At 38.5% G+C, this 542,774-nt stretch overlaps 2 protein-coding genes, 1 non-coding gene and 1 pseudogene across 14 annotated transcripts; all 4 read right to left on the reverse strand.

The window, feature by feature from the left end:
* Window positions 1-42,856: 42,856 nt before the first annotated feature.
* ASAH2 (N-acylsphingosine amidohydrolase 2) lies at window positions 42,857-103,702 on the reverse strand. 2 transcript variants are annotated; one of them, XM_003922443.2, is made up of 20 exons: window positions 103,572-103,702; window positions 100,358-100,580; window positions 98,345-98,494; window positions 92,886-93,062; window positions 91,424-91,551; window positions 90,192-90,269; window positions 74,236-74,356; window positions 71,018-71,143; window positions 69,244-69,330; window positions 67,340-67,444; window positions 67,125-67,206; window positions 62,274-62,389; window positions 61,083-61,177; window positions 59,404-59,443; window positions 58,576-58,671; window positions 54,516-54,611; window positions 52,295-52,441; window positions 48,214-48,273; window positions 45,082-45,170; window positions 42,857-43,135 (listed from the first exon to the last, which is right to left on the reverse strand). In XM_003922443.2, the coding sequence occupies exons 1-20, from the start codon at window positions 103,700-103,702 to the stop codon at window positions 42,946-42,948; spliced, it is 2,337 nt and encodes a 778-aa protein (XP_003922492.1). In that variant the 3' UTR covers window positions 42,857-42,945. The 2 variants fall into 2 exon arrangements, with proteins under 2 accessions (XP_003922492.1, XP_003922493.1); XM_003922444.2 differs by lacking the exon at window positions 67,340-67,444.
* Window positions 103,703-150,191: 46,489 nt separating this feature from the next.
* On the reverse strand, window positions 150,192-463,964 carry SGMS1 (sphingomyelin synthase 1). Of its 11 annotated transcripts, none has more exons than XM_074382521.1 (12): window positions 462,933-463,198; window positions 430,349-430,441; window positions 356,200-356,295; window positions 355,975-356,116; window positions 298,800-298,941; window positions 269,195-269,275; window positions 196,694-196,782; window positions 187,284-188,137; window positions 171,778-171,895; window positions 155,921-156,074; window positions 153,372-153,538; window positions 150,192-152,746 (listed from the first exon to the last, which is right to left on the reverse strand). In XM_074382521.1, exons 8-12 carry the CDS (start codon window positions 187,904-187,906, stop codon window positions 152,567-152,569), a joined length of 1,242 nt encoding a protein of 413 aa, XP_074238622.1. In that variant the 5' UTR covers window positions 187,907-188,137; window positions 196,694-196,782; window positions 269,195-269,275; window positions 298,800-298,941; window positions 355,975-356,116; window positions 356,200-356,295; window positions 430,349-430,441; window positions 462,933-463,198; the 3' UTR covers window positions 150,192-152,566. The 11 variants fall into 11 exon arrangements, with proteins under 11 accessions (XP_074238622.1, XP_074238623.1, XP_074238621.1 ...); XM_074382522.1 differs by lacking the exon at window positions 196,694-196,782 and adding an exon at window positions 232,035-232,175; XM_074382520.1 differs by lacking the exons at window positions 196,694-196,782; window positions 462,933-463,198 and adding an exon at window positions 463,874-463,964.
* On the reverse strand, window positions 430,831-430,891 carry LOC120362568 (U7 small nuclear RNA). Its single transcript, XR_005578428.2, has one exon. It is a non-coding gene; the product is annotated as a U7 small nuclear RNA (small nuclear RNA).
* A 1,524-nt stretch (window positions 463,965-465,488) lies between the features above and the next one.
* LOC141580615 (protein SHQ1 homolog pseudogene) lies at window positions 465,489-470,451 on the reverse strand (annotated as a pseudogene).
* Between the last annotated feature and the right edge of the window lie 72,323 nt (window positions 470,452-542,774).

Genomic DNA, 542,774 nt, shown 5'->3' on the forward strand with positions numbered 1-542,774 from the left:
AACCAAAAGACTTCATTTATCCAAACATGCCCGGAAGAAAATACAGAATACTTTTGCACCTACCTGCCCCTTACAGACTTTTCTCCTATGTTGAGAGATAAATTCAAGAAGAAGAATACAGCTTGCTCTCTCTCCACAAATGATACTTTGTCTAAGGGAGTAGATGAGACCAAGAAACAGTATTTTAAACAAAGTAAGGTGCCCAAAGACCTTTTTGGAGACTGCAGAATATCAACCTTATTCAGGGTCTAGCAATGTCTCTCTGGAGTGACAATACATCCTGGTTTTTCAGGACTATTCTGGCTTAGGTCTGCTGTCCTTTCGTAAATATTAACAACAGTCCCTCTTATTCCCAAATGTGTCCCAGTTTAGACAACGAATTATACAGTCCCCCTCCCCACCTGCTGCCACGCAGACACACACACACCACCACCACCACCACCACCACCACCACCACCACCACCACCTTTATGGGTTGCGGTCTTCTTTTGCTTTCAATTTTGTAGAATTGGATTTACCCTCTCCGGAGCAGATAGCAGCTTATACCAAAGAGCCCAGCTACTCCTTCATGACTGAGCAGGGTCATGGTAGACAGAGAAGAATGTAACACTTCCTCCTCCAAAATCTCCATCAATCCACTTTCTGTCTTACTGTCTCTCTATCCAGCCCATTTCTGGTCCTAGTTTTCCTCTCATTACCCCTGAGCTGTGAGTCCTGAGTTCTGCCTTCATACGGCAGCACAAACTAGCCATTACTATGCCAGATTAGGCAGGGGAAAAGACAAGCAGATAGCTCTTAGGGACACTTGCTTGGTCTGTAGCGATCCACAGGGCACTAGTAAGGTCTTAGAGCATTTACTGGTTTCTTCCTTGAGTCAAGTTACTTCTATCTCAAAACAGAAGGGTCTTATGTAAACCTTCACCTTAAAAAACATACTAGCTTTTTTTCCTTCTTCTTCACAAGTTTGCTCTAACACTAATTCCCTTGCATTTGATTTCATCATTATAATTGTTCATCAACCATTCTTCATAAACAAATCCTTACCTCATTCCATATAAAGGTTTTATTTTGAATGAAAAAAAGATATTGTCAGATTATTTTCCATTTTCACAAAATTTACCTTCAATTCTCTTTACCAACATTGAAAATTAAACAAATTTTACAGGCTCTATTGCTATTAACCCGCAAATCTATTCTTCAGAGAATACATGATCAGTCTGTGTTTACTATGCACGTACTCTCATGCCAGAAACTGTGAATACAAATACATATATTTTCTACTTCTCTCCTTAATGGGGCACACAGACTCATGGTCCATTCTGCATTTTTCAAAATTACATATAATTGCCTCACTGATAGATCTTGCCACTTAGAATCCTGAAAATAAATCAACTCTGTTCTAAACCTTAAGTTTTCACTATGATTGCCAAGCTCTGGATTGATAAAATAGGCCTTTTAAAAGATGAATTTAACACTTGACCTATTATAGTTATTTAAATAAAATGAGTTTTCAAATATTTTCCCCAGGAGAAATATAAAGGCAAAAATAGAAGGAGGTGAAAAGATTAGTTAGAGGTCCAGAAGGAGTATTAAAACATGGAATTGATAAATATACAAACTGACTTATGATGTTAATGAACAGGTACCTATATATTGTATTTACTTGAAAACATTTTGGCCATTAACTATTTCTGTTTTCTAAGTTCATTTGTGTTTATAAAATTTAAAAATCTATATATATAACAAGCCTTAGCCATGCCTATTTTTGCAATAAATGATTTGCAATTAAGTATATATACTCCTTTACAAATGTAAATTTTATTTTGAAACTTCGCATTTTCTTTATAATTCAAGATCTTTGGGCACAGATAAATCTATTTAAATCAATTCATCATTATCACTTGTTTAAATATTTAGTGTAACCATTGGAATTTTTATTCTTATTCCGTCATACAATTCTCCTTTTCTTCTATGTTTCTGACTGCAATAAAGCCCAATATTGTTATTCCCTGTATCTTAATGAAAAGCAAGCTGTCAGCAAAATGCAATTATAGCTTTCAGATGTTAAACAATCTCTTCCTTCTTTTCTTTTTTGTTATTATTTTTATTTATGTGATGTTGGTTAGCTGAGGTACCAAAAAAAAAAGATAAAGACAGTATTAAAAACTGTGCATAAAGCACTTATTTTTGTACTTTAGTACAATGTTTTATAGAGCTCTATGATCTATCTAAAGATATTAAGTAAAATTATACCATTCACTTGCTGGGAAAATAATTTTTTGTTTGGAAGATATGAACATAATGGGCATCTTAGAATCATAAATCACATGAAATGAGAGACAATGCAAAATTGTATAATTCCTGGATGATGCAATTGTTTTAATTGAACTTTCAAGTGCCATTATAAAGATTTAAAAATTATCAATACGAGTTGCTGGCTAATTTTTTCTTTCCTGAAAATGAAAGTTTTGCCTTTTTTTGAGTAAATACCTGCATATTAATAATCCCTAATTGCAATGTGGTTTTGACAACTTCTTTAGATGATTTACATCTTTTATATAGGTTTACTCCTCTGAGGTTAAAAGCAACGTTTAATAATTAAATTCATTATTTTTTAATGAAGAAAGAAGAAAAAGATTTAGCAACTAAAAATATTGAGAAAACATGACTCCAGAAAGGTAAGTGGGCCCTGAAGTCAACATTTGCCTGGGGGCATCTGCGGATGCCTAAGAACTAGAGCAAACACAGCAAACTATCCGTCCAGGACCAAATCTATCTGCCTGATGTCTGTTGGTCCTTGAGCTAAAAATGACGGTTATATTTTTAAAAGGTTGAGCTAAGAAGGTTTTTTACATTTTTGAAAGGTTGATTTAAAGAAAAAAAAGGGGGGGGAGAACATGTAACTAAGACCATATATGACCCACAAAGCCTAAAACATTTACTATGTTGTCCTTGACAGTGAAAGTTGGCCAACCTTGCCCTTACCTAATGCCACATATTTTAATTTCTGTTACCTTTAGCACCCCACTTCTATGTGCCAAATTCTGAATAAGGTAGGATTAGGTTTAGCTGGCAGTGACAGTATTGCCAAACAGTAATAGTTTGAATGGGATAGCAATTCATTGTCTCTTGCCCAAAAGTCCCTAAAGGCAGTACAGTGCTGGTACTGTGCTTCATGGTTTCATGAACATGGGCTTCCTTTTGCTGCTTTACTTGAATGGTCTCAATCTCATCATCTAAGATTTATATACAAGTAGAAAGATAGAGAAAGGACAAAGAAAGGAAAGGATACCCATAAGCTGTCCCTTTAGGAGAGCTACTAGAAGCTGCCACAGGACACTATTGTTTACATCACATTGGCCAAAATTTAAGCATGTGGCCATACCTAGCTGTAAGAGAAGATGGAAAATGTAGTCTCTATCTAGGCAGGAAAAAAAAATTATTTTACTGTGAAAGAATGGGAGAATGAATTCCAAGGGAAAACTAGCAGAGTCTGCCACAAATTCCTACATCACAGGAAGGATGTGATGTTTAAATTAGTAGGCACATGAGAACATCTGGCACAGACCTTTGAATATAAGTACTTATGAATCTTGGCTCTGTTCTTCCTGCCTACTGTACAGACAAAAACCAATTCACTGAGACCATGGCATTGCAGTAAAGAGTTTAACAGACATGAAGCCAGCCATACCATGTGGGAGACAGAGTTATTACTCAAATCAATCTCCCTGCAAATTTGGAGACTAGGGTTTTTCAAGGATAGTTTGGCTGGCTAGGGAGTCTGTTTCTGAGTGGGGCCATGGGACCAATCAGAGGGAGTCAGTGGGCTTAGGTGAAGCCGTAGGTAGTCAGAAATACAAAAACCTGAAAAGACAACTCAAACGGCCAAGCTTAGGTTCTACTATAGTGATGCTGTTTGCAAGAGTAATTGGGGGAGTTACAAAGCTTGTGACCTACAGAATAATAGCTGGTTATCCTTTAGGTGAACACCTTAGAAGAATTTAGGCTCATCCTCCTCCTAACCTGGTAGTCTTTCATTAGCTTTACAAAGGCTATTAGTTAGATGGAAGGGCCATTATTCAAACTATAAATTGAATGTCTCCCAAAGTTAGCTTGGCCAAGCCTAGAAATAATTAAGGACAGCTTGGAACTTAAAGGCAAGAAGGAGTTTTGTTCCATCAGATCTCTTTTGCTGTCAAAATTTTCTCACTCTTGTAATTTTTGCAAAGGCAATTTCAGCTCTCTTATACCCTGGCTTTACCAACTAAAAGGAAACTGCTAATGTATCTTAGAGTTTCTCAAAGCATTGTTACCCATTGAAAGTACACCTGTGGTAGGGAGGATCCCATTGGCCCCACTTCCAGATATTCACACAATCGTATAATCTCCTTCCTTTGTGTGCATGCTGGACCTAATAACTCCATTCTAATGAACAGAACATGGCAAAAGGGATCGGATATCACTTCCAAGGTTATATTTTAAAAGATTATGATTTCTTTCTTGCTGGCTTTTCTTGCCTGTTCACTGTGATGAAGCTGGTTGCCATATTGTAAGCTGGGCCATGGAAAGAGTCACATGGCAAGAAACTGAAGGCAGCCTGCAGCCAACAGCCCGAGGGGAACTGAGTCCTGACCTCAACCACATGATTGCACTTGGAAGTGGGTCTCTTCTCAGCAGAACTTTGAGAAAACTGCAGCCCTGGCTAATATACTGAGTGCACCTTATGATAAACTTCAAAGCAGAGGATCATGCCAGCTGCATCTGGCTCCTGCCGCACAGAAACTGTGATATAATAAATGTTATTTTAATTATTTAAGCTTCAGGATAATTTTTTTGAAGGAACTGATAGTTAATACAACAGTGAAAAGCTACGAAATACAATGAATGTAAATATGTTTATCATCTGAAAATCACAGCAATCGATGACTAATATAACAGTGATGTTATAAAGTTACAGAGAATTCAAATGTGCTTATACCTGAGAGTCACTGAAGCTATTGTGCAAAATCAGAGAAACCAACTCAGGTTTTGAGTTTATGGATAACTGCTGTTGATGTCAGTATCCAGGAGCATATGCCCAATAACGGAGAGGATAAGAAGCTAAAGAAATGCTATGCTATATATTTGATACAAAGTAGGTGCTCAAAAGTGCTAGTTGAGTGGGAAGAAAAAAGGAAGAAAGGGATAGATGAAAGAGAATGTGGGATAGAGTGGAGGAAAATGAGAGGAATGGAGGAAGAGAGAAAGGGAGGAAAGAGAAAGAAAAATAGAGGGGAGAGAACAGAGGAGAATCAGGACTTGGGAGAACCAGGAATGATATTAAGTAACAGCAAGTGAGTGGTATCTTTTGCTCCCATATTTCAATAAATTGTGAGTAAAATTTCCTTTTGATGAGCAATGTCATGACATGAACCACTTTCGATCCAAAAAAGTTTCACTAAGAGAAAAAAAAATCCTCCAATCCACCTGAATGTTCAAGACACCTGATACAGTTTCCATGAAAACAGTGAACTCTGAAGCAAGAGTCCAGAATTCTGGACCCAGTTCAGGCACTGTTTTTTAAGTACCTGACTCAGACTCTCAGATTCTATAGTAGAGACTATCAATTGAAACATGTGACTAACAGTGGTGGGCATATTGTGTAAGTCTATTTTCATGCTGCTGATAAAGACATACCTGAGAGACTGGGAAGAAAAGAGGTTTAATTGGACTTACACTTCCACGTGGCTGGGGAGGCCTCAGAATCATAGTGGGAGGTGAAAGGCACTTCTTACATGGCAGTGGAAAGAGAAAATGAGGAAGAAACAAAAGCAGAAATCCCTGATAAACCCATCATATCTCATGAGACTTCTTAACTATCACAAGAATAGAACGGGAAAGGCCAGCCCGATGATTCAATTACCTCCCCTTGGGTAACTGAATCCCACAACATGTGGGAATTCTGGGAGATGCAATTAATGTTCAGATTTGGGTGAGGACACAGCCAAACCATATCATTCTGTCCCTGGCCCCTCCAAATCTCATGTCCTCACATTTCAAAACCAATCATACCTTCCCAACAGTCCCCCAAAGTTTTAACTCATTTCAGCATTAACCCAAAAGTCCCCAGTCCAAAGTCTCTTCTGAGACAAGGCAAGTACCTTTCATCTATGAGCCTGTAAAATCAAAAGCAAGCTAATTACTTCCTAGATGCAATGGAAGTACAGGTATTGGGTAAATACAGCCATTCCAGATGGGGAATTGGCCAAAACAAAGACGTTACAGGGCCCATGGAAATCCAAAATCCAGCAGGGCAGTCAAATTTTAAAGCTCCAAAATGATCTCCTTTGATTCCAGGTCTCATATCCAGGTCATGCTAATGCAAGAGGTGGGTTCCCATTGTTTTGAAAAGCTCTACACCTGTGGCTTTGCAGGGAACAGCCTCCTGACTGTTTTCACAGGCTTGCATTAAGTGTCTGCAGCTTTTCCAGGTGCACAGTGCAAACGCTCAGTGAATCTGCCATTCTGAGGTCTGGAGGACAGTGGCCCTCTTCTCACAGCTCAACTAGGCAGTGTCCCAGTAGGGACTCTGTGTCAGGGCTCTGACCCCACATTTCCCTTCCACACTGCCCTAGCAGAGGTTCTCCATGTGGGCCCACCCCTGTGGCAAACTTTTGCCTAGGCAACCAGGCATTTCCACACATCCTCTGAAATCTAGGCAAAGGTTCCCACACCTCACTTCTTGACTTCTGTGCATCTTCAGGCTCAACATCATGTAGAAGCTGCCAAGGTTTGAGGCTTCCACCCTCTGAAGCCATAGCCCAAGCTGTATGTTGGCCCCTCTCAACCATGGCTGGAGCAGCTGGGTCCCAGGACACTAAGTCCTTAGGCTGCACACAGAATGGGGACCCTGGGCCTAGCCCAAAAAATCGCTTTTTTATCTCGGCCTCTATTTCTGTGAGGAGAGGGGCTGCCATGAAGGTATCTGACATGGTGTGGAGACGCTTTCCCCATGGTCTTGGGGATTAACATTAGGCTCCTTGCTACTCATGCAAATTTCTGCAGGTGGCTTGAATTTCTCCTCAGAAAATGGTTTTTCTGTTCTATCACATACTCAGGCTGCAAATTTTCCAAACGTGTATGCTCTGCTTCCCTTATAAAACTGAATGCCTTTAACAGAACCCAGGTCACCTCTTGAATGCTTTGCTGCTTAGAAATTTCTTCTGCTGGATACCCTAAATCATCTCTCTCAAGTTCAAAGTTCCACAAATCCCTACAGCAGGGGCAACATGCTGCCAGTCTTGTTGCTAAAACATAACAAGAGTCACTTTTATTCCAATTTCCAAAAAGTTCCTCATCTCCATCTGAGAATACCTCAGCCTGGACCATATTGTCCATATCACTATCAGCATTTTGGGCAAAGCCACTCAAGAAGTCGCTAGGAAATACCAAACTTTCCCACATTTTTCTGTCTTCTTCTGATCCCTCCAAACTGTTCCAACCTCTGCATGTTACCCAGTTCCAAAGTTGCTTCTACATTTTTGGGTATCTTTTCAGCAGTGCCCCACTCTACTGATGTCAGTTTACTGTATCCGTTTTTTCACACTGCTGATAAAGACATACCTGAGACTGGGAAGAAAAAAAGATTTAATTGGACTTACAATTCCACATGACTAGGGAGACCTCAGAATCATGGTGGAAGGCAAAAGGCACTTCTTAAATGGTGTCAGCAAGAGAAAATGAGAAAGAAGCAAAAGCAGAAACCCCTGATAAACCCATCAGATCACATGAGACTTATTCACTATCATGAGAATAGCATGGGTAAGAGCAGCCCCCCATGTTTCTATTACCTTCCCTTGAGTCCCTGCCACAACACATAGGAATTCTGGGAGATACAATTCAAGTTGAGTTTTGAGTAGGGACACAGCCAAACCATATCACAGACCAATATTGTTTTAGTAGCACACTATCAACATATTACTACCACAATGCCTACTTCCTTGCCTCTTGGAAAATTTTCTATTTCCTCTGGATGCTCTTAACAATAATACATATGATAAAATGCCCCAGTGAAAGCAAATATCTCACACATGGGCAGACACTCTCCTCTCCCACACACTTGGCAGACATTGAGGAATGACTCTTTGATCTCCTGTTGATCTAAGTTACAGCCTCAGAATGCTTTTCAGCATAGGGCTCCAGGTAGTCATTACCAATCAATCAGCATACCAATGAATGATACCACTGTAAATTTCCACTTTCCTTATCATCACACATTCAAAAAACTGAAGTTATCATTAATAAAACCATTTAATAAATAGCCCATTTTAAAAAGTGAAACCTTTTCACAACCAATACTTGAAATATTGATCTATGGAATTAACTATAGATTTCTTAGCTTACATGGCTATGTAATATTTTCTATATTAACTTTCTTCTATCCTCACTGTATTCGTCCCCTTTTTTAGCAGGTCCAACTGTCTCTCATTGCTTCAGTAAAAGTATCTGGCCAAACATCAAACAGAGATTTCCTGCAAGGCTTTCTGGCTGTGGTTTTTCAAAATCTTTAGGAATTGGAAGAATTTGTAGGGTTTTTGAAGGAAGTGAAAGGGTGGCAGAAAGTGACAAAAGCAGAAACAAATAATCATGGAGAAGCAAAGGGAGGAATGTGTATTCTCATCCACAAAACAGCATTGGAATGGGAAGAGAGAGAAGGAAGAGACCTCAAGAACCAGGAACATAGGGAATTTAGTTCCCACTTCCAAGCAGCACTATCCAGAAGTAACAAGATCTCAAAGAATGGCTGTAGAGCAAGTTCAAGCGGCCTTGACTATATATCCATACCTCAAACATGGCAAGGGCTTCTCTAAGGGAGGGGGAGGGACTGTAGGAACAGAGACATTGGCCTTCTCACAAATCATCCCTATGACTCAGTGATGAAGACCAAATTCTCCATTTCCATGACTATATTCTGGCACTACATAGAAAACCAAGGATTGCAGCAGAGTCTCAGAAATGGGAAGATGAGTTTGGCAGGTTTTTATTTTTACCTGTACGATGAGATGGGAACTCGGTGAAAAATCAAGTTGAGTTACAGGAAAATAAAGCAATGTTTTCTTTCACATTGTGTTTATGAGCTGAGACCTGCTACTCTAACACTCAAGGTCCACCTCAACATGACTCCCATTGGGCTTTTTAATTCTATGTTACCTTGCAGAGTGGCATAAGCACTGGCTTGGGAGTACTCATTATTTGATCTTGGAAAATCACTTAAACTCCCTTATTTTATTTCCTCATCAATTAAAGAGAAATTATAATATCTTCCTCATAGGATTACTGTGAGGATTCATTGAGACTATGTACATTAAAATACCTATCACAATACCAGACATAGTAAGCCTCATATAAATAATAGTCATCATTATCACAAAAATCTGCAAATACAGCCTAGTAAGGTTTTCATAGAAATTTCCAGGTTCTTTTCTCTATGGAACAAGTAAAAATTAGGCACTTAGACTTGTGGTGCTGTACAAACTGAGGTAAACCAACTGTAGTTTGGTTACAGAAAACCCTAGCCAGCAGGTTGAGGTGAAAAATCAAAACCTGAAGATTCAGGCATAATACTGGTGAGTTTCTGGGGGGAGGGGGATATCTTTTATATCCTTGGGATTTAACCTATGTGCAACCTGGGTCTCAAAACTGTTCAGCAAGCCAAACGCTAAAACCTCCCAAACAAAGCCCCTTTCCAGCAAGATCAGTGATATGGTTTGACTATGTCTCCATACAAATCTCATCTGTAACTGTAGTTTCCATAATTCCCACTAAAACACACATTGTCAATGTACCAGTGGGAGGTAATTAAACCATGGGGTTGGGTCTTTCCCATGGTATTCTGGTGATAGTGAATAAATCTCACGAAATCCGACAATTTTATAAATGAGAGTTCCCCTGCACAAGCTCTCTTGTCTGCTGCTATGTAATACATGACTTTGTTTCTCATTCATCTTCCACCATGATTGTGAGGTCTCCCCAACCATATGAAACGGTGAGTCAATTAAACCTTTTCCTTTATAAATTACTCAGTCTCAGGTATGTCTTTATTAGCAGCATGAGAACAGACAAAAACAATCAGAAAAAGGAGGCCCTTAAAAACAGATAATATAGAAGAGGAGGAATCCACAGGGGGAATATTTTTTCTTATTTTTTTCTTCCTTATTTTCTTTGATCTCTCTCAGTCCTGCACAACCCTTACAGAGCTGCACCAGTGGTGGCATTTGTGATTGCAGCAACACATCACCTAAAACTGCTAGAAAAAACTCATCTCTCCAGGCAAAGGAACCACCAAGGGACCCCTGTGACCTGAAGAGGAAGAGTATGCAGAGAATCTTAATTTTTACTTTTTCTTGCAACTTTATCCTGAGAGCCCACTCCATGTTGCAGAAAGGCATGAGAATACAGGGAGCTAAAACTCAAAAAAACAAAAAAAACAAAAAAAAGAAAAGAAAAAACAAAAACCTTTTTTAGCCAGAGAAACTAGGAAAAGGAGCTCCTGGAGATAGAACATAGAAGAAATTCCTGAAAGGACAGAGCTGAGAAGGGGAAATTCCTAAATCTGTGTGTTAATGGACACAAATCCCAGACTAATTCCAGGCTACAAGTACTCAAAACAAGCTCACAAAAGCATAACAAGGGGTACAAAGTCCCAGTTAGACAGAAAGAATGAGGTAAACATAGTTAATAATATTGATTAACTATTGCACAGTGTGGTAAACATAGTTAATAGTAATATATTGTACATTTCAAAATTGCTAAGTTAATTTCAAATGTTCTCACAACAAAAAATGATGAATATTTGAGGTGATGAATATACTAATTCATTTAATTATTAAACATTGTATTTATAAATTATAATACCCCTTTGTACCCCATAAATATATACAATTACAAATTGTCTAGTGAGGCGAGATGGCTCATGCCTGTAATCCCAGCACACTGGGGCCAAAGCAGGAGGATTGCTTGAGCCCAGGAGGTGGAGGCTGCAGTGAGCCATGATCATGCCACTGCACTTCTGCCTGAGTGACAGAATAAGACCCTGTCTTAAAAAAAAAAAAAAAAAGCACAAATTTTCTATCTATAATATGTATAAGAAAAATTTAAGGTATAGCAAAGATGATTATGAGGGATAAAGAAGTCTATTTCATAATGACAAAAAAAGTTCATTAACAAAGAAATAGTTCTAAAGATTTATGCACCTAGTAATAGAACCTCAAAATACATGAAGCAAAAATTGATAAAATTGCAAGGAGAAATAGACAAATGCATAAATACAGTTGCAAGTTGAAAATACTACTCTCAATAGTTGATAGGACAAATGGAGAAAATCAACAAAAAGTGTAAGACTTAAAATACACTATCAACCAACTTAATGTTTATAGAATACCCAACAGCAGCAGAATCCACTTTTTCTTTCAAGTCCACACAGAATATTTGACAAAATAGACTGTATTCTGGGTCATAAAACAAGCCTCAATAAATTTAAAAGAATTCAAGTCATACAGAGTATGTCTTCTGACCACAGTGGAATTAAATTAGAAATCAATAACACAAAGATCTGGAAAATCCTCAAATATTTGGATATTAAATAACCTTCCAAAAAAAAAAAAGCCCCATGACTCAAAAGTGAAAAAGAAAAATAGAACCTATTTTGAACTGAATAAAAGGAAGATCTAACATACAAAAATATCTTGGACACTGCAGAAAAGAAAAGTACTTACAAAGAAATGGATACCACTAAACACATATGTTAGAAAGCAGTTCTCTTACTGACATATAATGTGAGTGATCTGAGAACTTCTTTCTAGCATATGTGTTTACTTTTACAAATTTAAATCAGTGATCTCTCATGTCACCATTTTTTAATATAGAAAAAGAAGGCAAGTTAAGCATGCACAAGGAAAGAAATAATAAAAATGTGAGTGACAACCAATGAAATAAAGCACAGGAAAACAATTAAGAAAAATCTACAAAACCAAGAGCTAGGTGTTTGACTGATCTTCTAGCCAAACTAGGAGAAAAGACAACATAGTGTCAATATTATAGATGAGAAACATAACATATGGCAGATTCTACAGATGTTAAAAAGGTAATAAAAGAATACTATTAACAAATTTATAAAAATGAATTTAAATGAAATGAGAAAATTTCTTGAAAGACACAAACTGCTAAAACTTAGGCAAGAAGAAATAGATAACCTGAATAGTCTGATAATTGTTAAAGAATTTAATAGTTCAAAAATTTCCCCAAAGAAAATTCCATGTAAAGATGGCTTGACAGATGAATTCTGCCAAACATTTAAGAATGAAATAGTATCAATGCTATACAAACTCTTCCAGAAGACTGAAAAAATGGAATATTTCCCTATTTATTTTGTGAGACTGGCTTTACCCCAATACCAAAACCAGATGATAAAATTTAAAAAGAAAAACTATATAATTATAATAATCCTCAGTCAACTAGGAATTAGAAAATTTTTTCTTCAAAATGATCAAGGGCATCTACAAAAAATCTACAGCAAATATTATATTACTAGAAAAAAAAAAAAAAAAAAAAAACCTAGGCTTTGCCCCTAAGATCCAGAACAAGACTTTGGTGTTCAATTCTACCACTTCTATTGGGCTGCATGATAGAGATTCTAGCCAGTGCCATAATATAAGAAAAAAAGAAAAAAAATTAAAATTCCAGATTGGAAAGAAATAAGTAACACTGTTTTTATTTAAAGACAACATAACAGTCTAAATAGAAAAGTCAGTGGACTCTATAATAAAGCTACTTGTATCTTATTTATTCTTTAAGAAATAAGAATAAATTTGTTCTCAAAGAAGAAACAAAGTATAAGTAGCTTTATTGTCATATTGTTTGTTTATTTCTCCTATTATTTATTATTATTTGTTTGTTTGTACTATTTTTTCTTAATAAAGAACCAATAAGTGAATTTAGCAAGGTTACAGGGCATAAGATCAATATACAAGAATCAATTGTTCTCCTATAAATGAGCAACAAACTTCCCAAAGTTGAAATTTAAAAAGCAATACAACTTGTAATACCATCAAAAATATGAAATAGGGATGAAAACTATAAACATTGCTGAGAATAATTTTTACAAACCTAAGCAGATGGAGAGATATACCATGTTCATCAGTCAGAAGACTCAACGTTGCCAAAATGTGAATTCTCCCCTAATCATAGTATCAGTGCAACCCCAGTCAAAATTCCAACAGGTTTACTTAGAAGTCGACAAGATGATTATAAAATTTATATGAAAATGCATATAGAACATGCTAACACAACTTTGAAAAGAAGAGCAAAGTTTGAAGTCTTGTACTACCTGACTTACAGACTTATTTTATAGCTAAAGTAACTAAGACATTGTGATATTGGTGTGAGGATATTAAAGCAGATCCATGAAACAAAATAGAGTCCAAATATATATATGCTCATATATATATATATATGGGCAACTGATTTTCTATGGATATATAAAGTTAATTCAGTGGAGAAAACCTAGCAGTTTCAACAAATGGTGATGAAAACAATTGAACATCTATTGGTAAAACAATAAATTTTGATCCTTACCTCATACCATACAGAAAAGTTAATTCATAATGCATCCTAGAAAAATATTTAAAACTTAAAACAATAAAACATCTAGAAGAAAACATAGGAAAAAATGTTATCCTAAGATAGGCAAATATTTCTCAGCTACAATACCAAAAGCATGATCTATAAAAAACCAAAATGATAACTTGAACATTATCAAAATTTAAAACTTCTGGTCTTTAAAAGAGAATGAAACAAGCCACAGACTAGCAGAAAATCTTTGCAAATAGTATATTTTATAAAGGTTGTATATCTAGAAGATATAAAGAGCTCTCAACATTCAACACTAAGAAAAATGCCTAGTTTTTAAACATGGGCAGAGAATTGAATGGACATTTCACCGAAGTAGATATATGAAGGACAAATAATCACCTCAAAAGATGTTCAGCATCATTAGTCATTAGAGAAATGCAAATTAAAACCACAATTACATATCCTTATACATGCATTAGAATAGATAAAATTAAGTAGACTTATTATAAGAAATGTTGGCAAGGTTGTGGAAGAACTGGAAGTCTTATACACTGCTCTTGGGAATGCAAAAGGATGCAATGAATTTTGAAAACAATTTGGCGGTGTCCTAGAAAATTAAATGTACACTCACTGTATGATCCAGCCGTTCCACTTTTATATATTTTCCCAAGATAAATGAAAGTATATTTTCATATAAAAACTTATGTATGAATGTTCCTATCAGCTTTCTCTGTAATAACCAAAATCTATCCATACAATGGAATACCATTCATCAAGAAAAAAGAAATAAACTATTAATATGCTACAACATAGATGAAATGGCAAATAATTACCTTGGGTGAAAGAAGCCAAACATAAAATAGCATGCATTGTGTTATTCCATTTTAAACAATTCTGGAAAATAGAAACTACCCCTTAGTGAAAGTCAGCAAGTCAGAGTTTCCATGAGTTTGGGGCTGAGAAGGGTAGGGAGATTTAAAAAAGCACCAGGAAGCATCTGTGGGTGACTGATATGTTCACTATCTTGAATGTGGTGACATTTTCACAGTTGACCAAAGCATGCATATGTCAAGTTTTATCAAATTGTGTAATATAAATGTTTACTATATATTATATATCAATTGCTCTTCAATAACACTACTTTTTAGAGTTTAACATATTCCTATCATATGATCCCGCCATTCCATTCCTAGGTATTAACCCAAGACAAACAAAAGCATGTATTCATACAAAGACCTGTGCATGAATGTTTGTAGTGGCATTACTTGTAATAGCCAATAATCAGAATAAAACTCAAACATCCACCAAAGGGGGAATGAATGAATAAACAAATTGTGGCACATTCATTCAATGCAATGCTACTCAGCAAATAAAAAATAAACATGCTGCAACATGGATGAATATCAAAGTAAGTATGTTGCATAACAACAGAAGACAAATGAAGGAGAGTACATACTGCATGATTCCATTTATATTATATTCTAGAATATGCAAGTGCATGGAGAGAGAGAGACAAAGAAGATCATGGTTGGGGAGAGGGGCAAAAGGGAAGGATTACAAAGCAGCACTAGGAAACTTTCCAGGATGATAGATTTGTTCATCATCTTGAATGTGATGATTGTTTTATGAGAATGGACATGCCAAAACTTATCAAATGTTATCATTTTATTTGTGTAATTTATTTGTGCAATTTATTTCATGTCAATAATACCTCAATAGAAAAACAAAAAACAAAATGAGCATAAAATAGCAAAAGTGGCAAATACTTTCTAGGTACAAGAAAGTATAGGCCCAGAAAAATTGATGTCTAACCTTCAGCAAGCCCTCTGTCACCTCTGGACCACCATTTCTGATGTTGTCATGTGAAAATCAACTTGATACTCTTTGATATTTGTTCCATTTCTAACAGGCTAAGCTACTGTTTTTAATCATTGGCATCAGTTTTCTTCAAAAGACTTTAAAGAGCCTGCCTGTGAACTTCCTTAGGAACCTTCAAAATTCATTAACTAAAGAGAGAGACATGTCTCACCCTCCACATTTCTGGGTCCCCAAGGAAGGAACCACATGCTCCCCAACTTGTGCAGGATCTCAGAACAAGTGCCCCAAGTAGTAAAATATTTTATAAGGAAACCTGACTCACTCTTATCTTGGTAGCTCCTACAAGTCTGGAATTCTGCCACCATAATCCCACAAATAACCTACAATTCTAGTGAGAACACAACCAGAGAGAGTTTAATTTATCTCATGCCAGTTACAATGGCGATCATGTGGAGAAATAGGAACACTTTTACACTGTTAGTGGGAATGTAAATTAGTTCAACCATTGTGGAAGATAGTGTGGTGATTTCTCAAGGATCTAGAGAAATAAATACCATTTGACCCAGCAACTCCATTACTGAATATATACCCAAAGGATTATAAATCATTCTATTATAAAGACACATGCACATGTATGTTTACTGCAGCACTGTTCACAGTAGCAAAGACTTGGAACCAACCCAAATGCCCACCAATGATAGACTGGATAAATAAAATGTGGCACATCTACACCATGGAATATTATGCAGCCATAAAAAGGATGAGTTCATGGCCTTGGCAGGAACATGAATAAAGCTGGAAACCATCATTCTCAGCAAACTAACACAAGAACAGAAAACCAAACAACGCATGTTCTCACTCAAAAGTGGGTGTTGAACAATGAGAACACAGGGACACAGTGAGGGGAACATCACACACCAAAGCCTGTTGGTGAGTTAGAGGAGGGACTGCAGGAGGTGAGGGGCTAAGGGAGGGACAGCATTAGGAGAATTACCTAATGTAGATAACAGGGTGATGGGTGCAGCAAACCACCATGGCACACGTATACCTATGTAACAATCCTGCACATTCTGCACATGTACCCAGAATTTAAAGTATAATAATTTAAAAAAAGAAAGAGAATGATTCTTACTGGCTTTCCAAAGTCAGTGGGTATAGTTGAAGGCAATATTAGCCTATATCTTCCATCTGACAATTATGAAAATTTAAACTCCTATGTTTAAGAGTGTGTATCCGCCATGCATGTGTATGGTTACATTCAGACTTATTAGTACTCAGAGTGAGTGCTCTTGGCTTGCTTTTTCTAACAAGAGCTGGGATAAATCATAACCCTTGACTTGTCTTACTGATTTCCTGTTAGAGGTTGTGGACTTTATTGTTAGCCTAATGTTTCTCTGCTAAGTGCCTTGGGACCCATATTCCAACCACAGTCACATGCCCCAAACCAAATTCATGAAATAAAATATTCATGAGATAAAACACCCAATCAAGTGTCAGTGTGAAGGCCAGAATATTCTGTGGCTTGTCATTAGACAGAGTTTAAGAGAGAGCCAGAACCAGATAATGATTCATCTCATCTGCTTCTCCATAGTAGAGATTTCTGAAAGGTGCATATTTTTGATGTGGCTCTAAAGTGACTGGCTCAGTGCTAGGGACCTATCAGGAAGTTAAATGACCTGAGTTCTAGGTCCAGATTTACAACGAAATTAACCTGTGTTTTGGTCAAACCACATAAGGTGCCTGGGTGATCAGGCTCCTCCTTTGTAAAAGGACATAAGGAGCTCCTACACTCCCTTGCCTTAAGGGACTAGTTGGGCGACCCAAATGAGTAAAGCACATATGTAAAACTCCAGGGTGAAGGACACAGTTATCTCAACTCTGATCATTCTGAAGAGCGTACCCTTTGCGTTGATGCATCCAAGTCCAATGAATACTGAGAAAAATAAAATGCATGCAAAATAAAACTTGCTTACAACCCACAGTTTTTAAACTCTGGCCTCGAAGATTGCCAAAGTCTATTCTAGTACTAAAAACCTAAGATTGTCCAAGCCAGAGTGTACTGGACAGTGTGTGTACAGTAGTTTAGATCAAGTATGACATCCAGTGGCCTATTTGGCTAATGACACTTAGAGACTTTCAAATAGCCTGGGGAATTCTGATTTCTTTGGCACTTAATCTTGCAAAAACAATTTCAATTGAAGAAAGGGAACTGGAACTAGCAAGTATTCTCCACTGGGTTGCAGGCATTGCAAGAGGAACTGTCCCATTCATTCTACCCACACCTCACAGTAACTACATGACCAATATTATTAACCATCAAAATGGATAACAAAACAGAAAGAGACATAAACATGGACTAACTTGCCTAACCACCTTGCAAATAAGAATTTCTAAATGCCTTCTGACTCCTGAAAACATGTTTCACCCATCACTCCTAGACTTTAGAAGACATGTTTCCAAGTTTCTATTTTACAAATGTGGAAATTAACTTGAGGAAGGATAAGTGATACTCAAAACATATTACTTAAGGACAGAGATTAGGCTGGAACCCAAGGCTTGCAGAAGATCTGCCAATTGATCATGACATCCAATATATAATAAAAATGTCTTTACCTGCAAACAAGGCCTTTAAAACACAGACAATGCTCACAAAGACCCTTTGCCTTACTTCAGAAAAGAGGTAAAGCTACCCTTAAACCCCTACCCCGACAATTGGGAGACAGGAAATGAACCTATTATAAAGAATTGGCAGCAGAAAAGGGATAAAAGAAGAATTAATAATTTTAAAAATATCTCTTGAACGGGTGTAGTACTGTTAGCATGGGGGCAAAAAGTCTGATGCACTTCGAATTCCAAAGGTTCCACCCTACACAACCTGGCATAATTAACATCCACATGATGATGTTGGGCCATTAAGAGAGATTGAATTATTCTTACAGTTCTATATTTAATCAAGTAAGGAAATATGTAATCCAATTTGGAAATATTTAAGATTCAAAATAATGAGAGTTAACGTTTTCTGTGCAGCTAAATAGCTTATCTTGAAGACAGGCTTTCGTTTGCCACATTCTTAAACCCTTGAGTGTGGTCTATACTAGTCAGAAGTCATCTCCCATCTGGCCCAAAATTCTTCTCCCAATACTCTTTGGTTTATACCACAAATATAAGAGCACTATTCCCAGATAAGGACTACTATATTCAATATCCACAGCCAGCCTGTTTTGCCATGAAAAACCTGTTCCCTTTCAGTTCAGTCTCAGAACAGAGTCACATTCAAGAAGCAGTTTATAGGGAATCCAAATTTTTACTTACATTTCCCAAATGACTGAGAGGAATTCAAACATAAAGTCCAGAGTCACCTTGGTAAAGGTGTCAGCTTGCCTTTGTCCACTTCCCTCACGTACTGCATCTTCTCTAGGATTTTCAGTAAATGCTTTATCTGCTTCCCTGCCAATGAGGCTTTTCTTCTACCTGGAATTTCTCCCCTATCTCCACATCCTTTTTTGTCTCCTTTATCTTCTTAGCCATTCCCATTTGTCAAAAGTTAACTCCTTCTTTAGAGTTTAACTCAAATACAATAAAATCCCATCTTCAAGGGATTCTTCAGTCCTCTCACAGAGAATGAATTGCTTCTCCTACTACATTATAATGACTTCTATAGTTCACATCCAAGAATAATAGGTAGACTTAAAAGATAAGAACAGGCTCTAGAGCCATCAATCTTATTTTATTTGTTTAGCTACCATTTATTATGCCACTTCTGTATGCCAAGCATGTTGCATATATTTTGCACGTGTTACCTCTTTAAGTCTCACTGCTTGCCTATGAGATAATTACTATAAACCTCATGCTTTAAGATACGATAGCTTAAAGAAATTAAGTACCTTGCCAATAATCATATAGCCAATGAGTGGCTTAACCAAGCTTCAAATCCAGGAATATTGACTCCAGGGCTGAGGTTATTAATCACTGGGGTGGTCATGGAAGAGTGCCACTCAGACCTCCTTTAAAAGAACCTGCCACAGTGAGCATAGTTGGATCTCCCACATTGTTGGTACTGTTACAGTAGGTAGCCAGTCATATATGAGTTGGGCAGGAGAAGCCTCCCACTGCCCACACACACACACCAAGAATGTCAGACAACTACCAGGTGATGAACAGACAGTTGTTAACTGTCTCTCTAAAGTAATAATTGGTTACAGCTGGTGCCTGAGAAAGGCACCTCCCAATAGATTTGAACACTGAATCTGGTGATCAGCAGCTTCCCAACAAGATCTCAGGAGTTGCATGAGTGTACTCAAGCGTGTGCATTAAGAGGCAAATGGTGGAGTTTAACTGGTATATGACCTCCTAGGGACATTCTACTGCCAAGGGAAGAACATCTCAAGGGAGAATGCATCCACCTCCAATAAACACACTGTGCATGCTCACTTCCCAAGTGCTAGCAGGCCACTGCATGTGTGGACAGCCCAACTCAAGAGAAGAATCCGTGGAGAAGGGACACAAGACCCTTCCTGTGAATGAGAAACACCAACGTAAAAAACCCAAGTCAAAAGGTCAAACCATACCCTTGATCTCTGAAGTCCCCCATTTAGCCCTCCCTTATTTCCTTTCATTCCTGCTCTAAAACTTGCCTCAATCTCTCCTCGGCCTTATGCCCCTCAGTCAAATTCTTTCTTTTGAAGAGGTGAGAATTGATGTTGCTGCTGATCCATATGGATTTGCCAGTAACAATAATAAGGCCATGCTTTCCCTGGGTTACCTCCCAGAATGACTAAACACAGCAGAAGGACAAGAGCTGGGCCATTATTGTCATTCTTGCCCAATGCAAGATCCCTTGATCAAGCATTCTTTGCTGAGGAATTCCTTGCCCGCCTGACCAAGGCTTTCTCAAGACTGCACTGTAGTCTGGGGATCTTCCTTTCAAATCATTCCTTCTTCCATCTCTCCTCTTTCACAAATACCATATCTGCACTGCAATCTGAGGTTTACCAAACTGTTTCTGCTCCTTTTCCCTTTATCCTAAATAGGTGTTTTCCCGTGAAATCTCTGGCATGTCCAAGCTTATCTCAGCATCTGCTTCTTGAAAGACACAAGTGGAACCATAAGTGGTCCAGGAAAACAGGCAATATAATGGGGTTCCAGGACTGGCTCACTCACCACTGATTTGGCAAGAAGCACTCCATCCCAAATAGAATATCGAGTACAGAGAGTCCCTGGCACAGGTGACAGGCCAACTGCCGAAGTTTTCACTGATGTTGACATGGGAAGACGCCCTGGTCACAGTTCAATGATTTAGTGGGAATGGCTCAATGATGCAGGCATTTGAAAGGTATTTGGGACCAACTCCTACAAAGACATCAGAGTTGGTAAACAGTTATCAAGTTACAGTAATGCTCCACAGAGAAATCAAATGAAAGTGAGGATGATTGGCAACCAGCTACAAGCTAAGTGAGAAAACCAGGGAGCCTCTTTGAGAATTTACCTCTTGCAATATAAAAGAAGACATGGCTGAGGAGTAGATTCAGAACTTGATAGTTAGAAATGCAGAACCCCAGTGACATTTAAATACACAGCCAAAGTATATCAGTTATACTAAGGCAAGGACCCTGGCTAGAAAAACAGGGGACACTGAAATATGGGATGGGGCTATCTGAGTGTATGGCCCCAAGGATTTCGGCCCTGGAGACCATCCAGACCTTGCAGAGGTGGCCCACTGCACCACACTAAGAACTATTACTTCACTTACGTGGAAGATACTGCAGAAGCTTTAGCTCCACAAGGCAACGGGTAACTTCCAAAGGAAATGCTCCCATCTCCTCTTACTCCCACACCAATCCAGCTCAGGTCATACCGGGCTTTATAAAAGGGAAAAGATTATACTTCAAAGGAATGGCAATAATTACCTAGCAGGTACACAGGAGCTGGGATTGAATTGCATTGAGCTTTGGCTTGATTAAGACGCCAAAGCATAAGACTGGATAAGGAAGAATTCATGAACTCAAAGGCACCTTCTTGAGAGGTAGGATTTAATGCTCTGGGAAGGCTCCCTGGGAAAGGGACAAATGCACTACTGAGTGGGATACAAGTTTCCCATTGCTGTTGTAACACATTACCACAAACTTAATGGCTTAACACAACACAAATTAAGTAACTTACAATGGTGGAGATTAGAAGTCTGAAATAGGTCTTACTGGGCTAAAATGAAGGTGTTGGCATGCTGCATATCTTCTGAAGACTCTAAGGGAGAATCTGTTTCCTTGTCTTCCTTTGTCTGTAGAGCCTGCTTGTGTTCTTTGGTTCATGGCCCCTTCGTCCATCTTCACAATCAAGTGTAGCATCTTCAAATTTCTCTTCCTCTGTAACCATCCTGCTTCTGATCCTTCACTTACAGGGACCCTTATAGTTATAATAGGATACTGAGATACACCTGAATCATTTGGGTTAATCTCCCCATCCCAAGATCCTTAATTTACCCATACCAGCAAAGTTCATTTTGCCATGTAAATAATATGTTCACAAGTTTCGGGGATTAGGACATAGACTCGTTTAGGGGGAGGGGCATTATTCTACCTACCTCAGATAACTTTTTGGAATTGGGAAAAGGTAAAAGCCCACATTTATGTGAAGAATATCTGGAGACTTTGGAGACTATCAGATATAGGATCTGAGTTGATATTGACTCCTGGAAATATCATCAAAGCATCATCATTATCCCCTGTTAAAGGGGGCTTATCAAGTATCAGGTAACAAATGGAGACTGGCTAAAGTCTGGATTACTGGGGCCCCACCAGGTCCACAGACCCACCTAATGGTCACTGCTACTCACCTGAGCCATGCTGTTGAACAACAGTCTTCCTGAGGAAAAAAAATAAAAGCAACAATGCCTGGTTGTCTTCTTTGGTTCTGGAGAGAACACTCCACACCTAGAAATACTGCTCCGGCCAATCTACGGAGTGTCAGAAGCTGCCAGTGTGAATTGGACCTGGAGCAAGAAAAGCAGCAGGTCCAGGATGCAACAGAAGCCGCCCTGCCACTGGGGCCACATGAGCCGGCAGACCAAGTGGTGTGGGGGGGTCGGGATAGGATGAGATGCACTGTGGAGTGTATGGCAAGACCTAAGGAGATATTTACACCATAGGTCTGTGGCTATCTAGCCAGGCCACATCACCCGCAGTGAAGAAACAGCTCCCAGCTCATTTCTGGGCCCTGCCACTCATGAAATGCCTGACACCTGCTTCTCAAATGGTTTGAACCTACAACCCATTAAACTGAATGACCTGTGATTAAACTGAATGATTAAACTGAATCACCTGTTCCAGCCTTCCTCCTCCTGGAACTCTGAGATAGTCCAGAAGAGGCCAGCTAGAAGTTGAACTGAGGACCACCACACACTACAGCAGGCGTCCCCAAACTATGGCCCGCGGGCCGCATGCAGCCCCCTGAGGCCATTTATCCGGCCTCCCGCCACACTTCAGGAAGGGGTACCTCTTTCATTGGTGGTCAGTGAGAGGAGCACAGTATGTGGCAGCCCTCCAATGGTCTGAGGGACAGTGAACCGGCCCCCTGTGTAAAAAGTTTGGGGACGCCTGCACTACAGCATGCAGCAGCCCTTCCACACCAACAGTGCACCTCGCCTCAACCCTCCACCAGAGTGACCTTCTTCCCCATTGAGTACAGGGTGTGGTGTTTAAATGATTTCCTCCAAAACTGAGAGGGGTTTTCTGGAGGAGCTTCACCCTAGAAGTATATTTTTCCTTCCATGAAGCTCCTCATCTCCTAAGCAAGTAGATCTATGGCACACTTGCCCTGGAATCTCAAGAGCTTTGCCCCTTACTCTCAGGTCCCTGGTGAAGCTGTTCACTATTCTCCCATTCTATGCCATTTTGCCAAAATCCTTCCTCTCAGTTCACCACACTCTCGAGGCCACAGCAGCTTACAGGCAGATTCTGAACGAAGGGGACTGCACAATGTTCAGAAAGTGAACACCACACCCAGTTCACTTCTAGCCACAGAATTCTACAGCTTTCCCTGGAAGGAGAAGAGCAAGGAAAGATCTTCTAACTTGGGAACCCTAAAGGGAAGAGAGGGACCAGAAAACCTACACTAGCACCTAAATTCAAATGAAAAAATTATTTTCATAATGTTTCATAATAATATTTCTAATCCAAAGTCTAAGCTTTCTTCCCATTCTCCTCGAACCTTTTCATCCTCCTTTTTTAAGTTCACAATCTGAAGAGTTGAAGCCAGGGAGCAGTACAAAATGAATTCTACAACATGGGACAAGCACTCAAGTTTTCTCTATACACTTCACAAATCTTGTCACCTGCTTTCTTGTATAGTTGTCTTTCTGGATTTACAGACCCATAACAGTTTGGAATGAGAGAATGGAATATCCAGGATCTCATTTGGTACTCAGTTCAGCCTGAAGATGTAAGATACGTTATTTCCTGTTGACATGTGGAGAAACTGAGCCACAGAAGCACAGAGAGTGAGGGACACATCCAGGATTCAAAGAACAAACCTTGTCCTGTTCCTTATTCTGAAGGGCAGCTCTCAACCAACTTTTAGATATAAAGGACCCAAAATAATCTTCCTAAAAAATAGCTCTGGACAAGTGACCTTCTAGAGTTACCCATTCTTTAATATTTGTTTCTTATCGGTAAGGTACAAAATCTGTGATCTCTTCAAGAGAGAGACTAAAAATTGAATCCCAGATAATTGAGTCATAAATTCTGCTTTCATGGCTAAGAAACCCAGAGCCTAGTAGAGACCTAGAGGTGACATCTCTTACGCAAATTAAGAATTTCTTGGAGACATTCTTTCTCTCCAAGTATCCTGCAAAACAGGGCGAGCTTTAGGAGTAGTAGGTGGCTGTGTTTTTGAGGAGTGACACACAAAGACCGCATACCACAAACAGTACACAATTTCCAACACTCAAAGAAACAAATCACTTGCTTCTCCAAGAACCATTAAAGTGTCTCTACCCCAGGGAAATGTCAATTGAAAAGAGGGGCTCTTGTGACTCTCTTTGTCAAGCAGAAGCTCTTGACCTCGACCACATGAAAACCAAAATGATCTGTTGAGAGGCCACATAATTCAGTGGGAATAGCATGAGCTTAGGAATCAGGCAGGCCTAGGTTTTAATTCCAGCACTGCCATTTTCTAACTATATGTTTTGTACAAGTTGCTTCAACTCTCTCAAGTCCTACTTCCCTCTTTGTAAAACAGGGATAACATCACAAGGCTATAAGGAGGTGTAGTCAGTTAACATGGCTGAAGCAGCTAGCACAGTATCTGGCACCTTTGCATTATTTTCTGTCCAATTCAGCAGATGGCGCTGCAGATTGAACATAGAAACAGATTTCATGTAGATTCATCCTTGGGTGAATACTCTGTTTTGTTTTGTTCTGTTTTATTTTGTTTTGTTTACCCTCTCTAGTGTTCAATGTTGTTCATCTGTCAAGAGGGGAACTTGTGTATTTTGTGGGAATAAGATGGGGCTAAAGTAGTGTAAGTAATGATTTTCTGCCCCTACTGGAAACTCCCTGTGCCTGCTTAACCCCTTGAAAATTGGCATTTATAGAATACTCTAGCTCAAGAAGGCCAAACACAGGACTATCCTTTGACCACCGATCCAGACCTGGCCCATGTCAGACAGTGCTAATCACCGCCCCAGTCCCCTGACCAGACAGTGCTAATCAATCATTGCCACTTTTTCACAGGAACCAAACACCATCTCTCAATTCTTTTCGGTACGCTTTTCCAAGCAACTACTATAAATTCCTCACCAAGGCACCGAAGATGCAATCTGTTTCTCATACCTGCCACAGAGATTTTTTCAAGATCAAGTCCTTGATAAGACTCAAAGTTGTTAAGAAACATATCCAAGCTCACCAGATGGTATGTGACAGAATCAGGACAAGAATTCAGGACTCTTGACTCTCGTGGAAGAGTTTATATTCCATCCTGACTTAATGCCCTACTGCTAAGAGTCAGACTGCTGAAGTGCAGCCCCAAGGACAAAGTTCGGGTAACCATGCACAAAAGGTTTGTCTGGTCTCTGTCTCTGGTGGACCCACTCATCATTTGGAGATGGGGAAGGGAAGGACAGGCAGAAATTAAACCTTAAAATATTTGATGGGGGCCTGTACTATTTGTGCAGGCCAATTATGTGCTGGCCCAAGATAATCCTGCTCCAGGGACCCAGAGGGCATGGCCATCTTCACATGCAAAGAATTTTTATCCCTTCTTTTTTAAGGCAATCAGTATCAATTTTGACTCAAATGGCAGGTCCCTTCATTAATTTTGCATTTCCAGAGATGAATTTTTCAGCTTCCAATTTTGTTGTCTAAACGTGTTTTGGGAAAAAATGAGAGTGAAGCTCTTAAACTATATCCTGTGACTTTTTCCCCCAAAACTACTGATGTCAGAATGAGCATTTTCAGTGGGTTTGGGGGCATTTCTAGATGAAATTCAGCCACAATTTTAAACATCATGCATCTAAAATAGGAGTGCTATTGCCTCCCTCAGTCTCATTCCTGATTTTTATCTAGTAGTTGAAGCTCTTAAAGGCACTGCTGTTTGTTCTCCAGTCAACCCAGATTTAAAATCTGTCATCAAATCCCCTCTTTCCTTTACCCTATTTCCAATGGTACTAATTCCTGCCTGTTCTGCATCTAGTCTTTTTTAAAAAATGTTAATGAAATATTTCAAGCCAATAGAAAAAGTCAAAATAATAACCTAATGGACACCCATGTACTCATTATTAAGTTCTGTGACATGTTTACATTTTGCCAAACTTCATGTTTCTTTTTTAATAAAAGTCTTGTTTACAACTGAAGACCTTACGAATCCATCCCTGATTCCACTAATTTATTGCTTTAGCCAGCAAATATTTGTCAGTCATTACTAAGTCCTAAGCCATGTTCTAGGTTTGGGCACACATCAGTAAATGAAAGAAAGCCCCTACTTTCACAGAGCTTACATGGCCCGAAGTTACCTCCATCCCAAATTTGGTATAAATAGTTTCATGCAGATTTTCTCATTTATTCCATTTTATATCCAAAAACAGTATACACTGCTATTGTGCATGTTTTCAAACTTTATCTAAAGGGCACATTATTAACATGTAGTACATATGATTCTGCCACCTACCTTTTTGCTTCACGCTTTGATAATTATTTTGAGACATGTAGCTTCAGTTCATACATGTTGACTACAGTGTTCCACTGTGTTAAACACCATAATTTATTGATCTACTTTTCTTGCTGAATAACATTTAGGTTATTTTGCAGTTTGCATAATTAAAATCATTTTGCGATGAATAAGCTCCTCTTCCCAGGATTATATTTATATGGCTTCTTTCCCACTCATTACACTTGCCAACACCTTGTTCCTAAGAGGAGTTCAGCCAATATGTGCTCTCTTCAATATTCTTCTAGAGTTGACCAGAAGTCTATTAGCAGATCACTCTATGTTTTGGGGAGAGTGGAGATTCCTCTCCTATCTTCAGAAAAGAATTTACCTAATACAAGCATAAGTGAAAACTATCCCCATTACTAAATGATACTGTTTTATTGGAAGAAGTATACATAAGGTGAATTGAAGCAAAATGCCCTTTGTCTTCTTTGGCACAAGCTTCCTTGAGTCCATCACTCCCTTTTTCTTCTTACCAGTATAGTAATAATATCTGTAATGTTTCTGTTTCTCAACCCTGACTGCCCATGAGAAGCCCTGGGAAGACTTTTAAAAGCACTGATCCTCAGCCACTCATCATATTAATCAATTAATAATGTCTGGAGTGTGTCCAAACATTAGTACACTTTTTAAAAGTTCCTTAGTTATCTGTATTGTGCAGCCAAGGTTGAGAACTGTGGAGCTAGGGCAGGGGTTATCCTCAAATTATGGGCCCCAGCATGGGGCTTTGTGCTGAGCTCTCTGCCAAATTTTGGTCAATGTGCACAATTTATTTCCACTCTTACTGAAGATACATGTGGTTCTTACATTCTTAAAATGATTAGTATTCTGTCACCATTTGTGTAGAACAGCTTACTGCACTGACCATGTACTTATATAACCCCAAGGCTGAGACCTTCCATGTTCCACTAAACTCATGACATTTCTCTGGCATCTGCTGAATGTTGTCAATGCCTCTTACCTACAGAAGACTGAGTGCCTTTTACCCTTCTACACCATGTCACACAAACTTTTTCTTGGCTCGCTGTTCTATCTGACAGGTGCCATTATTATAGTGCATTTCCTCTCTAGGAGTAAAACTGAATTGCATGTATTTACCAAAGTATACAGTGTTGTCCAACATGGGATTTGACAACACTGTATATTTTGGTAAATATGTGCAATTGTCACCTTTTAATCCTTAAAATGTATTTCCAAAACTTCCACTATTAAAAATAAAATATGAAGCTTGAAAGATTAAAAGCCACAATCAAGAGGGCTCATATTATGTTGTGAAAAGCAAAAGCGTTCAAGGAGGTCACTTCTGGTTTTAGTGTAGGTTCATGTCTCTCAAACTTAGGTCTTTTTAGAAGTTGAATACTTATCTATAAGAAATCTGTAATGTTGTATTTTTATTCCAAGCAGAGTCTTAAAATATTTATATAAGTGCAGCACTGTTCTCCAGGTGGCCTTGGACTGACCAAGTTCTCCCCTTCTTTCTTGCTTGTAGTTCTTAAGAATAACTAGAATGTGCTGGGAATGCAATATCCTGAGAAAGGGAGGAACTGCATGGAATAGCCCCACATTATTCCTGTCCCTCCTAGGGAATGTAACATTTTGAGTTAGGCAAGAACTTCCTAGCACAGCCCAGGCTTTGTTCCTCTCTCCCCTGGAAGCAGGATGTTCTTCGAAGTTTTTCTTAGTGAGCCACACTGTCCCTCAGGTATATAATCTAGAACTGGCTGCCCTTCTGGGTCCTTCAGCTATAGCACAAATGAGACACATGGAATTGAGGCTCCACCTGCCCCAGGTAGGTTTCTTGAGCTTTGAGAGACTGTCTCACAACATATCCTAGGCTTCTTTTTTCCCTTTCTGCTTGTTTGTAGGTAAAAATTCTACTTTAACTTGTTGCATCTGAGTGTGTTCTGTATCACCAGCTGCAAACAAGCTATAACAAGTGCACATTGTTGCTCCATAATAAGCATATTAGGGACTACAGTGGGTACTTCTTATGTGCTAGGGATTCTACGTGTTTAACACGCATATCTCATTAATCCTCACAATGTGAGAAAAAGTACTATATTAGAAATGAAGAAAAATCATAGAACACTGATTAGCTGAGCCTAAGGATGCATAGCTGATAAGTGATAAGGATAGGGCTCAAACTCAAGGCATGTAACACCTAGGTCCACCTTTGTAATCAATACCCTGTGCTATTCCTTAAACTATCACAGCTTACTAAAGAAAGAAGTGAGATGGGCTTATATGTAATTGATACCTGTGCCATGTGATGATTAACTGATGACTTGGCATCTGCTCAAATATAAACCTCACGATAGAACAAACAGAATAGTGATGATTAGAAGTGAGTCATCAAACTCACTATAGCCTAGTGGACTCAAAAAAACTCATACAAGAGAAGTTACAATCATAATCACATTACAAGTGATTTAATTTCTATGATAGAGCTTCATGAACTGCAGTTAATAATTATTACTTGATTCTTACTGGTTTGTGGGTTTTCAGTGTATTCAGTATTCCTTACTTATTTTTATAGTTGTAGAAGATTGATAAAATGATTAATTCCTAATTTTTCTGCATATTTAACTAATATTTTAATAAAATTTATAAGAAAATATGGGATCCATGAGGATTATTTTTTCTTTTAACTCCACTTCAATTATCACTCAAGTTTAAGGAGCACTGATGTAGACTCAAGGACAAAGATACACTGGACATCCCAAATTTCACAAAGGGTCCAGTCCTGGTCCCCAGGGCTTGGAGACCAACGCCCCAGTGCTTCTTGCCCAGCCTTGTGGTCTCTGTTTGGATCTAGCTACACAAATTATCATCGACAGCAGACTGAGCATCCAGGTTTTCCAGGAATCTATTTTACATCCATTTTCTTACCTCTATAATTACCTAACTTGTCCGTAGACCTAGCCCACTGATATAGTTTAGATTTTTGTCCCCACCCAAATTTCATGTCAAATTGGAGGATGGGCCTGGTGGGAAGTGACTGGATCATGGGGGCGAACTTTCTCCTTGCTGTTCTTGTGATAGTGAGTTCTCACAAGTTCTGATGATTTAGAATGTGTGTATTTTCCTCTTCTCTCTCTCTCTCTCCTGCTACCCTGTGAAGAAAGTGATTGCTTTCCCTTCACCTTCCACCATGATTGTAAGTTTCCTGAGCCCTCCCAGTTATGCTTCCTGTACAGCCTGCAGAACTCTGAGTCAATTAAATCTCTTTTCCTCATAAATTACCCAGCCTCAGGTAGCAGGGTGAGAATGGACTAATATACCAACCATCACAGGTGACCATACTTTAGATGAACACCCTACAAGTACAAGAAATAATTTCAGAGCTCAGAGACAAAGCTTTTGAATTAACCCAATCAGACAAAATAAAGAAAACAAGAATAAAAAGAAATGAACAGTCTCCAAAATATATGGGATTATATAAAATGGCAAACCTAAGAATAATTGGTGTTCCTGAGGAAGAAGAGAAGGTAACATGTCTAGAAAACCTACTGAGAGAGCAATTGAGGAAATCTTCTCTAGCCTGAATAGAGATTTAGATATCTAAATCCAAGAATCACAGAGAATTCCTGGGAAATTCAGTGCAAAAAGATCCTCAGGCTATCTAAAGGCAAATAGTCATCAGTCTATCTAAAGTCAACATGAAAGAAAGAATTCTAAGAGCAGTACTGCAAAAGCAACAGGTAACCTACAAAGACAAACCTATCAGACTAACAGCAGACTTCTCAACAGAAACCTTACAAGCCGGAAGGATTGGAGTTCCAACAACAACCTCCATAAACAGAACAACTGTACGCCAAGAACTTTGTATCCCACAAAACTAAGTTTCATAAATGAAGGAGAAATAGTCATTTTCAGACAAACAAATGCTAAGCAAATTTGTCACTACCAAACCAGCACTACAAGAAATGCTAAAACATGACTTAAGATACCTAGGTAACAATTAACATAATGAAGAGAACCTAGCTCACATCTCAATATTAACATTGAATGTAAATGGCCTAAACACTCCAATTAAAAGATACAGAACTGCAGAATGGATTTTTTAAAATCACAATCCAAATATCTGCTATCTTCAAGAGACTCATTTAACACAGAGAAAAAAATCATATAAACTCAAGATAAAAAAGTGGAAAAGGTATTCTATGCAAATGGAAACCAAAAGCAAGCAGGAATAGCTATTCTTGTTTTTTGCTTGTTTGTTTGTTTTTCTTTTTGAGATGGAGTCTCGCTCTGTTGCCAGGCTGGAGTGCAGTGGCATGATTTTGGTTCAGTGCAACCTCTGCCTCCTGGGTTCAAGCAATTCTCCTGCCTCAGCCTCCCTAGTAGCTGGGATTACAGGCACTTGCCACCATACCCAGCTAATTTTTGTATTTTTGGTAGAGAGGGGGTTTTGCCATGTTGCCACGATGGTCTCAATCTCCTGACCTCATGATCTGCCTCCTTGGCCTCCCAAAGTGCTAGGATTAGAGGCATGAGCCACTGCAACCAGCCAGAGTAGCTATTCTTATATCAAACAAAACAGACTTCAAAGCAACAACAGTAAAAAATATATACATATAAAGATGGTCACTATATAATGATAAAAGGATCAATTCAACAAGAAGATATTATGATCCTAAATTTATATACACCAAACACTGGAGCCCCCAGATTCACCAAGCAATTACTACTAGACCTAAGAAATGAGATAGACAGCAAAACAATAATAGTGGGAGACTTCAATACACCACTGACAGCACTAGACAGATCTTCGAGACATAGGGTCAACAGAGAATGCACTAAATGACATGCTAGAACAAATAGAGTTAACAGACATTTACAGGACATTCTACCTAAGATCTGCAAAATACACATTCTTCTCATTAGCACATGGAACATTCTCCAAGATAGACCATATGATAGCTCACAAAACAAGAATCAAATAAAGATAGAAATAAAAATATTCTTTGAATTGAGTGATAATAATGACACAAACTATCAAAAGCTCTGGGCTACAATGAAAGCCTGCAAAGAGGAAGGCTGGCAGCCTTATATGCCTACATCAAAAGTTCGAAAGAGCACAAATTGACAACTTAATGTCATACCTCAAGGAGCTGGAAAAACAAGAACAAACTAAACCTAAAGCTAGAAGAGGAAAATAAATAACAAAGAACAGAATATAACTAAATGAAATTCAAACAAACAAAAAGATTGGCAAAATGAAAAAATTCTCTTTGAAAAAATAAACAAAATTGATAGACCACTAGCCAGATTAACCCAGAAGACAGAACATCCAAATAAGCTCAATTAGAAATGAGACTGGAGACATTACAACTGACACCACAGAAATACAAAAGATCATTGAAGACTATTATTGTAACTGCCCAATGGGTTCACCTAGCCCACTGAGCCTCTAGGGTAGCTCGGATTACAGGCGCATGCCACCACACCCAACTCGTTTTTGTGTTTTTAGTAGAGATGGGGTTTCACCATATTGGCCAGGATGGTCAGAGCCAGAGCGGATCTATCAAGACAGGGGAGTTTTAGCGGAGAAAGGGTAATTCATGCAGAGCTGACTGTGCAGGAGACCAGAGTTTTATTATTACTCAAATCAGTCTCCCCAGGCATTCAGGGATCAGAGTTTTTAAAGATAATTTGGTCAGTAGGGCTTGAGAAGTGGGGGGTGCCGACAGGTCAGGTTGGAGATGAAATCATGGCGGGGCTTAAAGTGAATTTTTTTTTACTGCCTTCTGTTCCTGGGTGCAATGGCAGAACTGATCGAATATTCTTGCCAAAAGAAAAAAAAAATGACCTGAATCTAATCAAACTGTTAGATCTAGCTAATATTTAAAGGAAACAGCAAGGATAGAAGAAGAAGTTAAAACACGCCATGAAGAAACAACTGGTCAGAAGAATCAATGGAAAAATCAACTGAATAAAAAACAGGATTTCCTTAACAAAGGATATTATATATTAAGAGTGACATAAGAGACAAACCAAATGCTATATATGGAACTTGTCTGGACTCTGGTTAAACAAATCCAGTGTAAAAAGACATTTCTTAGATAATCATAGAAATTTGACCATGGACTGGGTATTGGATAATGTTACGGGGTTATTGTTAACTTTGTTAGACATGAGAATGACCTTGTAGTTAAGATTGTTTTTAAGTTTTTATCTGCTAGAAAAATATACTAAGGTATTTACAGGTTATCTCCAGCTCAACCTCCCTCTCCATTCCAAAGAAAGCTGAGGAGACAGATGAAAGAAACAACATTAACAAAATGTTAGTACCTTCTGAAGCTGGACAATGGGATAGGTGGAGTATCATCAGACTATCCCCTCTAGTTGCTTGTATGCTTCAAAATTTCCGTAATAGAAATTTTTTTTAAGTCTCAAAATACTCAATGACAGTCTAAGGTTGGAATCAGAGTAGAATTCTCACAATGCTCCTCCCATGGTGGAGACACAGGAAGAAAAATACATATGGAAGAGGATCCTCAGGCTTCCCTGGGAAGACTTCATATTCCCCAGCAAGGAAGAAACATAGTATTTCTGCAGGACCCTGCTACATTTTATGCTAAAAGGTGGACACTGTTTAATTTAAAGAAAATAAAAGCTCCCCCCACCACCAAAGATTGGAAGATCTCTTTTCAGTAGAGTCTGTACAGCATCCTTTATTCATAAACACATTTCCTGAAATAGAATATATTCACATATTTAAATGTAAAGTGGATTACTTACAGAGAAAAAAAAAATACTTACTACTTTCTGCAATACCTTTCTACATTCTGAATATAACCATTTTCTGCCTTAATTTAAAACTAGGCCTACCACATTTTTTAAAGTACATCACGTTTCCTTTCTGGTTTTGCCTCCATGTAAACAGAAAGATGGACTATACATAGACATTTTCCCTATTTGCTGCAGAGTTTATAGTACTTGCATAATAAATTGGAGAGGAAAAAGACTTCTTCTCAGTTCAACTGCAACTGAGAAGAAACATGCATAATATTCCTCTTGATTCTGTCAACTTGTAAATATATATAATAGATATTCACATTTACTCACAATTCATAAAAGATCAATTCCCAAAATTGTAGCATATTTATTCTCTAAAATTTTAGTTAGAGCTGCATCCCAGCTGATTCATTTGGCATTTAATGGTATGTAAATTAGTTTCAGGATTTGCTATTGTCTTTGACAATGATAGATGACATTCATAGGCAACCAATGACAGAGAAGATCACTTGCCATAAAATGACCATGTTACCCAGGAAAGTAAAGAAGAGACATAATTAACTGGTCCTCTAAATTGGAAGGCACCCAAGAATCTCTTTTAGCAGGTGACTAAAGGGGAAGACATCAATCTATTGACCAGTATATTTATTTCCAAAGCCTGTCATAGCAAAATACCACAGATGGGGTGGCCTAAACAACAGAAATGTATCGTCTCATTTTTCTGGAGGCTGGAAGTTCAAGATCGAAGTGTCAACAGTGCTGGTTCCTTCTGAGGACTGTAAAAAAGAATCTGTTCTATGTGGGCCTCCTAGCTTCTGGTGGTTCCTGGCAATTTTTGGCAATCATTTCTTTGGCTTGTAGAGATATCACTGTGATCTCTGCCTTCATGTACACATTTTATTCTTTCTGTGTGTGTCTCTATGTGTGGCATTCTTTCTATAAAAACACAAGTCATATTGGATTACAGGTCCACTTTACTCCAGTGTGATGTCATCTTAACTAATCACACCTGCAATGACTTTATTTGCAAATAAGATCACATTCTGAGATATTGAGGGTTAGGACTTCCATAGTGGATCCCCAACACATCATTTTGGGGATCCACATTTCAACCCATAACAACTTAGAGAGTCAAAAAACAAAGAGGCCACCATATCCTTTTCCACAGGTCGACTAGTAAAAACCTGCTTTCTGATTGTATACAAATATGTTGACTTTTGTCCTACACAGCAGAAAATGTGTCTAAATGGTAGCCTTCATGGGGCTATTATAGGTATATCATTTTGAATCCAGTTTCCAGATGCTTTAACAATGAGATGTTACAGTGAAAAATGAGATGGAAGTTTATTTTCTTTTCAGTTAATAATCCGAGAATAAGCACTTTAGGGATGATTTAACAATGCTGAACTATCAGAGATGCTGGGATCTTTCATATTATTGCCATCTTTAACATGAAGTTTCCATTTCTAGGCTTTTGCAGATATATTTCATTACACACCTACTAAGAAGGAAATTAGGGCAAGGGAGTTGTATTTGCCCATTCTCTCATTGCTATAAAGAAATATCTGAGCCAGGTGTGGTGGCTACACCTGTAATCCCAGCACTTTGGGAGGTTGAGGCAGGTGGATCACCTAATGTCAGGAGTTCAAGACCAACCTGACCAATATGGTGAAACCCTGTCTCTAAAAAAAAAAAAAAATACAAAAATTAGCCAGGCATGATGGTGTGTGCCTGTAGTCCCAGTTACTCAGGAGGCTGAGATAGGAGAATTGTGGTGGATGTTGCAGTTAATTGAGATCACACCATTGCCTTTCAGTCTGAGCAACAGAATGAGATTCCATCAGAAAGAAAGAAGAAAGAAAAAGAAAGAGAGAGAAAAAAAGAAAGAAGAAAAACAGAAAGAAAGAAAGAAGAAAGCAAAAGAAAGAAAGAAAGAAAGAGACCAAAAGACCGAGCTGAAACTGGGTAGCTTATAAAGACAAGAAGTCTAATTGGCTCTCAGTTCTGCAGGCTGTACAGAAAGCATCATGCTGCATCTGCTTGACTTTCGGGGAGGCCTTCAGAAACTTATAATCATGGCTGAAGGCAAAGAGCGATATATTTCACATGATGCGAGTAGGAACAAGAGAGAGCATGAGTGGGGAGGTGCTAGACACTTTTAAACAACCAGATATCTAGAGAATTCAATCACTATCATGAGAACAGTGCCAAGAGAATGGTGCTAAACCATTCATGAGAAACTGTCCCCATGATCCAACCATCTCTCACCAGCCCCAACCTCAAACATTAGGGCTTACAATTCATGGTATTTGGTGCAGATTCAGATCCAACTCATATCAGGAGCATATGCCCATTACTTTTGAGAGCACAAGAGGGAACTAGAACACATCACTTCTCTCATCTCATTGAATAGAACTTAGCCATATAGCTATAAACAGCTTCTAGAGGCAGCCCTGGGCTGTACCAAAGCTGGGAAATACAGTCCTAACCCATTACCAATTAAAACTATCACTATGGAAGAATGGGAGAGAGATTGTGGTGTGGAGTCTAACAGTCTGTGCCACAGCCAGTCAACCTAATAAAACTCTCCAACTACTTACAATCCTTTTCCATTCTTATGAAATTGCTGTCAAGTTTCAAAGGCTTAATTCAGTCCTTATCCCTTTAGGCTTCTTTACAACATTTGATGCAATTGACCTGCTTGGAGTTCTTTTTTCCTGTTATGATTTGGCTCTGTGTCCCCAGCCAAATCTCATCTTGTAGCACCCATAAATCCCACATGATGTGGGAGGGACCCAGTGATAGATAATTGAATCATGGGGTCCAGTTTTTCCCATGCTGTTCTTGTTATAGTGAATAAGTCTCACAAGATCTAATGGTTTTAAAAATGGGAGTTCCCTGCTCAAGCTCTCTCTCTTTACCTGCTGCCATCCATGTAAGATGTGACTTGCTCCTCCTTGCCTTCTACCATGACTGTTAGGCTTCCCCAGCCACATGGAACCGTATCAGTCCTTTAAACCTCTTTCTTTTGTGAATTGTCCAGTATCAGGTATGTCTTTATCAGCAATGTGAAAAGAGACTGATAAACTACTCCTTCTCCTAATTGTTTCTTCTTAGTAATGTTACTTTCTGACCCTGCTTCTCCTCATCGTCCTCAAACTAGGTGGCTCCAAAAGGCCTGTCATCCCAGTCTGTTTTCTCCTTCCTATATGCCCTCCCTTTTGCAAAGTCATCAACTTCTTTGATTTCAACTACCAATTTGAAGTTGATGCTTCCCATACATCTGATCTTTTGCCCTACTTTCTCTCCCTTGTCTCTACTCCACATTTTCCACTGTATGCTGGACTTTGCTACATCTTGTCAAAGTCTCAGACATCCAAAACTAGATATACCATCATCTCTCTGAAATCTGCTTCCTTTTACCTTGGCTCTTGCTTATACCATTACTATAACCCAAATATTTTAGGGTCTGGGGAGTTTTAACTGTCTTCCCCCTACCTTATCCAGTCAATGAGTACATTGGGTCCATTGTAACTCTATAATTTTATACAACCACACCCTTCTGACCTGCTCCTAGAGCCATTATTCTTGTTCTAGTTTTGATCTCATTACCTAAGTTTAAACCATCATACTAATTTCTCTCCTCATTCCAATTCTTCCTACACTAGTATGAGGCATGCAAAAGCATAACTTTGAAAAAGATCAGGGAAAACAGTCATTGGGGCTAACCATGATTCCAGTCTCAACGGAAGAATTTTTTAGTTTCTATTATTTTCCAGATACTTACATGCAATATTTCATATAATACTCAGTAACATCTAATGAAATTAACAGCTCAGTAAATTAAATGCATACATATACCAGGCACTGTGCCAACAACTGAACCTTATTTTAATCTTACAACCTAAAAACATAAGTGCTATTATTGTTCTCATTTTTTATATTAAGCAACTGAGAGGAAGAAACCAAGGCTTTATGCAACTAAGTAATTTACTCATGGTCTGATATTGGTTAAGTGGTAGAACCAGGATTTGAACCAGTTAGTTTCCAAAATACGCTCTCATAAATATTAACTTAACCTCATAGCAATTATAAGTCATTATTACTATTATTATTTCATAAACCAAGGAAGTTAAATAATCACAAATTGACCAGACTTCAAAGCCCAAGTTCTTTCTTTTCTTTATATAATTTCCCATTTACGTTCCTCAGTTATAAATGACCTTCCAGTCCCTGTGAGATTTCTTGCATTAGTGGATTATTGAGATTAAGAGAAACTGAGATGAGACAGGTAATAAATGAGCACAGCACCATCCACAGTGTGGGAAAGCCATCCAGAGGATGTATTCTCCTCTTGAACGTAGAATCAACTTTATAAAACCACAGATACTAGTTTTTCGAAATTCCACTTAAGGGTATCTTTCTTCACATTATCATTACTGTCCCTTGGCCATTTAGGGGATGTGGTTGGACTTTGTCCTAAACTTGCAATTGCTGGAATATTAAGTTCTTTGTCCATTTAGCTTATTTTGGTTTGGAAAAAAAGGTAAATCTTTTATACTGAATATGAAAAATACAGTAAGACACAGAATATAGTCAAGCCAATATTTCTAGACATCTAATTTTGGCCAGGGGTAGCAGATCTCCTATTCTCCTCTAGCTAGTATTGAGCCTGCAAACCCAGGCTTTTAAGTTTTCATTATGGTAAAAAAAAAAATCCAGAAACAGGACCAACAGAAGTGTCTTCATAAATTCAATTCCAAAGGTTTGCCTATGGGCAGGGTTTTGGCCCCAAAGGCAGAAGGATGACATACAGTGGCACTGGAAACTGGGAGCCAGGTAAGTTTTTTAGTTATAAAAAGTGTAGTTTATTATTAGAGCAAGCAGCAAATACATTCGAGGACAATTATATTACAGGGGAATAGTATCAAGGGGGAAAATGCTAATACAAGTATAAAACCAAATTGCTGTTTGTGAAGGCAAAGTTTAGTGCTGCCTGACTGTCACTTCTTTCCTTATACTCCAACTACAGCCTTGATAAAGCACTCCATATTCCCTCTACATGGAATAGTCTACTTGTCCAGTATACAAACATACACACGAATACACACACACACATGCATACATCATTGCCTTTCTTCTCATTTCTTATAATTTCTACATATCTTTTAAGTCTTAGCTAAGATGTTATTTCTTCCAGGAAACTTACTGAAACATCCCCAAGACCATATTAGGTTCCTTCTCTAATTCCCTGAACAATAACAATATGGGTCACCCTGTACGGTTTATCTGTTTGTTCGTTAAACTCTAAGTTGCTTTTGGCAGGGAGCAGCTTTGCCTTCATTATTATTTCATTCTTGGGATTTAGAGTAATTTCTGCCATAAAGTATATAGGTACTTGATATAAATCTGTTAAAGGAATGTACAGATTTTGCAATATAGAAAGCAATTTTTTTCATCATGATTCCAAGGTGTGTTCTTTTCTAAAACATATTTCTAGAGTAAAACTAGTTATAATTATTTCGAAGAGCAGTTAAGTTACATATGCAGATGCTACCGTTTGCCCATTGTGGTAGCATTTTAGGGCTACTTGCAAATATCCTGGTTCTATCACCTACCCAGTGAAAAATACACAGTAATGTGGGAGCTTCATGAACTGTTGCATGATTCTCCCTGTCCCTTCCCTCAGTCATGAAAGCACCCCTAACAATGGAATAATGTGTAGAATGGAAGTATCTGTCAGGCTGTGAACCTAAGTGAGATGTGGAACAGATCCTTTAACTAACCCCAATGGACAAGTCATGAGATCAAGAAATAAAATCTCTAATGTTGTAGCATAACTAATGTCTTGACTGACACGTTTTTATGACAGCTACTTCAGCTATCTCTACTTTCTTACTATCAGAACTTGCCTACCTCTCTAGAAGCACAAAGTACTAAATATTCTTCTTTCCAGCCTCCCTTGCAGCTAAGAGTAGCTGTGTGGCACAGTTCTGAACAAGGAAATACAATGAAAATTCTACTTGTGTTCCTACTATTTTCTACCTTCCAAAAAAGGATTATAAAGAGTACTCTCTTCTCCCATTTTGCTGCTGCATTCAGTTGTATGTAGACATGAGGTAGCTATCTTTTAACTAAGACGATAAACCTAAGAATTAAGTCAACATGTTAAGAAAAGCCACTGAGTGGCTACACCAAACCTGAATTTATCACCTCAAGACTTACTGCTAAAGGAAAGGGTGGAGAGATTCAACCAGTTAGCGTGAAAGTTGGAGATAAAGTTCTTCTCCCAGAATATGGAGGCACCAAAGTAGTTCTAGATGACAAGGATTATTTCCTATTTAGAGATGGTGACATTCTTGGAAAGTACGTAGACTAAAATAAGTCTCTATTGAAATGGCATCAATGTGAAGCTGCCCATTCCACTGAAGTTCTGAAATCTTTCATCATGTAAATAATTTCCATATCTCTCTTTTATAATAAACTAATGATAACTGAAAAAAAAATAAATAAATGTCTTCAATGTTTGGATGGACACAGATCAGGAATATTTTGTGAGTTATAGCTGAATGCATTCTAACTAATTGTGTAAGGAATGTGCAAATTTCCATCTCTGACACCCTATCACTCTAAAATTTTAGAAGTCAATATAAACCAGCAAGTCAGGTTCAATACTCAGGAAGCAAAAGCATCATTTGGAAGAACTAAACACATGAGAAGTTAATTTACTGATAAAACCTTCTGGCTAAAGATAGAATCCATGTGCTAATACTAGAAAAAGACAGTAAGCTTTCTATCATTGGAAGAGAAGCATAAGAGGCCACATTAGAAAAGGATATTCATAAGTGAATTCATTCTTGGTATTTAGGTTCAGAATTAGCTCATAAAATAATTGCATAGTTAGCTACCTGCCTAGGAAATTTTTTTGCCAAACTAGTAAAAAAAAAAAAAAAGGTGAGAAAATAAAAGAAATACCAAACATACATGCGTTTTACCAGCAGTAGATCTTCAGAAGTGGGGAAGAAACTGATAAAGTAGTTCCCTTGTGTTTCAGTGGTTATTTACAAGTCGTTTGTATTACTTTCCAACCTAATTTACATGTAATCTACCAGCTTTTGTTCCACCTCTTTTAAAAAAAAAAGTTTGTCTCCATTACCTCTCAATAGAAAATACATCTACGAGTGTAATTCTTAATTTATTATGAAATATTCCATTGAATATTGACAATTTTACATAGTACTCATTGAAAAATCTAGACCTGGAAAAGAGATCATTCAGTGCTTTTTGAAGAAGTCACAGAATCCTTAAAACCAGAGTAGGCAGGGTATGGCAAATAAAATGCAGACACTTTAACATGAGAAACAAAATCTCCAGAATTGTTCTCCCACCTACCCAATCTGCCATATTCCACTTTTTCCATCAATTTCAGGAGTTTCCACCACGTGGTTTGGCTCCAGTGAGCCACCCGCTACAACACCCACAGACATGAATTGGATCTGTGTTTTTATATTAACAGATAAGTTCAATTACTTCCTGATACTCTATTACATGCTGGTGAATAACTGATATTGATAATGCAGGAATTTGGTTGTATCTTTTACACATAAACTACAAAAATAGAATTTCATGGCCTAGAAGAAATGTCAGGTGGTGAGAAAATAGGTTTCTGTGGGTTATCTCGGGCCAAGAGTGCTGGGTGCAGAAGGATGAGTAGATAATACAGTGGCCACCTTAGTACAGTTGCCAGTGAGCTGTCAGGGATCACAAGAAGATTGAGGGAAGCTTCAATAGGAGGGATGGAGGTAGTGGAAAATGATTCATGAACCCTTCTGAGTAATAACAAATACTTCAAAAAACCATATCATGAGTTCTGATACAATTTTCTTGTCTGTAGTCAGCTACTTTCAGAATCACTTGTTCTTTTAGGCTCCCTAAATTTTACGATAAATACTGTGGTGTCATTAGAAAAATGATCACAACCCTTGGAAACCCTGATTACCTAATCCTCCAGCAGTTAACGTTCATAGAAACAGCCTCTAGGATACCAAGTCATCAAAAACTGTTCCAGGTTCATTCTGACTCAATAAATTATGTAGAGATTAACTCATACATAAATGGATGTTAATATTATCATTATTAATATTGTTTTTATTTTTAAACCTCAAAGTTTATTTTTGAAATACAGATTAATTTTTTCCCTAATATGCTAAAGCTTTTACATACATACAAAGGTATGACCTGGGGTTTAGAAATTTGCTTTGCAGTCTGGGAGCGCCTAGTTAACTAATAATTATAAATGCAATTAGTACTTTCAGGCAGTCAGTGTCAGACTGTCATATCTCATTCTTTGGGACATGAGGCTAGGTATTTTGCAATGCCCAGAAATAACTTTGAAATAGTATTTAGCAAACAATTTGGAGCCTCTTCCCCCGCACCCAACACAGATGATATACAATATATAACTTGAAGATTTACATATTAAGTTGAATATTTTCTCCTTCATAATACTGACCTTTTGACACTTACACATTCATCTCAAATACAGTTTCACTAATTACCAAGGCCCAGGCACTAGCATAATTCTGGGCATATAAATCTTAAATATTCTATGATTAAATGGGTCCATGAGTGAGTGAGTGAGCAATTGATAAAAGAACAGATAAATTTATTTAGAACTTCTGCTCTGAGGAGTGCCTTCCTAGCCAGTAACACTTTTAATATCTACACTAATGGCAAAGATTTGTGGTTTGGGGTGAACTTGATTAATGAAAAGAGTCAAAAAATCATTTAGAATAAGTCTTGGGAATAAGAGACACAATCCAGTGGGATACGGACACTTAGGAAAACACAAGCCATAATCTAAATAGTGCAGGTATGACTTTCTCATAATTGGGTTCTAAAGGCAATTCCAGAGACTATTTGAGCATCCATTAACTGTGAACTAAGCATGTTAACCCCAGAATGACGTCTTAGAAAGACTATATGTTATTTTGAATGAAGGAAAACTGACATGCTGATTTTGTTTCTCTAATTAGACTCATACATTTATGGTCAAGGTTTACATCTTGTTTTATAAATGTGGTTAAGGGAAAAGACCACTTTTCTCATCTGTAAGATGAAGGATTAAACTAGATGATTTCTATAAACTTTCCCCGTACTAACATTCAATAATTCTCTATATAAATAAATAGGTTAAACATTGTTCACATGTATTCAATCATTCTCACTAACATTTCAGAGGTTTTATATTAAAAGGAGCCTCCCTTAAACAACCCCAAGGCCTCAAAGGAAATCAAGCTTTAGGTACATGGCTGCTGGAACAAGATAGATGGGACAAACCTCTCTCTCTCTCTCTCTCTCTTTCTCTCTCTCTCTCTCTCTCTCTCTCTCACACACACACACACACACACACACACACACACACACATCTCTCTGCCTCATTCTCAGTAAACTATCTGTCCCCAAATAGGGATGATTATAGAAGTCAACATAGTAGTTCACTAGTTCACATTCATTTGAAATCACTTATATAATGTGTACAGAGTAAAGCTGTTCTTTAAATGATCTGTCAACTTTGCACTAAGTAGTTACAACTTCAAAAGCGGAGGAACTGCCTTCAAATGAAAGTATGACAGCAGGCTTCAGAATGTCCTGCTTCCGATTGTGTCCAAAATATTTTATTCTGTAGATTCCAGGCTGGGCAGTGTCTGGAATATGCCATTCCACTGTTGCATTACTCAGACCCAGGAGTCCCTTGTGCCAATAAAAACTGTTGACAGAAAACAAACAAACAAGCAAGACTCAATTTTACTCTTAAAAATGTGTAATTAGAAAAATACATGATTATTCATTCAAGGAATAATCAGGGACTACCTACAATGAGCAAGGCACTATCTAGAAGTTGAGGATACAGCAATGACCAAAACAGACAAAAGCGTCTATTTTCTAGAAGAGAAACTTTAAAGAACAGCAATTCGTAGAAATAGCTTTACTTGTTCTACCTTTCTACCTACCTAAACTTTATTTATCCCAGGAAACCTTACTTGATAGCCACAAGATGTCTTTCCTGCCATAGAATTGCAAAGCACTCTTTGAGCCCTTGTCCAACACTTATTTTCACATCAAGATTCATTTGTTAAATATATATATATATATATATATATACACATATATATGTATTTAATGAATACATGTGCCCAACTCTTTTCTATAAGTACTAAGGGTATAGTAAGGAGCAAAACAGACATGGTCTCAATATGAAGCTTATGTTCTACTGGGTTGAGGATGAAAATAAATGCAATAAACAAACAAAGCAATAAATATAAAAATCTTAAGAATGACAAGTATAATGTAGAAAACAAGACAGAAGCTTTTTTAGGGAGATGTCGTTTAAACTGAGTATGCAGAAATCTGGAAGAAAAAACATTCTAAGAAGAAGAAACTGAAAATACAAAGTGCCCAAAGCAGGAACAAACTTGATGTGGCCAAAAAGCAGAAAGCAGGTCAGTTGGTACGGGAAATAGTAAACCATGGAAGAGTGGTTGAGATGAGAAACATGGAACCAGATCATGTTGACCCCTGCAGATCACAGCAGAGAGTTCAGATACTCTTCTAGACTCAGTGAGATACAACGGGCTAATTGATTGACATCCTGAGTTATGTTGAAAGTGAATCTCTTAGGCACAGAGAGTGTACTCAACACTCTGTGTTTCTCAGTGATAGGTTCAGTACTCTCAACAAATATTTGATTATATTGCTGTGAATGAACAAGGCAGAGATCTAAACATAACCTCATATTGACTGACATTAGCTAAAAACTTTTAGCAGGTAAACATAAATCATTCTTTTTATTACTTGTATAACCTTCTTAACTATAAATATGCATTGTTTCAAAATTTACCTATAACCTTGAGTTCTAAATACCAAAGAAAAAATTATGTTCATATCTGTATATGGGTATCAAATGGGCCATGGCCAAATTCCCACCTTCAATTAACCATCTGAACCATCCTAACATACTTACATTTAACAAACTAATACTGCTTAGTTTGAGGCAATCTGAATTAGACACAAATTGCCAAAAACTGTACCCACTTCCATGCCACTGTCCTGGAATATGGAATTTATAGGCTTGGGAACATTGTCAGGCACATTGTCAAATCTTCAAAATATCTATTCAGCTCAGGAATTTGGCAGCAAAAGGCAAAGAGATATGTCTCTCTGAGGAAACTGCATGAGCATATTATATCCTTGCTCAAGTCATTAAGCACCCAGGTCTATAATGTTTTAGCAACTCAAATGAAGAATCATTGATCTTATACAAACATGCAATAAATGTCAGATATAGATTCCGTTTCCCTATAGAAATACCAAGCTCTACAGAGAAATCTCAATACTTTTACTCTACATTCCCTTCAACCAATTTGCAAGAAAGCTAGTTAGTTTTTAACTAATAATACCTGTGACCATGGGAAAAACACCCCGACAGATGTCTGTAAGAATGGAAGCCATAACCTTATTAGCACCTAATCTTATAGAAGCACAGACTACATTGTTTTGTAGAAAAATATAATCAAAATTAAATTTAATAATTAAATATGTCCAGAAAGCTCCTTGGGAATTTGATATCATTAATACCTTATATTGTCTTCCCTGCATTACAAGCCAACTGTTTTCAAAGCTTGAAAAACAAAAATATTCAATAGATATGCTCACCGAGTCTCCCAGGAGGCATCGTTACACACTATCTGCCAGGATGTTGAAGTAGCCTCATATCTCTCCACAGTGAGGAAGGTCTGGTGGGTCTGAAATGCAGTTAATAATACTGATCAGGTACCACAGTCACGGAAGGAACCTGTCTGTAAATATTCCCCTTGTTGACCATATGTTAGCCTACCAATACCTTGTGTGAAAATGTGTTAAAATTTCATCCAAATTCTTAGGTTTTCCTCTTAACATTCTATGGAATGTATTCAGAATGTTAATTTATCTAAGTCTATTAAAACACATGACTTTTTTAGAAATTTGAAAGTAGTATAATTTTAGAGTTAATAGCAAATTTTGGAAATTAGCGCAGAAAAGAGGCTGGGAACAAAACCTACTTAAGATTTTTAAAAGGTGTAAGTCAAGCCTTTTCATGACATGCTTAATGATCTATATATCCCAAGACTTTTTCTAGTAACCTCAAGATTTAGAAGGGAAAATAGTAAAGTTTCATCTATTTTCCATCTCTAGTTGAATGAATTACTAGTTAACATACCTCCCTGAGTGAAAGAATTAAAAAGGATACATAAATCTTCCCTATCCTGGGGTGATAAAAGAGATCTCTAGATTTTTTTAAATAATATATTCCTAGAAACTACATCATAAAAAGATTTTATTTTCCCATTGGAAGAGTATTATAATAGAAGAATTTGTTTCAGACCAAGAAGTTAGCCTCAAACAAAGCACAGATTTGAATATGACAAAGTTAATAAAGACAAAGGCTATAAGTTTCAATTATCCCTTAAAATTCTTGAGATTGTGACCCTTAAAGGCACATGTCTAATTCACCTATTTTATCATAGTCTTTTACATCTGTCACTTACTGGTACTCAAGTAACCCTTTGCTAAATAGATCACTTACTTACATGTGGGCCATGTAATTGTTTAAAATTTTTCTCTAAGTATTCAACTGATGAATTACATTGAATAAAGAAGTTTTCGTTACCGTAAGAACTTGTAAAGAGAGCTATTTCTGTCTAGGGCAAATGACATTGCAAAGGCCTTACATGGAGAAGATATGATGGGCCCTTTGAATATGTCTAGAGTACAGACTGAAGAACAAGTCTAGGCCTGTGAATATCAGGGATAAAACATATGACAATCATTTCCCAACTGCTCTACCGTAATCTGTTCCAGATGTATGCCTAGTTAAGACAAGTTACGTTATCTCTCTAGGCCTCAGGTTATTTGTCTGTAAAATTGGGTTAATAAAACTTAACTCATTGGGTAGTCATAAGAACAGAATTAATCATGTGATAATACACATAAAGTACTTTAATAGGAACATTTGCAAATAGTACCTGCAAAATAGTAAGCATTCCATAAATAGTGATGATGATTACTAATAAAGAAGGGTGCTAGAAATTGTTTTATACCAAGTCCCAGAGCATTCTTCGAAATTAATTCTATTATCACTACAGTACTTTAAATGTTTTGGTCTTCTGCTTCTCAGTGGCAATAATGATGATAGAATATCTCTACCCTAGGGATATCAAATTACAGCTAAACCTGCAGTTTTGATACAACATCTATATCTTCAGAATATCAAGACTTCCTAAAGAAATTATTACAAACAGGTGCATAATGACTACCTAAGAGGTAGAAGAATTTCCCCCAATGTCATATTTGAGAATGTCATATTGCCACAATTGTTATCTTGGCAATAATGATATTTTAATGAACAGCAATGGGAAGGTTCTTTTGGAAGGAAGATATTTTGGATTATAAGTGACTATGGGCCTAGGAAGACTAGTTCATTGATAGAAGTAATGTATCCTCAGCCATAGTAAAAACCATGACCTTGAAGTCATAGTCATGTGCCCACTCTTTTTTCACTACAAATTTTTTATTGAGTTTTTACAACTAGAATGTGTCCAGTTATTGCTTGTATAAATTAATTTTATTAATAGATATATTACATACATATATAGTTTATCATATATATGATAAAAACAAGTCTGATATGCTTTATAAAAAAACTCTTAACAACTATTACCTCTGGAAAGCAGGTTTGTGGGTATATGAGCACTTATATATTCTATTTTCTGTACTTCCTTATTGTTTTTGCATTGGCCATGTATTTTGAGTGTCATTCTTTGGGTTTAATAAATAAATGCCCCATTAGCACCAGTAGTAAAGAATAGGGAAATGGCCAATGCAAGATAAAGTAAAGCACATGGGCCAGGACTCCAAGCCAGGAGAGTATCCACGCAGGCATCCATGACCATCCCACAACAGTATAGTTAGGATTGGAGATGGTAGTGCAGAGGAGAAGAGGGTCAAAAAGAGAGGAAGGAGCCAAAGACACATGTCCTTCACTTGGCTCTTTGATTATTTCACTACTTTTGGTAGAGTTCTATAAATTTGAGTACAGCCAGGCATTGGATACATCCTGAGAAGTGCATCATTTGGCAACTTCATCATTGTATGAGCATCACAGAATGTACTTACACAAACTTAGATACTTAGATAGAGTGGCCTCCTACACACCTAAGCTGTATGGTATAGGCTGTGGCTCCTATGCTACAAATTTGTACAGGCTGTTACTGTACTGAATGTCATAGGCAATTGTAACACATCGGTAAGTATTTGTGTATTTACACATACCTAAATGTAGAAAAGGTACAGTAAAGGTACAGTAGTATAATCTCATGGGACCATTGTCATAATACAGTTCATCTTTTACTGAAACATCATTATATATGGTGCATAACTATATATATATATGGTGCATAACTATGTGTGTGTGTGTGTGTGTATATATATATATATATATATATATATATATATATATATATATATGTGGGATTGTAGTTAACATCTTTTTGACAGACAATGCAGTCATACATGCATTATGCTATACATGGTCCTAAGTAGAGCCAATCATATGTTTCCTGTGTGCTTTTACCCAGACTCAATCCACATTAACTGTACTTATTGAATATTTTCCCACACCTACAAAATTAGATGCAAAACAAGTGGGCACATTTTATCTTTATGTTATTAACCTCTAGAGGGATATTTAAATGAATGAATGGCTAAAAAGTAGATTTACATTTGTAAAAGAAAATCATTGATGCCTACCTGGTTTTGTACTGAATTCTTTGGGTTAGCACCTACAAATATAACTTCAGCAACTTCTCCCTGAAAATAAAAATTCATTTAATAACTTTAATAAAAGGATTTTTGCTATACTCATATTTTGGGCATTATTTATTATAAATTCTATGATTTAGGGTGCTTTTATAGATTTCATTCTATTTCATCAAGTAAGTTACCTTCTAAGATTAACCCTTGCCAATGGACATAGGAATGTTTGGTCAATGAGTTTGCTTTTGGTAGACTCAGATACAAGTGAAGATCTAGAGCTGTGGTTCATATTAGTGACAGTGCATTAAAATGGCTTCTTCAGCCCTTGATAATTCCTTACACCTCCCTCCCACACAAATACAAGGGATCATTTGAATTAAATGAGAACAGTCAAAACTTCCACAGATGACTCAAATTTATGCTTACATTTATAGTTAAGCTTATATTTTTACAAGAGATGGAGTGTCAGGATTTGTATTTATCCTCCCACCTGAAACAACTAAAAAACTGGACAAAATATATATTAAACAATGTTTTTTCAAGTGGCAATGAAAGACAGTGATTTTTGAGTGGCAGCAAACAAACAAGATGCACCCTTTAATCCACCAGCTCAATGCCATCAGAGTTTACAGGTCACAGCAGAAGGAGGCAGAATTCAGGGCAAGTCAGGTAGTCTAAGCTGAGGATATGGAGGTGGGAGAACACAAATGCCAAACAGTCTTGAGTTTACAACACAGAGTATCATAGAGAGGATACTGCACAGAGACAGAAATCTGGAGATTTGCAGAAAGCTCCCTCAAGTTTGCATGCATGTAAGGGAACTACTGGAAACCAGGAAAAGAATGGGCTAACAGAATTACAAAGAACAGTCCCCAGGCTCATAGAGAGATGTGACAAGGTTCTGTTCCCACCAGACCAGACTGGAAAACCTCATAATTAAAAAGGATTTTACCTCAGTGGGTGAGGGGATAGAGGGTGCCGGGGAAGTGGGGAAGGAATTTGCTGAAGATGAAAAGCTGTTCTGGCCTTGCCTAAAATGGCAAGGTAATACAATAGGTAAAAGCAATAAAACTAAGTACTAGTTCTTTGAGGACACACATTACCAAAATTAGAAAGAAAGAGGGGATGTCATTGCCAACCCTTCAGAAGTTAAAAGGATTAAAAGAGATTATCATGAGCAAAAACAACTTTTATATTACACCAACAAATTAAACTTATATGAAATGGGAAAATTCCTAGAAAGATGCCAATTCCTATAAAGATGAATTCCTAAAAAGACACAAAATTGATGGAAGAAAAAAAAATAGGAAATCTGAATGGGCATATAACAAGTAAAGAAATTGAATTAGTAATAAAAAATTTGGCCATAAAGAAAAGCCCAGGTCCATATGGCCTTGCTGGTCTATTCAATCAAATATTTAAGGAGTAAATAACGCCAATCTTTTGGATACTTTTTCAGAAAGTAAAGGAGAAAACATTTCCCAACTCACTTTTGAAACTGCTATTGCCCTGATACCAAAGGCAAAGACAACGCATAAAAATAAAACTACAAATAGCCCTCATGAACATGAGTAGAAAATTCTTACAACAGATTAGCAAATCAAATTCAGCAACATCTAAAAAGGATTAGACACCATGACTAAATGGTATGGTATTTATTTAACATCTGAAAACCAGTTAATGCAAGTGACATATTAAAATAATAAAAGACAAAAACCACATTGTCACCACAATAGAAAAAACTATTTGCAAAAATCCAATGCTTATTTCTAACAAAAACTCTCAATAAACTTGGTATAGAAGAGAACTTTTTCAGCATGATAGAAAGAATCTACAAAAATCCTAGAGAAAACATCATACTATATGATGAAAAACAATATTTTTCTACCAAGATCAGAAACAAGACAAGAATGTCCAGTTTCACAACTTCTATTCAACATTGTATTGGATTTTGAGCAAAAAGAACAAAGCTGAAGGTACCACACAATCTGACTTCAGAATATACTACAAAGCTATAGTAATCAACACAGCATGGTACTGGCCTAAAAGCAGACACATAGACCAATGGAGCCCAGAAATAAGCCTGCACATTTATGGTAGATTTTTGACAATTTGCCAACAATGCACAAGGGGGAAGGGACAGTCTCTCAATACATGGTGCTGGAAAAACTGGATATCCACATGCAGAAAAATGTATAAGCTTCTTATCTCACAACATACATAAAAATTAACTAAAATTGTTTAAAGATTTAAATATAAGAACCTGAAACTATAAAACAACTGAAAGAAAACCTAGAGGAAGTTGGTGTAGGCAATGGTTTTTTTAAAATATGACCCCTAATGCAAAAGCAACAAAAGCAAAAACAGACACATGGGATTACATCAAACTAAACAGTTTCTGCACAACCAAAGAAATAATTAACAAAGTGAGGAGACTACCTAAGAAATTGGAGAAAACATTTGCAAACTATACTTCTAATAAATAATTAATATCCAAAATATATAAGGTTTGCAAACAACTCAGTAGCAGGAAAACAAATAACCCAATTTAAAAATAAGCAAAGGACATGAATAAACATTTCTCAAAAGAAGATATGCAAATGATCAACAGGGTATTTTTTTAAATTTTCAACAGAAGTGATTATCAAAGAAATGCAAATTAACACTAAAATGAGATATCACATCACACTTGTTAGAATGTATATTAAAAAGACAAAAGATAAGTGTTGATAAGACTGTAGAAAAGGGTAATTCTTGTACACTGTTCATGAGAATGTGAATTAGTGCAGCCATTATGAAAAGCAGTAAGAGGTTTCTCTAAAAATAGAACTACTATAAAATATTAAACAATAATATCACTTCTGGGTATATATCCAAAGGAAATGATGTCAGTTTGTTAAAGAGATATGTGCATTCCCATGTTTATTGCAGCACTGTTCAAAATACCCAAGATATGAAACAACCTAAGTGTCCATCAATGGATGAGTGGAAAAAGAAAACGTTGTACATACACACAATGGAATACTGTTCAGCAATAAATGAGATCCTGACATTTGACACAACGTGGATACACCTGGAGAACATTGGATTCAGTGAAATAAGCCAGATACAGAAAGACAAATATCACAGGATCTCACTTATATACAGAACCTATAAAAGTTAAACTCATAGAGATTAGAATGTTGGCAGAAGGTTGGTTACCAGGGGTTAGATATCAGGAGATTGGGGATCAAGGAATATAGAATTTTGGTTACACAAGGGGAATAAGTGCAAGAGGTCTATTGTACAACTTGATGACTGCAGCTAACAACAATGCATTGTATTTTAAAAATTGTTAAGAGAGTAAGTCTCAAGTGTTCTCACAACAAAAAAATATGTAATGTAATGCACATGTTAATTAGCTCAATAGAGCCATTCCACATGTATACATATTTCAAAACATCATCTTGTACACAAAATAGATACAATTTTTATTTACCAATTAGAAAAGTAAATAAAATTTTTTAAAAAGCAAAACATTCTACTGAAGGTTCTAACCAGCCCAGTAAGGAAAAATAATTAGATGCATTCAGAAAAGAAATCTAGAAAGGAATACTTTTATTTTTATTCACAGATGACATGATGCTACATGTAGAAATTTCTAAGGAATCCAGACTCCCTTCTTACTCACCACCCCTCAAAAAACTATTGAAACTAATAACTGATTCAGCAAGCTTTCAGTATACAAAATTGATATAAAACAGTAATGGTACAAATTCTGCTTCATTTCTGTATGTTTTTCCTGTCCTTGATTTAAGAAACAACTCTCAGTTCCAGTGAATAGTTCTATGATCATTCATTTAAGAAAAGGAATAATTTGTATTTTAGAATTCCAATTTGACACAATTACCCACAAAAATAAATATTTCCCCATTCTCATTACTTTCGCAGAAATAAAGACAATTATCAAAATTATCATTGCTAACAGCTGCTCTACAGCATGATTAGAGGCAAATGGTGACACTAAGTGACATCCTTCCCCGCATCCCCAAAAACAGGCCTCTAAAGGATTCCAAGGTCTGTGCATGAGTCTTACCACTCTGTATTCAGGTTTTGCTGGCTGTAGGACATCCCCAAAAGTTCTGCCTATTGGTGCTCTATCCACTATATTAGGAATTAATGGAAGTATTAATTGCTTGAAAAATGGAGGTTCTGGACCTCTGCTCAGGTCGGCTACTGTGTCCTGGAACAGAGAGCATTTGTTAAGGAGTGCACATGTAGAGCCAAAGACCCTTTCCCCAGGCCTCCAGCCCAGAAATGCCTTCATTCATGGAAGAGTACACGCACACATACATATACACACTCCAAGAGCTAACAACCTTGAGCAAAATAGGAAGGCAACCTTGCTAAACATGAGCCTAGAAATTCATAATTTAAGCTCTTGTCATTGGAAGAAACTTTTGGTCAACTCTTTTATTCCCCTCTGACAACATATGGACAGTGACCAGAGTACAAGCTGGGAAGCACACTTTCGAATTGTGTGAGTTTGTATAGGTACCTAACATGCAAAAAGGTTTTTATAACATGACACTGTAATTATTATTATTTTTTTAAGTATTGAGCCAGTCTCACCCAGAGGCAGTACCAAGTTTTTTCCCAGATCCTTGTCTGTGGTAAGAAAAGAATATAATAAATACATTTTCAATTTAAAATGTAAGATTATCTGATATCTTGACTGGCTTAATCTATGTTGCCCACAAAATTTACCATTTTTAAGTGTCATAAAAATACAAATATCAATTTTCAAATATTCCTTGATATATATTAGGTTGGTGCAAAAGTAATTGCCATTTTGCCATTACTTTCAATGACTATTTAACATTCTTTATTCCTCACATTATAGATTTAATCCTTACAATAGCATATGAGATAGGTTTTGTATTACCATCCCATTTTGCAAATGAGAAAATAGGCTTGGACATGTTCAGTGGCCTTTTTCAAGATCACATAGCTAGTTTTAAGGTGCTTGACCAGAAATTTGACTGTAAAACAGATTTCCACCAAATTAATTGCATTTTCTTCATTAAGTATTACTATAAAATTTTAAGAATCTATTTTCATTGGAAGAACTATAGACCTATGAGTGCAGTGACAGTTAAACAGTAGTTATCTCTAGGGCTGGGTTATAGGTTTAGACTTTTCTGTATAATCTGAATAACTTACAAGTATGTTTGGCCTTTATAATAGAAATAAATAAAACAGTTCTTCAAAAAAAGTAACCTAAAACTGAGAGCAAAATTATGATAAAATGAAAGTAAATATCAATTAATTAAAATATATGCAAATAAATTATATAAAATACTGAAACATACAATCAGTAACTAATAATATAGGCACAATGAAATTGTCAACATTCTACAGATGCAACCTACAGAGACAGCCATTTCATTTGTTTCAATTTAACATATTCAAGCTCTTTCCTTAAAAGGGCTTTTTTTCCTTTGGTATGCCATATTGTTTCACGTTTTTATCGAGGCTAAAATATTATTATATAAGTGCTTATTATTTTAAGCTCTTTATCCTGTTTGTTGACTGACTAACCTCTGACCTCACAGTTGCAGCTTCATAAACAACTGCATCCAAAGGGAAGATTTCCACAAGTGAAGTTCCCTTAAATCAAGTAAACTTGTTCAGTGATACATATTTTAGGTAGATGCAGTGTGTTCATTATATCAAATCTAAGCTTCCATTGATTTAATAACTGATATTATTTTTTGAACCACCAAGAAAGTAAAAGATTGCTACTAATTATAATAAGAAGAATCCTCTGACTGGAAAATGCATCTCAATTTCAGAGATATTATGATGTGGAAAGTGGGCATCTTAGAATGCTGACCTACTCAACTGTTGGAGTAAGTGGGGAGAACATGGCAAGGATTAGAGGACACAGGTTCAACTCCCGGGTGTAGTAATCTTCATTACTTATCTTCAAGCCTATGTGCTCATCTGAAAACTGGGGAGAAATGATATGTCCTTAACTTCACATGATGGTCGTAAAAATAATGAGATCAGGTACATGAAAGAGCTGCCACCATGGAAGGATGTTAATTAGATCCAAAATTTGGAAATAAAGTTTATTTCTTTTATTTTCTTAGAGATACCACAAAGCTATAAATTTTGTAAAATATAAAGACCGTCAAAGAAGCTGAACACTCAGAGCTAAGGTTCCCTTTTGCTTCTCTCTGCATCTCCTCACCCAGACACAGACACATACAGACAGACACACACATACACATGCACAAATGATGTTTGATTACCGTAGCAATGGCCTTAGCAAGGTTTCTGAAGAGCTGAATGTAAGCAGATAATGTGTGTGGTCCATAAATTGTAGATGCTGCCTCATATCGCTGAGCCTGTGGCAAAGGCAGGGAGAATTGTATATGGTCCTGCATATATAAATCCATTTACAGAGGTCTAGCATTTTAGGTAAGTGCGATGCTTGACATCTCACCATTATCTGAAATTAGCATAATCATCAAGATTATGTATGACCAAAGAGGATGGGCATTTCTATTTACTGGCCAAAGTAAGTGACTCCTTTGTTACTTGTTAAAAGCAGTGGGTTCTCTCTGCTTATGCCATTTAGACTGTCACTCCATTTACTATGAAAGAGGGTGCTAGCTCCTGAGCTTTAGTCTATGATAAGGACTTGTAATATAAATGTTTTCCCCAAGGTCATATATCAGAAGAGAAACCAAAATAAAAAGAGTCCTAATTACTTCTGGATAAATAGTTAGAAAGTACTAACTGGAGAAGGACAATTTAATCCATCACAGAGCCATAAAATTGAACCGATGCATCTTTTACCTAACCTCTAGGCCTTTGGTTCTTCTACAGAAACCTCAATGTCATCAAATGTAAAACCAGCCTCCCCACTCCAGACATACCATCTTCCTCCACAACATTCTCCATCTCAGTGAATGTCATCCTTCCAGTCTCCCATGTGAGGACCAGCCAGCAGTTACCCTAGACTCCTCTCTCCCTCATTCTGTATCCTGCAAATCTCCAAATCTGGTAATTCTGTCTCCTTCAAATCTCCTGAATTCTTTTATTTTCCTGTCTTACTTTCTCCTAAGGTAAAAGTAGATTTTACCTTAGTTCGAATCTTCATCTCTCACCCAGATTTTTTTTTAACTTTTTATTAGGTTCAGGGGTACATGTGTAGGTTTGTTATATAGGTAAATCACTTGCCATGGGGGTTGGTTATGCAGATTATTTCGGCAGCCAGGTAATAAGCACAGCACCTGATAAGTAGTTTTTGATCCTCTCCCTCCCTTTAACCTTCACCCTCAAGTATACATGTCCATTCCTTGACCAGATCTTACCTACACTACAACTTCTTAATCAGTCCTCTGTCTATACACAAGCTCTTCCAATTAATTTTCTACACTGCCATCCTATTGACCTTTCTAAATCACAAAATTGTATCAAAGCATTCTCTTGCTTAGAATCCTACTGGAGTTCCCCCAAAGCCTTCCTTACTGAATGAAAGCTCTGTAACATAGCATATAAAACTATCCATCAGCTAATCTGTCTCCCACTCTGGCCCCCATCTCATTACCATCACCTTTCCCATACTTACTCTATGCTACTCAACTAATTATGGTCCATCAATATGCCTATCCTCTGGACCTTTGCATGTATAGTTTCTTCCATATGGGATACATTCTTTACTTTTTTTATTTTTTGAGATGGAGTTTTGCTCTTGTCACCCAGGCTGGAGTGCAATGGCATGATCTTGGCTCACTGCAACCTCTACCTCCCGGGTTCAAACGATTCTCTTGCCTCAGCCTCCTGAGTAGCTGAGATTACAGGCGGCCCAGCTAATTTTGTATTATTAGTAGAGATGGGATTTTACCATGTTGGCCAGGCTGGTCCCAAACTCTTGACCTCGTGATATGCCTATCTCAGCCTCCCAAGTGCTGGATTACAGGCATGAGCCACCGCACTTGGCCACATTCTTACTTTTTATTTGCCTAACCCTCACTTGTTCTCAAGAACTCATACAGTTTTTATGTTTTCCTGAACAGTCCCAGTCCTCAAATATCCAGTCTGGGCTGGTGATCTTTCTCTTTATTTTTATATCACCTTGTGCATGACTTTGATGAAAATGTAACCATCTGTTCTCCTTTCTGTCTTTCTACCAGACTCTTGACTTCTAGTAATCTTTAGGGAAAGGACAGATTCTTTTCATCATTATGCCCCAGAAAGTCGCTAGCACAGTATCTGTCACAATACATATCTGTTGAATAAATGAAGTAATAGCAGTATTTCTTGCAAGAGTATATCCCTGTGATATAGACAGGAGACAGGGAAATACCGGGTAGAAGAGGGCAGTTCCCTGGCAAAGGCCCCACCCTTAAGCCTGGAAACCTGTGGCCCTAAATGAGAACAGGCATTTCTGTTTTCACACCCAAACATTCCTGTTTTACTTTTTAGTTCACTATGCCCCCCATCCACTACCCATAAAATCCCCAAAACCCCAGCTCCATGAGCATACAAGGAGATCAACAAAAATGTGGAAGAATGGCAGGATGGCACAGCAGAGAGAAGAGAAGGAGCATCTAAATGCCAAGAAGAGTTCAACTGGGGATTGTCAGAAAGGAGATTGGCCACTGGACAGCCAAATTCCAGGGGAAGATCATATTCCCACTTCATCCTCTTTCCAACTCCCCATTCATTCCACTGAGAGCTACTTCTACTACTCCATAAAACCCTGCATTCATTCTTCATATCCATGTGTAACATCATTCTTCCTGGACCCTGGACAAGGACATGGGTACCAAGAGGGCACACAGCTGTTTAACACTTAAGCCATCTGCAGACATGAAAGCTAAAAAAAAAAAGCACACTGTAAAACATGCCCACTTGGGCTTCGCAAGTAGCAGGTACCCAGACCTAAATATTGCTACAGGGCTCACGTGGAGTTTGCTCCAGCCAGCACCCAAAAGCACTTGCCCAGGCTCCTGCACCTGCTTGTCTGCGTGTTCCCCCTCCCATAAGGGGTTTGCACATCAGCCAAACAGATGAGCCACACCCCTATCACACATTACTGCAAGAGGGTTCAGGGAACTCTCCCATCTCACCTGGACCAGGCGACAAATTAATAGGGGTTCCTAGTCTTACTTGTGACATGGACTCCTTTGGTAGCACGTTGAGACCTAAGGACCTCCCTCAGAATAATGTTTCTAAATGTGTAAAATAAAATACATGGAATTGCCAGACGAAACAAGTTAAGTTGAAATACATTTACCAGACAATAACAAACTGATGTTGTGATACAGTAATGTATGTGCTTTGTTATTATACTATTGAATAATAAGATACATCTGTGGATCTAATAACTACTGTGATTATAAAATTGCCATAAGAGTAAGAGATGCTTCTAGATCTGCAATAACTATATGTGATAGGAAAATATCTCTGGTTCCTATTGGTGACAGAGGTACTGCTAAAATGGTTTGTTTCCTATATTTATAATTGACAGAAACAGTAAATAATAGTTAGAGGTAGTGAAGAAAATATTTAATTATTCCTCTCCAAGTTTACCATCATTAAGACCCCTTTTTCAATGGGATTTCCTAGAAGGCAAGGAACTTCAAGAAAGCCAACAGAGAGTAGCAGGGCAGAGTTCACTCTTAGTATCACTGAATATTTACCAACAGTTAGACTGCATGCCTCTGTATGCACCACCATGATATACTAGCAGATATATTATTAATAGAAAGTATTAATTATGAGACTCTGGACTGCATTTATGTTTTACTTAAAAAGTACTTGGGCTGCTTTCTGGACTATTTATAAACAAGGAAATATTACCAGCTACCAGCCTCCCTGATACTCTCTGGGACTCTGTTTCTTAATATTTACCGTCAATATAATAATGCCCTATTTCTGGATATGCTGTGAGGATTACTTTAAATTACATTTGCTAAGTGCTTAACTAGTGCATTCAATAAAAACTACTAGTAGGAGCTTTCTCAGGTTCTACAGAGGCTTAAGCTATCAAATGCATTATGAATAGAGTTGGGAATATTATATGCCACAACTCAGGCTTATTCTCAGTGTCCCTGACAAAATAATTAATTACAGGGAAAGTGTAAGTCAGTAAAACTAGAATTCTGAACTGAACTTAAAACGATGTATTTAAAACTCTTAAATACGGCCTCTGGCTTATCATTCTCTTACCTGCTATAACTAAAATAAAATCATCTCTCAGAAACACGACTGGGAAAGTTTACAAAGCAAGTCTGCATTTGACACAATAGTCTTGACCAGGGTATAATTCATTTAAATGGTAAGAACTTTTTGCTTTACCTGGTATTCTTCGTAAGTGGCAATGTAATGTGTATAGACATTGCATAGACCTGAAATAACAACGGTCATATTCTGCATCCCATGAGATGCAAATTCCTAGGAGAGAAAAGTAAAACCCAATAAAATTACTCTTCATCTCTAAGTATATTATCATTATATTATCCTTAACATACAAGCATTGATTACATTATTGGTATAAGATATTTTTCTTAACAAAATTTTTCTAACTCTGTACTATAGTTGGACAAGTCAATGGATCTATAACCATCTTAAAGATTGCAGTTGCCGATGTAGAAACTCCTTACTACTAAAATAGGGATTTAAAAAAATCAACTTATTAATGGGTGGTTATTAGCTAACCAGAATAGTAATTTCCAGCTCTAAGTAACAAGACATTTTTGTTATGTCATTTTAGAACCATTTACCATACTGCCTGAATATTTAAAAAATTAAAAATACAGCACAGATAAAATATAAATTCCTCAAATATGATACATTTTATTTAGGCTGTTCACAGGAATTTAAGATATAACATACTTAGAGGTTATTTAGTATTTAATTTATAAAACAATTATCAAATTTTAAAGTATTAATACACAAATACCAATAAAATGTTCTTAACCTAATGTTATTCCCCTTATGTTTTTAAAGTCTGGTTCTTATACCACCACCATTTCATATTCACCTTCACTATTAATTTCAAGAAATGTGGAACTCTAGTCATCTTAGAAAGGATTAATTTAAAAGGTATCAGATCATAGGGATAGGATATACTTTCCTGTTCACCAAATATGAACATGTAGATATGTTATTTTATTTTTAACTTACTGCTTGCACTGCCTCTCGAAGTCTTCGTCCAGACATGGTCCTGAGTCAAGAAAACAGCTATGTAAAAGTTTTCCTACTCAGAATGTGTGCAGAGTAAACAGAAACACTTGCAGTGAAAGCCAAAAAATTACCCTGGCTCATCACACAATAGTAAAATATGCAGGAACCCAATGACTATGAAAAGCTAAACTTGACCTTTTTTCCTGCCTGTCATAGCTTCAAAATAAATCCTAAGCTGAAAATAGTCAATCTGACCAAAAGAAAGAAACAGAATCAGTAATTATCACTGGCAAAAGAGTATCATTACTTTCCATTCTTGAGTCAACAAAATAATTAGTTGTATTCTATGTTTATTAAAGTTGAAGCAGGTAGAAAATACATTACTGTCCCTTTCTACAAAAAATTTACCATTTTATTTATTCATTTAATCCTTCAATAAACCATTGAGCATCTACTACACACCAGGCCCACTTCCAGGTGCAAAGGATTCAACAGTGTGGAGCTTACATTCTAGGGAGAGGAGAGGGTTAATAAGCAAATAAAAACAGATGATGAGAAAAGCTATAGAGAATAACAAAGCAGGGTAAAGAGGAAAGCGGGTGGTAGTGGTGGTCATTGTGGTGATGGTGGTGCTGGTGCTGATGTGGTTGTTGACGGTGGTGGTGGTGATGATGGTGGTGATGGTGGTGATGGTGGTGGCGGTAGGTGAAGATTATATAGTGAAAGCAGGACAGGCATCCCTGTTAGACATTTGAGCAAAAAACTAAAGAGATAAAAGATTTAGTCATGAGAATAACTGGAGGAAAAGTGTTCCAGAATGAAGAAACCGTAAGTTTAAAGGCCCTGAGACAAAAGCATCTTTGATGAGTCTGGGAAGTGTAACAAAGCCAATGTGGCTGAAGCAGAGAGGAGTAAAGGGGAGGGAGGTAAGAAATCACATAGGAGAGTGTACTGAAGAACAGATCATGTAGGAGCTTGCAAGTTTGAGGATTTACCTGGAATGAAATGGGAAGCTACCAGAGGATTTTTGAGAAAAGACATGATATTATTTAATTTATACTTTAAAGGGCTTAATATACCTGCTGTGTTGAGAAAAGACTGCATGGGCATAAAGGCAGAATGAAGCAGACCAGGTAGCAGGTTATTGCAATAATGTGTGAATGATTGTGATAGCTTAGACCAGGAGGGGAAGTGACAGAAGGTATTGGGTGAAGTGTACAAAATTTGCTAAAGAATTTGAAGGAAAAAATAGAAAAAGAGAGAATTCAAGGATGACTCCAAGAGATAGGACCTGCTGGAAATATATGAAATTGCAATAGGAAGACTACATATCAAGCAGGTTTAAAACATTCTTCCATGTTTTTAATATATAATCTGATAGTTTCAAGTAGCTGTATTTTAATTTTATTTCAAATCTTTCTACTGGCATAATGATTCATGGCATCATTTTAATTTGGGATAAGTATTTTTTTAAATTTTCATGTCTGCTTCAGATTAGCCATCAATAATAAGCATAGAGATGATAGTTATTCTTCAGAGGCCCCAGCAAACATTGCCACCAAACATAGTACAGTAGCATACCAAGGGGTCAGTACAGAATGATCTTCCTATAATAAGGAGCAGTTTCAATAGAAACATACAACAAACACATTTTTAACTAAGTAATAAGAAGAACTTACGTTAACTCCCCTGGGATGGCAGTTATGGCCAAAGACCCAAGGGTAATAATCTGAACATCAACAATATCTGGATGCCAGGGATGAGGTTTTGATAGCTGAGAACACAAAACAAGAAAATTGTGTTAGAAATAATACTCTGTTTATGGTCAACAGACAGATAATGGTCCCAGAAGTTCCTCTAGTTTCTAATTTATGACGTAGTATTAAATATTCTATAGGGGCACTTATGTCCTAGTCGTAACATACAAACTTCAAATGCCAAAGCCCCATTAACCTGCACAAATCAATAAAGTGTTTGGTGGATCTGTCACTGCGAAATCACAATGTGTAACAGATAACCAAAGGTTTTCCTAGGGTATTGTTAGAGGCTATCCTTATACACAATAAATAAGGAATTCCATTTTGAACAGTTTAACTTAATAACTTCTCTTTTTATTCTAATCATACTTTAAGTTTCCAGTTTCCAAGTCTTGCTTTATTTTACAAGATTTCTCCCAAGAGAATTTATCCTTTTCCATATTCAGAATAGTATAGCCTGTCCTTTTATTCCTTCTTTTTCTCTCTTTCTTCTTTCAAGAATTTTAATAGAATATTAGGAACAAAACGTATTTTTAAAATGCTTCTAACTCAACAATCCATGTTTTTATGAATACCCAAATAATCTTTTCACATTTAGAATGTGAAAATATATGTTTCAAAGGAGTGTAAAAGAAAATTGCTTCAGTTAATATTGCCTAAATGTGAGAAAATTAAGACATGAACATGTTTCTTTTTAGATGACCTGAAATATTTCCTTTTGCAGAAAACTGAGTGCTCTCTTCTTGGAACTAACATAAATAAATTCTGAATAAAATAAAAGAATATTTTTAAAAACCACAATATAGCAAAATAAAATATAATCAAATCAAGCAAATAAATAAATAAATAAAAATTAAAAAAAATAAATGTTAATCTTCTTCTGCCTTTCCCACTGTCCTAATTATTGTATTTATTACTTACAAGTACAATAAATAAATCAGTATACTTTATCATCACAACCCTTATTACTTAGAGTTACAGAACCCATTTTTTAATAAGAAAAACTTGATATGGGAATATCTAAATAAGACCTCCCACTGTTCATTATCTGACAGTTCACAAATTTAAAAATAACAACACGCTAATTTCACTATGATAATGAAAATGCACTACCTCTCCAGTGTGAAGAAGAATAGGCTTTGGTTTATGACATTCTTTCATTTCTTCAGATGGTTTTCCCAGGACCTGGTCTCGAATGGTGTCCCAAAATGGATCCCCTTCTGTTTTCCCTATTAAAAATGTTATGATTAATATACTTTCTTGAATCAATCTTCTGAAAAAAGTAATTATTTTGACAAACATTGTACAATAATCTTTTAAAGAATCTCAGAGATTTTATTAAGGTTGTTGTTCAATGATTTCAAACAGTTTGAATAATAGAATAGGCAAAATGTCCCATGCATCCTAAGATATGAGCCATTATTTAATTAAAAAATCTTCAGCGTGGTCAAAGGAATGACAGAAAAGTTTCGTTCCTATTACCTCTGCTCATCCGTGTTGCAAATAAAAACAGTTTGACATAATTAACTGCAGAATTGTGGACTAAATCACTTTTTTCCTGTTTTGAAAACTAAAAATGACACCTCCAACTCACAATACCAGTTGTCTGGCTTATGGTCCCTGAAAGAATTTCTCCTGAATACTCATTTAATTATCTACACACACACACACACACACACACACACACACACACACACACACACAAACATGAGCAGTAAAAAACAAAAACAAACCTCAAATGTATAATCTGGGGAAAAGAGTTTTGTAACTATGATACCTATGAATTGAGAATCTATACTCCATTTGAAAAATTTAGTAATTATCAATGTCTGTGTAGCTAATAACAGAGGACCAGATACGTAAAGTGAAAACTCACAGAATCAAAGGAGAAATACACATTTCAACAACAATAGTGAAACTTTCAATAACCCATTTTCAATCATGGATAAAACAACTAGGCAGAAGATCAACAGGGAAACAGAAAACCTTAACTAGACCTGACAATCTATAAAATACTCCACCCAAAAACAACAGAATACACCTTCTTCTCAAATGAACATGGAACATTACCTGGGATAGATCATGTGCTGGCCAAAAGACAAACCTCAATAAATTTTAAAAAGTAGAAATAATACAAAGTATGTTTCCAAGCACGGTGAAATGAAATTAAATAATAGGAAAAAATTGGAGAAACTCATAAATATGTGAAAATTAAGCAATATGATCTGAAATAGCTAATAATCAAGGAAAAAAATCAAAGGAAAACCTGGAAATACTTTATCATCATTGAAAATGAAAACACAACAAATCGAAACTTATGGTACGCACTTACAGCAGTGCTCAGTGAGACATTAATAGCTGTAAACATCCATATTAAGAAACAAGAAAGATCTCAAACCAATAACCTAACTTCCACCTGAAGACATTGGAAAAGAAAATCAAACTAAACCAAATCAAGCAAAAAGAAGGAAATAATCAATATTAGAAAGAAAATCAATTAAACAGTGAGCAGAATAACAACAGAAAAATCAATGAAACCAAAAGCTGGTTTTTTGAAAAAGTCAACAAAATTGGCAAAGCTTTAGCTAGACTGACCAAAAAAAAAAAAAAGACAGAAGACTTAAATTATTAAACTCAGACATTAGAAGGAACATTACTACTGACTTTAAAGTAATAAAAAGAATTACAAAGGAATACTGTGAGGAGTTGTATGCCAATAAATTAGATAACTTAGATTAAATGGGAATATTTCTAGAAGACAAACTACCAAAACTGACTTAAGAAGATACAGGCAATCTAAGAAAAAAAAGAAAAAAAAAACTATAAAGAGATTGAATTCATAGCACATTTTTAACTACCTAAAACAAAGAGCAGAGCTCAGATTGTTTTATTGCTGCATTCTTCCAAACAAAGAATTAGTACTAACTTTTCCAAACTTTTCCAAAATAATAGAAAAGGGAATACTTCCTAATTCATTCTATCAGGCCAATGTTATCCTGATACAAAACCAGACAAAGATATCATAGGAAAAGAAAGCTACAGAACATTGTCTCTTATAAATATGACACAAAAATCTACAATAAAATACTAGCAAACTGAACACAGTAACATGGAAAAAGAATTGTTATAGAACATGACTGGGATTTATTCCAGGAATGCAAAGTTGGGTAAACATTCAAAAACTGATCAATGCAGTATAACATATTAATATAATTTTAAAAATTACATTATAATCTGAGCAGATAGAGAAACATTTGACAAAAATCTAACACCATTTTATGATAATAATACTCAACAAACTAGGATATAAGTAAATTTCCTCAACCTGATAAAGGATTAAAAACCCAGAGCTAGCATTATACCTAAGGATGAATGACTGAATGCTTTTTCCATAGTATCAGGAACAACACAGAACTCTTTCCACTTCTATTCAACATTGTTCTGAAGGTTCTAGCCAGGGCAATTAGGCAAGAAAAAGAAATAAAAGGCATTCAGGCTGGAAAAGAGAAATTAAAACTACTAATATTTCTATTTTAAGATAACATGATCTTAAAATTTATAAGCTGATTCTAAAATATTAGAACTAATAAATGAGTTCAGCAAGGTTGTAGGATATAAGGTCAATATACAAAATAGTTGTATTTCTATACATTTTCTATGACTAATCCAAACATGAAATTGAGAAAAACATTCCATTTACAAAAGCATGGAAAAGAGTAAAATAAACTTAACAAAAAGTACAAAATTTATACTCTTAAAATTACAAGACATTGTTGAAAAAAATTCAAGATCTAAATAATGCCAAAACATCCATGTACGTGGATCAGATTACATAATATTGCTAAGATGGCAATACTCCCCCATTAATCTGTAAATTCAATGGCATTCCCACCAGAATCCCAACTGACTTCTTTGTAAAAATTTACAAGCTGATTCTAAAATTCCTATGGAACTGCAAAAAAACTCAGAAGTCAAAACAATCTTCGAAGAGGAGGTCAAGGTAGAATGACTCATTCGTTCTGATCTCAAAGGAAACAGTAACCAAGAGAGGGTTGTACTGGCACAAGGCTAGGCCTATAAATCAATGGAATTGAATTGCTAATCCAGAAATAAAGCACATGTCAACTAATTTTTAACATGTGTGCCAAGATTATAGAATGGGTAAATAATAATCTTTCCAACAAGTGGTCCTGAGATAGCCGAATAGCCACACGCAAAAGAACAAAGTCAGGCCGTGACCTCCACGATACAAAAAATTTAAATTAAAATGGATCCAAGACTTCAATGTAGAGCTAAAACCATAAAAGTCTTATAAGAAAATAGGGGTAAATCTTCATGACATTGGATTTGGAAAAAGATTCCTACATATGACACTAAGCCATGAGTAACAAAACTTAGACTTATTAAAAATTAAGAACTTTTGTGTTTCAAAGGACACGAATCAATAAAGTGAAAAAAAAAACCTACAGAATGGAAGAAAATATTTTCATATCATACATGTGATAAGGGACTGTATACAGAAAACACAAGATCCACTTATAACTCAATAATAAAAAGAAAAATAACCCAATTTTAAGATTAAAAAACTACATAAATGACATTTCTCCCAGGAACATATACATGTGGTTAATAAGCACATGAAAAGATGTTTGACATAATTAATCATTAGGGAAATGCAAATCAAAACCACAATCAGATAGATACCCCTCCACACCCATTAGGGTGGCTAGATTCAGTAAGTCAGCTAATGACAAGTATTGGCAAAGACATAAAAAATCAGAACCCTATACACTGCCTGTAGAAATGTAAAATGGTACAGCCATTTCAGAAATAGTCTGGCAGTTTCTCAGATGATTAAATGTACAGTCATCATATAATCCAGCAATTTTATTCCTAGACATATACCTAAGAAGAAAGATGAAAACACACACCCACATAAAAATCACATAAATATTTATGGAATGTTTCTAGATTAATAATAACCAAAACATGGGACAATCCAAATGTCCATCAAGTGAGGAATGTATAAACAAATCTGATATGTTGGCCGGGCGCGGTGGCTCACGCCTGTAATCCCAGCACTTTGGGAGGCCGAGGCGGGTGGATCATGAGGTCGAGAGATCGAGACCATCCTGGTCAACATGGTGAAACCCCGTCTCTACTAAAAATACAAAAAATTAGCTGGGCATGGTGGCACGTGCCTGTAATCCCAGCTACTCAGGAGGCTGAGGCAGGAAAATTGCCTGAACCCAGGAGGCGGAGGTTGCAGTGAGCCGAGATCGCGCCATTGCACTCCAGCCTGGGTAACAAGAGTGAAACTCCGTCTCAAAAAAAAAAAAATCTGATATGTTGATATAAAGGAATATTATTCAATTATAAAAAAGAATGAGGCTGGGCATAGTGGCCCACACCTCTAATCCCAGGACTCTGGAAGGCCAAGGTGAGTGGATTACTTGAGGTCAGGAGTTGCAGATCAGCCTAGCCAACATGGTGAAACCCCATCTCTACTGAAAATACAAAAATTAGCCAGGCACAGTGGCAGGTGCCTGTAGTCCCAGTTACTTGGGAGGCTGAAGCAGGAGAATCACTTGAACTTGGGAGACAGACGTTACAGTGAGCTGCACCACTGCACTCCAGCCTGGGTGACAAGAGTGAAATTCCATCTCAAACAAAAGGAATGACACATGTTACAACATCAATGAACCTTTAAAGCATGATGCTAAGTGAAAGAAGCTAACAAACAATGCCACATATTATATGATTCCTTTTGTATGAAATGTTCAGAATTGGAAAATACAGAGACAGAAATATTAGTGGTTGCTTAGACCTGTGGGATGCATGGTCAGGTACAAGCCTGGAAAACCAGCAGACCCTGAGTTTAAAAATAATAAAGGTATTGGCTACAATGAAATCTGATCAGAGAACAGAACCCAGAAGTGTCAGAAGCTGAAACCATACCCTTACCCTGTGTAAAATTGAGGCTTCCAACTCCATCAATGGTGCCAGCCGCAAAACTGTAGCCCAATGCTGGTTTACATGTTTTTGCCTAAAGGAAAGTTTTTAAAAACAAAACAAAAAGGAAACAGATAAAGAAACAAAACTTAAGCTGAAAGTAAATAATGAGAGAAACCCGAAACTTCACCCTTGGGGCATAACCAGTGTGTCTCAGCAGCACTTACTGCGTGTGTGGAATTGAGCCAGACGGTCACATCTGTCATATTCACCCACTGGTGTGCTGAAGCCAGTGGTCCCGTTACCTCCTGGGAAGCAGAGGCATATAGTTCCTAGAAAACACACAGGCTTACTATTCCAAGAAAAAAGGCTAAAGTGAGTATCTCCAATCGTACTCAGGAAGTACCAATTTCATGCAATTTGGAAATGCCTCTCTCAGAAAAGCTTTGTTTTGCTGGTTGCTTAGAATTGGCCAATAACCACATGGGTTTCGGTACCAAACCCAGAAGTTTCCCAAAAGTTTGGTCTCCGAGGCTGTTGACCTGTGTCTACTCCCCGCAAAAATGAAATAATAGTACTACAGGCTGTGGCACAAAAAGCCCCAATCTCACTGGAAAGACCACTAAGAAAATTTAAGATTAGGAATAAGTGGACCAAATTATTTTCTTTGCTAGAGTGAGAGTGTATCCTTGGGTGTTATCAGAATACTTGAGTCCTGCAGCAGGACTGGGGCCAAGGGTGGCTTGGAGAACTTCAAGCCCTGCTTCATCTGCAGCAGCTCACCCACCCACAATCCACTCTTCAGTGCTTTTGTGTTTCATACGGTCAATTGATGCTTTTTCAATCTTACGGGAAACGTGAGTCAAAACATGTTTTAAAAATTCTTTGTTTTTACTAATTTGTATTATACAACATAGGCAAATCCCGTTTCATCAAACGTCCTCTTGCCTGACACTTAGCTCATTCCCCTCTGTCCCCACCCCAGTTTCAACAGCCACATGTGAGCTCTCATAAGTCATCAGTAAGACCAGCTGCAGCTTGCCTCTCCTAATTATGAGGGAAGCTGTGCCTTGCTTAGAAGAGAATGCAGAATGTGGGACAAATCTCTATGGCTCTCCAGCTCAGAATGGGAACAAAATTTCTGACACTAAAGTGTGTCACGTGTGCACACCCTAAATAGAATCTGTGAATTTAGAATAATCCACTGATAATACCACAGTAATTAAAAAGAAACTGCAGCAATTAGGCTGGCTGTTGCTACCAATTTTGCGTCTGATTGTTTTTTAAAGGTGTATTTGTCTTTCCTTAGTTACTCTTAAAACATTTTAGAACTCACAGAATAAACTATTTAAACACACAGACACACATACAGACACACACACATGCAGCAAAGGTATGAATAAGCTATGAAAAGAAAGAGATTTAACTATATCAAGAACATCTCAGTTTGAGGTCTTTTGTCTTTTTGCCCAGAAATCTGTCTCCATAGAAGCTGAAACAAAATATGGGGACAAAATGGGAATTAAAATTTAAGAGGGGAAGGAGGTCAGAGCAATTCACAGTAATCTCACTGGAGACCAGATTATCTCTTCATCAAAAAGTTTTTTCAAAAGAAAAGAATAGATGGATAATCTTTGCACATTGAAGAACACTGGGAACTGATTTAAATCCAAGTTGCAAGAACTGGAGTTCTATGGCTCAGCTCTAGCTTGTCACCAAAGGAAAAGTTAAGAGATAGCCGGGTGACTTTTGGCAAGCAAAGGCCTTAGAGACTTCTGAGAATTTGAATCAATCTGGTTATATCTGATGCCACAATAACTGAATATCTTATAGACTATTTTCCTGCTGTCTGAAGCAAGCATTCTGGCCTGCTAAACATTCTAAAATAGAATGTTTTCCTGATTACTTGGTTTTAAATACACTTCCTATAAGAAGTCAGACCTGAACAGTCAGACAGGTTCCTGTGTGGATTGCAAAGGCCACTTCCCAAGCTGACCTCTTCCAGACTGCCCCACCACAGCCTGAGCATTTTCTGTTTTCTTTACAATATTCAACTTCCTAGTGAACCATGTCAATGTATTTTAAAGGACAATTTTAAATGAAGATGAAAGGAACGAGGCCCATGGCTTACCTTTGCTCTCTGATACATTGTTCGTCCTATAATTTGTGTGCTGTCGAGCATATCCTGTCCAGGTCCCTTAGCAATGCACATGCTAGGCTGGGACAAAATAAGATAGGATGCATTCTTGGTTAAGTTAGCAGTTATTTTAAGGAATAAGGAATTATAACTGAATCTAAGCAAACAGATTTTTTAAACCACATTCTAGCATTTCTTTTCAGGAAGTCTCTCAAAGTACAGACTATAAAAACAAAATTATACATGGTCTAGAACAGTGAATATCTTTAGAAATTATCTATTCTGGAGCCTTTCTTTTAAAAATAAGGAAATTGAAGTTTATACAGGTAAAAGGATGTGTCGGTGATTATCCAAGTATCTAATATCTGAGCTAAGACTTGAAGCCTGATCTTTCCATTGACTCCACGTCTTTCTACTTGCTTGTTCTTGCCTCTGATTCTTACTCATGATTACCTTAAATTGAAATTCAGTTAAATTATATTGGAACAACTAACTGGACTTCTGGGGGGGAAAAAAACATCAATAAACAAATCTGGCCCTATTTCTGACTTCTTATGTTAGAAAAATTTAAGACTGATCAAGCACTTAAATATTATAAGTAGAATCAAAAAAGTACTAAAAGAAATATGGATGGATGGATTTTATAGTCAGAGGGTGTGAGCAGACACTCCTAAAAGTTATCTAGAACAAGCTTAGTTAAACTGGACAGCTTAAATATCTTAAATGCGCATAAGGGCAAAAGGCATAAATAAGATACAAAGGCAACTGATAAACGGGGAGAAAAGTTAGTATCATTTTGAGAAAACTAAGACTTTAATATATTAGGAGCTCTAAAAAGTCAGTAAGAAAAAAAATCTTTATTAATACTGATATTAACCCCATTGGATAGAGCCGATTGGGATAGAATAAATGTCCCAGAAATAGTGTACAAAAAAGCATTATAACAAGTAAAATGTTCTAAAAACACAAAGAATAAGAACTCCAAATTAGCCTCTACTGCTCACATCAAAGTTGAAAACAAAGCTAAATAAACATTGCAGGAGTTAAATAAATGGTGATATAGCTTTATTTGCTGTCTTTAAAACATATCACACAAATCTGGATACAGTCATTGAAAGATTTCTAAGAAAAATTAAATGGAAAACTCAAGTCCTGGATACAAAACTCAAAATCCGTAAATAATTAATAAAATGTTATATATAAATGCATAAATAAGTACATAGAAAGAGGAATGAGAATAGCAACTTCCAGGAATAGCAAAGTGTAGAGGAAAGGGAGGTGAACAGTGACTTTCACTTGTTACTATTCTCTGTGCTTCCACATTATTTGAATTTTTACAGCAATTTTGTGCTTGTAATTTTTAAAAAAGGAAAAGGAATTTTGGTCTTATATTAAAAACCCTATAGACTTTACAATCCATGAGAAATGTCTCAGGCAAGTAGTTTTTAGTACAAACTTGTGACTTTTGAAACACCAAAGCAAAATGTTTTACATTGTCCAAGTTTGGGAAAGGGTAGTTAATCTCTGGCAGTTACTGAATTGTCTCATCATTTACAAAACTTGAACAGTCACTCAAATGGAAAAATGTAACTTCACTCAATTAAGATCTGGTGGGTTTGGACATGTGCTTTTGAGAAGAGCAGGTGCTAGAGGGAACTAGGCCAATGTATACTAGAAGACAACATATTTGTAAATTAATGATAAATATTCAAATATAAAATGTATATGAGATGCAAGAACAAACATTTCATGTGCCATAATTACTTACCCCACCAATGGGACAAGTACTATTGGGGTTATCACAGGACTCTCCTGTGTTGATGCAATGTGGGCCGAGAATGTTGGGGGACACATCTCCTAGGTTTGATGAAGCAAAGGCTGCTACAAATGGTCCCTGCCAAAAGAAATACCAAGTTGCCTTTAATTCTTCACTATTTCCTATAATGACTGCCATTAGAAATGCAAACATTAAATTCACTCTGGTAAATTCTTCAAAATTATTTGCAGACAGTAAAAAGAGGACACAAAATATTTAGGTTGCCTGTTCACTCTGATGATAGTGTCTTTTGCTGTGCAGAAGCTCTTTAATTAGATCTCATTTGTCAATTTTTGCTTTAGTTGCCATTGCTTTTGGTGTTTTAGTCATGAAGCCTTTGCCCATGCCTATGTCCTGAATGATATTGCCTGGGTTTTCTTCTAGGGTTTTTATGGTTTTAGGTCTTACATTTAACTCTTGAATCCACTTTGAGTTCATTTTTGTATAAGGTGCAAGGAAGGAGTCCAGTTTCAGTTTTCTGTATATGGCTAGCCAGTTTTCCCAAAACCATTTACTACATAGGAAATCCTTTCCCCATTGCTTGTTTTTGTCAGGTTTGTCAAAAATCAGATGGTTATAGATGTGTGGCATTACTTCCAAGTCCTCTGTTCTGTTCCATTGGTCTATACATCTGTTTTGGTAGCAGTACCATGCTGTTTTGGTTACTGTACTCTTGTAGTATAGTTTGAAGTTAGTTCAACCATTGTAGAAAACAGTGTGGTGATTCCTCAAGGAAGTAGAACTAGAAATACCATTTGACCCAGCAATCCCATTACTGAGTATATGCCCAAAGGATTAGAAATCAATCTACTAGCAAGACACATGCACACGTATGTTTACTGCAGCACTATTCACAATAGCAAAGACTTGGAACCAACCCAAATGCCCATCAGTGATAGACTGGATAAAGAAAATGTGGCACATATACACAATGGAATACTATGCAGCCATAAAAAAGGATGAGTTCATATTTTTTGCAGGGACATGGAAGAAGCTGGAAACCATCATTCTCAGAGAAGTAACACAGGAACATAAAACCAAACACTGCATGTTTTCACTCATAAGTGGGAGTTGAACAGTGAGAATACATGGACACAGGGAGGGGAACATCACACACTGGGCCTGTCGGGGTGGAGCGCTAGGGGAGGGATAGCATTAGGCAAAATACCTAATGTAGATGACAGGTTGATGGGTACAGCAAACCACCATGGCACATGCATATCTATGTAACAAATCTGCACATTCTGCACATGTATCCCAGAACTTAAAGTAAAATATATATATCTATATCTATATATAGATATAGATATAGATATATCCAGAAAAATATATATTCTGAGAAAACTTTTTATTCCAGTAAAGTCTCACATTGCAGTCAGTATACATACTATTACTGAAAATACTCCAATTATCAACAAAGCTGTTTCAAGTAGGAAAGTTTCAAATTATGCCTCAAACAGAAGTATTTTGACCAGAAACACTGTAACAACAAATTATAAAATGCTGACCAGTCAATCTAGTCTATTGTGTTTTATCTGGAGCTCAGGATCCATTTGCCCTTTAAAAATAAATATCATATTGGCTTAAACAGAAAAAGCAAATGCAGACTTTCTTGTTGCACAATGAACCTAAATACACCATCCACCATCTGGACTTGTCCTCCGTGTATCTTTTCTCTCTCTCTTCAATCCAGTTAGAGTCATGCAAGGCCTCTGTGTCAACTCAACTGCTCTAGCATTGTACCTTACTCCCACTTTAATTTTCTTAAGGAAAGGCATAACTAAGTATTGGAGATACAAGTCTTTTTTGATACTAAAATGTTAAGTTATTTAATGGGAAACTCTCTTTTCCCTAAAATGCAGACTAAAGTGAGAAAATAGAAAGTAAGTTTTGCCAACAAAGGAGCTTGCTTTGGTTTGGATGTGATTTATCCCTGCCAAAACTCATGGTGAAATTTGATCTCCAACGTGGCAATGTTGGGAACTGTAGCCTCGTGGGAAGAGACTGATCCCTCATGAATAGAATAATGCCCTCCCACAAGGTGAGTGAGTTCTTACTCTCTAGGGTATGGATTGCAGTAGTTCCTCCAAGAGCAGGTTGTTAATAAAAGAGCCTGGCTTCCTCAGTTTTTCTCTCTTGCTTCTTCTTTCACGTGTGATCTCTTAGCACATCCTAGCTCCTCTTCTGATTTCTATCGTGAATATTCATGTACAATATGAATATTCAAATTCTGAGAAAATTGGTATTTTATTGGAAATAGCATGAGGCCCTCACCAGATGCAGTTGTTCAGTCTCGAACTTTTCAACCAACAGAATCATGAGCCAAAATAAATCTTTTTGTTTTATAAATTATCCAGTCTCAGTTATTCTGCTAACACAAAACAAACTAAGACAGAGCTAAATGATCAGGCTGAATGTTAAGGGAAGCTAATACGTTTATAAGGAAATATTAATTCTAGGCAAGAGTCTGAGACTGTTATCTTATTATATAGTCTTCCATATTTGGGCCTGGTGCAGTGACCTATGCCTGTAATAGGAGCACTTTGGGAGACCAAGGTGGGCGGATCACTTGAGGTCAGGAGTTTAGGACCAGCCTGGTCAACACAGCGAAACCCCATCTCTACTAAAAATACAAAAATTAGCTGGGTGTGGGGATGTGCACTTGTAATTTCAGCTACTAAGGAGACTGAGGCACAAGAATCACTTGAACCCAGGAGGCAGAGGTTGCAGTGAACTGAGATCATGCTACTGCACTCTAGCCTGGGTGACAGCGTGAGACTCTGTCTCAAAAAAATAAAAATAAAATTGTGCTTAATATTTGTGTAGCTCTAAAAACAAAAGTAAATATCAACAGTTTGTCATATTTTCAGCTTAATCAAAAACTACTATTATTACAAAAATCTTGAACTTGCCCTGCTTTATTCAACTAATAACTTTATGAAGCAATGAATATAAGGACTATCTAACACAAAAAGCAAATGGATTAGTACTCATTTTAAATTTTTCTTTCCCTATTAGAGATGATGGTAAATGCTCTCTATCCAAGCATATCAATATGTGAGACTGATGAGACACTTTATTCTGGAGATTTGAATCACCTTTTCTGAACGCAACATGAATGATGACACTCAGTGACTCAAGATGAAGCTTTCGATTATATAAATTCTCACCTGTCCAGGTAGATATCCTTTGTTCTTCTCTTGCTCAAGCAGGTAAGACGCATAGCCCACATTGTCGCTGTTTACAAGATGGTTACTGTTGTTCATGCTGACCGGGTGGATAGCAAACCAGCTGTAAAGGAGCAAGAAGCTCTAAGTTAATCAGGAGAACCAGAGAACTGGGGCCAAGAACTAGGACTGGGAGCTTAAGTTTTCTCCAGCAGGAGAAAATATTTTTAAATGATAGACATTCTACATCTCGATTCTTTCATTGTTCATGTGCTTAAAAGTACAAGGCAGACATGTACGCAAAGTCTGATCATTTTCATAAATTAAAAATACATAACTTCATTTTCATGACTATTTCATCATTGGCATCCTCGTTAGATGCATCAGTGATGAGATGACATACTTAAAGAACTGTATATACGTGGACTTTGTCCTTCAAGATAGGCACACAGATAGTAATTATTCAAATCTATCCAATCCGACATTTGCTGAGGGTTATCTGTATGCCAAGCACTGAATAAACTGTGGCTTACTTTCAGAATCTCACCAAAGACACAGATGCGAACAAATGGCTTTAACACAGTATGACAAACATTACAAAGAAACAGGCATAAAGTGTTTAGGGGACCACAGATGACTAACAATTCTTGAGGGCATCACAGGGAGAGGAAACAGCAGAGTAAATGCACAGAAACATGAAAGAGAATGTTACGCATAATTCAGCATATCCTTATGCCTAGTAATATCTTGTTTAAGTGTAAAGCTATACTGTTTACAAACTAATTTCACATCTGTTACCTTATTTGAACTTCACAACAACTCTGAGAGACAGGCTGTTTTACCTCTATTCTGCATAGGTGATCTAGAAAAGCCTAATAAAGGTCCATTGGCTCATAGAGAGCCAGCACTCAAGTATGGGTCTTGTGACACCATGTCCAGAGGCCTTTGTAGGATCAAACCCCCACACAGGTGAAAAGGATATGGAAGGCAGGAAAGCAGATTAACTGGAATGCTCAAGAAAAGAGAGATGCAAATTCATAAAGTGTCAGGTTAGCTTAGAATTTAAAAAATTTTTGTTGTTACTGATACAATTCTTTGTTGAAAAACCTTTTAACATTTTAGCTTACATTCCTACCTAAGCAATGTAATTGCACAAAAATAAGCATCTTCTTAATGGCTAGGAAGGATTTAAGACTTCAAGATCGTCTTTCGGGCATCATCTTTCTTATTGCCTACCAGAAGCAGACGTAGGGCAGAAGTGGCCTGCTCAAAGCCTACCGATGCTAGGCAGGCAACACAAATGAGTCATGCTGGTTGGTACAATAGGGTCTGGTGTGGACTGTAGAAAATTTACAGTGTTTAAAGTTCACAGCCTCTACCCAGCTCTGGCCAAGAGTTGCCTTATAGAACCAGTGCTGCCAACTCTTCTCATTTTTTCAAAAGGAGCCACAGATCCATGTTTTCATATGTATTTATCAACTTTAAAATTCTTCAGGAAGTAAATGGCATGGAAACAAAGGACAGGAACTGCTATACATTAAGAGACTTAAGAAATGTAGCCAACAAATGTAGTTTGTGATCTGACTCAAACAAAACAACTATTTTAAACAAACACAAAAAGACTTTTTGATATAATCAGGGAAAACTGAACATAGATTGGGCGTTAGATCACATTAGGAGATTAATTTTGTTGGTTGTAATAAATGATTGAGGCTACATATTTTTAAAGCCTTTATCTGATGGAGATATATACTGAAATATTTATGAGTGAAATGTATCTAAAGACACATGCACACTTATATTCATTGCAGCACTACTCATAATAGCAAAGACAAGGAATCAACCTAAATGCCCATCAGTGATAGACTAGATAAAGGAAATGTGGTACATATATACCATGAAATACTGTGCAGCCATAAAAGGAGCAAGATCATGTCCTTTGCAGGAACATAAATGGAGCTGGAGGCCGTTACTTTTAGCAAACAAACACAGGAAAAGAAAACCACATACCATATCTTCTCGCAGGTAGGAACTGAATGATGAGACCACATGGACACACAGAGAGGAACGATACACACTGAGGCCTACTGGAGAGTGAAGTGTGGAAGGAGGGAGAAAATTAGGAAAAATAACTAATGGGACTAGGCCTAATACCAGGGTGATGAAATAATCTGTACAATGAAGCCCCATGACACACATTTACCCATGTAACCGACCGGCAAATGTATCCCTGAACTTAAAATAAAAGTTAAATTTAAAAAAAAAGAAATGTGTAATGTCTGATATTTGATTTCAAATACTCTTGCCAAAAGAAAAAAAAAAAGTGAGGGGAAGAATAAAACAAAATGACAGAGTCCTGCTAATTAGAGAAGCTGGAATACGTGACATGGAGATTCATTACATTAATCACTGTAATCAGTATGCGTTTAAAAATTTGTACATAGCTTGTTTTTTCGTGTTGACATACATTTAGAATTTTTCAAAACACAATGTCAAGTTAAATCACCAATGAGTGAGCTGAATTCACTCCCTGAGATGGTAATTTGCCCCTGTGCTAAGGAATAAACATTTATTTGGGCTGAAGATATTCTAGAGTCATCCCCTCAAAGTTACTTGGAAGATATTTACATTTACAAATTTTCTTCTATTACCTTTGTGTGTGTGGTTTGTCTCTTTCTCTTAGAACACAAGTATCAGGAAATTCTAATCAAGTAGTGTTATCCAGTTACATGGATTTTGCTTTTCTGGAGTTTTACTCTTTAGTATGGAAGAAAATATGGTGGTGGCATTTTGGCTTCCTAACCAAAATATTTTCATCTGATACAATCATGCTGAGGTCAGCCAGCTTCAGCCAACACTGAATATTTCCATTACAGTCAAAGAAAATTTATACAACAAATCTATTGACATTGACTATTATTTAGCTCTTGTTAGACAAAGGACTTCAACTACAACATCTCATTTTATTCTCACGGAAATTCTTTGAGTCAAGTACTATCATTGTCTTCATTCTACAACTAAGAAAACTAAGTCCCAGGGTGGTAACATTATCTGATCTAGGTCACACAGTGTTAAGTCAAGAAGCAAAGAAGCAGGGCTATGAATTCAGGGGTGTGTGTGTGTATGTGTGCGTGTATGTGTGTGTGTATGCTCTTATCCACAGTGGGATCCTGGTTCTCTCCCTTCTCTTTATTCACTTGCTCATTCACTACACATTTGGCTAACTTTGACTCTGTGCCAGCACCGAGAACATAAAGATGAATGAGGCATCATCTTGGCCTTGAGAAATGCTTCACAAAAGATGTGACATTTGAGTTGGATCTTAAAAGATGAGAAGGAAGGAGGCAAAGAAATCACTAGAGAAGAAGCATTCCTAGCAGAAGAAATAACATCTACAAAGGCATGAAGATGTGAAGGAGGGCCCTGTGTTTAGAGAATGGATAGTCAGGGTGGCCAGAGTAGAATGGATATGGACAAGGAAAGATGGCCATTGTATCATTCATTCAATCAATATGAATTTATTGGGAACCGTGTTGATTGGCATTGTGTGAGGCCCCGAGGAATGTAAAGAGGAATCAAATGCATTTCCTACTACCAAGGACCTTACACATTTGGGCCACAATGGTATCTGTGGAGAAATCATGTGCTAAGAATTTCAATCTATTAATTAGATATAGATGTGATTTCTTCTTCTTCTTTTGAAAAAGTGTCTCCCTCTGTTGCCCCGGCTGCAGTGCAGTGGTGCAATCATGGCTCACTTCAGCCTTGACTTCCCAGACTCAAGTAGTCCTCCCACCTCAGCCTCCCATGTAGCTGGCACTACAGATGTGCACCACGATGCCTAGTTAGTTGTTTATATTTTTTGTAGAGATAGGGGTCTCACTGTGTTGCCCAGGCTGATCTCCAACTCCAGAGCTCAAGCGATCCTCCTGCCTCACCCTCCTAAAGTGCTGGTTTTACAGGTTGAGCCACCACACCTGGCTTGATTTCTTCTTCATTCCATTTATTTTAAGCCTTAGAAAATAAATCAAAATTTTCCTCTAGAAAATTGAAATAAATGTTCAGAAAACAGTTATTTGAATTGAAGGAAAGGAAGATGTCGTATTTTTCCTCCTTTGTCCTTTGAAATGTGGATTATTAAAATAGCAAACTTGTCACAGCAACCAAAGTGCTATGGTTATAGATGAATATTTTTAAAGATATGGAGAATAGTGATCATTTTAATTTTAAAACACAGTACTTACAATTTATTTTATCTGGCCAAAAAATATTCTTCAAAGCAAAGTTCAAAAGAAAGGAAGAAAGCTTTAGTTAGTTTCAGAAGTTGGAACACAGACATAAAAGGATGACTACATCCCTGATAATAAGCATTTTTAATAATGCTTATGTCACAGCTAGATGTAAAATAGGAAGCAAGGTGCTACTTGAATCAGCATGATATAATTAAAAGTACTGTGGAAAGTCAAGAAATTGGGGAGATTATCCTAGTTTGTAGCAAAGTTAGTCAAAAATTTTTTTTATAAACATTTTATTGCATTTTAGGTTTGGGGGTACATTTGATGAACATGCAAGATTGTTGCATAGGTACACACATGGCAGTGTGGTTTGCTGCCTTCCGTCCCCTCACCTGTATCTGTCATTTCTCCCCATGCTATCTCTTCCCACCTCCCCACCCCCCCCGCCCCTCCCCCATTTCCCCCCAACGGACCCCAGTGTGTAGTGCTCCCCTCCCTGTGTGCATGTGTTCTCATTGTTCAACACCCGCCTATGAGTGAGAATATACGGTGTTTGATTTTCTGCTCTTGTGTCAGTTTGCTGAGAATGATGGTTTCCAGGTTCATCCATGTCCCTACAAAGGACGTGAACTCATCGTTTTTGATGGCTGCGTAATATTCCATGGTATATATGTACCACATTTTCCCTATCCAGTCTATAAGAATGGCGATCATTAAAAAATCGGGAAACAACAGATGCTGGAAAGGAAGTTAGTCAAAATTTCTGGACCAAAATTTAAAAATTAGTGAGACTGAAAAATAATAGATTTCAACTATATGAATCAGTAAGCAACATAATAATACAGAACACTACAATTATTTTTCCTTCTGTGTAAGGAGGCATTTGGAGAAAAAGATCTTTAGTAACTCTTTCAATTCAGACATTGAATGTGCCCTACTCTGAAACAAAGAAAAAAGCCAGATGCAAAACCAAGGTCTTTCAGTATTTAAAACAGTAACAAACCCACCCCAGGTCCCATGCACTGAGACCTGGGCCTCCATGTCCATTGTGCAAGTTGTGTCCTGCATAAAGAACACTGGCAAAGAGGGTAAGTGGGGGGTTAAATCCAGCCTCTGTGAAGCTCACTGAGCCAGGTACTTCAGCCAGCCCAGAAAAGAGGACGTGTTTGTGTCACTCAGACAAAGGTTCTATATGCTAGCATGGCCTTTCCCAACCTAAAATCCACAAATAGGGAAATAGAATACTGGGTGTATCCATTCAAAGGTACTGTTCAGGAAGATTCATAGCAACATGGAAGCTCTTCAGTAAATAAAATATAGGAGGCTGGAATGGGTTGAATAGCGTCACTCAAAAATGCATGCTCGTCTGGAACCTCAGAATGTGACTTACTTGCAAATATGGGTTTTATAGATGTAATCAAGGTAAAGATCAAGTGATATTATACTGACTGCATGTAGGTTCTAAATCCAATGACTAGCATCCTTACAACAAGAGGAAAGGAACAGAGAGATACCCAGAGACATAGGGAAGAAGGGGATATGAAGATGAGGGCACAGACTGGAGGGATCTGTCTACAAGCCAATGAAGCCAAGGATTGATGGCAACCACTAGAAGCTAAAAGAGATGCATGGAACAGATTCCTCACTGAGAGCCTCCGGAAGGAACCAACACTGATAATGCTTTGAATTGGGACTTCTGGCCTCCTGACCTGTGAGAGAATCAATTTCTGTTGTTTTAAGCCACCCAGTCTTTGGTAATGTGTGGCTTCCCTAGAAAACTAATACAGAGGCTAATATTATTTTACAGTAGCTAAAAATACCAGCTCTGGAGTCACATGTGACTCCAGATACTTAATAAGTCAGTCAATACTTAATTTGAACTTCAGTATTCATATCTGTAACATAATGAAAATAGCAGTGTCTGCATTTGACAATTAAAATAACTAATACATGTGAGGTGCTTAGTACAAAGACTGGCCTATATCAAGAATGGAATAAATGTTCACTATGAGAATGTTGATGATGCTATACTGATACTACTGCTGCTGCAGCTGCAGCTGCAACTGCAGATGATGATGATGATGATGATGATAAGGGAAAGAGATACCAAGCTCCAAGCATAAGCATGTACACAATTCATAAGATTAATATAATGTTAAATATATGGGGACAGTATTCAACATTCACAACACGTGTGTATTCCACCCATATGCTCCGGGCATGAAATGATTCAGTGAGGATAGCCTGCCCTCTTGTGGCAGAGACGTGAGGAGTGCTCACAAAATGCCCATGTGCTCTTCTGTTTCCCAGTCTCGTTTGCAAGGTGGAGCGTGTGAATAGCTCTGACTAGTAACACGTGTGCAGAAGGATCATCCAATCTTCATTAGACTTTCCATGAGTGGAAAATAAGTTTTCAATGTGTTAAGTCACTGAAATTTCATGTTCTGCCTTGTGTGGCCCTTGGCATTAATTACCTTCCCACCCTGGTTCTCATTCCATCACGATCATCCTCACCCCACCCCCCTGCAAACTGTTTGGAGAAGAAGAGGAAAGCATGTTTCATTGTCTTACACTGGAAGCATTATTGGGCCCATAATTTTACCCAAAGGGCAACCATTTTTGCAGAAGCAAAAAAATATACACTGGACTGCTCAGATTTTAAAAAGATAATGAGCTATAGCCTGAAGAGCTCTCCTAAAGTTATAGGCACACCTGAGACAAGCATCCTGCAGAATACTCTACCATCTCCACTCCAGAGAAGAGAAGTACGTTCTCAAGGAATCCTTTTGTTACTTTCAAAAATCCTGAATGAAAAAGTCCCTCTAAATAACAATATTAGGAAAAATATATCATTAGGGTAAATTCTATTAAGTTGCAGCAATCAAAATCCTTGCACCTAGGCTGGGTGCAGTGGCTCACACCTTTAAACCCAGCACTTTGGGAGGCCAAGGCAGGAGTTCGAGACAAACCTGGCCAACATGGCAAAACCCCGTCTCTACTAAAAATACAAAAATTAGCCAGACGTGATGGCACACAACTGTAATCTCAGCTACTAAGGAGGCTGAAGCAGGAGAATCACTTGAACCTCCAGGAGGCAAAGGTTGCAGTGATCCGAGATCAAGCCACTGCACTCCAGCCTGGGCGACAGAGCGAAACTCTGTTTAAAAAATAAAATTAAAAAATTAAAAGATCCTTGCATCTTACATGGTAAGTGATCAACAAGAAACAGGAAATGGCCAATAAGAGTATTGGTTTCTTGATTGAGCAAAACTGTGAATTGAAGAAATTTAAAGGAAAACAACAGCAATTTGGCTTTTTTAAGCCTGTTACTTGGCAACAATTGTAAAGCATGATAATACTAAGGTCGGCAACAGTATGAGAAACAACATTCTGCTCATGTTTGAGTAACCGAAGAATAAACCAACAAAGGGCTGTTTGGCAATTTATAGGAAAAGCTTTAAAATACAAACATTCTCTTTGTCTCAAGAATCCCATTCTTGGAATTCAGCCTAAGGAAATCATTGGCAAATATGTATCTGTTCAAGAATGCTTATCGCAGTCAGGGCTCAGTGGCTCATGCATGTAATCTCAACACTTTGGGAGGCCAAAGCAAGCAGATCACCTGAAGTCAGGAGTTTGAGATCAGCCCTGATGAACATGGTGAAACCTCGTCTCAACTAAAAACCTACGAAAATTAGACAGGCATGGTGGTGCATGCCTGTCATTCCAGCTACTCAGGAGGCTGAGGCAGCAGAATCGCTTGAACGCAGGAGGCGGAGGTTGCAGTGAGCAAAGATCACACCACTGCACCCCATCCTGGATAACAGAACAAGACTCCATCTCAAAAAGAAGAAAAAAAATGTTTATCATGATGTATTTTATGATGGAAAACACTGTAAAAACCTAAATAACAAATGATTGCTGATTAGTTGAGTATATTATAATATATAGAATAGAATACTACATTTTTTTAAATGTAGTATTTTTAAATAAATGGTGATTTAAAAAATACTAACTGGCATTGAAAGATATTCATAGGTATTGTTAAATTTAAAAAAAGTTAACAAACTGTAAATATAATAAAATCCCACTTTTTTAGGTTTTTTAAATTGCATTTTAGGTTTTGGGGTACATGTGAAGAACATGTAAGACCATTGCATAGGTACACACATGGCAGTGTGATGTGCTGCCTTCCTCCCCATCACCTAAATCTGGTATTTCTCCCCATTCCATTTGACCCAGCAATACCATTACTGGGTATATATCTAAAGGATTATAAATCATTCTACTCTAAGGACACATGCACACGAATGTTCATTGCAGCACAGTTTACAATAGCAAAGACCTGGAACCAACCCAAATGCCCATCGATGATAAACTGGAAAGGGAAAATGTGGCACATATACACCATGGAATACTATGCAGCCATCATTAAAATCCCACTTTTTAAAAAAAAATCTATAAATGTGCTTATAAAAAGTCTGAAAGACTATGTAACAAACTTTTAATAGAAACTATCTCTGAGTCTCAGGATCACTGGATGATTTTTTGACTTTTTAATTTTTTTTCTTACTATGGACATTTTAGAAAATACTTGAAAGAAAGGAAGATTTTAAAAATCACTTGATACAACATCAAGAATGAACCCTAAGGTAAACTATGGGTGGTGATGATGTCTCAATGCAGGTTCATCAGTTGTAAGGAGTGTACCACTCTGGTGAGGGTATTGATAGTGGAGGAGGCTGTGCATGTATTAGAATACAGTACGTACGGGAATTCTCTGCACTTTCTGCTCAATTTTTCTGTAAACCTAAAACTGCCTTTAAAAATATAGTTTATTAATTAAAATAATAATAAAGTCAATTTTTAAAAAACAAACTATGCCCAGCATTGGCACAGTATTGTTTTTGCATTTTTCTATTGATCAAAGTAGTCACAGGACCAGCCAAAGTTCAAGAACTAGGAAAATAATCTCCACCTTTTCATGGAAAATGGCAAGGTCACTTCGGATAAAACAAGGAATAAGAGCAATTGTTATATTACAGCAACCATTTTTGAAAACTACAATCTGCCATTTAAATACAGATTTTTAAAATCTCTATCAATCCAAAAAAAGAAGAGATGAGAGAGGAGGAAAAAGAAGGATTGAAAAGTTGAGACAAATAGCACAAAGTGAGGAGATGTAAAAAAGATCAGATATAATAATCACAGTTCCTAAAAATACACCAAATTCGCTTAAAAAAAGGATTGTCAGAGTACGTAAGAAATAACTAATGCTACATGACATTCATAAGAGACACACTTAAAAATGTAAGCAATCCCCTTCCACACTCTCTCGTGGAAGCCTGTCTTCCCCTCCTAAACTCCACCTCTCTCTATTCCCTTCCACTCAGTGTGGAAGCTGCTCTCCTCTCCTGGATTCTGTCTTTCTGGATTCTCTCACTCAGGGTGAGAGTCAGCTGTTTCTTTCTCTCTCCTCCTGTTTCTCTCTTACTCCCAATAAAGCACTTTCTCAAAAAAAAAAAAAAAAAATGTAAGAACCAAGGAGTGTTCAAAGAAAATGATTGAAAAATATACATGTCAAATTCTAGGTGAGTGATATTCACAGACTACATAGACTTTAAGACAAAATAATATTATTAGCTAAGAAGAGGATCACTACAAAAGCAAACAAATACTTGATGGTCTCAGTACATGGAAATAACCATTGTTAACATTTTCATAGTATTTTAAAGCTTCTAGTGCACAGTGAGCGAAACCAAGTGGGCATTCACATTTACAGAATGACCTTTCAGTCATGTGTATTTCTTATTATATGTTCCACATAGAAAAATGAACAGAAGCAAATATACCTGAATATTAACCATGATTGATTTGGTGTAGTATAATTTTCATTTAATTTTTTCCTTTCTACTTTATTTTTCAAGTTTTCTATAATAAGCACATACTATTTTTATAATGAAAAAAAGACTTAGAAAAAAATAATAATCTCCCAGGTTTTCTTCAGGTTGAGAACTTTCCAGAAATCTAACAATCAAGTTCAACATCTCCAGCCAACTGTTTTGTTTTGTTTTGTTTTGTTTTTTTATGGCTTTGGATTCTAAACTTGGCACAATTTAAACTACACAAGGCTGATCAATCTCTGTTATCAGTCAACAGTCATCATCTTTGTCATTAGAAAGCCCTTAATAGGCACCTTCACCTACTAGGTAGGGGGTGAACCTGACAGGATGAAAGCTCACTGCACACTCATGGCCAAGCTCCACTGAAGAAGAATACAGGCGAACAGAAAGTAAAGTTAGAGCAGGAAGACAGCATCGAGCTTCACAATATGGAGCAGAACAAGACAAAGAGGTTCAATGAACGATAATAGAAACAGAAAGCAGGGGACAAGCACAGTGGCTCAGGCCTGTGATCCCAGCGTTCTGAAAGGTCAAGGTGGGAGGATCCCTTGAGACCAGGAATTCAAGACCAGTCAGCAACATAGAAAAACCCTATCTCTATTTATTTTTTAAATAAAAGCAATAAGGAAAATAAACAGAGAAGAACGCTTTATAAACCAGAATTCATGCTAATGACAGAGAAGGCATTTAGGAAGACAAAGATGAGATGATATGAAAAAGATATCAAGTCAAGAATGGTTTGGTAGAGGGCAGCCACTGAGGTTTCAGCATTTGCAATTTGAATGGGGTTAAGTGGACAGAAGGGAGAGTATGGAGTTGAAATAGGTAAAGCCATAGAGAATAAACAGTCAGACATTACAATTCCTGAAAAATAATTCAATTATTCTGTGTCAGTTAAAACCAAAACATTTTTGTGTAAAAAAAAAAAAAAAAGTTTTTAAATAAAGAAGTCACAGTCATAGATAATAGAGATTTACATATATACTGCAACTGTAAGTCACTACCATTTGAATAAATTGGTGTAATACCACAAATTGGATTTTTCTAACTTTGCACACAAATGATTCAAATAGCTTACACAAATCACTGCCCATCGTTGTCTTAAAAATATGCCTTTAAAGCACCCCCTTACAAGACCACTGACTGTAAGAATAAAATAATTTACAATACACATATAGAAGGCAGTGGAGAGGAGAGGAGAAGAGAAGAGAGAAGAGGAGGAAGAGGAGGAGGAGGAAAGGAGAGGGAAGGAGAAAGGAGGAAGAGAAAGAAAAGAAGAAGGACAAGAGGAGTCCATGCAACTGCGGGAAACTCAAGGAAGAAAACGCGGCAGAGGAAAAGAGGAAGGCAAAGGGAAGAAAGGCAAGACGAAGCCTGTTCAGCTGCCACATCCATCCTTGAAGAAGTCGGTCGGCCTCCCCACCTGTCTCAGAGCTGCCTTCGTAAGTGTAGCTGTGTGAGAAGTGGCTCTTCCACTGACTACAGCCGTCACTCAGATCATCTGCACTTGTGACTTTCTTTTCGATGAAGACATTTGAAAATTGTTTTGCTTTCTTCCTTCATGTTTTCTTCATACACATAATGCCTTACTGCATCAGAGACTCTCAAGGTTCCATTTATTGTACTCTATTGTATGACAAACCCTTGAAGTTCCTTGCAGAGTCTCCCACAGTGAATTTTGTAAATGTTACACAGCTTATATTTTAATTCACAATTCAGAACATCCCAAATATGTTCTCCATGCCTGGAGAAAAAAACGTGTCATGTTTTCGTGTAAGGGGAAAAAGGCACAAAGGTAGCAATATTTTTCTGACATAGATTTTTCTGACATAGAGCAGCTGGTACAAACGATGGTCTCACAATTGTAGAGGATTTAATGGTTCACGGAACGCTTTCAGGAACATAATTTTACTTCATTCCTTGAGTCTCCACTCTTCCCAACCCTTTGACAGCCTTGACTCCCAACCCTAGCTTGAAACACTTTAGCGAGTTTTCTTTCTTGGCATAAAAACAAATTCTTTGTCCTGCCATCTAATCTCTAGCTCTTACTTTGTCTTGCAATATCCTACCCCGCTGACCTCTGGATTCCAGCCACACACACCTTTTACCAGTTCTTCAAATACTTCCCCGTTTGGGTTCAATGTTCTTTGCCAATCCCTGCATTTTGCCGGTTAATTACTACTCCAGTTTCCAGCTCCCATTGTCACTCCCTCAGGGAAACATTTTCCAATCTCTCTAACAATGTCAAATTCCTTTAAGATAGCTCTACACACCTGCCTTTCTTAGCACTCAGCCCAGCTGTAATTTTACATGTATTGTATACCTATCTGTATGCCTTCTGTTTCCCTCAGTAGACTGAAGTCTACAAGGACAGCAACTCCATCTGTATTTGTTCATCAATGTATCCCATAATAAGCTCTGTGTGGAGAGAAAATATGATAGCCACATTTGAGAAATATGGCAGTTGAGTCTCAGAGAGTTTAAGGGATTCATTCCAGTAGCACAAACATGGGTACTAGATTCCAAGGTGCTGGATTCCAAGGCCAGGAAATGTGTCATTCCAAGGACTTGGAAGTATTGCAGGGCTTATAGTAGGAACCTAGTGCAGGCTTGCTGAATGAAAAACTGAAAACAAAAATGAACATAAGAAGGAATGAATTATGAACTTGAATATGGTTATCACTGTGAAGAAGATAGTCTTGGCTGTGATGCTGGGCAGGTCACATCACCTTCCTAGGCCCTTGCTCCTCAGCTGAAGGTTGAATAGGTGGTCTCCATGCTCTGTGATTCTGAGTTGCTGTGCTTCCAAACTCCTCATACCTTGGGATTCTCTCTAACAGCAGGCACCTACATATGGTGGGTGAGTTACTTAGCAGCCCAGATTTGACTTTATATTTTGGATCGTTTTTAACATATTCAAAGAGCAATTACACTATGCAACAAGAGGCAATTGCAGGAGCAATTACAACCAAGATAACATAAGGCAGCTACAGAAACAATGGAAAGTTATTGCAGGGTGTTAAGCACAACAGATGGAAAAGCTTTCTATAACCTTGACAGTTGACCAAAGGACTTCCAGATACATGACATAATTGTATATAAGGAAGAAAAGAATATTTAGCCAAAATAACAGTATTTTTGAATTTTCTGTTCCATTTATTAAATGATTCAAAACCTGGCCAGGCATAGTAGCTCACACCTATAATCCAAGTACTATGGAAGGCCGAGGTGGAAGATCACTTGAAGTCAGGAGTTTGAGATCAGCCTGGGCAACATAATAAACCCATTTCTACCCCCAAAAAATTAAAAATTAGCCAGATGTGGTGGCGAGCACCTGTAGTCCCAATTACTCAGGAGGCTGAGGCAGGAGGATCACTTGAGCCTGGGAATTTGAGGCTGTAGTGAGCTACGATCACACCACTGCTCTTCAGCCTAGGCAACAGAGCAAGAACTTGTCTCAGAAAAAAAAAAAAAAAATCAAAAACTTCTAAAAGGGAATTGTAAATGGTCTTGGTCCTTCAGCCAAGAGTTAAATAGAAACTATAAGGACAACTCTTATCTCCTTGTCTCAACAAATTTGGGACACTCCGTGTAACTAGCAGAGATGTGTGGTCTTATCCTGCCCCTCTTGTAATTGAATGCCCCTCTAAAGTGCTCTAGAATCTGGACTGTCTTACCTTTCCAGTCTACCTCTTACCCACACCCTGACCTCGCTCACACTCTGGCCTCACAACTCTCTGTTTCTCATGACTCTGTAAGAAATCCCATGCCTCCTTTAAGTTCCAGCTCAAATGTCATTTTTTCTTGGAAGCTTTCCACAGTGCTCACAAGAAAAACTCAGGGCTACCTCCTCCAAACTCCCATAGCATTATTTATGCCCAAGTGATAGCACTGTTGGTCATCTGATTCATGTTATAGTTACTTGTCTATCTATTTGTCTGTCTGTTTCCCCAATCACTCCACCAGCCTATGAGACACTTAAAAATAGAAACCATGCCTTATTCATCAGAACATATCCCCCACACACAGTTACATGCTTGATATTTAGAAAGTGTGTTGAGTTAAATGCTGAGGAGGCAGCTAATCAAGAGATGAATTTAGCGTAATAGAAGCATGAGTCCTATTATGTCAGCCCATATAGCAAATTTTATTAAGGGGTTTTTAGTGACTTCACTTTTAACACAAAAGAGGAACTCAAATGCTAAGAATTTCAAGCATTCTAATATGCCAATAATGGAATTATTTAGAAGAGGTAGAATTTCTTTTTCTATTCCTTTTAAATAAAATGATTAAACTTTCCTTCTATGCCAGGCACAGAACTAGAGTTTTGCATGCATTATCTCATTTAATCTTCAGACAACTCTATGGGGTATTATTATTCCCATTTTCAAATAGGATAGTTAAGGTCTTAGTGGATTAAGTTACTTTGTCCAGGACAAAGGGTTAGTAAGTGGCAGAGGGCTGGGATCTGAAGCCAAGTCAACCTTACCTCAAGACCGGAACTTGTTACCATGTTGTTTTCCACTTAGTTTTAGGGCCAACTCTGTAAATCATGGTTTTTAATGTTTTTCTTCATTACTTTGTCACTTTTACTGCTAGTTTTATTTACATAGTATCTTTTTTTTTTAATTGCATTTTAGGTTTTGGGGTACATGTGATGAACATGCAAGATTGTTGCATAGGTACACACATGGCAGTGTGGTTTGCTGCCTTCCGTCCCCTCACCTGTATCTGTCATTTCTCCCCATGCTATCTCTTCCCACCTCCCCACCCCCCGCCCCTCCCCCATTTCCTCCCAACGAACCCCAGTGTGTAGTGCTCCCCTCCCTGTGTCCATGTGTTCTCATTGTTCAACACCCACCACTTAGATGTTTTATAATTCTATTTGGCAGACCCTCTATTATCTTTCTAATCATTATTATCAACATTTTAAATACTTTATACCATAGTATACTAAAAAATGCTTAGGGATAAGAACACAGGGAGACAGAGTAGTCACAGAACTTGTCGAAAGTCACATCGCTCATAAGAACAAGAGCCGAGTGAACCCAAGCCGTTTGAGTCTAGCACCCAGGCTATCTGATACTTCCCTAGGGCACGTCTGCATCATTTGTAAGTCCATACGTCAAAAAGTCTGGCACTATGTTATCCACCCAGTCAATTCCTGAGTCAAGCCAGTTGCAGTAACCAAAATCACATATGAATGCAAATGCCTTATTTCAGAGAAAACAAAATCCATGTGTTTTCCTGTATGCTGTCACTGCCAGATAATGGTTCTAAAAGCTGTCCCCAGCTGTAATTTTCTCACTTGCTTCCTTTAGGTGTTCTCAGTTCTGCTTTATCCCTACTTGACACTGTCCTGCAACAGACTTAATCCTTTTAGGGAAACCCAGGTAAATAATCTCAAACCCATAACCACCTTCCTAGTTGGTCAGATTGTTTTTTCATTTTGAAAAATGAAAGGAGATAACTGTTCACCATCATGGAAGGTCCACATATGAGATCTTGACGGTGCGATAAGCGTTGTTTACTGAGTTTTTATATCATATGCTAGATGCTGTGCCAAGCTCTTCACCGAGACCTCTCACTTATCATCCGTGTATTAACTCTGTTTTTCAAGTGGAGAACCAAGCCCTGAGAGGCTGAGAACCCCGTACGAGGCCCATGGATGGACCCCAGTTGTGTCTGGCTCCACAGCCTGTACTCCCAACCACACAGCTTATTCTCAGTGCGTGCTGGCACTATTCTAGTCTCTTTCCCCCTCTCTTTAATTAAGAAAAGCTACCCAGACAGAATTATTTTTAAAAAGAAAATAGAGTACCTGATAAGGCCCAAGTCATCTCCGTTCAAATCTACCATTTTCAAGACTACCATTTCCTTGTCTGTATTTGAAGAATACCTAGTCAGTAAAACAGAAAAACGCAATCAGTTCTGTGTTAGAGCCTGACCCTCGTGTAAGATGAACAGCAGCTGACACAAAAACAAAAATGCCTCTCAGTAAGTGAGGTGACCTGACAATCAGTAGTTCTGTGAACTGCATCCAGTACCTCATTTCTCAGCTAAGGAAAGGGTGTGCAATTGTGATCAAAGATTGGGGGACTAGGTCAAGTAACTGGAGCTGAAATGTATATTTTTTATATAATATGCAATATTATATAACACACATGTATTTCTTACAAAAGGGATTTGTCTTTGAAATTTCTATTCCTATCAATTTTTAATGAAATCTCTTTTAAAAAGTAGGGAATTTACAAAATCAAAAGCATTGAAGACCTGCAACTTAAGTGTTCTTTTATGTTCTCTCAAGGGAAATCAGATTATATTTTCTAAAAATCATCTCCTTTGAAAGCTATTGAAAAATATGAATAAAAATGTAAAATGTCAAGTGGTCAAGTTGAAACTATGATATTATTTTACAGTGCTATAATAGCCACGCACTTCTCTTCTGTCACAAACCTGGTTCATCACTTATAAAAAGACAAAAAGACAAAATAACCCTCTCCCTTAGTTGTTCCATTCAAATATGTGGGCTTATTTCTTACTCTTCTGTCCATATTCTTTATTCTTTTATCTTCTCTGTCTTGCCACACTCTCATGGACTAAGATGATTCTTCTGGATAACACACAATAAAAAAGCTATTCATTAATTTAATAAATATGTGTTATGCATATTTTTATCTGCATTCTACAGATGAAGAAGCTGAGTGCCAATAAATTAAGATAAGTACGTCACTAAAGGTCACATAACTAGGAAGCAATGAAACTAAGCTGAGACCACAGTTGTTCCTGATTTCAAAGCCCAGAGTCCTTCAAACAACCACACTGGCTCCCATAATCAACAACGTGGAATGATACATGAATAAATCGGTGTTTGCTTCTACATTCACTTTTTGTTTCTGCTTGTCTTAGATAATAAAGATGTTTTTAAGATATTGTAGCTGTAGTACTCTCTCAGGACCTCACCATATTCATCAAGTAACAGCCTTGCACTTAGAATTTGTTGCTGTTCCCTAAAGGGAATGAAACTATTTCATTTTGATGATTCCTCCTCACCTTGCTCTCTCTGACTGTGGATTCTGAAGGTAAGAATAGGGACTTCTGTTGATCTGCACACCATCCACATTTCCTTTATTGATGAAGATTTTGCCTGGCTTCATATTTGTATGTGCTATGTCAATGCTCTGAAGATTAAAACAGAGGGGGAAGTTACAAACTTATAAATCCTGGTGGGGATAATGACTTAGTCAATATAAACAGAAGAACCCTGTGGACAATTTCCTTTGTGTCTAATGTGTCCACATTATGGGATAAAAGCTGGAGAACCACATTGCTATTGCCATTCTGGAGGTAAACAGAAATGGCTTTCAATGTTAAGGTAAAGGAAATGCCATGTTATATGGAAGAAGTGTTGATTAACGCCTGAGCTCACAAAAAGCCTCATCTCCTGGTCTCTCGGGACTGGTAAGTGAGGCTCAATTAATTGTCACTTCAGATAGCCAAAATGGGAGACTTGACTCCCGCAACACTAAGTACACGTTTTGCTAATAGGTAAGTGTTTCCATCTCTCTACCCTTGCCATTCTACCACCAAGGCAGAGTTGTTCAAACTTTTTTGACTATGAACTACAGCGAGAGATACATTTTTCATAACTTAATACACATCAACATATGCATCCCCAAACAAAAGTCCACAGAGCACAGTATACCCTGACAGTGTGTTATGCACTACACCTTACAATCTCTTTTTTAGTGTGTTTTATATAATGCTTTTTGCAACCAATGAAATTGATTTCATAAGTCTTGAATACATTGCAAGTCTCAGTTTGCAAAACATCACTGTAAAGCAATTTCTGCCTATGCCAGCTGGATCCCTGAATTTTGGGAGTGACATTGTAAGAAAAAAATAGAGAATAAGCCCAGAAGACAATCAAATGAAGAAAAACATTAGCCAGGATTCTATGCAACAAAATAATAAGTTGGAAGACAGGGGAGAGAGGAGTATAAGCTACTCAAACCAGAAATAGGAGAGGAGTTTAATGGTATTTGTTAGGAGCACCACGGAGGTCTGCATCTGCAGTAGAGAACTTGAAAAAATGGGATGTGTGTTTATAAGTTGAATTCTTTTTGTATATTGGGAAATATTTTTAAAAATTAGAATTATTTGTACCTACTTTTGGCTCCTTCATGGGCTTCTTTTTGTGTGACTTTGTGCAGAAAACAGACCATGTAGTGCCCTCTATAAAGAACCCAAACCAAAATGTTTTCTGTCTCTTTAAATAACTATATCAGGCTTAATCCCATAGAACCCTCCTTTTCTAATCATCAGTACCTCAGCCCTAACAGCCCATAGCTCAGAACCAGAAGCTAAGATAGGATGAGGGAGGAGACAGAATGGTACATGCTAATACTATGCTCAGACCCAAATCCTATAGGCACTCTTCATATCACATCCAATCACACCTAAAATACCTGTAAGCAATGGTAAAGAACAGCTGCCTCTGGGGTTCTTTGCCTACCTTCAAGATACCTGTGACCATGTGCTGAAAAGTTTGATTGCTAAATCCTTCACTGGCAATTACAAACACAGTATACTGGAAATATCCTGCAGGACCTGAATGAGTGTGAGTGCCACTCAGGATGACATTGTCTCTTCTGTACAGGGAGCCATATTTACTCTGCAGTCTGTTCAGGACCTTCAAGAAAAAAAGTAATTGAACTAAGATTATGGATATCATAGGAGCCCAACATGAGAAAACGCTTTGATGAGTCAATCACTGATCCATACCAATAACATCTGTATTAGTCCATTCTCATGCTGCTAATAAAGACACACCTAAGACTGGGTAATTTATAAAGGAAAGAGGTTTAATTGACTCACAGTTCACCATGGCTGGGAAGGCCTCAGGAAACATAATCATGGCAGAAGGGAAAGCAAACACATTCTTCTTCACATGACAGGAGGAAGGAGAAGTGCAGAGGGAAGTGGGGGAAAGCCCCTTATTAAAAAAACCATCAGATCTTATGAGAACTCACTGTCATAAGAACAGCAGCATGGGTGTAACCACCCCCATGATTCAATTCCCTTTCATGGGGTCCCTCTGAAAGATAATCAAAAAATGATCCAGCAGTTTGTAACACAAAGGATAAATGCTTGAATGGATAGACACCCCATTTTCCATGATGTGATTATTAGGCATTGCATGCCTGTGTCAAAACATCTCATGTACTCCATAAATATATATGTCATGTACCCACAAACATTACATTAAAAAAAAAGATCCAACAAAAGTGTCAAATCCAACCTAATTGTTAGCAATGTTTACTTTGAGTCTGGCACAGACACTCTGATAAGCTGTCTCTCTGGAAAATAGAATAAAATTTAAAGTCCTCATTTGTATTATCTGCCAATTCCTGTGGTGTAAAAACTCCTCATCATGATCAATTTTGAGATACCAAAAGCTTAACAGCCAACTCACAATGTTCCTGAATATTTACAAATTGGCTCTTATGAGCTTGTGCAAGCTAGTTCCAGCTCACTCCTGGTAAGTGGGCAGTAGCAGCTTCTGTGCTATGTACTTAATATACATGAAGATAACTATTCAACCTCTCCTATTGCAGGTGAGGATCTATACATTCTCATTCCATTCATAACCATCTTGCCTCATTAACCTCTCCATGCCCCAAAGAATGAGTGTTTGGTTGCCATGCCCACATAAGCAATCCTATGATGCAAGACAACTATAGAATGGAAATAAGACATAACCAGACTGACATCCTTTATTCTTTCTGTTTGATCTGAACTCCAGCTCCAACCTCTCATCACTCTCACATATTATTCCACACTGTAACTACTACACTTACGAAGAAGAAATGTCTACAAAGAAAAGAAAAAATGGTCAATGAAGGGACACCATGAAAGCTGTACTAAAGTCAGAAGCTGATGTTTTTAACAATTTGCAGCTGAGACAAGAAGGTATTAGAGAAAAAGAGCCACAAGTCAACTTTAAAGATCCCTAACCCCATCCTATTTATTCACAAAGAACTGTGACACAATGATTTTAGAATTAAATACATTTCTTCATGTCTACTCAAGAATCAAGCCCTTAAAAAGACAGAAATTATGAATCTTGAATTTTAAAACAAAAAGACTACAAACAGTACACAGTAAATGTATTTTAAGCTATAATCTCTGATATGAAGCCAGACATATTGGACTTCTAGGAAGAAAAAAAGAAAAATGTAAAACCTAGTCATATAACAATGCCAGCAAATAGCCATTGAAAAGAACATGTTTCCCAGTTCATGAAAGGAGGGTATTTTAACACAGGACAAGGCAGCTACATTTATGTCTATAGCTCACTTCTGTCTTCAGTTTCTATTCCATTTTCTATCACCGACTTTCTTGGGAGCACGACACAGAAGAAATCCTTCTATTTTCCTGTCCTGCCTCACTGCACAGAGATCTTCCATAATCTAAATTCTGTGCTGGAAATTTTATCAATCTTAAAGCTGGGACTGAGAACCTACATAGAAGCAGGTGTTATAAATAATCTTAATGGCATTTACTTAGCTACATTTGTTTTTCACACCTTCCCTTAAGTTAATTTGGGATAACTAAGTGGGTTCATTTAAGGGTCTTCCAACTGGGCCTCAGATTGCACGGGGAAGTAAAAATAGGAAGAGATAGATAAATGGTGCCCACTATTGACTTGTACAGCATCTACAAACCAACACATTAAACTCCCCTCCACTCTACTTCCTGAAGTCTACCTTTTGGTTCTTTTATTTCTGCTAATGATCATACTATTTCCCAATTAGAACCATCTCATTTTTTAGGAAAGCAGTATAGTACAGTAGAAATGAGCATGAATTCTGGCACCAACATGCTCACGTTTGAATCCCAGCTCTGATAGTTCCTAGCTGAGCAATCTTGGATAAGTTACTTGGTCCTCTGCAAACTTGGTTTCCCAATCTGTCAAATGACATGATAATATTCTCTCATAGAGTCATTTGGAGGAGTAAGTACATTAATCCATATAAAGTACTTACAAGAGTTCCAGACTCAGTACAAATATTAAATAATACCTTTTATGTCTATTCATCTTCAAATCTCACTCACATTTTATTTCTTTTTTTTTTTTTTTTTTTTTTTTTTAGTTGAAGTCTCACTCTGTCACCCAGGCTGGAGTGCAGTGGCATGACCTCGGCTCACTGCAACCTCCACCTCCCAGGTTCCAGTGATTATCCTGCCTCAGCCTCCCAAGTAGCTGGGACTACAGACACCTATCACCATGCCTGGCTGATTTTTGTATTTTTAGTGAGACACGGTTCACCATGTTGACCAAGCTGGTCTTGAACTCCTGACCTCAAGCGATCCACAGGTCTCGGCCTCCCAAAGTGCTGGGATTATAGATGTGAGCCACTGCGCCCAGCCAACTCACATTTAATTTCATATCCCACCACCATATAGTCTCACTGCCATCATATTGGTTTAAAACCTTTGTGCCAGACTCACATGATAAAGGGGGAAATTGTTAGGCAAAGTTATAAGAAATAAAAACCCTTCCAGCAACTCCAGCTTCCCTTTCTTGTTCCTTCAGCCTTTTCACATCTTGTAAAACTCCCCTGTGTGAAATCCCTCTGTTTGAAATACTTAGTATGATGATTACTGTTTTCTTAACCAGACCTTCACCAATAGAGCCTTGGTATCACTTTAAAGAATCTGCTATTTTTTGTCCTCACATCTAGTTCCACGCTATTCCAATCCATATCAAACATCTCTACCTGCTTACTCATCCTAAAACAAAATGGTGTTTACATCACTCCACCACTCAGATTTCTCAGAATCCATATCACCCACAGAAGTAAAAACAAGCCGGCATCTCAGGCCCTCTGCAATTATGACAAACATACCTCCCAGATACATCTCCAACTACATGCCTCCCTATGTCCTAATAGGTCTCCTCTGTTCCCTCATAAAAGAGTCCACATCCCTCCTCCATGCCTCTCTGTTCATTCTGTTTCTTCCATCAGATTTCTCTCTTCCCACCTTAACCATTTAAAATTCTGCTCACTCAAGTGTCATTTCCACCATGAAAATGTTTTCCTAATTTGCATTTCTTGAATCCCTATGTGATGATCTTAAAAGACTATATGTCCAAAAATTCTCAGATATTTTGCCCTTTAAGAAGCAAAGCTTACTTTGTCACCCTTGGATGTGGGCTGGACTTAATGACTTGCTTAGTGAATAGAACAGGGTGAAAGTAAAGGTGTATAACTGCTAAACCAGGATTATACAATGCACTGTAGCTTCCTCCTTGCTCATTCTCTTGGGTCACTTGCTCTGAGGGAATCTAGCTGCTGTGTCATAAAGATGAGAAGGGTGAGGAACTGAGGCCTTGGCCAACCATGTTGGAAGTGGACCTTCAAGCCTAGTCAAGCCTTCTGATGACTCATGCTTTGCCATCATCTGGATTGCAATAGAACCTAAGCCAGAGCCACCGAGCCAAGCCAGTCTTGAATTCCTGACCCATCGATCATGTGAAATAATAAATGTTTATTGTTTTAAGCCACTGTAGTTTAGGGTAATTTCCTACTCAGTAATAAACAATAACTATCCCACTGAACCTTCCTTCAGTGAATTATAGCTATCTGTATATTTCTGTCATGGTCCTTCCTCCTATCCACCAACTAGATAATGACCACATAAGGGGGACGGATTATGACTCACTCAGTTGTGTGTCCCTTGAAGTGACCTTAGCAAAGTACCTTACAAAAAGCAAGTGGTCAATGCATTTTTCCCTCTAAGAGTATAGAGTAACGTCACTTTTAAGAATGTGGACTTTGGGATTAAGCATACCTGTATTCAGAATCCTGCTTTACCATTTGGTAACTGTGTGAAATTTGGAAAGGTACCTACCTTCTCTAAGACTCTGTTTTCTTATCCAGAAAATTGAGTTACTAAGAAAGCCACCTCACTGTTTTGTGGTAAGTGAAGGAGTAGGGAAAACACTTAATCTCCTGTTCCTCATTTCCCCACAGATGGGGGAGGCTTCTACTCCCCTCCCTAAGAGGGAGCAATGTTAAAGTGATGCTTTTAGGCCATCTCATCATCCCTCTCACTGGCCCCTTCACACAGCAGGAGGAAGAAAGTGTTTAACAGGTGAGGCTAATAGAACTTGATATTACATGCTGGACATTTCTGGTCATTGTTCTGGTCAATGCTCCAGCCGCTCCTCTTTCTCACATTAATGAATATGTGGGCAGATATTAACAGAGCACATTCTCCTTTTGTGACCTGATCCCATTCAGAAAATATAACTGGGTCAGGGCTTAGAAATTACCTTAGAAAGATAGAATTGGAAGTTCTATCACTCGCTTGCTTGCTCTCTCTTTTTTTCTCTCTCTGTCTTTCCCTGCCTCTCTCTCCCTCTTTCCTCCTCCTCTCTTTGTATGGATTTGAAATCCATACAAAAATAATTAGAATACTATAATGAATCTCCATGCGCCTATTACTCAGCTTCTATAACTATCAATTCATGGTCAACCTCCTTTCAATGTTGTATTTTAATTCACATCTGATTCCTCAAATGTATTCTCAATTGTCTGAGAACTCAAGGAAGGGCTTGGTGATTACCTGGAACTCTCCCAACTTCTAAGAAGGAGAATTACATGAGGGAATACACATAAAAGTCACCTGAGACATTACAGGCTTTCAATAAAAAACATTAGCATTAATATTGATGATGAGTCATCAGCAGAACTGAAAGCAACTTTTGACCAAGATAACCTAAACTGAAATAGTGAGGATCATTCTCCTTGTGAGATTATCTGTTATATAGTTAAGAGTGTATAATACTGAAGGTAGTAGAATTCACTGAATGAGAAACCAAGAGGAATTAATTCTTGTCACATTAATCCAATTTTTCTTAAACCATGTCATTTCTTCACTTCTTTCTCTTCTCAAATCACTTACCTCCAGCCTGAGCCTTTGGGATACCATGCCTATGTCGATGCTGACAAAAACTGTTCGATTGGACCCATCAGGTTCCGCCATGATAAAAGCACGACTGTACAGCCTGGTGAGGATGCCCCGTGCATTCTGGCCAGATTTGCTGTAGCCCATCTAAAGAGGAAAAGACAATCAGAGCTGCTTTGTCTCACTCCCCTGCTACGAGAAACCAGACACAAACATACAACATAGATGACTGCAGAAAGACAAAGATAAAACATCCACATGACATTGTGGCTCTGAGTGAGAGAATATATGGTTTGAAAAATTAAAAAGAAAAAGGAAGAAAGCAAGCAAAAAAAATCATAAAGGAGGCTTGTATCTTCTGTGTAGAAAAATGCAAAGGCAAAGAATTGATGATCAGGTTGGCAGAAGCTATTCCCTGGCTTATGGGCAGGAGGAAGCTGGTACAGCTTTGGAAATTCTGTGGCTAACGCTAACACAGGAAATCTTTCTGGTCTTTCTGGTTTTTGCAATGGCACTTTTTCTCCTTCCTATCTAAGGTACTACAGGAAAGAATATTTCCCCTACCTTCACTCCACATTGCCCCAGGAACATTCTAAAGATTGAAGGCTCTTTCGTGTTGGTTGTTTTGTGCATGATTTTGTTTTCTGAAGAAAACAGTATCTTTATAATTAAGTATTCTTCATAGAGGGTACCTCACCCTGGCTTTTACCATAATATCGTTTCTGTTGTGGGTGCGACTGGCTGATAAGTTCCTTTACTACCCATGACATAGGGCAGTAAAGAATTTACCAAAACAGTCGTAGATAAAGAAAGAAAAATTTATTAGGGAATGTATGAAAATACGTTGCAAAGGTACAACAGGCAGCACAGCAGGAAGGGGCTGTAGGGAAGTTTTAAGGGGTCATACTTAAGGGGGGGCATATGCAGAAAGAGGTTATGCTGCTGGGGCTACATGTGGAATGAAGTGTTTGGGGACAGAATGTTGTGGCAGCAGGTTGTCTATGACTAGCCGCCTCCCAGAACAATTGTTCTCCCCAACTCTGGGACTCCTGACTTATCAGGACTCCACAACTCCCTAAGACAATTCAGATTACATATAACTATCCCAAGCCACTTCCCTCACCGTATCATAAAATTTACCCATAAAACTACACCCATGTCTTCAGAATGCCCCCTCTACTGTTTGCATAACCCCTCCTGGAGTGTTTATTTAGGGTTCGCATTCCAGGATCACTTTTCAGAAACACACAGTTGAGAATCATACCTGGAATGTAAAGATTACTCAGAGGGAGGGAGTGAATCCCACCAGACAACGTCATGCTCTGGTTTCCTAGGGAAGCACTGACATAAAAGGGTATTTCCATCACATAGCCAAGACTAGTAGGCAATAGTCCACACCCGACATGTAGAAGTGCTGCATTTGCTTTCACAGTATTGGTCCAACCTAGGTTTCCAGTTTTAGCTAGAGTTGCCCTTATTTTTTAAGTAAGAGATTTGAATCTTCAACTCTTTAATCTGGGGATTTGGGGGCTTCTTTTTAAAAAGTGCAAAATAGGGCAGCTCTGAGTCCCCCATTCTTACATGGCAACAATCAGCTAGATCCATATACTTTCATTATGCTTTATTTCCCCTCAAAATCTCCACCATTTCCTACTGCCTCCCACCCCTAAACTGAGGATTCACTAGACATTTCTTATCTTACACTGGCCTGGTGATGTCATTAATGGTACCTGCTTACCCCCTGTAGTATTTGACTTTGCCATCTCTGCTACTTCTCATAAAAAGAAAATAAAACAAAAATGGCCAATTGACTTTACAGGGGAGATGTGATTCAAGAAAAGTTTGCCTCTTTCTTCTAGTATGACATTCATAGTGCTAGATAGCAGTAAAGTCAATTCAAAAGCTAGAAGAATATAATGTTGATGTTGTATAATCAGAAATCATTGCAGGTTGCAAAATAATGAAATTACTTGTTTCCCAGTCTCCTTAAGGAGCTCACTGTCCACTTACCAAATTGATATCTGCTACTTGTCCTGTGCAGTCAGCTCGTCCAACACCAATATGATAGCCACTGAAGTTCTGAAATAGAGGAGGCTCTGGGGTAGAAGTCTCTGGAGAAGTTTGAGTGGCTGTGGAGCTCTGGGTGGTTGTGGAGCTCTGGGTGGCTGTGGAGCCCTGGGTGGCTGTGGAGCCCTGCGTGGCTGGAGGGCTTTGAGTGGTTGGAAAAAAATGGCTTCCTGAATCCAAAACAGAGTAAGAGATTTGAGAAACAACATTTCAGCACTCTTATTTGTCAACATCAATTAGAATATAGTATATAGGCTCAGGTTCCTAGGAAAAACTATTTATATATTTTCTTATACATAAAAATATTCAGTGAGAAATATCTCAGGAACCTGTTTAAAAATCCTAATCCAAACAGAATATTTTTCTTGGATGAGAGATGTTTTAGACTAGCAGTCAAGGCCTCTGTCAACCATCCTTTCACTCCTCCTCACAAGCCATTTCTTGTCATACTCACTGCCTTCACTCAACGCCCTGCTCTTCTTTCCTAGCTAAACTAAACAGGTGCCAGGTTTACTAAATCCAATGTCTGGGGATTGGTTTCTTCCATTCTTTCTATCCAGACCCCTCAATCCTTTCCTCTCCACCTACCACACTCCACCACCTGGTTCAGAGTTAGTCCATTTCCATCACACCTAGATCCTACTCAACTCCTCACCTGCAGGATACCACCCCGCTGGCTCTGCCCTGGCTCTGATCCTTTTTGACCCGCTAAAGACGTATTTTTAATGAGACAGATCATTGTATATTTGTTGATATAATTTCATCTTAATTATTCTAATATCTATATATTCATATCTATATGTGTGTATTTATACATATATATTCTATATTATTGTATGCCTATAGATTTTACACACACAAATATCAAGGCAAGCAGAATGACATATAGGATCTTTGCGAGAAGACAGATGCCAGAAACAAACTGCCTGTGTTTGAAACCTGAATCTACCACTTACTAAGTAATCAAATTGCTTAACCTATTTCACCCCAATGTTCTCATCTATGGAATGGAGATTATAATAATATCCTGCTTCCTGGGGTTGTTTTGAACAATAACTATGTTCACTAATATTATAAACTTGGAACAATGGCTACTATGTAGCTTTGATTTTCTTTACCAATTTAGACATTTTATATATTCATTTGTTTGTTTATTTTCATTCCCCAGATAATAGGAGTTGCCAAGGCATTAGTGGTAAGAAAGTACTTAGCATGAGATTTATAGCTGATTCCTTCTGAGATCCGGGAAATCTGGAGCTCAAAAAACTTAGAGATCATGTAACTTAATCTCCTTAATTTTACAGATGAGGAAACTAAAACTCAGAAAAGTGACTTAACCAATAATTAATGGAGAGCAAGTGATGAAGCTGGTATGCAGTCCAGATCCTCAAACTCAGAATCTGATGCTCTTTAAACCAAATTCTAGGTGGAGTTAGAATCCACTTCTTCTCATCCCCAAGCTGAGATTTTCTTCAAAACATCAAATATTGCAAGGAGTGGAGCAAGCGTCTTTACTATTGCCTCACTACTACCAGCATAGAAATGTCATGCCAACTAAAGCCGAACCTAACGTATAGCCAAGTGTAAGTTATTTGCAATCTCAGGGTCTCCATTTCCCCATGTGTAAAATGGCACTAATGTAAACAGTGGGGCTAGCATCCACCCTGATAGGATTTTTGTGAGAATTGGACGAGAAAATTATCTAGAATCCTCACTGTAGTGCTCAACACAGAAAGCATTTAATAAACAGTAACTACTACTATAAGAATATAGTTACTATAATTATTAATAAGCACCCTGGGTCTTAGCCTCCTGATTTCCTAATTTAAGAGCCAAAACTGAATAATAATATTTTTTTTTTGAGATGGAGTCTTGCTCTCTCACCCAGGCTGGAGGGCAGTGGCGTGATCTTGGGTCACTGCAACCTCCGCCCCCCAGGTTCAAGCGATTCTCCTGCCTTGGCTCAGCCTCCAGAGTAGCTGGGATTATAGGCATGCACCACCACGCCCAGCTAATTTTTGTATTTTTAGGAGAAATGAGGTTTTGCCACATTGGTCAGGCTGGTCTCAAACTCTTTACCTCAGGTGATCTGCCCACCTTGCCCCCCCCCTGCCCAAAGTGCTGGGATTATAGGCAAGAGCTACTGCACCCGGCTAAAACTGAGTAATTCTTAAGGATCCTTTCACTTCTATCAGTCGATGGCCCTTTTATGCCTACTGATGGATCAGAGGATCTCTGATCCTCTGTTTGCCAGGAATTCAAAGCTCTGGGACATGGTAGAGAATATGTAGGAAAAGAAGCCACAAAAGGGAAAACCAAGGTAGAAAATGCCATTTTCTCCATTTGGCCTAAGGCCAGCCCTCTCTACTTTAGTCAGGGCTTGAATCTCTACCTGTCTTCTCTACACATTGAACAGTTCTGTAACCTAGCACTGACTGAAGCAGAGGCCCCACCAAAGACCCATTGCCAATCTTGTGTGTAAATGTAGTCTACATTGTTTTCAAAAACTTTGTTTCCAACATTTTAAAAAATCATGAGATGTCTAAAAATTCCAATATCAGCTTCTCTGAAAACTCAGGAGATCCGAGACCATGTGTTCTCTCAACAACAAACAGCTGGCACCTGGGTGAGGCTGTGGGGCTTCTTCACCAGAATCGCACCTGCCTCCTCCTTGTTCCGCCTGCTCCCTCTGCCTCATTTGCAAAACTTGATTAGCCCTTGTAAGGATTTAAGGTTGAGACCCCTTTCTCTAAAGCTCTTCACAGACTAATTGACATTCACTGAGTCTTTCATTCTCCTTTTGCCCCCGGGAGAAGATGATGTCTACAAGGAGGCAAAGAGAAAGATAGAGGCTCAGAGCAAAAGCTGGCATTACTGGATCTTGATGAATCTTGAGCTGTGCTTAGGTTAGTGGAAAAACTAATGGCAAACAAGTACTTGTCAGAATGCCTGTCAGCTGGCTGCTGGGGACAAAGGTAAGCTTGATAAAAACTGCTATCAATGCAGAAAGGGTAATTAATGCAAAGGGTGACAGCTATTCCAGGCTGCTTAAGTACACATAGAACTATCAGCAGACAGTGTTTTTCTCTTTGGTGTCCACAGTAATCAAGAAGTTTCCTACAGGCCTAAAAATTGCATCTGAGAGAGCCCATGACACTTGCCTTTGTGGTTTTCAATGGTCCCACTGGTGATAAACAAGAGGCTGAGAAGGGCCACCGTGATGGCAGTCATCATTACAAGAAGGAAAATCAGAAATGTCTCCAAGTTAGAGAATGTGCGTTTGGCCATTTCTTCTGAGGTACAGCAGAGATGGGAGAAGAAATATTGAAAAAGAAGAAATCGCAAATTAAAATACAAACACTTTAAGGCAACCAAGGGTAAGATATCTTAGCTCTTTTATATTAATAGACTATACCAAGTATGACAAGTACAAAGCACTTACCACTCATTCCATAGACCAAGCCCATGCCAGACAAGACCAATCAATTACAGCATTCTTTTTGAAAAGCTCAAATATGGTTTCCAGATTTTCTCAACACAACACTCCTATTGGCAGCAACCATTCATGATTTAGCATTGGCAACTGAGTTAAAATGTATTTGCATTCCTCAGCCATGTCACACTGCTTTCATTTATGGTGATGATGCTGTTTAGGGATCTGTACATGGGTCTGGGCTGACAGAGCCTCTGTTGACAAGGGTGACTGATGCACACATACTGCTTGTGTTTGGGAGAAGGCTGGCTGGGGTTAGGACAGTACTCTATAGTCATGGATTTAGTCAAATTATCTTGCCCACCTGAAGGTGAAACCAATAATTTTGGCCTTTCTATATTTTAACTTTCAATGACTATCTGGTGAGAAATGGGCATGGAAAGGGGGATTAGCTCTGGTCTGCAGGCAGGCATTAGAAAAAACATCCCTCTTCAGTGTACAGAAGGATCCCACACATTTTGAAAACCCTGTATCAAAGGATGAGAATTTAAAGGATGAGAATATAAAAGTATCAAGTGTCATTACAGATTCCTTAAGATGTTTTAAGGGAGGGAGAATTAATCATCACTCAGAGGAACTATACAAGTTAAAACCCCATATAATGTAATAGGAAGAAGTATAATAAAATTTAGTTCTGAAATCAGACTTCAGAGGTCAAATTTCATTTCTGCCACTTATTGAGTGACTTTAGGAAATCCTCCCCCCAATACTGAATATCAGCTTCCCCATCTGTGAAGAGAAATATGATTATGACAATCTTATCTCAAAGTTCTTATAAAACCTATCTCATAAATTTCTTATAAAAATAAGATGAAGCAACAATACTTTTTTTGTTCAATAAATGCCAAACTGTTAGCATTTGTTAATAGATTTCAAGGTAGCAAAGTCTCTGTGCTCTTCCCTGTCCTTAAAGGGAATTTACAGGAGGCTAGTGTTAAAGGATGATTGGAATCACAGGTGGGAACTTCAGGGCCTATTTTCTTAATCTGTGCTTTAGGAAGCCTGTGAAGTGAAATGGTATTGGAATCCCAGGATTTGTCTCCAAAATAGGTAATTTGTGGCTAAGATGCTGCTACTCCCAAAAGTTATAAACGGCAACCATGTAGGTGTATTTAGTACAGGCAATTTTTTAATTCAATTTGATTTATGTGACAAGATAAAAAATAGCATTGAGTTTATAAGATAGAGTTTACATTTACAATCCTGAAACTTCAAATTAGCTCTTAAAATAATACACAAAATGTGGTGACACTGAGCCAGCATTCCTATGTACCAAGAGTTTCCTAAAACTTAGTGCCCTGTTCTGCTTAGATGAGGGGGTATATTCTTCAGCCTGCCAGTCTCTACCCAGCAGGCCTTATTTATCTAAGTTACTATCTGCTCTGTGCAAGCATTTGATTTTGCAATCCCTGGGCTAGAGGGGAAAGATCAGTCAGGCACTTCAGAGGGTGGGCTGAACTGGGCTGAACTGGGCAAAGAGACTAGAACATCTTCCCAAATTTCCTGGTTATTGGGAAGCTTTCCTCATTCACTTATCACCACCATAGTCACCTTGACCACCAGCAGCAGTAACAACTTCAAATGTAGAGCAAAACAAATCAGATCTGTGACTTGTATGGCCAACTTCTATTGTTGGTTCCCAGGAGTCAGGAAACACATCTAAGATATGCTTCCGAACTCTAAGGATTTACAGAGAATTCCTATTCATTAGCAGCTGTTTCACCAGCAAATTTCAAACCCAGTATCTATAGTTCTTGCTCAGAGCTTTGGTTCTCTGAGCATTCCTACTACCCAAGATGACTGACAGCTGGACCTCTTAACCCCAGTGCATGGACAAGCAGACTACATGTAAATGTGGCCACGTGGTAGAAGACTGTGTATCAAACGGTGCAAAATAATGCTTCTTTTTTATTTCTAGTTTTGCGTTGGTGAACTGATGACTACCAGCAACATTTTATACAAGTCAACAATGGCACTTGATTTAACATTAGAGTTTCCACCTGTTATGTGGACTTGAAGGATCTACCTCGTGTGTTCCACCATTCTGTTTAGCTGCCAGAATTACTGCCAACACAGTAACATTCTTTTTGAACCACTTTAGCTGACTTGTCCACCATCTTTAAGAAAATAAAACTTGGGTTAGCACTATTTATTTCTCATTGTTGATTAAAATCTGAGTTTGAATGTTAAAGCAGATGCCTTCCCTGCTTTCAGAATGCAAATGTTCACACTTAATCTGTCATAATCCTGAAAACTCAATAATGAGACTCTAATGGCACAATAGCAAGCCATTTGCCGCATCTTCACATAACAGGGTACCTGCTTTTCAAGAAGGAGAGAGTAAAACATAACAATTTGGCAACACATGTTTCCAAAGCTGTGAAATAAATTGAAGCTTTAGGGTCTCTTGAAGATCTCTGAGACAATAGGATCATTCAAGATCCCTCCTTCCCTCCTTCCCCAAGAAAACATAGCCACCCTTACCTGATTCTAGTACTCAAAAGAGCTTTTGCATCCCAGTAAAGCAAGTGGCCATCCAGAGTTGTGTCCTCTTTCCCCTTGCACGTTGCTGGGCTTATACTTCTCAGTACTTTCTGAAACCTACTGAGAAAAATCTTCAGTCAAGTCCAGGAGTGTTAGAGCTCTCATTAGCATACATTTGTGGGCCTGGTACAAGTACGAGATTAAAGAGTATTGATAACAAAAGGCTTATACATGAAATGTCTCTTAGGGCACCCTGTTATCAGAGATAGAAATTGCAGAAGGCCTGCTGGACTGAAGGTCGTTTCACTTTTTCTATAACCCTTCCAGCATGACAAGTTCTGTGCAAAGCTTATAGCCTGAATCACAAAAAGAAATGCACCTGCTTCATTTGCCACTGGTCATTCTATGGCAAAGAGAGTAGTCATATATGCTGGATATCAATGTGGGCTGTGGATAACACTGGGCAATATTTCCACCAATTTCAAAACAGAAAACTAATCTTAATTCTTATGAGTTCTCATAAAAAGATTCAAAATTTTAGATTTACTAAATGTGAGTAGTAAATAATATAGCAAGACTGCTATGCAACTATTAAAAATCATACTGAAAATGATTTAATGTCATGCAAAAATTTCCAAATATTAAGTATTCTAAGTTTACAAAACAATATGATCCCATTTGTAAACATTATATATGTTTAATTTATATACTTTATATATATATATTACATGTTAAAGACTGTAAATACAGGAAAATGTTAAAAAGTAATTATCTGGTGATTATGGGTGGCTTTCGTTTTCATCATTTTGTTTCTTGGTATTTTCTATTATAGGCATGCATCACTTCTGAAATAGGGAAATAAAATGTTTTTCTTCCTCTTGGAGAATATATACTATAGCATGAAGTTAAACAATGTACCACGGAGACAAAGAGAGCAATAAAGAAACCAATCAACCCATTCCCTTTTTTCCCTAGTAGATCAAACCTATCCAGGACACATTTTAAAGAAGGCCACAAAGGCTGCTTAATTCCTTGCAGAGTTTGAACCGAGACAGGCCTACAAAGTTCCAATTGAAGCATTCAAGATACAAGTTCCTTCAGATAGGGCATTTAGCAATGTATCTTAAGATTTCTCTCTGCTACTACAGAGGGGAAAAGATTAAACCATAGTATTGAACAAGGGTTTTTTTTAGAGCATTTATGTTAGGATTCTTGGTTACAAGCAAACAACAAATCTAGTTAATGTGGGATGAAAAGGGAAAACAAGAGGAAAAGTAAGTTCACTGAAAGACAGCAAGAAAAGCTGCAGACCCAGGCTCAAGATGACCAGGAATCAGGGCAGCTCTGCAGATCCAGGTAGCAGGAGCTACTGAACAATCTCTTCAGGGCATCACCATTGAGATTGACGGACTACGACTACTTTAGGTCTTCTGTTCCTTCACTCAGGAGTCAATTTCTGAAAGACAGCATCTGACTGGTCTAATTCATATAATACCTTTATCCTTTCATTTAAGGGGATAGTTAACTGGAAATCTTTAAAAAAAAAAAAACATACGCAAAGAGAGAAGAGTAGTTCTCCAAAATGAAATCAAGGTACTATAGCTGATGGGCCGGTAAAAACAACAAATACTCATTAATGACCTTCCATTGGATTTCCTTCTCCCATTCTTCTCCCTTGCAGTGAGAGGCCTCTTGACTGCCCCTGTGGTCTCCTCCAGACTTCCCCAGCCATCTTCCTCATCATAAAAAGGAGCCATGCTATGGCCCATTCAGAGTCCTGCTCAGTGACTCACAATCAAGACAGATGAGATCATTTTAACTAGGGTTTTGGTAGACGACGATGGCATAACATGTCACCTTTCCTAGACTACATTTGAGGGCCCATACCTGAACAATATAGGGGGTGAGAATTGAGAAGATTCCAAGCACTATGGAGAGCCAGTGGAGAAAATACGTTGGGCCCAGGGGACTTATAATGTCCGTCAAAACAACTGACTTCTATAGACAGGAACAAGACTCCCCTGGAATGAGATGAAGATATGATCACTGTAATTATTTTAACCTGTGTATATATTTTATTTCTGTCTGGAATGAGCCTCACATGAATCTAATTAGCTAGAATAAGCTAACTGTTCTTCCCTACACTACACCTCCCCAAATTCACTCATGTACACATACTCTACCCATTTTACAGAGGAGGAAACAGACACCAATTTTCAGAACAGGTAAGGGTAGTTAGTTAACAGTGAGCATAATCCAGCAATGGTATTTAAGGATGTAAGTGCAACTCTCCTAGACAAGAGCTTTTGCCTCTCACCAAACTAATTTTAGTCTACATCACCTTGACCTGAACCTTGGTATGGCAGCCTCTGGAGATATAAAAGTCTATGTGTTCATTTTTTATAGCAATAGATGAAGCAAAGCTATGTCCTCTGTCTTTTAACACCCCATTACAGAGGGAAAAACTAATCAGCACAAAGTAAAGGTAGCTTATTAATAATTGTATTCAAGCTGGAAGAATATTTCTCCCAAAACCCTAACTCCTAAATCATCAAACAATAATCACTAGCATCACAATTTTTCTTAATATTTTACTTATGAAATCTTAAAAGGCATGGTGCTAATTTCACATACATTGTGCTAAGGGTCATTTCTTTCATTCTTTAATTCTTAGAGTAATTAAAGATTAAACTACTTCTAGAAAACATACACTATTTTATATGGCATCCAGATTGACATCTCTAATAACATTTCTTGCTGAAAGCAACTGGAGATCCTTGGAGAAACGGTTGGTTCTGGGTCTGTGGTAGAATTATATGAACTAAGCTGGGAATATTTTATTATATCAGAAATCAAAAAAGTCATCAAAATTATGAAGACAGTATCAAAAGTACTAGGAAGGTTCCCAGTAACCAAAGATTAGTTAGCTTTAGCATCAATTTAAAAAGAAACTACAATGGCTTGAAGCAAATCAGATATGCTTAAATTTATGATGTCATAATGATACTTTTTAAAAGCTAGGGAACCAATTTGTTATTCTGAAAATTCGTTTAAAAAAAAGGACAGGAGTAGGAATCAAGAAGTCAAGGACGTACTCTGCTTTTCCTGCATACATGTACAGCAGGAAAGCCAAATAGTTGATGAGGGACAGTTCCTCATGATCGAAGTATTCCAGCCAATAAATGAGAAAGGAATGACACACTTGAATTTAAATATTTTGCAACCCCTAATGAAATGATGGATCTAGGCAAAGGTCATCAATAGCTGCTTAAATCACCAAAAGAGAGAAAACAGTATACTGCAGCCTCTGAACTACAGACACAACCATGTACTGCAACCTCTGAACCATGCATGCAACATTCTCAACGTTACCGAAAAGCAAAACCTAAATTGATTCGGGCTCTAGATCTAAGTGCCTGTTCACGGGAAATACAAAAGACAACTGAATATGTATATTAAGGACAACGTAGGGGTACAGGAAGCAAAATTTAGACTATGAGATAGTAAGACCAATGATCCGGTTTCTTTAAAACAACAACAACAACAACAAATTAAAAGTGAAGAGAAAGAAGAAGAAGTAGGAAGGGAAGGAAGTAAGGGAGAGACAAGAACAAGGGCAAGAATGGGCGGGGGAGGGGAGAGGTCGTCAGAGGCAGAGGACAGGGAGAATGGCCAGGGAAAGGGAGGGAAGAAGAGAACAGCCGGGGCAGAGGAAAGAGAAGGAGACGAAAGCTGCATACTGAAAGAGGCTTAAGAGACACATCAATCCACCATATATTGTAGTTTCAGAACAAACATTATTTGGAAACTGATTCAAACAAAAGGAAAACATTTATGAAATGTGGGAAATTTTTAACACTGACTAGATATATAACAATGTTCAGGGATTGTTTCAAATATGATAATGGTATTGTGATTATACTTTTTAAAGAAAGTTTCATGTTTTAGAGCATTCTGAAACATAGATTTAAAAATAGAAGTGGTATATTAATAAAAAGTGCAAAAATCAAATGGATGGATGGATGGATAGATGAATGGATGGGTGGATAGTTAGAAGAACAGATGGGAGGACAGATGGATGGACATAGCTTTGTTCTTTAAAATGCTAGTTGATGGGAGATAGGTAGGATGGGAGCACTATGTAGATACTGCAGAATGCTCTACTCAACACCCATTGCAATTTCTAGCGTACAGAGAAGCTGGAACCCTATTTGCTAGAGTTCCAGATAGAGTTTATGTTCTGCCTTCCAGATGCATTGGCATGAGACTTTGATTCAGAACTGAGCTACTAGAGGAGTGAAGCAGGGCATGGGCCATTCATTTTCCTGGTTTGGATCATGGCAGCACAGCTCTGAGCTGGCAGTGAGGTGGCTGTTTCCAGATGCTGCAGCCTGCTTCCTTATTCCATGAACATGGTCATGGTAGCCCACCACTAAGAAGCTGAGGAGTAGTTCCTGAGGGATCAGCTTTAACTCTCTGTCTTCAGCCTTCACAATAATACTGCAATTTATCTCAATCCCTGAATAAATCCTTTCCTTTTTAAGTTCCCTGAAGTGGATTCTGTTATCTTCAGCTAAGAATGTGGCCAAGCTAAACCTCATAGAAGTGAGTGTTGGACCTCACTGTGAAGAATACAGGCATTCTAATCAGCTGGACCCTGTGTTTGCCATGTTGCCTCTCAGAACATTTTTAAAGTTAAAAATAGCAGTCTGCCATAATGCATTTCTATTGGGTCCAAAAAGAAATTTGCTTTTAGTACACAGGAATGCTCTGGTGGTGCCTTACCACCTCATGGGTTTTGCAGAGGACTGAAAAATCTCTTTGAACCCCAAAACAGTCTCATCTTCAGTTAACTAAAGATTCACCTTTTCAATAGTCTCGGTTCTACCTTAAACTCAACCTGCAAACAATAGAGGAGGAGTATCTTTTGTTCTGAGCTGAAATGAATGTTTCTTATTTAACCTCTTATGCATCTATCATATATTAAGCCTGAGATTGCTACTAAACATGGCCCAGTGTGGAGCAGAGCACAGGTTGATTCTATGAGAGAGTTCTCAGCTCTGACCAAAGTGGCAGGGCTTGAAAGAAAATAGAGCATGAAACAAGAGCACACCATTGCCCTCCTTCTCCCAGGGAATTTACAAAGCCCATGAACCCAGCAAAAGATACAAGTAGATGCGGACAAGCTTCTGCTTTTCTCAGAGAACAGGGCAGATAAACTACTCGAGGCTTATAGAGTTTCTTCCCTCAAATTTACCCCAGTTCGGCTTTCAAAACAAAGGAAAAAGATAAAAGGAAGAATTGTGGATATGAGAAGAACTGGAAATCTAAAGTTTAAGATTTGTATGTTTGTTTGTTTTTAGTGACCTTAATTTCCCTGAGCTTCATTTTCTAATTAAAAAAAAATGGAGACCAACAAGAACCTGCTTTATTAAAAGATCACATAGATAATATGTTTTTAAAACTTCTGTTAGCTCTATAACAGGAGACAAATTAGTTATTTTATTAATTATGGATTAATTAATTGTGGATCCCCCATGAGTGGCAGGTTCTGTGCATTTTAAACTCTATAGCATAGTTATCTTTTCCTGGTATATTTCTCACACTTGATTCTAAAGACCTCCCCATTCAACTTTGATAAATTCAACCTTAAGGGAAAAAACGTATCTTTTGCTATTTTTGACACATTCAGAGAATTTAAAACCTAGATAAAATTAGAATTGCAAAACCTCCCTATTTCTCCATTGTTAGATAAACACTGGGGGGCTGTATAACCTTTTTCAGAGTCTTTGGAAATTGTTCTCTAATGATTTAGCTTTTTCTAAAACCACAGATGAGAATTTATTTCATTTGGCAATGACAAATTTGACCGGTGTGCTATGCAACATTACAAAGGCAGATTGGGAGAAAGCAGGAAGCAGCCACATTTGTCATCATTTCAGGGACAGGGTGGCAATATCTCTGATGTAATGCTTGCCCTCTACATAAATCTCAGATGGTTACATCTCCCACCTGTGCTGTGCACCTGTGTAAAAAAAACACACTGTCTTTTGATAGAACTTGAAAAAGAAAGGACCAAGAGAAGCAGAAAGGAACCGATAGTATCAAAGTCCAGTCTGACTCAATTGATGTTCCCTCAGGCCAATGTGAGAAAGGAGGGAAGAGAGTCTGAGTGAGCTTGGCATCGAGGCATATGGTCTTTCTTATATTGGGCAGAACCAAACCTGAGGAGGAAACTCACCAGGTAAGAAGTTCTTTCTTCCCTGGAGCAAACTTAATGGCAACCACTCAGAGAATCCCCACCTTAGATCGGCCAAGAAGTAAAAAGGGACGGGAACCAGACCTTCCCTATGCCAGGTAGCAAATGCACACCATTTCTCATATTCTCTCTTGCTGCAATTGTCTAATAACTCCTTCCCAAGGACACTCCACTCTAGACCCCAAAACAAAAAGTTCTTACTCATGTGTATCTACCTGGAGGGATAATGCCTGCAGGAGGACTTAACATCTTGGATTTATCACTGATGTGGGATGGTTATAAGGGCCAGAAGACATCTGAACTACCAGGTTCAATGGTGCAGTCAATGAAATAAGAGTAGGTGATATAGGAAGTATATGATGTTCCCTATACTTTGTGGAGGCCAGGACGAAGCCTCCATCTGAACTGGAGGCTGAGGCAAGGGTTGGGTCCTAAGAGGCCATGGTTAGGGCCAGAAGCTCCCACCTGAGCTAAGTGGGTTCCCCCAGAGTGAAAGGGGCCAGCCCAGGAATGTGAGAGAAAGAGTTCGATGACAAGAGGGAAACCAGGAGGCATCTTGAGCTTGCAAGAGCCAAAGGCAGGATCCAACTCAGATTCCAGAGCCAAGATGAGGCCAGGCCGGGATGGAATCTAAGCTAAAGCAGATGAGGCACAAGTCCAAAGTGGTTGGAGGTCTTGGCCCCAGGTCACCTATAGGTAGTATTTGCGACTCCATTTTATTATGAGTCAGTAGATTAGAGAGACTTGTGTGGGTTGGGCTAGCTTATCCAGCCAGAACAAGAAAGATGATCATTAAAACAACAACAACATATTGAGCTCTTACTATGTAGACACTTATCAAGTGAGGGCAAGACAAACAGTCATCTTTTTCAATAAGAAAAATTAAAATGCAATCAACTTACTGAACTTATTATGCTTCAGACACTGTTCTGAGGCCATTATAAGAATTACTTCACTTAGTACTAACAGTAACCCTGTGAGGGTGGTACTGTTCCTATCCTCATTTTACATTTGAATTAAAAAATAAAAAAACTAAGTCATAGAGACGTCAAACCAAGAGCTGATAGTCAGAGGTCATGTAGCCAGTAAGAGATCAAGGTGAATTCAAAACATACCATCTACCCTCAGAGTTCTCTAGCTTAACCATCAGCTACACTATGCAATGTAAGCATCTGTCTTCTGCTGGATTAATATATTCATATTTTTATTTACTTATTTATTTATGTGAGATGGAGGTTTGCTCCTGTTCCCCAGGCTGGAGTGCAGTGGTGCGACCTCAGCTCACTGCAACCTCCACCTCCCGAATTCAAGAAATTCTCCTGCCTCAGCCTCCCAAGTAGCTGGGACTACAGGTGCATACCACCAGGCCCAGCTAATTTTTGTATTTTTAGTAGATACGGGGTTTCACCATGTTGGCCAGGCTGGTCTCGAACTTCTGACCTCAGGTGATCCACCTGCCTGGGCCTTCCAAAGTGCTGGGATTACAGGTGTTAGCTACTGCACCCAGTCTATATTCATGTCTTTAAAGTAACAAAAAGATAATGCATGTGAAGTAGTGAAAGCTGTAAAGCTGTTGTAAGAAGTAATCAAACCTTTAGTCTCAGTGATTTTGAGAAGATGTAAGAATTCTGAAGTCATCTAGGCCAACCCCATTGCCATCGAGACAGTTACGCACCCAAGGTAACTGTGGTGGAGTCTTGCAGCGCTCATTCATATCTGGTTCTCTATTCCTTTATAGGCATATGGGAAGGTTATACTTTCCAGCCTCCTGGTAGTTACTGGCCAATGGGCTGTGAGTGGCAGTGACATGCATCACTTCTGGACTGAAGCATTTAGTACTGAGGCATTTGAGAGCAGGTATGAGTTCTGCATGGTCTCCCTTCCTCTGCCATGATGACTCTGAGTGTCACATGTCTCAGATGGCAGGTTACAAGTTGCTTGAGATAGTGCTTGGAAGCAACTGACCTCCAAGAGTTACCAAACAAAGAATGGGCTTTGCATAAATAAGAAATAAATGTTTACATATTAAGCAACTAACATGTAGGGGATTTATTTGTTATCACAGCAAGCCTCCTGCCCATCCTGTCTAATAGAGTCATAATGCCAGCTTAGGAAGATGACTTCTTAGCTGAATTATAAATCTCGTTTTTAAATTATTTCAGTCCAATAAACACCTGAATCAAATGATTTTATTTCTACTTTTCAAAACATATTAAAATCTTTCTAATTCAGAGATGAAATTTCATGCAATCTCAAATCGAAAGCATAGCTAAAAATATAAAGTAAATGAGACTTGTAGGTTACAGAAATTCATGACACAAAGTCCATGTATTTTACACTACAGGAGAGGCTTCATTCAGATCGAGGTAACTTTTAATTTACATATAATTCTAACCAGCTGTTCTTTTACTTTCCATTATAGAAAATTAACACAGGTTTCTGGAGCAGACACACAGGTAGTAAAAATGATAGCTTAAAGAGACTCAAGTGAAAATGCCTCTGTCCAGGACAATAATCAGTGATCACAGTGACAATTTGAGTCTTTTAACAACCTCTAAAATAGCAGAATGTGAAACACATTTATAGAGAGTTTCCTCCAAGATTATTTTTTTTTAGTTTTGAGGTTTAAAAGAAAGAACTCCAAGTTTTAAAGCTACCGAAAATATGAAGAGGGAGATAAAGAGACAACTAGACGAATCCATCTCAAAATGCAACAATCTTTTGTTAGCATGGGATTTGGGGAACTCTTATTTCCTGCATTTTACTTAACCATATTTAATTTTTTTCTGCAATGATAATGTATTACTTTTGTGATATAAAGGTAATTGTTTTAAAGGGATGAATTCAGGTGTACAAAAAAATCACACAGAATGAGTACTTTAATTCCCCAGATAAGCTAAAAAAGGAAGTGTCAACTCTACTAGCCTATTCTTACGCATCATCAAATGAAGAATAACCACTGCCAAAAATAGAGTTTCTGTTTATTTTCTTAGACATATGAGGAGGTGCTGACCTCAGATTCTATCTCTGTTAAGCTCAGGAGTCAGTGGTCTGGGTGCATGGGACTTTTAGAAGTAAAGAGTCATCAACGAATTCATTCAGGACTAATGGAACAGAGCAAGTTCTACTGCTTATTCACATCACTAATCAGAGAACAGGCTGAGCTACCTTTTCGTACCCAAATGAGCTGAACCTTGGATGTACCATAAGAGATAAAGCTTCTTCTGAATAGGATAATTACAGTGGTGTTTACATAAGGGATTGATAAAACCAGGTTGCATGGAGCTGTGACCAAGTTGTTGCCTCATAAATGAGTCCAGAGTTGAAGATAAACTTGAAGGCTAATATTTCTTCCATTCCAATGTGTTGGTAATAGGAGTGATATGTTCAAAATATGTAAACAGTGGTTCAGCCTGGGCACTGATCAGTCAGTGAAGATGCAAGAATAAACACATGGTAGACCTGTGCAGATGTATTCTTGCTGAACTTCAGCCTTGGTGAGTTTCTCTTTAAAACATGGAGTTATGCATTGGCTGGGGGAGGGGGGATTCTTCCTTCAAAGTCCCAATTATTGAGTTATAAGCCTCATAAATAGAATGAGTAGTCATTTTTTAAAACCTTCAATTTCATCATCTCACACTGCTAAAAAAAAAAACTACTTCAATCCATCATGAGAGGGACATGCCATCCACAACACTTTTATGTTGCATCTTAAGAGTACTGCTAGAGGGAAAGCCATCAGAAAACTGGCATGACGGCCAGGCAAGGTGGCTTGCACCTATAATACCAGTGCTTTGGGAGGCTGAGGCAAGAAGAGCACTTGAGCCTGGGAGTTCAGGTTCAAGATCAGCCTGGGCTACATAGCAAGACACTGTCTTGACAAAAAATACAAAAATTATCTGGGCATGGTGGCTTGTGCCTCTAGTCCCAGCTACTTGGGAGGCTGAGGAAGAGGGACTGCTTAAGACCAAGAATCTGAGCTATGATCGTGGCACTGCACTCCAGACTTGACAACACAGTGAGACCCCATCTCTAAGTTAAAAAGATAAAAACAAAAGGGAAAGGTGGCAGGACATCTCTGACAGGCCAGCCAGCATGGCCAGGTGTGAACACTTCCAACCAAAGCACAATTGCTGCCCTAATAAAACCGAATTACATGACAAAGAAAGAAAACAGTTAAGGTTATAAGCCAAATTATCCTTGAAAGCCCTTTGGAGGGAGAGAAAACAAATCTAATTTGTAGAAGACGAAAGTAAGACCATAAGCAATGCTTAAAATTGTGCCCAGGAGAAAGGCTACCTACATCACACTCATATCTGAGGCAGAAGTAAATAAGTGGGCACATTTATCAACTGCTCTCCTAAGCACTGTGTGCTTTACAGCAGGTGAGTATGTGAGGGAACCTTGCAGATGCCTGCAAGAGAACAGCACCAATGGATGATCAATAACAATGGGTGTTGATGAGACAATAGGAACCCTTGCCAGGCTGTCACAGTCAGAAAGTATGTTCCATCTAAAGCGAACAGCCACCACTCATTGGTGCCGTGAGAAAACTGAAGGCCCAATGTTGATAAATCTTTCCTTTTTTTTTTTTAATGAGAAGTCAGTAATGCAGGTGTTTATGTCAAATTTCTTGATTTTCAAATGTACACCAACAATTCTAAAAAACAAAAACAAACAAAAAAAACTAAATATGTTTATCACCCTTCAGGTCAACACTATGCAGGACAAACTAAACATAGATGTCCACAAGTTGCAGCCTCTGATTTAATCCATTATTTCCTTCATTCACAAATACCTTCTGAGCATCTATGCAGTAACAGACACTGTGCTAGAACTAAAGGATACAATTCATAAGACCAAGTTCCTACCTTAAAAATCTTATGATCAAATGTAAAAATAGAGATGATTGTTCTAAGTAATTACAATATTGAACTATGAGTACCTCTGTGGTATGTAAAAGGAAATCCTAATCCAGACTGAAGGGGGTCAGAAATAACTTTTGACAGATAGAGATGAGAAAGATAGCTGTTAACTTAGTGCAACTCTGGCTGCATAACAAACCACCCCAAAACTTAATAGTTTAAATTAACAACAATGTGTTTAGCTCATAGTCTTGTGCATTAGCAATTTGGGCTGGGCCCAGCTAGACAGCTCTGACTTGAGACTTTCTAATGCATCAACCAACAGAGAGCTGCTGGGTTGGCTGGGGGTTGTGTGGGGGCTGTGGTTTGGGATGGCCTCAGCTTGGACTGCTTGTCTCTCCTCCACATCATCTCTCATTCTCCAGCAGACTAGCCCAGGTTTGTTCACATGGCGACTGGACAAGCTTCCAAGAGAATGAGTGAAAACATGCAAGCCTTTTCATGCTCAGGCTCAGAAACTTCCTCTGAGCACAGTGGAACTTCCTCTGCATTCCCTGTTACCAAAGCAAGTCCCAGAACCAGCCCAGATTCAAGGGGAGGGGAAATGGTCTCCACCTAGTGATGGGAAGTCACGCTGTGAAAGGTGTGGTCACAGGGGTGGGTGAAGGACTGTGGCCATTTTGGTAATGTGCTCCACCTGATAAGAAGGCATGACATGTGCAAGGCCTGAAGATAATTGAGGGAGAATGTGGAGTCTTGGACATTCCAAGTTGTTTAGGATGGCAGGAGTCAAAGGGATTTGAGGGAAGACATCACAAGTATGGTCAAAAGTCAGATCATACAGGACCTACCATGTATGCAGCCCAGTGAAATACAGAGTATTGGCTTTTCCTGTTTTGTTTTGTTGTTTAGGGTTTTCTCATTAAAAAAAAAAATTTGCCTTGCCAATACAAAATAATTACAAAATAAATATAATGCAAGCTTAAACATAGCATCCTAAATAAAATGCTCTGGAGGCTCATGAAGAAGATACATCTTATCTAGTTTGACAAATTACAGAAATTATCATTAAAATGTAGAATTCAAACTGAACTTTGAAGGACAAAAAGGATTTTGCCAGGCAGAGTTATAGAGGTGAGCCAAAAGATGAGCATCCACCAAAGTGCAGGAGAGGGAAAACCCAAAATATATGGAATAGCAAGCATTGTGGCTTGGCTAAGCTGAGGGCAGCAGTTCTCAACCTTATTCTACCTTAACCTCCTGAAAGATGATATTCATACATAACTCTCCCACATTTATACCTTGATTACACCAGAGTTAAGACAGGCTATGGAGTTATGAACAATTGCCAGCTCTCCGACTATAATCCCACTTTCTCTCACCCCTTGTTCCATTGTGAGGCTGAGTCTAAGATCCACTAATACAGGCTTTTGTAGGGGAGCCATGAAGATTGCACCTGAAATGGTAAGTTACAAACAGAGCCTGGAGGTGCTTAAATGCCAGACTAAGGGATTTAAACTCAGTGATGGCAGTTAAGAATCCCTGAACATTGTTAAGCAGTATAGTACAAACAAAGATGCATTTTGCCAATATCCATCTGGCAGAAGTGGGTAAACAGAGCAGGGAGAGGCTAAGAGAGGATGCTTCTTCCCTATCCCCTAGCCACAGCAGGCGTGATGAATTGATCAAGGGACGTTTTTCTGAGAAGCCCAAACCGATTCTTCCCAACAGTTTCTAATGGTGGAGGAAGGGGTAGAGCCGAAAAGCTCATTGAAATGTAATGCTGCCTTTGGACTGAAGACAATCAACTGTTTAAGAGGTGAGATGTCATTTAGGTGGGAAGCAGAGCCAGGGTGGCATGTGGAAGTGGAAATGAAAACGAAGAATACTTTGAGACGTGGAGAGAGATCCAAGATGGCTGATCACTAGCAGCTCGGGATTGTAGCTCCCACTGAAAGCGCAAAGAAGGAGAGGACGCCACACCTTCACATGAATTCTTGTTGCTCACGCACCAGGAGATTCCCAGCGGAGGAGCCCCACGGGTCGCCAGCGCGACTCTTGTGACCGGCGAGGCGGTTTTGCCGGCGCCTCGGAGCGTCGGTTCACGGTGCAGAGTCGGAAAAGCACCCTCAATCTTAACGCCGCTGATTTAGTCGGTGCAGTGGGTTGCTCAGATTTCGGCGCTGAGAATCAGTAAGTTGGACGTCCACTCAGAAACCCAATTGCAGAGACGGTAATTATAAAGACCACAGATGGATAAATCTACGGCGAAGGGAGGAAAACGGTCAAAAAAGGCTGAGAATACCCAAGATCAGAACGCCTCTTCCTCAGAAGGGGATCCCAGTTCCTCATCAGCAACGAAACAAGGCTTGATGGAGAACGAGTGGGTTCCAATTACAGAAGCAGGCTTCAAAACGTGGATAATAAGAAACTTCTGTGAATTAAAAGAACTTGTTATAACACAATCTAAAGAAACTAAGAACTTTGAAAAAAGGTTTGACGAAATGTCAACAAGAATACAAAATTTAGAGAGGAAAATAAGTGAATTGATGGAGCTGAAAAACACAATACGAGAACTACGTGAAGTATGCACAAGTTTTAACAGCCGAATTGATCAAGCAGAAGAAAGGATATTAGAGGTCGAAGATCAACTCAATGAAATAAAACAAGAAGACAAGACGAGAGAAAAAAGGATAAAAAGGAACGAGCAAAGTCTCCAAGAAATATGGGACTATGTGAAAAGACCTAATCTACGCTTGATAGGTGTACCTGAATGTGACGAAGAGAATGAATCCAAGCTGGAAAATACGCTTCAGGACATTATTCAGGAAAATTTTCCCAGCCTAGTAAGGCAGGATAATATTCAACTCCAGGTAATACAGAGAACACCACAGAGATATTCCTCAAGAAGAGCAACTCCAAGGCACATAATCGTCAGATTCACCAGGGTTGAAATGAAGGAGAAAATACTAAGGGCAGCCAGAGAGAAAGGTCAGGTTACCCACAAAGGGAAGCCTATCAGACTTACAGCAGATCTCTCAGCAGAAACCCTACAAGCCAGAAGAGAGTGGGGGCCAATATTCAACATCTTTAAAGAAAAGAACTTTCAACCCAGAATTTCACATCCAGCCAAGCTAAGCTTCACATGTGAAGGAAAAATAAAGTTTTTTGTGAATAAGCAAGCACTCAGAGATTTCATCACCACCAGGCCTGCTTTGCAAGAGCTTCTGAAAGAACCACTACACATATGAAAGGAACAAACAGTATCAGCCTTTCTAAAAAAATTATCAAAAAGAGCATCAATATAATGAAGAATTTACATCAACTAATGGACAAAATAGTCAGCTAATGACAGTATTAAACTCACATATATTATTATTAATTCTAAATTTAAATTGACTAAATCCCCCAATCTAAAGACAGGCAATTTGAATAAAAAACTAAAACCCATCAGTATGCTGCATCCAGATCCATCTCACATTCAAGGATACACAAAGACTCTAAACAAGGGATGGAGAAAGATTTACCAACCAAACAGAGAGCTAAAATAAATAAATAAAAAGCAGAAGTTACAATTAAGCAACAAAGATCAAAAGAAGCAAAGAAGGACATTATATAATGATAAAAGGATCAATGCAAAAACAAGAAGAGCTAAAGATCCTAAATATATACGCACCCAATACAGGAATACCTAGACATACAGGACTTATAAAGAGACTTAGACTCCCACATAATAATAGTGGGAGACTTCAACATTAATATTAGACAGAACAATGAGACAGAAAATTAACAACGATATTCAGGTCTTGAACCCAGATCTGGAACAAGTAAATGTAATTAACATTTATAGAACTCTCCACTTTAAATATACAAAATATACACTCTTATCAGTACCACATCATATCAATTTAGAAGTTTAAATGAAATCTTGGTTGGCTCCTTGTTTGTTATTCTCTTCCCTCATTTTCTTTCATGTCTCCATTATTAAGGACAATTATAGGTATACCCATATTTAGACTGCATTCTAGCCTGGGCAATAAAGCAATACCCCCATCCTCTCTCCCTCTTCCTCTTTCTCTTTCTTCCTCTTCTTTATTCTAAAAAAAAAAAAGAAGAAGAATACTTTGAGACGTGTTGGCAAAGTGTGTGAGTATGACTTGGCACTGGTTTCGTGTTGGGGGGTGAAGGGGAGGGGGGCAACCAAATATCACTTCAATTTTTTGAGCTTGTGAGAGAATGTGAAGCCATTAACTACAAAAAGAAATGAGAAAACAAACTGATTAGGAAGGGGAGAAGAAAATAGATGGAGTTTGAGTCTTTAGTATAAATTTCAGGCCTAACATTATCAGAATGAAGGCTGAGGCTAAAGTTTGTAACAATCAACCTGTAAACATGAATCTTGTGAACATGGGATTTCTCCCAAGATACTCAGCAGCATTAAATGAATGCATATGGGAGAGAAGTAAATTTCTTATTTCCCCTAAAAATACTGTATTATCACTCAAGAGTCCTGGCAGAACCAAAAATATCAGGAAAGGAGAAAAAGTAAATGCAAAAGAGTTTGGGTTTTTTTGTTTGTTTGTTTTTTGCATAAGAAACAAGTAGGTGAAATGGCTCCTGCATTGCACACTTGATCATGGCTACACAAGTGGAAACCACAGCATCCTTCCCCATCTTTCAGCCTTTCCCCTGTGTCTGAAGTTTTAACATAATAGGATATGTGAAAGACTTGATCAAATTATGAAATGTATTGTTCTGCTACCTCCTGAGAGAGATAGTTTGCTGTGTGCAACAAAATGGGTGCCAATGTTCAGAGGAGGGGAGCTGAATTTTAAGTGATTCCCCTTTCAAGGAGGTAATAAAGAATTGTGGGTTTGAGTATGGGTTCTGGATCAAGATTTCTTTAGTTCAAATCCCAGCACTATCCTAATTTGAGGAAGTCACTTAATTTCTCTTCACATCCATTCTTTCATCTCTAAAACGAGCCTAATAACAGTATCCATGTCCTAAGGTCATTGTGAGAAGTAAACAAGAAATACATGTTACATGTACTCAATTATTAAATATAATTGTTTCATAATTATCTTTTTAGAATAGATGCGCCTATCAAGTGCAAATTTATAATTCTTATGCATTAATATAACCCATGGAGAGTGCTCACATTTTCTAAAATGCAAATCTCTTTGGTTTAGGTTTAGCATGACTTAATGAGAATCTTTAAAGACCTACACATGAATGAATAACTCCTATAAAGGAAACTCTTAGAGAGTTCCCCAATCTCTAAGAAGACATAAAGTGATCCTAGCCATAGATTTCATCTGCTATGAGGTGCCAGTCATACCCCATCTCCATGGATATGAGATTAGGAAGATGGATTTTGAAAAATGACCTTCCATCTTTGGGTTTGCAGAATTTCTTGTTCCTAATTCTGTTAACTCAGAAAAGATACAGGAGCTAAGAAAGTATTCAAGTACTCTATTTCAGCTTCAAAGATTTCCTTGTAAATTCTTCCTCCTTAGTGGAGACCCCATCTCTACAACAATAATAATAATATTAAACAAAAATAATTTAGCCAAGCATGGTGGTGCACGCCTGTGGTCCCAGCTACTAGGAAGGCTGAAGTGGGAGGATCTCTTCAGCCTGGGAGGTTGAAGCTACAATGAGCCATGATTACGCCACTGCACTCCAGCCTGAGCAACAGAGCAAGACTCTGTCTCAATAAAAAAAGTCAACTGAAAAAAAAAAAAAAAACACCCTCTCATTCTTACAGTAATATAAAGATGGAGTTATGTGACTGATTAAACAGGATGAGAAGTTTGAGTACTTAGGAAAGTAGCAGGCTGACCTAGAAAGGTGAGTTAGTCAGAGTACTCCCCATTTGCAAACTCTTAAAGAATTGTCTTGCTAACCAAAATTGATCTTGGCTCTGTCATGATGTTCTATAACAACACAAAGTCATTTTTTTCTCCTAATTTCTTAAACCAGAACATCATGTGTTTATGAAAGAATTTCTGCAACAAATATTGGCAGTGGTGTGATGCTAAATGTTAACAACTGGCTCTTCAGGAATAAAAGCTCTAGTGTGTAACATTCACCAGTCTCTATGGTGTGCATGCTTCTACCATAGTTGATTTCAAACAATCAAAGGACACTGCTGAAAGTGAAGCTGGGAGGATCTGCACAGAATTGGTTCTGATGAACCAATATAAGCTATTCTCAACACACCATTGTCACTGTACAAGCCACCTCTTAGGCCACCAGTGAGGCATTTCTCAAGTCAGGTTTCTGATGGCAATGCCGCCCTCAGAGCTGGGAAGGCAGTGGGGAGCAGAGACTGAGGCTGGATTCTCCAGGTGGTGTCAAAACCACATCCAGCCAGTGCAGACTGCTTTGTTTTGTATCATGAATAGGTTTTGAGGCTTGTTCTTATGTCAGCTGCTTTTCCCAGACCCGGCCAGTCAAAAAGAGCAATCAGGAAATGTGGATAACGATAAAAACAATATCGAAAACAGTTCCAGGAGATTCTCCGAGGCCTTCAGGGGCCTCATTTCCTTGCAGAGTCCCAAAAAGCTCAGGTCACCCTCCTGTGGGGACATTAAAATTCTCCTTCCCAGTCGTCAGTGTCGTTATCTGCACTGCCCTCTGTTGGCTTCTGTGACTGCCATAATCTGGTGATGACTGACTCCAGAGCACCTTCTCTTCAAATGTCTTATTGTGGCTGAAGCTTTTCTCAGTACAGTGTGAGGAGAAGCCTCACTGAATCATAGGCACAACTGTTATTGACTCCACTTTTCTGGAAGAATTTGGGACAAACTCCCTCATACTGAATGGGAAGACAGTTGAACAGTACAACTTAGAATCAAATTGACTTTGACTCACATGGTCCCTTGCTGCAGGGAGCTCTGGGGTGTCAGAGTTTCCTTCTCACTCAGATGATCCATTGGCACTCAAATCTAGTGATGTGGGGTGATTCCTGGATTCTTGAACCTGGAGAGGAGTAACTGGCCATTTCAAGGCTTCTATTTCCATTTTGTCCTGGGTACCCATTTCACTCTGATGTTAGCAAAACTCCTAGTGTCTGCCCCAAGGGACAGTTTAGATTAGCGTGGTTCCTTTCTTTCCTCTCCATGATGTATTTGCACTGGAAATTAGATGTATCATCCACTTTTCTCATCTACGTTGACTTGACCTTGCCTCTTAGCAGAGAAGCAGATGCTTCTTTCTCTGAGGGTGACATTAAGAGACTGGCAAAGTGTCACTGCAGAAAGGCTCTGGAAAGGTGCCAGTCTGGAAGAACTTCAGAGTCAGCTCCTGGCTGCTTTAACCAATGAGGCAAGGCTTCCAGGGATCACCTCACAGAGAAGCTCTTTTCCTTTGTCAGCAGTGACAGGAATAGGCCTTGCCTTCTTCATCCTCCTACCAAGAATCTACTTCACAGGATTGTAGAGGCAACACGAAGATGGAGTGTGTAATAGTGCTGTGTAAACTACAGAGAGCTCAAAATATGTTGTTTATTGGAATGATGCTCCCACAGACAAAGTTAATTGCATAACCTGTTTCTTCCTCTTAAGCTTTGTACACTCTGCTATTCTGGTACTTGATATGCAGTGAAGTGTGTGTGTGTGTGTGTGTGTGTGTGCCTCCACTAGATGATGTGGGGTTAGAGTTCCATCCTATTTCTCTCCTTCTCCAACACCAGTGCAGAGGGTGGCATCCAGGATCCCAATTCTACAAATGGATCAACTGAAGCTCAAGAAAGTTCAAAGAGCTAACAAGTTACAGATATAGGATTTGAATTCACATCTTTTTGACTCCAACTGCAGTGACCACACCACGCTGACATGTGATAGATGCTTTAAAAAGTGCCTAATGAATATATTTGTAAATAAGCCCACTTCTTCTTTAACCTTTGCCTTAGGAAATCTGCTCTAGTATTGCACGTTGAAAGAGCAATCAGGAATTGTGGGTAATAATAAAAATAACACTCAGGACAGTTCCAGGAGATCCTATCTTCACATCATTAGACAACTACTAAATATTTCAAATAAATTAACCAGCTGGTTTACATATGAAGTGGTGTAGAGGCTGAACAAGGATATTGCAGGACCTTGAAGTTGTAGGAAAAAAGTAGCAGGATGTGGCACAAAACTAGGAGTAGACCTGGTGGCCATCTGAGGGCAGAAGCACCTGCTATAAGACAAGCCTCATCTCATCTAAAGAATAATGCACATCAGTGGCTGTTACAAGGTTTCACTCAAGAAACCCCCTGAAGGAATATTTTAATATCTTCTACTCCCTTGCACATGTTTTTTTGAAATGACATCTAAAACTCTTATAGTCTTAAATAGAAGTTAGTTGCAAGACTTACCTAATTTTCTGTATATTGTACACATATTTTAAGTATAGTTTGGCTAATGCTTTGAACAGCATAATCTGTATTAAATTTACAGAAAATATCCACTGCAGATACTAGTTAGCCAAACCAACTTCAACATCAAATCAGGCGGTGCAATCAGAATTGTTGTTATTTAATAAAAAAAAACAACTGCATTTTTTATTTCCAATAAAGGCATTCATACAAATACCTTGTCCCCATGATAACTTTCTCACTCCTCAACTGTAATTCCAACAGAGTCAGAGACAAGGCACAGAGCTCTTGGCATGCATTTGAAAGCTGGACGAAATGAGACATGGTCTGCTTCTTTTTGCTTTGTTCTTACGGAACCCTTCCTCTGGAGCAATGTATACTGATATATATACTGAAATGGTCCAGTTGTGTGACACCAGAAGATCCCTATACAACTTGGGACTGCCCCCCAGTGAAATCCCAAGTGGATGAGATGTTTGCCTTTATTTTCTGAAGTAGGAGAACTCAGATGAATTATTGGGCAAAAAAAAAAAAAAAAAAAAAGTTTGGAAAAGAGTTAAAATGGAAGCTGAGAACCTGGACACTGATTCCCTCCAATGCTGACTATGCCCAGGGGCCCCTAAAAGTCTTCAGCACCTTCACCACCATGCACAATGCTCTCCAGATGCTGCTCTCATGCCCCCGTTGTCCTGTTTCCAAGACTAGCAGTCCTCATTCTGGCTTCACTGACCACCACTGATGCACCTGCCTAAACTTTTACTTGATTGCCAGTCCTCAGCTTTCAGAGCCCAGACTCCAAATTCCTGGTTCTTGCCACCTTTCCTTCACCTTGGCAACACTTAGGGAGAACAATTTTAAAGAGATTTGTGCAAACGTATTAATGACTAATAGCCTGCCCAAGTTTTAAGGTACTGTTTGTATCTTTCAAAAGAAACTTGTTTATCAAAGGAGCCTCCCATTCGTTGGAAATCCAGGCTGATATAAGAGAAGCTGTGAACACTGGGGAGAAAATGTTCTAGTTTATTCCAAGACAGTTGAAGACCATCTTGATCACTGTGCTGGGAAGCAGTCACTTGTTAGAATCTAAGCCTGACAAGCAATGTCCCCTATTTTAAATCTGCAGGGTATGCTACTTCCTGTAACTGGGAAAAAGATCCCTATATCCTGTAGTCAATTGGTGGTTGATACTGCAGTACCAAGATTGAGATAGAATGAGATCCAGACAAACTTTACTTAAGTCCCTGTATCCTTGGAAATTCTATCAAACCCAAGACTTTGAGAGTAGTTCTAGTCTACTCTAAGTTTCAGAAATTTTTAAATTCATGGAATAGAGAAAGACATTCAAAGTGATGGGAAAGACCAGCAATTTAATCTCAGAGACTCATTAAAAGAACTGGGAATCTGAAGGTTATTTCAGGGCACATTGCATACACCTGAGACTGAATTTGCCGGGTTGTAAGAAATAAAATGGTCATATTCAAGATGAAGCTTCTCTCACTCAGGCATTTGGCCAATTTGGAGAAGTTTGGTCTCTAAGTCTAAGGATTTGATTCTTGCCTTCCAAAATGGGGTAGGAAGATGGATTTATGCCACTTAGCTTCACCAATTCAGCAAATAACTCTTCAAATGAAATCCATATCTCTGAATGTAAATATGAAGATTCACAGAACAAATAGCAAAAATATATCATTTGAATTGGACTGTAACCATGACATTCAAATGACCTAACCACACAGCACTGGAATCCAGATAGAATTAAAGAAAATCTGCCATTGCAATCAGAAACATAAATGAATATGAGGAAACTACCCTCCCACTCCCCTGCACCCAATTACTTATTTTCATGATAAACAGCAGGTTAATAAACATCTGTTCCTTCTCAGTGTCCAAGGGATCTTGTTTGCAAACATCAACAACCATTGCTTTGTTCTCTCAGGAGAAAACAAAACACGATCAATCAAAGCAAAGCTACATACCCAGACCTGCTGCCGCAGCTGCTTGTTCAAAACCGTATGTCATTCCCCTGCAAGCCAGAGTGCCGGGACGCTTTGGTATCCTCTGCCCCTGCTCTTCTAAGCAGTGCTGCAGGTTAACTCTTGGAGGCTGGACGCTCTAACCAGGGAAGCCAAGGCTCGCCAACTTAACTACTTACGTGCTGACTCATGCGCAGGACAGGACACACCTCTGCTGAGCCTGCTGATGGACAAACCCCTGCACCATCCTTGGAAGGTCACACCTAGAGTTCATCATTTTGCACCCTGAACAAATCTAACCTAGGAGACAGTCATTCATTTTTAAAGACTGACCTGCTTGTCCTATTTGGTTTGGAAAATAAGTATTTAATTCTTTCTCTACTCTATCAACTACATACCACTGAGAGGAGACTTTATGGGACAAATCAGCACAGAGATGTAAGTTAAGACCACTTTGGATGAATGAGTTAAGCTCTGGGAGAGAAGATGCCCCCACTTTTCTAGAGAAATTACAACTATCTGGAGGAAACTGACTGCACGCAGTCACCTTGGTAGTTTGAGGAAGCAAATGAGACAGGGTTGACATTTTCCCTGTTGTCTTTTCCAAAGAAAAGCAAAAGTCAACATTCTGCAGTATTGCCTTCATTTTATTCTACCTGAAAGTTAGTAGGGTTCTCAGGGAAAAAAAGTTCATTCTTCTAACCGTTTGGGCTCAGACTAGCAGGTATGAAAGGTAGGGGAAAAAAAGCAGAACCTTTGAAGTTTGCTTCATTCTACCTGTGCCAACATGCAAGAGGCTCAGAAGCCTAGAATTCCTGAAGAAAATTGGTGCCGTTTTCCCAGTTATTGGTGGATGACTTAGAATAGCACTATTGAGGCAAAAAAAAAAAAAAAAAAAAAAAAAAAGTCTCCCATCCTAGAGCAAATACAGAGTTTTCTTTAGGCTGTGACAGAGTTCACTGTGGGACTTGCATAGAAGCAGAAGCCGGGTGCAAGACAGAGGAGAGTGGTACGAGTGTTTGATTAAAAAAACAGGAATTGTTTGACAGCAAGCGTGAAGTAGACATGCAGCACCTGTGGGCTTTGGGGTGATTGAATTAATGCACAGGCTCTCGCCTCTTCCCACTGACTGGATCGGCAGTGTTGCCAGCTGATCTTCATTAGCTGCTAATTGGGCTCCAAGGCACTGAGCGTCCTTTACCTAAAGGTCAAGAAGCTACAGAAAAGGAATCGAAAATCCACCTGTGCACAGACCACAGCTTGTAAACTGAATGTGTAATAATAATAACAGTGATAACCAAAGAAGCTGCTACAATGTTGAACAAATTGGCTGCTTTACTTATATTCTGTAGCAAGGACTGTTAGCTCTTCAACAAAATTTGTGTTTCCTTCTCCTTCCCAGCCTGCCCTGCAGTCAGGATAGCTGTACAACTGAGATCTGGACGATGGAAAGTGAGGAAAATTGAAATGCACTAATTTCATTTTTTGTCTATAAAATCTTCCCTATGTGTGATCCTCCAGGCTCCAGGCACAGGCTTGGAGGGACAGATCCACCATGACCTTGAAGATAAAGGAGTGAAGAAACTGAAAAGCCTCCATCTGAATGAATAACCACATAGAGGAGAGACGCTGACTTTTGCAATTACTTTTAACTTACAGGGGAAAATGGATGCCAATCTAAAAATGTGTTTTTCAAAATTATTTTAGGGCCATGCAAGCAAAACAGTTTAGAGACCACTTGTCTATAAGGATCAGAATCTTTAACCAGGATCCTTAACATCTTAGTTCATTTTGCATTGCTATAAAGGAATACCTGAGAGGCTGGGTGATTTACAAATAAAAGAGGTTCATTTAACTCAAGGTCCTGCAGGCTTTACAGGAAGCAAGGTGCTAGCACCTACTCTTGATGAAGCCTCGGGAAGCTTCCATTCACGGCAGAAAAGGAAGCAGAGCTAATGTGTCACAAGATGAGAGAGGGAGCAAGAGACAGAGAGGGAATGGATGTCATGCCCTTTTAAACAACCATGTTAATAGAGCAAAAACTCACTCATTACCATGGAAGGCACCAAGCTAGTCATGAGAAATCTGCCCCATGAATTAGCCACCTCCCACCAGGCCTCACCTCCAACAATGAGATCAAATTTCAATATGAGATTTCGAGGGGACAAACATCCAAACCGTATCACCAGGTATTCATATTCACCCTAATCCAACCAAACCTTTGGCTTCATATTTGACTCTGACATCTCTTCTTATCATGAAGATCTTCTCTTCTGATCAAACCATAAAGATTCTTATTTTTTCTCCCCTGCTGTCTCACCCTGACTGTAGTTCAGTGGCACAATTGGAACTCACTGTAATCTCGAACTCTGGGACTTAAGCCATCCTCCTGCCTCAACCTCCCAATCTTTATGGTTCTTGAATGTATCCATACTTTCCTGTCTCTGCTCTAACTTTCATTCTCCTCCTAAACATTTTGCTAACAATCCCCATCTTAACTGAATCTTAAGTCTGAAAACACAGCTGCAAATCCTTTGACCCTCCATCTATCGAGAGGTGGGGATCTGTGTCCTCTCCACTTTAATCTGAACAGGTTTGTGACTATCAATAGAGAAGGTGAAAATGATGTTATGTGATTCTTGAGGCTGGGTCACATACGGCCTTGCAGCTTCCTCTGTTTCCTGGAAAATTTAGTATTAGAGCCCTTCACCACCTAGGAACTCTAGAAATTCTGAAGCTCCCACGCTGGAGAGACCACATAGCTTTGGTCACTCTTCAAGCTATGCTCCTCCTTCCAGCCATCCTCAATAAGGTACCAGATATGTGAATGAAGCAGCCATAGACCTTTCCAAACTGGTCCATCCACCAGCTGAATACCATGGAGTGAGCTCATCAGTACTATATTAAGTGTCACTCAGCTGAGCACTGCTCAGATTCCTGACCTACAAAGCCATGAGCTATAATAAAAGGATTACTGTTTTAAGCCACTGTGTTCGAGGGAGTTTCTTTATAGTAAAAGCTAACTAGAACACCCTCCTTTAGGATCCAAGACAAGGGCTCATGTTTTGCAGGTAGCATTTTCTGACCACTTTCTGAGTTTTCCCGTCCTTTTAAATTCTGGTCTTGAATGAATTTTTTTATTATAAGGAGTTGTCCTATTCCATCTAGAGTCAAGCTCCTTTTATTCACTGTATGTGTTTGTAGCACCTTATGTATCAGGCCTTTGATGAACATTTGTTGAGTGACAAGAACGGTATTTATATAACATGAGGTGTATCTGTAACTGAAAGACGATGAGGCAGAGGCTGGAATAAGGTAGTGCTCACTAGCTGGTTTTTCTCTTTCTGGGCAACAGAATCTTGACTGTGATGGGCAGGTAGTATTTGTCCACTCTGGTATTTATGCATGTGTTTACTAAGTGCCTACTATTTGCCAGGTACTTTTTTAGGTCACAGTGATAGAGTAATGAACAAAACAATGTCCTTTTCATGGTGCTTCCATTCTATGTGAAGGGAGATAAACAAAAAACAAAATGCAGTATAATCTAGTATGTTATAAAATGCTAAGAAGAAGAAAGCAGGACAATAGATGGAAGCGTTTTATGTAGCATAATCAGAGGTCCTCCTTATAAGGTGATATCTTAATAGACACCTGAAGGAAGTGGGAAGAGAGCGATAAGTCTTGGTTCTGCCTGAAGAAAAAGCATTCCAGGAAAAAGGAGTGGCAAGCATAAAGGTCCCCAGAGAAGACCGATGGACTGAAGGGACAGAAAATGGCTAGGGTGACTTGAGTAGAGAGAAAAAAAAAAAAGGAGCAGTAGGGCATGGGGTCAAAATTCGCAAGGTGGAGGCACAGGGGATGGAAGTCGGAAAGGCCTTAAAGAGCAATGTGAGGACTAGATTTTCTACCAATGAGATGGAAAGTCATTGGAGATGTTCAAGTAGGACAGTAGAATAATCTGGCTTTTAGGAAACGTATTCTGTTAGCTATCCCCTAGATTCTATGCAGATCACACAGTGCAAAGAGGTGAGGTTAGAAGCAATAAGCCTGATTTGGGGGCATTTGCAATATCTAAGCAAGAGACTTAGACTACAGGGCTAGAAGTGGAGATGATGTGAAGTGTCACACTATGAATACATTTTGAAAGATTTCCTGTTGGTTTTAAAATAAAAGAGAGAAATATGGATCAAGAATTATTCTAAAGTTTTTGGATTCTAGTACTGACAGAAAAGCATTGACATTTTCTGACATGGAGAAGAGTGTGACAGAAGTAAGTTTGGATGAAGAGAATCAAGACTTGGGTGTCTGCAAAATGGGATTTTTAACTTAAGACCTTATAATAATTACTTACTAAAGTGGATTGACAATAATCTAGTATCTGTAAGGACCATAATAGACAAAGGTATTTCCCAAAAGGTGATAGGTTTTTACATAGCACAGAGTAGACATTTTTTAATTGTTACATATTGATTTCATTGTGAATTAGAAATATAAAATATATAGAGTAAGGCTAAAGCAATTTTTAATGAAGTCACTTAAATAAAAACATTAATTAAATAATAGTACAAGTGATAAATAGTTATGGGGAAAACTCATGTTAGCTATACACCAATAAATAAATTTTGGGAAATACTGATATATAATTTAATATCCAATTAATTCAAATATCTGTAAGGATCAGTCTCTGCCACTGAATCTTTTCTGATCCACTCCAAGTTCTTACTCATCTTCCATTGGCTAATTGCTGTCTATTAGGTGACCCTCCATCACCACCATATTTTTTTTCACATGAGGACTTCTCAGGGGCAGTGTGTCCTACACCAAAAGCCAAAAATAGCATGTATAGATTATTCTCACTCCAGGTTTACATATGATTGCTCGAAGTTTGCTCTAACTGGAGTTCTTGGTAATTTGATTGATTCCTAGAGAATTTTCTTTCCTCCAATAAATGCTGCACAAGGCCAGTTGCTGCTTTAACCCCTCTCTCCTTAGACAGCTAAAGGCTGCAGGCAGCTCTGTCTTCAAACTTCAGCAAGTAGCTCCATTCAGGTCTGCATGTGGCTCCTCTGCTGCCAGTGATTTTCAGTCTTTCAGATGATAGTGTTTGGTGGGAAGAATCACTTCCTGCTTAGAGTGGAAACCAGAAAGAAATTACCCCATGAACCAGAACATGGTCTTTGCTACCTACTATCCCCATAATACATTTAAGCCCTTTGCACTCAATCCCAAAAGACAACCCTATAAAGTAGCTACTATTATTTTACTCATTTTACAAATAAAATAATATCTGAGGTTCAAATAGTGGACTATCCAAAGTCACTTGGCCAGCCTAAGTGATACAACTTATTCTCTGACCCCTTAGTTTTCCAACAGGTTTAGCAGGGACAATAAGCACTTTGCAGGGTTACTTTATCATAGTGGCCCCTCCTTCCCAACTTCCCTCAACATGAATCCAGGACAACTTGAGGAAAATTCAGTGATTACTATTTTAGCTAAGTATAGGACTTTTCCTTTGCTGAATGAAGTGTGCAAACCTATATTAACAGCGTGGCTACATGAGAGGTTTGGAGGATGAAGAGAAGCCAGGGCAGAGAAAGAATATTTGAGCAAAAGTGAGGGAGGTCTAATTTCATTTTTGTAGAAAATTGGGTTAATTCCCTCCTTAAATACTTGACAGAATTCACTAGTGAACCTATCCAAGCTTCTGATTTTATTTTCTCATTTCTAACTTTTATGATGTGTGAGCTATAGCCCCTCTTCCTCAAGGCAAGCTTGGTGTGGGCAATATTGTATTTCTTCACCTGGAGGCCAGGTACTCAGGTATATTCAGTCTGCGAAAATTAATCTCCATGTACTTTTCTGTATATATGTAATATATTAGTAAAATTTATCAAGACAATTTTATTCTGTAAAATTAAAAAAGAAAAGGATCTCTGATTCAAACTGGCTTAAAAAATAAGGAAGATTGTTCACTCAAGAAATAGAACTTCCAAGGAGAATAGCCCCAGAGTTGGTTGTTTCAACATCCAATAATATCATTAAGGATCCAGGTCCTTTCCATGTGCAGCTGTTCTCCAGAGCCACAGAAGTTCTATGTATTACATCTAGACATAATATTGCCCAGAGGAAGTGGGTATTCATCACTAGGTCTCTCTTTAAGAGCAAAAAAAATTTTCTAGAAGCAGGTCTAGAAACTGCTTATAAAATTAAATGTACACCTACCCTGCGACCTATCAATCCCTCACCTGGGTATTTATCCATGAAAAATGAAAACATATATATGTACACACATATACATGTGTGAGCATACCCATGCACAGACACTCACAAAACATACACAAAAATCTTAGCTGCTTCATTAATAATATTCAAAACTTATAAACAGTCCAGATATCAAACTGTGATACATTCATTCAATGGAATACTGCTCCCAAATAAAAAAGAATCAATTACTAATGTACAACATCAATGAATCTAAAAAATATTATGCAGCATGAAAAGAAATCCACCGACTCTCCCCCACACATAAGCACATATACACACACAAACACAGAGACACACACATATAAATACACAGTAATACACAGTGGGAAAAAAATCATTCGTAGAAAACTAGTGCAAATACAGTGAACATTTACCTATAGGTGTGAAGGAGCAGAGGGCTGGCCAGGATCCAGTGAGAAGAGGTATAGGGAACTTTTTCCATACCTTGAGGTCTTTTGAGTTACATAGGTGCATGCATTTGCCAAAGCAGCAACTACACACTTTTGTGCATTTCATTATCTATAAGTTCTATGTCAAAAGAAAAATAGACTGTGGAAAAATTTTGAATTTTAGTTTATGATATGCCTGCCAAAGAATTTAGGGAGAAGTGCACATGTGTCTCCAGTTTACTTTGAAATGCATCCAAAAAATACGATTAATTGATAGATAGTTTGATATGTGGTAAAGTAAGTAGAGTAAAATACTGGGAGAAACTGGGTGTGGTTATATGGATTATCATTGTGAAATTCTGCTCCAAAGTAGAATGGAAACCAGCAGGCTTTGCTATTGAATTTGGCTGCCTTTCCTGCTCTGACCTCTTTTTAGCAGTAGGAAGATTGCCATCAATGCCTCATCATTTTTGTCAAATGAGAAAGACTTGGATTTGGGCCCCCTTCATTTCCAACAAGAAAATGGATTTTCTAAGGCCTGGGTAAATTCATTGTTATTATTGATTTTAATTGGTGATTCAGACCTGAACATCTTAAGAATTTAAGCCAGTTTTGATAGCCCAGATCTGCAGAAAGCCGAATCATCCCAGTTCTCCATACTTGCAATGTGTTAAAGCGACATTTCAGATACCTTCCCATCTAATTTGGGAGACTTTTTGTTTGAATTCACACTTAGTGAATGTTAATAGTGTGTGGGGGTTGTGTGTGCTGAATACATTGACATTTTCCTCTCCTGGAGGAAGAATCGTTTTCTCCCTCTCGTCCCCTCCTCAACTTTTGCTGTGTGTTGAGTACAATTGGCACAGAGATTGTGAGACAAGACCTTCTGGCTATCTGTCTATCTTCATTCCTCTGCCCTCCTGCAGTTGCATGCCTCTTTGCTCAGAAACCAGGAGCCCCAAGGGAAACCTTGTTAGGCAGCCACTTGCCCATAGGGGTTCAGAGCGTCCACTATAAACTGCATGGGAAGAAAGAGCAAGCCTTGTCAAGTAATCCATCTGGTGTCAGCTCATGAGCATCGGAATGTGCACCCAGATCCTGCATGGAGACATTTCCAAAGGGGACATGTGCCAGCAGCACTAATTGGACATGATTCCTTTTCAAGCCGTTTGCTGTACATGTTCATCCCTGGAGCCTGTGGAGAAAGAGAACTAGCAAATGCCTACAAATTCGTCTGCTGGCCTCTGGTACGGAGCCCATGAGGCTCATTGAAGTACTTATAATGTTGCCTGCTAATGTTGCCTGCTGTGGAAAGGAAGTTGGTGACATATCCTCACCTGTTACCCCCTACTAGGGGACTGTGTCACAGCCAAACACCAGCCAGAGGTCAAAAGGCTCCCTTGTCTAATAAGGCATGTAATAAACACACTTCTCATAGGCCTGGCAATAATGCGACTCTGGCCAAACTCAGAGCCGGTGATTTCAGAGAAGCCTCCAAAACAAACATTTTAACAGCCAAATCATGCCTGTTCCAAAAATGATTCTGGTTTCTTAATTTTGTATTTCTTTCCCCCAAAACATCCTGAAATACCAAGGAGCATTTCTTCACTCCCCAAAAGGAAGCCAAATATGTGCCTTTTCATGAATGCAGGCTCTTCATTAAAAAGAGAATGTGTAAGTCACAGTGTGCTTTGACTGAAACCTCTTCTCATGGCGATAAATACTATTAGCAGAAAGCAATTCAAACTCCATCAATTCCTTCATATGATGACACAGAGCTGGCAAGGGAAGCAGATTTTAGATGCCAATAAATCATGGTGGCCATATGCGTTTTGGCATAATTGCTACTGTATATGGGTACTCACCCTCCAAGATCCAAGATAGACTGTGAACGTGCTATTTCAGAGTCCATCAATACTCCAGCAGCCATTGTCCATGCACGCCAGACTTGCAGAATGAGAGAGCAATTATGTTACCAAAGGTTATCGAATGTAAATATATTTGGATAGACGTTCAAACAAAGGTTGAGTCTGGGCTTGCCCTGGTCTGCCTCATGCTAGCTGGGGTCCATCTTTATATTAGCCGGTACTTCTTTCTTGCCTCCACAGGGGCCTCCTTTTCAGTTCTCTCTTCCCCATTTCCCTCTCTATAAAAACAGTGGCCATTTATGTACTGAGTATTTAATCTGTACTCACAGGCCATGACTCGCCCACATTATGCTATAAGATAGATATCTATCTATTACAAGATAGATAACATTGTCCCTAATTTGTCAAGGAGAAAACAAAGGCTCAGAGAAGAAAATAGTCATTTTCTCTAAGGCACAATGCCTGTAAGTTAGTCATTTTCTGTAGGGCATAATGCCTGTAAACAGCATAATGCCTGTAAAAATGCATTTCATACTCACTGAAAAATGTTTTAGGTAACCCAAGTTATTTTAGAACCTATCTTGGTTCATCCAAGCCAATTAAAAAAAAAAAAAAGTGGGGCTCATCAAAAAGAATAAAAGAAAAGGAATGACTAAATAAATAGAAAATATCATACACCATAATGTGACAAAAAATTATGCACCACAACATAGACCAAGTATTCTAGACTGTAGGCACCTGATATTTTATCTTGATGTTCTGAGGTTTCTTCTAAGCAATCATATTTGTTACTAACCAATGTCCCTGATGATTCTTTATCAGGCACTAGTTTGGGATGTATCCACACTGCTCTCAGACAAGTAATCAAGAGAAAGTATTCAGTAGCAGCTTTGCATTTTGGGCTTTGCTTTAACAGTGAGATTTTGTCAGATAAACTTTTTCTTGCTACAGGCTTATTTCTAATCATGGACTGGAGTTGAGGACTGCTGGACATAAATCTCTGACAACCTCATTTTCTCTTTGTCTAAAATTTCCCAATATATTAGAAGTATTGATAATCATGAAGTTGCCCAAATATGAATTTTCCATCAGACTACTGAGATAGCATTTTGGATAGTCTTTGTCCATCCTAGTCAGAATTACCCCACACGCCTGGGTTACTGATTTACATAGCAAGAGAAAATGGAACTCCAAGAGGGAGTTCTAATAGGAAAGAAACTAAAAGACTGAAGAAGGAACTAATTTATGTAGAAAAATGGATAGTGAAGATGAGCTGAGCTTTAGGTTTAGGTCAGGGATTGCCTCCATTCCTTTCTTGAGGTCCATGTTTTTAGATTATGACATGGCCAGGCCACAGATCTCAGGGTGGAAATTCTTATGTTTATGCTTCTGCCTAAGGCTGAGTTTTAATAGACATCAAACAAACACAGAATGCAACTTCCAGGCCATTAACATGTCTTTTTGGAAAAGGCTGTTCTATATAGTCTAGAGTAGAAGTAGGAATTCTGTGGATGCTTCTTGAGTCTCCCCTAGGAAAAGTAAGTCACTCAACAGCTTTAAGAATATGTCTTGAGCACTATGCTAGGCACTGCAAAAAAACAATGATGAAGCAGAAAAATCTCATAGTGAACTAGACACATTGAACCACTAACTCATTAGAATCCTAACTTCCCCCTTGTCATCTGGGCTTAATCTGAAAATTTCTTTCAGGTTGTTTCATAAATTCTCAATTAAAAATTTGAGTTGATGCGACATTCTGGGCAATTGAAATTTCTAATTTAAATAGGTCTTATTCAGCAAACCTTTTTAAAATAGAAAAGTCTTTCTAAAATACCTTTTTTACACTTTTGGAAACAGAGCAGAGGGAAGCATTTAATAATTTCCTTGATGACCAGAAGAGATTCCAATATCTGAACATTAATGTTCTTCTTTCAATGCTAAAGACGTATATACAATAGACATACATAAGGTGTCAAAGTTCAAGAGCAAGCCAATGGCATTTCTGACAGAAACTGTGTTTTTAAGAAGGAAATAATTTCATCTATCTGTTATATTTCTCATAGTCTCTTTTCTTAAAATCCAAATAATCTGACTTGGTAGAGTCTTCATTGATTGAGCTTTACTTTATCATCCTTTGAAAATAGCCCAGACTATAAGCTTTTATGAAGGCAGGAATCCTTTTCTACTTTGTTTGACACCAGCTCCCAGTGCTAACACAAAAACATTTGCTGAATGAATGGAGGGAGGTAAAGAGAAGAGGGGATGATTAACGTATAAATGATCGAATGAAAGATTAGCCTTGAAATTCACAGGATTCTGTGGCCGGCCTCAATCTTGGGCAGACTAATCCTTATTGTCAGACTATTTTTATTTTTTTATTACCCAAGAATGCAACTGATGAGAATTTGAGAAATTCCAAGAGCTTATGAAGCAAACTAACACAAGGGTCAGGAAAGCAAAAATCAGATTACAACCACTCCATCCTTCAAAAGAAAAAGAGCAGAACTATCCATAGCCATCAAAAACCAATGAAGAGGTCTATTTACAAGTGCTCTACAAAGTTAGCCACAAGAGGATGCTAAAGGCTACTGGTAAAGTGTCATGCTTAGAGCTGGCCAATACTTAGGGCTCCATCATGTGATGTCAAAGATTTTTAAAAAATAAGATCCTAACCAGATTTTAAATTTATCACCTTGAAAGAAAACCCACAAACCACAAAATAATGTTCTACTTCTCACTATCAATCAATCTTGCATGAAAAGCCTGGTGCCACTGGGATATCACAGAGCCAAGAAGTAGTGCCATGTTCCAATCCATCATCACAATAGAGACCCTTATCACTCATGCAGAGACAATCCACAGAGGCCCAGTGAGAGTGAATATCTGATCCATCAAAATGCTTGAGAGCTTCTGAGAAAGGAATTATATGTCAGTATACAGTTGACCTCAATTTATTTCCACAAAAGTATTTTTTATTAAACAATTACTAATAGAAATAAATTGGGATAAAAGAAAAATTTTTACAAAGATAATACCAAAAGCACAAATGCATACACTAAAATTCTGTACAGTTGTTAAGAATGGACAATAAATTAGACTCAGCTTCCCAAACACCAAAGAAAAAAAACCATCAGTATAAAACTTAATGTCCATGAGAATCAGTTTCAGAGAAGAAATTCAGTTCTACTTCATACGAAGGCTAAGAAAAATCTCTGCCTATGTGACGTAATATAGCATGTGGTAAATATGTGGACCCAAAATTTATAATGTTCTTCAATGAGATATTGTTGGTTTGTTTCATTTAAAAGATGCATTATTATCTAAGGACTATTAAAAGAGCCACACTTGATGCTCTAGCCTGATTGGGAGGGTTGGTATGGTGATGGTGGTGGTATAGAGTATCTTGGAGGATATGACTGGCAGTTATTCTTCATAAAATTCCATATGGGTTATAAGAGTTACAACTGAGTGCCTGATAAAAATGCAGCAACTCAGCATGATGACTTACATTTTGATTCTGTACCAGAGATATTCCATGCCAATTAAAAAGGCAGATCCATTTCTGCCTTTTGACAATTCAGAAGGAAAGAGCAAAACTGGCACCCAGAGATTCAAGTGCCTATAAAACACTCTGATAATCATTCTGAAGTAAAAATAAAAATAACAAAATAAAAGTAACATTGCCATAGGTACCCCCTAAATATCTGGCTGTTTGCAGATCTTAAAGAGCCCCAACACAAAGGAAGCGCCCTCAGAGGATAGAACTTGCCCTTTTTGACATATGTTACCACACTTCAGCATATATTCATGGCACCCATCATTGTTACAAGGTATATTGGTGTTCCATTTTCAACTTGCTCTCTTGAGAGGTATTATTTTTTCCCTGATAGTTATTTCAAGAACATGCATTTTCATAGAGCAGTATATCTGAAACTGCCTTGTGTCAATTAATAGTTGTCCATTAGACACTTGAACTAGCATACAGCTGCATCCTGGGTCCTCTCCAGGAGAGTCACAATGCACATTAGCACATTAATGGCTCTGACAACTAAGAAACCTAGAGAATGGCCTCGAAGTTCCCAGTGCAATGTTAATTAGAAGATACCTGAATGAAGCCCCTCCATTTTCCACTTCAATGCTAATTTTTAAAATGTTCTTCTGGACATCTTTTGTGTTGAGAGTTGGAAGTCATTAAAGCAGACTGATAGCAATTTTTAGTTCAACAGTTGTTAGAACATAAATTTGTGTATTTAGTCATGAAGAATGCTCTGCCAATAACTGCTTATTGTTTCCCAAATTTATTTGCACAGCCATGCAAACTGTGTCACCAAGGTCTTCTGGTTTCAGCTTCAACATATACAGAGCTTGGGAGTTATCACTATCATCCTTACAATAAGACAAAGCTGAACAAACTACAAAACAAGTTTTCTTGGACCCATCACAGAAATGGGGTCATAGGTACAACCACTGTTCCCAAATCTGGAGGGACAGATACATTCAGAGTCATGGCCAAGATCTGCTTACATGGAGTGGAAGTCACTAGAGCCATAAACTAATAAGAACATAACTACATGATAATTGACAAATTGCTGGAGGCTGCTCCTTAGACTCCAGGCCTTTCTAGCATTCCCATCTGACTTAGGGGTCAAGGCTTCAAGGAAGCAGACAAAGAATGCTGCAGTCATGGAAAAGAGTAGATGATAAGAAGAGTGGGTTTACTTCCACACTCATGAAGGTCAAGCCTGGAAAGACAGACCCACTAAAAGACAGATTCATGGCATGGCTTTAAGATGGCTGCCCAGAGGCAGCTGGTACTTGCCTCCCCGACAAAGAGGAACGAAAATAGTAAGTATGTAATCACACTTTGGATATGTCACCTACGAGAGGACACTGGAATTCATCAGCGAAGTGACAAGAAACATATAAGGCAAGGGAGGAGAAGGAAGTGAGGCAGCATGCTCAGCTGGGGCCTGAAGAATTTCCCAATTGTGATCAAAGAGAAAGTGAGTGATTCCCAGCAGTCCACGTTCCCACCACAGACTCCTGCAATTCTTGCCACAGGAGAGCCCCTCAACCACACAGGCCCTGAGACTCATGTAGGGGGCTACCTGGAGACTTCTAGACAGCATTGCTCCAGAAAGGAAGGTCACACCATGTGCCATGATACCCCCAGTACCAAACAGTACTATTTTGAGAGCCCAGTCTCCACCAGACTGCCCTGAGGCCCAACAACCCCTGAATCTTCACATCCCTGGAGCCCCACTGACATCCCATACACACAGCAGGGAGCTGCTGCTGGCTGGCACTGCCAGGGTCAAAGCATGAGCCATAGGCAGCAAACTTATCACCCCTGGTAGCAGGGCCACCATGCATTTAAAAGTGCCCAGAGGAAAGCCTACTCTGCTTATATGGCTGCCAATTGTGGCAAAAGAATGTGCTCTTTAGCTGCCTATTTATGGCTAATGCTACTGAAAGCAACCCTTCTCTCCCCAGGAGCAGAGCCACAGCACAACTATTGACAACCCAACCTGAACATTCCTCCAAGAGCCTGGTGATTGCCCTGCTCCTGTCTACCACAGTCAGTGACCACACACACCACTGGGGGCCTGAGAACAGGAACAGGTACACTTAGCCTGGATCCACCCATCCCTATGCCTGAGCACATCTAGGGGCCTAGGAGTCCCCAGCCCTATCAACCATTGTTGGCATCTAAGCATTCCTTCCAGGCTCTTGAGGATAGGCCTGCTCAGTCTGCTGCTAATACCACAGCTGGTACCCACCACTATATGCCACCTAAAGGCCTGGGAGACTTGCCTACCCAGCCCATTACAGCTACCAGTACCACCAATGCAGGCTGCTTGGAAGCCAGAGGATTGTCTCACCTCTGCTACTGCCATTACCCATTCCATGCCTGCTGCCCAGGCACCTGGCCCACTGCTGCAACTGCTGGCACCTGAGATGGCCACCTGTAGGTCCAAGAATCAGCCCACCTGGACCTGCTAACACCAGTGTCAACATATGCTGCCCTGCAAGGACAGGCATGCTTGGCTTGCTGCTGCAACTACTGCAACTGCTGTAACAACTGCCTAAGCACAGGCTTACCTGCTGCCCCTGTCCCCAGCAAAAATTTACCATAGCCTTCACTAACAGCATCCTAAACCACTGAGTAAATCAGACACTACCGGTGGTGTTTATAGCCAAAGAAATCATACAGAGATTATACTACTGCACATACCCAGAATCAAAGCCAAAGTGCCTTATCCAACCAATACTATAGATACACCTTCAGGAAAAAGTCATTCCCAACTAAAAGTCAAATGCAAACAATTGTAAGAAGTGACTGTTACACCAGATGCACAGATACCAAAGTACGGATAGTCAAAGCATAAAAAGGCAAGGAAATATAATAGCTCTAGAGAAACACAATAATTCTTCAGCAACAGATTCCAATAAAAAAGTAAAAAAATCCCAGATAAAAACTTCAAAATAATAATACTAAATAAGCTCAGTGAGATATAAGAGAACTCAAAAAGCGAAACAAAGAAATCAGAAAACAATTCAGGCTTCAGGATATGAAAAAGAAATTTACCAAAGAGATACATATCATAAAAAAAAAAAACACAGAAATTGTGGAGCTGAGGAATTCAGTGAATGAAATACAAAATTTGAAAGCTTCAATAACAGGCTAGATCAAGCAAAAGAAAAAATTTCAGAACATGAATACAGGTCTTTTGAAATAAACCAGTCAGGCAAAAATAAAGAAAAATTTAAAAAAGAATGAACAAAGCCTAGGTAACATAAAGGACACCACAAAGCAACCAAAGATTCAAATTTTCAGTGTACCAGAAGGTGGAGAACAAAGGAAAGTGTTAGAAACTCTCCTTAATAAAATAAAAGCTGAAAACTTTCCAACCCTAGCAAGAGATTTAAACAGCTATATACAGGAAGCACAGAAATCCCCACATAGATATTACATTATTCAAAAAGGTCTTCTCCATGGCACATTATAATAGAACTGTCAAAAGTCAATAAGAGAATTCTGAAAACAGCAGGAGAAAAAGCATCTAGTCACTTATAAGGGAATCCCTATCAAACCAGCAGCAGATTTCTTAGCAGAAACCTTACAATCCAGAAGAGATTGAAATAATACAGTCCAAGTGCTAAGAGAAAAAATTACCAACAAAGGATACTATACCTAGCACAGCTATCCTTCATAAATGAAGGAGAAATAAAGTTTTCCCAGACAAAGTGGAGAAAATTCATACCACTGGAGTGGTCCCACAAGAAATGCTTAAGTGAGTCCTACACGTGGAAATGAAAAGACAGTATCCACCATCATGAAAACACACAGAAGCAAACACACAAATGAGGAAGAGAAAGGACTCAAATATTACCACTACAGAAAACCACCAAGCCACAATGATAAAGAATAAGGAAGAAACAAATGATATACAAAACTACCAAGTCAACGAATAAAATGACAAGAATAAGCCCTCACGCATCAATAAAAACCTTCAATGAAAATGATTAAACTTTGCAATTAAAAGATATAGATGGGCTGAATGATTTAAAAAACATGACACAACTATATGCTGCTTACAAGAAACTCATCTCAAAGCAAAGACATATATAGACTAAAAGTAAAGGAATGGAAGAAGATATTCCATGCAAACAGAAACCAAAAGGCCAATCCCTTTATCATTATATAATGACCTTCTTTGTAACTATTTACCATTTTTGACAAGTTAGCCAGAGGATTAAACAATTCTAAACAAATGCACCCAGCACTAGAGTACTCAGATATATGAAGCAAATATTCTTAGATGTAAAGGAACATAATCTAATACAATAATAGTTGGGAACTTCACTCCACTCTCAGCATTAGACAAATAATTTAGACAGAAAATTAATAAGGAAATTTTGGATTTAAACCACATTACAGCAAATGGATCTAAGACATTTACAGAACACTTCATTTAACAGGTATAGAATACATATTCTTCTTATCAGCATATGGAACACTCCCCAGAATAGGCCATATGTAGGACACAAAACAAGTCTCAACAAATATTTAAACACTGAAATCACATCAAGAATCTCAGATCACAATGAAATAAGACTAGAAATTAATAAGAAGAAAAACTTTGGAAATTGTTCAAATACATAGAAAATAAACAACATGCACTTAAAGGACCATTGGATAAAGGAAAAAATTAAGAAAGAAATTTTAAAAAATTATTGAAACCAGTAAGAATTGAGATACAACATACCAAAGCTTATGAGATACAGCTAAAACAGTGCTAACAGGGAAATTTATAGCAATAAACACCTACAGCAAAAAAAGTAGAAAGATTTAAAATAAACAACCTAATGATGCCCATTAAGGCACTACAAAAGCAAGAAGAAACCAAACCCAAAATTAGTAGTATGAAATAAATTATGAAGATCAGAGCAGATCTAAGCAAAATAGAGGCCTCCACCCCCTGCAAAAAAAAAAAAAAAAAAAAAAAAAAACAAAACTAAGACAAAGACTCAATAAAACAAAAAGCTGGTTTTTTGAAAAGGTAAACAAAATCAAATCATTTGCTAGACTAATCGAGAAGACGAAGACCCGAGTAAACAAAATCAGAAACGGAAAAAGAGACATTACAACTGACCACAGAAATGCAAAAGATCATCAGAGATTATTATGAACAACTATATACTAACAAACTAGAAAGCCTAGAAGAAATGGATACATTACTGAGCACATACAACCCATCACAACTGAATCATTAAAAAATGAAAAACCTGAACAAACCAAAAAAGAAGTAATGAGATTGAATCAGTAAGAAAAAGTCTCCCAACAAAGAAAAACCCAGAACTGAATGGTTTTATTGTGAAATTCTACCAAATTTACCAAGGAAAACTAACAATACTCCTCCTCAAACTATTCTAAAAAATTAAAGAGGAGGGAATTCTTTCCAACTCATTCTATGAATCCAGCATTACCCTGATGCTAAAACCAGACAAGGATGCAACAAAAAAAGGGAAACTACAGGCGAGTCTCCCTGATGCTCCTCAAGAAAATACCAGCTAACTGAATCCAATAGCATATCAAAAAGATAATACACCATGATCAAGTGGGATTTCTTCCAGGGATGCAAGGATGGTCCAACATAAGCAAATCAATAAACAGGATACATCACAGTGACAAAAGGAAAAACAAAAAAAGGTATGATTATCTCAATAGATGCAGAAACAGTTGATACAATTCAACATCCCTTCATCATAAAAATTCTAAACACCAGGCATAGAATGAACATACCTCCACATAATAAAGGCCGTATATGACGAAGCCATGGCTAACATCATACTGACGAAAGTCTTTCCTCTAAGAACTGGAACATGACAAGGATGCCCATTTTCTTCATTCTTAGTCAATATGGTGCTGGGAGTCCTAGCAATCAGGCAAAAGAAATAAAAGGTATCCAAATTGTAAAGAGTAAGTCAATTTGTCCCTATGCTGATTATATGATCTTATATTTAGAATAACTCAAAGACAAATTCTTAAATCTGACAAATTCAGTACTTACAGGATACAAAATCAACATACAAGTCAGTAACAATTAGATCATACCAATAATGAACTAGTTGGGAAAGAAATCGAGAAGGCAATACCATTTACAATACCTACAAAAAATAAATGAAACCCCTAGGAATAAATTTATCTAATGAGGTAAAATATCTCTACAAGAAAATCTACAAATCTCTGATGTAGGAAATTGAACAGGATGCAAACAAAACAAAAACCATTAAAATGATATTAATTCAAAGCAATTTGCAGATTCAATGTAATTCTTACCAAAATACCAATGTCAATTTTCACAGGAATAGAAAAAAAACCTTAAAATTCACATAAAATCAAAATAGAGCCTGAATAGTCAAAGCAATTCTGAGCAAAAAGAACAAAGCTGAAGGCATTATATTATCTGACTTCAATATATATTACAAGGATATAGTAACCAAAACAACATGATACGAATATAAAAACAGACACATAGACCAATGTGACAAAAGAGAGAATCTAGAAATACACATATTTACAGCCAGCTAATTTTTGACAAATGTGTGAAGAACATACACTGGGAAGGGACACCCCCTTCAGTAAATGGTGCTGGGAAAATTGGATATCCATATGCAGAAGAATGGAACTAGACCTGTGCCTTTAACTGTATACAAAAATAAACTCAAGATGAATTAAAGACTTAAATATAAGATTTTATAGGTAAGACCTCAAAAGCTCAGGCAACAAAACCAAACATAGACAAATGGCACTAAATCAAACTAAAAGGCTCTGCATAGCAAAAGAAACAATCAACAGAGTGAAGACACAACCTGCTAAATGGGAGACAGATATTTGCAAACTGTTCATCCAACAAGAGACTAACATCCAGAATATACAAGAAATGCAAGCAACTGAACAGTAAAAGAAAACAAATAATTTCATTAAAAAGTGGGCAAAGGACACGAATTGAGATTTTTCAAAGGAGAAGACCTACAATGGCCAACAGATATATGAAGAAATGTTCAACATCGGTAATCATCTAACCACAGTTAGAATGACTATTATTGAAAAAGACCAAAACCAAACCAAAACAAACAAACAAAATATAGATGCTGGCAAGGATGTGGAGAAAAGGGAATTCTTACACACAGTTGGTGGGAATGTAAATTAGAGCCACTGTGAAAAATTGTATGGAAGCTTATCAAAAAACTAAAAATAGAACTACCATATGATCCACCAATCCCACTACTGGATATTTATCCAAAGAAAAAGAAATCAGTATATGAAAAATGTTCCTGCATTCATGTTTATTGGAGCACTATTCACAGTAGCAACAATATAGTGTATTCATACCTCAGTATTCATCAATGGACAAATGTATAAAGAACATGTGGTAAAAATACACCCTGGAATACTAGTTGGCCACAGAAAAGAATGAGATGATGTCATTTGCTGTAATGGATGAAACTGGAGGCCCTTATGTTAAATAAGTCAGACATAAAAATACAAATATTGCATGTTCTCACTCATTACTGGAAGCTAAATGAGTTGATCTCTTGAAGACAGAGAGGAAAATGGATACCAGAGGCAGGGAAGGGTAAGTGGGGTGAAGACAGTTTGGTTATTGGGTATAAACATACAGTTAGATAGAAGAAATAAATTCTAATATTAGTAGGTTGACAATAATGTATATTTCAAAATAGCTAGGAGAGGACTTGAAATGTTCCCGACACACAGAAATAGTAAATACTTGAGATGACAGATATCCTAAATACCCTGACTTGATCGTTACTCATTCTATGCATGTAACAAAGTATCACATGTAGCCCATATAATGTATCAACAAAAAAGTCCTAAAAACTGAGATTTAATCAGATTGTTAAATTCTCCTCCTATCCAACCTCTAACCACCACACCAATAGAGCTCCAACAAGAAAAATGGTGAATTACAGTTAAAACAGATACAAGACACAGACCCTCTCTGAGAAGGACTACTTAGGGAAGCCCAAGTCAAAAGGGAGGGCAAAAAATGAAGCAGAGGAATTTCGAGCCAAGAACCAAAAGAAACTGCTAGAGATAGTCAACACTGTAACAGAAAGGAAGAATGAATGCCTTTGATGGGCTCATCATTAGAACAAACATGGCCAAAGAGAGTAGTATCAGTGAGCTAGAAGATATGTCAATAGAAACCTATCAAACCGAAAAAAAAAAAGGGCTGGGGGCAAACAGAACATCAAAAAACTGTGGAACAATTTCAAAATGTGTAACATATCACAATGGGAGTATCAGAAACCAAAACAAAGGGAAAACGGAGAAGAAAGAATGGCTGACAACTTTTCAAAATTAATGACAGACACCAAACCACAGATCCAGCAAGCTCAGAGAACACCAAAAATAAATACCAAAAACAAAAAAACTACACCTACACATTTCATATTAAATCAGCAGGAAGGCAAAGACAAAGATACATTTTTGAAAGCCAAAAGAAAAAACATTTTACCTATAGAAGAAAAGAATAAAATTATGGCAGACTTCTTGTGAGAAACGAGGTAAGCCAGAAGAAATTGGAGTGAAATATTTAAAGTTTTGAAAGAAAAAAAGCAAGCCAACCTGCCCTGCAACAAATGGGAAGTTCTTCAGGCAAAATGAAATGATGTCAGTTAGAAGCTTGAATTACATAAGAAGAGCATCAGAGAATAAATAAGTGAAAATGAACATAATCCTTAATTTTTCTTAATTGATCTGTGAGGTAATTGATTGTCCAAAGTAATAAATGTAATAACGTATTGAGTGATTATACCATATGGATAAGTGAAATGAATAACAGCAATGTTCTAAGGGTAGAAATGAGAAACTGGGAATGTGTGGTTATAAAATGCCTACACTACACTTGAAGGCAGGCTTATATTCGAAAAAAAGTTTATATTGTGAACTCCAGGGCAACCATTTAAAAATTCATAAAAGAATAACTGGCATGCTAAGAGATAAAATAGAATCATAAATTGTTCAAAACTAGAGAAAGAAAAAGAAGAGGATAAAGAGTGGACAAATGCAACAAACAGAAAAAAGTTACAAACATGCTAGATATTCATTCAATTATATCAACTATCACTTTAAATCTGAAAGGTCATGTAATTTCCTTATGACTTGTACTGTAAACTAAGAGACAGGTAAGTATTTTAAGGTGCTGATAAGCAGAATGCCTAGTCAACAGCTTTGACTTGTTCAAATTGTTTCTTGACTACTGGAAGAAAAAAAATAAAGGATGTCAGTATCTTGTGATCCAAGCAGCATATTGTTTTCTAGTAAATTCAGAAATCTGGTTAACTTTTGGTATATTGGTGGTCAAATTAAGGTTGGCATACATTTCCATTGTATGTGGTATTTATTATGAGATATTTATCAAATTGATCCAAATTTGGCATATGCTTGGGATACAAATAAAACATGAAACAATCCATCAAATTCTTTTCTCACACCTATGGTGTAAACTTCTTGCTACTCATTCCATAGTAAGAGTATGCTTTACCACCACAGGCATAGGTTTCTCTTACTGCAGACTCTTACTTAAGTTTGTAGAAAGCTCACAGCATTGGTGGGGGAGGGTGGAAACTTGGGTTCCAACAGGATTTTTACCAGTTACCAGTTGCATGCCCTAGGGCAAGTTATTTAACATATCTGAGTCACTTGGGTTGATCTATCTGTAAAATGGGAATAATAGTTACACTTTGTGGTTGTGTGAGGGTTAATTGATACGTGTAAAACGCCTAACCTGTTAAGTGAGCGCCGCCCCCCCCCAAAAAAAAGCCATTGAGAAAGCATGTGTCCTCATTCAAGCAATACTTACCAAGTGTACTATAATTCTCTAGAACACAATGAGATTTCTCCTTGTCCTTCCTGGAATTTGCACACTAGAGACCCAGAAGATATGTCAATTCATGAATCAATGTAGTCAGCTATGAAGAACAATCAGCAGTGGATTTCTTGATATACATATGGTATGTAAACTCACAACAACAAAGTTTTATATAATTATTTCTGCTTTTTTAGGGAAAATAATCCTATTTTTAGCAAGTGCCAATAAATTATTTCCACTTACTCAACTTACTTTCCCTTCAACATGGCAGCAACCAGTACTCAAAGTTAGGGGAAAGGCTGTAGCAGTTAAATACAGAACTATCTGAGAGTTTGGTTCTATTTGCCTAAAGAGGCCACCGCATTTTCTCTGACACACAAGTTCAAAGCCCCACACAGGAAAGTTTTGCTGGTTTTAAATTCCTTTTTTTTTTTTTCTTTCTGAGATACAGTCTCACTCTTTGCTGGGGCTGCAGTGTAGTGGCATCGTCATGGTTCATTGCAGCCTCTGCCTCCCAGGCTCAAGCGATCCTCCCACCCATCTTCTGAGAGGCTGGGACCACAGGTATGCATCACTATGCCAGGCTAATTTTTGTATTTTTTGTAGAAACAGGGTTTCATATTGATCAGGTTGGTCTTGAACTCCTGGGTTCAAGTGATCAGCCCACCTCTGCTTTCCAAAGTGCTGTGATTACAGGCATGAGCCACCACCCAGCCTCTGGTTTTACATTTCTAGTCTCCTTTGTACATCTTTTATCAAAGACACATCTCCACTGTTGACATTTTCCTTTTAGTCACCACACCAGAAATAATAATTTTTTTTTCTTTTTAAAGAGTTCTTTTCCATTACCACTGGTTATCAAAGTACTATCATTCTGTTTCTCACTTTGGATTTACTTTTCTTTTCCATCTACACTGGAGAAGCTATATTACTGCCAGTTATAGGAAACAAAGACCCAACTTGGTTGAGAATTAGAGAATTCAAAATGTTAGTAAACATTGGTCTAAAGTTTGAATTTAACTTATATGTGATTCTTTCATATATTAAAAAAACTCCACAGCATTTACTGAAGATTAGAATATATTTTAAGGAATCCCAAGAAAAACAATCCAGATAATTAATAAAAGTCCCATGTCAGACACACTCCATGAAGAAATTCTGAAACTGACTTTCTATCTTGCTTTAATGACTTCACTTATGACTTCTGTGAAGAATGTGAACACAGTAGAAATAACAGCCATTTATTTTAAGTATCAGTTTTTATTAAAAAGTGCATTTTGATTAATTTATGGTCTAGGTAAGCTGTAAGATACCAGTATACTCTCTGGAATAATAACTTTACAAAGATTTAAAACAAACAAAATTTTAAAAGCCTTTTAATTTCCTTCACCATTATTGTTTTACAATACAAATATCACCTTGTGAATACACAAAAAAATCCTACGGAAGATAATTCTGCTGCACGTAAAATACAGAATGGATATATATACTTCTTCATTCTTAAAAAATTATTTTGTTCTCCACATTGGCAGGTATAGAATAGAATACTTCCCCAAACATACGTATGTTAGGAGTAAAACTTAGAGTTACATGCAGTTTCTGCACAAATATCTTTTAAAGAAATAGATCTCTTTATTTGTTGTTCACCAACAAAACTGTCATGAGAGTATGGATAATTAATTCATAGCTTTCAAGTTTTAGGTAAATGATCATTTTCAAAACTCTCTTTAAAAAAAATATTCATGGCTGTTTTCATTGAGTAGTTAAAATCAAACTACCAAATAGATGGTAAAATAATTTAAATGGTACATGTCATTCTACCTGATCACAATATGTGAACAGGCTCTGATTCTAATTAACAACCTCATTATTTAAGTCATTTCAATTTTAAAACCATAAGCAGTCATCTGATTTAATTTAGCTGTAAATGCAAAATTTAGTAGTATACACATACATTTATATTTTCATGGAATACTTTATTTTAAATAAAAACATTTAAGATTGCCTACTGACCATACAATCAAGACAAGAAAGGCACTAGAAACATAGACAAATTTCTCTCCCAAGATGCATTTTTAAATTTTAACTCTCTTCTCTCTGACATTTTAAAAATCTTTAAATTTGGTTTTCATAACATCATTTTGAAAAATAAAGTTAGGAAATACTTAGAAAATCACTTTATAACAGAATCTTTTTTTTTTTTTTTGCACTTTTTGAAACACTGTCTTTGTGATTTTACAAAACCCAAAGTTACCAAACCTTTCTGTGTCTATCATTTTTATTTGAATATCGGTGCAACAGGTAGAAAGATTTCAGAATCAAACCCCATTCAGGTACTTAGAAACCTTCATAGAGACATTTGCTAGAAAATGGCTTACAGCCCAATCTTTGGGGCAAGAGATATGAAAAGTATGTTTTCCCAAGAAAATAATACGCTTTATTTCCAGATGTGACTGGAAAGACCAGAACTTATGATATAAAAGCTTACATTTATGCTGTTGCATCATATACAAAGGAACATGGTGGTTGCGGGTTATGTAAATCCCAAACTTATGAACAGGAAATGTGTACAGTGCATGATAGGTTAAATTTTTCTTTATTGTTGTCCAACGCAGGTCCTTTGGAGAGAAAAAAAGATCACAGTGCTGACCAGGTAACTCAATAGGTTATGTCTAGGTAACCATTGAAAGATAATAGGATTAGGGAGGTGTTTATTTTATGGCATCTTCTCTCACGGAGTTCTTAGCACTTCGGACAATTTGTCTTTTCCCCACTTTGTACAGCTGTTATGTGTCATTCACCAACCGGCTGTATTTAACTTGCCTACTGAGGTGGACTACCGGCCAGGGAAAAGGCCAATGGTAAGATCGAGGTACAATTCCTTGGACATTCTTTTCAAAGTACTGAAATGGCCTGTACCACCACACCCTGGCCAGGAGGTTCATCTGGGAAGCTTCCTTTAGCACCTAGGATAACAAAGAAACATAAATACTTTTCTCACAATCTTTCACTTTTAGTTCAAATATTTGCCATGCTAAAATTCCCAAAGGACCCCAGACCTGCCCTACATCCACCCACATATCTCAGCTTCTCTCTCTCATCACCATACACTGCTCTACACTCAACTACAAACTGAGCCACATCTCAGTAAAAAAAACACCCCAATTCAGAGACAGCAAGGAGAACTTATGGCTCACTCATCTCTTGTCTCAATTAGCTTTTAAGGTATTCCTCTTCTATGCTAAAAATGTTAACGCTTAATTAAATGTTAAGTATTAAGCTTGTGATGGGCTTGGGTAGAGAAGAGGGTAGGAAAATGAATCAAGCAAGGAGGGACACAGGCTTAGAAAATATTTTTCATTTTTCATGGACAGTGAAAGTGTGATACTTGTTCTAGACAGAAGTAATTCCTTAAATCATTATATTAATAAACTTTTTATTCTTTATTCTGAAGAGGATAGATGTCACAAGACCATACAATCTCTTAAGAAAGAGAAACTTGAGACATCCATGGATTCTTTGCACCCTGCCCAAGCCAGCAACACCAAGCCAGAAGCAATAGAAGCTAAAATCAAAAAGGGGGAAACTCACTTGCTGATTGGCCATAGTGTGATACCACCAGAAGAGTCTCGTGGTGATGTAATATGCCACCACCACGTCCACAGTGTAGTGGTCATGCGCTAAGAGAATACAGAAGATTCCAACTACGCTGAGAAGCCAGCAAATCCAGTGATACCACCAGAGACGTCGAGGGGAATCTGAAAGGTGAAAAGATTTGCGTTAGTCCCATTATTCAAATGACATTAAGGGTACCCAGCGATGCTTCTGCTACTACTTCTGAATCCAATTACCTTGAGTCTTTCCTTTTGAAAACAGATCTACTGAATCTAAGGGCTTTCATTTAATGGTAACCAAGTTTAGAATAGAAATAGCCTTTTATAATGTGATTATACTAATGATAGTAATTCATATTTGGTTCTTGATTCATATAATCATAAATAGAGTTTAAAAGATGAGTCTAATCAAATAAGGACAGGCTAATCCATCATGCTTTATTTTAAAAAAACCATCCATTGACATTTAAATTTACCTCTAGCTAATTTGGGGTTGATGCTTTATACAAAAATCAATACCTTTTGGTCCATAGGACTAAGCAGTCATAATTGATTTGACTGTACTGCTTTCCAAGTTCTGCAACCACACGCTAATCTGAAAGTCTTTGAGATTTTCATTTCTCAAATACAAGCAAAAAGCATCCAGATGCCTGGGGATTCTAGTTTAAGTGCCTTCTCAAAGGTAGAATGGTATCAGATAAATACGTGCCTGCCCCCCATTTGAGAAACCACCTGAGAAAAACATTAAAATCTCTGTTAGTGTAGGCCTTTCTATATTACATTCTCAACTGTGGGATTCAGAGCCTCTGCAATGTTAGGCAAAATGTTGTTTGAATATGATCTACCCTCTCCACACCAGCAGGGGAGGTTCAGGCTTTTACTGGATTCTTAAGGGGTCCAAGAACCAGTCTTTCATTTAACTGATATTCACTGAGCCTCTTACATGCCAAGGACAAGCAATGTTCCAGGTACCTGGATCAATGAACAAAAAAGGCAAGGAGTGTGCCTTTGTGGGGAGATCACTTCCTAGTGGGGAAAAGAGATAAGAGACAATACTTATAACAACTAAGTAATTTACACATTATGTTAGGTGTTAAAGACTGGAAAAATAAGAAAGTTGAGCTGGATAAGGGGGGATCAGAAGTATAGGGAGTGAAGGGCAGTTTGCAATTTTAAATGGAGCAGTAAGGGTAGGAATATTCTAGTAATATTTGTATTTGATACCTTGACAATACAAAAACAGGTAGCAGCTACCACTCAATCTCTATGTGACTCCATTGGTATCCATGCATGCCATCTAGTTTAATTTTCATAAACTTTTTCCCATCCCATGAAGTAGATGTGACTATCTTATTCTAAAGATGAGGAAACTAAGACTTAGAGAGGTTAAAGTTTCCTCCCAGGGTCATAAAGCTAGTAAGTGATAGTACCAAGGCCTCTACCTCTCAATATGACACATTGCCTTATTGTCAAGATGGAAAAGCCTTGACCCTATTAAAGAATTTCAGGTATCAGGCAGCAGGACCCAGGAATCCCTCCCCCATGGTTGCTGACATCTGGTCTATGTGGTTCTCATGGTCCACATCCAGTTACATCCCATTAAAAGGGCTAGATTATACCCTGAAAATTCTTAATAGACCTTGCTAGAATTCACTATACTGCTCACATAGTAAGTATAAGCATAGGAATATCTAATCTCTCTTTTCTATCTGTGCCCTGAAGCACATTCTCTTCTCTGCCTGTATTTCCTTATCTTAGTTTTTCAAGAACAAAACTGGGCTTTAGCCTAGTCTACCACCTGTTTTCTGTACCCCATAATCCAACTTGCTATCTGCTGACTCTCTTTATTAATGTCTTGAAGTGCCTGTCACTAATTATACTAACATTTCATTTCCTTTCTAAAAGGGTTATCTGAATTAAATATGAAAAATGCTAATATATATTAAATCTGAGCCATATATGGGGTATCTATGATATTATTTTGTAATTTCACAATAAAATATTTTTAAGTACCTTTCTTAAGGGAAATTTCCCATTTAATATCTGCCTCAGCCCTGAGCCTATTGTCTTACTGAGGACAGGGATGAGTCTGACCCATTACTGTACCCTCAGGCACGTAGCATAGTGCCAAGTGCGGATAAAATGGCTGCTGCATCAATACGTGATCTACCATCACCCAGTCAGGCTTGATCCTGGATTTCTGTGTCCCTTTGAGATTTCCGTTTGGCTCCTTACAGCAGCTGTATAACTGGCTCATAACACACCCTGCAGGCTGTACTTGGAACTGCCTCTACCCGAGTACTACAGCTGACACTCCAGGACACCTTCTCCTCAGGAAGACCAGTTCTGTCCTTCCACATATTTCCCTGCGTGCCAGATGCACGGCGCTGAGATGAAGCTGCGACTCTCCTGAAGCCTCCAGTCTTACTTCAGCAGATTTTCCAGAAAACATGCTTCACCATAGGATCAGTGAGCATGAGAAATGGCAGGTGAGGAAATTATAATGGAGGTCTGTTTTAGACTTACACTCTTTGATAAATAAGTAGGTGAGTGTTAGCATGACCGTGTGTCCGCTGTACAGATAGTCCCCACACATGTTGTGAGAGCCAGTGATAGACAAGCCACCTCCAGCAATGAGTTTCATTATTCTCCGCAGCTGGGCTTCCCAGTCTCCAAAAAGCTGGCAGAAAAAAAAGAAGATTCATTACAAGCCCACATGAAAGTGTGCTAAGATTACTATTCATATCCAGAATCAAGCTTATATTAAGACACATAAAATCTCCACCATGAAGTTTGCCCACTCAACATTTACCATTCGAAGAGCAGCCTTTGTGTGTGTGTGTGGCGGGGAAGGTCCTACAGATGAATCATGTGGCTTTAGAATTTTTCAAAGTTAGCACTTTTTAAAACACATGTCAGTACCCAGTTTTTAAAAAATTACAATGATAGAGAAACACTACTTCTATCTGACTAATTGCTTTAGTATAACTATCATTTGGGGAAAAGAAAATTTAAATCTATAGTCTAGGAAAAATTTAAAGATGTATTTTTACCATGGTTGGCCTAGGAGACAACTGTCCTATTAACTTGGCTAAAGCAGTTGAAGGTTGAGGTAGTCAAACATATGAATATTTTTGGTATATGGATGTTCAGGGACCATACTGAAACAAGGGATGTGCCTTTAATCTTCTCAAATTATGTGGGTAGCACTGGATTTTTCAGATGATAAATTAATTTACCTGTCTATGACACAAGTCTGAACACTAGAGTGATAAATGGCTTGCATGACTCATTCATTGCAACCTTTATTTGCTCTGTCAAGTAAAATGTGTGACTGCCTATATTTTATGCTTGTCAGTACTCTTTTAAATTCTGTTTGGCCAATTTAATTATCATGATCCTTTTTCAATATTGAACTGATAAGAATACAGCTTTGGGAAGCATGTTTTATTACAATTTCCTTTTAAAAAATTATCAAGGCCTGGCACTGTGGCTTATGCCTGTAATCTCAGCACTTTGGGAGGCCAACGTGGTGAATCACCTGAGGTCAGGAGTTTGAGACCAGCCTGGCCAACATGATGAAACCTCGTCTCTACTAAAATTACGAAAATTAGCCAGGCACAGTGGCTGGTGCCTATAATCCCAGCTACTTAGGAGGCTGAGGCAGGAGAATCGCTTGAACCCGGGAGAAGGAGGTTGCAGTGAGCTGAGATTGCACCACTGCACTCCAGCCTGGGTGACAAGAGCAAAACTGTCTCAAAAAAAAAAAAATTATCAAGACTTCTGATTAAGGATGGAAGGATGATACATCAGTGAAGTGTGGGAAATTAAAAGAAACAAAAAGAATGGCAGGTTGAAGACACCACACAGAAGATATAAATTTCCAAATCCAAAGAGACCACTGAATGCCCAATTTAATGGAAGAAAACAGACCTACATATCAATGCTCACTGTCATGGGATTTCAGCATATGGGGACTAAGAAGAGACTCTAAAACCTCCAGAGATCAAAAACAAGCTTTATATGAAGGATCATTAGAATAAGACTTTTCTAAAGCAACACAGAAAAACAGAAAGCTTTGAGAAAATGCCTTGGGAAAACAATTTCCCACTTATAATTCTGTACCCAGTCATGTTACCACTAATCATAAACTTAAGGATAAGTTAAAACCTTTTACATACATACACCATTTTAAAATATTTACCACTTATATACTCTTTTCCAGGAATCACAGAGGATACAGTCTCCAAAGCAAGGGAGTAAACATGGAGAAAAGAAGAAACAGGAGTCACTAGGTTGCCAAGGGAGGAGAGATGAAGGACTGTGCAGAAACTCACAAGTTTGGTCTGGAAAGCAAACAGCCAGAATGCTCTGGAGAGATGTCATCAAGGAGATGAAACCAGCAGAGTACCCAATGCCTCTGGCTATCTCGAGAGGAGTTTCGTAACTTTGGGGTGAGCAAGTACAAAGAAAACTACTAAAGCAAAAAACCAAAACTATCTCTACAGGGAACAAAATATTGTGCAGAGAAGAAAAATCATTATGGGAAACTACATGACTTGGCTATGAATGGCATTTACGGAACTGTAATAATGTAAACACTGCATATTGAGCTAAACAAAGGACAAATAACTGCACAGCAAAGACAGGACAGGAAGTCTGAAAGTGTATAGTGGTGATGGGGTTTGCGGGGTAGGGATCATTAGGGAGGAGTCACAGAAGGACACTAAAGCCTCGCCTTCTACAGCAGAAGTTAGTAACAGAGAAAGCCTATATTCAAAAATTACAGAGTAACAGTATCTCATATCACGTAGAGACACAAGAGTAAACACATTAAGAACTATGAAAAAAAGAGTGACAGACGTAGAGACAAATACCACAAGGTTCAGCTAAAAGAACTGAAGGAGAACAGGAAAAGGCGCCGTTGGAGTCAGGACCAGGAGACTACTTTTTCATATCAAGTTGTATAGAACCATTTTGCTTTTTAAATTGCATGCCTTTATAAACATGATAAAAATTTTTTTAAAGTTTCAAATTAAAAGTTTAGTCTGGTTCTGTTTTAACAATGGATAAGATGCAGAAGAAAATTATGGCAAAAAAAAGCATGGGTATTTCTTCATTTTACATTATTTCATAATGTCCTCCTAAAACTCCCTCTGTTTTAAAAATGATAAATCACATTCTCAGGGCAGCATCACCTGTAATTTTTCCTCTAATTTGAGCAAGAAAATCTTTGGGGAGAAACTATGTGTTTGGGCAGAAGGGAGAAATTAGGAAGTAAACATGGCACTGAGGAAAACAGCAAAAATTTAATGCTGTATTTCTTACAGGTAGCTCCTAAATTTCCTTTTAAAAATATCTTCCTATGTTTATCAACCTTCTGCAAAGGGAAAGCCTCTTAAAGCTTAGTGGGAAACAGAAAAAGATAAAAATTTAAATTATGTTTTAAAAAAGCAAAATATAAGACAAATCACAAAACAATTGCAGCAGAAACAAGTTGATACCTGCATTCTTTACCCAGCACAGAAAAATTAAGTAAAGTAAGACCAACTTAGGAAACAAAATTTATCAAAGGATAAAGGATGTGACCAGATAGGGACATAAACTCTGTCAATCAAATAGAAATAAAAATTTACATAACAGCAGCTCCTTTTCTCATGTTGAATTAGCAAATCTTAAAAGAAAAAAAGAGTGAGCTAGTACAACAAGGACAGTGAGGCTTGTTTAAATGGAGGGGATGAGGGGGAAGCAGTGGCTGTCTCCAAAGCAGTGCAGGGAAGAGCAGGCCATGAAACAGATACCTAGGAGTAAAGTCACAGCTCTTCGAATGATTTGCTCTGTGACATCATATAGCTGAACCACTCTAAGCCTCGATTTCTTTTTCTACAATTTGGGAAGAATATATGTATTATCATTGGCAAAGCTTCTGAGAAAATAATCAATAGTTTACCAGGAATTTAAATAGTCATAACCTCTGACTCAGTTACATTGCTTCCAGGAGTCTACCACAAAGAAATGATATCAAATATGAAGAAATGCTCTATGTGCAAACATATCCCACTGTAACACTAATTACGAAAGCAACAGGCTGAGTAGGACGTCTCATTTCTATAATCTCAACACTTTGGGAAGGTCGCCTGAAGCCCGGAGTTGAGACCAGCCTGGGCAACATAGCAAGACTTTCTCTCTACAAAAAATTTAAAAGTAAGCCAGGTGTGGTTGCATGTGCCTGTACTCCCAGCTACTTGGGGAGAATTCTTTGAATCTAGGAGTTCAAGGCTACAGTGAGCTATAATCATACCACCGCACTCCAGCCTGATAACAGAGTGAGACCTTGTCTCTAAAAAAAAAAAAAAAAGGCAACAAACTGGAAACAACCTAAATGGGAACTGTTAAATAACTAATCAAAACCTGGTCTGTCAGGGGACAGTACTGGCAAGATGGGAAGCCTGCTGTAAATGCATTCTCAGGTCCTAAGTTAGACCAGTGAACTAGAATCTATGGTAATTTAAATGCACATTAAGATTTGAGAAGCCCTGAACCAGGCTACAGCTGCTTAACAAATTATTTAAAAATAAGTTTACATGTAATCCCAGCACTTTGGGAGGCCGAGGCGGGTGGATCACGAGGTCGAGAGATCGAGACCATCCTGGTCAACATGGTGAAACCCCGTCTCTACTAAAAATACAAAAAATTAGCTGGGCATGGTGGCACGTGCCTGTAATCCCAGCTACTCAGGAGGCTGAGGCAGGAGAATTGCCTGAACCCAGGAGGCGGAGGTTGCGGTGAGCCGAGATCGCGCCATTGCACTCCAGCCTGGGTAACAAGAGCGAAACTCCGTCTCAAAAAAAAAAAAAAAAAAAAAAAAAAAATAAGTTTACAGTGATTGCATAGTAAGTTTAGATTGTAAACATATTCCTTTATTGAGAGAAAAAAAACAGGAAACATACTGTTTGGTATAACTGTGTTTATAGAAAAATGATGCAAAGAAAAAGTCTAGAATGTAACCTATTAAATATTAACAGGGTTTGCATAGAAATTGGTAGGATTTCTCCCAGTCTCTGTCCTGGTGTGGCTTCCTTTCCTCTCCTTTGGCCGGAAAGAGAGGAATTCCCTTAGAGCTGTCTGCACCCAGAGGGCAGTTCTGGGATGTGCACTGCCTTTGAGTCCAGGCAGGAGATGTGAGTGGGGAAAAAAAAAAAAGAAAGAAAGAGAACGAAAAGAACAAAATGAAACAGGAAACTCCGGACTGGATCTGTCATACCTTGCATTTTGGTTTCCTTCCTCCATCTGCCTGCTACCATTTGCTTTTCATTCCTCAAATAGCTGATCCATATATTCTGCCTAGTGTTTTTTGGCTGCATTCAGTGTGAAAGAAAGGATGGAGTGTGCTTACTCCATTATAACTGGAATTGAAACCTTGCCTATCAGTAGCTTTTGAATGTTTATTTTTGAAAGCAGAGACAATTTAAGGGAGACATAAAAGCTTTTAGCGGATACTACAAAGCTGTGATAAGAAAGTCTCATATCTGTACCACTATGTGCATTAAAGTTCCCCAAGGTCACAGAAAACCAATAACCAGTAAAAACAGAGCAATATTCTTCAAATTCTAATGAGCTACCAAGAAATTAGGTAAATTGGCCAAGTCACTTATACAATATCAAAATGGAAGAGGGAAAGGCTTCTGAATGAGAACCACTATCAAGAACATTTAGAACCAGTGAGGCTTTGGTTATGAAAGACACAGGTTTCCCCAGTATTTTTTGAGCACTGACACAATGTACTGATGACAGTCTGTTTGCCATCTTTCAGTTTGCAGATGGCCTAGAGCACTGGATTTTTCTAACTACATTTGCAGAGCAGGGGCATTGACTGCACTTCAGCACCCTACTAGGAGGAAGGGGGTAACTTGGAACTAAAACCCATCAAATAACGCTGCAGAAATCAACAGCTTTCATAGCTTTGGTGGCTTTGGTATAGTTTTGTTGAAGAGCTGAAAGTGGGTACTAAGGAGTAGAAATTGGGTCTAAAATCATCATTAACCCTCACTAATGCTGCAGCTTAGAGCAGCCGAGGAAAGTCAGCAAGGCAGACCGTATTTGTTGTAGGCCTCCAGTGTTGGAGCTGAGACTGGAATCCAAGTCCTCTGACTTTTTAAATGTGCTGTTTGCAAAACTATATGCTGCCCTGTGTACAGCTAGGCCCTCACAAGCTTGGATAAACTAGGAACTCGATACATATAAAGAAACTTTTCCTTCAGCAGCCTAGGTACTTTGCAGAAGTAATATTATACTATTCCAACTACCATGAATAGCCAGACAGTTCTCAATGTACCCCTCCTTCCCTCCCTTCCTTTCTTTCCTTTCCTCTTTTTCCCCTCCCTACCTCCTCCCTTCCTTCCTTTACTTCTTTCCTTCCTTCCATCTACCCATTAATACAAATTCTCTTGTTTTTGTTCCCAAACACCAGTCTTCCACCAGAACAGAAAATTCATTATCACTCACAAAATGCCAAGAAAGCTGCTCTTAAATACTCAGACCAAAGACCAAATCCAATACGGGAATCAAGCAACACGGTCAGGAGGAGGATTGGTAGAATCCACATCAGTCTGCAGCTTTAACAGCCTGCAACTGATAAACATAAATTACACACTGTGTTCTCCTCAACTTCAACTTCCCAAGTGGCCTAAAACAACAAAACTATGCCACTTCCCAAATTTCAACAGGCATGTAGCAGCCTTCCTAACCATGACACTTAGAACCAGTGAGCCTTTGTGGTTATGGAGAAACAGGTTTCCCCAAGTATTGTTCAATGCTAACACCATGTGCTGATGAACAGAAAATTCACTTCACCCACGAAATGCCAAAAATGCTGCTCTTAAACACTGAGGCCAGATCTGATAAAGGAATCAAGCAGCAGAATTAACGTAAGTTATAAAATGTCCTTTAGCCTCATTTTGTAGTCCCCACCAGGAAGATCAAGTGTTTGAAAGTATAATGAATGCTTTAGATTTCAAAGCAGCAATAAGGCTCAAAGCTGCCTCTTACAATTTCTCCTGTCTTATTTTACTCTTGGTCAGTAAAAACAGGAGCTGTAAGGTATTTTTATAAAATAAAATAATATCTTCTGTTTGTACAGAGATTCCAACCTTTCAGCAGTGTTTTCCCATCCATTATCTCGTATCCTCTTAAGTTGGTCAGTTGGTGAGTGCAGATGTTACTATGCCCATTTAACAGAGTGGCTTACTGACCAGTACATGAGGTCACACAGAGTGACTCATTTGGGATCAGAGCCCAAATGTCTTACCTCTGAGCTAAACTATCTTGTCTTTACATCCCTAGAAAAAGCCTACTATTGTTGCAAACACCTTTCCAAATGACAAGGACAATGCCCAAGGCTGAACAATGTCTCCAAGTTTACTTTTTGTAGTTGTTGTTCTAACAAAATTTAATCAATTTTACATGTCATTTATTGCTAAAATGACATTTATTCACTATTCACTAACTACTGTTTTTTGTAAGCATAGTTTTTATTTAAGTCAAACTATACCCCTGTCTCTCACTTATTTTATTTTATTATTTTTTTTGAGATGCAGTCTCACTCTCTTGCCCAGGCTGGAGTGCAATGGCACCATCTTGACTCGTTGCAACCTCCACCTCCCAGGTTCAAGCAATTCTCCTGCCTCAGCCTCCTGAGTACTTGGGATTACAGGTGCATGTCACCATGCCCAGCTAATTTTTTATATTTTAATATACACGGGTTTCACCGTTTTAACCAGGCTGGACTCAAACTCCTGAGCTCAGGCAATCCACCCGCCTTGGCCTCCCAAAGTGCTAGGATTACAGGCGTAAGCCACAGCACCCGACCTATAAAAGTAATTTCTGTGGAACTCTGTCACAAAAAATTGCACATTTTCTGCCTTCTGTCTTCTTAAACAAGGCATTCTCAATTGACTTTAACTTTCCTTGCTGCATATTGTGCTGTACTAGTCTCCAAGCTCACTTTTATAGGAACAACAATGAGCATGAATCCAATGTCGAACTGTAGTTTTGGGCTACCAGACAGGTGACTCTAGACAAACCATTTTACCATCCTAGCCTCAGTTTTCTCACTTGTAAAATGGCAAGAACACTTCCTCATCCTCAACCTCTACCTACCAAAGCAAGACAATGTTTATAAGATTGCTAAAATATAAGATGTTATACAAATTTCAGGCAGCATTACTTAATAATCCAAGTTATGTCAATCTTTAGGGGGTTCTTAAGGGAGAACTCAATGCCTAACAGCCAACAAATGAAATTTGGATGATTCTCCCTCAATATAAATCCCTGCAGGATGCTCACTGGTAGCCATCTCTTGATCACTCAAGAGACTTTTGTGTGTTCTCTATACATATGGTAATCATTTCACTCCTGGACAGATGTGGTTTTTATCCAAAATTATGCCCACCACAAATGATCTAAAGTATAAGAGATTTCACTCCTCTTAGAATTCATACATGTAATTTTTTAAAAGACTTTTTTTTTTTTTCCAGCTGTGAAGAATCTGGCTGTCTGCATTTCTTCACTCTCAAATGTACCTATCAATTCCTTTACTAAGCAGGCTTGTTTTGGGGGTAGGGGCTGTCTCTAAGCAATTATCAGCAATAAAACACTCATCTCCCACCAGCCTCTTCTTCCTCCAGGAAAATCCTTTTAAATTTTTTTGTAGTCTCTAACGAGGAGACTTACCAGAGGCTTCATAAAATCTTAAATAAAGGTCAGCTATGGATTTCTATTATCCATATTTTTATTTGTCAAAGAAATCCAGCATTTCAGTCAGGCAAGATTTCTCTTTAACAAAATCACAGCTGCTTTAAGCGTTGGAGGATTCTTCAGCCTACCTGGTCAGGAAGTAAGACTTGCCAAACAACAACAACAAAAAAATTGGCCTCGGCTTTTTATTTTGAAAAATTATAAATGTGAAAAAGTATCAAATGAACACCTGTAGACACTTCATTTAGGCTCATTAATTATCAGAGAATACATATTGAGGTTATTTGTCATGCCCTGATTTCTTTAGTCTACCACAGTTTCTCAGTCTTTTTCTTTTCTCATGACACTGAAGAGTCCAACCCAGTTCCTTTATAGAATATTGCTTGATTTGGTTTTATCTGAACATTGCCTTCTGCTTAAATCCAAATTAAACATTGTTGGCAGGAATATTCCTGAGATGATGCTGTATCCTTCTCAGTGTATCACATTCAGAAGCACCTGATGTCATTTGTCCTTCTACTGGGTTGATCACTTGATTAAGGGAGTGTCTACCAATTTTCTCCACTAAATACATATCTTTGCCCCTTTATAATTAATAAGCAATATGTGATTTTTAAAAATTATGTTAATATTATGATTGCCAACCTTTCATGTGAGGGCCTTGCCATCCATTGATGATTTTAAAGTAAACTTCTTGAATTATTACCATAGTGGTTGTAAAATAGTGATTTTCTATTTCTAAAATTTCTCTCAGTTTTATTATTAGTAACTATATATTAGTTATTTACAGTCACACATGGCCAGCTCTAAGGATCTTTAGAATTCCCCAGTGAATGCTTTCCGACTCTGGTTACCTCTTCATACCAGATGGCTTCTGGCATTTGGATTATCCTTCTCTGCTTCACAATGCCTCCTAAACATGTCCTGCTCTGCCCTGGTCTAGGTCTTCCTCACATCTAATTCAGAAAACCATGCAGAAGCATCATCTGTCTCCCTCACATGAGTACCAAGAACAGAGACTTGGCTAGTCTTCTTGCCTTTGCCACTTAGTACCTATGAGATATTAGGCTGGTCACATAACTCTGAATCAACTGCAATTTTCTTCCACTCACTGTTATAAGAATTAAATTAAAACAAAACGTTTAAAATCATATCTGGCAAAAAAAACAGGTGCATATAATTTGACACTATTTAAGTCTACTTCCCTCCTTCCCTCCCAAACACCCTATTATCTCTATCACTAGAGAGAGATGTTTCTAAAGACAAATGTGATCAAATAATGCCCCTGCTAAAACTTTTCCTGGCTTCCTATTGCCTACAGACAGAACTGCAATGCAACTTCTTAGTTGGGTGTCAAGGCCCTTTAAAATCTGCCCACAAGTTTGACTGCCCGTCTGGAGTCATCTCTGGCCACTTGGCCCATAGGATCCTATGTCCAGATACATCTAACTTCACCTTATTCCCCAATTCCCTCCCATACCCGTTGTTTCTTCCACCTGGAAAACCCTTCCTCCCTCCATTTCCACTTGGCAAACTTCTATTCCTCCTTTAAGACTGGGCTCAGAGGCACATCCACAGGTCAGCAGAGGCACCTCTGGTATCTCTGGCATCTCCCAGCAGAGGTGCCTCTGGCATCTGTGCATCCATGGCAACTGGCTCCACAAGTCTACTACAGCGAGTCAGAGGGTCATCTGGAGGTTATGTGTCTGTCTCTGTCTCTGTCACAGCTTCTGAATGCCCAGAGGGAGAAGATGCTTGTTTTATACATTCCTGTGTGTCCTCAAAATTTACCAATATGTCCACATAGGGTAAGTTCTCTAGAAACATTTGCTCAGGAAATAAGCAACCTTCCCTACTATTAAATGAAATCATATCAACAATCTGCCTGTCTCACAGTCTGGGAAAACAGTGTCTTCTTTTATTAAGAAAGCCTTTAGAAAGGCTAGAGTTTATAAAACAATGTAAAAACTCATATATCAAATGCTAAATATAAGGAGACATGAATAATACATAGATAGCACCATCAGAATTATGTAAAAAATGTACATATACAAAACTAATATACTGAATTGTTAATAGTAGATAGGGCCATGAGTGGTTTTTAAAATCTTCCTCTTCTTGTATTCTTCCAATTATCTATAATGAATGTATAGTTTCTTTAAGATGAAAACATAATCTCTTTTTAAGTGACAGAGAGAAATGATTTAGTGCACTGCTATCTTTAATCACTGAAAAAGGAAGAGAATAGCAGCAATGAGAGAAAAGTAAAGCAAAGAACAGATTTAGGATGGGAAAGTTACTGGAAAGTATATGCAAGAAATACGAAACAAGAATTGAGAACAAATGAAAAGGAAAATTTACTGACAATTGGAAACTGGGAGCCAAGCAGAAAATTATGCAAAATCAAGCACTGACAATTTAAGTTGCCCACCATCCACCAGGATGGCAGGAAGTTATTCTGGTAATGGAACACAAGGCATATCCTGAAATACTGATAAGGTCAGCAGGAGATAACCAGAATATCAAACTTTGTTAGGATAGAGGGTACTTGGAATACTCTAACTGCTACCCAGAAAAGTAAGAAAGAACTGAAGAAGGTCATACATCCTAAAGGGCAATGAGTTTTTTGCCTTATAAGACTGAACTTGTGCCCGCATAGGGACCTGTTAAGCTGATGGCTGTGGCATCATGGCTCAGCAGTAAGTCAAAGGAGGTGCTTTCATCTTTCTAATCTGTGCACTGCAGACAAGCTGAAAAGAGTATGAAGGCTGTTCTGCCACTGCACTTGTATTATACTGTTCTACTGAGTGATCAACATCAGATGCCACCCAGACATAAGCCTGTCCAAAAGTGAGCTGTGTTCATTTATATCAGAGGCAAAAATTATTTAAAAAAATGTTTTTCAAGTTCAAGAGAGTCATTTCACTGAAAACTCCATGTCATGTCGGATTAATGCATTAGCCAGCTAAGTGTCCCTGCAGTAATGTAATCTCTCTCTTCTCAAAGATCTTCAAATCTAAGGTTACCATGGAGACCACAAAACACGCCCAAACATACATCTAATTTTACTGTTTAGTCACTATTAAATTAACTCATCTGATTATTAAAATGAGAGTCGAAAACAGTGTAAGTTATTTCTTCTCTTCTATTAGCATTAGGCTGCCTGTCTGCTTTTTTTTTTTTTTAAAGGAGTTTGCTAAAACAGAAAAAACCTGACAAGAAGCTTAGAACACCAAAGAATTCTCAAATATTCTGCCCGTTTTCTTAAAAAAAAAAATCATAAACAGTTGTAATAAGTTGAGAAGAGGTTGTTTTCAGGATGGAACACCCAGTCTCTGGAGCTATGATGAGAGTAACATGGGCTAATCAAGGTGTCAAAAACTTGGCAGCCTCCAGTGTAAGCCATGAACATGTACACCACCATGGGATACACCAGAAATTTGTAATCTAGAAACTGAACACATCTACTTCCCTCTTCACTTCCTTTTCCCAGTGGCTTACTATTGTTGCAGAAACATTTATGGGAAGGCTACTTTTCCTCACAATCTGATCATCTCACAGGATGATTATTTCTCTGAGCTATTACATTTTGTGAAGAGTACACTGCCATCAAGTGAATGGACAATAAGACCAATTTTTATAATCACTACTGCATACTTGTTGGAATATTTTTCTTAGAAGCTCTACATTTTGAGTACTGGCATTAAGGGAAGCATTAAGCATACTAATTATGGGTTTTAATGGCATGGTGAAACCAAGTTTAAGTTCACATGACTGTGTTAAACAGGAAGTCATAATCTAAAGCTCAACTCTCCTCCCTTACAATTTAGTGATGACTGAGTAACTGTCAGAGTAGGCACTAAGTGACAGGCCTCAACTGGTGTCTCAAATCACGGAATATCCAATTCTGGAAGCATTGTGCTTTTTATATCCTGTCTCTGGGCCTTTTCATCCATATCCATAGCTTTAACCAGCATCCAAAATATGATGATTCACAAATATTTGTTTTCCAGCCTTGATATTACCCTCAGCTTTAGACTATATTGCTAACTATCCTGGACACCACCACTTAGCTATCTCACAGATACCTTAAACTGTGTTTAAACTGAGTCATTGACTCTCTATTTCTCTACACCATGTCACTATACCAATGATAAAATCCAGTCCTTGAAATCCTTTCCCATTCTCATTCCCTGCATGAAATCTATTAACAAGTCATGTCGATTTGGTCTCTTAAATATTGCTCAAGTCTGTTTCTTCCTTTCCATCCATCTTTAGGGCCAATAGCTTAGCTTGAGGCCCTTATTACAGCATTTTACACATTTATCACATAAGGTACAAGTTTAGCAGATTTTAAGGTATTTTCCACAAAGGTAAGGACTGTATCTACTCTCCTCATGCCTCATACTCTAGCATCCAAAGCTCAGCAGGTCCTTAAGGCACATTTGCTACATCAGTTCTCACTGGATAAATAAGAGTCTAGGGGTTGAAGAATGATGACAATACCAAGTCCTCTTCTTACTTCTGTATACCGTGTTACACTGACAGAGCCCCTAGAAATCGTCTCCTTTCACACTTACAACTCCTTAAGACAGATTTCAAAAAGCATCATTAGCTCTGTTTTGCCAATTAGAGAGGGAACTGAGGCTATGAAAAGTTAAATGACTTGCCCAAAGCTAGTAAGTGGTTGTGTAAGACTGTCTTAACCCTGACTTCGTGTTCTTTTTACTGTTAGGTAAGTCTGTATTTTTACATGGGTAGTAAGTTCCGTCTCTGTATAATGGTTCAGAGAGAAATAGAAGATTGAGTGACAATGATGTTCAGACATCAAGTAGAACTTTGGTCTGAGTGACTTTTAATAAGGCTCCTCTCAATTCTGAGTCCCTTAGCCCTAGGTATGATTCTAAAGTAGGCAAAGCTGTCCTCTGAGGCTTGTCTCCAGTGTCACCCTTTTCTCCCTTCAGATACTTCTCCTCAGTGGAGGATTCTAGCCCTTGCCTGACCACTGAATTTCTTAAGCTTGATCTGCCATCCAAGAGGCAGCACCAAGCCTTCAAGGCCTTTCCCAATTCTTGTGTCTAGCTTCAGAAATCTTTCTGTTCCACCTGGGAAGTGTTCTGTTAACAAATTAAAATTTAATCTAATTAAGTCTGCAGAGCCAACTTTCTATTCAGAGGAAACACAGAGAAGAGAGACACAAGTCACTTGATATCACAAAAAAAACAAACAGATAAATCCAGAAGGTAGGATACTCTATAGGACAACTAATCTAATGTCTATAGGCTACTTGCTGAGTGGGAAAAAGAAGAAAGGACTGCTCTAGAATTATAGACTTAAAAGCCAGAACAAGTCAATATAATATAAACACTTTGGACCCTAATTTATACAAACCGACTATAAAAAAGGGAAAAACATTTAAAGATAATCAGGATATTCCATCAACTTGTAACTGCTGATATCACAGAATTACTATTAATTTTATTGAACACCAATAGCATTATGGTTTTGCACTAAAATGTTCACAGTTTGAGATGCATATTAAAGTATGTGGAGATGAAATGACATTATCTGGGAGTTGTTTTAAATACTTCAAAAAGAAAAAAGAGAGGTAACAAATATCGCAAATCTTGATAATTACTGAATATGACTGTTGGGTTTATGGGAATTCCTTATACCAGTTGGGATACATTTGAAAATTTTCAGAAGAAAAAAGTGTATTCTAAATTCTTTCTTCCAAGAGTCCTATTCTACAAAATAAGTAATCAGATTTAATGAGTTTTAACTAATAATTTTTTCTAAGTTGTGCTAATATTTCACTTCCTACTGTTTAAGATTCTAGTTTTCAGAAGACCCTCATAGAATGATGGCCCTAGTTAGGATTTCTGGCAACACAATAAATGAGCAACATGTCTGAGTTTGGCTTTTGTGCATAGTTCCTGCTGCTCCTTCTGTGTTTACAAAGAAAACCCACAAGCTATTCTTAGGCACAGAATATTGGTGAGATATGTTGATGACTCAAGCTGACTCTGTAAGAACCAATGGCTCACCAAGTATGGGCTTGCCAGCAACTGGTGGAGTTACAGTGGTCCTCAAGAAGAAACAAGTTTAGAACCAGAGTAGGGAGAAAGACTACATGGTATGGTTGGTCCCTCAATACTGGATCCATCTTCAACATGTGCTTGGCCAGAATCCACATCTACCTACCCCTTGGGAGCAAAATTTCTCAATGCACAAACTTTTTTAAGGAATTGAATTAAACTTAGGTGAACATCCTAAACTGTCAGTTTACTGCTGAGAACAGGCTGCTTATCAAGCTAGCCTGCCAGCAAGAGTCCACATCCTTGGATTTTCAATGACAACAAGATACTCCCTATAACCCAGGAGCAACAGGTGAGTGCTTGAGAGCTTTCACAGACAATAAAAAAGATGTGAAGCTGGCTTCTTTGAAAAGGTGAAAGAAACTGCAAGAAAAAGTGCAGGGAGGCAGGATGGCTGATAGAGAAGAGTGGAATGTTGAGAACATTCCTTTTGTATGACAGCTTTTCTGGAGGTAAGGAAGTAGTGTGTAGCAAAAGAAAAAAAAAGGAAAAAGTTAAGTAATGAGCTATCTCTGTAGGCACATATGTAAGTCTAGGAAAGAAGGGGAACACAAGGGACATACAAATTAAAGAGATCCAAAATTTCTTATGATCAAATTAAAAATCCAGAGCGAATTCTTCAGCTCTCTTTCCAAAGGTTCTATCAGAGAAAACATCTCTTCTCAGAAGAACGAAAGTACAAATCAATGAGACTGAAAGTGTTTGGCTGTTTTACCCACACAAGCAAAATGCAAAAAAAAAATCTCAAATACATCAGAGTATGCTATATTTTCTCTCACCAAAAATCAAGGAGAGAAATTAGCCTTTTTTTTATAAAGTGCATTAAAGAGCTTTCATGTACATAAATATCTTAACAATAAAATCTTCTGCTAATTATTTCATAGAGTTCCAACAATCACCCTAGTTAAAAATTCTTTCAAGGTAAAGGTTAGGAGATAAAGACTGTCATGTGAATCTGATGGAAAGGTAGAAATAATAAGAGAGAAATAAAGTTCATTTTAAAAAAGACTTCCATGTTACAAGAGAAAATCAGTAAGGCCATATATTACCCCAGAGAACAGTGATCTTATTTGGCTTGGTAGAGGACTGCAAGGAGATAAGAATACTTTTTCTTCCTGGCTCTGCTGTAGGGATTAATAGAAAGAAGGAAAATGGAAAAAGTATCACTTGAAATTGAGATTTCCCTCCGAAGAGAGAGAGGAAGCATATAAAGGCTTCTGGATGAGTGTCAAAGAAATGAGTGATATTTTAAAAGTTTGGAAGGCAACCAAGGAACTACACCCCCACACAAAGCTTAACTGCTTCCAACACACAAACTAGACCATACATTTCCCCAGTTGGGAGGCACTGGCAGGACTTAGAGATTCTGGGAAGGGTGAGGCCCCTTAGCCACATCGTTTAGTAACATTCTTAGATGGAGGAGGGACTCAACTGTATTCTGAAAAATTTTTTCCTGCAACCTCAGTCAAAGGACCCCAGGGCAAGACGAGAAACAAACAGAAAGGGAAATTATAGCAAGGAATAGTTTACCTTCGGAGAACAGTTGAAATGCATACCGGGTACTGGGAGTGTAGTTACATACATTGTAATACACCGATACAGGTACAGCGTGCCAACTATGCAGAAAAATCTTCTGCTAATAATAGACCTAGAAAAAGGGAAAAACAGGGCATATTCTCAGTCAAGATATTCTGTAGGTTCATTTACTTTAATTTTTCAATGATTCAATAAAAACAAGCCCAAAAAACAACTTGAGAGCTTGAAACCATAATATTGTAACTATGGCTAACACCAGATTTAGACAAAGATTTTAAGAATAATGTGTGGTACTTTCTAAAAAATACATTAACTGGCCAAAAGAGTTTAAACCGGTCTATATTGCTATTAATTAGGCTTCATGAGGCCTTCCACCTGAGTTGACGTTCACTGTTAGACATACAAGTGGAACCCACTCTGGTCAGAACTCACTTAGTATTGGTGGTCAAACATTTAGAGAGTATCTTCTCTGTCATCAAGGACAGATCTTCAGAAAATTAGAAGGACATTAGAATGAGAATTTAAAACTTTTATGCCATTTAATAAGTCAAAGACATTAAACAATTTTATTTCTACATCCCAGAAGCTGATCCTTTGAGGCAACGTGATGCCAAAAAAGATCCTAAGGAGAAACAGCATTCAACCCCATCCCATTCCCTGACTCCTACTGCAAATTGGGATTCATTATTTACTTCTCTGAATCTCAACTTCTTAAGAAGTAAAATAGGGATAACTACATTAGAAATATGTCTGAAAAATTCCTACCATGTAGTAGGCACAAATGGTAGGGATCAAATGTATAGATTATGTGGATGAACAAAAATATAAGCAAGAACTAGAAATAGTTTTTTTATTAGGTTCTAATAAAATTATTTGATAAATACATGCAGGTATGTATCTATCTATATACATATACATGTATACTGAGTTAGATAACATCTCCTAATATAAAATCCCACTTAAGTTTGTACAACTTAACCTCATTGAAGTTCGGTGTATTCTTGAACAAGAACATTCTTTCCCTCTCTACCTCTCTCTCATAGTACCACAGGCCAGAATCATGTGGGTAACCCTGTGGGTCTCCTCTTTCTTAACCTTGAGGAGTTCTGATTTTCCTAAACAAGGAAAATTTAGGCAGATTTTCCTTTTAGGATCTTGGCCATTCAATCACTGTAATCATACAGTGTAGCTCTAGTTTTATGCAGGATGAGTATGCCTAGTGCGGTGTGGTAGCCAGAGGAGAACTGGCTTCATATTCTGTTTTAACAAGAGAAACAAATCTATGTCCCTTGTATGATTAAAAATTAATTTTAAAAACCCATGCAACTATATTGGCATTTCATCCACATCTGCACCACCCAGGTACTTAGGCTTCATGAGTAGAATTTGGGTGGTGGTCTCTACCTATCTATATATGAGAAACTGGGTCAGAATTATTTATGATGGAAGCCATCTTTGCTTATTTTCTCTTAGACAAGCTGCATATGCCACCTCCGGAGACATGAATTTATTCAGCATAAAGCTGTCTTTGGAAGCTATATGCCTCTAATTTCAAGTAAAATGAAAAGCACAATTAAATAATATAAAGAGGGACAATACTGGAGACGAATACCAGCCCATAAATGGCTTTGCCAAGAATACCAAAAAGGAAATATCAAAGTAAAATTTACATTGTAAGACATAATGGTCACCTTTCTTTCAAATAAAACACTCTCCTTAGCCATGCTGCTCAAGCGAACAGAAATTATTTGCAATTTCACTTGAACTATACAAGAAACACCTAAGTCAGCAAACTTTCAAGTCTAGATCTGCTAAATTCTTTAGAGGAATAAAAATAAAATTACTGCTTTTGCTAAAGATTACTATCTTAAAATCGCTTTGCCTGATTATTTTATGGCACACAGAAGGTGTACACACACACACACACACACACACACACACACACTACCCCAATAACTGTTTCCATATTTCAAACTTGAGTCACATGTGAGTATCAATGGAAGTGATTTCAGAATTATCTAAGAATGAGGCCTATGGAAAAAAAAAAGATAAGGAAAGACAAATACTTAAAAATTGTTTTAATTAAAATATTGAAGGTTCAGTCACATTGACTATTTGACTTAAAGAGTCAAAGAAAACTGAAATTTGACAATTTCCATGTGAAACTGTCAATGTTAACAATACGGTGACAAGTTGGAAGTGGTTGTTTTTAAGAATTTTATACTCTTTGGCATTTAATATTTTAGAAATTAAGCTTAGAATATCTTTGATGTATAATGTTAAACAAGGATTTCCTACAACAAACTTTAACAGAGTATAAAAGTGTTTAAAGAAATTGTATGCACTTCTGGGCGTTCACTTCCTTAATGAAAGAATTACACACATTTAGAATTCTTATTTACTTAAAGGTTTAAAAGTTCAAGATGTGTTTTTTAAAAAACTCATAAAAGAAATGTTAATGAGATATTGCTAGAAATTAAGCAGATGCCAACAAGAGACTGCATGGTATAATTTTCAAAATCACAATGGTGCTCCCCTCACATGGGATACACTTCTCCTTCCACATTCAAAAGATGCCAGTTTCCCATCTGTGCACACTTGGCAATGACTATCATCTCAGAGACTTGTGTTTGGTCGCATTTATCTATTTTTTCTCCCAAGTGTTAAAGCACTAGGCTCATTAGTACTTTTCCCGAGAGAAAAGAAAAATGTATCCATTCACTTTGATTATACGGAAATATGAATAAAAGTGTTAACATTTTATAGATAATTATTAAGAATTACTAGAATAGCATATTATGTCCAGTACATACTAGTATTTTATTAAGCTTTTTTAATATTCTCTTTTTTAAAAAAAATTGCTCAGAAATTGACTAAATACTACCAGTACTACAGTGTTTTTGGCATTTGGTAAAATGATTTAAAATTCTAAAGAAAGGTCAGACATGGTGGCTCACGCCTATAATCCCAGAACTTTAGGAGGCTGAGGCAGGTGGATCACTTGAACCCAGGAGTTCGAGACCAGACTGGACAACATGAAGCAAGCCTGTCTCCCAAAAAAATTAACATGAGCATGGTGGCATGCACCTGTAGTTCCAGCCACTCTGGAGGCTGCAGTGGGAGGATCACTGGAGCCTGGGAGTTAGAGGCTACAGTGAGTTATGACTGTGCCACTGTACTCCAGCCTGGGTGACAGAGTAAGACCTGTCTCTAAATAAATAAATAAATGAAAAGTGGTGAAAAAAATTACTATATTGGAAAGTAAAACTAAAATACTGGAAAAAGTTCATTTGTTTTCCCATGAGTTGTTTCTTTCAACTAATCCACAGTAGGAAGACATATACAACTCTTTCAGTGCTCAGATCTTGTCTCCTAGCTCTTTCTGGAAGCTATTAGCTTTCAGAGATAAACAGGCCTTGACGCGGTGCAGTGGAACTAAGCAACAATTCAAAACTAAGAGGCAATAAACAAGAGAAAGCATGTGTAACTAACACAAAATTGAGAGACTCAAATCTCTGAAGCAGTCATGGAAGAGTAACGATTCAGGTCTCTGATTAGTGATTCCAGCTATAAAACATGAACGACAGATAATGCATCACTAAGATATATCTTTATACAGATGCTAGTTTTACCTTTAACAAAGGCTTAACTGGTAACACTCACCATCTCAATTAATTTCCTTGGAAATTAGCTTCCTCACCAGCAAAAGGAAGAAAAGGATACCACTTTCTTAAGAATCAGAGAAATAGGTGACATAAAAAAACTGGAAAGGCCATGGAATAGCACTAAGAAGAAACATCAGAATAATCTGTGTGTGTGTGTTTTTTTTTTTCTTCCCTGAGATGGAGTCTCTCTGGGCACCTGCCACCACACCCGGCTAATTTTTGCATTTTTAGTAGAGATAGGGTTTCATCATGTTGGCCAGGCTTTTCTCGAACCCCTGACCTAGTGATCTGCCTGTCTCCTCATTCCAAAGTACTGGGATTACAGGCGTGAGCCACTGCATGAGGGCATTATTTTTTTCTTAATATATAAGGTTGAAAAATGAAATAATTTTGTTTAGAGCCAACAACCACACTACTGAAAACAAAGTTTATACTTAGGTATTTCCCCAGGAAATATCAAAACAGCAATTGTTTTGCCAAAGTTCTCTTATATGCCAAGCTCTATGTCCACCCGGCAATGCACGGATATGATCTTTATTTTACAGTTGGGAAAAGTGAGGTTCAGAGAGTTAAAGCTGAAATATAAACAAAACAAAAATATTCAGGAAACTGCATCCCACAGTGTCAGACATCTCAATTTTCAGTGTTTATAGCTGAGCCAACATCCTATCCCATTTCAGCTCCCTTTCAAAATCTACTTAATGACTATATTAGTAAAGTTAAAAAAAATATTCTTGTAGTATCACATAGCTATCTAAAATTAAATGTGTCCATTTTTCATTATTTTTTTGCAGTCTGTGCCCAGTTAGATTTGCTTATTAGCACCCCTCTCATATGTTAAATCAGTCATTCTGAAATGTCATCCATTTCTCAACACTCTATCTCACCTGAACATCCACAGTGACCTTCTTTCTACCTGTTGTCCTTAACACCACTCTTGCCTCCTGAATGCTTGTGTCTCCTCCCCCTCAAATTCATATGTCGAATCTAATCACCAGTGATTAGACCATAAAGGCAGGATCCTCAGATCTGAATTAGTGCCCTTATAAAACAGACTATAGATAGGTGGGCTCACCCTTCTGAAATGTGAGAACACAGGGAGAAAGCGCTATTTATGAACCAGGAAATTGGCCCTCACTAGATAACAAACCAGCCTGCACCTTCAGCTTGGACTTCCAGCAACCAGAATGCCATAACTCACCCAGTCTATGATATTTTGTTATTGCAGTCTGAAGAGACTAAGGTATCTTCCTAAAATCCATTCTGTTTAGAACTGCCAGAATCATCTATTTTGAAACAGTTAAACAGGTATGTCCCTTAAAGCCCTCCAATGGTTGTTAAACTCATTATAGCTGAGCCAACATAAAATATGACAAGTCAACATAAAATCCAAAACCTTTCCCAAGACCCTGAAGCCTTAGATCTGGCCACCTCCCCCTTGTCTCCCCTCTGGCCACCCTTCTCCAAGCTCTATCTCAGCCCAATACCCTTGGTGCTCTTTAAACACAGCTTGCGAAGTCCCTCCTGCCTTGAGTAGGATCTCTGTGCCAATGATTCTGCCTAGATTCTGCCTTCTCCTAGGACACTTGCCTGTCAGTCACATTCCATTAAAATGTAGTCTCTCAGAGAGATCCCCTACTCTAAGGAAGCCCCTGTTCCTCTATTCCTCCCATCCTTCTATTTTAATTTCTTAACAGTCCTCCTGACAACATTCTGTAACCCCACATTCCCATATTCTGTGGAAGCTAATGTCAAAGAAATTCTAAAATTTGTTTTCCTTAATTCATTGCTATCAGCCCCTGGATTGTGACAACTCCCCTCACAGCTTTCTTCAACTCCCTTCAACATGACACCTCCTTTTTTGAAGTCTCTCTTTTTTTTTTTTTTTTTTTTTTGAGACAGGATCTTGCTCTGTCATCCAGGTTAGAGTGCCACGGCATGATCATGGCTCTCTGCAGCCTTGATCTCCTGGGCTCAAGCAATCCTCCTGCCTCAGCCTTCTGACTATCTGGAACCACAGGGGCAGGCCACCATGGCCAGCTAATTTTTAAAAAATTTTCTGTAGGGTCTTGCTATGTTGCCCAGGCTGGTCTTGCAGAGATTGCTCCATCATCCAACTAGGACTGCAAACCCCTGGAGGTTAGGGCCTGTAGGTTCTGTATCCTTCTCTGTTCCTTCTAGTGTCACTGTCCTATAGGGCCTTTCCACCCATCACAGCCTTAGGTATATCAATGGCTACTCACTCCATTCACGAAAACCCAGGGCTTAATTCAGCATTTTAGGAGAGAAAATTCTAAGGAAAGGTTAGTAAAACAAATGAGGGAGCAAGACTAAATGCAGTAGAACAAACAAAATAATCAAAATAAATGCTTGCCTGGGAGATTTAGAACTCAATTAGTAATTCTTAGGCACCCATTCAGGGTGGATGGCACAGTTCATGAATCAGGAAAATGAGATATACCTGTGCTCCAGTCCAGAAATGTATCTGTATATACACTATGTGTTTTTGCTTTTTTAAATTCCAACTCAAAGAAATTTTGCACCTTTGCTATTAATTATTTTAACAACATTCCCATTTCACATATACTATTATCCCATTTTACAGAAGAAGAAATTAACTAATGTGTGAAGAATATAAGTACTAACCTTGGACCAGAGAGTAAGTCGACAAGAGAGTCACAACAAAATCCAAATCTTTCTAGACTTTGAATGAGCTGCTCTTTTCACTAATAAAATTAAAATATCACTTCCTGAGTTATATTCAGATTGTAACAGGAAGTAAAGAAAATAATGCCACTCTATAAGACATGAACAAAAACATCAATACTATCTACTTGAGATAGTTATGTAAAATTAAAATTAAGTATCCTCCAGAAACTGCTCAATAAAACTATAAACAAAAGGTGTTATATTTCTGTGTTGGTATATTAGGCTATCAAGAAAAATAATATGTGTATATATGTGTACACATATGTGTGTATACATGAGCGTATACAGAGAATACAAATATGTATATGCATACATACAGTACAACTGTGTGGGTGTGTACACACACACCCAGATCTCTCCTCATTCCTTCCCTTCATCAAAACTTACCCGTCTTGAATCACATTGTTAGGAGCTTGCTTAATCACAGCCAGCAGAACTGAACAATTAATGTTTGCTTTTGAATTAAGGGATTATCCTTAAATGTAACACTGTTATTTTAACAGGGGGTTTCTGAAAACAGACACATCACCAGCAGTCGCTAACATTTATGGAATTCTAGGCATAGTAACTAGCACGTGCAACACTTTATAAGTTTTAGTGGCTATTAAACTTCACATAATGAACATACATGTGCTATTCTAAACATGGGGAATACAGCAGTGAACAGAACAGACAAACAGCTTGCCTTGTGGTGCTTGTGTTCTAGTGAAAGAGGCAGTATTGTGTTCTAGCAAAAGAAAAAAGTAAAACATAGAGCATCTTAGATAAGTGCTAAAGAGTAAAACCAAGCGAGAGTGTCATTGAGGGAAGGGAGGGTCAAATTGGGGGTTAAGTTAGTCAGAGAAGGTCTACCTCTGTATGATTTGTCAACCAGGAGGTTATCTGTGGGAGAAAATTTCACAGGCTTGTATGTGTCAGTGTTTGCTGATCATCAAGGTGGTCAGGGAGTATAGGGCATGGGGCCATGAGGTCTGGGAGGACCTCTTAGGTCACCATGAGGAAACTGGCTTTAATCCTACATGAGGTGGAAGAAGAGCAACGTACAATGGCTTCCTCTGTCTGACAAATTAAAAACCCACTAAAAGGAAGCAAGACCAGGTAATAACCCAGGCAAGAGATGAAGGTAGTTAGACCTATGACAGCAATAGAGGTGGTGAGGAAGGTCTGAGGATCACCTGAGTTCAGGAGTTCCAGGCTACAGTGAGCTGTGAACTATGATCACGCCACTGCACTCCACCTTGGGGGATGAAGTGAGATCTCATCTCAAAAACAAAACAAAGCCCAACACATATGGCCTGAGAACTGGAAGGTACAGAATTGCCACTGGCAGGCTTGGAAACCAGGAGGATGCCACGTACTCTATCAAGTGCTTTATGCATGTCATCTAGTTCAATACTCACAACAACATTATTATCATTCTCATTTTGTAGGTAAGTAAACAACACTACTACAACAGTCAAGTAACTTGGACAAAGTCACTCAGTCAGCAGGTAGCTGTAGGGATCTTAATTAGGGATGACCTTCCAGTGTAAGACTGAGGATAGCCACATGCTTCACAACCACAGTCATGGACTGAGAGGCTGGTGGGACACAGATGTGATGACTTCTAAATCATATCATGAGTAATCAGACAGACATCCATGATGGTTTGTTGAGAGGAAGGAAATAGACAATTCCTGGGCATGTTATAAAAGAGAAGGTCAAAATGATACCATTTACAAATATACATGTATACAAATTACTCATTTATGAGCACATGTAAAAAAATAACAAGTGACATGATCCCAAATATGAGCATTATTTATCTCTGGTGAGATGATAAGTTAATTTATCTTTTATCTTCTAATCTGCCTACAAGTCAAATTGCTGGGATTACTAAATTTAGTGGTAAATCTATAATTTTCCCTATAATTCCTATGGCTCAGGCCAGTATTTAGGTCATGAGACCTAAAATAGTAAAAATTAGAAAAGGTAGAAGCAAAGAAGACTACCAGTTCACTAACATGAGAATGAGAGGTGAGGCACAATCTGGGACTGAATCCACGAACCCATTGTCTAGCTCCTGGAGTATCCTTTCCTACTCCAATAAATGGCCTCAGTAAACAAAAAGAGGACAGAGGAGGCATAGGGAGGCCTGCAAGAAGCTAGGAGATCCAGATGATCTGGGAAGAGAAGGGATCAGAGAAGGTCCCCAGGAAAGGAAACAGGATCTCAACTCAGGGTCTGAGCCTAGAGAGATAATGAGTCAGAATCAAGGGAGGAGAGAAAACTTACTAGAAACATAAAGAAAGGTTAGGCATGCGTAGTCAGTGGTCTTAAATGCAGAAACGTGACTGAAGTTGGTAGCAAAGGAAGATTTCTCAGATTAGTAGTGAGCAGGACCCATTCTACACTTAGGAGGTTTCAGAGCGAGGACAGGGCTTAAGGCATTTTCTACAGTCCACAGGGGAACTACAAGATGGATGGCTATCAGAGTTGGCAAATCCATCCTGGGGCACATGCACAGTCTCCCAGATGGAACCCAACACATAAAATTTGTAATTAAAAACCAAACTCATTTGTTTTTATTCTATCTGTCCTATGCATGTGGCATCTATAATACTAAATCTGTTAAAATAAAATTCATCTCCAGAGGACAGGTGCCTATAATACCAGGAAATTTCTAGACTGGATGTACAGTGAAGAGCCTTCAATGCCCAAAATATGCCACTGTAAGATGACAGTTAAATCAGTAGCTTCTTCAAGTCTCAGTTTTCTTCACTGAGAAAGGAGAATAACATCACTTGTTTTTAAGGGTTGGTTGTATCAAATGATACAATACATATTAATGCTTATTACTCTAAAATCAGTTGGTTTGTAACCTGCCTCTTGAATAGGATAACAATTTTTGAGAACATGGATTAAAAGAAACAGAACAAAACAGATTTTGAGTAAGCACATAACTGATGGAGCTACATGTGTGGAGGGAAGAAAAAGGAGGGTAAGAGGTAGTCCCTGAGCACTTATCTTGCTTTATTGCTGCAGAGAAATATGACAGCTTATCAGCAAATTAAACAATGGGTAAGTATCCAAAAAAGCTATAGTAAGATGAGGGAATTTTGTCCTCATGAGTTTCACACGTGGATGGAGTTTAGACAACACAGTTTCAAAAACTGAAATGTCACTCTGAGAACAAACAGTCCCCAGAATATAATCCCTATGCAACTGTTTTGCTAGCTATGTCTCTAGAACACAGTCTCCAATAATTTTTGGTAAATAACTAAACATAAAAATGTTCTAAAGTTCCATTAAAGACTACCATTACAGTCTACAATATTGGGGTAATATATAATAAAGTGAAATGACCTTAAGAAAAAGCTCTTCTGGAACTTAGAAAATAAATTCTATTGAACAGACACCCCCACTTTCCCCCACTTCACATCAAATGCTTTCTATATCAAATGCTTTTCAGAACCTTACCTGATCACAACCATGGAAGACATAAAAACAATGAAAAAAATGTTGACAGTATCTATGGTCATAAACTATTTTTGGGAACAGAAAAAGAGTTAAGTATTTTGATTCAATCAACTTAATGTGAAAAGAAGCACTGATGGAATTAAAATAGTGTAAAATGAAAGACAAAGTCTGTTGAATAAAACACAAACCAAAAACAATCAGATTAGCATCTGACAAAACCAACTGCCAATCAGTACAAAGATTCCATTCACAGAAGAGAGGAAAATACTACAGATAAAATCTCTTAAATTGGCAGATACCCACTTAACAAATAAGGCCTCCCAAAGGCTAAAATACAAAAACAGTCTTCCCCAAAGTGACCTCCAAACATGAAATACAGAATGCTAGTAAACTTCCAAAAATCCCTTGTAGTTCTCTCATATATAATACCAAAAAAGCCACACTGGATATTTGTATCTGTTCCTTCCTGTAGGATTAACAAAACCTCTAGAAATAGTGCTAAATATAGATGTCATGGTAGGTCCCAAGCAGGATCTCTGGTCATCATTTTTCTTCTCTACTTCCTTCCCTTTTGGCATGGGATCAATTTTCAAAGAAAATTGTGACCCACTAAATGACCATTTCCTTTTCACCAGCCTCTCTACAAATCTATGCAACTGTTTATGCTAGAATGTTTACCACTAAGCTCTCTCTACCCCCAACCCCAACCCAGAACCCAACTGCCCAATGACTTATTTTCTTTCTTCAAATCTTTTTACCACCAATGGACTAATATACCCTGTGACATTTAATTCCTCCTTATACAACTGTCTTATGCTACTCCCTTTAGGCAAATGTCTGACCCAAAAGAAGCTATGATAGAAAACATGTATCAAGATATACACCCGACTTGAGTTTGCTCTGAAATAAAATATATTCAAGCAAAGTTGGAGATTTCCCCAAATTAGTAAATTTCCCCGCTAAATTTCATATAGAAATCAGGGATTCAAAGAGATGCCCAAAAACCTCAAATGAGAAAGATACTGCAAGAGAAGTCAGCCCTGTCATTATGAAAGATTAGAAACTCTGAGTGTCATGGCTTCTAGAAAGACTTCAGTCCTTCTTATTACCCTTCCACAAAATGTATTTACTAGAAAAATGTTAACTGAGTCTAAGTCATGATCATCTTTCACCTGGACTACTGCAACGGCATCTCAACCAGGCACCCTGCTTCAACTCTTGCTTCCCTAGTCTCTGTAATGCAGCCACATTCTTTTACATATCAGTTTAATTCTTTTTAAACATCAGGTTTTTTTGTATCCTTCTCCCCTAATGACTTACTGCACACTTGAAATAAAATCTGAACTCCTTATCCATCCATGGCCCACATGGCTAACACCTCACTGGCCTCCTGCATCAGAGTTCTCCCCCAGCTCACTCAACCACATGGGCCATTGACCGTTCCTCAGGTAAGTGCCAGAACTCTGCACTTTTTGTGTCTCCTGCCTCAACTACTCTTCCCCAAACACATGCATGGTATTCGCTCTCATTTGATTCAGATGCCTGCTCAACCATCACCTAACTAGAGGACTTTTCTGATCATTTAATCTAAAATACCAGTCTCTCCCCACTCTCTCCAACACTCACTAGCCCTTTGTACTGCTTTATATTTCTCCATCGCTCTAGCCGATACCATATATTCATTTTTCACTGCCCTCCTTACACTGACCAGAATATAAGCTTCATGAAAGCATCAGGATCCTTTGCTCATTGCAGCATCCCTAGGGTCTATCCGTTTCTGGAATATGGTATACTGCTCAATAAATACTAGTTGAATGAATGGATGAATTTTAGGTGAGGACTTTCTATGCTCCAGGTACTGGGAAAGGTGAATGATGAATAGGATCTAGTTTTTCCCCTTGAGGAATTTACATTAGCAATGAATGAGACATATACACAACTAATAGAATGGAATGTAACATGGACTTAAAGTGTTAGAGGAAAACTGTGGAGTGAAGTAGCTAGAGATAAGGCAGGACAGACTGGGACCAGCTACTGAGGGCCCTTGAGGTTCAGGCTAAGGAGCTGGTTCTCCATCTGAGCACCCACGATGGAGCTCTAAGTAGAAATGGAAAGAAGAGATGGATCTAAAATTAGAACTGAAAGAACTTAGTGACTATCTGGATAAAAGGAACTGAGGAGTTCTAGGTTTCTAGGAAATGCCACTGGACAGATGGAGGAAGAATAAGTTGGACGAAAAATATAGTAAATCTGGTTTTATACAAGTTGAGTTTGAGGAACCTATAACCACCACACTAAGTCATAATAATTTCTCTGGTGACTTGGAAACTCTATAGTCCTGCTCCTTGGCTTTTTCTTCAGGTATTCACCATGTTCTAGTAGAGCTGAGCCACATGTATCATACATAGGTGCCACTGTGTTAGCCATGATTTAGCCATGCATGAAAAATCCTTAACGTCTTCAGCCTTCATCAAATCTGTAAGTTTAATATATTCTTTATCATGCTTTCTTAAAACAAGGGATACCTGTTTTGCAGTGAAGTCTGACACAAATGCAGAGATTTCCCAGGAATTTTTCCTAGTCAGTGGCTTGAAAGTCCAATTCTAAATGAGGAGACAACATTATTTACAATTTTAAAAACCAAAAAAGTTCTCAAGGACAGGCATTATTTTGCTTCCCATTTTGGGAGGTCAAGGAAATACCATGTGGATTTACGTATATATAAACATATATACATACAGATATGCAGGGGAGACATTAAGAATGAAAGAAGGGAAAAATTTAAGTACAAAAAAAACCCCAAAACCCATGTTTAACATTAAAGGACAATTGTATACAACATAAGGATAGAACCAAATGTTATAATGTCACAAATTCAATATGAAGATTTTCCAGCACCTCAAACATTTAGTTAAAGGGTTTGTTGTTGGGAGTTTTTGGACAAATTTCCGTGATCTCATTTCTTAATTAAGTGATCCTCTATAGTTTTATCCTATGACTCTTTTCTAAATAGTAGAAGATACTGAAGTAAGGATAGACTTATTTTTTTAAAGGATACAAGACTCTTAAAATCGAAGTAAAAATATCCTGTTGGGAATTACTGGTCAAATAGGCTTAATTTGCAGAATTTGTATAAGACGGGCTCCTAACCAGCACACCTCCTAGTGGAGATTGGGGGATAGGGGTCAACCCTTAGAAGAGTCAAATACAAAAAGAAGGAGAGGTTAACTGTCTGCTAAGAATATCCCATAACCAGAAGGATCCAAAATGCCAGATAAATAAAACTGCTATATTGCAATAACCAAATAACTAGAAACAAAGGGTCCCTCTGATATACTACAGAAGATTTTAACCTTCTCTATGAGAGCCAGGGAAAGGTAGTTTATCCATCTTCACTGCTTGATGTGTCATCTGTATCTTTCTTCCTACCTCCTACCTCCTACCTGTCTGGTGGGCCAAATACACTGAAGAGGTCAGAAGGAAAGAGACAGGAAACCAGCGATGGGCCCCAGTAGACGAACAGGGTGGTGATGCTTAGGATGATCATGACGACAGTTTGCTTTCATTTCCCATGTCCCTATCCCGCCAGAGGTGGAAATAAGAGAGGACTTAGTTGGATGCATTCTGGACACAAATGCTCTGAAGCTAATAAAATTCAAATATAATTGGCCCATCCAATGATGTTAGAATCAAATAAAACATAGTTGGATATGAAAACAGAAATCATCTAGACTGAGGGGCCATTACTTTGTTTGTGAGAAAAACTAGGTTCCTAAGATGTAAGGACCCACCCAAACCACTCAGCAAGTTAGGTCACGCCTGAGGCCAGATCCCAGGCTGTCTGCATTCAGCACTGAGTTAATTTTGTCCAAGACACAAATCAACTGGCTTCTTGTTTTGAGCAATTTAAATATATAAATGACTACAGTATTCGCAATAAGTACCAGGATAACACAAAATTATAAAGTTTAAAGAGAAATAGAATTGAGGAAAATTCCCTGTTGGGAAAATTGTAATTATTAATATATGTTAAGAAAATAGTTTCACGGTTAAGAGGATACTTCATAAGAATGAGAATAAAACTACCTAAAAGTCATGGTTCTGTGAAAGATTTGGATTTGTACCTGTTAGGATTTCTCAAAGTTATATTCTGGGGCAGTAAACTGTTTGCTCAAATGTAAGAATTTTGATGAAAAACTGGAAAAGGAGCAAACTTACAAAAACAAAACAATGACATCAGGGAAAACCCAGGAAGCATAATTTGAGTTGACCTTGCCTTGTACAGTACTGGCATTTTGTTCCAATGGGGTTTTAGGAAAAAAGTTTAAAAGCCAAAAAGCCAAAAGCAGAACAAAAATTTGGCAGCAAAAATAATGCATTTAGTAAATTCCAAGTATCTTGTATTTCCAAAGCCTATTCCTATTTATTAGCCTCTTAAAACTAAAGCAACAACAACAACAAAAGAAAGGTCTTCCACCAAGTCAAATACAGCCCAGACCATCAATTCTATTTCAGATTCAGCTTAAACTCTAGGACTGTTAAACCATCCCCATATAAACACTGGTCAGTTAAACGGCTTTCTTTACACCTGTTAGCACCGTCCATCCCTGGGAAGATGGCAGGAACTACTTTTATTTCAATTTGCAGATATATAATTTATCAGGTAAAAAAAGAGTCCTTATAAAACATACTAGGAAAGAACCTTATCATTTCTGCCAAAGAAAGTTCAGCATGAACTCTCAGTGTGCATTTTGTTTTCTTGCTGTAAAATGAATTCCTTATTATTTAACCACACAGTGTGTCATGAAACACATTCCACTGGAGAGAAACTCAGCTCTTTAACAAACCAATTTCCAACCCTCATTCATGGAAACCATAAGGTGTTCCCTTAACTAAGGAGAAAACCAAACATCAGTGAAGGGACAATATAGGCAACCCAAGAAAACAGCCTGTCTGAGGGGGTCCATGCTGAGTTTAGAGCTTCGATGTAAAAGCCAGCTTGGATCCACCTGAAAATAAGTGGGAGTTGCCTACTTAAAACCCTGAGAAACTTGAATGGAACAGTCACATATTGCTTTAAGTAGGAGTAGTAGAAGGTGGGAATCCACTCAGGTCCATCCATGTCCCACCTACCCAAAGTCATATCCTGAGGGTATTGTTTTCCCAACAATCCAAGCCACTCTGGAACAGCTGTTCTGAATTCTGTATGAAACATCTTTGAACACATATTGCTAAGGTTCCAGATATCAAACTTTGTGTGGGAAAAGCTATGCAGCCAATTTATAGTGCTTAGGCCAACTGTTAATTTATTTAATGGGTTAATAACACCAACCAATACTAGGTGGTTTATCTGTTGTTCAATAGCCTATAGTGTCTGTCTGAAGATGTTTGAGAGTTTCCATTCTCATTAAGTGAAAATAGAACATCATTTCTAACAGTCTTATTCATCATTCTATTTGAATCTTGTATAAAACAGGCAACCAAACAGCATTTTCTTTTAAAGCTTCCAGACAGTAAGTTAGCCCAACAGGGTACGCGGTTAAAAAAGAAATAAAAATTAGTATGTTTTGATTCCAACAAGTTGATAAATTTCATTTCTAAATAATAATTAGATGTTTGGAGTGCAAATCCATAATTATCGAATCTTAGATCTTTTACTTGACTTACTTGTATTTTAAGAGCAGCCACTGAATTAACCAGAGTCCTACAAGGATCATGCCATTAATTTCACAAATAGAAAAGGCCCACTGCACCCGGTTAAAATGGTCAAAAAATGTGTCCGGTAGTGGAGGCTGAACCTCCTTAGGAGGTACTCGTTCATGGACGACCGAGATCATCACTGTGGTGAGAACAAAACAGGAAAGTGCATAAAGAAAGGCCAGAAAAGTCTTGCCCCACTCCATGGGGTACTGGGAGCGCTCCAGTTCTGGCATGGGGATTTTTATCATCTCCTTCCTATACCCATTTGGCATCCCATTGGGTTTAATCTTGATGCTGAAGCTGCCATCAGGGGTGGGGATGTCTACGTCAATGTTGAGGTGCCCATTGGCATGGCCATTCTTGTGTGCTTCCAAATGGTGCTCCATTTTCAGAGTTTCTATCATGTCCAAGAGCCGCTGCCCGTTGTCAGAGGAAACTCGGCACAAGGGGGCTTTTTTGAAATCCTCTTGGGTTAGGTTGATCAAGTCCTGGCCTGTGAAATGCTCCAGAGGCTCACAGTATTCTGGCATAGCATTCTCCAGCAGCCAGTCTGCCACCTTCTTGGGTGACCAATAAACCACTTCCTTCATTGTACTGGCAGACACCAGTCAGTCCCCAGCTCACTCTTGGCAGGTCAGCAGTCACTGTTCCAACAGGGTAGGACACTGTCCTGCCTCGGCTCGTTCATCCTGTGGGGTTTCATGAGCAGAGACTTGTTTGGCAAGATGGTCAGGGCAGTTTTTAAACACCTCATGTAGCTGTCCAGGGTTCCCGAGCGCCTGAGCATTAATTCACCTCATTTTTGAGCAAGATTCTTCCTTCTGTGAAAGCAAGAGAAAATATCAAGATACTGTACTTCTAAATTACCCCCCTCAAAATGCAAAGCCTTATATGCATAAGGAAAGTGGAAAATTAGTTACTGGTAAACTCAATAGTTTTCCAACATGTATTAGTTTCAGGTACCATTGATTCCCTGGTTATTGGTTTTCTATGACACAGCATTAACTTGGATCTGAAGATGGATGTTGTCAAAGGAGACATGTTCTATAGAATTTCCAATGATCTGTTTCCTAAGAAGCAATTTAAGAGTGCTTTGGACACTTTTCAACCTGATCAAGAGACCAGGTATTCTCTTTGTCCTTACATGCTTCCTGAGACAACATAAAAGAATAAAACTTGTTTATCTCGTGAAGAATGTTTAAAATTGTACATACTATATAGCAACTCATAGAATTGCTGAGTTTCAAGATCATCTGGCTCAATACTTCTATATTCTTTTTTTTTCAAAAAAAATAAAATAAAATCAGTGAATCCCCTTTTCCAAATGTGCTCAGTTCCCAAATGTATAAAAGATCTACAAATGCTGCTGCTTGGATTGAAGCACAGGTAAAGGGCCAAGGTCCTGACTGCGCTGTTGATCTTTCTTAATCTCAGCCCCTCTCAGGTTCTGTGGAACCCCATGGTTTAAAAATTAAGGATCTGATGTAACTCCTTCATTTATAAATGAAGAATTGGAGTTCTAGAAATGTCAAGAAACTTGCCCATGGCCAAGTGGCAGTCTGCACAGAAGTGTTACAAATTTCTGAGTTCTAGTTCAGTGGATTTACTTAAAATATCTGGCTACTTATGTGAAAACAGCCAAAGGCATATCTGTAAGGAAGATTCTAAAGTAGGATTCAAATTTTATAAATTTATGCATAAATAGAAACATACATAAATAATATATAATATTTATAATATATCTATAACTATAGCTACTGTACATAGGTGAGAATCCCTAATGCAAAAATTCAAAATCCAAAATGCTCCAAAATCCTAAACTTTTTAAGCACCAACATGATACTCAAAGAAAATGCTCATTGGAGCATTTCAGACTTATGGATCCATGCTCAACAGAGTGTATTCTGTAAATATTCCAAGGTGCCCCCAAGATTGAAATCTGAAAGACTTCCAGGCCCAGGCATTTTGGATAAGTGATGCTCAACTTACATAATACTGCATAAAACAACTGGAAAGAAATATATCACATATTAACTGGAGTTATACTTGATGATAGTTCTGCAGGTATTTTCTACTTTTCTCTTACCTATTTTTCTTTAATAAGCATATATTACTTTTAAAACAATCATACAAAATAAAAAACAAGAAAAGTTAAAAATAAAAGACCTAACTCCTTAACAAAGCATAATAATAGCTAATGCAATGTGGCCCTTGGCAGAAGACAGACCACAGTTCAACTCTCAGCGTCTCCCATACATAATCCATTATGTGAGCTTCAGCTTAGTCACCTCTAAAATGAAGATAATGATAATCAAGTATTTCCTTCACAGGGTTGTTGTCGATATTTAACTAAAAAATCATAAGTGAAAGTTCATGAAACATAACCTAGCTCCAAAAGCAGTGATTTTCAAATGAGTCTGTAAGTACCCATATCCTGTTTTCTTTCTCAAATTATCTATCATATCCAATAGCCACTGTCCACTACTTCTCACTATGAAAAAAAGCCTATCTACCAGTGGGCTAATTTTTTTCTCAAATGATGACTGTTGCAAATATCTGGAAATTTGAGAGCTTGAAATGCTGTTTCCCTGAATATGTTTTCATGAAATAATAATCTGATAAAATCTTCCAAGCTTTAAAACAAAATCTATAGCCAAATAAGCCTAGGAATACATACTGTAATCTCTCCTGAGGACAGCAGTATGCATTACGATGCTAAAATCTCTAGGAAATCCTACAATAAAGGAACTATTCACCAGGATTTCTCAAATTGACTTCATCAAGGCTGTCCTACTCCTTGCCCCTTTTCCTATAGGACTCATCTCTACTGAATCCCAAAATCCTTGTCAGATGGAGACACGGTCTTAATCTATTGCTCAGGCTGGAGTGCTGTGGTGCAATCATAGCTCACTGCAACCTTTGTCTCCTGGGCTCAAGTGATTCTTCCAACTCTGTCTCCAAAGAAGCTGGGACCACAGGTGCATGCCACTGTATCCAGCTAATTTTTAAAATGTTTTGTAGAGATGGGAGTCTCACTATGTTGCTTAGGCTGGCCAAAATCTATGCTAGAAAGAACCCCATCTTACTCTGGGAGTCCCAGTCTTACTTTAAGAGTCCACTCCCAGTTTTCCAGCCCATATAAGAACCAAATGGCCGTAATAGCTTTTAAAGATTTTCCAGACTTTGCAAACAAACTAGGTGTTTGTGTGTGCTTCCATAGTGCTGTGCACTTTCCTTGTCACACCTTTCTGTGACTAAGTGTCTGGCTAGCCAACCTGCCAATCCCAAGAACCTGTGGCTGACTGTGGAGAGCTGCAATGTGAAACACCCATATATCTCACATGCCTGGGGCTCAGAAAGTGCTCAATCAATGTCCGCTCAGTATCTTCCAAAACATTCCTTAGACCTAGCAACATGTAGATGACTTAATGGGAAACAAACCTGCTGAAAACACAATTGAGAATGAAAATGGCTGTAAAACAATTTGGATGGGCAAGGAGAGTAAGATGGGCATTCTCCAGAGAAATGTAAAACCAAAGTGCATCTCTGACCACTTAAAACCACGGTAAAGAAACTTCAATTGCCATAAGTACTGCCCAGAGAGTGTCGAGAACACATGCATGCCAAATGGGAGTTCTGGCGGAAGGTCAGGAAGAAAAGGGGACCTCCTTGGCCTCAGACCCAAGGCCTCCCCTCAAACACTCTTCAGCAGAGTTAGGAAAACAGCCAAAGGAACCTTCAACATCTTGAAGTGATTGTGAGAACTCTAAAGACATATGCTCAGTGGAGTATTCAGGCCCAAGGGAGATGAACACAGGATTTTCACCTAGGTTTTTCATTTCCCCCTTGCCCAGCACAGGAAGTCAGCCAGGACAGAAAACTCCCTGAGAACCACACACCCCAGAGAGAGGCCAAAGTGTTATTTCAGTTCTCTCTGATGGGAGGAAGAATCACAAAATATCCTCTCAAGACATAATCAACTTTTACTTTATTTTATTTTATTTTATTTTACTTTACTTTAAGCTCTGGATACATGTGCTGAACATGCAGGTTATCTAGGTATACATGTGCCATGGTGGTTTGCTGTATCTATCAACCCATCATCTAGGTTTTGGGCCTTTCATGCATTAGGTATTTGTCCTAATGCTTTCCCCCACCCCCTGATAGGCCCCTGTGTGTGATGCTCCCCTCCCTGTGTACAACTCCCACTTATGAGTGAGAACATGCAGTGTTTGGTTTTCTTTTCCTAGGTTAGTTTGCTGAGGATGATGGCTTCCAGCTTCACTCATGTACCTGTTATTTATGAGAGACCTACAGTCAATATCATACTGAATGGGCAAATGCTGGAAGCATTCCCTTTGAAAACCAGCACAAGACAAGACTGCCCTCTATCACCACTCCTATTCAACACAGTATTGGAAGTTCTGGCTAGGGCAATTAGGCAAGAGAAAGAAATAGAGGGCATTCAAATAGGAAGAGTGGAAAGCAAATTGTCTCTGTTTGTAGATGACGTGACTGCATATTTAGAAAACCCCATAGTCTCAGCCCCAAATCTCCTTAAGGTGATAAGCAACTTCAGCAAAATGTCAAGATACAAAATCAATGTGCAAAAACCACGAGCATTGCTATACAACAATAATAGACAGGCAGAAAGCCCAATCATGAGTGAACTCCCATTCACAATCACTACAAAGAAAATAAAATACCTACGAACACAACTTAAAAGGGGTGTGAAGGACCTCTTCAAAGAGAACTATAAACCACTGCTCAAGGAAATAAGAGAGGACACAAACAAATGGAAAAAAAATTCCATGCTCATGGATAGGAAGAATCAATATCGTGAAAATGACCATGTTGCCCAAAATAATTCATAGATTTAATGCTATTCCCATCAAGCTACCACTGACTTTCTTCACAGAATTAGAAAAAAAACTACTTAAATTTTATATGGAACCAAATAAAGAGCCTGTATAGCCAAGACAATGCTAAGCAAAAAATCTAAGCTGGAGGTATCACACTACCTGACTTCAAACTACACTACAAGGCTACAGTAACCAAAACAGTATGATACTGGTACCAAAACAGATATATAGACAATCAACTTTAAAACAGGAAAAAATCAAATGCTAGAAGCCAATTTAATAACTGGCCGTCAAGTATCCACCTGGCATTATAAGCATGGCAAACACACATCTAACAAAGGAACTGGAATCTTGCAAAGATGAGCCCATCAAGGCCTCTTTGAGACAGCGAGACAAATTAATGGCTTCTATTAACAAACTGGAACAACAAAATTATTCCTTCCTTAAAATAATGCCTGTGCTTCCCCATAACTTAGAATTCTCTATGTATTTATAAAAAAGTTCAGATTCTTCCCTTAGTCTTTAAGGTCCTTCTCTGTAAAGCCTTAGCTGTCTACTCCACTTCATAATCCTTTTCTCCTCCCTGAATTCCTAAATCATGAATATCTGTGGTACACAATACAATTTAATGGTCTTATGTGCACGGTATGGTAGAAGGAGTATTAGCCAAGTGAGCCAGGGAGCCAGCATTTGAGAGTCTATCCAGCTACTTACCTTCTTGACAAAGTCCTTTAGCCTTTCCAAGTCTCAGTTTCCTCTGGGAAATAGGATTAACAACTACCTTATCTACTGATATAGTTTGGCTCTGTGTCCCCACCCAAATATCATTTTGAATTATATTCCCATAATTCCCATTCTCCTCATGTGTTGTGAGAGAGACCCAGTGGGAGATAATTTGAATCACAGGGGTGGTTCCTCCCAAACTGTTCTCATGGTAGTGAATAAGCCTCACGAGATTTGATGGGTCTATCAGGGGTTTCTGCTTTTGCTTCCCCCTCATTTTCTCTTGTCACCACCATGTCAGAAGTGCCTGTCACCTCCGGCCATGATTCTGAGGCCTTCCCAGCCACGTGGAGGTGTAAATCCAATTAAACCTCTTTTTCTTCTCAGTCTTGGGTATGTTTTTATTAACAGCATGAAAACTGACTAATACAGTAAATTTGTACCAATAGAGTGGGATGTTCCTGAAAAGATACCTGAAAATGTGGAAGCAACTTTGGAACTAGGTAATAGGCAGAGGTTAGAACAGTTAAGAGGGGTTAGAAGAAGACAGGCAAGGTTTGAAACTTACTAGAGACTTGTTGAATGGCTTTTCCCAAAATGCCGATAATGATATGAACATTAAGGTACAGGCTGAGGTGGTCTCAGTTGGAGATGAGGAACTTGTTGGGCACTGGAGGAAAGGCGGCTCTTGTTATGTTTTAACAATGAGACTGGCAGCATTTTGCTCCTGCCCTAGAGATTTGTGGAACTTTGAACTTGGGGGAGATGATTTAGGGTATCTGGTGGAAAAATTTCTAAGCAGCAAAGCATTTAAGATGTGATCTGAGTGCTGTTAAAGACATTCAGTTTTATAAGAGAAGCAAAGCATAAAAGTTTGGAAAATTTGCAGCCTATGTGAAAGAAAAGAAAAACACATTTTCTGGGCAGAAATTCAAGTTGGCTGCAGAAATTTTTCATAAGTAGCAAGGGGTTTAATGTTAATCCCCAAGACCATGGGGAAAATATCTCCAGGGCATGTCAGAGGTCTTCACAGCAGCCCCTCCTATCATAGGCCCAGGAGGAAAAGGTGGTTTCATGGGCTGGGTCCAGGGTCCCAGTACCATGTACAGCCTAGGGACTTGGTATCCTGTGTCCTAGCTACTCTAGTGATGGCTGAAAGGGTCCAATGTACAACTCAGGCAGTGGCTTCAGAGGGTGCAAGCCCCAATCCCTGGCAGTTTCTATATGGTGTTGAGCCTGCAGGTGCACAGAAGTCAAGTATTGAGGTTTGGGAACCCCCACTTAGATTTCAGAAGATGTATGGAAATGCCTGGATGCCCAGGCATAATTTCCTGTAGGGGCAGGGCCCTCATGGAGAACCTCTGCTAGGGTAGTGCAGAAGGGAAATGCAGGGCTGAGCCCTGACAGAGAGTCCCTACTGAGGCACTGCCTAGTGGAGCTGTCAGAAGAGGGCCACCATCCTCCAGACCCCAGAATGGTAGATCCACGGACAGTGTACACCATGCACATGGAAAAACCGCAGACACTCAATGCCAGCCCATGAAATCAGCTGGGAGGGAGGCTGTACCCTGCAAAGCCACAGGGGTGGAGCTGCTAAAGACCATGGGAACCCACCTCTTGCATCACTGTAACCGAGATGTGAGATCTGGAGTCAAAGGAGACCATTTTGGAGCTTTAATATTTGACTGCCCCACTGGAGTCTGGACTTGCATGAGCTCTGTAACCCCTTCGTTTTGGCCAATTTCTCCCATTTGGAATTGCTGTATTTACCCTATACCTATATCCCCATTGCATCTGGGAAGTAACTAGATTGCTTTTGATTTTCCAGGCTCATAGGAGGAAGGCACTTGCCTTTTTCTCAGATCAGACTTTGGACTGTGAACTTTCAGGTTAATGCTGAAATGAGTTAAGACTTTGGGGAATTGCTGGGAGGGCATGAGTGGTTTTGAAATGTGAGTACATGAGATTTGGGGGACCCAGGGTAGACTGATATGGTTTGGCTCTGTGTCTTCACCCAAATTTCATTTTGAATTATATTCCCCTAATTCCCATTTCTTGTGAGAGGGACCCAGTGGGAGATAATTTAAATCATGGGGTTGGTTTCCTCCATACTCTCATGAGATCTGATGGGTTTATCAGGGGTTTCCACTTTTGCTTCCTCATTTTTCTCTTGCTGCCGCCATGTAAGAAGTGCCTTTTGCCTCCTGCCGTGATTCTGAGGCCTCCCCAGCCATGAGAAGCTGTAAGTCCAATTAAATCTCTTTTTCCTTCCAGGCCCGGGTATATCTTTACCAGTAGCATGAATATGGACTAATATACTTGCTTTCACACAAGCTGCTACTGCTGTGAGGATTCAATCACGTAAAAGGAATAAAAGCTACTAATTACTCCAGGAAGTATATCTTAGTCTTCTTGTAATATCCTATACTTCTTTTCTATTGCCCAACTGGGTCCACAGCGATACTTCATGAATATATACTGAAGCTGGCACTTCCAAATGACATTTTTAAAGCCCAATCATTCCGACAGACATGAGTAAAGACAGCCTTTGAAATTTCAAGAGAAAATAAATTTTTATTTTCTTAAGCAAGCCTTGAAACTTGAAATAAAGGGAAAGTAAATTTTCTTGCAAGTGATGCTGAAATTGTATAAAAGGGGGAAAAGCTCAATGCTATGGAAGTGATCTGTTGGACAGCTATTTAGTACTTCGAAGGTCACTGCTAAAAGGTAGGAACTTACTCAGAGAATCGAAAGCCCAGATGTACAGGGAGAGTTGAGTTACTTTTCCCTGAATTCACACACTGTGGTGTTTTTGAAAAAAGGAAGATAAAACATCACATCTAGACCCAGAAGACTGTATGTATGTTAACCTGGGCTCAGAGAACAACTGCCACCATCACCCAGAAAGCCATGCTGAATCCATTATTGGGGGAATGCTAAAAAATAACATAGAGCCCAAATTACTAGACATTTTTCAGAACTGGGAAGAATAATGTAAGAAAAAATATGCATAAATTCTTTATCCCAAAATAACACAAAATTTGCGACACAGAAGCAGCACAGAAATACTTAGTTCGTATGTAAGTTTTAGAGATAAGTAAAGTGCAGTGAGATTGTGATTTGTCTAAAATCTCATACATAGCAGAGTTGCCCTTGGGGCTAGACCAAGACCCAAAATGATTTTCAGGGCTCTCTCACTGAAAAATATTCAATGGTCTTGCATATCTAAGTTTGTATCAAGAGTGGTCTAAAAAGTTTCTTAAAATTATAATGGTGTTCTTTAGAATAAAAGGAGAGAAAACCAGCACATGTTCATTATAGATTCTAAGCTTACCAAGATTTTATATTTAACCTCAACTTAGTAAAAAAGAAATCTGCCAAATTCAATTTGGCTCCAATTCTTAAAATATACATTTTAGACTTTAATATTTAAAAAATCAACAGATAATATGCCATGACATGCTAAAAACTATGTATAGTTAATTATCAAAGTCAAGAAGGTCTTTAAAATAGAAAAGTAAAAGCAATTATTCTGGTAATGAAAAACAGTTTACTAACCAAAATTAGTAAATAAGTCATTTATAAATTTTTTCTCTTTATTCACCAAAAACTCTATTATACTATCTTGTTATCTGGCATTCTCAAGAACAAGACAGCGTTAACAACTTACCATGCAAATTACACACTGAACGTAAGTTTTCAGGAATCAGAATACCACCAAATACACATCGCAACTAGACCTGGAGCATGCTCAGAACATCTAAATATTCTAACGCTTGCTCTGACACTAACCTGTACTCCAATTCCAGTGCCTCAGTTTCCTGGTATGGAATTATTTATTCCATCCACTTATTCCATTCATTACGGGAATTTGCTTGTACCTGACAGTGTTTTAGAAAACAATACAGTTAGAGGCCAGTCTCGGCAACACAGCGAGACCGCATCTCTACTTTTAAAATGTAACAAAAAATAAATATATTTAATAATAAAAATAAAAGCAAAAGTAACATGGAGTATATACATGATTTTACTTTGATAGCTTCTAGTTGACTTAAAGCAAGATCAAAATTTGGTGGGCATGTAGCATTTAGCTCAAACTTTATAACACAAAACTACATGTGGTTTACCTTGTTGAAGAGCAATACAAATCAAGAATTGATATTACTTTATTGTGAAAAAGACTAAGTGCCTCTTTGTAAATGCTTCAATTTCAGAGAAAAGTTTTTATATCTTACAGGACATAGGCATAGGCAAGGACTTCATGACTAAAACACCAAAAGCAATGGCAATAAAAGCCAGGATAGACAAATGCGATCTAGTTAAACTCCAGAGCTTCTGTACAGCAAAAGAAACCATCATTAGAGTGAATGGGCAACCAACAGGATGGGAAAAAATTTTTTGCAATCTACCCATCTGACAAAGGGCTAATATTCAGAATCTACAAAGAACTAAAACAGATATACAAAGAAAGTGGGTGAAGGATATGAACAGACACTTTTCAAAAGAGGACATATATGACGCCAACAAACATATGAAAAAATGCTCATCATCACTGGTCATTAGAGAAATGCAAATCAAAACCACACTGAGATATCATCTCATGCCTGTTAGAATGGCAATCATTAAAAAATCGGGAGACAACAGATGCTGGAGAGGATGTGGAGAAATAGGAACACTCTTACACAGTTGGTGGGAGTGTAAATTAGTTCAACAACAACAACAAAAAGGAAAGCTTTTATACCTTCTAGAACTTTTTGTAAAATAAAAACTTGAACAGGTTCAGTGGCTTACACCTGTAACCCAGCATTCTGGGAGGCTGAGGCAGGCAGATCACTTAGGGCCAGGAGTTTGAGACCAGCCTGGGCAAAACCTGTGTCTCCTAAAAATAAATAAATAAAAAATTAGCTGGGTGTGGTGGCTCATGCCTATAATCCCAGTTACTCAGAAGGCTGAGGTATGAGAATTGCTTGAACCTGGGAGGCAGAGACTGCAGTGAGCCGAGATCATGTCAGTGCACTCCAGCCTCTAGCCTGGGCAACAGAGCAAGACTTTGTCTCAGAAAATAAAAGTAAATAGTAACCTAACAGACCTTTTAAGGCAATGTAGCCTACTGAAATACTCACGAGTTAGGTGTTCAATTCTTCTCTATTTCAATTTGGATGGCTTTTGAATGCTTTTCTCCAAAGCAATCTAATAAGCTATAGATTTGTTATTTAGCGTTTGAAGAGTTAAACAGGAAGAGTTCATAAAATGATATAGAGTTGAAGAACAAAAATGGTTAGAGTAACAGCCACATAGTTTCACCTGAAGGACCTACCTATTTATTTCAGTCTACCTTGCAAAAATTTTAGAAGATACTTTTGATGCCTTAACCTTTAAATTGTTCCTTATTTTAAATTGCTATTACATGCGGTGCTCACAATTCCACAGTCCAACTCTGGGTAGCAAATAAAATCATCCCCTAAGAAATGGCCCCTTGAACTAAGTGTGTGCAGACTGACCTACATTGCTAAGATATAAGAAGAATGGCTTGCTGGAATGCATGTATTTTGCCTTTTTGTCCACTTTGGCTTGTTCAAAGAGCCTTACTTAATGACATCTTTTGGTCTCCTCCATTAAATATTAAACATTTTTAATAAATAAAAAATTATTCAATAATGTTTAATAGTTAGATTTTACCACATTTTTCTCAGAGGCTGCCCTATAACTTACACAATTGATAGTTTCCCGTCTTTCCCCCACCTCTCCCAAAATGACCCATTCCATTATAGTAGCCCTCAATGTTGCAGATGAAAAGAGAGAATTTTGGGAGACAAAACAGATACGACACAGTGAGAATAAATAAACCATGTCTACTGTATATCATAAATCATGGTTCTATAGTTGTTTACTGAGGATATGAAATATAACACTGTTTTATTCATTTCATGGAGAGTCCTGCCACCAGCAACATCAGTTAATTCTGCCTCGCCTTCCCTAAGCCTCCACTTGAGTAATTTTGTGACAGAATATGTGTAAATATTTAGTGATCAGGAAATCCAATCATTGATTATGGCAAAAAAATTAGAAAAAAATCTGAAAGTTATAGAGTAGGAATTGATTAAATATATTGTACAACAGAATACCAAGTCTCCACCACAGACTGTATTGTATTTCCATATCTATAGTGATATATATTTATAGCTTTGTCACAAATAAACAGGTTACAACAAAATGTAGTACTTTTGTAAACACACGTTACAAATATCCATACGGAAAAAAAAAAAGTCTAGAAGGTATATATTAACTTAACTTCTTAATCCTTACCTCTGGGTAACAGAATTATGAAATAAATCTCTGCTTCACTTTTTTTCAGTGTTTTCTAATTTCTCTGATAAACATACATTACTTGCATTTAGAAGCGGAAAGGGTTTCTTCCCCCAAACATACTCTTTGTTTTTAAATATGTAGGCTGCATTGTAAGCTTAAAAATACATGTTTCCTACATTAGCTTTCTTAAAAAATATAAAATGAGCCTGCAGATTTCTCTAAATAATTGGAATCTTGGCTTTCTGTGTATATTTAGGTTCCCAAATTCTTCATATTCCCAAGACATAATGGTCCAGGCATACAAGCCAAGCCACTAAAAACGATGAAGCTGAAATCTGAATCCAAGTGCATAAAGCAACTCCAATCTCAGATATTTCCCATCATTCCAGAGAGAAAAATATAAGCTATTAGCTCTACAATTGTTTTATCATCTAGATTTCCTTCAATATCCATCCACTCAGGCTGCTGCAAAACAAAAAAGACTACATAAAAACTCTGCCTGTTATCATTACAATAAAAACTAATATAACAGCTCCACTGACAATTAATTACTATTGTTTTTCCCATGGGATTTCATTCTTAGTACTAAATTACAAAAAACCTGGAACATAATCTACTCCCACTCAACTGATTAACTGCCCCTCTGAGTCTGAACCAACAGGACTATTTTAATATTTGCCTAGTTAATTCATAGAACTTGGACACGGATTCACTGTAGCAGTACTCAAGAACATAGGACCTAATCAGTGTTTCCAAATTCCATTAGCTCTCACATGAGCTGATGTACACAGTACTGATCTCATCTGCCCCGGGAAGCCTGGGAAAGTCTAACACAGACTCTCTATTTCTATCACACAACACTCAGTTCCTTTCCTTTCTTCCTATTCTTTACCCAAATGAGAGTTAAAATCTTTCTTATTTGCTCCTCATTTAACTGGAATAAAAATATTGCATGTTCCTTGGAATCCATCATAAAAGTAAGTTAAGACTGTAAAAAGTCAGATGGTTTAGAAAAAGGTTGAGGCCATGCTTCACTATTCTCTGCTTTTTAAGAATCGTTGATGCCATATTCTAAAGCATATCCACAGTGCCCAGCTTACTAAAACTACCTCTGTTTACTCATCTATAGAGTAAAAATAATCCTGCATTCTTTTGGGCAGCAAGAAAGATCAGAAGTTTGACATGGAATTTAGTAGGAGCATAGCAGCATGAGTTTTTCAAAGCATTTATGGGAGAAAAAGTTCATATCTTTGTTCTTTTCTTCCCTTTCCAACAGAAAATCCAACAGTGGTCAGTCAAGAGCTGACAACGGGGTTGGGGTGGGGGTGGCAACTGGAGGTGAGGTGGCAGAGCCAGTGTCACAGCAGAGAAACAAAGTCACCCTGCCCCACTATTCCTTGATCCCTCTTCATCCCTGTCTCTCCTCACACCCCCAGGATTAAGCAAGCATAAACTAAAAAGGCTGCCCAAGGAAGTCATTCCATCAGTCTCTCAAGTTCACATGTCCATCAGAACCCAGGCACATTAAATCAACTTGGGTAGTAGAACGTGTGCAATGGTAAGGACTGTGGCAAACAGGATAGGGAAAGCCATACCTGGTGCAGTTAAAGTTCAATTTTTTAAGGAGCAAAAATAAACAAAAACATGCAAGCTGAATCTGGCTCATGGGCTTGCAACTTCACTTGCTCTCTCATTCTTTATATTTAATTATTAATTCCTGGAGATCCTATCTCGAATGCTCTCACACATCTACTCCCTTTTCCCCACTCCCATTTGCTTCTGCTATAGTTTCTGCCTCCAGCCTGGCTCAACTGCAACCCTCTGCCACACTGCTGAGATTTACTACATAATCTGATCTCTTCGCTTGAGGCTTAAGCTCCCCACAGCTCTCAAGATGATGTTCAGATGTCTTGACTTAGCTCCAAGGACTTCCATGATACAGGCTATTTATTTATCTGTACTTTTCAGCCTTGCCCTTCAAGCTCTCGGCTTGTATTATACCCATACTCAAGTATTCCAGCGGATTCCCACACAAACCAGTCATTCCATACCTTGAAAGCTGTTCCTTCTGCCTAGAATATTCTTCCTACTTTATACTTTCCTTTATTCTTTCACTTGCTTTGGAATCTCTGGAGCTTAATGCATAGGACACACTTAATAGATGTTTCCTGAATATATGAATAAATGAGAATACAACGGAGATGACTTATGGTTCCAAGAACACAGACCCAGTGATGCGTATCTCCTTTATACATCAAGCACATAAAAATTACATAAAATATAACTGCTGAAATTTTAATACTATAATCAGTTTCAAAATAAAATGAATTTCTCATTATCAAAAGAAGAATAATCTCAAACTCAGAATAGAAAAGATACACGTAAACACATATTCTAGAAGGATATCAGACTTTAACTCTAGCCACTAGGGGCTGGGGACTTAAGATGCCAGCCAGGGCAGAGGACTGAAACTTAGACCCTGGAATAAAGCAAGAATCTCTTTAAGACTAGAAAAACTGGACCCATGAAACTGGCACCCAATGATACAGAGTCCAGATTTACACTGTCTGCACAGTGTGAAATTTCCAAGCCAAGAAATTAAGGTAAATATAAAAGAGAAACAAATATAAATAGCTCCTTAAAGACCCTTCTTTAAGCAATGGTTCCCAGGACTCCCATGGAAAAAGTAATCTTTGCTGAGGATGAGCAAATTATTGAAAATTATAAATCATACAAGGAAATGATCCACCATAAGGGAAATTTGGCAGGTGTGACAAACAGAAGTTTACCAAACCATAAATTTGAGAGTATAAAACAGATTTGAAGAGACTATGGGATAAAGAATTGAAACCACAATGAAAATACAAGAATTTTTTTTTTTTTTTTTTTAAGACAGATGTGTTTAAAGAAGGTACAAAGAAACCCTAGTTTCTCTCCGCTGGCCTGTGACCCACTGACACTATAGGAGGAAAGAAGAGAGAGCAAAATGTTAAAGGCAGGTCAAAAGAGGAAGTGAAATCTGCAAAAGTATAAAGTATGTAAATATAAAGATAATTGACACGTTTTGTCAAGCCTCAAAGATCTCAACAACCTAGCACCCACATCCTCTTTTGGGGGGTGAAAAGGGAAACAGAAAACTGAATCCAGTTAATTGAAAAATGAATCAGATTTCCAAAAAGGTATTTCGCTGAACATATCATTCTATCTCATTGTCTCCAAAAACTCCTCTGAAATGGTAGTAACAGGATTTTTTTAGAGGGAATAAGAAATCAAAAGAGTCAAAGAGAACAGAAGAGGAGAAAACAGCAACACAATTTTGGAAGTTGGGAAGCACATGAATCAGTAGTGATGGATCTGGCGGGCCCAAAACAAGGAGCCCTAAGCCAGCAAAGGGGAAAGAAGCACTCTGATTTATGTAACAGTAGATACTTCCTATATCCTTAAAAGTTTGAGGAATTGGTGGCATCAAGTACCTTGAAATGGTGTGAAAGTCGAGTTAAAAGACCACTTAAGAAGTTCCTCTAGATTCTCACTTTGGCCAGCTGAGCAACTGCCTCTCCCCAACACCACAGAATGTTGAAGTTAATCCTCTTGAAAAGAGAAATGGAGAGTTTCTAGAGTAGGGGACATCAAACACAGTTGAAAGTAGGGGTATCTTACTAAAAACAAGGGAGAAAGTGAAAGTTGTAAAAAAATTAAGTAGGATCTGCCCTTACCTTTTACCTCCTTAGGCACCCAGAATAACTTCCGGTGAATGATCAGATGAATTTTTTTTCTAGAAACACCCAGGATTTTAAGAAAAAAGACTTAAGGATACTGATCATCTTACACTGAAACCAGATAAACAAGCTCACTTTATGCAAACAGTTTTATTTGTGCCTACTTTAAAATATGAATGGGCAACTAAAATAAAAAAAAAAGTCACCAGATGGCTAAAGAAGCTCTCTAATAAATAAAAAAGCCAGAGAGGAAGATAACAAACAAACAGAAAGAACTTGGAAAACAGACTAAGAAAAGCTATTACTAACATTTTCAAAGATATAAAGTATCAAAAATGAACAAGATGATACCAAAAAAAGGAGAGAGAATTTTAAAGAGGGAACTCCTATAAATTCTTAGTCAATATGAACAATTCAATAGAAACAACAGAAAAAGTTGAAAAAAAAAATCTCAAATGTGAAACAAAACGAAAGATGAAAAATCGAGAGAAGAAAATAATTAAAAAGCAATCTAGAAGCCTAAGATCAGAATAGCAGGAGTTAAAGAAAATGCAGGAAAAAAAAAATAAAAGATTTAGAAATATCTTAAATCTAAAAAGAGAAAATTTTAAAAATTCTCAGAACTAAAGGGGACATGAGTTGCCAGACTGGGAGTTCATCAACTCTCCGAAAGCAATGGCTGAAAGCATGTTGTTGTTATTGTTATTCTACATTAATTAATTTTTTTAAAGGGATAAGAAGGCCGGGCGCAGTGGCTCACACCGGTAATCACAGCACTTTGGGAGGCCAAGGCAGGTGAATCACGAGGTCAGAATATCAAGACCAACCTGGCTAACATGGTGAACCCCATCTCTCTACTAAAAATACAAAAAAAATTAGCTGGGTGTGGTGGCACACACCTATAGTCCCAGCTACTTGGGAAGCTGAGGCAAGAGAATCAATTGAACCCGGGAGGTGGAGGTTGAAGCCAGCCAAGATCATGTCACTACTCCAGCCAGGGAGACAGAGCGAGAGTCCGTATCAAAAAAAACAAACCAAAAAAAAGAGGGCTTGAAAATGCTCCAGCGCCATCCTGCTTTTCACCTTCTGGTTGTGCTTCCCTCCATCTCACTCCAACCAGAAGGGCTAGTCTCCATCCCTGACCTTCCTTGTTAGAACTTTTGTCTCTAACCAGAAGAGCTACTGAGGACTTAAAGCACAATGACAATGTTCTTAATATGCAATAATAGAATTTTGATTGTACTTTCAATCACAATCTTAAAATGAGCAATAGTGCCTTCTTAATACCACAGAAATGATGACAACAATAATATTATAAACTTCACATACATGTTATATAAAATAATCATTGCCTCCAGCTTTTCTAAGACAATTCAGATTTCAAATATGTTTTCCCTTGTCTCACACATCATCAAAATTTCCTAGAAGATTTAATATTTCAGTTTCTAAATTACTTTTCTTTCAGCATGTTTCTGCTACCCAGAAGTAGTTAGAAATTCTTGAACAGATATGTGCTGACAATTTTTACTCAGAAGCATGGCTACTTTAAATAATCTATGAAGGCTGATTAAGGCACCCCATTACCATGCCTAACAAAGATCATCAAAAGCAACTAGGCTGGGTGTAGTGACTCACACCTGTAATCCCAGCACTTTGGGAGGCTGAGGTAGGCGGATCACCTGAGATCAGGAGTTCAAGACCAGCCTGGCTAACATGGCAAAACCCCGTCTCCACTAAAAATGCAAAAATTAGCCAGACATGGTGGAGCATGTCTGTAGTTCCAGCTGCTTGGGAGGCTGAGGCAGGAGAATTGCTTGAACCCAGGAGGCAGAGGTTGCAGTAAGCCAAGATCAATCATGCTACTGCACTTCAGCCTGAGTGACAGAGTAAGACTCCATCTAAAAAAAAAAAAAAAAAAAGCAACTAATTTAAAGTATGCATTTGGCTTTTAAATTGGAGACTTTCAAGTTTTCAAGTGATGGTAACAGATTAATAGGCTGAAAGAAAAGAACATAATTTCTTGATTAATATAATATATTCAAAAAACTAACTATACTAAAGTGTTTTTTTTTAAATATATTTTATTTTACTTTAAGTTCCAAGATACATGTGCAGAGCGTGCAGGTTTGTTATACAGGTATACATGTGCCATGGTGGTTTGCTGTACCTATCAACCCGTCATTTAAGTTTTAAGTACCATATGCAATAGCTGTTTGGCCTAATGCTCTCCCTCCTCTTTCTCCCAACCCCCTGATAGGGTCTGGTGTGTGTTGTTCCCCTCCCTGTGTTCATGTATTCTCACTGTTCAACTCCCACTTATGAGTGAGAACATGAGGTATTTGGTTTTCTGTTCCTGTGTCAGGTAGCTGACGATGGTGGCTTCCAGTTTCATCCATGTCCCTGCAAAGGACATGATCTAATTCTTTTTTTTATGGCTGCATAGTATTTCACGGTAGATATCTACCACATTTTCTTTATCCAGTCTATCACTGATGGACATTTGGGTTGGTTTCATGTCTTTGCTATTGTAAACAGTGCTGCAATAAACATATGCACGCATATATCCTTATAATAGAATGATTTATATCACTTTGGGTATGTACCCAATAATATACTGGCTCAAATGACATATGCTGGGTCAAATGGTGAAAAGCAACTGCAACAAAAGCCAAAATTGGCAAATGGGATCTGATTAAACTAAAGAGTTTTTGCACAGCAAAAGAAACTATCATCAGAGTGAACAGGCAACCTACAGAATGGGAGAAAATTTTTGCAATCTACCCATCTGACAAAATTTTAATAACCAGAATCTACATGAAATGTAAACAAATTTATAAGAAAAAAACATTAAAAAGTGGGCAAAGGATATGAACAGACACTTCTCAAAAGAAGATATTTATGCAGCCAATAAACATTAAAAAAAGCTCAACATCACTGATCATTACAGAAATGCAAATCAAAACCACAATGAGATACCATCTCATGCCAGTCAGAATGGAGTTTAAGTTTTGTAGTTCACTGCGGATGATAAATTCTCTTTCACTGGGTAACCAATAGTTTTCCATTTCACTGAGAAAAAGTCTACCAAAGTATGTTTATAAAAATAAATTGGAGTGACTGAGGTAAAAAAGAAGGGAATATGACCCTAGGGACTAATACCAAGTTTCAAAATTAGCAACAACTCACAGGCCTAGATAGGAGAAATCAAGTTCAAGTCTACCTCCGAAAATAAATTTCTAGTATTTATTTAGATAGCTTGAAAAGTTCAAACTATTTTCAGACTAGAGAGCATGCTAAAAAGTAAATTTTAAATTCATGGCACTTAAATGTATATCCTTCGAGCATTCCTTGCCATGACAGCACTGCTCACATGCCCATCATGTTCTTTGCTACCATAGATGGTTCTCCCTGTCTCCTTCTCCTAGTGCCCTGGAGGTAAAAAAAAATCAAATATTTTAGGCCGGGCGCGGTGGCTCAAGCCTGTAATCCCAGCACTTTGGGAGGCCGAGGCAGGTGGATCACGAGGTCGAGAGATCGAGACCATCCTGGTCAACATGGTGAAACCCCGTCTCTACTAAAAATACAAAAAATTAGCTGGGCATGGTGGCGCGTGCCTGTAATCCCAGCTACTCAGGAGGCTGAGGCAGGAGAATTGCCTGAACCCAGGAGGCGGAGGTTGCGGTGAGCCGAGATCGCGCCATTGCACTCCAGCCTGGGTAACAAGAGCGAAAACTCCGTCTCAAAAAAAAAAAAAAAGTTTTTCTTTCTTCAATAATAAATTGACTTTGTCTTACTGAAACATTTTACTTTATAAATTTTCTAATTTGTTAAATGTTTTGACTCCTTTGTAATAACACTTAGCTTAAAACACAAACGCGTTATACAGCTGAACAAAAATACTTTTCTTATATCCTTATTCTATAAGCTTTTTCCTATTTTTTAAAATTTTATTTTATTTTTAACTGTTTAAACTTTTTTCTTAAAAACAAAGACACAAGGCCGGGAGTGGTGGCTCATGTCTGTAATCCCAGCACTTTGCGAGGCCAAGGCAGGTAGATCACGAGATCAAGACCATCCTGGCCAACATGGTGAAACCCCGTCTCTACTAAAAATACAAAAATCAGCTGGGCATGGTGGCACACACCTGTAGTTCCAGCTACTCAGAAGACTGAAGCAGGAGAATCACTTGAGCCCAGGAGGCAGAGGTTGTAGTGAGCCAAGATCACGCCACTGAACTCCAGCTTGGCAACAGAGCAAAAGTCTATCGCAAAAAAAAAACGAAAAAAAAAAAGCAAAAACAAAATGCAAAGAAACAAACATACACATTAGTCTAGGCCTGCACAGCATCAGGATCATCAGTATCACTGTTTTCTACCTTCCACAACTTGTCCCATTGGAAGGTCTTCAGGGCAATAACATGCGTGGAGTTGTCATCTCCTGTGATAATGATGCCTTCTTCTGGAATTCCTCCAGAAGGACTTGCTTTATAGTTAACTTTTTAAAATATATAAGTAGAAGGAGTACATTCCAAAACAATGATAAAAGGTATACTATAGGAAATATATAAACCAGTAACAGATCCAATTATTATCAAGTGTTATGTAAACTATGTAATTATATATCCTATAATTTTATACAACTGGCAGTGCAGTGGGTTTGCACCAGCATCATCACAAATGTGAGTAATGTGCTGCACTAGCATGTTAGGACAGCTATTACACCACTAGGCTATATAAATTTTTCATCTGTGTTATAATCATATGGAACCACCACTGCACACAAAATCTATCATTGACCAAAATGTCGTTATGCCACACATGACTCTACTACCTCCCTTCCACTGCAACTACCATGGTTCAGGTGGCATTACATTTCATCTGAACTATTGCCACAGCTTCCTCAATACTGCTCCTGTGCACAACCCACCCCATCCAAACCCCAATTGCACAATGCAGCAAGAGAACTTTTAAAACTGTGTAATTACCATCTTTAAATTCTTGCAATAATTTCTCACTGTTCTTAAAATAAAACCCACACTTAATTATTTCATGTTGTACAAGACCATTCCTGCCTTTGTGCAGTGGAGTTCCACCACTGCACACTACACTTCAATTACTTTGGCCTACTTAAGAGAGTTCCTGCCTCACAGCCTTTGAACATACTGTTGTCTCCACTTAGAACACCTCCACATGATGGGATTCCAGTCAATATTCAGGTCTCCACTCCTATGTTGTCTCTTCAACTAAGCCTTCTCTGAGCATCATCTTTGACTTAGTACATCCTGTGCTGCTATAACAGAATTGAAGGCTAGGAAGTTCAATCTCAAGGGGTTGGCATCCAGTGAGGGCCATCTTGCTGCATCATCCCATGGTAGAAGGCAAAAGGGCAAAGAAGGGGTGAGCTTATCTTTTTATATAAGGGACCCATTCCTGTGATAATAGCAGTAATCCATTCATGAAGGAAGAGTCTTCATGACTAAACCACTTCTTAAAGGTCATACCTCAGAACATGTTGCATTCAGGATTGTTTCCAACACATGAAATTTGGGGGACCCATTCAAACCACTGCACTCTTATCTATATAATCTTATTTGCTGAATGTCTTTCTGCCCTACCAGAAATCAAAGCTCCATAAAGAAAGGTCCCTTGGTTGTATTTTTCATTATTGTATTCCCATGAGCTAGCACAATGCCCAGCACATAGTAGCCACTCAATATACATATCTGTTTCATGAACAACAAAAAATGAATACAGAGAAAGAATGTGGCCAACTACATTTGATCATAACATACTTCTTAAATCTAGATTATTTGCAGTGTGAAACTGACTATATTAACTTCTTTAAAACTCACTTTTCCCCTAATATAAAAAATAACAACCCTATAAACTAGAGATTTCATCAAAAGAAAATTAATTTTTAAAATAAGTAATCTCATAAAAAATACAGCTAAGATTTTTACATGAGAAAGTATACTTCCTTTAATCATACCATTTCTTCTTTAGATTTGCTTTAGGAGGAGAGAAAAACACTGAGCCCTACTGGCCTTGGTAAAAAAAAATTCTTAAATGTATAAAGAGAACTAGCTAACCTTAAGAGAAGGTTCAGACAGGTTCACAATTTTTTTATTCTTTGCGATAAGAAAAGGAAACTTAAATCCAAAGTAATGCAATAATATAAAAACAAAAATGCTCAAAAATCATTTCATGTTTGTACAATGATAAAATACTTGACTTTTTTCTTCTTCGAATTGTAGATATAGGCATCTTCCATGTAAAATTAAGCCCTCATTCTTTTCAAAGCTAGCTAAATCCTCCTCAGCAGTACATTCAATCAGATTTCTAAGGGTATCTTCGTAGGAAATACGGCTTAAATATATGCGCTTATAGATGTTTCTCAACAGCTTTTGAAATATAACTTCCACATCCTTTATAAATGAGTTGTTCATTAATTTGTACTAGCAACTAAGACACTGGTAGGAATAATAAGATAATACAGGCACATCCGAGCAATACAGTATCAAGATGGCATGTCCTTAATTATTCCTTCCCAAACAGGTCGTATGCACCAAAATAGAACTGCAGGCATCACTGTCCTAAATTATCTTTTTAATGTCCAGATCATGTAATGTTCAATTTTTCAAAATTCTGTATTCATCACTATCTAAACCATTTGACGAAAAGTCAGTCTCATATACAATGAGAGCAATATGTGAGCATAACCTGAGATGGTGGCATGGCTCATTAAAAGCATTTCAGAATCTTGTCAAATGATCTAAAGATGTAAATTGTAAGATCAAACAATTTAACTTTCAAATGTCACAGGTTACTTCAGTATAAAAGACAAATAAGGAACAAGGAAAAATATGGATTTAACTTGTAAAAGAACAAAACGTCAGTCATAAAGATAAAAACTGGATAAATGACTAAGAGCAACAATTATGTATTAATACTACATTTGGAAGAAAAGAATCTTTTAGTACAAGAGGTAAAATCTAGCACCTAGACATATGCCCAGCAATGGCTTTTAAAATTATTTCTGGAAACTACATTCTTACCATAAGATAAGCACAGCAGTTTGTGTGTCTATTTCACATCTTGATTATGTGCTACTCCTATGGTAGAAGAATCAAACTACATTATAATATTAAGAGTCTCATAACCTAAAGTAAGTTGTTTTTATAAAGCTAAGTATATATTATATAGACATCCTGTTCATTATAAGAATTTGATCAGCATTCAGAGAACAGATTATGAAAGCACTCTGGCAAAGGCATAGCCACATCAATTGCACTAAAGACACAGCTGAAATTTGTCTTCTATTTATAAACCTAATGAGTTTTTCTCTTTGGTACAAAGCGGGTCAGCATTAAGCAGCTAATGACTGATTATATTAATACATATTTACAAAAGCCAAATCACTGAATCAAAATAAAATCAAACATTTACTAAGCACCTACTATGCACAAAGCATTGTCCCAGGCATTCAGTGAGCCACAAGAACCATGTGGCATTCTTACTGCCTAACTAGGTTAAAATGTCCACAATCAAATTCCTGTTCTCCTCCAGGCCAACTCCCCCTGCACGACTTATTCAGCTTAGTAAATTCCAATTCCATTCTGTCATTTGCTCTGGCAAAGACTTGCCGCTGGTGAGTGCATATGAGAGTACTGTCTCTCCAATCAAGCTCCCTCCCCCGACCCCAACCATATAATCTATTAGAGCAATCCTATCAGCTTTACCTTCCAAATATACCAGAAACCAATCACCTCTAATATTCCTGCTGTGTTGTCTGTTTCTACTCTTGCCTCTTTAAAATCACTTCTATGCTCAAAACCCTTTGTGCTGGATCTCACTCCAAGTAAAAAAACCAAACCTCTTACAAGGCTTTGTAAGGTCCCAAGTGATCTGGTTCCTGCTACCTCCTTGACCTCATCTTCCTCCCTCTGCTTAAGAATCCTCACTCATCCGGCCGGCCTCTCCCACTTGCCCATTCTTACTTCAATGACACTGGCCACTGTTTCTCTAATATGCCAAACATGTTCCTACCTGAGTCTTCGTACTTGAGGGCCCTTCTGGAATATTCTTCCCCAGATATCCTCATAGCTCACTCCTTTGCCTCCTTCAAGCCTCTTTTCAAATATTCTTATCAACTGAATGTTCCTTGACCACAACCTTTCATACTCCATATTTTACTTTTTTATTGTCTTTGCAGACCAAGGCAGGTGAAAAGAAAGCAAACTTAGGACAGAGGGAACAAGAAATTCTAGGGCTGTGGTCAAGAATATGAAAAAACTGTGACCACAGGTTAGGTTATGAGGCCTGAGCAACCAAGCAGAAAGAAGTCAGGAAGTGGGATTAAGTAATTCCCTGGAGCTTGAAAGAACAGGTTTGGTGGCTGTCTTGAGGCATTGTGATGACTACAACACAAGTGGTGGGAAGGCAGACAAGGTAGAGATTTTCCGGGCTAGAACAAACTAAGAAACAAAAGGATTTAAGGGTGTGACTGGTGCTTGTCAGTCTAGTCACAGTACATTGAGCACAGGAATTTGTAAAATGGGTCATGGTTTAGAACACAGGAGGCATCAAAGATGATGTAGAGAGGAGGAATTTTTAAGAATCAGGCACTTATTGTAGGAATCATGGCTCATGATAGCTCATCATCTGGAGTGGATTCAAATAAAGATGGGGTGACAGAACTGTAATTTATTAGTTGGCCAAGGCACAAACCTTGGGAAGGATAGTTTGGCCCCCATGGGAGAAATGATCAGGGGACAAAATGATTTGCAGAGTGGGACACATCTCTCTTAAGACGGAATGGAAGAGAGAGGAGTCAGGTGGTATCAGATGGAGAAGGACTTGTCCTTGTAGCCTCAAAGCCTGGCTGAAGTTCCACACAGAAGTGAGAGATGGGAAGCAGTATTAGATGGCAAAAGGCAAACACTAGTTTGCCCAGATTAAATCATTTGATCACATTTGGAGGCATACAGACCTCAAAACAGCAAAGCACAGAAGATTATGTAAAGACTTAGGAAGATATGAAAATAAAAATAAACCTTTTTCTCCTAACTAGTTTTTGTCACATTTTTTAAGATATGGGATCTCACTATGATGTCCAGGCTAAACTCAAATTCCTGGGCTCAAGCAATCCTCCTGCCTCAGCCCCTGGAGTAGCTGGGACGAGAAGTGAGTACTCTGGCAGCCAGCTTTTGTTTTTACTTTTTTACTCTTAGAAGTTAAAGGTTTGGTCTCAGGCTTTTATTTCTCCCAATTTAAAGGTAGATTTGCTGGGGAAAACCCAAGAAAATGCAAAATAAATTTGTTTCTAAGAGGTGAAAGCACTTTCACATGCCAATTAACAATGTACCACAAGCCATGTCTTCTGAGGGATTATGTTTGCTATGGTGTGAGGAAAGAGGATATATACTATAATGTGCATAAGACTACAAACAGAAATACATGATTTTTGTTTTAAAAGTGAATTACCTGTGACCAGTCCTTAAAGATGTGCTTTACTCTTTCTGGTTTCTCCTTAACAGACATCTCCTTACAACTATAAACCAGAGAGTCCCTTAACCTCCAGGCTTAGTTAGATAGGGCAACTGATTCTCTGAAGAGATTCCCCCAGATTCTATCAATGGGCACTTTTTAAGATGGGCAGCTCTACAGAAACAGTTTCCATGAAAAAAGATTACTCATATCCAGAATGAGCACAACACTAGACTAGGAAAGGGAGCAAAGAATTATCAGTTAAAGAATTTCTTGCAATAGTCTCCCTGGAAATGTTCTGACACATTCTACCTGCTAACTGTCTTAGCCTGTTTTCTGTTGCTAGAACAGAATATCTGAGACTAGATAGTTAACAAAGAAAAGAAGTTTATTTTGGTTCATGGTTCTGGAGACTGGGAAGTCCAAGATCAAGCAGCTACATCTAGTAGGCTTCTGGTGAAGGCTCATGCTGCATCAAAACATGGAGGAAGGCATCTCAGGATGAGATGACTCATGAGAGTGAGCCAAACTGGCTTTTAAAACAGATCCACTTTCATGATAACTCACCAACTCCCATGATAGCCCATTCATCCATTAACCCATTAATCTATTAATTCATGAATGGGTTACACCATTCATAAAGGCAGAGTCCTCAAACCCAATCACTTCTTATAGGGCCCATCTCTTAAAACTGTTATATTGGGAATTATGTTTCATTATGAATTTTGGAGGGGAGAAACATTCAAACTATAGCACTGATGAAAGATGTTCTCATCATGTCTTCTAATCTTTAGATGTATGCCTTTTACTTCTCTTTTCTGGTACTCCATACTTCTCATCTAATGAGATTTTGGACTCTATGTTGAACTGCAATGGGTTGAGATTTGGGGACCTTAGAATGATATATTAGTTTCCTGTGTCTACTGTGACAAATAACTACAAACTGGGTGACTTTAAACAGAGATATATTGTCAGTCTGGAGGCCAGAAGTTTGAAATCAAAGTGTTGGCAGAGATACACTCCCTCTGGAGGCTCTGGAGAAGAATTTGTTCCTTGCTTCTCAATCATCTGGTGGCCACTGGCATTTCATAGCATTCTTTGACTTGTGGCCACATCACTCCTATCTCTGCCTTCACCTTCACATTGCCTTCTCTGCATATCAAATCTCCCTCTGCCCCTCTCTTGCAAGGATACCTATGATTGCACTTATGGCTTACCTGGATAATGCAGGATAAGCTCCTCTTCTCAAGAGCCTTAATCACATGTTTTGCTTGAAAATGTTTACTCTTAATAACCAAGATATCCAAATGCCAGCTCTTGAAATATTTTCAGTGATTTGCTTCTACCTTGGATTTTCTAGGGACCATAATTGAAGAGCAGTGTATCTTCTTATAAAACCTTAGATCTGTATTTATACAGTTCATTTGCAGCTTTTACACTAGCCTCTTTCCTGGAAAAGTCTTTCACACTTGATTAACAAAGCCATCTCCTTCTTTTTACTGATTCATCTTCACATTCCTTCTTTACGGCAGAACAACCCAAACAAAACAACTCTATTTAAACTAAGGGCATACCAGAGAGAGATGGGAAGAGAGAAAGAAACAGACTATAATTCACTCATGTTTTACTTAAGTTTTAGGACCTATGGCTAAGAATTTTAACTTTGGTTGCATTCTATAAAGCATCCAACCTGAAAAATGTAGATTCTTCAGCAAAAACATGCAGATCATAAACAGAGTCTGAGACAAGTGAGTTCTGAAGTCTGTCCTTGGAAAAGTTTCTTCATTCACAGAAAACCACAGCAGCAAAACTTAAAATGTTTTCAGAACCACTCAAAGGCATTATTCATACACTAATTTGTAACTTTTATTGAAGTATTCCATAGCCGCATATATATAGTCAGATATAAAACCTTCAGTGGATTAGTAGAGCACTGAGCACAGAATAGGCTCTGAAAAAATTTTACTGAATGAATCAATAAGTGGATTTTTAAGTGGGATTACTCTCTTAAAGTACTCTAGCTAGTATGAGTACTTTCTCTTAACTTATATCTTAATTCCTACCTGATGGTTACTATCCATTTTTAAGGAATATCAAAACAGTGTCAACAAGAATGACAGATCAATGCCCTGAGCTTGGAGTTACTACATCATTCCCAAATGAGTAGGGAGGTTTTTTTCTTTCTAAAACCCATATTATATTGAATATCTGCTATTAAAGCACAATGTATTCCTGACAGTGTAGGGAAAAAAGGAGCACATGATAAGGCAGAATATATGGAAGAAAATATGCCAAAAGTGTGAATGAGTAGACAAGTACAAATAATATATGCTCATATTAAATAAGAGCAAAAATTAGTTAAGACTTTCATAACCTTTATGACAGTCATAAGGTAATGTGACATTATTTACCAAAATGTATAATATACTTTAAGTCTCATAAATTCCATCTCTTTCTTACAGAAATATTAAAAATGAGTCAAGATGTGTATTCAAAAATGCAGCCCTATTAATGTAACACAATTTCCAAAAGCACCTAAATATCCTTCACTGTGGTTTGGATAAATAAATCTGATGCCTCCTCACAACAGAATACCATGTGGTCATTTCAAAGAATGTGGTATATCTGTACATACTAACATATCTGTGATGTAGAAATACATATTATTTTCATTGAAAAATGTATTTATCATTCACATATATCTGGGCATATACATTTTAATATATGTTTACATGTATGTATAAAACATCTGGAAACATATACATACAGAGACTACAGGGGAATAGGGACAGAGAATTGGAGAGGGTAAGGGAATTTCATTTGTTTATACATGATTTATATATAATAATTACATATCATTCTATGCTTTCAAAAAACTAAAGATTGGACAGAAAAAAAGAAATGTTTCCTAAGAATTCTCAAGTCCAGAACTTACAAGTATTTTAAAATATACGCAGCAATTGCTGACACAGGAGCCAAGTCCGGGTAGTCATGGAATTCACCTTCTCTTGCAGTCATATTTTCTAGAGATTTCTACTCCCCTCCCTCTTCAGGAACCCATGTTGCTTGGGACCTGTCCCAAACTCCCTGGCAATGGCAGTTCTGGCAAGAGCAACAGGAAAGAAAAACAGAAGAGAACTGAGCTCTTTCGCCCATCTAAAGGCCTGACGGTTGAGTAAGTGACAAAATTTCCAGCAGACTGAGCATTATTCAGAAATATGCACCCAATCAAGACCTATCTTGGTCACCAAAATAAAACTTCCTTTTCCATCCAAGATATGAATAATGAAAAAAAGACAGGCTAAAATACAGACTTTTAAAAATCCTCCATTGGCCAGGTGCAGTGAGTGGCTCATGCCTGTAATCTTAGCACTTTGGGAGACCAAGGCGAGCAGATCACCTGAGGTCACAGATCAGCCTGGCCAACATAGTGAAACCCCATCTCTACTAAAAATACAAAATTAGTCGAGCATGATGGTGCATGCCTGTAGTCCCAACTACTTAGGAGGCTGAGGCAGGAGAATCGCTTGAGCCCCGGAGGTAGAGGTTGCAGTGAACCAATAGCATGACAGCACTCTAGCCTGGGCAACAGAATGAGACTCTGTCTCAAAAAAAAAAAATAATAAAATCCTATCTCCTTTCTAATGTTGCAAGCTGTAAAAATAACACCAGCAGACAAGTACAATCATAGGGATGGGGCTACCCCGGGTCTGGAGTATCTTCCTAGAAGTCTAGACAAGAAAGAGACATGGGCTTTCTTAGTATCTCCAGGGCCTTTCCTCCTCAGCCCATTAGCAGGATCAGTACAGAAATGTCCATCCCACTATTTACCTGGCTTCATCCTACTGCCAAGGAAATGCCAAAGCTATGGAATGAGGTGTGGGCTACTGAAAGACCATTCTGTACCTGTTCCCCAAATATTACTTGTACACCAATTCGCCACCTCTTCATACCAGTTGTATTTTATTTACTTAATACTGTTCTTTAAATTGGCTCACACTCTCCTTTTTTAAACTAAGTCTTGTTCTAAGCAAGAATGTCTATGAAAACAAGTATTTGAAGGCATTTTTCCTTCTGAGACAGAATCTTACTCTGTTGACCAGGCTGAGGTACAGTGGTGCAATCACAGCTCACTGAAGCAATGACCTCTCAGGGCCCAAATGATCCTCCCATCTCAGCCTCCTGAGTAACTGGGACCACAAGCATGTGCCACCAAACCTGGCTTTTTTTTTCCTTTTTCCTAGAGATGGGATCTCACTATGTTACTTAGGCTACTCTTTAACTCCTGCACTCACTCAAGTGATCCTCCTGCCTCAGTCTCCCAAATTGCTTGGATTATAAGTGTAAGCCACTATACCTAGCCTTGATGACTATTAAAAAAAAAAAACACTAATGAACATTAAAACAAATATATAATTGAGAATTTTAAAAGTATTTGTCTCAGTCTCATGGTATATGAAAAAGTGACTGTGAACAGTGTTCTGAAAAACAAAATAACCTAACATTCTGGAAATATGTTCTGAGGTGCAAACAAAAGCACTGGAAATAAACTCTGGGAGCGCTACCTACACAAAAGCATGGTTCTGACGCCCATGACTACATCATCTTTTGTCTATAGATAAAAAAGCAGTCGGAGTAAATAAATGCAGAGAGATAATGAGAACAAAATCCTCTTGTGACTTTTCTCTATCACTATTATTCAGTTTTCTTTAGATCAAATTGCTTTTGGCATTAGGGATGTCTTTTTGTTCTGACTCCAAGTATTTAAAAGACGACTTCAGTTTGAGATGATGAAAAGTTCTACAGATGGATATCGATGATGACACTACAACCACATGAAAAATAATTAAAACGATAAGTTTTTGTGTGTTTTTCCAGAATTAAAAAATTAATAATAGAAGCCAACTATACTCAGCAAATGAGCTAAGGAGAATCAAGAGAAGTTGCCCACAGTGGGCTTGTGCAGCTTCAAGGGTGGCCTGGCACAGCCTATGTAAGCAGGTCAGCCTTTATCACTTGACCTTTTCTATCTGTTACTGTTCAGGGGGTTTAACTGTGGTGTGGAAGGAAAAATAGGGCGGTTCAAAAAAGAATGAAATCATAACCAATTGGCTGGCTAATGTCCGTATTTTTTTTGTTGCAAAGTTTGAAAAAGGAGAAAGTAGCATTCTGGGTCTCTTTCTAGCTGTGAAAGGCAGAATGAAAGGTGGGCTGTCTTTTTCTTTCTTTTGAATACATTTTTCTGAGACTACTGAGGTTGAAACTATTAGATAAAACTAGATGGTTAGATTATATCTGGATACACACATATATCTCTTTTATATTAGGTAATTTTTACATGGTAAAATTTTTACATGGTAGTAACCTGAGGAATTAAGAATTGGTACCATATTTAATTGACAGCTGACCTGTGAGTTTCAGCTGGTATCAGCCAATCTGAGGGGAAAAAAAGAATCCACATATACAATAGGAAATTAAACAAATCAGTGTCCTTAGAAGCAATTCCACACAATTGTTAAGTATCTTCTTGGAAAATGTTCAGGGATACAGAAAAATGCATGTGATATTCTTTATCACTAATTTTAAACAAGCTTATGTTCAGTAAATATATGCCATAACCATAATTTTGTGATATCTATACCATAGATATATATGCATAGAAAATAAGAATTTAGGTCTATATACAAAACTGATACAAATTATCTCTGGTGACTTAACAATTCTGCATACCTTCTCATAGCTAAAGATTTCTTACAATGAACAACTACTGTTTTTATAATCAATAAAAAGTTGCAAAGCAGAGGCACTTCCAGAAAACACACACACAGACACAGAAACACACACACACACACACACACACACACACCACACACTCTCCATTTCCCCACTCCAGTCTGACCAGAAAAACCACACACACAAACAGTCATCCACTATTAAAAACAGCAACTGAGAGGAGGGACCCAGCAAGCTGACAGACTAAATTTAGCAGACAGATCTAAGTTACAGTTCCTTTCAAAAACAGTCCCTGAAATAGTCCTGGTCTTACGAAACTAAACTTCATAGGACTGTCACTCTGGGCTTCATTAATGAGCTTCTAGTTTTATCAAATGGACACAGGAATGAGATATTATTAAAAATAGCACCACACTAGGCTAGCTGATGCAATGTCTTGGCAAACAGCAACTTGTTTTCTGCATTTTCATGAAATGCCTCACACATGTAAATCAAAACAACAAAGGTCAAAGTTCTTAAAGTCTTTAGAAGGAGGTTATTAACTTCAGGAGTCATAAACTCCACAATAGATTCTTAATAAGAAGAAAAAAGTTTTTTTAAAGGAAGAAACATACATTGAAGTATTTTAATTGAAAGGACTTTATAAGATTATCAAATTCTCTGGGCAAAAATTTTGGGTTAGTGTATGTATCTGTGTTACAGATGAGAACATGGAGGCTCAGAAAGTAAGTGATTTTAAATTAGATCTTTGTACTACATTTCTAATCATATCACATAGATGAATTATGCGGAAAGTATCATTAAACTGTTTACCACTTAATGATAATTTAATGACTTATCATTAAATTGATGAATAGAGCCAAAAGATCAATTTCTCCTTTTCAAGTTTAAAAAGATTTCTATTGTAATTATATTGTATCAGTATTTAAAAATATTACAGGATTTTCTTTTAAACTTGTGTTATTCTTTTTTGGCTTAAAGTCTCAAAATAATTCATATATCTTTTCAAAATATCAATCTTTTAATAAAATAAAACAAAAAGATGGTTTTCTTCTTTCATCTTTTGAATTAAACAGTATAAGCATCACTTGTGTAATTGTGCCAATCGTATTCAAACAGGAAAGTTTGGGGAAACTGGGCAGAAGAAAAAGAGATAAACATTACCTTTATGATCTGGAGATCCAGCATGTAGAAATCATTTTTTAAATTACAACATTTAATAATAACTAGTTTCATTTTCCTTGATTAAATTTGTGTGCTTTCTCATGCATTGTTTTAAATTATCTTAATTCTCTACAAATAGTGCTCTATTTATATACACACATATATAATCAATATATCCTATATTATTAATAAAATATATGCATTGCTTTTTTTCAATAGGCATAAAGATGCAACTTTTTCAGTATAAAATAAAGACTATGTAATAGAAATGGGCTTTGGCTCAGAAGGGCTACATTTAATAATATTTAACATGAGGTAGCTATAAAGCATAGCAGTTAATGTGGTGCTACAGATTGAATATAGACCTTTTGGGGGTGAAGAGCCATCATGAATGGGATCAGTGCCCTCATAAATGAGACCCTAGAGTGCTTCCTTGCCCCTTCTGCCACATGAGAGTACAAGTGAGAAGACAGCTGTCCAGGAAGAAGAAAAAAATCAGCTAGCATCTTGATCTTGGACTTCCTAGCCTCCAGAACTCTGAGAAATAAATTTTAATTAATTGTTTATATGCCACCCAGGCTACGGAGTTTTGTCATAGAAGACTGAATGAACTACGACACATGGGCTTTGGAATTTCCAAAACTATTAAGATTTTTAATTCCTTCACTCACTAATGATTACCATTTGTATGATCTTGAGTAACTTATCTAACATTTGAGACTTTTGTTTCCTCATCCTAAAATGAAAATAAATAATATCAACCTCAGAGAGATTTTCTAAACTTTTTTTTAGCTTGCTTTCTTTCCCTCTCTCCGTTCCTCCCTCCTCACTTTCTTCCTTCCTTCGTTCCTTCCTTCCTTCCTTTTCTCTTTCTCTCTCTCTTCTTCTTTCCTTCTTTCTCTTTCCTGTCTTCTTCCCTCCTTCCCCTCTTTCTCTCTCTCTCTCTCCTTTCTTTTCTCTATCAACAGTGTCTCACTCTGTCACCCAGGCTGGAATGCAGTAGTGCAATCACAGCTCACCAGTCTCCCACCTAAGCCTCTGAAGTGTCTGGGACTACAGTTTCGTGCCACCATGCCAGGCTATTTTTTTTTTTTTTTTTTTTTTTTTTTAGAGAAGAGTTCTCACTATGTTGCCCAGGCTAGTCTCGAACTTCCAGTTTCAAGTAATCCTCTTGCCTCAGCCTCCCAAAGTGCTGTTATTACTAGTGTGAGCCACCATGCCCAGCCTTCTTTCTATTTTGAAATAATTTTAGGTTTAAAGAGAAGCTCCAATAATACAATAAACTGAGGCATACCCTTCACCCAGACTCCTTTATATTATCTCCTTAGATGAGGATAGTAAAATCACCAAAACAAAGGAAGTAACATGGTTAGAATTCTGTAAAATAAATGACATATCTTCTTTTAATTTTACAAATTTCCCCTCTAAGATCCTTTTCTCTGTTCCCACAGTTATTTAGTTTTGTGTCCCCTTAGTCTTTGCTAATATGAGGCACTTCCTCAATCTTTTTTCACCTTTCATGACCTTGACAGTTGAAGAGTGCTTTTTACAAAAATATCTCCAGTTTGGGTTTCTCTGATGTTTTCTCTTGATTAAATTGAGTTTATGCATTTTTGGCAAGAATGACCCAGAAGTGATACTGTATCCCATTCTGATCATATCAAAGAGTACATGCTGTCCATCCATGACATTACTGGTAACACTAACTTTGATCCCTTGTTTAAGTTGGTGACCTCAGAGAGTTGTTTTCGTAAGCATGGTTCTAGAATACAGTAGGTCTTCAATAAATGGCAGTTATTATTATGGTAAAGTTCAGACTAAGAACAAGTTTTGAATCAGGTAGACTTGGTTTCCAGTTCTCACTCTGCCAGTTCCTGCCATGTGATCAAAGGCAAGTTTTTTTTAACTTCCCTAGTCCTCTTTCCTTCAGCATACCATAAAAACAAAGCCATCTGAAAAGTTATGAAGTTTTAATCAAGTTATTATAAATATTAAATGAAATAATATATGTAAAAGTACTCAGTGCCTACGTTTTATAAGTGTTCCATGAAATCAATCACTGTTCTTTTAAGCAAGTTGTTATGTTTCTGCGAAATAATCACTGTGAAATAAGATAAAGGAACCTGAGATCTAGTAAGAAAGGTGATTTGGGGGCATGCTGGGAATAGAAAAGAAGATGTCAGATGAGCAGGGAAGGCATGGCAGAGCCTCGGTTGTATGATGGCCAACAGCACATCTCTCTTATTTCATTTTATCATTCCCTTGGATAAACAGGTTTTGCAATTAGAGCTTGAGAACACAAAAGGCATTCATGCTTGATTTCCAGCACATTAACCAGATGATGCAAGAGCCGAACCCCTGCTATACGCTGTGAAGGGCTCTGTCTCACTTGTTCTCTCCTGTAAAACCACTATCCTCTGCTTGCTGGACCCTCTGGCAGGGATTTTTAGGCTATGACATAGGACGTCAAAAATTTTTATTCTGCATCTGTCTTTGCCATTATAATTGAGTTTAGATTATCAGATGGCAATTCTGGGATATCTAACACATGGTAGTTACAATATGTTATGAAATAATCCCACCTTTTAAAATAGAAATCTAACACTGAAGAAACTAGAAAATAAATGTGAAACTAGCCCTAGAGGGGTCTTGAGAGGCAGGTCAAATTGTAAACACTTCTCCATCAGTCTGCATGAAGAATTATACAACTAATTATTGCATCATAGCCTTTCTAGATTTAACCTCAACTTTGGAAACACATGCCACTATTTATAAACATAAGAGTATAGTAACATTTACTGCACTGCAGGAAGGAATGTATTACTTCATATAGCTTAGAGAGTAATTTACAAAAGCATTACAGCATCTTTGTGGATTGAAGTAATTAGAAAATCAGTATGTGATACCATAGCCTTTTCTACAGGATACCATCATTACTAGCTAAGCTCTTCAGCAAGCACACCTTAAAGACTAGAAAGTTAAACAGCTTCGTATGTTCTCTCAGTGCCAAAGTGGGAACCTGTATGCTGCTAAAATAAAACGCATGTGGAATTCTCTGAAGAAACCAATGTAACAAATGGAGCTGGATGCTCCGGCTCCCAGGCTGGAAAGAGGACCACAGGCTCCGGTGACTTCTAAGTTACTATGAAGATTACTGAATTTTCAGAGGCCTAAACTGCCTAGCAGGTTAAGCAGAGAACTGAACAGGGGCCAAGAGTCCCAAGTTCTCTTTTCAGCACATCCCGCCCACCTGTGAGATGGCGGGGAGGAACCACCAATTCCCCACTGTCCTGCTCTGCCTATCAAGGAGGGTGATAATAGCTAACACAAACTGAAAACCTACTATGACCTCAGCTTTTTAAAAGTATAAGCTCACTAAATTCAAAGCAATTCTGTAAAAAGGGATAAGAATACCTGTTGACAGGTGAGGAACCCAGGTACTCAGGGTTCCTGGCACCCAAGATCAAGTACCCTACACAGGGTCACATGCTGAATGGAGGAGTCCCAACAATAGGCTCCAAAGCCTGTGCGTTCCCCCACTGAGTGGTGCACCTCCAACTGGGTATACCATCACTCCCTTCAAATCTTGAGAGGATGCTAATAGAAGATTTTGAAAAGTGTTTTCAGTTCCTTAAAATGAGGTGCCAAACCTGGGGACAAATGCTGCCTAAAGGGGTAAATCCATGTAGTTTCACTTTCCTTAACCATTAAGGCAAAGTTATGAAAGCATTCCTTGGGGTTCGTTCAGAGCCTTCCCCTGCTTCCTATCCCGGGTCAAAAAGCCCTCCACAAACACACACACTCACTTCCCCCAAGACCTCCACCATGGATTTCTAGAAGAATCAAAGATCTGATTTACATGTGTTTGTGTGGATTTATTTACCTTATACTATCTCTTTCTTTGAAAAGGACTTTCCCCCATTATCAAAAAGGCAATATTCTCCCTATAAAAAAGAGTCAAGCAATATAGAAACATATAAAGTTAAATACATAGACAGACAGATAAACAGACACTGCAAGGCAAGCATACTCCATCTGATCTTTCAGAGATAACTAGTGCTAACAGGTATATATCCTTCAGGACAAATCTATTGTCAAATGAAAAAAGCAAGGCAGCAGATTCATATGTATTGTATATGTTTAAAAAAAATCCTTAGCCAAATTAAATTTAACAGAGTAATTGAGCAAAGAACAATTCATGAAGCAAGCAGCCTCCCAAGCCATAGTAGGCTCAGAGAGACTCTAGCACAGCCACAAGGTGGAAGAAGATTTATAGAAGAAAAAAGGAAAGCAAAGTACAGAAAATGGAAGTGAGGCACAGAAATAGCTGGAGTAGTTACGGCTTGGTGTTTGCCTTATTTGAACATGACTTGAACAGTTGGCCCCCTTTGATTGGTCAAAAACTGGTGACTGGCATAAGAGTGGGTTACAGTCTGTTTACACCTTCATTTAGGTATAGTTTTTTATAAACAGAGAAACCTTTACATTGAACTTAAAACATATAGAGAGGCAGCTTTAGACTAAACTTGATTTAACATATGCTACTATTTGTGTAAGACAGGGAGGGAAGGCGATATATACATATTTGCTAATACAAACATACAATATCACTTGAAGGCTTTGAAAGCAACATCCACTACCTCCAGGAAGTAGACCTGGGTGCCAGGGGAGGGAGATACACTTGATACTGTATAAGTTTTCATACCATTTGAATTTTGAACCATGTGAATTTATTATACATTCAAAATATTAACAATTTAAGTTAAATATTTAAACAAGGAAAATGTACTTGTTAAAAGCCCAAAAGAGGCTGGGTATAGCGGCTCATGTCTGTAATCCCAGTACTTTGGGAAGCTGAAGCGGGAAGATCACTTGAGGCCAAAGGTTCAAGACCAGCCCGGTAAATATTGCGAAACTCTGTCTCTACTAAAGTGCCTGTAATCCCAGGTACTCGGGAGGTGGAGACTGCAACGAGCCAAGTTTGTGCCATTGCACTGCAGCCTGGGTGACAGAGCGAGCCTGTCTCAAAAAGAAAAAAAAAACAAAAACAGAAGTCCAAAAGAGTGACTAACATATAATGGACACTTGATACATAATGTAGATGGAAAAAAATGGGCCTATATATTTTAACATAATTGGAATTACACTACTTAGATGGCATATGGTGTTTTAAATAAACTACTATATAAAACAAAACACTTGATTACTAAGATAAAAAGGCATCCATGATTAGTTCTTAGGAATGATATAAACTAAAAGCGAAAGATTTTAGATGTCATCTAGCAACTGGCAAACAAGTCTAAAGCACTGATGTACAACATGAGGACTACAGGTAATAAAATCATACTCTATATGGGATTCATAATAAATGAGTAAATTTTTAGCTTCTTTTGTCACAAAAACAAAAATTGGGTAACATATGAGATGATGGATGTATTTGTCTCACTATAGTAACTGTTTTACTATCTCTATGTATCCTATAACATCATGTCATATACCTTAAATATATACAAGAAAATTTACTTTTTTAAAAAATCAACTGTCATTCTGAATACTTTCTCCCAAGAATACTATTAGTAGAGGTCAAATACAGCCACCTGAATGTCTAGGTGCATCATCCCAAGGGGTTCTAATAAAAGGCACAATATTTTATGTTTATGGTTTACCTTAAAACTACATGTAAATTTTGTGCTTTGTTCTAATATAGTCATGGCTATACCAATATATAAACCAACTTTTGCCTAAATCTTTAAAAAATATGTGCTGTATTAAGCATGTTATCTCATACCTCTTGGCTTACCACCTTGTATCTGGAGGAAATTCAAGCTCCTGATGTGAAAGTCACAGATTCTAGTTAAATCCTCAAACTATACACAAACTGGGAACATCAAAGCAAAGTGCTTTACTTGAGGTCACAAAGCATACATTGGCAAGGCTGAAATCAGCCCATGAGAGCAACTTCCCAACGAAAGCAAAAATATTCCATTTTGCTATTTTCTCCCCTTCCTGACCATCCCCACGTGCACACAGCCACTAAAATAAAGGCCTCTGATGTCTCATCAGGCTCTAGAAGCCCAGGCCCATTTATGGAAAGGCTCTTTGGTAGCCCCCTGACCATAACTAGCTAATTCAGCCTAGCTATGCCCACAAAACATAAAATCTTCAACGAGCCCCAAATCTCATTAGACTTTCTATGAAGCTTTGTTTTTACCAAAAAAAAAAAGACAAAAAACAAAAAGCAAACAAACAAAAAAAACACACCTTTCCTAAGCACATTAGGAATCATTTTGACTGTATTATTTACAAATTAATGTACTAATTGCAGATCTGTATTTTATTTGTTAAAATCAGAACTTTGGTTTCACAACATTTGTATAACCAACGATTTTGACTACTTTATGTGTTTGAAAATAGCACTGCCTATTGTGGAAAATGTTTGGTAATACCCATTCCTACTGATTTTAGATGGTTTTCCTTTACTTTTTCCAAAGCAACTTCATATTTGAAATTATATTAACCTATTTTATATAATTATTTATTGAATAATAAATGATGGTTAAAGTATATGCGTTGAAATTATATTCAATTCTTAAACTATTTAGTACTATAAATACATGTAATGTCACTAAATCAAATGCATAAATCACGTTTTATGAAATACATCTGCAGCAGGCAAGAACTTTGAGCAGGAAATCAATTTTAGCTGATGTTTCTCTTTGGGAGAAATGAAGTACACAAATGTTTAGATTGCTGCTATAATAATTTATTTTCTTGTATGCTTTACTGAATAAACCATAAACCTTGAAGCATCATTCTATACCCTAGAGGAATTTAAGTCAATAGAATGTTCGTATCAGCCAGATGTGGTAGCACACACCTGGAGTCTGTAGTCCTAGCTCTGTGGAAGGCTGGGACAGGAAGATGGCTTGAACCTAGGAGTTGGAGGCTGCAGTGAGCTGTGATCATGCCACTGCACTCCAGCCTGGGTAACAGAAAAAGACCCTGTCTCTTAAAAAACAACTTTTTTAATATTTAAATTTTAGAATGTTCATGTCAGATACTTTAAACATCTTTTTTGGAATCACTCCCGTTGAAAGAAATTGGGCAATTAAGTGCTCAAATCAAAATTTCTATGAGGATAGAGAAATCTGAGAACAATTTCTTTACTACATCAAATGTCTCGAGTCTCCAGGAAAAATTCCAGACACTTTAGACTCAAATAAATTCCACTCTGTCACAAAAGTCACCAGCATACCCAAATAAAAATCCCTGGCAATGGTCACAGCCTCGGTCTCGGGAAGCAGTGGAGAGGTAGAAACCAAACTTATGGGGGAGAGATGGTAATATCAGGAATCAAACAGCTCCAAGAGGGGCTATGCATGCTGCTCTGGTCTTGTCCTGGAATAGGATGCCAAGAAGCATGTGGTTCGCCTGAGCATCTCCAAGACCTGGTTAAAGGTATTGAGAATTTTCCAAACATAAGACAAAACTTTGAAGAAACAAGTATAAAGAACGAGGTACATTTCAATTTCAAAACCATTCCAAAGCAATTTAAAACACATTTAAAAGACAAAGAACTTCTAGTCTAGGAGACCACAGAGCTAAACTCAAGTCATTAACTAATCCTCTCTTATCTTCCACTTTTCCCTAACTTAACTGGGAGGAATTTAATACTTTTCCCTACTCGCAATGCTGTTGTGGGACTTTAACATAACTTACATGAAAACCTTTAAAAACTTAATCTTTTTCAAAAGAAGACACACATGCAGCCAATAAGCATATGCAAAAATGCTCATCATCACTAATCATTAGAGAAATACAAATCAAAGCTACAATGATACCATCTCATACTAGTCAGAATGCCTGTTATTAAAAAGTCAAAAGTAACAGATGCTGACAAGGTTGTGGAGAAAAGAGAACACTTATATACTGCTGGTGGGAATGTAAATTAGGCCAGCTATTGTGGAAAGCAGTTTGGTGATTTCTCAAAGAACTTAGAATTACCATTAGATTCAATAATCCCATTATTTGGTATATACCCCCCAAAATATAAATCGTTCTACCATAAAGACACACATGCACGTGTAGTTCATTGCAGCACTATTCAAAGCACAATGGCAAAGATGTGAAATCAATCTAAATGCCCATCAATGATAGACTGGATAAGGAAAATGTGGTATATATATATGCCATGGAACATTATGCAACCATTAAAAAAAAAAAAAAAAAAGAATGAGATCATGTCCTTTGCAGCAACATGGATGCAGCTAGAGGCCATTAGCCTAAGTGATGTAATACAGGAGCAGAAAACCAAATACTGCATGCTCTCATTTGTAAGTGGAATCTAAACACTGAGTATACATGGACAGAAAGAAGGGAACAACAGACACCAGGGCCTACTTGAGAGTGGAAGATGGGAGGAAGGTGAGGCTTGAAAAACTGCCTATCAAATACTATACTTATTATCTGGTTGACGAAATGGTCTGTAGGCCAAATCTCCATTACGTGCAATTTACCTATATAACAAACCTGCACATCTACTCCTGAACCTAAAATAAAAGTTTAAAAAAACTGAAACCTTGCACAAATAAATTATTACTGTACTCAAAAGATGACAAGCTTATAAATGATTAAGTGGTAATATTAACACTTTTCTGTTTAGGTAATTAGAAAAACAAAATAGAATCCAGCCATATCCATTTAGAGAGTCTTAATCAAAGCCATGGTTTCTTCATGAGTTTAATAAATAATAAGCATCATCATGACTCAGATTTGAGTCAATTTCTTCTAAACATCTCATCCAAGAGCACAGTCTTTCACTTAACTGTACGAGGTAGGAAGGTAGCAGTCATACCTCTGGGTTCTACTGGTGACTGGGTTCTATTGAGCCGTGAACTGCATACCAGCAGAGCTATCTTCCTCAGGATCCATGAAGACCAGCGCAAGAAGCGCCATGCAAAGCACACCACTACCAGAAAGTTTACCTTTAACATCACCAGGGCACAGTCCAAGTGTTATTTCAGAAACAAGAGAAAGAAAAGTCAACAGACAAAAGGTAAATAATTGAAAAATGAACATGAGAACTAAGTAAGGGAGTGAAATGGTATGAAGTCTGGGACTTGTCTTAAAGCACTGCCTGAGATTTGTCTTAAAATACTGCCCCTATTTCCCCAGAACTGAGTAGGGGAAAGGGAGAGAGAGAACAAGAATCCAGAAAGTTGACTGTTAATGCTGGGTGGCAGGGATATGGAGTTCATTCTACTATTCACTCTACATTCTATGTTTTTTTAAACTGCCATAATAAATTGTCTTTAAGCTGACATTTAATCTGGTATGAACTCAATTTGGTTAAAAAATAATACAAACATAAAGCACACAGAATTTTTTTTTTAAATGAACCAAAAAATTTATGTTGGGTTGTGGGACAAAATCAAAGAGTAAGTAAACTGACTTCACACAACTGCTGAGCAGAGGAGCCACTATTCACAGCAAGCAGCTCTTCCCACCATGTCTCACCAACATTTACTGGGGGCACCAACTTTTTAATAACCTACCCATGCATACAGCATTCCTTGAGCAAAACAGAACCTAATCCTGAAAGGGCACCCAAATATCACCCAGTTAACACTCTCTGTGGGAGGGCTTTTATCCACTAGCTCTTTCCTCAAAGAAAGAAAGAAAAATACGTCCAATTTCTCAGACTAAAGAAACTGGGTCAATAGGAGGAAGGAAAAGAAAGGCAAAAAGACCCCATTTTGACATACAAGAATAACTTATATTAGACTGATGATAAAAACCAAAGAAGCCCAAATCACGGCCTGTTACTTAATAGTACGCTTTACTCTGTATCTTCTCACCTCTCCTTATTTCCTTACTAGTTCCAGAGGCATGCAAGATAGGAAGGAAACACATAAGGAACTCCACGATGGCAGATAAGGAGGCGTGCCAGGCAATCAATGACACACTGCTCCCAGTAACTCCACTTCATAAAGGCACTGATCTGTCACCCACTGATCACCAGGGCTGATTACAGGTACTGATTGTGGACCATTTCTGAAACCTGTCCCACAAAAAGACAAAAGATTGTCTTGGCAAAATTTCTACATTATTAATAGTACGAACAACCAAAATTCAGGTGACAGCAGCTTTGGCTGAACAGGACAGCTTAAAAGATTTTGCAGATGAGCTGACAATGGTCCAAACCCCAACCAAGGGGATTCTTTGATCATACATGTCCTAGGGACACTGTGCTCAGTTTATCTTCCGAGGACAAGGTACTCATTACCCAAATGCTCAGACTCCTGACCTTTGCCACATGAGTCATATATCCTATCTCTATATAGATACCACAAAAGGAGTGAAAAAACTACGACATAAGCCAATTCCCTATGCTGAAGGGAGAAATTACTTATACCCCATTCTGACATCTTTCTGCTTTGAGTTTTAAGAGAAGTTTTCTTTTTTAAAAAACTAATCTGTTCCTATCTTACAGATAATGCAACTCTTGTGATGTTTCCTGTTTTCCTTTGGCCACCAGGAATCCCAGAGCCAAATGTTACAGGCCAAATCTAGCAACTGAATTGAACCTAAAGATTCAGTGCTGATACCTGAAGAGTTTCAGTATTTGTCTCATGTATCCTAAAATAAAGACTCCATCACAAGCCATGTGAATTCCTACTTCAGGAAAGATAAGAGTCAGAAGTGGTAATACAGGGAATGGCATAAATGATTTTCCTCTGACACTACTGATGCATTCTGAACCACATTTTATGACACCTGGCAAGGCAGAATTTGTCAAGCCTTGTTCAAGAGTCCCAGTTGGAGCACCCAGTTGGAAACTCCATTTGCCATTCAATTACCCATAACTCTCAATAGTGTTAGTTTTTTCAGTGTGTGGTTTTGAAATAGGTCTGCACAAATTCTGGTGCCAGGCACCAAGCAATGGAAATCAAAATAAATCTAAGGTTATATGAAATAAATATGTAATAGCAAAAACAAGTTTTTTTAATAACTGTGTTTGCCTTTTGTTTCAATTCATCTAACTTAATTTCATGGGCAGAAAAACAAATCAAGTTTGACATCGACTTTCAAGCTGTTAGACCCTAATACTCTAAGTCGTTTTTTTCCCAGCTTTTTGCTTTTCATTCAACACCAAATTGTTTAGCAACTAATAAATGGTCTGAATTCTTTCTGCCTACCTAAAAAGTAAAAATACAAAAGTTAATGACTATGATTGAGCTTTTTAAAGTAATGAACCAGATTAGCAAATCACTATATCATCATGAACTAATCATCATATACAGAATAACATCAGAATCTTCACATACTCCTTTTTGCTTTTACATAACAGGAAGAGCTTGGCAGAAGATCTCTGGCAACACTTGAGCAAGCTCACATCTTAAGAGCTTGTCCCTTTAACAAGAGTAACATCAAGTCCCTGGGGTGATAAATCCATTTCCCGCCTTCTCTGATCATACTGATTTGTGTGTGTGTGTGTGTGTGTGTGTGTGTGTGTGTGTGTATGCGTGTGTGATTAGATCCCTCCCCAAGGAAGAAAACATCTTCGTGGTCTGCTGTTTTGATTAGAATAGTAAATGTTTACAGTCCAAGTACAACTCATAGTAAAAATCAAATCACACAAGTTGTTGGGATTTTGTAACAAATAACCCCTTCAAGTCATTAAGGAGCAGTTGTAGCATCTGACTATAGTTAAACTTCTCTTGAACAATTCTACTTGATTCTCACACTGTATTAGTTACCCCTCATTCAGACATACTGATGCATGTGTGGATGATTAAGCAACTGCTCGTTGTCATTAGTATCAGCCAACCTAAGCTTGGCAGCTCTGCTCCCATTAGTCAATGTGCAATGCTTACCAAGGCCCATTGTATTTGTCTCCAAACCTGCTTGTTTCCATTATTACATAATTTAATTAAATATTGAGTAATCAATGAAACTGAAGTCTGGAAAGAAAGTGAACTGTTATTTCTACAAAACTAAATTGAATGCTTTAGAAAGACTTGATGAAAGTAAACAGCTTTACCAAAAGACTGCTGCAAAATTAAACGTGGCTGAGACAACTTTAATATTCTTAAGAGGAAAATGTGACTTAAAATGTGAAAAGATTCAGTATTGGGCTGCTTTGATGTTTTGATGCTCTGGCATCACTTTAAAAAAATAAAGACTGGACATCGAAGAAGCATTATGGCTTATGCAGGAAAGACAACAAATGGCACAAATCAAAGGACCCATATTCAAAAGAAAATTCCTTGCCACTACATAAAACATTGACAGATCCTAAACACTGCTATTTCTAAAGTTAATAAAATGTTTATGGTGACCATATATACTTCTGAAAAAATTATGTCCACCCTTAACTGATTCATCATTTAACTGTGGATCCCAATTCTACTGAAAGAGGAACTAAACCAAGCTCTGGACCTTCCTGGAGCACTTCCTTCCTTTCTGTGATGAAAAACTTTAACAAAAAGGGAAGGGGGAAAGTTAGCCTTTGGTGAAGTCTTGCCCTCCTTCTAGTGGCCATCTCCTCAGGAGTCTGTGCTTCCTTGAGCCCTCAGGGTGGGGCTCCCAGTCCCACCCCTGTAGAGGTCCAAGCTTAAATAGTACCTCTTCTCTCTTTCCTTCCCATGCATAGCCCCCATTATCTTAAGTCCAGATATTCTCAGCTAGGAGTTGAGCAAAGCAAGGCAAAAGTCAACTCACGTAGTAAGGCACATTTCTCTTCCCTAGGATGTCTGCATTTCAGAAGGTCTATCTTCTCACAACTGTAAATTCCTCCAGTTTAAGGATATACAAAAGAGAAGTGAAGAAATTCAGGACTGTGGAAGGGGAGATATTTTGGAACTGGAGAGAGGAAGGAACATGTTAGTCTTAAGAGGAATCAGTTATAAAGTAGAAAGAATTAGACTCAAATTTCCTTTTTTTTATTTTTTTGAGGAAGTATTAACATTTCCAAGCCAGTTTCCCTTTCTATAAAAATATGGATACCACCATCTGCCTCATAAGATTAAATGAGATAACGAGCTGTAGAGTACCTAGTATAGTCTAGGCACACAGCAGGTACTCACCAATCATGGCTGCTTTTAGGTAGTCTCTCTTCTCACATCTACTTCCACCCCACCCGTAAGAGGCATTGTTTTTCACATCTTCCCTCCCCCAATTTCTATACCCGAAGATTCTTGTAAAAATAGCTGGGTCTCCTCCCCTCAATGTGTCCCAACAGCGGCAGCCTCAAGTGTTCTGTCAGAAAGAAAGCTGTGTGGTGCAGAGGTGCTATTATTCGAAGATAAGCACTCCACCCTTCAGCACACTCTTAGGAACTCAGGAAGTATGGGGCACTCAAAATGTGAATATCCATTGGTTGATCTGATTTGTACTACTGAATTTACTCAAAATTAATGTGCAGTAAGATCAAAAGCAAAAAAAAAAAAAAAAAAAAAAAGGCTTCTTCTCTTTACATGAATACTCCCAACCCATTCTCTTCCAGTGAATCATTATCTAAGATCTCTGATGTGGTTGCTAGATTTAGAGATCCAACCTGTACATTCTTTGTAAACAGCAGATAATCACCCCCAAGGAGATGGTTAGCGGTACTCTTAGACAGAGGACTCATTCAGTGTTGGGTACTCTGCTAGACCAGGTAGGATAGATACAAGGTCTCTGTAGGTGTCTGTTTAAGTTGTCACTCCCCAATTCAAGGATTTAGAACCTCAAATCATACACAGGCACAATAAAGCAAGATGAAGATGTTAAAAAGGACAGAAGAGACCAAGTATGGTTAACCTGGTCTTAGAAAGGAGACAGGCATGACACCAAACCAGAGGAGAAGGGACACAGGGCAGATGATGCTAGTTTACTTCAGCAACATCCTGACTACACACACAACTGAGCACAGCTCACTCCCTCACCATGAGAGAAAATGTCTATGTTTAAAAGTCTGGAGAACAAAGTGTCTGGGTTTATATAGATGTGCCCATCTCTTTGCTTCTGTGTACATGAGTTATCTTTTCTGGATAAGCATCAGTTGCTATATATTGCTTTGGTTTTTCCTTTAGAAGACAAACACAAGTTGAGGAAGCCACCTTTCCTACTTGCCAGTGATAATAAAGTGCAACAGCTGTTACCTAAGCAACCACTTAGGTTTCAAAGGTATTGAAGATAAATCTGTTATTTCCTCTAAAGAAAAGCGTTTTCCTCTTCAGGTGTTAATTACTGATTCATAAAGAAGTCACCAAAATCAAGTAAGTTATGGGACCTATAAGGGCTGATGGTGACAGAATCTGCCTGAAATAGGTAGAGTGGTACCTGGGAACTCTGCCTCTAAACCATTTCACCTCTCTTCAGCATGTGACTTCGGAATGCCTTCTACTTATAGATACATTTCAAAGGCTACCCACAGAAACTTTTCCATCCCTGACTTTCTACTTTGGTGTAAGATTTTAGAATATAGTTAACATCATTCTGTAAATTTTTTCTCTCAGTAATACAGAGAGGCAGGCAAGCTTGGTGGTTATTTTTCTACTCTCCCTGAGCTTCTTAAAAATGGCAATAAAATAATAGTATTTTTAAAATTTTTAAAAATTATTTTAATAGTACAGTTATTTAATCCAAAAGAATTGCAGAACTTTTGTAAGCAATTTGAAGTTAACAATACCAAAAATAGGGTTGGGATGTCATAAGTGAGAACTTTTTCGTGTTACTTCTCACGGGGAGAGGTTCTAGTAAGTTTTTGCTATATTTTGGTAGCAAGTATTCTGTGAAATCAATACATATTCAGTTCTCAATCAAACCAAGCCAAGAATCACAATTACTCTCAAGCTACCACATGAAGAAATTAACCAAACAAGCTTAACAGTTCTCTTGTAATATGGCAAGTATTACCAAAGGAGCCTCATAAACAGAAAAGCAATTTGTCTCTGTGTAATGGAAGAAATACATATGCTATTATTATTATTCAAGACAGTATCAAACTCTAGTATAATGGACAGTTAGGTCTAGTTGTTGTATATAGGCCAAATTATTCAAAAGAATAACAAAACAAATACTACTTACGGATATGAAGTTTTTTTTTTTTTTTTTTTTGAGACGGAGTCTCACTCCATTGCCCAGGCTGGAGTGCAGTGGCGCAATGTTGGCACACTGCAACCTCCACCTCCCGGGTTCAAGCAATTCTCCTGCCTCAGTCTCCTGAGTAGCTGGGAATACAGGTGTGAGCCACCATGCCCAGCTAATTTTTCTGTATTTTCAGTAGAGACAGGGTTTTATCATGTTGGCCAGGATGGTCTCAGTCCCTTGACCTCGTATCCGCCTGCCTCGGCCTTCCAAAGTGCTGGGATTACTGGCATGAGCCACCATGCCCGGCGTCAAATTCTTAAAAGTAAGATGTTACATGAAATGTCCAGGACAGAAAAATCTTTAGAGACAGAAAGTAGATTAGTAGTTGCCTGGGGATGGGTATGAAAGTAGAGAGTAAAAAGATAAGAGAGGAATCTTATATTTTAAGGAATGACAGAAATGTTCTAAAACTGGTTTACGGTGCTGGTTGTAGAACTCAATATATTTACTAAAAATCACTGAGTTATATAGAAAATATACCTCCGTAAAGTTTTTCAAATGACAAGGTGATCATTTGGACTTAGCATTTTAATTGGGACTGGGAGGTAACTACGAAAGGATGTGCTTAAACTCCAAGTTTTGAGAACGTTCATCTCTGTATTTTCCAATAATCTGAAGATTATAGTACTTTCATACAATAAAGTATATGCAACTATTGAAAATAATGTAGAATATGCAACTATTGAAAATAACATAGAAAAAGTGTGACAGCAATCTAAATCTCCATCAAAGAAAGAAGTGCACTGAAATTATAATACAGCCATCCTACAGAAGTGGTACAGTCCATATTAAGTAGTCAATTTCAAAATGTGTTAAATTATATACAATGACACACACAGAAATATTTCCAGGACATACTGAGTGAAAAACAGTGCCTATCAGAACAACACACACAGGAAGACATATGAGAATGTATACAAATTATCTATATATGTACAATGTGAATAACTGCATGTATATTTGGGAAGATATATACTAGATTGTTCATTACATTTAGCTCTTAGAAATAGAAAAGAGCTAAGCATATTTCTTGGAAATAGAAAGTTCTCTTGGGGGAGAGAACCTTCCATCAAAGTTCAAGGAAGGAATCTGGAAGTATGTGCATAAGGTGCTAGAAATGGCCATCCCTGGTTAGGTTTTACATGGTTGTTTATGTTATTTTTATTTTTATTTTTATTTTTATTTTTTTTGAGACGGAGTTTCGCTCTTGTTACCCAGGCTGGAGTGCAATGGCGCGATCTCGGCTCACCGCAACCTCCGCCTCCTGGGTTCAGGCAATTCTCCTGCCTCAGCCTCCTGAGTAGCTGGGATTACAGGCACGTGCCACCATGCCCAGCTAATTTTTTGTATTTTTAGTAGAGACGGGGTTTCACCATGTTGACCAGGATGGTCTCGATCTCTCGACCTCGTGATCCACCCGCCTCGGCCTCCCAAAGTGCTGGGATTACAGGCTTGAGCCACCGCGCCCGGCTATGTTATTTTTATATATATTCAGTATAACTGTCTATACTTTCTTACAGAGAGGAAGGTTAGTATATAGTTGTCAAAAGATTCTGGAGCCAGATGTCCTAGATTTAAAACTTAGCTCTTCTGTTTACTTGCTGTGAGACCCTGAATAAATTACTCACCCACTCTGTGCTACAGTTTTTTGCCTTTGCAAATTGAGAATAACAATAGCTCATGAAGATCAACAAAATATAAACACAAGACCTTTAGAAAAGAGCCTGGCATATATACATCTACATCTACATCTACATCTACATCTACATCTACATATACATATACATATACATATACATATACATATACTTTTTTTTTAAGAGACAGGGTTCTCACTCTGTCACCCAGGCTGCAGTGCACTGGTATGATCCCTGCTCACTTCAGCCTTGAACTCTTGGGCTCAAGCAATCCTCCCGCCTCAGCCTCCTGAGGAGCTGAGACTACAACTATACACCACCTTGCCCAGCCAATTAAAAAAATTTTTTTTTGTACAGACAGGGTCTTGCTATGTTGTCCAGGTTGCTCAATGTCTTGTTAGTAAGAAGAAAATATGAAAGCAGCTTTATTTTTGTAAGGAAAAAGATAACAAGTACAAAATCACAAGTGCTGACTGTTCCTTTACTACCTGCTCAATATCAGTATGTGACCAGAATATATCAGGCAATAATGAAAGTCTGGGCAGTTGTCAGATGCTGTCTTATGGCCAATACTGATGTAATCAATCTCCCAATAGACCACACCAAGGCCAGAGGGTTCCTGGGCAGGAAGCTCCCAAGTACCTCTGCTCACCTAGGCAACTGCAATGCCTCAAGATTGCGATAATTAGCGTGTGTGGCCAGACCAATGGCAGAGACACAAATGGTCTGATATAAACACTTATGCCTAGTAATTGACCTCAATGGGACTTGTGGCCTCATCTTGAGACATACAACATAAACCAGGGTCAATTATCTGACACTTGAGCAGGCCATGGGAAAATCATTAATTGTCATATTCTAATAACATAGGGCAAATCTTTGCCTTGCTAAAAAAACAGCAAATTCTAAACTAGCCCCAATTTCCATACCTTATACTGTAAGCATTTTCTTAACCTTTGGTAGTCCTGAAAAGATTTTCCAGTGGCCACCCTCTTAATCTGAACAATAATAGGAACTCTTTCTTTAAAAATAACATATTTGTTGAGTGATTACTATATGCCAAATTTATCTATTCTTTAAAAATTCTTAGATGGAGGTATTTTAATCTCCACTTGTGCAAAAAAAATACTTAATTTGAATAAGTGGAGATTAAAATACCTCCATCAAAGACTTGGAGACAGCATGTTCCTTACTGGGGCCACTCATTGAGTGGCAACCCTGGGAACCAAACACAGAAGCATCCAATTCCAAAGCCTCTGCTTTTCCACCCACAAAAGAAATCTCACTAATTTGATTCTCAAGTGGGTCGCACTCTATTCCAACTACAAAGTACTCCTCCAAAAGGTCTATATGCTACCAAAACTTTATACCCATCAACAAACCAGAAATACCCTCACCAAAAGCTCCTGAAATTTTCTTAAAGGATACATGTTCCACATGTGTCCAATTGACATTAGACTTCTATTTTTCATTTGCCTTTTTCAAGGCCAACTGATTTTCAACAAAGCATCAAGGTCTCACCCACAGATCTAGCCTCACTGAGGCTAAAAATGACAAGAAATTCCTGCTTTCAAACCTCATTTTTCAAAGTAGATTCCACTGTCATATTCATTTATGCTCCTGCACAAAATGTCAAAGACAAATTCACAAATGAATTTCTGTCAGCCTTAGTCACCTTGATTTTTTAAGATGAAGCTAAAGATGCAAAAGATGGACCAAAGGAGTAAAAAATGTTGTACCCAATAAATTATTTGTGAGCTTTTTGTTGACACTGTAAACATCTGTTTTGTTAAAAAAAAAAAACAAAACAAAACAAAACTCCATTTATCTTTCATTTCAATATTCTGCTTAGAAAAGAAAATTACCAAACTATGATAAATTTGCCTGGTCAACACTTGAATTAATGGCATCATGCATCAATTACTGCATCAGTCTGCATTAAAATGGATGCTTAATAAGCATCATGATCACTCAAAACAACAATGACTATTTCTCTAATGTTCTGACATCCAATCATTTTTGCATTGAATGTCACTGAACAGTAACAGAAGTCAAAGCCTAGCATTAGCTTTCTAAAAAATTAATCTGTTTTCCTATTGTGGGCTTTTATTTCAGTAAATTCAAATTAATGGAGTCAATTGCCTCCATAAAACTATGAAGAATAAACAAAACCATTAGCCATCTCAGGCCAAATGGCAAGAAAAAGGGGCGATGATCCTACTGGAAATTAAGATTTATTGACATTTTCAGGGTATAACACTATATGCCAAGCCAAGAAAATATTGTACAATATTGCCCTTTATAGGATATCATTAAAAGGCTTTCCATATGTATGAATAAGTATGTAAATATAGATTATTTGAATTGTCAGGAAATCTTTTAAAACCTTCTCTGGAGATATTTAATTAAACAAAGAACTAGACAATTATTTTTCTGAGATTTAGGTTGAGTCTTAGTTTACATAGTATGTAACAAGCCATTTGTATACTCAATTTTTGTTAACCAGAACCATTCTTTTTTTAATTTCAATAGCTTTGGAAGTACAAGTGGTTTTTGGTTAGACAGATGAACTGTATAGTGAAGTTTTGGATATTAGCGTATCTGTCACCAGAGTAGTGTACACTCTACCCCATAGGTAGTTTTTCATCTATTACTCTCCTTCCTTCTGAGTCTCCAATGTCCATTATATCACTCTGAATGTCCCTGTGTACCCATAACTTAGCTCCCACTTATAAGTGAGAATATGCAGTATTTGGCTTTCCATTCCTGAGTTACTTCACTTAGAATAATGGCCTCCAGTTCCATCCAAGTTGCTGCAAAAGACATTATGTTGTAACCATAACCATTTGAAATGTTCAAGGAAGTTTGCTCTTTGAAGAAATTTAGAGAGAAATTCATTTTGTCTATTATTTTTAAATCTGACAGCATAATTTTAATACTACTACTCACAAAAGAATATACATGATTATTACTCACTGGCCAGTCTAGACAGAAAATTATATGAATACAAAGAAAGAAGAGTTTCAACTAAATAAATAACACTTGGCACAAGTACACTGTTTGCATGTTCAATGTTCTATGAAGTTTACGAGTAAATAATATACTATTATCTTAAATCCATCCCAGCTGTCAAGAACCTGAGTAGAGGCTATGAAGAAAAGAAATAAAATATCCTAGACTCTAAGGGTACATTTGTCAAGCATGCACATATCTAATGACTAACATGTTCCAAAGTGAATCTTAGCTTGAGTTCTCTATTCCTGCTCATCCTCTCTTCAAAACCTCTTGTTCTTCTTTGTCTTCTTTCATTCATTCAGCACATGGGTTTCAAGAGCCAGGTGCTACTCTAAGTGCTCAGGATACAGAGGTAAGCATTACCTGCAACTCCTGGCTACCAGGAATGATCTTGTCATGTGGCTAAATTCTGATGTTTATAGACAAGGTTGTTCATAAGCTCACCTGCTCTTGAGAGTTTCAATAAACTGATGAGGGTTTAGGCAAATACAGAGGGAAAGGACACCAACATCTAGTACGTCTTAAGAATAATTCTGCTGTAAGATGGTATAGGGTCCCACAGGTATGGGACATGGTAACATCATGGGGGATAACCTTTAGCCCCAAACTACAACTACACAAGCCATAAAAACAGCAAAAAGTACGACCAAATTTCCTCAACCCCTACCCTTCTTTCATTTACTTTGTAAAATAATATGTTTAATATTCCTTACACTAAAATAAAAATGTTTTCAATGGAAATCAAAAGATAGATGATAATATGGGGGAAACAGGTATAATATATATGAAATAGGATGAATTTTCCTAATTTAAAATGAGCTCATATAAGTCAATATGTTAAAAACAAGAAGATAATAAGGGCAAAAGGAAGAAAAGAGAAAGAGGGAGGAAGAACAAGAAGGAAGCACATGAACGAGCAGTTAACAGAAAGAAACTCGCAGTGGACCTATGAAAAAACCCTGAACCTCACTCAGAGGGAAAGATAAGCCAGTAAATTTTTAACTTACCAAATGGCAAAAATGTTAAAGCTCAGTGAATGAAAAGTGCTGATAGAAGTGCGAGAAAGATATAATCTTGGCTTAAAAAAAAAAAAAAAAAAGGCAGGCTCATATCTGTAAGCCCAGTGCTTTAAGAGTCTGAAGTGGGACAACTGCCTGAGGCCAAGAGTACATGATCAGCTTGAAAAACAAAGTGAGACCCCCAACTCTATGAAAAATACAAAAACTAGGTGGGCATGGCGGTGCATGCCTCTAGTCCTAGCTACCTGGGAGGAGGGAGCTTCGCTTGAGCCAGGGAGTTCAAGGTTGCAATGAGCTATGATTGTACCACTGCACTGAAATCTGGGTGACAGGGTAAGGCCCTGTCTCAAAAAAAACAATCAGTGATTTTTCTAGAGTAGAATTTTGTGATGTTAATCAAAATTTAAAATGAGTTTTCCACTAATGTATCAATCCCACTTACAGAAATTTGACCTAAAAGTATGTCAGCAAGATATTTATACAAAAATATTTACAGAAAGCCAGACTGCAATAAATCTAACAGCTAAACACAATCCCCTCATTAGCAACTACTAAAGCATCCAGAAATAAGGCAAAAATAAAACCAATTATTATACACCCATAAAATAGTATCTTGTATCATCATTAAAGTGAATAAAGGAGATCTGTATGTGTCGACAGGAAAGTATTTCTAAAATATGTTAGGTAAAGTACAAAGAAAAAGCTAAGAATATATATATATATATAACCCTTTATTAAAAAATGTAAAATGCCAAAAGCAAGATAGATGCAGATATGTGCCAAAACATATATTTTTTCCTGGAATGAATCACAAGAAATGTAGTAATAGGTACAGTGAGGGGAGCCTTTTACAACTCTTTCTATACCATTTGATATCATTTGTATGCTAACCATATGCATTTTTACTTATTTTCATATCTTAACCATATTTTCTCTCTGACACTCTGTTCCTCAACAAAACCTAATTTAAAAAATAAAACCAGAAAATTTACAGCATTTGTAATAAACCTCAACATCTATACCTCCCAAAATATATATTTAACAAATCAAAGGCTTTTCAGGAGAGTTCTGAGAAAGAAAAAATATAACAAAATAAGAGACAAAGCAGAAAAAAAAAAGGGCAATGCAAGTGGAGATAGATCGAATATCGATTCAGGTTCAAAGACAAGGCTATTTCTCCCTTTCTAATGTTTTAAACAAACTGATAAATTATGCATTGCATGGTGTACAGAGCAAGAAGGCACAAAAAAAAATAGCAGTTTAAAGTTGTAGAATGTGGAAAACAACTGAGAGGAAAAATCTTTGAAAAGCTCTTTGGAAGAACCATCCCAATTCACGAAGAAGCAGTAAAGAAATAACTCAAAAATGAAGGAAAAAAATCCTACCATGTACAAATAAAATATACTAGAATATATTATAAAATCTTTTGGCAAATATTTATAATGCTTGAGATAAAATCCCAAATTGAATTATTTTACATGCAACTGTAATTATAGGTTATACTACGTATCTTCATAGGCATTAAAAGCCTGGAATGTCATTTAGCTGAATGTCTTTTCGAAAATGTTGCTCCAATTCCTTATTATTCATGTATTTATCTAAGGTTTAAGAGATAAACAATAAAAGAAGAAAGCTAAAACACTTAATCCTCAGAAGTCCCCTAGTGATGTCACTATAACACAGGTAATAAAACCACAAAATGTGAGTATTCTAAGGAAATGATGATGTGCCACTGGAAGGAAAAACCCACCCAAATATATATGTATCTCACGTGCAATTATATATATATTATATATATAATATATATAATTGCATATCTCATGTGCATTCTCATATATATATATATATATATATATATATCTCATGTGCAATTACCTAGTTTAAAAAAATAATAATAAAGGGTGAGAAGAAGGGTGGTCTTGTTTTTCTCCCTGTGTCAGCCATTAATTTACTGGCTCTCAGCTACAAATTCACCATTTACAGCCTGATTTGCAAAAGGGGATCTGAGCCCTTTAAGTATTTTCCATTTGTTAGCTGACATGGTGTTTGTTAATTTTTGTCTGTAGAAAATGCTAGAGACATGTTGTAGAAAGGAGTTTTACTTCCTGGTCTGATGTCATCACCCATCAGACTCTTGTCACATGTGCAGCTTCTCCAAAGCCTGTCTCAAACAGTTTTGTAGTGGAGTGCCTCCAGTAGATATCTCTCCACAAATGGCTTTCCCTGGCACCATAAAGGATGGATTTTTAGCAAGTTCTGGAAGGCAGGTTTTTAGTAAGTTTTACTGGTGTGGCACTACAACAACTGCTCTGCCATGCAGTGAGTCAAGGCCATGTTCTCTCCAACAAGATCTGGATCTCAGCTCTGAGATGGGGGTAGGAGGTTGGTCTCTTACTTGGGTCCTCTATCTTAGCCATTAGAGTAGTGGGTGCTCCCTATATCTTCTATTTCTATAGAGTTCTGTTTACTTCTTATTGGCCAATCTATCACTGCTCTGATCCTTTGTTATAGCTATAGCTATAATTATTATTTTCCTTAAGAGACAGGGTCTTCTTCTGTCACCCAGGCTGGAACACAGTGGTGTTATCCTAGCTCACTGCAGCCTGTCCTCTTGGGCTCAAATGATACTCCCACCTTAGCCTCCCAGGCAGCTATGGTTATAGACATGCATCACCACACCTAGCCTTTTTTTTTTTTTTTTTTTTTTTTTTGGTAGAGACAGGTCTTGCTATGTTGCCTAGCCTGGTCTTGAGCTCCAGGCCTCAAGTGATCCTCCTGCCTTGGCCTATCAAAGTAGTGCTAAGATTACAGGTATGAGTAACTTAATCTGGCCCTAATAAGTCTTAATATTAAACTTTTCTTGTTTATGTGGTTTCTGCTCCCAAAGTGAACTGATGATATACTCCCTTTACTCACTAGCATTTCTGCAGTAGACTCAAAGGCAACATGTACAAGTAAAAATGAAAGAATTTGGATTTTTCCAGTTCTGTCCCTAGCTTCATGGCTTAAATGATTTAACCTCTCTGGATTTGCTAAGTGATGTATCATAGAATGTGCCAATAAACATCTAGGTGAAGAAGTGGTTAATTCTGCCTCTCTAACTCGAGAAAGAGAGAAGCCGCCAGAAGCACTTCTCCCCTTACTCTCTTGTTAATATATTTGATCCCCTTTCTGATTTCAGACCCTATCTACCTCTGGCCTCCAAATGGCCTCCTCCAATTGTTCCTTCAACCTGGGGTTGGTATGACTTCCTGCCATTGCCTATCTCTCCTACCACCTGTGGAAGTAACTATACTACACTCTCCATGCTGTAAATAAGAGTGGCTTTTTGTTTTCCTGCTAGGCTCTGACTAAGAAGTTATAATAGAATGGGTGCATATACACATGCTGAAGATTCACTGCATCTACTCTTGAAAGCCATCATGCCCTGCTAGGATTCAAAGTTTAAACCTGAGGAAATCTAAAGTAATATACTTTAGTTTGGCCAAAAAGAGCCAGAGTTAAACCCTTAAAATATTTCAGTTTATACAGAACTTGCTTGAAAATGAATCCAGTGCTTTAATATCTATTTTCTTTAAGGCTGAACTTTTGGCTGAATCATTTTCCCTAAATTTTTATCTAAATATCAAAAAATTCATTTTAAAAAAACTCGCTTATTTAGACAGTGTATAGCACAGTTCTGTCCAGTAGAACTTTCTGAGATGATGGAAGTGTTCTGTATCTGTTCTATACAGTATGGTAGCCACTAGCCATATATGTAGCTATTGAACACTTGCAATGTGTTAGGTGCAACTAAGATTATTAATTTAAATATCTGCATGTGGCTAGTGCCTATTGTATTGCATATCAAAGGTCTGACATGTGGTCCTCTCTAATCTGAGGAAGAACTTCTGCTGGTGGTGTTCTTGTGTGCTTTGGTAGGGAACAAGTAGGTATAGAGAAAAGCACCATAGAAATACTAGCCTTTTTATTCATTCTATTCACAGCTTAAAAATATTCTAACAGTCAGGTGCAGTGGTGCATCCCTATAATCTCAATAATCTGGGAGGCAAAGGCAAAAGGAATGATTGAGCCCAGAGACCAGTCTGGGCAATATAGTGAGACCTCATCTCTACAAAAAAAAAATTTTTTTAAACTTTACAGGGCATGGTGGTACATGCCTGTAGTCCCAGCTACTGGGGTACATCTCAAGTATCCCTGCTACTGGGTAGGGGGGCAGTTGAAGCAGGAGAATCACTTGAGCCTGGGAATTCATGGCTGCAGTAAGCCATGACTATACCACTGTACTCCAGCATGACTGACACAGTGAGACTCCATCTCAAAACAAAACAAAAAAAGATTATAACAACCCCTAGCCTGCCTGACCTCCCTCCCGCTACTGGCTACAAACATGGATACATAACTTATTCAAATAACTTAGTTAACAAATTCTTAGGAAATAAAAATCATTCATTTAATTCATACAGATTAGTTTCCAGACTCAGTAAGGAGAGACAATCGCTTTGGAAAGAGGCAATGTTAGAATTCTTGCTTTGTTTTTCCTATTATTTTTATTTTATGGCACATATTTATGGGGTAGATGTGATAATTTTTACAGGCATAGACTGCAATAATCAAGTCAAGGTATTTGAGATATCCACTATGTCCAGCATTAATTATTTCCATGTGCTGGGAACACTTCAAGTCCTCTCACCTCCCTATTTCAAAATATACAATACATTGTTGTTAACTATAGTCACCCTACTCTGCTATCAAACATGAAATCTTATTCTAACTGGATGTTTCTGTTTTTCCTATAACCTCTCTGGATATAATCCTATTCCCCAAGCTGTTCCAGTCCAGTCCAAAAGTATTCCTCTAGCGTCTTCCCAAGACCATATGGTTTTCATATAAAATATCTCTATCTACCCTGGCACTACTGAAACTGTGACAGACATTCCCTTTGAAGTCAACCGGTGATGACTAGTTTCTCAGTTACAAACATTTAATTTCATATCTCTGACCTTAACATGGGCATAATCAAAATAAATGACAACAGGTTCTCAATTCTCCTGAGAATTTTGCTCCTAAAAGCAAATGCTAAAGATTAGCAATAGATAACTTCAGGAAACTCTTTTCAGTATATCAATGGGAATATAAGAATATTAAAAGGACAGTTATATATAGAAGTTATATATAGGCTCTGGAATCCAAATGCCTAGGAAACTATATACAGCTTATTATCCTGAGAATCAAATGAAATTATATTTGATAAGTCTAGAATTTTAACAATATAAAATCACACTAAAAAATTCTGTGAAATTTTGGCTATGAACGGCTTTGAGTGAGATTTTCAGTAATCTGTGCAATTTAAATGAGAATTATAGGACACACTAACTAGCAAAGCAGAAATTAGTTTACCTTGTAATTTTAAATACAACAATGTACCCTAGTTTCTTTTACTCTTGTTTACATGAGTCACTCAAAGAACAGAACACCACATTTCCAGCATGAATAAGCACTCAGTGACATTCATTTTTCTTCTCAACATTTCCTAAATTGCAGTAGAAAAGCCTATAATATTATGATGGTCATGACACTCTTGTGTTGGAAGTCAGATAAAAAAGGACATTCAAGGTGAAGACAAGCAACCCTGGGGAAGCCAGCTGGTCCTTGCAGTGTAGCATTATCTGGGGGGGACTCACATAGTCCAAGGCTGTCTTTTAGTTTTGCAAATGTATAAATACAATGATCAGAAAAGCACTCATACTGACCACACTCTTGGTGACATTAAAGTAAAAATTCCAGTTGAATATCTTACTGTGAGAATGTAAACCATCAGGTGGGTTGGATGCTGGCATGTGCTGATCGCTGAAAAGCATAGATATGTGAGGTGGCCAAACTACCATGAGAAGGATAAATAGTGGTCATGAAACAAAAATACATTCTATGGCTTCCTGTGTGGCCTGACGCTGTGCACCATGAGGTTAAGGAGGGCTTGATGGTTCATCGATGAGGGAAAGACCAATCTCTAATTCAGATTTGGAACCTAGGCAGATTTCAAAAGCCCTCAAACAGCCCCACAACAGGGGAAGGCCCCACACAGGGAAGCCTCTGGTAATGCCACACTAGGAGTAGGGCACCTTCTCTGTGGCCAGGCCAAGTTGGTCTCACAAATTTGGGCTCCCATCCCAGTCTTCAAGTTCTATTTCTCTAAATTCCTCTTAAGACAATTTCCATCTCAGAGTAAAATGTTAGTTCCTTTAACCAAGTTATAGTTCTTCCCTGGAAGCCATTTAGTCTCTTTATTTGTTGTATGTTTGCTGGGATCCATTCACTATAGCTTAGTTTAATAATTTCTTTTGGAGTTACGTCTTTCTTTCCAAATTGAGAAGAGGGAAAGGTATATATAGTATGTATACTATTACTTATGGGCTCTCATGTATGGCATATACACCATACTCATGGTAGAAGCCAATAATGCCAGTGAAATGAAAGCTCTGGAATTTCAAGGAAGAAGGAGGGACCTCTTAAACAAACAAACAAACCTATACCCACAAATTTTTAAAAATTTTAATGTATTTTAAAAATTCATTAAATGCGAAGCTTGAACTCTTTAAAAAAGCTAAGCTAGGCTGGGTGCAGTGGCTCACACCTGTAATCCCAGCACTTTGGGAGGCCAAGGCAGGAGGATCACAAGGTCAGGAGTTTGAGACCAGCCTGGCCAATAAGGTGAAACCCCATTTCTACTGAAAATACAAAAAATTAGCTGGGCACAGTGGCATGCACCTGTAGTCCCAGCTATTCAGGAGGCTGAGCCAGGAGAACAGCTTGAACCTGGGAGGTGGAAGTTGCAGTGAGCTGAAATTGTGCCACTGACCCTCCAGCCTGGGAGACAAAGCAAGACTCCGTCTCAAAAAAATAATAATAATAAAATAAAAAACAAGCTAATAGACCTATGGTATGGGTAAAGAGGCATACTGTTCCACTCCACCTGACTTAAATCTGTTCCTTTACGTCTAGAATGTGTTTCAATCTTTTGGTGAGACCCCTACTTCAAAAGGCAAAAAACAAATAATTTTTATATATGTTGACTCGGTGCAAGTCTAGAACTTGGGATTTTGGTACCAATTACTGCAAAATTAGAAGTTAATGCCCAGGAGCTTTGTAAAAACACAATCAGCTTTCAAATATTTTCAGCAACACTAACTGCAGTGCATGGTAATTTCTAGTCTCATCTACATCTGAGAAATCAAAGTGGCAGAATGCACCTAAAGTGGAGAAATTGTCTTATCAGGTCTCAAGAATTGTGGTCACTGGTCCCATCTGAAGTTTTAATCTGCCTAGTCTTTCTTTTAGCTTACTTATTATCAGCTTGGCTTGAGTATCAAACTCTCAGCTTCTGAACTGATATAACTATGCAATTTTTTATCACCAGTTCAAGATTCTCTGTTAGGATCACCAGGTTTCTTTCCCATACTGCTTACCCAACAACTCAGGGGTGGCTTGAGGCTTGAGGCCATCAGAGTCGTGAATACCACCTTCTATTTCCGTATGATCAGGAAAGATAAGTAAACTTGAAGGTTAACTTAATGAAGGCCGCTAAGCACTAACAGGGCTTAGTCTGTGTTAGCAATTTCTCAGAAGTATGTTTTCATCTGTCCGCCAGTCACATTTCACATGCCCCTTATGCTGGGACTGCTGTATATCCCTTGGGCATCGGCCACTCGAGAGGGATGAGCTGGCTGTGAATTCTCCCCAGTGATGTGAGGGGACAGATTTCCTTCCAGATACCCAGAGAGAGGCAAGCTGCTGGGGGCAGAGGGTACTAACACTCACTCCAGTAGAGGGTTCAAGTCACATGTTTATATGAGGTTTACATAATTCAATGCAATAGTGACACTGAGAAAGAAAATCAAGAGCAAACAATTTTCAAAAAAATTGCCAACTTCAATTCTCCAATCTGAAAAAGTGTCTTTTCCGAAGCCATGGAACTTTTCATTGCTGGGCCTCTTATTGCCAACTCCCTGGAAAATTAACAGAACTGTAAAACAGTCTGTCTTTATAAGGTAGACAGCAGATGGATTGTGAATACTCTGAAATCTTCCCATCCAACCCCTATCACCCACAAAAATTCACACCATTAAGTCAAATACACACAATGTCAACTTCTCTTAGGAATAAACTACATACTGCTATAGCTTGCAGTGGAAGTGACAGAAAGAGTGATCATATGAAAGCTTTATCTTTTCAGGCAAAGCTGACAGGGCAGAGGAAATCACTAAGATGACAAAATTGACACATTTGCACATACATCCACTGCTAGTGCTGCTTATATCTTAAGGCATAGAAAAATATATTTAAGAAACCATAATATCAAGGGTAAGATGAAAAAATAGAATTACACTGCTTAAGAACAAAGAACAAACATTATATGTTCTTATAGTGGAACAATTCACAAATGCAGAAGTTATATTCTTGGCTAATTCCAGACTGATGGCTCTTCTTTTCCATGCAACTTATGCCTCCCTCTAATAAGTGCTTCTCACTTTAGTGCACATTCTTCATTTCCCACAAGGCCAAAGTGATAAACTCTAAAGACATTTACTTCTCCTAAGATTTATCACCTTCAGAAAACAAGAGCCCTTTTATTTTTAACATTTTAACTATTAAAAAATCTAATTTCCTTATATATCCTCCTTCCAAATCTGACATTTTAATAAGCACCAGTCAATTCTATTAACCCAGACAACGTAAATTTAAAAAACAAAAGTTATCTCTTGTGACTATGCCTAAGCACTGTGCTACATAATTTATATATATAAAACCTTGTTTATTCTAAGCCCTATGGAATAGAGATTTGGTTTGCACAGATACAGATACTGGCCCCAAATCACACAGCAGGTTAAATTGGCAGGACTGAGATTCCAACAAAGGTTTATCTGACTATCAAACCACTATAATATAGTCCTCTAGGAAAGGAAGCAAATATTTCACTGTGCTGCTGATGATAAAATGTATATTACTGTATACACTTGGAGATTTTAGCGTACATTAACTCTCAAAGGGCTTTTTAAAGCATACTGTTAAAGTTACTTCGTGACATAGTTAAAGCAAAGATTGGCATTCAAATGTCACAAATAGAAATACGTACATTGAACTGGTAAGCCAGGATTTGTCAACCATAACACTACTGACATTTTGGGCAGGATAATTCTTTGCTGTGGGGGCTCTGTCCTGTGCACTGCAGAACATTTAGCAGTATCCATGGCAGTATCCACTAAGTGCCACTAGCACACCTCCCCACCCTGAGCTGTGACAATCAAATATGTGTCCAAATATTCCAAATTTTCCCTGGGGGTTAAAATTGCACTCTGCAGAGAAACATTGAGGTAAGCTAACTGCCCAAGGTAATACAACTGGTTAAAGATTGTACTGATCTGATGTGAATTAGAGATAAGAAAGAGCTCTCCTAAAGCCTAGTTTAGTGAAGATTTCCCATACACCAAGCTACAGCTCCTTAACAGAAAGCACTTATTAAACTGGACAAAATGTACAGACTTCAAAATGTGGCTATCTCTTTTTTACCACATTGGTAATATTAAATATAAAGCACTGTGTCTCAGCTTAAAAGTTTTTTAAACTTTTTAATTTTAAAATGTTTTTCTGTGAACCTCATTTGACTGAAAGTCTCTCAGCTTTTACACTAAGGCAAACATGCCTATTGTCTTTGGACCACTGTTCAAATAACAGTTCTAGACATTCCCCCAAACCTACATACTGCCAGGCACAGTGGTTCACATTCACACCTATAATCCTAGCACTCTGGGAGGCTGTGGTGGAAAGATCGCTTAGCCCAGATGGGCAACATAGTGAGACCTTGTCCCTGCAAAATATTTAAAAAATGAGCCAGGCCTGGTTGTGCACCTGTAGTCCCAGCTACTCAGCAGGCTGAGGTGGGAAGACCGCTTGAGTCCAGAAGGCAGAGGTTGTAGTGAATCGAGATCATGACACTGCACTCCATTCTGGGTAACAGAGCAAGACTATCTCAAAAACAACTAACTTGCCGGGCGCGGTGGCTCAAGCCTGTAATCCCAGCACTTTGGGAGGCCGAGGCGGGTGGATCACAAGGTCGAGAGATCGAGACCATCCTGGTCAACATGGTGAAACCCCGTCTCTACTAAAGATACAAAAAATTAGCTGGGCATGGTGGCACGTGCCTGTAATCCCAGCTACTCAGGAGGCTGAGGCAGGAGAATTGCCTGAACCCAGGAGGCGGAGGTTGCGGTGAGCCGAGATCGTGCCATTGCACTCCAGCCTGGGTAACAAGGGCGAAACTCCGTCTCAAAAAAAAAAAAAAAAAAAAAAAAACAACTAACTTAATTACCCTATTCTGGACATGTGTTTAAACACAAACCCAGAAATGTGCATAATACTGCCTGAAGTAATAGTAGTGACAGTAGTAAAAACAGCAGCAACAACAAAAGACTAGCAGCTAAAATATATAATTTACTATCTGATTCTATTTTAAGCACTTCACATGAATTACATAATTTAATCCTTCAACATCTTTAATAGCCCTCTGTAGGTATTATTACTATTATCTGTATTTTGTGAATGAAGAAACAGAGGCATAAAGAGTTCAAATAACTTGCCTAGGGTCTGGGTCTGGCTCCAGAGTCCCTATTTGTAACCACTATCTACAGTGCTTCAAAAAAAAAAATGAAGCAATTATCATCTCCTTGGTTCTAAATACTCTATCTCTAGTACTGTGTGAAGGTTTTCCCCCCAGTTGTATCATATGCCCTTGTCAAGGCACATTGCTGACACTTTGCTCAAGCCTGACATTATGCCACTCATCATCCCTCTTTGCATACAAGACATAAACTCATTCATCTATAATGCTATGCAACCAATATTTTTCCATCTTGAGTAAAGAACACACATAGCACATTATTAAATGTTCTGGTGAAACAGACATGTCATATTTATCGCAATGCCCTGATATACCTGTCCAGTAACACTATTAAAAAACAAATCAGGTTAATTGGACATGAATAGTTCTTAGCAAACATACGCTACATACTGATCATCACTCTTATTTTTGTAAGTGAGCCTGACCAATCTTTCCAAAAATGTGATCTACAACTCTGCTAGACACTAACATAAGGTATGAATCTAAAGTTTTCAGAATTTACCATCTCCCTATTTTTGAAAATGGAGTCTCTGCCATGCTTCCCCGTCTCCATAACTTTTCCAAGATTACTCCCAAGTGGTTTTATCACCACACTGGCATGTTCTTTCCACATCCTCAAGAATTCAAGTCACTTAAAGCAGTTAGGATTCAGAATGGTTTAAGGAAGTGGTAGGTGTTCTGTGTCAAATAGATGGTGCAGATGATGAGGTGAGGCTGTGAGCAATGCCTAGTCCTAGAATAGATGCTGTATTTCATGGTCTTTGATAAAAATGGCATTATTCTCTTATATGATGACATGCCAACAGACACTCCAACAGACGGACTCTCTCAGTATTGGATGCTCGGATCAGATATGCTGAGACCTTGTCAACCTCCACATAACTAATTTCAGTGCTCGCAGAGTGTGCTTATCATGAACTCACCATTCTTAAATAGGTTCAACGCTAGCCTAAATGCTATCATGAATTTAAAAATCTTTCACATAACATATAAAATACTGCAGGTATGCACTCACACACAGGGGATTCAACTGTTGAGGATCCACAGATCCAGCTCCTGGTTTTACCACTAGAGAAAGCCTGAGTCACATTTGTGAGGTGCAGGAGGAAAAATGCACACCCAGAACTAAAAGGTCCTCAGAAAAAATGTAGAAGAAAGTTACCAGACAGCAGCAACACTAAGGCAGCCACATGCATTAATGAGCTCATCAAGAGTAGGGCTTGCTCAGTTAATATTTAAAAGCTGTAAGCTTCTAGAGTAACCACATAATTTCTTGAACTTTGGTAATTTGGCGCTGGGACAATGAGGAGTTTTAAAATCAGTTAAAAATCTGCTTTGAACCAAGAACCTCCTCTGGATCATTTCAAACAGAAAAATCTATACCATTTCAGGTGCAATTGGAGCCACATGGGAAAAATAACCAACCTTAAATGCTAACTTCCAACATACACTAAATTAATTAGCTGTGAAATTTGGAGCAGGTAATATAACCTTACTGAGCCTGTTCTTCAACTATAAAACAGGGCTAATAATACCTCCACCTCTTAGCACTATTGTGAAAATTAAATGAAGTAATGACACAAAGCATCTCAGTGCCTGATAAAAGAGATCCTTAAATATTCAGGCTTTACACAACTATTAGGTGAAACTAATAAAATTCCAAATTTAATTATCTCTTTGGATTTTAGGCATCTTAGAGATATAATAAAATACTATTCCATTCTTACCACCTGAGGGGGCTTTTCCAACTGCCTCAGTGGACTTGAGAACAGCCATTTCTCCCAAGATTACAGGCTGTTTCTCAAAACAAAGAGGATTCTACACATGAAATCCAAAGAGGATTTCATGCAGAGGTATTTGATCAGTTCAACTTGGAGCAAAAGGGCTTAACAATTAGTCTATGAGCTTGAAAACAGAGTTACTGGGAGCTCATAGGGTAACTTAAAGTTTCCAACAAATTATTTTAATTATTCCATTTAGAAGTGATTTCTTTCTAGGGAAGTTGCCTTTATAGACAAAAAAAAAAAAAAAAAAAGCCAGCTGCAATAAATTTTCTCTATCTAAAAAAAGCCAGCTGCAAAGAATTTTCTTCCTCTCTCCATTACAGACTATCTTTTGACTGCATCAGTCTGTATCTTCATAAATGCAGGAGTGTAATGATACTATTCATGACTTGGTCATTTATATTTATAACTTCATAATTCAGTTTACAATTTTTCCTGCCATCCTCTATGTTACTGGGACGTCTTTAGGCTGTCTTTCCTGTACACAAGCAGAGCTTCTGATTGTGATAACTTCCCTGTTGCATTGTGTATGTCCTCAATCGCCACAGGATTCCACCTTCCCTGTCCCCAACCTCCTCAAAGTCTTTGGCACCATACAACTGCACTAATTTCTTATGCAAAAAAAGCAGATTTTTTTAAGGGGCTCACTGGACTTGTTTCTACATAAATTTAAAAGTGGTAACTCAATTGGATGAAAAATGTTATAATTATTTGTAGCATTCAGGGTAACTGAATTTAGATCTCCAGATTTCCTATTTTGGTACAACTTAACAACTACACAAAGCAAACACAAATAGAAAAAAAAAAAAAAGAGAGAGAACAAATGTTATGCATTCTTCATGTATTTATTCCATAAATTCCACAAAAGCAATTACCTGGCCACACTGAATAGAAAGCACAGCTATGGAGTAAACACGCTGAGTCCAAAACACAAGGGCACGTGCTTCCTTGGGGCACTTAATACCAAGCTTATTTACAAGCCAGCTTCCAACCAACCAAAGGAGTTAGCAAAATGACGGTTTCGCACAGATTGGAATTTGAGAAAATGAGTACTTCCCCCAAACGTAGTAATCAAACTGTAGACACGATCCCATTCTCTCAAAAACCTCCATTAGGAAAACAATAATCCCAAGCAGAACCCACCCCCATCCTTGGTTCTCAAACCACAGCAGTTAGCATCAGGCAATAGAAAGAGCATTTGTTGATTGAGTCTACCTATATCCTGACCCACTGCTTCAGCAACTGCACTGAACCTTCTCAGGAGTAAATAGCTAGTGCCTATTTGATCACTAAAATGGGATGCAGGAAAAATGAAGATTTCCCTTTACTTCCCGTAGTAGAAGAAATGGCACTGATTGCGGTATTTTAATGGGGTCCCATAGTCTGTGAGTGTATTTTAAAGAACCACAGCATCTCAAGAACAACACTTACGGTCTGTACTCCCCCCGGGAGGCAGCGTCTCCCGGAAAGTTCCTAGGGCACCAAGTTTACGCGCGGCTCCTGGCGCTTAGGCTGCGCGTTGCCAGCCTCGGCGCGAGCGGAAGGGCGAGCGTGGTGAGCTGCGCGCAGACCCGGGGCGCGGTTCCTGCTGTCCGCCCGCTCCTCGATCCGCCCGGGCTGTCAGGCTCCCCCGCCTGCTGGGTCTTGGTGCTGGGACAGCGGTGCTACGGAGCCGGGCGCCGGAGCTCCCGGGCGGGCCGATCCTCTCCCGGAGTCAACTGCTAGCTGGACGTCAAGTGCGACCTCAGAGGCTCCAGCAGAGAGGCTGGGGGGTGTTGCCCGGGAGCAGAGGGTTTTTGGAATGCAGGGTGTGGCCCTCTACCCCGGCAAAAAAAGATATGAGTCAGCCCGTTCAATCCTAACCAATAAGCATGTTCACTGTCGGTTAAGGCGGAACTTTCTTGATTTATACCGGCTTAGCAGCCTTTCACAGCCTTTTCGTTCAGCCTTTGATAACTTCAGCCCAACTTCTGGAAAAGGGTAGGTTGCCTTTGAAAACGCTTGGGAAACAAGGATTACTCTTACGAAAGATACTTCAGTGGATGTACATTAGTTTCAATTAGTAAAAGTTCTTAAGTTAGGCAGAGATCGTGGGTGCAAAGAGCGTGAGACCGGGTATCAAAGCAGATTTGGATCAGACCTCTGACACTGTATGGCCTTAAGTAAATTCATTATCATCAATGAGGGGGCTAAAATGTCCACCTAACAGTTTACAGTTTACAACAGTCCCCCCATATGCAGTTTCACTTTCTGCTGTGTCCATTACTCCCTTCAATTGAAGTCTGAAAATATTAAATGGAAAATTCCAGAAATAATGCATAAGTTTTAAATTTCATGCCATTCTGAGGTTAAAATAGTTATATTACTTAACTGTTAATCTCTTACTGTGCCTGATTTATAAATTAAATTTCCTCATAGGTATGTATAGGAAAAACCATGGCATATATAGGGTTCAGGACCACTGAGGTTTCAGGCATCCACTGGAGGCTTTGGAACATACACACCATCTGAGAATAAGGGGGACACCAATGTGTATGTAAGAATACATGCAAAGCATTTGCCACAGTGCTGGATGTAGAGTAGGCACTTAAAAAAATGCTGTCTTGTCCCTCAGAGTGCTGAATCCAAATCTCCAACATTGTAAACAAACTGGCTTGTGATTTTCAGAAATTCTTTCCTATGTTAGATATCTAAAGAATTTTAGAGCTGAAAGAGTTCTCTGGTATTCCCTGTTCTGAGTCCCTTATTTAAGTGGTGAGAAATTTAAGAAACTTTTGGTTTAGGATTCTTAAATTTGGTATTCTTATTATACAATAGAAAGTTTATTGGTAGCAAATAAGGCTTAAAATTGGAATGATTTCATTTAGGTCATAGGTAAACCTACTTTTTAAAAAGTAAGAGTGATTTTTGGAAATTTTCTATCTGGGTCACTGTGCCCTAAACATTATTTTGTAATAAAAATACTTAAAAGAAAGTTTATTTAGGAATTGGCAAATTACAGGGGGCTATAGAAGTGCTAATTCCTGAGGACCCATTAAGAAGTGAGGTGATTGCTAGTGCCAAAAGAAAGTTTCTAGATGGGAAGAAGAAAAAATGCTGTTACAAATTAAACGTTCTTTGCTTTAGAGATCTCCTGAGTTTAACTTCCTCATATGTGTTTAGAGTCATTCCACAGGCCAAGACTTCTTGAAAATACTCATTAGCCAAAGATAAGATCTAAAGTGAGATCAACAAAATGCTGTTCTTTTCTCCAAAGCAGCAAGGGAGAGTGGAAAGAACACTGCACAAAGAGCTAAGAGCAGGCTTCCTAGTCTCATCCCTGCCATTAAGTGACAGGGTGAACTGCTTCATCTCTCTCTGAGGATCTCTAAGAATGTTTCCAGTTAGAAACCAAACTATGCTCAAAAGGGCAGAAGCAAGATTGGCCTATAGCCTCACATTTATCCTTAGCAACAGATACTTAACATAAGATGTTAGGCCTGTCTCCTAGCTGATGAAGCTGTCAAATCTCTCTTGACTCTTATGTTCCTCATAAAGGTAATCTTATTCTCCTAGGCACTTTAAGTTAAATTCTAGAATCATCTGAGCCTGCTCTTTTTGTCACTACCAACAGATAGTTCATGACCAATAGGTGTAACATGAAGGCTTCTTTCATATCTGGACCATTTTTTCCACTTCTGGTTCAGACATTCATCCCCTCTGCCTGAGTCACTGAGGTTGAGTGTCCTCTAGCTGCTATTTCAGCAGGTAGGCGGGCCCCTCCCTCTGTGCCTCTCATTAGCACATGACAAGTGTCAAAGTCGAGCATGCCATCATGTCATAAACCTTTTCCTCTCAGTGAATTAAATAATTTTATGGTAGATATCAAAGGAAACACAATTTGCTGTATGGGCAACTTTCCTCAAACAATCATGTGAATTAACATGTATTTTTAAGAGCACTGATGTTCTGTTTATATAATTGTTACAATGAACTATACTGGGTGAACTGATAACATGATGGCTTCAGTATCAAGGACAGCAGCTCCTTTACATGAGAAGACTACATAAAATCTAAGTGTATATAAACAACTCAATAAAATTCTTAACCCTGCAGACTGAAAAAAAAAACAACTGTGTTTGTGTGTGTGTGGACACAGAGACATACTTAGAGATCTCTGATGGAGGAAGGGAAAGGTAGCACATACAGGAAAGAGAGATGATCTAGTTTGTTTGTATTGTTTAGGGTCCAGCCTGGCTTAACATTCAGAGTAGGCGCTCTCTCCAGGAAGAAGGCTTCATAAATATGTTCAGCTGCAATCATAACTCAAAGTACTTAAAAGATGTTTCCAATAATCCTTATGCTTCAGAAATAAGAATGACACTGTGAACGATGTGGTTAGAACATTCCCACAGAAGAACAGGGTAACTGGTTCTAGGATATCTTTGCTGTCTAAAAGTAAAATTCAAAGTACATGGATTCTCAATATATGGCTACCAGAAAAAAGTGACAGTGAACTTATGGGCCCAGTGCCATGACATTCACAGGCACTCAAAGCCTGGCCTCTACCTCTGCAACCCCAATCTCAAAAACCCTCTGCCAAATAACCCACCGGTCTACTCCTTGCTCCTCTAAAGCAGAGGACACATTACTACCATTACACTTAGAGATACTGAGTGCTTACCATTTTATGTTGCCTTGGAATCCATTTTAAATGTAAGTTTAACTTTATCAGAATCAGGGCTCAGTCACCCTTGACAGTTTCAAATTCCATTCCCTACCTGAATGGCTCCTGCTGGTGGCAGGAGATAAAACTTAAGAGACCCAAGTCTAGACTAGCAGGCTGGGTTCCTCACTGTCCCACCATTTCCTTTAAACCAGGCATCCCCTGAGGCCATTTATCCGACCCCCCCGCCGCACTTCAGGAAGGGGCACCTCTTTCATTGGTGGTCAGTGAGAGGAGCACAGTATGTGGCGGCCCTCCAACGGTCTGAGGGACAGTGAACTGGCCCCCTGTATAAAAAGTTTGGGGACGCCTGCTTTAAACAGACCATTCAAACATTTGCCTGCAAATTTAAAGTGACCACCTCTCAGTCACAACATGATCTCCTGGAACTAGCACCTGCTTGCTTTAAACCCAACAATTAAAGACCCCCTTAGGAATAATATTTGGAAGCACAATGGACCCCAATAAGGTGTTAACCCATGGGTCTCTCTGTCTCTGCCTGTGCTCCCTGGCCTAGGTAGTAGAGACAGTGGGGACCTCTGGGTGTGCCACGTACACTCAAGGGTCTAAAAATTCTTAAATTTTCACATTGTGGTTGGCAGCCGTGCCCATTCCTGGTGGAGAGGCTGCCCCAAAGGGAACCATGTAGGTGGCTCCCGTGTTGGTGCTCTTTAGTCCAGGCCTCTCACCAGCTAAGGTGATAGTTTCCTTCAAAACATTAGGCCCACAGCATGCCTCCACCTGACAACCTTCTTGCATTCTTTTTACTACATATCCCATTCATATCCCATTTCAGACCACTCAAACCCTTTCTTCTCCTAGAACTTTTGTCACTGGCAAAAGCCCTGGGGATCTCTGCTCACCTCCAAATACCTACATTCTTTATACTTCCATTTCACAACTAACATAGGATCTTCACATCTTCTTTCTTTTTGAGATCCCTGACCTTTCACTCTCAGCAGACAGTGAAAATCCATCTGAGGTAGACATTGTGTTTCAGAGCCCCTGTGTCCCCCGGGGCCTACTAGATTCTGAATAAATAGTCATTGTTGTTGATATAATGATGCTTAAGTTACATAACAGCCTCAAAGAAGAAAAGAAAACTTTCCTTTTGACTGCTGACACATCAAGAATAAACAAGTATTATAGCTGTTCAAACCAGTTGGCAAGCAGAACCCAAGCAGCAGATGCATTTCTGTGCTCTTTATGGCATGTTCCAACAATACAGAATGCTACTGAGACAGCAAATCTGATACTGCCTAAGAGGAAGTGGAGTTTACAGAGTCGTCATGTAAAATCCCAGTTCCCCAAACACCAATCTGCTGAAAAGAACAGAAGCAACAAGTCATTCTATCTTCCCTTTCAAGTAAAGAACACATAGATACACATTTGCTAATCTTGCCAAAGTATCAATTCCTCTTTAAATGTAAACATCTCTCAATCACAAACATCAGTTTACCAGCAGGTACTCCTAACCATAATGGTAGCAAAGGACAGTTCTTCAAGACAAGTGAAAAATCCTAGAACTGCATAGATATACATTTGTTATATGGCACTTGCATTATATGACATAATAAGTACATAAAAGGTTTATGACATTTGCATTCCAGCAAGCCTCTGTCAAAAGAGCCGTTACCACATTCACACACATTCATTCACTGGTATCCTTTGATTAGTGTTAACATATTTCTGCTTTGATGACGATGGGAAGGAAAAAAGCACTACCACTGTTCTCAAAAAGCTGTGTCATAAATCAGCTGTCCTACTATGCAATTAAATACTTTATTAAAATTGCCCATGACAAAGGCACTGACTTTCTAAATAAATACTCCAAGTATAAACGACCAAATGAATTAGTCAGCATTGTTTAACTCGCAGGTAACAGAAATGGCACTTAAGCAGCACAGGCAAAAGCAAAGTGAACCACATTGGCTCTAAATATCCCAGCAACAGGAAAGCCACAGGGGCAGCTAGGAACCAGGAACGGTTCAACACAAACTGCACCAGGACAAGATGGCATATTTGTTTCTGGTGCTTTATCACTGGCTTTATCCTTCATTTCTAAAGTGTGCCTTTTCCCACCTAACTCCCAGCTCTGCCTCCAAGACAGACGATTCCTCCTTACACAGTTGTAATTTTTTAAATTGCAAGAAAACTCACTGGTCCAGTCTGGGGCAATGTACCCTTGACTGGCTGGTCTATGCTAGGACCACCTGGTTGGATTGGTGAGAGGAGCAGTAAGTTCTCTAGAAGAAAATGGGTGTAATTCTCAGAAGAAGAAGGAAGGTCTCATTTGCTCAAAACACATCATCACCTATCAAGAAATTCCAAGCCATCCTCAACCAGGTAATAGATTACATTCTAGAAGTTCATTTCTGGAGTCAAAAGTTAATAAACTCTTCTCAGACAAGGTAGCATGGGAAAAAAAATTAAGTCCATGAACGCTTATATAACACTTGGAATGCATTTCACTTGACACAAGATGTCTCTAGTATAGAGGTGGCTTCTCTGGCCAGTCCTTAAAAACTTACTTAACTTATAATTTAACAAAATTATATGTCAATGAAATATAATGCTAAATAATATTTATAATACTGTACCCAAAATCCATTCATGACATTGTTCCTAAAGGAAAATGTATTTGAAATTCCATCTAGAACAAGAAAAACATGCTCAATTTAATCCATTTACCAAGTACCTACTAATGACAGTGGCTTTCATTTTACACATATTATTTTACATTTAATCTATATACAACACTGCAAGGCAGATATTAACAACTACACTGAACCCACAAGGAAACTGGGAGTCTCCATGCTATATACGTCCAAGGTCAATCATCAAGACATGTCAGAGCCAGCTGCACAGCCATGTTTGTCTGACCTGATAGCTGACACTGTTGTGTCTAATACAAAGACAGAAGAGGGCACAGAGATGAGAAAATTGAGAGTGAATGTATCAGACTCTGTGTAAATATCTTAAAAGAGAAGGAACTAGAGAGCAGTCAGTCACTAGCCAGATTTAACTTTCTATTTCTTAAAAGAAAGTACTTCTCTATGGCTGATTAAAGGAAAATATTTCTCTAAGTAGGCTTTAGGTACCTGATGCTTATACTTACATGAAGATCATTTGAAAATAATGATTTAAATGGTGTCTTCATAAAAAATGTCTTTTGCCCTGTTTAAAAAAAAAAAAAAAAAAAAAAAGAAGGTACTACCTATGTTAAAATACCTGTCTGAAGTGTTTTAACCTAAGAAATACTATTCTGGACATAGGCCTTGGCAAGGAATTTATGACTAAGTCCTCAAAAGCAACTGCAACAAAAGCAAAAGTTGACAAGTGAGAACTAATTAAAGAGCTTTTGCACAGCAAAAGAAACTATCAACAGAGTAAAGAGACAACCTACAGAAGGGGAAAAAATATTTGCAAACTATGCATCTCACAAAGGTCTAACATCCAGAATCTATAGGGAACTTAATTCAATAAACAAGAAACAACCCCATTAAAAAGGTAGGCAAGAAATATGAACAGCCACTCCTCTAAAGAAGACATATGAGCATAGCCAACAGTCATACAAAAAAAAGATCATCCATCACTAATCATCAGAGAAATACAAATAAAAACCAGAATGAGATACCATTAGTCACAATGGCTATTATTAAAAAGTCATGCTAGTTAGAATGGCCATTTCTAAAAAGTCAAAAAATAATGTGTTGGTGAGGTTGCAGAGAAAAGGGTATACTTATCCACTACTGATGGGAATGTAAATTAGAGTTCAGCCACTGTGGAAAGCAGTTTGGAGATTTCTTAATCAACTAAAAACAGAATTACCATTTGATCCAGTAATCCATTATGGCATATATACTCAAAGGAAAATAAATTAGACCAAAAAGACACATGCACTCATATGTTCATTGCAAGACTATTCACAATAGCAAAGACAGGGAATCAATCTAGGTGCCCATCAATGGTAGACAGGATAAAGAAAACATGGTATATATTTACCATGGAATACTACAGAGCCATAAACAAGAATGAAATCGTGTCCTTTGCAGCAACATGGATGGAGCTGGAGACCATTATCCTAAGCAAATTAATACAGAAACGGAAAACCAATTACCACATGTCTCACTTATAAGTGGGACCTAAACACTGGGGGCACATGGATATAAAGATGGGAACAACAAGCACCGAGGATTACTAGAGAGTGGAGGGAGAAAGGGAGGCTGAAAAACCACCTATTGAGTACTATGCTCACTACCTGGATAATGGAATCAATTGTACTCCAAACCTCAGCATCACACAATATACCCATGTAACAAACCTGCAAATGTACCCCCGGAATCTAAAATAAAAATCAAAAGTTTTTAAAAAGCTGTGAATATTTAAACATGTTTTGCAGATCAGGTTGGCAAGAATGAATAAGTCTGACATTTTTCCTTACATTAATTTGAGGCGTACAAGTTAAATCTCTTTTTTCTCTGAGAACTGTCTGGCAATGTGTATGAAAATGAAAGTGTGCATCCCTTTATGATACCTGGAAATATATCAAAAAATATGTACAAAGATATTCATTGATATATCATCAGTATAGAGAAAACAGGAAACAATCTAAATACATATCACCAGGATATTAATTAAAATATAAATGACATAATCATAAAATAGAGTCGTATGTATTAAAAATTACAATATTGATTAACAGAATGTGCTGCAGCACATTTTTAAGTGGATAAAAATGATTTAATGAAAAACAAAAGTAGAAAAAGATTCACCAAAATGTTAACAGAATCTGGGGTGATTTTCTACTTTATTTTTCTGTGTTGCCTGAATTTTCCAAAATAGGAATACTTTTTGTTTATAAAAAACGTTTTAAGAGAAAATTAAAATTAGAAAAAAACAACTAACGCTAATGTGACTCAGGTCTGCCAATATAAATGCAGTGGACACATTTATTAACATTAATAATATTTAAAAAATCTGGTTGTGCAGTATTTAATATAGACAAGTGAATATAGTTACATATTTGGAATGAAATACATTAAAGTCATACCCACAAGGTCACTACCCATCCTATGAAGCAGACCTTACTGAAACATGGCAGCTGAGTTCCTCCTTCTTTGTCTAACTGAGCCTAACCACCATTTCTTTCTGTACATGTTGGACAACAAGTTTGAAAGCCCCTGGTCCAAGATGTGGTTTTAATAATAAACTAACCCTGTGTCTTTTGAAATCAAAGTAGAATGGTGGTCAGAAGTAATGAGCTAGAAAACACCAGAATTCAGCCATGAAGAAAGCCAAACAGCTAAGTCATACATTGGCTTAACTTAGAAACCACCAGTCAGACAGACATCTATGAGCTCTTGGTTTTACTCCCAACTCCAAAGCCAGGACTTGTCACTAGTTACATGAAATTAAGTTGGATTGCCTTGACACACGTCAGGTAATAAGATATAGAGATCTAAAATTATGAGAGAACAACTCCAAATTATTCCAAATTGAAATAAGGTATTACTAAGCCAAGACAAACTGGTTCTCTCATGACAAGCCTTAAACACATTAGACACCATTAAAAGGAAATGGGAAAGAAGCACCCCAATTAACAATGAACTCCATTTCATACATCCTGAAAAAGAGAACCACTACCTTGAAGGGAAAAAAAAATCAAATCAAAGAAAACAATAGAAATTTACTTTACAAATAAAACAATATAAGTTTACTTTATAAATTTAAATTTATGTTAAGTGATTTATAACAGAAAAAAATTAATGTCATCTATGAAATTAAAGAACTTACAATGTGTGTCAAAGAAAGACCATATACCCTAAACTAGTGAATGAGTCAGTATAAATTGACTGAAAACTACAAATTGAGAACACAGCAGTCTAATGTAGCACAAATTAAGTGGCACAGTAAATACAAGCTCAGGAAGAGGGGGAAAGAGAAGGTAAGCCCAACTAACAAAAAGCAATGACACTTAACATCTTAGGTCAACATACAACAAAGTGGGACACTACATGAACACAGTTCACTGAGGACCAAAGCATACTCTTTATCAGCACCCAACATTGTCTACCTTGTTTGATAGCTACTGGGATAGAGAGTACCCACACCATACTCTTTCATTCCCGAAGGCTGAGTCCAGAGCTTGGGCTATGTTAAACCTCCAGAAATCCACACTTTGACATGGGATATGTTCTACAAATGTTTGAAGAAAAAAAAGAGTCATCTTGATTGACTCTAAATACCTTATTTGAATTGTTGAATTGTTAACCTCTGATGAAGGTTGATATCTTCAATGAAGGAGAAAGACAGCAATGGAACAGTTGATAGGGAACTCTATCTCCCAAGATAAAAAGGAAGCTAAGCTGCATGTGAATGAGAGAGAGAGAGAAAGAGAGAGAGAGAGAGAGAGAGAGAGAGAGAGAGAGAAAGAGAGGTGTGTGTGTGTATTAGGCCCGAAAGAGAGAGGATAGTACCTAAAGAGAGAAAAAAGAGAAGAGTAGATCAGTTTAGGCTAACTTATTCTGCAGGAACAAAACGTCTCCAAATTCTGGAGGCTAACAATGGAGAGAGGTTTATTTCTGATTCCTGTCTGGCTCCTTGCAGATGCGCTGTGGCTAGACTCCATGTCCTCTTCATTCAAAGACCAGGGCAGAAGGAGCACCCCTAACTGGGGCATGCTAATCTCATGGCAAAGAAAAGAGAAGGATGGCAGAACAGGCCATAACTATTAAAGTTTCTGCTCATAAAAGACACAAATTATTGTCACTGACATTTCACTGGCCAAAATAAATCCTAGAGGATTTATTTGGCCAAGCTAGCCATGGGGCATCAGCCTTCTGTAGAGCGGGCAAGTATAATCCTTTCACAGGGATGGAAGGTGGGTAGAAAGGAGCAGCAAATGTTCTGAAAATAATATAAGCTACCACAAAAAGAATGGAAAACAGCTACAGCTGAGCTTTCTTCCCTCCTGTAATGATAGAAGTTGTCCTGTTACAAAAAGCAGTCCCTCTATTTCTGCAGTATTTTATGCTGTTCTCATAATCTTTCAGATACTGTCTCATTATCTTTACAACTATCCAAGGCCTCAGCAGTGCCTGAACTACAACACCAAATCTGGTGCTCTCTCACCCACCTTAGGGAAGTCAGCCTTTCAATCACCTTCGAAATGCAGAAAATCCTAGACTCTTCCTACAAAGGCTGTTAAAAGACTAAGTACAATGACATACAGAGGCTCCCCAATTTAGAATGAGGTTACATCCTGATAAGCCCACCATCAAAAATGCATTTAGTACACCTAACGTACTTAACAACATAGCTTAGCTGAGCCCACCTTAAACATGCTCAGAACACTTACATTAGCCCACAGTTGGGTAAAATAATCCAACAAAACGCCTGTTTATTAAACTATTGGATATTGTATTTAACTTATTGAATACTGTTGAAAGTTAAAATAAAATGTCTGTATGGGTACCTGAAGTACGGTTTCTACTGAATATGTATCTCTTTTGCACCAGCATAAAGTGAAAAATCATTAAGTTGAACCATTATAAATTGGAGACCATCTGTATTTAAAACTAACAAGCACAGACAGGTATAGTCATGCACTGCATAACAACGTTTTGCTCAACAAGTGACACACAAAAGACAGTGGTCCTGTAAGATTATATTTTTCCTGTACCTTTTCTATGTTTAGATACACAAATACTTATAATTTTGTTACAACTGCCTACAGTATTCAGTAGAGCAACATGCTATACAGGTTTGCAGCAGCCTAGGAGCAGCGAGCTATACCATAAGCCTAGGTTTGTAGTAGGCTACACCATCTAGATTTGTGTAAGTATACTCTATCATGTTGACACAACAAAATTGTCTGAGTACACATTTCTTAGAACACAGCCTTGTCATTAAGCAACTCAGTAAATATAAGGTATTATTATTAAATTATGACATGTGTCCCCAAACTCACTTTTCTAAATTGTCCTTACATTTTAATTATAAAAAATTTGTTAAATATCATTAAGTGTAGAAAATAAATTAATGAACTTTCCTTCATTTTTAAAAACCTCCACTCTGAGACAGTTTTTTCTACACACACACACACACACACACACACACACACACACACACACTTTTCCCATGACTTCAATTACTTGATAATGTTCTGGTTAGTTTCTTAAATCTCTCAAGAATTTTAAAAGATCTATTATTTCTTGAGCATTTGGAACTGTTTTATTTCTTCCAAAAATAAGAAAAATAAAGAACAATTGAAGATATTCAGAAACATTCATTTAAAGTACAACATAGATTCTAACATGATGCCCAACTAAGAATAAATTAAAGGCTTGGTATCAAAGACGCTCTATTTTCTTTTTCTAGCCCTAATTAGCAGTACTCTCCTTTCATTCATTCTAGGCTTTTCCCAAAATGTGATCTTCCTGTACTTTCTCTGCTCAAACTGTTCTTTCTACCTAGAGTGTCCCCCAAGCACTGCTCCTAACTCTGTTCAAAGGTTTCATCCAGATAACTGAATGAGTACACCATGATATTCATAAAGATGTTCATTACAGCACACTTTACAAAAATAAAAAGTTGAAAACAAAAATGTCCAGTAACAGGAAACCTTATAGACTATGTACACATGGAATGCTGTGTATCAACAATGATGTATATGTGTATTTATTGATGTGGCATCATCTTAATATATTGTCAACTGAAGCAGATTTCAAAACAATAGTAATAACTAGCCCCATGTTAGAGCAAAAATAAAGCGTGTATCTAATCTAGGCATAGAAAAGTCTGACAGAGTATTTTTTAAAAAGTTAATTGTTAACATTATCACTGGATAGTGATGATACTTATGAGTTTTTTACTTAACAGTTTTTGCATTTCTAAAGTTCCTTCCAATTAGCAATATTAACTTTTATAATTTCATAAAAGGTACTTGATAAAAAGGCATTCATCATTAAATATCTAATCCACATATCATCTATCCCTGAAATCCTCCCTGATCTAGCCCACTCCTCTTGCCACCCAGGTAATTTCTCTTTCTCTTCCATTTTCTGAGCATTTTATAACACCCACCACATTCAGTTTAAAATTAGTTTTGTTTTTTCAGGTTTGATTATCAACTCATAAAGGGCAGTAAGTCTATCTTATTTGTACTGAAATTTATTGTCAAAACCTAGGAGTCCCAGGTATCTAGAGTAAACTACTAAGTTTATTGATAAGAACATAATGCAAGGCTATAAAATTTACACATCTAAAGACAATACACCAGGAGGCTGAGGCAGGAGAATTGCCTGAACCCAGGAGGCGGAGGTTGCGGTGAGCCGAGATCGCGCCATTGCACTCCAGCCTGGGTAACAAGAGCGAAACTCCGTCTCAAAAAAAAAAAAAAAAAAAAAAAAGACTATACACCTAGCAGCTTTTTAATAAAAAATTCACCTATACAAAGGATGTATGGAAACAACATAAGGCCCATTCTGGTAAGAGAGATGATAATATAAATCAGAATGTTATCTCTATAATAAAATTTCTGTATTTTTCCATGTTTGCTTTCAAAGTACCAAAGACACACTTATTTAACTTAAGCCAAAGGTCATTATTTCATAATCTAAAAGCAAGTTTCTCAGATTTTAATCATGAGCTTCCTTTTGAAATGAACACAGATTACTTTTGCAATAATCCACGTCCATCCCCGACTCAGTGGGAACTATAAATACCTTTTGTTTTAAGAGGAAATCAGGGAAATTAATGTTTTACAATTATGTAAGTCTGACTCAAAGAGTTGACACAAGCAAATGTTTTTAAATATCCACGGCATTTTTGTAAGGTTCAATAAAGAATGTGTTTTGGGAACTAGGTGGGTGAGATTTAAAGCAAAACCAACCACCAAAATCTTAGCTGTTACTTAGCAATTTCAGGGTTCAATTGTTCCCTTCTAAAGGGCAAGTTAGAAAACAGAAGAAGTTGCTTCTAGAAGAAACACTGATATGTCTCATCCAGTTCCCTTTTTTTCATCCATTTCACTCTCTAATGTTTTAATCAAGCCAAGGTGAACTTTAAACTGCCCAGGTTTTGTTTTGTTTTTTCTCTCACCGTAGAGGCAATTTGATTTCCATTAAAACTTAATTTTTGAATAAAGCAAAGCTGTGTGCAATGCTTAGTTGGGAGGAATCCTGACTGCTTGTCTCTGCAGTGCCACTACCTGAAGGAATTTAAGATTTGAAGGAATATGGGGAAAGAAGAGAAGGAAATTCAATAGGCAGTGAGCAGACTGATTGCCAAGTATTAGCACTTGGAGTTGAGTTTAACAGCCAGAATAGGCAAGCGATGCCAGGAGTTCGTTATGAAGCTAAGACAACAACTCAAAAAAACTTGTCTAAATTATAAATTGGTTTTGGCATCTATTTTCAATTCCAGAAGCAATATGAGCATGGCGACTTAGGTTACAGCAAGCACTGACTCAAAACCAAACCTTGTTTTTATTAATCAAACGAAACTCTTAGCACCTGGGCTGAGACAAGTAATTAAAGAATTGTGGCTTAGAAATGTCTTCACAACAGGAAACGTACAATTAGTGGTGTGTTAAGAGTCACCTTATACCAGTCCACTAAAACCAATTGTTAAATTCTCAGGATTTTTAGCAAGCTGGTTGATAAACAGCCATTATTAAAAGTTAAATTATATAAATAAAATTAAAATAAATCATACTAAAAACAAAGGTAATAAGTACTCAAAACTCATCACTTCCTAATTATTTTGTCGTTAACCATGCTCTTGAGGTGATTTGCAACTACTGTCTCTGGTTGGTAGAAAACTATATAATGCTGTGCTACTGCGTAACACTTCCCAACCCTGCTTTCAGTGACTTTTTCTGGCAGTTTAAAATCAGGCACGGAAGGGGTATTTACTCCATGGAAAACTGCAAACATGACAACCCCTCTTTCTGACATTGCCAGCTTGTTAACATTGATCCACAGACACTACCTATAATGTTAATCACCACGGCTTGGCAACAGCTAAGGAACATGAGCTGGCCAATCTTTTGGGTCAGAATAAAGATCTATAAGTTAAAAATCATGATACAAATGTAAGGAAGAAAAGTAATTATGATTTATTGTGCCAGTAATTAAAGTGTAACTATAATGTGTAGTCGAAGCACAAAGTACTTTCCACAGTCTTTCATTTTATGAGAGATATTCTCAAATTCCATATACAGATAAGTCAACTGAGGTTCTGAGAGGTTGGGTAACTACTAAAAAGCACAAGAGCTAGAGTCAGGCCCAGGAATGTCTGACTTAAAAATATATGATCTTTCCACTAAGCTACCCCATATACTAACATTATTATTATCATAATGTAACCAAAATCAACCACATGTAACTGTAAGATAATTAGCAAACATTAGTAATAGCCTCTGATGTATGTAAAAGTGGCACACATGAAGAGGGATATGGAGAAGATGAAGATAAAGAACTCAATTTTAATTAGATTCACCAAATTCATTCATATTTACTTCAAAATATACCCACAAAAAATACCTGAGAAATGGAGCACAAGGAAACCACTAGGACCAAAAATATCTGCATATCAGAAGGGTTATTCCAAGCTTAATTTAAATTCTGACCATGTGCAGGGAATTCGCTTTTAATTCTTCAAATACTTATGCCCTGTCCACCAAATTGACATACTCAAAATGACACACTCTCTCAAGAAAGAATCATGCAAAAATAAGACTTAATTAAGTTAGCATCAATTGTTTAAAGTGTTTGGATATTTACTTTATAAAATAGTTTTTCTTTTGCACTCAAGTTATTTGACTATGCTATCCTTTTACCATGGCTCCTTAAAGAAAATTTACCCAGTAGTTAAAAGAATTCCAAAGGCCAACAAACATTAACTTACGGATTATTTAAAAACAGTCTTGTCATCTTGGCTTCCTATAAGCTACCAGCTTTTCCCATTGTTCCAGTACAGTTCCATCACCTGTTATAAGAAGAAATAATTAATTAGTTATATGTCTCAGAAAGGCCATTTTTGGATTTCCAATAGTCTCTTTTTTACAACCAAAACACATAGAAAATTACAGTGATCACTTCTCTTTTTTACCAAAAACAAAAAGGAAAGAGAAAATAACAATACACAAAATCGCCTTAAGAGAAAAAAATTTTAAGAGCAGTATTTCCACTATGAAGGACTCAGGTGGTGAACTCTTAAAATTTTGCCCTCCATTTTGTTTTCAGGAAGAGATACCTAGTCAGTTTCCTAGGACGCAACAGTATTAGAGTAACCCATTTTTCTCTCTCTATCTCTCTTCCCTAACCCCTTCTTACCTCTCCTCAAAAGTGAAAGACGAATGTGCCTGGAAGAACTGGATAAGGCACCAACTGATTTCCTGGCCTTGCTCTGAGCCAGGCAACCAAGGCCTCCCTTCAGTCCTCTCCCACACCTGGAGCCAGCTAATCTCCTCAGTAGGCAAGAGAGTGGTGCCTACTTCTGAGAGGGTGGGTCAGCTCTCCCGGTTCTAGCTTCTCTCTGGCTGCTACTGCAGGGTTAAGTCAGGGTTTCTGGGGTCAAATACATGTTTTAGTTTCAAAGGAGGAAACTAATACGATTGGGCCCTCCAACCCTGCTTTAACAGCAATTAAGCTGCTGGCTCTGTTGATTCCCACGTCAATCCTTGCTCTATTTCTCCAACTGTTTCAAACTTACAGGATGGTAAAGTTGTGTAATCAAGCAACCCAAACCACCACCATCTATCAAAAGGCACTACACATAGACAAAAAACTGTGGCCCAAAATCCTAACACTTACTAGTTATGCAACCTCACGAAAATCCATTCATCTTTTCCCAGCCTCATTTTCTTCATCTCTAGAAGATCATAAGTCTCTTAACAATACTGTGTGGTAATGAGGATTTAATAAAAGTCATAAACTGTCAAAGTCATGCATGCTTTGATCCAACAAAGGCATTATACCAGAACTATGGATACCAAATGCTTAATGATCAGAATTGCTATGCTATCCATATGTCCAATTCAACAAATAATGGAGATTCATATAATTCACAGAATAATAAAATATGCCCAGCAAAGGGCCTTTCTTTTTCCAAGAGAAGTCATTCAGAACAATGTGTTTACTTTTGTTTTTCCATTTTTTAGCATTTTAGAATAAGCAACCTGGGAATAGAACTTTTTGCTTTCTTTCCCTCCAGAGAAGAGTCCCAAATAAAAATACCTGACTTTTCCAGGTAGAATGCAACTATTGCTCATATTATGTGATAAACATGTGGCTCCAAGAAGATGACATTGATAAAACAGGAACCTAAGTTAACTTTAATCACCTGAAGCCTCAATCTTAATTCTGAGATGAGATTAATAATTGTAACATGGCTCCATGCATGCACTGAGGTACCATGAGAGGCAGTGTCACCTCAGTTACCTGAACAATAGAACGGAACCTTAAGTTATCCAAACCATAAAGGGATAGGGCAGTGGTAAGGATATTAAGAAAGGAGATGGAACAAACACAAAATAAATATAGAAAGCTTTCCTAGAAAGAAAGAACTTGCCAGCATCAATAAAAATAGTAAGGAAGAACTGAAGAGCCAAAGATCTATAGATTATATTCAACACTGAGAGGAACAAATTCATTGGCTAGCTATGGCTTTATATGCCTAGCCACTGACATGAGACCCTTTAAAAGCATGAGATACATGGTAAGGTTTTACATAGGTTGAAAATAAACAGGTTTGAACACCAGCTGTGCTGGTTTAATAGCAGTGTGATCTCCACCAAGTAATTTACTCCTTCTAAGGCTCAGTTATGTTTAAAAAAAAAAAAGATTCACCAGGTGAACACATACCAACTTTAAAACAGAAGTGCCAGAACTTAATGTTGAAAAACAGTACTCCTTGACCCCTTCCAAGTCACTGTCTTTGGGACTCACTCCAGTGATGCTGACTACTCAGAATAAGTACTCTTTTACCTTCAGAACCAGTGTGCAATGGTCGCAAGAACACATGTGTCATTACAGTTTAGTTTTCCATGATTTTAACAAAAACCACTTTATTTGCTATAATAGAAAATATTTTCAAAGATTACTTCAAAGAATCAAATTCATCCTCAAAGATGATAATTTTATACCACTGTGGTTATTCAAAAGAATTATAAGCAACTTCAACAACCAACTGTACTGAACTACCCATTTGGTGGATGACACTGTGCTGAGCACTGGAAGTGGGGAAGACGTTATAAGGTGATTGAGATGAAATTCATTTAAAATAATCCAGAACACTGGCAGCATCACTGGAATATAAGCAATTAGTTCAGTGGATGCCCTTACAGGAGAACAATCTGGATGTATGAACCCTGGCTGTGATTGTTACAAGCCCAGCACTTCCTAATCACGCTTCACATACAATGTTAAGATTCCACAACAGTCATGTGAAAACCTGGCTAAAACAAATACACTCCTTTTTGAACATTCACTTTTTACTCTAGGGCAAAGCCGAGCCTGCTCCCCTGGGGGCGGAATAAGACTGGCTGGCATCAAAATCAAGAGCATTCAAGAGCTAATGTTAAAATAAGGCTGGAGAAACTGAGGAAAAGTTCTTTTGGCCATGAGACACAGTTGTTTGATTGTTAGCCTCTTTCTCCAAATGAGTTAGTTCACTAAGAAGAATTTGGGCTTCCTCTATGCGAGACAGTGCCCTGTGGTCATTAAAGGTACGTGCTTTGCTGTCATATAGAACTATATTCTGCAACTAAGCTCTGAAGACCTTGAGCATGTTGTCTAATTTCTGTAAGCCTCAGTTTCCTTATCTATAGAATGGGAGCAACATCAGTACAATAACTAGATGTTGTTATATGGGTTAAAAGACATACCGTCTATATACAATTTAATAAAGCTCATGGCAAACAGTAAGTGCTCATTAAATGTTGTACCAGTGGGAAAAATACACTATCTTCATCCTTTGGGGGTAATACCAGTACTAATGTGAAGCCACAAAAAAGAGGTATCCCAATATATTCAACAGTGTTCTAGCCCACTTCACTAGGAGACCATGGAAGGGCTTGCGGTGATATTTCATGTAGTAATAAATGGCAAATTATCTGCTCTTACATCTGCGCATGTATCTTGGGAGCAAAATGAGAGTGGCAGCAGTATTCAGAGGCTTCTTGGCCAGTGGAAAATTCAGAAATGTTAACACCAGCCACATAAAAACAAAACTGAGTACCTTACTCAAGATTAATTAGCTAATAAATGGAAGAAGCTGAAATTCAAGCCTACACCGTCTAGCTTTAGGCCTTGTTCTTAATCAGTATACTATACTGTGCCCCTGGCAAAGAGGAGGAACAATGGCTAAAGACTAACTAGGACACAGGCCAGAAGAAGGTCATAAAAAAGTAAAAAAAAAAACACCCTACTGATGACTGAAGAAAATAGGAAGATAACACAAGAGTTACTGGGGCAAAAGAGTAAAAGCCACAAAACTTCTAATGATTCTAACCTAAAATTTACCAACACACCTTTAGCAAGACATCCTAAAAGGATGGCAAGGTGAAAGTGAACTGGTTTTATAATCCAGTGCTTGCTTAAAAAGACTAGTAATCAGAAGACACAAAAGCTGAGAAGACCTCATTTTGGTCCTTTATCGAAGCCATGCTATGATGTAGAAACACCTGTCTAGAGCAGAATGCTTCACATACACAAAATGCCTATTGACAAGGAAGGGCTCCAGCAGCATGAGAGTTGCCTCCTAAGGCAGGGTTTCCGGCCACCTTTTCACTGCATTTCAACAGTAAAGAAGAGGAGGAAAAGCCACCAGGGCTTTTGAATTCTCAGTAGGTCAGAAGGAAGGAAAAAAGCAGAAGGGATGAGAAACATACTGCTAGTTAAGTAGGTGAATGGACAGAGAGGAGAATAAGGATAAAGAGAAGCCATGTTACTGGCCAGTCTCAGATGTGTCAGACTCTAAAGTGGCCCCCTTGATCTCTGTCACTTCTTATCTAGGCCTTGCATAATTCCCTTCCCCTTTGGGGGCAGGTTTTGGACTTGCTTGTGGCAAAAGAATAAGGCAAAAATCACAGAATGTATGTGGATACGTTACACAAGACTGTAATGTCTACTCTGCTACAAGTTTCTCTCTTGCTGGTTTTGAAAGCATAGGCTGCCGTTTTGTGGGTTGCCTACTGAGAGAGCCTCATGAGGGCAATCTCCAGCTGACAGCAAGAAACCAATGCCCTAGTCAGGGAGCCCACGAAAAACTGAATTCTGCCAATCACACAGGCTTGGGAGCAAATCCTCCTCCTACCCAGCCTCAGATAAGACAGCAGCCATAGGTGATACCTTGACTGTGGCCTCATTAAATACCTAGCTAAGTCATTCCCAACCAACAGAAACTGTGAGATAATTCTGTGTATTGATTAAGCTGTTAAGTTTGTGCTAGATTGCTATGTAGCTATAGATAACTACTACAAATGGGAGGTGAAGGTCATGTCCCTGATGACACCACATGTCCTTCTGAGAGACGAAGGGGGAGAAAGAGGAAGCCCCAAGAGCCAGGGTGAGCAATTCTGCCTCTACATTATTATAAACCCTCCAATTCAACTCTCTCGAACTCAGACTCTCGGTTTCCTCCCTTAACACACAGACAGGTCCTCCCATCCTATTGTTGTCATTTGCAGGATATAATGAAACAGTGGCCAAAGAAATAGCAATCGTTTAAATGGTAATCAGGTTCCCTGGCTGGCCTGTAAAAGCTACTCAACATGCCAAACACTGGCACATTTAGAACAGTAAGAGAACTGTGACCATTATATGAGCTATATTATGACCCCATGTGGCATAAAATAATTTTGACAAAGGAATATTTAAAATGTGATAGATTGGACTTAAACACTGAATAAAACATGTTCTAAGAGACATTTTGGAGACTTGTTGGATTAGTGGTTTTGAGAACTGAATAAAAATTAAAACACCCAATTTTCAACTAAGTTTTTCTAATATGGGCTCCTTGAAAACCAAATGTAAATATTCTTACATTTTCTGAGCAAGCACCTGTAGCTTCGACAAAACAAGTAACAATCATTCTCAAAGATGAAACTAACCCAATGAACCAGAGACCTCTTATCGCAGCAGGCTATCTTTCCACAAGCAGAAACTGGTAGGGAAATCCTACAATCACATCATTTGAAAGCTTAGAAACACTCGTTAGTCTTTTAGTCCCAGACTCTCAGTTGTCAAATGATGACACATAGATCCAAAGACTTTAAGTGCCCTGTCCAGGGTCACTCCACAGCACAATGTAGGCCTCCTGTTTCCCAGGCTTCTTTATAATCAGACCTACCAAACTTAGGCTTCAACTGAGAGACAAAATCAATGGTAGCAAATATTCTGTGGGGGGAGAAAATAGTAACTAACATTTCATGACACTATAAAGCTCCTACAGTACATCTAAAAACTAAGCTCTGTGGCTAGAGGGAAAAATAGCACCACACAAACATTCATATGAAATGTTCAATCCAGTTTCAAAAGCAATGCACAATATTTTCTAAGTAAACTGAAATGCTCCCAAAATAGGCTGTCTTTTCTTCTGAATAATCTGCCTTTTAAAAAAATGAATCGGGAAGAAAATTTTTTTAAAGGCTGGCACAGAAACTTGTACAAGGATGTCTACTCCACTGCTTTATATATCCCTGTTCCTAAACTCAGCAATTCATTCAACAGGTATTTTGGGGGGCATCTGCAAGTCCAAAGCATTGTGGTAAGTGCTGTCTGGATACAAGCAAATGATGCTTACTAATATTTTCAGCACAAGTAACCATGTCTAAACAAGCAACCAACGCAGCAACAGAGATTTCCAGTATGTATTTTGGTAGGCTATTAGGAATGCAGACCACAGCTCTTTTCTCCTAGAAACTTCCATATTTAAAATAAATAGCAATTGGTTTTTCTGTGCAATGATATCGTCCCCAAGGTAGTAATGAGAGATATCAAAAAAGGGATTAAAACACTCCAGGTCACATCCCTCCAGAACTCCTGTTATAGTACTCTCCCAAAAGTCCAAATTAAATATATATATATTTAAATAAATATTTATATATATTAAATATTTATATATATACACACACACAAAAAAAAAAAGAAAGTGGCCTTTCACTCAACATTCTCCCTTCCAATCCTTTCCTCAGTACCAAGAATAAATATATGTTTAAAACAAATTAAAAGGAAATAAGGGCTTACTTTTCTCCATATAGCCAGCAGTTTTCTCTCCTCAACATGAACTTAAACCTCTACAGCTAATACTATTAGTGAACATTATTTAACTCTTCCATGTTTTAAATTAATCTGAATGCTTTGACATAATATTACTAAATAATACTAATGTCACTAAAAGTAAAAATAGCGCAAACTGACTGTTTACCACATGCTAGTCTTGTTCCTTTAGATATACATATTTCAGAAACATGGTCTCACTCTGTTGCTCAGGCCAGAGTGCACTGCACTCATTGCTCACTGCAGCCATGACCTCCTACCTCCTGGGCCTCAAGCAATTCTCCCATCTCAGCCTCCTGAGTAGCTGGGACTACAGGTGCATACTACCACACCCAGCTAATTTTTGTTTGTTCTTGTAGGTAGGGTCTCGCTATGTTGCCTATGCTGGTCTCAAACTCCAGGCTTCAAACAATCCTCCTCCCTGGCCTCCCAAAGCGTTGGGATTACAGGCATGAACCAACATGCTGGGCCTAGGCCCATTTCTAAATATTTTACATGTACTAATTTATTGAATCATGCCAATAGCACTCTAAGGCATGTTACCATTACTATCTTAGTTTTACAGATGAGGGAGCTAAAACAGAGTTACTAAACAAAACAGGATTGGTTGTTCGGCAAACGACATTGCATGAAAACGCATGCAATGCATCCAGTTGACATGGTGTTAGTGGGAAACCTCCACTCCCCCAGTTTCATTTGTAGAACTTTCCATTAACCTAATGGTTCAGACTTCTCTACCACCTTCTACCTGGTGGAGGAGAAATTAATTATGTGAACAGCGAGTCTGAGAGAAAGGCTAGCCTGCCCAGAGATGGAGTATATCCCAAGCTGTTTCCTTCTACATTCTGAGGGGGAAATCAGTCTCACTCAAGTATGAAATACCAGAAAACCCATTTAGCCAACCAGCTTCATTTCTAGATGTCTATATTTCAAATTACCATTGGTATATCCATTGGTCCCAAAATCATATGAGAAAAAAAGGCATCATTTAACTGTCCACCTCCCAAACTCTAACACAAATAATTATAATACCTAACAGGGTGGCAAGATATTTGAGAAAAAGGTAAATATTTCTTTTACAAAAAAGGAAACCAAAACTCAAAAGTACATAAGAACATAACCAATCCAGTCCAATAAGGTGTCTGCAGAGATCATGAATGAACTTGCTCCTCTAACTCACTATCAAGGGGCATCTTAAAGGACAAGGCTATTTATCTACTTTCTTTACCACGTAAGACCAGAAAATACTGTTTCCTTTCCAAATAAATAAAATGCACACAGATAATCTTTTCTGTTGGAGTATCTTAATTTAAAGTAGTAACAAATTCCTTAGCAATAGTCTCATTATTGTCACAAAGCATGCAAAGTATTTCAGTATTACACATTATCTTCCCAGTATGTCAAAGTCTGTATTTTTATCCATTGCATGGATACTTCTACCATAAAAAGTATAGTGACAAAAATGCTACTCACAACTCTGTAATAACAGAGGAATAAAAATGTCACCAATCTCTAAGTTTGTCATTTGATCTTTCCTATCACCCTCTCAATGCAGTGTTTCTTGTTTCAAAAATATATTTTTAAAAGGCATTCATTCTTTAACTTCCTTTTATTTTTATTTTCTTTAAATTATACTTTAATTTCTGGAATACATGGGCAGAATGTGCAGGTATGATTGGTTAAAGATTTTTAAAAAGGCATTCATTCAATAATACTGACTTTTTCTGGGGCAGAGTTTTTTTGTTTGCTTGCTTTTTTTTTTTTTGCTTTTAAGTTCAGGGGTAAATGTGCAGTTTTGTCATGTACGTAAACTTGTGTCCCGGGGGTTTGTTGTACAGATTATTTCATCATCCAAGTATTAAGCTCAGCATCCGTCAAGTATTCTTCCTGATGCTCTCCCTCCCCGACTGCTCCCCTCTGACAAGCTCCAGTGTGTGTTGTTCACCTGCATGTGTCCATGTGTTCTCATCATTCAGCTCCCAGTTGTGAGAATATGCAGTGTTTGGTTTTCTGTTCCTGTGTTAGTTTGCTAAGAATAACAGCCTCCAGCTCCATCCATGTCCCTGCAAAGGACATGATCTTGTTCTTTTTTATGGCTGCATAGTATTCCATGGTGTATATCTACTACATTTTCTTTATCCAGTCTATCGCTGACAGGCATTTAGGTTGATTCCATGTCTTTGCTATTGTGGATACTGCTGCAGTGAACATATGTGTGCATGTATCTTTAGAATAGAATAATTTATCTTCCTTTAGGTATATTCCCAGTAATGGGATGGCCGCGTTTCTTTAATGTGTGCAAGTTCCTTATAGATGCTGAATATCAGACCTTTGTCAAATGCAGAGTTTGCAAAACTTTTCTCCTATTATTTAGATTATCTGTTTCCTCTGTTGATAGTTTCTTTTGCTGTGCAGAAGCTCTTTAGTTTAATTAGATCTCATTTGTCAATTTTTGCTTTTGTTGAGATTGCTTTTGGCATCTTTTTCATGAAATCTTTGCCCGTGCCTATTTTAATGCAGATAATTTGAGCTTCCCACTTTACTATTCAAGCAGCACTTAATAAGAATGATTTCCTCAGTGTTCTCTGGGCAAAAATTTCAAAACAGAAAACAAATCACATTTATCTCATAAGCTTAAAATACCTACTTTTCTATAAATATATATAGTTAAAGTCAGTAAATCAACACTCGCAGCTGTAGTGAACAAACAGTAGCCAGACCAGTACTTAGACACTTTGACCTTTGCAACAACCCTAATGTAGGTAAGCCATCCGTATTTTCCAAAGAAAAGCCTGAAGTTCAGAAAAATACAGTGACATGCCTGAGTTAATGTATTTACTAAGTGACAAGGCTCAACTTTAAATACAGTTCTATTTGAGCCAGTTTGTGGTTTTTCTCCATTAGACCACTAACCGTGAAAACCAAAAATAACAACAACAACAAAATGTCTAAGTAGCCAGAGGAAAAAAGACATCATATAAAAATAATAAGAAGAATGATGGTAGACATCTCATTTGAAACAGGAGTCCAGAAAACAATAATCAACATCTGAAGAGAAAAGAAAAAAAAAGACTGCATGTCCACCTAGAATTCTATATACAACAAAAAATTCTTTTTAAAGATGAAGACATTTTCATACAAATGAAAACTGAGAAATTTGTTGCCAGTAGACCCACACTATAAGAAATGCTACAGGAACCCCTTCAAGCTAAAGCAAAATAATGCCAGATATAAATTTGAACCTATAGAAAGGAATGAGGAACTTTGGAAATAATACATGTGTATGTTAACATGAAAGACTATTTTTCTCTTAATTCCTTTAAAACATATATGACTAATACATACTATATTAAAAGTATAATATTGTATTATGTAGTTTGTAACATATACAGATATAAAATGTATGAAGACAACAGCACAACAGATGGGAAGAGACATATGAAACCATATTACTATAAGTTTCTTATATTTTACATGAAACAATACCATATTAATTCAAGGAAAATTTTTTACTTAGGATGAATATTGTAACCTGCAGAGAAACTGCAAAACAGCACTGCAAGAAAACTGAGAGAAATTAAAATGTAATACTAAAAAATATTCAATAAACAGAAGAAAATGAGATATAGAATTTTTTAAGTCTAAAGGATGGACACATAGGAAACAAGTTTATAATTACAGTAAATGTAAATAGACTTAACATTTTAATTAAAAGGCAGAAATCACCAGAATACATTTTAAAATGATTCCAAACTACACACTACCTATGGGCATTCATTCAATAATATTGAATGCATTAATTTTAAATAAATGCATTTTAAATACAAAGACACAGATAAACATGTAATAAAAGGATATACCAGTAGGAACTCAATATAAAAACCAGACAAAGATAATAAAAGAAGACTATATGACTCATAAAGCACACACGCAGAAATCCTCAGCAAAATACAGGGTTAGCATAAGGACAAATAGAGTAATTGATCAAAACAGAAACCACAACTAGACATACACATATACAAGCAAAAGATTTTCTGACCAAGATGTCAGAGTAATTCAGTGAGTGTAAGAATAACTTTTTTCAACAAATTGAGCAGAAACAAATATTCGTAGGGAAAGAAAAATGAATCCTGAATCCTACCTCACACTATTAACAAAAATTACTTAGTGGTTCATGCACCTGTAATCACAACTACTTAAGAGGTTGGGGTGAGAGGACCACTTGAGCCCAGGAGTTCATATCCATCCTGGGCAACATAGAAAGATCCCATTTATTTTAAAAAAGTAATTTGAAAGAGGTCATACAACTAATCATAAAAGTTAAAATTATAAAGTATTTATAAGAAAAGACAGGACAATGGCTTTGCAACATTGAGGTAGACAAAATACGAACAATAAAGAAAAACTAGCTAGTTGGACTTCATCAGTATCAAAACTGCTTTGGAAAGACACAGTTAAGAAAATAAAAAGACAACCACCAACTGGAAAAAATTCACCATATATGTATCTGACAAAAGACCTGTATCCAGAATACATAAAGAACTACCATAATTTAATTTTTGAAAAGTCACACAACCCAATTGTTAAAATAGGAAAAGATATGACAAGGTACTTCATAAACGAAGACACATGAATGGTCAATAAGTACATGAAAAAAAATTTCAACATCATTAGTCACTAAGGAAACAACAGGAATCCACAAGATACCGCTTTGCCCACACTAGAATAATTTTAAGAAGACTGAAAAAAGCAAGAGTTGGCAGACAGTTGGAGTACTTTAGAGCATCTCTAAGTTGCTAATGGGCATGTTGAATTATAAAGCCCTTTAGAAAAATGTTTGACAATTTTAAAATAAATTTTATATAAGATAAATAAGACAGACCCAAAATACATGAAAACTTGTGTCCCCAAAAAGACGTACAATAATGTTCACAGTAGTTATATTCATAATAGCCATCTGTAGACCATCCAAATGTCTATCAATAGGTGAGTAACTTCATACAATGGAATTCTACTCAAAAGCATAAAGGAACAATCTATTGATACATGCAATAAGAGTATGAATCCATAAGACATCAGCAAGTAGAGCAAAAGACATGAGGCGCATAAGCACACTCAGTGTAACTATGTATCTGAAGTTCTGAAAGAGGCAAAATCTATTGCTAGAATTGCACTCCCACTCATGTTTGCCTCTGGGATGGCACACCTGACTGAAAGTGGGCATAAGAGAACTTTTGGGGGTGACAGAGATGTTGGTTCACTAAACTATTCACTTCAAATTTGTACATTGTGCATTGTATAAATTATACCCAAATTTTAAAATATATCAAAAAATAATTTATTTGAATGAGTTCTGGAGGAGATATGGTCTCTCACAAGTCAAAAGTGTTTCTTTCTTCCCCTGGGGAACAACTTTTAAAGCCTCAAAAACAGAAGGTGTGTGTGTTTAATTTACGCATGTCATTTTTAAAAATATATACCCCATCAAAGCAAAGGAAAATGAACTATTTTCTGCTTCCTATCTAAATACTCTTTGAACATTTGTTCCAACCCAGGGGAATTAAAAGCAATCTGTCCTTTAGGTTTTGTTTAATTTTACTTCCCACATTAACAATTTAAAGGCAAAAATTTTTTCCCATTCTGTTGGTTGCCGATTCACTCTACTGTTTCTTTTGCCGTGCAGAAGCTGTGGAGTTTCATTAGGTCCCATTTGTCTATTTTGGCTTTTGTTGCCATTGCTTTTGGCATTTTGGTCATGAAGTCCTTGCCTACGCCTATGCCCTGAATGGTTTTGCCTAGATTTTCTTCTACAGTTTTTATGGTGTTAGGTCTGATGTTTAAGTCTTTAATCCATCTGGAGTTAATTTTGGTGTAAGGTGTCAGGAAGGGGTCCTGTTTCTGCTTTCTGCACATGGCTAGCCAGTTTTCCCAACACCATTTATTAAACAGGGAATCCTTTCCCCATTGCTTGTTTTTGTCAGGTTTGTTGAAGATCAGATGGTTGTGGGTATGTTGTATTTCCTCTGAGGCCTCTGTTCTGTTCCATTGGTCTATATCTCTGTTTTGGTACCAGTACTACGCTGTTTTGATTACTGCAGTCTACTCATCTGACAAGGGGCTGATATCCAGAATTTACAAAGAACTAAAACAGATCTACAAGAAAAAAACAAACAAGCCCATTCAAAAATGGGCAAAGGATATGAACAGATACTTTACAAAAGAAGACATACAGGAGGCCAACAAACATGAAAAAATGCTCATCATCACTGGTCATTAGAGAAATGCAAATCAAAACCACATTGAGATACCATCTCACACCAGTTAGAATGGTGATCATTAAAAAATCTGGAAACAACAGATGCTGGAGAGGATGTGGAGAAACAGGAACACTTGTACACTGTTGATGGGAATGTAAATTAATTCAACCACTGTGGAAGACAGTGTGGCGATTCCTCAAGGACCTAAAAATAGAAATCCCATTTGACCCTGCAATCCCATTACTGGATATATATCCAAAGGATTATAAATCATTCTACTATAAGGACACATGCACATGAATGTTCATTGCAGCACCGTTTACAATAGCAAAGACCTGGAACCAACCCAGATGCCCAACGATGATAGACTGGATAGGGAAAATGTGGTACATATACACCATGGAATGTTACGCAGCCATCAAAAACTATGAGTTCACGTCCTTTGTAGGGACATGGATGAACCTGGAAACCATCATTCTCAGCAAACTGACACAAGAGCAGAAAATCAAACACCACATGTTCTCACTCATAGGCGGGTGTTGAACAATGAGAACACATGGACACAGGGAGGGGAGCACTACACACTGGGGTCCGCTGGGGAGAAATGGGGGAGGGATGGCAGGGTGGGGAGGTGGGAAGAGATAGTATGGGGGAAATGACAGATACAGGCGAGGGGACGGAAGGCAGAAAACCACACTGCCATGTGTGTACCTATGCAACAATCTTGCATGTTCTTCACATGTACCCCAAAACTTAAAATGCGATTAAAAAAAAAAAAAACAATTTAAAGGCTGCTTTTACCAATTGAAAAGGAAAAAGACCCAAAAAGAAAATAAACTATAAAACACAAATCCAAGTTTTCTAATGTCTTATTCATTCTGTAATAATGCCTACTACATTTTAGGTAAGATGATAGTCATTAGAGAAATGTAATTTAAATTTTACACCCTAATGTTAAGATGCTTCTAAGTCTCGTGGAAGAGATATACATAAATAATTACCTTAAAGTGTAAATAAATGTTCTTGAATATAAATTGGTAAAGACCTCACTTGGGGAAAATATATCATTTCTTTCCTCTCTAAAATTATAATTTAATATTGATAAATATTATATAAGTAAATAAAATAAAGCCAGTTATTCCTTCTGGAGGAAACAACGATTTTAAGAAAAAATTATTTTATTAACTATCTCAATGTAAACATGTATTTCTTAGTTTAAAAATCTAACCCACATTTTTTCTGCTTCTTTTACAATTATTTTTTAGTTGACAAAAATTATACACATTTATCATGTATAACATCTGGGTTTGAAAAACAGATACATTGTGAAATAGCTAAATGGAACTAATTAACATATGCATTACCACACACATCATGTTTTGTGGTAAGAACACTTTAAATCTACTCTTTTATCAATTTTCAAGCATATGATATATGGTTATTTACTACAGTCATCATGAAGTACAACAGATATCTTGTCCATAGTCATTTTAAAGAAAATAATCCCAGGTGCAGCAAAGGAGACTAGGCAACTTGTCTTATACCAGTTCCTCATATCCTTCACCCCCAAATCCTAAAGCTGGTTCAAATGGGATAGGTTCCAGTGCAAATTAATCTGAAGGCTAGTCAGAAACTGTAGTGACTGGCTCAAAAATGAAGAGATGGGATGGATCAATTTCACAGTCTCAGGAATCCAAAATGGGAAACAAATTCTTTCCCTTCCATTTTCTCCTGAGCCTACTTTTGTCCCCCCACTGTATACTTGAAACTATCCATTTCAAAATCAACAATGACTTCCAACACTGCTGTATGCAGTAGTCAGTTTTCAGGCATTGCCTTTAGCCAGTAGTTAATTCTCAGTTGTCATTTAACAAAGACATGTCAGCAGCATGCAACACAGATGACCTCCTGCTGCTTCTTGAAACACTTTCTGCACTCACCCTTCAGAACACCACACAGTACTTTGTCGCCTTTCTTTCTCACACTCTTTTGAGGGCTCTCCCTTATTTCTGTAAGTGCCCAAGGGTTCACTGAATTCTCAGACCTCTTTCCTATCATCATTCACTCTCTAAATCAGTAGTTCCCAAGTGTTTTAGTTCTAAGATCCCTTTACACTTTAAAAAATTATTCAGGAAGGCAAAAAGTTCTTATTTATGAGGGTTATGTCTTCAGATAACTACTGTATTGGAAAACAGATAACATTTTAAAATATTTGTTAATTCATCTAAAAGCAAGAATAAACTCATTCACATGTGAACATAAAAAAAAAAAAAAATTGCCAGAGCAGTAGCTCACACCTGTAATCCTAACATTTTAGGAGCCAAGCAGGGAGGATAGCTTGAGCCCATGAGTTCAAGACCATCCTGGGCACCATATGGAGACCTCATCTCTACCAAAAAAAAAAAAAAAATCTGGGCATGGTGGTACACACCTATGGTCTCAGCTATTTGGGAGGCTGAGGCAGGAGGATCACTTGGGCCCAAGAGGTGGAGGCTGTAGTGAGCCATGATGGCTCCACTGCACTTGAGCCTGGGCAACAGAGCAAGACCTTGTCTCAAAAAAAAAAAAAAAATTAATAAAAAATTTATCTTCTAAAACAATATAAGAAGAGTATATTTTTTAACATTTTTGCAAATCTCTTTAAAAATGGCTTAAGAGAAAATCATGAATTTCCTTACTAATGTCTGCATTCAATCTATTGTGATACCATATACAGCCTCTGGAAAACTCTACTGTACACTAGAGAATGATTGTGAAAAAAGGGAAATAAAAATTAAAAGACATGTACAGACTAGGAGAAAATATTTGCAAAAGACATACTGATAAAGGCTTGTTATCCAAAATATTCAAATAACTTGATTTAAAAATGTGCTGAAGATCTTAACAGAGAAATCACCAAAGAAGACATATGGATGAAAAATACGCATATGAAAAGAGCTCCACATCATATGTCATCAGGGAAATGCAAATTAAGACAACAATAACATACCACTAGATGCCTATTGAAATTTTTTTCAGTCTTTAAATCTCACATGTAAAATGAGAATAGAGGAATTTTTAAAGCAACCTAATATACATTTTAAAAAGGGAAAGAAAAAAAAAGCAGAAAGGGTAGTTCCTAAAATTTATTTCTTAACCTTAAGAGCTCTGGAAAACCAGGTAATAATTTTGAGGTTCCATTAGTTAAGCACAGAAAACTAATCCATCTACCTACCCACCTATCTATGACTTTTGGCTTGAGAACAGATACGGTAAATCTTCAGGGCTCACAATGTGTAACATATTCTGCTAGGAGCTGGAAAGTTTCCTAAGATGAACAATGATTTTCTTTTAGAGTAACCTAGGGTAGTGGAGAGGGTGCAGGGCTTTGATTATGACTGATCTGAGTTTGAACAAGAGGTCCAATGCTTATAAGCTATGTAGTCTTAGACAAGGCTGAGCTCCAGTTTCCTACAAAATAAAAAAAAAGGATCAAGGCATCTATTTCATACACCCTGAACTACTACTCTTCCCTAGGATGATAGAGCAGGCTACTTCTCCACCTTCTTCACGTCCTTACTTAGATGTTCCCTTCTCAACGAGGCCCTCCCTGGCTTCTCTACAAATAGTGTGTGTGAATGTGCATTTGCATATGCACACGCACACAGGCGCACACACACACACATGCCCCACTTAGACTTATACTCCCCATCCACATCTCTGCTTTATTTTTTGCCATAACATCTGATCCAAGAGGTTATCAGTGATAACCCTGATCACCGCTTAGCATACATGTATTTTCCTTATTCATCTAGTTTGCCATCTTTCTCCCACTAGACTGTTAGCTCCATATTACAGGTGGTGGTTGTTCTGTGTGTTCCATTTGTCAGTTTTGCTCACTGCCTAAAGTGAGGGCCTAGAAGATGAAAGTGTCACTAAAAATCCACAGAACAAAGTAAGATAATAAAGTTCCCTGCAAGATTCCACGGCTTCATTCAAGATCACGTAAATAAAGACCTTAGGATATAAGAGGGACTTGGCTGAAATTATCTTTAGAGAAGAGACTATATGAAACTGTTAATATAATTTTTTTTAAAATAATGAGAATAACAGTGTCAAAGATGACACAGAGAATTGGTTAAGCAACAAAAACATGAAAGAAAAAATAATTTCTATAAATCCATGGTAGCAAAATCACATCATTCTGGGTTATTCTATATAATGAGGCTAAGACATTTATACTTTCCTTTACAGGAGACAAAGTTTAAGAGAGGAGTGCATATGAAAGCAGATTAAGGATTACAAGTGGATGTTATTTACGTGTCCTTCACCCCTGGTTAGCCAGCCCTAACTGGCCCAGTAACTGAAATAGATAACAAACTCAGTTTTATTTTTCTTTGATTTATTCACTTTAACAGAAGGAAAAGAAATAGAATGTGAGAATGTTGGGACAGTCATCATGCCTTTAAAATATTTTTCTTGACAACTGCTTTTCTGATCGTATGGGAGCCTATAGTGAGTATATTGATAATTAACACTTGCCCAGCAAACATTTTAGAAGACAAAGATTTCATAAATAAGCTATTAATTACCTAATTTTTGTTTTGATTATAGTTTCTTTCCCAAAATAGTACAGGAAGAAATAAATATAGGAAGTCAATATAAAAATGCCCAACACATTTTTAAATGTAATATAAAAAAAATTATCAAGTGTCCCAAGATTTTAAAACTCCCTATAAAAAAAGAGAAAAAGGGCTGGGCGCCATGGCTCACACCTGTAATCCCAGCACTTTGGGAGGCCGAGGTGGGCGGATCATGAGGTCAGGAGTTCAAGACCAGACTAGCCAACATGGTGAAACCCCATCTCTACTAAAAAAATACAAAACTTAGCTGGGCATGGTAGTTCATGCCTATAATCCCAGCTACTTAGGAGGCTGAGGTAGGAGAATTGCTTGAACTGGGATCCAGGAGGCAGAGGCTGCAGTGAGCCAAGATGGCACCACTGCACTCCAGCATGAGCTTACAGAGCGAGACTCCATCTCAAAAAAAAAAAAAAAGGGAGAGAGAGAGAGAGAGAAAGACTTATGCATACCAAGAAAGTTTCCTTCATTTTAATAAAGGATTTCCTAATAAATCCTTTAAAATTAGTAAACTTTCCTTATCAATTTAAATTTATTCAATTTATTGAAAGTATCATTGATGTAATATTCAGAAATGTACTCATTACATTAAAAATGCTAATAACTATAAAAAAAGAAAACTCCAGGAGAATTTATATTTATGTTCTAAAATTTGAGCAAAAAATAGTGGATGCTTTGAATTAAGTAATTTTAAAGTCTGAAAATATTTATAACATGAGATGCAAACTATTTTCTTCCTTAGAAACTATTCCCAATATGAAGTAAACATTATAATTATTTAAAAAACAAAACAATGATTTTTAATGGCTAATGTGGAGATCTGTCAAGCTTACATATTTTACAAAATTAAAACTTCCAAACACAACTACTTAACAAGCAATCATAATATAGTTTTCTAAGGCCTGCAAATATTAATTTAAAAATTTCTAATCATAACATAGTCTTATGTTAGTATGCGGCTGACAAATGATGCTATTAATCCAATTGGTGTGTTTACCGTGTAATATTGCTGGCTCCTCTTACGGCAAAGATTTAAAGCACATTACTAACTTTGAGAAAACCTCAAAACACATGACTGTACCAGGCAATTATTATCCTTACTCTCATCATTAAAACTTGAGCATTCTACCAATTTAAATCAACATTTATTCCATTTAATACTTCCTTAATACCACAATACATACTAAAAATTATTCATCAGCTTAAGTTACACAAAACATACTACTGGTTCCAGGAAATTATGTTCTAATGTGGCAATGAAGACTGAGAGCTTGGTCAGAGATGACTACTTGCATTATAACAGTAACATGAGCAGCAGACACCTTCTACAGAATTAATATAACATGAGATTCTGAAGAAAATAAAATTAAACTTCATAAGAGCAGATGATTCATTCAGGTTAGTGAGTGGCACACGTATGTGTTACATATTTCTATCTAACAGCAATGGTCCTCAGTAGATATATCCCTATTTAGTGCTGAAGAATTACAAAGTCAGCTGAATTTTCAAATTCTGTAGATCTGCACATTGCACATTTAAGCTATAACATTAAAAATATCTTCTTGAGACTAGTGTCTTTTTTTTGAAATCATTGTCATATTCTACTAATTGTAACTATTTTTCCCCTTAAAATAATATTACACTCATTCAGAATCAAATGAAATAATACTGAGTGAAAGGACTAAGGTACTACAAGGTCTCTCTCAGGGTATCATTATATGGATCCATGGCAGGTATCATGTAACAAATAATATTTCCTTATTATTTGTTATTTCTGTTATAGAGCATTACTTAGGAATCAAATCCTACTTAGAGGGGTAAAATGTATATAATATATATAGTAGAATATTAGAAAATTAATCTATAAATATATATAGTAAAATGTTGGACAATCAATAAATCAATGGACAAAAACAAATCTCATTTCAATAAATAATATCTCCAAGACATCAAAGTCTCAGCCAACTCAGAAACCATATTACAAGGGATTATTCACCACCTCACTCTTCACCTAATCTGACTGTACAGCAGACATTTAAATTAAAAGAGGAGGCTGAGCTGTACCTAAGTTTTTAATAATTTTTTGAGTTCTGTCACAAATGTGTTCCTGCCTTATCTATTAGAAGCACATACTAAAAACAAAAAAATAAAATGGTCTATTTTTGCAGAATGATACACTATATAGCTTAAACTGTTCTCTGCTAATGAAAATAATTGAAGGAGAATAAAGTATAAAATCTCTGTAAATGCACCAATAAGTTGACAATAAAACATGAAATTCACAGAGGCCAAAACAAAGTAAGAGTGACAACGCTGGGAGGTAGAAAAGCACCAAGGCCACAATCCTAGTCATACAGAACTTCTATTATAATGACTGCACGGAGTGAGAGAGAAGAGATAAAACCAGGACCACTCAAGCTGGTGAGTTTAACAGAACCCTGAGTAAAACAAACTTCACAAAACTATACCTTCAGTCTATGGGTGAATTAGAAATACACTTGCTACACCGAAAGAGAAACTGGTAGTTCATCCCTAGCATCTTCAGGGAATGGAAAATCTCTCTTGAGAATTCATAACCAACAACTAGTATTTATGTTGTTTTGTGATCTAAATTTGTGCCATATGCTTCAAAAACCCTCAGGCAGAGAATATAATATAAAGAGTGTCCAGATTGATAGTGGCTACAGGCACCTGGCAGAAGCAAATATAATACTCTGCAGAAAAATCTACCTTCAATCTAGGCCTCAAAAAACTCACACAAATAAAACTTCCAAGGAATATGAGTTCACAGTCAATAAATCATAGAAATACAAAGAAATTAGAGATCATTTATGAGAGCCAAGAGAAACAGGCAAATGAATCAGATCTGAAAACATTTCAAATACTAGAATTATCAGCTTAAAATAAGTATATTTAATATCTTTCAATAAATAAGAGAAATTTAAAAGGGAATATAATTTTATTTGAAAAAAATATCACGTTGACTTGAAAAGGGAGCAAAAATGGTATTTAAAAGTTAAAAGATAAAAAAAACTCATGTTAATTCATTCAACATACATTTATTAAGCACCTATGTACTATTACACCTTGGTCTAGGCTCTGGGGATAAAACAGTAGGATAAAAAATAAAATAAAATAAAATTTAACAATATAAATAGTCCCATCATCAAGGACAGCTTAAACAGCAGATTAGAAATAGCTGAAGAAACTGGTGAACCAAATGACAAATCCAAAGAAACTGTCCAGAATTGTAACATAAAGATGATGACATCAAAATATGAAAGAAGGATGTGGAAGATGAGTGAGAAAGTCCAACATGCCTTCTTTAATTTTCAGAAGGAAATAAAGAAAATGAGGAAGAGTTATTATTCTAAGAAATAATGATAAAATATTCCTAATAGCAATCTTTAGGCCCAGAAAACCCAAAGATTCTCAGGGAGAAAGGAAGACAGACGGAAAAGGAAGGAAGAAAGTAAGGAAGAAAAGAAAGAGGCCAAATACAAAGTTTCTATTTTTAGTATTTGAAAGTATTGGAAGGAAGGAAGGAAGGAAGGAAAGAAGGAAGGAAGGATAGATTGAGGGAGGGAGGGAGGGAGGAAGTTAGTTTCCCCCTTAGATATAAGCAAATCACAGACTTCTAAAAACAAAGCAAAATCTTTAAAGCAGCCAGAAAGAAAGAAAAGATGATCTATTCAAACTAAACTTTGAACATCAAACAGGATTTACACAGGCAAAAAAGAAAAGAAAGAAATTAGTTTTCCAGACAGCAGTTTGAGCAAAAGCACAAAAGGAGAACAGAAAGTCTAGGTAGAGCCTCAAGTTTGCACTGGGTAAAAGGGATAAGGCTGGAAATATATGTTGGGGACAGATCATGGAGGGCCTCACATGCCAAGCTAAAGAGTCTGGCCTTTATCACTCTGGAGTGAGTACTGTAAAGGCTTTTAAGAAGGGAATAGAATTATGAATGTAGCACCAGAAAAACTAACCGATCGATAGATCAGATACAGAGATACCAACGGAAAGGCTATTAAAATAGACTAGCCTGTGGTGAAAGGGACCTCACTAGAGTGGTGATAGAGTAGTGAAAAGGGACAAAAAGAAACAAAGAAAAAGGACCACAAAAATGGGAAAAAAATGGGAAAAAATCAGCGAGGCTTAGTGATCCATTCAACATGGGCCACAATCAGTCTAAGATGCTTACGGCATTCAGTCCAACGTCTCTCTCTTCAATCTTTATGACCAGTTTATCACAATTTTCCCCTGAATGGACTGAAAATTTCTTTTTATATGCTACAGGTCAGCAATTTATTATTATTTTAAAATTCTGCTTTAATAAACTACTTAAGAAATAAAGTTATCTCAGTTTTTACCACTGAAATCTGGCTCTTAATAAAGCTTAATTGCTATGGAAAACACAATTTTGATGAAGGAAATCTCACCTTTCCTGTGAATTATTTAATGAGAGTGTTGGTGAATACAAAAATTTACCAACTTATATGCAGTACAAGAAGTAAATAGCCAACAAGAACATAGGTCCTACATTTTAGACCTGATCTAAAATAGTCTTTCCTACCCGAAAACACTCTGTTGCCCTATTTTCTTTCTAGCATCATATTTGAAATATTGTTTACCTCCCTCTTTATTTCTTCTCTCCTTAAAGACCCTGCTGCACCCCTTTTGGACTGTAAATTCCATGAGAGATGTAATCTTGTTTGTTTGCCTTGCTCACTACTGTGGTTTAGTACCTAGAACAGTGCCAGGCATAAAGTAGAGATATTCAATAGATAAATGAATACTAGAATGAATGACTATACCCAGGGTTGCGGCACTGCACAATTCCAGGGGTATCATTCATTCATATCTGGTTGAATGTCACCCCAGTAGTTGCAGCTCTATACACAGTTCCTATACAAACAGTTCAGGCCCTATTCAACACCAATGTGTCCTGTTATGTTTGCAAATTGGTCATAATTTATCCCTTTACTGATGGGAAAAACAGGAATTTTCTCTTCAGTTTCCACCTCAAGGCGAAGCTCGTTCTTTGAATAACTGACCATATATTAACATTAAGGTCTTCATACATTAATACCCCTGCACCAACTTTCTGGTAAATAATGCTAAGATTTTTAACTGTGATTAAGAATTCTGGGCACCAATTGTAAATTAGCCATCAAAAATTCTTTAATGAGTTCCTCAGTCTTTGATGGTTAAAATTACCTCTGGAGAAAATTTTTTAGTCAGTCAACTGAGCCGTGGAACAAAAACCACTAAAATTTTTTATTCAGGAGTAGCTGGTTCTGAGATTCACCAATATAAATCTTCAATTTAAGAGAGCCCACCCAAAATGTTTTAAATGAGTCTAGAAATAGATAATGAAGATTTCACAGACTGTCTTGCTGAATTTCATATACCACATCACTTTGACGGAAAGAGCATCTTCCTACTGGGTAATCCACATCAACAAGAATATAGAAACCAGTATCCTATGGGCCTTTAATAGGTTATACTTTCCACTACTCACTGCTCTGATCACCAAAAGGTTACTTTCTACCACCAATGCTTGTAAGGCTATCACTCTTTCATCTCTCCTAAACCTAACATTTCTGAGGTGCCTCTATGGAAACCACTATTGTAAAAGCAGTCGAATCTATGAGAATTCCAATCAGAGGACCTACGGTAAATATCAAACCCAAGAAGGACTGTGTCACTGCAGAAGAATTACAAGCACAATGGAAACTGGGAAGTAATACTGTGTAAACATCTGTTTTCACGTCTTTTTCATCCATCAATAAGATCTACACTGCCCCAGTGATTTTCAGTCTTTACTCCTTTAAGCAGCAGTCCTTTCTTTCAGCAAAAAATGTGGAAGTCTAATACATAAAACATGCAAAGGCAGAGCTGCTGGTTGATGGGACAATAAGGAGGTCAATGGCTTTGTCCTTCTCCCTCACCCCTTACTTACCCACATGACACTATGGAATCCCAAGGGAAATAAGGAACCCTGTCTGAAAAGTAATGGTTTGGTGAGGATGATAATGATTTAACCTAATACAGTCTTTAAGAGAACAATAAATACTAATAAGTCATAGTCCTAGATGCATAGAAGTCTTTCCTGAGTAGAGGGCTTTTGTTATATGTGTACCCATTTCAGTTGTAATCAACTTCTTAATTTGATAACTTTAATACCTACCAGCAAAAATCTCTTTGGTTTCAGGAAAAGTCACATTAGTACTACATTATGCATGTCTCTCCAACCTCATTCATGACATCTGTGGTTTCCTCAGGTTAGTATAGCTGCTGACCCAGGGTCTAGCCCATGTGAAATATTTAGGAGAAGAAAAAAGGTTTAGTTAAGTAGTAAATCAAGTAAGAGAGCCAAATCACCTGCAAATCAGGATTTGAGAGTTTTCATCTAAGTATGTATATCAAAAAGCTTATCCACCATGATCAAGTAGGATTATTCCCAGGGATGCAAGGCTGGTTCGACATACACAAGTCCATAAACGTAATTCACCACATAAACAGAACCAAAGACAAAAACCACATGATTATCTCAATTGATGCAGAGAAGCCTTTGACAAAATTCAATAGCACTTTATGCTAAAAAACCTCAATAAACTAGGCATTGATGGAACGTATATCAAAATAATAAAAGCTATTTACGACAAACCAACAGCTAATATCATACTGAATGGGCAAAAACTGGAAGCATTCCCTTTGAAATCTGGCACTAGACAAGGATGCCCTCTCTCACCACTCCTATTCAATATAGTACTGGAAGTTCTAGCCAGAGCAATCAGGCAAGAAAAAGAAATAAAGGGTATTCAAACAGGAAAGGAGGAAATCAAATTGTCTCTATTTGCAGATGACATGATTGTATATCTAGAAGACCCCATCGTCTCAGCCCAAAATCTCCTGAAACTGATAAACAACCTCAGCAAAGTCTCAGGATACAAAATCAACGTGCAAAAATCACAAGCATTCCTATACACCAGTAACAGACTTACAGAGAGCCAAATCAAGAACAAACTGCCATTCACAAATGCTACAAAGAGAATAAAATACCTAGGAATACAACTAACAAGGAATGCAAAGGATCTCTGCAAGGAGAACTACAAGCCACTGCTCAGTGAAATAAGAAAGGACACAAACAGATGGAGAAACGTTCCAGTTCATGGTTAGGAAGAATCAACACTGTGAAAATGGCCATACTGCCCAAAGTAATTTACAAATTCAACGCTATTCCCATCAAGCTACCAATGACCTTCTTCACAGAACTGGAAAAAAACACCTTAAACTTCATATGGAACCAAAAGAGAGCCCGCATAGCCAAGTCAATTCTAAGCAAAAAGAACAAAGCAGGAGGCATCACATTACCAGACTTCAAACTATGCTATAAGGCTACAGTAATCAAAACAACATGGTACTGGTACCAAAACAGAGATATAGAACAATGGAACAGAACAGAGGCCTCAGAGGAAATACAACATATTTACAACCATCCAATCTTCGACAAACCTGACAAAAACAAGCAATGGGGAAAGGATTCCCTGTTTAATAAATGGTGTTGGGAAAACTGGCTAGCCATGTGCAGAAAACAGAAACTGGACCCCTTCCTGACACCTCACACCAAAATTAACTCCAGATGGATTAAAGACTTAAACATAAGACCTAACACCATAAAAACTGTAGAAGAAAATCTAGGCAAAACCATTCAGGACATAGGCATAGGCAAGGACTTCATGACCAAAATGCCAAAAGCAATGGCACCAAAAGCCAAAATAGACAAATGGGACCTAATCAAACTCCACAGCTTCTGCGCGGCAAAAGAAACAGTCATTAGAGTGAATCGAGAACCAACAGAATGGGAAAAAATTTTTGCAGTCTACCCATCTGACAAGGGGCTGATATCCAGCATTTTACAAAGAACTAAAGCAGATCTACAAGAAAAAAACAAACAAGCCCATTCAAAAGTGGGCAAAGGATATGAACAGACACTTTACAAAAGAAGACATACAGGAGGCCAACAAACATATGAAAAAATACTCATCATCACTGGTCATTAGAGAAATGCAAATCAAAACCACATTGAGATACCATCTCACACCAGTTAGAATGGTGATCATTAAAAAATCTGGAGACAACAGACGCTGGAGAGGATGTGGAGAAATAGGAACACTTTTACACTGTTGGTGGGAATGTAAATTAATTCAACCATTGTGGAAGACAGTGTGGCGATTCCTCAATGACCTAAAAATAGAAATCCCATTTGACCCAGCAATCCCGTTACTGGGTATATATCCAAAAGATTATAAATCATTCTACTATAAGGACGCATGCACATGAATGTTCATTGCAGCACTGTTTACAATAGCAAAGACCTGGAACCAACCCAAATGCCCAACGATGATAGACTGGATAGGGAAAATGTGGTACATATACACCACGGAATATTACAAAGCCATCAAAAACGATGAGTTAGTGTCCTTTGTAGGGACCTGGATGAACCTGGAAACCATCATTCTCAGCAAACTGACACAAGAGCAGAAAATCAAACACCGCATGTTCTCACTCATAGGCAGGTGTTGAACAATGAGAACACATGGACACGGGGAGGGGAGCACTACACACTGGGGTCCGTTGGGGAGAAATGGGGGAAGGATGGGGGGTGGGGAGGTGGGAAGAGATAGCATGAGGAGAAATGACAGATACAGGTGAGGGGAAGGAAGGCAGCAAACCACACTGCCATGTGTGTACCTATGCAACAATCTTGCATGTTCTTCGCATGTACCCCAAAACATAAACTGCAATAAAAAAGAAATAAATAAAAATAAAAACTTCAAAAAAAAAAAAAAAAAGAAAATGCTGAAGTTATTTGTCACAGATGAGCCACCTCAAAGAAAGAAAAACGGGGTTTCCAAGTTTCCCAGTCAAAAGAGAATTTTCCTGTGCTACAGTCATGCACAGCATTTGTAGTGGGAAACTTCAGGTCAGGTTCATTGCATGATGTGACAGGGAATGTGATCGAAACTGGGTTTTCTCATCATATCCTAAACCATCATTAGTTATTTTATAAGATTATGAAAACTAGTGGCAATTACGTTCTTGTTTTTTAGAGAGGTTTTAACTTAAATGAATGAGGATTAGGTTTACCAATAGAATGGATTCACTTACGCTGTTACCCAAAGGGAGTACTTATAGCCACTGAAAGTATGTTGTAAAAGAACATTTAAGCACATAGGAAAAATGCTTCAATTATACTAAGCAAAAATGGATATAGAACACTATGATTTTAAGTTTGCATTTTTAAAAAGACATACATATTCATAGAAATAAAAACTGGAAGCATCTTCACCAAAATATTACCAATGGCTATATCTGAGTGGTAGTCTTTATTCTGTTATTTAAACTTTTCAATATTTACCAAATTTTCTTTTTTTCCTTTTTCTTCAGACTTAAACAAATGTCTCTTATCTTTTTCTTCTTTTCTAGTTTTATCTTAGCTTCAGGAGACACATGTGCAGGTTTGTTATATGGGTAAGTTGTGTGTTGCTGAGGCTTGGTGTATGAAGGATCCCATCACCAGGGTAGTAAGGACAGTACCCAACAGCCATCTAGTCCATGCCTCCCCTATCCTCTCTCTCAAGCATTCTCCACTGTCTACTGTTCCCATCTTTATGTATTCAATGTTTAGCTCCAACTTATAAGTGAGTACATGCGCTTTTTGGTTTTCTGTTCCTGTGTTAGTTTGCTTTGAATAATGGTCTCCAGGTGCATCCATGTTACTGCAAAGGACATGATTTCATTCTTTTTTATGGCTGTGAATATTCATCAAACTTTCTATGTAGAATCAGGAAAAGACACTTAAAAGCAGAAAATTTTATTTTCTGAAACAAAATGGTGTACCTAATATTCTGAGATTTTCTGTCCTCAACTGTGTGATTGTGTGGCCCAATTGCAGTCCCAACTTGCTTTGGAAGAAACAGCTGCCCATGCAACCACTAAGGTGAGCAACCATAATTGCTGCTAGCAGCATAGTCAGCACTGGGTAGGAAATGACATGCAGCCCAAGCATTTCTCAAGAGTGGCTTAGGGCATCATTCACCAGAATTGCCACTATCCTGATAAAACCTCGTTGATGAACAAAACCAAACCCATCTAGAAGCTTTGGCTTCTGTGAGGATGAGGCTAATTTAGTTGTTTAGGACTGCCTTTGTATGAATACTAAACATAAGAAAATTCTTAGACATGTTTATGATCTACATGTCACCACTGTGTATAATCAGCAAGGCAATGTAATTGTTAGGAATGCTGCCAGTGAAAAATAGATCTAGGTTCAATTCTGGCTCTGCCATTTTCTAATCACATGAGCTTGGGTAAGTTTCATAATCTTATAAACCTCAGTGTATTCGTCTTTCAGTGAGGTTGACCACATCTATCTCTCAGGATTCTTATGATGATTTAAAGTATTTTCAGCATGTACATCTACTAATTTAATGAGAATATTCTAGAAGCCTAAATATATAGACATTTCAAATCATTTAGCCCATTATTGAAAAAAAATCAGATACCATATATTGTTAAACTTACTTAAACTTAAAACCTATATCCTTCTATATAGGGCAACTTCCCAGTACACACACTGAAAGTGGTCACTGAGCCTAAACTAAGTACTTGAATAGATGTTCTATATTTTAAAGAATTCAGATTCTAAAACAACTTTGTGAACTATAGGACAATATTTCTGGCAAAATCTTACCATTCTTCTATGTCATCTTCAATAACTCTGTACTAGTAGGACCATATTAGAAATATAAAAGGCCACTCCTGTCTCCCATGCTAGACTCATAATCAACTCAGAAAACATAGAATCAGTAAAGACATCAGAGCCTATGTGAGAAAGGGGGCATATTTTAATAATGTCTCATACCATAATATATTCTCAGTGATATTATAAAAATAAAAAATGTTGAAAATATTTAATTTTAACGATTCAAATTAAGTGTTATAATTATCAACCCAATAAAATGCCATGAAATGGGGAAAAGTAGCAAAAGCTGAAAAAAGTACAGAAGATGAAAATTACCCAAGGATTTTTTTTTTTTGAGATGAAGTTTCGCTCTTGTTGCCCAGGCTAGAGTGCAGTGGGGATATCTTAGCTCACTACAACCTCTGCCTTCCAGTTCAGGCGATTCTCCTGCCTCAGCCCCCTGAGTAGCTGGGACTACAGGTGCATGCCACTACACCCAGCTAATTTTTGTATTTTTAGTAGAGACGGGGTCCCACCACGTTGGCCAAGCTGGTCTCAAACCCTTGACCTCAGGGGATCTCCCTGCCTTGGCCTCCCAAAGTGTTGGGATTACAGGAGTGAGCCACTGCACTCAGCCAAATAAGGATATTTTTACAATTCTGCTTCAAAATGGGAAAACAGCTTGGTATACTATTTCTACGGTATACAAGTTAAGACAAACAGACCCAATGCTGAATCCCATTCCTGCCACTTACTCTCTGGGAAATAGCAGGCCAGTTGTTTAACTATTGGGAAACTTATTTCCTCATGTGCAAAATGGGATGTGCTTAATGCTTAATGATAGGTGACAAACACAAGTAAAATACTCAGCACAAGGTACATTTGTAGTGTTCTTCATTGGCAGATGGAAACAAACTACAAAAATCCTAAAGGATCAAAGTAACATATGACAATGACATAGGCTATGCCTTACGTAGAGAGCCAGTGCATCCAAAGCCAGACATCCACCAAAGGTCACAGGATATGAAATAATGGGTATCCCTAACCTTGATGATACATTGTTGAGGAGATAGAAATTAAAGGCTAAAATCAAGAAAATGAGGTAAACATTTAAGAGGGGTCACAGAGACAAGGAGGTCTAAGTAAACGACTAAGAGGAAACCAGTCAATCTGATACAACCACATCCAATCAGAAATGGCCTTGATGATGTTCAGGAAAAAGTAAAGCCAGTGAGAATCAGCTGGTTTATGGGACACATTTGCTGAGCTTTGATACTGACTGCTCTACTCCTAGGAAAACAGAAAACAAGGTCTTCAACTAGAAATTTGCTATCACTTTCATGTGACAAGAGTTTAATGTCATTGAGTCACTGGGAAGGACATTCAACGGGCTGAATTAGAGTTCATCAAAGAGTGATGAGTGATAGCCCACCACACAGTCAAGGTTACAGAATGACAGACACCAGAAATTTCGGGTCTGAGAGTTCTGCCCTATTAACAGTGGGATTCAAGAGAAGAGCTCATTCCCTGAGAATGACTCCACTTCACTGAGTAGAGCAGAGTGGGCCACATCAGGTTTAATCCAAGTTCTCTGTTAATACATACCTCCAACAGCTACTGTTTTGCATGTATCGATAGGTTCCTTTAAAAGTATTCTTGGGTACACTTGCTGAGGCAGGGTCTTGTCTTCTATTTCATGTTTCCCAACCAGACACTTTTGGGCATCCCAAAGAACTCAATGGTGTGCCTGGAACAGAGGAGCAGTTTCAGCTTAACTACTTCAAAATGGAATCACAAAATTCTAAAGCTGAGAGAGATCATATAAATTCGGTGCAGCTCACTATAAATAAAAGGATTAAAGTACTTATCAACTTGTAAACAAAGATTTCACAATGAACCTAACCTACCTCCTCCCACTTTTTTTCTTTCTTTCTAGCTTTTTAATTTTTGTATTTTTTATAGTACTATAATATATACATATAGCATCAAGCTTACTCATCATAAAAGTTAAGTCTTTAGCCCTATAACTATAAAAAGGTGTTTCTTCTTTTATATATTTATCTACTATTTCAGTTGCCAATAAATAATTGATTATACAACTTAACTATAGGTTTGAAGCTGAAGCTTCAAACTGAAAACAAATGTAACTACTGAGTTATCATCTTTACAAGTTGACTTATAAAAATGTCATTATCTCTCTGGGCCCAAAATATGACTTTCTTAAGTAACAGCTTTTATAGTTATATGTGTGTAAATGGTACACATTTCCTGGTAGCATAACCAGGATGCTAGAGATAATGTTTTGTATTAGATAAAGAATAAAGAGGGTAATTCATTTAGTGCCTCAGTCGTAGGAATTTGTACTTACATGTGAAAGAATACGGAATCTAATGGTAGCTAGAAAGGTAGTATATTTTAGTTCAATCATATTTAATTTAATCTGTAACATTTTATTTTTTCCTGTGATGATCTATAAGAAGTAGGCTCCCAACCCTTTTTTTAGGATCATGTAAGCTTTACAGTATTGAGTATTTGATGAAAACTAAGCCTGTTCCATTCCTCCCCTCTTAAATTTCAGAATAATCATTAACTCCTTAAAGCTATCCCTGGACCCCAGGATAAAAATTAAAAGGAATAAATAAATAGATAAGCAATAAATTCAATAAAAAAGAAGCAAAGAAATAGAAACAATTATTTCTAGAGGTTGGATGTCACAATAGGAAATAGGAGATACCATTTTTTAAAGCCCTTTTAAATGTTATTTTAAAGGGCAAGACAGATGTTGAGGTTATAGATGGCCAATTGGAATAGGCCTGTTTATCTCTGCTTCCCTCCCATCAAAATATTAATAAAGAGGAAAACATTTATAAATCCATAAAGACAAAGGGAATAGAAAACTATTATTAAAGCAAACAATAGGCATCACTGATGTCTGAAAAGCAAAGATGACTGTAGAGTCAAGCGGAACCAGTGGGAACCTCCCTGCCCATGAAGCAAAGAACTGGCTGACTGTGACAGAAATGCTTAGGAAATGGTGGGGCTTCCAGTTCCTCAGATGGGGAGTGGAAAGGACTGAAAAGAAGTGGGTGGTAAAGTGTGTATTAAAAAAAAAAGATCCTTGCCCTGCACCATAAATTAAAGTTAACTCAAAATGGACTAAACACCTAAAAGTAAGACCTGAAACTATACAATTCCTAGAAAAATAAAAACATAGAGAAAAAGCTTCATGACATTGGAGTTGGCAATGACTTTTTGGATATGACACCAAAAGCACAGGTAAAAAACACAAAATAAGCAAATGGGTCTACATCAAACTTAAAAACTAAAGGAAGTAATCAACAGAGTGAAAGGGCAACCCACAGAAATTATTTGTAAACCACATATCTGATAAGGCGTTAATATCCAGAATACCTAAAGAATACCCACAATTCAACAACAAAAAGCCAAATAATAATTAAAAATTGGCAAAGGACTTGAATGGACATTTCTCCAAAGAAGATAAACAAATGGTCAACAAGCACATGAAAAGATGTTCAACATCCCTAATCATCAGAAAAATGCAAATCAAAACCACAATAAGATATCATCTCACACCCATTAGAATGGTCACTATTAAAAGAAAAAAAAAACAGAAAATAGCAAGTGTTGGCAAAGATGTGGAGAAATTGGAATATTTGTACACGGTTAGTGGAAATGTCCAATGGTACAGCCACTACGGAATATAGTCTGGTAGTTCCTCAAAACATTAAAAATAGAACTACTATATGATCCAGCAAGCTTACTTCTTGTATGCATCTGAAAGAATTGAAAGCAGGGTCTTAAAGAGATATTTGCATACCCTGTTCACTTAAGCATTACTCACAATAGCCAAGTAGTGGATGCAACCTATATATCCAATGGCAAGTTGAATAAAGAAAACATGATATATACATACAATGGAACATTATTCAACCTTATAAAGAAGGAAATCCTCTTATATGGTGCAAAATGGATGAACCCTGATGAGATTACGCAAAGTAAAACAAGCCAGTCACAAAAAGACAAATATTACATGATTCCACTTATATGAGGAATCTAAAGTAGCCAAATTTACAGAAACAGAAGGTAATTCATAGCTGCCAGAGGCTGGACAGGCAGAATAAAGGGGTGTTGATGTTCAATGGGCATAGAGTTTCAGTTCTGCAACATAAAACTGTTCTATAGAGTTTTTGTACAACAATGTGCACATAGTTAACACTATTCTATATGTAAAAATGGTTATATTTTATGTTACATGTTTTTTACCACAACCAAAAAAATCATAGACTATCCTGGATCATCGAATGGGTCTAATGTAATCACAAGGGTCTTTAAAAATGGAAGTGGTAGACTGAAGAGGAAGTCAGAGTAATGCAATGTGAGGCTTGACCCACCATTGCTGATGTTAAAGATGGAAAGTGACCAGGAGCCAAAAAATGCAGCCAGCAGCTAGAAGCTTAAAAAAAAAAAAAAAAAAAAAAAGGTGAAAGGGACTCTCCCCTAGAGAAAAGTGGAAGTGGTAGACAGAGAGGAAGTCAGAGTAAAGCAATGTGAGACCATTCGACCCATCATTGCTGACTTTAAAGATGGAAAGGCACCAGGAGTCAAGGAATACAGCCAGTAGCTAGAAGCTTTAAAAAAAAAAAAAAAAGTGTAGCCTATGTACACCTGTTTTGTTTCAATTTTGTTTTGTTTTGATATCGGTTCTCATGGGTCTCACTCTGTCTCCCAGGCTAGAGTGCAGTGGCACAATCCCTGCTCACTGTGACCTCTGCCTCCAGGGCTCAAGTGATGCACATGCCTCAGCCTCCTGAGTAGCTGGGACTACAGATGTCTAATACCACACCTGGCTAATTTTTGTATTTTTTTGTAGAGACAGGGTTTCACCACGTTGGCCAGGCTGGTCTCAAACTCCTGACCTCAAGTGATCTACCCACCTTGGGCTCCCAAAGTACTGTGGGTTTACAGGCGTGAGCCACTGCTCCCAGCCTATTGATCTTAGCCCAGTGAAATATGCATGAGACTTTTGACCTACAGAACTGTAAAATGATAAATTTGTGTGGAAGAAAGAAGGGGAGGAGGAAGAAAAGAAGGGAGGGAGGGAGGGAATTAGAACCCCAGATCCTCTCCCTCACCTGGTAGAGCCAACCAAACCATCCCTACTCTTACAAGAAGAGGAGAAAATGATATGGCAAGACTTCATACTCAGACTACAGGTGAGGCTGAAACAAAGGCATTGGATTTAAGCATTCACAGGCTTGGATGGTGAGACCTCTGGCTCCCTTCCTCCTCACTCCTCTGAGGTGCCTCTAAATCCTTACAGGTAGGCTTATACACCACACACAAAAAAAGAAGTAAACAAAGAATTCCTTTTTGGAGAAACTGAAAGTCCAGGGAAAAAAATCTGCAGATTTTGATATGTGATAATTACCCACCGAAATGACCAGTCCTCTGCCCAAAGACCTTATAGTGAAGCCAACCAGGTAACAGATTTGCAGTCCATTTTTTATTGTCTCACTCTTAAGTATGAACAGACAGCTAAATCCCTAGCACTCATTTGGGCGGAAACTTTAACATTAAAACCAGGGATCATAACAAGAAGATAAAGGGAACGCAAAGGAAAATGAGCAAAGAACAGGAAAAAAACAGTAAAATAATTCAATTCATATTCTCAAAAAAAGAGAAAATATTGCATCTATGGAATAAAAACAGGATACTAATTTTAAAAACAAAATATTCATAGATCCCCAAAATTAAATTTGAAATTACAAACCTACTAGTAGAAATTAAAAATTCAATTGATACTAAGAAAACCTCTCAGAAAGTACAAGAAAAACACAGAGAGATGGAAAGTAGTTAAGAGTAAGACTTAAGAAAATTAGAGGATCAAATTAGTAGGTGCAAAACTCAACTAACAGACCAGGAGAAAAGAAAGAATGGGGAGGAAAATCAAAGAAATAGTACAAGAAAATTTACAAATTGATGGGCATCAGCTTCCAAGCTGAGAGGACCATGAACATCAAAAACAGCAAAAAAATTGCAATATAAAATTTCAGAATTCTGGGGATAAAGAAAAGCATTAAACATTTTCTAGAGACAAAATATAGTTCACAAACAACAAACTGGGAGGCATAATGGCTTGAGACATCACAACTTATATCACAGAGCTCAGCCACAAAAAATTATAGTCATAATAAACATTAATATTTATCTAAATATAGACAGTAATAATGACTGCATCAAGAAAGCAGAGAGACAGGAAAAGTAGGTATGTAGCAAGGGTAAAGGGTGGTCTATGAGACAGAACTCCTCAGCTGGAAATCAATATATAAGTCTAACATTTTAAAAGGAATAAATGGCACTTAGAGCATACAATGCATTGTTTAGAAATAGGTAGATGAATACCAGAAAATACAACTAAAAGGACTGAATAGGGCTATCTTTAGGCAAAGGGGCAATAAGAGTATAAAAAGAACAAAGAAGAGCTATTATGGTACTATTTGTATTCTTAAACAATGTACATGCAATTACTTCTAAACAAATAAAATTTAAAAATGAAAGGAAAGAAAGAAGGAAGGAAAGGAGGGAGGGAGGAAGACTTAAGAAAGTTCTACAAATTGTTACATAGCAGAGATCTTAAATGTTTATCTACACAGAAAGAATGGAAACAGCAACTGTCCTAACATTATGCCAATGATAACTGGTGGCTTGGAATAAAAATACCAAATATAATGCCATACATAGACTACAAAAGTGCTATACTGCAAACACCTAAAATAGCATGCTGTGAAAATTAATACTGAATGGTTCAAAAATGTGACTCAAATAATGAAGACACTGATGTCAGATATGTATGTAAAGAGTTGGAAGAAAATTATTCTGAGATAGAAGAAAGCATTAGTTATAATATTCCATTTTGTATAAATACATAATTGTTCAAAATATGTGTGTAACTAAATTAATTAAATGGTACTATGTATTTGGCTATTTTATCCATATCCCCAAAACATTCTTTATATATTCCAATTGCCCATAAAAATTGTTTGTTTAGATCCTCTCATTTGGAGAACACAGAAAATATAAATTAAGCATAAAAGGTAAATAATTAAAAATCCATTTATCTGAATCATGCTGTTATTTTTCTTCATCAGTCTTCCTTCCAATCTAGAAGAAAGTAATATGAAATTAAAGAACATTCTTTGTGCAATGAGCTGCTTATTAAAAAAAACCCTAAAATCAAGTTAACTATTATTTACTTCTTATGTATCCACAGAAAAAAGCATTCTTTCCCCAATTCCCAACTAATTTCTAGCTGTCATGGTATTCAGAGTAGGCTTCTATTAGACAAAGCCAAGCAGAAGCAAGTATGCAAATCAAGTGCCGATTAAATAAATAAATAAATAAAATTGCACATCAAATGCATCTGATGGTATAACATGAGTTTTAAAACTATATACTTTTATAAATTATCTCCTCTCCATTTAGGTAAATATAAATGCTAACTGACTACATTAAAAAAAGATAAAGAGAAAGAGAAAAGATAAAGAAGCAAGAAAGCACATTTTTCAAACCAAAATAATTACCACTCTGGGGTAAATTTCATTTTTACCAAAATGCAATCAATAAATAGCAAGTTAAGTGGAACAACCACAGACCACATACATAAGTGTATGATCAAACAGTTTATAAATAACTCTAACCCACATCACCCTAAAGGCTTAAAATGCTTCCTCATTTTATTTCATGAATGACTTTCTCAACTAAAAATGAAATCTGACCCTTTGAAGTAAAATATACATGTGAATTAGGGTACCTGCAGAAAGGAGAAAAGATAATTTTTTAAAAAATTAATAAGCCCAGAAATCTTGGGTGGCTTAATAAATTTTCTTAAAGTGAATACTACTCTCCCAAGAGGTCAACACTGCCCTGCCTTCAAATAGCACACATTAGTTTTGCCTGTTGGGTTAGATATAATTCTTTAGGAATTTGGGAGTCTAAGAATCCCTGTATCTAGACAATAATAAAATGTTTTAAGGAAAGGGGAGCAAGTAATGGCTGACTGCAAAGTGGTATTATTTCAGAAAGATGTTAACATGTCTGAGGAAAAGGTTTTGGCTGGTTGGCTGATTGTATGAGGTCAACCTACAAGTTCTCCAGATACCATAGGATGAAGAAGCAGTTTATGATAGAAATAGTAGGGAAAGGGCCTTCCTGTTTTCCAGATGAATGGACTGCTGGGAATAAGACGGGAGAAGGCAGGAGCAGAGGGGAAAGCAGGGAGTGGAAGGGAAGGTGGCCTCCTTTCTACAGGTACAGAAACAACTATAAAGATAGTAACCAAGCTAGTCTGTGCTAGAAGCTAGACAAAATTTCTAATGCATGATCTAGCTTAATCTTCCAATTCCTATGAAGACTGTTTTGCTATCCCCAGTTGACTGATACCAATACTGAGTCTCAAATCAGCAATACGGTGTCTGATGTAAACAGTTAGTAGGTGAAATAAAGCTATTCCTCTTTACAAATTGAATGCAGAGCTAGATTCACCATCAACAAAATGATATTCACAAAAATGAAGCCTTATAATTAGATACAGAATATGCTGTTTTGTCCCTGCCCATAAATCATTTAAAGGAAAGCCATCAAGTTATTCCGGACCCAAGAAGTCTTCTGAATTACCAGAAAGTGGAATAGTTTTGTCACTTGTAAAGTAGGCCCACGTATCTTTTTGTACCTCAAAGAAGTTTCAAAGTAAACTTTTGCATTTCATAATTTTCTGACATGTTAACTGGTTTTATGGCACTGTGTGTTTTCCCACTGTAACTGGGAAAATAAGAAGAACACAGTGTCCCTCAGAGATAGTCACAGATGCAAAGAGGCAAATTACCACCAGATAATTATTGAAGAACTCGTGACAGTGTCACCTTCAAATGGCATACCATACCTGCATGAATATTTAATTTCTATCACAAGTACTTTCAAAATGCAGGGGCCAAAATGGGAACACAGTTGAAAAAGCGAGGTTTGCATTCAGCCATTTGACAGGAAGAAAATAAAATATCTACTTTCTTTTTTTTTTTTCTGAGACTGAGTCTTGCACTGTCACCCAGTCTGTAGTGCAGTGGCGTGATCTCGGCTCACTGCAATGTCTGCCTCCTGGGTTCAAGCAATTCTCCTGCCTCAGCCTCCCGAGTAGCTGGGACTATAGTTGTGTGCCACCATGCTCAGCTAATTTTTTTTGTATTTTTAGTAGGGACAGGGTTTCACCATGTTGGCCAGGATGTTCTCCATCTCCTGATCTTGTGATCTGCCTGCCTCAGCCTCCCAAAGTGCTGGGATTACAGGCGTGAGCCACCACGCCCAGCCAAAATATCTACTTTCTAAGGTAATATGTAATATATTAAAGACATGTAGCTAAAAAGATCTTCCTACATCCTCACTGGTAAACAAAAAGTAACATCTCAGTGACAATAAACGATTGTCAGACATCATGATATGCCTTTACACTTAAGTCCACAAGAACCCTATGTGTGTGTGCTAGGTGAGAGGTGGAGGGTAAAGGGATTAGAACCCCCAGCTTAACCAGATGAAGACATCAGGCTCAGAGGATATGTTGTAACTTGTCCAGGTTGCAAACTTGTCCAAGGTCAAACTTCGAGGAAATGGTAAAGGGTTCCATATTACATGTCAGATACTTTTAGGCTATTGTGTTGACCATAACGGTCATAATAACGGCCTTAATGATGAATACACTTGAATCTGTTTTTCAGCAAAAATCATCTAGTGATCCATTCACTATTTTCCAGTTTCAAATTGCTTTTGCTATCTTCCCGAGTAAATGATCTTGACACTCCTTCCACCTATAAGATGGAGTAAGTATTCTGTCAGTGAGTGGCTTGGGAAGGTCTAGATGGACTCATTTTAGGAGAGCTGCCAAAGCCTCTGAGAGCACCCTAGTGATCTTCCTTTTATGGGATCTAGCACATGGAATGCATAGTAAAAACTGCAGGCTTGATTTTTCAGTGGACACATGCCATGAAGATACAATGCAAAAAGTTCTTTCTGGAACTATATGAATAAGCAAGTTAATGCATACCATGCAGAGTAAACCATTGAAGAAAAAAATTACCCAAATTATACTTAAAGGGCTGTGGTGGCTCTAAACTTTCAATTTATGATTGAGCAAAGTATGGCATGAGTGTTTGTAGACATTAACCTAATGACATTCAGAATACTGGTGGTGGGGGGAGTGTGGTACAGAATAAGGTACTCTTCGCCTACCAGAATTACTCAATAATTCTAGTATAGCAATACTCAAACTCCTATATGTTTACTACTGGTGGCTTCCTCTCAAAAAAAAAACACACACATGGAAGTAGGAGAAGGTTCAAGGGTAAAAAAAGAATAGGCTAAGAACCAAGGTTGTGGAAAGTAAAGATTAAAGTTCACAAAATTCTGCAAGGCATTAGTAAGCCCTCACTTCACAAGATTACATTTGTAGGGCCAACCCTTTCAAAACTTACTACTTCCTCTCAGTTCAGGGAGGGCAGTGGTTTCATTCTGGGGCCAATCTTACTGATCAATAGGCAGTGGCTCCCCAGAAGCAACACTGGAAGACAGTACCCAAATTAACTGCCATTGTTCACGATGGACACAATATGAAAATTGCTGCAGGCATGCTTCATTTTTGGCAGCCCTGACCCACACCCTATTATTAGAGTTCAGTTGTTGATTCTCAGGGGAAAGATGGTGTGTAGTAAGAAATAAATAACAGAGAGAGAGCAAGAAGAGGACTTCGTTAAAACTGCATTTTATTAGAATAGTAAAAAACACTGAAAACTTTCTCAATCTTACTCATAAACAGCATGTTTTGCAAATTAGAACTTGTCTTAAGAGAATACAAAATCCAAAGTAGAAAGTTAGTCCTTCCTTCCTTTATAAAAAGTTAGTGTTTTCCTCTTTTAATATCTAACTCTCAATAAACAGAGTTTAACTGAACATTTGCTTCCTTTCTTCTGCTTAGAGAACCTTTACTATCTCTCACACAGGATCCTGCAGCTGCTGAAAAGCCCCAGACATGGTCTCTAGCTTTGGTGACTGGAGGTTGCAAGTCTCTTGCTGGAGTCACCCTCAAGGCTTCTTCCTGCCAGCAGCTCTCACTGGTATCAGCTCTCTTGACAAGGGAGGACATCCCACTACACTTAAGGAAAGAGTTAATCTTCCCTTCTCTACACTATATTCTTATCTTATCTAGATTAAAAGAGTAACACAAAGGGTATAAAGCCCTTCCTCAAACCTTGTCTCAATTTAAAGCCAAACTTGCTTCTCTTAAGTCACAGAGCTCCTCTTTCCGAACTGCTGGCTGAGGTGTAAAAGAAAACCTAAAAAATAAAAAACACCATCCATTAACTACCCTGGAAGTTCAGCAACTTCCAAACTGGCCTCTCAGACCAGTTTCCCTTTTCCTGTAAAACGAATGTGAATAGAGTTTAGAACAGGTTGACCTAGGAGGAAAGAACAGATTTATACATTACAATCTACTAAAAATGTAGGAGCTGAATGAGTGATTTAATGAGTGGTAATAATTCCAAATAAATATACCACAGGCCCTTAAGGAGGCAGTTACTAAAAAAGCTGATAAAGAGTGAAAGCAACTATGCTCCAGGCAATGGTGAGATAAGTTCATGGGAACAAAGCAAAACTGGTAAAAGTATGGAAACTAATGCAGTTTTAAGCAGCACCTCAAGGCAAACAACAGCTCCTCCCTGCTTCCTAGAGTGACCAAGTGCCTTCACTTAATGCTGCCAAAAAGAGGTACTTTATCCCTTCATTTGATAAACATTTATTGAGCATGAAGGTGGGATTATATAGAGATGAAAGAGCAGGTTTCCTGAAGGAGCTCAGTTTAGCAAAGAGAGAGAGAGAAAAAAAAATAACTAAACCAGTATTTACATTTCTATGTGGTACCACAGAGTCATAACACAGAGCTAAAGCACAACATCAACCAACACAACCACTTCCCTGATAGGGGCCAGACACAATTCTGATACTTTTAGGTAACTCATCTGAATCTTTGAAACAAGCCTATGAGACCGGCAAACACTTTTCCTGGTTTACTGGTGGAATTAGTGTGTATGAGATACAAAATGGATCTTTCAAATAAAGAGTTTATTCAAATTAAATCTTCAAATAATGCCTCCCTTTCCAAATACAAATCACAATGCTTATTTTAGTTTCTGCAGGTTGCCCAGTTGTGTCTGAGGTTCCTAGAACTCTTACTGAGAAATTCATAAATTGAAGAAATTATTTCCTAACATCACAGGACTTAGTCAAGGGCCAAGTCAGTAATGCCCTGCCTCCAGTACAGCATTACTAAAAACAAACAAAATGAGAATGGTTTTGTTTGTTTTTAAGTTCTTACCCGTACCTGTACCAAAATAATCTTCTATATTATTTAATCCTAGCTTCTTGGAGGGTAAGAGTCACACCATGTCTGTGCTTAGTGACCTCTCAGTACCTAAGACAGACATTGGTTAGCACTCAGTAAAATCGTATCATATTTATGTTACCAATTAAGTCAAATCAATCTTCTCAGTTATTGTCAAGATCACTTTTACTTTCTATATTTAGTCATCATTTTATTTTTATTTGACAAATAATTTCATATATTTATGGACTATAATGTGACATATTTTTATATATGTTTACAATGTGGAAAGATTAAGTCAGGCTAACAAATCTATTACCTCACATACTTACTTTTTGTGGTGAAAACATGTAAAATCTATTCTTCTAGCAATTTTAAAATCTATGATGCATTATTATTTATTAAGATTATAGTCATCATTCCTTACAGATTTCTTGAACTTATTTCACCAATTTATTTTAAAGATGTATCCTGTGACCAACATCTCCCCTGCCCCTCTTCATCATAACCATCCCAGCCTCTGGTAACCACCATTCTACTCTCTACTTCCGTGAGTTTGACTTTTCAATAATGTACATATATATATATATGTGAGATATATATGCAGTAACATAATGTCCCCCAGGTTCATCCATGTTGTTGCAAATGACAGAATTATCCCTACCCCGCTCCCCTTTCTAAAGGCTGAACAGTATTCCACAGTGTGTATATGCCATATTTCCTTTATCTATTCATCTGATAATGGACACTTAGGTTGTTTCCATATCTGAGCTGTTGTAAATAGTGATGCAATAAACATGGAAGTGCACATATCTCTTCTGCATTCAGATCAGATTTCTTTGGATACATAATCAGAAGTGAGATTACTGAATCATATGGTAATTCTATTTTTAGTTTCCTGACAATCTCAATACTGGTTTCCACGATGGCTGTATTAATTCCCACCAATAGTGTACAGGGGTTCCCATTTCTCCACACTAGTCATTATTTTTAAGACTAGATTACTATCCACCCTCAAAAGAGTTATTCATTGCTAGGCATTTGCTCTTGCAGTTCCCTGAAATGCCCTTCCTCTATCCTGCTCCCCACACTGTAATCCATTCCCATCACCTGGCTTCAAAAGAACAATGGAAAAATGATCCAATAAAATCTAGATTTGGAATTAGGCAATTACCACCACACTACATTGGAATATAGTTCAATTTCCATTAAGACCATCTTCATACTGTCATATTCCACTACCAAAATGTTTAACTGAAGTAGGACTTAAAACTGTTAATGCTTAAAAAAAAAAAAAAAAAAAAAAAATTCTCTATTCTATGTTTAACCTACTGTAGTCCAAGAAACCTCTGTCTGAAACAGTAACATTCTCTCCCTAACTAGTCAGGAAGTCCCACAAGCATGGGTTATGTGATAGCCGAAGCATAAAGTACCTAATCCAGCAATTTAATAAATATTTTTAAAACTAGGCTAAATGCCTTGCCTTTTGAACCTGAATTATTTTTAGATACAGAGAATACATATTTATTGAAAACTAAAGGAATTCATAGAACAATGCGACTTTCTTAATTTCCTTTTAAAACACTTTGAAGGAACATTATGGCTTCAAAAGAAAATTCAACATGAATCGCCAAAACCAAGCTATCATAATAAACTTTGCAAGTCTCAAAAACTGTCTTCTGTGCTTCTAAAACAGGCAAAATTTAGAAAGCAAGTAAGAATAAGACATACTAATAAGAAACTTCAAGTTTACCCCAATACAGAAACAGACTAAAATATAAAACCCATTTACAATGCAGATTACAGGAAATGTTTTTGTTTTTCAAGATGGAGTTTCGCTCTTGTTGCCCAGGTTGGAGTGCAATGGTGCAACCTGGGCTTATCGCAACCTCCGCCTCCTGGGTTCAAGTGATTCTCCTGCCTCAGCCTCCCAAATAGCTGGGATTACAGGCATGCACCACCACACTTGGCTAATTTCATATTTTTATTAGAAATGTGGTTTCTCCATGACCTCAGACAAGTCTCAAACTCCTGACCTCAGGTGATCCACCCACCTCAGCCTCCTAAAGTGCTGGAATTATAGGCATGAGCCACTGTGCCTGGCCAGAAAAGTTTTTAACCAAAAATAAACTAATTTATTCAAACTGGATTTGTAGTAGACATATTGCAGGATATCTGTTCACCCACTCCCATTTCTGGGGGACTCTACCATATTCTCAGGCCCAGTTGTCTTTCAATTGCCATCTTCTATCACCTGACACAACTCCACAGCTGATCAGACCCCAAAGAGAGCCATTCAGAAGCTGGCCAGAAGCCTATGACGTGGGTTTGATTACTGACTAAAATGATGAACTCAGCCAATCAGCTTTGCTACTGCAGGAATTAGAATCAAGAAATGCTGAAGGAACTTGCCAGTTAGCCAGTTAAATGTCACGGTGAAAGGTCAACAGGAACACTTAAGATCAGGGCAATCATCAAAGGCCAAGTCTGCCAAAGAAGGCAAGTCCTGGACTGAAGCCAATTCCCAACCTGAGGTCTCAGGAGATCTACATCTTGAACCCTTTTCTTCAATGAGAGTGACACGGTTTTCGCAACCAAAAGACGGAGCTTATGTTAGCAACCGAAGTTAAAATCTTATGCAAAGACTTACCATTGACCTATTTAGTTAGAATAAAATCACCTTCTTTTAGATAATTAGAGGAAACAGTTTATGTCACTTAATAAGAAATCTGAAGTCAGGTTTTTCGTTGTTTTTTTTTTTCAAAATAGTTTTATTGTTTTCGACTTGTCTCCACCTCAGTTAATTTCCTCATTTATTGTTTTCAACATGTCTCCTCCTCTTATAGTTCTTCACCTATAAAGTGAGGTCTGTTTATTAGAGGCTCTCTAAGTTCTCTTGCATGGTTTATAACCTCAATACAGGCAGTCTGAGACAAAGGAGGCCTCTCTGTGGGTAGTGTTTGGACAGTGGCAGAAAACATTCTCCACTACCTTGGCTGTGTCACATGATGAATTCTCATTCTATTAAATTCATCATTAGAACTAACACATTTTTCTATAAAAATTCTTAAGATGAGTCAGTTCATAGGCTATCTCATTTTAGGTATAGGCATATAGAATATTAGAGTTTCTCACACTGTTAATTGCTCTATTTTTCATTTAAAATATTTAGTTATCCTCAATCCCCTGCCTCTCCCTTAGTTTAAATCAAAAACACAAACTAAGAAGCAGAGAAAGTGCTATTCATGTCGTCATTAGATGAAATACTTAGAAATGGTACTACAACCTTAATCATATTTTGAATACTTCACTTTGGGGAGCAAGGGTCATGGCAACAAAATAAGATACTGGAAATCCAAATATTCTTATGATTCAGGCTTTAACATAAATTTAAAGAGCATTTATCTCAGAGTCTACACTGTGACTATTCAATGAATAAAATTGTTCCAAAAGCATTTTTTAAATGGTATCAGGAAAAACTGTCCAAGACTGAGAAATGGGAAAAATAGATTCCTAGGTATGTTTCCAGAATATCCAAGTGAATAAGGATGTGCACTTTTGACTTTCTATTTTACTGTCAGTAATTCCAAATAATTCTTGTCCATAGCAATGTAAATAAATTTTGTCCAGTAGAGATATGATTGATTTCTAACTGGAAAAAAAGATAATCACAAACATTACCTTTTATTGCTCTATGATATTGACTGATTTTGTTACATATTGATACATTTATTTCAGCCTTCCTGGAGATTTTTCGGTTCCTCAAATTTGCCTTTAATTCACCTCAGTTAATTCCCTCATTAACTGAATTGAATGAACCTTTGATATGTGTTCAGTTTATATCTGCATGCAATATGGTTTTAACTTTTCAAAAATTACTCTTTAACAATGAGTCCATTTAAAAAATCATTCCATTAGAAAGTCCATAACATCTAGAAAGGTATTTATTGTTCACAGGAAGTGGTAAATATACTTTACCCACCAGGCTATGAATAATTGGTCCATGTTATTTGGAAGCCAGGTTGATACAGTCCCTACCCAAATCTCATGTTGAATTGTCCAATTGTGGACTACCACCTGGTGGTAGGTGATTGCATCATGGGGTAGTTTCTAATAGTTTAGCAGCATCCCCCTAGTGCAGTCTCATGACAGAGTTCTCATGAGATCTGCTTATTATTATTATTATTTTTTTGAGACGGAGTTTCGCTCTTGTTACCCAGGCTGGAGTGCAATGGCGCGATCTCGGCTCACCGCAACCTCTGCCTCCTGGGTTCAGGCAATTCTCCTGCCTCAGCCTCCTGAGTAGCTGGGATTATAGGCACGCGCCACCATGCCCAGCTAATTTTTTGTATTTTTAGTAGAGACAGGGTTTCACCATGTTAACCAGGATGGTCTCCATCTCTTGACCTCGTGATCCACCCGCCTCAGCCTCCCAAAATGCTGGGATTACAGGCATGAGCCACCGCGCCCGGCTAGATCTGCTTATTAAAAGTGTGTAGCATCTCCCCAACCCTTCTCCCGCCAATCATATAAAGATGTGCCTGCTTCCCCTTCACTTTCCACCATGACTAAGTTTCCTGAGGCCTCCCCAAAAGCAGAAGCCAGTACAGCCCACAGAATTAAACCTCATTTCTGTATTGTTTAGTCTCAGGTAGTTCTTTATAGTGGTGCAAGAACAAACTAATATAGAAAACTGGGGGTGGGGGCAGTGGCTCACACCTTGTAATCCCAGCATTTTGCAAGGCTGAGGCAGGTGGATCACCTGAGATCAGGAGTTTGAGACCTGCCTGGCCAACGTGGTGAAATCCTGTCTTTACTAAAATTACGATATATATATATATATATATATATATATATATATATATATCTCCAGGTGTGGAGGTGCATGCCTATAATCCCAGCTACTTGGGAAGCTGAGGCAGGAGAGTCACTTGCACTTGAACTCAGGAGGCAGAGACTGCAGTGAGTCAATATTGTGCCACTGCACTCCAGTCTGGGCAACAGATCAAGACTCTTTCTCAAAAAAAAAAAAATAAATAAGAAAGAAAAGAAAAGAAAGAAAGAAATTGTATCAGAAAATTGGGGTATTACTATAAAGATATCAAAAAAAATGTGGAAGCAACCTTGAAACTAGGTAACAGGCAGAGGTTAAAACAGGTTGGAGGGCTCAGAAGAAGACAGGAAGATGGGGGAAAGTTTGGAACTTTCTAGAGAATTGTTGAATGGTTTTGACCGAAATGCTGACAGAAATAGACAATGAAATCCAGACTGAGGAGGAGATCTCAGATGGAGATAAAGGAATTTATTGGGAACTGGAGTTAAGGTCACTCTTGCTATGCTTTAAGCAAAGAGACTGGCAGTATTGTGCCCCTGTTCTAGGTATCTATGAAACTTTGAACTTAAGAGAGATGATTTAGGGTATCTGGCAGAAGAAATGTCTAAGCAGCAAAGCATTCAATATGTAGCCTTGTTGCTTCTAACAGTATACACTCATACTCATGTGCAAAGAGAGTCTCCAAAACTAGAACTTACATTTCAAAGAGAAGCAGAGCATAAAAGTCTGAAAAACTTGCAGCCTGACCACATAGTAGAAAAAAAAAATCCATTTTCTGGGTAGAAATTCAAGCTGACTGCAGAAATTGTATAAGTAAAGAAGAGCCGGACATCAATAGCCAACATAACAGGGAAAATGCCTCCAATTCACTTCACAGACCTTTGTGGCAGCCCCTCCCATCACAGGCCTGGAGGCCTAGGAGGGAAAAATAGTTTTGTGGGCCAGGCCTAGGACACCACTGCTCTGTGTAGCCTCAGGTCATGGCTCCTTGCATCCCAGCCACTACAGCTCTACCCATCACTAAAAAGGTTCCAGATAAGTCTCAGGCTACTACTCTAGAAGGTGCAGGCCAGAAGCCATCAAGACTTCCATGTCGTATTACGCTTGCAGGTGCACAAGGGTCAAAAGTTGAGGCTTGAGAGCCTCTGCCTAGATTTCAGAAGTTGTATGGAATCATCTGGATGTCCAGACAGAAGTCTGCTGCATGGGCAGAGCCCTCATGAAGAACCTCTACTAAGGTAGTGCAGAGGGAAAATGTAGGGTTGGATCCCCCACAGAGTCCCCACTGGGGTACTGTCTAGTGGAGCTGCAAGAGGAGGGCTGCCTTCCTCCAAACCCCAGAATGGTAGATCCACCAACAGCTTGCACCATGCATTCGGAAAAGCCATAGGCACTCAATGCCAGTCTACGAAAGCAGCCACAAGGGCTGAGCCCTACAGAGCCACAGGAGCGAGCTGCTCAAAGCTTGGAAGACCATGCCATGCATGAATGTGCCCTGAATGTGAGCTACAGAGGCAAAGGAGATTATTTTGGAACGTTTTAATGACTGCACTGCTGGATTTTAGACTTGCATGGGGCCTACAGGCCCTTTGTTTTGGCCAATTTCTTCCTTTTGGAATGAGAGCATATAACCTATGCATGTACTCCCACTGTATCTTTGAAGTAACTAACTTGTTTTTTATTTTACAGGCTGATAGGTAGAAGGGACTTGTCTTGTCTCAGATGAGATTTTGGACCTGGACTTTTGAGTTAATGCTGGCATGAGTTAGGACTTTGGGGGACTGTTGGGAAGGCATGATTGTGTTTTGAAATGTGAGAAGTACATGAGATTTGACAGGAGTCAGGGGCAGAATGACATGCTTTGGCTATGTGTAACCACCCAATCTCATGCTGAATTTTAATCTCCAATGTTGGAGGTGGGCCTGGGTGGAAGTGGATGGATCATGGGTGTGGTTTTTAATGGTTTAGCACCATATCTCCCTAGTGCTGTCTCATGATAGAGTTGTCACGAGACCTGCTTGCTAAAGCATGTGTATCACCCTCTTCCCTCTCTTTCTCTTGCCAGCCATGTGAAGATATGCCTGGTTTCCCCTCACTTTCTGCCATGACTGTAAGTTTTCTGGGGTCTCCCAAGAAGCAGAAGCCTGTACAGCTCACAGAACTGTGAGGTGATTAAACCTCTTTTCTTTATAAATTTCCTAGTCTCCAGGAGTTCTTTACAGCATTGTGAGGGTAGACTAATACACAGATCATGCAGTTCAGACAGAGTAATACAGATGGTAATAAGCAAACTGCAATCAAATGGACATAACAACAATTTCATTTGTAAAGCAAGTTACATTCCCCGTCCGTCATGTACATCAGTGGGTAACAACTGACGGACAACCTTGAATTCCAACTACATAAATGTATGTCACGAATCTGCTTCTTAACAGATATAACGTAAATAAAATGCAAGTAAATGAATGTAGAAGATAGTACATGTGTGTAAAAACATAGCTAAAAACAGTCAGATCCATGCAACAAAGATAGCTGGAACACACAACCAAGAAAGTAAAGGGATCTTGTTTATTAATAAATAAAATACTTTTGTCCCTAATATAATGACCTTATACTTAGTTTTCTGAACTAAATAGCTATACCTCTAAATTAGCAAAGTAATGCATTTATTTATAAGCAAAAATTTCTAAATCCTTGGAAACTTTCAACTCCCCAAAATAGGGGCTTAAGATTCTTTACCAATCCCTTGATAAGACTTCTTTAAAGGAAATATTGTAGACATTAAGAAGAAAACAGAGCCAAATGATTCCTCTTCACAGAATCAGTGAGTAGGAGGTTAATTGTATCATTCATTTTTCTAAATATTATAAGAAAACCTATCAACTGAAAATCCACAGAGGAATTTTTATATAAGTAACCTGATGCATAAAAATACATTTAAACAAAGGAGTTACACAGCAGAAATCATAAAGATTCTTGCAATTAAAGTCTACTGAGATTTGAAATAGAAACTTATTTTTGTCTTTTACAAAAAAAATGTTATTTAAACACAATTTTTCAAAGCTACAATAATCTATTCAATTAGGAGACCATTTCAAGCTTTTCACATATGTAAAACTGCCCCTGTTATAACCACATAGTGTACTTAGATTTGAGGAATTAAAGATTTCATGCTACTCCCATAACTGTACAGGAACCACCTTAATCAGTAAGATCAGTCTCCTCTTTCTCCCATTCAATGTCCAACCTTTCCCTTCAGAGATCATCCATCCCCACAGCCAGTTCCTAGATGCCAGCTGCATCCCATTAAAATCCCTTCTTTGACTACAATTACCTTTGTTTCTTTGTTCCAGAATTACTCCAACCTTAAATATGTTAATAAGTATCATGAATCTCCAGTAATGCACCATCTTTTGATCTTCAGAACTCCAAGGATTACACCTTAGAAATTAATGTTCTAGTGAAACTGATTCACTTAGCTTGGCTCTTGGGTTCTCTCCATCAAGTATATTCTTGAGCTAAAAAGTTAAGTTTCCATCCAGGCCAACCATATGTATGGACAAAGAGGACCTCACTAGCAAGTATAATCTAATGTGCCCAAGAATCATTCACGTACTCACTCACTGCCCTCATGTGCTAGATTTGCATAATTAAAGCAGTAGCAACTGTGGGCTACCACACATTGTGTCCCTTAGGAGCCCCATGTCAAAATGGAAATCTAGCAAAACTCTTGGATATTGAACAACATATTGGAGACTTAACTGTTCAGTTAACAGAAAAGTAACTTTCAAGCTAAATGTTTATTTTCTCCTTTATCAAGTGAAAATCTTTCTGAACTGTATTATACTTTTTTTTCCTTACTTTTCCCATGTTTGCAAAAGTAATCAATGTCACTGAGAAATATTTAGAAAATAAAGATATATAACCAATAAAAATTACAAATAACTTGTAATTTGTCCTTGGTCAGAAGCACTTACATTTTGAAACATTTCTTACTGGTCTTTTTTAGTGCACCACCAAGGGAAAATCTTTGATTTACTGATGTATATCTTTTTTATATACATCATTATACACTTTAATGTTTTTTTATATACATCATTATATACTTTAATGGATGCACAGATATTCCTCATAGATAAAAGAGAAACATCACAAGTATTTCTTGATTTCTACAACTGAAGTACATCTTAGAAGAAATCTATTTCTTTTTTAAAATCATATAATAATTTACTGGCTCATGAGAGCCAGTAAAGCATCCCATTTAAGGGACTCTGATTAGAAATATCTTTGTAAAACTCATTTCATTAATTATCTTTCTTTTATATCCCTTTAGCCTTTTACATTCTATTAGTTCTTCTTTCTCATCAAGCAGACTTATTTATGACATTATTTTCAATCTAAAACAAAGAAAAAAAGATCAATGCTAATAGTATACAGGAACATGACTCATGTAGTGAGTACTACATGAGAGAATACTTCACAGGAGAGTACCTCACCCACATTGGTGGTTCAGCAAAAGCTTTCTGGTCCGTATGACATTGAGGTAGGTCTTAAAGAAAACAAGAGTATTAGTAGTCGATTCACTGATGTATATCTTAAGCACCAAGAATAGTGCCTGGCATCTAGTGCTACATAAACATTACTTGGTCACTTAGAAGCAGCTGCGGTCATCAGGTGCCACTGAGCAGAATGAAAATGGTGAATGAATCTTGCACCTTCAACTGAGGTATCCTGATTCTCTCATTGGGACTGACTAGGTAGTTGGTGTGACCCATGGAAATTGATGAAAAGCAGGGTGGAGCCACAGACCACCCAGGAGCTGAACAGGGCACGGGAAGCTCCCAAGCCCAGCCAGAGGAGACAGTGAGTGATTATGCTACTCTGCCCAGGAACCCATGCTTTTTCCACAGATCTGTGCAACCATGGATCAGGAGATCCCTCATGAGTCCACATCACCAAGGCCTCGGGTCTCAAACACAGAGCTGTGCAGACTCTCAGTGGCCTCTTGGGTTGTAGCTAGTGGCAGCAGGCTGGAGACTACCTAAGATGACCAAGTTCCCATAGGGAGAGCCAGCCACCTTCACTGAGGCCCTACTCAGTTGTTTTCCCCTGCCAGTGCTAGAGAGATTGGATAGTTTAGACCAGAAGGAATTCCTCACAGCACAGCACAACAGCTGTGGCAGATCATGGCCAGACTGCTTCTTTAGGTGGGACCCAGATCCATCCCTCTTCACTGGACAGGGCCTTCCTGCAGGAATTTCAGCAACCCCAGCCAGGGGTTTATGAATAAAACTCTGATCTCCCTGAGATCGAGCCCCTGTGGGGAGAGCCAGCCGTGGCCTCTGCAATTCAGCAAACTTAGTTTTTCCTTTCTGCTGGCTCTGAATATTTTTGGTAGTCTGGATGGAGTCTGGGCAGTCTGGACCAAGGGGATTCCTCCCAGTACAGCACACCCACTTTGCTAAGAGGCAGCCAGACTGCTTCATTAAGGGGCTCCCTTGTCTTCTGACTCATGACTGGGTGAGATGGCCCAAAAGGGGTTGGCACACATCTTATACAAGCGTGTTCCAGCCAGCATCAGGTCAGTGTCCTTCTGGGACAGAACTCCCAGAGGAAAAAGCAGGCAGCTATCTTTGCTGTTCTGCAGCCTCCACTGGTAACACCTCTGGGTAGGAAAGGGACTGAGGCAAATAGGGTCTGGAGAGGACCCCCTAGCAAACCACAGCAGGCCTACAGAAGAAGGGCCTGACTGTTAAAAAAAGAAAAAAGAAAGAAAGCAACAACAACATCAACAAAAAAGACCCCACAAAACTCCATCCAAAGGTCAGCAGCCTCAAAGATTGAAGGTAGATAAGCTCACAAAGGTGAGAAACAACGAACATAAAAACTCTGAAAACTCAAAGAGTCAGAATGCCTCTTCTCCAAATGATTGCAATGACTTCTCCAGCAAGGGAACAGAACTGGGCTGAGGCTGAGATGGATGAACTGACAGAAGTAGGCTTCAGAAGGGGAGTAATAACAAAGTTCACTGAGCTAAAGGAGAATGTTCTAACCCAATGCAAAGAAGCTAAGAACCATGATAAAACATTACAGAGGCTGTTAACCAGAATAATCAGTTTAGAGAGGAACATATATGATCTGATGGAGCTGAAAAACACAACATGAGAACTTCACAATGCAACCACAAGTATCAATAGCCAAATAGGCCAAGAAGAGGAAAGAGTGTCAGAGCTTGAAGACTATCTTACTGAAATAAGACATGTAGAAAAGACTAAGAAGAATAAAAAGGAATGAACAAAACCTCTGAGAACTATTGAATTATGTAAAAAGATCAAACCTACAACTGATTGGGGTACCTGAAAGAGACAGAAAGAATGGAACCAAGTTGGAAGCATACTTCAAGATATCATTCAGGAGAACTTCCCAACCTACCAAGACAGGCCAACATTCAAATTCAGGAAATACAGAGACCACCACTAAAATGCTCCAGGAAAAGATCAACCCCAAGACACATAATCATCAGATTCTCCAAGGTCGAAGTGAAGGGAAAAAATGTTAAGAGCAGCTAGAGAGAAAGGCCAAGCAACCTACAAAGGGAAGCCAATCAGACTAACAGCAGAACTCTAAGTGGAAACCCTACAAGGCAGAAGAGATTGGGGGCTGATAGTCAACATTCTTAAAGAAAAGAACTTCCAACCCAGAATTTCACATATGACCAAACTAAGCTTCATAAGCAAAGAATAAAATCCTTTTCAGACAAGCAAACAAAGAGAATTCATAATCACCAGGCCTGTCTTTCAAGAGTTCCTGAAGGAAACATGAAATATGGAAAAGAAAAAGTGGAACCAGTCAGTACAAAATCACACTGAAGTACACAAACCAATGACACTATGAAGCAACTACATTAACAAGTCTGCAAAATAACCAGCTAGCATCATGATGACAGGATCAAATTCACATATAACAAATTATCCCGAAATGTAAATGGACTAAATGCCCAATAAAAGACACATAATGGCAAGTTGGATAAAGAGTCATGACCCATCTGTGTGCTGTATTCAAGAGACACATCTCAAGTACAAAGACACACATAGGCTCAAAATAAAGGGATGAAGGAAAATTTACCAAGCAATCCTAGTTTCTGACAAAACAGGCTTTAAACCAACAAAGATCAAAAAAGAAAAAGAAGGGTATTACATAATAGTAAAGGGTTTGATTCAACAAGAAAAGCTACTAACTATCCTAAATATATATATATATATATATGCACCCAATACAGGCACACCCAGATTCATAAAACAAGTTTTGGGTTTTTTGTTTTTTGTTCTTTGTTTTTTTGAAACAGAGTCTTACTCTAGCACCCAGGTTGGCATGCAGTGGCATGATCTCAGCTCATTACAACCTCTGCCTCTGGGGTTCAAGCGACTCTCCTGCCTCAGCCTCCTGAGTAGCTGTGATTACAGGCATGTACCACCACGCTTGGCTAATTTTTAGTAGAGGCAGGGTTTCACCATGTTGTCCACACTGGTCTTGAACTCCTGACCTCAAGTGATCTATCCATCTCAGCCGCCCAAGATGTTGGGATTACAAGCATGAGCCAGCACACCTGGCCAGACTCATAAAACAAGTTCTTAAAGACCTACAAAGAGAGTTAGACTCCCCCAAGATAACAGTGGGTGACTCTTAACACCCCATTGTCAATATTAGACAGATCATTGAGAGAGAAAATTAACAAAGATATCCAGGACTTGAACTCAGCTCTCAACCAAGTGGGCCTGATAGACATCTACAGAACTCTCCTCCCCAAAACAACAGAATATACATTCTTCTCAATGCCACATGGCAACTTACTCTAAAATTGATAACATAATTGGAAGTAAAACGCTCCTCAGCAAATGAAAAAGAACTGAAATCATAACAAACAGCCTCTCAAATCACAGCAAAATCAAATTAGAACTCAAGATTAAGAAACTCACTCAAAACCACACATCTACATGGAAATGGATCAACCTGCTCCTGGATGACTCCTGAGTAAATAATGAAATCATGGCAGAAACCAAGAAAGTTCTTTGAAACTAATGAGAACAAAGAGACAATGTACCAGAATTTCTGGGACACAGCTAAAGGAGCATTCAGAGGAAAATTTATAGTATTAAACGATCACATCAAAAAGCTTGAAAGTTCTCAAATCGACATGCTAGCATCGCAACAAAAATAACTAGAGAAGCAAGATCAAACAAACCCCAAAGATAGCAGAAGACAAAAAATAACCAAGATCAGAGTGGAACTGAAGGAGACAGAGACACAAAAAAACCCTTCGAAAAAATCAACAAATACAGGAGCTAGGTTTTTTTGAAAAAATTAATAAAATAGATAGACCACTAGCTAGACTAATAAAGAAGAAAAGAGAGAAGAATCAATCAGACACAACAAAAGTAATAAAGGGAATATCACTACTGACCCTAAAGAAATACTAACAACCATCAGAGAATACCATAAACACCTCTATGCAAAAAAATTTAGAAAAATCTAGAAGAAATGGATAAATTCCTGGACACATACACCCTCTCAAAACTAAACCAGAAAGAAATTGACTCTCTGAATAGACCAATAATGAGTTCTGAAATTGAGGCAGTAATAAAGAGCTTAGCAACCAAACAAACCCAGGACCAGACAGATTAACAGCTGAATCTTACCAGAGGCACAAAGAAGAGCTGGTAGTATTTCTTCTGAAACTATTACAAACAGTCAAAGAGAAGGAACTCCTCTCTAACTCATTTTATGAGGTCAGCATCACTTTGATACCAAATCTGGCAGAGATAATACAAAAAAAGAAACCTTCAAGCCAACATCCTTGAGGAACATCTATACAAAAATCCCCAACAAAATACTGGGAAACTGAATCCAGAAGCACATCAAAAAGCTTACCCACCATGATCAAGTTGGCTTCATCCCTGGGACACAAGGCTGGTTCAACATACACAAATCAATAACCATAATTCATCACAGAAAGAAAACTAAAGAAAAAAACCACATGATAATTTTAATAGACACAGAACACAACTTCAGTAAGATTCAATATCCCTCCACATTAAAAACTCTTAATAAACTAGGTATTAAAGGAACAGAACTCAAAATAATAAGAGCCATTTATGACAAACTCACAGTCAACTTTATACTGAATGAGCAAAAGCTGGAAGCATTCTCCTTGAAAACCAGCACAAGACATGGATGTCCTCTCTTACCACTCCTGTTCAACATAAGATTGGAAGTTCTGGCAGGGCAATCCAGCAAGAGAAAGAAATAAAGGGCATTCAAACAAAAAAGAGGAAGTCAAATTTTCTTTGTTTGCAGATGGCACGCTCCTATATCAAGAAAACCCCATCATCTCAGCCCAAAAGCTTCTTAAGCTAATAAGTAACTTTAGCAAAATCTCAGGATACAAAATCAATATGCACAAATTGCTAGCATTCCTATACATTAACAACAGACGAGGAAGGAGACAAATTATGAATGAACTCCTATTCACAACTGCTGCAAAGAGAATAAAATACCCAGGAATTGGGAAGTGAAGGACCTCTTCAAGGAGAGCTATAAACCACTGCTCATGGAAATCAGAAAGGACAGAAACAAATGGAAAAACATTCCATGCTCATGGGTAGGAAGAAACAATATCATTAAAATGGTCATACTGCCCAAAGTAATTTACAGATTAAATGCTATTCCTATTAAACTTCCATTGACATACTTCACAGAATTAGAAGAAAAGAAACTATTTTAAACTTCATATGGAACCAAAAAGAGCCCATATAGCCAAGAAAACCCTAAGCAAAAAGATCAAAGCATGACTGGGTGCAATGCCTCACACCTGTAATCCCAGCACTTCGGAAGGCCAAGGCAGGTGGACCACATGAGGCCAGGAGTTCAAAAGCAGCCTGGCCAACATGGAGAAACCCCATCTCTTTTAAAAATGCAGAAATTAGCCAGGTGGGGTGGTGCATACCTATAGTCTGAGCTATTTGGGAGGCTGAGGCATGAGAATCACTTCAACCCAGGAGGCGAAGATTGCAATGAGCCAAGATCCCACCACTGCATTCCAGTCTGGGCAACAGAGCAGGACTCTGTCTCAAAAACAAAAATCAACAACAACAAAAAAAAAAAAAAAAAAAAAAAAAGCTAAAAGAACAAAGCTAGAGGCATCATGTTGCCCGACTTCAAACTCAGAAACAGACACATAGACCAATGGAACAGGATAGAGAACTCAGAAATAAGAGCGCACCTCTACATCCATCTCATTTTTGACAAACTTGACAAAAACAAGCAATGGGGAAAGGTTTTTCTATTTAATAAATGACTCTGGGATAACTGAGCTAGCCATATATAGATAATTGTAACTAGATCCCTTCCCTTACACTTAATACAGAAATTAACTCAAGATGGATTAAAAACTTAAATGTAAAACCCAAAACTATAAAACCCTAGAAGAAAGAAATATCATTCAGGACATAAGTTCAGGAAAAGATTTCATAACACAAACATCAAAACTAATTGCAACAAAAGCAAAAATTGACAAATAGAATCTAATTAAACTAAAGAGCTCCTGCACAGCAAAAGAAACTATCATTAGTGCAAACAGACAACCTAGAGAATGGAAGAAAAATTATGCAATCTATCCATCTGACAAAGGTCTAATATCCCCCTTAAAAAGTAGGCAAAGGACATGAATAGACACTTCTCAAAAGATGACATTTATGCAGCCAACAAACATATGAAAAAAACTCAACATCACTGATCATTAGAGAGATGAAAGTCAAAACCACAACAAGACCCCATCTCATGCCAGTCAGAAGGGTGATTATATTAAAAAGTCAAGAAATAACAGATGCTGGTGAGGCTGCAGAGAGATAGAAATACTTTTATACTGTTGGTGGGAATGTAAATTCATTCAACCATTGTGGAAGACAATGTATGACTCCTCAAAGATCTAGAACCAGAAATACCATTTGACCCAGCAATCCCATTACTAGGTATATCCCCAAAGGAATATAAATCATTTTATTATAAAGATACATGTACAAATATGTTAACTGCATCACTATTCACAATAGTAAAGACATGGAATCAACCTAAATGTCCATCAAAAGGTGAGTGGATAAAGAAAATGTGGTATACATACACCATGGAATACTATGTAGACAAAAAAGGAATAAGATCATGTCCTTTGCAGGGACATGGATGGAGTTGGAGGCCATTATCCTTAGCCAACTAACGCAGAAACAGAAACCCAAATACCACATGTTCTCACTTATAAGTGGGAACTAAATGATAAGAACATATGGATACATAGTGAGGAACAACAGACACCTGGGCCTATCAAAGGGCAGAGGGGGTAGGGAGGAAGGACATGGATGCAGCTGGAAGCCATGATCCTCAGCAAACTGATACAAGTGCAGAAAACCAAACATTGCATGCTCTCATTCATAAGTAGTAGCTGAACAATGAGAACACATGGATGGACACAGGGAGGGGAACAGCACACACAGGGTCTGTCAGGGGAAAGGGATGGTGGGAGGGACAGCATGTGGAAAAACAGCTAATACATGCTGGGCTTAATACCTAGGTGATGGACTACTGGTGTAGCAAACCCCATATCACACGTTTACCTATGTAACAAATACGCACATCCTGCACATATACCATGGATCTTAAAATAAAAAAGCTTACTTTCTGTATAATTTTTATATATTCTTTTAATACTTTTGCATATTTTGTACACTTTTTATTTTCATGCCTTATACTTTTGTATGTTTCTTATAAATTCATTCATTTTATAAATTTATGACTATATATACTACCTCATAATCTATTTTAGAACACATGAATGTACTTCTAGGTCATGAAGCTATTAAATATTCTTCCACATTGATGTTCCTGTCTCCATCTCCCCACAATCATAGGAACACTGATTATAGTAATACACCATAGGTATGGGTACAGATGATATATACATAAATCAGAATAAACAATACCAGGATATATCTTAAATCTGTTTATTCTTTTGAAGAAATTCTCTAATATCAAACTTCTTAATCAGTGGTCCCTCTTTCATAAAAGTAAAATAAATGTAACATCAATATAGGTGTCTGCAAAATGAGTTAATAATCCAAACAGACTTTTCCCAAGTAACATTTTCATTCTCCATGTAAGAATAAAGAATAAAAAGAAAGAAAAAATTATTTTCCCATTACTATGCTTGGGTAATTTCAAAACAACCTCTATGATTTATGATTCCCCAATGGAAAGCCTTTGTCAACAGCTTCAATTAACTTCTTTTTCCCAGAGTCAGTAAGAAATGCAAATCCCTCAACACTTCTCAATTTGTATCAGGATAACTGAGGTTTCTCCAACACCTGCCAGTGCTCTCCCATCATTCACCAGGAGACCTTTCTGAGTTGGTCATAGTTTCCTCAAGCTCTGTGGTTCACTAATTATGATCTAAATTTCAGACCCAAGCAACTCCATGTGATTAAAGATTTTTTTTTTAAGCTTCAATCATTTAGTGATCTTCCCTGAATAATGAATAAACTTCTTCATTAAATATGTTTCAAAAAATTTCATATTCTACAGGCATACTATTAAACAAATGAGACTGGGAGTGTCAGAAAAAGAGAGGATGTATTTGCCAAAACTAACCTCTAACCCTGATTCTACAGAGTGGACACTACAATTGTCTAATTATCGAAGTGGGCATAAGGAGTAATCTTTTAAGTTATCTTTCACAGAAAATACACAAAGGGCTTGGAGACCATCAACATCATAAGCAATAGGCAAAATGTATACCCAATTCACCCACAGAACTTACAACTAACTGCATCTTCCACACGACAGAGACACTCAAAAAATTCTCTGAAATATGTGGATGTTCTCAAACAATAACATTTTTCATTCACCATAAATTATTTCCCTCCATGGGAACCTTCAGGATTAATATATGTGAGATTATTCATCCTGCTTCTTCATCTACTTAAATATGGGGGAAGCCTGATTCACAAACACCTGCTAGGGTAAAAGTGACAAGTCTCATGTAAGCATTCAGTTCTGTCAGCATTATAAAATTGCTGAAGGGAAAGACCATGTTTGAAATAGCTTTTCCAAAACAGCCACGAACTTGTTCTGCAGTTCCATGGTGTGCTGTTTCAACTCAGTTACATCAACCCTCCAAAAGTTCCCCTTTGAAAGATCAAAGTCACTCATTAAAAAATAAACATGGCTCAGTCAAATACATTTGCCTGAAGCAAACTGGTAACGCAAAGTAATGGCCATAGCCTCAAATTCAGAGATATAGGTTAAGTCCAGTCAGCTATCAATTTGCTTTTTGACCTTAGGAAGGTCTTTGTCATCTCTGGGTCTCAGAGACAACGAGTTTTAATCTATGAAACAGAGTTGGATGAGATGCTACTCTTATGTGTGATTCTGTATTAAGATGATTTGCATTTATAATTATTCCTAATATTCTAAATTATGAGCTAGAGTCGAGTTTGATTGCTGTTGATTAAAAAATTGCCATGAGAAGTGATACAGTATAAGGGTAAAAGACAAGTTTTGAATTTAAGAATGTAAATATGACACCTAGAAGAAGGCATTAGAACTATGTGAGGGCATTTTCAGATGGCCCAGTCATCAAAGTCCCTACTGGCATATTTAGTGGGTGGGTCCAGGGTAGCTAAATGTCCTGAAATATGTGGGACATGCCCACACATGAGTGACATTGAAGAATCTGGATTTCAGATCATACGGTTTCTCATTAGCTCTGTGACCTTTAAAGACCTAAGTTGAAGTCATTTAATTCTAATTCTGAAGTTCCTCAAAGGTAAAATGGAAATAGTATTACTAATCTCAAAGAATTCTTGTGGAGACCAATGTCTTGTGGAGACCACACTTCACAGTGTGGGTTTGAAGCAAATCCTTACTCTACCACTTACTATCTGTGGGCTCAACTTCTCAAATTTCCTCATCCATAAACCAGGCAAAAACATTGCAGGCATTTGATAAGTAGTGACTGAATACATGTTAGCTCTTATTAATATTGGTGTAGGCCTACTTATTGAATAAGTGCTCAGTGGCTACTCCTACCCCATGGCCTCTCAAGATCATGTTATGGAACACAGATACACATGTTCCAAAGCTCAATAACTACATCCAGCTCAGACTACCCTTGACAAGAACAATTAGTAAAAAGGAGTAATGCTTATTCATTAGTGGTATTAGTTGACATTTTAGCAAACTGTCTTTCAAAATAAATCTGTAAACTGCAATTTAAAGTAAAAAAAAAAAAAAAAAAAAAAGGGAGCAGCAGCAGCAGCCAGGCATGGTGGCTCACACCTGTAATTCCAGCACTTTGGGAGGCTGAGGCAAAAGAATCAACTGAGCCCAGGAGTTCAAGAGCAGCTGGACAACACAGGGAAGCCCCATCTCTACAAAAAGTAAATTTAAAAAAGAATACAGCTGGGCATGCCAGTACAGGTCTATAGTCCTAGGTATTTGGGAAGCTGAAGAAGGAGGATCATTGAGCCCCACAGATTTAGGCTATAGTGAGCTATGACAGTATCATTACATTTTAGCCTGGGTGACAGAGAAAAACCTTTTCTCTTAAAAATAAATAAAAAAGAAAAAAAACAAATAAAAAATAAGACTTTGCACTAATAGATACTCAGCACATTCCTCGTATTTAAGTACCAGAAAGTTCCTCATCCAGCAAAGTGAATGCTCCCATGCTCCTCATGGTTGCCTACAGTTCCTGAATTTTAACAGTGCACTGATGGATCAGAATTAAGATTGTGCTGTCATAAACTAGAAAATCTAGAAGAAATGGTTAAATTCCTGGACACATACACCTCCCAAGATTGAGTCAGGAAGAAATTGAATCCCTGAACAGACCAATAATGAACTCTGAGATTAAAGCAGTAATAAATATCCTACCAACCAAAAAAAAAGGGGGGCCCCAAAACCAGAGAGATTCACAGCTGAATTCTACCAGAGATACAAAGGAAAGCTGATACCATTCCTAATAAAACTATTTCCAAAAACTGAAGAGGAAGGACTCCTCCCAAACTCATCCTATGAAGCCATCATCATCCTGATACCAAAACCTGGCAGAGATATAACAAAAAAGAAAACTTCAGGCCAATATCCTTGATCAACATTGACACAAAAATCCTCAACAAAATACGACAAACCAAATCCAGCAGCACACCAAGAAGCTTATCCACCAGGATACAAGGTTGGTTCAACATACGCAAATCCATAAATGTAATTCGTCACATAAAAAGAACTAAAGACAAAAAACAACATAATTATCTCAAAAGACACAGGAAAAGCTTTTGACAAAATTCTACATCCATTCATGTTAAAACTCTCAACAGACTAAATATTGAAGGAACATACCTCAGAATAATAAGAGCTATCTACAATAAACCCACAGCCAACATCCTACTGAATGGGCAAAAGCTGGAAGCATTTCCCTTGAAAACTGTCATAAGGCAAAGATGCCCTCTCTCACCACTCCTATTCAACATAGTATTGGAAATTCCAGCCATGGCAATCAGCCAAGAGAAAGAAATAAAGGACTCCAAATAGTTAGGAAGGCAATCAAACTATCCTTGTTTGCAGATGACATGATACTATATCTAGAAAACCCCATCATCTCAGCCCAAAAGCTTAAGCTGTTAAACAACTTCAGCTAAGTCTCAAAATACAAAATCAATGTGCAAAATTCACTAGCATCCATACATACCAACAACAGCGAAACCAAGAGCCAAATCAGAAACAAACTCTCATTCACAACAGCCACAGAAAGAATAAAATACCTAGGAATACACAGCTAACCAAGGAGGTAAAAGATCTCTACAAAGAGAACTACAAATCACTGCTCAAAGAAAGTCAAGAGATGACACAAACAAATGGAAAAACTTTCTGTACTCATGGATAGGAAGAATCAATATTGTTGTAATGGCCATACTTCCCAAAGCAATCTGGATTCAATGCTATTTCTATTAAACTACCATTTACATTCTTCACGGAATTAGAGAAAACTATTTTAAAATTTATATGAAACCAAAAAAGAGCCCCAACAGCTAAGGCAATCCTAACCAAAAAGAATAAGAACTCCACCACAAGCCAGAAAATCCACTCAAGCACCCATCTCTCTCTAAAGAGAACTCTTCTCTTCTCTTTCTTTCACCTTTTAAACCTCCTCTCTTAACTTCACTCCATGTGTGTCTGTGTTCTTGATTTCCTTGGCATGAAGCAACGAACCTCAGGTATTACCCTAGATAACCACGCTGCTTCAAAACTATACTACAGGGCTACAGTAACCCAAACAGCATGGTACTGCTACAAAAACAGACATACAAACAAATAAAACAGAATAGAGAACCCAGAAATAAGAATGCATATCTATATCTGACCTTCAACAAATCTGACAAAAACAAGCAATGGGGAAAGGATTCCCTATTCAATAAACGGTGCTGGGATAAGTGGCTAGCCATATGCAGAAGACTGAACCTGGACCCCTTCCTTACACTATATACAAAAATTAACTCATGATGGATTAAAAACTTAAATGTAAAACCCAAAAATAGAAAAGCCCTGTAAGACAACGTAGGCATTGTTCTGTGCCTTTCAGGAGATAGGCACAGGCAAAAATTTCATGACAAAGATGCCAAAAGCAATTGTAACAAAAGCAAACATTGACAAATGTGGTCTAATTAAGTAAAGAGCTTCTGCACAGCAAAATAAACTATCAACAGAGTAAACAGACAACCTACAGTATGAGAGAAAATTTTTGCAAACTATCCACTGACAAAGGTGTAATATCCAGAGTCTACAAGGAACTTAAATGTACAAAACAAAAACCATTTTAAAAAGTGGACAAAGGATGCAGACACTTTTCAAAAGAAGAGATAAATGCGGTCAACAGTCATAGGAAAAAAAAATCAACATCAATGATCATTAGAGAAATGTATATCAAAACCACAATGAGATACCAACTCACAGCAGTCAGAATGGCTATTAGTAAAAAAGTCAAAAAATAACAAATGCTGGCAAGGTTCTGAGAAAAAATAACATTTATAAACTGTTGGTAGGAGTATAAATTAGTTCAACCATGGTGGAAGACAATGTGTTGATTCCTCAAAGACCCAAAGAAAGAAATACCATTTGACCCAGCAATCCCAATACTGGGTATATACCCAAAGGAATATAAATCATTATATTATAAAGGTACATTCATGTGTTATGTGCATTACAGGATTACTCACAATATAAAAGACATGAATCAACCTAAATGCCCATCAATGGTAGACTGGATAAAGGAAATGTGGTACATATATATCATGGAATACTATGCAGCAATAAAAAAGAACAAGATCATGTCCTTTGAAGGAACATGGATAGAGCTGGAGGCCATTATCCTTAGCAAACTAACACAGGTACAGAAAACCAAATTCCACATGTTCTCACCTATAAGTGGAAGCTAAATGATGAGAACACATGGACATATGTAGGGAAACAACACACACTGCAGCCTTACAGAGGGTGGAGGGTGGAAGGAGGAAGAGGATCAGGAAAAATAACTAATGAATACTAGACTTAATACCTGTGTGATGAAATAATCTGTTCAACAAACCCCCATGACACCAGTTCACGTATGTAACCAACCTGCACCTGTATCCCTGAACTTAAAAGTTAAAAAAAAAAAAGATTGTGCTCTATCTGTCACAGAATGGAAGAGCTTAATTAATGATTAAACTGTACTTCCCTGAAATAAAATTTGGCTTAAATATCTTAATTTTAGGAGAAAATGTTTAAATAGAATCTGATATATTTGTTCAGTACTTTTTCACAAACGCAAGCAGGGTAGAAATTGTGTTAATCGGGTTAAATATTATAAATTGACTGGTCATTCACACAACAGATGTTCAATATCTAGCTTTACACAGACCAACAGTAAGGCTCCCAATGTTAAATGTACATCTAAACATAGAAGTTTATTCTACAGATATACTAAACCATGTGTGAAATAACGAATGTAAGGATATACCTCCCAATATTATTTATAAAAGCTTTAAGGTGTAAGTAGGGGGCTGGTTAAAAACATTTTGATCCCTTCCTATACTGAAATTATGCAACTATTAAAATAAATGGAATAGATTTCTCTGGCTGTTATGAAACTGTCTGCAAGAATTATAAAATAAAAAGAGCAAAGTTTGGAATAGTGTACATATTACACACAGAACATGTTTGTATGTGCATATAACATATACGGAAGAATACATAAGAAAATTTGGCCTACCTCTGGGGAAAGCAAGGGAAAACTGAGATGAAAGGGAGAGTTTTCACTTTCTGTATCTTTCTTTGTTGTTTACAGAGCTTTTTAAAGCCATGTGCATGTATTTCCTTTTTTAATTAAAAAAAAGAACAATTTTTTTAAAATAAAAGAGCAGGCACTCCGTAACTGTCGGTTTTCCTTTATACTGAATCCATTGTATTACATGAAAAACATGACCAATGCAGGCAGATATTACAATTCCTTGCTTCTATGCAAAACCACAAACCACCTTTCCTAATTTTGAGTAGATGAGGCACAAGCTTTGTACTGCCGCCTGCAGGAAAAGGGCCTACAAAACAATTGAAAAGTGTGTTTTTGTATTTTGGTATAAATAGAGTAATTCTTTAATGGCTCTGAATGTCGTTCTGCCTTTAGTGTCAAGCTGGTAGTAGTACCAAGCACATTGTCTTACATAAATGTCATAAAAAGCACTCTGCTGGTTGATGGCTATTCTTTATCCTCTAGCCAAATGCCTATGGGACTGTAGGAACCTATTCACAACAATAAATATCAACATACAGCTTACTTACTGAACAGAATCACACTGTGTACTCTGCCACCACTCCACACTATGCCCATCACCAAATACTACCCAGAAAACCAATGAGGCGCATAGCACTAGTAAATGCCCCATTTGGCCCATTCCTCAAGAAAACTCAAGCCAGCCCAGTTAATAATGTCCAGAAGCTGTTACATATTCCAAGTAGGAACAGACCATGGATTCAAGATCCCAGTTTAAAGAGAACCCATAGACCTTCCTATATCACATTCCAGGTGATCACATGGCTTTGAGAGAATAAAAACAGCTCCACCCTACCAGCACCTAGGCCTGGCTACGATCTCAAATTCATTATAAGCTGTGTGATCTTCGACAAACTGCTTAGCTTCTCTAATCCTGGATGTCCTCATCTGCAAAATGGTGCCAGTAATGCCACCCACCTATAGTTCACAGACCTACAGTAAGGATAAAGCTTTTGGCATGTAAGTAGTCCTCCACACAGGTCAACTAATGTCATTACCAACATCCTTAGACATGAACTCACAGCAGCCTCCTGTTTGGTTGCACTGATTCTACTCTAACTTCTACCCACTGGTAAAAGTGACCTTAAAATGGGGATACAGGCTGGACATGATGGTTCACACCTGTAATCCCAGCACTCTGGGAGGTTGAAGCTGGTGAATCGTGAGGTTGGGATTCAAGACCAGCCTGGCCAATATGGTGAAATCTCATCTCTACTAAAAATACAAAAACTAGCTGGTTGTGGTGGTGAGCATCTGTAGTCCCAGATATTTGGGAAGTTGAGGCAGAAGAATCACTTTAACCTGGGAGGTGGAGGTTGCAGTAAGCCGAGATTGTACCACTGCAGTCCAGCCTGTGTGACAGAGTGGACTCCATCTCAAAAAAAAAGGAGTGGCGGTGGGGGATATGGTAAAATCATCCTCCATCCTTCTTCCAACACTGAAAAGTAAAGACAGTTCTCCGCTGTCATTAGAATGAAGTCCAGAAGACTCGATGCAAACTTCTCCAAGTCTCAGCCATCAACTATAAGAACTCTGGCTCCACCCACAACTCTCTTCCCACAGTAGGGCAGCCCTGACAGATGCTCCTAATTCTCCTTTGATGACCTTTTCAAACTTACAGAGTTTTCTAATAAGGACCATTATGCACTTTAGTGTGAGCTCCATTCACCACTATATTGCTCATATAGCTATCAACTAACAAGAAATGTGAGGTCTCATCTTTTCAAGAATTACAATCTACACAACCCATAATAATGTTAAGGCTGGGAGATATGACAAACAAGCTTCACTATTCTATCATATTAAACTTGCCCATATGGAGCTGAACAGAACAAGTGAGATCATGCAAGAGAAGCCAAAAGGCAAGTGCATATTAAATTCCAGACCCTCCAGTTGACCAGGTCAGTCTAGATGATTCACCTGCCTACCATCTAACACCATGCCTAACTGAAATGCATGACTTTCAGTTACAGGTTTCACTTAGGACATATCTATTTACCTATTTGAATGTGAGCCCCAAATTATTTTTGCATTTTGCTTTTCCTCTCAGGCTGAGAAAGCTGCTGCTAAAAACACTCAAAGTAAATATATGCTGATACCACTCTCCAGGGAATTCAGTTTCTAAGAAAAGCCCACTCATTTTGAAAAGGACAAGATGAAGAGAACACAGACTTCAAGAAAGTTGGGAGTTAGGAAAATATAACTCAAGGTCTCAATGACTTGCCCACCACCCCTGCTTTTTCAGTAATGCTGTTTGGGGGAGGGGATGGTGGTAACTTCACATGGGAAAGATATGATTGGATAAAATCTCTTTCATCCTTCACAGGGAAGAGGAGTTCACAACCAATCACTTCAATCCTTATTTTCTTTTTTAAGTATTATTTTTATTGTGGTAAAACATACATAATTTATCACCTTAATAATTTTTTAGTATATAGTTTTATGACTTTAAGTACATTCACATTGCTGTGCAACCATCACCACCATCCATTTCCAGAATGTTTTCAACATCCCAAAGAGAAACTCTACCTATTAAGCAGTAACTCCCGTCCCAGACCCTGGAAACTACCATTCTACTTTCGGTCTTTATGAATACACTAGGAACTTCATATATGTAGCAGCATATAGTATTTTTCCTTTTGTGACTAGCTTATTTCACTTAGTGTAATATCTTCAAGTTTCATCCATGTTATAGCAAGTATCAGAATTTTCTTCCTCTTTAAGGCTGAATGATATTCCATTGTATGCACACATCCTATTTTGTTTACCCATTCATCCATACATGGATATTTAGGTTGCTTCCTCTGCTTGGTTATTATGAATAATGCTGCTATAAACTGGGGTGTACAAACATATCTTCAAGACCCTGCTTTCAATACTTTCAGGTCTAAACCCAGAAGTGGAATTGCTGGATTATATGGTTGTTCTATTTTTAATTTTTTCCGGAACTGTCATACTGTTCTCCATTGCAGCTGCCCCATTTTACATTCCCACCAATAGTCCACAAGGTTTGCAATTTCTCCACATCCTGGCGCTATTTTCTGATTTTTGCTTTAAATAGTAGCCATCCTACAGGCAATCCTTTAATTTTTTTTAAACTGGCTAATTGAATTAAACTTTTGTCCCATCTATGCAATTGGCTAAGAATGTTAGAAAACCTGATTTTCATGAGTATGTTATTATTCATTTTCTGAGAGGTAATTTTAATGATACCAGCTAGGATTAAATTTTAAAATATAGCTTTGGACACACAACCATACTGTATTCAAATATGAAACACCTACTTCTGAAGTAAAGTACCTTCCCTAAGCCTCAGTTTTGTCATTTGTGAAATGTCACTATGAATATCCACTTCTTAAAGTTCTTGGGAGAATTCAATTACAAAACTCTAACCAAAAAAAACATGGTGTCTGGCACCTCAGAAGCACTAAAAGAAAGACAGATGATGATAGGAGGAGGAAAATCTCATTATTGATGGAATACCACTAAAAGTTAAGTCACAAAAAGGTCTCATTTAGCACTGAAATATACATATCCTTTCCTCAACTACTCAGATGACCCTGTTCTACAATTTATATATACACTCACCAAACTTCAAAGTTGTCACTGTAGACAAGATAGTATTTTCTTATATGCAAATTACAAACATAAATATTCTTTTCCAAAGGCAGCATATTTAGGTAGGACACTAAACAGTGGTAGCACATCACAAAATTATACCTTTTTTCAGTTTGAAAATGTGGTAACAAGAATTTGTCACATATTTTAAATTATACTTAATCTAGTTACATCAAAAAGGTAGAATGCACATTGTGAGACAAGATTGGTTTCCCTCTTCTCTTGATTAGTCAATTAAAAACTTAATGCCAAATGGCTATATTTTAAACATATGGCTTAGGCTAAATTCACATATTGTATTTAAAAAACAAGCTTGATCGGCGGGGTGTAGTGGCTCTCAGCACTTTGGGAGGCCAAGGCAGGTCGATCACAAGGTCAGGAGCTTAAGATCAGCCTGACCAACGTGGTAAAAACTCATCTCTAATAAAAAATACAAAAATTAGCTAGGTGTGGTGGCAAGTGCCTGTAATCTCAGCTATGCAGGAGGCTGAGGCAGGAGAATCACTTGAACCCAGGAGGCGGAGGATGCAGTGAGCTGAGATCGTGCCACTGTACTCCAGCCTGGGCAACAGAGCAAGACTCCATCTAAATTTAAAAAAATTATAATAATAAAAACAAACTTGATCTGTTGTAGATTTCCTGAGTATCTTGGGTATCTTTAACTTGGATCTTTATCAGGTTTCTCATTTAAATTCAAAGATCTATGAGAAAGTCTCAGAAATCATTTAGCCTAAACTCTCATCAAATAGCTGCTGTTCTGTTTATAGAAATTTACTAATAAATTATAGTAAAATATAAAATAATTGGAAATCTGAAGAATTGTGAAAGAAGATGTATGTTTACTTCTCATTTAAAGAAATCAAATAAGTGAAAATAGGTTTTTAAAAAAGGTTAAATCAAAAGGGTACTAATTCACCATCAAAACACTTCCAGACTCTCTCTGAGTGTGTGTGCCAGGCATTTTTCTAAGCACTTACATTGACACCTTTAATTTCTACATAAGGATTCTGATTTGGGTTCCATTAATATTACAATGCACTCTAACCCTTAAATTTTTGACACATTAACTTTATTCATAGACCCCACTGAAAAATATTCACGTGAAATAGCACTCCAAAACCTTAATTATGTTACTGGCTTCAGGTTTCTACTGCCTTTACTAACTTAAGTAAATATTATCTTTTTTCTTCCATCCTTCCAGAGACATGATTCAAAACATCAGGATGCCTTGATAATAGCATTAGTTTAGGTTTATTCATTCAGGAAATTCTTTCTGTTGCAAACAGTGTTCCATTAAAATTCTTTAAAATTACTCTGTAATTTCAGTAACTAAATTATACAGGTATGTAATCTTAAATATTTCTATGGTAGTTCAAGAATTAATAAGGGATCTAATCTGATTTTCCAAAGAACCCACTAACCAATGCTAGGAAGACTCAAGGTCACATTATGCGTATCTATCAACCTTGGGTCTCAGTGTTTACGGGGGGCCAGACAGAAGGCATGGCCTCCTTCCCTCTCATCCCTTGTCATCCTCTCCTGCAATATATACTCTGGCAATAATTTCTATACTTCCCCCAAGTGTGCCCTGCTGTGCCCCCCGCCATTCCTGCACCTTAACCCTACTTGGAGTAAATTCTCATTCTTGTCCAGTGCACTACCATCTCTCTTGAGAAGTCCCTCAATGCTGAGGAAAAGAAAGGAGAGGACAAGTCCACAAACTCTATCATTCTAACAGCAAATGAAAGGCGCTCACAATTATCTGAAAATTAAAAAGGCAACTATTTACACTATTTGTTTTCTACATGTTATATAAAATTTCATATTATATACAAAAGTACTTTGCTACATTTTTTAATTAGGTAGAACACTTGATAAAACACATATTTTTCCTCTTCTCTGAGTTCATTAAGGAAATTAATTTGCAGAAATAATTCTGTATGATTCACACAGAGACTAAGAAAAAATTAGCAGGCAAGTCTTCAGCTAAAACAGCTTGTAAATAAACATCATGAATATGGACAAAATGTGAACACCCACAAGGCAAGTAGTGAAGAATTCCACCTACATAAATCTACTGAGTCATACTTTAATTCAGCAAGTTGTCTGACTCCTGACAGGGCATTCTGTCCTATGTTTGGTGTCACAGGAGTTTCCAGAAACTGCGAGATCAGGACCCTATTTTCAAAGAGGTTAGACAATGTGGTAAGATGTTAAAAGTCATGGTATCACTGAAACTTAAGAAAAATTCTTAGATCACATTTTAGCTAATGAGACATAATTATACAAACTATTACAATTTTAAGTATGGGTATTCAACCAAACTGCACATCTTGCTTCACTGTCCGTCATTGTTATATGTTTGCTGGGGAAAAGAAGGAGTTGGGGTTTTTTTCGTTTGTTTCTTTGAACAGAGGGCCTCCTTTGTGGACAGAGACTATGTTTTTACAATGTACTGTATTTACAATTTAGAAATATCTGGCGTAGGCCTTGCCTCCTTGCTGTCAACAGGAACTGAGTATCCAGGCCCCTGGCTGTTCTGCCACAAAATCCCTCCTCCCCCAGAGGTCTCTCAACTGACAAGATAGCAATCTGTAGCTATAACTGATCAAAACTGCTTACCTGGGTAATCATCTCTACTGCCTGCAAAAAGATGACTCTTGAATTTCCACCGCCAGCCTCTCCCCACACAAAGATGATTTACAAATAAGAAAAAAAAAAAAAAAAAAAAAACAGCACAGCAGGAGAAGTCAGTAAATAACAACACTACAGGCCTAGGCTCATCCCTAACTGAGTTCTCTTGAGGGAGGTAAGGGAAAGGAGAGGTGCCTTCCCACTGAGAGCCCAGTTCCTTCTACCTGCACACAGAAGGAAGGAAAATAAACTCACCAGCACGCTGACCCTGCCCTCTCTCTATCCAGAAAGTTTAGTCTTTTTGGCACGCCCCCAGGGCAGCAAATATCTGCCCACATTCCACATTTTCCTAATGAGTTGTTGTTAAATTCGCCAAAATTTTAGGATTCTACTCCAAAATTGTACAGATACAAAATTTTGTCACAGGAAAATATTAGGAAAAAAAGAAGAAATACTTCCTTTTCAGTTGCCAGGTCCTTAACATCAAATGTATTTATGTGAATGCCCTCAAGACCTCACAGCCTTTTTCTAAAGGAAGTAAAAATGTACAACCTTATAAATGTATATCAACTTTTCCATTTTAAAAATAATCCCCAAAAGTGGACTGATTTGTTACTGGTCAGAAAATGAACTTATCACCCAAGTAAAATTCTCATCATAGATCCAATGTCTCCCATGATGCAAACAGAAAGAAAGATACAGTAAAGCCCAACCCAAAATGTAGTGAAATAAAATATCATATGAAACCATGACCAATACAAAAAATGGCTGCCAGAGAAAATTCCTTAAATCTTCAAAGAATCATGTTCTCCAACCCTATCTGGCATAGGGAGAACCACATTAACTGAATGTGAGAATCCTGTATTTCTTAAAGACATGTGAAATCTATTTGTAATGTCTACAGAAAGCTCAGCCCTGGGAGTAAAATTTCAGATGTTCGTCTTCCCTTGTCACTGATGGGGAAATGCTTACTTACTACCTGGGCCAGAGAGGGAAAATGAACTTTCAGGCTTATGTGAAAATAACACGCTGTTTTTCTAGAAGAGCTGATTAAGAACACGCTGTCCTAAATGTAAGGGAGTGAGAACTTGCTTCCCAGTTCCCAGCTTGTGGAGGAGAGAAGAGCAGTTCTGTGGGTTTGGCCTTAGACAACAAAGGGTAGGGTTCACTGCCCCATGCAAACACAATCCACAGGCACTGTTACTCTGACAGCCTGATGTCACTAGGGCCTGAGAGACTGGGCAAGACAGAGGGCTGTCAACATATGTTGACCCCGTCACCGTCTGCGCTTAACAGAGCAGATTATCAAGATCATGGAAGTTTTGTACAGAGAAAAAAACAAAGGCCAGGCTAGCTGAGTGACTTACACTCACTGACACTATGCAGCTTTGTAGCTACACATCCTCTAGTGTTTTAGAAACATGTTCTACCTGCACTGATACAAGAGAAGATTCTGAATAAGATGGCCTACATAAACAGTGACCATAGTTCCTGTCTGAAAATTGGGACACAGTCTGACAAGTATAAACAGACATCTGGAATTCATCATGCAGGGTACCTGAAACCAGGACAGGCTCAGAAAACCCAGGGTGTGTCATCGCCCTACCTACCTTGCTAGGCTCCCAGGTCCCTCCCCTCGAGAGCTGATTCAATAAGACTGGGTGGTGCCTGAGAATCTCTATTTTTAATAAGCGCCCTGAGGAGATTCTTAAGCTTAGGTAGCTTGGAGAACACTGGATTGGACTAATTATATTTTATAACACTTAGCTTTCTTAAGACAGTTCTACCTTTATATCCCATTTAGCACCGTCATCAGTTATGTTAGCTTATAAATGGTAACAATAATGAGTATTTATCTTAATCCCCAAATAATGTAATTTTTATAATATTCATTTTAAAGAAAGAAGTTTTGTAATTGTGCAAGCTCATACAGGTAGTAAGTGACAAAAGGCAAGTCTCTAGAAAGAAGGATGGGAAGATAGGGTAATAGGGAGGGAGAGGCAGGGATTTAAACAGATACCTAACTCTAATAGTTATACTTGTAACCACTATATATACAGCCTCCAGCACAAACATCAATCCTGTTGATTTTTTTAAAAAGTAATGGCAGTTGACTTATTTCTAGAAGTCAAAAAGATTTAGACAAACATTTCTGAGTTATTATTCCTAGCTATACAGAGAACCAAAGACCCAAAAATATCTCTAACAAAGTGTTTTTATTGAATGCTGCCCTCAAATTTCTCTTTCGATAAAGTTTTGATCTTAGCCTCTCTACCTCTCCCCAGTGAGTAAAAAGATACAATCAAAAAGTTAACAGCTTAGCCAGGTGCAGTAGCTAATGCCTATAACCCCAGCACTTTGGGAGGCCAAGGCAGGAGGTCAGGAGTTTGGGACCAGCATGGGTAACATGACGAAACCTCCATCTCTATTTAAAAAAAAAAATGCAAAAATTAGCTGGGTGTGGTAGTGTGTGCCTACAGTCCCAGCTAGTTGGGAGGCTGACATGGGAGGATGGCTTGAGCCTGGGAAGTAGAGGCTGAAGTGTGCTATGACTGCACCACTGCACTCCAGCCTGGGTGACAGAGTGAGAACTTGTCTCAAAAATAAATAAAAATTAAATCAAATTAAATTGAAAAGTCAACACCTCCTCCCATAGAAACAATTAGTTTAGAGGAATTATAATGGGTTATAATTTGACACAAAAACCTAGTCAGTATCAGATGGAGGGCTAGATTTTTACACCAATTTATAATGAGCAAAGAACTAATATTCAAACATTTTTCTAGCTGCTCTGTTCTATCATGTCTAACACTAAAATTTTTTAAAGAAGAAGAAAATTCATCTTTTCTACTCTTCCTGCCTTAAAATAAAAAAGACCTGATATGTCAAATGAACAGTAATCCTACACCCTTCTCTTCTCCAGCATCAGGTTAATTTAAAAAGTCACTCAAGTTTGAAAAGGAGACAAAAACCATAACCAAAGGCATTCGACAAGTATTTACTGAGGGCTTCCAATATGCCAGGCATTGTTCTAAGTGCTATGGATAAAGCAGGGAATAAAACAAAGACCTCTGCCCTCAAGGAGTTCACTGGCAGCAAGCAGCTCACTAGGCAGTGATAGGTGATGCAGAGCCCAGGGGAACAGGGATGGGAGGCGGTGATGTAACTGAAGTGGTCAGGGAATGACTTCCTAAGGGGCCATCTGAGCAGAGGCCTCAGGAATGTGAAGGAAAACACACTATATTGGGGGGGGGGGGGGAGAACACCCTCTAAAGAGAAAGGAGAGTCTCCGGCTGAACCCACTCCCACCCAAACCACAATCCACCAACATTTTCTACCTGCAGAGATGGCACCAGCCCTCTCCCAGTTGCTCAGGACTGAAACTGAGCTGTGATCTTTCCTCTCTCTCCCTATTACCCCATCTTCCCATTCTTCTTCATGGAGAATTGCCTTCCCCATCTATACTCTCCTTCTTACCCTTCAGACCTCTCACTAAAAGTCATTCCCCCAGGGTGAGTTTTCTGATCACCCCATTACATGCAGATCCTACGTTACACACTTACTACACCCTGTACTTTTTCCAGCACTAGTCACAACTATAATTAAATCATTATTTCGGTAATTTAATGTCTGCTCTGCCCCAATAAACTAGTCTCCATGAGAGCAAGGACCATATTGATTGCACTTATTTTTGCATCTCCATTGCCTGAAAAATAGCAGAGTTCAATAAATATTGGAGAAGGAATTAAGCCTTCCTTCTCACATTTTTGTGTTCATGCTCGAAGAAAATTTAGTTGCATTTTTCCATGTCATTGTCTATGCCACACAGATTTCCTTCCTAATAAAACAAAGTTCAGAGCTATGAAAAATCCGTACATAGATAATGAAGTCCCTAAGTGAGCCATTCAGACCATGTTTCTGTTGAGTTTCATTTCATATTGCAGAATCCCACACTAAAAGGGAAGGCAGCAAAGCAGAGCTGCCCACTCACTCCTAAGATCACACAGGTCAGTCCTCCAGAACCAAACTGAAGGGATGCGCTGCTTGACCAAAATAATCAGAAATTTTTTAAATTAAAGATAATGGGATCCACTCACTCTGTGACAGGAAGTAAAAGGACAGTGCAGCAAGCACGTGCCTCCTAATTTACATGTTAATAGTGGCCACCATTAGCTGCACCCTTTCCAGGTGCCAGGTACCCTGCCTGGTGCTTCACACACATGACCTCACTTAACTGAACAGAATCTTTGCAGCCACATCATGATCCAAATGAATAAGTGTTTCAACCCAGGAATAGGAATCAATACTATCAGGCTCCAAAGTCCTTGCAAAGTATGGCTGTTACAACCTAGTGTTCTAGTACCAAATGCACCCAGAATGCTGATACCAAATGGGAACCACTCAGCTGCTCTAGTTCAAGCTCCTCCAGGCTTATAGGCCCAGAGAGGAGAAGCAACTGGCACAAGATCATGCAGCCCATTGGTAGCTAGGTCTGGCCAACAGCCCTATCCCTGTCAGGCCATCCTTCTGACAGATCAAACCATTCCTCACAGAGGGTCCCTACAACTCTGAGAATAAATGTGTCAAGTGAAGCTTTCCTAAGGAATACTGCAATGTTATAAAACTCTTAAAGTACTATTTAGAGTTGAGCAAAAGCAAAACAGAAGGACTTTATCTCTCTTCTTTCTTGCAGCTGCCACTGGTCTGAGTTTACACAACAAGCCCCTTTGTCTCTGAGTTCCCATGCAGCTCTTCTGAGCAACAGAAGCCCAGGAACACCAAGGCCCTGGACTCGGGCCAATCTGAGCTGAGCTAAACAGGCTAAAATGCAGGCGGCTTGGACATTCCTTTATCAAATACTCTGAAGCGGCAGAAAGCACAATTTTGCACACATGATCACATTCTGTACCTAGAACAGAATGAGTGAAATCAGGGCTGAGCCATGGGATTCACCTGTGCACCCTGAACAGCACCTTGATTTTTATGATCCCTGTGGCAAATCCTATCACTTGCATACAAGTGAATTTACCATAAAATCCAACCACCTCTTTCTTCCCCCAAATTAGCCAGCTAACAGCCAATAGCCTAGCATAATAATACCGCTTACCAGAACCACTGGGCCTGTCAGGCCAAACTAAATCAGCAATTACATGCACTTAGTGATAAGAAGTTCTCATGGAGAAGTCCCCAGATGGCTTCATGCTATCCTCAGGGGCCTCAGGCCCCAATACCCTAATACCCTGGAGTGGCAATGCCCAAGATAATTTATGTTCCAACCAGGCACTCCAAGCCAGTGGTTCCTCTGGTTACAGTAAGCCTCAGCTTAGTCAGAGACAGGATGAGAACCATTTAATCCCCCACAACAGGTTCTATGAGGGACAATTCATGGGATCTATTAAAGATATACCCACCCCCTACTACTGGCTCCAGTCACTCAGCCAGAGCATCTGGCCACCTCAAGCAATGCATGGGTCCCCAAAGGTGCTGCATGACAACAATGCTGTATTTAAAACCATAGTCGTTCATTCTGTGAGTTTTTTTTTAAGTAAAAATCAAATGACAATGTATATAAAAGCACCTGAAACATTTAAAGAGCTAAACAATTCAAGAGTATTAAAAGATTTACCATTTTTGCATGCTGACCACACTTGAGTACTGAGATTCAGGGGCCATAACTTTATGGGATTTCCATGTCCTCGCAGTAGGCCACATGGGATGTAGTGGAAAACAAGCACAGTCAGACATTGACTGAATCCTAGAGCTGCATCCTAGGGCAAGTGACTCAAGCTGCTTCAGCTCATGTTCCTCATCAGTTAACTGGGGTTAACATCTGTCTTGGTATGACAGTAAAACATGAAGTGACAAAAAGGAAGTCATGTCAGACATTAGCCAAAGGCCAGATTACTATGTCTCCCTTTCTGATGGGATTTCATTATGACTCATCTAGACCACAGGGAGACCTCTGTAAGTAAAGGATCGCCAACAGTGGGGTTTGTTTGATTCACTGTGGCAGGTGGTTGGAAAGAACCTCTTTTGGGCAGACTTTTGGGTAACTGCCAGAATATAAGAAGTTGTTGGTGAAGTTCTTAAGCTTCTGCCAGAAAACCCTGGGCTTTCTCTCTTTTACACTAGACCAAATTCTGCTTTCAAATGTCACCTCCTAGGTAGTGGCTTCCTCCTTAGGGCTCTCCCTCTCCCCTGATGCTGAAGTTTACCTGGCTATGCATGGTTTGGTCCACACTGATGGATGGTAATTTCCTTAAAAACAGGGCATGGGGTTCATTTTCCTGTGCAAACCCAGCACCTCATTGCAGGTATGGCATGTAGTTAATGATTATTGGTAAGTGCTTGCTCAACTGAATTGACTACCAGATAGCATTAAATTCAAACCTATTTAGTAAGTCCCAGTTCTAAATAAACAAGAAATCTCCTGTTGAGGAAAGACTGTGTAATCTTACATATATTGTTGAGGTATCCGTCCCAGAAGGGTAGAAGTTATATCCTTCAACCCCACGAATTACAGCCAAGAGTTTGGAATTTAAACCTTCTTTCAAAATTACATCTTGACTTTGATTTATAAAGGATGTTGATTATCAAGAGACCCCATTTAAGAGATCAACAGCTTCAAATTTCCAGTTAGAATCCTCCAATTCTTGCTGTAAACATTTGTGAGTTGTATTTAAATTAGACAGTGATGAAATTAGCCATTCCTCCTCCCACCAAATCAAACATGTTGGTTTTTCCAGTAGGACATTTGATACACTGTTTTACATATATGTGTGTGTGTGTGTGTGTGTGTGTGTGTGTGTGTGTGTACATAAAAATCACAGTGCATTTGTTATGGCTGAGATTAAAAAGAATCTGAAAAGTCAACTTCTTCTCTAGTAATGACTATTTTATTGGCAAAGGAACCAGGAGAGGTGATAAGAGTGAGGTTTGACTGTATGTTTACATGCTAAACCTATATCCACTAAAGCTAGAATCAGCAGCTTTTATTTTAACCTCCCAGTAGCATTCTGTTTAACAAAGATCATTAGAACATCCACCTCTATAGTAATACTTACTTCCATTGCCCGATTGGAGGCCAGAGTACTGAAAGGGCTGCACCTTTGTGTTTGAATGAGGCATTCTGTGTAACTAATGACTTAACAAGTCTTTATCCAAGTAGCTAACACAATGATCCTTTGATGTTATTTAAGTCAAAGCACATCATTAATTATTTATTTTTGTTGGTGTTGTTTTTATTTTAAAGTCAGACTTATTGAGGTATAATTTGCATGCAGTAATCCAACCGTTTAAGTGTATAGCTCAATGAGTTTTGAAAAACACACAGTCATGTAATCACCACCACAATCAAGATATAGAATATCTCATTTACCTCAAAATTTTCCCCATGCCCTTTGTAGTCAATCTTCTCCCCTATCACATGATCTACTTTCTAACCCTAAACTTTTGCCTTTTCCAGAATGTCCTTTAAATTGAATCATAAAGTACAGATTATTTTGAGTTTGGCTCCTTTCACATAACATAATGCATTTGAGATTCATCCAAACAGTTGTGTTGTTCTTTCTTGCTGATGAGCAGTATTCCATTGACAGGCTTACCAGATTGTTTATCCATTCACTAGTTGAAGGACATTTACATTTTTTCCAGTTTTGGCAGTTATAAATAAAGCTGTTAAAAGTATTAGCCTACACATTTTTGTGTGAATAGAGGTATTCAATTCTCTTGGATAAATACTTAGGAGTGAAACTACTAGCTTATATGGTACATATTTAACTTTGTAAGAAACCACCTATTTTCCAAAGTGGTTGTATCATCTCACACTCTCACCAGCAATGTAAGAGAGTTCTAGTTGCTGTGCATCTTTATTAGTACTTGGTATTATCTGTTTCTGTTTCTGTTTTGCTTGTCTGCTTTTTATTCATTTTAACAGGTGCGTAGTGGTATCTCTGTGTTGTTTTAACTTTTGATTTTGAAATAACTCTATATTCACACAGAAGATGCAAACATTATAGAATGTTCCCCTGTATCCTTCACCCAGCTTCTCCCGTATCTTACATAATAGCAATACAATTATCAAAAGCATGAACTTGACAATGGGTACAATACTATTACTATTAATAAACTACAAACCACGTTCAAATTTCACTAGTTTTTACATGGTGTTTGTTGTTTGTTTGGGTTTTTTACATACAATTCTATAAAACTTTATCATATATATAGATTTATATAACAACTACCTCAATCAGGATATAAATTTGTTCCATTAAAGCACATTATATATTAAAAACACCCTTTTGAGATTATAAACATCATCTGCTGGAAGCACTTTGGTAAATGAATATGACTTTCTTTTGACCTTCTCCCTTATCACATTAAAAAGCCAATTGTCTTTTCTCAGGCTGCTAGGCACAAACCACAATTGGTTCACTCTTTCTTTATTATGCGCCAGGCCCAGTAGAGGCAGACTGGATAAAACAGCAAACAAGAGAACAGTACTTTCTGCCTTTAAACAAATTAAGAGCGTGAGAGATATTCACTCACTCATTCATTGATACACACACACACACACACACACACACACACACACAGTGACAAATACTATCCATGAATAAAAAGTAAAAAGTGAGTTCATCTAACTTTTTAAAGGTTAAAATACAATCTGATTAAGACATGGAGGAAGGTCCTTGTAAGCAAGCCCCAAACTGAGACACGGTATTCAAGGTCCTCTGTGGGACCAGGGCATCCAAGCACAGAGCCACTGAATATCAAATACAGTAACTAACAAGTTCTTAAAGCAGAATACAAGGAAGATGCTCAGGGCTTAAGAATGTCCCTGAAGACTTCCTATCTTCTTCTTAACTCAGAGTCTAGCCCAAAAGATATACAGAATTGGCAATTATCCATGTGATGTTACCTTAGGGACACCCATAGGCCTATTTATGCCTTAAAAGGTTCTTTGCAACCACCTGCCATGGTGAGCCAAATGCTACTATTGGAGATCTTGCAGTTATAGAGGTCTCCCTCTGCTCTAGATGAGTCACAATGAAATCCCATCAGAAAGTGGGAACACAGTAATCCATCGCTGATTTTTGGCTCCAGCATGACCCTCTCCTCTTGTCTGAAGGATCCACATACATAAACTATTTCAAGGCACACTGCCCCTCTCCCCTTCTAACCTGTACATATTTTTGCCATTCATCTCTAATGCCATTGTCCCATGTCTCTCTCTGCATTTTATACTAATGGCCCCAAGAGTCTGACTCATTTCTGTAGATCCCAGCATCTGTACCCTCAGCTCCCATTCATACAGTAGATGTCAATAAACATTCCATGAATGTTTACATACAAAATATGATTTCAGATTACAATGTCCACAGTAGGACTTTGAGGGAATGGACCATGAGACAGATTGGTCATAATAGGAAAGATACCAATCAAAAGCAGGGGGAGGGCTAACTGGTTCAAGAAGCATACCGTAGAGTAGCTGAATTTAGCAACAGGACGCTTGGGCATATGAGAGAGGGCAGATGCAGGACAGAGGGAGCAGGAAACAAGACTTGTCCATACGTGACAGCACTCAGAGCCTAACTAGCTTATCAACTGTCAGGGGGAAAAAGCAGACATACTCTGAAGTGGAAAGGAGAGAGAGAAAGGCCTCTGTCTCTGTCTCCATGACTTTGTTTCTATGGGCATTTGCCAAGAGCAGGGCTGTGGGAGACTAGGAACTCAAAAAGAAGCAAGCATTTTCAACAGCTGCTATGGAAGTCAGCTAGGAAATTAATAAGAAATGTGATCAAGGATTTCAACTGTCACATACCATTTCCAGAACCTTATGGGTATTCTGGGGGCCCTCTGTGCACAAGGCAATGACCTGGGTTTGCAGGTCCATGAGGGCTGGCTCCCATCCTATAATGCCTCCTGAGCCAGCTATGCAGAAGTTCGCAGGCTGCCCAACAGTCGATGGAAAAAGGTGACACTGTTCTCGGCCCTGCACTAAATGAGCCTTCCACATGTAGAAATTGTTTAGTGATTAGTAAATGCAAGGACCCCCAAATCAAAACATTAATTGTTTTACAACCCAAATTTAAAACTATCAGACAATTATTCCAGTTCATATTTCTAAAACCACTGGCTTTTCAGCAGGATTTCCTCTGGACTTTGCACCTTGCAGTAACCGGAGTGATATGTGAACTATGGAAAGAAGATGGGGGGCCCTGCAGCTAGCCACACTTACCCACTACAAATCTTGAGGACAGCTAGCCCTCAGAGCTCCCAGACAGTGGTTTGAAAGATACCCCAAAATGAAGTAGAGACATCCTTTCGCAAGTTTCACTTGCAATTTTTGCAGTATGCCTCAGGTGGATAGCAAATGCTATTTTCCAAAAACATTGAGCTTCTTGGATGCAAAGTGTTAATTACCAGCAGGTCCGCAATCACTCAAGTTCCAGCTAAACCAATTCCTTACACTCTCTCTGTCATCACTAAGGTTTCTACCAAGAAGAACCTTGCTTTCTGGTAACACAGTGAACCACAAAGTAAAACAGAAACTGGTAACCGCAAGATGGTTTTCAATGGCCTCTGAGAAAAACAGCAAAGCAGGTAGAACTGCCCCTCTCAGCTCCAGTTTGGGAAAGTCACCAGACACTGGTGCAGCCTTCTGGCCACGCAAAGGTCAAGTTGTAGCTCCCAAACAAGTGCAAGTGCCCCTTCCCCCTAAGAGTGCTTGAGGCTTCAAAACTACCTTCAATGTTTCCTCTCCACCTCCATACCAAGTCAAAACTGCTGTTCCAAACCAGTTTAGCTAGGAAATGCACAGTCCCTGGTGTGAATGACACAAAGTCTTCTTCTAACCCAGAGACTGAAATAATAGCTTCAGACCAGACAGTATGTTAGTATTTCCAAGCTCTCATTCACTCAAAAGCTATTACAATAATGTATCTAATGATGAGGACAGCACTAAAAATGCATGAAATGCATATTCATCAATTAATAAAATCAGCATTCAGTTTTATATTAAGCTCAAAATTAAGCCACTTAGGCCCAGACTGATTCATAGTATTTATGTACATTTAAAAAAAAAAAGGGGGTAGTTTAGCACAAATATTCCTAACCACTGTTTCACATCAGAAACTAGAACTGGGTTGTTCTTAAGCAACGGGGCACTGCCAGGGAGCAGCAAAGACTATTCACAAAATGACCCTCAATAAAACATCATACCTCATGCATTTTCAAACCCATGAAGAATAGCTATGAATCAAAGTTGAGTCTTAAATCTCACTTCAATTCCAACTTTCCTCCTACCAAACAAGATATCAAAAAGCTGCCTGTGAGCACCAAACAAAAGATATTTCATATACTTTACCTACAAATGCTAAAAATGCAGCTCATTGCAAGTATGCCTCTGCCTACATGTCATTGTCTTTTGTCATAGGTATTTCTAAATGATGCAGTCTTAGTGAAATGTCCATTTTTCCAAACTCATAAAAGGGCAAGAAGAAGAAAAATTAATATTTTGGTGATTGTCTCCCTACCACGTGTATCAAACCTTGACATGGTAAGTCTTTGAGATTGCAAAATATCCCTTAATATCCATTCTCTCATTCTTCCTTATAACAGAACCCTCAGTTCTTTTAACTGATACCCAGAAAACGAACCATAGTTCCCAGACTCTTTTGCAGCAAGGAGTAGCTATGTGGCTATGCTCTAGCCCAGCAGTGATCAAACTCTTATATGGGCTCTTATGATTACACAAGACCCACCTGGACAACTCAGGATGTGCTCTCTACCTCAAGATCTTAGCTTAATCACATCTGTCTTTTGACGTGTAAGGTAACATATTCACAGCTACTGAGAACTAGGTCATGCACATCTTGGGGGCCACTAGACCATTATCCTGATACCATAATATGCTAGATATCATTCATATAAACAAAGTTCCTTGGGGTCCTCAATAATTTTTAAAAGTATAAAGGGGTCCTAAAACCAAAATGCTTAAGAACCACTGCTCCAGCATGTAAACAAATTAAGGTAGTTATTAGGTAAGAAAAGCAAAACTTAGAAAAGCTAAGTGATTAACCAAAGTCCTACAGACTATGAGTAGAACTTCAACTTCAACCCAGGCAGTCTGGCTATTTATGAACCTAGTATGGCTCCCTCTGTGCAATGCACCAGTCTCTGAACTCCCAGACCAAAGTAAAGGACAAAACAAGTTATTCTGTAGGCATTTTGTAGGCGTTAAACAGAAGATACAACAAGCACTCACATATGAATCTGGTTGAGCAGGAGGAAGAACAGGTTGGAGAGGAAGGTGATTAAAGTAATCCTAACTTTTCAAAAGCTTACTTAGGAACACAGTAACTCATAATCTTTTGGGAGAAAGGAGCAAAATGTTACAAATGGCCAAGTGTCCTGGTGCCAAGTCAAAGAGATGAGTAACCGTGCTCACTGAAGAGGAACATGATTGTGACTAAGGCACAGGAGACACAGGAACACTGCTCTGGGTTGTAAGTCAGAGCCTGGTCATTTGTCTTGACAATGACTGTCAAGCCCCACTTTTTAACACCCTAACTGACATATATCTCTGAAAGATAGCACTCTTGGACTGTGTCTCTGCACCATTTTGATACGACCAGAATCCAACCTCATGGTGGAAAAGAAACAGCATTCAAGTGAATGCTGTTAAAGACCATGCTAATGATGCAACTTGTAACCTTCAAAGAGACACATTTACAGAGAACTGACAAGTTCAAAGGGCCAGTTACTGCTTTGCCAAATCAAGTCCCTGGCGCAGGACAACAAAACTGGAGCAGTGGCAATCAGATGTCTTTCCCTTTGCCTGAGCAGTGTGCCACAGAGCCTGATGGCTCTGCTGGCACAGAAGGCTGGGCAAAGCCTGCTCAGGAAGCACTGGCCATCCCTGACAAGCATCTCCAGTACTATACCATCACTGCCCCAGCTCCCCAGGTGAAGCTTCTCAAGTGCTTAGCTAATCCGACCATTTGGAAAGCGAAAAGAGTCAGCAGTGCCTGAAGTGACATCCAAGAAAAACCCAAGGATACAAGGACACAGATGGAAGTTACTACTCATTAGAATTTGCTGTTGAAGTAAGGAAAAGCTACACAATTTTCTGATATTTTTATTTCTCACATGAAAGTATAAAGCCAATACCAGGCAATTCCTCAAAGAACCTCTCATCACAGAACTCAGAATTTCCCAGAAATGTTTTCAGTGCCTGTCTTTCCTATGATTACACTAGTATTACAAACATCCTACCTGTAACCTACAAAGCATAGAGCCTGCAAATTAGAGACATGCCTAATGTATCACTTTATCACAAAATACACACACACACACACACACACACACACACGTCAGATCTGTGTAGCTTCTAAAAACATATGATTGTCTATATGTAATTATTCTGCTGCAGAAGGAATTAAAAGAACTGTTAAATCGGCAACCTCACTTGACATCCATTTTGAAATAATTTTTTCATGTGCTAAAGCCCAAGGCAACTTAGCATTCCATAGACCAAAAATTTCACTCTGCTTTTTATGCCTATTAAGGGAATGCAAAACGTAAGAACATGGAGCTTACAGAGATGATGCCTCTAATTCACAAATGCAAGCATCAATTTTCTGCAGTCTGTGTGAAGAAGAAAAGGATCCACAGGCAGAGATCCGCAACTGATTCGTTTATATCTAGGATAGCACTCTGGATAGAAAGAAAAATGGCACTGTGACAGAAAATAGATTGGGAAGCATAACAAATTGGTGCTGAATAAGTACTCTGTTCTAATGAGTTATTCCAACAGTGATAATTCCAGTTTCCAAAGGAGTAAATATTCGATAGATTAACTATAAAAAGAACCTAGGCAAAAGTGTAAGGATATAATATGTCATATGTTTAGCTACCTTTCAAAAAGATCATTATTGCAATATTTTCTTTATTCTTAGGTGAAATGAAGGAAAGCAATAAATTGATAAAGAGTACTTTGAGACAACTGATTTTCAAAAATCATTTGAGCATTCCTAATTCAGGAATTATGGTAGATTAGATATTTGCAAGGCCCTTCTGCTATACTATAATTAGCGTCTGGATAAATTACATTTAAAAATGCTTTTTAATGCATTGGTTATCTCCAGGTAGAGAAACAAATCTCTTGAGAATATAGTGGGAACATGTACTGTTCCTGAGCCAAGAGCACTAAGGAGTGAGCAAAAAAGAATATTGGAGTTGCCCTGGAGGTAACTATGAATACCAGCAATGGGGTGGGGCAACTAGACGTCCAAGTTTCAGCATGGTGGAGGAAGCCCAACTTGAAACCAAAGGGAACATGTATTCAAAGGGAAGAGAAGTGGTCCTGGGTTCGTAGCATCCTCCTGGCTCCTAGTACAAACAAAATCTCAAGAAGTAATATTTCGAGATTCCAAGATATAATTATCAAGCAAATATTAGCATGTAATCAAAACTCACCCTGTACACTAGGAAAGAAGCATAAAAACATTTAAACCATCAAGGATTTCAGATACTGGCATTATCAAATATAGGATATAAAATAACTATTTAATGATGAGGCCAAAAATATGAGCATACAAAATGAAATCATCAAAAAATAGTCAGATTTAAGGCAGAAATAAAGATTTTAGAAATTTAAAAAACATACTCATTTGAATTAAAAATTCAATGAATAGGCTAAACAGAAGATCAAACACAGCTAAAGAGAGAATTATGGAACTAAAAGCTAAATCTTAAATTATAGAATGAAGCAGAGAAAAAGGAGAAAGAAAATACTGAACAGAAATTAAGACACATAAAGAATAAAAAGAGAAGTTCTAACATCCATTTAATCAAAATCAGAAGGAGATGACAGAGTGGAGAAAAGACAGTATTCAAAGCATTGAGAGCCGAGAAATTTTTAGAGTGGATAAATGAAATAAATTGATAGATACATGAAACACAAAAAAATATAAACAGAATTCTTAAAAGAAAGCTGTAAATAGATATACTGTAATGAAACTGCTGAACACCAAAGACAAATAAACTTACAATAAGTCAAATCATCTACTAGAAAATAGCAAATGAAAGATTAACAGATGTCCTGACAGCAAAAATGAAAGCTATAGACAATGGAACAGTACACTTACAATGCTGGGGAAAAAAATAACTGTCAACTAAGAACTGTGAGTGAAATAAAGACAATTCAGAAACCAAAATTGAGAGAAGTTACCACCAAAAGATTCTCAGGAAAAGAAAAAAATATGAAGAAGTTAAATCTCATCAGAGGAAAGGTAAAGATAGAAGTAAGGAAGGGGAATAAGAAATGGTAAGCATATAAAGTTAAACAAATACCATATCTATACAATAAAATTGTCAATTGAAAAAAACAATAGAACTGAAATGCTGAAAAGAACATATATACACAGAAGGAAGAAGTCTTCATTAGGTGTACTATGAGTTTTATATTATTCTGGAAGGGGATTAGAATACCTTAAATACTGACTTTAAACTTGAATGTGCACATAGTGTACTTTTAGGGTAATCATTAGAAGAACAGAAATACAAATCAGCAAGGAAGAAAAATTTTATAAGAATATGAACCAACAAGAACTTCAATTCACAAGAAAAGAAAAAACAAAGATTAGCAATGAACTTTTTTTTTTCTTTTTTTTTTGAGATGGAGTTTTGCTGTTATTGCCTAGGCTGGAGTGCAGTGGTGCAATCTCAGCTCACTGCAACCTCTACCTCTCAGGTTCATGCCTCAGCCTCCCAAGTAGCTGGGATTACAGGCACGTATTACCACGGCCTGGCTAATTTTTGTATTTTTAGTAGATACAGGGTTTCACCACACTGGCCAGGCTGGTCTCAAACCCCTAACCTCAGGTATCTGTCCACCTCAGCCTCCCAAAGTGCTAGAATTACAGGCATGAGCCACAGCAACTGGCCACAATGAAAATATTTGTACCACATAAACAGTTTTAAAATTTTGACTATATTTAAAAAAAAACAAAAAATAACAAAAATGGAAACAAGCTGCATTCGCTAAACAAGGCTGAAATTTTTGTCTATATTAAAACTATGCACTCTGTTCTCCAAAAGATACTAAAGAGAAAGATGTTCAATCACACTATTAATCAGGAAAATGCAAATAAAAATGACAGTAATATACTATTTTACACCCACTAGCCTGGCAACAAAACACCAAAGATTGGAGAGAAGGGAGACAACAGATAAACTGTGATCAATTCTCGCCACAGAATTTAACTTAACCAGAAAAATAAATATACTACCATTACATGCAACAAGTAAATCTTACAACATAACTGAGCAAAAAATGCCAGCTGCAAAATACTACATGCAATACACCATTCTGTTCAAGCTTAAAATTAAACAAAACTAAGCAATATATTTAGAGATTATATATACATACATAGTAATCAACATATATACAGTTGCAGAAATAGAACACAGAAATAGACATAGAATCACAGCTGACACTAGAGACACTGTTTCATTCATCTTTTACGTTCTAGGTCAAGCTCTTTATCTCATCTCAGATTAAAACTCTGAGCAGCACTGGCCTAAATCATTCAACTTCAAAGAAGGCAGACCTGGTAACTGTGATCTTCCAGGATGAAAGCCTCCCTCAAAAGCAATTTCAGATTAAGGGAAAAGGTGTGCCCCCAAATGACATATCCTAGAACCTTTTCTACCTGGTTTATGTGACTTCAAGTCCAGCAGCATCCTTTTCTATCATTTCCAGAGACTTGGGCTGACATTCTTTCCTGTGGCCTTTGCTTTATGCATTTCACATACCACCCCGGCCCAGACTGCTTGCCTTTTCCGATGGAGGAGCTGGCCGCTTCAAGTGTGTTTCTTACTTTCCCCAAACCGCACAGGCCTTTTGGTGGCTAATTTTGCTCTTGGGCACCACAAAGTCTTGGAAGATGCCCATATGCCATCAGAGCCTCACACACAATCTGAGAAGAAAGCAAGAGTGATTACAAGGAACTTCAGAACTATGAGTTCTTTGAGAGTGGGTGAAATGCTGATTCTGACTTACATGTATTGTCTTTTACTACACACCCTCTGCTGGGCTCCAACTTCAATGTTCTTTAAATTCAAAAAGTCCACATTCTTTCCATCACTGAAGCTTTTCCTGGAATAATACAGGCAAGAAATGAGGAAGGAAGCAACCAGAAGGAACAAAAGGGCCCACTTGGATAAGAAACTCTCTCATACAATCAGATCAATTAAAAACTTGATTTGTGAGAGAAATAAGGGCCACCTGGAGTAAAGAAAATTTCCACCTCAGTCGAAGCCATTTTGACTAAAATTATTAATAGAGGCAGGGTGCAATGGGTCACATCCTGTAATCTCAGCACTTTGGGAGGCTGAGGTGAGAGGATCATTTGAGCCAGGAGTTTGAGACCAGACTGGGCAACATAGCAAAACCTAATTTTAAAAATTAGGAAGGTGCAGTGGTGTATACCTGTGGTCTCAGCTACTCGGGAGGCTCAGGTGGGAGGATCACTTGAAACTGGGAGGCAGAGGCTGCAGTGAGCAATGACTACACTCTAGCCTGGGCAATACAGCAAGACCCCATCTCGAAAAAAACCTTATTAATAGTAACTTAATTTTTGCAGAAAAACTCATTGTTATTTACAAAGAGCTTTCACATGCATTTTCTCATTAGAGCCATAAAATCTTGAGAGTAGACAAGCACTATTTTAAAATGCAGCAACCGAAGTTCCCAAAGATTAGAGAACTTTCCCCCAACCACTCAGCCAGCAAGCATCAAAGAAGAAATCAGTGCCCAGCTCTACCACCCCTTGCTCCAAACTCTTCCATCCATGACACAAAGTAACATAATTGTTCCAACTTGAACAGCAATACTTTTTATTTCTTCTTGCACTAGATATGCTTTCTCAGCCAATAGAGATAGACTGGCTAAGTGACAGACACTGCGATAGAATTAACGTATTTACCACAGGCAACCCAAAGGGTAGAAAATCCACACAAGGTAGTTAAGAAATACCTTATCTTTTCTGAATACTCTACTTTTTCTCTTTAAATCATAGTTATACTTGCTGGAATTTTTTTTTTATTTTTTTTTTCTTTGAGACAAGAGTCTCAGGCTGAGTGCAATGGCACAATCACAGCTCACTGCAGCCCTGACCTCCTGGGCTCAAGCAATCCTCCCACCTCAGCCTCCCAAACAGCTAGACCTTCAGGTGCATGCCACCACACCAAGCTAATTTTTTATTTTTTAGTAGAGATAGGGGTCTTGCGATGTTGCCCAGGCTGGTCTCAAGCTCTTGAACTAAAGTGATCTTCCCATCTTAGCTTCCCAAAGTGCTGGGATTACAGGCATGAGCCACCCTGACTGGCCCTTAAATGTTTTTATTTGGAAATAATTTCAAGCTTACAGAAGAGTTGTAGTATAATAATAGTATAAAAATATCCAGGTACTGTTTATCCAGATTCACTTACTATCAACATTTAACCGATTTACATAACCATTAACTCACTCTGTCCATTCATTCATTCAACTTTTTTTTCTGAGCCATAAAGATAAGTTAAATACAACACAGTACTTTAAATACTTCAGAATTTATTTCCTAAAAATAAGAAAATTCTCTTATATAACCATAACATAGTTATCAACCTTAGTAAATTATATATATAAAAAATACTTTAATTTACTGCCATATTCAGTTACCCCAATTATGCCCTTTATGGTATTTCTCTTTCCTTCAGTTCAAATCCAGTCCAGGGTCAAATACTGCATTTAGCTGCCATTACTCTTTAGCTTCCTTTCAACGGAAACCAGCTTTCCTTTGTCTTTTATGACATTGACACTTTAAAAGTATACAGCCTCTCCCTCTTTTATATTAATAAAACATTTCTATTTTGACTCTCATGGCGTTTCCTCAGATGATTCCTGATGATTTAGTTCAGGTTATGCATTCTCAATCAGAAAACTACAAAAGTGATATTTTCTTCTCTGGAGAGCACATCTAAATGCACAGAAAGTCTATCTGCCCCAGCTTGGTTATGTTAATTTTGATCACAGCCAAGGTGTTGCCCAACATTTTCATTGAAAAATTACTTTTTCCCTTGCAGCTAACAAGTAATCTGTGGGAAGATACTTTAACACCATTCAAATATCTTGTCCCTCATCAAAATTTTCCCCTAGATTTAGCATCCATTAGCGACGTTTGCCTGATAAAAACTTTATACTGTGATGGCTGCCACATGCTGACTTTTCCAACTCCAGCAATCCCTCCATATTGCCATTCATTACTCAGCATTCTACATTATTTGTTTACCAATATATCTATATATGATCAGCTGAGCTACATATAGCCCTATTTTTTTTTGATGATTTATAGCTTATCATTGTACTAAATTACTTAGGTACTCCACCTGTCTCAGACTTAGCCATTGGGAACCCCTTCAAGCTGGCTCCTGTATCCCTGTGACATACTTCATCTTTTAAAAATATTTTCTGGCCGGGCGCGGTGGCTCAAGCCTGTAATCCCAGCACTTTGGGAGGCCGAGGCGGGTGGATCACGAGGTCAAGAGATCGAGACCATCCTGGTCAACAGGGTGAAACCCCGTCTCTACTAAAAATACAAAAATTTAGCTGGGCATGGTGGCACGTGCCTGTAATCCCAGCTACTCAGGAGGCTGAGGCAGGAGAATTGCCTGAACCCAGGAGGTGGAGGTTGCGGTGAGCCGAGATCGCGCCATTGCACTCCAGCCTGGGCAACAAGAGCGAAACTCCGTCTCAAAAAAAAAAAAAAAAAAAAAAATTCTTACTTTTATTTCCTTACTTTCCGATATTAAAAAAAAAAAAAAGTGCTCATCTTATATCTACCTTGTCTCTGCCCTAGATGCTGTCAGTTCTCCAAAAAGCCCTGGTTCCTTTTCATGGAGAATGCTTTTAGAGATCAACATCTGGTATAACCCACTTTTATAGTCATTGTTCATATCTAATGATTATTATTTTGAATATAGGTCATAATCTCCTGCTACTTTGCATTCTTCCTTCCACTATAAGGTAAACAATTGGAGGCTGCTCAGTTTGGCACCAGTGGCAGCTAAATTACTGGTAGGTCCTCTTGATCCTGCCAGGCTTGGTTTCATACTTGGTTAAGGTGAGTCTATTTCACTTATGTCCTTAGTTCAGCTTATGGCCCTTACTGTAAGGTACAGATGGTCTTTATTCCTAGGATGCGGCCTTTGTAATGTCTCAGCAGAATGGCTAAGGTACTCAACAAGGTCTCTTCATCTTGGCTAGGCCAGAACCCCAATCTCTCTCAGTAATACATGACCTCTGGTACCGCCATTCTGTTCTTAGCCTAGTAGCAGCTGCACTCTGCAGTGCCTCACCCCTCGAGTAGCTCCCTCCTCTCCATTACCCTGCCATACAAATCTGAACCTCTTCAGCAGCCTGAAACTCCAATCTCTACCCTTTCAATGCTATGAGACCACCATACTCGGCTGTGGCTCACCTCCCTATATAATGGTGGGGAAAAGTGTTCAAGCAGGAAACCAGGGCAAATGTTGGTCCCCATCATGCGATTCTCTTCTCTTACGGATCACAGTCTTAGATGCCTGCTGTCCACTGCCTGAAAACCACTGCCTCATAGATGGTAGCCCTGTTTTCTAGTTGTTTGTCTTAGAAAGCAAGACCAGCACCCATTACTCTCTTTTTCGCTTTATGCCTTCAGTAGTAAGTGATGGTTGAGGAAGACAGGACTGCTCTACTGAAAAGGGTTAAAACCCAAATGCTTTCAATGTATAATAAATGCTCTTTACTTAAACGTTTCAAAGAAACTCACTTTCTAACAATCTTTTCTTACAAATGTATGTGCTTACTTTAAGCACGGTACTGTAGCAGAAAAAATGCTCTCTATTGGTGAGGCAATTCCAGACAAATGACACGGAAATGTCCCTGTTTCTTCCAAAAAGCTGACACTCACTTCAGATAGCCAGCTGGCTATCACTCTAACATGCATTTACATTTATTTCCATAACTCTTCCTCCTACTGGCATAACAAACCAGTAAAGCCTATCTGAAGTAATGAAAGTTAGTTGCTCTTCTTCATTTCTCTTGTTTATGGGCATGTTCTTAGGGATGGAGAAAAGACTCCTTTTCATATAAATCATTTTCTGGTGTATTTCCATGTCTGCTTATCACCACTGTTGAGAAAATAATTAGGAGAGTGATCCAAGATGGCTGATCACTAGCAGCTCGGGATTGTAGCTCCCAGTGAAAGCACAGAGAACGAGAGGACGCCACACTTTCAGACGAATTTTTGTTGCTCACACACCAGGAGATTCCCAGCGGAGCAGCCCCACGGGTCACCAGTGCGACTCTTGTGGCCAGCGAGGCAGTTTTGCGGCTGCCTTGGTGCAGCAGTTCTTGGTGCAGAGTCAGAAAAGCACCATCAATCTTAACGCCGCTGTTTTGGCCGGTGCAGTGTGTTGCTCAGATTTTAGCACTGAGAGTCAACAAGTTGGACGTCCACTCAGAAACCCAACTATAAAGATGGTAATTATAAAGACCACAGATGGATAAATTTATAACAAAGGGAAGAAACCAGCCTAAAAAGGCTCAGAATACCCAGAGAATGCCTCTCCCTCTATAGGGGATCACAGTTCCTCATCAGCAATGGAACAAGGCCTGATGGAGAATGAGTGTGTTCCATTATAAGAAGCAGACATTAAAAGGTGGATGATAAGAAATTACTGTGAATTAAAAGAACTTGTTCTAACCCAATGCAAAGAAACTAAGAACTTTGAAAAAAGGTTTGACAAAATGTTAACAAGAATACACAATTTAGAGAGGAATATAAGTGAATTAATGGAGCTGAAAAACACAACGCAAGAACTTGGTGAAGTATTCACAAGTTTTAACAGCCAAACTGATCAAGCAGAATAAAAGATATCAGAGGTCGAAGACCAACTTAATGAAATAAAATGAGAAGACAAGATTAGAGAAAAAAGGATTAAAAGGAACGAGCAAAGTCTCCAAGAAATATGGGACTATGTGAAAAGACATAATCTACGTTTGATAGGTGTACCTGAATGTGACGAAGAGAATTAATCCAAGCTGGAAAATACGCTTCAGGATATTATTCAGGAAAACTTTCCCAACCTAGCAAAGCAGGACAATATTCAACTCCAGGTAATACAGAGAACACCACAAAGATATTCCTCAAGAATACCAACCTCAAGGCACATAATTGCCAGATTCATCAGGGTTGAAATGAAAGAGAAAATACTGAGGGCAGCCAGAGAGAAAGGTCAGGTTACACATAAAAGGGAAGCCTATCAGACTCACAGCAGATCTCTCAGCAGAAACCCTACAAGCCGGAAGAGAGTGGGGGCCAATATTTAACATCCTTAAAGAAAAGAACTTTCAACCCAGAATTTTACATCCAGCCAAACTAAGCTTCATAAGCGAAGGAAAAATAAAATCTTTTGCGAACAAGCAAGTGCTCAGAGATTTAATCACCACCAGGCCTGCTTTATGAGAGCTTCTGAAAGAACCACTACACCTAGAAATGAACAACCAGTATCAGCCTTTCTAAAAAATACCAAAAAATAAAGAGCATCGAAATAATCAAGAATTTGTATCAACTAATGGGCAAAACAGCCAGCTAACATTAAATGCCAGTATTAAACTCACATATATTATTATTAATTTTAAATTTAAATAGACTAAATTCCCCATCCAAAGACACAGACAGGCAAATAAAAGCCAAGCCCCGTCGGTATGTTGCATCCAGACCCATCTCACATACAAGGATACACAAAGACTCAAAACAAAGGGATGGAGAAAGATTTACCAACCAAATGGAGAGCAAAAAATAAATAAATAAATAAATAGCAGAGTTGCAATTTTTGCTGATAAAATAGACTTTAAAGCAACAAAGATCAAAAGAAGCAAAGAAGGATATTACATAATGATAAAAGGATCAATGTAACAAGAAGAGCTAAAGATCCTAAATATATACACACCCAATACAGGAATAACCAGATATATAAGACTTATAAAGAGACTTAGACTCCCACACAAGAATAGTGGGAGACTTCAACATCAATATTAGACAGATCAATGAGACAGAAAGTTAACAATGATATCCAGGACTTGAACTCAGATCTGGCACAAGTAGACTTAATTAACATTTATAGAACTCTCCACTTTAAATACACAGAATATACACTCTTATCACACCTATTTACAGGTTTAAATGAAATATTGGTTGGCTGCTTGTTAGTTAATTTCTTCACTCATTTTTTTCTAATGTCTCTATTATTAAGCACAATTATAGCCATACCCATTTTTAGACTGCATTCTAGCCCGGGCAATAAAGCAACACCCCCGTTCTCTCTCCCTCTTTCTCTTTCTCTTTCTTCCTCTCCCTCATTCTTTTTTTTTTTTATTCTTTCTTTTTCTTTCTCTCTTTTTTTAAAAAAGAAAAAAAAAAAAAAAAAAAAAAAACAGAAAGGACCTTCATTTCCTCTGAGTCTGGGGAAACAGAAAGAGAAGGAGAAAGCCAGGGAAAGAAAACTGACACTTACTGGGCCCTTGCTATCTGCAAGGTATATAGATGGGCACTTTTCATAGTTATCACTTCTGGCCCACACAACATTCCTATCACATATGTATGTATTATTATTTCTATTTTAGAGGTGAAGAGACTCTAAGTTAACGTGCATAAGATCACAGAGCTAGTGAGATGAGATAAGGCTAATTTCAAAGTTTATATCCTTATATACCAAACATTTCTGGTCATATTCTAGATATAAGCAAACAAGGAATTCAGAAGTAAAACTTAGAAAAATCATCCAGATATTGTAAAGAAAAAAAAAGAAAAAAAATAATTAGAAAATAAACAGTCAAAAGTTGCAATCCCATATACAAAGCTAATCAAAAGAAAACTGGCAAATAAGAATAGTATTTTATTAAATAATGTAAAGAAAGATGATTTTGCAATCCCAGGAAAATGGACAATAAGTCTTTCCCTGCACAAGCCAGTAGATAGATTTGTGCTCATGGCACATGTGTGTGCACATGTGCACACACACATACACACACAGCATTCCAAATACAGTTTGCAGACTAAAATGTGGGACACCCTCTTGCTACTTCTTGGGCAGAATTTCTTCATAATAGAAATCCACATTGCAGCTCATCGAATTCATTTTCTCAAAAGGAATCCATGCATGACAAGTTATACCTTTCTTTGGTTTTATTCAGGTCCCCTGGACCTTAAAAGTAACCATCTGATGTAAATAAAATGTTGTATTGTCCTTTAGTACTTCTCACTGTCCGGGCATTCCCAATCTTCTTGGGGCTCTTAGAACAGTCTTCTCACAGGTTACAATGTCTCCTGTAGACCTGGCTGAATTCCATTTCCTCAAGTCTGCATGTGTCCGCACTCTAATTAGGTACAAATTCTTCTGTGGGACCTATTTCCCAGGAATGCAGTCTAAGCCCCTGAGCTTGATAAAACAAGACCTCTATGAACTGCTCCCAGTCCCCCTTTCCATTTCATCTCCCAACACTTTATGCTCCATCACTAGTAAAAAAAACTTGTAGCCATTCTCCCTTATAAAACACCCTTTCCTCCTTTCTTCTCGTCTAATTCTCAGAAATTTTTCATGTTCACCATTCAAAGCTGGTTTAGTGCCCCAGCCCTGTGCTCACCTTTATAACATACAAACTTCACTGAGTGCTTTCAATATGCTAAGTATGGATGGGCACTTAACATGTATGGTCTTATTTAGTGCTACCACTAAGTCTGCAAGGTAGGTGCTATTTATTATTATCAGCCCATTTACAGATGAGCAAACATAAAGGAAGACTATGCAGCGTCCCAACATCACACAGCTGGGGAGTGGTAGAGCCACAGAGCTCATAGGCTTTTCATAAACAACATGAAACATAATTAGTCGAAATAGCATAATAGCTACTTCCACACAAAAGGCCCAGAATGTCAATTGTGACCCTATGACAACACTGAAAGGGTAAAAATAAGATGAGAGTAACTCATCAGAATCCTTCAGAAGAGGGGGCAAAAAGAGACCTATAAACTAACATCAACTTTAATGCCCTTAATAAATTCCAAAATATTTTACCAAGACAGGGTGACCAGCAATTTCTAAGACCCAAGTAATATACATATGGCTCAAGCAAAATAATGTTTAAAAGAAGTGGTGAAATAGGGAAGAATTTTCTTACAGGGTTTAGGAAAAAAAGTATTAAATCAAAGATTAAGAAGAGCTCTCAGAGGGAAGAATCTGGAATATTTGTACAAAAATTATGTCCTCAAAAAGTTTTTAATGCTGTGTAACAAACAGCATCCTCTATTGGCATAATGTTGGCTCCTACACAAATTGAATGAGTGAAGATTAGTGAATAGGAAAAATCCTGTTGCACTCCATGTGGGCCCTGTGTGTCACAGATCCAATATACCCATTTCTGGCTCCAGATTGTGAAAAGTGGGGTATAAAGGAGGCATAAACAGAAATACTGAAGACCTGCTCCCTTCCAACTGCCACCCAGATAGCTTCAAGAAGAGCAAGGCAGAAAGGATCAATACTTCAGTACAGGCATCACTCAAGTAGGTTACCCTTCTTCACTGGTAGACAAAGAGGCTTGGTCTCTTGGTTAGAGACCAGGGTCTGCTGGTTGCAGACTTGATTGGAAGATCTTAACCTCACTTCATAATAAAAATCAAGCAAGGTCAAAGTTATCAACGCTGGGCTCTACACTTTTCAGGAAAATTGAAAAACAGAAAAGAATCAAAATTCAAAAAGTAAACATCTCTGTAACCTAATTTGAGGCATGAAATTCCCAGAGAAAGTTTTGTCTAGGGAAAACAAGTAAGACTCTACCACTTAACATCATTTTAAGTACTACTCTGCTAAAAGCAATGGATAGCATTTTTCCATTTCCACCAAAGACAGAGCAGTGAAGAACAACTTTAGCCTAAAGCATAAGAATTTCAACTTTAATGACTTTCTCCAAAGCAAGGACTTTTAACTAAGGAGCATGCAGTTTGTATACCTGTGACAACATTGCTATGTTAATTATTAATATGCAGAACTCCAAATTGATATTCATGTAGAATATGTGATTTTTTAAATTATACTTTTAGTTCTGGGATGCGTGTGCAGAACATGCAGGTTTGTAACATAGGTATACGCATGCTATGGTGGTTTGCTGCACCCATGAACCTGTCATGTACATTAGGTATTTCTCCTAATGCTATCCCTCCCCTAACTCCAACCCCCTGACAGACCCCAGTATGTGATGTTCCCCTCCCCTGTGTCCATGTGTTCTCATTGTTCAACTTCCACTTATGAGTGAGAACACGTGGTGTTTGGTTTTCTGTTCCTGTGTTAGTTTGCTGAGAATGATGGTTTCCAGCTTCATCCATGTCCCTGGAAAGTCCATGAACTCATCCCTTTTTATGGCTGCATAGAATTCCATGTGTTTATGTGCTACATTTTCTTTATCCAGCCTATCATTGATAAGCATTTGGGTTGGTTCCAAGTTTTTGCTATCGTGAACATTGCTGCAGTAAACATATGTGTGCATGTGTCTTTATAGAATAATTTATAATCCTTTGGGTATATACCCAGTATTGGAATTGCTGGGTCAAATGGTATTTCTGGTTCTAGATCCTTGAGGAATTGCCACAGTGTCTTCCACAATGGTTGACCTAATTTACACTCCCACCAACAGTGTAAAAACATTCCTATTTCTCCACATCCTATCCAGTATCTGTTGTTTCTTAACTACTCACTGATCACCATTCTAACTGGTGTGAGATGGGATCTCGTTGTGGTTTTGATTTGCATTTCTCTAACGGCCAGTGATGATGACTGTTTTTTCATCTGTTTTTAGGCCACATAAATGTCTTCCTTTGAGAAGTATCTATTCATATCCTTCACCCACTTTTTGATGGGGTTGTTTTTTTTTTTTTTCTTGTTCATTTATTTAAGTTCTTTGTGATGCTGGATACTAGCCCTTTGTCAGATGGATAGATTGTAAAAATTTTCTCCCATCCTATAGGTCACCTGTTCACTCTGGCGACAGTTTCTTTTGCTGTGCAGAAGCTCTTTAGTCTAATTAGATCCCATTTGCCAATTTTGGCTTTTGATACCATTGCTTTTGGTGTTTTAGTCATAAAGTCTTTGCCCATGCCTATGTTCTGAACAATATTGTCTAGGATTTCCTCTGGGGTTTTTATGGTTTTAGGTCTTGCTTTTAAGTCTTTAATCCATCTTGGGTTTATTTTTGTATAAGGTGTAAGGAAGGGATCTAGTTTCAGTTTTCCCAACACCATTTATTAAATAGAAATCCTTTCCCCATTGCTTGTTTTTGTCAAGTTTGTCAAAGATCAGATGGATGTAGATGTGTGGTGTTATTTCTGAGGCCTCTGTTCTTTTCCATTGTTCTATATATCTGTTTTGGTACCAGTACCATGCTGTTTTGGTTACTGTAGCCTCATACTATAGTTTGAAGTCAGGTAGCGCGATGCCTCCAAGCTTGGTTCTTTTTGTTTAGGATTGCCTTGGCTATATGGGCCCATTTTTGGTTCCATATGAAATTTAAAGCTGTTTTATCTAATTATGTGAAGAAAGTCAATGGTAGCTTGATGAGAATAGCATTGAATCTATAAATTATTTTGGGCAGCATGGCTATTTTCATGATATTGATTCTTCCTATCCATGAGTATGGAATGTTTTTTCCATTAGTTTGTATCCTTTCTTATTTCCTTGAAGAGTGGTTTGTTGTTCTCCTTGAAGAAGTCCTTCACATTCCTTGTAAATTGTATTCCTAAGTATTTTATGCTCTTTGTAGCAATTGTGAGTGGGACTTCACTCATGGTTTGGCTCTCTGTTTGTCTATTATTGGTGTATATGAATGCTTGTGATTTTTGCACATTAATTTTGAATGCTTGTGATTTTAATTTTGTGTCCTGAGACTTTGCTGAAGTTGCTTATCAGCTTAAGGAGATTTGGGGATGAGAGGATGAGATTTTCTAAATATACAATAATGTCATCTACAAACATAGACAATTTGACTTCCTCTCTTCCTATTTTAATATGCTTTATTTCTTTCTCCTGCCTGATTGCCCTGGCCAGAACTTCTAATACTATGTTGAATAGGAGTGGTGAGAGAGAGCATCCTTGTCTTGTGCTGGTTTTCAAACAGAATGCTTCCAATTTTTGCCCATTTAGTATGATATTAGCTGTGGGTTTGTCATAAATAGCCCTTATTATTTTGAGATACATTCCATCAATAACTAGTTTATTGAGTTTTTAGTATGAAAGGGTGTTGAATTTTATCAAAGGCCTTTTCTGCAACTATTGAGATAATCATGTGGTTTTTGTCACTGGTTGGTTATGTGATGGATTACATTTATTGATTTGCATATGATGAACCAGCCTTGCATCCCAGGGATGAAGTCAACTTGATTGTGATGGATAAGCTTTTTCATGTGCTGCTGGATTCAGTCTGCCAGTATTTTACTGAGGATTTTCACACTGATGTTCATCAGAGATACTGGCCTGAAATTTTCTTTTTGTTGTGTCTCTACCAGGTTTTGGTATCAGGATGATGCTGGCCTCATAAAATGAGTTAGGGAGGAATCCCTCTTTTTCTATTGTTTGGAATAGTTTCAGAAGGAATAGTGTCAGCTCCTCTTTGTACCTCTGGTAGAATTTGGCTGTGAAGCTGTCTGGTCCTAAGCATTTTGGGGTTGGAAGGCCTCAATTTCAGAACTTGTTATTGGTCTATTCAGGGATTAGACTTCTTCCTGGTTTAGTTTGTGAGGGTGTATGCGTCCCAGGAATTTATACATTTCTTCTCGATTTTCTAGTTTATTTGCATAGAAGTGTTTATAGTATTCTCTGGAGGTAGTTTGTAGTTCTGTGGGATCAGTGGTGATATCCCTTCATCATTTTTTATTATGTCTATTTGATTCTTCTCTCCTTTCTTCTTTATTAGTCTGGCTAGTGGTCTATCTATTTAGTTAATCTTTAAAAAAAAAAAAAAAAAAACTCTTGTATTCATTGATTTTTTTAAAGGGTTTTCATGTCTCTATACCTTTCTGTTCTGCCATGATCTTAGTTACTTCTTGTCTTCTGCTAGCTTTTGAATTTGTTTGTTCTTGCTTCTCTAGTTCTTTTCATTGTGATGTTACGGTGTTGATTTTACATCTTCCCTGCTTTCTCCTGTGGGCATTTAGTGCTATAAATTTCCCTCTACACACTGCTTTAGCTGTGTCCCAGAGGTTCTGGTACACGTGTCTTTGTTCTTATTGGTTTCAAAGAACTTATTTATTTCTGCCTTAATTTTGTTATTTACCCAGTAGTCATTCAGGAGCAGGTCGTTCAGTTTCCATGTAGTTGTGCAATTTTGAGTTTCTTAATCCTGAGTTCTAATTTGATTTCACTGTGGTCTGAGAAACTGTTTGTTATGATTTAAATTCTCTTGCATTTGCTGAGTAGTGTTTTACTTCCAATTATGTGCTCAATTTTACAATAAGTGCCATGTGGTGCTGAGAAGAATGTATATTCTGTTGATTTGGGGTGGAAAGTTCTATAGATGTCTGTTAGCTCTGCTTGCTCCAGAGCTGAGTTCAAGTTCTGAATATTCTTGTTAATTTTGTGTCTCATTGATATTTCTAATATTGACAGTGGGGTGTTAAAATCTCCCACTGTTATTGGGTGGGAGTCTAAATCTCTTTGTAGGTCTCTAAGAACTTGCTTTAAGGATCTGGGTGCTCCTGTATTTGGTGCATATATATTTAGGATAGTCAGCTCTTACTATTGCATTGATCCCTTTACCATTATGTAATGCCCTTCTTTGTCTTTTTTTTTTATCTTTGTTGTTTAAAGTCTGTTTTATCAGAGACTAGGATTGCAACCCCTGCTTTTTTTTTTTTTTTTTTTTTTTGCTTTTCATTTGCTTGGTAAATCTTCCTCCATTCCTTTATTTTGAGCCTATGTATATCTTTGCACCTGAGATGGGTCTTGTGAATACAGCACACCAATGGGTCTTGACTCTATCCAATTTGCCAGTCTGTATCTTTTAATTGGGGCATTTAGCCCATTTATATTTAAGGTTAATATTATTATGTGTGAATCTGATCATTTCATTATGATGCTAGCTGGTTATTTTGCCCATTATTTGAGCAGTTTCTTCAATGCCAATAGTCTTTACAATTGGCATGTTTTTGCAGTGGCTGGTACCGGTTTTTGCTTTCCACTTTAGGTGCTTCCTTCAGGAGCTCTTGTAAGGCAGGCCTGATGGTGGCAAAACCTCTCACCATTTGCTTGTCTGTAAAAGATTTTATTTCTCCTTCACTTATGAACCTTAGTTTGGCTGGATATGAAACTCTGGGTTGAAAATTCTTTTCTTCAAGAATGTTGAATATTGGCCCCTACTCTCTTCTGGCTTGTAGGGTTTCTGCAGAGACTGTGAGTCCAGTGAACTTTCCTTTGTGGGTAACCCAACCTTCTCTCTGGCTGCCCTTAACATTTTTTCCTTCATTTCAACCTTGGCGAATCTGACGATTATGTGTCTTGGGGTTGCTATTCTCAAGGAATATCTTTGTGGGATTCTCTGTATTTCCTGAATTTGAATGTTGGTCTGTCTTGCTAGGTTGGGGAAGTTTTCCTGGATAATAGCCTGAAAAGTGTTTCCCAACTTCGTTCTATTCTCCCCATCACCTTCAGGTACACCAGGTACACCATTCAAATGTAGCTTTGGTCTTTTCACATAGGCCCAAATTTCTTGGAGGCTTTGTTCATTCCTTTTCATCCTTTTTCCTCTAATCTTGTTTTCACACTTTATTTCATTAAGTTGATCTTCAATCTCTGATATCCTTTCTTCTGCTTGATTGATTCAGCTATTGATATTTGTGTATGCTTCATGGAGTTCTTGTGCTGTGTTTTTTCAACTCCATCAGATCATTTACGTTCTTCTATAAACTGGGTATTCTAGTTAGCCATTCCTCTAACCTTTTTTCAAGGTTCTTAGCTTCCTTGAATTGGGTTAGAACATGCTCCTTTAGCTCCGAGGAGTTTGTTATTACTCACCTTCTGAAGCCTACTTCCATCAATTCATCAAACTCATTCTCCATCCAGGTTTGTTCCCTTGCTGGTGAGGAGTTGTTATCCTTTAGAGGAGAAGAGGCATCTGGTTTTTAGAATTTTCAGACTTTTTGTGCCAGTTTTTCCTCAACTTTGTAGATTTATCTACCTTTGGTCTTTGATGTTGTGATCTTTAGATGGGGTTTACGTGTGAACATCATTTTTATTGATGTTGATGCTGTTCCTTTCTGTTTCTTAGTTTTCCTTTTAACAGTCAGGCACCCCTGCTCTATGCCTGTTGGAGTTTGCTAGAGGTCCACTCCAGATCCTGTTTGTCTGGGTATCCCCAGTGGAGGCTGCAGAACAGCAAAGATTGCTGCCTGTTCCTTCCTCTGGAAGCTTCGTCCCAGAGGGTCACCTGCCAGATGCCATCCAGAGCTCTCCTGTATGAGGTGTCTGTTGACACCTGTTGGGAAGTGTCTCCCAGTCAGGAGGCATAGGGATCAGGGATCCACTTGAGGAGGCAGTCTGTCCCTTACCAGAGCTCAAGTGCTCTGCTAGAATATGTGATTTTTGCCTCAGGAGTTGCAGTAATAACAGATAATACAACAATTTATTGAGTGCTTCGCTATAGGCCAAAAGTCACTCAGGGAGGCCTGAGGGGAAGCCCAGTTCTGCTAAAGAACTACCTGAGATTGGATAATTTATGAAGAAAAGAGGTTTAAGTGACTCACAGTTCCACAAGTTTAATAGGAAGCATGACTGGAAGGCCTCAGGAAACTTACAATCATGGTAGAAGGCAAAGAGGAAGCAAGCACCTTCTTCTAATGCCAGCAGGAGAGGGTGGTTGATGGGGGAATTGCCAGACTTTTAAACCATCAGATGTTGTAGGAACTCACTCAGTGTCCTGATAATAGCACAGGGGAAATCTACCACCATAATCCAATCATCTCACCAGGTCCCTCCTCTGACACATGGGGATTACAATTCAACAAGAGATTTGGGTGTGGACACAGAGCTAAACCACATAAACACACAAGTTCCCTGTTTCAATGCACACCCTCTTGACTACAGAGATAAGACCAATGCAAAATTTTCACTTACAAAATGGGATAATACCTGCTTTACAAGGTTTGAGAAAAGATTCAATAAGTTAATCATATCTACCCTGTGTCTATTATGCAGCAAGCACCTCATAAATGTTAGCTATTGTTACTGGCAAATAATTTTAACTTAACTTGGGTCAACTTCTTCCTGTTATTCAATCCCTGATTCTATTAAAGGCAAGAAAGGGTGTTTATGTCAATGTGGGTAATATAACTTCAAGGAAGAAAAAGAACTGGCCATGTGTTTAACCATGCAGTCTATCCACAGCCATCTACTCCCTACATAGACATTAATGACATGCCCATCATGCATGGAGCACTGGGGTAGGCCTCTGTGCGGAAAGTCAAAATGAAAATGGCACAACCCATACCAGTGCTCAAAGAACATCAACTTATCATTAACCACAAACACTTGTGGAATATTCCCCGTATGCCAGGTATTGCTCTAAGCACTGTGTTTGTATGTGTACACACTTGTAAACATATATATTTACTCTGTTAATCCTCAAAATAGCCCTTCAAAGTATTACTTAGTATCCCTAATTTACAGATGAGAAACTGAGGCACAGAAAGAAATTATAACTTGCTCTAGGTTGCACAGCCTGTAATTGGCAGAGCTGAAATTCATCTCCTGGCTATCCAGTTTCAGAGTCTTAGGCTCCTAACTACTTGATAAGCTGCCTCTCCCTAGATGTGTCCACTAAGAACTAGAGCGAGAACAGACTATGATAAGGGCTCAGTAGGAACAAAAATAAAGTGTGGTGTTTGTGGGTAAGTTGTGCTATCTTGACACATAATAGAAAGAACAAGAGGCCTTTAACTACAAAATGATGTGTTTAAGCACACCATAGCAACCCAGACTGAAAGTCATCCAAAAAACACTTGTGTCTGTCACCTTGAAGAGGTATCATCTCAGTTATTTAGCATATGCTTCAGGGAAAGAGGAGGGCTAAGAACCGGGGCTTAGAAGTCAGACATGACTGGATTTTATTGGCAGATCCTCCAATGACAGCTCTGTGGTCTTCAGGAAATAAATTACTTGACCTCTCTCTGTGATTCAATATCCTCATTGTAAGGATTCAATGAGAAAATTTATGAAAGAGTTTAGTTCTAGGACATGGCTCTAAGTACTAAATAAATCATAAAAATACTAAATAAATAAATATAATTGTTGTTGCTATTTTGCTTCAAGACTCATTCTTAAGCACCAAGTACACAATATCAATCTATAAACCAAAAAGTATGCAACTTATAGGGTTTGAAATACACTGTAGATTCATTATGATATCAATAAGTATGAAATACCAGCCACTGCAAAAACATGCCAATTGTAAAGACTATTGGCATTGAAGTATCCTTATCACAGCACAATGTCAGGTAAACTTAGGCCTTCAATAAACATGGATGGATGTTCACACTCAGCCATAATACAAAATGCAGAGGAGAAAGGTGTGAGGGGCTGCCTGAGGAGGATTACTTATTATTAAACTGCTCTTTGTAACTTTATAGGTATAAAAAAGTGGAATTGCAGGAGGTTTGATTTTCTGAATTTTTTTTTAAATGAGTACGTCTTACACTTTGGGGGTAAAAAATGCCTTCCTATTCCCATTGACTATTCAAAATATTTGCCAATATTATAAAATACTTACGGGTCTAAAAAAATGCCTTCTAATTGACTATTTCAGAAGTATGAATCATATATGCAAAAATGTACTGCTAGCATTGTGCCTGACACAGCAAAAATAAAGAAAAACAAGGCTGGGCCAACTATGGTTTAATGGAGAGACAGACTCTAAACAAATAATTACCATAATGTACCATACAATTGATGCTTTTGGCAAAGGAGAACCTCATACTAGAGGACCCAGAGGAGCAGAGGAGGGAATGACTAACCCTGCTTACATTTCAATCCCACACCATAAAGAAGGAGTTTTTGTTCCTCCAACGTTCTTGCAATTTCCTTGTCCACCCTTCATTATTTCCTATAAAGTGAAAAAGCAGCACTGTCCTAAATATTCCTAAATAGCCACTGTGTTTATCAATCATCATCCCATTCCCTGAAAACCTGCATATTGCCTTAAATAAGAAGTTTCCACAAACTAAGAATCAGCCACCCTGTTAACACATAACTTGGTTATTTTAGATGAGCTTCATCAGAGTTTTTTGGCCCCAGTGTTTCCTCCACAATTCCTAGCCTTCTTATAGTCAATTAAATTGTATGTGCTTTTCCATCCAAAAATCTTAAAGACACAGACAAATGGATAGTTTTTCTAAAATTTTCTAATACCATAATTAGCAGTTCATTTCATTACATAATCAAGAATTTACTTGATAATGCTTCACTGTGACTGAACAATAAAGTCACTTCTAAATTTCTGATAGGACAGAAAGGGAAATGGGCAGGCCACATAATTCTAATCAAAGGAAAACATATAAAAGGGCTTTCCCCTTAAGTACTGAGAAGTGGAATCTTCTTTATTTAGAGACAGGGTCTTACTCTGTCACCGAGGCTGGAGTGCAGTTAGCACCATTATAGCTCACTGTAGACTTGAATTCCTGAGCTCCAAGCAATCCTCCTGCCTCAGCCTCCCAAATAGCTAAGACTACACGTATGCATCACCACACCTGGCTTTTTTTTTTTTTTTCTGTACAGACGAGGTCTTGTTATGTTGCCCAAGCAGATCTCAAACTCCTAGCCTCAAGCGATGCTCCAGCTTGAGCCTCCCAAAGCACTGCAACCAGCACAGAATTCTTTTTTTTTTTTTTTTTTTTTTTTTTTTGAGACAAAGTCTCGCACTGTCACCTAGGCTGTAGTGCAGTGGTGCAGTGGCACAATCTCAGCTCCCTGCAACCTTCACCTCCCAGGTTCAAGCAATCCTCCTGCCTCCGCCTCCCAAGTAGCTGGGATTACAGGCACCTACTACCGCGCTCAGCTAATGTTTTCTACTTTTAGTAGAGATGGGATTTCACCATGTTGGCCAGGCTGGTAGAATCCTCTTTTTAAACAATAGTTTATATAACACATGCAAATGTAGTGTGGTTTATTTTATTTTCACTAAAAAGCTTTGAGGATAATACTAAAGTGTGCCTTGAGGAAAAGGATATTGGAAAGGGAGGCACTGAAAATGTAGAAATAAACACCTTTTTCTTATTTCAAGTTTAAAAAGTACTAGACAAGATGACTGAAACATATTGAGAAGGGAGATTTCACAAAGAGGATGGTCCCTAACACAAGACCTTCTAGGAAAACCATTTGTATGTGGTCTTTTATATAGGACAATCCCAGAAACAACAGAAATAAAAGATTTTCTGAAAATTCAACAACTACTTCACTATTCAGAAAGTTGTTATCTCACTTAGCTAGGGCAGACACCATCTATATCTCAGCCCCATCGCCTGATTTGAAGCTTCAGATTGATCTGAAGCTTGTTATCAGTGAAAATCCCATTATCACCCATGTGTGCTCATAGATTTCACATTTTAAAAGGAACACATGTGTACAGACTACCTGTTAGTATCTTACTCTCTCCTCAGCTTTTGCTTTTCTTAATAGTAAAAAGCCATTCTATTTGTTTGGGGAAGTGCCACACTTTAATTTTTTTTTTTTTTTTTTTTAGTAAATTCTCTTACCTTTGTGCATCCTATTCATTTCAAAGTGACTTAGAGTACATTGTTCATCATGATGCAAGTGTTTGGTACACAATCACCCCCAAGCTGGTGCTCCACAGGTCTGTTAGCACTGAACCAGAGGTAAGCGCTAGCCACTGTACTACACATGTGACAAAAGTCTTCTTGAGTCCCCACAATGTCATCCCCACACCAGGGCCTAGATCTTTATCTGCCCACTCCACCTGCCCTCCAAGGGGGTTGGATCCATGCATTCTACCTAATGGTCTCAACTTCTTCCTCCTGTCTGCTGCATAGTTACCCACCTTCCCTACCTGCCCACTGCTTGAATGCATGCTTGGAAGGTATACTATCTATACTGATATCACCATCTCCACCTACTAAGAATTTGGGATATGCCAGTTAGCTTTAATCCTAGCAATAGCATGATAAGGCAGACACTAATCTCATTTTACAGATACAGTTCAGAGAGAATAGTCAGTTATCAACATGCAAGTGGTAGAGCCAGGATTGCAATCCAGATTCTGAGACCGAATTCTGGCTTAGGACCGAATTATTTACATTTATATGTATACAGAAGGACCTTGAATAACATTGTTTCATTCAACTTTATTTTGTTATAACACTGATGATGAAAAAAATGGTTCTTGGTCAGAGTAACTGTCTGTGTGGAGACTGCATGTTCTTCTCATGTCTATATGGGTTTTCTCAGGTACTCTGGTTTCTTATCCAGTTCTTAGAGATATGTCCATTAGGTTGCCTCCATGGTCCCAGTCTGAATGAGTGTGGGTGTGTGTGAGTATGCCCTGTGATGCGACAGTGTCCTGTCCAGAATGGGTTCCCACCTTGTGCCCTGAACTGCTGGGATAGGCTCTCCCACCCAAGACCCTGAACTAGAATAACTGGATAAATAATTATCTTGTTTTTATTAATCTTTCTTAAGTACATGTACAGCTAACATCTATTTCAATGTTTGATATTAGAAGTGTTTTGGTCCTTATTTAGAAGTTTGGTGATGTTTTTGTGGTCAGAGATATGCCATAGGGACTTAACTCTTGTTTACACCAATTAGCCCATGAGAAAATTGGTTTCTTAACACGTTCTTTCACTTAAGAATGACAGTTTCCGGCCGGGCGCGGTGGCTCAAGCCCGTAATCCCAGCACTTTGGGAGGCTGAGGCAGGTGGATCACGAGGTCAAGAGATCGAGACCATCCTGGTCAACATGGTGAAACCCTGTCTCTACTAAAAATACAAAACATTAGCTGGGCATGGTGGTACGTGCCTGTAATCCCAGCTACTCAGGAGGCTGAGACAGGAGAATTGCCTGAACCCAGGAGGTGGAGGTTGTGGTGAGCCGAGATTGTGCCATTGCACTCCAGCCTGGGTAACAAGAGCAAAACTCCATCTCAAAAAAAAAAAAAAAAAAAAAAAAAAAGAATGACAGTTTCCAAGAACCTATCAATGACATTAAGTAAAGACTACGGTTGTTAAACCTTTCACCAAGTCAAATTATTTTTCTTAAAGCTCTAAAATTGCTAAAAGACTTTGATTTATGAGTTGCCTATACAATCTTCCCCCAATTTCATGATTCAGAAGGTAGTTTTTATGTCTTTAGCCCTAGGTAAAGCAGTCCATCTTTTTTTTTTTTTTTTTTGAAACAGAGTTGTTTTGCTGTTGTTGCCCAGGCTGGAGTGCAGTGGTGTGATCTCAGCTCACTGCAATCTCCACCTCCCAGGTTCAAGTGATTCTCCTGCCTCAGCCTCCCGAGTAGCTGAGACTAGAGGCATACACCACCATGCCTGGCTAATTTTGTATTTTTAGTCAAGACAGGATTTCCCCATATTGGTCAGGCTAGTCTCAAACTCCTGTCCTCAGGTGATTCACCCACCTTGGCCTCCCAAAGTGCTAGGATTATGGGCATATTTTTTTATTGCTACTTGGATCAGGTTTGGATTTCCCAGACTTGCTATGACTGTTGAAGAGACTGATAACTGATTTCTTTGAATGTGTGATTATTTCAGTTCACATAATCAATCCACCAAGTGCAGTTACCAGGTACCAAGTGCTGAGCTAGGTGCCAGGAACAGTCACAGTAAGGCATGAACTCTGAGAGCTCTGAGTCTGGTGGGGTATACACAACATGCTCACAAATAAATGAAGACAGGTACCACATAAATCCAAAAAATTAGATATTGATCTTTATGAAAAAAATGCTGAGCTAATGCAGAGTAAAAATAGAATATTCTAAAATACTTTTCTATTTTGAGGAGACTAGTGTTTCCATATAACTTTTCTAAAAACAGAAACACTATTATACAAGTATTGCAATCTCACTGAAATCTTTGACAAAGATGGTGAAAAATAAGTAGAGAGAGCTTTTCCTCCAAGAAATTCTCTTATTTAAGCTTACTTTTCTTGTGATAGAATTGGCAAAGGTCAGGATTAAAGGAGTTTTTTTCCCATTAATACTGTTAAGATGAATTTTTCTTTTTTTTACTTTAACGTAACAGTCCTTCCTTTGCTCTGGTTTTCAGCACAATGAATCAAAAGTACTCTTGAATATTGGTAAGTTGAGAAGTACTACTTGAAACTCTGAAAGGTCAGTGAACAAGTGTTTGATAATCAGATCAGCTTTAACATAGGAATTTGAAAATGAGAAATAGGAAACTTCAGACCTTTTTTCTCTAACATTATTTGAATCATCAATTGCTAACATATGTTGTTTTGCTTTATCTCTTCAGAACCTTTTAAAGGATTGTTATTTGTAAGTGAACAAACACATTTTTCTTAATTATTTTATTTGTAAGTGAACACACACATTTTTCTTAAAAGATATATATATAATCTTTTTTTCTATTTAAGGCGTAGTGTTTTCCTTATATAGATTTATACATGTTCTCTTTTATGATAGTAAATTACTATTTATTTTATTATTTCCTTAATTACGTTCAGGAAATAATAAATAGTAATTTATTATCATAAAAGAGAGCATGTATAAATCTATATAAGAAAACACTAAGCCTTGAACAAAAAAAAGACAAAAGATAAAAAGATATATAATTTATATACTCACACATATGTAAATGACGTAAGAAAAACAGAAATGGCCAATGAACACCTGTTTAAATGAACCACGGTACATATGATATCCTCTGCACCAGTTAAAAACAAAAAGGGAAGCTGGGTGTGGTGGCACATCCCTGTAATCCCAGCTACTTGGGAGGCTAAAGCAGAAGGATCACTTGAGCCCAGGAGTTCCAATCTAGCCTGGGCTACACAGTAAGACCAAATCTCAAAGAGAAAAAATAAGGAAAGTTAAAAACCATAAATTTTATCCCCAATATATATAGAATATAAGTTTTTAAAGCCAAATAAAACTGTGCATCTATGTATCTATTTATCTACACACACAGTTAAGTATAGCAAAAGGTCTATGAAGATACACTCAACTGATAAAAGTGGCTACCTGTAGGGGTGGAAAGGGAAAGAGAGAGAAGATAGTCAAAGAGGGATTTGTCTGTATAGCGTTAAAGTCTTTTGAGATGTACTCATCTATCATTTGCATGACTAAAAAGAAGTTAAAATATAGTACTGGGCACATTAAAAATAGTTTAACAAATGGACATTGTGGACATTGGCTCAATGTCACCTATTATTCAAAGGAATGTAAATTGAACCAATGCAATATTTCTTATTAAATCGACACTTTAAAATATTCAGTGCTAGTGATTATAAAATGAGATGAATGCTTCTCTACACAGGGAATCATTATGCATCAGGAGCCTTAAAAATGTCCACACTGTTTGACACAATTCCAGTTTGAATTTATCTTAAGGAAATAGTTAGAAATGAGGATAAAATTTGTATCACTGTTTTCACTACTAAAATGCAAAATTATCTAATTGTTCAATAAAAGAAATAATTTGCAAAACTGAAACATCTACACAGTTGAATAGTACACAGCCATTAAAAATTATATGCATGCAGAAATGCTTAAGATCTTAAACGAAGACAGCAGGATGCAAATTTAGTCCTAAAAGTATAAAATATGTACACATAGAAAAAGAATAGGCAAAATACACCAAGCAAGTTAACAAAATGATAGCTGCGTTTTCACACCTTTCGTGTTTGGTTTTTGTATCCACAGCAACGAGAACAGTTTCCAGCTCACGGCAGCAGGCATGCAGACATTGCTAAGTGAATAACTTTTCCATTAAAAACAGTAACTATCATCTTAAAAAGTATCTAGTCTTTTTCATTGTGTCCTAACTCTTCATATGAAGCATGACTATGTACAGAACTTATTCTGAGAAATGCTGCTGCAAGCATTTCCTTAGAGTAAGCTTAAATTCTTAATGGGCTGATTCAATGATACCACTCTATGACCTCAGGAACTAGGTGTTAAGATGGAAACTTGACTCTTTTGAACATCAGCTCTAGTGTCTCAGATGCTCTCACACCTCTGATTCGCCACTTTTGGGTGAGAGGGGCCAAACCTGGACTTTATGGCTGTGCCCTAACCCCACTCAGAGACACGAATGTATGACGCCTCAGTGGGATTTCCTAGGCAGAGATTCAAACTAGACAAATGTAGTTAGTATTACTGTATTAGACTTAGTTTTTTTATGTTCTTCTTCTTTACTATAGTGATATCCCTTCTTGCTTCACATCCTTTAATTGATCTAAATTCTTCCCCAATGCATATCTACTCCTTGTAATCAAAATCCTCTTCTCCAGATGGGCACAGTGCCCATGCTTGTAATCCTACCACTTTGGGAAAGATCACTTAAGTCCAGGAGTTTGAGACCAGCTTGGGCAACACAGCAAGATCCCATCTCTACTAAAAATCAAAAATTAGTCAAAAATGTTGGTGCACACCTGTAGTCCCTGCTACTCAGGAGGCTGAAGTGGGAGGATCACATGAGCACAGAAAATTGAAGCTGTAAACCGTGATTGTGCCACTGCATAAACAGGGCAAGACCCTACCAAAACAAACAAACAGACAAACAAACAAAAACCTCATTTCCTTCTGAGGATTGAATCTATCAGGAATATTTAGATTTTAAATGATGGAATATATAATTACTGAGAATTTAAATAATTAGAACTACCAGAAATGGAGTAAAATGTTAAGACACCTTTTAATAATGTTTTTATTGCTGTATTAAACTGCTTAATTACAAAAATAATTCTACATACAGAAAACATTTTATGTACAGTACTAAAGCTCTAAGTAGGAAATACTACCTGGAAGTGCACTACTCAGAGATAATCCAAGTGAACATTTTGATTAATGCCTTTCCAGGTCTCTCCTCCATGTTCACAAAGTTTCTTTATTGAAATCGTAATCTGTTTATTATAGCCTGTTTTTCATACATTTTGTCCTATGTCATACTTTTCTTCATACATAAAAAATATAAAAAACATGCAATAATCATTGTTGAAGTTATGCAATAGTCTATCATACAGGTAAATTATATTTATTCAGCTTCCTTTTAGACATCATCCAGGTTGCTTCCAATGTTCAGCCTCAAACAATGCTCATTAGGCATCCTCAGAGTGAAATCTCTGAACACATCACTAATCATTTCCTTAGAAATTACTCTTAGAAGTAGACTCACAGAGACAAAAGGTTGATACATTGCTTCTTGTTGAGTCCCCAGGCCTTCTAGGGAAAACAGCCCACAGAGTCATCTTAGCATTTGCATTTCTCTCAAGCTCCTTTGGCTGAATTTTCCCAGTCTGTTCCTACTGCTCTACTGTTAGTTGAATTACAACCTGGTTTTCAAGATACTGAAATACTACAATCCATTGGACACCCTTAGTTCAAGAAACCATCTGGCTTAATGTAATACCTTAATCTTCTAAAATAAGACCTAAATTCATCTCATCTGTTCAGACTTTCTTATTCCTAAATTTTTATCCACCCATCATATCTCTAACATGTTTAACTGAATGACTGATACCTATCAGTGAACATCCCAGGACCCTCTACTGCTCTTCTTTGATCCTTAGTTCAAAGCCTTTTTTTTCCCCACACAGTAGCTTTCTGATCAACGGACAAAGTAACGTCTTCTCCGGAAAGTTTGGGAGTGTGGAGCCTGTACCTCCAAATCTCAAACCCTCCTACTGTTAAGACTACTCACTTGGGATGGTGTCAGAGATAAAATGTTGGGGTACTCAGCCCTCTACCCCATTTCATAATGCTAACACTAAATTTACTGAGAATTACCCTGTTTCTTTTTGTGAAACCAAGGTGTCAAAAGTACATGCTGGTACTTTTTGAAATAGAAATGTTGTCTGAGTTGAACAGTAGTTGCTCAGGATTATTCCCTAGGTCACAGTGCTTTTCTATATTGTATCATCAGGAAGAATGAGGCTGCAAAGCAGAATTCAAGACGAGTGACACCTTCACTATCAGAGCATGAAAGCCATCTAAGAAGATGGCTTCAACCATTTGTTTATTTACCCTGCAAGTAACTAAGCTCATACTGCATCCATTAATCCATAAGAATTCCATTACATATTAAATATTTGGTCAATTCTCAAGAAGGCATTGCTACTCAGGAGGCTAGGGCAGGAGGCTTGCTTGAGCCCAACTATTCAAAGTTACAGTGAGCTATAATTATACCACTGCACTCCAGCCTGGACAACGGAGTGAGATCCTGCCTTTAAAAATATGCAAACTAAGCAAATAATAATAAGGCACTGGATAAGATGCAGATAAACCCAAAGAGCTTATCAGGAGTGCCTTTAGCATTCTGGACAGAACAATCCTTCATTGAGTAGGACTCTCCCTCTCCCAACTACTGAAAGGCATTTAGCATCCCACACCCCCAGGATGTTAAATCCTGATATACACACCCATCACCATCATTGTGACCACTGAAAATGTTCCCATGCATTTCCAAACACCAAGGAGAGGGATGACACCATTTCCCACTGACAACTTCTGTGTCTACTTGGTGGGATGGAATTCACATTCAGGAAATGACAGAAAACAATACTGATCTGGAGATGAACCTGCGAGGTAAAAGCTGTAAGTACAATTAAGTGGTCAAAGCCGATCCAAAAGAGTAGAGCAAGTTTTGATAAGAATGGGAGATGGAGACTTGTAACCTTCCCCAGAGTCCAGTCCAGGGTTAAAGTCTGTCATGAAATGCCTTTTCATCAACACCCTGGATTTCCCCTGCTTAAGCTGATTATACAGACTAATACAACGAAAGCACTGAACTCGGTGAGCAGCACGTCCTACACCCTTGTCAATGCCAGCTTCCAAAACAGGGGTATTGTTCCTGTCCTCCTGCTTAGGGCAAGCGTTCTTGCCATGTGGGCATCCGGGGAAGGCAGAACAGTGAGAGCCCTGGTGAGCTGCCAGGCTTCTCCAGAGGACTCAACCACAGGCCTCACCCGTTCACTGCTGCACTGAGATCAGACCCCTGCCTGGTTCCTTTCTGCCTGCGTCAGCTGTGGTCAAAGGGCCATTGTTCCCAGAAGGCCAGTGTGTTTAAGCCATCTAGGAACAATGTTGATCCTCTGTGCTCCAGTTGAATAAGGTCATAGACTGTTTTCAACCTTAGTCACAATCAATATCATTACCTTTTATTGCACAGTGTTGGCAGATAATGTTTTCTGATAACATCTTCATGCTCAAGTGAGACTGAAAAGGTCAGTGAATGAGCCATCTTTTATGGATCCTGTTCAAAATTTATTAATGACACAGTATATACTAAGTATTATACAGGACCTGATTCTCAAACTTCTGGAGCTTTTTTTAAGTGCAAAGTGCTCATTTTAAAATGCAGATTTCTGGGCTTCCCAAAGTCTGATTGATTCAGTAAGTTGGGGGGCATGAACCTGCAAACTAACCACCCCTACCTGTTTCTGATACAGGTTATACAGGAGTATACTTTTTGAAGCAATGCCACAGAATAATAGTAAATTACATTCAAAACTAGCATCTTCTTCTTGATACTTTATATCTATTTCCTTGAAATGGATCTTTCACTAGCAAAATAAACATTAAGTACAAGTCCAACAGAAACAAGAAATCAACTTAATTATGAAAGAAAATTAGAGTCTCTGCTGTAAGGCTCACATACAGATATGATAAGCCTACACAACTAAAAATTTTATTCACGTATATATAAAATTTACAGTTTAGTCTGCATATGAAAGTGGCTAAACCAGATGATTACTTACGTCAAAGCATACTGAATATAATTATACAGCCTCATATTTGAATATGCTCTACTAATTTTTCAGAATTTCTTAATCCTCATGAAAGAATTATCTTATCTTACAATCTGATGACCTGTATCAGACTGGCATGAAAATTAAGACATGAAGAATTTATGCAACATGTCTAAAGGTCAATACAAGGACCTAAACATCCAGAAGGTCGTGACATTTTCTGCTAGACTAGAAATGTCAAATAGGTTTCGTGCCACATGCCAATTCACACAGACCAGTAGACCGGAAACAGCTGCCTGGAGTGCACTAAGAAAGCCAGCCCAGGGGAAGGGTGTGGTAATAAATTAGTAATTAATAGACTGGCTCATCTGGCAGGTAAAAAAATGGTGGCATCTGTGCCACATCTCATGCTAGATATGCCAACTCTCAGAGAATTTAGCGGCACTTAAAATACTCACAAATATCACTACTCTCATTCCTTCACTCAACAAATATGACTAAACATCCACTATATGCCAGCCACTAGAGATATGCCAAGAGACTACTACCAAGGGAGTTAATGTCATGAAATAAGGTGGTTTCTAACCTACGACTTTCTCTGACAAAATGAGATTTAAGTGGGAACTGAAGAAAGAATCGAAGTGAATAATTTGAGAAAAAAAAAAAAGAGAGAGAGAGAGGAAGGAGGAAGTAAATCCTATTTCAGAGAAACCAAAACTAAGCCACCACGACTAGACTGAAGAGGTGGAACGTGGAGGGCTGGGCATTAGTGGGCAACTGCCAGGTCATGTGAGCCACTGAGGTAATGAAATGATTTCAACTTAAGGTGATGGAGGGTCACTGAAAGATGCTACAGGTTTGTTTGCTGTCTGTTTTGGCTTTTAGGGGAAGGGGGAAAATTAATAGATTTGCATTTCATAAAGAGGGTGGAAAAGAGTCATAGTAAAAATGAATAGCAACTGCAGTCACCCAGATGACTGGGCCAGGAGGGTGGATTTGAGATACTTCTTGGAGGCAGAATCAACAGAAACTTTGGTTGGGAAAGAATACAGAAGATGACAGCATGGAAGGAGACCAAGATTCAGCTCTGACTGAAGTGCTTCAGACATATTCAATTAGAAACTCCACAAGGCAACAGGACCGACCAGGGGTGGAGACGTTAGGAAAGGACTTTTGAAAATGTGGGGGTTTCAGGCACAGAAAAGGGTAAGATCCAAAATACTAATTCTTTACCTTCTGTTTTCCAATTCCTGTTAAGTTTTATAATACTTATAAAACTGTTCTACTCGTGAAGATTTAATCCAGTCGAGATGTCATCATGCAAATCTCTGGTTTTCTAAATTACAGCACTTACTGTAACTTTTTAGCTCTCAAAGCAACTTAATTCAAGCAACCATAAACTTCTACTGAAAATATTTAAGGAGTACTATATATTACTGCCTTATATGGTATGCCAACATAATTTCACCTTTATTGGCTATATAATACATCATATGACTTAACATCCACACGAGGAGCATTAATTTTAGCCCCCAGGCTCTGCCTTCATAATGACTCAAGTCCCTCCCTGAAGGCCCCATTCCTTTGTGAATGGCGAACACCTAGCTCAGCTTGCCAGGTCATCTTGCCATACTCAAAGCCCACAGAGAGCAGTTGTTAAGTTGCCCTACTTGGAGACAAGACCAGAGATGAGGCCAAGAGCCTCAAAAATTGAATAAAAACGCTGGCCCATGGCTGAGCCACCCATTCTGGGAGATGTTTGGGAAAGAAAGGAGGTGGTTTTGAGTTTAATCAAGAGAACCAAGGTGGAGCCTCCAGAAGTTACTATTAGAACCAAACTGCAGGGTTCATACACTTTAAAAAAAAAAAAAAAAAAGGATTTTTATTCCTAAAGCCAAAGTTTTCTTTTCTAATAAAATACAACCTCCCAGGAATAAGGCACTAAAACTTCTGCCAGTTATTTCCACTTTAAGGAGAGTGTTTTATTCTTTCCTGACAACAGGTTTTAATGGGAATAAATGAGGATGCTGATGTCCAGAGGGTAAGAGGCTATAAGTCCCACTCTTTTACCTATAATCACCATGGCTGGAACCATTATCTTTCGTCTTAAAATCCTCCACCAAAGCCACCTCCACTAGCATTAGATTCTCAAGACACATAGCTTTGAAGTTCCAGCAATCAAATTAGACCTTCTCGTGAGGTCATACCCTGTGATTCCCACTTTTCATTCTTCAAAGACTTCTACATCATAAAATACATGTAAACAAAATTTTCCAGGTTCTATGTCTCAAAAAATGGCCGGAAGCATATTTATTATTCTCCTTAAGATTATTTTTAAAAATTCAAAAACCATCTGACTCACATATGTATTTACAGTGATTTTTAAAAATCACTGAAGTGTTGCCACTCATTTTATTCTTAGACATTTGTTTAAAAACAGATCATGAGATATTTGAAAGATTGTGATAAAGAAGAAAAACTAACATTTCTACGATGTCACCAACCTGGGCTTAGAACAGAAAACACGCATACTTGCTCTTAGAAAAAAGTGGTTAAGAGAGAATTTATGAATAACATGAGTCCAAATGCAATGGTTAAAAAGCAAACTGCCATAAAGAAAAGTTTGTAGGAAAACAGAGAAGCTATACACACGCACATATGCACACGCACACACACACACACACACACACACGAAGAAAGGCAGAGAGAGGTATATACAACCTATGACGATTGTATTTTTTATATATATATATATACATGAAACAATGATATATATTAAATACTGTTGAAAAACTCTCAATTATTGTTTAATTTTTTTGTTTTTCAGCAACCATTCATGTGTATTTTTTTGGTTATTTTAACATAATGCCAAGTGCAAAAAAAAAAAAAAAAAAGCAAAAGTAAAGGGAAGTCTTCTCAGCTTGCTTTGTTTTTAAAACACAACTTAAATGCTTCTCAGACCAACAGCTATGCCATCTCTGTTTAGGCTTGGACCTGCTTCCCTCATACACAAAGTGTCTATATGATAGCTCTTGGGCCAATTTTAACAAGGAATATTAAGCATCCACATCTGATCTTCCACAATCCAGACAGTACAGGGAAATAAAGTTAGCAGACAAACTGTCTTGGAGACAAAGCGTTGATTTTGTGCAGAGCAATGAACATGTCAAGACAAACAGATTTTCCATTACAATATGCTCAGCTGGAAAAAATGAGTATGTGGCAAGGCTGGCAACCTGACTTACAAATGACTGTAAAATATGTGGCTGCTTTTCTCATCACTTGGAATTACGGAAAGGAAAGAGTACAGCAGGGACATAAGGCAGTATGCTTCAACACATCCACACAGGAGGCCCGAGGGCCAGGCCTCAATCAAGTTATTTCAAAAAGCCAAGATAAGTAAATATACACATTACATAGTTAACATTACATACATCTAGTTGTAAAAAAATTAGTAACCGTTAGAACAAGAATTTGGGCTAAGAAACAAATATGTAGTAGAGGTAAAAAACAAATCATACTGATCGCAGGGAAAAGAAGTTCCTGTAGGAATTGGGGCCTGCAGGCCAAGTGAACCCTGAAACAGTGTGGCTGATGTTCCACTTATAGAGGAGACAGGAGGGATAATGGGGTTTTGAGGTCAAAATAACCCAATTTGGAGCAGCTGCTTCTGCAGGAAGTAGATAAGAACTTCCTTATGAATCCCAAAAGCCAAAGACCCAAAATAATAATCTGCCTGTTAAAACTAAAAAATCAGCTTATTTTGGCCCAATGACCATACTTATGAATAAACTTTCTAGGTAAGTTTTTAAATCAAGAGATTTTTTTTACTTGATTCCAAATGTTTTCTATATTTAGAAAAATTTTTTAAAGAAAAAAAAATTCAACACCACATTCCCTCAATGGACAGAAAATTGGTCACTGCAGGAACCATATGAAGAATGCCGTGCTACAGCCCCAGAAGGCATTCTTCCTCCAAGAGTCATCCCCAAAATGTCCTGCATGGGCAGCACTACCAAAATCAAAGCTTATTTTCCAAGACAGAACATTCTGAGGAAGAAGAACTCCCTTGGATGTGTAGGTTCTGATACATTTACTTCTTAAACATTTATTTCTTATACATGCTGACATAGCTTATAGGAAGATAATGACAGCAATAAAAAACGTATCAGGTAACAGCTACTGAATGACAGGAACTGTCTGAAGAGCTTCATGAATTAACCCACTTGATCTTCCCAACAACTCTGAGGTAGTTATTGTCCCTGTTTCATAGATGAGGAAACTGAAGCCCAGAAAGGTTAAGTAAGTTGACCAAGACACACAGGGAAGCAAACAAGATAAGAACCTCTTGCAGACACCATGACAAATAGAGGAATTCAGAGCTCTAAAAAAGGTATGCCTGCATGTATATACTTAATGCTACATTAAACAGGACATTATCTTGCTTCAGTGAAGGCAAACAAATTTAAGAGCTGTCTTTACTTCATTTGCATATGCCTCTCAGATTTTCAGCTGCAACTGGGAGTTTTTTTGCTCATTCTTTTTTTTCTTAATAAATTGAAACCAAAAGATTTTACTGAAAAGCTAAGAAAGTATCAGATAAGACTAACTGAAAATTCCGAAAGAAGCAAAACTGAAATAGGTTCTTTGTACAATAAACTTAAATGCAACCTTGCAGTTTTAAAGGGTGAAATATTTTGAAGATACGAGGTAAAAAGGAAAAACAGAAAGCACAGTATAAATGGGAGCCAGGCAGATTCTAGAAAGTACCTGAAGCACACAGCATTGGTCTCAGAAACTTGGACCCAACATGCCATTAACCCAGAGGTGGGACATGCTACAATCACCCCTTTTCATCTGCCCCAAGAAGAAACATGTGCCATGTACTCTCATTTCTGTGTTCCAACTATTGATACTACTTCCATCTTTATTTGCGACTGGTAAATGATTTAGTTAAATTATTCACAGCTTCTTTCTGAAGGAGCACAAATGAAGTGAAACAAATACAACATTGGTAGCCACTGTTGCTCTGAGGTGGGAATGGTAGCATGTGTACAACATCAATAAAAGCAAGAAACGAGGACACACTAGCTTTGAGAGTGACAAGGCAGCTACTTCACCAAAGCACACAGAGAACATCACTAACCTACATCAAAAAGGGGAAACTTTAGTAATATGAACAGGAATGGCAGGGCCCCTGTACCCCAGTGTCCTTAAGGTTCCTAATGTTACAGAAGCACTGAACATGTGATCATCCTTTAAAAATGTGTTTTAAAAATGTCTTCTCCTTCCAGGTCTCTAGAGGCAGTGAATTTAAAAAGAAATATCGGTGTGTCCCCTGTGCTGGGTGAAGTGCCAGAGCCCAAGCATTGGAAAGTAGTCAACTCATGGGTTGGTAAGAAGTTGTTAACAACAACAGTACAGGTTTGAAAAGGAAAGGGTTTTTGTTGTTGTTTGTTTTATTTTTGAGATAGAGCCTGGCTCTGTAGCCCAGGCTGGAGTGCAGTGGAGTGATCTCAGCTCACTGCAGCCTCTGCCCCCAGGTTCAAGTGATTCTCCTGCCTCAGCCTCCTGAGTAGCTGGGATTACAGACGCCCACCACCTCACCTGGCTAACTTCTGTAGTTTTTTAGTAGAGACATGGTTTTACCATGTTGGCCAGGCTGGTCTCAAAGTCCTGACCTCAGGTGACCTGTCCACCCTGGCTTCCCAAAGTGCTGTGATTACAAGTGTGAGCCACCACGCCCAGCCAGGAAGGTTTTATTAGAAAGAAAGAAAGCTGTAAAAGAGTACAGCAGAGTGCCTCAGCAAGAGAGGGCTGTCCATGGTGGATTTTTCTCTTAGGGTATTTCCAGAGCTTAAGGCAGAGCTTAAGGATCATTTGGACCATATCAACCACATGTCATAATAAATGATACATTTGTAGACATTTTGAGCAAAGGTAGCACCATGACTTTTGGCATGCATGCATTCTAGAGATATACAGAAACTCTAGTTACTTACACATTTTAAGGAAAAAAGCCTGGAACCATATGCCAGCTTTAGATAACAGGAAAGTCTAAATACTTCTAAATTCTTCAGATAAGAAGTTTTGCCTCTGGATGGCCTGCTTGATGGCCACCAGGTGACTTCTGCTCTCCTCACCCCGCTTAGTGATTTGGTGATTCTGTTGATTGGACAATGCAGGAGTCCAAACAATCTTTCTCTTGGTTCTGCTTTAGAAAGTTTTCCTGCTAAATAAACAGCACCCTGTAGCAACAAACACAAGGCCCAGCCACTGCAGTAAAACCACGAGATGGGTTTTTTAAAGCAGATCATAACAAAAGACCCTGCTTAGAATTGGTGGCACTTGCATTTCCTCCCTTATATGTACATATTTTAATTCTCATTTTACAGATTTTAAAAACTTAGAATTTCTCTTTAATGAAATGTGTTTCCACCCCAAAATGGGTATTACTGTTCAGAAATCAGCCTAACAGAGATTCGTGGTTTATAAGAACACGCCCATGGATTGACAAAGGAGGATACTCTATATCACTAAATTAATTTGCTCTCACTTAAAGAAGACACATGTCAAGAGGAAGCACAGGAAAGTTGTTTCTATTGAACCAAACATACAAATCACAACATTTGAGGAACTAAATAACAAAATAGGATTCCACTCCAGAATCGGTGGTTTTGTGTCCAAAATAGTTTCAAGAGTAAAGGAATGACTGTAAAAATTCAGACCGTATAGACTGCTAGCTAGTCTAAAAAAGATAAAAAAGAGAGAAAAATCAAATAAACGCAATCAGAAAAGGGGACTATCACCACTGACCCCACAGAAGTACAAACAACCATTGGGGAATACTAAAAACACCTCTATGCAAATAAACTAGAAAATCTAGAAGAAATGGATAAATTCCTAGACACATCTACCCTCCCAAGACTTAACCAGGAAGAAACTGAATCCCTGAATAGACCAGTAATGAGTTCTGAAATTGAGACAGTAATAAATAGCCTAGCAACCAAAAAAAAAAAAAAAAAAAAAAAAAAAAAAAAAAAAAAAAAAAGCCTAGGACCATACAGATTCACAGCTGAATTCTACCAGAGGTACAAAGAAGAGCTGGTACTATTTCTACTGAAACTATTCCAAAAAACTGAAAAGGCGGTATGTCTCCCTAACTTATTCTGTGAGGCCAGCATCATCCTGACACCAAAACCTGGCAGAGATACAACAAAAAAAGAAACCTTCAGGCAAAATTCCTTAATGAACATTGATGCAAAAATCCTCAAGAAAACACTGGCAAACCAAATCTAGCAACAATAAATCAAAAAGCTTATCCATGATAATCAAGTCAGCTTCATCCTTGGCATGCAAGGTTGGATCAACACATGCAAGTCAATAAATGTAATTCATAACATAAACATAACTGAAGACAAAAACTGCATGATTCTCTCAACAGATGCAGAAAAGGCCTTTGATAAAATTCATTATCTCTTCATGTTAAAAACTCTCAATGAACTAGGTACTGAAGGAACATACCTCAAAATAATAAAAGCCATCTATGACAAACCCACAGCTAATATCATACTGAATGGGCAAAAGTTGAAAGCATTCCTCTTGAAAAATGACACAAGATAAGTGTATTAGTTCATTTTCACACTGCTATAAGGACATATCTAAGACTACCATTGATATTCTTCATAGAACTAGAAAAAACTTTTTAAAATTCATATGGAACCAAAAATGAGCCCAAATACCCAAGGCAATCCTAAGCAAAAAGAACAAGGCTGGAGGTATCATGCTACCCAACTTCAAACTACACTGCCAGCCTACAGTAATCAAAACAGCATGGTACTGGTTCAAAAACACATATAAACTAATGGAAGAGAATACAGAACTCAGAAATAAGAGCACACATCTATTACCATCTCATCTTCAATAAACCGGACAAAAACAAGCAATCGGGAAAGGATTCCCTATTTAATAAATGGTGCTGAAGAACTGGCTAGCCATATACAGAAAATTGAAACTGGACCCCTTCCTGACACCACTTAGAAAAGTTAACTCAAGATGGATTAAAGACTTAAATGGAAAACCCAATACTATAAAATCCCCAGAAGAAAATCTAGGCAATATCACTCACGACATAGGCTCATGCAAAGATTTCATGACGAAACATCAAAAGCCATTACAACAAAGGCAAAAATTGACAAATGAGATCTAATTAAACCAGAGAACTTCTGCACAGCAAAAGAAACTATCATAAGAGTGAAGAGACAACCTACAGAATGGTAGAAAATTTGTACAATCTATTCATCTGACAAGGAACTTAAACTTACAAGAAAAAAAACAACTCCATTAAAAAGTGGGTAAAGGATATGGACAGACACTTCTCAAAAGAAGACATACATAGGCCAACAAATACGAAAAAAAGCTTCATCACTGATCATTGGAGAAATGCAAATCAAAACCACAATGAGATACCAACTCATGCCAGTCAGAATGACTATTACTAAAAAGTTAAAAAACAACAGATGCTGGCAAGGTTACAGAGAAAAAGGAACTCTTTTACACTGTTGGTGGGACTGTAAATTAGTTCAGCCATTGTGGAAGACAGTGTGGTGATTCCTCAAAGACCTAGAGGCAGAAATACCATTTGACCCAGCAATCCCATTACTGGTTACATACCCAAAGGAACATAAATCATTCTGTTATAAAGATACATGCACACATACATTCACTGCAGCACTATTCATAATAGCAGAGACATGAAATCAATCCAAATGCCCACCAATGATAGACTAGATAAACAAAATGTGGGACACATATTTCATGGAATACTATGCAGTCATAAAAAGGAATGAGATCATGTCCTCTGCAAGGACATGAATGGTGTTGGAAGCCATTATCCTCAGCAAACTAACACAAGAACAGAAAACAAAACACCACATGTCCTCACTTGTAAGTGGGAGTTGAATGATGAGGACATATGGACACAAGGAGGGGAACAACATACACTAGGACCTGTCAGAGAGGCATGGTAAGGGAGGGAGAGCATCAGGAAGCATAGCCAATGGATGCTGTGCTTAATACCTAGTCAACGGGATGATCTGTGCAGTAAACCATCATGGCACATGTTTACCTGTGTAACAAATCTGCACATCCTACACATATACCCCTGAACTTAAGGTAAAAGTTGGAGAAAAAAAAGTAAAACAAAAATTCATATCATTGTACTAATTTGGTGAGTATCTTTTCCTCTTTATAAGACATGTAGTCTTATAAAGACCACATATGTATAAATATATAGAGACTACATATTTTATAGATTAAAGTGTAGTTACATGTATCCTCCTAGTTTTATGCAAAAGAAATGAAAAAATTTAAATGCCAGCAGCCAATCAAAAACAAATAAGTATTCCCAGGATTATTCATTCCACACAACCAAGGCTCAGCAAGAATTCCTCTCTGCCATCAATTATCTCAGAAACACCACAGCTATTAAAAGCTACGTAAAACCACCATCTAAAAAAGATAAAGCAGAAAGTTCAACAGGAAATAATTTTGAAATTGATTGGAGACACCATACAAAAATCAAATTAAAAAATGCAGACTCCATTAACTTGGATTCTGTGACTTTCCAAACTGGGTGGAGTTCAAGTCTACCTTTCAGTCTTTCCCAAGGAAAGGAGACTGCAAACATTAGTAAATACAACAGGCCGAACAGATATTTTAAGACAATCTATTTTTTAAATTGTTTACATTTGTTTGTAAGCAAACAGACTGCTTAATCACTAATTTTCTTTTTTTCCCCCTACGAAAGAACTTAATCTATTCAAAAATCCTCGGTAGCAAATAATAAGCTGCTGCTTCCCACCTTTTTTCATCATCCCACCAGGCACACATTTCCAAATTTCCCAATGAAGCAACTGCAAGTTCTAATTCCTCTATCTAACATGTATGAGGCTGCAGACTATCCTGAAGCACTGCTTTTATCAGCCCTACAATAGACCCTTCCTGCCAAAGAGAGTTAAAATGCCTTGCACTGGTTTTCAAAGCCAACACCTCTAGCTCCAACCTTATCTTCTACTGCCCTTCCTCCTAGTCCTCTCCAGCAGCCAGGATCTTATACTATCTATTCCAGGATCTTGACTTACAAAGGCACACTGATCAATCTCCCACCCTGGCATGCCCTAAGATTGTACTACTACACCTGCTTCTCTGACTCTTTCTCTTCAACCTCCTTTGACAACTTTTATTTCTGCCTAATCCCTTGAAGTCCTTGGAGAACTGGCTGATTTTAGGGCTGGGGCAGGCAAAAATATTCAAGATGAGTCTAAGCATCCCAGAATGTCAAAAAATAAGAAAGTACTAAAACATACACACACTGTAAGAACTCCCAGAGGCCAAAGCTGGAACAACTTGACAAACCGCATAAATAATGTAGTATTGCATTATAACCCGAAGCATAAATTAAATATCCATGAAACCATACTAAAAATAAATGATTAAATAAATGGGAGAGAATATACAAACCTCCTATGTAGAATTCAGAGTAATTTATGTAGACATTCCATCCACAAGGAGAAGCATAACTAACTTCCCCCTACTCCTTTCGTTTTGTATGGGCTACATATAGTAACTTCTTTCCAAAGGGCACAGTATGGAAAGGGTGAATAAAAGTAACTTGACAGTGGAGAAACCTGCCAAACATGAGCTCAGCTTGATCAGGTGATCAAAGCCAATATCAACGTGACCAGTCATGTTGGTACTATATACTCTAGATATAACAAGATAAAAATGGCACTTAATTTCTGTGATCTTCCTCACAAAAACCCATAAACGCGATCTGATCATTAGAAAAACATCAGACAAATCACAATGAAGAGACATTCTACAAAATACTTGACTGATACTCCTCAAGGTCATGAAAAACCAGGGAAGTCTGAGAAACAGTCACCATCCAGGCCTTCAAAAAGACATGGCAACTAGATATAATGTGGAATACTGAATGGGATCATGGAAGAGAAAAGGGACACTAGAAAAAAAAAAAACTAAGAAAATATTTTTAAATTATGACTCCAGTTAATAATAAGGCATCACTACTGGATCATTAGTTATGATGAATATTTCATACCAATGTAAGATATTAGCAATAAGGGAAACCGGAGCTAGGAATACAAGAACTCTGTACTATCTTTGTAACTTTTCTCTAAATCTAAAACTATTCTAAAATTACAAAACTGTATTTGACTCCTTCCCCTTCCACATCCCATACCCAAGCTTATCATAGATTCTATGACCAAAACATCTTTCTACTGTTCCCTTCCCTCCCATTCCCTGTGCCATTCCCCTGGTCATTTTATTCTCCAATCCATCCTTCACACAGGTGCTGGACTAAGCTTTCTGACACACAGATTTGAAGATAACACCTCCCTGGTCAAAACCCTACAATGGCTTCCCACTATACAGCAGGGTTGACAAACTTTTTGTGCCAAAGCTTAGATTTTTTAAGCCCTACAAGCCTATCCCCCACTCTGCTATTATAGTACCAAAACAGCCATATGCAATATGCAAACAAATTGATATGGCTGTGTTCCAATAAAACTTTATTTATAAAAACAGACACAGGGATGGATGTAACCCAAAAGTTACAGTGTGCCAATCCTTGGTATAGAGAATCAAGTCCATACTCCTCATACAGGCATGCAAGGCATGACCCACATTACCCCTGAATAATTTAATTTTGTATATTTGTCTTGCTTTTATTCTATCTAATCAATTCCAAGCATGTTTAAGTTATTAAGTAACAAAAAGTCTGTTAAAAACACACTCTATGCCTTCAAAAGACTAACAGGTAACAAGTAACTCAATTCAGGCTTCATAAAGCATCTTCCAAGTACTTTTTGATATGTAAGTAGATGAACCCTTTAAAAAGAAGTGTTTTGTAATCAACTAAGTCTGAGGAATCCTGGGTTTGACAAGGTTAAGCAGCTTTCATTGCCACAGGAATTCTCAAAGACTTCATTGTGCATTATGAATCTCCTTAAAGAGGGATATATTACACAATGACTCTCAAATCTGTTTGGCCACAGAATTCTTTCACATTTTTAACATCTGTGTCCTGCAAAACAGTTGGGACATTGTTGAAATTAAGCATACTCCTACAGGGATGACTGAAAGTTCTATTAATATTTGCCACTATAGGATAAATAATGCCTCCTGCCCCCCTCCAAAAAAAGATATCCATGTCCTAATCCCTGGAGTCTGTGAATGTATCTTATATGACAAAAAGAACTTTACAGATATGATTAGGTTAATGATCTTGAAATGGAGGGATTATCCTGGTGGGCCCTAAATGCAATCAACAATATCCTTCCTAATAAGAAGGAGGCAGAGAGTGACCTGACAGCAAAGAGAAGAGAACAAGGCAATGTGAACACCAGAGCAAAGACTGGAGTAGGGCAGCCACAAGGCAAGGGAGGCTGGCAGGCACCATTAACTGGAAGAGGCAAAGATCAGATTCTCTCCTTAGAACCTGCAGAGGGAGCTCAGCCCTGCCAATGCCTTGATTAAACCACCACATTTACAGTAATTTGTCACAGCAGCCATAGAAATGAAGACAGCCACAGAGCCAATCACAGCCATGGTGCTGTGAGCTATGCAATGCTAAATATTCTTAAACGAAGACACATTAGTCCTGTCCACAATTAGGTCACAATTAGCCTTAGTTAGCGAGGTTTCATCATCCACTTAAAAGAAAGAGTATAATTTGGTGGTTAACACTGGACCTGGATTTAACCACTTGGGTTCAAATCCTAGTTTTAACATTTGCTAGTTAATATATGGCCTTGGTCAAGGTGTTTGGCTTCTTTGTGTCTCAGTTACTTCATCTGTAGGATGGGATGATATTCATAGAGTTGCTTTGCGGATTTAATGAGACCATGTACAAAAAGCACTTAGTACAGTTCCTGACTTTATAGTAAATAAATGAAAACTATTTATAGTATATATTTTATAGTAAATAAAACTATTATTACATCATAGTTTACTGATTTTTAAGAAAAATCTACTTTCACCCCCAAGCTATATCTCAACATATTTTTCTATTTTCAGTTTGATACATTGTAAATCTGTACCCAATTTCTAGCTTGGGCATTTAAAATGACCTCAGCAAGGTAAGGCAGGTGGAAAAGTTCATACCTGCCTCTCTATATCACTGCTTTTAGGTATCTGACTTCATAAATTATGACAGCTAATAGCCCTAAGACATGTGCTTCATGTGATATGCTAAATCCATGTGACTCACTGAAAACCCTAAAGTTACTCTTCTTGCATGGGTCATCTACATTAGTTAATCAAAGTGCCCACAAAGGCCCATTTTCTGAATTATAAGCTACTGATTCTCCACTAGTCTGTATCTTAATATTTAGTTATGCTCAAAGCAACAGATGAAATTATTCAGATAAGCCCCAATAAAGGAATGGCACGAGGCACTTGAAAACAGCAAGGGACACAAAGGGTCTTGGTACAATATACGAAAGTCTTCCCAGCATGTCACCCAACTCACTCTGCACCTATTACCATCTAAACATCACCTACAGCCACATCCCACAGCATTTCCAAACTACACAGGTGACTTAGGAGCAACCATACAGTATGCCTAATTAAAAATACAGGATCACTATTAGTCAAGAGGTGCTTGAGACTCAGAGCTTTGATTCCTAAAATCTTTTCAGAGCCTTCTAATAAAATTGAAGCATCCCCATAAAAGGCAATATTTTAATTCTTTATTAGTTGCATACTTCAGTACTCATTAATATAAAGGAATCAAATATGGGATTTATATAAGAAGGTAGAAAGATTCCGAAAAAAAAGATTATGGGAAAAATTGTATCATCTTCACTATTCATTTGGGTGTCAAGAATTCTTAATATAATTCTTAATAACAATCAAGAATTCTTAATAAAATTATGGGAGACTCCCCTGTGGCTCAAGTGACCTATCTATGTATTCTGTAGAATCCTCATAAAGCAAGATGGGCCATGAAGACTTGCATTTCATTGAGATAACAATAAGATGCCAAGAGAAATATGATCAAGACGCACCTAGAACACTGGAACTAAGAACCTCCAACAAAGGTGAACAAAACCACCTCAACTTCTTAGGGCTGTCCTGAGTAGACAGGGCACTCACTGACAGAGCATAAGAGACAGAAAAGGGGTGAACAGACATCTCCATTTCAGCAAGAGTCACAGCCACTAGAGTTGCCAGGTCAAAAAAGATGAAGTTGAAAAAAGTATAAACATCACATAACTAACAAATGTCCCACTCCATCTCATCCCTAAATACTGGTCGAAGTGAGTCTGTACTATCGGGAGTGGCAAAGTAGCAACAGCTAAGGCCAGGAGGTGTCCAGGTAACAGCTCAGCAATAGGACTGAAAGAATATGAAAGGTCTTGGATTATCCCTGGAGCCTGTAGAGAAAAATAGACCTTGCAAGAAGTAGAGATGATAGGGGGTCCCAGATAACAGCTGGGGGGAATTCAGATTCTCTACACTGATTATTGTACCCTCAGCTATCCTCCCCAGGCAACTAAGGAGCTATAGAGACACAAGTCCAATTAAGGGTCTTTGGAAGAAAACAAAAATAAGTCACACCACTGGACACATTTAAGATAGGTGTGGAATCTTAGAGTGTATGTATCAGTAAAGACACAGAAACCTGTTCTGGTCTGTTAGTCAGGGAAAGACTATTGGATCTCACCAAAACCTCATTGAGGCCTACTAATTTCAGAAAACCAAGCCTAAGCAAACGAAAAATTTAAATGTTAGTGATTTTTAAGAGGCACCACCTCGATTTTTTAATTTTAAAATATGAGTTGTAAATCCAAATGCCAATGGAGTCAGGCATGGAAGACAGTTCTAGCTGGCAGGTATGAAAAACAAAGGTCCTCTGCTAGTCCAAGTGGGAAGCTGCCTCTCAGCCCAAGCCAGCTGCTGCTAGAGGGAGTACGGCATGCAGGAGCGGGTGGCAGCCACCCGATGCAGGCACAGAGAAGGTTCAGGGGCTGGCCCTACCACAGCTCATCTAGAATGACTGGCTTTCTGGTTGCTTTTCTTTTAAAATTATAAAAGTCATATGGGTGATAAAATTTAGTTCCAAGGGATATAAATTAAGAAGTAAACGTCCTTCCTTTCTACTCCCCCAATTGCTAAGAGATTAGATCACTATGTATTCTTTTTCTAGACACACAAAATGTTCTACAAGTTGCTTTTTTCACTCAACAATATGTTGTGGACATCCATCCACATCAGTACATTCAGATCTACTGCATCCTTTTTACCAAAAGCAGTTAGGACACAGAATTTCAATGCTGGGAGATGCCTGAGAGGCTCTAGGCCAACTCTCGCCACTTAATAGACAGGGTCCCCAGAGGTCCTGGACACCTCTAACCATACAGAAAAGAAGCCAGAGCCTCTCCAAATGGGGTCAGGCCAGCAGGTATCACCAGCATTATGCCTTCATCTCTGCTTTTCAAAGGAGCCTGAGCCTCAGAAAGAAAGAGGCAAAGGCTTCAAGAAGGGAGAAAAAATTATCCTGGAACAAAGTAATGAATTGTAACCAGTGAAGAGGCTCACAAACATGAACTTTGTTGTTTGTTTGTTTTTTAATTAGCAAATTTCTAGAATCACTCTACATTTATCCAAGTGACTCAATTAGAATTCACTTAGCAGTCATTTTCTACCTAGTTCCAAAATACATCTGGATTGGGGTCAATTCAGAATTACATAAAGTTCACCATCTTCCTGCTTTGAGGCCTTAAAGAACAGGGCAGGACTTGGCTCACAAATAAGCTGCTTCTCTGAGCCAGCCAGAAGATGCCAATTACCGGGCTTCATGGGTAAATCCAGAGCTGCAGCAGTGTAATAAAGAATGCGGTTGAGGCCTCCACTTCAGAGGTCATTCTTATACAAGGAAACATTTATTAAAAGAGAGAATTCTGAACTTCATATTTAAAATATTAATTCTGTTAGTGACTCAAGGTACTGAGAAGCTAATTAAGTATTCAGAACTTCAGAAACTCCAGTTTAGCTCCCAAATATAGAAAAATCTCTCTATTTAAAGATATAAACTCCCTGGAGGCCAAATCTTCCTGCATGTCTAGCTTTTAAAACATTTTAGATCATTTGACCTCACACGAAAATCAGCATTTCAGCAAGGGTTACTTAGAGCCTTTGAGAAACTATACTTCATACAAACACCAATTTCAGAAATAAGCTGTACTCTACTAATACACACAATTTGTTTTATAAAAGAAATGCTTAGTCTTTTTCCAGTATTCTTTACCTTAGCTGAATGGAAAGGCCATCTAATTGCCAAGCTCAAAACAGGGAATATTCCAAAGTGCTCTCATTTTCTCCTCTCCTCCATTCCCAAAGGAGATCCATCACTACCACACCTACCCATCCTGTCTCTGGACTGTTTCACTTCTCTAACCCTTTGGTTTAGAGTCTTACCAAATCCCAGGGGTCCATGGCAACAGCCTCCTAATACATCTCTCGGTCACCAATCTTATCTCTCTCCTACCTGTTCCCTATAAAACTGTAAGAGTAACCTCATCCGTTCATTTAACAAATAACTACAGAGCCTCTACTATGCAACAGGCAGTATTGCAAACACTGAAAATAAAGCAGTGTACATAATCACTGCTCACAGGACACCCCACAGTGGTGTCAGACAAGTGCTAAGTGCCACGAAGGAAACAGAAAGCAGGCAGAGGGCCAGGGAGTGCTTGGGGGCTGGATTATTTTGAGTAAAGTGGTGACCAAAAGCCTCATTCCAAAGGGGACATGTGAACATGTCCTAAAGGAAGGGAAGCGGGCAAACATGTCAGAAACAGCATTCCAGGGAAAGAGGACACAGGTGCACCACAGGAACATGTGCCAGGTGTATCTGAGTACAGCAAGGAGGCCAGAGTGAATAGAGCACAGTGAGCCAAGCAGACAGTCATCAGAGGGAAGATCAGAGAGACCCCCATAGGCCTGTATAGACACAGCAACAACTGAGAAGTTTGTTTGGAGCGAAACGAGAACAGTTTTTCCATGCAGTAATTCCTTTCTGGAATTTAGTGGGAAGTTTATAGGTTTTACAGAATCCCTAGAAAAATCAGGTGAGAAACAGGGAAAATAGTACTATAATTTTCCTGCTTGCTTAACAATCAACATAGAGTCCACTGACAAGTCCAAAGCAAGAACAGAAAATGCCGGCCTGCAGAGGTGAAGGTTAAGGACAACATTTCCGAAAACAGAGACAGGAGTGTGCAGAAGAGAAGAGCCCCAATCCAATCACTCAGTCTTCCTTGTAGCTCTTCCCATGTTCTAAGCGTGCGATTGAGGTCCTGTCTGTCACCAAGGGTCATTCAGTATTGCACACATAATAAGCTACACATAGTAGGTTTTATACAAATATTGATTATATGCAGTGCTATTAATCTTTCTAGAAAATCCAAATGTTAACACTATCAGATAATGTTCATAGGCATGTTCCAGTGCTTGAATATTCAGTAGGGTACAGTTCTTTGTAAATAGTACCTGTAAATACTATTAAACTTAGTATTGCTTATTTATTAACTTTTTAGATATTCACAATAATGAATAAAGAGCAAGAAGAATGTTGGAAGTATTTTAAAAAGATAAAGTAAATCAATTAGCTTTTTGCTAGATACGTTTTAATCACAGAAGTTTGAAGCATCACTATTAATCATTTGGAAAAAGAATTTTTGAGCAGTATGCTTTTAAAAGAAATTAGTAATAAATTGCTTAAATATAGGAATAAAGACCTAGTAGTGCTCATTAAATATTTAAGCAATATTAGTTGTTTATCTGAGGTGAAAAAGAATACAATGACTGCTTTGATTTGGCAAACAAAAATAGCTAAATTACTAAAATTTGTAACAAAAAGGCTTTTAAAAAGAAGATGTGCTTTAGCAGAAGAAATGCAAAAAAATAAGTAAATATTGTAGAAATTAGAACCCGATCTAAAATCTGAACTAGCAAAAATAAATAAATTCCAACAGCAAAAAAAAAAAAAAAAAAGAAAAAAGAAAAACTGCAATGTTAAAAATGGAAATGGGTTTATATGAGCTTGGGAAACCCTAATCTTTTATAATAGGCAATCAGCATGCCTGCCCTTTGCTGCATAGCAATATCTACTTACTACCTCTGTCTTCCAAGGCATACCCTACACTGTCACTCCAAGTCATTTTTGATCACTTATCTTCTACATGTTTTCCATATCTGTAATCCTGTCCACAAAAACAAACACATACAGGATGCTTTAGAAATGAAGAAGAGAAACAATTAAATATAGCCCTCTTGGCCAGTTCTCTGAACAGAGAAGATCTATCGAACATACACTAGAATTAAACCCATTTTATTGATAAGGAAATTGAACTTTTAAGGAATAACTTCTCTAGGGCCACACAGTATCTGAGTGCAAACTGCTATCCTATCATCAGGGAGGTTTCAGAGGGTTTTCTCAACAGGGCAACCCTGACCTTAGGGCACAGGAAATATGTTCACCAGAGGGAGGAATGAGGAAAACATAGCAAACTCTGGATAGATACCCATGGCTTGAAGTGGGTGTCTACCAGGCACATGGGACAAAAATATATATCATCGATCTCCCATCACTTAGGAGTTTTAAAAAATAAAATCCATTCCCTTCCAGGTAAAACTATAAGTAATTCCAATTCAACTAGGTAAACAGGAGGAGACATCTAACATCTCTTCCTTAAACACAGGAAATAAAGTTTGTTAAGATAGAAGAAAGAAAATAAGGCAAGTATAAATAGCCCAGAGAGAATGTGGTTTTGTAGTGGAACTTTCACTATTTTTCCTTCAATTTGTTCCATACACATGTATACACACAGATATATATATATAAAACATATATATATACATGTATACATGTAATATATACATGTATATTACCTTAAGTAATATATATTACATAATACATGACATATATGTTGGAATACATATAACACATATGTACTATATATAACATTCATATGAGAATGCATGTGTATATAATTACACAAATATTATGTAACAACATGTATGTAATATATTGCATACATGTTATGTAATATGCATGATATATGAATATATGTAATATATATTATATTTGTATATTTTTAAAATTATATATAATGTATTATATATACTATATATGACATATATTATGTAATATTACATGTAATATATAATATGTAATATACCTACAATAATTGTATGTTTATATATACATAATATGTAATATATAATATATAACATATTGCATGTTACTTATATGTAATATGTAATATATAATATATAACATATTGCATGTTACTTATATGTAATATGTTATATATATTACATAATGATATTATATATGAACTGTTTATACACATTTAGGAAAAATTTATTTTTCTTTCATTACATAATACAAACATAATAGTGTATATATCATTTTATTTTTTCTTGCTGACTCTAGTCATAAAATTGCCAGGTGTTAATGCCAGGCACTGAGCAAAGTGAGGAAAGAACATTGCATCCAATGGCTTTTATACGTTTTCCTAACAGTTTTAAGGGCTGCTTTACTCAGCAAGGGACAGAACAGTCCTGCTGTGTGTCTTAATCTCTTTATGTTATATTCACACCTCGTCATTTGAGAATCGTCTCTGAGCACTGAGACTAGGCAGAGCTTCATAAATATTAGTGCCTACATTGGCAGATATAAACTTTGGAACCCATAGTTTAAAAACTGGTTAACTGGTACAATTGATAGAAACATAATAAGACTATAAATTAAAAGGCCTGGTTTCTAAACCTTGGAATAGCAATATGACCTCAGAAGAATCAACATTTCTCTGGATTTTTTTACCTGCTAAACGGCATGTGAGTGTTTACTATATTTTGGGCACCAGTCCCAGCATTTTGCATACATCAACTCATTACAATACCATAACAGCACAATAAAGTAGGTATCACCACCCTCATTTGACAACTGAGGAAACTGAGGCACTCAGTAATACAGCTAGTATCAACTGGCAGAGCATGAATGGAACACATTCCTAAATCCTAAATCTGGGTCCAGAGTTTAATCTCTTAATCACAGGCACTGCTGGGTTAGAGGATTTCTGGGATTCCTTCCAGCTCAAACCTTCTATGATTCTAAAATTCTAAGAATGAGCTGTGCTTAGTTGGTCACATTGATGCCAATTTCTTGAAGTTGCTCAATGACCTTCACAAGTAACAAATTCTTAATCTTTATAAACACTGAAAGATTTAAAGCAGCTACCAAAGACACTGATGGTAGACACTTTAATGAAAAGTTAACCTAAAATTAACTAGAAATCCATGTGGTGCTTGAAATGCTTCTTGTTTATCCAACTCTTAATTGACATAGGAGAACTAAGTTAACTGAACTGAAAGGTAGAAGGAAGCAAGACAGAGAAATATTTTGCTTTTGGAATAACTGAGACTGAAAATTAACCGCAGCCAGTTTCAAGGCTCACTAGCTCATCTCTATTCACTAATATTTCAGGTGGACCTCTCCCCACAGAAGATCCCAAAAGTATACCCACTACCCCACTCCCAGATAAGGCAAGGAAGGAAGGAAGGAGAGGCTGCAATGACATCTCCAAGCCACCAGAGAGCATATCATCATCTGGGTTCAGACATTTTACAAAACAGGTCACTCTTCCAAGAGAGTATGAAAAATCCACCCTAGCTCATGTGTGTTTCTTTTTCTCAAATCAGCAAATATGTCTGAGGCCTACCCTCTCTTTTCTTTATTCTTTAAAAGTCTCAGTTTCTCCACAGTCCAACTTAACCTTCACCAAAATGAATGAATGAAACTACCACTCTAAATCAGAGATTCTAGGATTCAACTATGCACAAAATAGTTACGTGATTAAAATGCAGATTCCTGGCCTCTGCACCTATAGATTATAGTTTGATATATCTGCTACAGGGCTGAGGAATTTATTTCTGACAAACATTCTGAGTGTGCAAACACATATGGGTGGGCAAGCAAGCACACACACACACACACACACACCCCACCACCACCACCACCACCATCACCATCACCCTCCCCCTACCACCTCACTGACTCACACAGGTGGTTGGTAGATCATGTTTGAAAAACACTATTGCGGATGCTGTAAGAGGAAAGTTCTCTCTCTCTTAAATCACAGCCTAAACATTGTCTCCACACTCTTTAGGAACTGGAGGATTTGCTCCATGTCCCTTTTTCTTGTGCATCTGCCTGTGATTTCAGGTGCACTCTCTGCAAAACAGATTTCCCTGCTCGATCTGGTCACTGTTTTGGTCCTTATTAGGTGAGCTCTGTCTAGCTCTTCCTATAAAAAGAAAACCTCTGCAGCAAAGTTCCTGAGAGCTTCATCAACTCATTCTCAGAATCAAATATGAGCCTACAGAGCAACAGAGGAGTAATTTCATTCATGAACTAGTAAGTAGCTCACCAGACGCTGGCTTCCCGTTAGGCACTCTGGGGCATCCAGTGCCTGTGGCAGCACAAGACAGGCCCCCAGGGCCTTGTAGTCGGCCCCTGGCACTGCTTTCAAACCATCATTCTCTTGCCAGGTGGGAAGGAGGTCCTTACCATACTCCAAGACCATGCCTACAGGACGGGCGGTCTATACACACAGGGCAAACAGTCTTGTAGCTACTGAAATAACACAATGCTGATGTACTGCTAATTTGATTACAGAAATATATTATACCATAGCTGAAATGAACTTCTATAAAACACAGTGATACTAAAATCATGTTAAATCCTCTTACCTAAGAAACTTTTTATGGAACCCATTCTATGCAATCAGTCCCATAGTGACCTGGGGTTTAAATTACAAGAATTCACAGGCCCAGGGTTTCTGATTACACTTGTGTGTGCTTTGGAATGAAGGTACTGACAACCTACAACCAAGTGCCAGGAGCAGCCTGGATAACAGTTCCCAGAGCTCCCAGACCAGCCCTTACACCAGATCCTGTAAGAAGGCACTGCCTGGAGCTTGTGAGAAACTGGGCCTCAGGCCAAACATCATAGCCTCTCCTCTAACCTGATGTTAAAATGCAGAACACAACACTCTTGCACCTAAACACGTTCCTGTGACAGCCACATCAGCACAGACTTTAACCATGACAACCTGAGAGACCATATGTCAGCCCACTGGCTTTCCTGAATCCACAGGTAGAAAGGATTTGGCACAGTGTGAGACAGAGAACACATGCTGCAAGGAAGTGACTTAAAGTCAGGGTTGTGCTTACCTACGGGGGAAAGGCAGGGGGTCATGACTGGGAATGGGCAGAGAGGGCTTCTAGAGTGCAACCAAATATCTGTTTCCTGGCCTGGGTGTGGTAACTTGTCTTCACTTTGTGATCATAAATTTAAGTTTTATATTTATATAAATATGTTTATATTTATATTATGTTTATATATTTATATAAACTATACAACACAACATCATTTAAAGGCACCTGCAATATGATATTACTGCTAAACCAATACTCTAGCTTTTCCTCTTGGGATCACACATCTCTGATGACCATGGGACCCATCAGACCACAACAAGCACATGAGACGATCAGAACTCAGCAATGTTCCCACAGGTGGGCACACAGCCCATTGCAAAGTCATTTGTTTATACAGCTCTCAAAATTATGCAACTCAAATGTACTGGCAGTTAATGTGACACCTTATGAGCAAGAAAGAAGATTCAAAAAAAGAGAATTACCTTTTTCTTTGGTAATGGATTACAATGAAATAATGTTCTTATTATAAAAACATCATAGAGCAGCAGAAAATGAGACAATAGCAGATAATCAGATGATTTAAAAGGGCTACGTTCACACTGGATGAACTTGCCCCAGTGCCCTTTCTTGTCCACCATCCTCAGCTGGCTGCAGGTTTCACCCCATTCCTAGTACCCACTTTCTCCATCCCCATATTGTAAGTCAGTTGAGGGTTGGGGGAAGGGTTAGCAGAAGTCACTTTCTTCTTTTCCTCAATGGACTTCATTTTTTTATCCTCCAAACATTTTCCTTCATCAGTTTTTTATTAAATAAGCAAGAGGTTTATCTATCATTGCCTATCCTTTTTTGCTCCAGAGTGAGTTCTGAAGGAGCACAAACTGTCTTACTTAAGTCTGTATCCCTGGGCTTGGTACACAGTGTCTGTTACCTAGCAGACACACAACAGGTCTTCAGAGAATGCACTGAAAAAATTAAAAAATATATTTTTATACAAAACCATATGTGTCAAAATAATCTATACTGCCACTGAAGAACTTCCTGCTCCAATTTAAAAAAACGACAATGTAATCTACATCAGGGCAGTACTGACTTCTACTGTATCTGCTTGGAACAGAAAGTAAGCAGCAAGCGCCCTTTGGGGTAGAGATTGGGAAAGCATTTCTCAATGCCACCATTTATGTTACACAGAAGATACATCGGGAAAGAAGTGGTTAAGGGCATGGGTTTGGGAGTCAGGCACAATGAGTTAAAATCTCAACCCTACCAAAAGTGTTCTGGGTAAGCAACATATGCTCTCTGAACCCTACATTTTTGCCTCAAGCTACCAGGTCGTAGGAATGACATGGCATCTGACTCCTTTGCCTCACGTTGGCTTCAGATGCCTCCATTTCCTTCCTCTGGGAAGTCAACATAATAGCATAGGGTCTGAGCTGCCTATGTTGGGGTGAGTAATAGTGGGGGTAGGGGGACAACCTCATCAGAGATACTGAGAAGGCCACCACTTCCTCCCTCCCCAGCAACCAGTGTGTGCCTGTGATAATCAGATGTTCCCACCCAGGACCTGGAATCTGGAGCAAGCAACACAAAAAGACAGAGACAGAGAGAAAATAGAGATAACCACACAGTGTCTGGACAATGCCATCAGGGCATCCTCATGAGGTGACATCAGCACAATGGTGGCTCATTGTTCCGGCGGTATGGTTTTTGCTGTGGTTCTGGAAATCTAGCATGCTTTTGATAACTGCTGGATATTATTTCAATAACTGCTTTTCTGCTTAAGTTCTCATTTGCAACCAAGAACACATGGAAAGGAGTGGGAAAATTTTGATAACCTTTGGCTTTCGTAAGGAGGATGACAAAAATAAAACATCAAAAGAAGTCAAGCCAGAGAAGTGGTAACCTAGAAAACAAAACTGAGCAAAGATTCATACTACAAAAATGGGATTCAATGAGTCTGCCCCACAGTTTTGTTTTGTTTTGTTTTGTTTTTTTGCTTTTAACCTTTATGTTTGTTGAAGTATGAGGTATGTTTGCTGACAAACCTTTGTTTGTGAAAACAGATGATTTCTCTATTTGCTTGACACAGCAGAGGATACTAAAACCAGAAAACATATTGATTTTTACTTTACTTTGTTGCGAGCTTCTTCTGCTTTTAAATTTCTCTCTGATTCTCGTATACTGAAAGTTACGGGTTATTGAACCCCCTCACATTCAGTTCAGTTTAACACATCTTTATTAAAGGCCTACTTTATTCAAAGCACTATGGTATGCATTTATAGCTAAACTCATCACAATTGGAGACATTTCAACTCAAATTCAACTGGAAATTATATAATTAATGATGGAAAATTGTTATTTAAAATATAAAACAGCAACCATTTTGTGAGCATTCTGAGTTATATACAGTACAGCGGTCCATCAGTACCCATAGGGGATTGCTTTCAGGCCCTCTGGCAGACACAAAATCCACAAAGCTGAAGTCTCTGATATAAAACTGTGTAGCATTTGCATGCTGTGAGCATCCTCTTGCATATTTTCAGTCGTCTCTAGATTACTTATCAATCCTAACGCAACGTAAATGCTATGTAAATAGTTTTTATACTGTGGGGTTGTTTTGTTTGTTTGTTTTTGTTTGTTTGTTTTCTGAGACAGTCTCACTCTGTCGCCCAGGCTGGAACACAGTAGCACAATCTTGGCTTACTGCAATCTCCGCCTCCCAGGTTCAAGTGATTCTCCTGCCTCAGCCTCCCAAATAGCTGGGATTACAGGTACCCGCCACTATGCCCAGCTAATTTTTTGTATTTTTAGTAGACACAGGGTTTCACCATGTTGGCCAGGCTGGTCTCGAACTCCTGACCTCATGATCTACCTGCCTCGGCCTCCCAAAGTGATGGGATTACAGGCGTGAGCGACCACAGCAGGCCTATACTATATTTTTTATTATCATATTGTTATTTTTATTGGGGATATTCCCCCTGAATGTTTTCAATCCACGGCTGGTTGAATTCTCGATGTGGAACCCACAGATATGAAGGGCTGACTGTACATTCTAGTGGTGCAAAACCAAGAAGTTCCTGGTGACCCATGAGCCAAATGCAACCCACAGACAGGTTTGGTTAATACACATGGTGTTGGTGCTATTTAGGATTTTTAATCAGTGACTTTAAAATCTGATTTCCATGAAAACTGGAAGATCACCTCCCCACCCCCGACTTGGGCTGCCACCTGGCAACGAGTAACAAGCTCCAAGCAGCAGCTGCTCCTATTACAAGGGGCAGGCGGCTCTCCTGTGTCTCAGTGCCCAACCTCCACTGTTATCTAACATCCGACCCACTTAGCCAATTTATGTTACCTCCCTGGCCCTGAGAGGCCTTAGAGTTTGGGATTCTTGTTTTAGATACATCATAAAGTGAGCTTAACAAAATAAACACAGACACTCACATGTACACACTTATTTCAAATGCTTCGAGTTCCTTTTTCCACAGGGGGAAAAGGGGGGAAAAGATGTCCCTTCCTGCTTCGATCGGACAATCCTTGGATTTCAGACTTTACAGAAATATTAAATTTTTAAACCACCATATCTCTTATTTCAATACAGTATTTTTTATTTATATGATTTTAGAAAATGACAAAATATTGTTTCACCTCTGCATTTTATTCACTTGCCACCTTTAAGGTTTAGGGAGGGGTTTGGGGACATTTGTCTAGTTCACTAGAAAAAAAGCAGGTAGAATAAGAATTTCACAATTTTCTAAACACTTTTGCTTTGATCATCACATACCTAAAATATACCAAACATCTGAATTTTTATAAACAAAAAGCATCTAGTACCGTAAGAGCAATATTTTTAAACAGCTGCGCGTATGTATTTTTATTTTTAAACTTTTTCTTCCAGTAAAAGAAGGAAGTTAAATTTTCTCACTTTTTGTTCTTATATAGCATAAAACAGAGCTTAAAAATAGCCACCAAAAAATGCTTGGTAAATGCATGAATGCATGGATGAAGGAAGAAAGGAATGAAGGAATGAACACATGAAAGAACAAAACATTATTTTTGAGCCAAAGGGAGCCATCAGCATCCATTGCTGTCTACCCTCCAGTTGTCTGAATTCCCTTCCTTCAATATGTCTAAGCCCAACCCATCAGAATTCCCATCATTCCCATTCAATTCATCAGTCCTAGGTTCATCTTCTTAAATGGCCTTACTCCACCCAAAGCAAACATCGTGGTGATGCTGGGGCTTGGGCCTGTAATCTCAGCTACTTGGGAAGCTGAGGTAGGAGGATCACTTGAGCCCAGGGTTCCAGAACAGCCTGGGAAACACAGTGAGACCTCATCTCAAAAAGAGTAAAGTGTTTTTTGTTTTTTTTTTTTAAAGATAGTACACAAAAACTTATGTTTACAACCCTGTAAACATCCTTCCCCTACGTTAAAGAGGGAAAACAACCTACAGTACACCAAGGTGGTATTTCTTTGTTGAAAAGAAGCAAGGAATGTAAGTGCTGCGAGGGGTGCTTACATACATAGTAAACAGTACGGATTAGAAGTTCTTTTTTAAAAGGGATGAACAGTAAGGGTGCCAGGGAATGGAAGAACCTGACATAGCAGAAAGAAGACAGGTTTTAGAGTTGGCAGAAAGTTTTTTTCCATCCTTTCTGTATAAACCAGTTTGTTAGGTTCTCTGGGTTAAGCAGGGCCTCTGCAGTTTCTTCCTGTCAAAAATATCTCCCATGAAGATGGTGCTCCAGTGATCTAGCTTAGCATGAACAGGAGGTAGTAAACAGCTTTACTGGTCATTTGTCTGCTTTGATTTAGTGTACTATGGGGTAGATTTCTTATCAGAAAATAGGTATGTCATCTCCAGAAAAAAAGAAAAAAACATGGTATCTTGATTTCCCCCAAATAAATAATTTTTCAGAAAATTTTAAAGAAAAAAAGTTTTTTCTACCAAGGAAGCAACAGCATGTAATCATTAAAATCATGGACTTTGGAGACAGGCAGAGCTGAGGTCAGTGCTGATTCAGCTACTCCTAGGCAAGCTGGATGGTAGCTTCCCCTCCTAAAGTCTTCAGGTCCCCTCCAAAGAAGCTGGGGTGATCTCTCCCTTAGGAGGCTAGTGTGAGCCTGTGACAAGATCCCAAGACTGCATCCAGCACCTAGCAGGCCACAGTGACAGCAATCATGGTTCATCTTCTCCCTTGCTCTTTTTCAAGGCCGCCTGCTGACCTTCTAGGAATTTATGGTTACATTTCTTAAAACTATTTTACATTAACAAAGCACTGCTAACTGTGGACCCTCCAAGGGAAAGATGCCATGAAAACTTTTCTAGGTTTCCCAGTTTCTTATTCCCTGAACAAAGCACTGGAAAAATAGAAGGCATTAGCCTCATAGTCTTTACTAATTGAACCAATCTTCCTTACTTGCAGAAAAAGTTACACGCCACAAGGTTAGCAACCTATCTCTTTAGGAAGAGAACTGCATCAGGTGTTCAGAACTGCACCATGAGTACAGAGCAGTAGCTCATGGACCTTGATTGGGTCCATGTATGAGTATAAAATCAATATTTATATATAGAAATCTTATGAATGTATAAATACACACACATGCACACATACATATAATCTCATTTAATCCTTAAAATCACTCCGAGGCAAATGGCATCCTCATTTTGCAGGTAAGAAAAGTAGCAGTTTAGAAGGTTAAGTAACTTTCAGATCACATTTCACAGTCAGGAAGCTAGCAACTGCACCCTGATCTGTCTTGTTTCAGAATTTGGGCTCGTACACATCACCAAAGAAGGTTCTAACAACAACTGAAGATCAACAAAGGAAAATTAGAGAGAATCTATCACCACATATCTTGTAGAAGTTCTCACCACAAGGTCAGCCACCTACTCTCTTTAACTAGGAAGATAATTGCATCAGGTATTCCCTAGCCCCTGACCACACTGTGTTCTGTAACTCCGGGACCCAGAACAAAGGCCACCTCCTGCAGGGTTGTGTCCCTTCTTCTAGGCAAACCGAAGCAACTCCTGAAACTACCTGGAATTAGCTTTGTAACAAAGGATACCAGAGTACTGTATTATACAAAGTAACCCAACCACCACAGGTTTTCCAGATAATTGAGGAATCAACGTCTAAGCAACCCTCCTTTTGTGATGGGAAGGGTGGTAAATCATCTCCACCTGTTGCTTGTTCTCTAACATTCTCATTCATTTGCCAATACCTAAAAAATTCACAATTCCCTGCCTCTGAAATGACTGAATTCACCGCTTCAAATGTGCTCTGCAGTGTTCTTAAGGTCTCTGGGAGGTGGGAGACAGATGGGGGGAAGAAGGGAGAGAGAGAAGAAAGGGGTAATGGGAGCAACCCTTCCACCCTAGCAGCTCCACAATCATCTGTTTTGTACACTGGGTTTTTGCATAAGAATGTATTTGAAGAACAGTTTTCATTGCTAAAGCTATGACTCTATGAACTTGCCAAAATAAATAGGAAACACTGTACTGTAAAGATGCCTAGTTGCTTGATTTTGTAAAACTAAATACATATAACTCGTGAATGCCTATCAGTTAGAAAAAGATCCTTTTTATTTACATAATGGTGAAATAAATTATAGGACTTGTCTCATCTCCATTATTTAAAACAGAACACAAATCGGGGTTTCTAACACCAAGAGAGAACCCTCCAGAAGACCTGGCATCCCTAGACCAGTTTTCCTCTCAGAACTTTCTGTCCCTATTATCACTGTTGCACCAGGGTAAACATTCTATGTACTTTGAAAGGGCTGGCCCAAGTCACATGATCATCTTAATAGCTGCAGAAAAAGCATCTAACAAAATTCAACATGGTGTTTTAAATTTCACCATAAAAACTGTCAAATTAAGTAAAACTTACCCCAACACAATAAAGGTCATACATGAAAAGCGCCTTGCTAAAATCACACTCAATGGAAAAAAACTGAAAGCTTTTCCTCTAAGATCTGGAACATGCAAGAATGTCCCACACTCACTACTTCTATTCAATATACTAGAAGTCTCAACCAGATAAATGAGTCCAGAAAAAGATATAAAAGGTATCCAATGTAAAAGTATCTGTTTGCACATTACAAAATCTTATATGTAGAAAACCCTGAAGATCTCACCAAAAAACTGTTGGAATAAATGAATTCAATGCAAAAAACAAGTTGTATTTCTGTACACCAACAAAAAAATCCAAAAAGGGAATGAAGAGAACAACTCATTTACAATAGCACCAAAAAGAATAAAATATTTAGAAATAAACCTAACCTCAGAGATAACAGACTTGAACACAAAACTATAAAACTTTGCTCATAAATGTAAAGACTTCCTGTGTTCATTGATTGGAAGAATTAATATTGCTAAAATGTCTATACTACCCAAAGAAATTTACAAGTTCAATGCAATCCTGATCAAATTCCCAAAGATAATTTTTTATAGGAATGAAAAAATCCTAAAATTTATATGGAACCACAAAAGACCCCAAATAGCCAAAACAATTTTGAGCAAGAAAAACAAAACAAAGCTGAAAATATCGCACTTCCTGATTTCAAAATATATTACAAAGCTAATCAAAACATTATGGTACTGGCATAAAGATGAACATACAGATCAATAGAACAAAATAGACAGCCCAGAAATAAACCCATGTACATATGGCCAATTGATCTTCAAGAATGGTGCCAAGAACACACAATAGGGCAAGGATAGTCTCTTCAATAAAGGGTGCTGGTTAAGCTGGATATCCACATCCAAAAGAATGGAATTGAACCATGTCTTACATCATACACAAAAATTCACTCAAAATTGATTAAGGATTTGAACATAAGATCTGAAACTATACAATTCTTAGAAGAAAACTTAGTAATGAAGCTTCCTGACATTAGATTTGGCAATGATTCCTTAGATATAACACCAAAAGCACAGGTAAGAAAAGAAAAAATAGACATGGTTTTATAAAACAAAGAAAATAATCAACAGAGTGAAAAGGCAACTTAGGGAACAGGGAAAATATCTGCAAACTTTATACCTGAAAAAAGATTAATATCTATAACATATAAAAAACTCAAAAACTCAATGGCAAATAAAAACCAAATTTTAAAATGGGAATTGAATAGACATATCTCCAAAGAAGACATCCAAATAGCCAAGTGGTTTATGACAAAACACTCAACACCACTAATCATCAGAGAAATGCAAATCAAAATCACCAGGAGATATCACCTCACACCTTTGAGAATGGCTACTGTTTAAAAGAGAAAAGATAAGTGCTAGTGAGCTCAGGGAAAGTTGGAACCCTTGCACCCTACTGGTGGGAATGTAAATTGCAGAAAAGAGAGAGATTTCTCAAAAAGTTAAAAACTACCATATGACCCAGCGATCCCACTTGTGGATATATATCCAAAAGTACTGAAATCAGGATCTTGAGAAGATACCTGCATGCTCATGTTTATCATAGCATTATTCACAACAGCCAGAATATAGAAACCACACAATTGTCCATCAACAGATGAACAGATAAAGAAATGTGATACTGCAGGAAGATGTTGAATGTTCCCAACACAAAGAAATGACAAATGTTTCATATGATGAATATGCTAATTACCCTGATCTGATTACAACACATTATACTGCATTGAAATGTCACTATGTATCCCATAAGTATGTATAATTATTATATGCCAATTAAAATAAAAATTTTAAAAAGAGAATGGTATATACATATACCAAAGTATACTCAGCCTTAAAAAAGAAGAAAATTCTACCATGTGAAACAACACGGATAGGCCTGAAATTCATTATATTAAGTTAAATATGTCAGTCAGAAAAGGACAAATACTACATGATTACCAGGAAATGGAGGTGGGTATGGGCAACTGTTGTTCTATAGATATGAAGTTACAGTTAAACAAAATGAGTAAGTTCCAGGGACCTGCTGAACATAGTGCCTATAGTTAACAATAAGACACTGTACACTTAAAAATTTAAGAAGATATATCTGGGCCAGGCACAGATATACACTTGTATTACCACCCCCATTTCCTGGTAATCATGTAGTATTTGTCCTTCTCTGACTGACTTATTTAACTTAATATAATGAATTTCAGGTCTATCCATGTTGTTTCACATGGTAGAATTTTCTTCCTTTTTTAAGGCTCACGCCTATAATCCCAACGCTTTGGAAGGCTTCAGTGGGTGGATCACTTGAGGCTAGGAGTTTGAGACCAGACTGGGCAACCTAGCAAGACCCCATCTCTATAAAATAAAAAAATTAGCCAGGTGTGGTAGTACACACATGCAGTTACTTGGGAAGGTAAGGCAGGGAGATCCCTTGACCCCAGGAGTTCGAGGCTGCAGTGAGCTGTGATCGCACCACTGCATTCCAACCTGGGCAACAGCAAGACACTGTCTCAGAAAACAAATAAACTTTAAAAAGAGGGTAAATCTCACATTAAGTGCTCTTACCCCCATCACTCTCCCCGCCCAACACATAAAGGACACAGGAAAATTTTTGGAGGTGATGGATATGTTTATTATCTTGACTGTGGTGGTGGTAATACAAGCATATATATATATATGTCTAAACTCATCAAATTGTATACATTAATTATGTTCAGGTTTTTGTATACAAATTATACCTCAATAAGGCTAGCGGAAAAACAAAAGCAAGAAAGCTATGGCCCGAGTATAAACAAAAACATTTCCAATACCTTCTGAAAGGTTTTTTAAGTTCCACAGAAAATCAAAAAGAGAAATAAAGCAAGGAAGTATAACTGTTCATGTCAACCATGTTTCTGACCTTCCCAGAGCTGTTTTACTCCCAGAGCCCTAGCCCCATTAGGGCTGAGCTATGTCCACTACAGCAACAACCTCAGCGGCATCTGCCTTGCCTCTTCCTTTCCCTCTAGCATCACTTCCCATGTTAGAGGGAGTGGGACTTGCAGACACTTTCCCAGCAAGAGCCAAGCAGGAGATGGAAAACACATCAACCATCTGACACTCTCACTTGGCCCCTACTTCTGATCCATGAGGTACCCTCTGAGAAGAGAGGTAATGAATGTGCTGAGGCAGCTCAACCTGCAGGTGAGACTCAACTTCTTTAAACGCAATGGCCAGTTCATCCTCATTATAGACCCAACAGTAAATCTCTCAAATAATGTCATTACTGTGATCTCCACATAAGGCGTCATATACTGAGGTCTCTTGTGAAAAGCAAGCAACCTCTGAAGCCCCTCATTGAGTACACTAGTCTCAGAGTCACCCTTGTCCTCACTTTCCTCCCAGCAGCCACCACAGCTGCCACTGGAGGAGCACGCCCCTTTTGGCAGAATAGTCAAATTCCATAAATGCCACCCTTTCTTCTCATTCCCCTCCAAAAGCAGGGGCAGTCCCATAATGGATAGAATATTTCATTCACTCTCTGTCTGAAGAACAATTTTTCCCATAGAAAAGCTGGGTACTTGAATTCTCAACCAGATCAGGGGCCTATTCATAACAATCTCAAATGACTAATGACAAGGCTGTTATCTGTCTCATAATAGCTCACAAATTTTTTGAATCAGATAATCATCTATGTCATAAATGCAACCCTTCATTTCCTGAGAGCACTTCTGATGTCACCCATTGCACCACAATGTATATACATAGCTGCTATCAATAGAAGTGTATTAAATAATCCAAATTATAATTACCACATACTAAGTGCCAACACTTTGGTGACAAAGGAAAAGAATGTTAAACAATGGTTGTCCTATGGGCAAATAATCTAAATCTACTTGGAAACTGTATGTATTTGGCTCCTTGTTGACTCTTTTATCCTGTCATCTATAAATACTGCATAGAGCTGGGACTTTAAGCCCTGGGAGTGAACCAGTTCTAGGCAAGATCAGAAACTGGTAGTTTCTGCAAAGAACAGTGATAGTTCTCTCTTTTATAAAGAAGGTTTCGTTTCTTTGGCTGGCCCTCAGAATGCAGAGATGTCTTTCGGAAGACTCAGGCTGCTTCCGTTAAGCTAGGGGTAACTTGCTTGGGCTAGAGCTTAAAAGTGCACTGTGGCAGAGGCAGCAACTGTGATGATCAACAGGGATGACATAGCTCAGGAAAACTCAACCTGGGTGTTGGTCAGTTAATTTGTCATCTTCTGCAGATTTCCCTTCTAGCAATAAAATCTCTTGGTCTAGGCCGGGCATGGTGGCTCATGCCTGTAATCCCAGCACTTTGGGTGGTCGAGGTGTGTGAATCACGAGGTCAGAAGATCAAGACCATCCTGGCCAACATGGTAAAACCCAGTCTCTAGTAAAAATACAAAAGAATTAGCTGGGCGTGGTGGTGTACGTCTATAGTTCCAGCTACTTGGGAGGCTGAAGCAGGAGAATTGCTTGAACCCAGGAGGCAGAGATTGCAGTGAGCTGAGATCGCACCACTGCACTACAACCTGGGTGACAGTGCAAGACTGTCTAAAAAAAAAAAAACCCTGGTCTATGTCTTCTAAGTAATGGAAATAGATCCATACGGTTCATTTCACTACCACATACATTAGGAAACAAGAAGACAGATTTGGAGAGCATGCGGAAGACACAGAGCCAAGTATAGAGAAAGGGGGAAGTAGTTAATCAAACAAGAACAAAAAAAGGTCCCTTTCCTAACGTGCAAGAATTCATAAGTTATTTATATTTAGTCTTTTCAAGAAACCCAACAACCAACCAGGCATCTCTGCAGTGCCGTCCTTCCTCTTAATTTTAATGCAGCCTCAAAATAATACATAAAATTATCCTAGATTGTTTGTGGCTTTAATAACAAGAGAGAAAGGAACTTTCTATATTTAGGAAACCTCTGAATCTGATTTCCTCAAAGGTTCATGGAGTAATAACAGGCCAATGCTTTTAAGTGGAAAGCAATTTCTCTGTTTTGCACACAGCCCTGCACATCCAAGAGGAAGTATCTTGGGCAAGCTTCCACAGCAATCAGCATGAAAGCAGAGAGGCTTTCCTTTCCTTTCCCAGTGGTGAAGTTACAGCTATTAAAGGGCTGCTACTGCACAGAGCTGCAAAGCTTGTGAAGGGGACTTCTGTTATCTAATCAGTGCCAGGACCAGAAATTACCATCTTGGTTACTATGCAATGACTAAGGCATTCATCTGAGGGGCTGTGCTTCAGTGAGCTAGAGGGAAGGATGGATATTTGACAGAGGATACCTCCAACATTCAGAAAAGACAAGAAGCAACTGAGCTTATCACCACAAAAAGCAGATCATGAAATAATCCAAGGTCTAACTGACCTACAGTAAAAGAACCACTCTGCTTTCCTAAAACTGCTTAATTTTTGCAGAGACCTGCTATCAGAAAAGCTAACAATAGCGTTTTATCTATTCTCTGATGGTCTGAGCTTGAATGCTTTGTTGAAGTATTTACGAAGGATCAAAATCACAAAGACTGCCCACTCCCTTTGCTGTTTTTATGTCCAGTCTCTTTAGCCTGCAGGAATGTCCTTTGTGGGTGGTCAAGGACAAATGGCATTAAAGCCTATTAATTCAGTTTTTCATGTAAGAAGACTTAATGTGTCAGCTGCATTTTAATCTAAGGATTATATGCTTACCCTTGGAAAATTCCTTTCAGAAACATCAATAAGGATTTTTTTCTACAATTCTCATTTTTTATCACAAGGCCCAATTATCATTTATAGATTTATTGGTATTTTAGCACCTGAAATAATAGCTCTTAGTGAGAAAAAAAAAAAGGCAGCTGCTGCAGAGTTAACAAGAAAGCCATGATCTCTGCTGAGACCATCTAAATATATACCATGCCTTAAAAAATAAAAGAACACCAAGCTAATGCTCACCACCACAGATATGTGCCTGAGCAAATACCAAGGCTGCAAATTTTGACCTGGATTTTTTTTTTAAGACTTCTATATTGACTTTCAGTTAAAGACAGTGGATGAACACACATTCAGCTCCTCTCCCTCCTAAAACCCCAATACAACAAGATTATTTCTTTTTAAGTGCCTAAATCTACAAGGACAAAGATAATAGGGGCAAAGATTAAAAGATTAAGCTTTTTAAAGCTGGAAATCCAATAGATGATAGCAACTAAACTAGGCCCAAAGAAGCCAAATCTTCCGATTTGTGAAGCTCCATTCTTAATCATGAATGGACATTCAAAGATCATTAAAAAAAAATCTAACATGAAAGAAACAGAGGAAAAAAGCAACTTGAAAGAAATAAAAATTATGCAAAAAAAGGTTTAAAAATAATCATTAACTCCTAAGAGAACTAAGAGAACACACTGTCATGAAATAGTAGGATTCTATACATCAAAATCAATCAGAAAACTTTTAAAAACTGTCAAAAAAGTTTAAAAACTATGATAACAAACATGAAAAATTGAATAGGAGGGTTATAAGGTAAACATAGGAAATATCTTAAGAACACAGCTGAAAAGCAGATGTGTGAAAGCAGAAGAAAAGGTAAGGCAGTCATAGGACAGTAAGTCAACATATAATGGAATTCCAAAAAGAAAGAACAGAGAAAACAGGGGGAAAATTCAATAATGACACACTTGACATTCACAGAAATATAACAACTCAAAAGTCTTACCTCCCATGTGCAATTTGCTAAGATGCTTCCAGAAAATGTGCTCCACTCAAATATGGGAGAAAACCAAGAAAGACGGGAAAATGGGATGAGGAAAATTGGGAATCCAATACATAAGCAAGATACAAGACATTCCCAGAAAGGTATTGAAGAGAGAATCCCAAGATGTGGTACACAACACAACAGGCCTAGAAAGCAAGTAGTATGGACTAGAGCAAAGTATAAGACTCCGCGTAATATTTCTCCAAGATGTAATTGATAAGATGGCTGATATGGCTTAAAGTATTAAGAAGAAATTCACATGGAAGACAGTTTGTGTTTAAAGTAGTGGTTTAACCACTAGAAAAACTTTTAAAAATACAATTACTAAATCCAAGGAAAACACAATTTGTGTGTGTGAAGAAATTTTAAAGTAACTGAACTATACTATATTACACAACACATTGTGAATCCTGTTTACACACTATAAACACCAGATAAGAAATGGGGAAGGAGGAAGAGAAACAAGCATAACAGGAACTTAAGTCTTTCCTAGGAGGTCTTGTAGAACTACGGAATCCTTTAAAAAACAAAGGTGTATGACTGCAACAAAAACAAAACCTGAAATTTAAAAACAGACAATGATTACAATCTACATCTAATATTTCTTTTCTTTTCTTTTTTTTTTTTTTTTTTTGAGACAGAGTCTCACTCCAGGCGCCAGGCTGGAGTGCGGTGGCACGACCTCGGCTCACTGCAATCTCTGCCTCCCGGGTTCAAGCAATTGTCCTGCCTCAGCCTCCTGAGTAGCTGGGACTACAGGCCTGCGCTACCATGCCCAGCTAATTTTTTTTGTATTTTTAGTAGAGATGGGGCTTCATCATGTTGGCCAGGATGGTCTCGATCTCTTGACCTCATGATGCGCCTGCCTCGGCCTCCCAAAGTGCTGGGATTACAGAATATTTCTTTATTATACCACCTGACAACTTACAAATTACTTTCACAAGTGTCTAAAGATTTCGCATTTACCAAAGCTCTACAAGTTAAAGTCCCCCCTAGCTTCCCAATCCCCACTTACAGAGACAAGGGAATCACCTCAAGGAAATTAAGTAACTTGATCAAAGTGACAGAACAACAAGGTGGTAGACGAAGGACTAGAAAGAGCAGGTTACGCACAAGTCTGCAGGATTTACAATATGGTTGATATTAATGATGTGACTATAGGGAGATGAGCCAAATCGAGTTTTGGAGTTCAGCGGCTCTCAGACTTCAGCATGCCTAAGAATCACTTGGAGTTCCACCTACATAAAGTATGTGAAGTAGTCAAATTCATGAAAACAAAAAGTAGAATGGTTCCTACCAGGGGTTATGGAAGAGAAAGAAGGAGAGTTGTTTAATGAGTTTTAATGGGTATGGAGTTTCAGATTTGCAAGGTGAAAAAGTTCTGAAGATCCGCGGCACAACAGTGTGAACATGCTTAACACCACTGAAATGTACACTTGAAAAGAGTTAAGAAGGCTAATGTTATGTTGTGTGTTTTTACCACAATTTTTTTTTTTAAAGAATCACCTGGAAGACTTGTTAAAATACACCAATCACTTCATCCCACCCCCAGAGTTTCAATTCAGTAGGTGTGGGTGGAGCCTGAGAATTTCCTCTTCTAATAAGTTACCTGATACTGCCATACCAGGGACCAAATTTTAAGAGCCATTGCTCTAATTCAAAAACATTCTCAGTCCTGAATGCACAGCAACTTCCCCTGAGACCCCAAACCAAGTAAATAAGAATGTAAGGAGTGGAAAGTTATGAAACTGCAGATGCCATGCTTTTAAAATCCCTCTTGGTGATTCTAATGTGCAGCCAATGGTAGAGACCGTGGCCTGGACACTGACCACACCAGTCAGCAGTACAGTGTCTGTGATGCTAAGAGCAGACCTGTGCCACTCAGCCATATCCTGAGGCCACAGGTTATAGCTCAGTTTCCTCATCTATAAAATAATGATCACAGAGGTGTGGAGAATATACAATAGGATCATCAACAAAAGAACTCAGAGTGGTGCCTATCACATAATGAATAATGTCATTGCTTTTGTTGCTGACATTATAGAAAATAATGTTGACCTTGTTTTCTCAGATGTAAGATGGGGTCAGGTTAAAAGCAATGAGGAAACTATTAATATTCAATCCCTGACTACACAGCAAGGCAAAAGACTCCCAAGGAGCTAAGAACAGAATAAGTGGGATTATATCTAAGAACCTATTATGATTTCCACAAGTATTTGGCAAACTTAGGATCATTTCTCCAGAATTAGTAGCTAATCCCTTTACTCTCTGAATAGGTGTTGTTGTTTGGAATATGAACGTCATTGTAAGGCCAGGTGTGGGAATCAATACTCAGGCACCACATCCTCCATCTAAAGAAATAACAAAAACAATGAGATGTCTCCAGACAGAAGGTTATGTAGGACTCACAGGTGAACTTCTTGAAGACATCTACATGGTAAACAATTTCTTGTCAAAAGAAATTGAAAAAAAGACAAAGCCATGAGCCATCTATGAAAATCTTTAGATTCCCACATCCCAGGCACAGTGGCTGTCAGTGAGGAAACAGCAACTACAGGGCAGAACCTGTCCTGCAGTGAAGCAGCAGCCCTGGCCCTCCAGCAAGGTTTGTGAATGCTAAATGGCAAGCACCATTTTTCCTCAAAAGCACTGTACAGAGCACCAAAATTGTGTTTTCTGCTGTGTTTTTCCTTGCTTCATAGCTACACAGCTTGGGAGTGTATCAGAGATTACCCACAAATACTTTAAGCTTTCAGTGTCCTCAGTCCACAGTAAATAATACAAAGAAATCACTGTTGTTCTCAGAGACCAACAAGACCCTCCCTGGATGGCTGGGCCATAACAACATCTGAGTCCCGAGAAAAAGTCTCCTTCATTAAGTCATTTGAATAATTTCCCACAAAACATTCTCAACAATTATGGGAAAATATTAGTAATGAAGCAAATGGCATCTATTTGTAGACAGAACTGGCTAGCAGTCATGAGAGCAGCACTCTGCAGTGGTCCAAACCTCTCAGAGTCAGTAATTCTGTCCTCACACTACATTGGCAGGTTCAAATCACCTCCTAACCACAAAGAACTTTGTCTCCTCTGAAGCTCAGAATATTGGATCAGATTAAACCATCAGCAAACATTTCCCAAATGAGTCCCCACTCTGGATATGGCTGATTGTCCCAAGCATGCGCCCAGAAGAATGAAAAAATGTCCTCTTAGAAATGTTCCCTTAAATGTTTTGGGGGGCACTCTTCCTGTGGGAAGCTAAAGACCAGCATTCAAGTGGAATATACGGAAACACTGCCTTTCCTGTACACACAGGTACTTCTATAATGCAGGCCTATTTTCTAGTGTTTCTTTTCCCCCTCTCTGCTTCCTTGATTTATTACTACCCCAAATGTCCCACAATCGTAACACAGAGGCAAGTGTGGGGACAGGAAAGAAGTCAGGTCCTAACCAGTGCTGACCCTTACAAGTCATGTGAATCTGAACTTCCTTGTCTGAAAAATGAAGAGGACACTTGCACCTCTGCCATCAGGACTGTTTTAAAGGTTAACAGTAATAACTAGGGATAGAGAGGCCAGCATGCATGAGGCACTGCTCTAAGTACCCTGCGAATGTCCATTAATTTGGTTCTTCTCAGAACCCTTTTAGGTAAATACCTTTATCCCCGTTGCACATTTGAGAAAACTGAGATACAAAGAGGGTAATTAGTCAAAAGCTCATGCAAGCTAATAATGGAACCTAGTCTAGCCCTAGAATCCATGTTCTTAATCACTTCTTTATCCTGCCTCCCCATACATCCTAAAGGTGAAACAAGAATATACCTGAAAATGCTTTTCAAACTATTAAAAGATACATTAATACTACTATTATAACAGTGTACCTCCCAGCACCCCCACCTAACTTGGTAACTGCCCTGATTCACTTCTGGAGAGAACCATTCCCAGCTGTCATCAATTTATGTTTCATCTTCAGCAGAAGATGTGCTGACCTTAGGCCCTGGGGTGAAACACATGATCTGGCTATCCAATCAGAACACGCCAATATCCCTGGCCACAGCCACTGGTCAAGCACAAGGCACATGACTCATCATGATCAGGAAGGCTGTTTGTAATTAGGCAAACCTGAAGCTGCTGGAAGTCTCCATTCAGAGCCCAAAAACATGTAGCCAAGATGAATCCTCATGACATCATTTTGATCCTCAGTCTAGCCCCTCCTGAAGGCAGATCCAGTCCTTAGATTTGCAATTACTTAAGCCCATAAATTTTTTCACTCAAGATAGATTGAGCATTGGGTTTTCTGTCACTGGCAACCAAGGCACTCTGGTCTATCAAGGTATATTTACCTACACTTCAGTATTTTCCCTTCTCTAAAAATAAAACTTGAGGACTAATAAAGTACATTTTAATTGGTTAGTCTTGACAAAGCAACACTTCTGAAGCTGGACTTCCTGACAAGGTAACGCCACATTATGCAGAACAGACTTCATTTTTTCCAATACCACAGAAGGGATTTGGCCAATCATAAAATTTGTTTCAGAAAATTTTATTTTTAAGCAAAAGAACTAAGCCTACAGTTTCCAGCTCTGTAAGAAAACAACTGTGATATTTATTTTCTCAGCCTTCTCAATTCTCATTTTTCCTCTAAACAACTATCCATACACATTACTAAAAAGAATAGGATTGAATTTTGTTTTTTTAGACAGAGTCTCACACTGTTGCCTGAGCTGGGGTGCAATGGCTTGATCTTGGCTCATTGCAACCTCCGCCTCCCAGGTTCAAGTGATGCTCCCGCCTTAGCCTCCCAAGTAGCTGGAATTACAGGTGCCCACCACCACATCTGGCTAATTTTTTGTATTTTTAGTAGAGATGGGGTTTCACTATTTTGGCCAGGCTGATCTCGAACTCCTGACCTTGTGATCCTACCTCCTCGGCCTCCCAAAGTGCTGTGATTACAGGCATGAGCCACCGCATCAGCTGGACTGAATTCTTTAAAACATTTTAAACACAAAAAGTAGAAGACATCAATGAATATAAATTATTTCTTCCTCCTAAAGAAGATTGGCTGGGCACTGTGACTTACACCTGTAATCCCAGAACTTTGGGAGGCCAAGGTAGGCAGATCACGAGTTCAGGAGTTCAAGATCAGTCTGGCCAACATAGTTTCACTAAAAATACAAAAAAATAGCCATTTCTAATAAAAATACAAAAAATTAGCCACATGTGGTTGCAGGTACCTGTAATCTCAGCTACTCGGAGGCTGAGGCAGGAGAATTGCTTGAACCCGGGAGATGGAGGTTGCAGTGAGCAGAGGTTGTGCCACTGCACTCTAGCCTGGACGACAGTGCGAAAAAAAAAAAAAAAAATCAACGATCAACTATACTTAACTTTATTAATGCTGGCAACAAAACAACCCAGTTTGGAGTTTTCATTACATTCATTAAGCTGTTCATTGTATCAGTTAACATTCCTTCCCTGAGGTTTCTTCAGGAGCCTAAGATTTCAGAGGAAAGGACTGGGGGTCACCCAAGTCACTGCCTCAAAAGGTGACAAATAGCATTCCGTTTGATGTCTGATGTCTCCCAAATTGACGTGTTAAGTATGACCAGGGCTTCCTGCATTTCACATCTTTGAATTACTGCATGTAGCTAAATAACTGCAACTACAACACCAAAACAGATACCCACTTCCTAAAAGACCTCTCAGGCAGAAAGAAGGCAATGATGCAGGCATCATGGTTTAAGATGGCTCACTGACATGGTTTGATTTGCTTCCTTTACTTTGGTCTGAGGACAGTCTAGGGGTGGTGAAAGAGCAGTCACTCACAGCCCCAGTGTCCACCCATAATATATATACAACCACATGTGAAAATGCTGTACAGGTTTAAAAGATGTTAAAAACAAGTTTCAAATTCCTTAATGTAAAAAAATACTTCTATATTTTCTGTGTTTATTACATTGCCCCAATATCTTCCTATTAAGAAAAAAACAAACTTTTATGACTTTGATAAGCAAACAGATAAGCACACAGAGATAGATTAATTTGTTATGCAGCATTCCAAACTTTATTATCTTGGTTGGCTATTGTTTCTATTGAGGTTTATTATTAAAGTAGCACAAGACTGGTGTTCTGCTTGGTTTGCTTTGGTAAGCACTTCAAAACTCGTCAGCCCTTCTCCAGACATGGCTGCCTTCAAACAATCTGACATTAACACATGTAAACAATTAAGACCTTTAAGACTACAGTAATTGTGCAAAAATCACATTATATACTCCTCATAACTGAAGCAAAAATCAAACTATGTAGAGTATTTATCAAATTTATAGAGTTAATAAAGATAGCTGATATAATAGTTTTAAATTGAGAATTTTTAGTTCTATTTCCATATTCCATATTCCATATTCTAAAAGCAGCCATGCTGAGAATAAGCCCCATGTGGTTGGTGCACAAAGAAATGCGCTACCTGCATAACGAGAAAAGCTGATGGGGGATGCCCCTATACCACGATGTCATATTTTTGATTTAGAGAAAGCACAATCATAGAATGGAAATTCAAATTCATAGGAGACTCTTTTACTATACTTGATTTTAGCCAAAAGGACAAGAAGTGATATAGGAGCCTCTTTTTTTTTTTTTGAGATGCAGTTTCGCCCTTGTTACCCAGGCTGGAGTGCAATGGCGCAATCTTGGCTCACCGCAACCTCCGCCTCATGGGTTCAGGCAATTCTCCTGCCTCAGCCTCCTGAGTAGCTGGGATTACAGGCACGTGCCACCATGCCCAGCTGATTTTTTTGTATTTTTAGTAGAGACGGGGTTTCACCATGTTGACCAGGATGGTCTCCATCTCTTGACCACGTGATCCACCCACCTCGGCCTCCCAAAGTGCTGGGATTACAGGCTTGAGCCACCGCGCCAGGCCTATAGGAGCTTCTTTTAAACTCCTTAAGACAAAGAACCATATCTGATTATCACCATTATATACCTGAAATACAATAGGCACTCTGTCAATAAATGTTGGATGAATACATGAATGAGAACATTAACACAAAATTTAATGGGCTCAGGTTATTACATGACTAGGTTACGATTACTATGTCCTCGCTTTTATAAAGTAAAGCAGGAGCTGGGAAACTTTTTTGTAAAGGCTAGTGGTAAATATTTTAGGCTTTGTAGGCCATATGGTCACTGCTGCAACTACTCAACCCTGGTCTCTTTTGCAACTATTCAACTCTGCAGTTACAGCAAAATATGTAAACAAATGAGCATAATTTGCAAATAAAACTTTATTTACAAAAACAGAATTTGCCCATAAAAACACCCAAATCCCCTGAGGAGCACTTTCATACTATATAATGAAGACTCTACTCCCTAAAGGTTGGAAAGTGGTAGACTTGCTAAACTGAGGTGAACAGGTTTTGTTGGGTTGATATTTGGGCAGAGGATATACACTCGCTCTCCACCATGCCCATCACTCCTTATGAGCAACCCCATTCATTTGAGTCATGTTACCAGCCTGGCCAACCCATGTAAGCCTCTGAACTCTACAGTACAACTGGCTTCCAGGGATGTGGCCCATAGCCATACTGTGAATTGATAACTATACTACAGGCTCCTCAAGGGCAAGCCCACAATGTTCAACTCTTTGCCTCTTACCTAACGCTTAATATCAACATCTAATGAACTTTAAATATTCATCAGTTGCCTGTTGTTTGATATGTTCTGCACAGTCTCCTTGGAGTAGCTGTAGAGAGAGTAATAACAAAGAAGAGGACATAGAAAGCATGTGACGGTAGGGAACAACGTGAGAAAGGACATGATGAGTCTCAGGAAGAGCAGCAGGAATCAGTACAGGACTGATGAAACCACACCCAATTCTCCCAAGCGTGTCTCAATCTTCTCGCTGCTGTCTGGATTCCTCCCTCATATCACAGCAGAAGCTAGGCACAAGCTGGTACTACCTTCCTATAACCATTATGAGGAGAAAACCCTATTTAATTTCCATTTCCTCTGGAGGGTGCCCCAGATGGGTAACCCCAAACAATTACCCAAATCTAGTAAAATAAATAAACTGTTATGTTCTCCCACAATGAAATGCTCCATAGCAATGAATATGAGCAATCAATAACTAAACTATATGCAAAAATATGCAGGAATCTATTATATTGTTGAATGAGAGATACCAGACACAAAAGAGTACAATCTGCATTATATATTACACACACATACACACATACATACAAACACACACACACACACACAAAGAAAAGACACATGCAAAACTAATTTATGCTGCTAGAAGTCAAGAGAGTAGTCATCCATGTCATCCACAGAGCAGGGTACAGTTAGCCCATGAACAACACTGGTTTGAACTGCAAGGGGCGGCTTAAAGGCAGATTTTTTTCAATAAACACATTAGAAAAATTTTTGGAGATATGCAACAATTTGAAAAAACTCACAGATAAACCACATAGCCTAGAAATAGCAAAAAAAAAAAAAAAAAAAGAGGAAATGCGAGGTATGTTGTGAATGCTTAAAATATATGTCATTATATGTCATTATTCACTAAGTCAGTAAGGCTTCCAGTCAACAGGAGGCTATCAGTAGGTACATTTTGAGGGAAACAAAATTATACTTGGATTTTCAACTGCACCCCTAACTCCCAAATTATTTAAGAGTCAACTGTAGTATCTAAAAGGAAACAGGAGACTGTGTTAGTCATGTTCTATTTCTTAATTTGGGTGCTGGTTACATGGATGTGTTCAATCTGTGAAATTATATCGAACTATACACTTATATCTATTTTCTGCATGTATCTTCTACTTTCAGTAGAAAGTTTTTAATAATTACCCCTCATCTCAGTGGTCTAGGGTCAGAAAGGGCTCCATATGTCTTCCCTTCATTCATCCCTCAAAGCCCCCTTTACCTCATGTGGAGCCCCATTCGATCCTCATCTTTTCAAAGCATAACCATAAAGAAGCCAAAGAATAAAAAAGAAAACTCAATTATTCTGAGCTACCCATGATTCCAGACCCAACTACTTCTGAATGTCAGTATCTTTTGAAGAACCTTTACTGACATCACTGACCTTTTGTTCTAAATCAGAAATGAGAGTATAAGAAGCCAATGCTGCCCTAAATGGCTCACTTAAATAGACTTCCTTTAAAATATGCTCTAAACGGGCAACCTTATAGATGCAAATGTCTGTAAAGCAATGCTTAGATACACAGGGACCAGTTGAGGAAGATACAATAAATAAATAGTAACTGAGAATGGAGAGCAGAAAATAAACAGTAACCGAGAATGGAAAGCAGACCAGTCAACAGCCATCTTGCAAGAACCACAGATAACTGATTGTGTAATTGGCTATAATGTATAATGATCTACAACTGTAATCATAGCTGACATATCTCTAAGATTTTAAGTAAAGTTTCAATACAGGTGGTCAAATGATGAGGCTGGGAATCATTTTTAATCTCTCCAATGTGATTTTAATATATTAACCTCTATCTCACAGTACCACATATTCTTCCCACATTCTCCTACAAGTTTAGGTTTAAAAAATCAACTAAGACCTTTGATTACATTAGAGCACAGAGACTGGTCTACATTTATTTATTTATTTATTTATTTATTTATTTTTGAGACAGGGTCTCACTCTGTCACCCAGACTGGAGTGTGGAGGTGTGATCTCAGGTGGCCGCAACCTCCACCTCCCAGGCTCAAGCAATTCTCCTGCCTCAGCCTCCTGAGTAGCTGGGATTACAGGCATGTGCCACTACTGCTCAGGTAATTTTTGTATTTTTAGTAGAGATGGGGTTTCACCATGTTGGCCAGGCTGGTGTTGAACTCTGAACCTCAAATGATCCACCTGCCTCGGCCTCCCAAAGTGCTGGGCTTAAAAGCATGAGCATCATGCCCAGCCCTGGTCTACTTGTGAATCCCAATCAGAGAAAAGGTGAGGCTGGTGATCAGATACACTGACCTAACCGTGAAACATCAGCCACGGCAGGGACAGGTAGATTACAGGAAATGAAGAAAGCACAGTAATTTCTCTCAGGGCATATGTATAGTACAAGTTCCATTCCCTTATATTCAGATGTTACTCATATCAAATTCATATTACTTATCTGTTCATTAAATAAATCACTCTGTGTGTGTAGACATATATATGTGTGTGTATACGTGTGTGTGTGTATATATATGTGTGTGTGAGTGTATGGGTGTGTATGTATACACACACACATACACACACACACACACAGAGAGAGAAAGAGAGAAAAACTGGGACTCACTCTGTCACCCAGCCTGGAGTATAGTGGCATAATCATAGCTCACTGCAGCCTCCAACTCCCAGGCTCAAGTGATCCTCCCACTTCAAGCTCCCAAGTAGCTAGGGCTACAGGCATGTGCCACCATGACTGGCTAATTTACTATTTTTTGTAGAGACACGGTCTTGCTATTAAAAATGGTTTCAGGTTTTTTAGAAGGGGGTTGTTTCTGAGACAGGGTCTTGTCTGTCACTTAGGTTGGAGTGCAGTGGCTCCATCACGGCTCACTGCAGCCTCGACTTCTTGGGCTTAAGCGATACTCCTACCTCAGCCTGCCAAATAACTGGGACCACAGGTGCACACCATGCCCAACTAATCTTTTTGCATTTTTTCTAGAGATGGGTCTCATCTTGGTCCCTAGGCTAATTTTGAACTCCTGGGTTCCAGAGATCCACTCGCCTCAGCCTCCCAAAGTGCTGGGATTATAGGTGTGAGCCACCATGCCTGACCTAAAAGTGTTTTTAATCTGACTTTATTTCTATCAACAATGAAGGGAGCATAACTTTAGTTACCTGTTATGCTTTAATACAGGTAATTTTAGTTATCTGTTACACTTTAGTACAAAACTATAAATTTAATTAAATGGTTCTGTGTCACAGTTCTAAAATGTCTTTCAGGGAGGATATTCTTATTTTTAAGAGCTGCATCCCAAGAATTTACAAAAAAAATGTCATGTCTGCAACTTACTGCCACATGTTTCATCTAAAAAATGTACAAACCTACACATATACCAAAAAATGTGGCAAAATGCTGTAACTGTTAAAGCTAAGTTGCAGATATGCAGGAACTCATTGTACATTCTCTTAACTCTCTTTAGTATGGTTGAAAATGTTTTACAATAAAAAGCTGCATAGAAATATTTACTAACCTTTCAAGTGATGACCGTCTTCTTTCTCCTGATCAAAGATGAATGACTAAATGCCCACAGGCCCATTCAGGGATCATACATGCCGTCTTCATGCTGCAAGAATAAGCAAAGCAACATGCATGTTATCACCAAGGATCTTTACTGTTAATATTATTTCAGTTGAGAACATGTTCTTAATATATAATAAACTTCTAAATTAAAATAATGCTACAATTTTTAAAAAGTGAGAAAAGAAAAACCCCATCACATACTGAATGTGAGAAACAACTATCAGCCGCACCCACTCTAGAAAATTTTGGAATAAAGGAATTCCTCTGAAAGTTTCTTTTTTGTTCTCCAATTTTATTGAAATATGATTAACAAATAAAAATTACACATATTTAAAGTGTACAATATGATGGTTTTATATATGTATACATTGTGAAATGACTGCTACAAACTAAAGAACATAACTATCATCTCACACAATTCTCTTTTCTTTGAGGGGTTTTCTGGTAAAAACCAGAAAACTTGCTGGACAAATTCTAAAAGAGCTGTACAGTGTAGTTACCATTTCTGTGTGTGCGGTAAGAACACATGAGGTCTACTTTCTTAGCAAATTCAGATATACATTATTATTCCCTATAGTCACCATGCTATACATTAGATCTTCATATTACAGCTGAAGGTTTGCCTCAGTTTCTGTTTAATCACAGCAATTTCAGGGCAGTGATATAGCCCAAACATCTGGAGCTTCAAGGACTTTAGCTTTACTCTGACCTTGGATTTCTAAGACCACACTTAGAAACTATCAATGTACTCACCTAGAACCACACAGGAATTGCTGAACCTCCTCAAATCCCTTCCAGCAAAGGTATTCAGATCCAATCTACAATACACTCAGCTACAATACACACAAACTTACAGCAAAATGGTATCATGGCCTGAAAGTCATATTCCTACTGCCACCACTATACCATCCATTTTGGTATTACCCATCACATTTGATCCTCCCCACAGCCCTATGAAGTAAGCAGGGTTTACAGATCCCATTTTCCAGAGAAGGTAGCTAAGTTTCACAGATATCTGACAAGGATATTCAACTAGAAAGCACCAGAGATGAAACTCCTATTTGTCTTCTGACCCCAAACTCTGGGCTTGTCTCACTATACAGGTCACCTCCACCCTCCTGCCCCCGAACGTGATGCTTTCCTTAAAACCAACCCCAAAGCCAAATGGCCAAACAACACATCACATGAGGGAGGCAGCTGAGTGCTACAGTGTGCCCCCTGAAAGCATATATTCACGATCTTTCTTAATAGTACCATTAATACTATAATCATTATTACCATTACTACAATTACTCTTAGTAATTATATTTCACTTGTAGATACAATAACCTTTAATGTATTTTCGTCATTTATATATGCATATGCACTTTTTTCCCCTTCTTTCTCAAAAGAGCACACTGTTGGCAAATGGGAGGAAAACAAGCATCACACTGCATCCCTGGTGATTTTTATCCTCGCTTAGCACCTTAAAATAATAATACACATTCAGTATTTATAAATTTTTTCATTTAAGTGGATGTCTGCACTATTACTAAAGAAAAATGGGCTCACCAATTTAGTTTGTCTCTAAAAACTGTATACTATATTCAAAAGTGCATAACTGTGATAGCCAGCCTCCAAGATGGCCTGTAGTGATACCTGCCTCCCAAGTATTCATGCAGCTATGGAGTCCCCTCCCACACTGAACAGGGCTGCATGTGGGAACCACTACAATATTGCTGAAATGCTGGTGTGAGACTGCAAAAGTCCAAAGACTGCAACTTCCATCTCTGTTTTGGGAGGGAAGATGGCAGTCCTGTTTTGGGAGGGAAGATGGCAGATGGAAGCTCTGCAGAGGTAACTGTGGGAAAGAACCGAGGCCTCTTGCCAACAACCAGCAAGGAACTGAGGCCTCCTGGCAGCAGCCTGTGAGTGAGCCATCTTGGAAGCAGATCATTCAGCCTCAGTCAAGCCTTCAGATAGATGGTGGCAGCTTCAGCTGACATCTTGACTGCAACCTCATGAGCAACTGCAAGTCAGAACCACCCAGCTTAGCTGCTCCCAAATTCCTGTCCTACTCATGGAAACTATGTGAGATGACAAATGTGTATTAGTATTTTAAGGTGCTAAGCCTTGAGGTTTCTTTTGCAGTGATAACTAACCTAACAACATGTATAGGCGTAGAGAATAAGAAAATAAATCACATGTACCTAACGCCAGTCGCTGTTTGGAATTTTTTTTTTTTTTTTTTTTGGAAGCCATGTGTGTATGTGTCTCTCCTAATTGCAGGTCTCCTAATCATCCTTCACCACCACTTCTACCACCAAGATTCACCACTAGCCTGAATTTTGAGTCAATCATTCCTTGGCTCCTCTTTATGGTTTTGCCACATACGTGCTATCGATATGTTGTTGTGGTTTGCTGATTCTAAGCCTAATATAAATGAAACAAATATTGTATGGGCTCTTCTAAAACTTGCCTCTTAAGATTTTGAGATTCATCCCTGTTGACTCATGTGGCTGTAATTCATTCGTTTTGTCAACACCATACAGCTCTCATTGTGTGAACATGCCCACAATTTACTGCTCTGTTCTGCTGTTGAGGACCCTGGGGATTTTTCAGTTTTCTGCTACTTTGAATAATGCTGCCATTTACATTCTACTGCTTGTTTCCTGGTACACGCAGGCAAGAATTTCTCCAGGGTATATACCTAGGAGAGGAGAGTTGGGCTATGGATTGCACATGTTCAATTCCTCTAAGTAATGACAAATTGTTTTCCAAAGTGGTTGTGTACAATTGACTCTTTAGCCGCCTTTCCAGTCTCTCTCCAAATAAGAGGCATGCTTGTTTTGCTAATTACGAGGAAAGCTTTCAACCAACAAAAGGGAAAGCTTTTCCTATTTGCAGCATCACTACTGCAAATAAATAGTACTCCAAAGCAGTGACCTAGACAGCTGGAACATATTAGTCACAGGACATCAGTACACACTTTAGAATAATGATGTAAACCCAGCCAACACCACACATTGCCCACGGGTATAAGTCAAATTTGATTTCTAGAAGTACAGTAAATTCAAAGGCTGTTTTCTTCCTGGTAGATTCACATACTATGGGCCCACCTGACTGCTATCATCTTGAAGGGAAAAAAGAGTAATTCACATGCAATCCAGCCAAATTCAAGATTAAAACAGGAAAATCAAGTAATTTCTGTGAAATAATGAAATGTGTATGTCAGTTTTTTAAACAGGCAGCTCGTTATGTTTTTAAATATTTTTACCTATAAAATTGTTACTTGCTACACCTGATTTTATTTATAGTAATTCTATAAAAAATTCTCAATTATTTTCTCTACAAAAAGCTGTCCTATACAGATTTAGTTAATCCAATTTATTAGATGAAAATAGTAATTTTTACAATTCAATCTGCATTTCTAGGAAAAATGTGATAGCAAATGTTTTTATCAGCATGAAATACAAATAATGAGAAATTCAATTTGAGTAGAAAGGAAAGTAGAAATGTTATCATAAATTTAAAAGAAACTCATATGTCATGGGAAGAAACAATGGCAGTAGTTGATAAATGTTAAGTTCGCTTCAATTCAACCTCCTGACAGTTCTCATCTCTTTAAAATCATTTTTCCCTACAAGGTAGAAACTGTTATTTATTCCCATCTTGTAGATGGAAGAAACTGAGGTACAGGAAGGAATTCCATTATACGCAGTCACACAGCTGGCAAGTGGTAGAAAAAGGATTTAAACCCAAGCAGTTTACTCCAGACCCCATATTCTTAATCACCGCTCTGGACAGCTTCTTCAGTCTCCCAAGACAAGTCGGGAGGCCCTACAATGGTGACGATAGTAGCTTCCAGTTAATAAGCATCTACAATATCGTAAGCACTTATTAAGTGCTCTACTGTGTTTCTTTTTTTAATTATTTTTTTATTTTTTTGAGACAGAGGCCCACTCTGTCAGCCAGGCTGAAATGCAGTAGGACAATCTTGGCTCACAGCAACCTCCACCTCCCAGGGTTCAAGCAATTCTCCTGTCTCAGCCTCCTGAGTTGCTGGACTACAGGTGCATGTCACCATACCCAGCTAATTTTTTTCTATTTTTAGCAGAGATAGGGTTTCATCACATTGGTCAGGCTGGTCTCAAACTCCTGACCTCAGGTAATCCATTCGCCTCGTCCTCCCAACATGCTGAGAAAACACACCTACTGTAGGATTTCTAATTCTCTCCACATCTCTACCAGGTATGTATTATTCCCATTTTAAAACTGAAGAATCACAGGCTCTGAGAGTTTAAGTAACATGGCCAAAATCACATGGGCAGTAAAATAAAATGGTGGAAACACCACTTGAACCTCACTGTTGACTTCAAAGTTCATGCTCTTTCCACGGTGGGCCTTTTGGACAAAATAAAACTACCTAATTTCAGGGCTTGTGGTAGGCAAGTGTGACCTTGAGCTCCCAGGAACGGTGCCCATGAAGAGACAAATGACATAGTTGGGAAAGGTGTGCCAGTATTCCTGATAACAGTGGGCAGCAGCTGCCATGCCCCCATCACAATGAGACTGAGGCAGAGTACGTGCTGATAAGAGCAGATGACTCAGTCAGAAGATGACTGGGGTATACTGGGCAAGGCAAATGGCCTCTTGAGCACAATGTTTTCCTCTGCAAAAGGGGGTATCTTTTATTTCAAAGGGTTGCTGTGAGGATATGAGAGACTAACACCTGGCACCCAGCAGGCATCGGATATATGCTTGGCAATGGCAAGATTAAGGGAAAACAAGCCCCAGCTCCCTAGCAGGAAATAGCAGGGAGCTGATTTTAAACATATTCTCACTTCCATATATAAAGCCTCACATACATCATGATGGATGATTTAATAATTTTTAAAAGATCATACTCATATCATAATTTTTTACTAATATTATAGTTTCCATATCTAGCTTACCATAAGCAGAATAACCAAGCTAACTAGATCAACCCTTTATGATTTTTTTTTTATATAAACATTGGAGCTGGAATGGACTCAAAGTAAAACATTTGGCACAGTTAACCTTTCTGCTACTGACTTTAGAAAAGTAGCCAGTGAGAAAGAGAAACCACCTCAGGTCAGCATAAGGTATCTGAAGAACACAGAAGCAGCGATTGCCACATTTTCTCAGAATAAACCGTGAGCCAGATCTCCTGATTAGCATGGAGCATTCTTCCTTGAAACACCTAACTCAACAACCCTGAGAGAACATACTATAATACAGAGCCCTTTTTAACAGAAAAGGAAATTGACTCATAGAATGCCACTGACTTACTTAGTCACAGGACTAGCAGATGTGTACAACTGGATCATTGCACATGGTAGGCACTCAGTATGTTTTGAATATGGGGTCTTTATTTCTCTGCCATAAAAATAGAAAACACTACTAACTTCACAAAGATTTTGTAAGGATAAAATGAGATTATGTACATAAATTCCCTGGCTCAATGCTTTGACCTTGGAATATGCTGTGGTAGGTAAGCAACAATGCTGATATAAAAAGGCATAATATCCACCTGGAATATGGTATGATAATGACAATGAGCGTAATAACACATATCCTAATGGGCACAAGATGTATGAACGTCAAATGAACACATGAAAAGATGTTCAATATCATTAATCACTAAGGAAATGCAAATCAAATCCATGAGATACCACTACACACCTATTAGAATGGCTGATCTGCATAAACTGACAATATCAAATGCTGGCAAAAATACAGATCAACTAGGACTTTCCTATTCTGCTGCTGGGAATGCAACTGGTGAATGGGTATGCAAACCATGGCACATCCATACAACAGAATACTACTTAGTAATAATAAGGAACAAACCATTGATATATAAAATGTGAATGGATCTCAAATGTATTATGCTAAGTGAAGTTAGTCTCAAAAAGTCTGTATAATCCCACTTATATAATAGTCTTGAAAAAAAACTATAAAGTCACAGAACAGATCAGTATTGCAAGGAGTTCCGGAAGAAAGAGGATTTTAACTACAAAAAGGCAACACCAGAGAATTTGAAAAGTGATGAAATTGCCCCGTATGCTGTTTGCTATTTGTAGTGGTGGTTGCATGAATTAATGTCTGTGTTAAAATTAACAGAACTTGCTACAGACTGAATGCTTGTGTCCCTCCACAAAATTCATATGGTGAAACCCTAATCCCCAATGTTACAGTATTCAGAGAGGAGTTCTTCAAAAAGGTCTTGAGTAGGGAGCCCTCAGGATGGGGATCAGTGCCTTATAAGAAAAGATAGGACAGAAGAGAGATGACTTCTCTTTCCTGGATGCGAGGATATAGTAAGAAGGCATCCATCTCTGAACCCTGAGGAGGGTCCAATCATGCTAGCTGGCACCCTGATATCAGACTTCAAGTTTGCAGAACTCTGAGAAATAAATGTCTGTTGTTTAAGATACCCAAGCTATGACATTCTTGTTAGAGCAGCCCAAACTGACTAGGACAGAACTATACACTTCCAAAAAGTGAATTTTACTGAACTTTTAATTTTTAAAATTTAAAAATTACTAAAAAGTAGCATTTAAAAATCATAGAAAGAACTGACAGGTCTTGGTGAATGACTGGATAGCTGACGGTTGTGGAGAAGGGGTGAAACATAAGGTCCATACAGCTCTAAAGTTCCTTGCCAGGGGAACAATCATGTGACAGAAGACCATCAGAAGTCAGAATATCAGAAATAAACAGAGGCTCTAAGAGGTGCTAAGGGTCAAGAGCCTTTGTTTTTAGCCCAATTTCACCAAATGAGTGACTCCATGAAATTATGCAAGCCACAACACCTCCCAGAGCCTTAGTTTACCTACCTCTAAAATGAGACAGTGAAGCATGTGATCTTGAAGGTCTTTTCCTACAACAAACATCCTAAGGTCAATTTTTTTAAAGCTACCAAGTCTGGAAAGATAGCAAAACAAATAAGGAGAAATACTCAGACATGAAAAAAAAAAATAGTATACATCTGTACAAATATCACTGGAGAATAAAATAAAGTAAAACCATCAACATGTCTGAATGGTAAAGTCAGGTGATGAAAGTAGCCAATAGAAAAGAAAAGATAAGAGACCCAGAATACCACTCCACTGTATCATGGGAGCCAAGAGAAGAGAGGTTTCACAGGGGTTGGGGACAAGGAAGCTGGAATAACTCAAGAATCAAATGCAGAAACAGACAAAAAGAATGAGGACTGATAAAACAACAAAACTATACAGATTTTCATGTGATCAACAGAGTGACTGCCACAAAAAAGTAACAAAAAAGCTCTCATCCAAAGCTTGCATGTTGTCTGCATATCTTGGTTGTCTTCTGACTGCTTCTGCCTTTGCATTTTCAGTCTTATTCTGCCTTCTCCATCTTTGCTGCTAAGAATATAGAATTTAAGAAAATATATCGGAATAGTATCCCTGCAATAGCCCACTTCAGACGCTATAATTTTCAAAATTTAGAAATTTCTGGAAATTAAGAATGTGACTGTTTAATGCTGGTGAGCCCTTTTATTTTTTTTATTTTTATTTTTTGTCCTACTTAAGTTTATTCAAAGACTCCAGAATTCTAGAGGAAAAGAAACAATTTCACTAACAGAATGGGATGAATACTTAAGGAGTACTTTTAATATTAAGAAGTAATCCCAGCACTCTGGGAGTTCGAGGCAGGAGGATCATGAGGTCAAGAGTTCAAGATCAGCCTGGCCAACATGGTGAAACCCCGTCTCTACTAAAAATACAAAAATTAGCTGGGTGTGGTGGCGAGTGTCTGTAATCCCAGCTACTGGAGGGTGAAGCGGGAGAACTGCTTGAACCCAGGAGGCAGAGGTTGCAGTGAGCCGAGATCGTGTCACTGTACTCTAGCCTAGGTTAGAGAGCAAGACTGCATCTCAGAAAAAAAAAAAAAAAAAAAAAAAGAAAGAAAGAAATACAAAGATTTTATTATTGTTACTTTATTAGTCTGTCAGGCAGGGAAATAGCTTGAAGTCAATAATATTCCCAAACTGACCAAGTGAAATGAGACAAATCCTTCATCTCTATCCAGAGTGGGCCTCAGAACACTATTTCATGGACTTCAAGCTATTTCTGCCAAGTGACACTAAGGAGACATATCACTCTGAGCACTTAACCAGAATCAGAGTATTGGAGAAATTAACAGTTACAAAGATACCCATATGCAAGGTTAATACAGAGAAAACTTTTCAAACACAACTACTTTTGCCAATTTTCCTGTTTGATGATTACATGTAAAAACATCAATCTGATATAGCCTGGTTCTACTGGTTATGAAAGAAGGAAAAGAGAAGGGGACTTCCTTGGGCTTGAAGTCTGATTCCACACTAACAACTCACTAACTTTGAGCGAATATATTCACTCCTTTTTATCTCCTATTCTGCATCTACAAAATGGGGACAATCACATTCTCCATCTAGCACTCAGGCTATTAGTGACATACATACCCAGATGAGATCACGTCTGTGAAAGCCAGTCAAGGGGAATGCAAATACAAACAGAAGGTATTATTACTGCTCTCCTATATGGGGGAAGGGGAACGAATACATTTTGAACACCCAATCACATCCCAGCTGCCTCTTTCAAGTCAACCATATGCTTCTCTCCTATCAGAGCTGGGATGTTGAGCAGATGCCGAATTGATGGGAGACAGAAAGGTGGTGAGAAAGAATGCTTCTGTTGCCCAGCTTCAGTCTTCCTGGCTGGGGGAAGATAGAAAAGTCGTTTCTTATTCATTTCTATTCCACTAACCTTTTGAGAGTCTTCTGTGTGTCAGACACCATGATACTAAGAACATGTTAATTTTTGACAAAACAGGCTGTGTTCTCAAGCACATCCACTCTGGAAACTGCTTTACAGAAATAGCCAAGAACAGAGTCTAGGAAGATAAGAATAAATCAGAGGAGAGAAGCAGGGGTGATATTGCAGAGCAGCAAGGAACCACAAGGGACAGGAAGGCAGATGAGAGGGCATGACAATCGAAACCCATGTGTTCAACAAGGACTCTCAGGTCTTCACCATGGGCCAAGGAACCACAGACACGTTTTTAAGCAGGAACTAATATGATCATCCTTGCAGTTTAGAAAGAGGACTGTGACCACAGTTGGGAACATGAAATGAAGAAGGGCAGCAATGGGCAGTTGCAGCAGAAATCCAGGCACCAAGTGATAGGGGCTCGAGAACAAGATAACAAAGAGGTAAAATGAACTTGCTTGGTGACTGGAAGGATTCAGGGGTAAGAGGAATTGTAGATGATTCTTCAGTTCTGTCTTGATGACTAAGAGGATGGTGGACTTTTCACAAGATACAGGAAGAAGTACAGATTTGGCAGGCAAGACAATTTCACATTGTACTTGTGTCACTTGGTTAATGACCTCATGTAAAGAAAGTCACTCTGTACCTTTGTGACCAACCAAAAAATCTTAAGTTTCTCAACATTTAGCTGCCTATTTCAAATTTCCATAGACAAGAGGACCACTTAAGACAGAATGGAATGACTAGGCAAGAACCTAGTTCCATGCTCTTAACCTCTTGTAGCCAAAGTGAGAACATACTTGACATCAGAACTGAAGCTAAGAGAGGTTAAGTGGCCATGCAGCCAATAAAAGAGAAACTAAATTTTAATCCAGGATGGTCTGCTCACACAGCATCAGCTCTTCTTCTAGTATGCTATTCTACTCCTTTAAGTAAGGGCCTAATACTACTCATCATATGTACTGCAGATTGGATACCCTCTTTCCTAAATGTTTGGAACCAGAAGTATTTTGGATTTCAGGATTTTTTCTGATTTTGGAATATTTGCATATACATAAAGAGGTATCTTGGGAATGGGACCCAAGTCTACACATGAAATTCATTTATGTCTCCTATCCACCTTCTATACATAGCCTAAAGGTAATTCATGCAATTTTTTTTTTTTTTTTTTTGAGATGCAGTCTCACACCTTGTTGCCCAGGCTGGAGTGCAATGGGATGATCTTGGCTCACTGCAACCTCCACCTCCAGGTTCAGGTGATTCTCCTGCCTCAGCCTCCCAAGTAGCTGGGATTACAGGCATCTGCCACCATGCCCAGCTAATTTTTTATAGTTTTTTTACTAGACACGGGGTTTCATCATGCTGGCCAGGCTGGTCTTGAATTCCTGACCTCAAGTGATCTACCCGCCTTGTCCTCCCAAAGTGCGGGGATTACAAGTGTGAGCCACTATGCCTGGCCCACAATATTTTTAAAAACATTGTACAGGCAGCAAAGTTTTGACTGCACCCCTCACATGAGGTCAGGTGTGAAATTTTCCACTTGTGGCATCATGTTAGTGCTCAAAAAGTTTTGAATTTTGGAGCATTTCAGATTTTGGATTTTCAGATTTAGTATGCTCAACCAATACCTGTTCTCTGGCCATTTTATTCTTCTGAAACTGGCCTCTGATAACAGAGTTCAGGCAACTCTGAGTCACCTCGTTGTAATCTCTCCAAACACTGTTCCTATTGCTGAGCTCTCATTCAATGATCCTGTCAACCCGGAAAGCCCTGCCCCATCTCTGCTTCTTCAAGTTCATTCCAATGACTATTTCTGATAAGCAGCCACTCTGTGGCTCTGCAAATATAGGGAGAATGTTCTGGTTCCTACAGGAACTACTTCTGAATTCACCTGTCCTACCTTATATCATAGCATTTAAAGTTCCTTCAGGGTAGTCCTTGTTTAACTCAGTCCTTATTTAACTAACGCTTGTGTCAATGACTGAACCAAGCATGATACTTCGCCCTGCTCAATAGTTTTTTGTGTGTTACGTCAGCGGAAGAAAGGAGGAGAAGGCTACTGGAGAAGATGCACAGTGTTTATTTGGAGCCTGCCAACTAAGCACTCATCAGGCTCTCTCCTATGCATGAGAACAATGACTGAAACAGCAAGGTCCCTGAACTTACACTGAAAATGTTTATTTTTTAAATAAATAAATACACACACATACATAAAGCAAACACATCAAAATGTTAACATTTAATAAAACTGGAAGCTGGACATATGTGCCTTTAGTATTATTCTCTGTAGGTTCCTGAACATTTAAAATATTTTAACAATAAAAAAAATGTAATGAGAAGAAAATTCACAGAGAACCTCTACTCTCTGTGGAAAGAACTGCCTTGTCAGATTAACTTATTTCCAAAGGGTCTGGATAGAGAATATGTTATAGTTATCTATTTTGTTTTTAACATCATGCTCCACAGCAGAGAAAACAATCAGGAGAAAAGATGAAAATGAACAAGTTTAGACAATGGAATTCAACTGACCAATACAATGAGGTTCTGAGGCAGTCTAGACTGTCCTCATTCCAAATCCTTATCCTCTGCAGTGGTAAATGATAAAAGAAAATACCAGAAAAACATAACCACCTTCTAAAACCTTTTTGCCTCTGAAGAGAAAGCCCTAATAATGACCACTACCATTTTATTCTGTATCTACAGTGTGCTGGAGTCTTACAAACATGATTCCCTAACAAACTTGTAGGAGGAGCATTTTACAGATGAGGAAATTAAGATTCAAACAACTTCAGTAATTTGCTCCACATCCACTGGTTCCACTGTTGATGACAGGCTGCAGCCCAGGCTGCTCACCACCAGGGCTGAACCGTGGGAAGCAGAGTTAGCTTCCAAACCTCTCTCTGCCGAGAGTCAAACATCTTGGTTTTGTTTACATTTAACCATGATGCACACCTCTCACTATCTGATACTCCTTCTCTTACTTCTTAAAAACTTCTGTGCTCTCACAAAGCAGTGGATCTTACAGAGAAAGAAGTCTCTAGTAGGCAGTTCAGTAAATTAAAAACACACACACAAAAACACACACACAAAATCCAAGAAATCACAGTCTTGAGATACAGTATCAAAAACAGTACCTCCAAATGGCAACTCAGGGCAACAAAAAAATAGAGGGGTAAAAAAAACTATACTGCACAACACACTGCAATCACCAAAGAAACAATGAATGATTATTTTAAACGGAACAGCCTTAACATCTGAAGGGATTTTAAAGTCATTGTCAGCAACAAACCCGTGAAAAGAAAAAGAATTGTTAAAGTCACTTTCCAATGTTATTTATCTTTAAACACTTGTGACTGTGGAGACCGTGAAAATTTATCTTCCACATGCAGACAGAGGGGCAGGACAAGCTACAGCATGTGTGAGCAGGTTAAGATTTTATTATTTACTAAATTTTCAAAAATGTATAATAGCATTAAACTTGAAATACATGCCATTGTTTATTCTAATAGGAATTACATTAACCATTCTGGAAACAATACAGATCAGAAAATGAGAAAAGTCAGATTCAATCTAAACATCAACATTTCTGACCCCTAGAGTTTATTCCTAAAATAGGGGCCTCAGTGCAAAAAGGCACTGTACATTTTCCTTTTCTTTCACTTCCTCCCCCACAGTCTAAGTTCTAGGGCCCTAAGCTGCTCTGACCACACCCTCCAGACTGTAAGGACATTGCTGAGTCAAAACCACGTAATCAGAGCCCTCCACCAGCTGGACCCTCATAAACCTGCCACCTCACCCAAAAGAAAGTAGAAGAGTCCCCCATGTGAGCCTGCACATAACAGGCTGCCCACCACCAGGGCTGAACCATGGGTAACATTTACATGTGCAACCCAAGCAGAGGTTACAGGATGGTGTCTAAGGAGGAACTATTAGGAAGATACGAGAACCAGAACTGTAGAGAACCTCAAAGACCAAAGAGGGGAGAAAAAAATGAAAAAGGGTGTTCCACAGCCCAGGAGGAGGAGAATAAAGAAGGATTCAACACCACAGAGTAGGAAGTAGTTCCGAAATAGCAATCTCAGTGAAGTGGTCAGGGAAGATTCAGATTAAAAGGAGCTCATGAGAGGATGGAAGATACAGACCCTGTGAATAGAAATGCTCTCAAGATGTGTGTTCATATTCTTCTCCTAATCATAACCTCCTTGAGAGTGAGGTACTTTCCCCTCACACAGCCACCAGCAGTAAAGATAAATATCACTGGTATCAGTCCATCAGGAAGCAGGCTGCCAACTCCAATAGCCCAAAGTGACCTACAATTTTGACTTATTTGAGTCCCACAATACGGCAGATTTTACACCTCCAAAATCACACTTCTAGTCAGCCACCAAAAATTCATAACATATAACAGACTCCAATAGCAAACAGGCAATTATTTGCTTAGACATCTGATACAGTGCCAGGTTAGCTCACTACACTTGAAATTTTAATGGCACAAAAGAACCACAATTATCTTTTTTCCCAGAGACACTTTCTTTGATTACATCTTGCATACTGAAACAAAAAATTTATTGAAACAGTTTTATGGTTATTCTTTGGAATGGAGTATTTGACTCATTGCCACATGTATAAATGATATGATTAAGTATTAAACATGTATGTTTATTTTGTTCCAGAGGTCACCTATTTAAATCAAGGACTTAAAAAGTCCTTGATTTATCAACTCTACAAAAAGGAAGAAAGATTATTCAGTCCTACAAATCCACACATACACTTGGTCTTTTTACCGAAAAAGACCAAGACAGACTCCAAAAAATGACTAAAAGGATCATACAACATGAAATATAAAAGTAACACAATTCACAATGCTGTCAGTAAACTCACAGATAAGCCTCCCTCTTCAGATAGGTCATGTGCCTTTAGAAAATGTGGGCAATGCAAACAGATTTGACTGGCATTGTTTAAAACCACCAGTTAATCACATTTGATTTTTATCAGGCCTATAAAGGTACAAACTATTTCACTTCTGTTACCACAAAGCTGGAAGGCAATCTCAATTTCCTACATCTCCACAAAAAAAGCACCTACAGACATGTCGCTGCAAGACGCCCTGGCATCACAAAACCACTGGATGACCGCATGGAGTCGGGGGGAACATTCTACCCTGCATTCTCCATTGGGGCTCCCCAACCACCCATATTTTGGAAAAAATACAAATTAAAATCAAGAGAGCTTGCTGTGCAAACATAGCCTGTAGCTCAGACCCTCAGCCCCATTTCCAAGCAGAATGTCATCCATAAACAGAAGTTCCAGAGCTGCCACAGTGAGACAGGCTCCCAGAGAAGTGCACTATTGAAATAAATCATATCTGCATACCTAGTGAGCATTTAACCAGCTCAGACCGAACTAAGGAACCAAATGCTATTGCCAGATTTTCCCTCCTAAGGTACTGACAAGTAAGAGCTATCAGAGCAAAAGATATGAAAACACCAGGCAGTATTCCAAGAACCCTGACAGGCCTTGCTCGAGGTTGCTGCCAAGTTTGCTGGTGAGACTGCTCTGAAGAATTGTGAAACCACACTTGACCTCAGGCAGTACTAATGCCTTCAACTAAACACTGTTGAAAGTGGTGGATGTGTTTATAACCGTGAAGGAGGCATTTCCTTGACCACACTGTGACAAGGCACCCTCTAATAAAACTCATCAGAAAAAGGAATATATTTTTATTTTCCTTTTTATTTAAACAAATGTATGGGATACCTGTGCAATTTTGTTATATGCATAGATTGCACAGCAATCAGGTCAGGGCTTTTAAGTTATCCATCACTCAAATAATATACATCATACTCACTACGCAATTTCTTCTCATCCTCCCCACAACAATCTGAAGGTACTCAATGTCACTGAACTGTATACTTAAAAATCATTAAAATGGTACATTGTGGTATGTATATTTTACTATAGTCAAAAAGATGTTTGTGCTTTTTTAAAGTAGAGATTTGAAATAGTAGAAATATTTTTAAACTATATAAATACAATATATATATATTTCTATGTATATTTAAGAATCTACCAAAGTTGTCTTCAGTTTTCCACACTTGGCCAAAATCTGAACTTCAGTCTCAGTCTGGAAAGCCAAAGACCAGGATACATTCTTCAAATATCACTTCTGGCATCCTTGAACCAGTGTGCAATCAATGATTGTCTCACCTTGCAACTAAACATCATATTAGCATGATGTCAGTGATATGAACAAGGCACATTATTTTAGTATTTGTTGTTGCTATCCAAAAACTCATTTCCAACTGTCGGTGAACATTCCTAATGTATCCTAAGAATCTCCTCCATCCATGAGCAAACTATATAGCCCTGAAGATTTTACCATGTAATTACCAAAGATGTTCAAAGATGGAATGGCTGGTTTATTGTGTAACAAAGCTCAGCTCTAGCACTGTGCTTTTTTTTTTTCTTTCTGGAGACAGGGTCTCACTCCATCACCCAGGCTGAAGTGCAGTGGCACAATCACAGCTCGCTGCAGTCTCAACTTCCTGGGCTTAGGTGATCCTCCCAGCTCAGCTTCCCAAGTAGCTGGGACTACAGATGCACACCACCACATCCACCTATTTTTTTTTTTTTTTTTTTTTTTTGTAGAATTGGTGTTCCACTATCTTGCCAAAGCTGGTCTCAAACTCCTGGGCTCAAGCGATCCACCCACCTCGGCCTCCCAAAGTGCTAAGATTGAGCCACTGCACCTGGCTTAGTACTGTACTTTGTGGATAATAGCACTGACATGACATGCCTACTAACAATATCAAAAAACATGCTTACTAACAGCCAATGGTTGCTTGCAGGAGCAGTCAATTGTTGAAAACTGAGGATGTCTTGAGAGAGCAAACATTTGTCACGTGTAACCTCTGCAAAGATTCTTCTGTCATTCTTCTCCAGGAAAGATACTGAAATTAGTGTGCAGGCAGTGAAAGCTAAGATGCAGATGGAGATTTCAAAACAGTTCTGTTATCTTGAAAGCCAATTTCAGTGCTCCACAGCCACACTTTTACAGCCAAAGCTTAAAGATGCATTTTCCTCTTAACTGGTTGTGTAAAGCAGCAAGTGAGTACAAAAATATCAGGGAAAAATGTGTATAAGGACAACAGTTTCACTTCTGCTTCTGAGATTATCCAGACATATTCTCCTTCAAACAGTGCACAAAGCTGGGGTGAGGAAGTACTAAAATAAAACCACATCATCGTTGCCAAGAAAATTTTCATGTCCAGGAGTCAGAAAGAAGACAAGTTAGTTATATGACAAAAGATGAATACGCTGGAAACAAACTACCATGCATAATGTTTTATATGGACAAAACCAAAATAATCATACAAAAATAAACTAAACAAATAAATAAAGGCCTTGCTCCTCCCTCCTGCAACTCAGATCAAAGTCAACATCCACCCAGTATCGAAAGTGTTCATTGCACTGATCATATATGCTAAGAAATTAAGTTCGTGTACCACAATGCCAAGTTCTATTACAATCTTAATAACAAAACTGTAATAATGTTTATAAAATGTCAAACATGTTACCCAGAGGTCCATTCTAGGACAGTGAGATTTAGCTTTGGCAATACTATTCCTTTCAGCATTCCATCTTTCAGCATTTTGTCAAAATGTTCGCTTGGTGCACATCTAATATTTATGGGAAATAGATTAGAGGGTTATACACCAAAATGATAGCAGTGGTTATCTATGGGTAATAGGGTTATGAATATTATTCTAACCTATACATTTCTAAATAAAGGAGGAAGAGCAAGAGAGAAAAGAGGAGGAAAAGGATAAGGGGAGGAGAGAAGGAGGAGAAATAAGAAAAAGAAAAGTTGTCCTTGAAAGAAAACCCACTCTGGCTGAAAGGCTAGGGCAGAGCATTCTTGGGTGGACAGCACAGGCTGTTCACTACGAGATGCCAGGGGGCGCCACTCAGTGCCCACTCCTCAAACACTGTGCTGAAGCCACCACACCCTTATACTTCAGAGCCTCCCACAGTGCTGGGAGAGAAAGAAAGGTTTCAAGGAAGTTAGTGTAACTGTAGAAATTTAATCAATATGACATCTTAATTACTTAAGTTTTCTAAAAAATCAGTAATTTCAAGTCCAAGATGTAGCCTAATAACAAGAACAGAGAAACACACCTGACATGATTAAACAGGTGGCAAAACTGTCTGTCTGTGAGGGAGACAATCTTTTTGTAGTCTTCCTATGAATATAGTCACCTCTCAGTAATCCAGGAGATCGGTTCCTGACCCCCAGGGACACCAAATTCAATGGATGCCCAAGTCCATCATATAAGAAAGCATGATGTTTGCATATTACCTACACAAAGCCTCCTGTATCCTTTAAGTCATCTCTAGATCAAGTATAATACATAATACAATGTAAATGCTGGGTAAACAGCTGTTATACTATAATTTGGGGGGGGGGTGTTGTTCATTTTTTTTTGACACAGGGTCTCACTCTGTCACCCAGGCTGGAGTAGAGTGGCATAACCTCTGCTCACTGAAGCCTCAACCTCCCAGGCTCAAGCAACCCTCCCATCTCAGCCTCCCTGGTAGCTGGGACTACAGGTGCATGCCACCACGTCTAATTTTTGTGGAGACAGGATTTTGTGGTGTTGTCTAGGCTTGTCTCAAACTCCCAGACTCAAGTGATCCACCTGCCTCAGCCTCCCAAAGTGCTGGGATTACAGGCATGAGCTACTATGCCTGGGATTTTTTTTTTTTTTTGGCCTTTTCCTCAAATATTTTCAATCTATGTGATTGAACCTGTGGATGAAGAACCCATGGATTATTTTCAGAATGTGTGTGTGTGTGTGTGTGTGTGTGTGTGTGTGTGTGTGTGTGTGTTTTGAGACAGAGTTTCGCTCTGTAATGCAAGCTTGAGTGCAGTGGCGCAATCTCGGCTCACTGCAACCTCTGCCTCCCAGGTTCAAGTGATTCTCTTGCCTCAGCCTCCCAAGTAGCTGGGACTATAGGCACGTGCCACCATGCCCAGCTAATTTTTTTTTCTATTTTTAGTAGTGACAGGTTTCACCATATTGGCCAGGCTGGTCTCAAACTCCTGACCTCATGATCCACCAGCCTCAGCCTCCCAAAGTGCTAGGATTATAGGCATGAGCCACTGTGCCCAACTTATTTACAGAATTTTTTTTTTTTTGAGACAGAGTTTCTCTCTCTCACCAGACGCCAAGCTGGAGTGCAGTGGTGTGACCTTGGCTCACTGCAACCTCCGCCTCCTGGGTTCAAGCAATTCTTCTGCCTCAGCCTCCAGTGTAGCTGAGACTACAGGTGTGCACCACCACACCCACTATTTTTTTTGTATTTTTAGTAGAGACGGAGTTTCACTATGTTGGCCAGGATGGTCTCGATCTCTTGACCTCGTGATCTGCCTGCCTCAGCCTCCCAAAGTGCTGAGATTACAGGCGTGAGCCACCACGCCTGGCCCCCATTTACAGAATTTTTTTAATGACAGAGTCAATGTGACCTGACTGTTGCCTTAGGAGATTGAGACCTGTTGAGGACATATCTACCTACTTCACCACTGTGTGACCAGTACTCCACAGGGTACCTGGCTCATCGTAGAGGCTCAACCAGCACCTTCTCAATAGTTCGTTTTTCTTTTTTTTTTTTAAAAAAAAAAGCAGTGCATACCTTTTGGCATATAATGACTATGTTTTCAGAACAACTTTCTTCATGATTATTCTCCCAGATATTATTTTTAAGAGTTACCTAGTATTCCATTGTGTGGATATACATAATTTGTTTAACCCCCTATATTTTAATATTATGTTTCCAACTTTTCACTATGATAAAGAGCTCTGAGATTAATAATGACCTGGATTATTTCTTAAAATAAGCCCCTAAAAGTAGAATTGCTGAGTAAAAGAGTATGTGAGCACCTGTGCTCTCACTCTCCAAAGCTATCCTCTAGACGATTATCTTGAAGGCAGTAGTCACGAGCTTTACAATTTAGGTAAGCTACTATGGACTTATCAAGCGGAGCAATCTCCTAAAACAGGTGCCTTGACATCTGGAGCAGACAAAGCTCCAGACCTATTTTCGGGACCCATCAGACACAGAAATCTGAGCAGCAGCATCTGCTCCAAGGGGCCTCTGTGCTCCTCCCAATGGCTCAACCTTCTCTTCTTGCTCAGTGGAAGACAGAAGCATGTTTGTAGCATCATACATACCTCCCCACCTCTGCTTCCACTAAGTCAAATGGTCTTCCAGTGATGCCAGAGGCATCATTTTGTTTCCTGTCCCACCCATAAGACATAGAAATATCAAGCCACACAGAACTACAGCTGGCTGTCAGTGTGTGTCTGCCTCACCCTCTTTTACCTATTCACTTCCCGTTAGTTCCTCCAAAAAGGGAAAGATGGAAAGGAACTCTCCATGGCATTAATTTTCACTTTTTATACACTTCCATAAAAAATGGGCCTTTTAAATACTTTCCTGGTGGATTTAATGAGAGTTTTAGATGCACTGTCCCCTAAAATACATTTAAATATATGGTGGTTTCAGGAAACCCGTCCAGAAACCCCCAATAAGAGCCTGTGGGCCACTGATAGCACCTTGAATTGAATGAGCAAAATGAGGCTTGAGAAACTTTTGAGAGCATTCTCATGATCCTGCCTCTGTTTCTAAAATCAAAGGGTAGGAGAAAACCAGCCATGCTGAGGGTCCTATGGAAACCTGGACCACTGCCCAGGCAACTGCTTAGAACTTTATAGAGCCTTTCAAAGTAACCCAAGTGTCACTACACAGAGCACAGCAGTAAAGCAAATGTTAAATTAATGACCATGTGAATGGGTGGCATTCTGAGGCAAAGGTAAGGTTTTGCCTCCTGACAACCCGGTATGATACATATTTGCTTATTTAATTATTGTCTATCTGACCCTTACCAAGAAAACTCCAGGTAGACTGAGACTTTGCTTTATTCATATCTATATCCTGACCTTGTCCAAAGTCAAAACGGCTGGTCCCCATGATTCTGAAGGCTCAGGTTAGAGATGGAGGCCATCCACAAAGACTTTCACAAAAAGCGATGGCATATAGGGGACATTCTGTGTACTTGGATCTGGGGGTGTGTAGAGTGAACTAATAGCCAGGGGAACAATAGGGACAGGCTCTGGGATAAGATCAGGTAGAACACACAGAAAAGGACTACACAGTCCACATGGTGAAAATCTCAACAACGCATGGCCAGAAAACTGGGTACAGATGGATAGTGCCTGTGCAATAGCCCAAGTCTCACTTACGGTCTATCTAGTCAAATGAATGGTCAACATGCCACCCAGGAGAAGAAAGGGAATCAACACAGACTGTCTCTCAGAGGAAATCTCAGGATCACCCTCTGCTGCCACATCCCAAGGTCACCTCAACAACTACAGAATGCAACCCTGTACTACTGTGGACACAGGCCAAGGGTCTTCACACCACAACACTTGTGACATAGTGGTTATTATTCTCATTTCACACAGGAAAAAGCCAGTGTCCCAAAAGGATTTAAACCCAAGCCCACTGCTTTTTGTGACTCCCCAGATGGCTTTCAAAGTCAGAGCCCCTGGGTCCTTGCCTTCCCAGTTCCCGTTATCCGGAAAAACCCTTTGTGCCTGCCATCTCATAAATGGCTCAGAAAATGCGTTATTACCTTACCAGTGTACCTGGACAGCCAGCTGCATCTGTCGTCACTGCCCTCATCTGCTCTGCCTCTGTCTCAGAACAGCTCGGCTTGTGCTGAAGGCCGTGGGTCCTCTACACAGACTGTTTCTTTCACAGTCCTCTTCTGGTCTCATGCCTTTTCTCCAGCATCCCAAGCATCTCTGCTCGCCAGTCATCTACCACCTGCCTGAGCACCTTCATCCCTGTCACTGCCCCCTACCTTTCCTCCACGCTTCCCTCTCCCCTCCTGGTTTCCTCAGGAGTAAAACACTCCCCTTCTCTGTTGGCCTCAGGCACACTGGCACCCCCCCACACACACACCCTTTTCCAACTCCTGCCTAAACTGTCAGCCTGTGTCTGTTAGGGGGAAAGAACCTGTGGGCAAAGCCTCCCTTCCCACCCTATCTCCCTCCCCCTCCTGATTTCTCCTGCCTCTGCTGCTGTTGCCCACCCCACCTTGCCAGTGAGGTGGGTATCACTTTAGCTAACCCTCCCCACCACTTCCTTAGGGGATAGTTTTCTGGAGGTCTGTTCTCTACCACCCTGTCCCAGGGCTTTTTTCTTCAATCCCTCCATCTCCATCTGTGACTGCTGGGAACACTCTTCTCAATTTAAGCATCTTCCACCTGCTAAACTAAGCTGAGAATCCCTCGCCCCTTAACCTGAGATTTGTTATAGCATCTCCTATCCTTCATGGATTCACATAGTATACCTGCACGACATTTTAAAAAGACTGAACACTACATTTTGCTCCCTTAATGGAGACAGCCTGCCAGGGGGGACATGCATTACAACCTGGGAAATGCCAACAGCTTATTGCTATTTCTATAAAGTGGTCTGGACATGAAATTAAGGAGGACTGGGAAGGTGGTGCTGAAATCAGCTTCTTTTGTATTTATTGATAATAAACAACTGGCGAAAAGGAGAGGAGGAGGGGAAGAAAAAGAAAATAAGAAACTGGAGCCACTGAAAACACAAATGAAAGGGGAATTTCACATTAGCCAAAAATTCAGTGAAAATAAAACTTTGTTTTTACTAGAGTCTTTCTTTTAAAACCTGATTTATCTTAAAGACAGAAAGTTGTTAATCTTCTTCAGGTTTTACATTCCTAGCAGACAACTAACATTTAGCCACTTTTGTTGTTGCTGTTGTTGTTGTTGCTTTTCTGCGACACAGCCTCACTCTGTCGCCCAGGCTGGAGTGCAGTGGCGCAATCTCAGTTTACTGCAGCCTCCGCCTCCCGGTTTCAAGCAATTCCCCCACCTCAGCCTCTCGAGTAGTTAGGATTACAGGTGTGTGCCACTATGCCCAGCTAATTTTTATATTTTTAGTAGAGACAGTTTCACCATGTTGGCCAGGCTGGTCTCGAATTCCTGACCTGATAGCCACGTTTTTTAAAGACAAAAAAGGAAACTGTCAAGTACTCCTACAACTCCCCAAGTAATTTTGAAGTACAGGTCCAGTTCTGATTCTCCCTTTGGGGGCCGACCACTAATAGCCCATATCTTCCTAGGCTTATCTCTACTGTCAGGGTTATGTCACTAAAAATGAAAACTTAACGTGGCTTTCAACCCCAAAACAAAAGAAAATAAAAACCAAAAAATGCCACCTCTGCCTCCATCTACACTGTCCTATGGTATGGGTTCCCTTCTGTGCACACAGGGAACCTGGGCAGGTGACCTCTGTCCAGTCGTCCCACCCCTGACCCAGGAAGGCTAGCTGTGCTGCTTTGATACTGTACTCACTACTTGGTGATGACGTCATCTGTGGACATGTCTGTCTCCCCACTAATCCCTAAAAGATGCAGACACCATCACACTCATCTCTGTCTTAAGGCTCACCAAGAAGACTGGCCCATAGAGGACTCTCAACACATATTTACTGCCACTGTCAACCCTGAGTTATAAAAAGACCAGACTGAAGAATGTCTCCACACCTCAACAGGCCTCTCCAGCCTCTTCAGTTGGCCCCTGGCAATCCCGCCATCCTCTCTCCCCTGCCACATTTGCTCACCAAGCAAATGAGTGGTTATAGGCTGACAGGGTCACAGGGGAGCCCTGATAACTAGTACAGAGAAAAATCCAAACCAGTGTTTCCTCCCAAATACAACTTGCTTGTACTGTTCTCCTCTGAGTTCTTTCTAAATCCTGAGTTCCTACAAAATCTTTCCATTCTAAAAGGTTTTCATTCCAAGCTTTAATATATGTAACATTTTTCTAATAGGAAAAAATATCTGGATTCCAAGACAGAAAACTTCTGCTCTAATAATAATTCATACTTCTTGAGAGCTTAGTGTGTGTAGGTGCTGTACTAGGCTTGGTACACACTGTAGCTATGTGACCTCACGGCAGCTGGAGGAGAGCTGTACAAAGCTCCTTTTTCCTACAAACACAGTTTTCTACTATAATTAAACTAGTCAAATAAGATTATCTTCTGCCTCTCCACTGTCAGGCTTTGTATCTCAATATACTTTTAATTTGTCTGTGCCTAAATTCCCCCATAGGGATAAGTGGTGAATAGGAAGTCTTTCTTTATTTTTTTTTTGCCAATGGGAGGGGGAATGAAAACCACGAGTTCAATTTTTATTTCATGAGGTGGAAAGCACTTTCAATGTCTAAATCTGAAATCATCCCACCTGACTGTAACTAGAAGTAGGAGCAGCTGGTTTCTCACTGACGTGGGCACTGCTGATAGCAATGGTTCTCAAAGAGCGGTCCCCAGACCAGCAGCATCACAGCATCCTCGAACACATTAGACATGTCAACTGCCCACTGCCACCTGCACCAAGCTCTTTGCCTCACAAACTCTGGCAGAGGTCGGGCCCAGCCCTGGATGTTGTAAGTAGCCTTCAGGTGATTTTGATACATGCTGAAATCTGAGAGCCACTGGCTTCCGCTGATAAACATCTGAGGTCATAGGAATGCCCTGCTGGGCTAACCTGTGTATTACAATGCTTTATGTAAAGACACTGGCTCCCCACCAACAGTACCTATTCCTTTCTGCCACCTGGCAAGGGTCCCAAATACTAAACTCCAGGGCATTCTTTTTCCTACTTTCTTGGGCAAATTACTTGTGCCCCACTCTCTGTCTCCAAAAAAGGAACAATGACAATATCCACTTCATTGGGTCAAGGACTTGGTGTCTGACATGCAGTTAGCCATCAACAAGTGGGAATCCCTATGATTCCAACATCTCTGCCAAAAGGTCTAATCAGAACTAGGAATATTGCAAAATAAAATTTGCTTCCTGAACGCTTACCACCTGATTTTTTCTCCCCACTCCATTCCAGAGTCCTGAGTGAGGACATCCAGGAATGACAGAGAATGCACCTGGCTCCACTGTCTTTCAGCATTTACTTGTTCAGTCTGCAACAAGAGCGTCTACTGAATGCCTGCCAACATGTGGGAAAAGCCCATTCTATAAATCTGTACAGCCTCCAACCAGGTCTTTCTGGACAAAAGCCATCAAATTCTAGGGCATAAAGCCTCACACACCTCAAGAGAGGTACAGAAGGAATGTGATGAATATTAACAAAAGTTGTCATAATAACAGCTAATGTTTATATTGTGGTTACTGTGCCAGGCACTCAGTATCTTATAAATGTTAACTTATATAGTCACCGCAACAACCCTGTAAGATGGCTGCTGTTATGACAGCTACCAGAGAGCTGGGGAAACTGAGGCACAGAAGGTTTGCATAACCTAAGGTCCTATAGCTTCTACATGATGAGGTTGAGATCCAAACCAGGGCTCCAGGGCAAGTGCTCTTCACCACTGTACTGTAAGACAGGGAGCTTCCGCTTATCTAGGCATCTTCTATTTATTACCAATCCCACAGCACTGATTTTAACATACTTACGTTTAGGCACAATATCCACTGTCAAGGAGTTCAATATTGAGCCTTCAAGGCCCCCAACAGAAATGATAATTCAACTTGGTTTCTCCAGCCCCTTCTCCCCTCCCTAATCTAGTTCCATCTAAGACACATCAAAATCTCACAGAGCAGGATTTCTCTCTTCTCATAACTCCCCTGGCACTGCACCACTTAACCCCTAATTATATACCATCTGTCACATAGCATTCTCTAATTGTTTCCTGTATATTAGTCTTTTCTTCCCCACTCGACTGTAAAATTCTTTGGAAGTACCCGTACTTTCTGTGAAACCCAACAAAACCAGGCAGAAACATGGGCTTGTAAATGTAGACTCTGTGTTACACATTTATTGGCTGGCTTATTCACTTTGCATTTCTGACTCTTCTTTATTATCAACCCTTAAAAACAGATAAAAGTATTAAGTATATGCTATTTATTTTATTTTCTGAGGCAGGGTCTTGCACTGTCATTCAGGTAGGATGCAGTGGTGTGATCACAGCTCACCACAGCCTCAACCTCCAGGCTCAAGCAATCCTCTCACCTAAGCCCCCCAAGCAGCTGGGACTACAGGTGTGTACCACCATAACTGGTTAATTTTTTTTTTTTTTTTTAAAGATAGGGACTCACCCTGTTGCCCAGACTGGTCTCAAATTTATGGGCTCAAGCAATCCTCCTACCTCAGCTTTCCAAAGTGTTGGAATTACAGGTGTGAGCTATCATATTCAGCCGGCTTATGCTATTTAAAACCAGCATTAGGGGAGGTATTCCACCAACATAACCTGAAAACAACTCTGTTTTAAGATCTGTACTCCAAGCATCTCCTATGCTATCTTTTAAACCCTTCAGCAGCCTCTATAACGGGGGGGGGGGGGGGGGCATGTTATTAACCCAGTTTGCAGAAAGAGGGACCTAGGCCTACCAGAAGTGAGTAATTTCACCAATGTCATCCGAGGTTGATGAATTAAGAAAGATTTTTAAAAGATCTGCCCTAAAAATCCCTTTAGCCTCCCTTTAATGTGGGGACTACGGTGTCAAGATTCAAATTACCCTCAAAGCAACCTTTATAAAAAATGTATCATGACAGAGAAAGTTTGAAACTCTATTAAAAATTCATTCAAAAAAAAGAAATTATGACCATGTTCAAGGATAGAATTATAATATGAAGACAGAAAATCTTACAATATTAGACAGAAAAATAATATTATATATTCAATGCAATACCCATCACACTTACCTAACTTTGTTGAGAACTAAGCATTCCAAAATGCATATGGACACACAAAGATCCACAAATAAACAAGTCAAGTCTGAAGAAAAGTGGGGGCTCACGCTGCCATATAAAACACTGCAAGGCCATAATAAAAAAAATGGGGGGCATAGAAACAGACAGATGAATTACGTTCCATTTAATGGGGACAGTTTCAGTTTGGGATGATAAAAAATATTCTGAAAATGGATAGTGGTGACAAAAATGTCAATGTACTTAAATGCCACTGAATTATACACTTAAAATTGTTAAACAGTAAATTTTATGTTATGTGGATTGTATCATAATTGAAATGAAAAATGAAAAACATTTTTCATCCTGGTCAACATAGTGAAACCCCGTCTCTACTAAAAATACAAAAAATTAGCTGAGCATGGTGGCGCATGCCTGTAATCCCAGCTACTCAGGAGGCTGAGGCAGGAGAATTGCCCGAACCCAGGAGGTGGAGGTTGCAGTGAGCCGAGATCGCGCCATTGCACTCCAGCCTGGGTAACAAGAGCGAAGCTCTGTCTCAAAAAAAAAAAAACCAAAAAAACACATTTTTAAAAATTAATATGTTGAAAAAGGAGCTAGACACAAAATAGTACCATACTGTATGGTCCATTTATATGCTATTCTAGAAAATACAAACTAATCCATAGTGACAGCATATCAGTAGTTGCTTAAGTCTGGGGACAAAGGGATGGATGGACTAACAAGGGGCCCAAGGGCAGTTCTGAGGTGATAGAAATGCTCTGTATTTTTACTTCGATGGTTTCACAGGTATGTACATCTGTCAAAAGTAATCAAGCTGTACACTTTGAATGGATTTACTTTACATAAATAAGTTACAACTCTTATTTATTTATTTATGAGACAGGGTCTCACTCTGTCACCCAGGATGGGGTGCAGTGGTGCAATCTGGGCTCACTGCAAACTCCCCCTCCTGAGCTCAAGCAATCCTCCTGCCTCAGCCTCCTGAGTAACTAGGACTATGCCAATTAGCCAGGCTAATTTTTGTATTTTTTTGTACAGCAATCCACCCGCCTCAGCCTCCCAAAAGGTTAGGATTACAGGCATAAGCCACTGTGCCTGGCTCTGGTTTTTTTTTTGTTTGTTTGTTTGTTTGTTTTTTGTAAGACATGGTCTCTCTATGTTGCCCAGGCTGGTCCTGAACTTCTAGACTCAATCCTCCCACTTCAGCCTCCCAAAGTTCTGGGATTACAGGATTGACGCCCCATGTCCAGCCTTACTGACACTTAATAAACTTGAAAAAGTAAACTAATGTGTGTATATGGGAACCTGAGATATGATAAAAGTGGCTCCACAAAGCTATATGAAGGAAATAATACACTTTTTAATAGATGATTTAGGAAAACTGTCTCACAAAACAGAAAGGAAAAAAATAAAGTGAAATTCCCTCATTATCCTATATATAAAGACAAGCCTCAAAAAGAATAAAGCCATCAACATGAAAGGTAAAACTGGAAAGCTGACATAATACAAAATATCTTCGTAATTTTGGGGTAAGGAAGAACATCTTAAGACTCCTAAAGTGCAACCAAAGGCAAAAATTAATGGATTGAGGCTATATCAAAACTAAAAATTTCTGAAAGTTACCATCGAGAAAGTTGATAAATAGATGACAGGATGGGATTAACATCTAGAATATACCAAAAAAATCTGCAAATCAAGACGTTAGAAAAGCATGTATGAGTAGTAAAAGAAATTGTAGTCACTAACAAATATATTAAATGAGTTCAAATTCACTAAGAAATCATTTAAGTTCACATGAAACAATGAGATCCCGCTTTATGGCCACCAAACATTGGTAAAACTACAAAGATGGTTAATAACGAACTTGAGCAAGAAAGTGGGGAACCAGGAACCCTTGGGCACTGATGTGGGAGCAGAAAGCAGCTGAGCAACGCTGGAGAGTAATTTAGCAGTGTTTAGTAAAAACGGGTATGTTTCTACACCATTATTCAGCCATCCCATTCCTAAGTAAACAGCCTTAGCAGTGGTTCTCAAACTTTCCCATGTATCAGAATCTCCAGCCTAGGAATGCTGAGACACAGTTTAGAGTTTCTGATTCAGGAAGTCTAGAATGTTGGGACCCAAGAATCTGCATTTCTAACAGTTCACAGTTGATGCTGTTGCTGCCAGGTGTGGCCATACTTTGAGAACCATCACCCTAAGGATATTCTCAACCAGATCATTAAGAAAACGCATACAGACCCAGCTACTCAGTAGGCTGAGGTGGGAGAATCGCTTGAGCCCAGGAGGCGAAGGCTACAGTAAGCCAAGATTGTGCCACTGCACTCCTGCCTGGGCAACAGAGCCAGACTCTGTCTTAAAAAAAAAGAAAAAGAAACAAAGGAAAAAAATGCATACAGGATGTTAGCTAGTGGTAACAGGAGTGGAGGTGAGTTAAGCATCCATTATTAGGGAAATGGGTAAGTAAAAGTAATAGACACACAAAAGACCAGCCCTATAAAGCAGCAGTCAAGGCAAAGCACTAGATAAACCTACACCAACTGGGATCTCACAGATAAAATGCTAAAGTTCTTCTGACTTTTATGAATGCCTGCAAATTTCCACAATAAAAAGCTTTAAAGTTTGAATTTAAAAAAGAATGAAATCTGTAGCACAGAAGCACTTGCGTAAATTAAAAACAAAGAAGGTAACTCAATATCTTTAACAAGAATACACGTCCTGCACAGGAGAGAAGGTGTCTCTGGGGAATAGAGATCTGGGGTGGGGCGGGAGGGGAAGAAAGGAGAAAAACATAAAACAAGCAAGGGGCTTCTGCACAGTGAGAGGATCCTGTGGCAAGAACTAGAATGTGAGCTCAGCTCTCAGCACCAAAAGTCTAAAATGTAAATCACTCAAGTTCTCTAAATCTCCATTCACCTGTATTTACATATAATGGTTGCTTCAGTGAAAGCCCTAAAGGCTTTAAATCATTAAGGGGGCAGATCAGCTTGTCAATGAGAGTGGAGGGGAATCTTTCTCAATACAAGCTTCGGGTGATTTCAGGCCCCCAAACTCAAACCTGCTACTTTGACATATTAGTTTAAAAAGACACTGGTGCTCTTGGCTTTTGGCAGAGTATGTGTGTTTGTTTTTTCCGTGTCTTTCTCTTCACTGTCTGAGTCTCTATGTCTGTGGATCTTTGTGCAACTGCATGTGTATGGTGTGTTTATCTGTGGAGACGGAGGACTGGGAGAACAGCAAAGCATTCCAGCGGAGATTGAGCCACACTTGTTCATCAACGCCATTCAATGCAGCTTTACTGAATCCGGAAGTCACAGTTATAAAACCAAGATACCTTCCTGGGGCTCCACCCACCCTTCTCTTTCCCTTTCTTCACTCTCTCCTCCCCGACATCCAATGCTGTCTCCCAACTCCCACATCCAAGTGGGCTGATCCAAAATAAGGTCCTCTTGTGACTGCGTAGCTTAATAGAGGTAACAACCTTTACAAGGATGCTCTTGGAGAGAAGAAATAGCCATTTATATTCCTCACTAAAAGACTTTAATAGAAAAGCCAAAAACCTTGAAGACCAGGCATATCATAAAAGTTCTTCCAGAAGAGACTGTTGTGGCTATAGCTACCATCCAAAAAAGGCGAAGTGATCTATAACATGTTATGCCCCTACCAAGGACACCAGGGCCAAGGGTCTTTCCAAGTGCCACTGAACTGTTTGCCATATGAAGTGGTGGGAAAGTGTATGTGGCAATCAAAAAATAAAAATCACCAATGATCAAATTTGCGTGAGAAAATGCAATTGATCCTTCTGACAGGATTGCTTAAAGAAGCAACCTCACTCCAAGAAAGCACATTTTTAGGGGAAGAAAAAATACCTAAACAATTGGAGGAAGGAAGAGACAGTAACAGTAAAGGGAAGAATGAACTGGCAGCACACTCACACCTCCCTCCTAAAGACCAGGACATTAACCCCTGTGTGCAAACAATCCAGAATTTTTATTCCCAAAACACTCTTTCAGCTTTTCAATAGCAGCACTTTTCAGAGTTTACCTGAAATGTCATGTATAAAACGAAGTTTTTAAGTTAAAGCATATTTGACATGCAACAGGAGCACTTTTTAGTTTTAAAAAAAATACTGCCAGGTGCAGTAGCTCACACCTGTAATCCCAGCACTTTGAGAGGTCAAGGTGGGAGAATCACTTGAGCCCAGGAGTTTGAGACCCACCTGGGCAACATAGCAAAACCCTATCTCCACCAGAAGTACAAAAAAAAAAAAAAAAAATAGCTGGACTTGGTGGTGCATGCCTGTAGTCCCAGCAACTCCTGAGGCTGAGGTGAGAATCACCTGAGCCTGGAGAGTTCAAGGCTGCAGTGAGCCAAGATCGTACCACCGCACTCCATCCTAGGTGACAGAACAAAACCTGTCTCAAAAACAAACAAAAAAGAAACTGATGGCTATGCTTAGGAGTCAGGAGTCCATTTGGTTTTCATGACAAACATTAGCAAAGCACACAATTTTTCTAGCTGAAATGCAGGATCTGCCACAAGTTTGAAAATTAATAAATTTAACCAGAAAAGTAAAAGAATCTTTTAAGCTAAAACTGAATGTCTATGGTCAACACAGGTAATCATGTCTTATGAAAACATAAACGTTCTTTAAATGTCAATGTGCAAAGGCATTGATGCACATATTTTATTCTAACCATATTAATATAAGCTTAAAAATACATGATGAACATGGTGAATACTGGTAAACTCTTCTGTTAGGAAGGATTTTTAAATTTTCAACTGCAGAGGCATGTACTAAGTACTGCAAGTTAGACACTGTGCAAGATGCTAGAAATTCTCCAATGAATAAGATACTGGTTTAATAACTGTGTCCCTCCGATGTCAATTTAATCCATCCCTGGAGTTAATGTCTTTTATTAAAAAGTTTCTGGATATTTCAAATAGCTTACTATCATCACTGAAGAGTTGCAGAAATATACATTACTGTTTTACTAAAAACATAAATTGCTATTCTGTGAAGCAGAACTGGAAGGAACTGTGTTTTACATATCACAATCCCTTTCTGCAGAAAAACTACTTAAACTCCATGGTGGCAGCGGCCACCCCCTGCTACCCAGCAGGTCATGGGGATGGAGAGACTAAAAAAACATGCTATATATTTCTGTATACTTTAAGAGAAGCAGTAGAGAAACTCGAAAGACCAGGGCCTCCAGAGCTAAACAGGAAGCAAGATAAGACAAGTGGGCTGCTACAGGCAGAAGGCAGCTTCTGGAGGTTCCCCCAAAGCTGGCGCCTCTGACAGCAGGCACAGGCTGCTGCTTGCTTGCTTTGCTTGCTTCTTTGCTGGGCCACGGCATGTCTTCGGAGCTGGAAGGCTGCCACCTGCTGAATCACCAAACATCCCTGGGCTTCCCTTGGAGCACTGACCAGACAGGCACCCATCCCCCGCTGCCTTCCTTCGACCGTGGACATTTCACACCCGACCAATGAAACGCCCAGCCCTCTCCCCTTCTGCACAGGCCAAAACAGCCGCCAACCTCGTTCATCTGGGCGGCTCTAGGCAACTCCCATCGCGTTCCTACGTCACCAGTCCCACTCCTCTCTTTCGGCCCACTCAGTCCCCACTGAATGTTCAACCCCACAGTGCCAGGAAGCGTGGGGAGTTCACAGCACAGCATATCAGACATTCGCCGTTTCCACATCCAGGGAGCCAACCAGAAACAGCCCCAAACCTGAAAGCAAAATAACCTGTCCAAACATCTTTAAAGGTCCAGGAAGGTAAATGTCAAGGGAGCTAAAAAAGCCGAGAGGCCCTAGAACATAGAAAATAAACTTCCCTTTCAGAAAGCAGCCCTTCACTTGGTTTCGTAAGCGTGAACCGCTGAAGTCTGTACTGTTTGAAGGTGAAAACAAACATCTGAGAAGCACCTGCCTGGATTCCCTTCGCTCCCTCCGGCCATGACAACCCTCATCCCGATTTCTACTTCGCGGCACTAAAGAGGAAAGCAGCATGAACCAGAACGCTCCAGGCTGAATCCGTTAGCTGGACTAGGACACTCTACCCCGCCCACGAGAGAAAGCTCCAAGCCGGAGTTCGGGTTGAGACCGTGAGAGAGGCAGCCGCTGCTGCCGCGGTTTTGCCCTTGACACGTCGCCTGGAGATAGCGGAGACCCCCTCTGCCACGGAAAAGCCGCGTCCCGGAGAGACTGTCCAGCTGTAGGCTGCGCCGGTGCCCCCCTAGGCCTTGCCCCGAAACGTCCCCGCCTGGCGGTGTCAGCCCTGCGGGGTCTCAGCGCCTCCCGCGAGCCTGGGGGGCTGTTACGTGGCCTGGGGAGAAGGGGCGCCCTCCTGGGGGAAGGGGGTCCCACCTGTTTTGTCGTCGGGGGGCATCGAGGGGCCACAGTGGGGGAATCCCGAAACAGTGGGCGCCTGGCCCGCTGCGATCTGGCCAGAAGGTACCAACTGTCACACCGCCGCCGAGGCTGTGGGGGTGGGGCCGTGATTGGAGTCGGCCCCTGTAGGGGTCTCCGGACCCCCGGCGGGCCACTGCCCAAAGGCTCCTCGCTTTCAGATCGCCCCAATTCGACACCAAGCAGCCCTCCAGCCCGCACGCAGGAGCTCTGAAAAGGTGCCCACTGTCGCCCCCTCCTTCCTCCCCGCCCCAACTTGGCCGGAGAGCCCCGCCGGCGGCCCGCCCCCTCCGAGCCCGGATCTCGGCCGCCGGACCTCCCCCCGCGCCCACCCCCGGGGAGCGGCAGCTCTGGGGGAGTGCCGCCAGGTACGCGCGCGGCACCGCGCGGGCTGCGCTCACGCCCCCTCGCCCCAGGGCAGCCCGCGCGCCGCTCCCCGGCCTCAGGCCCGGCCCACGAGACTGGTGTCCGATCCGCCCCGGAGGCCGGCTCTCTGTCCCGGCCCCACGACTCACTTGCACTGGAGTCGCGGCAGCCGCCGGAATTCTGCTGGCGGAGCCCCCGGCGGCGGAACGAAATCCGGGGCAGGGCAGCGTCGGGGCTCCGCACCCCAATCGCCCTCTCCGGCCCGCTCCTCAGGCGCGAGGGGAGAGCAGCCTGCCCTGGCCGGTCCTTCTGGCTTCCGACCTGCCCGCCCCCCGCCGCGGCTGCCCCGCTGGTGCAAACGCTTCCGACTTGCCACCGCGAGCCTACCGGGCTGCCGAGCATGCCCAGTCCGCGGCCCGAGCCGGCCCGGCTTCCCGCGCGACGCGCGACTCCGCTCCTCCGGGTGTTCGCGGCGGCCGGGGCGCGGGGGGGCGGGCCCGGGCCGGCCGGGCGGGGTCCGCGGGGTTTCCTCCCGGCACGGAGCGGGACCCTGAACCAAGGGGCAGTCGGGGTTTGCACCCCTTGAATTTTTCTTTCAAGTAATGGGAAACTGAGGAGGCGAGCGCTTTCTTCAGCGTTTTTAGGGGCCCACTAAGTAAGGCCGGACGGGAGCCGGGTTTTACAATCGGGTACGGTAAGCCCCTAGGAGCTCGGCGTGCAGCGGGGAACGCAAACTCAGCTTGACGGAAGCCGGGCACGAGTTTGCCAACTACTCCTAGATTCTCTTTCCCACCAAACCCCAGGGCTGCGACGCTTGGGATTAACGCCAGATTGATCATTCAGAGGAAAGGGCCGACCTTCCTTTCTCTAACTATAGACTCATCTCCCTCCCGCAACAAAAAAAACGCCTCGGGCGACGCCTGGGAACGTGGAGGCGCAGCGCTCTAGCCGCCGGAGGTGAACACTCCGGCTCCGTCAGAGCCGCCCCGCCCCGCCTGGGCCCCACCTCCCGCTGTCCCTCCGAGCTGCCGCGAAAACCCGGAGAGCGGCGGCGGCAGGGCGGAAGCCCACGCATGCCCAATAGCCCCACCTGGTGTGGGTCGCCCGAAGGAAGGTTTTCCTCTGTTGCCCGAGAGCCTCAGCGCCCAGGTTAGGGGTGCACGGCGAGGACAGCTAGCCTTCCGCCCGGGTGCCCGCCCTCCCTGGCCGGCCCGCGCCGCACCTCGGTGGCGGAGAGACAGCTCAAGGCCGTGCCTCCCGCAGGGTCGAGGACTTGGCGAGCGGGGGAGGGGGTGCGCGGCGGGCCCGGCGTGACACGTGACTGTCCGCGGCGCTCTGGGCAGCCATCTTCCGCCTGACCATCGGGCCGCGGGCGCTCGGAACCGACCCGGGAGCTGGCGGGACGGGAGTGGAGCGCCGTACTCCCCCGCCACGCCCTCCCGTCGGGCGCCGGGCTCCGGGCCCTGGCCTCCGCTTGGCACCTGCCTCCGCCTAGTCCTGGAGTACAGGAGTCCTGCACTGGCCTCTGGCTTGCCCGGAGGACAGGTTCTCGCCGGGGCCAGAAGCAAACTGCCGCGAAATCCAGACAGCAGAACTCCGGTGGCAGAGGGCCTCCGCTTCTCCCCAGAGGCGGAAGTTGGCGAGGTAGTCCTCCCGTTATCCAGCGAGAGCGCTGCTCCCGCTGCCTCCCGGTTCAAACCTAGTCCCTGCAGAGGAGGCGTGATGTACCGGCAGAGACATTGGACAGAGGCCGTGCTCTTCCCTGCGGTGCATACACCGCGGCCCCTGCTGGTGGGCAGCTTGGATGGTGCTAATGTTCACAGTGAACATTTATTGAGCGCCTGCCACGAGTTCCTTGGGTTTCCTGTTATCTTGGGACCTGCCGCGTCACTGTCACCCGAGAATTTGTTAGAAATGCTCGTTTTCGGCCCCACCTAGACCTACAGAACCTGGAACTGCGGGTGGGGTCCTGCAATATGATTAACAGAGTCCTCCAGGTGGTTCTTACGGACGCCTCTGTATTTCACTTAAGCAGTGGCGTTTTAATAAGCCAGGCAATGAAAACTTCCATAGTTTTCCCCAAAGCACAGTGAGGAGTCAGGGATTCAAAAAGAGGTAGTGTGCCCCAATGCAGGCGTTTTATTGCACCCTCCACTCCTGGCTCCTCTGGCTTTTTCACCCCTACGACACAGTACTGCTCTTCTCAGGAAGATTAGGAAAGTACATTTGTCACATACGTTTGTTACGTACAGCTTTAAAGTAACAACTGAAATTCAGTTCAACTGCATGTTTTGAGGGCAAGGCTCTGTGAGGTGTAGTAGCCCTACTGGCTATTTTTGTCAGTTTGCACCTAAAAGGTGAAAGGAAGGCTTGGTTTCTTGTGATGTAAAGTTTTTCAAACTAAGAGAGTGCCAGAAAACTGATGGCTGGTTTTATCTCCCGCGGTGGTTTCTCTCCAGTGCTATACAGAATGTGCTGTAAGCTTTGGACTTCCTGAAAATAAGGTCCGAGTAAGCATCTGGTCTTTGATGTACTTTAAAATGCACCCCATCGCTGCATGCAAGATAACTACATTTTTCAAAATATTAATACTTTTTGAATGTAAATGGTGTGTCTAGGGTACTCGCATAATTTTTTAATAATTATATGTTTGAAATGTTTCATAAAATCCTTTTAAATTTTTTTCATGAGTAATTTTAGGATTATATATATAGCACATGGAAAAAAGCAGGGCATAGAAGTATTTCCACTTTAATTTCAATTTCATAAAATAATTCTTCAGAGAAAAAATCCATGGATAAATACACCATACATAAAAATAAAACCATAAATAAATACAGAAAGAAATTTAAAGAGAAATCACCATAGCAGTAAAAGTAAATTCTAAGTGAAGAGATTATAAGAGACACTAAGAGTTGGCCTTCCTTGAAATTTAATTTAGTTTCATGGTCCTTAAGTCACTATTATTTGTAACCAAAAAAAAAAAAATCTTTAATAAAAATAATTCTCTTCAGTCCATCCAATCCTAAAGAATTTTTACCAATGCCCCCCCACTTTTTTTTTTTTTTTTTCCAGAATTATCTGTCATTGCACTGTCACCTAGGCTGCAGTGCAATGGTGCCATCACAAGTACTGCAGCCTTGATTTCTGGGGCTCCAGAAATCCTCCCCCCTCAGCCGCCTATCTGAGACCACAGGTGCAAGCCACCATGCCCAGCTAATTTTTGTATTTTTGGCAGACAGGGTTTCATCATGTTGTCCAAGCCTGTCTTGAACCCCTGAGCTCAAGTAATCCACCTGCCTCGACTTCCCAAAGTGCTGAGATTACAAGCATGAGCTGCCACTGTGCCTGCCCTACCAGTGTATTTCTTAGGGAAATTTTAATAAACATCATATTGTTGTAACATTTTAGGATTCTCAAGTACACAGAATATCATGAATTATGTTGCTGTCAAGACAACTAAGAAACAAAAATGCATCACCTCCAAGTCACAATCTGTCATTAGAAATCATGTTAAAAATAATACTAAGAGAAAACACTGAGGCAAATGCCTCACTTGCCAAAACAGCTATTCTGAAGTAGGTGATTTGGTTCCAAATGAATGACTTTTCTACCTTTAGAAGGTAAACTACCTGATTTAAAATGTGGTTTTATTCAATAGAACTTTCAGCAATAGCCATCACTCACCATTGAGAAGGGGGACCTCTCTCACCACCTTAATTTTTGTAGGTATATCTTTCACCCCCCTAGTTTGCATAAGACATCTAAAGTACTTGCTACTTCGTACTTACGAGATACAGTGATGATCACATATTGTCATCAATAGAGTGGGCCAGTGTGATGTTTTGTGAAATGTCAGAACAATCAAGATCACTTCTATGTTATAAAGAAAGCTGTTATGAACTTTTGTATACAAAAAAAGTGAAATTGGAGATGGACCTTGAAATATTAGTATTTCAGTGAGAATCTGAGGAAATAGGATTCAACTAGACAAGATCACTTTTGCGATTCTAAGATCAACTATTATGGCAGCGAGCAGAACTAACGGAGCCCATGGCATATGCACTGGGAAGGCATATTATGGCCCCTATTGGGTAACAGCAAATCACTTCTGATGAACCTTGCAAACTGGTATGGAGGAAAAGGCATTAGCCGGGTAAATAAGTGCATACCAAATGTCAGATCTGCCCCAGGTGCATACCAATGTGTTAATCTGCCCCAATAAAGATACCAATTCTGGGAGAGCAGCTGAAATTGAAGTCCCCATCTGATTACATTTATGACATTCCATAGTCATTCCAAGATCCATCTGTCTTCTGCACCAGCTAAACTGGTGAATTAAATGGGAGAGGTTATAGGTATCACTACCAACAACCTGTAGTCAAAGTTCAAATAGTGCTCTAGAAGCAAGGAGCCTTTTGTGTGTGTCCATGGAAATTTGTCTCAATGGAAACCAGAACGACATAGGCTGAGTAACAGGAGCAAGACCTCAGGAGCCCTCCCTTACCCCTTTAAACTCTTCTGGCCAACCCGGATTCCAAACCTAGGCCAACCAGAAAGCTAGGTGAGGACGACAAAGGTCATTCCAAGTATTGGTCCCGAGGCTTAGATTTGATAATACTCATGGTTCTGTGCTCATTCCTGTGTCCCTGGCTAGGATTCCTGGCTTCAATAACTGCTTGACTCCTCCTATTTATCTACCAAAAATTGGAATTTATTTGAAGACACCAGGGTAGATCAGGGATGCAGCTGAGGCTCAGGATGAGATGGGAACCAGGAACTGGAGTATTGAAAAGAACCCTGAGAGTCTTCCTTGTATCTCCTCTGCATTTCTATTTATTCTCTCCCTCTGCTTTCTGGCTTTTCGCCTTCAGTTCCATGAAACAACCACTTCAGAGCTCCCAAGTTTTTAATCTCTTCCAGAAAGTAGCAAGAACAACCTTACCTATATTCATTAACCCTCTTTTCTAGTTGAATCCTATTTCCTCAGATTCCCACTGGCCACTTAATCTTACTAATATTTCAAGGTCCATCTCCAATTTCACTTTTTTTTGTATACAAATGTTCATAACAGCTTTATAACAGCTGCAAACTGTAAACAATCCAAGTGTCCATCGATAGGCCAATGAACAAATCTATTCAATGAAGTAGTACTCAACAATGAAAGACACAAAACAAAAACTCTTGACACATGCTATCACATGGAGGAAATCTCAAAATAATTATACTGAGTAAAATAAGCCTGACCCAAAAAAGAGATACATATTGTATAATTTCATTTACATAGAATTCTGGGATATGCAAACTAATAAGGCACAAGGGCACTTGGGGATAATGAATCCATTCCTCACCTCGATCATGGTGATAGTTTTACATGAGATATACATATGCCAACACATTGTACACTTTACATATGGGCAATTTATCGGGTGTCAAGTATACCTCAGTAAAGTTAAAATAAAAATATTAGTGGGCTCTACATTCTGGAGACACTGACAGTAGAACAGTTATCTTCAGCTTGAAATATTAGGTACACTTTAGTAAAAATACTTTTTAACTTTATCTTCACAGTTGCAGCAAGGAAACCAAAAGGGGAAAACATTCACTGATTGAAAAACAATGTCATAAAGTCATCCCAGTTTCTGGGGCGTTGGTTCCAGGACCCCTGAGGATACCAAAATCCTCAGATGCTCAAGTCCCTGATTAAAAATGGCACAACATTTGCATATAGCCTACCCACATCCTCCCATACACTTTAATCATCACGAGACTACTTTTATTACCCAATACAATGTAAATGCTGTGCCAATAGTTGTTATACTGTATTATTTAGAGAATAAGAAAAAAAGTCTGTACATTTTTGGTATACATACAATTTTTTCTTAAATATTTTTGATCTGCAGTTATTGAATCCACAGATGTGGAACCCAAATACAGCAGGCTGACTGTATATTAAGAAAAATTACAAAGTAAAAATGAGGAATTTTCATTCTGTAAATGAAACCAAATCTAACATATTTCTTAACAATGAATAAAACCACTTAACAGTCAATTATTTGGTGTCTGACAGCTGTGTCTCTCCTGCATATTGTTACAGCAATGGTGCCCTTGGGTTCGGAAGCCTGAACTGTGGTCTTCAGTTGTTCCCCACACTCCTCTATCAGAGGCCCAGACACTCCAAGACACCGGAAAAAGGCAAGTGGCTTTCCCTGATTGGTATCGGATTCCTGGATGGCTATGTTTCTGCATACTCCACCATCAACAATAAGAAGGGCACTGCTTTCCACAAAGGGACCTTGCAAAGAACTGACTATCTTAGATGGACTATCTTTGAGTTTAACTTATTTTGAATCTGAGTCTGAGCTTTCATTTCCAGATGACACGGTGCTGTCTGACTCCTCTGTGTCACTTGCCTCAGAGCTGGAGCAAAGTGTCTGCTGCCCAGAAACTGAATGGGCTGCTTTTAATGCAGTTTCTTCTTGGACAAGAAGTGCTGCTGCTGCTAGTTCTTCCAGTTCTAACCCCAGCTGGGCCTTCGTAAGGGAGACTTCCTTTAAGGCTTCTGCAAGAACTGCCAACTTTTAGATTTGACTTTCTGAATGCACACACAGTAGACTGAGATGTAGAGATCATTCAGTACGTATGCTGTGTTGTTTTCCTGAAAAATTTTGCGAATATCCAGAGACACTTTAAAACTGCACTTTTACCTAGTTGTAATATCTTTATAGTGTTCCTGTAAGCCTTCATCACCAGCTTGAAATGGCAGTAGAGTGGGTAACACAACACCCTTCTTCCAAAAGACACCATGATAGCATGAACATTAGTCCAAGTCTCAAACCACCATAATGCTGGACTCAGTTTCCTGATATTACATGCAGATTCAACGTTCTTCTCTCCTTCAGTGACACAGGTTTCATAGCAATATTCCAGAAGGACATCAATCAAACTGTAGTACCCTTGACAACAGGTTCTCTTGTCCAGCAGATAAGATTTACTGACAAATTTTTGTAGCTGATATTTCTCTTCTTCAGAAAAAGACACTAAACAAGCATGATTTCTTGCTCCTGACTCTTTCCAAAAAGGCCATGATTTTTTAATATTTGTCAGTCCACCAAGGATTGTACTTCAAAATCTGTTCAACCGCCTTGTCTTCAAAAATGTCAATTAGATAATGATCAGGATCAAACTTGGCCAGCTCAGTGGCCAGGAACTTCTGTCTCAGTTCAGCTGCAGGGCTGAAATCTGGATCCTTAATATCAATAACATCACTCAATTCATCCTGTAACCACTGAAACACTCCTGATTGTAAGTTTCCAAATCCATAGTGGCACTGCAGATTCATAGCACTGTCTGATACCTCTTCATAGGGTGTCTGCTCAATTTCCCAATCAAACTCTTCATCGTCAACCACTTCAGGAATCTCAGAAGCACCTATTTCTTCCACAAGTGGTCTCACTGTCCTGGATTTTCTTGGTGCCAGAAGAGCAGCTAACATGTCTAGCCCCTGGGCAGGCGAATGGTAAAATTTCCTTTATCTGCATCATAGGACCCTTGCTCGCTTCCATTTTCTACAATTTTTCCAGGAAGGGTTAATCTGAGTACGTACAGCTTGGCATAGAACTTGAAGTCAAGCCTCTCAAAGTAGACGTTGAACTCAGACCCAGGCATAGAGCATGTGGATGGCGATGGTCAGGAAGTCCAGCTCTTGACTGAGCCGGACATAAGGGCCGGTGCCAATTGCTCTCACTGCCGCCACAGTCCTGCCACACAAACTCTCCCCAGTTTCGCCTTTTTTAAATAAAAGATGTCTGTCTTCCAGGACACAAAAGCCTCCTATACACACATTTTGGCACTTGATTATATTATGTCTTTTACAGTGCTCTGCATGTTTCTTGCAGGTAAGTCTTGATTCTTCAACTGCATATTAAATATCTATCAAGGATATATATTTAGCTTTCATCTTTCAGAGCTCCTAGCATAGGACTTGGCACCAAGTAGCCGATAGTAAACAATTATTGAACCATAATGTATGATTTTATTTTCTACTTTTCACTGGTATGTTTTTGTTTAAAAAGGGTAAACCACTAGCAATGAAAATGTCCTTGTTATGTTATCCTTCTTCTCTAATTAGCAACCACCCTTCACAATCTGCCATGTTACATTTAAAAAGGATTTTCAAATTAGACATTTATGCCTGGGCATTAACCAGGGACTGATGTATCAGTGCCATCAGCAGAACACTGCCCTGGCTGGCAGACATGGCACAATTGTCAAGACTTGTAATTTACTTCTGGCTTTTCAAATAGTCAATGTGTAACTCCAGGCAAGGTTTAATTATCTCCTCTTAAAATGGGAATAATATAACCCACCCCCACTTTGCTTCCCATGGGTATCATGAGAATTAATTAGTTCTGTAATGTGAATATATGTCTATAAAATGTTGTATAGTTCATTAGAGGTAAACATAAATGAAAACATAAGATATTGTTCAATGTATTATGAATGTTCATTGTTGCTGTGTTTAGTACCAAGTACATGTATTACAGCAATAGTGGTAGTACACAAAATAACAAATATGTGTTGGGTCAGCACCCTCTCCAATTACCATTTGCAAACAAGTCCTGGATGGCCAGAACTAATTGGAAGGTTGAGACAAAAATTATGTCTCCCTCACTAAAGAGGGGGAGATTGTAATAGTGCAATCACCCAAATTTTGTAGTTCCTGCATGAACTCTTCAAAAGCTTCAAATCTAGGCCAGGCTACAGGAAGAAGAGCAGCAATTAAAGACTGGGACTTTTTCTGGAACCTCAGCAGCACCTTCCTTGTTTTGTAAGATTTTGAAGAAGCATATCAAGATTCTTCCACCCATTCCTTCACAGTATAGCAAATAGGAGACACCATCTTTCCTCCCATGACACCTGGAAGAATGAGAGACCAACACACTCCAGGACATGGCCAGAAAAATTCAACAAAAGATTTGCTAAATCCTCTGCACTATGATCTAGACCAGAATTTCTCAACCTCGGCTCTGTGGACATGTGAGCCAGATAATTCTTTGTTGCCGGAGGTTGTTCTGTACATAATAGGGTGTTCAGCAGCATTCCTGGCCTCAACCAAATAGATGCCAGTAGCACTTCTCCCACCCCCTTGTGACAATCAAAGATATCTCCAGATGTTGCCAATGTCCCCTGGTATAGGGGAATCATCTTCAGTTAAGAATCACTGATTTAGACAATGATCAAAGTGGGTTAACTAAATCAAAAACACTGCCATCTTAAGTTGATCAAGCATCCTTCTTTGAAATCACTCAACACTTTCATATATTGCATTTATATCTTAGGTATTCATATTCTATCAATTCATCAAATATTTGTTGAGTTCTCAATGAACAAGATACAATATTGAGTAAGTAATCCTGTGTGTCCATAAAACAGAAACGGATATGGTATGCCCCAATTCTCCACAGCAGGCATTTATGTCGTTCCCATTCCAGTATTTACCATCTATCAGGGTTGTCAAATATTACATGGGACGTACTTATACTAAAAATTATTCATCATTTATCTGAAACTGAAATTTAACCGGATGTCCTGTGTGTGTGTGCATGTGTTTGTTTGTTTTTCTAATTCTGGCAACCCTATCCTGATAGACTCAAGGTTTTATCTCAGTCCACAAACTTTATAACTTGACTTCACTAAAAATAATAAAGAGGAGTAACTGCAAAGGCTTTAAAAAATGCTGTTAGAATGAGTAGCATAACTAAATTTGAGGATACATTTTATTTGAAAGATGTTTACTTTCCTACTGAAAATGGTGGTAAACTCCTTAGAATTCATTCAAAACCTGATGGGATTCATTACCTGATTGATTTTTCTACTTTTTATTTTTATTTTTATTTTTAGAGATGGAGTCTAGCTCTGTCACCAGGCTGGAGTGCAGTGGCACGATCTCGGCTCACTGCAATCTCCACTTCCCAGGTTCAAGCGATTCTCCTGCCTCAGCCTCCCAAGTAGCTGGGATTACACCCAGCTAATTTTTTTGTATTTTTAGTAGACACTGGGTTTCACCTTGTTGGCCAGGATGGTCTTGATCTCCTGACTTCGTGATCCGCCCACTGCGGCCTTCCAAAGTGCTGGGATTACAGGTGTCAGCCACTGAGCCCTGCCTGCCTGACTTACTCAAAACACTTCTGATGCTCACAGACTATTTAGCATTTACACAACAAATGATGTTCTTCTAGTATTCTTGTTGGGTGAGTCAGCATTCTGCAAAGACGAAGGAGAATCAGACACAAACTTCTTATAACCTCATAAACAGGAAGAAAGAGAGCAGAAGCATAGACTAGCTTTACTTTCGCTCAACTTACCTTCCCAATTCTCCAGGTATGGTCCTCAGATCAGGAATATCATGTGACCTGGGAACTTATTAGAAATGCACATCCTTGGGACCCACCCCAGACCTACTGAATCAGAAACTCTGGGAGTGGGTCCTAGCAACCAATGTTTTAACAAGCCTTCCAGGTGATTCTGCTGCATGTTAGAGAACCACTGCTTTAGAGCCCTGGTTTTTTATCCTGGCCACAGGGGAAAACACCAGGGGAGTTTTAAAAATACTGATGTGTGGGGTCTATACCAAGGGAGTCTGACATAATTGGCATGGGGTGCAACCCAGGCATAAACATTTTTAAAAACTCCCCAGCCAGAATAATTGTTCTACGAATTTTTTATCAAATCCCAAAGAGAAGTTCCTTATATTGCAAATACAGTACCTTTTTTGGCCCTAATCAACCTTGCATAAAGGCAGAATCGGCAGACATTACATGTTTTAATTTGAAGACTAACAAAAGGCCATTAAACTAGATATATGGGCTCTTCCTCAAATCCCTAAATCTACTCTTTAGGGCCTACTAGAGTCCATGTGATGTAATATAAAAGTCATTTTTTTGTCCACCAGACCCTGCCCAAATGTTTGATAACCTCTTGGGGCCTCATTTTCTCATGTCTACACTGGGGATGATATTAACTCTTCACAGGAATTGGAGAATTATAAAGAGAGACCATGTAGGTAAAGGCAGAAAGATCAATAATCAATAATCCCACCAGAACCAGACTTTGCACCATTGAAGTGAGGCAGAGGAGGGAGAAATTTTGAAGGACAAATTCACGAATTTCAATATGTGTTTCTATAATAACTACTTAAATTATTTTCTCTTTGAATTGCCTCACTTTTATGTGTACATGTGTCCCCACTCCCACCTGTCCCATTATTTTCCTGTTTTCACTTGTACCTTGGTAACCCATCTGTGGTTTTGACCAAGCTATTTTCATGGCAGTGAATGTGATAGTTTTAAAGACTGTGGTCGTAGTTACACACAGCTCGATAACTCCTGGAGTTACAAGAAGGTTAATGGGACAGTTTTTGTTTTTAAAAACCATGCCTATTTGACAAGTCAATCATTTTAAGCCTTTTATTCACCTCAGGATAGTTGTTAAAGGCTTCCCTGTGAGTTAAAAGTCCTCTCTGTTAAGGGGCTGCCTGGCCTGGCTGTATGCATTACATGGAACAGTTCTCTGCATGGTTTCTTAGTACAGACTCTTTGAGATACATGGACACTCAAGTTACCTGCCACAGCAGATGATGTTGGTCCTCTCCCAGGGTACTGCTGAGACCTAAGGGCTTAAACGCTCACCAAGTGACCTTGGAGGGCTGGTCATGGTGGGCATCTGGGAACTGGGAAAGAGCACTGGAGAACTTCATAGGGAAAGCTAGCTGACAAAAGTGAAAGAACTCATAAGAGCCATTGGCATGAGCCCTAGCTAAGGTCCACTGGGTTAGCTCTCAAAGAAGACTGCAAAACTTAAGCATAAATTCTTTCATCATGAACCAGAAGCCATGGAGTAGGGCCAGGGTCAAAAAACAGAAAGATCAAGAGGTAGAACCTCAGGGATAAAGGTGCCAAGAAAGGCAGTGAGAGTAACACTCAGGAAACCAGAGACAGGAACAGAGCTGGGAACTAGGAGGAGAAACTATCACAGCTGGAAGGCAAAGTGGCCAGGCCAGAAAAGCTTCATGGAATCCTGGTTAACTAAATACTTCTATTGACTGAGGCCACTGCTTAAGCCCTGTATTATTTTTATTTCAATCACCATGGTTAGAAAAATAGTGCTAAAATGGGTTCATACACTTTCCTATCCTGCAAGATCTTAAACATCACTATCTTTTCCTGTGGTAGTTAAAAGCATGGGCTTTGGAATCAGAAACGGCATAGATCTGAGCCCTGCTACTTACTAGCTATGTAATATTGGTCAAATGAGTAAACCTCTTGGAGCCTCAGCTTCCTTGCCTGTAAAATGTGAATAACAATACCAACTTTTTTTCAAATTGTGAGCATTTCTCCTTAATAATCCACATAAAGCACTTGCCAGAGCACCTGGCTTACTATGTAAGCATCTAATAATGTTAGCGTCATTCCAAGACAATATATTGGAATAATCTACTATTTTTTCATCACTGTATGTCTCATTTTCCTTCTTTTCCTTCTCCCTCAAACCTACCCCCATTCCAGCAGATGTTTTGGCCTGTGTTCATATCCTTCAGTGAGAGAAGAAAGCCTGTTAGATTTCCTGCCTTTGTTTCCCAAAGTTTGAGCTCCAGGAAACTGGGACAAGATACTTTCCTGAGACAAGATATCTCCGGAAGGGGAATGAGTGGGGCTTCTTTTCACTCCACACTAGAAAGCCATTCTGTTTGGAAAAAGGAGAGGGAAGGGAAAGAAAAGGGTGCTATACCAGCTTTCCAGTATCACTGTCAGTGTGAAAGCAAGGCCAGAGAGCATCTGGGCAGATGTAACTATAAGCAGCCTAATAAAGGTTCCCAAGCCCAAACCATGAATCCAAAAGTAGAACCGCCAGACATGATAGGTCTTGCTGCCCTTCCACCCCACAATACTTCACCTCTGGAAGCCTTGATACTTCTAGGGAGTATTTGCAACACCCCCACACACCAAAATTTTTTAAATACTGTATGTGAGTGAGTAAAATGATGCCAAGATTTTTAAAAGGATAAGCTTACCATCAGATAGGTAGAATGAGTACTAGTGGTAGTGGTGGTGGTGGTGCAGAGATAAAAATTAAGTAGCATGACTGAAATATATAGTTATATTTCCCACACTCTGGTGTTTGTGGATTTGTGGGCTGAGATTCTGATTAAATTCCAGAACTTGCAATGTCTCAAAGTAATTGTTTAAAATATTAAATTGTTGTACTCACACTGCAAATGTTGATATAGATGCTCGGGTAGGGGTGGAGCAATAGGACAGAATAAGCCCAAGAATACCTTGAAATTGGCTGAATTCCTTTCTCTTTGTATAATCTTGCTCACACGTTAACATTATGTGAACCACTCCATGAGCAGCACAAGAGAGACTTTCTGCAAATGTGATTATTAGGTCGAAAGTTAGGAGCTTCCTTGCCCCCAGCTTTTCTCCTCTCCTAAAACCTTTTTTTTTTAAATTTCTTTGTCAATGTCTTTATTTATTTTTTTTTTGCTCCATTTAAAAGGTTTTTCTATTATTTCTGCATGAGTAAGAGTATGTGTCATGTCAGCCTCCTTGTCAGCTTCTGTTTCACTTCCATTAAATTTGTTGATTGAGTGTGAAGAAGGAGGCACTGTCATCATTTTCAGATTTCATAGTATGGGTTAGATCTCTCAGAGGAATGCTGTGATACCACTGCAATTTCGTAATGGAGCCCTGGAGAGACAGGAATGAAACCAGGGAAGGCTCCTTATCTCTTTCACTGGTTCAGGGAGGCAGAAAGAGAGGGGAGGAGGATATTTCTGTTTCCCCTCTATTCATTCATTCATTTGCTTCACAAATACTGAGCATCTCCTGGGTAACAGACACTGATTTAGGTGCTGGAAATACACTGGAAAGTATAAACGGCCCTAGTGCCTGCCCTCACAGAACCTATGGTCTGGTGGTGAGACAGATTTTAATCAGATAAACACACTAATGAATGCATAGTTGCACAAAGAGATCCTCATTTAATTGAGCTGGACTAGGACCTAGGCATCAGTATTTTTTAAATAAGCTTTGTAAATAACTCTGCCAGGTCTGGGAATTACTGGGCTAGCCCATGCAAGTTCTAATCATATAGGCTGTAATTAAGCATTGTTAAGCATTTTGATTTTATCTTTCAAGCTGTGGTTAAAATGTTACTGAAGAGAGGTGATATAGTAAGATGTTCAGGGTTTTTAAAATTAAGCTTTTTTTATTATGAAATAATTGTAGACTCATATGCAGTTGTAAGAAATAATACAGGAGAATCTCTGGTATCCTTTACCCAGTTTTCCCCAATGGTAACATCTTGCAAAACTATGGCACAATTCACAACCAGGATATTAACCTTGGTGCAGTCAAGATAAAGCATTTTCAAGATCACATGAATCCTTCCTGTTGTCCTTCGATAGCCCTCCCCACTTTACTCCTGGTGACCACTAGAATGTTCTCTATTTCTATAATCTTGTCCTTTCAACAGTTATATAAATGGAATCATATAGTTTAGAACCTTGTGGGACTGGCTGTTTTCTCTCAGCATAATTTTCTGGACATTCATTCATATTGTTTCATGTGTGAATAGTTTGTTCCTTTTTAGAGGGCTGGGTAGTGAGTAGCAGTGTTCCATATATGAGGTACCGCAGTTTGTTTAACCACTCACATGCTGAAGGATATCCAGGTCTGTTCCAATGCTCAGAGATTTTAAATAGAGTTGCTATAAACATTTGTGTATAGGCTTTTGTGTGAAGATAAAATCTTCATTTCTCTGGGATAAATGCCCAAGGGTGCAATTGCTGAGTCCTATGATAGTTGCATGTAGAAACTATCATGCATTAAGAAACTGTCAAACTATTTCCAGAGTGTCTGCACCATTTTATATTCTCAGCAGTAGTGTACCAGTGATCCAGTTTCTCCTCTTCTCATCAGCATTTAATGCTGTCACGGTTTTTCATTTCGGCCACTCTAATAGGTATGTAGTAATATCTTGTGATTTTGCTTTGGATTTCTCAAACGGCCAACGATGCTGAACATCTTTTCGGGTGCCTAGTTGCCATCTTTATATTACCTTTGGTGAAGTGTCTCTTCATGTCTTTCACCTATTTTCTAATTGGATTATTAGTCTTAATGTTGAGTTTTGAGAGTTTACTTTTATATTCCAAATACTAGTCCTTTTGTCAAATATAGGGTTTGCAAATATGTTCTCACGCTTCAATTTTTTTTTAATCCTCTTAACAGGGTCTTTCACAAAACAAAGTTTTTAAATTGTGATGCAGTCTAATTTGTCAGCTTTTCCTTTTCTTTCTTTTCTTTTTTTTCTTTTTCTTTTCTTTTTTTTTTTTTTTTTTTTTTTTTTTGAGACCGAGTTATGCTCTTGTTGCCCAGGCTGCAGTGCAATGGGGCGTGATCTCAGCTCACCGCAACCTCTGCCTCCCAGGTTCAAGTGATTCTCCTGCCTCAGCCTCACAAGTAGCTGGGATTACAGGCATTCACCACCATGCTTGGCTAATTTTTTGTATTTTTAGTAGAGACAGGGTTTCTCCATGTTGGTCAGGCTGGTCTAGAACTCCCAACCTCAGGCAATCTGCCCACCTTGGCCTCCAGGTATTTGAAGTCATCTTTGCTGAGTTCTACATCATGAAGTTTTTTTCTTACTAAAAGTTTGATAGTTTTAATGTTTTCCATTTAAGTTCATGAGTTATTTCGAGTTAATTTTTGTATATGGTATAAATCTTCAGTTGAGGTGCACTTTTTAACCTTAAGGATTGCTCAACACCATTTATTGAAAAGGCTGTCTTCCTTCCATTGAATTTGTTTTACACCTGTGTCAAAACATCAGTTGCATGTATTTGTGGGTTTTTCTGTTCTGTTCCATGGATCTATGTGTTATTCTTCTGCCAATACCATATAGTTTTGACTATAGTAGCTGAATAATAAGTCTTGAAACCCCTGAAACCAAGTAAACTAGTTTCTTTCACATTCGTCTTCCTTTTCAAAACGTTTTAGCTATTCTAGTTCCTTTGCTTTTTTTTTTTAGACAGAGTCTCTCTCTGTTGCCCAGTCTGGATCTTGGCTCACTGCAACCTCTGCCTCCCAGGTTCAAGTGATTCTCCTGCCTCAGCCTCCAGAGCAGCTGGGACTACAGAAGCATGCCACCACGCCCAGACAACTTTTGTATTTTTAGTAGAGATGGGGTTTCACCACATTGGCCAGGCTGGCCTCTAACTCCTGACTCATGATCCACCCACCTTGGCCTCCCAAAGAGCTGAGATTACAGGCATGAGCCACTGCACCTGGCCTGCTTTTCTATATACATTGTAGAATAGTGTTGCCTATATCTATTTTTAAAACTTGCTGGAATTTTTTTTTTTAAGAGACAGAGTCTTGCACTGTTGGCCAGGTTGGAGTGCAGGGTATGCTCAAAGCTCACTACAGCCCCAAAGTCCTGGGCTCTAGCAATCTTCCCACCTCAGCCTCCCAAGTAGCGAGGACTACATGCACCTGCCATTATAATCGTATTTAAAAGTACTGTTAAAAAAATTTTTTTTGAAATAAGATATCATTCTGTTGACTAGGCTAGTCTCAAACACCTAGCCTCAAGCAATCCTCTTGCCCCCCAAACCACTGGAATTGCAAGAGTGAGTCACCAGGCCCAACCAATATAATGTTATGTGTACAGGTTTTTGTAGATGTTCTTTATTATGCTGAGGAAATTCTCGTCTATTCCAATTTTTCTGATAGTTTTTAAGATCATTCAAGAAGTTTGTCAAACTCTTCCTGTATCCATTTATTGTTATGACCAAGGATTTTTTATTTAGCTTGTTAATGCAATGGATTAAATAGCTTCATTTTCAACTACTGAGCCAGCCTGGAATAAACTTCACTTGGTCAAAATATATTATTATATATGTTGCTCAATTCTGTTTGCTCTTTTTCTGGTCTTTTGGCAAGGGAGAGTAGGCTTTTGTTAGGGCTTTATTTGTATGTGCACATTGTTATTTCTGGGTTGTCAGCCTCTTTCTCTCCAACTCTGGGATATATGGGACAAAAACATAAGCCAGGGAGCCCACCACCTTGTTATACCTTGAGTCCCTAAGTCCCTAGGTGGTCTGCCTTCTTCTTTTCACCTTTAAAAATCTTCTTACATTTGTTTTATATATGACATCCAGAGTTTTTGGTGGTTGTTTGGCAGAAGTACAGAAAGATACTCCATATTCCCTAAAATAGAAGTTGAAGATTTTGTTTTGAAAGGCACTGGAGGCAGTCCAGGAAAGGCATGTAAAAGGCTACTGCACTGGTCCAGTGAGGGGAGTTAGTCAGGTAGAAGGCTGTTTTACTCACCATCTTCCCCTCACATTCTACTGCCCCAGTAGGGCAGCAAGAGAAAAGGAGCAAGCTTTCTCTTGGAGCATTACACCATGATAAAGAGGCATCAATACCCTCCAGATGATAGCTGTTTCTTTCTAGAGGTTTTAAACATTCTCCTTCAGCAGAAGAAATAAGTCACTCCTGCAAGCATCCTACCAAAATGCATTTCTCCAAAGTTTCAACTTGAATAAAATTTTAATGATGGCTTAATTTGCTAATTTGCTCCTGTCTAATGTATTTCCTGTTTATAATTCCCTTTTGGCTAATAGCACTAATCAACAGAAAACACTGACAGGTTGCATAACGGCAGTAGTAATTCTGGACAGAGATAGTTTTATTACCTATAGATTAATCCATGTTTCTAGAACATTATTTACTATAATGTAAAATGTGGGCCGGGCATGATGGCTCACACCTGTAATCTCAGCACTGTGGGAGGTTGAGGTGATCATATCACTTGAGGTCAGGAGTTGAAGACCAGCCTGGCCATCATGGTGAAACCCCATCTCTACTAAAAATGCAAAAATTAGCTGAGTGTAGTGGTGCATGCTTGTAATCCCAGCTACTTGAGAGGGAGGATCAAATGGGAGAATCACTTGAACCTGGGAGGCAGAGGTTGCAGTGAGCCAAGATTGTGCCACTACACTAGAGCTTTGGTGACAGCACAGACTGCATCTCAAACAAACAAACAAAAAGAAACATGGTAGACAAAAATTAATAAAGGTAATAATTTCTATGCACCAAAGCTTTTATAAGAAGCCTGTATTTTAGCAATCAACCTGTCCTTATTCTGTTCAAATTTAAGGACACTTGAGTCACTTTGGATGGTGTCACATACAGTGAGAAGGAATCACAGTATGGATTTTTTTTTTTTTTTTGCCTATTATGTTTGCAAAAGAAACTTCACAGAATTGTCTAGCAACCTTGTGACCACTTGTTTTCTTTTCTTGAACATAATAATCCTTTTAACACTTTAATATTGCCATTTTCAAGAAAACAGCTGTGACTTACATAACTGAATTGTATTTGTTTTAAAAAAATTGTACTACACTTTAGAATGAACAGTTGACCAAAGAAGAACAGTTGACCAAATAACAGTTGACCAAAGTTGTACTATACTTTAGTATGAACAGTTGACCATGACCCTTTTGCCATGTCTCTGAAAACATCACCTATCAATACACTCCTTCCTAATGCTCCAGTATCGATTTCTTTACAATACAGTAGTCTAAAGGTGCCCTTTTGGCACCAGCAAAGAACAGATAGGAAGGTCTTTCTGAGCCTTGACATCATCCAACTTGGAGGTGGCCATTTTTCACCCATGCAACTCCTTGCTTTGCCATTTGGCATCCAGTCATTCAAAAACACCATTGATCATCTACTCCTGACATAACTCGAGATGTGATTCTTACAATCATGTTAGACCTTGCCTTATTCATTTTTATCCCCCAATATCTAGATCTATTATACATTGTAGCAAACTTTCGTAAAATATCTAATGAAAGAAAGAAAAAAATAAAGAATATTTGAATAGGCAGGTAATATAATCATGTATGTAGAAGTTTTATGATGTTAGGAAAAATTATTGGCCTTAAAAATTCACCATTCATTCTTCAACCTGTATGTAGTATGCACAAGGTCCTTTGTCCCCAAACTGTTGGCAATACCAAAAATGGCCTTTAATCTTAACAATAAGTAAACCTTGATAAAAATTATTTTAAGCAATCCATGCTTATCAAACTCTCGTTCAACAATCATCTGTATGAGAGGCTTCTAGGAACTTATATAGAAATGAGGCTATTTGGGCTGAAATCCTGAAATAAATAAATAATTGCTTTAACCAGGGGCAAGTTATGAATAAAGTTGAGTCATAAATCAAAAGGATGTTAACTGAAAAAGAAGTCCCAAAGCAGATGGTGAGACAGTGAAGACGATTAGAGAGCTTCTGCCCCATTTCAGGAGGAATATTCAGGACCAAAGGTACAAAAGAAGCAGATGAGGAGTGACCTCACCCGAGAGAAAATAAAAACGTTTTCATTAGGGGAGACACCAAGCAAGAACACCCCAGTGTTAACAAGGGGTGGATGTTAACAGGTAAAATAACACTTTCCCATAGATGAGCAACCTGAGTTGATCTGTAATTATGAAACTGCAGCCATGTGTGGTTGCTCACACCTGTAATCCCAGCACTTGGGAGGTCAAGGCAGGAGGACTGTTTGTGCCCAGGAATTTGAGACCCGTATGGCAGAAACCCGTCTCTACAAAGAACACAAAAATTAGCCAGGCGTGGTGGTTTGCTTCTGTAGTCCCAGCTACTCGGGAGGTTGAGGAGGGAGGATTAATTGAGCCCGGAAGGTTGAGGCTGCAGTGAGCCATGATCATGCCACTGTACTCCAACTGACAGAGCAAGACCCCATCTCAAACAACGAAGAGTAAACATTCAGCCAGGCACAGTGGCTCACACCTGTAATCTCAGCACTTTGAGCTGCCAAGTATAGAACGTTGCAGGATAGAGGGGAAGAATTGCTTGAGGCCAGGAGTTTGAGAACAGCCTGGGCAACATATGAATGCTCCTGTCTCTACAAAAAATAAAATTAGCCAGGCATGGTGGCATGCACCTGTGGTCCTAGCTACTCAGAAAGTGGAGATGGGAGATCACTTGAGCCCAGAAGTTGAAGGTTACAGTGAGCTATGATCACACCACTGCACTCCAGTCTGGGCTACAGAGTGAGACCCTACCTCTAAATAAATAAAATGAAATAAATTAAAATAAAATAAAATATAAATTAAAAGTAAAAAAAGAGTAGACACCCTAAGCCCATGGGAAAAAGATCTGGTATTGGCAACTGAATGACAGACTCCTCACCTTTAAGTAGAAAACTTGTTAAACTAAAATGTACAGCAGCCTCTTGAATAATGTTTTTCAATGTCATTTCATTATAAGGTTGATGAGAGAAAGATCAATTCTCAGCAAGTGCCCTGTCTGACCGGAGTTTGCACATTCTCCCCATGTCTACATCAGTTTCCTCCAGGTACTCCTGTTCCCTCCCACATCCCAAGACATGCCCGTTAGGTTCATTGTTGTGTCAAAATGGTCCCAGTGTGAGTGAGCGTGGTTGTGTGTGAGCGCACCCTGTGATGGGTTGGTATATGGTCCAGGGATAGTTCCTCCTGCCTTGCATCCTGGGTGAGTTCTGGCCACCTGAGACCCTGAACTAGGATAATGGGGTAAATAATCACCTTAGTTGTTTTTATTAATCTTTCTTAAATATATCTATAGATCACATTTACTTCAGTGTTTAATATTAGAAATGTTTTGGGGCTTAGGAACTTAACTTTTGTTTATATCAATTAACCTATGGTCAGATTGGTTTTGTTGTACATTATTTCACTTAAAGTTGCAGTTTCCAAGAACCTATTAAGAATGTTAAGTGAGGACTTGCTGTATTCATAATGCCAATTTTCTTTCACTTAGGTATAATTTGATCAGGTATTAGGATACCAGGCACTGTACACTGTAAGTTAGATGAAGAGGGCCTTTTTTTTTTTTTTTTTTTTTTGAGATGGAGTCTTGCTCTGTCACCCAGGCTGGAGTGTAGTGGTGCCATCTCAGCTCACTGCAACTTCTGCCTCCCAGGTTCAGGCGATTCTCCTGCCTTAGCCTCCCAAGTAGCTGGGACTACAGGGACGTGCCACCACGCCCAGCTAATTTTTTGTATTTTTAGTAGAAATGGAGTTTCACTGTGTTACCCAAGATGATCTTGATCTCCTGATCTCATGATCCACCTGCCTCAGCCTCCATGCTGGGATTATAGGTGTGAGCCATTCTGCCCAGCCAAAGAGGGCTATTCTAACTGGAACATATATCTATCACATATATGATATAAACGAAAATCGAATTGTTATTAAGTACAATTCTATTTTTTAAATAAAATGCTCTAATGAGTAATCACGTGTAGTTTCTTCATTTATCTACATTGAAAGAGCATCACATGGCTAGGTCTAAATAACCATAAGGCAGCAGTTTGCAACCCTGGCTGTATATTGGAGCCATGAGGGAAATATAAAAAGTACTCATGCCAGTTTAAGAAACTCTCATTTTTTTCATCAAAGGAAGCTCCAGGTTTGGGTATTTATTTTCTAGAGGGATATCACCACTCATTGGCTAAGTGAAACAGAATTATTAGGTTTAAGAGGAAATCATCAGTGGCTGCAGGGTTGCCAGCAAACTTAAAACCCTGTAAACTTTTAAAGTTCACAACCTTGGCTGCTTCTTTCCATCAATTGGCAACTTGTAAAAATTCCAAGGTCTGGACTGCACCCTAAGCCAATTGAAACCTTTGGAGGAGGAATTTAGATGTTAGTCTTAAAATCTTTGTAGCTGAAATTGAGAAACATGGCTTATGGGTGGCTTTACTTTTAGAAATGTCCTATAAGAGTTAGAGGAGCAGATGTTCAGATCTTTGGTTCTCATGAAAACTGATCAACCAAGAGATTTCTTTAAATTTTTACCCTGCCTCATTGATTCAGTTCTGTTAGCTGCCATTCTTCAGCTAAAGTTTGTGAAAAGATCCTGGTTACTTATGGGTACAGGTCATTTCAATAACTATCATTTGCAACAGTAACCCATAAGTAAAGAGTCTCTGCTGCAAATTCATCAAGATTCTGTTTTGGCTAAGTTGTGAAGCACCATCATCTCAGCATTAACCCAAATTAGACCTTGGTAGGGAATTTTAGGACTATAATTTAATGCATCCTTGTGCAATTAAACGATAGCACTCCCTATCTTATTAAATAGTCTGTAATGAATGGAAAGAGGTCTTATTTTAAACATATTGCTATATACATGACCTAATTAAATTTGCTAACAATTCATTTTTTTAGGAACAACTAGCTATCTATAGCATTAACTCTATTAGAGAGTTTCCATTTTAAAAAAGAAATGTTTCTTTGTAAATGAGTAAAATTTCCTATTAGTACCAAGTAATTTGCCTCAGGCATTATTCTGAGTTGCTTTTGTTCTTTTCAAAGCAGTCAACACATAAAAACCCTGAAAATCATTTTAAACCCAATTTATTCAAATTCACTAGCAGGCCATAAATACCGCTTTTTCTGTGAACAATAATGAAAACAAAAGAGCACCCCATTTAGTGAAGCTATCCAATGACAACTTGGATTTCAAACTGAGAGAAAGGAAAACGGAAATAGAAACGCACACCATTTTAATGTTTACCTTTAACATGGATAAGACAACCGGAAAATAAATCTAGATGACTCTGTGGCTTCCACATCCTATGGGAGCCTACCCAGGTGCTTTAAGTCTCTCTTTCAACCTCCTCTCCTTTCAGGGGCTGGTATCCTCCCCTCTCAAATCTTACCTTTAAAAAGGAATTGATTAAGTATTGTTTATTTGTTCCTTAATAGGAAGTTCATCATTTTGAATGAACTCTCTTCCAAGGATTTACATGTTAAGACTTATCATTACTATTCTACACTTTATATACACTTAAAGAGAAATAAAAAACTTCTTAAAATGCCTTGAAGTTACCAACTGAGGGAAAAATGAATTTAGAGTATTTTTTAAAAGCCTAAATAAAGAGAGACTGCCTAGACTACCAGCTGGAATGAATGACTCAGAAATAAAAGATCTGGGGGCTTTGAGAGGCAGAAACTATTACGAATTCTCAGGGATAGTGAGACTTCCATAGAGATGGTAGGACACAAATTGACATTGGTGGGATGAAAATTTTTCATTGTTAATTTTTCATTAACAATTCAAACTATCTGCATATTTGGTTTCACACAAACTGAAATTCTAGATGACTGACTTATTACACCTATGACAAATCAGATTTTAGGTCTTTGTTGTTTTTGCTTTAAGAAGATACAGTCTTGGAAAAAATTGAGAAAATAGTTCTTCAGAGACAGAGATTTATTGAACTGAGGAGATAGAAAGGAAGTTAACTTTGAGTAGTTTCAATCCATTTAGACAAGATGATCTACAATGGTTTGAATACTTGTCCCATCCAAAACTCATGTTGAAATTTAACTGACAATATGGCAGTATTGAAAGAAGGGCCTTTAAGAGGTGATGGGTCGTGAAGGGTCTGCATTAATGGATTAATGGCTTAATGGGTTCATGAACTATGGATGAGCATGGAAGTGGGACTGGTGGCCTTCTTAGAAGAGGAAAAAAAAAAAAAAGAAGAAGAGGAAAAGAGACCTATGCTAGCACACTCAGCTGCTTCACCATGTAATGCCTTTTACCACGGGGGGACTCTGCAGAGAGTCTTCACCAGCAAGAAGTCTCTCATCAGATGGTGTCCCTCAACTTTGGACTTCTCAGCCTCTATAAATAGAACTAAATTCTTTTTCTTCATAAATTGCCCAGTTTCAGCTATTCTGCTATAAGCTACATGAAATGAACTAAAACACTGTCCTTTTAACCTGAGCATTTAATAAATGTTAACTCTTGTTACCCTTTTGCTAACTTTGTACATGAATAACTTCTTTGTAGCACCCCATAGCTTCTCTCCAGACTTGGCTTTTTCCAAGACTGCTGACTCAAGATTTAAAAGCTTATCTTCGCCTGGAATCCCTGCACTCTGGGAGGCCAAAGCGGCTGATCACCTGAGGTCAGGGGTTCAAGACCAGTCTGGCCAACATGGTGAAACCCCATATCTATTAATACAAAAAGTTAGCGGGGCATGGTGGTGCATGCTTATAATCCCATCTACTTGGGAGGCTGAGGCACGAGAATCACTTGACCCTGGGAGGTGGAGGTTGCAGTGAACTGAGATCACACTATTGCATTTCAACCTGGGTGACAGAATGAGACTTCACACACACACACACACACACACACACACACACACACACAAAAGAATGAGAGAAAGAAAGAAAGAGGAAACAGTAAGAGTCTATCTTATTCTCTTCTTTTACTGATGGTCGCTGCCTTTAATTCTCTAATTCAGAGCCTCCTTTTTTATTCTTTGCAGTCTGGCAGCTGCCACTACCATCCTGATAACATTGCTCTCTGCAGGAGACATTGAGGACCATTTCCCCAGAAATTTGAGCTGGAACCAAACTACTAAAAGACATTTTGGCTGGGTGTTGTGGCTCATTCCTATAATCCCAGCACTTTGGGAAGCTGAGGCAGAAGGATTGCTTGAGCCCAAGAGCTTGAAACCAGCCTGAGCAACATAGTAAGACCCAGTCTCTACTAAAAATAAAAATAATTTTAAAAGGACATTAGCCAGTTGTGGTAGTGTGCCCCTGGAGTCCCATCTATTTGGGAGGCTGAGGTAGAAGGATTGCTTGAGTTTGGAGGGTGAGGCTGCAGTAAGCTATGACTACACCACTGCACTCCAGCCTGGGCAAAAGAGTGAGACTCTGTATCAAAAAATAAATAAAATACAAGACATTTTTTAAGATGCGTAATGAAGAGAGATTGTGGAGAGCAGAGGAAGACAAAAGATACAACTTCGGTGCATGGTAGAGGCTTACCAAGAGGAGAAAGCGGCAAGACACATAGTGGAAACCACCATGAGGCAAGAGATGACTGAGACTGTATTGTTACTGGAGCCACGGAAGCAGCAAATATAAAAAAGTTATCCTTACTGCCCAACCCAAGCCCAGAGCCTCCTCACTGATTTTCCTACTCACAGACCCTCCCAGTGCCACTGGTTCACACAGAGCACTGGTTCTGGGGTCCTAGCAGTCATCATTTTACACAATTTGATCCTGCTCAGCTCCTCTGGCTTTGTCTCTCTTTTTCTTTCCTTCTTCTGAAAGTCTAGCTGGAGAAAATAACCCTCAAAACCCCAGAACACACACCATGTTTTCCCATCTTTAGCCCTCTGCTCACTAATGACTTCCCCTCTATCATCTCCACCCACCCAAATCCTACCCATAAAAAGAGGAAAGAAAGAAAACAAGCAGAGTCTCACTCCATCTCCCAGGCTGGAGTACAATGGTGAGATCACAGCTCACTGCAGCTTGACATCCTGGGCTCATGCAATCCTCCCACCTCAGCCTCCTGAGTAGATAAGACCACAGGGTGCCTGCCGGCTCATTTTTTTGGAGAAGGGGAGCAGCCTATCACCCAGGCTGGAATGTAGTGGCTGGATCTTGGCTCACTGCAACCTCTGTCTCCCAGGTTCAAGCAATTCTTGTGCCTCAGCCTTCCGGGTAGCTGGGACTACAGATGTGCTCCACCATGCCTGGCTAAAATTTTACATTTTTACTAGAGGTGGGGTTTCATCACATTGGCCAGGCTGGTCTTGAACTCCAGACCCCAGGTGATCCGTCCACCTTGGCCTGGGATTACAGGTGTGAATTACCATGCCTAGCCAAATTTTTTTTTTTTTTTTTTTTTTTTTTTTGTACAGACAAGGTCTTGTTATGTTGCCCAGGTTGGTCTCAAACTCCTGGGCTCAAGTGATCCTCCCACTTCTGCCTCCCAAAGTGCTGAGACTGCTGCTATGAGCCACTGGACGCAGCCCCAGCTCAACCCTGTAATAGGTAAATGAATAACCAAATGTTGGCTCCAGTACGATCTTGATCACAGTCACATGCCTGAGTTCTCAGTATGATCTGAAATCTGCCCATAGTGCTGCCCTTTGAATAGATCAGCACCACACATTTTTCACTGATACCTACAGAAATTACCATAGTTTACATTATCAAATGTCTAAAGGAATATGTGCTCATAGTTCCCATACCCAAACACATATATTTTTTTTGCCCACATAGCAGTTATCAAAAAGTACCCAAGACTTTTCTCCTGAACTACAAAGTTGCAATGCCCCACCTGCCCTCCTATGCTTAGCTCTGTATTTTCAGTTCTTTCTCTCTCATTTATTGATTTTAGCACCTCTCTTGCTTTGGTTTATGCGATATAATCCTGTAGGGAATCAAGTAGATGCTTCCAATTAGATTCATTACAAGTTCCCTTAAGAAGCCATTAGGAAGGTAGAGTCCCAAGTGGCTGGTTCCCTCAGTAATACCAGTAGGATTTTTAGGGTGCATGCCAATGCTAGACCAGGTTTTAAGTGCCATGTTTACTCCTTCATTGCCAAGGGATCCTTGGAAGCTTGCAAAACTGAGTGCAACTGAGCATAAAGCAATGCTTTATTGAATGCCGTCATGTGGCAATTACAAAGAAAACAAATATGAATGCCTCACCAAGAGGTAGTTTAGGGTGGTAGTGCATGGACTCTCATCAAATGGTACTGGCTTTAAATTCTAGTGCCAGCTAAAGGACTTTGGTCAAATTACTTAATTTCTCTGATCCTGTTTTCTCATCAGTTAAATGGGAGTAATGGTATCATAATAGGGCTTTCGGGGGAATTAAATGAAGTCAGCACAGTACTTGAATTAAATGAAGTCAGCACAGTACTTGGTACATAGAGTTCAAATAAATGACAACTATTATCATTACCATGAAAACTAACTTTCCAATGAATCACATGACCTGCCTTCCATTTCGAAAACCGTGACCTTGTAGTTGCTAAGCTATTTGTGAAGTCTATGGGCTATAAGAAAGAGGACAAGTAGGGAAAAAGGGAAAAGAGAAAGACGTTTTTCTGTTCTCCGCGGGTCAGGTTTTCATTGCTACTGAACTCTTTATACAAGTGTAATAGAGATAATATTTTGAAAATATTAATAGTTTTCTTTCCCCTCAGAAAACTGCAACCTCTGCATCCTGGGTTCAAGTGATTCTCCTGCCTCAGCCTCCAGAGTAGCTGGGATTATGGCACGCACCATCACACCCAGCTAATTTTTGTACTGTTAGTAGAGACAGGGTTTCACCATGTTGCCCAGGCTGGTCTTAAACTTCTGGCCTCAAGTGATCTGCCTGCTTTGGCCTCCTCTGTAAGTGCTGGGATTACAGGTGTGAGCCACCATGCCCAGTGATTCTTTCCCTTCTTTGTATCTGGTTCTGTTATGCAACTAATATAGCCTAAATACATTCTTAATCGGGATAGAGGAAAACCTAATATAGATGAAGTTCTTCCTGTTGGCCTGGTGGATTGTGGGAAAAGTAACAGAAGGCAAATGGCAGCAAAAGCAAGTGGGCAGACACTTGTGTCCTAGCGTGCCCCCTCCAGGCAACAGTCTGGAAGAGGGAAGAAGAAGTTGTGGTACATAAACCAGGAGAGAGCCAGATGCAAAGGCAGAGGGTTCTTGTGCCCCAGCCCTAGCTCAGCACTCTGAGATGGTAGTGTAGAATGGCTTACACCAACCTGGTGCTACCACAGAACAAGGAAGGTGGCAAGGAGGCCTGGTTCAGCAGAGAGAGGGTGTTCCCACTCACAAACTGCCTTTCCTCTTAAAAGGCATAGAAGGGCTCCAGAAGTTCCCAGACTCCCCTGTAGAACCAGACAAGGTAGGTAACAGAAAGGGCAGCTTCAGGACCTGCCATAATGGAGCCTCTGTGGTTAGGGGTGAGATAGATAACAGTAACGCCAAGGCCAGGGGCTATAACAAGCCTAAGCTGGGGGGCTAGAGAGAGGACCTGGCTGAACTCAGTGGCATCTGCCATCCTTGCAGATGTGAGGTAGGGTGGATCTAACTGAGCCTAGGAGCAACATTGCACTTGGAAAAGACCACTGCAAGGCTTTGGGAACCTGACTGGATCAGCCACTTCAGAGCAGAGACAGGAGACAGGATAGGCCCTGCACTCAAATGAAGGCTCATCTCCCCCGCCACAGTGGGATCCACATGCCCAAACACCATCTGTAGAGAAGTAGGAAATGAACAAAGGGGTTATTGGTAAGATAGCTAATCTACCCTGTGTGGAAAAGAATTAACTTTGCACAAAGAGAAGTTAGGCCTTTGTTCCTGAGAGTAATCCTCAAGCCTTTGGAATGTTCTGCCTGATAAGACTGTGTTACCTGAGTCTACACTAACAAGGTGATTATGGTGGGGCCCTGGGCTTTGCAGTATCAACCCAACCTCTGGAGGGCTGGAAGCTAAGGTGGCCAATGGGTGGTCAACCATATCTACTGGCAGTCAACCATATCTGTGTAATCAAGCCCCAATTAAAAACTTTGGACACCAAGGCTCTGGTGAGTTTCCCTGGCTGGCAGTACTCTGCATATTGCCCGACATTGTTGCTGGGATGAGTTAGCACTGTCCAGAGTTCCACTGTGATACGACAACTAGAAGCTTTGCACGTGGAACTCTCCTGGACCCTGCCACATCGTGCTTCTCCCCTTTGCTGATTTTCATTTCTTTCCTCTCACTGTAATAAACCATAACTGCAAGTATAACACTTTTCAGTGAGTTCTATCAATTGTTGAACCTGAGGGTTGTCCTGGGGGACTCCTGATCCCCACAAACCCTAAAGAGACTGGGCCAGCTGCAGTGAGTAAAGAAAGACTGCATCCATTCGAGCAAATCAGGAAGTATCATTGTCTTATGGAATTTCAGTGGTGCTTTGTAAATATGTGACCCTACTACTCAAGCAAGTAAGGACTCCTTACCACTCCAAATAAAGCATGCATGAAGGAATCACAGCTAGCTTGTCATTATTTCTCAAACTAAAGAAGGGGACATGAGCACTGCCTTCAAACATTATAAAGCTACCATGCAAGAAAGGAACTAGAATTAGTGTTTGTCTAGCTGGAGGGTTATATGAAGCCCAACTGGTAGAAGTTATAGAGGGCCAGGCTTCAGTTTACTCTAAGCACAAACTTAGTGACAACCAGAGCCCTCTAAAAACCACAAGACGGTGACTCAAAGGTAGCTGAGTTCCTCATCACCAGAGATCTTACAGGCCGGCGACCCCTTGTACTGAGATTGTGTATGGAATGAGAGTTGACTCAAATGTCCTTAAAGTTACATTCCAAGCTGAAAGGCTGTGATTGGAAAGTAAGATAACGTGACCAAATGTCAACAGTTGGAGGTGAGTCTACATATGGATGCTTATTCTTTCAACTTTTCTGCAGGTTTGAAATTTTTTTAAATTGGAAGCAAACAAAAAAGGAGAAACCTTTTGAAAACTACCTGGTGGCTGGAAATCCTCAGTCATTTCTAAAAATAACCCAAAATTTATTTTCTCACACATTAGGATTAGAGTCAAGGAAAATGGGTATTATGTCTGATAAAAATATGTGATCGTTCCCACATTTTACCATTACCAGCACAGCTAGGTTTGCAGTATTTTGTATTTAGTGATTTCAGTGAACTGGATTGTGTCCCCTTAAAATTCATTATGTTGAAACCCTAATTCTTAATGTGACTGTATTTGGAGACAGGGCCTTTTAAGAGGCAATTAAGGTTTAAAAAAGTCATAAGAGTAAGGCTCTAATTTGATAGGATTGGTAATCCTGTAAGAAGAGTCAGAGAGGGAGTCAGGATGGGGGCGAGTGAGGAAGAAAGAAAGAGAAGTGGTGAGAGGGAGAGTGAGAGAGAGAATCTCTTCCCACCCCTTGAAAACACAGTGGAAAGGTAGCCATCTACAAGCCAGAGAAAGAGTCCTCACCTGACACTGCTGCCAGACCTTGCTCTTGGACTTTCCAACTTCAAGAACTGTGGAAAAAATAAATGTCTGTCATTTGTGTTATTCCATCTCAAGTATTTTGTTATGGCAGTCCTAGCACACTAGGATGATGACCTTTGAGTGATTTACTGACTTGTTTCCTGCCAGTGTAATATTATTCATATTATTATGGCTCTTATATACAATTAGGTATATATTTAAACCTTAGTATATTTATAGAAGCAGACAAAGCATTAACAGTGGCATTTCTGAAGATCTTTTTCAGATAGGCTACCAAGCAAGCACACAAGACAGAGCAGTGATGGTGCTAGCAATTACCGCAGGATTGACTCCAAATCCCATTGTCCCAGGAGGATCTGGCAAGAGAAAAATCATGAAACTTGTCGATAGCATGCCACTGTATGAAAAAAGAATGACCCAGATAAGTGACCATTGATGAAACCAAGATTAGGATTTGCTGTAAACGCTAGTGTCTGTACATATATTAATGTCTGAGAAGATAAGGTTGGAATTTTACAAATCATATTTGTTCAGAACATACAACATGATTTTCCTGCTCTTGACAGGAGCAGCACCATCTGCTGGAGCCACTCAAAATGCAAATTCTCCAAGTCTCATGGAACTAAGCAAAGTCAGCAGCCTCCTCTACCTGCTCCTTTTCTGGACCCTAACATCCCCCTTCTTGTTTCCTGACAATTCCTTCTTGAGCTCATAAATATAGATTACCTATTTATATTTCTTGTTTCCATTATGTTTCTTGCAGCTCTGTTTCCTGTATATAATGTATCTTAGGAGAATGAATGCAAGGAATCTGTCAGGAGTTTTTTAATAAGAAAGCTCATCTTTAACTTTGCAGAACCTTGAAAGGGGGAGCTAATTCAAGGGAATAGTTCTTTTCACAAATACAGTCCTGTGTGTGTGTGTGCGTGTGTGTGTGTGTGTGAATCTTGTATCACTTGCCTAGTTTCCTGTCTCTATTTCTAACCCATTGACCTCTAAGGTCCAAACTTCCCTCCTCCTACCTTTTCCTCTTACTTCCTTTTAGCTCCCCAGACTCTGAGACTAAACCTGTCTTAGCTGGAAGATGTGTAACAAGTTCCACACTCAATGCTAATCTATTACTGATTCAGCCCTCACTTTTACCCTGGTTCTAGCAGATTCTTACTGAGCCTACTTCCCATACTCAACCCTCAGTTCCCATAGTGAACTTGCCTGTTTCCCCTAATGCCTGAATCTCTTCCTTGATTATCTGCCCAGATCCTCCATTTTCTGTGGCTGTCATGGGGAGAAAGTGTTGGGAGAACAATTTGAGTAAAAGAACATGCTGAGATTGCTGGAAGATGGTTGAAAAAAAAAAAAAAAGAAAAGAAAAGAAACAGTAAAGATGTGTAACACTGTAGCACAGCATTGAACTGCCTGCAGAGCCAACTCCAAGATGGAGACCAATGTGTAGGAGGTTTATTAGAGTGTTCCTGTGTGGTCAACACGCATGGAAAGAAAGCAGAATGGAGCAGTGATAGAAGTCAAACTGCAACACAGCCTCAAAGCCTCAGTTGATCCTTCAGGGAGTTCTAAAGATAAGATGACCCTTCTGAGGTGACTTGACTTGGGGCAAGAGAAGTCTCAATCTTCATACCTCTTGTCCATCAACCACTAGCTGTGGGCCTCCAGCAGGGGCTGTGACCTCAGGCAAGGAGGCTATCTGAGGCAATGCCCTAATGGAAGTGACCCAGAGAGCTATCATCTAGCAGCAAGGAAAGTAAGTCTTCAGGAGATTTGGTCTTTCCTAAAGGAGAATAAGTCTTTCCTGAAGAGACATCTAGGCAGTGCATTCCAGCTTCCCCTACCCTTATGTCACCTCACCCCCAAGAAGCACCATTACTTCCTCTGCCCAGTACACAACATTTTTTATATTTCATCTCACTCTCAATCTGGAAGTCACTCTAAACTCCAATCCCAAACACTAGAAGAATGAGCCCCTCTTGTGACAAGCAGCCCCAGAAGAAGCTGGACAGACAGGGCTGAGCAGCACAGAGAGCACATGAAGAGAACATAGTGAAAGAAAAGCAGAGCCTGTTCCAAGGGGGTGAAGAACCAGTAGCCAAAATTTCACACAGCATATGCATGAAAGACAGATACCATGGATAGAGTGGACTTGGAATGGGTAGCAAGGGAGACCTTCCCAAAACCAGGAAATGATTGTCCAGGAGTCAGTGACCTAAATACAAAAACCAAAACCCAAGAATGGCAGAAGAGACAACCAGACCAGAAAATATATGAACAGAAACCGTCCTCCTAGCCAAACGAGTCTAAGGGCTTTCCCCAGTTTTCTTAAGAAACAAAAGAAAGAAAGAAAGAGCGATAATTTCATAACTTCCCTTTTTCTACAAATGATTTGCTTTGGTAGATCCTTAATGAAAAGGAAGGGAAAATGTATACCAGAACCCTCTTGCTTATTTGAAATAATTCCTGGTAAAAATTGGACATAATTTTCTTCCTACATCATTGACATAAAATTACTGATGAATACTTTGGTCATCTTTGCAAATCTCTGAGTTAAAGGACTCTTCCAGTATTATACATGTTCTGGTCTATATTGCTTACTCACTAATTCTCCTCGCTATCTAGAGAAGACCCACCCACTTAGCAGGCCTCCCCTTACAGAAGGGCACCTTAACTGGATTTACTTCTTCCATTGTAGACTCCAGAAGCAGAAGAGGAAAGGCTCAGGAATAAAGTCACCATAAAGGATAATTTTTAAATAAATAAAGGAATCAGAAAATCCAGTATTGGCCAGCACATATGACTATGAGCAAACTCACCCTACAAAAAAAAAAGGGTGAGAAAACAATTCAAACACTGGCTGTTTGGAGTGCATATTTTACAAAAATGAAAAGTTTTGAAATTATATTTAATGATTTAAAATATTTGTAGGCTAGGCACAGTGGCTCACACCTATAATTTCAGTACTTTGGGAGGTCAAGGCAGGAGGATCGCTTGAGGCCAGGACACCAGCCTGGGCAACATGGCAAGACCCCATATCTAAAAATAGTTAAAAAAAAAAAAAAACTTAGCCAGATATGGTGGCCCACACTTGTGGTCCTGGCTACTTAAGAGGTTGGGGCAGGAGAAACACTTGAGCTCAGGAGTTTGAGGCTATAGTGAGCTATGATCATGCCACTGTACTCCAGCCTGGGTGACAAAACAAGATCCTGTCTCTTAAAAAAAACTGTATTATGTACCAGGTAAAATGTCCTAGGTGCTGGGGAGAGATCAGAGGATAAAGCAGACCAAAATCTCTGTCCCCATGGAGCTTGTGGTCTAAAGAAGGAAAAAAGGCAATAAACAAATTAAAAAGAGGAATACAAAGTATGGGGGTAGGGAGTACAATGGAGGAAAATCAAGCAGGAAAGACGGAAAACTGGAGATAAGTAGGGCCAGTGTCAAACAGGATGGCCAGGGAAGATCACACTGAGAAGGTGACACCAAAGCAGAGACCTACAGGAGGCGAAGTGCTGAGCCATTCAGGTCACTAAAGGAGGAGTGTTCCCGGGAGAGCAGACAGCAGTGCGAAGGCAGGAAGGAGCACCAGCCTGTGTGTTGAGAAAAGTGAGGGGACCCAAGCAACTAAAGTAGAACACATGTAAGAAGAACAAGCATAATGAGCTCTGACAGACAACTAAGTGGGAAGTGTCTTAATATGTATTACTGTAAGGGAATATCTGAGGCTGGGTGATTTATAAAGAAAAGGTTTGTCTGGATCACAATTCTATAGACTGTACAAAAATCACAGCACCAGCATCTGCATCAGGTTAAGGCTGGAGGTCGCTTGCATTCATGGCAAAAGGGGAAGAGGAGCCAGTGTGTGCAGAGATCACATGGTGAGAGAGGAAGCAAGGGAGAGAGGGAGGCACTGTGCTCTTTTAAACAACCAGCTCTGGTGAAAACTAATAGAGAACTCACTCACTAACCCCAGCATGGCAGGACATTAATCTGTTTATGAGGGATTCATTCCCATAATCCAAACACCTCCCACTAAACCTCACTTCCAACATTGGGCAACAGATTTCAACATGAGATTTGAAGAGGACAAACATCCAAACTATAGCAAAGAGTACAGATCAGGAGGCATGGCAAGCTCTGCTGGTCACTCCAATGGAGTCAACATTTCAAGAATGTTGCAACCAGGTGGGCATGCCTATAATCCCAGCTTTTGAAAGGGTGAGATAGAATGATCACTTGAGGCCAGGAATTCAAGATCAGACTGGGCAACATAATGAGACCCTGTCTCTACCAAAAATTTAAAAAAAGAAAAAGGCCAGGCATGGCAGTGAGCACCTGTTGTCCTAGGTACTCAGGAGGCTGAGGCAGGATTACTTGAGCCCAGATCGCCCCACTGCACTACAGCCTGGACAACAAAGTGAGACCCTGTCTCTAAAAAAAAAAGAAAGAAAGAAAGAAAAGAAAAGAATGTTACACCCAGTTTTCTAGCAGCATGTAAGGGAAGAGTCTGTTGTCCTCCCAGATCTCTGGCTAAGGCCCTGGCAGAGACAAGAATTACAATGACCCTAGCCCTGCTGTCTCCCAGCTCCCCTGAGACACTAAAGAAAGCCATCTCAAGGGCAAACACGTGTTGATTGGTCTCAAGGAGTAAGGGGTTGTTGTTCTCTCCCCAGGAGAGAGGGCAATCAAGGGGAATTGGAAACCCATCTTTGCTCTACGTACTGCTTACTTTTTTCACCAACTACAACTCCTTTGGGTTCTGATCCCTCTGGCCAAATTGGTTTCATTTTGACCAGAGACTGGTTGCACCACACCCTTCAACTGTCACCTCCACTAGAAGATTTAACTCTTTTTTCTCTAATAATCTCTTTTCACAATTAATTGTGAGCCCCTTAAGAGACATATCTTATTACTTACTGTGTCTTCTATGCCTAAGTATTCTGTGTAAAACTTACTAGTTCCTATGTCTTCTAATGCAAAAAATATTTAAAAGGAAATTGGATGGCCATCTGCTGGGTCAGGCCAAGGGCAAGTCCTGGAAGACACTCCTTCCAAACCTTATAATCAGAGGTGACTGCACAGTTGGTTTACGAGAGCCTCTTTTCAAAATAACTGGGGATAGGGTGCGTAGAACTGGGCTGACACTAATTTTTTTAGGAATCTGCTCACATTTACAAGATGTTGCATCATAAAAATCAAATCATAAAATCAAATCCAAGTACATTTGTTTAATATATTCATTTTCCACTTCTTACTAGGAGTGGTGGGGGAGGGGAAGCTGATACAGGAGAAATGTCTTTTATTTCACCTCTATAACAATTGTATAATTCCAAATCTTATAGACCATCATACAGTTCTGCTGGTTGATTGTCTTCCACCAACCAAGACAATAGATACAATAAATAACTTTTTGAAACTTCATTCTTCAGTCCTGGGAGTTTTTACAAATAAAATGGCACATGTGTTGAGACAAATTACATGCTTTAAAATCTGTCACTAACATCAATTTCATATTAAAAAGTACTAAGCAACTGGTACAGTGGCATTTCTTTCGTTAGTGGGGAAAATAGTGTGTGAATAGCTACAGTAATTTAGAGGCAATTTTCAAATTTCATTACTACATAAAAAAGGCTAAGAGTAGTTCAATAGGTAATGTTCGGGAGGAAGTTTTTGGTTTTGTTGATTTATTATATCTTGATGGACTGGTATGATTGAAATGAATTAAATGTTAGACACACTTAATATTTTATATGCTATATATCATCATAATAGCAAAGCGCACAGATCACATTATTGAGTGCCTTTGGATTTTAAAAATAAAGATTGCTATTCGGATGAATACTATTTCATTATTGCCTGCACTACTCTGTCAAATTAAAAAATATAATAGCTATCTTTATTCTCATTTTAAAGCATGCTGATCATCAAGATGTTGAAGTTGATCACAGTGCTACATTAAAAATAAGTAATTTTTGCAGGTGAATTATACAATATAGCAAGGGCCAACAAAGAGAAAGCCAATACTTTCATGGAGAGCTCAGAACCTTGACAGATCCCAGCACCAATGCTTCAACCATTCCCAACTCCATGTTCCTTGCTAGATGCTCCTCACCCCAAACTCCTGCAAATTTTGAGAATTTCTATGTATGTGTGTGTTAAGGGGAGGAGTTTTAAAGGATCTCTGTATTCAACAAGATATGTTAGTTGTAAGCAGCAGAAACCTACTTAAACTAGCTTACATTATAAAGACATAGGAGTGTTTCTAAACCAAGAACTGCAGGTGGAGTTTGGTTTCATGACGGATTAAAATCTGTAATTCTAAAGTAGACTTGGGCAGCTGCATATCAATCTGTGTCTTTCTCTCTGGAACTGTGGACTCTATCATGTCTGACTTGCTTTGTTCCTAGGCATCATTCTTGCTCTGGAAAACAGACTTTCCCTGCTCTTTTTTTAAATTTTAATGCTTAAGTTAAATCTGCTCATTTTTCCCTGTAGCAGAAGACAGCCTACTGTGTTCCAGCAAACAACACAGCCTGACCAGCCTCTCTGAATATGGGCCCCCTTCTCACTCACAAGTATTCCTAACCTGGGGTCCATGTAAGGTTTGTGAATTTGGATAGGATTTTTAAAGTACATTTTCATTTCCACTAATCCCTAACTGGAATTCAGTCTTTTCTTCAACTGCGAATGCAGGCAGCAAGCCACAGAGGAGCTTGCAGAACCTGTAACTTTGTCACTGTGATTGATGTTATAATGTGACACTCAGATCTTCTTTCAGAAATGAGGATTTACCCCCAGCTACTATGAAAGCTGTTGGTAGAGTGCCCTCAGCTGTCAACCCCAGGGAAATGACTTCAGTTGCAGAGAGCCACCTCAGCTGGGTAATAAACACCTGGCCCTCTTCTCTGATTCAGGGCACTTCTGAAGGGTCATGTAATCTTTGACCAGCTCCACCTTGCCTTCTGCCTTCCCTCATGTTGATGTCAAGAGCATTCCCTAGCAAACTCCCCAAATGACAATCTCCAGCTTAGATTCTGCTTTCTGGGGAAACTGAACTGTGACAGTTAGTAATACAAGGAATCAATCACATTATGGTGAGATAGCATAAATATATATGCTCATCCTGACCTCAATATTTCAGTAGTCATAAGGCTTCTGGATCTAGTTACTTAATACATTAATTTAAAAAACTTTTTACTATATCAAAAATTACTTTTTAAACATTTTAATAATTGTATTTCAAGATAATTTTCTGTGTCATCTCACGTATTTTATTTTATGCTTCCTAAAACATCATTCTGAGGAGTCATAGGCTTTACCACTGCCAAAGGAGTCCATGGCAAAAAAAAGTGGGAGGAGTCAAGAACCCCGGGAACTTTCTCAGGAGATCCTGTTTTTTCGCAGGGCTTTCAGCACCAACCATTTTCCAGTGGCTCCTTAATCGATTTCACTCCTTCTCCATTGCTCCAGTGCTACTCAGCTGAACTCAGCAATAGCTCTTAACTGATCTTTTACATCACCGTTCCTTGCTCCCACCAATTCTCCATGCAGACACCAGAATGGTTTAAATATATATTTAATTTTATTTATTTATTTATTTTTATATGCAGGCACGGTGGCTCATGACTGTAACCACAGCACTTTGGGAGGCCGAGGAGGGAGAATCACTTGAGGTCAGGAGTTTGAGATCAGCTTGGTGAAACCCCCATCTCTACAAAAAATATAAAAATTAACCAGGCGTAGTGGTATCCACCTGTGATTCCAGCTCCTTGGAAGGCTGAGGCACAAGAATCACTTGAACCTAAGAGGCAAAGCCTGCAGTGAGCTGAGACCATGCCACTGCACTCCAGCCTGGGTGATGAAGTAAGACTCTGTCTCAAAAAAAGAAAAAAAAAAATATATATATATATGTATATATATATACACACACACACACACACATATATATAAAATAAATGTGCCTGGAGTTAATACTAAAATAATAGTTAACATTCCACAGATTTTTACTATGAGCTAAACTCTCTGCTATTATTGCATTAATGTATTTAACAGGCCTATGAGGTATGCACTATCATTATCACTATTCCATAAATGTGAAAATAAAGATTATAGAAGAAAAATTACTTTTCTAAAGTCACATACTAAGTGGCAAAATTCAGATGGTAATCTCAGAGTGAAAGCTCACTCTTTATCTTTTTGAAAAATAACTTTTCATTACAAAAAAAATTCAAACATACTCCAAACACAAGATATATAACAAATCCCCATATACTTATCACCTAGTCTTAGCAATTTTCAGTGTTTTGACAGTTTTATTTTATCTATTATCCTTTCCCTTGCCACTCCCACATTTTCCTTCTTTCTTTATATCTGGAATCTTTATTAAGGCAAACACCAGACATCACAGAATTTCACCCAATACAATAGTAGAACTGGTAGAGCCCAGTAGAATATTTCAGTAGAATAATGCTTTAAAAATGTTTCTCTAGTCATACCATTCCCTGTTTAAAATACTTTAGGACATTCCTATTCTACTTAGGATAAATCCTTCACATGACCTGTAGACTTCTGAGTCACATGGTGTAGGCCAACCTTCCAAACACCATTTGATGACACTCTGCCTTGCTCAGGAAAACTCCTGGTTGACTGACCTTCTCTCAATACCACGAGCTCCTTATCATTGAGCCGGGACCTTCTTTTCTTAAGCCCAGGAGGCTTTTTCTTCAACTCATTCTCCTGTGTAAATGTCCTCTCCTCAGAGAGATCGTCCCATGTTGATTCAGATTCCAAGTTCTCTCCAGTCTAATTCTCCTTCAGCCTAATTCTTTCTTACAGCATCCTGTTCTTGGCTTTCATTTATTTCTCACAATTAATAAATTTGCATATATTTGCATGTTTGTCTGTCTCTGCTACTGGGCTGTAAGAGACCAGTCAGTTTTGCTCACTGATCTATAACCTAATCTCAACATAGTACCTGGCATATAGTAAGCACTCAAACTGTAAATTGTGTGTGTGTGTGTGTGTGTGTGTGTGTGTGTATATGCACTTTGGGAGGCCGAGGCGGGTGGATCACGAGGTCAAGAGATCAAGACCATCCCGGTCAACATAGTGAAACCCGTTCTCTACTAAAAATACAAAAAATTAGCTGAGCGTGGTGGCACATGCCTGTAATCCCAGCTACTCAGGAGGCTGAGACAGGAGAATTGCCTGAACCCAGGAGGCGGAGGTTGTGGTGAGCTGAGATCGCGCCATTGCACTCCAGCCTGGGTAACAAGAGCGAAACTCTGTCTCAAAAAAAAAAAAAAAGAAAAAAAAGAAAAAGAAAGAATTAGGCTGAAGGAGAATTAGACTGGAGAGAACTTGGAATCTGAATCAACATGGGACGATCTCTCTGACGAGAGGACATTTACACAGGAGAATGAGTTGAAGAAAAAGCCTCCTGGGCTTAAGAAAAGAAGGTCCCGGCTCAATGATAAGGAGCTCATGTATATATGTATACATACACATTTTAGTGTATGTATATTCTCATGTATTCCATGAGATTATAGACAAGTATATTCTGGATTATACATAGAGTAAGAGAGTAACTTACAAAGTTAAAAGTAAGTGTAAAAGAAAGTTATACTAAATTTTGAAAAAATCACCTATTTTACTTATTTAATTCTCCATTGTTCCATGAAAACAGATGTGACCATTCATTAGCGCTAATGAAGGATTGAAAATTTATTTCAGCCCATTCATCAAAAAAAAACAAAAAAACAAAACAAAAAAAAAACACCCTCTTGCCAGCATATAAACTCTTTCTCTCCCATTGTCCTCAAGTGCTAGGACTTTATAACATACTTTTATTTTTGTCCTAAAAATATTTTTTTCTAAAAAATGCTTTAGAATTAATTGAGATCATCAATAAGAAATGTATGCATCTTCCTTGGAAATGTTATGAGTTAGGTCCTAGCAACCTATCTCTAAGGCAGTCAGTATAAAACAGTCATTTTCTATTATTATGAAGCACTGACAGTCTGGCATCTTTTTTATCTGAACCCACTCCCTGCTTCAGAAACTGCTGTCTTGAAATATCATTCTGGGCTGAATATCTATTGCAGTATGTATAAAATGGAATTACAGGCCATTGCCACATTTGCTGCAGTTACTGGCGTGATGGATTACAGGTACTCAATCAGACTGCATTATGATTTGGTAAAGTGGATTAAAGAGGAACATGCGTTCTCTTTTTGTTTTACAGTAATGTTTTTATTAGTATATACATACATTATTGAAAATTGGAAAATGCCAAAAATAGAAGAAAAAGAGTGAAAATTGTTGATGATGCCACCATCAAGAAATTATCACCATTAATACTTTGGCTTTTCTGCTTTCAGATTTTTTTCCATTATGAAATTGCTGATATTTCATCCTTTTGACATATAAAAATGTTAGTATCATATAGTTTACTCTAGCATATCCAAATAATGCCATATACATTATTTCATGTACCAGAAAGTATACTGAACAGATTGTTTTGTAGCTTACTTTTCTCATTTTTAATGTTATAATTTAAGCATTTGTTCACAATATTAAAACTTTTTGAAAACATTATTATGAATGACTATTATATTTCAGTGTGTGGTGTACCACAACCTACCTAATGATTTACCTACTACTGGACACATGAGTTGTTTCTAATTTGTCACCATTAAAAACAATGCTCTGACAAACATCTCTATGCATAATTTGTGTATATTTCAGAATATTTTTATTTCTAGAAATGAGATTCTTGGTTATAGGTTATACATATTTTCTTGGTTTGTTTGTTTGAGATGGAGTCTCACTCTGTCACCCAGGCTGGAGTGCAGTGGCATGATATTAGTTCACTGAAACCTCTGCCTTTCAGGTTCAAGTGATTCTCGTGTCTTAGCCTCCCAAATAATTGGAATTACAGGAACACTCCACTATGCCTGGCTAATTTTTATATTATTAGTAGAGATACAGTTTCACCATGTTGGCCAGGCTGATCTCGAACTCTTGACCTCAAGTGATCTGCCTGCCTTGGCCTCCCAAAGTGCTGGGATTACAAGTGTGAGCCACTGCGCCTGGTTGGTTATAAATATTTTCAAGTCTATTGATACCTAGTGCCAGGAATTTGATTTCAGGGAGAAATATATGTTGTATGAATAAAAGGGCTGTGTTTGCTTTTGCTCACCTCTTTCCACAGTGGCCAGACTTTTTATCACATTAAAGGTACTCAATAAAATATCTGCTCAACAAATAAATGTATGGCATCAGCCACTGAAAATAAAGAATGTTTCAAAATCAGACAACATGACATGCGTGTGTCTTTTGGGTTTCCAGTGCTGTAATTCTACTCACACCAGTGGTAGTTATTCTGAGGCACTAACAAGTAGTATTTTTCTGGTGGTTATGATCTCACTTTCCACCTTCTGTCATGTACAGAGATATTTTATAGCAGTTGATAATTTCAACTCCCAAACTGGTAAGTTGTAACTTACAGCCCTCCACTAGGTAGCTGTGTAACCTCGGGAGTCATATAACTTCTCTGGGCCTCAGTTTTCTCCTCCATAAAATGGGAAGATTGACAGCATCCACTTCACTGAGAGTTTGTGAGGATTAAATGAGCTCATTTTCACAGAGATGTATTATGGTGCTGAGCACATTGTAATTGCTCAATAAGTGTTTTCTGTTATTTGACATAATTGAGAAACTCTGAAAATACTTTTTCTTCCAAAAGGGAGTATATAAGGAAAGATGATGATTCTATGTAAATGTCTCAAAAAAGAGTCAAAAAGTACAAATGAAAAAACATAATTGAGAAAACAGAATTTAAAAAGATTTAGTAATCTTTTAAATTCTTCCTTGGCTGTTTGTATTATCCCAGGCCTAGTTCCTTCTAATAATTGGCAGAAAAATCACAGACCAAAGGAATCCTCTGGCAGGGGAGCCTGGAAGAGTAGCTGGGGAGATTGGTGTCCTGCCCCACAGCCATTCTTCCCAGGTACCGAAAGAGAGAACAGGAAATTGGTGAGTGTCTGAAGGTCTACAGTGAGGGGGACGGGAGAGAGAATGCAAGGGCAAGGTATAGACTGAGAAAAGACTTTGAGACTTGAGGAGTTGCCGACTTGGATGAGTTGCCGGCACTGTGTGGCTGGGTCGGTCACAGTGGGATATGGATGCTGATTATTGAGTGAGGATCGAGTAGGTGTGTGGGCAAGGGCAGGCCATGTCCCTCTAAGGACTGACTGGCAGAAGCTGGCAGTGCTGGGAGAGGACCATCCCTGGGAAGGAAGCGCTAGTGTTGAAAACAGGGACCAAATCAAGCCTTAGTTTTCCCAGATGTGCTATATTCGGTCACTTAATCTACAGCTGTCTTGAGAGTCTATTATGCACCACGTGCTGATGCAGGTCCAGGGTTATCAGCAATCAACAAACAGGCAAACATTTCAACCTTTGTGGAGCTGCATTCCAGTGGGAGGAGATAGGCAATATACGATAAATATAAAACATATCCCAAAGATATGTATTAGAACACAATAGGTACCTTTTAAAAACGAGCAGAATAATGAGAGTGGTGAGGGTGAGTGGTGAAGGGGAAGTTTGCAATACTAATTGGGGTTAATAATGGTAGGCCTTGTTCAAACAGTGACATGAGAGCCAAGACATGAAGCAGGTAAAAGATCAAGCTAGAGAGTGTTCTAGGCAAATGTAAAGGCCCCTAGGTAGAAGTGTGTCTGTTTTTGAGGAAGGCCAGACTGGCTGGAGCAGAGTCAGTGAGGAAGAGGATTCAGAGTTTCTCAAATTATGCTCCACAAGTAATGTGTATTCTACAAAAGAGTTTTCCTTGGCCTGTGCCCTGGCTGCTCAAATAGTATGCAGGCAGACAGTATGTAGGCCTGAATTCTGCTAGTCACTCTCCAAGGTCTTTTTCTCCTGTGATGGGTGGAGGGACTTTCAGGGAAACCCTGTGATAAATAAGAAGTGAAGGTGTTTCCCAGACAAATTCTTCCCGGGCATTGGGTTTGGGGAACTTGGGACTTTTTGGCAGTATTGTGAGGCTCCAGATCATGAATTCAGCCCTTATGGTCCCATATCTGCAAGGGCATAACTGGGGTCCCCTCAGTTCTCTGAGTAATGTGATTCTTGCTGCAGACCTCAATGCGGAAAGTGCTTGCTAAGGTGGGAAGGTCTCAGTTCACAAAAGGAAACTGAAGCTGTGGCAGCCTTCTTAACTAGAAGGGTCACTTAATAATTAACAAAAATACTTAAAATAATGAAGAGGAGGTGGGTGTAATTAAGAGCTGTGATTATTCAAGATCTCTGTAGGAATAAATGTATTACTTCAAAATTCTCCAGTTTTGCACTCCCATGTTTATTGCAGCACTATTCACAAGAGCCAGGATTTGGAAGCAACCTAAGTGTCCATCAACAGACACACGGACGAAGAACAGGCGGTACATACACAATGGAGTTCCAACAGTGGACTCTCAAGAACAGTAGTAGAACATAGACTCTCAAGAACAGCTATTCAGCCATAAAAAAGAATGAGATCCTATCATTTGCAACAAGATGGATGGAACTGGAGATCGTTATGTTAATTGAAATAAACCAGACACAGAAAAGACAACCATCACCTGTTCTCACTTATTTCTGGGAGCTACAAATTAAGACAATTTGACTCAGAGAGACAGAGTTAGAAGAATGGTTACCAGAGGCTAGGAAGGGTAGGGGGAGGAGGGGGCAATTGGATATGGTTGATGGGTACAAAAAAATAGAATAAATAAGATCTAGTATTTGCTAGCACAACAGAGCGACTATAGTCAAAAATAATTTTATTGTACATTTTAAATAATTAAGAGTATATTTGTATTGTTTGTAACACTGAGGATAAATGCTTGAGGTGATGGATACCTCCTTTTACTCTGATGTGATTATCATGCATTGCATGCCTGTATCAAAATATTACATCTACCCCGTAAGTGTATACATCTATGTACCCACAAAAAATAAAAATTAAAAAAATTCTCCAGCTTTGGAGTCAAAAGCTAAAGCCATTTAATTACATTTTAAGAATTGGAGGATGAAAAATACAGCATTATGCTTTTAACAGCCCTTTACAGCGTTACCATTTTTTAACCTTCATCTCAGACTTCTTGTGGATAATTATATGTGTTCTCTTTATGGAAACCCCCAGTTTTCCTTATTTAAATTTCAAAGATGTTGAAACATTTTAATGTTCCATTACAATTAATGAAACATTACATTAAAATGTAGAGTCTACATCATGTACCTGTTTTCTTTTAAAAAAAAGTTTTATATTTTAAATTTACCCTTTTAACTGAACGTGTTTTAAATTCATGTGCATATACATGAAGTACAACTCTAGAGTTAAAGAAAATATCAGAAAACTCTGCCAAGAAATGAGTGTCAACTAAGTAATAGCAACCTAGCTGGAATTCAGCCACTTTGAGGAGCTATTCTTTCTAAATGCTTATGTATCAACTGTCTGAACAGACATTTCTTTGTTAGTGTGACAAGTTGCTGACCTTAGATCTTAAGCCCAGTCCTGGGTTTCCCCTTCCAGATAAAACTCCTTTATCAGACCAGCTTGCTCAGACACAATGTGTGCCCATCTGACCACACACTGCCTACAGCAGCTGCTGAGGAGTAAGCCTGAAGTTACCCAAATGCTCATCCAGTAGGCTTACATGTTGAAGACCAAATTTTCCCCCCGGAACACGATCTCCTCAGTCCTCTCATCTCTGGAATTCCTTTTAGTTGTTCAAACTAAAAAGCTAGAAATAGTGCTTTGATGCATCTCCCCCCGGCCAGGTGCACTTAAGAAATCAGCTAATTACAGCAGCCCCCCTCTCCAAAAGATGTCATGACTCCGTGAGCTTCCTTCCACCTCTACTGCTATAATCCTGGTCCACGCCTCATCACACCTGGCCTCAGTTATTGTGATAGCTTTCTGTTTTATTTAATCATTTGAATTTTATTATTTCATTTTATATAAGACATGGTTTCACTCTGCTGTGCTGGCTGGAGTGCAGTGGTGCAATCATAGCTCACTATGGTCTTGAACTCCTAGGCTCAAGCGATCCTCCTAAGTAACTGGGATTACAGGCACATGCCACCGCACTTGGCTTATGCTTTTTATTTTTTGTAAAGATGAGGTCTCACTGTGTTGCCCAGACCAGGTCTTGAACTCCTGGTCTCAAGCAATCCACCTGCCTTAACCTCCCAAAGTGCTGAAATTATAGGCGTGATCCACCATGCACGGCCCCATAGCTTTCTCAGTGATCTCCATATTCCCAAACTTGTACTTTCTAACGGCAATCAGAACGGCTCCTAGAAAACTGTATCAGACCATTTCGTCCTCTGTGTGAAATTCTACATCTCTCACAGCAGTAAAATAAAACCCAAATTCCCTACCGTGGCTTATGAGAATGATACTTGACCAGACTCTTACATACTCTTTTGACTTCACCTTCATCCCTAATGCCACACTCCAGTCACTCACCTTCATCCCTAGATGCCACGCTTCAGTCACTCAGGGCCTTCCTTCTGCTTTCTGAACTCATTCGAATTGTTCCAGCCTTTGTATCAGGTGTTTCCTTTTGCTGGAACACTCCCTCCACCCACTTGTCTTCTCAGGGCTGGATATGTTACTCTGATCTCATCTTAAATTACCACTTCCTCAAAGAAGCCCTCTGTGACTCCCCAGACTAAAGCAGCTCCCACCAATCTGTCTCTAACCTATTTTAAACTTTAAGAGGATACTTTTCCTGTTTATTATTTTTTTCCTAGCTGTCTTTCACCCAGTCCCAGAATGTGAGAGCAGGAATTTTGACGTGCAGTTTTCCACTGTATCCCCAGAACCTGGAACAGTGCTTGGCAAATGAAAGGTGTTCCATAACTATTCAGTGCATGAATAAAGTTTTGTCTTGGTGGGGTTGATTTCCATCTGAGTTGATTCCATCATGGATTGGTTATCTTTACTGGTCTACTCTAGACCATCTTCCTCCTTGTCCACTCATCTGGTAAATCCACATACTCCCTTCATGATGAATAGGACACCTGTCACAGGAAGTGAGTGGGTGAACTAGCATAAGTGGAATAGCTCAACTGAAAAGACTCCAAAACTCATGCCCTGCTGCATATAAATTGTTATCAATATCCTTTTGCTTATTAGAATATTCTGCATTAACATATAGATGTTCTAACAAAAATTCAGTGCTTTGCTATCACTGTACAATAGAGAGGAAGAAGCATTGTTCTCAGTTTCTCACTGAAAAACTTAAGAGTATTACAGAAATGATTTTAGAAGCTTTAAAAGTGCTATTGAAATGCTATTTTGAATATGGAAATGCTATTTTAAACATGAAGAATTAAAATCCAGAGTCAAATCATCTAGTAATCTAACAAAAGGACATATAACTTTGGGCTTTTAAACTAGACTGTAAACAGAAGCTAGTTTTACATTTTAAGCAATGTCTTCCATGAGTGGACATTTTTATATTGATATCTCCCCCACTTTCTCTAGCTTATTCGTAATCTAATAATTTTTTTCTGATGGCAACAGTAGTGTATACTCATTGTACAGACGCAATAGTGCTGGGTTGGAGCTTAAGGGTGTGTGTTAAAGCCAGGTAGAGGAACATGTAGTGTGAGACAACACTGCCCCCTCGAGGTCTTTGTGTGCCGCGCGCTGACCGGGCCACCCAACCTCCTGAGAATGTCCTGGACAGCGAAGCGCGTCATGTGATCAACGGGGGCTAGGAGTCTTGTGAGAGGAAACTCGGTCCTGGCCCGCAGTGGGCTTCCCTCATGAACAGATCTGCCTGATGATTCGGGATTGCTCTGGGAAGCTGAAATGGAAGGAGAGTCATCAGCCCCTAAGAGAAGAGGCTCCGGCCAGGGTCCGCAGGACCGCGGTCCTGCGGGCAGTGGCAGGGCCCCCATTCCCGCAGCAGGCCTCCCCTCACTGTGCCTGGGACCCGGGCAGGACCAGGGCCACCAGGTGCCGCTAGGAGCCGGTGAGCGCGCTTCTGGTCGGCAAGAGGAAAAAGAACGCCTTGGGCCAGCTGAGGAAGCTTCCAGAAGCACTGGCAGCAAGCTGGGAGCACCACAGCCCGAAGACTAACAGAGAGGCAGGAAATGAAACCCTCAGACATCACAGAAGGGGAGCAGCAAAGACACAAGAAGCGATTCTGACTTCATGGCTCTACTTTTACAGAAACAAACTAGGGAAGGGGCTCTTGGGACAAGACTAGGCATTTACAATTAATTAATAGAGGGAGTGGGGCCTCGAGCCCAGGGACTTGTATACTTCCTGTAAATCTGATGTTTTTACTCACTGCTTGGTAATGGCGGGAGACAGTTTCCACGGAAAAGTAAAAGAGAGAAAAGCCTTCTATAATCCAATCCTAGCCAAACAACTACATTTTTACCATTTTGATAGATTTCCTTGGAGTCTTCTCCGTATGCATATTTTGTACTCTGCATACAATTTGACTTTCTACTTTCCCATGTATAACATAAGCACTTCTTTTTATTAAAAATACCTTTAACTCTGGAAAACAATTTGATGATGTCTTATAAAGTGAACCCACCATATGAGCCAGAAATCCCACTTCTCCATATTTACCCTAGAGAAATAAAAACTTATGTTCACACAAAATCCTGTGCATGAATGTTTATAGCAATTCTATACATCACCAAATGCTGGAAACAACCCAAATATTCTCCAGTGGGTGAGCAGATAAACAGAAATACATCTATGCAATGAAATACTACTTAGTGATAAAAAAAAGAATGAACCATTGATACACACAAACATAGCTGAATCTCAAAGGTGCTAGGGTGAAAAATGCCAATCTCAAAAGATTACATGCTGACAATTCAATATATGTGACATTCCTGAAAAGGCAAAACTATAGGTTTTGCAGATCGGTGGGGTTGCCAGGACTTAGGGATGGAGAGAGGGTGTGGCTACAAAGAAATAGCAAGAGGAAACGTTTTAGTGTGATGGAACTGTTTTTTATTTTTATATTCTTGGTGGGTACACAACATCGATATGAGTGCTAAAATTAATAGAATTGTATACACAAAAGTCAATTTATTACCTGCTAATTTAAAAACATTTAAAAATGAAATAAGCTTAAAATGCCTTTAAGACATAATTTAAAATAACTTTAGTAAAAATTCCAGTGAGAGACTCATCCCATAATTTAGTCCCTCCTCCTAATGCTAGACTGCTGCACTGCTCCTATCTCTGTGTAAATAAAGCTGTATTGGAAACTCTGGGGGCATAAATCTTTGTCCATATTTAAGGTTTTAAAAATTAGGATAGAACTCAGACATGGAATTACTGAGACGATGGGTATAAATGCTTTTTAGAACTCTTGATATCTGCTGCCAAACTGCTTTCCCTTCAAGGTCGTGTCAATTGCCCCTCCCCAGCAGTGTCTGAGATTAGGTGGTTTGGGCGTTCTTGAGTATGTGAAATTAGAAGACATATTCAAGGTTGGTTGGGGAATCATCTGATTGGGGTGGCTGCCAGAAAAACAGGAGAGAAACAGAGGTGAGTGCACGTGTAAACCAGGAGACAAATAGACCTTCGCAACTGAGGGTTATCTGCCTCAGGTTTTCGTACTTCTGCAATAACTCCAATTTTACTCCTTACCATTTTCTTTAGGATTGATTTTTATTTTCTTATTTCTTCTTCCCCCTCTCTTCTGTTCCTGATGTAGGAGCAAAGTTAGGCTACCAAAGCAGCAATGCCGTCCTATGTAATCAACCAAGCAATGTTTTAAAAACACGTGCAAGCCACTCCTACCCTCTGGGAATTTACAGTGCAACAGGGAAAGGTGAGGATAGTATGACTTTTCTGCCCAATACCACCTTTCTGCCTCCTAAGTTACTAATGATAATGATGAAAATAATGTCATCATCAGATAGTGTTTAGCTGTTGGAAAGAACCATTCCATGTCATGTTCATCAAGGAATACATCACAGATGTGAAATCAAGCCAGGCCTAGCAAGGATGAGTGCATTTAATTGAATGCATTTCAGGTAGAGAAATGCCATGTGCAGAAGCAACAGTCTTTGGTAAGAAGTATGGGACTGTGACTATTTCCCCTTGATGACCTTGTATGAAAATAAACAGTATTTGAAAACCTCCTCTCCTGAGGTGAATAGAAGGTAACTCAACAGTCCTTTTCCATGCATCAACTTGCTGAAGGAAATGGAAAGGCTTATTCCCCAAAGCAGTGTTTGTCTTGCAGAAATAGAGATATTATGTATAATAAATTGGGAAAACTTGTGAAATGAAACATCTGTTCTGCATGCTTAAGCAGCAGGCACTTGCAAAATATGAATTTTTACATATTCTAAATGCTGTGATTATGAGCTGAGAATGAGTTTGGAAGGTTCATCTCTTTCCAATAAAAAGGTTCATCATGCCTCTCTGACTTTCATAATTATTTTGGAACATTTTAGATAGGAAATTGAAAGAGAGAGGAGGGAAAGAATGATGACAGAACTGAAGAAGAATTGATGAAAAAGTCAAAAAGCTAAAAAACTTTGAGAAACGGATTTTATGCGGAGTCAACAATGCCTTCAGTTAATTTAACCAAATCAACAAAGCCATTAAAATGTATAATGGTTTTTATTTTGCTACAAATCTATATAGAATGCAAGGTGCCTTAAAAAATGCAAAATCTTCCTATATTTAGGATCTATGCACCTGCATAGATGTTTGAGAAGATAGAATGTGGCTATTCTTTTATTGAATGTTTTTAGAACAGAATGCTACTCCCTGTTCACCCCACTGCAATAAACATTTTCTTCTCTTTGGATGTCCTTAATTTCCCCTACTAGGTAGCAGCTGTGTATCACTCTTCAATGTACTGTTGATTTTCAGTCTAGACCAGTCTCCAAGGTTACTCTTGACCAGGCGTCCCCAAACTTTTTACACAGGGGGCCAGTTCACTGTCCCTCAGACCGTTGGAGGGCCGCCACATACTGTGCTCCTCTCACTGACCACCAATGAAAGAGGTGCCCCTTCCTGAAGTGCGGTGGGGGGCCGGATAAATGGCCTTAGGGGGCCACATGCGGCCCGCGGGCTGTAGTTTGGGGACGCCTGCTCTTGACTTTAGAATATACAATACCAATTTGCAGGTTCCACCAGATATCCAGGTGTGAAATTTTTTGAGGCCAATTTAAAGAGTAGATTATCTTTTTTTCCTACCATGGTGCTGCATATTACCAGTGCTAACACTACACTTAAGGAATTTCAAAGCTCATTTCCAAACATCATCTCGTTTAAACTTAACCAGAATTGGGGGATGGGCTGTGCAATTATTTTTACCCAATATTCCTAAAGGAAAAAAATAAGCATCTGAGAATGACTTTCCCAAAGTCACACAAAGAACCAGGACAAGACACTAGGTCTCCTAATACCTGTTACTCTATTTTTCCATTGTATTATATACTTTATGCTTGAATATAACAAGGCAAGTCTTTTTCCTTGAAAACTCTCAGGAGAAATGTTCTCTAGTCCCAATCCCTTGTTTAATTTCTGCTTAAACCCATATCCTCCCCAATTTCTCCTGCTTGGTAGGCATGTGGGATCCCACACTGCAGATCCTACATGCCTACCAAGAGAGTAGTGACCTTATAGGGTCCTACACTGCAATGTAAAGCGGTGAGAGTCACATCTTGCATCCACGGTAAATGGATCCAACCATGTGGGCAGTGGTCAGAGGGGAGTTTTTAACTAGCAGTGGACTAGAGTGCGTCACATCAGCAAGGTTGGTGCTGTAGCAAAGTGGCAATTAGGATGATAAAGGGACAGTGATGCTCATGTCCCAGTGTGGAGGGTGAGAGAGCATGCATGTTGCTTTTTGTGATGGTATCCGTCATGGCACATGAGGACACAGTTGTTTCTCTGTGCCCGGTGTAACCTGGTGTTCTAGGGTTAACTCCTAATCCTGTTAGGTTAACTCCTAACTCTGGAACACTAGGTTTCCTCCTTGACTCTCTCAGGATTCTTAGGTAAGAGAGGAGAGGCATGTTTGAGGGATAGGAGGAAGCAGAAAGGAAAACGAACAGGCGAAGATGACATAAAAGGCATATTCAATAAGGGATTGCCAGGGAGAAAGAAATAGATCCCCCTTTCTTTGACATCATTTTCAAGTAATCAAAAACCATTTTTTTTTTAATCAAAAACCATTTTGGGAATCTTGAGGAGCAAGTAAGGATACCGCCCCAGTGACTGAGTCTATATTTATAGATGTCCTCTAGAGACACTGGATGTGTGTTTGGAGGGCGACAGTGGTCTTGCATTAGGTAAGTGGGTGCTAATGAGCTAATGAACTTTGGTTCATATTGTAAAAGTAAACTGGATGCTGTTCCCCAAAGTTGTCGATAAGGCCTGGGTGATACTTCTCAGACTTTCACGTGCCTAAGAATCACCTGAAGATTCTGGTTCAGTGGGTTTTTGGGTAAAGCCTAAGATCTTGCATTTCTAACAAGCTCCTGGTGATGTTATGATGCTAGTCCGTAAACTACCTAAGCAGCAAGGAGTCAGGGACATTCAGATTACATTATATATGTGGTTTTGCACTCTGACTTTTTTTTCCTCTTAACCTCTTAAAACTTTTTACTTAACATTTAACATGAGTATATTCCCTATGATATTAATTATTCTTTAGACTCATAGTTTTTAATAACTGTTATATTTAGTTACTTAGATGTGTAGCAATAAATATGATCACTTACCTTTTGTTTGAATCTAAAATGTTTCCTGTTTTTAGCTATCATAAATCATTATGTCATGAGCATCCCTATTTCTAAATCTCTGTTGGCTTCTCTGCACCAAAACTTGCAGCCAGGTCAGAGCATTCCATTAGGGTTCAAAAAAAAAAAAAAAAAGAAAAAGAAAGAAAAAGAAAAAGGTATATAAAAGAATTTGAAAATACTGTCTTAAAACAAATATTGACTGATCCTCTAATGTCCACATCCAAGGTACTTGATGACAGGGTTTATAGAATATTCAGAGAAATACAGTTTTTCTTTCACTTCTGCTATAACGTGTACTTGGAAACTATGCCATAAAGTATAAAGCTCGAAAGTGGCTGGAATTTCTCCATACAATGTACTGTAATTACATTTTGTGCTCTAAGATTCATTATAAACTTTGAAGGGAAAAAACCACAAGCTGTGTTTTATATATTAAACATTAAAATTATAGGCTATATCCTATGCAATGGAAAGAAAATATACATTGAATTTTGTAAAACTACCATACCATAATTTTCATAAAAACTAATAAACAAATTGTATTAAATGGGAAACAGTTAATAATGTGGTCTCTCTGGTTTGCTGCTGTATATCCAGCTCCTGGCTCTGATTAAGGTGACATCTGGCCCATGGGGCATTGAATGGAAAAAAGACACCCCTTCCTCAAGCACTTAACTTCCATCCAGCCAAAGCTTATGTATATTGATTTTGTTACAAGACACTGTACTGCCATCTGCTAGAAAATTGCAGCAATAAAATACAAATGTAAAATGTCTACATTGTGAATGGTACTTCCTAGATGTGGTGCACAGTCTGCACAATCATAGGCATTGGCCCTACATCTAAATAGATCTTTCTGGAATGAAAGAATGAATGTATTCTATTGATCCTGGTTATGCTTTGAAGCTGTAATCTGTCGGTACCCTCTGTGGTCACTAGATAGGACATTGGAGAATATGCAAAATGATAAAGAGAAGGGTAATGGGAAAGTCTAAATCAGTGCTTCTCAAATTTTAATGGGCATATGAATCACCTTGGAATCTTATTAAAATGCAAATTATAATTTGGATATGGGGCCTGGGATTCTGCATTTCTCACAAGCTCCTAGCTCTCTTATCGCCTGATAAGAATGCTGTTGGTCCATAGGCCACACTGTGAGTAGAAAGACTCTAAAACAATGATCAATCTTGGCTTCTTGCTAAGGAAATATTTTTTAGTAAAAACTTTCACTCCCAGTTCATTGAAATTGACTCAGTATTCTATTAATTTCAGTGTTGAATCCTGGAATGCAAAGAAACTTCCAGGATTCAATGTGAAGCCAAAGTAGAGAACCAATGATCTAGTGAAAAGTCATGCATTCAAAGTACCTAAATGTAGGGACTACCTATAAAAGACATTCACAAATGAAAAACATCAAATAATTGTAATTTTAAATTTTAAAAAAGAATTATTCTTTCAAAGTGGACCCAACAGAAATGAAATGTGTGTGTGTGTGTGTGTGTGTGTGTGTGTGTGTGTGTGTGTGTGTATGTGTGCTTAAAATACATCTCACTTTTTTGGAAGTAAAAGATGAAGTTTTGGAAAAACAAAACCACAGATCAGTTCTTTGTTGTCATTGAAATCATTTGATAATCCCAAGCATGCACACACAAAGGAGTAGAAGTAGCTCACAAGACAAGGAAGACTGGTAAAGCTTCTGAGGTCTGTGGGAACTGCCATGTAAGTCAGAAGTGCTCACAAGTTGGAGCCATTAGGTTTTAAATGACAGAAACCCAATTCAAGCTAGTAAGCAAAAAAAGAATTTATTGTCTTATACATCTGGAAAGTTCAAGAGTAGAACAAACTATTCTACCTAAAGCTATTCAACTGATAAGTATGAGAATTTAATTCTTCTCCACCCAGCAAGAGCGAAGATTGAGGTCTATTTGCCTTTATATTCCTAAAAGAACCTATTTAGAGTCTCAAAACACAGGGAGATTAAGGATATAGGAATGTGTGGAGGTGGTAGACATCTGCTGACTTTTTCATAAGAGAGTTTCAGTTGAGATTCTGACATATGCAACCAAGAGATCCTAATAAAACTGGTTCTAAAGAGATCCAGATTTTCATATTAGACTTACAATAAATGAGATTTATGTGATTTTTTATGAAACTTTGTTAGCAATTAAAATATTTTGCACTAAAGGATCATTTCAAGAGCAAATCTATGCAGAAATGTTCCACTGAACTCTATGTATTCAGAATCACAGTTAGAACTGAAAGAGGCCTGAAAGATCCTATCTGTTTTTTCTCTTAAGTGAAAAGAAACATCTTTTTATATGTTTAATGGCTATTTGTATTTCTTCTTTTGTGAACTGTCTTTTATTTCTCATTTTTCTATTGGAACAATAATTTGTAAATAATTTGTAATTATTATACATAAAATAGAAACATATTATCTGTCACATATGCATCTTTCCTTTTTTCCATGTTACAATGCTGTTTTATATATATATATATATATATATATATATATATATTTATATATTAAGTTTTAAATTTTTGTAAATTGATTTATCTCTTTTTTTTATAGATTATATCTTGGTGTTTATAACTAGCAAGAAGACTTCCCAATCCCCAAATACAGTAAATAGCCACAATCTTCACAGTTATTTTGTGATTTTTAAAATTTTATTGAATTTTAAAGATCTGTCTTTCATTTAATTGTGTATCGGTTTTTAACAAATCTGAAATTTAATTTGTAAAGTAGGCATCTAATTTTATTTTTTCCCAAATGGTTAGCCAAATATTGCTTTACCATTTATTAGGTAATCTATTTTTTCCCTATTCAACAGAAATGCCACACTGACTTAATATTTTATTTGTTTATTTGAGGTGGCAGAACTTCTCAAAACATTTATTAACAGAGAACAATGTTTCATGTAGTTAGCTTTTGACTTTATAGCTCGATTTGAAGGATGGAAAAAATAAAGGGAAATGACAGATTTCAGTACTATTAACAACATTTCTTGGGACTTTTGAAGGTAGATAAATTGGAAGAAAATGTATTATGTTGCTTTATTTTTAAAGTAAAAGCTAGAAATTTTTAGCTGCATTTGAGGACTTTATTTTCCTCTTTATTTTCTTCTCTGTCATCTATAGATGCTTTAGCAGACTTAACATCTGGCATTGGGGAAATCCTTAAACCCAAGGAAGGAACTGCTGGCAGGAAATTTTCTGTGGATGTTAGAATTGGGAAAAGGGGAGATGCAATAAGGAATATGCTTCCTTAAGATTATAAACTCTATCCACAAAGCCCCTGGCTGGAATCCTGGGTTGAATTGTATCCTCCCCAACCCCCACCAAAAAAAAGACATGTGCTTCAGTATATCTTCCTAACCCCCAGTATCTCAGAACGTGACCTTATTGATTGCAGATGTAATTAGTTAAATAAAAATGAAGTCATACTGGAGTAGGGTAGGCCTCTGATCCAATATGATTGGTGGCCTTATTGGAAGATGGCCATGTAAAGACAGAAATACACAAGGAGAACGCCATGCAATGATGAAGTCAGAGACCAGAGTTAAGCAGCTGAAAACCAAGGAACACCTATCTATGTACTTAATTTGTTGTGTTTCACTATGTGTCGAAGATTGCTGTAAAACCACCAGAAACTAAGAAGAGAGGAAGGATTCTCCTACAGGTTTCAGAGGGAACATTGTTTTGCTGATACCTTGATTTTAGATGTACAGCTTTCTAGTTTGTGCTGCTTTATTATGGCAGCCCTAGGAAACTAAATGCAGGCCCTGTGAGATTTAATGTCCTCATGGCTTCTAACACCAAAATGCCCCCCAGACAACTTTGATCTGAATTTTGTCAAATTTTGAACACTTATAGATGACATAACTAGAATATGATGAGATACTTATTAAATAAAGCCCAATGACTCCATGGATTCTAAGTAAAAGTTAAGTAAATCTCTTAAAATCAGAGCTAGAAGAATTGTTCTGCCACTCATTAGCTCTGTGACTTTGAGTAAGTTATTTAACTTCTTGGGGCCTCTGTTTCCTCACCTGTAAAACAAAATATCTACCTCAAAAGGTTGTCATAAAAACTGGACAAAGTAGTGATATTTGCAAAAGTACTTAGAACAGTACTCGACACAGAGTAAGTACATAATTGATGATCTTCTTTTGTTTCATCTCCTCTCCTTCCTCCTCCACAAATGCAGCTGAACAAATTCAAAATGATAGTTCATCACATAATTGCAACAACAGTCTAGACACTCAGATAAAGACCCATTGTTAATGTAGTCATTTTGCAATGAAAGTTTGACCACGTGACAAGAAAGTGCCCCTGATGTGTCTCCTTCCAGGTTACTATGAACTGAATTGCATCCTCCCCTGGCAAATTCAAATGTTGAAGCCTTAATCCTCAGTGTGATTGTATCTGAAGATAGGGTCCTTGGGAGATAACTAAGGCTAAAGGGGTCATAAGGGTGGCACCCTAATTCTATAGGACTGTAGCCTCATAAAAAGAGGGAGAGAGAGAGGAAGAGAGAGAGCTCCCTCTATGGCATGCACCAAGGAAAGGCCATGTGAGCATGCTATGAGAAGGCAGCTGTCTGCAAGCTGCAAAGCCCTCACTAGAAGCCAACCACACTGGCACCCTGATGTTCCTCTTCCCTTTTTCAGAACTGCAAAAAAATAAATTTATATTGTTTAAGCCACCCAGTCTATGGTGTTTTATTGTAACAGCCAAATGGACTAATTCACAGATTCAACACTCAAAGGGTTAAATATATACACCTCTTGAAATGACACTGTGGATTTCCCTGTTTGGTTGTATCCTCCTTCCCTACTAGTGTTCCAAATGTGTAGTGCTGCAGGGCCCTCTTATCTATGTCCTTACCCTGGGTGTTCTATTTCAATCCAGCCCAAGTCTTTAAATACCAAGTGCTATGGTTTGAACATATGTGTCCCCTTCAAAATTCATATTGAAACTCAACCTGTAATGCAACAGTGTTAAAAGGCAAGGCCTTTAGGAGGTGATTAGGTCAGAGGGATCTGCCTGTGTGAATGGATTGGAACCTTATAAAAGGAATGGAGGAAATTGGCTAAGCTCTTTTTGTTCTTCTCCTTTCTCACATGTAAGGATGCTACAGTAAGATGTCAGGTCCTCATCAGACACCAGACTTGCTGGTGCCTTGATCTTGGACTTCCCAGCCCTTAGAACTGAGAGAAATAAATGTCTATAATTTATAAATTACCCAGTCTGTAATACTGTGTTACAGCAACACAAAGTGACTAAGACATCCTGTGTATATTGATGACATATAAATCTAGTCCTCATCTGTTCCTTCAACTGCAGGCCTATATGTCCAACTTCCTTCTTGTCTCCTCTGCTTGGATGAATAACAGCAACCTCAAATATTTTAAAGTCCAAAATAAACCCTTCATTAGACTGTTTGTTCCCTCTTTCCAACCATGCCTTGTCCATGTGGACACCCCTACCCCAAAAGTCATCCTTGATTTCTTTTCTCTTTAACCCCTCTGCCCACATCCAACCCATCAGTAAGTCTTGTCAGTTCTACTTCCAAATTAGATTTTTAATGTTATTCCCATTTCTCAGTTCCACTATCACCACCACTATTATTTCTCACCATAGTCTCCTAAATGGTCTCTCTGTCTCTAGTCTTGCTGCCTTATAAATTCTTCTCCACTCAGTAGTCAGACTTATCTTTTTTAAAATACAATTTTAATTTTACAAAAAAAGAAAAAAAAAACATGCAGAGTTTAAGCAGGCAGAGTTCAACAGCTGATATCACCACAGGGAAACAAAGAAGACAAACCAATACCTTCCAGAGAAATAAATTTTAATGCTTCAGCTCACAGTTATCTTTTTGTTTGTTTGGTTTTGGTTAGGTTTATTGAGGTATAATTTGCACAGAGTAAACTTCAGCAATTCACATATTTAGGTATACATTTCAGTGACTTCTGACAAATAAATTAGGTCCTGTAACCACCATAATCAAAATATAGAATATTTCCTTTACTCATAAGATATAGGTGGATACAGATATAGATATCAAATATACAAGGTCTCCTTCTGTTGCCCTTGAACTCCTGGGCTCAAGCAATCCTCCCACCTCAACCTCCCAACTAGCTGGTATTACAGGTTTGAGCCACCATGCCCATCACCCATAAGCTATATTTTAATGCATAAAATGAATTATATCAACTCTTTAGGCAAAAAGCCTTCAGTGACTTTCTTCTAACTTAGAATAAAATCCAAACTCTTTGTCATGGCCCTTGAAGCCCTACAAAATTCACTTCCATTTACTTCTCTGAATTCCCTAATAACAAGTCTCCTCACTCAGCAGGGCCCTGCTCAGGAGTTTCAATCTGCTTCATGGACATTCAACTTGCTGCTCCCCTTGTCTGGAATGATCTTCCTCTGATGTTCCATCTACCTTATCTTTTCTGATCTCTTTATTCAGAGTAGCTTTCAATTCACCTCCAGTAAGTTATCAATTATTTTATCCTGTTTATTTCTTTTTACAATTTAGGATACTTTGGTTAATGTATTTTTTTGCTTGTTTATGTCTTAGACTACCAGAATGTAGCAAGATAAAGACAGGACCTTGGTCCATTGATGCAACACTGTATTACAAGCTCCCATGATACTATCTGTTCTGCCACACAGAGGGCTCTTCATATTAGGTTGAACCATTTGGACTTAACAATACACGACCATTCTGGCCTACAAGAATGGTGATTTTATATAGTTCATTTGGTTTATGAATATTTGCTGAATAAATGAATGAACTGAAATTTTGATTTGCTGCCACCAGGAAAAGAGTAGACAGTTATGTTTGAGTGCAGTTAGAAAAGGTTCCCTCTCCTGAGTTCACTTGATCATTTTTTATCCTAAATTGCCACCGAAGTACCATCGTAGTTTTCCATATAATAATTTTCAATTATGAAGATTATTTATTTAAAAAGATAACATAGATCACTTAAATATAAAACTTAAAGTAACACTTCTTTATCTTTATCAAGGAAATATACCAGAAGAAAATCTTTTAATTTTCAAAATTTAATTAAACATAATTTACGTACAATAAGTGGCTAATAACTTATGTACGATGGCTAATTTTTAACTCTTCATGTTTTTTGGCGGCAGGCAATGTGTGGACCTTCCTGAGCTTCTCAGAAAAGAAAGGGTTTTCTTCTGAGGCAAATTTGATAGCACAGGAGGTGGTATTGTACGGTGACAGAAAAGCGTCAGCTTTGTTAGCAGGACCACCTGGCAGGGATGCAGGCTGTGCCACTTACTGGCCAGGGGACCTTGGGCCAGCTGCTTGGCCTCACTCACCCTGTTTCCTCAGTTGAAATTGGGATGAACAAACAGACTGCCTGCTTCAGGGTTGCCTGAGGCTCACATTGGTTAATGATGTGAAATGTTCAGCGCAGTGCCGGGCACAGAGAAAATTCTCATTAGATCAGGCGTCCCCAAACTTTTTACACAGGGGACCCGTTCACTGTCCCTCAGACCGTTGGAGGGCCGCCACATACTGTGCTCCTCTCACTGACCACCAATGAAAGAGGTGCCCCTTCCTGAAGTGCGGTGGGGGGCCGGATAAATGGCCTCAGGGGGCCGCATGCAGCCCGCAGGGCGGCCGTAGTTTGGGGACGTCTACATTAGATGATACCTCAGCTGGGCTTTAGGAGCGACAGAAGAAGCTGCATCTCCATGTGCTCAGCAGGTCTCTAGCTTTCCTTTTTGTTTTCTATTCAACATGTCACCCAACTCAGCTTCTCAATCCCTAAATGACAAAGGTTTAGAAAGGAACACTTGGACCGAGGCTTGCATCTGTTTCTGAGAATTAAACGTTATGTTTTCTTCAATCTAAGTAGGTTTGTTCGTATAGCATTTTTCACAGGGTTTCTTTTTCTAATTCCCTGATAAATGACTCTCAACTTCTCTTCCCTCATTTAATTGCTTACCTACATACAGTGCTTGGAAGGAAATAAATTTAATGGCCCCTAGCAATTGGCCTTCAGGTATCAAATTTAAGTCCCTTTAAGCAGAACAGCAAATTGAGCACAGAATGAACTGGTTTCATGGTAGCGGGCTGCAATTAGATGCAAGAATAGGGAAAGCAAGATGCTTCAAGCGGTGACACGATTAGTATAGCATTAGGGGTCTTCTCTTTCCACTTCTTCAACTCACTCTGGATTCCCCTGGCTAAATAGTTGATGACATCCCTGAAAATCTCCCTTCTCCTGTTTCTATGATGCCACCTCTGTGTTCTCCACCTCACTGGCCACACTTCCTTTACCTCCCAAACTTTTAACTCCAAGTGTCCCAAACTTGTCTCATAACCTACCCCTGCTCCCCAGCTCCCCAGGCTGTTCCCCTTCTGACACGGACACTCTCCTTCTGATCTCTTGGGAGACAAACAATGAAGCCCTATTTGGCACTTTTATTTCTATTCAAGGAACCAGATTGTGAACAAGTTTACCATTTAGTCCTTTGGACTGTGTCTTGAGTTCATCCCCCTTCTCCATTCTCACCAGCACCAACATCATGATGGCTAATATTTCCTAAGCATCTTTCATTCAGGCATGATGTCAGGTGCACCAACTTACTTAATCCTCATAGTCACCACCTGAGCAAGTTCCCATTTCACAAATGGACCAGTTCTTGTGGCTATCGTACAATAATATTATTTTCTTTCTATGACGTCCTCCTTGTACTCCTTCCACATTCTTAAAGGAACCTGCCTTTCCTTTAAAGTACTCAGGGAGCCCTGCATTGCTTCTGGAAGCCTTCTTCAGCTTCGTGATCTCACAGTGGTCTCTCTTTTCACTAAATGCTGCACATAAGTTAGCACAGAATTGTTCTATGGCTGTCATATATATTAAAAATCATTAAAAGTTCACTTATTCTCCCATTATGGTAAGAATACATGCTCGTATTAGTAAATTTAGTAGGTAGAAAAATTATCACAATATAGACTGCTTTCCATTTAGTCTTTATGCATAGCTTTCTGTCTGCCTATTTTTATCTTGTGTAACTTACTATTACAAAATATGCATCTCCATGTTCATTGTCAACATTATTTACAATTACTGAATAATATAACATGGAGTGAATTTACACATATTCTCTGTATTTGGATTAAAGGAGATAGAGTATGTGAAATTAAATAGGAGAATTATCCAACACATAACAGGCAATAAAAATATTATCACATAGTGTCAACTTATTTGTGAATACTGAAAGCTCCAAAGAAGAAGAAAGTTTTTTAAAATTTCCCTAATTACCTATTGCAGTATTGTGTTCATACAAAGTTCTCAATCATTTTGAGAAGTAACATTTTTTTTTCTTATCATGAAGTAAGGTATGCTCACTGCAAAAAATCTATAAAATAAAGAGGAACATACTAATGCAACAAATACTCCCTTATAATCTGTCTCCAGAAATAATCTTTTGTAACACTTATACACTGCTGGCTGGAATGTAAATTAGTTCAGCCATTGTGAAAAGCAATGTAGCAATTCCTCAAAAAAATTAAAACAGAATTACCATTCAACCCAACAATCCCATTATTGGGTATACACCCAGTGGAATGTAGATCATTCTGTCATAAAAACACATGTACGTGTATGTTCATTGCAGCACTATTCACAACAGCAAAAACATGGAATCAACCTAAATGCCCATCAATAGTTGACTGAATATTGAAAATATGGTACATATTTACCACAGACTACTAAGCAGCCATAAAAAAGAAAAAGATCATGTCCTTTGCACCAATATGGATGAGGTTAGAGGCCATTATCCTAAGTAAACTAATGCAGGAAAAGAAAACCAGATACTGCATGTTCTCACTTATAAATGGGAGCTACACCACGAGAACACATGAACACAAAAAGGAGAAAAAGAGACACCAGGGCCTACTTGAGGGTGGAGGTTGGGAGGAAAAAGAGGATCAAAAAACTACCTACAGAGTACTATGCTTATTACTTGTGTGATGAAATAATCACTTTGAGCATTGTCAGTACATTATCTTCTAATCTAGACTCTTTTCTATGTTCTATATGCACACAGACATACACATGCAAAGCGGAACACATATGTGAAACAAAGTTCAGACACTCAAATTTTCCCCCAACATATGATAAAATCTTGCACAACAGCTTCCTCCACAGCAGAAAATATCTTTACTACATCTTTAAAAAGGGGCAAATGAATAGGGTCAGGCTCTTCAGTGAAATAATCATGGTAAATATTGTCAACATGAGAAAATAAAAACAAAAGACTTTCTCTCCCAGAAAATTTAGACCCAAATGAAAATTTATGCAAAATCATTTTAAACGAATTTATCCTGGAGCTTAGTGGTTCGAGTTCAAGATTGAGGGGGAAGTCTGGGGACATCCGCTCTTAATATTTTTCAAGTTTTGGGGCAAGTGGTTTCTAGGCTCTGAGTGAAGTGAAACAGAATCTCCAGGGGCATGTGGTAAAGATAATCCCATACTATGCGCAGTGTAGAGTTAAAGAGAAAGGGCGAGAGTATGAAGAGAACTGGTAAAACCAGTCATTCACATACCACTAACTACAATGATACTCTTACTTGCTTCCTGTGAAGCAGACAATTACTAATAATCACTGATGTCACTTTTTTATTTCATACATCCTTTAACTATTTTCATATAGATCTTGAAAGAGTCAACATAAAAGCCACATCCATTTTTGAATTCTGAACAATAACTAGTTAGAGACACCTAGTATCTTCTCATATTTTTGTCTTGCTTTTGTCTTATGAGTTCCCAAAATAGGTACATTATCTGAAGGAAGAGTTCATGGGCAAATGTCACACTTTCCCTGGTTCAGCTAATTATAGTTCTGCTTTTGCTTAGAATAAGATTAATTTTTCTATTCTGTTAATAAACCATGTGATGGCAAAATGCCTTATGCTGAGAAAAGATGCCTTTGGCATTTTAAAGAATTGGGAATCTATTTCAGATAAGCTATCATGTGCATGAAGATTAATTTATTCATATGAAATGTTCAATAACCAGAAAGAATGCTTTAAATAAAATCATTTCACAATTAAGTTATTTTTTGGCTACAGACAGTAATTTCTTCTAAGAAACAAAGTGCCTGTCTATATAAGGAATAACTAAAATAATGGTTAACAAATATTGATTGGATCCAGCCAAGTGGGCAGCATTTTTGAGTTTACAGATGTGGTAACTTTGAACTATACTTAAGTGCCTATAATTAAACTTTCAATTGGAGTAATAGCTTTGTTCCTGAGTCTTGTGTATATCTTCCAGCTCCTTTGTCCTAAATTTCTGCCTGACAATCATCCATTTCAAGGAATAAAATGATATAATAAGTGATAAATCTCTGCTAGAACTTTTTTAATCTAAAAATTTCACATACTATTTCTAGTAAACTGAAAACTATTAGAGAAAGATGGAGGTATTAAAACCTATTAATGAGGAAATCAATGGCAGCATATTTTAAATTATTTTGAATTTTGTAAAGATTTTCTTTTATAGCACTATGTCCTTTTTCTTTTCTTCTCCTTGGTTTGATTTCCAGCAGCTGAGCGATTTACTTATGGGACTATTTCATATCCATTATTCCATTCAGACCTTGAGCCCCATGAGGGCAGGGACTAACGTTTTTCCTAGTGCCTGTCACATGATCTGCACTAAATAAGCATATTTTCCCAGCCTGCACTACTACTTGCAATAAAGAGTTTCTTACATTTACTTTCATTTTATTTACTTGAAAATGTTTTCAACCTTCTTGAGATGACCTTTCATCTTATTATTCTATTATTGACCTATCTGTTCTGTTATTGACCTTTCATCTTATTATTCTGATTTGGTGAGCAGATTTTATGTCTCCTTGTCCATAAATTTCAAGACTGTCTAAATTTCATTTGTACCCTCAGATTTTTACCTTCCACATGGTGAGTCTCAATGTGAACCCTCCAAAGCAGGTTCCTATTGCACTCATCAGTTTCTTTGGTTGAGGGATAGTGGCCACTATATCCTCAGAATGTTGGAGACATGATGAAATAAAGATGGTGATATTAGCACTCTCACTCATGTTGCTCCCACCCATGTTTACCCACTGGAACAGACAGTGGTGGCATTAGGATGGCACAAGGCTTGCCGAGGATGTTGGCTTGTAGTTCTATCTCCAAACATCCAGGACATGACTTCTTTTTCACCTCTTCTTTAGAATCTGCTTCCATGAGTCATCCCTTTAAGTGCAGGAAGAAAGCTATTTTGAATGTGAAAATGACTGTTCCACAGTTATCTCATGGTGGAAACTGTTAATGAGCTCTTACTTTGGGCATCTGTCTGCCTCTTAATGCTAGGAACTTCCTTTTCTTCTTCCTTTTTTTTTAAGATGGAGTCTCTGTCGCCCAGCCTGTAGTGCAGTAGTAAGATCATCGTTCACTGCAGTTTTGAACTCCTGGGATCAAGCAATCCTCTCAAGTATCCGAGACTACAGGCACCCACCCCCATACTTGGCTATCAGTGCTAATAACTTTCTGAAGCCCCATGCTCTTAACTTTGTGTTCTTTACTTAAGGTTTTGAAATGTCTGCTCCCCACAAATCCTAGCACATGTCCAAAGTTACCAAGACTTTAGGACCTCCCATACTTCTTTTTCTCCCATCTTCCCCTCTCAGTGTTATTAGCCTCATAATTTCAATGCCCCAGCCCAGCATCCACCACACACTATATCCCATACATACAAATACAGCAGAAAGTAACAAATATTTCATTTTTCACTTTAGCTTGGTGAAAATTAATATGTATTTAGGTATATTACAGGCATGACTCAATTTTAGTTTGTCTATCTGGTCCACCCTCATTTCTACCTTTAAATCCAGAGCTATTTCCTCCAGCTTGAGATAAAAGAAGATACTAGATCTTAAGCCTTCCATTTGTCATATTAAAGCAAGGCACTTCATTTATGTCTGTCCTCATCTTCTGTTTGACTTACTTCCCATGTCTTCGAGTCATGGTGTCTTTCAAACAATTCTTATTGCTTTTCATTACTAAACTTTTTTTCCAAAGTACTCCTCTGCAGCCTATAAGCTTCATTCTTGATGTCTTTAAATTTTTCTGGAAGGTCTTATATGCTAGATATACATCCCTTTAGACATTTATCATTAACCCAATTTACAGTAACAGGATTTTTAAAATATTATAGTTCTTTTATTCTCTTAAGAACAAGCACTCTCACAGGTACTTACAACTGTTCATAGTGGTCCTATAAGGACATAAAGTAAATTGAAAAGGATGCTGTTTGGCAGTTGATTTTTATATCCTTCCTGACAATGCTGGTTCAATTTTAACATACTGGTCTGATTTTTTTTTTAAATCCCAAACCTAATTAATAATACAAAAGTAATACATATTCATTCTAGATTATTTAGAAAATATAGCTAACCCCAACAACCAATCAGAGATAATTTTTCCTTTCAGTCTCTTTTTCTACACACATATACTTAAATCTATCTCTTTATCAAATTGTGATCAGTTATGCATATAGGGAATTGCAATAATCAAATATTTCTAAAAATAGTAATAAAAATGACTTTCAATTTTTACTTGTTTATTCTGGTGTGTGTTTTCCTTTTTTTTAAAAGAGTAGTTCAGTTTTCCAGATTGGCCAGCAAAAACTTATTTAATCTATAAAGTTACTCTCTTTTTAAAAATAAAAAAAACTATAATAATTTTAATGATTAAACAAAATGAAAAAGTTAATAAAATAATTATCTTGAATGTTGGAAATTGAGACAAAGCATATTCAATGTTCAGTTGAATGACTATCAAGTGGTATCTGGAAAATTTTATAGAAACCTAGTATTTTTACAGATCTTTTTGAATAGTAGCACTGGTTATTTGGTTTATTTCACTCAAGAAATCCTTTTGCTTAATAGGGGCATATCATTTATACTAGTTAAGGTTGGTTATTGTATTGTATAAGTGTTACACTGGTTATTGGGTTTATTTCACTCAAGAAATCCTTTTGCTTAATAGGGGCATATCATTTATACTAGTTAAGGTTGGTTATTGTATTGTATAAGTGTTGGTTATTGTATTTTCAAACTGCTATAAAGAAGTACTTGAGAATAGGTAATTTATAAAGAAAAAGAGGTCTAATTGACTCACAGTTCTGCAAGGCTGGGGAAACTTATAATCATGGTGGAAGGTGAAGGAGAAGCAAGACACGTCTTACATGGTGACAGGAGAGAGTGAAAGAGCTAGGGGGGAATTGCCACACTTTGAAACTATCAGATCTTGTAAGCACTCACTCACTATCATGAGAACAGCTAGGGAGAAATCTGCCCCATGATCCAATCATCTCCCACCAGGCCTTTCCTCCAGCATATGGGGATTATAATTTGAGATGAGATTTGAATGGGGATGCAGAGCCAAACTATATCAGTTGTATAGATTGAATATTCAAATACTGAAATATTGAGTCATATATTGAATACTGAAATATATGTAATTCTAAACGTATGAACACTTAGCTGGCAAAGGTTCTGATGTGTGAATGGCTCATTAAGCCTTAGTTTTCCTTTTCACTGTTGCTCTGGATGACAATCTTGCTATCCATGCAGACAGCACCACCTACTGGTCAGCACCCAGGGCCCAAAGATGATTTTTTTTTTTTTTTTTTTTTTTTTTTTTTTGCCACCTTTCCTTTTTCTCAATGTCCTCCTGATCCTTCAGTGCTTGAGTACTTGACTGAAGACTGTCATATATATACACACATTCTTTAAAACCCCTTTCTTCTTCTTACATTTCTCTTCCAAAGCTTGCCTGGTTATCTTAGTTGGATCTCTCTCTCACTTTCACTCTCTCAATCCTTCCTTCCTTCCTTTCTTCCTTCCCTCCCTCCCTCCTTCCCTCCTTCCTTCCTTCCTTCTTCCCTCTTTCTTTTTTGAGACAGGGTCTTGCTCTGTTGCCCAAGCTGAAGTGCAGTGGCACAATCTCAGTGCAGCCTTTACTTACTAGGCTCAAGAAATTCTCCCACCCCAGCCTCCCAAGTAGCTGGGACTACAGAGGTTAGCCACCATGCCTGGCTAATTTTTGTATTTGTTGTAGAGATGGGGTTTCACCATCTGGGCCAGGCTGGTCTTGAACTCCTGAGCTCAAGTGATCTGCCCACCTCAGCCTCCCGAAGTGTTGGAATTATAGGCATGAGCCACTGTGCTCAGCCTCTTTTACTTTTTCTTTTCTTTAATACCAAGCATCTGCTTTGCTTCTTCCATTCTCTTTTCCTGTTTTCTAAGAAATTACAGAAATGTTTTTTTTTTTTCTCTTTGTCTTTTTTCTCCTAATACTGGTTTGGAAGTTACATATTTCCTTTGCAATCTTTCAGTAGTTGCCATTAAAATATTTTTAGTTGAATGTTTTATTATATTCTCATTCCGTCATTATTTTTATATTTAGATTTTATTTCACCAAAACTTTTAAAAGCTCATAGTTGAAAATGTCAAATACTTCCTCATGATCCTTATATCCGTCTTTCCTTCCCTGGAAACAATGATTTACATTTCTTTACCGGTCATGTTGGTATCTACTTATGCCTTTAAAAACATTTATTTCTCAATTTCTTATATTTCTCAATTTTCCAGTTTTTGGTATTATCTATTGACTTCCCACTCTAGAAAGCGACTGCTTCCACCAGACATGTGCCTTCTTTCCTCTTCATGCCCTCATAATACAGTCATATTATGTTTGCATTTGATATCAAGCAATATATTTACATTAATATGACTATGCACAAACTGTTCACAGCTGAGCCAGGTAGGAAACTATGATTAATTTTTCTTTCCTGAGCAGCTTTTTGCTTGCCCTGGAACTAATCATCTTGTTTTACCATTTTCTTAGTTTTCTATGTACTTATTACTAATTTAATCCCAAACTATTTGCCAGTTCTTTAAATCTTCTCTAAAGATACTAAGATGCATAGCTTTTATCTTCCAGACAAAATATCTTTCATTCTTCTGATGGCCTATTGGTCTTTATGCCTGATGCATAAGACATAAAGCTGTCATCTTGGGACTTTCCCTCACCATCATTTCAGACTTACTGTCTTACTCTCCTGGGTGTATCTCCTAACCTGGGTGTATCTCCTGGGTGTGTTGCCCTGATCTTCCACTTTCCTGGTTTAATTTCTTGTTTTGGTGAAGATGATAAGTAGCTTAGTTAGGGAAGCCTGTTGTCATTGCATTTAGGTTTTCCTTCTGGGCTGATTAGGTAAGATTCTTCTAGTCTCCTGTCAGAAGAGTCAAAGTCTGCTACTACTATTTTGGATATGGATCAAGTGAGATAGTCGGGTAGAGAGAGCTGGGAATTCAGTATGCATGCATTTTATTTAGCTTGCTTTGTTTAGTACAGTGCTCTTAACTTCAACTCTCCTTGGGATCCCCAAGCAGGAAACCTGTTCTTTTTCTCCTGTGACTATGCTTCCTGGGAAAGAGAAATAGAGGGGGCAGTGTAGTTTTTCATGACTGGAAAGGAACTTGCTATCTGACTGCTTCTTAAACAAACTTGCAACACATCATTCTTATTTTAGTATCTCCTTTTCACCACCAGAAGAATCTGATGCTGCCAATTCCTGAGACTTGGAGGCTCTTTAGTGTAAAACAAGTTGCTTCTTGGCTTTCCTGCTGCCAGTTTAGTAATTTAACTTGGGGATTCTGGTAAGTCTTTTCTTACTCATCCATCACCTTTCAAGTTTCCAGAATTGTGTTATTGTTGTTTCTTTTCCCACGGCCCAGGACTTAAAAAAATTCACTGTTATATTAACTGGATTTGGGGGGACCAAATTTGATGCATGTGTTTGATTTACTCCCTACATCTAGGAGCTCCATTAAATTTTTAACAATCATAACTTGAAATAATAGAGTCTAAATTTAATTAATAGATTTGCCCTTCATCCCAAAAACACAAGGGCATTAGAAACTTTCAATACTAATTACCTCATATTCTCTATTAATGTTTATTGTTTAAATTTCCCCTTTTAAATACCCTTCATCTCCAAATTAGCCATTGTTCCCCATTATTGTTGTGTATAAGAGTGTTTATTTAGATATATCCAGATGTTTATACATTTCTTGGTCCACCATTTCTTCTTGCATGTGACTCCTTCAGTGTTTTTACCACTGAAGTACATCTTTACTGAAGATGCTTTTGGTGCCCTGCCCAGAATCTCATCCCTGGGCTGGTGCACTCAACCCTTAGCTGCTGAGAGTGTTGGGTGCCAAGAGTTCACACTCTGCCTGAGGACTGCCTTCAAGCCAACAATTCCAGAGAATGCCTGGAAGGTTACAGCCTTCCCTCATGGATAGCTCATAGCCAACGACTGATTAATATGGAGGTACAGAACTGTGGCGTCACTCAGGCTCCAGAACTCCCTGTGGGATCAGGCTGAGGCTAGACTTCATCTAAACCTGTATCTTACCCAGCTTCTTTTCCTGTCCTATTCTGCTTTCCTCCCCATTGTTCAGATTTCTTCTGAGAGCACTCCCTCAGGCAATCACTCGAACAGGAATCTAAGTCTCAGTCAGCTGCAAGAGCCCAACCTAAGGCAGTTGATAGCAGTAGTAGCCTATGTACCTGAGTCTAAGGATAGGATTCTGGAGTTTGCATACTCATCAGTGGTTCTATCAGAATCTCTTCCCTGAAGATAGTCTTGGACGTGCTCCTGCAGTGCAATTTCTAACACTTTTACTTGTAGTGAACCAAGACAGCATATAAGCAGAAGTGAATGCATTAACTTGTGTGATATATCTAGCATTTGAGAGTGCAGGAGGAAGAGTAACTTGAAAGATTGTTGAATTGGGAGGCTATTGCTAAGTACCATTGATGCACTAAGTCTAGATGCCAGTAATAAATCTATTAAGCACCAATTTAAACCCAAGTGTGAGAGTCAAAGGGCCTCCATGGAAGCCTTTAAAAAGCCCCTCATCACTAGCAGCCAGAGGGCCGACTGAACTGACTGAAGCCCAGATGCAGCCTATAATTAGGAGCGGCAGAAGGTCAGGGAAGGCGAATTCTCAGCCTAGGTAAGTCTCCTTCAGGAGAGTCAGAGTCCTGATAGGAAAAAAGTGGGAACATGAGAATTGGAATGGGGATACTTATCAGACACCATTAAGGACCTTGGTCTCCCAGCTTCTCCAGAATATCTGGGCCTACAGAGGTGCCCCCCCAACCCCTTGCTGGAAGATACAAGACCTTCTCCTTGCTTGCTTGGAAACTATCTAGAAGCTTCAAGTAAGTCTTACAAGTGTCTTACACAAGTCTTCAAGTGTCTTACAAAACAATGTTGGTCCTGCTCAGAATCTACTCCCATTTCTCTCCTGGATGCCAGCCAGTATGAGGACTAAGTTTCAGTTTGATCCAACTGGGTAAGTACAGTGTCTGATAAGGAGGAGGAGGATCATATGACAAAGGAGCTGCAGGGTCTGGCTGCAGGAGCCCAGAGAAAATGCCTGGAAGTGGATCCCAAAGATGCTGAATCAAGAGTGGGGAACAGGAAGTCAGGAAAGGGATACCTTGTTGTTATAGTAATACTGTGCAGTGACATAGGATTTGACACCCTGGCAATGGCCCTGGAATGACTGTTAAGAAGCTCGGCTTTCCTACTATTTCTGTGACATTAATCACATTTAATCACAACTTTCATATCTGTTAAATGGAGGATGGAACAATATTGATTATTTTTTTAAAAGTGTTATTTTAGGTTCGGGGGTACATGTGAAGGTTTCTTACATAGGTAAACTCATGTCACAGGGGTTTGTTGTACAGATTATTTCATCACCTGAGTATTAAGCCCAGTACCCAATAGTTATCTTTTCTTCTCCCCTCCTCTCATCCTCCACCCTCAAGTAGACCCCAGTATCCGTAGTTTTCTTCTTGGCATTTGTAAGTTCTCATAAATTAGCTCCCACCTATAAGTAAGAATATGCGGTATCTGGTTTTCTGTTTCTGTGTTAGTTTGCTAAGGATAATAGCCTCCAGGCTCCGTTTATGTTCCCATGAAATACGTGATCTCTTCCTTTCTATGGCTGCATAGTATTCCATTCTATAAATGTATCACATTTTCTTTATCCAATATGTTGTTGATGGGCATTTAAGTTGATTTTATGTCTTTGCTATTGTGAATAGTGTTGTTGAATATCAAGCAGCTATGGAATGCCTCCAGAGAGCACATAGAAGGAGTTTGTTATTTGAAATTCAGGCACTGCATGCACAAATGAATGGTAGGAAAATGACTCTGAAAAGAGAACAAAAGAATGAGAAACGAAGCTAAGGTTAACATTTGCATACATGTGTCTTTATGGTAGAATGATTTATATTCCTCAGGGTATATACCCAGTAATGGGATTGCTGGGTCAAATGGTAGTTCTGCTTTTAGCTCTGTGAGGAATCGCCATACTGCTTTCTACAATGGTTGAACTAATTTGTACTCCCATCAACAGCGTATAAATGTTCTCCTTTCTCTACAACCTCACCAGCATCTGTTATTGTTTGACTTTTTCATAGTAGCCATTCTGACTGGTGTGAGAAGGTATCTTTATTGTGGTTTTAATTTGCATTTCTCTAATGATCAGTGATATTGAGCTTTTGTTAATGTGCTTCTTGGTCACATGTATGTCCTCTTTTAAAAAGTGTCTGTTCATGTCCTTTGCCCACTTTATAAGGGGTCCTTTGCCCACTTTCTAAGGGGTTGTTTTTCTCTTGTAAAATTGTTTAAGTTTCTTATAGATGCTGGATATTCGATCTTTGTCAGATGCACAGTTTGAAAATTTTCTCCCATTCTGTAGGTTGACTGTTTACTCTGTTGATAGTTTCTTTTGCTACACAAAAGCTCTTAAGATTAATTAGATCCCATTGTCACTCAATTTTTGCTTTTCTTGCTATTGCTTTTGGTGTCTTTTTCATGAAGTCTTTGCCTGTTCCTATGCCCAGGATGGTATTGCTGAGGTTATCTTTCAGAGTTTTTATAGTTTTGCATTTTACATTTCAGTCTTTAATCCATCTGGAGTTGATTTTTGTAAATGGTATAAAGAAGGGGTCCAGATTCAATCTTTTGCATATGGCTACTTAGTCATCTCAGCATCATTTATTGAACAAGGAGTCTTTTCCCCAATGCTTCTTTTTGCCAGCTTTGTTGAAGATCAGATCATTGTAGGTGTGTGGCCTTATTTCTGGGCTCCCTATTCTGTTCCACTGGTCTATGTGCCTGGTTTTGTACCAGTACCATGCTGTTTTGGTTACTGTAGCCCTGTAGTATAGTTTGAAGTTGGGTAATATAATGTCTCCAGCTTTGTTATTTTTGCTTAGGATTGCCTTGGCTATTTGGGCCCTTTTTGGTTCCATATAAATTTTAAAACAGATTTTTCTAGTTTTGTAAAACAATGTTGGATGTTCAGTAGGAATGGCATTGAATCTGTAAATGCTTTGGGCAGTATGGCAATTTTAATAATAATGATTTTTTCCTATCCATGAGCATGGAATATTTTTCCATTTGTTTGTGTCTTCTCTCATATTTTTGAGCAGTGCTTTGTAATTCTCATGGTAGATGTCTTTTACCTCCCTAGTTAGCTGTATTCCTAGGTATTTAATTCTTTCTGTGACCATTGTGAATGGGACTGTCTTTCTAATTTAACTCTTGGCTTGCCTGTTGTTGGTGTATAGAAATACTAGTGGTGTATAGAAATAAAAGTGAAAACAAATCAGTAAAATCCCCAGATTTACTAAAAGTCATCCCTCCAAACCTAACTAGCAGCTGCAGCAGATGATAACCAAGGAGGCAAGCAGCTGGCCATCACATAGCATTCCTGTGCGACTGAACGGGCAGCAGCATGGGAGTAAGAATCCTGAATGAGTGAGAGGTGTACATAATCTATCTTACTTCATACCTGCCCCTTCCCTACGTAAGACATCTCTGTCCTGATACATGGAAAATACTACAGGAGGTGCTAGGAGTGGTTTTTGTCTATAATTGGAAATGCCTGAAGCTTATTAAATTCCAAGGTAGGGGTGAGATAAGGGGCATCAGAGTGAAAGAACAGGTTAAACAGAGATGGTCAACACTATTTATTCCAGTTTAATGCTATTTAACAACAAAACTATCTTCTTAATCATAACCATCTTCATGCCTAACCCCTATTTTCCAAAAGTAAGTGGTCCCTGTCTAAATTTCTGGGTTGGTGTCTACTGCCATCCCTGGGGTGGTAGTGTGATATGAGATTTATGTACATTGATTTTGTATCTTGAAACTTTGCTGAAGCTGTTTTTCAGCTGTGAATCCATCTGGTTCTGAGCTTTATTTTGGTTGGTAGGCTATTTATTACTGATTTAATTTTCGAGATCATTATTGGTCTATTCAGGGAATCAATTTCTTCCTGGTTCAGTGTTGGGAGGGTGTATGTGTCCAGGAATTTATCCATCACTTCTAGGTTTTCTAGTTTATGTGCATAGTGGTTTCTGGTGGTTATTTTTATTTCTGTGGGGTCAGTGGTAACATTCCCTTCATCATTTCCAGTTGTGTTTATTTGGATCTTCTCTCTTTTCTTCTTTATTAATCTAGCCAGTAGTCTATTTATCTTATTAATTTTTTTAAAAAAACAACTCCTTGAACTTTTGAGTGGCTTCTCATTGTCTCAATTTTTTTCAGCTCAGCTCTAATTTTGGTTATTTCTTGCCTTCTGCTAGCTTTGTGATTGATTTGTTTTTACCCCTCTAATTCCTTCATTTGTTAAGTTGTTAATTTGAGATCTTTCTTCTTAATGTGGTTATTTAGTGCTATGAATTTCCCTCTTAACACTGCCCTAGCTGTAGCTCAGAGATTCTGGTATGTTGTATTTTTGTTCTCATTAGATTCAATTAACTTCTTGATTTCTGCCTTAATTTCATTATTTACCCAAAGGCCATTTAAAAGATGTTGTTTAGTTTTCATGTCATTGCATGATTTTGAGTGATTTTCTTGGTCTTTGACTTCTATTTTTATTGTGCCATGATCAGAGAGTGTGTTTGGTATTATTTCAGTTCTTTTGCATTTGCTGAGGATTGTTTTATTCCAATTATGTATTTGCTTTTAGAGTAGGTGCCATGTGGTGATGACAAGAATGTATATTCTGCTATTTTGGTGTGGAGAGCTCTGTAGAGGTCTATAAGATTCATTTGGTTCAATGTTGAGTTCAGGCCTTGAATATATTTGTTAATTTTCTGCCTCAATGATCTGTCTAATATTCTCAGTGGAGTGTTGAAGTCTCCCACTATTATTGTGTGGGAGTCTATGCCTCTTTGCAGGTCCCTAAGAACTCGTTTCATGAATCTGAGTGCCCCTGTGTTTGGTGCATATACATTTAGGATAGCTGGGTCTTCTTGTTGAATCAAACCCTTTGGCACTATGTAATGCCCTTCTTTGTCTTCTTTGATCTTTGTTGGTTTAAAGTTTAATTATTCTGAAATTAGGATTGCAACTTCAGCTTTTTCTGCTTTCCATTTGTTTGGCAGATTTTCCTCCATTCCTTTATTTTGAGCCTTTTGGTGTCATTATGTGTGAGGTGGGTCTCTTAAAGACAGCATATCATTGGTACTTGCTTTTTTAGCCATCTTGCCACTCTGTGCCTTTTAAGTGGAGCATTTGGCCCATTTACATTCAAAGTCACTATTGTTATGTGTGGATTTGAACCTGTCATTGTGTTGTTAGCTGGTTATTACATTGGTTTGTTTATAGTGACACTGGTCTGTGTGTTTGTGTTAGCTGGTAGTGATCTTTCCTTTCTACAGTGCTTCTGTCAAGATCTCTTATAAAGCAGGTCTGGTAGTAATGAACTCCCTCAACATTTGCTTATCTGAAAAAAAAAATTCTTATTTCTCTTTCACTTGGAAAGCTTAGTTTGGCTGGATATGAAATTCTTGGTCGAAGACTATTTTCTGCAAGAATGCTGAATATAGGCCCCCAATCTCTTCTGGCTTATAGGGTTTCAGCTGAGAGGTCCACTGTTAGCCTGATGGGATTTCCTTTGCAGGTAACCTGCTCTTTCTCTCTGGCTATCTTAAACATTATTTCTCTCATTTTGACCTTGGAAAATCTAACAATTATGTGTCTTGGGGATGATCTTTCTGTGTAGAATCTTGAAGGAGTTCTCTGTATTTCTTGTATTTGACTATTGGCCTCTCTGGCAAGGTTGTGGAAGTTTTTATGGACAATATAGTGAAATTTGTTTTCCAAATTGTTTGCTTTCTTCCCATTCCTTTCAGGAATGTCAATGATTCATAGATTTGGCTTTTCTACATAATCTCATACATCTTGGAGTTTTTTCATTCCTTTTTATTATTTTATCTTCATTTTTGTCTGACTGTCTTATTTCAGAAAGCCAGTCTTCAAGTTCTGAGATTCTTTCCTCATGTTGGTTTATTCTACTGTTAATACTTGTAAAATTGTAAAATTCTTGTACTATGTTATTCGGCTCTCTCAGACCCATTAGATTCTTTATTATACTGGCCTTTTGTCTTTCAGCTCCTGTATCACATTATTGTGATTCTTAGTTTCCTTGATTAGGTTTTGCTGTCCTCTGAATCTCAATGATTTTCCTTCCTATGTATATTCTAAATTCTATTTCTGTCATTTCAGCCAGCTTAGCTTGGTTAAGCACTCTTGTTTGGCAACTGGTGTGGTCATTTGGAACAGATGTGACACTCTGGCCATTTGAATTACTGGAGTTCTTGCATTAGTTCTTTCTCATCTTCATGTGTGGGTTCTTTTAGCTGCCATATAGATTGAGTACAGTCAATAGGCTCCTTTTCTGGATGTTTTCACCAGGCTGAGGCTTTATGTAGGGTCTTTATTTGAAGCTGACTTCTTGTCTCTAGTTTCAGAGGTGAGTATGTTAGTGAGGTATTCTTGGTATTGAAACTTTGGAGTGTGATACAATAGGTGGCACTTAGGCTTGTTGATCAATTGGTAGACTCTTGCTCAGTTGTGTGGCTCCTCTGTTTCCTCACAGTTGCAGCTGTGTTTGCTCTCAATGCTCTGAAAGCATGTGTTCCTCTCACCCTTGAGTGCTGGCCGTATGGCTGTAGATTGTGATTTGACACTCCTTGGCTGCCCACTGCAGCTCTGGGGCAATCTCAGTGTTTATGTTCCTTCCCCAAGCTGTAGGCAACAGAGGAAAGGACCTGAGTAGCAGTCGGGGTCAAGGGCCTGTTGCTTGTCTCCTAGGATCTCCACCCCAGAGAGATGTGGGTCAGCAATTGCTCAGTGCAATCACCCCAGGATAGAGAGTCTGTGCTGTGGGCTAGAGCCAGGGGTTCTCTCTGGAGATGAGTGTGGGTTGGGGATGTGGGAACCATGGAAGATGGACTGGCCTCTTGTTCCTGGGTCAATTGCAGCCTGTTGGAGGTACAGATAGGGCACTTGGGGTCCTTTCTTCTTCATTAGTCTGAGGGTAGCAAGGGCAGTTCTACTGCAGAGTTCTACTGCAGAAAGGCTTTCAGGAAAAATATTTATTAACCAATCGTTTTAACAAATATTTATTGGCAACTCAACACGTACCAGACACCGTGTTAGGCAATGGGTCCTCAATGGGCCAGAAATAGATGTGATCCTTGCTCATTTCCTTGGAGCTTAATGGGACAGACTGACAGTAAACAAGTAAACAAACAAACAAAAAAAATAAGGTAATTTAGGTTGTAACAACCTCTCTGAAGGAAATATATAGGATGCTGTAATAGTGACTAGAGCAAGGAATGTCCTAAATGAGCTAAGACAATCAGGAAGGGTCTCTGTAAGGAGTTGACATTAAGTTAACAACTAAAGAATAAAAAGCTAGCCATGTAAACAGCTTGGGTAAGAGCTTTCCAGGCTGAAGGAAATGGAAATACATAGGCCTAGAGGTAAGAAGGAGGTGGGTGTCTTCCAGAAACTGATAAAAAGTCAGAGTGCTCAGATACACTGAATGTTTCCTGGTATTTTTGAAACTTTTTAATTTTTGTGAGTATATTGTAGGTGTATATATTTATGGGGTACATGCAATATTTTGATACAGGTATGCAACGTGTAATGATCACATTATGTAGAATGGAGTATCCATCACCTCAAGCATTTATCCTTTGTGTCACAGAGTCCCATTATACCCTTTTAGTTATTTTAGAATGTACAATTAAATTATAATTGACTATAGTCACCCTGTTGTGCTATCAAATACTAGGTTTTATTCATTTATTTCTAACTATTTTATTGTACCCATTAACAATCCTCACCTCCCCACCCACCCTACCCCTATTACCCTACCCAGCCTCTGGTAGCCATCCTTCTACTCTCTATCTTCACGATTTCAATTGTTTTGATTTTTAGATCCAACAAATAAGTGAGAACATGTGATGTTTGTCTTTCTGTGCCTGGCTAATTTCACTTAGCATAATGGCCTCCAGTTCTATCCATGTTATTGCAAATAACAAGATCTTATTCTTTCTTACGGCTGAATAGTACTCCATTGAAATAAGTACCATATTTTCTTTATCCATTCATCTGTGAATGGACATTTAGTTACTTTCAAATCTTGGCTATTGTGAATAGTGCCACAAAATACATCGGAGTGCAAATATCTCTTGTATATATATTAATTTCCTTTATTTTGGGTATATGCCCATTAGACTTTTGGATCATATGGTAGCTCTATCTTTAGTTTTTTTGAGAAACCTCCAAACTGTTCTCCATGGTGGTTGTACTAATTTACATTCTCATCAACAACATATGCGGGTTTCCTTTTCTCCACATACTCTCAAGCATTTGTTATTGCCCTGGTGTTATTTTGCTTCTTAAGTTTTAGAACTATATTGAGTGTTATATGTTCTGTGATGATAAGCAAAACTGCCTTTGCTATATATTATAGATACAATATTTTTAAGTTATTACCATAAGCTGACACATTAATTAATTTTTATTACAAACAATAACGTTAGTTTCCATTTAAGGGCCTGTTAAATGTTAACTACTTTAAAATATTCCTTATCTTATTTAATTCTCCCAACAACCCTACAAGAAAGCTAGTATTATTCCACTTTATAAATGATGAAATTGAGGCTTACAGAGGGCAAGTAACGTGCCCAAGGTTCATTAGTACCAGCAAATGAATTTTTTCCCTTCTCCCTACCCCCAAATGCCTGCAAAACAAAACAAAACAAAAACTACTTCTGTAGATCTAGTTGTGTATTTCCAAATGCAAAGCTAAAATTTTAAGGCTTGGAGTTTTCAATTAAAGCCTTTTCCATGAAATACAGTGCATTACTTTAAATACAAAGAGCCTTTTCTTGACAGACATACTGAACACTGAGCTCTTTCTTTTAGGCTACATCTAACAATTCTCTCCTTAAACCAATAGTGTTTCAACAAATTAGCCCAGTTTTGATTTGTATGGCAGCACTCAAAAACAACAATAACAACAAAATCACAACTTTATTTAAAATTCAGTAAATTACAGAAGCAGTGTATCAGTCTGTTCTCACACTGCTAATGAAGACATACCCAAGACTAGGTAATATATAAAGGTTTAACTGACTCACAGTTTCAAATGGCTGGGGAGGCCTCAAAATCACAGTGGAAGGCAAAAGGCATGTCTTACATGGTGGCAGTCAAGAGGGCATGTGAAAGGGTAATCCCCCTTTTTTATATTGCATTTTAGGTTTTGGGGTACATGTGAAGAACATGCAAGATTGTTGAATAGGTACACACATGGCAGTGTGATTGCTGCCTTCCTCCCCCTCACCTATATCTGTCATTTCTCCCAATGCTATCTCTCCCCACCACCCCACCCCCATCCCTCCCCCATTTCCCCCCAACGGACCCCAGTGTGTAGTGCTTCCCTCCCCGTGTCCATATGTTCTCATTGTTCAACACCTGCCTATGAGTGAGAACATGCGGTGTTTGATTTTCTGCTCTTGTGTCAGTTTGCTGAGAATGATGGTTTCCAGGTTCATCCATGTCCCTACAAAGGACATGAACTCATCGTTTGTGATGGCTGTGTAACATTCCATGGTGCATATGTACCACATTTTCCCTGTCCAGTCTATCATTGATGGGCATTTGGGTTGGTTCCAGGTCTTTGCTATCACAAACAGTGCTGCAATGAACATTCGTGTGCATGTGTCCTTATAGTAGAACGATTTATAATACTTTGGATATATACCCAGTAATGGGATTGCAGGGTCAAATGGGATTTCTATTTTTAGGTCATTGAGGAATTGCCACACTGTCTTCTACAATGGTTGAACTAATTTACACTCCCACCAACAGTGTATAAGTGTTCCTATTTCTCCACATCCTCTCCAGCATCTGTTGTCTCCAGATTTTTTAATGATCGCCATTCTAACTGGTGTGAGATGGTATCTTAATGTAGTTTTGATTTGCATTTCTCTAATGACCAGTGATGATGAGCATTTTTTCATGTTTGTTGGCCTCATGTATGTCTTCTTTTGTAAAGTGTCTGTTCATATCCTTTGCCCACTTTTGAATGGGCTTGTTTGTTTTTTTCTTGTAGATCTGTTTTAGTTCTTTGTAAATTCTGGATATCAGCCCTTTGTCAGATGGGTAGACTGCAAAAATTTTTTCCCACTCTGTTGGTTGCCGATTCACTCTAATGACTGTTTCTTTTGCTGTGCAGAAGCTGTGGAGTTTGATTAGGTCCCATTTGTCTATTTTGGCTTTTGTTGCCAATGCTTTTGGTGTTTTGGTCATGAAGTCCTTGCCTACTCCTATGTCCTGAATGGTTTTGCCTAGATTTTCTTCTAGGGTTTTTATGGTGTTAGGTCTTATGTTTAAGTCTTTAATCCATCTGGAGTTAATTTTAGTGTAAGTTGTCAGGAAGGGGTCCAGTTTCTGTTTTCTGCACATGGCTAGCCAGTTTTCCCAACACCATTTATTAAACAGGGAATCCTTTCCCCATTGCTTGTTTTTTTCAGGTTTGTCAAAGATCAGATGGTTGTAGATATGTTGTGTTTTCTCCGAGGCCTCTGTTCTGTTCCATTGGTCTATATCTCTGTTTTGGTACCAGTACCATGCTGTTTTGGTTACTGTAGCCTTGTAATATAGTTTGAAGTCCAGTAGTGTGATGCCTCCTGCTTTGTTCTTTTTGCTTAGAATTGACTTGGCTATGTGGGCTCTCTTTTGGTTCCATATGAAGTTTAA

This window comes from Saimiri boliviensis, chromosome 12, assembly GCF_048565385.1.
Source record: "Saimiri boliviensis isolate mSaiBol1 chromosome 12, mSaiBol1.pri, whole genome shotgun sequence".
Lineage (NCBI taxonomy): Eukaryota > Metazoa > Chordata > Mammalia > Primates > Cebidae > Saimiri > Saimiri boliviensis.

Excerpts from the sequence above, each read along its gene's own strand:
- ASAH2 (XM_003922443.2), bottom strand. The coding sequence starts at position 103,702 with ATGGCCAAACGCACATTCTCTAACTTGGAGACATTTCTGATTTTCCTT. Across the intron at positions 48,274-52,294 it reads CAAAACCTGAATACAGAGTG|GGAGAAGTTGCTGAAGTTAT; the intron begins GTAAGACTCATG and ends TTTTATTTTCAG. Across the intron at positions 45,171-48,213 it reads AGAATTCAGTACAAAACCAG|ACCCACCAGACCTTCCTCAC; the intron begins GTAGGCATCAAT and ends ACTGCATTTCAG.
- SGMS1 (XM_074382520.1), bottom strand. The coding sequence starts at position 187,906 with ATGAAGGAAGTGGTTTATTGGTCACCCAAGAAGGTGGCAGACTGGCTG. Across the intron at positions 171,896-187,283 it reads TGGCTGCTCTTAAAATACAA|GTCTATTATTAGCAGAAGAT; the intron begins GTAAGTCAAGTA and ends CCCTTTTTCTAG. Across the intron at positions 153,539-155,920 it reads CTACTTATTTATCAAAGAGT|ATTCCCCTCGACGTCTCTGG; the intron begins GTAAGTCTAAAA and ends TTCACCTTTCAG.